The 576716-nt window shown below is 35.0% G+C and overlaps 2 protein-coding genes across 3 annotated transcripts; both read left to right on the plus strand.

Moving 5' to 3' along the window:
• The first annotated feature begins 39157 nt into the window (after positions 1-39157).
• On the plus strand, positions 39158-451194 carry Ncam2 (neural cell adhesion molecule 2). Of its 2 annotated transcripts, XM_051150158.1 has the most exons (18): positions 39158-39428; positions 269849-269923; positions 272822-273028; positions 273904-274047; positions 280740-280877; positions 296024-296141; positions 299106-299266; positions 300711-300856; positions 332109-332259; positions 359019-359206; positions 362275-362371; positions 369176-369349; positions 399565-399684; positions 402375-402496; positions 413206-413386; positions 439712-439916; positions 446881-447000; positions 449714-451194. In XM_051150158.1, exons 1-18 carry the CDS (start codon positions 39374-39376, stop codon positions 449823-449825), a joined length of 2514 nt encoding a protein of 837 aa, XP_051006115.1. In that variant the 5' UTR covers positions 39158-39373; the 3' UTR covers positions 449826-451194. The 2 variants fall into 2 exon arrangements, with proteins under 2 accessions (XP_051006115.1, XP_051006116.1); XM_051150159.1 differs by lacking the exons at positions 439712-439916; positions 446881-447000; positions 449714-451194 and adding an exon at positions 419235-419494.
• Positions 304077-304475, plus strand: LOC127193210 (60S ribosomal protein L23a-like). The gene has a single exon (XM_051150517.1). It carries the CDS (start codon positions 304077-304079, stop codon positions 304473-304475), a length of 399 nt encoding a protein of 132 aa, XP_051006474.1.
• Positions 451195-576716: the final 125522 nt, after the last annotated feature.

The raw sequence follows: 576716 nt of genomic DNA on the forward strand, positions 1-576716 counted from the left end.
ATCGACACTGGGCAAGGCAACTCAATAGGATAAAGAGTTCCCAGAGCAGGCAAGAAAGTCAGAGATATACCGTGTCTGGTTGATAGGAATCTTACAAAACCCAACAGCCATAACACATGTAGAGAACCCGATGCAGAGCCTTGTAAGCACTGTGCTTGCAGCTTCAGTCTCTGTGAGCCCATATGACGACTCAGTGAGCCGTGTTCTCCTGGTTTCCTTCATCTCCTATTACTCCTACAGTGGTCTTTCCCCTTCTTCTGAGGAGTCTGTTCAACTTCTAGAAAAGTGAACTGATGGAGACTTCCAACTTAGAATAACTGAATAATGTCTGGCTGAGGGTCTCTGCACCTGGTCCAATCTGCTGCCAGAGGAAGCCTCTGACGATGATTGGGCAAGGTGTAGATCTATTTGTTTGATTGTTTGTTTGTTTGTTTTTTCAAGAAAGGCCTAGATCAATAAGTATAGCAGAATATAACTAGGAATCGAATCATGTAATTTTGGTGCAGTTGTGTTTCATATCCATCCAGGCAGTAGAGGGGCTTGTGCTCTTCGCTGTGGCAAAGGCCTTAAGATAAAGAGATGTTGGTTGGCCACTCTCACAATTCCTCTAGCACGTCTTGCAGACTGGACAGTTTGCAGGTCAAGGGTTTTGTAACTGGTTTGGTGTCAAGGTTTGACTTTCCTGTAGAGTAATTTCCCATGCTAAAGAGACTATTTTTAAACTGTTGACCTAGTGAAAGCTAACTGTGAATATAATATGACTTGAGAGCCAGGAATTTAACTGCCTTTTGAGATCCAAAGTAATAGAGAAAAGCTCCCATAATTTAGCATATTCTTTTCTTCATCCCAAGGTTATCAACTACAAAAAAATTACACCTATTGGATATCCCATTTTATAACACAAATGACATTCAGACGCCCCACTTAAAATCAACAATCCACAGAGGATTATCTTAAAACTGTCTGAATTAAATTTGTATGATTACTAAATCTTTCAGTCTCTCTCTTTCCCCTCTTCTCCTGTGTGTGTGTGTCTCTCTCTCTCTCTGTGCTTTGGGTTTTTGTATCTTTCTGTCTGTCTACCTATCTCTGTCTCACTATATGTGTGTGTGTTTCACTTTCCTCTTAACATTATTTTCTTTGTTTCTCTTTTCTTCTCTGTTGCCACTCATTCCTTGGCTGTTACATCTCATTATTCGTTCCTGGTTTGGTGTATAATAAAATTCATTATTCAATGTATTTAGATTCAAACATGACCAAGGAACAATGACCATCTTATAGCTTTACCTGTACCTTTTTTACTTAAATTGATTTCACTTACATATCTTCCTCTAAACTATATTTGTGCCATTGCATGGAAAGTATAATGAGAAATGATAACATATTATTTATAAAGGCTATTGATATTTTTTGAACAATTATTTTGTGGTAACTATTTATAGTCAAAAGATATAATTTTTTATTCCAGTCATGGTTGCTCTGGTAAAGGACCATATCCAAAAAGCTTCTAGGTTTATGTGATCTGGCTGGAATGCACAGAATCTCTGGACTACAGTGTCATCTGGCTGGAATACAGACAAGCTCATAGTATACGTCTTTAATTCCAAAAATATAAAGGTACAGTTAGTTTGTAGAAAGAAGCAGTCATTTTTTAAAAATGACATCTAGTTGAGGGGCAGAAAGAGTGAAAAAAAAATGAAAGATTTCACAGAATGAGTCAGCGATAGGGCATGCCCACAACTCATGAGGAATGGTAGAAAAGAGAGGTTACTTAAGAACAGCTGCCAACCTGCACTTACTGTCTACTCAGGTAACTAAATTTACTTCTTCTTAAGTCTCTGATGGGGTTGAAGACCAGATAGTTTAGTTTTACGATTAAGCTTAGTTGTTTATGGGTTAAGATGTTTTTAGGTCTAGATAGATGTTTTAAGTTGATAGAGATGAGATATGATAGATATTGATTTACATTCAGAATTTTAGACTCACTAAAAGAAGACAGATGTTTTCTTCAAGGTTGCCAAATACAAATAGTCAAAACACTATAATCTCTTCTCAGCCTTTTGGCTAAGATCAAACACTATGAATGTAACATTTATATAATTTCTGATTGTTTCATGGTTCTTCTTGCTGTAGGCAATTTATTATATATATATGTGTGTGTGTGTGTAATAATATAAATGTATATGTTAAAAATTCATAAAAAAATAAAATCATCATTGACCCCTTTTAAAAAAAGAACAGCACATGGAGAGAGAAGGCAAGCTTTCTACAGAGTGGATTATCAGGACAGTTTTAGAGAGACAAGTTGCAGAGAGAACAAGCTAGACACATTTGAAAACAGAATGAGCCAGAGAATGAGAGGTAACCAAAAGATGAAAACATATGGCCAGAATTAGTTTGAGGCCAGACAGAGAAGTTCAGTTCGAAGTCAGAAGAGGCCAGTTTAAATCAGTCAGCTTGGAGAGAAGTCTAGGCCAGAACAGCTGAGATGAATCAGCCTGCAAGAGTTCAGAACGAGCTAGAAAGACTTTGGAACAGGTCCTATTTCTCCCCCTCATTTGAGGAAATAAAAACAACATTTACAAATGGGGTCTTTAGGATTATTCAAAGATGAACAACATATTTTCATTTCATTTAAAAACATGGGAATTTAAACCTCTTAGTAACAAGCTATTTCTAAGCTTCTATAAAAATGTTTTCAAATCACAGACTGGTTTGTTGTTAGAATTTGATTTGCCCACTTTTTAAAAGATGGAAACAATAATATAAGAAGAAATCAAAGGTTTGTTGTACTTTTATTGTATCCTGACAATGTATAGAGATATACACAGATAGGAAAGACAAATTAAGAGAAGTTAATAGAAATAGTTTTCAAAGTAATTTGTAATGTTAAACTTAAGTATAATACAAATTTTGGAATTGAGTAAAGATGGTCAGATATGAAGCACTAGAAAAAAATAAATTTTTTTCTGAAATAATTTGTCTGTGTTTCACAGTTGATCTAGCTGATGATTAGAGAGTGTAGCTTGTTTTCCCTGGTAATGCGAGTAGATTCTATCAAAGTTAGACCTATAACTCAGATCTCTTAACACATTGTCCTTTTCTTCCTACTTCCATTATTAGACTAACAGTGAAGGCCACAAAACTATTTGGTCATTATTGTTGGTACTAAAAGTTGAGAACTCCAGGCATGGCCATACAGAATAATATGACTATATATCAATGATTTTACCTGAATCATTCCAATTAATATTAGGCTGAATGATAGACTATGTGTGAAACAGTAATACCTTGGCCTTCTAAAAAGTTTTGGAAAAGATGTTATCCCTGACCATCATGCCTCATATCTTTTAAGGAATCAATGCTATCTTTTGCCAATATCAAATGATTGTCCTAAATGTTTCTCTACAGAATGTGTTTGGTACTAATATATTATAATTACACACAATTTTCTCGTGATCTGTGAGGATCAAACAAAAGGTCTGTTTTATTTTCTTCATAATAACTTCTTTCTCATATTTGGGTTTTGAGTCTAGAGCTCTAAGAAACTAAGGCTATAATCCCAAGCTTTAGGCTTTCATTTAATTTCCTGAAATATTTTTATTGCAAAATAAGCATGTGATTTATTATAAATAAAACATGCTGCCTTGGAATCATTTACCAACTCAACCTTAAAACACGTGTGGTGATTTGTGCATTATATTTAGAGGCAGCAATTTAAACTAAGCCTATGGAGAATTATAAATGTGTCAGATTACATGTTGACTCATAAAATCAATTTTTGCTGCTTTTAAAACATATTTTCTGTTTCAGTCATTAATATACTGGGTTTATTTTTCACATAATATGAATATACAAGTTTAGTTTTTAAATATTCTCAGATACCTGAAATAACTAAAAACATTAAATCATAGTCCCTCATTTTGACTGGCATTGGGGAAATGCCAGTCGAAAATACTGTGGATTTCCACTAATGTCAATTAGAATCATTAGGATCAAATGATGATGATAAAAGTGCCAGTGAAAAACTGATGAAAACATAACTTTCACATAATTCTTGTTGTATAACAAGTAATAAACCTTCTAGAGAATATTGTATGGAGGTTGCACTGTACAAATAAAACAACTACCATATTCTAGAAAAATCTCTCCCAGTAGTAAAAGCAAAGGAAGTTGACCTAATACAAGAGATACCAGCACGTATTTGCTTATCATTTTCATGGTCATGAAATAAGCCCAGGCCTTTGTCATTATAAGACAAAGCTGTTTACAATGGACCATTAGTCAATCATAAAAATAAAATATAATTATATATTTGAAACTCATCATATTGAGCTAAATAAGCCATTAACACCAAACCAAATACTGTTTACTCTCTCTTTGATGTGGTTAGGAAAATAAAAGAGAATGATCTGGACTTAAGGAAGGCTAAACAAGGAATGAAAATAGACTAGGACAAAGAGGGAGACAGTTAATTTTAATTCAATCAAAGTACTCAATGCATGCATGAAAATAACAAAGAGAAAACTATCTATACAATTAATATGGATTAATGATGTTCTCACACTTTGAATTTCAGCCAAAACATAATACACTGAAGATGGCAGAGCAATTTCAATAGTGTTGTTTTCTTCCATGGTAATGAAACAACATACTGACTAACATATTTTGAAATGTTCTGAATGCCAAAATAGTCAAACACTCATTCTCTCTGTCTGTCTCTGTCTCTGTCTCTGTCTCTGTCTGTGTGTGTGTGTGTGTGTGTGTGTGTGTGTGTGTGTGTGTGTATCTGTTTGTTTGTTTTAGATTTCAAATGTTGTTTATGGTTGGCTGTGGATTAATGCCACTAGGTAGAAATATTGTGATTATTCAATTTCACGTTGGGGCACAATCCTTCACTCTGTGCATATGTAACACTCATTTTGGTATGTCTTATAGATGATAAGTTAAACCTTTTCTTTTTTCATTGTCAATACTTTGGTTCTTCTCCCATTCCAGTGAAGAGTCTAAATGAATTCTCACAGCAGTTACAGTAGTTTATTGAAATCAGTGTTCAATAATTGTTTTACCATGTCTTTGAAAAACGGTGACCTTCGTCTTTGAGACTCAATGTTTTTAGATGGTTTCAGTTGTTTATCTTGTTGAGTATTCTGCTTTTCACATCACTGATGTCCAGCTTTCTACAATTGGATCTGATGTGGGTCATTGATGCGTCAAACTTGTCGGCTCTGCCCATACTGGAGTTCTTTACTTGTTATCATTTGTCTTCGTTCTTCTGGACAGTTCCTTATCCAAGGAGCTGTCTTTCATGTCCTTCCGCAACGGTTGACCTTGTAGATTTAGCTTTCTGCACAGTCATTTAAGGAACAAGTTGTACGGTAGGAAAATTATGTCCCCAATTTTCTCTGACAACTGTATTATTTTATCAAGCAGAATACTCTCAGGGTTGGCAGCTGTGCTTGTCTTCTTGTGATACAAGTTGATTTTTAAAACAATGCCTTACTCCTGAAATGATCTGTTTTCCAAATTCTGGTCAGCATTTCTTGTTATTTTATTTTATTCTTTTAGTATACTTGAATTCACCCACAGAAAATGAAGCTTTTAACTTGGTTTTTAGTGAAAACTCTAGATTTCTCAAATGTTTCTTAGAGCTATTTCAGTTGTTATGGTATCAACCATGTTATGTTTGAAATGTATTTAATACATGAGAAAGTATTTTTACAAAAATTGCTTTATTTGAATTTATACTTGCCAAGGGGGGAGACAATTAACCAACAATAAGTGTGCATGAAAATGTTATAAATAAACCTGCTACAGTGTATGCTAATTTAAAAATAAATTAAACTATAAATGAATTAATTCGTATTTGTTACATGTGTTCCAACATAACAGTAAAGAGGCTTTCATTTAATTCAAAGATTCTTTTAAAAAGTAATGAATTATTTTTGGAGAAAAGTACATATAATGATTATAAGTAAAGACTTCAATTACTAGTTAAGTAAAGTTTCTAAGTACATTTCCTAATTATTAAAAGTAAAGACAACAGCAGAAGCATAAAAATCAGGTAAACTTAATTTCATACATATGTGAGCTACCCACAGGTGAAAGAGAAAATACAACTTAACTGCTAAGTTTCATTTGCCTGTTACAAGAAGATTTTGCCTTTGAATCAATTACTTATGAGTTGCAGTTGTCTAATGAAAGACTAGAATGAAATACCTCCTAAAAATACCATACCAAACAACCATAAGACCAACTCTACATTTTCTACAGTCAAAAAACAATTTTGATAATAGTTAAGCTCAATTTATCTATTTCATACCCAACAATAAAGCAACTAAAGCAACTGCTCACTCATAACAAATTTCAATAACATTTTATAATTATTTTGATTGTTGTAAATTTCTTTTCATACAATATATTTAGATAATAATCCTGCCCCTTCCAAACTCCTTCAAGATCTCCCCACCTCCCTTCCCAACCAACACTTTTTGTTTTGTTATCTTAAAATGTTGGCTATATGAGCCATTTGTACATATCCAAATTTTTAAACTTCAATTCAAGTATTCAGTGGCCTATTTTTCTCATTAACAGATTTCAAATTAAAAATTGGGTGGATCCACTGCTGGATGGAGTTTTTCAGAGTACCTATATGGTAGGCTCCCTTCCTCCACCTTCTCTTCAACTGCTTCCTGTATCTATTGTAATTGTCCTCCTGAATGAGAATTAAGCATTCTCCCTGGGTCCTCCCTGTTATTTTTTCTTTTTTCTTTAAGCCAGTATATTGTAGTGTGCTTATCCTGTATTATTTGGCTAATATCCACTTATAAGTGAGTATATACCATGTGTGTCTTCCTGGGTCTGGAATACCTCACTCAGGATGATCCTTTCTAATTCCATCTATTTGCCTGCAAATTTCAAGATTTCCTTATTTCATTGTTTAAATATACCACAGTTTCTTTATCCATTCTTCAGTTAAGGGATGTCTAGTTTATTTCCAGATTCTGGCTATTACATATAATAATATTCTTATTATGAACATAGTTGGGCAAGTGTCCCTATTGTATGGTGGAGCATCTTTCTAGTATCTGCCCTGGAGTGGTGTGGATGGGTCTTATAGAACTATTCCCAAATTTCTGAGAAAGTGCCAGATTGATTTCCAAATGGTTGTACAAGTTTGCACTCTCATCAACAGTGGAGGAGTGTTGCTCTTTCTCCACATCCTAGACAGCATGTGCAGTCACTTGAGTATTTGACACACAGCCAAACTCCAGGGTGGATCACAGGGAGTCTTATGGAAGAGTTGGAGAATAGAGGGACTTGGAGGGGTCAGAAGCTCCACAAGTCAAAAAATGGAGCCAGCAAATCCAGGCAGAGAATGAGGGAACGAGGTGCTGCCGAGACTAATGAACCAACCAAGGACCATGCATGGTGAGGACCTAGACCCTCTGCTCAGATGTAGTCGATAGGCCGCACAGTTTCCTTATGGGTCCCATAATATGGGGAGTAGGGACCACTTCTGACATGGACACTGGCCCCCACATTTTGATCACTTCCCCCTCGTGGGGCAGCCTTGCCAAGCCACAGAGGAAGTGGATACAGGCAGTATAGATGAGATTTTATAGGCTTTCTTCAGATGTTAGGGGAGGAGGGCACCCCTTTCTGAATTCTAGGGGAGGGAGGGAGAGGTTATGAGGGAGGGAGGGCTGGGGAGGGAGGCAATGATGGAGGGGGCTACAATCTGGATGTAAAGTGAATAAAGTAAAACTGAAAAAAAAATTAAGTTGCATGGAGATTGGTACTGACTGGGAAGATCAGGGCCATTGGGGAGGCATGGAAAGAGAGAGTGCTGTGAGAGAAGACTGGGATTGGAGGACATTTATGGAACAATGTGGGCAGTGGAAATCACTTGGACTCAATGAGGGTGGCCCTATGCAAGACTCCTAGTTATGATGAATAAGGAGCCTGAATTAGCCATCTTCTGTAACCAGGGAAGGTTTCCCATGGTGGAACTGAGATACCAACCCTGTCACAAAACTGCACTACAACTTGTCCTGCCTGCTAGATGTGCTAGGATAAAGGTGGCACAGAACTTGGTGCAGCCAAACATTGGCTGGCCTAACTTGAATAATCACTAGAGGAAATCGATGCATGACTTTTTTCTGCCTGGATGAACAGCAACCAGAGGTTAGATAGGCCAGAGACCTAGGATAGAACCAAGCACACCTGCCCTTACAGTCTTTATATTTATATTTTCCTTTATTGGGAGCCAGGAAAAATGTGTTTTCAATAAGTAAAGTAGTATCTTATAGTCTTACTTGACTTTTAATGAGCATGTTTCTAACTATATTCTTTTAGGGTATTTCTTCTGTGTTTTTAAGTTAGTGTTTCATGAATTTTTACCTGTCCTTAAAACAGAATGAGTCAGTAGATAATTTTATACCCTTTCTTTACTTACCTAGGATTCTATAGCCTTAAATTAAGTCAGCATCATCACAGTGGTTGGTAAGTCATGGATACATACTTATTCTTTGATGAAATACTTTTATTTTTCTTAATTTTTTGAATACAAATAATGAATGTTTTCTTTGCAAGTTATTTAGTATTTTTCAGTCAAAGTTGACATGTGTAAATGATAAATATCTATATTTTTGTCTTTTCAGTTTTGCTATCAATTTTTTCTTTGAAGGAAATATACTATAACATATTCTGATCTTAAATATTCCAATTTTGTCCAGTGTTTTATCTTTTAAATTCAGTAGCTGTATCCCAAACATTTCTTTATTTTCACCAAAAGTAAGTATTGTAAAATTCTATAAAAACCATCTTCATATTTTTATTGACTACTGAGACTATAAATTTAGTCATGACTATGGAAATTATGATGAATTACAAAAATTATATTAAATATATACCATTTTCAGCCTTAAATATTAGCATATTGCCTTTGCATGAAAATTCATATATATATGAATATTACCTGAGTAAACTCAAGTATAATCTAAAATCTATTCTTTACATATTTACTAGGAATTTTTGCAGTTTTCAGTACAATACATATGCACACACACATACACATATATACAAATGTATATATTATATATATGAATATTTAAATTACAATTATGTTCCTCTATTAGCTATCTTGCTTTTTTTTAAAGTTTTTTTATTTTTTTATTTATTTTTTTAAATTTTTTATTATTAATTTATTCTTGTTACATCTCAATGGTTATCCCATCCCTTGTGTCCTCCCATTCTTCCCTCCCTCCCCTTTTCCCCTTATTCCCCTCCCCTATGACTGTTCCTGAGGGGAATTATCTCCCCCTGTATATGCTCATAGGGTATCAAGTCTCTTCTCGGTAACCTGCTGTCCTTCCTCTGAGTGCCACCAGGTCTCCCCCTCCAGGGGACATGGTCAAATGTGAGGCACCAGAGTACGTGAGAAAGTCATATCCCACTCTCCACTCATGTGGAGACTGTTCTGACCATTGGCTAGATCTGGGTAGGGGTTTAAAGTTTACCACCTGTATTGTCCTTGGCTGGTGCCTTAGTTTGAGCGGGACCCCTGGGCCCAAATCTGCCTACTTGTAATGTTCTACTTGTAGGTTTCTAGGACCCTCTGGATCCTTCTACTTTGCCATTCTCCCATGCTTCTCTCATCTAGAGTCCCAATAGGATGTCCTCCCCTCTGTCCCAGTTTCCTGGTAAGTGAAGGCTTTCGTGGGACATGCCCCTTGGGCTAGTATGCAGATATAAGTGAGTATATACCATTTAAGTATTTCTGCTTCTGGGTTAACTCATTCATTATCCATTTATCGATAAATTTCTCGAATTCCTTGTTTTTAATAGCTGAGTAGTATTCCATAGTGTATATGTACCACAGTTTCTTTATCCACTCTTCTACTGATGGACACTTAGGCTGTTTCCATGTTCTGGCTATTATGAATAAGGATGCTATGAACATGGTTGAACAAATTTTCTTGTTGTATGCTGGAGCATCTTCTAGTATATTTCAAGGAGTGGAATAGCTGGGTCTTGAGGAAGCCCTATTCTCATTTTTCTGAGATAGCACCAGATAGATTTCCAAAGTGGCTGTATTAGTTTGCATTCCCAACAGCCCAGGCCTTAATGTCAACAATTAATAAATGGGACCTCATGAGGCTGAGAAGCTTCTGTAAGGCAGGAGACACTGTCAAGAGAACAAAGCGACAGCCTACAGACTGGGAAAAGATCTTCACCAACCCTACATCTGACAAAGGTCTAATATCCAAAATATATAAAGAACTCAAGAAGCTAAACACCACCAAACCAAATAACCCAATTGAGAAATGGGGCTTGGAACTAAACAGAGAATTCTCAACAGAGGAATATCAAATGGCTGAGAAACACTTAAAGAAATGCTCAACCTCCTTAGTCATCAGGGAAATGCAAATCAAAACAACTCTGAGATTCCATCTTACACCCATCAGAATGGCTAAGATCAAAGACTCAAGTGACACCACATGCTGGCGAGGATGTGGGGAGAGAGGAACACTCCTTCATTGCTGGTGGGAAAGCTATCTTGCTTTTATCCTGTAGTTTCTTATTATTTCCATGTAAATTTGTATCATTTGTATAATTCAAATTTTTAAAAAATATCAATTGTTTATTCCTTCTGCCTCATGGTCTGGTTTGTAGGATGAAACATTCAATGGAACACAAGCTCTTCTGTGTCTTTGTTTATGATTTCAGGATATACAAACCCCTCCCTGTGAAGTGGGTCATATTCAACACCTAGTACTGAAATATCCTAGCTTCCTTTTCACTATTATCTAGCAATTTCAAGTACATCTATGTGGACTGGCTATATCAGATGAATATTTAAGTTGGTTTCCAATTCTACTTTAAAGCTATTTGACAAGTATGTTTAAAAAAAAAAAAAAAAAAGCAGGCTCATCTGCTGTCATGCTTACTCCAGGCTGTTTCTTGTGTTTCTTCCTTATTCTTTTCTCTTCCCATTTTGTTTACATACAAATTATATGTATATGTTTATGTTAAATATAAAACAGTATTACAAAATATGATTGGAAACAAATTTCATTTTGAAGTAAGAAATGTTTTCAGCAACGTTTTATTGTTAGAAAACAGTTTTTCAACAAAATATGCTTATACTCATGTGTAATCAAAGTCTTCAATGTTGTTGATACAACCTTATGGTGTTTAAAACTCTTTAAGAGTTGTTTGCAATAACATGCTTGGATTTGTTCATCTCTTGTGTGCATGAGTGTTTCAGCTGCACACATGTGTACCATGTGCATGCATGATGCCTTCAGAGGTCAGAGGCTGCCAGATCCTTGGCTCTGGACCTATGGGTGATTGTGGAGCACAAAGTGCCTGGTAGGAACTGAACCCAGGTCCTTGGTAAGAGCAATAAATGCTCCTAGATGCTGAACTATGCCTGCAGCCCCTAAAAAACATTTTTCAAAAACATGCATAGCTAAGGTAAACTGTATACTAATTCCACAGATTCAAATGTGAAGCTAAATGTACTTTATATTATTAACAGCCTGGCTTGTGCATATTCCATTTTATGTTCCATCTTATAAGCAAGAATTTATGGAGTATCAAAATTTGTATAATTATTTATCATTCTAAAAGTTAAAATATGATAGAACAACTTAAGCGGGAGATAAATTCACTATTTCTTGACAATCTGCATTATTTAGATACCTTGGAAAGCATGCTGAAACTCACTAGAAATCAGAAAGAGAGGGAGAAGACCGTATTTTATTTCATGTGAAGACTTTAGGCTGTGAACAACTTTAGATGGTACTTTTTGCACATATTTTCCCATTTGTGTTGGAAAAGTTGGCTAGATAGTACCAAGGTTCTGGGGAGATGGATTACAAAAGCCGGTTCTCTCAAGTCGTCCAGTATAAACAGTTCTGGGATTTCAATAAACCCAAGCTGTTGTGGACTGCAAAGTCTTCTACAATCACCAGACACTGGCAGAGCCTGCTTCCCCTTCATGCCCTGCTTCCCACAGCAACCACCTGTTCTGTGTGGATCATAGAGAGGATAGATGCAGTAAAAGAACCTTCCCAACACAGCATGTGCTTGCGGAATTGCAAACGGAACTCCTTCAGTATATCTGAACGCCACATCACTAAATCAGTACCCAGCAAGTGTGCCATCTGACTGCCATGAATCCAGAGAAAGGCCTGTACCGGGAGATTGCAGTACATTATAAAAACGTTTTAGAGAGCAGAAATATGATCAAACTCATACTCAAATTAGGGAGTCACTTTTTTTTTTTTCTACTCAGGGTTTTTGAAAGTGTCTCATTAAATAGGCACACTGATTAATGTAGAAAGAGCTTATTATGTTTTTAAAGATTTTTTAATGATTTGTTTTTTTAAATTTGTCACTTTACATCCCAATTGTAGCTCCCTCCCTCTTCAGCTCCAAGTCCCACCCTCCCTCCCTCTTCCCCCTCCTCTCCTTCCCCTAGTCCTCAGAAAGGGAGAGCCCTCCTTCCCTAACATCTGACCTCACCCTATTGAATCTCATCTGGACTGTCTGTATCCTTTTCCTCTCTGGCCTGGCAAAACTGCCCCACCAGGATGAAATGATCCATGGGTGGGCACCAGAGTTCATGTGAGAAATAGTCCATACTCCCCATATTATGGGACCCACAAGGAGACTGTGCTGCCTGTCTATTAGAGCAGAGGGTCTAGATCCTCACCATGCATGGTCCTTGGTTGGTGCATTAGTCACTGCATCACCTCCGGATCCACCTGGATTTGTTGTCTCCATTAGCCTTCTTGTGGAACTCCTATCCACTTCAGGTCCTTCTAACTTCCAATTCTTCCATAAGACTCCTGCGCTCCACCCCTACATTTGGGTGAGAGTTTCAGTATATGCTTCAAACCCATGCCAGGTTGAGTCTTTCAGAGGACCTCTATGGTAAGCTCCTGTCCTGTTCTTTCTCTTCAACTGCTTCCAGTGTCTGTTCTATTTGCCCTTCTGAATGAGAATGAAGCACTCTCCACAGGGTCTTCTTTGTTATTTAGTGTCTTCAGGCCTGTGTGCTGTAGTGTGGTTATCCTATATTATGTGGCTAAATTCATTTATAAGTGAGTATATACAATGTGTGTCTTTCTGGGTCTGGGTTACCTCACTCAGGATAATCATTTATAGCAGTATTCATTTTCCTGCACATTTAAAGATTTCACTGTTTTTAATAGCTGAGTAGTATGCCATTGTGCAAATGTATCATGGTTTCTTTATCCATCCTTTGATTGAGGGATCTAGGTTATTTCCACATTCTGGCTATTACAAATAAAGCAGCTATGAAGATAGTTGAGCAAATGTCCTTGTTGTATGATGGAACATCTTTCAGATATATGCCCAAGAGTGGTATGGCTGGGTCTTGAGGTAGAATTATTCCCAATTTTCAGAGAAGGTGCCAGATTGATTTCCAAGTTATAGATAACTACCAAGAATGAGTAAAGTATAAAAGGAAATCTTTCTGATACTCTTCTGTTTGCTTAAATCCATGTGAGAATGAAGAGCTAGCCTCAATGTCCACACAGGAATTCTCATGTGGGCAGCAGGAGGACACCAGGAATACAACAGGGGAGGCAGGAGTGAGCAAGAATGAGTGAACAGAGAGCTGCAGATAGGTCCTCATCACTCACTTGTAAGGACTCTAATTAACATAAATGTATTTTGTCAGAGTACAAACAAATTTACTGTTTCAGTATTTCATGATTATCAAAGCTAAAACAAAGTGGGAGGAATGGAGAAGGCAAAGCATATTTGTGATTGATGTATCTGTAATGGAACTCTGATTTCAATATATTATCTGTCTACCTATATATTACCTATCATATAACTATATGTGATATTTATATGTCATGTATCCACTGGCTATCCATAGTTTATTTTTAGCAGGAGGCCAGTGCAGTATTTGAAGAGAATAATGATCATGCAGGTGAAAATGTATTGCCAATACAATTACATTTATCTAAGGAAAGTTTTCAGGTATCTCACATTTATCTAAGGGCTGTTGTGTAATACAGTGTGCCAGCCAATTCATGGATATTATCCATTGTATTCTGACAGCAGCTTCAGGAGATGCATGACACCTTTAGAATTTTTCAAACAAAGACAGTGGAAATAAAAATATATCAAAAATTAAGTGAAAATGACACATTTTACAAGTAGTACCAGTTTATATCACAAGATCTCTAACTTTTTATAAAACCATATATATGAGTGTGGGTTTGTGAAAATGTGTGCAGTGCCTGCAGAGTCCAGAAAAGAAGCATGGATCCCCTGGTGATGGATTTACTAGTGGTTGTGAGCGAACAAATGTGGATGCTGGAAAGTGAACTCTGCTCCTCTACTAGAGTGGTGTACTCTCTTAGCTGCTAAGCCACATCCCTACCCACTCCAGTATTTGTATTCAAAGCATTGCTCCACTTTAGCCTAATGAAGTGGACACATGCATACATTTATATTTTCTTAGAAAAATATGATTGTATTTTATGATTCATGCAGTATATTTTCCCAAAATCTCCAACAACCCCAATTCCTCACATATCCTGTCCCATCCCTACCAACCCAACTTCAAATAACAAAAAAGAAAAGCAAAACCAAAGCTAAACCAACCAAACATACAAACATACTAAAAAAGCATGCAGTTCTCATTGTGTTAGCCCACCACCTCTCAGCGTGAGATCTGTCCTAGAGTGTGTTTTATATACTCATTGTTACTACATTAGAAACATCAGCTTATGTTTTCTATTCCGTCATACCTTTCCTGTCATTGCTCAGCGATCTCTGGGGAGGAGGAGAGAAAGGATTGTAAAAGCTAAGAGTCAGAGAAGGTTGAGACTCTAAGGAAATAAAATAATCTATACACAATAGGGAAGATGAGCATATGTACTCCCAGGGACTGTGGCAGCAAGTTCAAGCTAGTCAAAACTGCTGCAGAGTGGAGTTTTGAGTACACAGCATCTCACACTACCTCAAAGAAAATATGATAAAAATTTAAAGCTTGTATTTAGATATCTGATAAAGATTAATTCTGAGAACAGTAAAATTTTGTTTAGTGTTCTTTAATCAAGATATATATATGTTTTGTATGCAAAAAAACAATGCAGATAACCCTGTAAGTATGACCACTTTTTTTCTGCATATATAGTCAAAAAGTAACATCTAAAACCTAAAACATCTCTTTGTATGTGACAATGTTCTAAGCAGCTTTAAGCAGTAGATAAGATATTAGCAAAATGAAAAGTTATTTAAGGTACTATGGTTTCATTATGATAACTACTATGTATAAATGAAATGAGTGTACAGCTATAAAATACACACGTGCACACATTGCAAAGGCTGTTTTAGGTGAAGACAGAGAACATCAGTGAATAAAAAGGAGATGTCTGAAATCCATCACATTGCTGGAGGACAGTAGTGTCAGTAAACGGATTCTCAGAAATGAAGACAACTTTTATCAATAGACAAAATTAACAGAAGGAACATTGGTTAAGAAGAATTCAGACAGAGGTATACATTATACACAGTACCAAATAGAGATATAACTATTACTTGAAAATTATTTAAATGTACTGTTTTTAAAAATCACCTGTGATTTGTTTTTAGATGAAGTTTTAGCAATAATAATTAACATTTACATAATACTTTTATAATGATATTTCAAAAAGAGTTATGACAATCTCATGGCTAGATTAGGGATTGATAAAGTGCTGAAAAACTTCCTCTACTTTCATAAAATAGAGATTTTGTTTGCTATTATAGAATACACCAGATTAAATATTAATGACAAATAGATTATAATTTTATGTTATATCAGAAATATTGTAAAATATGTAATTAATAAGCAATATATGATGCTACAAATGAAATGTTTCTTTTATTCTTCAAAGGCACAAGCCTAGCATGATTAATATGTCCCTAGCAAATATCAGACCAAATGCAAGATTTCCCTCCTGAGAAGTCTGAAGACTTCTTTAGTCACATGACGGCATCAGTAAATTATGGGGATGTTGATGGTAAATCTATTGTTCTCATTTCCCAAAGACAACATTCTAAACTTCATTGGCTTAGATCTAGGTCATATTTTTACATCCACTTTTTAAAAAAGAGTGAAAACAACATGGAGTGATGAAGAAACAAATGGCGTGAATTAGAAAAGAGTTTCCTAATTTATAACATGCCAGTACTAAGCAACTGTGGAGACGATAACGGGTATGTCCCTATAAAGAAGAGAAAGAGAGACTGTGAGCTCCAAGGACAAAGAAAACAATTGGAATGAACTCTGCACTCTCTCACATTCACATTTCTCTCAAGGTGCTGTTGTAGGAATTCACCCTACTTTCATGCTGTTAATGGAACACTCATTGTAATTGATGCAATCCATGGTAAATAGTGAGACTGATACGGCAGCTTATTTTTAAATATCGCTTCAATAAATTGAATAAGTAACTGTGCTTTCTGACTCAGGATGCTTGATGATGGCACTCAGCTCCTGTGAACAAGGTTGGAAGCTCGGGCTCCCTCTGCTGTCTGTCTACTTTCATTTACAGCAACTGAACTACACAGCAGAAGGAAAGAAAGGAAAGAAGAAAGACACAATGGGAAGAACAAAGGAAGAAAGGAAGGAAGGAAGGAAAAAGAAAAAGGAAAGAAAGAATCAAGTCTAAAAATCTCAGCTGCTACATTAAGCAGTACTAGAAACCAAGAATAACTTATTTCCTTTGTACCTTCTGTAAAAGCCAGAATGAATTTGAAAAGAGCAAATGATGCATTTTCCAATAGATGTTTAATAGAACTGAGGACATAAGCAACTGTACTGAATGAATGGTTTCTACTAATTTTGCCATAAAAATCTTTAAACTATTTAGGAAATTGATTGCATTGCTAAAATGTCACTGCTTACATGTGTACTCAGTAAAGTAGAAAATTAGAATCATTACTATATCTAGTAAATTTTTAAAGCACATATCCCATTCTGCATTGAACATACCAATATTTGTACCTTATAGCAAATGAAAATTTCATTTATATATAGAAAATAATTTAGTAAGGGAAAGATAACATTTACCAGTTGTTAAAACCACACGACCTCATGAACGAAGATCATATGATTTAAGGAAACTATCACAGAGATGAAGACTGTAATTTATTTTGTGTTTATTTCCTCCTACATTTTACTTTTTTTTCTTGATTAAGGTTATTGGTAAATATGCTCAATTAAACCTACCTGACTTTCTTTTATTGTAGGGTTAGTTCTCTGTTTTAGTAATAATTAATTTATGTCACAGACATGGATATATATTTTATTCAATATACATATTTATGTTTTATAAAGATTTATTAGTTCAATTGTCCTAATAGTACCTATGCATTTACTATTAAGAAAATGCTTAACTATCTACTTTTGCTTGCTAGGTGTACAGTGTTTAAGTCTTCTCTCTTCTCTGTGCATATGTGTGTAGCTATAAAAACATTTTACTTAGATATAATTAAAAATTTTTGTTAGTATAAATAATCTAGCCTTCCATAAAGTATGTGATCTTATATAGATTATATAATCACAAATATTTTTTCTATCTTAAGGGCAAATAGAATAGACACCAGAAGTGGTTGAAGAGAAAGAATAGTAAAGGATCCTACCATAGAGGTCCTCTGAAAGACTGCATCCAGTGAGATGCTGAGACTCACAGCCAAACTTCAGGGTAGAGTGCATGGAGACTTATGGAAGAATTAGGGGACAGAAGGACCTAGAAGAAACAGGAGCTCCACAGGGAGACCAATGGAGCCAACAAACCCAGGTGGAGGAGGAGGGTGCTGCAGAGACTGGTGCACCAACCAAGGACCATGCATGCTGAGGACCTAGACCCTCTGCTCAGGTGTAGTAGACAGGCAGCACAGACTCCTTGTGGGTCCCATAATACACTTCTGAATACTTCTGACGTGAACTCTGGTGCTCACTCATGGATCACTTCCCCATGGCAGTGTGGCCTTACAAGGCCAAAGCAGAAGAGGATACACGCAGTCCAGGGGAAACTTGATAGGCTGAGGTCAGAAAATAGGGGAGGAGGTCTCCCCTTTCTGAGGACTAGTGCAAAGTGGGGTAGGGAAAAAAGTGAGGGAGGGTGGGAACATGAGGCAACAGTGGAGGGTACTACAATAGGGATGGAAAGTCAATAAAATAAAAGTTAAAAAAAAAGTATTTTCAGTAACTTTTTGAGATTTTCTATAACACCATCTATAAGTCTCTCTAGTCACCCAACAGAATACTCTTCAAATTTTTCCCCCACTGAGTTATTCTTATTGCCCTGAGTTATATCGTATTGCCCAACCTTTTCTGGGAGTATTGCCTTCAGGTGTAGTTAATCTGTACGTGATACCATTAAATAAAACTTCCTTTCCTTCCCCAACAAGCTACCAAGTGGCAATAGCAGTTCAGCTACCAGTAGTCATGGGAGTTTGTTCCTATCTTCCGTTTGCCATGCTAAGAGCTTATCTGGCATGAGCTTCCACAGGTCTTGTGTATACTGGTAAAATGAGTCATCTGTGAAACTGCTCTGTTCTGTCCAGGAAAACAAACAAACAAACAAAAACCAAAACACATTTTCCTTATGTTACCCATCACCTGTTGCTTACAATGCTGTCATCTGCACTCTCTCACAAATACTTGAGATTCATTGTGGGGAGGACGTGATATATACATCCCACTTAGGGACAAGCACTCCACAGTCTCTTAGTCACTGCACATTGACTATATGAGTGGCTCTTCCCTAATTACCACCAACTGCAAGGAAAAGCATCTGTCAAATGAGAGGAGAGCACTGCAGAGATCTATGGTTAAAGCAGTAACTCATTAGATGTAATTTAATATTGTGTTCCTTTAGCAAAGTGATATTGGGTTCTTACCTAGACCTAGGACCTAATTAGTCACAGGTTCTTGGCCCTATTAGTACTGCTCGGATTGTGATTCATCTCATGGAGTGGGCCCCAGATACAATAAGAAGTAGTGCTTTTCCAGAATGGAATGATATTCAACTGTTAAGAAAAGTGAACTAAACTCACATCCTCTGCAAAACTAATATGCAACTCTCAATAGCATAGATATCACTGTAACAAGTGTTGTTCGTGTTGCTGTTGTTTTAATTATGAGCTTGTGTGTGGTATGTGTACCTGTGTGTGTCAGTTACTGCCAAAACCAAAATAAAGGCTGTCAGATCCTCCTGAAAAATAAAAGAAAAGTGAAATGTGCAGATAAATGCACCAAGAAAAAAAATCATTTTGAGTGGGAATCCCCAGAAATAGAAAACCAAATGCCCCATGTTTCTCTATCATTTATGGATTATGGTTTTTAACTTTCTGGTACTTTTTTTCATTTAGAATACCCATAGATATAAAAAATCCAGTTGAAGCCATGGGCAAGCAGCCCTCAAGGAGGAAGAGATAGGACACAGCAATATTAAAGGTTAAAGGGGAACAATCGACATGAAAGATTAAATGGTGTTGGGAATGAGAGGCCAGGGTAGAGGAAGAAATATGAAAAATGATAATTATCACTAAAATTCTTTTGAAGAAACCAGAGACCTATTATTATAACATCTTCCACATGTATATAATATTTATATATCTTACTGATTGGGTGTGTGTGTGTGTGTGTTTGTGAAAAGGAGAAAGAAGGAGAGTGTTTTAATAGAATTATGCTACATCAGGGGGAGAACACCACAAATACACATTTATACTAGTGAATAGAAACCTAAGAAGAATAGGGAAGGGACATAAGGGGAAAATGGGAGGGAGGGAAGAATGGGAGGATACAAGGGATGGGATAAACATTGAGATGTAACAAGAATAAATTAATAAAACAAACAAACAAACAAACAAAAAAAGAAACCTAAGAAGAAGGATACATTATTTCTTGAGTTATTGATCAATGGGTCCCAGCATTACAAATTGTTACAGTAGTCTTAGCTACCATCCAGTTCTTAAATAAAATCGTCATAGTACTGAAGATAAACAGTTGAGTAACAGTATGAGAAAATCTATCTGGCAATCACATGGAAGATACATTTCTACTTGCTAGTTTTCATAATGCTAGAATTATTTATGAAGGCACAAAAGAATAAAATAAACATAATCATTAGTCTTCCCCAGCAATGCACCCCACAACAAACAATAATTACTGTATTTCAAGTGTCATGAATTTATGGGAGAAATAGATATTTATATTTTTAATTACTATGTTTTATGCAGAAGTGAAACAAATCAGTTATTAACATTCTCTTACATGTGATTGTTACCATATATTAAGTGTAAACTTAAAACTAAACAATTAAAAAATCAGATCATATATCCATGAAACAAGTGGAATTTGTCAGCGTATTTGTGTGTGTGTGTGTGTGTGTGTGTGTGTGTGTGTGTGTGTGTGTGTGTGAATCACATTAACTCTCAACTACTCTAATTCTGAAGAGGAAGTAAATTTTAAATAAAAATAGAACGCAGAGTGATGATAATGGTAATAAAGGATAAGATGACGATTACAAAATGTGGTAAAAGTGGAGACAAGTCAAACTAACCTAAGTGAAGTAAAATCATACTTCACTCCTTCATTTTTCATTCACTTTTCTTTTACTTTTTAAAACTTGCTTATTTTAATTTATTCACTTTACATCCTGATTATAGCCTCCTCCCTCTTTCTCCCTCCCCCCTCCCCTACTCCTCATAAAAGGAGCAGCCCTCCCTCCTTTCCTCTGACTCCAGCCTATTAAGTCTCACCTGGACTGCCTGCATCCTTTTCCTCTGTTGCTGGCATGGCCACCCCACCAGGGAGAAATGATCAATGAGTGGGCAACCTTGTCTATGTCAGAAGCAACCCCTACTCCCCATATTATGGGACCCGCATGGAGACTGTGCTGCCTATCTGCTACATCTGAGCAGGCGGTCTAGGTCCTCAATATGCATGGTGTTCGGTTGGTGCCTTAGTCTCTGTAAGAAGCCCCGGGGCCAGAATTTTTTGCATCTGTTGTTCTTCTTGTGAAGCTCCTGTCCACACCAAGTCCTTCTATCTCCCAGTGCTTCACTAAGTCTCCCTGGGCTTTGCTCCAATGTTTAGCTGTGAGTTTCAGCATCTGCTTCAATGCCCTGAAGGATGGAGTCTTTCTGAAGACCTCCATGATAGGCTCCCATCCTGTTTCCTTTTTTCAAGCATTTCTAGTGTGTATTCTATTTACCCTTTGGATTATTCATTCACTTTTCAGTTTCAAAATATTTATTATGGTCATTCTTTTACAATAAGAAATTAGTAATATCTATGACATTTTACATTTTATTTCAAAATCTTACATGGAGATATTATTTCTGAAGAATAAAAATAAAATAGAATTCAAAATTATATGAAAACTATTAAATATATTTGAAGTATGTAATTGATTTTATCCTTTCTGGTTGAGTAAGAGCCACAAAGGTAAATCAGATGAGAATTTTCACTTGACTAAAGCAAATTTGGAAACAAACTTAAGATAATCAAAGGCATGAAAATGCATACAGAGACTTTATAAGGCGAGTGTATGAAGTTGGGAGAGAAGAGGAATTTCGAGACTGGTAGTGGTGGAGCAGTGAGATCAGTATACACTTCATGAATGTATCGGACTGTAAAAGAAAAATATGGAATTAACACATGCAATTTTTTAGGCTACCATATAGGCTGTGACCATATAATGGGGGAGGAAGTCCCCCTCAGTCACAGACATAGGCGATAGGAATAGGGTGAAAGCTGGAGGGAAAGAGGAACGGGAAGATACAAGGGATGGGATAACATTTGAGATGTAATCTGAATAAATTAATTAAAAAGAAAAAAGAAAAAGAAAAGAAATGCAAGTTTTCTAGGTGACAGTAGTTACAGATAGTCATGCAGACTGAATGAGATATCAAGCTAACCTTCCTACATCCAGCTGGGGAAAGGTGATCAATGATCAGCTCCTTTCCAGCCAGGTTAGGTAGCGTAAACCTGTGATTGCAGGCTTTAGGAGCCATCATGGGAAAACCTTTCAAAACAAGAACAACAAAGAAACAAACAAATAAACAAAAACCCACAAAGAAACTCAGACTTCTTAGTTAATTTTCACTAAAACACCTAAGATCTATATATGAGGATTCAAATGGTGGTCAAGAACTATGTTTTGAATTTATGAATGTTAACTTCTGGTATCCTGGTAATAAAGTTAAAATTTGGGGTCAAATAACAGGAAGAAGAAGAAAAAGAAGAAGAAGAAGAAGAAGAAGAAGAAGAAGAAGAAGAAGAAGAAGAAGAAGAAGAAGAAGAAGAAGAAGAAGAAGAAGAAGAAGAAGAAGAAGAAAAGAGTAGGAAGAAAAAGAAGAAACAGTATCACAGGACTTTTAGATTAAAGAAGAGATTCTTTATTCAGTTAGTGATATTGGAACCACGGGAAGTACAAGCTGACTTGGGGCTTAATTATATATATATGTTTTTTTTGGCAGCTAATATAGCTTGATATTTTCTTGTGTTCTGAAACACAACAACTCAGGTATTTTCAGAACTGTAAGGGCTTTAATGAGAGAAACTAAAAGTTCTAGGAAAGACCTCAACGTAATATAATATGTCTAATATTCCCACCACAATATTCATGTCTACCACAGTTTTCACACTTCAGAAACTTTAGAAAAAAATTTCCCCTAGATCTTTGGACTTCATGTGAACAGTACTGAACAATTTCTTTTGTTTTGTCTTAGATATCCAGATGCACCACAAAGACCCGAGCACTGGGAAAGCAATCTTCTATAGGAATTCTCCTTCTGGTGCCTAATGTCAAGCAAATAGAGTTCCAAATGAGAGCTTTATGATGCCATGGTGGGAGTATTTAATCATTTTTTATCCACCTACAAATGTATATTTCCTAATTTTCCTAAAATACTTTTCAAAAGGCTCTGTACATTACAAGTTTTAGAGCCACTATTTATTATTTGCTTTAGTAAAATTCCCACCGTAAATTATATGAGGTTTTCTGTAATAGCAATTAATGACTGCAAATTATTTTTCCTCCCTGTCCCCTTCGCTTTGAGGTCTTAGATTTCAAATGTCTAAATCTAAGACTTCAACATCAACTTTATGTGTGTGTGTTCATAATTTTCACATTGGTATTGATAGTTTTTAAAATTACATTATTTATATTACTTCCTAGATTTCATTTTATGATATTTTTATATATCTTTGAGGTTTAATGACAATATGCCTTTTGAAAAAGAAAATAATGTGGAAATAAATATACCACGTTCAGAATTATGAGATTGACCACTGAGTAAACAAATATTAGAAAAAACTGAACCTGCTGAATTAAATATGCAGAATTTAAGAACCTTCTTCTAGATTTTGAAAAAAATATATGACACTTTTTAGTGAAAGTACACTATATTTTAGCAGATGTAGTTTAGAAGAACTAAGAGAAAACAATTTTCAGAATCTTTTAGTCTATTTTGTCCTCCCATTTTTTTATTTTTGAAGAAAAATATTTTTCTGACTTTCCCTTTGCAAATGTGCAAAAATGTTTTCCTGGAATTCCTGGTAGATAAAAACTGAATCATTTGCTACAAAATTACAGTTAACTTTATTCCAGCTAGATTTCTGTTAAATATAAACACATACATAAATAGATGAGATATGTAATATATTCATATGTCTATATGTATTTACAAATGTCAACCTATATTTTATTACAATACATAATTCTATCAGATGATGCTGGAACTGTTATTTTCTTGTTTTATTAAGACTGTAGAAAATATACTTGAAGGAAGAAGTCACACAGGAAAAACCATGTTTAAATAATAGAAATTTCTAGTCAAGGATTAAAACTGACATAAAACAAAGGAGATATGAAATCAGCTCTAAAATTGTACTAATTATTACGTAGACTTCATTAAGACTGAAATCTAAAGCTCATTAATCAATGCTGTTTTATAGTGAAACCTTGCTTTTCACAAAACTTATTGGCAAAAACAAAAGGACGATCTCTTTTTTATTTCAGTGTATTATCTCTAAAAAAAACAATTAGAGGTTTTCTATAGTAAGCTTTGTTTCTTATATAAAGTACTGAGAAAACAAACACAGATTTCCTTTTCAAAGAGTAGAGTGGAGTTTCTAGTATGGCTTTCTCTTTTCTTATGGCACTCTTCTTTCTTTAGGGAGCACAGTGCTGAGCTCTGTAAGGAAGGGTGCAGTACTTGACTTGACAATAAGATCCTGTGAAATTTGCAAACGTTAAGTACAAGTGCTGTAGGTAACAATTGACTCCAACTGATGAAACAATCTTTTAAAGGGCTTATTCTATACTCTTTGTTCTTTGGTGCTTCAATGAACTGTTCTGTTAGGCCTGAAAACTCAAATTCCAATATTGTTCGGCTGGCCAGAAAGCTACCTGACACCGCAGTTAACATGTCCATTCAAGTATCTCTGCTCAAATTGTGTGTTTCTGATAAGAACTTCCATAGAAAATTGTGTTAAGAAAGTTACTGTAGAGACTCGCAGATACTATGTAGTCATTTTTTTTTGTGCCCTCACTCTGGGTGAACATGTTCAATTCACCACAGGTCACAAGTGCAATGTAAAGACCTGGAGTAAGAGATCAATTTTGAATTACCACACCCTTCTCTTGGTGTGAGAGACAGAAACAGCTATAGTAGACTTCCCAAACATTTATTATAACAATGCCACTGAGGCAGAGATCAATGAGCCTGTCATGCCGTGCGCTATCTCAGTATTGGCACAAGCATGAAAATTGTCTTCCTTTCCTGAAACATTCATCAGGAGTGTTTCTGTCTGTTCTATCAGGATAATACTTTCATGCATTTCTAGCATTAACTGTAGTGTCTCGGAACTGTAAATGCCCAAAACAGGTAATCTGTATACATCAGAGATAAAATTCTTTCTGTTCAAAATGTGCAATATGTTCAGCATCTGGTGAGTGGCCTGGGTTCTGTGTCCAGGTACCACTCTCCTCTGGATGAGAACAGATAGATCTTAAGGTCAAATGCCCAGTTTCTCTCAGGACCAGCTAGAGCACTTTAGGACAAGGTTCATGCACTAGGGGAGGCTCTTGATCTCACCTGGGGTGGGGGTGGTGGGAATGATTTTCCACCAAGTGTTACATTTTATTTCTTTTAGAATGGAGTTGCTGGTATTAGGCAGCAGTGGAGACTCTGGAACTCCCTAAGCTTGTGATGATAACAAAAGTATTATAACCCTTTGTCAAGCTTCCGTGCTAAGCACAGCAGTGAAAGCAGGTGGATGTCTGGTGAGACACATGAGGATAGTGATTCACCTGTGGTAAGCACAGAGCATCAGTCAGTGGGTGCCAAGCATCTTTGCCATCGCTGCCTTGATTGTCGTAGGCAGCAATCAAGGTCCAAGAGTCCAGCTGTGATTCTTCCCAAGAATAAATAGAGTCTCAGATGCTCATGGTAGAGGAATGGCACAAGCATGGGAGAGCAAGCCAGCCCACCTTTATTTATAAACCTTGGGCATTGGGGAGAGTTTTGAGGGTAAATGTGCCTGATTTGCTAGGGCTAGAGATGCCAGGTTACTTAATCTGCAGTGGTACAGTACCTCATTTACATGCTTGGGGTCCTACCACAAGAAGAAAAACATAGTACTTAATTATCCGGTGGATGAAGAAAGAACTTTTAGGTATGATTAAAGGTCTTTTGCTTAAGGCTGGGATCTTATTAGCATAGGGTCAGACATTCCAGGAATCCCCAGGTGCTTGCTGAAAGCTTCTATCAGGAAATGGTAGGCTTGTGATCTTACCTGCGGGATATGTGCTGTTCTTTCCAAGATCTGGGCTTCTTCAGATTAGGTGAAGAGAGAACTCTGCTAAGAAAGGGAGTCTACCTTTATAAATCAAGCTCAGAGGCTATCCTGAACCATCAGATTTCAATCTTACTAGCAGAATCCCACAATATAGAGCACATTGAAGTGTGTTAAGTTAAAAAAAATTCCTCTGGTTGTTTCATGGTTCTTCTTGCTATATGCAGTTTACTTTTATATGTATGTAATAGTATAAATGAATATGTAAAGAGTTTGCAGTTCACAACAAATGGAATGGAAGAAATGTCACTAGGAATTTTTTGTGTGTTATATAGTGTTGTGTATGATGGTGGTTGTAGTGGCAGTGGTGGTGGCTTGTGTGTGTGTGTATAAGAGAGAGAGCTTTCTATGTACTTCTTAGCATGAGGCTTTGGGTAGCAGTCACAGGTTGGTGTTTACTGTCCATCTTTGTCCTTTGAGACACACTCCCCCCACTGAATCTGAAACACACAGTTTTGACTGGTCAATGAGCTTCAGGGATCTTCATATATCAAGCACCAAATTGTAGCACTATGGATACAGACCAACACTTACTCTTCCTTTTTATTTGGGAGTTGGAGATCAATATCAAGTCTCCGTACTTCCTCAGCATGGACTCTACCACCTGAGCTCATTCGGGGGAAAGATCCTTATATGTAGCTTAACAGTTTTCTCTGGGCTGAACATACCACTAGACCCTCAGTCTACGGGGTATATTAAAATTCCCTAATGGAAGGGAGATACACGCTGGGCTATGAAGCCCTGTTTTCTTTGAAGTTATGTTGTGTTAAACTTTGCCTTGGTGGACAGTCTTTAACAAGCCACAGTGTCGGCCATTGAAGCTTTTCACTGGTATAGCTTTCATAGTTATCCATGCTGCAAGTGACTTTTTAGTGATTTAGTCTTTGCATGACCTATGCTACTGTAAGTAACATCAATAAACTCATTGCTTAAGTACAATGGGGCATAATTCTTCCTGTGGCCTGTTGTTACCTTGTCTATACAGTGTGAAAAGATATACACATTAATCTTACATCCACAGGAAAAGTTATGTGACAAACTTTCTTATATTACATTATAGATTCAAGTATTGTACACTGAATCCATCATCCTAGGAACCTGGTGAAATTCTTTTGTTAATATATATGCTGATTCTACTGTCATTTTGATATTTTATGTGTTAAAAGTAAGTTCTTGGAGAAACAGGACAATTAAAAACTCTAGATAGAGAGACCAAAACTCCTTTGGCAAAAATATACCATAGAAATTTCTGCAAACAAGTGCCTAAAATAGAAAAGCAAGAAAGATACAAGAATAAAAACCATACAAAAATACCAAATTATGTGTGAAAATAAGCTAGTTATACAGTCATTAGCAACACCATTTTATTGATTTATATATTAGATACTGATATAATTAAATATCCTTATGGATAAATAATAAAGATTTCTTTTTAAGATTAGTATATTAAGTATGGTTTTAGAGACTAGGAAGACAGCTCAGTGGGTAACAGCACTTTCCATACATGTCTGAAAACCTGACCTTTCGTCCTTAGAACACACACTAAACTAGGCTTATACCAGGACTGCCTCTAATCTCATTTCTTCCCAAAGAATATGGGAACCAGATACAGTAATATGTCTAGACTCTTCTGCTTCAACTAGCCTGAAGTATGCTTTGGTAGGAGTGAGAAAAGAGGAAGAGAGGGAGGGAGAGTAGGAAGGAAGAAGGGAGGTAGGGAGGGAAAGAGATAGAGACAGAGAAAGAAGGAAGTTGGGATGTAGGGAAGGAGGGGAGGAAGAAGAGAGAGAGAGAGAGAGAGAGAGAGAGAGAGAGAGAGAGAGAGAGAGAGAGAGAGAGAGAGAAAATTCTATCTAAATGTCTCAAACAAAGTAGAAGGTGAGAACACACATAAGAGCTTGCTCTCTGACCTTCCCACATGCACAATGGCATAAGTGTGCCTACATGCACATACAAAAAGAAATTTACATACAAACATACATATGTAGTCACATTCTACACACACAGCATGGTTTTAAGCACAATGTTTTCTTTTTATACTTGTAAAAGGAAACCATATTTTATTACTTTAGATTTGGGAGAGCACCACGCACTCTAAAATGAGCTTCTTGATCTATATATGACTCATGCAAGTCACGAGACATCTCTAGGTTACAATTTGAAGCTTAGAGTTGATGGGTTCTACTGAATAGTCTAACAGTCACATAGCCACCTGATCCCAGCGTTTGCCCCTCATGTACTTACATCGGCTGTGTAGTTTTGAGAGGGGAATGCATGACACATGAACTGCCAGGAGGGCTGCATCTGCTTTGCAAAAACCCACGCCAACCTTTCAAAAAACAAACTGAAACAAATCTGCACAGAGACCATGCCCTTTCCTCATCCGATTTGCGCTTTACTCACTTTGGAGTCCATTGTTTTATTCCCTCTATTATGTATATCTCTCCACACAGACAGGAGATAACAGGTAACGTTCCCTTAGGACAGAGTGACACCAAGTATAGCAGTTCTTTGTTAAGCTGTTATAATTCCCAATAATTCTCACAGCTAATAATTAATTTCACCACACAGTGGCCCTTTGGAATTATTAAATTGATTTCTGCAGATTATTATTCAACACTTAGTGAAAACCCAACTGTGTACCAGGTGCTGTCAGAACACAAAGCTCGTTTCATTGCCACCCACTGGGCCTAATTGCAACCCAAATTAAACAGGTAAATCAAACCAACAGAAACACTGACAGACTTCGCAAGCACAGTGGTCATCTCCGGAGCAAAGGAGCTAAAAGGCCAAGCAGTTTCTATCAGCTTATTATCACACCTACCACATTGACCTTAACTGCAACTGATTTTAGGAATGTTTAAACTAAAAAGTACCAGCACTATGTTTGATTGCTCTCATCAAGATTTCTTTCTCCATTGAAAAAATTCAAAATATAGTATAGCGTTTTCGCATAACTTATGCTAGTGCCTCTCTAATTGTGTTTGCAGGATTCATAGGGAAGCTTTCTGTAGGGATAATTGCTCATGTTGGGGAAGATCTGTAATTTGGCTCATGAGCACTTCAGAAAATTACTGAAAATGTTGTGAGGAGAATTTCCTACAAACACACAGACCTGCAAAGTATAAATAGGTGCTGTTTTCAGAATCGTCCTCAAGACTCTTTAAGAAGTTTGTTTCAAGAATTTTCCTTTCCCAGTCTGTAGGCACTTGTTTTGTTCTGTTGACAATATCCTTTGCTTCAGAAGATTTTCAGTTTCATGAGGTCCCATTTATTAATTGTTGATGTTAGAACCTTAGCTGTTGGTGTTCTGTCTGGGAAGTTGTCTCCTGTGCCAATGAGTTTAAGACTTTTCCCCCCTTTTTCTTCCAACAGATTTAGTGTATGTGGTTTTATGTTAAGGCCTTTAATTGAAAAATGGAAATACCTTTAGAATGATCTCCTTAATTGCTTAAGAAGCAGTTTTTGTAGTTTTCTGCTCTTATCCTGCATTCAAGCCAGAGCTTTATATTTAAAATGCCATGATGTTGGGATAAGTCTTTTAACCCTATTTTTGTGGTTTTTTTTAAAATTGTAAATTTAGGGGTTCATACATTATCTACAAATGCTTTCTAATACTGATTTCTCTAAATTGCTAGGGAACTCAAGTGAATATGAGGCAATTAACATCTTTACTTTCCTACTTACATTTGAGCTCTTTCAAAGGAAAATTCCAGTAAAGGGACTTATTTAAAACTGTAGTCTTACAAATCTGCCAAATGTTGGACGCAGAAAATGGAACTAAGAAATAAATATTGAAATGGACATGGCTTTAGCCTTTCCAAATTGTGTGAGCTTACTTTTGCTTTGTAGTTTCTGCATTTTTTTTCCTTGGGACACTATTTGTTATTTATAGAAGGTATCCTGAGAGGTCAAATGTTCAGAAAGTAGAATTTCTTTCTTGTACAAACCATAAATTTTGTAAGCACTCTTTGTTATTGACATTTACTGATTTCAAGGTGTATTAGGTATAATTATTTGTTTTATAAGGGCAACTGTAAGGGGTGCATTTGAATAGCATGTGTGACTGAATTTGTCATATTCCTGGTTTCTCCCTATAATGTATCCCATCGCTACTCTACAGGTAGAAATTGTACTGATTTCTCATTACTGATACTTAATACAATGGTTCCACTTGAGGGCTATGTAAAAAATAGAATCTCATATATTTAACATGCCAGCATCTTACCTGTAATGTGCTAAACGAGTCTCATATTTGTTATATAGTGTTCCTTCCCCTTTGTTAGGAATGCGGGAGCTAACATGTACATTGATATGTTCACATTCCAGAAAGCCTATATTGGTGACTGTGCTAATGGTATTATGAAAATACCTGTGACAGTTTGGGGTTCACCAATAACAGAACAAGTAAGTGGATACTTGAGAAATATCAGAAACAGGAAGTTCTGAGTAATGCATATGATATAGAATAAAGATGTGAATGAGCAACTATATAATTAAAAAAAATATACAATCCACAAAGTCAATAACAGAGTTGAGAATCCAACACAAGCAATGAATGATAGATAAGACTGAAGAAAGAAGATAGGAGAATGAATAGCCTCAGTGTACGCATGGATTCTGGTGATGGTATTGTATGAAATTTCGTCATCCATAACATCATGGGTTGAAACTCAATAGCCCAATGGAAACATTAATGAGCAGGTAGAACATTTACTGGAAAATGTAGTAAGATCATGGAGCCAGAACCTCAATGTAGGGAATAGTACTGATAAAAGAGGCATCAGAAACTCTCTGGAACTTTCTATCAGGAAAGGACACAGTATGTAATCTAGAAAGCAGATTACATGATTAAAAACCTCCTAGTGTCTAATGGTAGACTTCCAAGTCTACTGAGCAGCAAAGAATAAATTAATGTTATTTGCATGTTCATGATGGATATTTATGGAGACACTTTTAAAGAGAACAACACATCAACAGTTTAATAACTTGATTGTCCACATATTAGCAGATGTGGCATGTTTCATTTAGTATACAGTAAACATTGAATATACTGAAAGTTTATAGCATTTGTTAATATAATACTGCCAACCACCAACCACTTGGTAGAGGAAATGAAATTTATTCTATTGCCATGCAAAATGTGATTTTAATTTTGGTTTGATTCTGAATGCAAACAAGAGGCAACAAATTATATAAGCAGAAATCATCTTTGTTTTCTATCTCTTTTAATCATTAGATGTTCTTTGTTAATTTCACATATTCACCAAATATACATTGGGTTTTAATGTTTCCCCAAATGTTATTGTAGATACTTGAATCCTGGAATCCAGTAGTGAAGTAAATAAAGGATGTCTGCCTCCCTCGCCCTGCCCACATTTCTTTCTATCTATCTATCTATCTATCTATCTATCTATCTATCTATCTATCTCCTTTAGTGAATCCCCTGGACAGCAAGCCAACTTTTTCCCATTTCTTGACGTGTTTCATTATCTGTATAATGTCCTTACAACAATTTACTAATTAAGATAAAATCACCTGACAGAGGTAGTGTAATATTCTGGACATACAACACCTTGGTGATTGGAGACTACAGGCTAGCTAACACGTTATAATCACACATGTCAGGATTTATTTTTCTTTTGCCAATTTCTGAATTTTTTCAGCTTGACTCACATATGCTTTATTTCTTGGATGGGATCCATTTCAAACTCCATTTCAGTGTATGGATGTAAGGAATTAACACATTTTGCTGAAACATTTGTAAGCTAATTAAATTATCTTTGTGTAACTGTTTCCACCTTATGTATCAAAGTCATTATCCTAAACCTTGAAGTGAGTACATGATTAAATTAGGAGCATACATCTTCCTAGAAACATGCAGTATGTAAAAAAATGGACTAATACCATAGCCATGAATTTTGTTCTGAAAAAATAGGACTATAAAATTAAAACAGTCTATGGAGAAATGGGATAAAATTTGGCATGAGACAAGCAAATAGTCATTTTCTTTGCCAAGGCATGCAGTGACTTATGCATAAACTCAACTTAGAAAACATTCTTTTCCCCAGGTTCCTCAAGCTAATATTTTGGACTAGATTATTATTTGCTCTCAAGCAGTTCCTTGCACTTTGCAGGATATTTACTGGCACCCCTGCTTTCTCCCATCTAGATCCCTGTAGCATCATACTCCACCAAAACCGGGGAGGGGGGCGGGGAGAGCATTTTCCAACATTAACAAATGTTTCCTGAGGAATGAAATGGTCTTGAATCATAAAGCAGGACCTCACAAAGTGTCTTCTTGAGCTAGCAACCAGTGTGTTATAAAAGCCTAGCACTGGGGCCTTGGAAGGGATTTCCGTGTGGAAACGGAGAACTTGGAAACACATAGCGAACAGATAGGTATCCGTTATTCAATGGTTGGGCACAACTTTTATTATTGTGACTCTTGCATTATCCCCTTTCAATATGCTTTATCAAGTAAGAAAATTTGCTTGAATTCTGAGAAGCTACAGCCAGTTGCTGTGTTTAGGCTTCACCTGAAGAGGATATAAGACAGGACAGCTTCAGGAGTCTTGCTCTTGCATCCAAATAGAAGTTTTGTATAAAAAGCAGATTGACAGACCACCAGCAACATTAATCTGTATATTATGCCAGTAGTTTTTTTCCACTCTCCAATGATATTAGCAGTAGACTGATGGAGATATGTAAATCTAACTTCTAAGGAAAGATGGTAGAAATAAAAGGGTAAGTTTGATCTTACTCCTACAATCATAAAATATTTTCAGTTTCTGATTCAAATGTAATGTGAGTTTCTGGATCACAAAAGGGACAATAATTAGGGTCGTCCTAATTATTCTTAAAATGCTTTGAAGTGACTCCATGACCCAGGCAACTTATGAAAAATTCATTTAGTTGGGGAATTGCTCACAGTTTCAGAAGATGAGTCTGTGATTATTATGATAGGAAACAAGGGAACAGGCAAGACAGCCATGGCGCTAAAGCAAAAGTCAAGAGCTTACATCTTATCTGCAAGTTTGAGGCATAGAGAGACAAAGGGAGTAATATGAATCAAATATTTATAAGTACTTTTGCCAAGTTATGACGTTTCTAGTTAAAAAATTTTTGATCAGCAATATGCCACAAAACTGTATGAACAAAACATACAAGCTGCAGTGTTATTTATAATAAAATCACAGAGAAATACTTAGTGCCTTAGCATATAAATATGGTGTAGATTATACAGATACAGCCCATGTCATCAAACAAATGTTTCAAACTTACATTTTTGACAATGAAGAAAGTGTTTATAAGACATTAAGGTAAGGTATTACAAAATATTCAATAGATCTTTTCTGATGGATATTTTGAACACACTTGTAAGTAAGTCTCTTTGTATGTACCATGAAAGAACTTAAGGATCATGAACACTGAGTTATAAAAAAAAATGGGTAAATACAAAATTGATTTATAACAAAATGGGTAAATACAGCCAGGCTATAAGTGTTCAGGCATATCTCCCCACAGATTTTGAATTCCCTATTTATGCTAAATTTGCAAAACACAAGAAAATTTCTATATAAATATTTCCTTTTGGACTTAAAGATTGTTCATTGGCTATGAACCCTTCCGCTCTTGTAGAAGACCCAGGTTTGGTTCTCAATAAGCTACGTGGTAATTCACAAATGTCTGTAACTTCAGTTCCAGCAGATATCACATACTCTTCTTTCAACCACAGGCATAGGCACAAACATAATGCAATACATTCAGGCAAAGCACTCACACATATACAATAAAAATAAATAAATCTATAAAGTGGTCTTTGCAACATGAGAACTGACAATATTTAATTCTGTGGAAGGCAAAGGGTGATATTTTCTTCGAAATCAGTATAAATCATAGTATAAAATGATAGAAGATGAGGTTTACTTAAATGACTTATACTAAAATAAAATAACTGTAAGATAATAATGTACCATGATTGACTCAGAAATGAAATATCACTTTGAGAGTTTATGAGAAGGATTGTATCATTTCCACAAGTCTGCTCATCACTAATAATACAGTTGATTATTAAATTAGAAACTTAAATGAAATTAAAAATGAACAAAAATGAAACTTCATTAAAAGACATGAGAAATTCTCCAATTGTTTAAAAAATACAGTTGTCAATTTTATTTTATTTCAAAGATGCATTGATGAACACCTGTGAAACCTGTAGCTGTATGAGAGGAGTTGCCCGAGATAAAGGAGGTGTGTCGGCTAAAGAAGTATGTGATAACTGCCGCTCGCATGATAGGCCTTGTGCAGTCGTCAGCTATTTCAATACGAACTATGGACAGCAAAATGGTTTCTGACTGCTCTGATCAATATTTGGAGCATCAGCATGTCACATCATGGTCCTTGTCACATCAAAAGGTTTCCTCTGTAACCACTGTTTGATTCCATTTCCCTGTCTTTTTTGTCCTGAATATGGTCTTGAAATTGAGTCATTGACTGTTTTGTCAACACACTACAGGTCTGTGGCATTTCTGCTTTGTCCATCATTAGCCTTGTCACACATGACTTGGTAAGGAAAATATATCCCCTTGGAGTTAAGAAAATATTATTCTGGAAAGTAACAAATTATAGGCTATTATTGTACAATTTCAGAGAAGTGATTTGCCCAGGGGGAATATGAAGTAACCACGAAGGATTATGACCCCATGTATCTTAAGAGAAATTAAAAAGAAAAAATGTATAATGATTAGGGAATCTTTGTGCCATCAATCTGCCACTTCTGTTTCTTAATTTCAAAAAGAACAGTTAAGCTAGTACAGCATTTACAAATGGAAGTATTAAGATTGAAGCTACCACTGTAGATCTACTGTCAAATGCACACAAATAGCCTGGTAAACATCTAAAATGCTGTTGTAACAAGGAAGTAGAAATTATTTTTAAAGACATGATCATTAGAAAGAAAGTGGCGTAAATGGAGGCAGGAAGGCAAGAGCATGATTGTCTATTTATAGAGGTCTCAGGCTATCTGTCTATACACACAGTGCACATTTTTCCTCTTTTGTGGTAATAGAAAAACCCAAACAGGCAATTTTCTAGACAAGCAAATGAATAGGTATAATGGTGTGTGACATTTTTAAAAATATAAACGGACACATGGAATGTCCTATTTCCTAATAGTATAATTCTGACGCATATGAATTCTGTCAATAGACAGAGTAAACAAAAATACCACCAGGGATGGTGAAATAATCACAATCTGTTAACACGGTCCACGGCTCTCTTCATCCTTAGCTTCCATGGATAGTTTATACTCCTGCCTTCATTTTTCAGAAACAGATTGCAGATGTACGGGAGAGAACCTCCTTGAGAAGATAATTTCCACATGTAATGCACCTTATCGCTTTCTGCCTCTCTGCTACTCCTTCATGTTCGTTTTATTGATTCTTCTAAATCAAATGTATCTGCTCTCTTTTATCCGTGCACCCAGTCCTGTGCTTGTTTCTTACTACTCACCTTTTCATAGGTTCCTGAGTTCTGTTGAACTTGCTTTCATTTTTATAAACGAAATAACTAAAGCATCATGAAAAGCTTCTGAAATCTTTCTCAGAAGGGCAGAAAATTGAGATCATGTTTTACCTGTAAAGTTGTTTTTTTTTTTTTTTCATTTTTCATATAAAGGCTGGGGATGCATTTCTATGATGTTTGTATCATACACAAGTACATGGGTTGGCCATTGTATTTGTACACATATTAGTACACATTTGTACATGCTGATCCCGGGAAGCACACTGTTTGATTGAGGACAGAGACAGTGTGAAGAGATAATTATTTTAGGTGTTGCTTTTACACTGTCAATCTGTTGGGAGATGAAAAATTGACCCAGCAAATGAAAGCAGATCACCCTGCCAGTGCAGTGGGAAATGGATGTGTTCGGGAGACAGGCTGCTTTACCTTGGGAGGAAAAGCAGTTGAAAGTTTTTGAAACATGTGGCACCCTGCCTGCTGGATGTTTATCAAGATTAATTTGGGTTATGATGCAGAAAGGTCCAAAAGCCTGAGTTAAGTCTCCATGGCCAGGGAGGGGAGCGATGATGACTTATAATTCAACCTCTGACCATGAAGTTGAGCACAGTCACCATTTTCTTTTATATATTTTCTTCTTCTGTGAACTGCGATTGGAACCTGGATCCTTGTGCTTTCTGCATGAATAATCTACCACTGATTAACATCTTCAGTTGTAGCTGTGTTTGAAAATCCCAAAGGGTCCCTTTGAGATTTTTGTTTGTTTGATTTTGGCATAGGTAGTACTAACTCCCTTTCCCAAGTCAAACTCGACTTGGGTTTTACACATTTATAAATCTCTCTGTGTGGATCTCTGTATATGCTCATCTGCCTGTAAGCACACATGCTTCCACATATGGAGGCTAGGGATCAATTCCAGGTATCTGATTCTATGGCTTTGCATCTTCTTTTTGCTTGTTGCTTTGAGACAGGTTCTCTCTCTCTGAACACCACTTCCCAATTTGCTAAATCTCAGGGGCTGGTGCATTCCAGGGACTCTTCTGCTCAGACTCAGGGTGTGATATGTACTGGGATTACAGGCACCTGCCACTGTGTGGAGCTTTTCCATTGATGGCATGGGCCAGTACTCAGTTCCTTTTGCTGACATGGCAGATGCTTTACAGACTGAGCCTGGTCTCCAGCCCTTGTTCTTTACAGCTCTTTCTGTGCACCAGTCCTGCCAGCTGCTTTCAGAATTTTAGGCTTTGCTTCAGCCTTTCCCTGTCTGGCCGATGCTGTCTAATTTCCCTCCTTTCCTCAGTCTCCTGAAGCTTGTTTTTGGTTTTTGGTTTTTTGTTTGTTTGTTTGTTTGTTTGTTTGTTTGGTTTTGTGTGTGTGTGTGTGTGTGTGTGTGTGTGTGTGTGTGTGTTTGTTTGTTTGTTTTTGTTTTATGAGACATGGTTTCTCTGTGTAGCACTGTCTGTCCTGGACTCCATTTATAGACCAGGCTGACCTCAAACTCACAGAGATCAACCTGCCTCTGCCTCCCAGAGTGCTGGGATTACAGGCATGTGCCATCCTGCTCAGCTCTGCAGCCTTTCTTCATAACACTATTGTTGGAGTTTGCTTTTTATTGCTGAGATCAAGCTGCATAAGCAGTGGAAGCAGGGAATCAATGGCTTATTGGCTTATATGCCCCAACTACAGTCTCTGAGGAAAAGGTTGCAGGTAGGAATTCAAAGAATGGACTTTCTTTCTTTCTTTGTCCTCCCCTTACAGAAATCTAATATTACGTGATTTTACAGAATATCAAATAATTCTCTGGAATAGTTCAATTATTTGACTTAAAGTAGATTGGCTCCTACTACTAAGAAAACACACACACACACACACACACACACACACAACACACACACTTGTAGAACAATATTCCTCTCCTTATTAAGTATATGTCCTTGTTCATGTACGTATGATCAGGCATTTTTGTGCATGTGTAGTAGGTACTTTGTCAGTCAGGAGTAAAACTGAAAAGCGGCAAGCTTTGTGGAGAAGAGATTATTTCTCACCTGCAGTAGCATTGTAAGAATCTTCTGTGGTTGTGCATGCATGTGGGCTTTCGTTCAGTCCTCTAGGGAAATCAAGAAATGGTGAAAAAAATATACTAGTTGCTTGCTTTTCACACCTATAAACAAGCTGTTTCCACCTTTTCCTAGAAAATTGCTGACCATGAGATCATTAAATGCGTTGGTGCTACTCGGGAACAGTCAAAGGTGCAGGTGTAGTGTTTTGACAAAGATTTCTACTGCCTACATTGCCTGCTATAAAACCAAAACACAGAAGGGGTTTTGGAGCTGTGAGGCACACATAGGAGTGTAGGCATGGCTCATTTTGAGACTAGAATCTTACTCTCACCTCAAAGGCTATCCTAAGGTCCCAAGAAAAGTAATCTATAGGAATCCTTCAGCTTGGAAGAGCAAATAATAGATAAAATCTCCTGTATTTCTGATAGCACCTTTCTGCTCTTACACCAGCCCTCCCTGAAAGCAACTCTTTGGTTTGGATCTCTGAGTCTGTACATGTTTCTACCCCATCTTTGTCTCTGACTTGCTGATAAGAAAAAACGCCCAGGAGCTCTCTGAGTCAGGGGTGAGTTAGTTGACCACTCTAAGGAGCCAGAACAAAGTGTTGGCTAAAGGACCTCTTGTCCACTACAGTGGTTCGCTCAGACTCTGGGCAGAGACAAGGGCCCTGGGACCAGGCATTCTGAATCCTGTCAGTCTCTTGTAACAGGTGTCACATTAAAGTGACATGTTGTGTTTCCATTCCACCAGCAGAAATCTTGACCAACCCCAGACTTTGGATAGGGCCAGACACCACAGCACTGTTTTCTCTTCTACCTGAAATGCAGGTCACAGGAACAGTCAGTGGAGAGGTATGGGGCATGGTGAGGCTCTGCCCTGGCCTGAGGGTTCCCGTCCCCCAGTTCCACCATTTACATTCCTGGAGCTCTCTTTTCATAGTCTAATGTGGAGGTGTAACCTCATCCCGCTAATCCTGGACAATGCATAGAAAACTCCCAGCCCTCCAACACCTGAGCACTCAGCAGCACCCCACACAGGGCATTCCATTCACCCCCAATGAATTGGGACCTTAAGAATCCCTGCTTGTCTTTCTTCCAGTAATCAGACACCCGAGAGGACAGGTGTTTCCTTCCTCCACGAGGGACAAGTCAGGAGGTAGTTCAAAGCCCTGAGGATGCCAGACCAGATTGGGGTAAAGTCCAGGGCAGGCACAGACCCTACCACCTCTGCTTTTTAAGAACCAATGGATGTTCCACCAAATCTCTCCCTCCCCAAGCTTCTGAACCCAGCGTTTTTGAGGCTCGCCCTCTGCAGCGCTTAATAGCTCAACAATCTCACCGCATTTGCAAAGGCAGGAGGAGCAAGAGGCTGCAAGTGTCCAGCCTTCCCTGTTTCTGGAACGACTTGTGAGCGTGCCCCATCGGCATGCTGAGCACGAGCCACACTGTCTACAGTGGTTTGTTCTCTCCTGAAGTCACCCCACATCGGCCTAGCTAAGCACGAGGCACCTGGGCTCGAACCCATGGCCTGGGCTCCATTGCGCACGAATCCCGGGGCCGCGCGTGCCTGGCTGAGATGGTGTGCGCGCGGAGGGATCCGCCGGGGCCGCGCCTCCCCGCCCCGTCCCGCCCCCGCCTCCTCCCGCCGGCTCCGCTGCCGCCGCGGCGGCCGCTGCTGCCGCCGCCGCCGCCGCCTGGATATAGTGCGGCAAGGCGCGGAGCTTGCAGTCACTTTGCGAGGAGGAGCGCGCGGGCTGCCGGCGGCTGGGGCACCCGGGATCGGCGGCGGGCTAGCAGAGGCGGCCGTGGCAGCGGAAGGTTCTCTCTCCAGGGCTGGACTTAATAACTTTGGAACTGTCCGCCAGTGTCACGTCCTGAACATGAGCCTCCTGCTCTCCTTCTACCTGCTCGGGTTGCTTGTCAGTAGCGGGCAAGGTAGGAGTGTGCGGCTTTTTCTTGCTTACTTTCCCTCCCCCTTCCACCCGGAGAGGCAAAGAGCGAGGTACCCGGGCAAAGAAACGAAGGCACCAAAGTTGCGGTGCTTCTCGAGGAGGTTGTTAGAATTCTAGCCTTTTCTTTTTGGGATGCCCCTAAAATTCTGTCCGTTTGCTCGGAAGACCCTTAAATAAGAGGAGACCGTGCAGAATTGGAGATTGGCATCGGTGTGAAAGAGATCAGGGGGAAACTGCCGCTGCTTCTGGGTTTTTTGGCTTTCTCCCTTATTACCCGAAATTCGATGAGTGTGTTGGTGTGTATTCATAGTTAAACATCTGAGACTGCGGAAGGGAAGGGCACGATGGTGTTTTACAGAAGAGGCAAAAAACTATCAGCGTTAAAGTCGTTTATCAAAAATCTCCGTGGTGTGGAAGAAATGCAATTCTTAGAGATTCTTTTCTCTTTTTCCCAACACCAATTCTTGGCTGTGAAGTGAACGTTTGATGGCTTATTTATGTTGGAAACTAACAGGGGCCATAGATGCTGGAAGACAGCAAATGGCTAAAACTAGGGTTGTGTTGCAGGCTTTCATTGTGACCCCCCCCCCAACACCTCCCTTTGACTATAGCAAAATCCGAACACGTTCTATCATTCGATTTGGATTGCACCTGTAAGGGATTTGGGTGGTTGTGGAGCACTGGGGAGTATTTTTTTTTTTTTTTTTTTTTTTTTTTTTTTAATTTGGGTGGGGAAGGAAAAAGGACGGGGATAAAATAACCCCAGGGGCAGTTGGTGGAAGCAATCCCTGCTAATTCATTTATAGATGCCATGTATTTGTCTCTCTGGCTTACATAGTTCATGTTCACATAAAATATATTCACAATCATTCGAAACGTTTTCAACTGTCCAGACAAGTTTGGACATTTAATTGGGGAGACAAAAATGCCAAAATGTGCTATGGTGAAAGTCTTTAAAGGCAAAGGGAATATTCATGCCTTTTCAGTTGGATAAAATTATAGAAATGCCATGTTATTTGGCCTGCTTTTTCTATGAAATTAATAAATTGCAAGATAAGTTAAAATATCTTCTCTAAATCCAATTCTAAGCATTTTTTTTCATCTCTTCAGTGTTGCTCATTTGGTCCAGCAGGGGGTGGTAGAACACCATTTTAAGCAAGAAATGATTGTTTCTGCTCTTGCACACACTGTCTGTCCTTCTATCTTTCTTCAGCAGGGGTTGGCATTTTGGATGTAAAACCTTCCTTTCTCTGTCCTTCTCCCCAAAGTACTGCATTAGCAAGTGATGAACTGCGATTGGATGCAGATTTTTATGTTCTGAAGTAAGAATGCCCATGCCGGATGCTGCTCTCGTTTATAAAGGAGCAAGCGTCTCTTTCTCCCATCCTATGTTTGGATGGGTGATATGTCGGTCTCAGAAAAACTGCAGATAGATCCGTCTGAAGCTAATATTAGTCTCATTCATTAACTCAGTCACTTCTCTTGCAAAGCTCAGCATACACTTGCTCACCACAAGGTACAGCTGTCATTTTGGGAAGGTGGCTGAACGCATTTAACTGTTCAGTTATAGCACAGACAGGTATTCTTGAATCCGAAGAACCAGTCAGGAAATTTAACTTAGATGAAATTGCAATTAAAGGAGTGTAGGGTGGAGTAATATGGGGAAAGTTTGTGCAGGTTGATGACTACACTGTGAGCTGTCTGGAGAAAATCATGTCAGTTGGGGAGTCTGTGCATTTGTCATTGCTGATGCTAAGTGTGTTGGAATTCAGGGATAGGAGAGATATTGTCAGGTTTTAAGCATCTAGGTGCACACAGTACACAATGACAGATACACTTTGGTTCCCTCGATGGAACATGTATTTGAGATTGTGATTCAGCTGATTTGTAATCAGCACACAGGGTGGTTATAGAGAGGAGCTGTGCAACAGAGGCATGCCTGCAGGGGAACCCATATTCCCTGTCATTAAACAGGGCAGAAGGATGGCATCTTTGTAAAGAAAATCTCTCTGTCTAGTGCAGTGGAATGACATGGACAGAACCATAGTTGAGTATCCGGGGGAACTAGCTTTTGTGTGAACAAGCATGTAGTATTGCTGTGCTGTGTGTCATAATGAAGTCGAAGATGCCTGGAAACAGAAGTCCTTATCCCGGAGTCTGATTTCTCCAGGCTGCTGTTTTCTTCTCTAATTAAGGGTGCAGCAGCAAGGATCAGAACCACCACTGGGAGCTGGTTTTCTTTTTTTAATGAACCGTGTGTAACTCACATTTCTGTTTATTCTTTTTTATTTTTATTTTTGATGGAGCCATGAAAACCTACCAGCCAGTGACCCCAGGCTTGCCTTGGAAATACTAAAGCCTCAGCTGGCTGATTTATGTTTCCAACAATGTACTTGCAGGGGATTTTATGAAGCATGATTGAAGCTATTGCTTGGGAAAGTGGTCTGCAGTTTGACTGGGGAAAAGCAACGATGATGTATTCCCTTTTAAGTAGTCAAAACGTTTTTGAACCACAACAGTTGAATGGAAGAAAATGACCCAAGTGAAAAACCAACTAACTTAAATGGATGCCAATACTGTAATTAGCTAACGAGGCCTAATAGCTCCAGCCCTTATTTTCAACCTTGTGTTATTGTTCATGTTGGTTAGAGCTTTTTATTAAAAATTGAAATAGAAATGTTCCTTTAAAAGCCTTCCATTTCCACTGAAGGATTAATATCTAATGAAGGAAGGTTGTCAACTTTGAACTTAGTTGCCCATGGAAAGAAATTTATAATTCCTTTACTTGTGCAACAATTTGTACCTTATATTTAAGACTTGGGCATAGCCTCTGCTGTCATAAATTACAAGTGAATCTCTCATTAGGAGGACATTTGCTGTTTTTAAGTCAAATTCCCAAACTGAGGGAGGAAAAGGTTGCTTCTGAAACTCGTTGCATGTTTAAAATCATTTTCATCTATTTAAAAAAATGAATCACCTAATATGATTAATGCCAATCTGTCACTATTGTTCACCCATGTAGAACAGAAATGTAGCTCTACTGAAACCAAGCAGTGCTATTCCACTCCCTTTCTGTCTGTGTCAACAACTCATAGCATCTTTACGCCTAAAACACAGGGAAGGGACCTGTGAGGTGCCTGCTTAGTGGACTTACAATTTGTCTTCTGGGCAAATGCTAGTAAGTAATTCTCCATTAGAGATATGTGCTTTCTGAAGACAGAGCGCAGTGGATGCCTACCACCTAAACTCCACAGATGGCCTCTCTTAAAACCCCTGTCTGTTTACCTGCTCTAATTCTTTGCCAGCTCTGTGCGAGGTTTCTATTGAAGCGCCTGCATGCCAGTTTACCTTAGGAAAGATAGGTGCTATACATACATTGCAGATACATCTATGCTGTCAGTGAACAGCCCAGAGGATTCCCTGCGCGGCTTGATGCCTGCTGTTCTCACTTTCATTTCCCAAGCTGGAATCTGAGCCCAGTGAGCAACAGGAGAAGTTGGAGAGTCCCGAGTGTCAAATGAGTTCTTACGTTGACTCAGGTGACTGATGTTCTCTCGGATGTAGTATCTTACAGGAAAAGCAATTAAAGGGAACAAAAGAACCTCATTCAGTAAAGGGAAAAAGGTCGAGCTTCATATAATTTTTGTAAATAAAATGGACTTCTTTCCCAAATGAGCTGGTTTGCTGTGAGCCAGAGAAAGAGGCTACCCAGTCTGACGCTAGTAAGCAGGCTCAACAGTGAAGCTTGTTTTAACATGCTGGAAGAAAGGCTAGGTAGAGCTTCCACATTCGGAAGTCTCTGGACCTGATCCTGATGCTTTCCCTGGCATTTGACATTGGAGAAATCATTTAACTTATCATTGTATAAGGGTCATTGTCTCTCCTACAATGGGTTTCTTATAGTGTAAGGGAAAGTGTTCAGTGAGTAGGAGAGCTGCACTTTTGTTGCTGTTATTGTCTTTTCCTTATTTCATCCATGACGGCATCAATATGTCTCTTGGTATATGCAAAATCATTCAAATTATATTAGTACTCATATAAAGGAAATATACTTGATTTTCTGGTTTTATTAAATTCAGAAAATTCTGATCTTGCACCTTTATATCCTGCCAATTATATTGAGGCTAAAACTGTCTGAAAGATTATAAATTAGTGTTAATTTTCCAAATTACACGATAGAAGAACACATTAAGAAGAAAACAGCATTTTTATTAAAAGTAACATACTGCCATTTAACATTGTTAAGCTGTCGTTAATTGTTCAGCAAACACGTGTACTTCTCTGTGGTACCCTTTTAAATATTTTAATGGATCCTCTCTCTTTTAAATTATAATGGTGCTAATACTAAATAGCTGAGTGCTTTTTTTTTTTTTTTTTTTATGTACATGCATTACCTGTGCCTCTGTCAGTCAACCAACTACCACCAGTTAAGTTAGAAGGCTGTGACGTCATGGGGCGGACATTCCCAGATTTAAATAATTAACAGGGGTGCTAAAGAATTGTAAGAATCTTTGTCAGCACAGACATGGGAAGATATCTCTAAAGAACATTAGGTTGATTATAGAGTATTGGATCTGCATTATTAAAATTATTTTACAAGGAAAGGCCAAGTCATTGGCTCAGAGAGCATGAAGCCCAGGCTACCAAGGGGCTCTTGACCTTGAAGAAGCAATTGAAATTCTCAGAACAGCTACTTGCTCATTTAAAAATTTGACCTGAACATATCTCACTGCTTGAGCCTGATGCTCAGCCAAGAGGAGTAGTTGTGATAGTGATACTTGTAGGCACAGTGTAAAATGTCAAGCATATTATGCAAAGTATTATTCAATAATAAACATACAGATAAATTCAATAATGTATACAAATATCTCACTTATTCAATTATATAAAATCATCAAAATTTCCTTTGTAATTAGAAATATTTTAATGGTTAGAGTCTCTAAGTCATTGAAAATTGGGACTTCATCATCAAATCAGTTATTTGTTTATTTATATCTGCTTTATTCCTGAATAGGCAAAAATACCAATACAGTGCTATATTTTGTATACATTGTGCAATGAACTATTGTAGGAGACTCCACTTCACATACCTTATTTTTCAATTTGCAAGATAATGTCAGTGAAATGTCTTGAAATATGAGTTACATTGTATGGTTAGGGTAGACACATATTAACATAAGGGAATTAAAAGAACATCAAACAGAAAACCAATAGATAACAACTAGAGGTCTACTCTCCACATACTCAACTCAGTTTACACAACACCAAATATTTGTGTAGTCTTCAAAACTTAGGGAGTGTGTGAGCCAGAAAAAAATAACAAAGTAACATCATAAACTCATAGGAACTGTGATTGGGTGCAAAAAAGTTGAATAATTCTGAGAAGTGAGGAGCTGTTCACGAGCCTCATGCCTAAATGAGCAGTATGGGTAGTTGATGGCATCTTGGGAGGGGGTGAGTCAGTTTTATTTAAGCATGTGGCTTTTGTTAGGTCAAATATGCTCTTGTTGGTGCCCCCACACTCAGAGCATATGGAATACAAATTAATGTCAATGGTTTGATTGTTAGTGGACGGGTGCATAAATTTGGGAATGTGGGAATATGAGGGTGGGCATGAAGATGTGGCTCAGTTGGTAATGTGTGTGTGCTTACTATTCATGAGACACTAGTTTTGATCCTCAGTACTTCAAAAAGCAATACCCATCCTACCAACCAACCCCAGCAATAACAACACACACACACACACACACACTCTCTCTCTCTCTCTCTCTCTCTCTCTCTCTCTCTCTCTCTCTCTCCTGACATGCATGCACAAAGAAACATTTTAATTTGGTGCCATTTTATCAGGTAATAAGTTAACAAGCCCTGGATGGTATTTACTGTGAGTAGCACCTGCTAACTATTTTCTGGTACAGTGTTCTTTTAGTCACTTTGTAATTCAAGTTCATCAAGACTCTAGAGATTGTAGACTTTTGTTATTGAAAAGAAACTTAAATACAGTATAAATATCTGATTTCTTATATCAATTATAATTAGTTATTATTTTCAATTAGTAAATAATCTTAATTTCTATTATATTGTCTTATTTTTTAAGAAATGTTTGATGTTTTGTTGAAAAACTTGCATGTGTGTGGATAGAGAATCTTAGTCCATGTTGGTAGTTGAGAAAATAAAATGATATAGCTTGGAAAAAAACAAGGATGCCTGTGTGAATGCAGTAATACATCCAGCAAAATGTTGTGAAATAGCAGAAGATAATCATATGATTGATTACTCAAAGGTTATACAGAATTCTTGGCATTCATTCCTTATCTTGACTGTTCATGGTGAGGTTCAATTGTGAAGGTCTTCTTATTTTTTCTCATGATGACCCAAGACACTGAAAACACAACTGTCTAGTCTGAACACTAGGAAATCAGAACTTGAACTTAAAATGGATGTGCAACCACGCCTATATTCATGAAGCCACATTTCTCCTCAGTGCAGCAGAGACCTTCAACATGGCTAGAGTAAATGAAGACACTGAAATAGGAGAGGGGAAAACAATATGAACCACCTGCAGGAAAGGATGTGGTTGGCCCACTGGCAGAAATAACCAGGTTTAATGTATCAAGCTTGAAGATATATTTAGCTTACTAATCCAGTGGATAAATTGGAACAGTAAGTCATGGCCTCCAGGATAGGACATTGTGGGCTCTGTAAGGCAGAAATCATTTGAGGCCAAGCTATGTTTGATACTTAGGTGGACCTTTGGAACCTGGCTATTGGACAGGAAAGAAGCTTAATGAAGATATTTGTAAAGCTATTGACCATGTCCTAGATGGACCAAAGGAAAAAATGAAGAAGGAATTAGTAAGCATAGACATGATTATCAAAATAGATAAATGGATATTTTATTAAATTTTATTTTCTTTTTGAGCCTGATCTCTCTATTATGTAGATCTGGCTGTCCTAAAGTTTGCTGTCCAGGTAACTCTGGCCCTGAACTCCCAGAGATGACTGGTCTCTGCTGCCCAAATTCTGTTACTGAAGGAAGGAACCATTTGGCCTTGCTGAAAATAGAAATGGTTCTTGCAAGTTGAATTAGAAAGATTGATAAGAAGGTAGTACTTAAAGTACTGACCTTATCTGATAGAACAATAATATTTCAATAAAATAATACAACAAAATAGTATTTGTGGCAATTTTGATGGTTTTATAATTGACTGTAAATGTTATAAGTGTCACTCAAGCACCTAGTTTTGTCAGTTACAATCTGAAAAAAAAAAAAAAAAGATAAATAATGATTTTATTCTCTTTTCCCCTCAAATTACTATTCACCTTCACTTATCTATTTTTATCTCATTCTTTTATCAGCATTTATATTTTAATTATGTTTAGTATATGTATGGTATTTGTGTAAAAACAATTTGTCATTGCTTCATAGCTTTCCTCTATATAATTTTCTTTACTTCTTCATAGCCTTGAAAACTTATTCTTGGGAAAGTAGGATAAAACAAAATTTAAGAAAATAATATGTAAGAGAAGACTAGTTGGGGGAGTGGAAGTGATTAAAGGGCAATATATATGTGTATTATGAAAACGTCACAGTGAAAACTCACTGACTTCTATAATTAATATGTGTGAATAATTATAATTGTAGGAAACGGGTTCTGAAGAAAATGGTGTAGCTGATAAAGTGGGGGTGGGGGGCATGCGGTCATCAGACAAACACCTGCATACAAAGCCTCACACAGCGGTGTGACTGTAACCTCAGTGTAAGGGTTCCAAGAGCAGGTGGATCCTGGTACTGATGACACTAAGCAGGTTTGTCAAAGTCAGAAGTCTATACATAGGTTCACTGGGGTGCTCTCAAAATGTAAATGAACAAGAGGTAGACCATGGTGGAGATAGCCAGCCAACCTACTTTGACCACCTATAACTCTGTAAATACACGGGCGTCTACATTTGTGCACACACACACACACACACACACACACACACACACACACACACACACACACACACACACACCCGTATCTATACATATGTAACACCACACTCATACAAACGCAGATGCATCATATGTATAGCTGTAGAAAACTAAAAACTGAAAGGACACTCAAATATTTTTGATACCACACTTCTGACTTTGAGAATGTTTCCATTAATGTTCAAGAGATGTTAACGGGAATTTTAGCTTTTGAGTGCCAAGTTTATGCTGTGTAACTGTGGTGAGCAACTGACTCATTACCTCATTTATTCCTGATTAAACCATATTTCATAGATGATGTACCTGAGGTTGAGAGTGACTGATTTGTGTAGAGCTTTTAAGTGTGTTCTCTGGCCTGCTATGCCAAATTTATAGTCAATGACAATTAAATACGTTCAAGTTATATTTCAGGTGGTTTTTCTATAGTCTATGTTTCTTAACACACCTATCCTTGTTCACTAAAGGTAAATGGTGAAACGGTGTGCCACAGTGTAAAATTGTGTTGATAAATACAGAATTTTCCAGTTTTGTTTCTAAATGACCAAGTGCAGGCTTTCTCAACAAAAGGGAAAGCTAGGGCAATGCATGAAGACAAATCTGAATGAAAAAAATCCACTCCTGCACCTTCTTTCTTTATGTGCTGGTTTCTGTAGGGGACCTAAGAAATCCTTAGTTACCACTGGTGCTTGCTTCTGCCAAGGTAAAATAGCAGCTGAAGAAGCGGGGAGATGGCTTTGCCCTGTGAAAAATGCTGATTGTTTACTTTATTCTTTTCATCTTTTAAAAATTTTCTCATTGAAGTGAATGTTCCCTCTGCCTTGAGTCTTGATAAAATATATGTTAAAGCTGGCTGCAAATACTAATAGAGATTTTAATCATATATCTTGAAATTAAGTTTGTTATATAAAAAATATTTTCTATCTAATGTCATTAAATTTATTGGGCTATTGTTAGGGCTGGGCCACAGATTCCTGAGGTTTCTTCCTCTTACTGTGTTTCTTATAAGATCTGATATTTTTATTCTATATATATTTACAATACTGGGGTTTACTGAAATTGAGAATGTGATACTATAACAACATGGGCACATCTCGGCATGCCAAATGTGCAGGTGAGATTTCCTTGAGACATATGTTATAGTGTTGTTGTTAGACTTAGCATGAGAGAGACAGAGAGAGAGAGAGAGAGAGAGAGAGAGAGAGAGAGAGAGAGAGAGAGAGAGGAGGGAGGGGGAGAGAGACAGAGAGAGAGAGAGGGGAGAGAGCCAGACACACCACACACACACAGAGAAGAGCGAGGAGAGCGAGGCGGAGAGGAGAGAGAGAGAGAGGAGAGGGTAGAGAGAGACGAGACAAGGACAGCAGACAGACAGACAGGGACAGAAAGGCCAGATAGACAGGGAGAGGACGGGAGGGGGAGGAGAGACAGAGAGAGAGAGAGAGCGGAGGGGAGGGGGAGAGAGACTAGAGAGAGAGAGCGGAGAGGATGGGAGGGGGAGAGAAGGGGGGCGAGAGACAGACACACAGAGAGAGGAGAGAGAGACGAGAGAGAGACGCGAGAGGGGAGGGAGGGGGAGAGAGACAAGAGAGAGAGAGGAGGAGGTCGGGAGGAGACAGAGAGGAGAGAGAGGAGGGAGGGGGAGAGAGGGACAGACACACACACACACACAGCGAGAGCGAGAGAGACCGAGGGTAGAACGAAGAGAGGAGAGAGAGAGAGAGAGAGAGAGAGAGAGAGAGAGAGAGAGAGAGAGAGAGAGAGAATGAAGCGAGGAAGCTGAGTCTTGAATCTTATCCTAGTGCATTCTAAGTAAGTATTCAACCATCAAGGGACTGTAATCTTCATCCCCTTTAAAATAAACTGACAAAGCAACTTGTCCATTATAAGAAGATTTGTAATGTTTTTAATAGAGGGCTTTCTAATTATTTTTCTATTTGTAGTTTTCTTAATCTATACATTTTTATAGAACAAAAATATTGAACATATCACCCAAGCAGAAAAATTTAATTTTTGCCCTTTAACAGCAAACATCACAATATTGTGTTCAGCCTACATCACAATGCACAAGGAACATGGGCAAATAGGGTAGTAAAAATACCTTCTCAAAACACAGAGCAGTGTTGTATATGAAAATCATGTGACGTGTTGGTCATACAAAGGCCATATGTTACATATTTTTCAGAAACACGTACCTGTATTTGCAAGCCATCACCTTTCATGTCTTAAGTTTCTACATACTAAAATTAAGAAATGTTTGTGAGTGTGTGTGTGTGTGTGTGTGTGTGTGTGTGTGTGCATGCACTAATAAGATTATACATACATATTCACATCAGGTACAATATTCTAATTATCAATCATTGAGAGTTAAAAGATAAAACTCAATGTTTTAAAATTTATGCCATGTGCACTATGAGACTTGGTTCACAACAAGAGACTGTCCTAAAAATATTAATTTACCAATTTGAAGGACAACAGTTACCCTGAAAATTATTATTACCAAATTAGAATGAAATGCTTTGTGTCTTAAAGACATGAGGTTACTTATTCTAGATTATCTAATTAAAGTCGATGTGAATCTTTCACTCTATATTGATCACACTTATGCAAAATATATCTTCTTTTACCTCAATGTTTGATTGATCAATGTGGATGAAAAAATGAAAGTTCCAAACAACTTCTCATTTGAGTTTATAAATTTGTGTTCTATGGTCCTTAATATGCCCTTTGGTTGAATTCTATGGGATGCTGGAGATGTTAATTAGAGCTCTACTCTTCATGTCTTCTATTAGGAGCATTTACCTTAGAACTGTTACTCTTCATGCATTTTCACCATCCAATTTGCTCACATCCCTTGTGTGTTGTGATGGAGTCTGAATATACGTGCCCTGAATTCCCAGATTCAATCTGCGCACATGTAGCTTGCCCATTTTACGCCTGTCCCTTTATTCTTTAACCTGGAGAATTTTACATTTCTTTCTGACTTAAGATTTAACCCTATTCCACTGAATATATAATTTGTTATTCTAATTTATTATTTACTGTTTACTTGTTATTGTTCAAGATTGCAATGTTATTTAATTCAGCTCATCAAACTTTTTATATTTCATGGCTGCCTTCTCGATAAACACCACAAAAGCAAGTAACCTTGCCACTCTGGCTTCACTTATATGTGAGGTATTTGATTGGGGATTTCGTTGTAAACATTATGTGTAGGACTGGAAAAACAATGGATGTTTACCAAATAAATACTGAGTGAATATTTATATCTTAACTAGAAAAAACAAACCAGAGTAGCAAGTTTATTTAAAAATATATTTTGTCTTGGGTTTAGGTAAAGGTTTAGTCTATTGGGAATATACTCTTTGTTGGCCTGTGTATTTATTTCGAGTATTTTGGTTATGTCACTACCATGAATGTGATAGGCCATGAATTTACAACACATTAGGAGGAGTAACATGGTTACTCTACTTTATCTCTGATCCTACCTCCTCACAGAAAAGTAATTTGACTATGAAAAAGGCAAAGTTAATTCATATTATAAAATTTAGCATTTAATGCCCTTTATATGTAAAGTATTGAAGATAGTAGTGGAATTTAAACTTCATATATATATATATGTGTGTGTGTGTGTGTGTGTGTGTGTGTATGCATATATGTGTATATATTGTAAAACACACAATTGTATTTTGCAAAAGAAATTCAAATAAATCAGAACAGTATAGTTTATTTATAATAGTACAGTAAATACAAATATGTCACCAAGAAATGTCTAGTATGTCAATGGAGCAAGTCCTTAAAATCAATCCAATATGGGCGGATGATTAAATATTGTTTATTTATTCATGATTTTTGGAAATTAATTCTAAATTATACCTATGGGACAAAATGAGAAAAAAATGTTAATTGCTGTTTTATAGGCTTTTAGTTTTTTAAAATGAAATTTATTTAACATCTAAAATCCTTTTTTTACTCTTTTGATGATTTTCTTCTGTCGTTTTCAAGGACAACATTCCAGAGGCGAAAGCATTTAATTCTATAGAGTACATTTTGCGATACCTCAGAACACTTTTACATAATATTCATTTGTTTGTTCACTATTTCTTCTTTAATGTTACCATTTTTAGACTGTGATTCTTTTAACTTCAAATACATTTTTCAATTAGTAATTAAATGGCACTGCTGATTCATACATTTTACTTTCATTTCTCCATCAAATTTTGTCTAATTCATAATCACTGTAATCGGTAATCTGAATGAGTCATTTCATATCAAAGCTCTCTCAAAGGCCTAATGTTAACGCATTCTACATCTGTAGAGGGTAGATGGTTTCTAATTAAAACACGAAACCAAGACGTTATCAAATGGCCTTATGTCACCACCCTTGGCTTATGAAAACTTTAATAGTTATATCTGAAATGGTTATTAAATGTCCTACTTCAGTATTCTCGTGTCCCTAAAATATTTGCTAGCACACAATTCAGAGTATTATGCAATACTCTAAGGTTCCACTGTAATGTTTGACTCCTTGTTTTAAGTATCGTATAGTGAAATATTTTATTAAACATTCCTCTTACTACACTGAGAAGCTATTAATGAGCGATGACTTCTTTAAGCAGAATTTACCTAAAATTAAAGTATTAATCTATGTCATAAACGTCCCCTGCATGAGGAGACCTCGTGGCACTCAGAGGAAGGATAGCAGGCTACCAAGAAGAGACTTGATACCCTATGAGCATATACAGGGGGAGGAGGTCCCCCTCAGTCACAGTCATAGGGGAGGGGAGTAAGGGGAAAATGGGAGGGAGGGAGGAATGGGAGGATACAAGGGATGGGATAACAATTGAGATGTAATATGAATAAATCAATAAAATATATTAAAAATGGAAATGTGGAACTATGATTTGTCACATTGCCTTAAGTCTTTCTATTCAGCTGCCTTTCACTACCCCACCCCCATTGGAAGTCTCTGTTTTTCAAATGATGCATATGGATGTTATTGTATGGCAGGAGAAGTTTAGTTTTCACAAATACTAATTAAGACTCACCAGAAAATCTCGCCTCCATGCCGAGTGCACAGTTGAAAGAAAAGTTCTTACAGAAAGGATCATTTTATTCATCACCTAAAAGTGAATGAGATGTTGGTCACTGCTCACACAAACTCTGATCTGGCATAGTTACCTGCACTAAAGAGGGTAGGAGATGCACAGCGATGCACAGAAGGGCTAGATGCAACTTTGCTTCCTCTACCAGCACTGTATTTACAGACATTTGTTGAACTAACTAAATGGAGGGGAAATTTTCTAGTCACTCCACGGGGTGTTTTCATATGAGTTACTTCATGTTTGTTATTCAACAATGGCTTAAAAAAAATGACGAACTGCATCACGTAGAGTGGTGTGCAGCATATGGGGAAAGGAAGACCTGTCATCTCACTGACTCAAGCATTATTCTGTGAGGAAGCAGGGTATCGCCAAACAGAGAAAACAAGTGCCAGGGTCAGTATCTGGCCTTTCCCATACTTTCCAAGCATGTTCCTTTTTCAGTTTCAACCCTGGAAAGGTAACATCACCACAACAGCATGGATTTACAGAGAACAAATTTATGTTTTGAAGTATTGTGGTAGTATTAGTTAAGCAAATGAAAATATTCAGACAATTATCCTCCTGTGCTGAGAACCTGTAGGGTGTAATTTCTTAAGAACTTTCAAGTATGCAGTACATTATTATTAGCTATAGCCAAAATGCTTCACAGAAGTTTCTCGAAATCGTTTAACTTAACTTACTGTGGCCATTTATTTTTAATACAACATTTTGCTGCTCTCTCTTTCTTATCTTCTGCCAACCAGTGTTCTCTTCTTTGCTTCCATGAGTTTTAATGTTAAATTACCCAGAAATTTAGGTAATATTTGTCTTTCTATTCTTGTCTAGTTTCACATATTGTGATGTTCTGTTGGTCTGTTTATATTTCTTCAGATGAGAGTGTTTCCTCTTTTATTTGGGCTTAATGGTATCAAATTTTCTGCACAGGTCTCATATCGCTCAACCTTCTAAGGTGTACTGTTGTGGTTAACTCATCAGTATGTCCTAAATATGTTTATTATTAGGCCTGTAATTATTATTCAGGAAGTATTTTCTAAACTGCTAGAAATCAATCAAGACAAAGACACCTGTTATATTTTAAAATAACTTTAGTTTTCCTAGGGCTGGGCAGATATTAATTCCCTAAACTACTTCCTATACTTCTAATCCTGTGCCATTAGCTTCTAATGATTTCTATCAAGCTATCTCCCTTCCATAATCCCAAACACTTGCTAATTATCATCATCTGGGTCAAGTCTCCATCCAAGCCTGCTATGTGCTTTTCCTCCACCTAACCTCTTCTTCTTCCAACCTCTCCTCAGGTCTTTCCTCCTCCTCAGATTCTCTCTCGTCCCAAACCCTGGAATCTTAGCAGCTCCTATCCAATTTGCCCTGCCTAGGTGAGATGGCCTTTTATTAGTCAAACAGGTTAGGGTCTTAGGCAAGACACAGGTGGAGCAAAGAGACCACAAGCAGTAATTAGCATCAAATCCAGCAGACCAATCTCCCACAGTGTACCGTTGGCACTGCGACTAGTGACCCAGTGAACATGTGTGCTGATGTTTCTATGAAACATGTATTTCACTTCGTTCAATTATAGCTAAAAAACAGAATCATCGAACCATGTGAGCCTAAAGCACAAATAATGAAAGTAAGAAGAGATGAACAAAGTTCTGTGAAAAGAAAATGCTTTTGAACATCAAGGTCAATAGCCAACAATTATTATCAACCTAAAAATCAAGGGAAGTATTTGCAAAATATACTTCTGCTAATTGGTAATATGTTAAATATCTATATGTATCATAAACAAAGAGCAACAAAATAAGAAAGAAAGGAAGGAAAGAAAGGAGGGAGGAAGGAAGCACGGAAGACTAACATCAAAGCTAAAGACAGCATGAAATTCTTAAAATGGTAATACAAAGTAATGGGACAAAGACACAGACATTGTACTTTCTAGAAGAAGACGTACAAGTGACCAAGAAGTGGATGAAACCGATCAAAATAACATTAATCATCAGAGAAAACAAATTTAAAATTTACATTATGATAGATAGAATGCATATTTCTAAAACCAATATTAATAGTGTCACTGAGGATGGGTTGAACGGGAATCCATAGTTGGGATTTAGAACTAATACAGACATTACAGAAATATCATGAAGGTTTTCAAAATGAAAACAAGTAGATCTATATTATTATCAAGGAATGTTTTTCTGAATGGGGGACTCAAGTTTAGTGACTGCCCATTGAGTAAACAAGTACATTTTTTTAATGACTTACAAAATGAATTTGCCTGAAGGATCAGTAGCAATTGTTAATGATAGAGTGAAGCGTATGGTGCCTTCATGGTGAGACAGCTTAAGTGTGTTGGTTAGTAATATAATTCATTAAGGACTATGTCATATATAAATATTTAACTGTGTTATTTCTTCCAATGGCTTTCTTATTGTGAAACTGTAGCATTATTAATAATTAAATAGGTCATAATTTTGTGGTTGATTTAGAGAATACTTTCATAATGAAATCATATCAGCTTAAGGATGCTTCTAAGAACAAATAGAAGATGTACTATTCAGTATGTACAAAAAATAAGAGCCTACTATTGCTTTTCCATGACTATGTGGAGGCAGGTTGCATTGCAAGCTTCTGCTTAGGATTTGAACTTCTCTCTTTACCACATGGCAATTTATACACTCATATTTTGAAATAGAAGAGAAATAAATACTTCTTTAACAGGCTATGGTAGACATGGACATGTACATATGTTGTATCCTGGACACACCTCAGTTGCCATTGATCGAATCATTTATCTGAACTGGCACAAACCAATACAAACTGAAAAGAAAGAGATTAACATCATTTCTCTAGATTGAAATTGACATTTCCTGTTGCCAACAGGGAGGGTTGCCTTGCTTGAAGTAGACAATTGACCAGTAAAAGTCGCTGTCCATCTAGTATGGAAGAATGAAGAGGTCAAACAAGAGGGAAATTGGTTGTCAATTGTGTCTGCCAACATGCTGTTCTAAGGAATATTTTGCCAAAAAAATTAAAATAAGTTTCTGAAGCCAGCATTTATAAAATACCAGCCGTGTTTATGAACTTTGCATGTGTGACCTTATACTATTTTCCAAATATAGTTTTGTTGTGTACTCTACTTTATACATGAGTAAACAAAGAGATTATGAGGTCAATTGACTCAACAAATTCCCTAAGGTGCTTGCTGGCCAAGTTGGAATTGGACTTTAGCTGGTTGGCAGAAGGATAGTCTTCTCAGTGCTGAACTGCCATGAGAGGAGATGGTTGATGCTGCAAATAGTTTTACCATGTTAAGTATGAAGCAAGGACTCATATCCTATGTAAGTAGGTGATGGCCTGTGTACTCAGGTAAGCAAGCTATTAGCATGAACTTATTTAAAACCTGTATCTATATGTAGCTTTCTAAAATTGATAACCAAGCTAAGTAAGGGATATAATGAGAATTTTGATGAGAACGCAGGATTGCTTTTCCTTTGCAAACTTTAGGCACCTCCACTACACAACACTTGACTGTAGTCAATGCATAAGAGTATAGAAATAATTTTGGAATAATTAAACCACATAAAACCAAAATAGCATGCCAGAACCTGATGGTGTAATGTTAGCGAAAATACTTGAAAAATGTGTTTATCACCTGTATTTTATATCATACCAAACAAGAGAGGATTCCATAAAAATAAACTGAGTTAAATTATTTATTTAATTTTTAGATGTGAATTAGTTGGGTGAAAGAGTGATTTGGAAGCCTAGGTATTATTCAGATGGAAAGCTGAAAGTGAAAATAAGTATTGATTTTAAAATTGACTGCGATGACAGGGAAAATATTGAGATGTGTGTGAGCATGCAAACATGCTGAACACAGTCCTAATGTAATGTTTAGGTGGAGATGAGAGGAAGATTACTATCTCATATCTGTCACAGGATGATTTTTAAAAGTTGTGTGTGTGTGTATTGTTTTTTTATCCCTTAAACAGGTGCGTAAACTAAAGGGTAATAAAAGTCAATAACTGACGCATTTGTTACACAAAGCACGTGTAATGTGATATCTCTTGTCAGATATCCATTCAGTTTAATTTTGTGATGTGTACTGTCATCAACACTGCATTTTTCCAAATGACCAACTATGATAAGTTTTGTACAAGACATATGAAAGTTTTTATAGAAATACACTTTTGAGTAATGTGGTTATAATTATAATTAGGTATAAATGTGTCATGATATATGTGTGTGTTTGTAAATATAATTATACATATAATATATATATGAATTTGAATATCATTGTCACTCAATACCATGTAAAATGTTTACTGATTTATGTCATTTAAATGTTTTTCCTACTTTCTGATTTTTTTTAATCTGAAAAGAATCTACTTCAATATAAATCACTTGGGTTACTGTTCACACTTTCTGGGGCTGTAAGCTAATTAGTACACAGTTAGCTCTACAGAACAATATGACTTGTCTTTGTTTCCTGAGATGAGCAACTGAACAGTTCTCCCACTGTATTTTTACAACAAACTCTAGGCACACAACTGCTCATAACTAATGATGTTTTCTAGCAAAATAAAATCTGTGAATGGAAATCAAATCAGCATTTGGAGCACGCATGCTTTGGTTCCAGCTTAGTGACTGTGATTGAACTGTGCGCACAAACTAGAACCCTGCACTGTGCTTCCCTAATGTGTCGTTGAGGAGATGAAGGCAGCTACACCTCTGACATCAATCTACCCTCTTTTGCATTCATGCACTCAATGGATAGCAAATCCTGTCCCAACAATGATGGGAAAACTTTCTTATCATTTTGTAGTGTCACTATAAGGGTGAAATCCTGATGCTGTAGCCATGCCTGGTTTTGTACCTCAGGGTGGATTGTTGGGTTTCTTCTGGGGATTTCTAAATAGACAACCTGCTTCTATTGCTGATGAAAGAAATCAAATTTGTTTGTATAAAGAGCTGTTGTGAGACATGGTGGTTAAGTTTATCATATAAACCATTGCTATTTTTTTGTAAGCGTACAGGATAAGTAAGTAGGTTCGCATTAAGGAGTATTTACGGGAAATAGCTCCTGTTAGCTTTATCATTGTGTCGTTATAGTTTGACAGAAGTAAAGAGTGTTTCTATAGGAGTTTTCTTTATTGTCAGCAGCATCGAGCAGCCTTTTTAAAAACCATTTTTTTTTGATTCTCAGTTTACTCTTCACAGTTTCATGAGAGCAGTTATTTCCCTTCCTAAGACGTTCAGAATTCACATCAGGTAGCAGGCTGTTGAAGCATTCAGGCTCAGGGGTTAATACTGAACTGACTCCGACTTGTGCATGGCAGTTCCAGACACCAAGGACAATGTAGTTTAGTGTTGGTCTGAGACATTATCCAGTGCACAAGATCGTGTGTGTGTGTGTGTGTGTGTGTGTGTGTGTGTGTGTAGAGAAAGAGTGTGTGAGGGTGTGTGTATATGTATGTATGAGTGTATGTGTGTGTGAGTCTGTGTGTATGTGTGAGTGTGTGTATGAATGTGTGTATGACTCAGTGTGTGTATCTGTGTTAAATTTTGACTCTGCTATGGATATAGGAGCTTCCTCAAATAATTTTGTGGTTGCTTATTTCCAATCATATTACACGCTCATGAAGCTTAAATTTCTTTTCATGCTTATATAACTAGGTACCTTTTCTTCCTTATTTTATTTAAAATTCCAATATTTTATATTTGTACTTGCACCTTATGGCATGAAAGTGCCCTTTGACTTCAAGATATTTTTCAAAGCCTTTGGCACAGGCTGTATATCAGTTCACAGGAAAAAACTGAAATTTGGCTGCTTCACATTAAAATACTGTCCGTCCAATTTCTCACCCTCTTCCTCTTGGTTTCTCTCTCCCCCTCCTGGAATTCATGAACTGGCTATCTTTTTACTTAAACCCCCAAGGAGCAAGGATTACAAGCATAATCCTCAGCACGTGATTTACTTGGGCTCTCCTCAAAGCTTATCTTCTTTGCTCTTTTCCCTGTATTATTCTCCATCCTTAACTTCTGTGTAGCCATTGGCACTTCCTGTGCCCGTTGGCACACACAGTCCACACTCCAGCATTCCTCATGTTCTGATTTTGCAGTATGATCCAGGCACAGTGATTTCTGTTTTAACTCCCAATGACGCCAGTCATTGTCAGCAGGGTGGCAGTTCCTCCTTCATAACCGGGCTGCTGGTGCCACCCAGTAGACATGGCACTTGTATTTGCGTGCTCTGTTTTTAATGATTCTCCTAACTTTGCTTTTTTTTTTTTTCTCCTCTGGTACTATAATGAAGCCCATTATTTTATATAAAAAATAAATGCTAATGCAATTTAAGTCAAGATTTAAAGGACGGACTTAGCTACTTTGTGGAAAAGATAGGTCTCTCTTCAGTAGACACTGAACAGTCCCATAAGCGTGGGTGAAAAATAGACAAAAGTTGTCTTCCACAGATCTTTCAGTGAAAACTGTAGTATAGAGATCTGGTGACAGGATGGTTAACACGGTGCCAGTGGAGGGCTCCTCATAAGGACATAAGGAAAGGAAAAATCAGTGTCCTGCCAAGAAACACTTCACAAAATCTTAAGAATGTACCTGAGAAGTAAGAAATAAAACGCTATGGAAAATTCAAGTTGTTTCATCAAATTATATTGAAATCTGAGTTTTCAAAGAAAAATAAATTAAGAATGCTTATGATTTTCTGTTTTAAAGTATGGAAATGATACTATGTATTTATAATAAATAGTAAAATAATGTATCATGTGATCCCTCATGTAAGATAATGATAAATAGTTTATTAGAATAAACTTCCCATACTGGTTTTATTTTTAAAATCTCAGAAACTACATATGCTATTTTTCACCTAATTCTGCTAATAAATAGCCTAAATATATAAATTTTATTTGTCTATGATATGATCAAATATACAGATATATGTGTGTGCATATATATGGTAAACCCAAACAGTAATTTTTATTGTTTAGTTTGATACATGTAACATTTTAGTAATAATCAATGTGTTAAAATACGGAACAAGAGATAATTTTGGAAAGTGTATGGTTGCTTCTTTGACGATTTTGATTTGTGTTTCATTTATCCTTTACCTTTTGTCAAGCTATGCTTTGTGAAGGCACAGATTCATTTTCTAGTGGGTTTGCTACCGTGCAACAGTAATAACGTTCTTATTTCTGAAGCAGTTATTCAAAGAATATTTGATATTTCTGTGTAAGTAACAACATGCGATAGCAGCCTATGTGTACTATTGACGTACCCAGAGAATGGAGAGTTTGATTGACAACACAGTGAAAATGAGTCTCTGAGAACTGAAAATGAATTCATGTTCTGCTTCCCGCACCTCAGCTCCTTGAAGATCCCACTGCTGCTCTGTGCAGTGCAGACACATTGCTTTTGATCCTGCCTTTTACCCTGGAGCCAAGGAGACAGCTAGGTTTGTGTTTTCCAGCAACATCCAGGGATAGCCAGGAACAATTGACATACTTTTATAAAACAAGGGCTTCTCATATCAATCAACATTTTTTAACTAGTACAAAATTAATGAAATATATTTTTATTAGAGAGGCATATTTTGGGACGGAATCAAGTTCTTTAAAACACTATTTTAAATGTACTGTTTCCATGATGGACCTTTAGATTAGGATAGGTTTAAAGTATGCTCCAACACCCTGGGCAAGGCAATGCCACTCTGTATGAGAATATATCCAAGATTATGGACTGCTTCTTTTTGTAATATTCTCTGAAGAATTTATGAATCCTCATTTTTATCATTTTATTCCATTTTTAAATATGGTTTTGAGTGTGCTGTGTAGCCACGGTTGGGCTTGAAATGTGAATCTGCCTGCTTCTGATCTCATGGTCTGGAGATTCCGGGCCCTGTACCAACATTCTTGCTCTTTTCCACATTTGTTGAATCCTGGAATAATTGTAAGATGTACGTTTATGGCATGTGGCGGGCATCCTACTTTAACTAGAAATTGAAGCAGTTTATTTTATTTAGGGATTAATCCTATTAAAACATGTTTATGTAAAAAGGAAATTTAGTTTTAAAATGTCCGAAATAGCTGTCAGCTGTCTTCTGGATAAGAAATGCAAAGTTGTTGGTTGGAAGAAAGTAATGAACTGAGTGCGTTGGAGATATGGATGCCAGTGATTTGCAAAGCATACCTACCAGCTTTGTGTTGAGTTTCCTGACTTTGGGGAATACATTAATAGTGCTGTTGAGCAAATGATTTAAAAGCACTTCAAGAGTGCTCATTATATCTTTCTTGAAATATGAATGAATCAGAAACCACGTAGAGAATGACAAAAACTTTCTTCTAGCTGGTCATTTAAAATGATAAAGCTAAGTGGTTGGTGCTCTGAGTTGGTAGAGAGCTGGCACAGTGCTGGGATCCACACAGCCTCTTTCTCATACAATGAAGAGAAGACACTTTACATCAGAGAAGGTGGTGGTCACCTTCCTCAAACACTGTGTGACTCAGCTTGACAGACTGGAGACATGAAAAAGAAAACAGAGGTCACAGAAGTTGTACAAATACTTTATCATTTGAGTTGAAGTACTAGGAATGGATACATTTTCAGAGAACCAAGAATATTAATGATTATTATTATTTTATTTTTATTTTTATTTTATAACTTTATTCAGATTACAAATCAATTGTTATCCCATCACTTGTATCCTCCCATTCCTCCCTCCTTCCCACTTTGACCCTATTCCCCTTCCCTAGGTCTATGACCGAGGGGGACCTCCTCCCCCACTATATGGTCATAGGCTATCAAGTCTCATCTTGGTATCTTGCTTATTCTTTCTTTGAGTGCCACCAGGCCTCCCCACCAAGGGGAGGTGGTCAAATATGGACTCAGTTCCCGCTCTCCACATAACTGTGGAGAATGTCCTGTCCATTGGGAAGATCAGAGTAGGAGTTCGATGATTACTATTGTGTTGTCTTTGGTTAATGCAAAAGTTTGAGTAGAACCCCCTGGGCACCAATCTACCTATCACGATGTACTTCTTGATTATTATTTTTATAAAACAGTTGAAAGTTGATATTCAGTATCTGCTTAATCTTGTCTCCTGTTCATTAGCTTTTTGATTGCCTTACAAATTTAACTTTTCAAAAATATGTACTGAGTTTGTTTTGGTTCTGATCAAGTTCAAGGCTCCCAACCACAATCATTTTCTTATTGAATAAATAATACTAAAATCATAACCAATTCAAATTTTACGTTGTGTGAAACATTTACTTATAAGTCTCCATAATGAGGCCTGACCAGCTCTTTGGAGAGAAAAACCAAATACTGTGATTCCCATTTTATACACAGACCTTCAGTCTAAATGATTTGGGGTCATATTTGAGGTCATTTTCTTGTTCTTATTGTACTTAATCTTCCTAGTATCTCATCGTCATTGCCTGAAAATGTCGGTGTGCAGCCTGCATATAAACAGGGAGAGACAACTGTACTGTAGATTACCTCAACTGAATTAAAATGAGGCAATGCAACGCTGCAAGCAGAGCTCTGTGAGATCCAAAAGTCAGTTGGAACACAAAATGCCTAGATAATCTTCCGATTTTTATGAGATATATTATGGATGTGATTTATCTGCAGTACTTTAATATTGCATCAAAATTTGAATTGTACATGAGTCTCTGTGACTGTGCTTAAAATTCTATTGGAAAAAATAAAACAAGTTGTCTTAAGTGTTCAAGTGTAAAACTGAAAATTATAAACACTACCTTCGTAGATATACAATCCGTATTTTCATAAACAAAGGAATTTAAAATAACTTTTGTAATAAAATTTATTTGGGAATACCCCTAATTTCTGTCAGTATTTGTATGCTGCTGCTGCTGAATATCTGATCCATTGAAAGACATGTTTCCAGTTACAATAGAAATCATAAAATGATACAGCCTTTCCATCAAGTTGAGGTTAATAACTCAGTCAAAAGTCCACAATGTCTGCTTCAAAACAACACAAAACATTATTCACAATGATAGCCTTTTATATAATTGGTTATGGGCTTGCTTCCTCTCTTTCTACACTGGCCTAAACCTTAATTGTTTTGTTGTTCTGATGAAATCTATGACAGTGGTCAAGGTATAGCCTCACTCAAACACAAACCCTTAATGTAACTAGGAGAACAGTAGATCTTTTGTGATGTAAAATTCTTGGTTGTCATGTTGCCAGTGTGTGCTTTGTGCCTGGAATGCAAAGTGGTTGTAATCCATACATCCTTTTTTTCTGAGCTGGGGCACCTGCCAAGTCTATGTCTGTGATTAACATTTGAGGTTGTCAGCTTGAGACAAATATAGAGGCTCGGAATTTAGGACAGGGAACCTGTGTGTAATATATGTTCAACAATTGTATTGGCATTGAGAACTATAAAACAGATAAATACCTTAATAAACTACTCCTTTCCTGGGGGTATTTTCTTGCTTTAAACTGCCCCACACTTTTCTTGTAAATCTTACAAAAATTCAAGTAAAGTTGCTATAATTAAAGTTCCGTATTAAAATTATTTCACATGTGCTTTAAGTGTCTAAAACTAAATGCCCCCAGTGTTTAAATATTCCTCGTGCTAGATAAATGGCTCACTGTTTGTAAACTCATGTTGCTTTTGCAGAGGGCCATGGTTTGAGTTCCAGCACACACATGTGATGTCACAATCGTCAGTAACTCTAGTTCCAGGGGACTTCATGTCACCTCAGACCCGTCTTGGTAGAAAGCATGTGAGTGGTACACCAGCTTACACAATGGGAACACACTCACACATGGAATAAATTGAGCAAATCTAATACAAAATATTCAAATCTATTCAAATTAACTTTTGAATCACAAGTTAATATTCTACCAGAACTGTGGCTGTAGATAAATCGCTTTGTCTTGGAAATACTTTCGTGGGTTCAAATCAAGGACTGACATATTGTATTTGGGTTTCCATATCTTCACTATTTCAATGTGTTTTTGACAAATTCATGAAAGTATACAGATCCAAAAGGCCGAGCAGGAAAGTAATGATATCAAAATTACTAACTGCTGCCATCTGGAAACAGTGTTAGATATCTTAAGTAGACAAATCTTGGAGAAATATTTATGTTCTAGACATTACTCATTAAGACATTTAATCTTAAAAATGTGAATAAATTGTCCAAGTCTGTTCAACTGATACATAAAGAATATGCAATTAGAAAGCAATATTTGCTTAGTTTTTAATATCCGTTTCTTTTGATCCTCACACACCACTGATACACTTATCTTAGGCTACCTTGAATGCACTATTCCCATTATGCTTATTGTGCTGGGAGGGAGGGATTTGTGTTGACGACTTGGAAAAGCATCATTAAAAATGCATCCATGTCTGTTGAGTATTTATTATGCTTGATGGTAAGCTAAGCATTTGACATGTATTATCTTACTTGAGCCTAAGAATATCTTATAATTACTATTGTTGGCAGATTTTATAGATGGTGAAAGGAATGCTCAAAAAGCTAAAATTACTTTTCTTGTTTCAGGACAATATCTCTTGAGTTTAAATGCCATGCTTTTGATCGCTGTTATAGTCTCTTCTTTTTATTATCTAATATTTTCCATCAAACATATTATGATCATTTTCCCTTTCTTCAGTTTCACTCAGATCCACATCACATCATTTACTACCAATTTCATATTCACTTCTTTCTTTCCCTTTCAAATAAACCCTACAAAAACAACAAAAATTAAAATAAGAATGAACAAACAAAGAAACAGTGAGACAAAAATCGGTACTAAAAAAACCAAAAAGACCACAAAAACAAACAATAATCAAATAAAATACCATTTTGTGTTGTTCAGATACCTTGAGCATAGGACCTGACAAGGAGCGTGGTTGATGACACTCTGTTGGAGAAAACTGATTTTCTCTTTCCAAACAGTTATCAATTACACATTCCCTTTTGTTGGGTGTTAGACTATGTCGATTACCTCCTTTCAGTGCTGGAGTTTTGTCTGCTTAGAATCTGGAAAGGGGTTGCCTTTCCAGTATCTGTGAGTTCATGTATGCAGCAAGGTTCCTATTGTGTCTGGAGGATGCTGTGGACTTGACGTCACTAACATCTCTGGATATTATAGTCTTTCCACCTCCTCTTCAAAATAAATGCCTGAACCTTGAAGAGAGAAGTTTGGTGAAGATATCTGCTTTTGGATTGAGTGGTCTGAAGTCTCTCACTTTCTGCACATGGTCCAGTAGCGAGTGTGAGTTTGTGTCATTTCCCATCTACTAAAAGAAGAAGCTTCTCTGACGATGGCCAAACAAAGCACTAAGCAAAACCCATAGGGATATGGCAAGAAGGAGTCAATTTATTGATATGTTTCTTTAGAAAAATAATAGGAGGAGGGTTTCTCTTAGGCCCCTGACTGATTTTAGGTCCTGATCATGTTAGTAGTATCCATCATATGGAGTGGGCTTTAAATCTATTAAACGAGTATTTGGTTATTTCCATAGCATTTATCCAATTATTGCACCAGTGTAACTTGCAGGGAGATGGTGTCTGAAGGTTATATTGCTTTTTTTCTTACTGTTCTACCAGCAGTAGAACTTGGGATACTGGAGCCTAAAAATGAGGCTGACTTAAGACTCATGCAATTGCAAACTTTATTCAGAACATCAGATAATTTATACATGAGAGTTTAGAAGGTCACATGAGTAAAGTCTCAACTCACTAGGGCAGTCTGCATGTACCTTCATAAAGACATAGATTACAATAGCCAGTTGTAATTGATCTGAAGTAAATTTATCTCTATCTTCTACAAATGGGAAAAGCATTTGTGTTTCTGTTTCATTAGTATGGTGTTACCATATAATGGAGAGACAATGGCAATTAAACATTGTAGGCCACCAAGTAAAAGACCTGGTCGCTAACCTCAGTAGTTATTTAGATCAAAGTGTATCAACATCATAAAAGCAAACAAACATATATAAGAGGAACTATTTGTCTTTTGGGGTTTGTGTTACCTCATTCAAGGTGATTGTTTCTAGCTTCATCTGCTTAACTTCAAATTTCTTATTTACATTTTTCTGAAGAGATGAATAATATTGCAATGTATAAATATACCACATTTTCATTGTGTCTTTACCAGTTAATAGATATCTAGATTGTCTTTAATTTCTGGCTACTATGAGTATAGCATCAATAAACATATATGATCAAGTATTTCTGTAGTAAGATGTAGAGTCTTGGGCATGTGCTCAAGAATAGAATACCTGGATCTTGGAGTGTATTGATTTTCCTCATTTGAAGAACCTACACACCAACTTTGATAGTGGCTATGCCATTGGTTACTCCCAGGAGCAATAAATATGTGACCTCTTTCCCCACACTGTTGCCTACATGTGCTATCGTTTATTTCTGTTGAATTTGGTCATTCTGACTCAGTAGTTTGATATCTCACAGTAGATTTTATTTGCATTTCTCTGATGGAAAACTGTGTTGATCATTATTTATAAAGTGGGTTTTCAGACACTTTAGGGTAGCGTCTTATTACTAGTGTTCAAATTAACACAAATGTATTAAGTAAGGAAATAAAAATTCATTTTTGTGATTTCTGGGTGTCAGTTATCTTGATGGTATAAAATCAACATATTATATTGAGTCTTTACTGAGAAACTATTTCCTTTTCCTTTTTCTTTCTGCTTCCATTTCTGTGGCTCATTGACTCATTGTCTACAAAACATCCACTGAAAAACTTTCAGACACTTTCTCTCATCTGCCTTTTCTCTCTTGTCTTGGTATCTTCCCTATCTGTCCATCTTCACTCTCATCATTTATCTCTTTCTTCTCAAAGACTTGTACAAGAAATGTTTCTGCCAGAGAAAACAATTTGTTTAAATCTTTCATATTTTGAAATTTTAGGGGACAGTATAGATTTTAATGACTTCTTTTTATTATCTTTTACATTTCAAATATGGATACTGCTTAAATTATTCTCCCTCCCTCCAATTCTTCACATGCTCCTCCCATTCTTCTCAAATTCCTTACATTTTTTGTAGTTGTTATTATAACTAAATAGATTGAGCAACTATATTGTTATTCACACACATATATGAAATGGATATATTTTAAAAATGTAATTATTTACTTGTTATAATTTATTCACATTATATCCTGGTTGTGTATCTCCTCACTCTTCTCTTCCAGTTCCCAGCCTCCCTCCCTTTTCTACCCTTTCCTCTCCCCTAGATCACTTAGACCTCTGATGGGGGATGGGGAGGTGGTGGTGATGGTGGTGAGGGGAACAACATTCTCCTCCACCATCCTACCACAGTCTATCAGGTCTTACCAGGGTAGCCTGCATCTTCTTCCACTGTCTGCTTGCAAGGCCACTCCATCAAGGAGCAGTGCTCAAATCACAGGTACCAGAGTTCATGTCAGAGGGAGTGCCCTCTCTTCTCCCTCTCTCCACACATGGAGAATGAGCTAGATCTGAACAGGGGTCTAGGTTCTCTGCATGCATTGTTTTTGGTTGGTGCCATCAGTTTGTGCAGGCTCCCCTGGGTCCAGATCCACAGGCCTTGGTGGACTCCCTGTGGAGCTCCTGACATGCCCCACTCCCCACACATACTCTTCCATACAACTCTCAGCTCTCTGCCCAGGGTCCAGATGCAAGTTCCAGTATCTGTCCTGGACCCTTGCTGTGTGGAGTTTCTCAAAAGACCTCTATGTTGGGATAATATCCACTTATAAGTGAGTATATACCATGTGTGTCTTTCTGGGTCTGAGTTACCTCACTCAGAATGATCTTTTCAAATTTCATCCATTTGCCTGCAAATGTCAAGATTTTCTTGTTTTTTGATAGCTGTATTATTATTCCATTGTGTGAATGTACCACAGTTTCTTTATCCATTCTTCAGTTGAGGTACATCTGGGTTGTGTCCAGATTCTGGCTATTACAAATAATGCTGCTATGAACATAGTCAAGCAAGTGTCCTTGTTGTATGGTGGAGTAGCTATTGGGTACATGCCCAGGAGTGGTAAATAGAATAGGCTTCATAGTGTTCTCACAAGAGGTTTAATTTATCTGAATATATGCCACGTTTTAAATTAAGTCTCTTCTTCCAACATACACATACAAATACACTCACTCACACACACACACACACACACACACACACACACACACACAACCATATACAAAAAGTTCCTTTATTTTTTATTTTCAATTTTTAAAAAGTTACTCACTTTTCTTCCCAATCATAGCCCCCTCTCTCATCTCTTTCTCTTCCCACCCTCACTCCCTCCCTCTTTCTCCCCTATTCCACTCTCATAATTCTCATAGAAGGGAAACCCTTCTCCCCTACCAACTGACCCCAGCTTATCAAGTCTCATCAAGAGTGCCTTTGCCTGCATTCTCTTCCTCTGTGGAATGGTAAGGCACCCTGCCATGGGGAGATGATCAAACTTCAGGCAACAAAGTCCATGGCAGAGACAGCTCCTGCTCCCCTTAATACGGGGCCCATATGAAGATTCAGCTGCCAGTTGCCTACATCTGAGTGAAGAGTCTAGGTCCTCTCCATGCATGGTCTTTGTTTGGTGCATCAGTCTCAGACCTCTCTTTATCCCCTCCAGGTCCATATTTGTTGTCTCTGTTGGTCTTGTAGAGCTCCTCTGGGTCCTTCTATCCTCCCATTCTTCTGTAGGACTCTCTGCACTCTGCCTAAGGAGTGACTGTGAGTCTCAGCTTCTGCTTTGATCCCTTGCTGGGTGGAGTCTTTCAGAGGACATCTGTGGTAAGCTCTAGTCCTGTTTCCTCTCTTCAACTGCTTCCAGTGTCTATTCTATTTGCCCTTCTGAATGAGAATTAAGCATCTTCCCAAAGGTCCTCCTTGTTACTTAGCTTGTTTAGGTCTATGGATTACAATATGGTTATCCTGTATCATGTAGTTAATATCTGCTTATAAGTGAGTACATACCATGTGTGCCCTTTTGCTGTCTTATGCTCTATCTGAGGAGGTTGAGTCCATTTTTCTTGGTCTTGTTTTGTATCTTTATTTTTCATGTTCATACACAGATCTTAATGTAAATGTTGCTTCACAAAGACCAATTAAGTGGAGTATTAAGATTTTTAATGTTCACTAGATATTTAAAAAGATAACCAATAACTGTCAGTCACTGTCTTCAATGCAATTTCAAAGCAATGCAAAACATTCTCACATTAGGAAACACAACTAGGATGTGTAGACCTTTTAAAAGTGTATTATAAAATGGTGGTTGCCTTCTGAAGAACTATGGTTAATCTCTCCTCTGAAAGTGCCCTCTACCTGGTAACAGTGCTCTCTGTACATCAGATTATGGAAATGGAATCAAGGCTACAGTACTTAAAATATATCCATTTATTATTTAGTAAGTAGAATAAATTACAAGTTATGCTTCTTTAAGCTTAATACGTAATATGGCTATTTAAAGATTTAAGCTTTGCCATGATCATTCTTTTGTGATGCAGGCTAATCAGTCTCTGTGATTCCTTTTTCCAGAAACCCAAGGCATTAGCCTGTAATTACAGGGTGAACTTGCACTAGCACAGGCAAGTGCTACTGTAATGAATGGCCGGAAGCCCCATCTGCAAAGGAGTTCTAATGTCTTAGCTACTTCAGTTTGAAAAGAAAAACAAGTGTTGACTCAAACAAATCAAAATACATCTCTTAGTATTTCATACTTATAGTTTCCATTTTGTCTTGGTTCTGAAATATGGATTGTCTCTTAATGATTTTTAAAGAAAAGCAGGATAATTACAGCACATTATAAAACCAAGAAAATGTTCAGGTACTAATTTACCCAAATAATAGAATAGATGCAGAAACAATTTTTGCTTTATTTCATAAAGCAAATCAGTGATTGTTCAGAAGCCAGGATGAAGCCCATTGGTACTTTTGGGTCATCTGAAATTCTGTTTTGCATAACATATATTCAGAAATATATCCACATATCTTGCCATAATTTTGTTCTGTTTTGTTTCTAGTATGAAAGCAAATACTATGCATTTTATTGTTTTTAAGAAAATGTTTGGGTATGAAATACATCCTTTTCAGGTACATGAGATAATTAGTTGCTCAGTCACTACACTTAACTCAGGACAGTCTATCAGAACAGAGGTTCTTCATGTTATTATGAAGTGAATGCAGTTTGTTACAAAGCATTATTTCAGATACCGTGTGTCTGTGTGTACGAAAAAGCTACCAAGGCAGTAGTTAAGGATCCCAGGATTGATAAATATATTAAAAATATGTGTTTAAAATTTTAAAACTGGGTGAGCTTGACTGAATAATTCAGAATCAGCTTCTCACACATAATTTGTAATAACAAGAGATCATGGCTATTCACTGGAACTACGACTACTGTGTTCCTCATACCGGTAAAAGACTCCAAATAAGAACCAACTTGACAGTTTGTGTGTTAGAGCATGAACCAAAGCATAACTTCAATCTATTATATGTTATAATAATTCAGAGTCAGCCAGTAAATATTTCCATTTGCTCTGCTGTGAATAAGGAAGAATGATGTTGGTTTGAGAGGACTGATTTGTCATGGTACTTCATTTATAGTCTATAGCATTTAAATTAATATTTGATATTTATTCAGTCAAAATTTGAAAAAGGAACTAAAATAAGCCTGTGCTTCAAATTTTTCAATAGGAAAAATATTTACAAATAAATAAGCATAGATATAATTTTTGTAGTATTTCATTAAATTAACTATGGTGCTTGACTCATGAGATTATGACTGGTGGAAGGCAAACAACTTAGATATACATTCTTCACAATGTGTTCCAGATTTAGTTTAGGACTTCATTTAATTTATTGCTCATAAGTTCTTTTTCATTTGGTTTTTAGTTTGGATTTTTTTTTTTTACTTTTTTACTTACTGTTGTTTATTCTGATTACATGCTAATTATTATACCTTAGCTCATATCTTCCATTTCCATTTTCTCTCCCTCTTCTTCCACATTCCCCTCCCCTAGGCCTATCACAGAGGTCCCTCCTTCCCCACTGGCTGAACACAGCCTATAAGGTCTCATCCTCAGAGCCTGCATGGCCTTCATCTGTGTGCTTTCAGGCCCTCCTTGCCACGGGGAAGTATTCAAATTTTCTTGAGAAATTTTCTATATATTTTGCTAAATTATCAACTGATGTGACCTACACCTACATTTGTTTTAATACCTGAAAGTATTGATTTTTTAAATTGAAAATACAATAAGCAAGAAGCACTCTTAGAAAAACTGAAGTTATTGTCAGTTAATAAACCTCTCCTAAAATAATGATTGACGTACACAAATGTAGTTTTGGCTGAAACTTTTTTTGTATAAAATAAAATTAAAAGATTATTTTGACATCTTAGATATTTCATTTTGTAAACAGAATAAAACTGTAAATGGATCATGCTGACAAAATACAAACACAGTTTTCCTTGTCCCACATGAGATAAATTGATTTATCTAACCCTATGTTGACTATTGGCTGCATGGACTGTTTTTACTCTGGCGTCCTTTAGGCTGCCTCTGCAGAATGCACATTGACAAAGTAGAACTCTTTCAATAGGAAGTCTTATCACCATGCACATCCTCCCAGAATCACATGGAAGAGCTCACAGTCATTTCTCATTGTCCAAGGGGGATTTGAACACAGTGATTCACCTTCCAGCATCATCACTAAAAGATACAGCTTTGTTGGTAGAGAATATAAGATATAAAAGTATATTAACCATCTCCATGAAGGAATTTGTTCCTCTCCCTCACATGTTACTTTGTGACATTTCAAATTAATCTTTAATAAAAAGATAAATTAATTATGGATATCTTTCAGAGGAATCCCCCAACCTCACTTGATTATAATGTGACGCCAAGAAGAAATAAAGAACTATATTCAAATGTACATATATTATAAATTACTATTTGAATAATCAGTTTGCTTTTTGAGGTGTGAAGACATTAAATATTAAAATGAGAACCTTTCCCACCCCATCCCCCCTTGCCGTAGATTTATTCAAATAATTAGAGTAGCCGGAGGGTCACTTATGTGATTTTCTCTCAAGTGCAGCAATAAATGTTAGGATTGCTTGTTGATGCCTAGTCCTCACTTAACATCATAAATCAGCACTTGTCAGATCAGGGAAGCATATTAACTAGAGTTATTATATTTCAGAACAGGAATGTTTTTTATTCTGACAGCTTCCCAGAGTGGGGCCTGTGTGATGAGTATCTGCAGATATTTTATATCACTGAGGACGTTACACTTTCCCAGTTGTGACTGGTAAGGGAAGCCTTTGCTAGCATGTCATATTTCTGCCCTCAGCCTCCATTTTAATTCCTGTCATATCAAAATGTTATTTACTCCTGTTACCAAGCTAACAGCTGCCAGCCACGTACAACTCAATAGAGTTATAAAATTTTAGAGGCAGGAAAATAAAACTTAGAAGGCATTATCTGAATCTTCATTTATCTGTTGAAGGTGTTGGTGCCTGTCTGTCGCTGAGGACTCAACTAAACTCTGTCTAGAAATGTTTTACCCCACTTTCTTAGGTGACAAAATGGTGTGACCGTCTAATGTCTTCTTCCTTCTCTTTCTTCTTCCTTCCCTTTCAAAATGGACAGTTACTTAAATACACATGTTTACCTGCAAATATTAGAAGAACATTAGAAGTAGCTAAGGCAGGATAGGTTGCGGTAAAACTGTGAATTCATGAGGCTGGAGAGATGGCTCAGAGGGTAAAAGCACTGCCTGCCCTTCCAAAGGTCCTGAGTTCAATTCCCAGCAACCACATGGTGGCTCACAACCATCTATGATGAGATCTGGTGCTCTCTGCTGGCATGCAGACATACATGCTGGCAAAACAATGCATACCTAATAAATAAATCTTAACACAAAACGAAAAACCCCTGTGAATTCATTAAGTCATATGAGTGAAATAGAACATAGTGTAGATTTGTAAACTTAACCTTGCTTCCAGAACCTCCTAAGAATCCACTGGTAAAGTATCTCACTCAAATTGTGTGTGATCAGAAGTCTTTCCGATTTTTTTTTTTTTTGTGGAGAGGATTTTGAAATATTTGTCCATACAAAACAGATAGCCTGAAAATGAAACCAAAGCCTCAGTGGTGTGCATTTTATTGTATATGTGTTTTATATGCAGAGCCTGAAGGTGATTTTATGCAATAGGTTCAGTGAATGTGATTTTATTCATACATATCAAAAAGTCAAGGGTGGAATTTCCAACCTGTGTCATCGGGATTCTCAAAGGTTTTCAGATGTTTGAGGATTTTGGATGTTCAGGTTACTGATTATGAAGTTTATGTTATAATATATATATATATATATATATATATATATATATATATATATATATATATGTGTGTGTGTGTGTGTGTGTGTGTGTGTGTGTGTGTGTATGTATGGATTGGAACAGAAAGAAGAAGCAGTGATTAAGAATTTAGAAGACATTTTATTTTTAGTCATAAAACTAGTAATTATAGAAATTTAACAAATGTATATCAGAATTTCAGATCAGTATAAAGGACAAGCTTATATTGCAGGTAAAATACAACAATGCCATTAAAAAATTAGACTTGTAATAGAACAAGTGACTATATCAACTTTGATTATTTTAAAAGCCCAGGAAGTCATCTTAAGCAATAACACACGAACAAAGGCAGGGATAATACTAGTTGACTATATCTATGAATACAAAGTTATAAGGTAGAAATTATTTGATTAAATTTTATATCAGTGTTTTATGGAAAGACATCTTTTCTTGCTTGCTGTTCTTTGTATTTCAATAAATTATTCGTAGGTAGTACCAATTTTACTAAACCCAGATTTAAATATAAATATGCAAGATTCTTCTTCTGCTTCTTAAAATCATAGAGTTTGAATTTTGGCAGGAACAAAGGAGAACTGCTGTCAAGTAGAGGTTGTCAACTGTAAATGAGGTGTGAATTACTATCTTCATACCTTCTTTTTCCCTTAACATCTACTCACATACTGTTAAGCTTAAGCACCCAAAATGGATCCCTGATTCTGAAGTATGTACAACATAAACATAATGAAATCATTATGCAAAATTACTCTTTAACAACTGTCATTGGTTAAAAAGCTTAAGTTATAGCACAAATGACTGTAATAATACCTATGCAATAAAGTTCTTTGACTAATTAAATAGTGTGTGTGTGTGTGTGTGTGTGTGTGTATGTGTGTCTGCCTGTTTGACTGTCTGTGTTTAGGCTTGAAGAATTAGTACAAATCTGGAAATTCATAAGATAATAACATATACAGTCTTACAAAATTGTACTTTTACTAGATTCTGATGGCAAGATGTCAAATTGTTTTAATTTAAATCTCATATAAAATATTTGACTAAATTAAAATAACCTAAAATGTAGATTGTAGACCTTAAAATTTGGATCAATTTCTCATAGCAAATAATTTTGATGACTGGTATTTATGTTATTTTAGCCATAGAAAGAATATTTTTAAAAGCATGTTCTATTTGAAGCTGTTATGTGTGTGTTTATGTGTGTTGGCTGGGTGATATATAGGGAAGAAGAGTCAAGAGAGAGGCAATATGTATTTTCTAACAGGGTATAGGGCATTTTAAAGGAATGGTAGTCCATCGTAACCTGGCAAAATAAGAATATAAGGTGTTTTCTCAAAGTATACGTCTGTATAGCAGTGAATGGTGATTTTAAACAGTCCTGGCTTAGGTTTGCCCTAGGGAGTGAGGCTGAGGAAGATTCTGAAAGGTAACAAAAAGCATAATATATAATAGCCATTTTTGTACCTTGATGCAGTATTTGTTTTTTCAATCATAAATTTAAGATTCATAAACTTAAATGATGACTGCAATGGACAACTTCAAGCCTGGCTCACTGCAGTGCAATATACCATGAACAGTATACTTTTAAAAACTGCATTCTTTGTTTGACAATGGTGGGAGTGAAGTATGAGAAGTTAGAAGATGAAAATGATCAGACACCATCATGTGCATGTGTGGAGCTGTAGAAGAATGAAATTACTTAAAACAAATTTGGGGTGAGTACGATAGCGCACTCTGCAGATAAGGCATTCGCTACAACACTGGGTGCGTGAATTCGATCCTATGGCTCTGCACGGTGGAAAGTGACCACCTACTCCTGTAATCTGTCCTCTGACGTAAACACGTGCATCATGGTACTTGTGTTCCACATCCCTCTCTCTCACACACACATAGGGGCAAATAATCACCATTAAGTAAATATGTGCAATCAAAAATTTTAAAATTATATTCTTAATTATAGAACACTGTGAAAGTATAAAATATTCCAGTATCAGCATGGAGTCAAATAATTAAAAGAATCCATGTTTCTTTTTTTTTCTTCTCTCCAATGGCCCTAATATCAATTGCCTTGTGAATGATTATGTAACATAAATTATTTAGTATTAACAAAGTTCCTATGCAACACCTTCACCTTTGGATGTAGAATTGATAATGACTGTGCATGAGTCCATGTTTCCGTACTTGGTTATCATAGCTCCCGTTGCTGTGAACAGAGACTAAAGGCAGTCACGCATGTAATGCACTGAAAGGCATCTGGAATCTGCTGTTCTCACTTTCCATGGCATGAGTTCCTGTGATATCAGGGCCTATATCCTCTGGAACAGCGAGAAAAATACTTATCCTGTTTCTTCTGTACTTAAGCTTTGTCCTTGCCAAAGGAATGACAGTTTCACTCTTTATTTTGTTTCACTACTTATTTTGAATGAGATTAATGTAATTTAATAAGGATAGGAAATGCCTTAAATTGATGACTCAGAGGACAAGCATCAAACTCTTTAAAAATACTATCCCATTTTTTAAATAGATCCAAACATTTGAAGTAAAAATTCCCATGTGTACAAACACACACACACACACACACACAAACACACACGTGTGTGTGTGGTGTATGTATGTATATTCATGTATACAAATATATATACATACACACATATATAGTATATATAACTATATACATAAAGGTATTTATTTTCTAAATATAATTTTTGTCTTGGAGGATTACTGCTGAATAAGCTCACACTTTATAATTCTTTCTGGCTAGTTTAACTCAGCTGTTCTGGCACAAACTCCTCTCCAAGCCAACTGATTCAAATTGGCTTCTCTTGGCTTCTCCTGAATTGCTCTGCTTCTGAAGTGTACTGGACTGCCTGTCTTGTTCTGTACTGGGCTGAAATCAACTCTATCTACTGTACTGTTTTATCTAGTGTACTATACTGAATTGTTTTCTTCTCCCTGTCTCCCTGTCTCCCTGTCTCCCTGTCTGTCTGTCTGTCTGTCTCTCTCTCTCTCTCTCTCTCTCTCTCTCTCTCTCTCTCTCTCTCTCTCTCTCTCTCTCTCTCTCTATCTCTATCTCTATCTCTCTGTCCTGTACTTTCTCCCTCAAGTAGCTTCTCTTTCATCTCTGTTCTTATAAGATTGGGAATATCCTATCTCTGACTCATTCTGTCAAATCTTTCTGATTCATGACTTTTTCTGTCCCTCGATTAGATGGTGTGTACTAAGGGTGTGTCTTTATTTCAGCCAGATATATTAAGGGTGTGGCATGTCTACATTCCAGCCAGACCACACAGACCTTGAAGATCTTTGCATGTGATCAAACCAGACATGTTGCTGGATTAAGTTTCTCTACATAAACATGACACATATAATATATATGTATTATAAATTGTATATGTAAGGTATAATATAAATAATACATATATAACATATGTATTATTAGATATGTAATATAATATGTGTAAAATTATATATAATTTTCTAAAAGTGCATTACATTCTTTTTGAGAGAGGGTCTCACTATGGAGCTCTGATTGTCCTGGAACTCACTTTGCATATCAGGTTGGCCTTAAAGTCACAGAAATCCCCCTGCCTCTGCCTCTGAAGGCTGCGATGAAATTATAAATCACTACTCTTGGCCTAAAGGAACACTTTGAACAGCCCTTTTCTACCCTTCTCAATGGTACTTGATGTCAATCTCCGGGCTCTAGATCCAGCTTTTGCTTTCTAAAAGAAAACTCGATTCAATATTTCCTTTCCACTTAATAAACAGGCATGTGTGTTGGAGAGATGCATCAGAAAATAAGAGGTAAGACCATTCTTGCAAAGGATTCAAAGCATTTGGTACATCTAAATTTGCATACTAACACACACAGGGTAGAGGGAGAGAGAGAGAGAGAGAGAGAGAGAGAGAGAGAGAGAGAGAGAGAGAGAGAGAGAGAGAGAGAGAGAGAGAGAGAGAGAGAGAAGACAATCATTCAAGGGCATAAGCATTTCAAAAGTTTCTAAATTCTTATGTTGCTTATACAAAGGAGACAGCTGGAAGGAAGACTCAAAATAATTAATCATAACCAAATACTAAGTGTTATTGAGACATTTATCTCTAGATGTCATTTTTTTTGTCTTCTTTCTTTTCATGGTGTGCATGTAGCAAACTGTAAGGACTTTTACTATGTGTTGCTAGAATATATCACAGCTTCCTCAAGCACGTCTGCGTTGTCACTTTGTGGACTTAAAGGAACTGTGGAAGAATGTCTACTCATTTCAGAGTTGGAGGCAATGCAGTTAGTTCTACGTGCAATTATTTTGTCAGATATGGATTAAATAGAAAGACTCTATGTGGATATACATTAAGAAGTTTCTATTTTCACTGGCATAAATATTTAAGACAATACTTACAATTCTTCAATACTACAGGTGTATGGGTAAAAACATGTTTTTAAGCAGCTATTATTTGCAGAACAGGAAAATAGCCTCATAAAAAAACCCTAGTCTCTTTAATGTTGAGCGATTTAGACTTTAAGTGTTCATTAGCAGGAGTGGGGCTGATGAGCAGATATTTAATGAGCAACAAAAGTGAGAATATACAAATGAATAATACAGAAATAAACATATGAAGACAATCTGATTTATTTCTTTGGTTGATTTCTCTTAGATAAAATGCTATCCCAGACTGGCTCAGATCAAGAGACTGGTCATATTATCCTTTCAGGCGACCAACTGGGTTTTGGTGTGCTTGCATTTGAGGTGCTCACACTGGAAGGAAAAAACAAAAACAGAATTTTAAATGTGTTTAAATTAACTTAACATCTTCATTTTTAAAAAAATCCACCTTTGATACCTACAGATCACATATTCTCTAAATTCTATTCATATACAATTGGATCCTTGATTGAGTTATTGGGTACCTTTTCACAGAGAGGTAGTTATACTTATCATGTGGGTTTTTATTTTTTGTTTATTTTTTTTTTAGAATAAGCAAGTCACTGTGATAGTTTTGGGGGCTGGGGGTCTCCAAAGCATACATCCTAGAGTTACTGATCTGAGGCCAGAGGCTTACCTGCAGAGGTTTCATCACGGTGTGCCAGAGGAGAACTACAGGTTGATACAATGCAGCATGGACATTTAATGTCTTTATCTTTTCAATAATTCCTTATGATTTCAGTGGCGAACCCCTCACATTATTTTAAGCTCATGCAATTCACCCCAAAACTGCCCAGTTCAAACAATATCTGACCTTACATGAAACCTCAGAGGAACTGTGCTGCCCATGACTGTGGAGTTTCATTGTCTGTGTTTTCGGTGGGCAGGGGTATGAGTGTTTTCAGCACTCTGTTGACCATTACACTTAAATTTTGCTTGAAACAAGAAAATGCCACTGATCTGTGGTACTCTCACTCTGCTTAGTCTCCAGTCCACACATATTCTGCGTTTTCTCCTACCTTCCAACACATGTGCTCCCCTCTTAATAAGCATTGATTCCTAAACATATCTAAGGAAATTCTGCACACGAAAAATGCATTTTACAGGAGCTCTGTCTAAACCACACAACACTGTGACCAATTAAGAAAGGCTTCATAAATACTTATCAAATTCTGCTTCAAAATAAAACATAAAGATATTAATTTTCAGAGTCTAAACCATTTACAACTCAGTTTTTCTGAGCTCCATTAGGCTTAGGAAAGAGCTGGGACTAGCACATGCTTTGGCTCACCCAATATTGTGCTGTAGCTCTTTTTCCATTAACAACTCAGAGCAAGTCTCAGTGTGTGTTTCAGGAAATCTAGGATCCTTCGCTAGTTCACAATTTCTGAAGATGACTCGTGAAGGTTTAGAGTCTCCGTAAAGCATGGGTGCCATATGTTGTTTGCTGAAAGACAATGACAAGAGCCCTATTTTGCTACTTTCTGTGGCTAAGGTGTCTGTTGTAGTGTAATCAGTAGCTTCCAAGAGCTGTCTGTACCATGATTGTCCCCTTTACCCATGCTCCTGGTCAGTTCTTTCGTGGGGCATCAGACTCATTATGTCTTTTTCTTCAAGGCCCTTATAGTGATTTTTGTTATTTCACATTCTATTTCAGTGGAGCTGGTGCCCTACTTCTGTGCAGCATGCAGTAAGGGTTCCTAAGGGCCTGGACTAGACAGACACCTAAGAGATTGTCCAGAATACGGAATTTTCAAAGTCAACACTTTCTCATGCCCATTCTCCTAGGAATAAATTCTTTCCCTTGAAACGTATCAAGCCTCAGGTTAATAGACCTCTAGTGACCTGCTTCATAACCTTGCCAACAAGACAAGTGCAGACAGATTAGAAACTTTGTAATGAACCCAATTTGTGCTCCATATGGGGTTTCCAATGTAATTAGAAAATAAATCATTGTGTAGTATCCTGTTTACACTTCTCATGGAAACAAAAAAAGTAGATAGAAGTATATGAAATTAGAAAATCATTGCTTACTAAGCTATCTGAAAATCTGTTTATAGACTGTGTTAAAGGCTTATTTCATTTGTATTATTGTGATTTGTGTCTGCATTGGCTTTACCACATTACCATTTCACTAGTTACTCTCTACTTAATAATTACATATGTAATTTCTCGTACTTATTCTTTTCTCTAGCAATTGAAAAAATAAATGTAAAACTTTGTGAATGTGTCCTATTTTAAAGAAATTTATAGAAAAACGTTGCTGCACAACATTGTGTTAATATACCTTCAAATTTTCTTTGGAGTCAGTATTTATGTGGTAACTAGGCATTTAAAATTTAAAGAACATCAGTCTTGCAGTGGTGCCAGAGCATGGATATAGGTGTTTTTGGTCATTTCAATTCTTCATTCCTAGTAATAATTTTTTTCCTAGTAGTAATTTATGTTGAAAATGACTTATACTTTTTTAAAGGTCAAATATATATGATATCTTATTCTGTATTTATTTAAATCATAATAAATTATGTTTTCTTAATTATTATTTCCCTTTTTTATAAGCAACTTCACATAATAGTGACTTTATATTGCCATGTCGCTCAGGTTGGCCAAGAACCACTATTCCGGTATGTCCACCTGGACAGTCCTGGGATTATAAGTGTGCTCGAGGACACCGAACTAGAAATCTACTTTATTCTATGTTCTAATGAACTCCATTCACCTATGAAGAATGCAACCTTTTACACAGCTTACTTTACAGTTTTTCTTCCTGTTTTTAAACTTTTATCTATACCCCCTCTCTCTCACACATCTATTATCTATTTATCATCTATCTATCTATCTATCTATCTATCTATCTATCTATCTATCTATCATGTATTAGTCTGGGGAATGGACCTAGACCTCAAATATAGTAAAAAGATGTTGTCCCGCAGAAATGTAACCTCAGTTAATTTCAAGTTTGCTTGTGTCTAACCTGAAATGGTTTTGACCTCTATAGTGCAACTTTGCATAGTGTTTCATGTTTAAATTACTAAATTGTGTTTTCTAACTCAAGCATTTTAAACTTTTAGTTATATATTATATGATTCTTGATTTTCAAGGTACATGTCTGTGCCATCCTTTAATATTTTCCCAACTGGTTTTATGTTTTGAATAGTCTAATGAATATGATTATATTTATGTTTTTATTCAACTCTCTTCTCTCATTATGTGCCTTCAGACTCCCCATTGTCTCCGCTCTTCCTCCTGTGTATTGGAATAATAGGTGAGCATAACCACTTTTGATTTTGATGAGCTTTTCTAACAGCACTCACACACCCATGTCCACACACACACAACATGCACAAACAAACACTCATTCACGCACATGTTCACACATGCACACACAAGCACACTTAAAACACCAATTATTTCATGCAAAACAGAAAGAAGCACTTTGCAATTTATTCATTAGGTTTAAAATGTAGAAGCTCACATTCTAAAGAAATAAGCAATGTAACCTGTTGGTCATTTTTGCCTTGTGAATAGACTTTACTGTGACTATCACCACCTGCCTTTACAATAATCTGAATTGCAAATATTTTTAATAATATAGTGCATCAAAGACCTAGGCATAAACACTAATCTTTGAGATACTTTTTCCAGTGCTACCTTAGTGTAAATAACAAGTTCTCAACATGGTTTATCTATAAAAATCCACTTTTGACTTTTAATTGAATTGGTAAATTTATTAATGATATACCCCAGTGCATCCCTATAAGAATTAAGGCTGGACTTATTTAATATATGAATATATAAAACATATGTATGAACAACAGCCTATCAGGTTGAAATAAATGAAAAGGCAGAGTTCATAATTATGGATAGCTAATATCTATTGAGAAGTGCTATGTATGCTATCAAATAATTACTTCATACATATATAATCAATGCCTGTCAGTATCTTCTTTCTATTATAATTAATTTAGTTATGTTTACTAATTAGATGTATTCAAATTTTCCTCTCCTAAGCACATATGTAAGTAGGAACAAATGATACAATGAGTTTCCTAATATGAGAGAGGTGTATTTCCAAAGGTAACAACTACTCTGTGGTAATTCAAGATACAAGAATTGGTTCTTAAAGACATAAGATTAAGATTTGTTTTAAACTCTTATAAAGTAAATGGGTTGAAAATTTCACTTAAGGGTTATATTTTTGTTAAGATTAATCAACTGAGCCTATTGAATTTACATTCTGAACATTTGTCTTTAGTGAAATATGGTTGTGGAAAAACACAGGACAAAACAAACAAGCAAACAAACAAGCTTCCACAAGATGCCAAAAGCAAATGAAAGAACAAGCCAATATATAATTTAATATTTTTATTCTTCTTTCTTATCCCCCTAAGAAATAACTTAGTGCTGTTTCTACTTCATAAATCTTAGCAGTCAAACATTTTCTTAGAATGAATCACTTGTAAAGTAGATAAATAAATAACTTACTGCTAAAGACTCTAAACTGAGATGATTTTCTTCTTTTTGACGTGTAGACAATGAAATGTTTCACAACCCCACCATCCAATGGAAAATAAAGTAAAAATCCAGATAAAGGATAGAAATTTAAGACTAGGTCTCTGTCTATGTTTCTCTCTCTTTCTCTCTCTGTCTTTGTCTCTCTTTCTCTGCCTCTATATTCTTTCTTCTTTCTCTTCTCAAAAATTCATTTTTCTCTGATTCCTGTGATTGAACTTAAAACTTCATGTGTGCTAGTTCAGTCTTCTGCAATGTGCTACTATCTCAGCAACATACTATTCCATAATATTTCATAATTTTTCCAAACACATTTGTTGAACTTTTAAATATTCTTACTTCTTCAGTTCTATTTTATTGAGTCTTGGATAAACTGAGGAAGGAGAATGGAGGTCAAAACACAGAAAACATTGCACAGCTAAATTATTTAGAGAATATATTCCTATGTTGAATATATGTCCATAATCAGTAACCATTTAAAGTTTGAGAGAGAGAGAGAGAGAGAGAGAGAGAGAGAGAGAGAGACAGAGACAAGGAGAGAAACAGAGACACACAGAGAGGCACAGAGAGAGATAGAGACACAGAGAGAGACAGAGAGAGGCAAAGAAAGAGACAGAGAACAGGGAGAGACTAGACACATAGAGGCACAAAGAGCACAACACACAGAGAGAGACAGAGACAGAGAGAGCGAGAAAGAAGGGGGAGGAAAGAGAGAAACATTCCATCTGCTGGGCACTCAGAAGAATGAAGGATAAAACTGTTTTATGATTTGTCATGGTCCAGCAATTCTTATCTAGAAAATAATACTCATGGGACAACATTGAAATTCTTCTTGCTAAAATAATGAAATCGCTTGTAAAGATGGAGAAGATTAAGGCTGTGGGAAATTCTGGTTAATAGCTATCTTCTAAGTCTCAAATATTAATTTGTGTGATATGTGATGAGCTCTACAAAGCCAGACAGTTTCTTATTTATAACACAAGAACAAAAGCACTTCTTACCACATAGAACGGAACAAGAGGAAGGAACACTCGAGGTTAACATTAAGAGAGAGCTCAGGGAACCCACATGTGGTTTGTGAATAGATTACCTCATCACTGAGTAGCTGTTTTCTTCACTTCTAAAACTTTAATTTCTTCGTGTGTAAAGTCATTATGACAAGGATCTTAATTCATGGATACAATGTGGGTACTATATGAAACAAATCTATGTAAATACAATGTTCTTAAGACTCATATTCCATAATTAGTGTTCCTTAGGACCACTATCACTGCATTTATATATCCTTAAATGCATATTACACATTCTATGGGAGTAGAAATACATTAGAAGGAATAAAAATAAAATAGTACACCTATTCTGAAAGCACCTCATTTTGGTAATATCTTTATTGCTAATAAACTCTTTTTTCTCTGGGGAGAGAAGTTCCGTCTTAATCATTTTTATTTGCATTGAATTAGCTGCTAGCGTTAGAGTTAGGAACAATGCAATTATATGACAAAAGTGTACATAATATTTATATGTTAAAATGGTTACATACTGTTTTCATGATTCTTTTTAAGATCTAAACATAGAGAAAAGGAGTCATAATTACTCATGAAATCTTAAAAACCATAAGTTGATCAACAGTGAGTACCAACAGTAATTTTAAGGATACAGATAGCAGAGGCATTGTGGAAATCCTATTGAAATTAATGAGTAAATATATTTTGCTTTATATTTCCTTTTTATGTTTGGATAGTATAATTTTACTTTATATTTTAGGATTGTGTTGCTTGATTCATCTGGCTCATTTGTGAAATTGCTAAAATTCATGCAGAGATAGAAATGGACAATAGGCAGTATATAAAAAGTGACAGAGTAGTTTTTTTTTTTGTTCACAAAATATCCATTGTTCCTAAGAAAGAGAAATTTGAAAATGGCCTGGCTTGAGAGAAGTCAGAAAATTATTTAACAAATAGGATGGGTCAAAAGCTGGTTTTTCTTATAATTGAGCAATGTGGTTTTAGCTATTTATTGAAAGTCACAGTAAAGAGTCTATCTTACTATTTAAAAGCTGTAAATGAACAAATAGAGATACAGGAATTGTGATCATAAAGGAAGGGTGGTGTGAATATTAGATGCTGCCTTTTTATGATTAGAACTGGAGTTAGAGCAGTAAAAAAACTTCACTTTAACTCTATTTTCTAATTATTCCTATTTCCTGAGGAAGTTCCAGATTTATTTCCAAATTGGCTGTACTGGTTTGTACTCCCTTTCTGCACATCCTCACTAGCATGGACTGTCACCTGAGTTTTTTTTATCTTAGCCATTCTGATAGGTCTGAGATGGAATCTCAGAGTCATTTTGAGTTGCATTTCCCTGATAACTAGGGGTGTTGAGCATTTTTTAAATGTTTTTTTGGCAGTTTAATATTCCTCTGTTGAGAGTTTAGTTCTGTAACCAATTTTTAAAAATACATTTTATTAATTTATTCATATTACATCTCAATTGTTATCCCATCCCTTGTATCCTCCAATTCCTCCCTCCCTCCCATTTTCCCCTTACTCCCCTCCCCTATGACTGTGACTAAGGAGGACCTCCTCCCCCTGTATATGCTCATAGGGTATCAAGTCTCTTTTTGGTAGCCTGCTATCCTTCCTCTGAGTGCCACCAGGCCTCCCCATCCAGGGGACGTGGCCAAATATGGGGCACCAGAGTTCATGGGAAAGTCAACGCCACTATCCTCTCAACTGTGAAGAATGTCCTGTCCATTGGCTAGATCTGAGTAGGGGTTCGAGGTTTACTGTATGTATTGTCCTTGGCTGGTGCCATAATTTGAGCAGGACCCCTGGTCCCAGATCCACCTGTCATAATGTTCTTCTTGTAGGTTTCTAGGACCCTCTGGATCTTTCTATTTCCTCATTCTCCCATGCTTCTTGGACTGTGCCAATGAGGTCAAGGCTCTTCCCCACTTTTTCTGCTAACAGAGTTAGTGTGTCTAGTTTATGTTGAGATCTTTAATCCATTTGTACTTCAGTTTTGTGCAGAGTGATATGGATCAATTTACATTTTTCTACATGTAGCCATCCAGTTCGACCAGCACCATTTTTTTGAAGATGCTATACTTTCTACATTGTATGGATTTGGCTTCTTTATCAAAAATCGAGTGTCCTTAGGTTTGTGGGTTTACTTATGGTTCTTCAATTCAATTCTATTGATCAACCAGCCTATTTCTACACCAGCACCATAATGTTCTTATTACTGTTGCTCTATAGTACAGCTAAAACCTGGATGGAGATTATTCCAGAAGTTCTTTTATTGTACAGGATTGTTTTAGCTATCCTGTTTTTTGTTTGTTTGTTTGTTTCTCCATATGAAGTGAATCAAGGCCGGTAAAGAATTGTGTGGGTATTTTGATGGGAATTGCATTGAATCTGTAGATTGCTTTTGGTAAGATGGCCATTTTTACTATGTTGATTCTCCCAATCCACAAGCATGGGAGATCTTTCTATCTTCTGAAATCTTCAAATTCTTTCTTCAGAGATTTGAAGTTTTTTTTTCTTATAAATATTTCACTTTCTTGGTTAGAGTTACACCAAGATATTTTATATTATTTGTGGCTATTGTGAAGGTTGTAGTTTACCTAACTTTTTTCTCTGCCTGTTTGTCATTTGTATAATGAGGGCTACTGATTTTTTTTTGTTAATTTTGTATGCAGCCTGTTTGCTGAAGGTGTTTATCAGCTGTAGAAGTTTCTTGATAGAAATTTTGGGGTCCATTATGTATACTCTCTTATCATCCGCGGGTAGTGATAGTTTGACTTCATCCTTTCCAATTTGTATTCCCTTGATCTCCTTTAGTTGCCTTATTGCTCTTGCTAGGACTTCAAGTACTATTTTGAAGAGACATGGAGAGAGTGGACATCCTTGTCTTGTACCTGATTTCAGTGAAATTGATTTAAGTTTCTCCTCGGTTCCTGTTTTCTTCCCTATGCTTTCCAACTCTAAGATTGTCTCAGGTTGTGTTTTCTTTGTTGCTTCTAATTCCCTCTTTAGGTCTTGTAATTCTTTATAGGATTTCTTCAACTCCTTCATCTGTTTGAATGTATTTTCCTGCATTTCTTGGAGTGATTTATTTTCCTCTTTCAAGGCTTCTATCATTTTGATCACTTCAGTTTTGAAGTCTTCTTCTTGTGGTTCATGGGTGTTCATATCTCCAGGACTTGCTGTGGTAGAATCACTGGTTTCCATTAATGCTATATGGCTTTGAGTTTTGTTGCTAGTTTTCTTCCACTGGCCTCTAGGCTGGTTGCCTCTGGTGTGATCAGGCCTAGACGTTTTTCCAATGTGGTCCCCGTCTGTGTCCCTCGTGGGCCAAGCATGTTAGGAGGGAGCAATGAGAGCTCCAAGCTAGGGCTTGCTAGAGATCCACAGAGGCTCCCTCAGGATGGTGGACAGTGGGTATTGGAGCCTGCACCCAGCTCAGCTCAGCTGGGTTCCCTGTCTGTATTCCAGTTGGTTTAGGCAGGAGAGGAGTAGTCTGATAGAATTCCTAGCCCAAATCCACTCAGGTGCCCTACATTCCTTTCCGAGATATCAGGGCTTTGCCTATGTGTTCTGTGTTCCAGATGGGCTAAGCCAGTAAACAGCTGGGAGCCTGTGAGAGATCCTAGCCTGAAGTGCTCAGGTCCCCCCAGACCTTCTTAAGATGGGAACAGATGTGAGTTGTGGCCCATGCCAGACTCTGCTCTGCCTATCTGCTCTCTGTCTCATATGGTAGGCAGCTGGGTAGACTGGGGGAGTCTGAGTCCAAAGATGCTGGGGTTCTCTACAGGCCTTTGCTAGATGGCAGGGCTCTGCTTATATGCTCTGTTTCCCAGATGTGCTAGGCTGGTTAGCACCTGGCAGGCCGAGAGAGATTCAAGCCTAAAGCTGCTCAAGGAATGGCAACAAAAATGGATTGTGGCCTGCTCCAGTTTCTGCTCTGTCTGTCTGCTCTGTGACCTAGATGGTCTGGAATAATAAAGTGCAGGTGGGAAAAGAGAGATCTGAGCTGGAAGCTGCTCACTTGTTAGCAGCTGATGTGGAGTGTGGCCTGCTCAGGTCTCTGATCTGCCTGTCTGCTCTCTGACCTAGATGGACCAGTCCAACAGGCTTCAGGTGGGTGGAGTGAGATCCGAGACTGAAGCTGCTCTCAGGAGAGAATCTAATGTAGAGTATGACTGTGGTTTGGACTCAGCTCTGTGTCACAGATGGACCAGGCTGGTAAGCAGTTATGGCTGAAAGTAATTGGAGCCCAAATCTTCTCTGGTGCTCCACAGGCCTTTTCAAGATGGAAGGGCTCTGCCTATGGGCTGTGTGACCCAGATGGGTTAGGGCAGGAAGCAGCTGGGGGGCAGAGAGAGATCCGAATCCAAAACTGCTCAAACGATGGAGCTAATGTGGAGTGTGGCCGATGCCATGACTCAGTTCTGCCTGTCTACTCTATGTCCCAGAATATCAGGTAAGTAGCCCATGAGGAGAGAGAGCCTAAAGCTGCACAGGTGTCTCACAGTCTTTCTCAAGATGGTGGATAATGTGGGTTGTATCATTGGATTTTCTGTGGGTTAGCTGCATGGCCAGGGATTGGACCCAGCCATGCTCCACACAACATGGATACCTCTCCCCTTAGAATCAGCAGCGCTGGTGTTTTGTAGCTCTCAGTTTGGTCTTTAGGTCGCTGTGTAGTTGTGGTTTTCCTGCCGATCAGAAGTAGTGTGCGATGGGCACCCCCAACTTGGATCCCCCCTGCCTGTCCATATTTCTTAATCCTCTATACTCTCAAATGTCAAAGCCACTGTAATCTTTAAATTAAAACCCAGAGGTATCAGGTTCAAATACCTTGTTTTCAAAGAAGCTAACATATTATCTTTGTAAATACTTTAAACTTTATATTTTTGGCATTGATAGTTGGTAGTAAATGTGGACAATCACGAAAGTTTACTTGGAAGTGAGTTATTTCAAGCAGTATAAAGCAGCTATTGAAATAAATATGTTTACCTACCTGTTAGTAGACAAAGTAACCATAGATTTGCCTTTCATCCCTTGAGAAGATTTCACATTTGAGTGGTCTTACTGTATAATGGCAAGCCCATCCTAACTATCTCATATATGTAACCATAATGGTCACAGTGTTTCCAGATCAATCTTGGTACAGAGTAACATGTCAGAACAGACAAATTTCAGAAGCATAGACGATGTGTGCTCTATATAATTTTTAAGGGATATGTAACTGATTTAAATTTAAGAAAGGAAGAAAACATCTCAGGCTGAAGTTGGCAAGGTCTGTATGATATATATGTATATATGTATATATATATAATTATTTGAGAGTATGCATGTATATACGTAATGATTATGTACATGTATATGTTATATATATGTTTTATTTATTATTTTTTTGAGAATTTCACACATGAATATATTTTGTTCATATGCACATTCCTCCAGTTCTCCTTATATCTCCTGCGACTACCTGTAACCACTTCCTTACTTTGTGGTTTCTTTTTTTCTTAAACTTCTATATGCAATTTCTCTTGGCCCATGTACCCACTATTGTGGGACTATTTATTGTACCATGGTCCACTTACCAGAAGCACAGGCCTAAAGAGAACTGACTCTTCTTTCCTTAGCAGCCATAAACTATCAAGATCTCCTAAGCTAAGGGTGGATTTCCATGAGAAACTCATTCAGTCAGTCAAGAATGTTAATTGGCTTGATCCTCTACAGGTCTTGAGCAGTCAACTAGAGTTGCTGTGAGTTCACTGGTTCAGTGATCCTATCATGTCCAGGAAACACTATTTCCTCATATTCTTCTCCAAGCTCTGGCCTTTACAATAGTTTCTTTTCTCTTCAAAGATGTTCTTTTAACCCTCTGGGGTAGGAGCTGTGATACAGCTGTCCTCTTTATGCCTGATGACACCCAAGGACTCCCCTGATGACTCCTACACCATGTGCATCTTTCTGGGTCTGGCTTACCTCAGTCAGGATGGCCTTTACTAGTTTTATCCATTTGCCTGCAAGTTGCATGATTTCCTTGTTTTAAATATTTGAGTAGTATTCCATTGTATAAATGTACCCTTTTCTGCTTTAATTTTTCCTTTTCTGTTGAGAATTGTATAAAATATTTCCAAATACATTCTCCATTAAGCTGCCTTTTCTATTCTTCACCAATTATTTCAATCTTGTTATATTTAACTGTAATATTTTATGTAGTTTTTTTTCCTTTTTTAAAAAAATGTTTATACACCATTTAAATCTTTTTGCTTCTGGGTGAACTCACTCATTATGATAATTTCTAGTTCAATCCATTTGTCCACAAATTTCGGAAATTTTTTGTTTTTAATAGCTGAGTAGTATTCCATAGTGTATATGTACCACAGTTTCTTTATCCATTCTTCTACTGAGGGACACTTAGGCTGTTTCCATGTTCTGGCTATTATGAATAAGGCAGCTATGAACATGGTTGAGCATATGTCCCTGTTGTGTGGCAGTGCATCTTCTGGGTATATTCCAAGGAGTGGAATAGCTGGGTCTTGAGGAAGCCCTATTCCTATTTTTCTGAGAAAGCACCAGATAGATTTCCAAAGTGGTTGTACTAGTTTGCATTCCCACCAGCAATGAAGGAGTGTTCCTCTTTCTCCACATCCTCGCCAGCATGAGGATGGAAAACTTTACCTACCAGGAAAGTGGGTCAGAGGGGAGGACATCCTATTGAGACTTTAGGTATGAGAAGCCTGGGAGAATGAGGAAATAGAAGGATCCAGAGGGTTCTGGAAAACTACAGGCGGGTCTGGGCCCTGAGGTCCTCCTCAAACTATGACACCAGTCAAGGAAAATATAGGCAGTAAACTTTGAACCCCTACCCAGACTAGTCGATGGACAGGACATTCTCCACCGTTAAGTGGAGAAGGAGATCTGACTTTCACACAAACTCTGGTGCCCCATATTTGACCATGTCCCTTGGATGGAGACTCCTGGTGGCACTCAGAGGAAGGATAATAGGTCATCAAGAAGAGACTCAATACCCTATGAGCATATACAGGGGGAGGAGGTCTCCCTCAGTCACAGACATAGGGGAGGGGAATGGGTGGGAAAGCGGGAGGGAGGGAGGAATGGTAGAATACAAGGGATGGGCTAACAACTGAGATGTAATTTGAATAAATTAATAATAAAAAAAAGGAAAAAAATGTTTATACATCTCATTCTGTAGCTCAGGCTGACCTAGAAGTCAAAATGATTTTTCTCACATTGTTCTAAAACTCATGGCAGTCCTCCTGCATCAACATCACTAATACTGGTATTATATTTATGAATCACCCAAACTGCCTAATATTAAGGAACAGAATACATAAATAGAAATATCTCCTAAAATATATTTTAGAAATTTAGACCTTATGATTTCTTTAATGGAGCCTTATAAAATTCTGAGTTGTTTAAGATATAAAGCTTAGTGCTGATTTTACTATTCTAGTCATTCTTAGGATATGAGTGAATCACTTATGTAATATTACTTTTTGTGGATCCTTGTCTTAAATGCGTTTCCATCTGCCACCCCACCTGGCTGACTAATTTAAACTTTACATTAACCAACGACCCTCTGCTTTTTATGTATATGTCAATGTTTTTGCATTTTTATGTGCTTCTAAGTTGATGTAAGAAAAAAATACCCATACACAGGAGAAACTGAGATCCAAAACTGGAACGGTACTTGAAGTAAGTCACTATATTCAGGAGAGACTCTTTAAACTTGTGTTTGTACCTACATAATGCAGAGATGAGTTGATAAGGATGAGGTATAGTATATTAAAGAAAACCCTAATACCTCTGAGATGGGTGCTGCAGAACTTTAGATTGTGTCTCAGCACAATTTAATGTGGGCTCTTTTTGCTTTCTAGACTTTGATGATGTTTTTAATGCTTTAATTCTCTTATAAATATGAACAATGGCTAAAAGAATCCTTCTATTATGGAACTAGTCATACAGTAAGAGTTGTCTTTGGCAGTATGTGTGCTCAGATATGGAAATGTTTAATTTACTGTTTAGCATTACAATTAATTATGTAAAACACTCTATCACTATGTATGAATAAATTTGATAAGAAACTAAATTCTATCTCTACATATTTAACATAAAATGGGTAATGAATTGCTCTTATAGCTACACTAATAAAAGTTTATCCAACACATTCTACCAAATTGCAATTCTTACATAAATTTCCATTTTTAAAAAGTATGCTGTAGCATATATCAGCATTAAATATTGATGAATATAAGAGAATCTTATACTGTCTCTGAATAGTACTTAATTCTAATTTAAATATTCAAACGTATGTGAATACATTATGTTAGATACTCATAGCTAACATTGTAAATTTGTGTCTCTGTATTTTCTTAGATTAAGTGCATATTCTTACTGATTTTCAATTGCATTTGATACATATACAATTTTTCAGGTTTAGATTTTATTTTTCTGCCTAGTAATTCTAAATTTAGTGGCTGGCAGATGCTTTAGTTGTCAAAATATTTTCAGAAATAAATATTTTGATACATATACTAACAAAAATAGTACTCAATCTGAGGGAAAATGACACTTTTTGCAATTGTCTGTGTCTTTCACTTCCTTGTTAAGGGGGCACAGAAAGTGATATAACTGACTTTACACTAGATTTTGGTTGCAATAGTTTAATGGGAACCTGAATTTGATGATGTGATAAATATAAGTAGTGTTTATAGTTTAATCTTTAAAAATGTTTTATAATGGCAATACAAATCATTGTCATAATTTTTATCTTGTTGAAAATATTTGCTTTCACATGTAGATGTGTTTTTATTGAAGTATTTATATCCCTAAAATTTTTGAACATTTTCTTTTAATTATTCTATCTGAAACTAACTATTTATTATACATTTTAAAATATTCATGGTACCCTTATTTCCAACCACCACAGTATCAAAAACATTGATATGATATAAATATAACTATGTTAACATTACATTACTTCATGCATGCGTGTATGGGCACATGTATGGGCATACTCATGTGTGTGCAGGCACACATTAATGCATCTGTTTCAGTGTTCTTTGGTGTTGGCACATGAGCCGGTGCCTATATAGGTATGTGGAGGTCAAAGCATAACTTTTGTTGTCATTTTTTAGTCTAAATTCACATTTTTAAAAGATATGATCTCTCATTGGCCTGATATTGCCATGTAGCCTAGAGCGATTGGTCAGTAATTTCCAACTCTCTGTTTACATGACTCATCTTGCCTTCCTGGAGATTACAGGTTGTGGATCCATGCTTGGATTTTTTAAAAAATTAATTCATTCATATTACATCTCAATTGTTTTCCCATCCCTTGTACCCTCCCATTTCTCCCTCCCTCCCACTTTCACCCTATTCACCTCCCCTATGACTGTGACTGAGAGGGTCCTTCTCCACATGTATATGATCATAGGGTATCAAGTCTCTTCTTGGTAGCCTGCTATCCTTCCTCTGAGTGCCACCGGGATTCTCCATTATGGGGACTTGGTCAAATATGGGGCACCAGAGTTCATGTGAAAGTCAGTCCCCACTCTCCACTCAAATGTGGAGAATGTCCTGACCATTGGCTAGATCTTGGTAGGGGTTTGAAGTTTACTGTATGTATTGTCCTTGGCTAGTGACATAGTTTGTGCAGAACCCCTGGGCCCAGAACCACTTATCATAATGTTCTTCTTGTAGGTTTCCAGGATCCTCTGGATCCTTCTACTTCCCCATTCTCCCATACTTCTCTCACCTAAAGTCCCATTAGGATGTCCTCACATCTATCCCACTTTCCTGGTAGGTGAAGACTTTCATGGGACATGCCCCTTGGGCTAGTGTCCAGTTATAAGTGAGTATATACCATTTGAGTCTTTATGCTTCTGGGTTAACTTACTCATTATGATCATTTCTAGTTCAATCCATTTGTCCACAAATTTTGAGAATTCCTTGTTTTTAATAGCTGAGTAGTATTCTATATTGTAAGTGTGCCACAGTTTCTTTATCCATTTTTTCACTGAGGGACACTTAGGCTGTTTCCATGTTCTGGCTATTATGAATAAGGCTGCTATGAACATGGTTGAGCAAATTTTCTTGTTGTGTGCTGGAGCATCTTCTGGGTATATTCCAAGGAGTGGAATAGCTGGGTCTTGAGGAAGCCCTATTCCCAGTTTTCTGAGAAAGCACCAGTTAGATTTCCAAAGTGGCTGTACTAGTTTGCATTCCCACTAGCAATGAAGGAGTGTTCCTCTTTCTCCTCACATGTTTGGATGTTTTATGCTTGTCCTGGGGACTCAAACTGGTGTTATAATGGTTACATTTCAAGTGTTTTACCTACAAGGGCATTCCACTGTCCACACCTTACATTTTTTGAATTGGAGGATGGCATAAGTAATATTCAGTAGATGTAGAGATGTAGACATACCAAGCTACAAATGAAGCAAACTGCTGCTCATGTGTTTCTTTCATGCTTTAGGGTCATTTCAAACCTTTGCCTTTCAAATAAGAGGACTTTGCCTTATGTGAGGAAAAATGTCTTGAAGTAAAAAGCACCAATGTACTGATTCAAATCATACATACTTAAACTTATTCAGAAGGCTTGTTACAAGCTTATTTGTTAGTCACAGTTCTATGCCCTTGGAGTACAATGATAAAAGTAAAAACGTGTGTGATACAGATGGATTTTCTGATATGGTGTGAGAATGAAGTGTTTCAAAAAATATATTTTTGTAGTGGCTAGGAGAAGGATAAACCAAAGTTGTAATGAGAGCCAATAATACAGTAATTGGGTTTTAGTATCGAATAAATCACACACACACACACACACACACACACACACACACGTATATATAAGTATAGATAGTTTTAAAATTCACTTAGATATTGTGTATGAATTTCTACTGATGATGTTTATATTTATATGATGTCTTCCAGTAAAGGAAAATCAGATTGTATATCAGGGAATATTATATTCTTATTTATTTATGTTCAATATTTATATGTAGAGGTATGTGACACTCTGGGATATTGAATAGAAATAATATGTATGTTGTGTCTATATAGAAGTAAATAAATTGAAATTAGAGCATTCATGTTGATCATAAATTATATAACTTGGGTCCTTTTTAGAAAGAAAAATTTAGAATCTGGTATCCATCTGAAGCCAGGACAAAGTCCTACACTGGATCTTCCTAAAGTGACCTCCACAAGATCTGCAAGTGACCTCTGGAGCTCAGACTTCTAAGCTCTAAACACATTCCTGTTGTTTAGTCTAGACAGCCTTTGGCATTGCAGGCTTATGAGACTAGTAAAATCATATCCAACTATAGAATTTAAAAAAGTTGTATTGTTTAATTTGATACTGAGAGAGTGGCCTAGAAAGAAAGCCTACATATTTATGATATATAACAATCATTTAATAATTCCCATGAAATTATTCATTAATTTGGTATTCCAAAATTTAGTGTCAAGCAACAAGAAAAGTTATCATGAGTAATAAGCATATAAAATAAATAATTACTTCTTTGGAGTTCTCAGATTATAAAATATTTATATTCTAAATATCTCAGTACCAAATGTCTGACTTATATTTTATCATGCTGCAAGGCACAGGAGGAGCATCTCTAAACAAGAACATGGAAAAGATCAGGAATCAAAAATCTTTAGTTTTTCTCTTAAGAACAAAGTCTGCTTTGCTGTTTTCTTCTACCTACTTCTGGTAAAAATAAGTTTTGTAGTAAATATAAGTAACCTTTGTAAATTGGTATTCAATCTTACACTTGCAGCTAATGACAGAACACTACCTGCCTCTATAGACTTGCTGCCAAGTGAAAGTCACAATATAATAACTTAAGACACATGAGAGCATTTGGGTCAGAAGGAATGAAACATTTCCTAAATAACCTCTTGACATGTGTCTGAAGTTTTAATTGTTTTACAACAGTAATGCCAATGCAATGCATTTTTTTTTTTTTTTTTTTTTTTTTTTTTTTTTGGTGGTTGTTGTTGTTTTCTGGTTTTTCCAGACAGGCTCTTTCTGTTTAGCCTTGACTGTACTGGACTAGCTCTGTAGATCAGGCTGGCCTCAACCTCAAAGCAATACACCTTCTCTGCCTCCCAAATACTGGGATTAAAAGCATCATTACCACTGCCCGGCAGATGCACGTGGTTTTTAGTCTATTGTTGGTGGTTTCAAGCTCTTGAAATCATATACTTTAGTTTATTCAGAATTCTATTAAAATATTTTTTGTTTCTCACATTCCTAAATTCGTATGATAAAATGATAAAACTAAAATTTTAATGTTAGTAAATTTTTATGTGTTTAGGAACATGAAATGTTTTCAAGAATACACACACACACACACACACACACACACACACACACACACACACACACACAGAGGCAGTAGCCAGGATAAAGAAAATCTCACAGTGGGAGCCAGTAAGAGGATAATTGGGTTTGTACATTTGAGAAAGAACGTGTCTGAGACCAGAGAAATAATACCAGGTTCTTGGCCAGGAGTTAATCAGATTCAAATCTCAGAGTGATTTAGAGTGTATGACTATCAACAGGTGTCAGATTTTGATGTATGTTGGAAGAAAAGTTAAGTCTTAGTGGTTAAAGATATTGAGGGGTAGAATTTTTGATGATAGGGAAACTAGCAGGATAAAGATTGAACCAGTGTTTAAGGGCATGTTAAGAACTTTGAAATTGTTTTAAGGTTCTGATCCTCCTAACTCAATAACATAATAAAAATAAGACTCAATCTTTCGGTCTTGATAAACAGTTTTTGTACTTATTCTGAGTATTCTTAAAATGGATATCTAGGACTTTTATCAAATGTACTCTGCAGAAATTTTCCTACCAGCTCGGCCTTCATTTTAAATTGCACTATTTTCTGGCATTGTGGCCTTGATACAAAACCTGTTATAGGGTTTTTGCTATTTATTTCTTTTATCTTCACTAAAATCACCCCAAATACTAGTGTTTTTTATCTATTCCAGTAATTTTGAATGTTGTTGAAGGACTGCTTGCCTGCATGTCCCTTTAGACTCACCACTTTCTAGGAATTACATATTTTCTATTAACCAGCTTCTGTTACTAGAAATTTACGTGTATGTTACTAGTAATAAAATCTTCTACAATGTAATATACAAATGAGAAACATTAATATCAAATGTCATGAAATAATAAGTAAAATGATTTATTTAGTTCATGGCTACTTGACCTCAAGTTAATAAACTTGAATTGTAGGGTGATTAATTATGGTTTCATCACATCTTTACAAAGGTCAAGAGTTTTTAAACTTGCTTGTTATGTATAAATGATGCTTTGGAAAATCTCAAATCATGTGGTCTCATTTGTTTTTGTTTATTCTTTCTCAGATAAACAACAGCCTTTAAGAGAACATGATTGTATGTCATTCTTATCAGTGGATCATTATGTCCTAAAAGAACAACAGAGAGACAATAATCTTTCAGCCATGAGGCACTTCCTGTACATATTTTATTCTCACATTTGCCTAAGGGAATTCACTTTCCAAAGTGTTTCTATTCATCTAAATATGTCTTCTTATTAACAATGGCTACTTCAAAGGTCATTCCTATAATCAATATTCAGTAAGGTTTCTAACATCCCAAGGCATTGAGGATGCCTATTATTAGACAATTCCATATTCATAATTTACAACCTGTTGAGTTCTAATTACTTTTCAAGGTTGTAAAAGTACTTACTTATTTTGATATTGCTGTATATACAATTAATTTATTACTTGTTAGACATATACAAAACGGTTTATACCCAATAGTCTGTGACCATAAATTTGAGCAAATTAGACAAAGGAGTGTTCTATTTCAATTCAAAGATAATTTTAATTCACTAAGTCTTTGCAAGATTAATGGCCCTACTAAAAATTAAACACTCCCCAGTGCATGGTATGTGCACCAAATGACCTCATTAAATAAGTATATGGCGAACAGATGCCTCTGTGACCTGTCTCCAGATTTACTGAGTTGGGAGTGTCCTTGTTTATGGTCTCTTTGATAAGAGAGTGAATTTTAAATTAGGGACACAAGGACAATATTTCCTCATAGATGTTGTCCATGTAATTTGAATATTTATAGCATAGTTAGGCAGAAATAAAAATGTTATTATACATGAATTATCATTTAATTATTAAATATTCTAATGAAAGAGTATATTTTACTGATATTCATAAAAAATCTAATGTATTTTTAAAGTATATAAGTTTTGATTTGATGACTTGATTTTAGTCTTTATATATATATTAATATTACCATATCTTTACTAGAAAAGGAAAATTGGTATTTTTGTTAAATTTTGTAAATATAGACACATTTACAATCATATCTTGTTTGAATTGTGACATGTAGTGCATGCGATTATGAATTCACTGTTTTACGTGAATATGTATATGTGTAATTATCTTTAAGGCATTGAAGGAAGTTAGTACTTTTTGTGTATTATCATAATTGTTCTTTCTTGTACTCTTATTGATATCCTAAGATGTAGTCAGCTGAGAGTGCTGTGGCCACACTAATATTCATACTTTCTACTGCTATTGTTTAATGCTTCTCTTAATGATAAAACCACAGTCCTACTGGCATTTATAAAATTAATGTTTAACACAATGCTGTTTATTGGCTTTCCTATTCTAATATTTCACTCTGAAAGCCCAAAGTACCTTGTGATGATTTTAGAGAGTGAATTCTATTTTGAAAGTAGAAGAAAAAACATGTCTATGTTTAAAGCTATAACACATTCATAAAACTGTGTTCAAATTATGTTAAGTGTTTAGTGAGCTCACAGCTTTATATAGTGTTTTTCTGGAAAGTTTTCTTAATGTATCTGTGGAAACTGGTAATTATGTTGTTATTGATTTGAGTGCTTATTTGATGTTAGCATTTTTGAGCAAACCACAATATTAACAATAGCATACATTAGTGGTACCCACATGTTGAGGATATTTCCTTGAAATTATCCTAATGGAAGCTTGCCATTGAAAAATCTTTAAAAAATACCCATCAATCTAAATAACTTTAGTTATCCATACATCTGGGTATGGATAAATAGAAATGGTGCAAAATCAACAAAATCAGTAAATTTCTTCATATATACATGCATAATCAAAGGAATTATCAGGCCTGTATACATGATTTTTAACTGTCATGATGCATAACACTAGTATTTTGTACTCTCATCAGAAGAGAATCTATTCGGCCAATGAAACCTCAGAGAAATATTTTCTGTTAATTTTTTTCTGAATGCAGCAGAGCACTTGCACATATGAGTTACAACAACTGTGTCCATCTACATAAACTTGTACAAATTCAACCTGACAGCACCCCAGCATGGAGAGAGGAAGTGGGCGTGAAGTCCCACTCCCCACTGAGAAACTGTTAGCAATTTACAGCTGCTGGGGAGAGGGTAAGTTATACATACTCTACTGAAAACCCACATGTTTAGCAATAAATACGTAGCAAAAACTGGACTTGATTTATATCTATCTATCTACTATCTATCTATCATCTATCTATCTATCTAGTCTATACCAATTACAATGTTGAATGGGTAAGAAGGGATGGATGGAAGGACTACACAGAGGGACATGAATCAGATCAAATGCATTTTACAAAATTTGAAAATAACTAATTTTAAATAATCATTTTATAATTGTTTCTATGTTTAAAGAAATAGCTTTAATTTTGAATCCATGTATTGCTTTTCCTTTTTAGGATATTTTATAGTTCTATAAAAACAAGTCTGGAGAGATTTATCCTCTCTGTCATTGTCATAACCATCATCGTTATGGCAAGTTTCTTCAACATAAGTCTCTAGATTCAGCTTGAACAGTAAGAGCAATATGAAGAGACATTTCCACTATCCTAGCACTGTGCTTATTTTAAAGAATATAAAGCAGTATAAAGGAGTATAAAGTCTGAAGTGCTGTATTAGTTACTCTTGTACTGCTGTGATAAAATAATAAGTCCAAGTCAGCTTATTAGAGAAAGTGTTTAATTGGGCTTACAGTCTCAGAGGGTTGGAGCTCACAGTGACAATGACACTTCCAAGCATTCTCTTATTTATATACAACCTCCAACAGGACCACACCTCCTAATGTTCCTTAAATGACTCCTTAAGGGAGTTCACAAACAGCCAAAAAAAAAAAAAAATAGAGACCAAGTATTCAAATCTGTGAATAGGGGTTCATTCTCATTTTTAAAACTCCAAGAATTTTGATGGCAGTCAGCAAAGTCAGGTGTCCTAATTTTGACTTTTAATTTTAATTGATCACTTTGTAAGTGATTTCCTACCATCATTTATTTATTTATTTACTACCCTCTTACCCCCCTCTCTCTCTCTGTGCATGTGTGGTGTGTGTGTGTGTGTGTGTGTGTGTGTGTGTGTGTGTGTGTGTGTGTGTCTGTGTGTGTGTATGTGTGTGTATCCTAGTCTGTGAATCTGCCTATGGAAGCTAGTGGTTGACATCATCCCTTTTCCACCTGTCTTGTTTTTGATTCAGACTATCAGTGAAAGTACAGCTGATGTTTTCAGCTTCCCTGGCTGGTCTGAGAGCCCAAGTGATCCACCTGTCACTTCCACTACATTCACATTCTGGGCATACGCCAACAGATAAAATGTTTCTGTAGGTGTTACATATTGGACCTCAGGCACCCAGGCTCAGTTAGCAAGCACCACTCCTAGTGGACTCACCTTCCTGTATGTTATCCTGTACAGTATCATGTATGATGAAATACCAGAAAAACAGAACTTTTTGCATGAGACATGTTTTAGAAACCTGAAAGAACTGGTAGGACAAAAAAAAGGGGGAAATAATTAAAGTAGGTTTTATAAAATGTCAAAACCCTAAATATCCATCTTTTTACAGAGAGAGAGAGAGAGAGAGAGAGAGAGAGAGAGAGAGAGAGAGAGAGAGAGAGACTGACTGAGAGAGAGACCCAGAGACAGAGACAGAAGGAAAGTGAAAAAACCAGACAGAATCTGTATGCTGTTTATTCTTCTATCAGTTTCTATTCTCAGATTTTCCTTAAGACATGAGTCGTGAAGCAAGGATTATTTTTCCTCACCTTAAATTTTACTGTACTGGTTGAAACTATGGCTGGACTGACTCTGCCTTTTCTCATTTATTTACTTTTTATCAAGGTTTTTATATGTGGGTAGTAAGAATTATGTAGTTTCTTCTTAAACATTCTCTTTGTGGAGAAAGTAAGTTCATACATTTTTGTAACATTTAATATTTCAATAATGCCAGTGTTTTCAACACTCCTTTCTGACACTGTAGAATATAACAAAATGCAAATGTATAATAATATTTGCCTGATCAAATGCCACTGCAAAATGAGAGCTAAATTTCTAACAAATTTATTTCAAAAAGGATGAAATTCTATTGCACTAAATATACTAATTACATGATTTCTCCTTAAAAATTACACTAATGTTATTAAAGTTAATTACATTCAGTATAGAAAATATGCAGGCACTCAACAAAATTTATCAAATTTTGTGTGTCATATACTTAAATAAATATTAGAGCCTAGCTGAGTGTGGTGGCACATGCCTTTAGTCCCAGGAGTCTGAGAGGTAGAGTCAGGTAGATCTTTGTAACTCCAAGGCCAGCCTTATATACAAAGCAAATCCATGGCTTCACATAGTCATGGCTACACATAGAAATCTTGTCATGAAAAACCGAAAACCAGCCTAAAGCCAGTATAAATCCTAAATAACATAATTTTTTGTGATTTATTAAGAATTGATTGATATTGACATAGCCTTATGGTGTGCTGTGGCAGATCATTCTATAGAGGCAGAAAATATAAATTATGTATGAATCAATATTCATTCAACCTTGACAAAGACAAAGGTATTTAGGGTTCAAATACTTTAGTTATCAATGTTATTTTTTCTCAGCTTAAATATTAATTCTGAATAATAATGATAAGCATCCTACAGAAGGAGGGCACTTCTTCCTTAGAGGAATTGTGCATAATGTCACTTTGCACTTCGCTACAATCCAAATCCATCACCTGGTGTTAGTGCTCCAACTTTTAACCTAGCCCTTGACTCTGCCTATCCTTTTTAGAAAGGTATTATGAAGGGTCATTCTCTAAAAGTAATGTAGGGGCAACCTAAATAACTGACAAATACCCAGATATCACTGTCGAAGAAAGAAAATAATACACAAACTAAATTTTAAAGGGAAAGACAAAAAGGGAAAGGATTTTAAAATTTCTTTTTAGATGTTTTTATATCTAAATGGAACATTTTACTTATGTTTAAAATTCAACTACACTGATGGGTTCTTTTAGAGACAGAGTTGAATGCGCATGCACCCATTTCATGTTCATTATATCATGCTGTAGCTTTCTTAGACTTTCAGTTGTTACTGCAGAGAAATTTTAATCCAGTGATCTCTATAAAGAGATCACATCCAAAGATGTCCTTGGTCTATGTGGTCCAGCTGAAAGGCAGACATGCTTTGAATTACAGTATGATCTGGCAAGAATAGAGACATGCCTTTGGTCATCCTTTAATTCCAAACAACGAAGGTAAGACTAGTTTCTAGAAGGAAGTAGGCACGTTTGAACCTGATGTCTAATCAAAGGGCAGACAAAGTGTTGAATCTGAAAGATTTGATGTAATGAGTCAAAAATGGGATATGCCCACCTCACAAAAAAACATGACAAGAAAGAAGGGCTACTTAAGAGCAGCGCAGGGTGATAAAAGAGTAGTTTTATTTTTTTCAGAGAGTGTTTTGTTCAAACTGGGACATTTTTACAGAAACAAGTTACAGAAATAATAAGCTAAAAACAGGTGAAAACAGAGCTAGACAGGGAATGAGAAGGAGGAAGAAGATGAAAATATCTTGCCAAAGTTAATTTGAGGCTTGGCAGAGAAATTCAGTCAGAGTCCAAAAGAGGCCAGTTTGAATCAGTCAGCTTGAAGAGGTGTTAGGGCCAGAGCAACCGAGTTAAACCAGTTAACAAGGGCTCAGAAAGAGCTGGAAAAGCTTGGAAATGGCTCTCTTATCATCCCTCATAGAGGAAATCAAAACAATAGTTACATGTTATTTGCCAATTGTCCCACAGAAGGTGCTGGCAAGAAATATGAAATAGAAGTAGGGAAACACAGAGGGTAGGGGTATAGCGAGACGAGGGAGAGAGGCAAAAGGGTGAAAGTGAGAGAGAAAGAGAGCAAGAGGAGGGAGGGGAAATAAAGAGAGAATGGAGAGGGCAAGAGATAAGAGGAGAAAAGGTAGGGAGAAAGAGGGAGAGATGGAGAGAGAATCCAAACTAATTCACGTGGCACAATAAGGTCATATGGTGATATTAAGTTTCGCAGCCATAGAATAATTTACAAACCTTAAAAATATACAAACACGGGCCTATGAAAGCCTAACATAAAAAAGCAGAAAATTAAAACTATGAAGATTTGATATATGTTGATATATGTGAAATCAAACCTAGTAATAAACGGAAACTATTTCTTGGAAGTATACTGTAGTAACAAATGCTTACCCTGGAGCATTATTTTAATTTTCACAGATTCAGGTTACCTCCTAAATTTTTTTTAGCTTAGGAATATTTTTCCAATTCTAGGGCTTGATTCATCTTTAACAATGTGTATTCTATGGGGCTTAGGGGTTAAGAGCACTGGCCACCCTTCCAGAGGTTCTGAGTTCCATTCCAGCCACTACATGGTGTCTCACAACTATCTCTAATAATACCTGGTGCCCCCCTTTGGCCTGCAAGCATACTTGCAGGCAGAACAATGTATATAGAATAGATAAATAAATCTTTTTAAAAATGTGAAAAGGTATTCTATTTTTGCCAATAACAACAATAAATTTATGTAATGAAATATGAATAATAGTGACAATTTAAATATAATATTTGTATCTCTATGTAATCTAATATATAATAGCACCCTCAATTTAGGGAAAATATTTTGTAAGGACAATTTAAATCAATGATGACTAACCTTTAGATAAATAAGAATGGTATCAGTGCAAAATCATGAGAAGGCAGTCTTCAAGTAGCAAACCACTTTTTATAAAATATATATATATATATATATATATATATATATATATATATAATTAGATTTTAATTTTATTAGGTTTTAATTACTTTATATGTAGAAGTATATTGCCTAAATGAATATATGTGCATCACATGTACCTGGTGCCACTGAGGTCAGAACAGGGTGTTGGATCCCCCGGAAATGGAGTTCCCGATGGTTGTGAAGCAACACAAGGGGCTTGGAGCCATAATGGGTTCCTCTGCAGGGCCAACAAGGACTCTCTACAAGCTCCTCGGTTCCCTAGTAGTAAATTTCTAAGCACATCATTTAACTTGTGGATTCGTGAAGGGAATGCTTACAGATGCATTATAAAATTCCCGGTACCTGACGACAGCAATGGCCAATTGAATTAAAGTTGTCAACACTTTCACAAAACAGATGATGGATGAGTCTGTATCTAAGAAAGAGAATGTGAAATGTGAATAAATTGAGGCATCCAGCTTTGCTTTAGGAATTGCATATTTATGAGGCAAAGAGCAACATGAGGAATGATGTGGGGACATGTATGGACACATGCTGGTTATCGCCAGAGTAGATGATGTGCACTGCTCAACTGTGGTGAATTGCTTGGCATATTAATTAATGACTATGCAATAGGGACTTTTTTGAAAATAAAATTGATTGATAGGGAATTATATGCATAAATTAACACCAGAGTGTCAAGTTGAAAATGACTAGGAAAATTTGAAAAAGAATATGACATTTAGTAGTCATGATTTTCATGTCCTTAAAGTAAAATTTTGTTGGTTATGAAATACCCAAATAAACTTAAAAGCATTCCAGTGAATTTATGTTAATAACTTACTTATATACATTAATAGTTAGGTGAGTATAATCGAATAAGCTTAGTTCATAGGACAAATTACATGTATATAGATAACCGAGTACTTTTACGATGACAAAAATTAGATACAATGAAGTATAATATTCAATACCAACGGTGAAAAGCAGTCTTGTCTTACTTAATCTGGGAATCAGGGAATGTGGGTCATGGTGAACAATTGGTTTTAATGGATATGGAGTAGAATTTATTGAAGGATGAATATGGGAGGTGAAGAAAATGAGAAGCACATATCATCATGGCTCTTATGAGAACCCTGAATGATCATTAAGGGTAGATGAGCCCAAATGACTGCTTCTCAGTCCCTAGCTTCTTTCTTTCTCCATTCCCATCTTTCTCTCCCTTTCTCCCCTTCATCTTGTCTGCTTCTCCTTCCCCTCCTTTCCCCCATCTCTGCCTGTCTGTTTGTCTATCTCTACCCATTTTTCCTCTTCTTTCTCTTTAGGTAGTCTTTGGATGTCTTCATGTTTGAGGGTAAGCTTGTGTCTGTCTGTGTATAGGGACTCAGGTAGATGTCAAATGGCTGAGTAGCTACCTCTATTATTGCTTTACACCTTATAACAAATATTTATTATTTGTTTGTATGTTTATTGTTTGTTATTTGAGAGTTTGATGTGTTCCCATCATACTTGCTCCCCATACCAGCTCCTGTCAGTTCCAGCCACTTTTCCTACCCAACCAAAATTGTGCTATCTTTATTTTTTAAGCCACCAAGTCCAACATATATGTGTTTGTGCATGTATGCGTGCACTCAGTTTAGAAGATAACCTTTGGGAGGCAGATAATGCCTTCCACCATGTTGGCTTGGTGAAAAAAGATTTTATTCACTGAGTTTGCTTCTCACCCACTCACCTTTTCTTTTGAGACAGGATCTCTCAGTTAACATGGAGCTCACTTATACAGCTAGACTGCCTGGCTGTTATTGAGCCAAGTTGTCATGTTTGTGTGGCAAGTATCGTATCCACTAAACCACATCTCCAGCAATTCTCCCTTTTGTTTTTCCTTTCTACTTTGATACTAATAAAATAAGGTTAGAAAGCTTTAAAAAAAAAAAAAAACAAAACAAAACAAAAAAAAAAAAAAAAACAAAAAAAAACAAAGTGAATGCAGAGACCCTGCCTTTGGTGCTTGATTTCTGTGTTAATAGAGTATATAAGAGACTCAGTCCTCTTCAACACTGGCTACCTCAGACATCTTCTCTTACATGACATGTATGAGAGACAGAGTCTCACATACTGGGATGGACTTTGGGATACAATCAAGGGATCAGTTCCACCAATGCTGCTTGAGAAGGAAAAAACTGAAGTATTGTTGGGCACAATATCTTCTAGTATACATTTTGCAGAAGCATGCTAAAATCCAAATAGAAATATCAGTACAGCCATGTCAGCTGGAAGATGATAAAACAACTTCTGATAGAGATACATCTGTGATGACAATAACCAGCTTTGATCTTGAAGCTTTGAGACTAGATTTTGGGGCTTTTTTTTTTAATTGAAAATAGATTCTTCTTTCATACAATATATGCTAACCACTGTTTTCCTGCCCTCCATTCCTTCTCGCTCCGCCTCTAGACCTCTTTTCTCCCTGAGATTTATTTCTTCTGTTCTTTCTTTTCAGACCTCTAAAAGACTGCTAAAAGACCAGCCAACGAGGAAAAAACAAGATACAATAAGACAGGGCAAAAATACCCATACAGAGGCAAGACAAGGCAAAGCAATAGAAGGAAAAGAGTCTCTAGACTAGACAAAAGAGTCAGAGAAATGCCCATTCGTGCTGGTAGGAGCCCCACAAATCCATGAAGCTAATGGTGCAGACCCACGCAGGTCCCGTGCTTGTTGGTACAGGCTCTATCAGTGCACATGAGAGCTTGATTTTGCTGCAGCTAGATATTCGGGCACATGTACATGGCAATATAAAACTTCTAGCATTAGACCATCACCTTTTTCGAAACATATCCTACCTGAGATTGTTACACAGCCTTTACATATAGCAATTTATTTTTTGTTATATATTTCATTTTTAATACCACTTTGAAGTTTGTCATAATGAATCTAAGTTGTCATTAGGAAAATGCTATAGATTAAGTGGCTTAAATAACTTAGATGTATTTTTGTCAGTTGTACAGGTTAGAAGTAAGAGAGAACAAAAGCAAGGATTGCAAGGTTCTGTTGATGGTCTCTTAGTAGCATGAACGTGATCTTGTTCAAACTTGACAAGGTCAGGAAGATAAAGGAAATATTCTCATTAGTTATGATGAGGTATCAATCTCATCTGTGAAAACCCTGTGAGTCTTGGGCTGTAATTAATGTATAGAACCCATATCAAATGCTATGGAAAATACATCACTATAAAAAGTCGTCATTATTTTAAATGAAAGCTCACAAAAGAAAAACTTAAAAACATCTGAAACAACTATAAAGTTTACTGTTTATGATGAAGAACTTTAAGAATATGAACATGACAATATCAGCATTTTAAAAAGTAGTTTGATAAAAGTATAATTAGTATTTCAAGGAAAATGAACTGAAATAGTTTGTTTCTAGTACTTTTATGGATTCGTTAAGCTGACTATGCACTTGGTGCAAAACATAATGTGACAAAGACCCTTATAATTTACTAAAATAATAAACTTACACAAAAAGGATGTTCTTAGTTTCTTTTCTCATCCTTCTGAATGCTTTGGTAAGTAATTATTTCACACTTTAACTTGCAAAATTGTTAGAAAATTGAGCTCTTTTTTTTTTTTTTTTTTTTTTACTGTTTTCCTTTGTGCACATTTTTCTTTGTCTTTCTTTCTCATTTAAAGGTCTCTTTTGCTGTCAGTCAAATTTGCAGCATGCCATTCCCTTTGTGCAGTTTCTTCTGTAAATGCTGAATATTTAAAATCTGGGTCAGCATATTTTCTTTTCATTTTCTTTATGAAGATTATTGACCCTCAAATTTAGAAGCTTCTGGCAGTAAATATCACACACACTTAAAAACCATAGTTTCTGAAATACCTGCAAGTAAATATGTTACAATTTAAAAAACTGTCGGTACTCCTCATTTACAACAGTATACACATCCAGCAGAAATGATTGTTCTGCTTAAATTACTTTTTTTTTTAATGCAGCAAACTGGGCAGAATCACATAAGGCCTGCACACTTAAAACATCTTCATTTTCCTCACTTGCCCTTAGAGAAAGCTGAGACATGGAGGAGAACTATTATTTTCAGAATGAGGACATTGATAATCTATGTAAGGTGACTAGAACTTTGGCTAAATTGTTGAGTGTTACTTTTTTCCATTATTAGAATTTTTTTTATAAAAAAAAAAAAAAGAGAGAGACAGCCAGGTCTAGTGATGCATGCCTTTAATCCCAGAGCTCAGAGAGGCAGAGACATGTGGATCTCTGAGTTTGAAGTGAGCCTGGTGTACAAAAGAAGTCCAGGAAAGCCGAGGCTGCACAAAGAAAACCCATCTCAAAAAAAAAAATTATAATACTCTGTGTGCTATGTCCCAAGTTTGTCTGTGGTACTCAGCTTCTGCTGTGATCCCCTGCTGGGTGGAGACTTTAAGAGGAAGCTCCTGTCCTGTTCCTTCTCTTCAACCTCTTCCAGTTTCCATTCTATTTACACTTCTGAAGGAGAATTAAGCATCCTCCCTAGGGTCCTCCTCATTACTTAGCTTCTTTAGGTCTGAGTTATATAGTGTGGTTATCCTGTATTATATGGCTAGTATCAGCTTATGAGTGAGTATATACCATGCATATCTTTCTAGGTCTAGGTTACCTCCCTCATGATGATTTTGTTTTCCAGCTCCCTTCATTTGCCTGAAAATTTCTTAATGCCTTTGTTTTTAATAGTTGAGTACTATTCCATTAGGTACATGGGTATATGTACCATAGTTTCTTTATCCATTCTTCAGTTGAGAGATATCTGGATTGTTCTTAGTTTTTGACTATTATGAATAAAGCCACTATGAATATAGTTGAGCAAATGTCCTTGTTGTATGGTAGAGCATCTTTCAGGTATAGCTGGGTCTTGAGGTAGAGATATTCCCAATAATCAGAGAAAGGGCCAGATTGATTTCCAAAGTCATTGTACAAGTTTGCACTCCCATTAGTAATGGAGGAGTGTTTCCTTTCTTCACACCCTCACCAGCATGTGCTGTCACTTGAGTTTTTGATCTTAGCCATTCTAATGGGTGTAAGATTGAATTTCAGAGTCATTTTGATTTTCATTTCCCGGATGACTAAATTTATTGAGCATTTAAATGCTTCTCAGCCATTCAACATTTTTTTTGAGAATTCTCTGTCTGGCTTTGTACCTCATATTTTAATTGGATTATTTGGTTTGCTGGTGTTTAATTTCTTGACATATATACTATATTAGCCCTCTGTCGGATGTAGGGTTGGTGAAGATATTTTCCCAGTCTGTAGGCTGTCTTTTTGTTTTATGGACAGTGTCCAGAAAGGAGGGAGTATTGTAGAAGAGTTGGGGGACCCAGAGGGGGACATGAGCTGCACAAGGAGACCAACAGAGCCAACAAATGTTAGATCAGGGAGCCTGTGGAGACTGAATCACCATCCAAGGACCATATATGGACTTGACCTAGGCCCACTTTACATATGTATCTGATGGCAAATTTGGTCATCATGTGGGTCCCCAAGTAAAGTGGAGCTTGGGCTGTCCATGACAAATATTCTCTTGCCTGCTTTCTAATCACTTTCCCCTGATGGGGCTGCTTTGCCGGGCCATCATGGAAGAGGAAGCACCCAGTGCTAATATGAATTGGTATGCTGGGAGGAATAGGTGGAGCCAGCTCCCCTTTTCTGAGGGGTAGGGGAGAGGGTAGAGGGGACAGACAGGGAGGGGGTGGAACAGGAAGGAGAGGAGGGAGAGGGCTATGATTTGGATGTAAATGAATAAATAATTTAAATTAAAAAATAAAATAATCAGTCTGTAGCTATGATATTATAGACATTAGCAAAAGCTGTTCGTATATGATTTTTTCTCAGCTCTCATGTGCAGTTCTTATTTTCTTATTGTTAAAGTTCTTTCATTAACATGAGCCAAGAAACTTAAAGGTCAATATTTTCATTAAAATGTTCTTAGTTAAGTTAAAACCTCCGATGATTATTGTTGCTGTCATTATTATCACTGTTCTCATCATTAACTACTATACATTAGCTAAGATAATTTTATTTGCCGGTAATAGAATGTTAATTAATTTGCTTTTTAAAGTTTTTTATTATGTTTCTATTTTAACATATACATTTATATTATTACACATGAGTAAAATAAACTACATACAGCAGGAAAACCCACAAGACAATCAGGAATTATATACATGTTACATTCATGGTGATTTGATTATTTGTATTTGACAAACTTGAAGTAAGCATCTTTCCTATCTCGTTGGGTCTTACTTTCTAAATGGAGATTAATATCTATTGTATATCATTTCTATCAACTTAAAAATCTATCTTGATCTAAAAACATCTTAACTCCTAACCTACTAAGCTTAATTGAAAGACTAAACTATCTGGTCTTCAAACCCACCAGAGACTTGAGAAGGGATAAAACTTAATTACCTGAGTGAACCCAGAGTGCAAGTTATCAGCTTCCAAAATGAAAAAAGTGACTGATAAAGTTTGCTGCCTGAATAGTCACCCACAACTCTCTATAATGTTGGAGCACCATCTTCAGCCTTCTGGCCCAATATATCTGACAGACATATTTGCAAGACAGGGACTCTTGCGGATTGTTTACCTTGTCTTGGCAGTTTGGTCATCGACTTTACCTGCATCTAAACTTGACCATTTATAGGGAGAATTCTGTCTGTGACAGTTACTAGGATACTTTTCCCAGTGACTTGTTTGCCACATTTGAAGCCAACTCCATAATAAAGTTGTTTGATGCTCATATTCTTCTTTGAGGCAAGCTGGGTGTTGTCAGGAGTTAACTTGTCTTGTTGTCAAAGAATCTTTAGAATAATAAAAACATCTTTAAATTCCATATTCTGTAGGTCTCTGAGGTTTTTAAAGACATTATTCAACTATTTTACCATATATATCTATATAATCATATCTAGCTATTACACCTAAAATATATGTTCTTGTGATAAAATTAGACTAGTTTCTAACATGAGCATGATTTGCATCAATATACAAAATTCAATTCCATTGAATTAAAAAATAACTTTATTTGTGAGTAACAATTAAGGCCTTGAGATGAGGCAGAAAAAGAGTTAATTTTGGTAGAGCAAAAACGGCAAAAGGCGTATGTAGATAGAATTGTTCTGAAACTTTGTTGCATTCTGGTTATTTTGTCTTCAAAACATTCTCCTGCTAGGCTTCTTATGCAAAGGGAAGATAGAATTATGGAATGAGTTTTCCTAGCAAAGTAAAAAATTGAAGACCTACATAGGAAAAATTTCTGTATTAATTACAAAGGGAAGAGTAAGATTGTGTCAACTGTCAGGGCCAGACCCAGTGGAGATTGCAGTGCCTCTTACTAGTTCTGAAATCATGTCCTTATGGGTAACTAATGAAGATTGGAAAAGGGCTTGTAGTAACTATTTGGGAGAAATTAATAACAAATATCCAAAAAGCAATTGTATACTATTTACAAAAACAACTTATTGGATCTTCCAAGTATTGTAAAGAGGACACCAATACCAGGGGCAACCACCTTCTATACAGATGCAAATAAGATGGGTATGGCTGGTAGATTCAATATTCTACCTTTTGATCTATCCTCCCTCTATATGTCTATATCCCCCTTTCTTTCTTTTCAGCTCCTATCTCCTTACCTACAAAAGAAAGATAAAGAGAAAAAGATAGATAACTGAGTCAAACATTGTTGCCTCTATGTAAAAGACCAATAATACTTATAAACAACTCCCAATGAAAACAAGCATCTGTAGACTAAGAGCGTAAACAGAAACCTATCCAACCCACCTTAGAGGAAATGGGACACTGTTCCCTCAAGATTTCTGCAGGCTGATTTAGGGCAAATACTTCCTTTGAAGCCTTCCCCTCCCCCCCCAAAATCGGGAAAAATGGCTAAGTAATCCAAGGATAGCATTTGTGGTCCATTTTTCAAAAGTTGTTGAATTTCAGGCTTAATTGGAGTCCTTTGTGGGACAATCTGAACTGCTGGACTAATTGAGATCGGAAGCTTTCTACAACGCTGTCCTGGAAGCTATCCTGTTCTGATGGGTAACTGCAACTGAGGCACCTGGGTCTGGAACGTGGAGGGTGCAGGATGTCAGCATCCAGCTTGCTGAGAGGAATGAATCCTTCCAGGTCTGATCCAGTGTCAGTTTCAAGTTCTTTTGTTCCAAAAACATAATTTCTCACAAGCATTAAATAATTCTAACATTGTGATGGTATAAGGCATGCAGGATGTACAGAGCAATTAAGGCTGGTTCTCTGCTCATTGTATGAGCAAAAATAAGACATCTGCAAAGCTTCCTTCATTTGATTTTATGCAATGTTTCTTGAAGGAATGAATTTCTTCAAGAACATAGGTGGAAGCAAACACCTTAGTATCTAGCCACTCTCAGGACCAGGTCTTACTTCCACCACGCCTCTTCTGTCACTGAACTCAGTCTGTATGTATGCTTTGGTTTACTTATCACATGGTTTGGTCCTTCAGCTTATGTGTGCTCCTTAATTGACTCTTCCAGCCTAGACGACTTAATAACCAGGTTCACTAATCATGTGCTGAACAACTCTGCTTATCAAGTTTAATCAACATCCTGAGCATCACTCCTGGGTACTTGGTTTTGTATGATGCAGAATGTGAGAAGACCCCTTCTGTTAGGCTATAGATGAGGATACTTTTTAGGAGATATTGTCTTAATCATCTCTAAAATTCATGCAAGTGTTAATATAATTTTTTAGAAAGTTACTAACACTTAAGTTTGAGAACAAATCTATTAAGTTTCAATTTGGTCACAAATCTATTACTCAGACATGCATTTTGTAAAAAGATAATTACAGGAGGAAATTAATTTATGTGTTCATAGAAATTGTGTAAGACCTTTAGATTTAATTGAATGTACTTAGATTTATTGAACTGCAAATCCTAAGAGAAGTTTAATAATTCATTTGCATAATAACCTTTTTATTGGGAACTGAAAAGTTTCTCAGATGACCTAAGTTTAATGTGTGAGGACATATTCTTTAAATTAGAGATGAATGTCAGTTAGTTATCACCTTTACTGTAAACAAGATTGAAAATGAGAGACCATATGTAGAATATAAAGTAGTTTGTCTCATAAATATTGAGAATAGAATGATGTGTCCTAGGGGAAAAATTGTCCATATGCACGAGATTACAGTTCCATGGGGCAATGAGTTTCAGTGTCTTACTGATTCCAGTATATGAATAGATAACAATTATATACTTTGTAGTTCAATAAAAATGAAAACTCAAATGTTTTCTTTATAATAGATCACTCATAAATTTCTAAAACACATGGGAGTATCGTGTAACATTATATAATGTACATAAGCATTTTAACATATAATTTTATTAATTTTTATGATTTTCCTAACAATTAAAAAATTTTAATTAAATTAAAAGTGCTTTGAAGTGAGTAAAAGCAGGGTGGCTGATACAACCCATAATACTGAATCTGAGCTATCAGATTGCCTTACATGACCATGATATATAAATAACAGTCTCAGGAACAAGTAGAAAAGGGTCTTGTGACCCAAAATTAAAGTAATGACAGCTTGGAGAAAGTATATTTCATCCTTTGAATCAGTAGCTCATTTTTCAGACATGGGTTCTGTTTAAAATCCATTCCAATTGTAAGGGTGTATATAATTTCCAGAATACAGCACATGATAGACAGCCCTTAAAAAATATAGTGTATCTTACATGGCGAAGCCAGGTTTCTCCCCATTTCTTATCTTTGTCCATTTGTGTTAACAGAATTTTTTTCATACTATTACTGTTGATTTTAACTGTGAAGAAAAATTAAATTTGCTTCAACATGGTGAAAAATAACATCAGAAACTGCAAACAGTCATTTGAAAATAGGATATTTAAATAGAAATAATAGTAATTATTGTGGTAATATCGAAACGTGACTCATAAAATAAATGAAGCATTAATTTATCTGTAAGATATGAGCAAGGAATGCATATTTGTTTGAAACAATGTTTGCTTCAAGAATTTTCCAGATTAAACTTTGTAAATATGAACATAAGTGATTTCATGCTCCATGCTAATCTTCATTGTTTTATTTAATATGCTTATGTCCTGATAAATTTAATCATATTGTAATGAAATTTAGTGTACTTTTAATTCCAATGATCACTATAATTGCCATTTCATGAATATATCTGACATTATTACATATTTTAATGGACATTAACTATTGGAGTATTGACATTGTTGGCTGATATTTGTAGGTGAGATTTTCGTTAGACTATTTCTGCACAGTTTGTCCATAGAAAGTTTATGAAAACAAAACTAATTTATATGTTGTAGTCATCAACTTTGTACTCTTCTTTGGATTCTGTCTTTATTTCAGGTTACTATTATTTTATCAATTTAGTATTACTCTGTTTGGCATAAAATAACAAAACTGAGGGGCAGCAAGAAGTCTAGGGATTTGTTCATTTTTTTTCTTTTCTCTTCTAATGAACCTGCTCTATATCAAAGTTCAGTTGACATTACTGTCTTCCCTCTTATCTTTTACTGTCACCTCTAGTGGTTGTTTAGACAGAAGAGGGAGCACAGCCCTGATGACTGTCCACTCTCTTCTGCCCTCCTCCCATTAACTTGCACAAACTTTGTAATTAATCTCTTCGTCAATAAGGTATTATCCTAATTTGCCAGCTACTCCTTTTGATGAACATAATTTTCAAGCTAATATAATTGTGATGGAAATATAAATAAGCCAAGGCCAAGGCAACATACTAATATATTTTATAATTATAATATCTTAATTTGAGTCTGCCATCTGTTTCCTTTTGGGAAAATGCAGAGCTAGAACATTCTGGGTCACAAGCAGGACCAAACATACAAAGAGACAAGAAATTTTAGGATTTTTGCATAAGTTACTATGGATATAGCCCATCTGGACCACAGACTTGAAATTCAAAGCAAAATCTTTTGATAGGCTTGACCTTGTTGTTTGGAAGACTGTGATGCTTTGTGGTAATATCTACTTAGAAAATATGTTCTTATATTCTTGTATATAATTAAAATAAAGTATGCTGTTACATAGGGAATTAATCTAACAGCAATATGTAAAGTATAAGTCATGCTATGGAATTTATTTATGATTTTTGAACAGAAGTATTTGAATACATGCAAACACTCTAAACTTACCTTGCAATATGCATCTTCTAAGTTATAGTTATAGCTAACTTCTAATAAATATTTAAAATACAATTGTATGTGGCACTACATGATGTCATACTAAACAGAAGAATAATGATTCTAATTGTGAATGAAAGGAAGGGCTTTCCAACAAATACGTCAGTTTAAGAATCCGTCCATTATTAATTGCCAACTACTTTTGATGAGCATCATTTTCAGGCCAGTATTATGTGATGGAAATATAAATAAGCTAAGGCCATGGACACATACTAATATATTTTAAAATTATAATTTATGATGTTATTGAATGAATGGATTACTAGCAATAAGATTAATATATATAAAGAATTACACTTAAAGTTTATACACACATGGACACATATATTTAAACTTATGGCTTATGGGTCTTCGATAGTGCCAGAATAAATTGATAGCAGTCTCAATGTTTTTATACCGAACTTTTAATTTAATTTAATTTTTTACATATACATTTATATTAAAACATATATTTATAATAAACTACCTACAGCAAGAAGAACCATGAAACAATCAGGAATTATATGAATGTTACATTAATAGTATTTTGACTATTTGTGTTTGGCAGCCTTGAAGAAAACAACTTTCCTATCTTGGTGAGTCTAAAATTCTGAATGTAAATCAATATTTATCATATGATATCATTATCAACCTAAAACATCTCTCTAGGCCTAAAAACATTGTATCCCCTAAACGACAAACCTTAATTGTAAAACTAAACTATCTGGTCTTCAAACAACCAAGATGTGAAGAATTTAAACTGCAGAACAAGCAGGTAACTTACATTGCTAACCCCACTACATGAGAATAGCTCTGAGACTGGCTGAGACATGAATGTCTATGCATAGACAATGCTTCTTCTTGGTTACAGAATCCCTGTGTTCTCTTATATCAAACATTTACAGTAATAGAATCTCTAGCATTCTATAGACAGGGTTGTAAAGAGGAACAGAATTTGTACAAGAAATCTGTAACTATGGAATAATCTATTTAGTCACATGCACAAATGTTTAAAATCCTCCAGTTCCAGAATTGACCATTTTCTCTCCCTTCTTTCTTTCCTTCTTTAATACTTTTCTTGTAATTATTTTTTTTATTAATTTATTCATATTACATCTCAATTGTTAGCCCTTCCCCTGTTTCCTCCCATTCTTCCCTCCCTCCCACTTCCCCCCTTCTCCCCTCCCCTATGTCTGTGATTGAGGGAGACCTCCTCCCCCTATATATGCTCTTAGAATATCGGGTCTCTTCTTGGTAACTTGCTATCCTTCCTCTGAGTGCCACCAGGCCTCCCCATCCAGGGGACGTGGTCAGAAAAGGAGTACCAGAGTTCGTGTGAGAGTCAGATCTCACTCTCCACTCAACGGTTGGTGGAGAATATCCTGTTCGTCGACTAGGTCTTTAGGGCTTCCTCAAGACCCAGCTATCCCACTCCTTGGAATATACCCAGAAAATGCCCTATCACACAACAGGGACATATGCTCAACCATGTTCATAGCTGCTTTATACATAATAACCAGGACATGGAAACAGCCTAAGTGTCCCTCAGTAGAAGAATGGACTAAGAAACTGTGGTACATTTACACGATGGAATACTACTCAGCTATTAAAAACAAGGAATTCCCGAAATTTGTGGACAAATGGAATGATCTAGAAATTATCATAATGAGTGAGTTCACCCAGAAGCCAAAAGAGACAAACGGTATATACTCACTTATATCAAAACACTAGTCCAAGGGATACATACCATGAAAAACTTTACTTACCAAGAAAGTAGGTCAGAGGAGAGGATATCCGATTGAGACTTTAGGCGAGAGTAGCATGGAAGAAAGAGGAAATAGTAGGACCCACAGGGTCCTGGAAACCTACAAGAAGAACTTTATGACAGGCAGACCTGGGTCCTGGGGTCCTCCTCAAACTAAGGCACCAGCCCAGGAGAATATAGGCAGTAAGCCTAGAACCCCTCCTTTAATACTTAACATTTTAAATCTCCCATACTCAATGAAAAATGTTACGTTTGGAGAAAATTTGCAATCCAAGGAAATTGATCCTTATTTGGGGGCATGAATATGAAATGATCCCGGTAGAATTGTTAAAAACTAATTCTGATAGTCTATCCTTAAAAGAATACTTTCTGAAAACTTCTTCCTAGCCTCTTTTCCTGTTATCAAAATTATGATACAGCAAAATACAATTATTTTTTCACCTAAATGTTCAATGACACTTGTTCCAATGTGATTATTACATGACTATTTCATTGGGACATTATATACACAATAAGAAATGAAATAAGTATAAACAGTTTTTGGTTAATACTATATCTCTCTGCTTTTCTCACTCAGCTTTGAATGATTAATACTAAGTATTTCTCTGAAGACCTGTTTCAATGTAAAAATCATATTCACCAATATTTCTCTCTGCACCTGTGATTGGCACCTCAATATACCTGAAATTTACAACATATATTCCTTTTTTGTTTCCTCATTTTTATATTGTTGCTATTCTAACTTTTCCACATTTTCATCTTCTTTATAGATTTATCTCCTTTTTTGTAATATGTATTTTGCCTCTCTGGTCAGGTTTTCTGAGGGTTACCTAAATTTGTTTGGATAACAATATATAATAATCTTACATTTGAGTTTATAAGCTTTGCCTTAAGTACATTGGATGGTTTTGAAATTATTGCTTCTATTTTAAAAGCCAAGAAAAATCAGTGCAGCAATGTACAACAAACATAAAACTCAGATGGTTAGTAATGTGAGGAGTGGGGGAGGGTTTGCACTCCTTATGCCCTCTAGACCTTTTTCCTCAAATGCTGTCTGAGAATCTGCCACATCAGCAGCTACTGGAGGCTTATTGGAAATGCAGAATATCAGGTCTCACCCCGTATTCAATAATTGGCATGTGTATTTAAGTAGACTGCAGATTTTATTCTCTGTGTCTTGACCCACTTGTAAAAAATAGGTGACTCAATACAGCACCTTGAAAATATGAATTTGGTGAATAAGCTAATATCAAAAAATAATAAAAGTTGCCTCTCACCATTGGACCAAAGATGTATGTGCATATTAAATTTGTAGAAGTATGGATTTGTTTTTAATTGGTTTTGTTTGTCTGCTAACTTCTGTGTTTTAGATAAGCTATTTATTTTACATAATATATATATAGTGAAACTTGGGCTATAGCTCAGTACCAGAACCTATGCTCAACATATACGAAATTTAAGTAAAGTCCCCATTAGACAATAACAACCCAAAAACAAATCAAAGAAGTGTGTGGATTTAAAAATCTGCATGCACGTGTGTGTGTGTGTGTGCGTGCGCGCGCGTGTGCGGGTGCATGTGTACTAAGGTCTCCTTGAGTGTGTGCACATAGATGCCTGGGAGTGAATGGAGAGTGCAGAGCATGGTCTTGAGTGTTAGTTCACTGCCACCTTGTCAGAGGCAGAGGGTTTTGCATTGTTTTGTTTACCACTTCCATTTTTTGCTGCTTTACAAGTTCTATGATTGTCCAGTGTCAATCTCACAAGTGGCAATAGAAGTTCATGGATTATAGTCACATACTCCTCCTGGATTCTCGGCATCTCTACTTGTGTCCTTACACTTAGTTGTTTAGCAAGCCTTTTATACAATATGGCAACTCTGCAGTTTAATGAATTTTTAGTGTGAGGATTATTTTTTTAGAAGTTTTTTTATTATGTTTACTTTTACTTATATATTTATATTATTACACATATACAGAATAAACTACATGGAGCAAGAAGAACTACAAAACAATAAGGAATTATATAAATGTTATGTTCATAGTATTTCGGCTATTTGTATTTGGCAACCTTGAAGTAAACATCTTTCCTATCTTGGTGAGTCTAAACTTCTAAATGAAAATCAATATCTATCAAATCTCATCTCTATCAACTTAAAACATCAATATAGATCTAAAAACATCTTAACCCCTAAACAACTATACTTAAGTGTAAGACTAAACAGTCTGGTCTTCAATGCCATCAGAGACTTGAGAAGGAATAAAACTTAATTATCTGAGTAAAACGGAAGTGCAGGTTAGCAGTTTCCAAAATGAAATAATGACAGAGATAGTTTGCTGCCTGAACAGTCTCTCTAAAGTGGTAGAGCATCATCTTTAGTCTTTCCCCAGAAATAAACGCACACACCTATGGGCATTTAATTTTTGATAAAATGTGAACATTCTTAATTTTAAAAGCTTAGAGATATCAGTATCAATTAGATATATTAACACTGTTACAAGTTCTAGGACAAAGCAACGCACAAACTCTTGTCTGAAACAGATGATACTAAAAATTAAACAAAGATGTCAGATTCCATTTAAAAATAATTAGAAATAGTGGCATCTAAATATGAAAATCAGAGTAGTGATGGTAATACATTTGGCATTGCAATTAGTAGATATGCCGAAAGTGCTTGATTTCTGTAAATTTCACCAATACATCTACCTTTAGTACTGCCTGCTCTCACACAAGCACAACCATTGTGATAATTTTATATTTCTTAAGCATTTTTTGTTCTACCAGTTACTACTCTTTAAGTCTGGAATAAAAGTCAATACTTTCAGTGTTTTCTGAATATATATCAACTGAGCACAGTCTGTATTTTATCTCACACACACCTCTCTCTCTCTCTCTCTCTCTCTCTCTCTCTCTCTCTCTCTCTCTCTCTGTGTGTGTGTGTGTGTGTGTCTATCTATCTATCATCTATCTAATCTCTATCCATCTATTATCTATTTGCTCTTTCTCTTTCTTTCACTTTCTTCCTTCCTTTTTTCCTTTCTCCCTCTCTTCCTCTGCTCCTCCTCTCTTTCTTTCTTTCCTCTATTTGGATGACATTCATGGTCCATCACTTTGAAAACCCAACTGTTCCTTCAGCTTATGGAAAATACTACCCCATAGTTCTCAACTACTATCCGTTTACCACACTTGTCTAACGCTGCCTTTCTTGAAGAAAATTGAAAGTCAACAATCTCTCAATAAATTCCAATATTCACATCCTTATTCTTAACCTATAGTATTTGTACTTATTGAATGTTCATATTTTACTTGGCTCCATTCATTTTGCCTTCCAGTCTTATCACAGTGGAAAGGGTCCCAAAACAGAGACCCTTGCATATCCTATCCAGTTTGACCTCCAGTTTTAATGTGATGCTTGTCAGGTCCATAGTAGGTTCTTAATTCTACATTTTGCATTTGTGCATTATGTGTTGCATGACATTGCTCAGTGGTGCAGACGTTCTTGTTTCATTTTGTGGAAATATTATATAGACAAGGCCACCATTTTATACAACTATGTCGTGCACTTGACTTTATAATAGTTTTTTTTTAATTTAACAGACATTCAAGCATGTTATTATATGCCTGCATAAGATTTATGTTTTGTAATATTGGAAAAACATAAGTATACAATACATGCTCCCAATTATGCCTACACCATAATAATTCAGAGTTATAGATAATCTTATCATTAATATAATCTTTTTGAAAAGTAAATATTTAAATTTATCATCAGTTCTATTTAAACTGCATGGTTGAGGTGTTCTGTTCTATTTTGCATGAACAAAAGAAAACTTAAAGTCTAACACAGTATAATTATTTACTACATATATCTTAAGGAAACTTTTTCTTTATTGAATTTAGATGATGACAGAAATTAATTTACTGAGAAAAATATATATGTCAAAGAAAGTCATCTGGATGGTATTGCTTTCTTCAAATTTAATTAGTAAGCCTAATCACTATTTGACACTTAAATAGATCTCTTTAGGAAGAATATGTTAAAATATAAGAAGTCTTTCATCCCTGTAATTAAGTGTAAGGGTTTTTGAATATTTTTAAGAGACTCTACCTTTAACTTACTTAATTTTTTTGTAAAATGTTGTTTATGTGTGAATCACAGATTTTGGAGCATGTGCTGTCTTTTAGCTACAGTTTGTTCCAAGTAATCTCTGACTTTATTAAACAGTGCAACATATTAAATTATAAATACTTGACAATGTAGTAGCAAACAAATTGGTAAACATATATTAGATGTATAAACTCATGTATTGTTGTGTATGTCTTTATACATAGTTTTCAGAAATAGATGAGAGAATTGTGAAGAGGCTGATCTACTGCCTGATGCTCTTAAAATAGAGTGAAAATGAAGCTGGTTATAAGAACTCTTGTCTAAGAGCAATTGAAATACTTTCTTGGAAACATAAATTTAAAAAAAATTTGGAGGGAAAAAGGGAATTACTTTATTGATAAGAGAAATAGATACATTTATTAAAACAATTTTATTTTGTGTGAAATTTTCAACACAATTTTGGTAATTCCTTTGAGAACTTCCCCTATGTCTACAATTAAATCCGATCATATTAACTCCCACACTGGCCCAAATAGCTCAATTATCTACCAGATTCCACAACCTCTCTGTTGCTTTTATTCTTCCTTTTTCTTTGTACATTACCCAGAAAGTCTGTTAGCATTGTCCATCTGTGCAAGAGTATCACCCAGTGGAGCATGCTCAGCCTACTAAGGAGAAACAACTGTAGAAAACTGACTCTTGCTCTCCCAAAGGCAAACTCCTATGACTAACTCCTCAGCTAGATGAAGAGGCTCTAGAGCTCTTCCACCATCCTTGACAGAATGATAACTGACACCTTCTTTTCAGGACTTATATATGCAACCACTGCTGTAAATACATGACCACAAAGGACCTAGTACACCCACATGATTTCACAGTAGTTTTCTTTGAGCTCTGGATCTTATCATCTTTCTTCGTATTCAGCCATGTCCCCTGAGCCTCCAGTAGAATGTTAATACAAATCAACAGAGATAATAAATTGAATGAAGGCTTAAAAGAGACTGAGATTTATGAATGACACGAAGGAAATCTGTGATTCTGCCAGCTCCTTGCTGTAGTGGAAGCATCTTATTTTACTATTTGTCCTCTTATTATTCTTAAGAGGAGAATAGATTGTTTTTTTTTTTTAAAGGGAATTGGGCATGGCCATGTCTCCATTTCTAGCTTGGGTTGACAGTACCAATTATATATGATGCTATGATTGCTGATGTGCCTTAGAAACTCGTTAATCATTTTTAGAGACATTTTATAATACATGGTAGGGTATAGTCTGGGATATGGGCTACCATTTTGTTGTTGTTTGTTTATTTTGTTTGCCTATAAAGTATGCCTTTGTAAATGAGCTAGTAACCATGCCCATGGAGGGATTGAAACAAAAAGGAAACTGAATTTCTCTTGTGAATCTATATCATCTTACTTTATAGAAGGAGTTGCACATTAGCAGCCAGACAGAAGTCAGACAACCCTGCCCTATTAATTCTCAATTTCATTTTTTCCTTTCAATAGTGTGAATACAAAACCTAGCACGTGGAACATTAACTCTCAGCTATAGTTCTTACTAAAACTGCCTGCATGGAAGCAGCAACTTCCTGAAGCCAAGGGTCATTAGGGTGATACCAATATGCATAACCACAGGTATAGGTACTTCAAAGCAAGAAGCAGAAATGCAAGGCAGAATGCAAAGAAACTTACAAAGGGCTATATAGTACCAATCTGTCTCCTAATGTACTAATATTGTATTTCCATATAAATGGGAAGAGTGCACATTATTTTATTTTAAAGAACGTTCCTAACACATTCCAATTACTTCCTTGCATCTGAAATGCTAGTGTCCTACAGATCTCTAGAAAGCTGAACATTGTAGCATTATTTCTGGAAGGTGCCTATGTCCAAGGTAAAAGGACCCCTGTATGACCAAAATTCCCCTCTAGCTGTTCTCAAACCATCTACTTATGTTGAGTCAATATCTTATCAAACTCTTGCCTATTGTAATTCCTTAGTCCATCTAGCAATTGATTCACATACCACACTTTAAGTAGTATATTCTGCCTTGCAATGTAATAAAGCAGAGAAATTTGTAGGAATTCTGCTTCTGTACCATGGTGCACAGATTCCATCCATGTAACATTCTACTTACTAATCAGTCTGAGAGACTGAGCTTTAGTTTCTAATTTTTCAAGAATCACACCAAAGAAAATAGAGGTGATTTGTGTCTTGATAACCTCAGCAATGGAATTATTTTCTAATGGCACCATGCTTTACTTTGCTTTTTTCTTTTTTGTCTGCACATAATAAGGGTTTTTTCTCAGTCTGATGCTCTATCCTTGGGTACAGATCTTATAAATGCCCCATACTCAGTATTCCATATTCTAACACGTATTTCTTGTAATATCATAGGCACTTACTTACCCATTTCCCAAACCAATATCTTGATTCTTATCCCTAGAATTAGCTGCCCAGAGACATGCCTCAAAACCCTGATGCTCTTGTAGAGGACTTAGGACCGACATGTTGGCTCAAATTATCTGTAACTTCACTTGCAGTGCATTTGATGCCCTCTTGTGACATCCGTGAGCAGAAGATGTGCATGGGGTGCACATGTACAAATAGAGCTAAAACAAGCTTAAACCTAATTTTAGAATTACTAAGCATAAAAAGATTGAAGAAAATTCTAATTAACTGACTATAACTTGAAAAAATTCCATAGTGACATTAATAATAATCACTACACAATAAGGGATACTGTTGTATACTACTAGCATAAGTGGTGACATTTTAAAAAGTGTTTTTCTTTTCCTCTGAAATTTTATGTTCACTTTTATTCTTTATAGATACATGTTTAATTAGAAGGTTATTGGTTATATACGAGTTTATTCTGTTGGCTTAAAACATCTTCTCAAGTGTAACATTAATTTATATCAGCCACATATTTTAAGTAATAAAGATCATATAGGTTATAAATTAGTGAAGGAAAGAATGTATACAATCAAGTAATTAATTTGTAATACTTTGGTATGAATTTACCCTTCATATTAATATCACTGAAGCGATACTAAGTTTAGCAAAAGTTATATTCTTATAAACAATATTGTTTATAGTACAACTGAAACAAGAGTATCATAACAGCAAAGAGTGAGAAAGTCCTTAAAACCTTTTAAACTCACATGTTGAGTTTAGTAAAATACTCACTGTTCTAACTATCAATAGGCCTATGCCTGGAAGCTTCTAATCTCCATACAATCTTATGTAAGCCTGGATCTCACAAGGCCTCCAACTACTAATTTAGGTCTTGGAACATTTCAGCCTGAGACTTACTGTTGAATAAACTCACCCTTTCTACCTCTTTCTGAACTCTGGCTGTCTGGTTCAACTCAGCTCTTTCAGTCCAAACTCCTCTCCAAGCCGCCCTGGCTTCTCTGTTGGCTTTTGAGTAAATTGCATTGCTTGGTCGCAAACTAACCCTGTCACTATGTCTTAGTCTTCTGGTTCCTCCTCATTATTTGGCTCATTCTTTCTGCAACCTATCTCTGCAAAACTGTCTGGTAACACAAACACTCTTTATCTGCAATGCTCTTATGTGGGCTCTGTTTCCTGCCTTGTTTTCATGAGTTGAGCATATCTTATCTCCGACTCTTCCTTTCAAATCTCTTTCTGATGTGTCACCATGTCTGATCCTTAAACTTTCAAACCTTGCCGCTTTCTTCTATAAGATAATCTTACTTTCATTGTTTGGGAATAACTATGTGTAGTGAGGGTGTGTCTGCATCCATCCAGATCACATAGTCCAAGAAGGTGCTTAGATTTATGGTCCCTGCCAAAGAAGCCATGTTGCTGGCTTCAAATCACTCTACAGTCTCAACTCTTTTAAAATACTCAAAGAGTAAAGCTACTGAATACATCTAAAAATAACTGTATACATTGTCAGTTGGATATTATTAATGTTATAATATATCAGGAAATATAATTTCCATGTCCTCAACAACAGATCAAAAATAGAGGCCCACAAACTGCACTTTAACTTTGACTATTGTCTCAATTTTCTTGAAGTGATTTTTATATTCTAATTTTTATTGCTAATCAAGCACAAACCTCAAAATCAGATGATCTAAGGAAAAGTACAATACTATATTTCTCTATTAGAACTCAACAGATGTACCATTTAAAATAAATTAGAAGTGAGATACTACAGAAAACAGAGACTAATAAGGCAAGTATATGTCAAAGGGGATAAGATTCGAACATCTGTCTATGCAAATCAGAAGTCTTTAACTATATAACGTAGTACGTAATGGGAAATTTTATTTCTCCTTGTACGGAAAATGTCACTATTATTGTTAATTTTAGCACATCTATGAATGGCACACATTCTCTAATTTACTATATGTCAATAGACTAATGAAATGTTGGTCTTATTTAAATGTTTGAACTGAATTCCTCCCTTTTTTTAATGCCTCAGAGCTTAAAATGATCCCCCACAGATCTACTACAGTGTATATGGATGGTCTTCAGTCACCTCACTATGGAAGCTGGGGAGAATGATGACACATATTGAGACTGTGCCCACAAGCTGTGGAGTTGATGTCATTGTTCTGCCAATTTCAAGATTCTATCAAATTTTAAAACTTTCCTTATTCACACACACACACACACACACACACACACACACACGAAAGATAATCCAGTGAACTTGCATTTGTGTGGTATACCGTAGTATACATTATTTGATATCTTGGGCCTTAATATTTTTCACTGAAATCTTGTTATCTATATTACTTTAAGCAGCACATCAAGTCTCCTTGTAGATGTTATTACTACAATATTGTTCCTCTATGCCATGTGCAATTGTAAATTCTTAAATTTGGGTCAGCTTCCAACATTCTCTTTTCTCTCATGAAATATTCCAGGGGTCCCTGTGAGTAGTGGTTGGATTTGTTTTGGTTTTTATGAATAAGGATGTTCATAACAAGACTTTTTAAAAATATTTTTATTTTTACATATACATTTATATTATTACATAATGAAGGCATCTGGGACTGAAATTCCCTCTTCTCCTATAGCACAGTTTCAAAAATCTCATAATCAAATGATTTTTTGCATTAAAATGGGTAGGACAAATTGAAATGTGACTACTATAGATTAAGGTCTAAGAGTAAATTATATTGGGTTTACTTAATGTACAAAACCATTAATTTTTGTTTCAATCATATGTTGTAATCAAATTATTGAGGCATAATAGTTGTGATAAAATCATTATTAATATTATTTTCTTCTTTTTAATTAGTTTTTAAAAACACAGCTACAAAATACTTTAAATTGTGTCTGTTGCCTTTTAAATTAGTTACTAACTCCTCTTCTGTCACAGTTATTTTGAGAATATAGTACAGTTACCTCACTTTTCCCTCCTGTCTCCCTCCAATCTTTCCTATGTATCTCCCCTTGCTTATTTTCAATTTCATAGTCTCATTTTCTTTAATTGTGTATTCCTAAATACATAAACGTCAACTTCTCAATCCATATAATGCTATTTGAACATATGTTTTCAGAGTTTGCCATTTGGTATTTGGTAATCAACTGATTTGTTCTTTCGTTGGGAAGCCTATTTCTTCTGGTTTCAGCTTTCATTGGTTTCCTATAGTTTGCTGGGCTTGAGAGCTTTTGGGATTATGTTGTTGTTCTTGTGTGATTTAGGAAGTCACTTTGATGAGACTTCATGGGTATCGCGTCTGGTATTTCTAGGAGACTGTAATGGGTCTTGACTCAAATCTCAACTGCTTAATTTAGCGAATTAATGACATTAGAGCTACCATCTTGTCACTGTATCCCTCAGTTTCCCTATCTGCCTAAAGGAAAAGTAGTGGGTTAATGAAGTTGTCAATATATGTTAATTGTGTAGATGATTTCTTGACAGCTAATTGAAAATTTTGATTATTGTAAAATGTCTAAGCAGTTACGTGTCCTAATAATGTTTTTTTTATTATTTTTCTTTTTTCCATATGCACTTACATTATTACAGATATATATGATAAACTACATATAGCAAGAATTAACTTGAAACAACCAGGAATTATATAAATGTTACATTCATAGTGTTTTCGCTATTTGTAGCTGGCAACGTTGAAGAAAACATCTTTCCTATCTTGGTTAGGCTAACATTCAGAATATAAGTCAATATATATCATATCTCATCTCTATCAACTTAAAACATCTATCAAGACTTAAAAACATCTTAACCCCTAAACAACTAAGATTAATTGTAAAACTAAACTATCTGTTCTTCAACCCCATCAGAGACTTGAGTAGGAATAAAATTAATTGACTGAGTAAATAGGAAGTGAATGTTAGAAGCTTCCAAAGTGAAAAAATGACAGAGATAGTTTGATGCCTGAACAGTGACCCAAAACTCTCTATAATGTTGGAGCATCACCTTTAGCCTTCTGGCCCAGTATATCTGAAAGGCATATTTGTGAGGCAGGAATTATTTGTCCATCCCCCTTCTCAAATATCTCTTATCTTTGTTGGTTAAATCTGATTTTATTTGTTCTTTGCAGACATATTATCATATAATTGAGTCAGATTACAGTTTCTTTGCATCAGCCAAATAAAAGCATGTTTCCCAAGAATACACACAGGGCAATAGTTATGTGTTAAAACAGTCTGATTTCATCACCAAGCACTTTATCCTTGATGACAGATCCAATTAATGACTACTTCTTATTTGTTTTACTTTATAAGAGGTTGACTTTACCACTATTTGTGTGTTCACATAGATATTACTGTGTACATTTTCATGATTATTCTGTTCATTTTTCAAAGGAGACAATTTTGACTGTGGCTGAAACAAAGGAACAATGCTTCAGGCAAATATAGGATGAACAATTTTATGACTTACTATCAAAATTAATTTGTAAATTATTTGTAATATGGGTCAATTATATGTAACTATTAAGTAGAGTTTTTTTTATCTGAGTCAAAGCTTAATACAAACATTTGCCCAAACTTTACAATTGCATTGTTAAAACAGTGATGGATAATCTATGAACCACTATATGCTAATAGACATAATATATTTGATGCATAATTTTTAAATATATTGGAATATAATCTTTTAAAAATATACTTGCATTACCCAGACTTCTATTGATAGACTTTAATAATTTCCCTTTCCTCTAGTAATTTTCTATTATTTAAGTATCTTGAGAAAAAACTTACTAAGTATGCATAATATAAATTTCCATTTCTTGAGCCTAATGAGTGGGCCGTGTGTATCACGATGGTTCCTTCCAAAACTGTATAGTGTGTGTCCTTTCTACAACTTGAAAGAAAAACAATTTAGAATCAATTTATCAATGAACATGTTTCAATACATGACTATAATATCTTAGATCTTAATATTTTAAAAATACTATGTCTTATAATAAAAACTATCAGGTTTAATGGTTTGTCTCATCAGTCTTTCACTATACTTAATGAGAACACAAAGTTAGCAAATAACATTTTTTTTCAGGGTTAAATGCTCCAAATAAATATTTATCTTCTCCTAGTGAATCTAGCTTTATCATTTTGTCGCCCATTCCACAGTTCTTTGTCCATGTACATAATAGAGTAATGCTCATCTTGACATTTCCTAGTGTCTTATTGTAGATTATATATTGAATTTCAATGCATTATGAAATTTGGAACTTCAGAACATTGTAGTATGTTTTTTTAATAAAAACTTTTTATCTATTTATTTTTTACATATACATTTATATTATTACATATTTCTACAGTAAGCTACACACAGTAAGAAAACCATGAAACAATCAGGAATTATACAAATGTTACATTCATAGTGTTTTGGTTATTTATTTTTGGAAGCCTTGAAGAAAACATATTTCCTGTCTTGGTGAGTCTAAAATTCTGAATGTAAGTCAATATTTATCATATCTCATCTTTATCAACTTAAAACATCTATCTAGACCTAAAAACATCTTAACCCCAAAACAGCTAAGCTTAATTTTAAAACGAAACTATCTGGTCTTCAATGCCATCAGAGATTTGAGAAGGTATAAAATTAATTATCTGAGTATACAGGGAATGCAGGTTAGCAGCTTCTACAATGAGAAAATGACAAGGACAGTTTGATGCCTGGACAGTGACCCAAAACTCTCTATAATGTTGGAAGCATCATCTTCAGCCTTCTGGCCCAATGTATCTGACAGACATATTTGTGAGGCAGGAACTATTAAGGACTTGCTTACCCTGTCCTAATAGCCACCATAGTGTGATGGCATCAGTGGACTATCTGTGAGAAAGTGAGAGCAGTCATGATACTGTCAATGACTAAGTCTATCTATTGTGAGCAAATGGCAGCACATGAGCCTCTGTAGGGGATGCATCTTGTCTAAACAGTAACATATTTTGTGTGTTGTTTAAATATTTTTGACTAATTTAATTTGAACAAATTATCTTGAAAATTGAGAAGAAACATGAAAATATTATGTGAGAAAGTTAGTTAAAATTGGTATTTTATCAAGTTATTTTTATCGATATTCAAGCATAATCTACACACTGAATTGTAATTAAATTGTATATGCTAAAAGAAACAAAGGAACGTTTTATAAAAATAGCATCAAATAGTTTTCTGTTATCCTTGGCAGTATTGAAATTTTCCTTTTTTAAAAATTTTCCATCATCTTCCAGGGAGTAATGAAATATGCATATTATGAGGTACAGCTTAATAATCTGTCATATTTTTATGTCCAAGATATCTGTGAGTATCCTAGGTTTGCCATGAATGCAATCCTACTGCCTACACAAGTCCTGACAATAAGTTGTGATACTACGTATGTATTTAGTTTGTATTGGAATGCATAATGATAGTCTCCTCTTGAGCAGGACCATAATACATTTATTTCCTATGTCAAGAATCACTTTTTAATTATAATTTATTTATATTACATCCTGAATGTTATCCTTTCACTTGTATCTTCTCATTCCTACCCTCCCTCCCTCTTTTTCCCTATTCCCATCCCTTAGATCTTTGAGAGGGGGCCCTCCTCCACCATCATCTAACCACAACCTCTCAGGTCTCATCTGGATTTCTTGCACCCCCTTCCTCTGTGTGCCAGATTAATTTTAAAGAATGTCTATATGCCGGTATCAGACTGGAGAGTCTATACATATCAAACTCAATGGTTGTATAAGTTCATTGTTAAATTTAGTTTTAAACATTACGGCTCAGTGAAAGGGTTCCATTTATTTTCAGAGCTGAAGTGTTTTTGTGCACATTTAAATCTGAAAGATAGTCTTCACATATTTTTCTCCTCAGCTATATTATGTAAGGTTGTCCTCACCTGTAATGCACAGAGTTGTAAGGATGAACAGTAACAAGACCCAAGCACTTGTACATCTGCCTCAGCATCAAAGCTACTACAAAAGTTCTGAACCTAACACATGTTAAGTAGACATCTGCTGGTTAAGGTGGTATTTCTATCCTGGAGTGGCTAGACAAATTTCAGTAATAATACTTACGAGAGCAAAGATTCAAGTAGGGGAAGCCAATCCACAGGATGTAGACATTTGAGCATTCATTTACTCATGTGTTGCAATTAACTTATTGATGCTGGACTAATGTTTGTACAAAGTGTCAATCACTTCTTCAATGATATAATGAAACTTAAAAGACAATAAAAGGGACAGAGAACTTACCAATTTGATTGCCTCAGAATAAAAGTTTTACAACTGACTGCCATAAATATATAAGTGAGCGAATCAAGCGTGAAAAGGGGAGTTTTCAAGTTAAAGTAGAATTTAAAAAATATCATGTTCAAAACAAAAGTTGGGTTTTTATTATAATGCTTTTATTTTTGAGAGGAAATGACTTGTTTTAGACTTTGATGACAAGCTAGACATTCTGTAGAAATCTTTGCTTCTGTTTATGATAGGCGCTAAGAATGCAGAGTGAAATAGGTATATGAGCTAGATATGTTAGTGGGGGTAATGAGGACATAGGCTAGGGACTTGCACAGCCCAAGCTAAAGCCCACTTTTGAGCACAGATACTCAAAGTTACACTGAAAACCGTGATGCCATTTAATCACTCAAAATGGAAGATTCTGGTATTGTACAAATAGAAGACCTTACACATGTCTTGGTTTAACCATTTTATGCTCTTGTTGTTATTGTTATGAAATAGATATAAATACCTGAACATTTCTCACAATTAAGGGAAGTTCCCTTGAGAATTGACTACAAATTGACATTTGCTTACACTGATTTTTCCCATTTGCTACTGGGGTCTTCTGGCCTGGTCCTTCTCCACTCCCGCGCTCCTCTCTCCTTCAGCTACATGTGGTGTATGGATATGCATGGTATCTGCATCAGGACACTCTGTGTTCTATATGTCTTAGAATAACAACCATGTCACTTCCTGACGATCCTTTGCAATGGCCTAGATTCTAGGTAATTTAACCTCTTAAATATCACGTATAGCAGCATATCTATATTACACACACACACACACACACACACACACACACACACACACACACAGAGACATGCAGGTGCGGGCCCTCACGCGAAAATACCACAAGCCCACTTTTCATGAGTGAACATAAAATGTAGCCTACATATTACCATATTTATTCAAAAATTGTATCTTTTCATTTTTGGATTAGCAAGAATAGAAAATTAAAGGAAATAACATGCATTCAAATCTCTTGCACATTCCGAAAAGTAAACAGAACAATAAAATTAAAATCAAGTGTCATCACAGTTCTCCTGGCATTGTTGTGGCTTTAGTTTATAAACGTCTACTACCATGCGAAGACACAGGCTTTGTTATCATTGATGTTTTCTTTGTATTTCAAGCATTCACTGTTTGAGAGTATGTGCTAAGATTGCATTTACTTTGTTTGAAATTAAACATGACACATAACAAACCTACACAATCAATATCAACAACACTGGGTTCTGTGCATGGCTCAAGCCCTGTTCATTTCTTCAGTATCTATAGATACTAGATGAGGTACTGGGTTCACAATACCCGGCTCTTAGTCACTGTGGAGAGAGCGCCCCCTGCTGGGGCATTTTAGATATGAACAAAAAGGCAAAAGCAAATATTTTTTAAAATTCAAATATGATACTTTGAGAATGCAAGATAACTTAAATTATCCTGTCACAAATTTTGGCATTGAAATATTGTTTATATATTTTTCAGCTGTAATTGATAAACATATAATATGTAGCATACCTAATCTGTCGTCAGAGACAAACCTATAATACTTAAGGTGAAAGATTATTGGGGACTTCACATTTTTAAACTTTTCAAAATACAGTACTTTTTAAAAGAGTTGGTCAGAAGTGATACAGATTCCCATTAGGCTTCAAACTTTAAAAAAAATCAGCATAGAGGTATATTGTGGAGCGAATTGTAAAATTAATTGGAACTTTGGTGTTCAACTGGTTTATAAATTATAGCTAGAAATCAAAATATATCCAGTGCAAATAAGGAAATTGATTATTTAATGAAAAAATACTAATGTAGTTTAGAGGGATGAAAATAAAAGTGCTTGAGATGACATTCATGTAAGACGGCGTTCCAGCCTGGTATACAGCTATAAAAATCCTAATGGGCAATGTTGTTGGTGTATTGCTAAATGGTTGGCAGAGAAGAGTGCTTTCTGTGAATCACACTGTGTTTGGGTTTGGAATGAATGAATTAATCCATTAAAAATAAAGAAAGCCAGTGAGAAAGAAAAAAAAGAAGAAGAAATAAAGAAAACAAGAGGAAAACTCTGTGTTTCATTATTTCCTCACATGGTTGAAATGAGTTGGAACCTTACCTCTCAATATCTTATCTTTACAATTCTGCATACAGTTTGTCATAAAAGGTTTTAAGCTCCATCACTGAACGCATGCATTCCTGTCTAGTCTTTTTATCAAAGGAGTCATTCTTGTGAATGAACAAGGCTTAGACACAGACTGAGGAGTGCTTTCATCGTTTTTAAGAAAGTGACGCAGCTTACTGTCTCCTAGGAAACTCAGAACCTCAGCAGCTGTAGAAAGTCCAAGTTTTACAAAACAGCTATTATTGGGGGTAAATCTTCCAAGGAATTATTCCCTGCAATATTAACTTATCCTTGAAATTTAGTCTAAGGTTACTGTCGCAGTATTCATGGTGTTTATTTGTTACAATCCAAAAATAAATAAATAATACATAAATACATAAGTAAGTAAACTAAAGCGAGACTTGGATGCTTTCCATTTCTTGATCTGTGTGAAACTGGAGACTTAACTGTGTTAAACGCAGGAGACTTAACAAAAGGCTGATTATTTGAAGGAAATGACCATCTGACAAACCCTGACAAGACGCAATTCTCAAAACTACAAACAGAATGATGAATGCGGCAGAACCCCAGCAGTAAATTATAAGAAATTTCCATGTGTTTTGGAGTAAAATATATACTAAAATGTAAAAGTAACACTACGTGCAATCATTGACTTCTATGTGTGAAATTAAACTTCCCACTAAATCAACACGGAAATTATTTCAAAAAGATAAAAATGTATTATCACCATGCTTTTAAAAATACTATGTTAGATATCATATCTTTACAAGTTATCTGTAAATTTGTCTATATCTGTGCAAGAAATAAATATGCTCGCCAATCATGGTTTTTGACATCTGCTATCTCAGGACTGAGAAGTCTGGGGTAGGGCACCAGGTTGGTGGTTAGCCTAGGTTACATACTGAGCCTAAAGGCTATCAGAGCCACAACGAGAGACTGTTTCAAAAGTCAAGATGATGATGATGACACAGCACCCAATGATGACTACAAGGACAATGATGACAGTGACAACAAATATGTGGTAGGAGTGATAAGGCTGTTATTTGCATAATATACAACAATACATAAATTACACAATACGTAGAGCCATATTTAGAACATTTTGCGAAAGTCTGCAGTTAAGAACTGAGCTATCTAAGCATTAGAATTTATTAGCAAATGCAAAATACCATGAACTTCAGGTATTTAAGAAATAAAACAACAGAGCAATAGCCAGAAAGCTGTTAGCGTGGGAGCAAGCAACTTAAAGAAGCAGTAATGATCTCTGTGCGGACTATGTTTGAGTGATGGCCCACTACTTCCGGCTTTAAGTTGCAAGGTTGGTTATTGCTTTTATCTATCTGTTTATTAATCAATCCATCTACTTATTTATTTGTTTGTTTGCTTGAGTCCCGTCTTCACACAGAAACTGTTGAGCAGAATATAGTGTGGAGTCCCACTTGAGAAGTAAAGAGAAACAACAGGAGCCACTTTTTTGAGGTTAGAATTGATTCTCTACACCAGATGGGTCTGCACAGTTTACACCCCAGCAAACAGCTTGTGTGTAACTTCATAGGACCTTGAAGCATGGCTCAACAGAGTTCCTTATGCTTTTCGTTTCTCAGATATAATATGTGATAATAGTTGTTTATTCTTTTAAATGCCTGCAATAATGAGTTAGCAAATGTGATTAGATCTGAGAGGTGGATGTTAAGACTTTTCATTGTATTTTTATTTAATTATTTTTCCATATGTAAACTCTCTTTTTCACAGTTTTTACAGAGAAAAACAGTTCAAACCTATTCATAAAAAAATAAAAACCAGAAAAAATATTGATTTAATCATAAATTTATCAATTGATTTTTATCTGTTAATTTTAATTAAACCTAAAAAATTACAGTAGCCAAGAAACTAAGTAAATTAATATCTTATACATTTACAGATTTCCTATGGTTTCCAAGTCATCAGAGGCGATGCATAGGTATTTTCCAAATTGAAGAAATGGCCCTTTTACTCTGAATCAAACTTCAGAAAATAATTTGCTTGGATGAAAATAATTTTTTATAACTATTTTTTCTTTGAATTTTAAATACCTGAGTCCTAAGATTGTAAAAATAAGACATTCTTTTTTCAATACAGACTAAATATAGTACTTTAAGAAAGATATGTGCATTATAAAAAAAAAAACTTTATTTCACATAACATACTACTATAATGAATGTTACTGCCAGGTTTTTAGAGTTCTGTCCACATGATAGACTCATATATAATACACATGAGAGGGAAGATCAATTTGTAGTCCAAAGTCTTTGGCAGGAGATGTATCTTTGAGCTAGAATTATTTTTATAAATAATAACATCCAGGAGAAAAGACTGCATTCTCTTGTATTTCCGACTGCTGACGTGGAAAGCAAATACATATCTCTCCAATAATGCCCTCATTTCCTCAGTAAAAATCACTTTAACGCACTGAATGTTATATAGAAAAATATCTGAATATAGAATGAGTTGATTACTACAATTAAATAAAAAGAAATTTGACATAAAATAAAATGATATTTCAACCCTACCAGGAAACATGAACTTGCTGAGAACTCTATTAAAATGAAATAAAATTAATTATTCACAGAATATAACAAGACAAAGGATTATTGTCCAAACAGATATTATGTCATTTAAAATTTCTTATTTTTAGTGGCATATGTTATTAATCAGGGAGCTGGCTTTCATAAGCACAAATTTATGTATGTATGTATATATATCTATATCTATGTTTTTTATCACATTAATCTCTCATCTTTTCTTTTCCTCCTCCACTTCTATTTCTTTTTCTTTCTCATGCTTATTTGCATGTTATACACATACACACACACACTCACAGTTGTGTAAATAATAATCTTTAAAATGAGCTTCACTGTTTGACCACCATAATTTCCACTTTCCTCTGTATTCCTGCATATGACATCATCCTATTCTTCATGGCTGAGCAACATTCCATTTTGTGTATCCCATGCTTTCTTTATCTATTCATTTATAAATGGACTCCTAGGCTGGTTTTATAAGATAGCGATTATGAACACTGATTCAATAAGGATAAATGTTAAAGTATTTCTGGTTGTCCCTTACACAGGACTTCTGGCCACTCACATTTTAGGTATTTTTATTTTTTGAATTTCTGATTTTTTTTTCCTTTCTCAAGCCACCTCCATATTGATTTCTGTAGTGGTTGGACTAATACATAGCCACATCAGTAATGTGGAAATGTTATTGCCACCCAAATCCTATACAGCATGTGTTATAACTTGTCCTCTTGCCAACAGTATTTGTTACCTGAGCGGTGGAATTCACACATGTTATTTTATTTATTTTGAAAATTTTATTTTTCATATATACGTATATCATTCTCATTATTATAACCCCACTAATATCCCTCCCAGATTTCTTATTTTTGCTACCTTTATTGATTTTTGGTATTATGTATATACATATATGTATCTATCTTTGCATCAACTACTTATCTATCCATCTATCTCTCTGTCTACCTATCTCTCTATCACCTATCTGTCTATCTATCTATCTATCTATCTATCTATCTATCACCTATTATCTATCTATCTATCTATCTATCTATCTATCTATCTATCTATCATCTAGAGTTCATTAAGCATTATCTTCATCTATGTGACACGGTTTTGGAACTATCCAAAATAGTTTTCAAATTTCTCTTATACATCAGAGAAATAATTTTCACCCAATTTTTAACCTTTATCTGCAACAAATTATTTCTTTTGTTTAAAGAAGCTTTGGGTTTTGTGTAATTACATTTACCAATATCCAACATATTCTGTGCCACTCAAGCATTTGTGCTTCTTGTTTGTGCCTCTATCTTGGAGTGTTATAGCTATCTTTGATTTGAGAATTTCAGAATTTCAAGTCTTTGAACATTTTGTTGCTTACTATTTTTGCAGGATGAGTAATAGTTATGTACTTTTATTGTTCTTTATATAGATTTTGTTTCTTTCAGCATTTGTGCAAATGGCTGCTTTTCCCATTGTTTGTTTGGGAATCTTTGAGAAAAAAAGTTAACCATAGATTTTAGGATTTCTGAAATCTATAATGTATTTTATTTCATTATTCTTCAGGTCTCTTTTATGTCAATGCTATAGTATTGTTTGTTACATTACTATTATACAATAACTTGAGATTCAGTTTTATGATAATACCAATATAGTACTTTATTCTCAGGATTGTTTTGTTTATTCAGGTTATCCTATTATTCAGCAATCATTACAGGATTGTATTTTTCCCAGTAGCATTAGAACTATGATGGAATTACATTGTAAATTGTTTGGTAATATAGCTATTATCAAAACATTAATGCATGTGCATAGGGGGAACTCCTATTTTGTAGCACTTTTTCCAGTCTCCTCAATATTTTTACATCTTTATTTAAAAAGTATTTAACTGTTTTGTTATGTTTACTGAAAGACACATTGTTTTTGATGATATCCTCAATGTTTTTTTTTTTCTGATGCATTTTTAGCAGGTACACCATTGGGATATAGGAAAGCTACAGAAATTTCTAAGATGAATTGTATTGTGATACTTTGCTGGTATCTTACAATTGTAAGATTATTTTTCTGGGATAACTTTTAGCAACAATCGTAATCGTCTACAAATAATCTGCCAATGTGGTTTTTTGACTTTTTTCTTGCTTGCAGCCCTATTTTTTTTTTTATATCTTCTGCTATTTTTCTAGCTAAACTTTCAAGAATTGTGCTTTCTATATTTAGTGTGATTTTGGATACAGTCTTATTATATATGACCTGTAATATATTGAGGCATTATCCTTTCATGTATATTTTATTCATGAATTTTATCATGAAGTGTTTTGAAATTTTTGTCAAGATGACTCTACTGTCTATTGAGATGTGCATTATTTTCTGTCAATGAAGCAACTGATGTGGTAGATTAAATTTATTGATTTGTGGGCTGGAGAAATGGTTCACAGGTTAAGAGAGAACCGCTTGCTCTTCCAAAGGTCCTGAGTTCAATTCCCAGCAACCACATGGTAGGTGGCAACCATCTGTAATAAGATTTGGTACCATACATGCAGAGAAAGTACTGTGTACATAATAAATAAATAAATCTTTAAAAATTATTATTTTGTATATGTTGAAACATCAACACATTTAAATGTAGAGTAAATGATAAATGTCAATAGTATTTTAAAATGTAGTTCTTTGTGCCTTGCAAGTTATAATTGACTCATTCATGTTTGTTCATGAAGATCATAGGCCAATAGCTCTTTCTGTGCTTTTAGTATGGTTATGTTCTGTATCTCAGTGGTTCTTATCAAAACAACAACATATTATTATCACATGTGGGTATATATTGTCTCTGGCATATGTGATTAATAATTTTAGCAGATATTGATGAGTCATTTATTTAATGAATCTCTTACTATCTGTAATGAAGTCAGTTTTGCTAATATTTCAGCAAAGAACTTTTTAAATTTAGTATGTATACTGTATAAATTCATTTAAAATTTCATATCAAACACAAGTTGAATTGTGTTCTTTATTTTTAAGATAAAATACTCTATTTTAGCATCATAAATTTTGTATTTCTTTTAAATGTATATATATATATTGTCATTCACTTGCTTTTATTTTACTATGCAACTCCCTCCATTTATTTTGTACTTTTTTTTTATATTTCCTTCCAATATATTTTCCTTTTTCAGTTACTTTTACTTTGTCATTTTGAAATTTGATTTGCAGAGAACAGAAAAAAAAAAACACTTAGAAAAAAGTGGCTATTTTTCTAAAGACGTGGCCTCATTTTTACACCTACTTACTCGTTTCTAGTACAGCTTTTATCAGCAGTGTCAATTTCTTATTTCAAATAAATTTGAACCATTTCCGGTGGCCTGTCATCTTATAAATCTACCCCAGAATGATCTGAAAGGTCCTTGTTTCTTCCAGTTCTTCAAAGGCTGCAGTCAGTGTTTCTTTGGAGTTATTTTATGACACACTGATTGCCAGATGGTATCTGCCCTGATAACTGCACTTAAGAAATGAAATGAAGGGAAAGCTTTTATCAGTTTGTCAGCAGGAGGCCTTATCACCCACAAGCAAGTGGTCAGGCTAAAAGAGCAGTGCAGACCATACAGCCAGTTCTTACAGGAGATTGATCAGAAAGATAAGACAAGTTGTAAGGGATTCAGCTCCTTTTACTCCTCAATCAATAACAAGTATTGGTAAAGATAGATTATGGAGACACATTGAACTCCTCTTGCTTAGAATTGGCTTCATGGGTTGAGAAATAGTCATGCTTTTGTATCTCGTTCCTTTCTTGCTCATAATCTATACAAGGGGTTGTATTCTGTCTTTCAGCAAGTTCTCTCAAACTGCACACTATCCATACTAACCGTTTTATTAGAATTTGAGATATATGATATACTCCTGGGTTCTCAAGTATACCACAAAAACAAAACAAAACAAAACAAAACAAAACAAACAAAAAACCTCTCCAGATTCATAGAAAAATAACCACCAGTAGAACTGCAAAGTTACATGAAACCTAAAAATGTTCCTAAATGATTTTCATAATATTACTAAGATTGTAATTGGAAGTTTTCAATATCTTAAACTTTGGCTTGGTGTTAAGAAAGTGATTTCATTAGACGTTGCTCTTTAAGAAATACTGTGCTACATTTGTGTCTCAGAACTTAATTATATATATTTTCTTTATTCTGTTGGACAAAATTCAGAGCACATACAAAGCCTGTCAGCTACAAACAAAGATAAAATAATGACCTTGGGGAAGTGGTAAGTGTATGCAGCTACAGCTGAGAGGCACAGTAACATTTTATTCTTTTTATACACGGATCATTATTCTCACTGAGTAAGTGACTGACAGAATATGGTTAGACTTGGTGAACTTCAAAGATTACCTTTCAAAATTCACAAAATGATTTTGCAGCTACAAAATAAATACTGCCAATGTTTGTAATAACTTACAAATTTGTGTATTATTCAATTGATCTCTGTATATGTTGATCCTGTATCTTTATTCTAACCTTCCAATACTCCAGGACATAAATGATCTATTTCCCCTTCATTTTCTAAATGACAATAAAATATCAGTGAAACTTCTTGCGACACGGTGATATTGTTCAGTAGTCCTTGTATGAGTTTTGATAGCATCAACTTCATAGCAAATCCTTTATTTTAGTCAATGCTAAATTTCAAAGATTCCCTATAATTTTATGACTTTACCAGAGAGTTATAATAAATCATATGATTTAATTTTATTGTAGGTTGTTAGTGTTCACATCTCTGCCTCTTCTGATTGGCTCTCTCCAAGGGATCTTTAACAGTCTCCTTTATTGTGTGTGTGTGTGTATGTATATATATATATATATATATATATATATATATATATATATATATATATATATATAACTCATTTTAAATGACAGTGAGTATAACTCTCTACATGCCCATGCCCTGCCCTTGTTTTGGGAGAAACTTCTCAAGAGATTGACCAGTATATGCATGTTTGAAAGTAACATAAATGGTGCAAAAATTTGTCCCATTTTCTTCTTTATAGTTAAATTTTATTCATTTTTCTATGATCTACTCTAATTTTCAAATTGCTACTCCTTTTGATGGTTATATTTATAAAATGATTGGGACAGTATAATTATGTAATTACGTGCTAATGGATCTCTCAGAAATAATCCCAACTTTACAAGGGTCAACACTAACTCTTTGTTATAGGAACAAATTCATAACAAGAGTAGGGTCATCACCTGTGCTGAAAGGTTTATTTAATTTGAATTGTGTGACAGAGGATGCACCTTCTACTGTTTTGATGAAGCCATCAGTGCTAGCGAATGCTTATGAAAAGCTTCCACAATGACACATGGACAGCATTCTCTTAAAGTGAGGTGAGGAATGTTGAGGGGCAGATTCAGAGTGCAGGGTATAGGGCTTCTGCTTGCCACTTTGAGTAGCTCTGCTCCTCACCCCTCCCCATAATTTAATTGTTCTTTTGTCTTTTATTTTTTGTTTGTTTTGTCTTGTTTGCCTTCTTTCCAACGTGAGTAAATCTTCTGGTGTGACAAAGGTACTAGGAAAGTCCCCAAAGTGTGCTTCAGAAGCATCTGCATTGGACCAGGCAACAGTCACGGGTGACATATTTCCCAAATGAAGCAACTTTATTTGACTTTAATGATGCACTTTCCTGTCTTTCTGTTCTTCAGGATTCAGCTAGTATTTAAGATCACTGTTGTTGACCATAAAATAATGTTTCAAGTATAGATTCCACAGCAAGTACCTACTTTATCGTGATACAAATTTCTAAGGTCTTATTAAATGACAACATTAAAATCTTCAAATTTATTTTTATATCTGTAGCCAACAATACTAAATTTCAACCTACAGTTCAGTTTCTTAATGTGCAGTTTAATGTCTTATTTACTTACTGCTGAATTTGAAGGTTGAGATAAAGACCTGCAGAACTCTGTATATACATTGTCACATTATCCCAGGCCCCATTGTCCAAGTTCTTTAATCTCACATACTATACTTCCATCTATAGGTAACTTAATGCTCTAGTGAGTAACTTTCTAATCACAGAGTAATCTCAGAGGAGCTACCACCATAGGACACCTTTTCCTAATGTCTATTTTACGGGCTTCCGTATTTCAATTTTCTTCATGCTGTGGGTGCTCATCATTCCAAACTACTTCTCTTCAAAAATTATACCAAATCTTCCTGAATGAATTCATTATACATTCATGATCATAGAATTGTTTGAGTGTGTATAATGCACAATATCTTATAATTAATGAAGTGAAAATTGGGCTAAACCATTAAAATACATGGCTTGAGAGAGCAGGAGTCTCTTGCTTAGAGCTGGAGTTCAGAGTTTGTCTTGCACTGTTTTGAAATATTTTTGCATTTTCCCCCAAATCCACCTATATTTAATGCGTTGTGATCAATAGATTATTTTTCAGATATTCCATACACATGTTTTGACCCAGAGACACACACCATGAGTGACTGGCTTATCATGATTGTTTGCATAGTACCCACCATTCTTACTAATTTAGTAATATTATAATACTATATTATTCAAACATGCACACACTTAGTTTTTATTTTCTACATTTGGGTTGTGTGTGTGTGTGTGTGTGTGTGTGTGTGTGTGTGTGTGTGTATGTACATCTGAGACATGGTCTGGCTTTAAAGGCCAAAAGACCTCTTGAGTGAGCCATATTTTTACTTCAAGTGTGTGCATTGGTCAAATTGCTGTCCATAACTTCACCTGCTGAGCCATCTTCTTAGGCCCCTTTAACAGTTTTCTATTTAATTCAAACACATCCCTTGCTATTTTTCTCAAATTCCTTAGTCAAAGAGACTGACCCAAGAATTCTAAGGTACTCCGGCTTCCTCTAAATCCACTTAAGGATTGATTAGGGAATCACTTACTTGAAGCAATTCTCCAGTGTTGCAGTGTCCATTCAGTTAAGAAAATGCTACCACATCTGCTGCCAGTCTTTAGCTCCGCCCTTTCCATTTCAATTCAGTATGTGAGGAAAAACTCATGTGTCATAGGTTAATTTATAAGTAATAGAGAGAATAAGCATGTCATTAAAATACCAAATTATGTTTTAATAGTCTCTTAATAAAAGCAAAGTGCTATACTGCTGCATTTTAAATCTCACAGGTTTTGAATATTGTTTATATTAATAAATGATGTTATGATGTGTGTTTAGTGACAACTATCACTCTCATTAGAACACACCTATCTCCAACAAAACAATATTTTATATTCCTATAATTGATCCTCATAAATTCATCATCTCAAAACTAACAGTTTAGATATTTCGAACAATATACATCATCTTGTGCCAGAGTATCCACATGAACTGTTCTTTGCAGCAATTCTGTGTGCCTCTATTCATTTCAACCCACAACTTAGAAACAATCTACATAAATGAATGGTTAAATCCTTGTATATAGATTCAGAAACAAAATCTTGCAATTCTTCTACTCGCTATGAAGTGGGTAGATTTATAAGATCTTATGCTATGGAAATAAACTATTGACGCTATAGAATTATAGGTCTTTTATTATTTCTCATATCTTGTATAGTTTTCTTACTTATTGGACATGTTTTATTTATCAAAAATATAATACAGTTAGTGATTCAATATTTAGATAGTTTTTTAAAATTAATGCTACTCTTATTTATTTGATTCCAAGTCATATGTGGTGAGTGATTATGGTTCATCTGATCTCTAGCTTAGGAAAGCACCTAAAACAGTTACAACACAATTGATTATTGCATTAGTGCGTGGGTAGCTTAGACTAAGGTGACTTCTGTTTCATCAGTATTATTTTGTTTTAAAAGGATACTAGAGAATGAATTTAGCGCTTCTTAGGCTAGTCACTTGTTTGTTTGGACAAATTCCAATATTATGATATTTAATAATCATAACTGCATACAAATATTTGCTTTAGGAAATCTGACCATTATAAAGTAGAGAAAATGTGGCCCCATTTTCTCCTGTTTAAACCCCTGACTCTTTTGTGCCTACTTAGCAGATACTATCCAATAAACACATAAACTGATTTTTGAGGAAATATTTTGAAAGCTTTAGAATGTCCTTCCAAAATAGAGTCATCATATGCCTTTGAGTTGCTTAATGGCCGTGATTGGTCACAAGGAACAGAGGGTAAGCAGAAAATCGGGGAGAAGAATTCATGTCGTTACCAAGGCTTTGCACCCAAGAAACCTTCTATTACTGCAATCAGTTCCCTAGTCATAGGAAAGAAAATTCTGATTATGTTTCAAAATAAGCCAATTGAAATTGTCTCAAGCATTGAAGAGATCACCTTGACTTTCTGAAAGATGAGCTATACATCAACATATATTTAGCCTTTTTGGAAAAGTGACAGTGGATGACACTGTAGGTGAAACAAAGTCAATGAGAAAAGAAACCCAATATTCAACTACTATGTGTATCAGCTGCCACGCATAATAGACTAATGCTTTAAATGCTGTTTCTTGATGTTTTGTTTTTTATTCTCTATTTTTCCTTCTTTCCATTTATCTGATATTCTAACTTCTTTTTTATTTTCTCCATCTGATTCTTACTCTCCCCTGAATTCCTGGCAAATATTAACTTCTATACAAGCAGTTCAGAGATGTTCAATCCAGGGCACTTACTTTTCCCTGCATAGTTTTCATAGATGATAATCCACCCACCCTCAATTTTCTGTTTTACTGGCTGTCAAAAATAATAAGATATTTTAATATCAAGCATCTTAACTGTATATAGATAGCTACATTTTTCACTGATGAATACTAATATAAAGGTACCCATAATAATTGTAATCACCATTCCTTTTTGTTCATGGCTGATGTTTTCATTTATGTCACATTTTATTTTGAGCACATTGTGCATTAAAAAAGCTCAGCTATGTTTTTTTTTATTGCATGATCATGATATTACATTTGAACTTCACAGTCTTGATAATTGGGCATTTTCTTTCAGATCTAATTCTCTTTTATATGTTCTCCTTAGCATAATGATTACTTCACAGTAATATTATATTCCTTTTCTTACTTTAATTAATGTCACATCTCAATTCTAAGTGCTTGTTTTCAGCCCCAGGGTACTAATTTCATATCTTGTTTCTTAAATTAGCCGACTATAAGCTCAGATTTCTGGTGGTTATGATAGTCATACAGCGACTTTGTGTCTCCATCAATAAGAAGAAATTAGTGTTTTAATGAAGGACATTTTTGCTATTCCATTAAGTATTTGACTTTAAAAGAACTGTAGTATTGTTTCATGGGCCTAAGTTGCTTATTAAAGAAATAAATGCTTGGCAGCTAATTTATTTGTGGAATGGCTAGAATTCTTACTAGTTTATAAAATGGCAAATGTGTATAAAACTACTCATATAGGTCTCAAAATAATGACTTTATTATTATCCACTTTAATAGACTAATATAGAAAATATTGTAATTTTATAAACTTTAAAATGTGAACTTATTTTTTCATAGATAATATTCTCAGGGAACCAAACAAAAACAAACTCTCTAGAGACTGCCTGTTACCACTGTATCTGAACTTTAGACATAAATGAATATTTCCAAATATAATTTACACATAAAAAGTAAATAGTTTTACACTGGTTTTTAAAAATGACTGTCAACATATCACTAGATAACTAAATGGCAAATTCAAAATCTATTTTTGCTTTTCAATTCTAACCACTCTTTATTGTAACTATGTTTTGGGTTTTTTTGTTGTTGTTGTTGTTCAAATCCCATTAGGATTTTAAGCTGCCTTTGTCCCTGAGCAGCTCAGTGTTTGATTTATTGCCCATTTATTGTGAGTGCTGTAAGGGAGATCTCTCATTGTTTGATAACTGCTTTAGTTTTTGGCTTTGTTAATACAGCAGGTCAAAATCTTAGTTTTATTTATTTATTGTATGTTGTTGTGGATAAAAGGAACACTCCCTAGGTTTCAGTAGTTTTCAAGATGCATTTCTTAAGTTTACTATGATGTGTTGATCATACCATTTTCATCAATCATTTGAGACAAAAAATATCCTTTGGTAGCTCAAAAATGAGCATAACTACACAAATCATAAAATTGAAGATATAAAGAGAGTTGAATACTCACAGTAATTATGCCGTAACTAAAATATGAGTTATTTCATTACTGAAAAAAATGAAATAATAGGGAGTTGGTGGCAACAGCGTTCTTGTCTGTGTTGTCCTAGGGAGCTGATTTTAAGCATCTGATAGGTGCTTGTTTCTGGTAGAGAGTTTATTAGTTGTAGAAGCTGCTTATGCAGAGACCCTGCAATTAAGATAAATCTTATGTAATTAAAAATAAAGGGTTAAAATTGTGGGTTTTTAAAAGTATTTTTTATTAATTTATTCATATTACATCTCAGAAATAATTTTTAAAATGGCATTCATCAGTTACTGGAAATCTTTACTGACTTTATTTTTGTTGACTGAGTTCTCCAAAGCTCAATACTTCATACAACCATTATTTATTTTAACTTTTAACATTGTGATATTTCAAACTCATAGAATTTTTTCCTGCACAAAGCATGATTGAAACACTCTTACTTGTTAATAATGAGTCCTGATTAATAGAAAAACTACCACTAACTGGATTGTTTTTGCCCTTCATATCTCTCTCTCTCTCTCTCTCTCTCTCTCTCTCTCTCTCTCTCTCTCTCTCTCTGTCTCTCGCTGTCTCCCTCTCTCTGTATAAAACTTTTCTCTATCAATCATTATTGAAATTTTTATTTATTATAGTGCTGTAGTTTGACTGATATCAGGAAAAGGTAAGGTAAAATCAATAGTTCTACTTAATAGTTTGTCATAAATTCTAAATAATGCTGGCATTTTTGTCATAATGTTCCTTTTTTAGTATATATCATAATGATAGCTTGAACCACTTTGAATTCGATATTAATTATAGATGGAAGGTTATCAATGTTGATTTATTTTCCATATGTTCGGGAATTAATATGTGTCAAGACATGACCAAGAATACAAAGTAGTTGGGTTCCTTATTTATGCTCAGGGTTAATTAAGGACTGGAGAAGACCGTTTTTAGCCAGTTTCAGGTGGGAGGCATTGATAGAGGACCGATTCCATCTAGCTCACTGAAATGTTTAGTAAGCTCAGAGAGAAGGTGTATCTAGGCTGCATCTACAGGGATTCCTGCCGTTGTTATGCTGTTTAACTGGCCATGAACCACTCTGAAGCCTGGGTCATGATCACCCTATGCAATGAGACAAAGCTAATGCCACAGTGTCAGACTCCAGAACAGAGTTCCTCTAGAATGTCGAGGCAGGTTGAACTGAAAGGAATCATTCATTGATCTCGGTTCAGAAGAGAGTTCTACATGGTTTCAAGACCAGCTAAAAATATGAGAGGATGAGCTTTTGAGAGGAAATGGAGGGTCTTGAGGAGTGTTTTGCTCACACGGTGTGTGAGGAAATGAAAATCAGTTAATGTTGTTTAATGGTAGAGGTCATAATGCCCAGAAACTATACGAATAATTACTAAATACACAAGGTCAAGAAAGAAACCTAGGCTAAACACTGAGCCAAAAGCCCATTCTTCTGGCATTTTCCATTCATAATTTAATAATTTCATAATTCTACATTATGTTAGTCAGAATTCAACCTCTTAATATGATCCTATAAGGTGATCATGTTCAGTTGCTCATGGTGCCTATGACAAAAGGCTCCTGGAATACCACATATACAGTATATACTGCCTCAGTCATAGTGAGTCTATTTAGAACCATAATTTTAGTAACAGGGCAGAATAAAAATAGCTGTATGCACTTTTTTCCATGATGCATTATTTATCTTTGTATTGGGAATGTATCTCCACAGTAATTCTGGGTAATAAGCTATCCTAATAATTACTGGCATAAGAGAACAGCTACTTATTTTTCATTCTAATTCTGTAGTTTAGTTGTGCGGTTGATGGCCAAGATTGTCTTCTCTCAACACTGCCTGCCCAGATGTCAATAGTCACTTGTCACTTTGACTGAAAGTGGACTGATGATTGCTCTATAGTTCCAGTCCCTTTTAATTATTTTTCTTTCCTAGTTTTTCTTTTTATTAATTTTTAGCTTATGCCTTTGCTACAACATTTTCCCATTTCCTTTTCTTCCTCTATCAGGCATAGCACACATAGTGCTTGCTCAGTTCTTCTTAGCACAGCATCAAGTTAGGCAATGGACACAATGCTATTCTCTCAGAGGGAGCAGTTCAAGAGATTTTTGAGACATTCTCGGCCAAAATTCCTAACATCAAGACTGGCAAACAAATTTCTGTAATATAGAAATTAGAATTAAAAAAATAAGCTACAGCTAGATAGTAGACTGCAATCTGCATTTCCCCCCAACCAACTGCAATCTCTTATATACAACCAAATTTCTTTAATGGTTCAGCAGCCTGATGGGTTGCTCTCATCATTAAAATACACAGTTGTGATTAAGTGTAAAGTTTATGGAGCATATTCTATTTGAAATCTGTATAGTGTGGACTATACACTGAGAAAAGCAAGTGATGTCTGCAAGCATTGCTAACAGCACATTTGTTATCTTTTATCCATTTAAAAACATATAGCCATGGTCTGGTGTGGCAGGAAAGAGGCCTGCCTTGAGCAGGAACAAGGCCGCCCACTTGGCAACATGCATACTCAGAACGGGGCCATCATGTAGAGTTGGCCCTAGACCTACTTGGACATGCCCGGCTCACCCAGAGACTGGGGATGTCACAATGGGAAACAAAGAGGAGGTGCCACAGCTGGAGCTCACAGTTTGGGAGCCAACGGGATGCTGGGAGAACAGTATGAAGGCATATCCTGTTTCAGCAATAAATGTGCCTGCTTCTGCCTTGTGCATGACTCCCAGAGTCTGCTGCTGAAACCCATGCCCAGGACCCTTGGGGCATGGAGTCAACAACACAGACTCTGGGCGTTTAATCCCTGGGTCAGTTGTGCCAATATAGGTAGGCTTCAGTAAGTGAAGACCTGTCAATCGTGCCTTCAAATTTAAGTGTTGCTAAATCATATAGGTGGACCCTTTCCAGAAAGAGCTGACAAACATCTCCTAGCTAAGGAGCTCTAAATTTCAGCAGCTTTCAATTCTCTGGAAAAGTATTCTGCTACTTCTTCCCCTCTTATTGCCAGTAACAGCCTGGCATCTCTCAACTTTCGGCCATTCTTCCTGAACTTTCTTAGAGAGAGTATGGAGAAGCATGACTCCAAGTAAGCACTTTGCAAACAATTTCATAACAAGAGCCAAAACAAAGTAAAAAAAGATCCAAGAGCCTTTGCCATGGTGACTTGGAGAGGGACCATAGCAATTTTTATCACTGCTCTGTGAGGGTAGAGCTCATAGGCAGCTAGGAGCAGTGCCTGTGAAGCACTCTGGCCCTTGCACACACGTGTGCATGTGCATCTTTCAAAGCTTAAAAGGTTTAGGGAAAAACAAAAACAAAAACAAAAAAAAACAAACAAACAAAATACAAAACAAAACACAATTGCTAAAAATCTTTGTTCCGTTCCATGTTTTCAATGGCTAAGGTTTGGGAAATGGATTGTGCTTCCCAGGCAGGCCACGCTTAATTACAGAACCCATATGAACAAGTTTGAGGAAATCGACAAAGCAGAAAGAATGGAAAGTGTGTGTCAGAACTGAGAGTCTTGCACTTAGCAGTTCTTTACTCCACAGCCATAAACCACGCAGTGTCTCCCGTTGAAGATATTTTAGCCAATGTAGAGACACAAAATACTTATTTTCTGGAAATCAATTACCATAAAAATCATTTTGAAAAATAATGATGAAAAATAAATAAATAATGATGTGCTGGAATAAAATCAGCGTCTCCCAACTGAATTTAAGTGAACCTTATTCAGAATTTTTTGGAAAATGATGGAAAAAATTTAAGGAAGTAATTAAGTCACTTTTTTTTAACCACTGTATCAAATTTACGCAAGAAAATTATCTTCATTGGATTCCCTTAGATTTTAGACTATCTAACCACATAATGTTTAGCCTCTATGATGTATCTAACATACTTTACATACTGATTTTATAAATGTATCCTTTTGCCAATTTAAAAAGAATATTTTGAAAAATATTCAGGCATGAAAGCTCATGCTTTTAATCCTAGCATCTGTAAGCATGATGCCAGTCAGTGTAACACAGAAGTGGGAATTACACTGTGGCTACTGAGTATGACACAGTGAAGCAGAATTTAGAAGGGAAAGACACATGGAAACATTGTTAACATAGTGCGTTTCCTACCTTCCTTCCTTTCTTCCTTCTTTCCTTTCTCTCCCTGTCATTCTCTCTTTCTTTTTTCTTACCTTCTTTCCTTATACATATGTGTGTATATCTCACAGGTATAGAGCTCAGGAGAGAAGTTGCAGAGGTTAGTTCATTCTACCCACTGCATAGGTTCCCAGTATTAGACTCAAGCTGTCAAATTCAGCAGCAATTACATTTACCTACTAGGCAATCTCATTGACACTAAGCCTACATTTTAAGTATACATAGTTAATATGCTACACTATACTTCCTGCCTGATAAATATGCAGTGTTATTAAAAACTGGAAGTTTGGCCTGATACCCAGGTCACTATGAGGTTTGGGAGTTTATGAGAGCTAGCACAGAATATGTATCATTTCATGTTTATGTTGCTATCCGTAACATTTCCTTCATCCAAAAGTTATTCCAGGTAGGCAACGCAGGTTACACCTGAGGCCATAGTAAATAAGAAGATGTATACAAACCTGTGCTGTGGAATTTTACTTTCCTTTAGAAAATAAAGTCCAAGAATGTGTGCCAGAAAGATATTACAAGTAAAACTGAAGTCTCCAATATTAAATAGAAAGCAAAGTATACTATGTAATTGACATTTGTTTATTTGGCTTGTTCATGGCTGTTTTATTCACAGGTAGTATATGAAATGAGTCAGGTTTGTGCAGCAAGGTGTTATTTCTTTATTATATCCCAAAAACAATGGCAAAAGTGGAAGATGATTTCTTCCTTTAATCAATATTAAAATAGATACATGTAGGCAGTCACAGTGCTGCACATCTGTAGTCCCAGCACTCAGAGAGGCAGAGGCAGGTGGATCTCTATGATGTCAAGTCCAGCCTAGTCTACAAAGCAAGTTCAGGACATTCAAGGCTACACATAGAACCCCAGTTTTAAAAACAAACCAAAACAACAACAAAAATCAGATGTATGTGTTATTCACAATAATTCCATTTTCATCTTTTAATTAGATGCTTGGTCAGCAAATCGATGGACAGACAGCATAGCTGGTATAATGACCTGTTCATAAGGTATATAATGAGTGAATTATTGTGGTTTCTAAATTATGAATTAAGGCAAATCAAAGAGATAAACAAAATTAAAACTTTATCATTTTTAACAACACAAGTTAAAACTTAGAGATCTTCTAGAACCATAGCAGGAGATCAGATATGAATACACTGATATTTTTCTAAGTCATTGACTTTAATTCTACATGAAGTCTAAGCCATGCATAGATAATATAAATAGTTTAAAGAACAAAATGAAATTTAATTGGCCAAACAAAATTATGAGTATTTATGTTCCATGTAATGAAATATGAATATAATTTGTCATTGTGCAGCGATTACCATTATCAAATCACTTAGCACATCATCTACGGGTTTAAGTAAAATAGGACAAACACAATCTGAAAATGATAAATGGTAGTAATTCCAGAATTTCATGTGCTTAGAAATTCTGCTGGTTATGTGTTTGTTTTATTCATGTGGACATTTAGGAGAAAAATCCTCTGCAATGTGTGCTTTATATAGACCAGATGCATTTGGCCTTCTGGAAAAGGGGACGCCATGATCCAAATGAAAGCCAATTCAGTGTCTGAAAAAGGCTTCCTCTTTGGCTGATGGACGGTATATTCTTGCTTCATTTGGGGAATTCAGTAGCCAATCAGAGTCTCCTACAAGAAAAGGGTATATTTTGGACTTTAATGTTTATATAATATGGAAAATCAAATATCTGTAATTGTGGAAGATGAATTTCAGGAACTTCAGTACTTCTAAATAGGAACATATGTACTTGGTAAGAAGTCATGTGCCGCTCTGGGAATGGACTTGAATTTTTCTAGATCGTAGTTTCAGCTGATGTACACAATTCTATAAATTTTGAACACAGAAAATCCAGAAAGCAAATGATGATGACAAAAACAACAACTTGGATAAGGTCTATATAAATTTAATTAACATAAGTCAGGAAATGCTGCTGAGTAGTTCTCCAAAGTTGTGAAGTTTTTGTAGTACGGTTGGTACAGTTTTACATGGTAAAATAATTATTAGTTCTGTATACCTGAATATTAAGAAAAATATGCTACTCATCTCAGAAGATGTTGCTCATATAATTTTATGTATGAGTTGAACATAATATTTTTCTAGACTTCTCCTTTTAGAAGGTATTTGAATAGTTACTAGTTACTTTTAAATAGAAGAATATGTAGCATTATTATGTACATTAGTTGTAGAATACTTGATTGACATAATAAAAGTTTGGATTATATTAACCATTCTTATTAATGATTGTATGGGAATATTTGATTACTTGTCAATATGCCATAATTTTCATTATGTGAATTAATTTATTTTCCTATAAGAATACTAGGGCTAGAAATAGTTTAGTCAGTGAAGTCAGTCCTAAAGCCTAACAATCAAGAGAAACTGAGTTTGATTTCTGGCACACATATTAAAACTTTCACCTGCCTTTAAGCCTAGAGTGAGAAAAAGAGAGACAGAGCACTCAATAGCATTCATTGGTCAGCCAGCCTAGTTTCCTTGGTGTGCACCGTGTCCAATATTGACTCAAATAAGAGGTTGATGGGTCATGAGAAATGACATTGAGATTGACCTCTGCCCTTACTCAAATGCTTACATTTATGCCCATAACCATATATACACATGAACATATACGAACCCCAGATACATACATTCATACATACATACATATATACATACATGTTCACATATATAGAGTCAAATCAGTATATGCTTCAGTTGGATACTATTGATAATAAGATTTCCCCAGATGCCCGTTCTTTGATGGTATCTCCAATATAATATGATCCTATCTAGGGGTGCTGGACATCCTTTGCTCTATATGACTCTATCTATGATGAATCTCTTGTCTTCCAACCCAGTATGATATTGAAGACTAATACATATCACCAAGATTATCTGCTGGCCGGAGATATAGCCTTGACTTCTGAACGAGAGTTTCTAATAATAATATATATATCATCCTGACTGCAGTTTCCCCTTCCTCCTTTACTCCCAGTCTCTCCCCTGCTGCTTCCTACTCCCCTATTTCTCCCCCCATCCACTTCTCCTCCATTTCTCTTCAGAAAAGGACAGGCTTCCCATGAGTATCAACCACCCTTGACATGTCAAATTGCAGTAAAACTAGGCACTTCATCTCCTATTTAGGTTAGAAGAGGCAACCCGTCAGAAGAAAGGGTCCCAAAGGCAGGCAAAAGAGTCAAAATCAGACCCTGCTTTCACTGTTTGGAGTCACATAGATAGAGTCTGAACTGGTCATCTCCTGTAACCTTATTGTGGATGTACTTGTATTGGCTCACTAATCACCCCACAAAATTGTGACCTACAATTTATCCTGTCTGCATGATGTACTAGAGTAAAGATGGTGCAGAGCTTGTGGGAGTGGTCCTATAACTGGGCTCACTCAAGACCAATGCCATGAGTTGGAGCCCACCCCTTACACTGCATGGAAGGCCAAAAGCCAGAGGCTGGTTTGCCCACAGACCTAGGATAGAAAATTATTCCTAATGATATTCTACAATACTCATATTTTGGTTCATAGCATAATTTGTCATCAAAGAGGCTTCACACAGCAATTAATGAAAACAGATGCAGAGACCCTCACTCATACATTAGGCAGAGCTTGAGGAATCCTGCAGGTGATGGGCAGGAAGATTTGTCAATGCCAGAGGTGTCAAAGACAGCACAAAGAAACCCACAGAATCAGCTAACTTGGGCTTCTGGGGCTCGTAGCAATTGAACCAACAACCCAGGGCCTTGCATGGGTCTAATCTAGACCCTCTACATGTATGTCACAATTATGACCTGGTGTAGTCTTTTCTTAATCACAGAGATTTTCCATCACCAGTAAACCATTATCCATTTTACCCATAAATCAGAGAAGAACCCAATCTCACAGATTCTTAGTTACGAATATTGTGAAACAATCACAATAGGGTCTTTACCTTCAGCTTCAACTTCGCAAACCAGGTGTCCAACTGTCTGCACTTCTTTCATCACTTCTATTTTCCAGGTGCGCAGAATAACTCATTGAGATCTGAGTACTCTATTGCTTTTCCAACCAACGTTTCAGAATGTTTCTACAACCTTCTCCAAAGCAAAAAGACCACAGGCAGCCCTCATTCACAGTACAGATGTCTCTTTTGTTTGCTCACTGTTGATGTGTTAAACATAGACAACAGAAACTCGCAGAGGAAAATTTGTACAGTCTATCACTTAGAGGAGCTAAAGGAGGAACTTAAGAGTAGAAAGCAAAGCAGAAACTCTGTAGCCACACTGCTGCATTTGCCTACCTGCTTGTCTGCTTTATCTTGTGCAAACCTATTTAAAAAAAAATCCACCTGCCTAGGAAGGGAAACACCCATAGTAGCTTGGACACTTCATGTCCACAGGCCAAGCTTTGCTAGGCAATTCTTCAGTTGACATTCACTCTTCTTAGGAACTAACTCTAGGTTGGTGTCAAATTAGAGTCTAGAGTTACTATGAATCTTCTCATTGGAGCTGAAGATGCCTTAGTTTAGTAGAAAATTAAATGTCTACTTATAAAATAAATCAGTTTTAACCAACCCTCTCTACCACAGTTATTCTTCCTTCAGTTTTATTGAATCAAGATTAATTTTTTCTATTTACACATTGAGTGTGAGAAAAAACAATACCTTAATTTTATATTTTAGCATAATTTCCACACATATTAAAATGATTCACTTTTAAATCCAATAAACGTTGGTAAAGATTTTACGTTTCTTTGAATATAAACACAAGTTTTGCTCTCATATTATTAATACAGATAAATTTCAATGTTCTTTTATGAATACAGTTTTATTATGTGATATAAAATAAACTGGGTCAAGTGCATAAGCATAAATTTGGAGCATAACCGATCTTTAAATATTCATGTGGACCATGAAGGTACCACATAAGCAAGAATAGTACCCTTCCAGTATTTTATATTTCTTTAAATGTCCCTACCAAGATAAAAGCTATTATCCACAACCACTGCCCTAACTTTTGGTAATCAATTTCTTAGCAATTTAACCGCTTACATATATTGTCTTAAAAATGTCAGATCTTCACTTATAAGGCGGATCACATCAAACCCCATAGATCATGGTGCTTCTTATTTTACTTGCTCATATTTCAATTAAAAGAGCCACTCATCTTTTGACATGTAACTGTTATTTTGGTGTTTTATTTTTTATTATTGTACTTTTTATTGATTTATAGTTCAGTAATTTTACAGAGTAATGTTAAAAAGGGAAACTTAAAATCACAATGACATTAAAATAACCATTAATACTTCCTTGTGATAGGAAGTAAAAGTCTCCAAATAATAATGACTTGCTTTTTTGTGTCATGAAATATTCATTATATGTTCTCCAAAAGTGGACTGTAACCTGTCAGAAGTAGAGTCACAAATGGAATATTAACATTTGCCTAGCAACAACAGTGAGTAAAGGATTTTATTGTGTTCTGTCTCTTAAAGCCTGTACCCAGACAGGGATGGATGATTTCTGCTCTTAATTCATTAGCTGTAGTAATATATATGCCTTTACCTAATCAAGGATGCAGGAAAACAGAAGGCCAGTGTGTACCTGGAAGGGAAAGATATGACTACAGTATTAATCATCAAATATTCAGTTTCTCATGCCTTCTATGCCCAACATTCAATTACTTGCCTTAGTGGAACAAGTAGAAAGGAAAAGAACACTTCCACAATGCTAGTGGCATGGCTCACGAGGTAAAGGACCCTGCTGCCAAGTCTGATGATCTGAGTATGGTGTCTGAAATCTACATGGTGGAAGAAATGGACATACAAAGGCTGAATTCTGATCTTCACATATGTAATTGTTGCTAAGGCCATTCACACACATATCCATATTATACCATATATACATACATTTATTAAATCTAAAATGTAGAACTTCAATAGCAAAACGTACATTAAGATGGCAGAAGGATATACAAATCCCTAACAATCAATAAATCCTTGAATATCTGCATGTTCTTTAGTCTTAAGAAAAGTTAGGTTTGCTACTATTTTTATTATATACAGAGTTCACTGATCTTACTTATTTGAAAAGAATCTTATATTTTTAGAACTATTTATTTTCTCTTAAAATACACATTCCTATTTTTTAACAGGTAATTTTTTAAGAGCTTAACTATATCAAAATCATTAAGTTGACCGAAGTTCTTTGTATTGTGACAGATATTTGTGAATTACAGATTATTATCTATTTTCCTGTCAGCATAACATCTGCTCATTGACAAGCCGCAAACAATTATTTTTAGAAGTAATGTAGTTCTTGGGATATATGAGATATTACCTGGATCAGATATTTTCATTTATGATTTTAAAGGTTGTTTAACATATATTATTGATTTTTTAAGAAATATTAGAAGTTAAAATATATTTTGTGTTCTCTTGACACTTTTAAAACATATTAGCAATGATTAGCAAAAAAGCCTATTTTCATCCTTATGTTTTTAGAGAGTTCTGTGTATCAGTCAGGTGACCTTTAGTTAGCAAATGTATTCCTGTGAGTACATTGGAAATAAAGTATCTAACATAGTACTGGTATTGTGAATCTTATAATGGAGAACCTTACTGTGAGTATTATAGAAAAATGTGGTTGCTTATGGCATACGCGCATATAAAACTTGTCATACTTCGAAGACCTGGTTTACAAACTCAGGGTAAAATATGTACACATGAAGGCATTTCCTGGCACAGATAACTTTTTAAAACTTGTCTCTTAATTAAAATGACTTCAAAGTATTTTAATTTAGGTGGGAGACTTTTATGGGACACCAGGTTACTTAGAAAATATTGAGACAGAAATGTGAGTTTATTTGACTATTTTTTAAGTGCAGAGTATATATGATCTTTGAGACAGTTATCAGTTCTTTTCTTTAGCACAGAGACACAGGATATACATGATAAATTTCTTATTTATTAATTCTATTAGGTTGAGATATGAGAAGGGAAATGGTAATTTGGCTCAGGGATTTGTGGATTTGTCAAGGATATTTACAAAGTCATTTCATTACACATTACCTGCAGCACCAGCTGTTTACCATCTTCGTGTATAATTCTGTAGACCTCAGGAATTCAGTCATCGGTCCCTTTTTAAAGGTATGATCATGCACAACCTCCAAAAATCCTTCTTTGTCTTATCTTTAAGACTGTGTTAGTCTGTGAATTGCAGTATGGTTATCCTGTACCATATAGATAATATTTGCTTATAAGTGACTATATTCCATGTACATCTTTCTAGCAGGTTTACCTCACTCAGGGTGGTGGTTTCTAGTTTCACTCATTTTGCCTGAAAATTTCATGATTTTCTTCTTTCAAATATCTGAGTAGAATTCCATTGTGTAAATGAACCACAGTTTCTTTATCCATTCTTCCATTGAGAGGCAACTGGGCTGTTTCCAGTTCCTAGCTATTATAAATAAAGTGACTATTAACATAGTTTAGCAAATGTCCTTGTAGAGTGTAGCATCATTTGGGTATATGCCAAGTAATGGTATAGCTAGGTCTTGAGGTAGAACTATTACAAGTTTTCTGAGAAAGCGCCAGATTAATTTCCAAAGTAGTTGTACAGTTTTTCAATTCCCCTAGCAATGTGCTGTCACTTGAGTTTTAATCTTTGCCATGCTGGTAAAATGGAATCTCAGACTCATTTTGATTTGCATTTCTCTAATGATTTATGACATTGAGCATTTATTTAAGTGCTTCTGGGACATTTGAGATTTCTCTATTGAATATTCTATGTTTGGCTCTATACCCAGTTTTTAATTGGATCATTTCGTTTGTTGATGTTTAATTTCTTGATTTATTTATATATTTTGTGTATTAGTCCTTCATTAGATGTAGGGTTGGTGAAGATCTTTTCCTAATCTTTAGGCTGCTTTTTGTTCTGTTGACAGTGTCTTTGCATTACAGAATCTTATCTGTTTCATGAGGTCCCATTTATTAATCATTGATCTTTGAGCCTGAGATGTTGGTGTTCTGTTCAGGAAGTTCTCTCCTGTACCATTGAATTTAATGTTGATCCCCACTTTCTCTTCTAAAATATTTAGTGTTTCTGGTTTTTATGTTGGGTTCTTTGATCCACTTGGACTTGAGTTTTGTGCAGGGTGATAAATATTGATCTATTTCTACTTTGTATGTGTAAGCATCCAGTTAGTCAGTTGATGGTGCTTTCTTTTTTCTGTTGTATGGATTTTGTTTTGTTGTCAAAAACCAACTGTCAATAGGTCTGTGGGTTTATTTCAGGGTCTTTGATTGGATTTCATTGATTCTATGCCAATACTGTGCTGTTTTTATGAATCTTGCTCTGTAGTAGAGCTTTCAGTCAGTTCAGAAGTTCTTTTACTGTATAGGTTTGTTTTGGCTGTTCAGTTATTTTTTTATATATGAATTTGAGAACTGTTCTTTGATGGTTTGTAAAACATTGTGTTGGTATTTTTCTGGGAATTGCATTGAATCTATGGTTGCTTTTGGTAGGATGGCCATTTTTACTATGGGTGTTTTCAGACCATAAATGTACTCTTCATTTCAGCACATTACTGTCTACTTGTATGACAGTACAAATAGGCCTTATTTTTCTTATCTATTTTAATGGTATTCCCTATGCCTATACATCCCTTCCAACACCCTCTGCAACACTAGGTATGAGAGAGAGAAGGTTATAAAGCACAGGGGACATAGATAATCATTACTATTTCTTCTGGTTATGGTCGTTGGGTTCTTTGGAACAATACCAATCTCAGTTGTCAGGATATCTAGTACAACAAACAGCAAAGAGCAAACAAACTAGAAGCCTTTATCCTCTTCTGACTATCTCCTGGAAATATCTCTCAGAGGAGCATCTGTGGAGTGTTCTCTGAAGCTTTCTTGTTCTCTCTCTAGTTTCTGATATTTATGACCTCTCTGAGTCCTTAGCTGGCAAAGACCACACCCCACTCTGAGCCATAGGAAGGTGCTATCAGCTGTGGACAAACTAAAAGCAGCTCCATATCCCACATTTGGGATTAAAACAAAAACCTCATTATTCAACAGAACTGAGTTTTTAAAGAAAGTAAAACTTCCATGACATACTGTTGTTTCTAAATGAGTGAAGTAAATTACCTTTTCATTATGATCACTGCTGTAGTTTTTAATTTTTGGAACTGATTACTTTGTTCATATTAAGATACATTAACATAAAGAATAGTCATACCAAGTATTTAGATAAAAAATTACATCTTCACAATGCATGAACATTTCTTAATTTCTTGAGTTCGTGAGTAACTACGTTTAGAAGATGTTTCGGTGTATATAATTGATCTATGTATATCCTAAAGAAGGGATATTGTTGTATTTTATGTGCGCTAAATATATTATGAAATAAAAGTTATTGAAGTGGCAGGTGAAGTCATATGAGCTCAGCGACAAAAAATTCAGCAAGATGAACTGAAAATCTTAAAATGCTGAAGCTGCCCACAGCTAGGGATGTGGGGAGCACAATCTGCATGAAGGAGTAAGAACCTCTCACCTCTCAGACTCCTAGTATTAGATCTGTGAAGCAATGTATTTCCTTTTCTTTTTAAGCCTTTAAGTCTGTGGTAATGTAGTACAGAATTGTAAGAACATTAATGGAGATGATCTCTTGTCTGTCCTTCACAGATCCGGTTCAAAAAATACGGCATAATTTTCCAAACACTTCTTCTCTGAAAAGAAAATTAAGATCCAGTCTACAAATGAATGTAATATATTGCTGCCGGCCTACAAGCATAGCTATACTCATACATGTGATGTACCAATGCAGAAATATATAGACTATCTGAGGATAATACTAACCTTCCTTGTTTATTTATCTCTACTTGGCAATACAACCATTGTTGTCTATGCATACACGTAAATGGAAATTATTTGCAAAGATGCCAGTTTAACCTTAACTTTGCTGGAAACATGAGGTTAACATTTGCTATAGTAAAAACATTCCTCCTGTACATTGCATGATTTTCTCAATAATGAGGTTATTGAGTTAATTCAGATTTAAGGACTTAAAGCAGTAATGTTAGTTTTAATTATAGATGACATAATATAAGTAAAAACTTAAATGATTTTGAAAAATTGATGTTTTTAGAGATTTAGACATTTTCGACTGATATAAAAACTGATATTACATTTACAAGCCCTGAAACTAAACATTTCTGTTTCATTATTTTCCAAGAAAAAATGGAAAATTTACAATCAGGACTTTTTCATGCAGCGTTAGATGACAGATCTACCAAGTTCTCTGGTTTAAAAGAAGACACTAACAGAACCTTTTTGATTCAGTAAATTATATATTAATAAATCAGATATGTAATAATAAATCCTGAAATACTAATAAAGGATGATCATTAATGAAATTTAAATGAAATTCTTAGAAGTCCAGGAAGCAGTAAAGGAAAAGGTTTTTCCATTTTTTTTCTCATAAGCTCATTTCAGTGCAGTTTTAAATATCCTATTTCTTGTTCATTTTTTTTACTGCATGAACACAAATTGTGTCTACACAAAATAGTATGTGCTTTAATGACATTGGCTATCGTTGAAGACTACTGAGAAGATACTGTAACCTGCCAACATTTGGAAATGGTGATATTTAGAACATGTTTTTGTTTTTCAAATATAACCAAAATCTATGTAAGAAAAAAAACTTTCACCAGATGCAGGGTATGCCAGTGTTTGTAAAAAGCAAACAAACAAACAAAAGACAGGGCAAATATTTTATTTCTCCTCCCCTCTTGCCATATTACAAACTAGTTTGGCTTCCATAGAACTTTCATTAGGTAGTAATTGACAAATTCTTTAAACATAATAATTAAATGCTATATATAATTGTATATAATAGGTTCTAATTTGATTACCAGATCCTCTTTATCAAATCATTACAGCAATTGAGGTTTATTAGAAATGTCTAAAGTATAACTATGGCATTACCTGCCTTTACCACTAATGAATAAATATACCAAAACTACTTTAAGTCTGATTGCCACAGAGATGCTTGAAAATTCAAATCTTGGGTAGTAATATACTTATTAGATAAGTTGTGAAGTGATTCCAGGAACCCATCAGATGAATGGGCAAAGGAAATGTGACATAAATTTATACTGAAGTCTGTTTGGTCATTAAGAAGAAGGAAAGTTTGTTATTCGAAGAAACAGAAGTGGAACATGATACAATTATGCTGAGGGAAATAGGATATTTCAAAAACCACCCAAATATTGCATCTTTCTCTCATATGAAAAAAAATCTAGTCTTAAAAAAAAACCCTTAGAACAGCAGGTAACCAAGAAGAGACTTGATACCCTATGAGAATATATAGGAGGAGGTGATCCCCCTCAGGAACAGTCATAGGGGAGGGGAATAATGGGAAAATGGGGGGCGGGGGAGGAATGGGAGGATACAAGGGATGGGATAAACATTGAGATGTAACAAGAATAAATTAATAAAAAAAAAACCCTTAGAGAGTGGTGTGTTTGGTGTGTGTAGTGAAGGGATTAACCAGCAGCAGTGGAGATGGATTATAAGATAGATGATCATGTGTACCTGAGCAGGCCTTCAGTAAAAGCACTGTATTTAAAATAATATAGTACATATACAGATAATTATATGTATATGTTCTTCTTAAAGATGTCAACTTTTTCTATTTTATTTATATATTACTTATTGCATACTGTTCCCTATTTTGCTAATTTCTTCATATGTTTCCCTATTTGTTTTTAGCTATTTTCCATGATATTTGACATATTAAGATGGCCCAGACTTAATTTTTCAGTATTATGCCTACACTGGTAATTCTTATTTTCTTCAAAGTAAATTGCAAGGAACAAATTATATTTTGCTTTTATAATCTGTGTCCAGCAAACATATATAGTGTTACCAGACAGACCCTCACTTCTAGAAACATTTAAAAAAATAGCGACAGAAATAATAGACAAATTAAGGATCAAGGATAATTATATGGACAGTTATTTAAATGAATGGTATATAGATGGATAATAGATAATAACCAGATATTTGATTTATGATAGATGAATAATAGGAATAGTTACATGTATGCAAAATATATGTATAAGATAAATAAATGATAAATGGTGGGTAGATGATGGATAAATGATATATAGATAGATAAACAGAGCAATACATAATAGATAGATGATAGCTTAAAAACAATTATACATCCAAATATATCAATAAAGTTCATGTTTTTGGGGTTTTCCATAATTTATTTATTCTACATATTTCCCATTTGCCTTGGAAGGATAACTGATAAGAAGGCAGATGAAGTGATGTGTGTTGGTATGATGTCTTATGTGCAGCATTTTAAATCACATTAGTCATGATTCAGTTCAGTTTAGATTGAGCAATTTAGAATGCAGTATTTATAGGTCATTCACTGAGAGGTGCATTTGTAATCACAAGGATAAGAACAGTCTCTGTGTGGTATATTTTTTCCATTATATCATGCAACGCAACTTTCGAAGAATTAAATGTTAATGAAAACATTAGCCACTCATGGCAAATGAATGTGCTGTGCAGTGTCTTTGTTATATACTATAAGGTATAGCCCGTTACTCTACTGCATAATATTATTGTAGTTTAAACATTTATGTGCTACAAACAACAATATGAAACAAAACAGAGGCTGGTAAGGATTACTAGAAGAAATAAATGAAGTTCAATAAAGCAAGTACAGTAGAATATATGAATTAAAGATTTATCAGGAAGAAGTTTAAAAATCTCAGAACTCATTGCATATTTGTTAACCCAGGGACTTAACAGCCTTGTAGGAAAAATGCACAGTGGCTCCAGAGCAAGTCTGTACATTTATCAAAAGCACTGTACTTAAGGAGCACAGTAAAATATTGATAATGGTGAGTTAATTTGCCTGAGGGGAACAGACCAGCTAGTAGGCCTTCTCACAGGAGCTGAAATGTCAACAGTAAAGACAGCAGCATCATTAAACAGCAGTTCTTCCTAGAATTGGCAAAAGAGACCAACACTTTCCTATACACTCCAAAAGTAATCATGGATAAGTTGAGATTATGAATAAATAGTTTTTTCACAACAAGACACTATAAATATTTTAACAGTTTATTATTTAGATCTAAATAATTTAGTAAATATTTAGATCTAAAATATTTAAGATATTATAGCTCAAAAATATACACCTTGGCAGCATAAACTTCCTCTAAAGTTATAACAATTTTAATTTAACTTTAGGTTATGTCCTGATATTTATTGTTTCCTATTGCTTTCATTCGTTAAAAGGGTCATCAAGTAGGGATTATTTATTATTCATATTAACATGAATTTTCATTTTATTATTACTAGAAAATATTTAAACTCAGATAGTGGAACTTAATATGGCATATAAGCAGATAGTTTGAAGTTTATACTAATCAGAATTATTAGAGAAATAAAAGATACATATCATGAAAATATAAATATGTATGAAAGATATTAATGGTTAGAACATGTATATACAAATTCCACTAAAGTGTATGAGATAAACAAATAGAGGTAAAAATCTTTCATAATATTTCTTAGTTCTTGTACATTCTAACAACACATATATATGTATACATATATGTATATATAATAAACATGGACACTTTTTTGTTTAATTTACTAAATAATGTCATGCATGCCCTATTTAAACTTAAGTACTAGATTATACATATCATTTTTTCTAAATCTCCTATACTAATAGGCAATGTGTATATATGATTAGAATCTCTTTTGTTAACTAAATATAGTTAATATAACTTAAGCTAAGAGCAGTATACTTATTAATAACCATTTTTAAAAGTTAAAATAAGTATTTCTTGTGTATATCAAAGTTTATGCATGCATATAATCTCCAATATTGCATCATTTCTTAAAATCTTTTATATGTGTATATATAAACCTCATGATTGTTTTTGTTACTCACTCATATGATTTGGAGACCCAGAACTCTCATAATCTTTTCCATTTAGTGAAGTGGTGCATGATCACTGATTATGGAAAAGGTCTAGAAATCTAACAGAATTATGAACCTGAGGAACAGAACCATAATGTCCAGAAGTGGGCTACAATTGGTGCTCCAGCTTGAGAGTCAAACAATGAGAAGTAATAAGCTACTTTTCTCTCCTTTTTTCCTATTATTGTTGAATTGAATGCAGGTCAGCCGTGCTGGGGGTCATATGTTTTACTAAAAGCTTATCGGGCTCTCTAGAAGAACTTATTTTTCCTGGGATAGAATAAGATAAAGATGAACTGGCAATTTTGAAACACTTGCAAGGAAACATATTTACTTTGCTTAACTAAAGAGCAATCTTTAAAATTACAGAATTTAATGTTTGAATTTCTTTGGTATCTTCAAAAGAAGAAAAGACTCCTGAAATTTGTCTTTGTTGTGATCCGTATAGTAGCTGAAGTGACAATTTTCCTCAAGTAACTAAATTGTCTTAGTTATTGTTCTGAGAATTTCTCCTACATTTCCCATATGTTCAGTTTATGTGATATTCAATTTTTTGCATAAAATTTCCACTGAGTTTATTTCTTAATCTGCAAAATATTCTTCAACAAGAAATGGTGCTATGTTAAAGAACTATTTCTCCGACAGTATGTTTATATCCTTACTGGTAATAGATATGCTTTAAAATATATATATGCAGATCTAAGAAAAATTAATAAAATATGTCTATCTACATATAAGACCCTTAGGACCTTGTTCATATCAAATATAAGAAAAGATATATTTTATTCATCCTGAACATATTCTGAAAGCATTTATGTTGTTACTACTAAATTTGACAGTAGATTTAGGCATATTATAGTTGCTCATTTTTGTTTGTTGCTTTTAAAATATTTTATTTAATATTTATAGATTCTTTTACTATATTTATATCAACTCCATTCTCATTTCCTCCCCCTCAAATTTCTTCTCAATCTACTTGTCCCCTTTTCTTTCTTAAGTCTTTACGTTCTTTCTTCTCTTTAAGTTAAACAGCCAGAACCCACATATTCCTGCCAGTATTTGCATGCGTATATTGCAATCTACTAGAGCTTGTAGCTGTAGTAGCTTCTTCATGCCCTCATCCTTAAGTAAAATGAAAATGCATTCCCCAGAACCCATCAGTTGCCAATATCTCTGTCATCAGCTAGGAGCATGATTTCATGAATCTCCCACCTCTGCCACTAGTGCTGGAATTTTGTCTGGCTTGGTCTTGTGCACTCACTCTCAGTTGTTGTTTCTGCATAATACAGCTCTTCTGTCATGTCTCTCAAAAAATTATTTCACTACAACAATTTATTACCCACACCGCTGACAGTCTTTCCATCTCCCTTTACAGAGATGATCCCAGGGTCTTGGTCTCATATGGAACAATAACACAGGAAAAAAAGAGAAAGAAATTATGGATATGAGAGGAAAAGTATAATATTTATTATTTATAGGTAGTCTATACAATTTTGGAAAATCCTGCTTTATTTCCGTTTTTATACATATTTTGTTATAATTTATTTGCGCTACATCTTGATTGTACCCCCCTGCTCTTATCTTCCTGTTCCCACCCTTCCTCTCTCTTCTGCCCTATTCCCTTACCCTAGTCCTCTTCCTCCTGTCTAACCTCATCTTATCCTCCCTTATCAGCTACTAATCCCACCCTCCCTCCCTCAAACCTGCTCCTTACCTTTCCTAATCCTCAGAATGGGGAGCTCCCCTCCCCTAACATCTAACCTCGTGTTATCAAGTTTCATCTGGACTGACAGTATCCTCTTCCTCTATGGCCTGGCAACCTTTGTCTTTTACAGGATGCTGTTAATATAAAGGTGTTATCTAGGCATCTGTAGTGTTGCTCTAGGCCCTGCTTTCCTGTCATGAAGAAGACACTGGCTCACAGGAGACTTCCCATCCCCTGGATCTTAGGGTCCTTCTTTTTCCCTCTTCCCTGATGCTTGCTGAGCCTGTGCTTTAGGGATTTTCTTTTCCTGCATGTACCAGTTGAAGTTGGACACCCCATGGCTTATTGTTTTCTGCAGTGTGATTACTTTTGAGGAACTGTAACTTTTTCTGGTTCAGAAAAAAATGCTTCTTTGATGATGGTTAAGGTCTATACTTAAGTTTAGGAACAAAGATAAAAGTTTTAGAATGACCTACAAATTATAATGGTTAAGGAAAATGCAATAGTTCCTGCCTCACAAATACGTCTGTCAGATATATTGGGCTAGAAGGCTGAAAATGATGCTCCAACATTATAGAGAGTTTTAGGTGTATGATCATGCAGAAAACTCTGTATTTAACTCATTTTGGAAGTTGCTAAATTGTACTTCCTGTCTAGTCAGTCAATTAATTTTATTCCTTCTCAAGTCTCTGATGGGGTGAAGACCAGATAGTTTAGTTTTACAATTAAGGTTAGTTGTTTATGGCTGAGATGTTTTTAGATCTATAGGAATGTTTTAAGTTGATAAAGATGAGATATGATAGACATTGATTAACATTCAGAATTTGAGACACACCAAGATAGGAAAGGTTGCCAAATACAAGCAGCCAAAACACTATGAATGTATAAAAGTATATGTAAAAATTAAAATGTTTTTTCAAAAATGGAAAAAAAAAAAAAAAAAGAAAGAAAGAAATTCTGTAGTGCTAGACAGCCAGGCGCTTTATTAAATGCTGGAGATAGCCAATGACAGCCTACACTGCCCCTTTAACATGGACTCCACACTCAACAGGAAGATGGACAGCCCTAAGGAAGTCAAACAGGCGGGTTCTGGTAGAGAGCCAATCCAAACTCTCGCTCTCATGCTTGAGGTAAGGAAGATGTGTGCAGTTTACTCTCCCCTGCTGCATACCACCCACACACGGAACAGGGGAACCACCCAAGGCACCCGCCCCCCTATATGCACTGGACATATGAAGCAAGGGGAAGCAAGCTGCAGCAAAGTACCAGACTTACAAGACAACCTTGGACTTTAGCATGATTTTTTCTTGGTTAAAAAGTTGTCTTATACTTCAGAACATACGGTAGTGTACATTCACTAGAATGAAATAGTATGAAATATCATGGAAAATTTGAATAGATATCATTGATATTGAAAAAGAAAATCAACAAAAGTTGTGAATGTTGAAAGTTGTGAAAGAAAACATAATGCTTACTTTATAAGAATGGCTGAATTGGGATTGGCAATTTGGAAATTGAAAATATGTGCATGTTTTGATGCAAAGTAAAGTATCCTTTCAATTTAAAAATCATAGCGTTGTACTCTTCCAAAAGGGAATGTGTCCTGCAAGCACTCACAATGGTCAGTGCTACCTGATAATTCTTTATGCCTCCCGGAATGTAGTCTTCCGAACACCTCTATTGGTTTTCTTTTAATTGGTGGTTCAATAAAAGAACCAAAGAGAAGGAAAATACATTTGGAAGTTTCTTTCTTCTTTATTGTAAATGTCTTACAAGACAAATGTCTGTTATCTGTAATGACCCAGCACAATATTCTGAATGTCACAATGTGTTACTATTCAGATTTTTGAGGCTCGTTTATATGAATGATTATATTAATATTACATGGAAATCTAGTTTTATTAGCTTTGCTGTGTTATGTACATAAACATCCTTAATGAAAAATATTAAATATAGTACAGTTTTCATATACATACAGTTTGGGCTGAGGTCATTGATAGTAGCCATATATTGAAAACGTTCTTAATTTGGCTAAATTAATTCAAGTGCCAATTTCCTTTTATTAAAAATAAACTTGGAAATATCTTTGATTTTTTTCTAAATTTCATTGCACAAGCAACTGGCTCAGATGCTATAAGATCTTTATAGGAAATCTTTATAAAACTGTTCAAAACCTATTTATTAATCAGTGCAATCTTTTGATATGTGGAAGTGTCATCATTGTCCTTTCTGCCTGTGGAGATGATCTTTCTGTCTTCAGTTATGTCCTCACCGGGAGACTTTAGCAGTCACCAATTTCTCCTTCTTTCCCTTGACTCAATATAATACTACACAGAGATCGTCCTGGCATATATTTGAGCTCCATCAATTATCTCATGTAGGAGAACAAGATAAAATTAAACCTGCTGGTGTGGCAGGCCTTTTTCTTTTTTACTTGTGCCTCTGATTATAAAAACACGACACTTTTCGTTGTGCTTAATTGAAACAAACAAAGAAAGAAACAAAAGAATTACAAATAGTGTCTTCTGAGCATATCTAAACACTATCAAATGCACAGTAACACATTCAGTAAAACAACTGCATTTTGACATCAAATATTTTCATAATAAATATTCACCATTACAGGAATAGATATATGGAGTATATGACAATACAAAAGTGAAATGATTAGATAAACAAAAATGTATTTGGCACACCAGTGAAAGTGATGTGTTTGTTTCATTTTCGTCCTTATGATAGTATTTGAATGATAACTCTAGAGGTCAGAGGTAAAAAGATAAGTAGATAAATACAGTTACAGCTTCTGAGACGGATTCTTGTATTAGCTACATGTCTTGCTGATGGCAAAAGTCACTTATATTAGAAAACTTTATTCTGGCTCACATGGCCTGGGTCCAGGCATCCTGTTGAAGAACAGTGGCAGTGTCCAGGCAGCTAGTCATGCTGCTACAGAAGCAGAGAGAAATTAATGTTGTTTTTCTGTTTCAATAATATTTGTTGTACTCAGTCCAGGACACCAACTCAACCATATTTAGACTGGGTCTTTCCTCTTCAGCTAACGTAATCTAGAAAATCCCTTACATACATGCCCTAATATTTGTTGCTGTTGTAATTTTAAATCCTTTCAAATTATTAATAATTTTTAAACATCACAGATACATTTCAAGTATTGGGTGTATTTTCTAATATTTCAATTCTTTGAAATAACAAAATAAATGAGGTGAGCACAGTTATATTTATGAAAAAGGGGAAGAATTTCTCGAAGAAAATACAACTCCAAGTATATGCCTAGTTATGGTCATTGTACAGTGGTAACTTAGTTCTTATCATATTGCAGAACATCTGGCCATTGTATGTTGAATGTTATTGCATATCTTCTAATAAGAGCTTGATATCTGTCTATTGGTCCTCTTTTGGTCATGCTTAATATATATTCATTATTCATTGTGTCAGTGAATTATTCTAACTCTTACAAACTATACATTTTTTAGCTCACTAAAAGTGAAGACATTAGAGTCTTTATGATTCAATTATTTAAGTATTTGAGATCAGTTTTCCTGTGGAGGCTTGGTGGTCCTGGACTTGCTTTGTAGACCAGGCTATCCTTAAACCCACAGAGATCCATCTACTTTGCCTCCACCAATGATGACATTACAGGCATGATCCACTGTGCCCGTATAAGATTAATTTTTATTTTAAATGATGTGTATGTTGAGAATCAGTATGTGTACTCTAAGTGCTCTAAAGTGTGCAGGTGCAAGTGGTGCTGGAGTTGTTGCTCTTTTTTTTCTTTTATTTTCTTTTTTCATTATTAATTTATTCAAATTACATCTCAGTTGTTAGCCCAGCCCTTGTATCCTCCCATTCCTCTCTCCCTCCCGCTTCCCCCCTTATTCCCCTCCCCTATGTCTGTGACTGAGGGGGACCTCCTCCCCCGTATATGCTCATAGGGACATGGTCAAATATGGGGCACCAGAGTTTGTGTGAAAGTCAGATCTCCTTCTCCACTTAACGGTGGAGAATGTCCTGTCCATCGGCTAGTCTGGGTAGGGGTTCGAAGTTTACTGCCTATATTTTCCTTGGCTGGTGCCATAGTTTGAGGAGGACCCCAGGGCCCAGCCCTGCTTGTAGTTTTCCAGGACCCTCTGGATCCTTCTATTTTCTCATTCTCCCAGGCTTCTCACACCTAAAGTCTCAATAGGATGTCCTCCCCTCTGACCCACTTTCCTGGTTGTAAAGTTTTTCATGGGGACGCACCCTTTGGACTAGTGTCTCGATACAAGTGAGTATATACCATTTAACTCTTTTTGCTTCTGGGTGAACTCACTCATTATGATAATTTCTAGTTCAATCCATTTGTCCACAAATTTCAGAAATTCCTTGTTTTTAATAGCTGAGTAGTATTTCATAGTGTAAATGTACCACAGTTTCTTTATCCATTCTTCTACTGAGGGACATGTAGGCTGTTTCCATGTTCTGGCTATTATGAATAAGGTAGCTATGCACATCCCTATTGTGTGGTAGTGCATCTTCTGGGTATATTCCAAGGAGTGGAATAGCTGGGTCTTGAGGAAGCCCTATTCCCATTTTTCTGAGAAAGTGCCAGATAGATTTCCAAAGTGGTTGTACTAGTTTGCATTCCCACCAGCAATGAAGGAGTGTTCCTCTTTCTCGACATCCTCACCAGCATGTGGTGTCAGTTGAGTTATTGATCTTAGCCATTCTGATGGGAGTAAGATGGAATCTCAGTGTTGTTTTGATTTGCATTTTTCTGATGACTAATGAGGTTGAGCATTTCTTTGAGTGTTTCTCAGCCATTTGATATTCCTCTGTTGAGAATTCTCTGTTTAGTTCTGAGCCCCATTTCTCTATTGGGTTATTTGGTTTGGTGGTGTTTAATTTCTTGAGTTCTTTATATATTTTGGATGTTAGACGTTTGTCAGATGTAGGGTTGGTGAAGATCTTTTCCCAGTCTGTAGGCTGTCACTTTATTCTCTTGACAGTGTCACCTGCCTTACAGAAGCTTCTCAGCCTCATGATGTCCCATTTATTAATTGTTGACACTAAGGCCTAGGCTGTTGGTGTTCTGTTCAGAAAGTCGTCTCCTGTGCCTATGTGTTCCAGGCTCTTCCCCACTTTTTCCTCTAACTGGATTAATGTGTCTGACTTTAGGTCTTTAATCCACTTGGACTTGAATTTTGTGCATGGTGAAAATAAGGGTCTAATTACATTTTTCTACATGTAGACATCCAGTTAGACCTGCACCATTTGTTGAAGATGCTGTCGTTTTTCCATTGAATGGATTTGGCTTCTTTGTCAAAAACCAAGTGACCAAATGTGTGTGGATTCATCTCTGGGTCCTCAGCTCGATTCCATTTATCCACTAGCCTATTACTGTGCCAGTACCATGCTGTTTTATTTACTGTTGCTCTATAGTACAGCTTGAGATCAGGTATGGAGATTCCTCCCGAGGATCTTTTATTGTATAGGATTGTTTTTGCTCTTCTGGGCTTTTTGTTTCTCCATATGAAGTTGAGAATTGTTCTTTCAATATCTTCAAAATATTTTGTAGGTATTTTGATAGGGATTGCAATGAATCTGTAAATTGCTTTTGGTAAGATGGCCATTTTTACTATGTTAATTCTCCTGATTCACGAACAAGGTAGGTCCCACCATCTTCTGATATCGTTTTCAATCTCTTTCTTTAGAGATTTTAAGTTTTTTTCAAATAGGTTCTTCACTTGCTTGGTTAGGGTTATTCCTAGATATTTTATACTGCTTGTGGCTATTGTGAATGGAGTAATTTTCCTAATTTCTTCCTCTGCCTGTTTGTCATTTGTATATAGGAAAGCTACTGGCTTTTTTGAGTTTATTTTGTATCCTGCCAATTTGCTGAAGGTGTTTATCAGCTGTAAAAAAGAGAAATTCAGACCAATTTCTCTTATGAACATTGATGCAAAAAATACAACAGCCTATCAAAGACATCATTCACCATGACCAGGTAGGCTTCATTCCAGGCATGCAGGGATGGTTTAACATATGGAAATCCATCAATGTAATCCACCATATAAACAAACTGAAAGAGAAAAACCACATGATCATCTCTTTAGATGCAGAAAAAACATTTGACAAAATCCAACACCCATTTATGTTTAAAGTTCTGGAGAGAGCGGGAATACAAGGCACTTATCTAAACATAATAAAGGCTATATACAGCAAACCAATAGCAAACATTAAATTAAATGGAGAGATACACAATGAAATCCCTCTAAAATCGGGGACCAGATAAGGCTGCCCACTTTCCCCATAACTCTTCAATATAGTTCTTGAAGTTCTAGCCAGAGCAATAAGACATCAAAAGGAGATCAAGGGGATCCAAATGGGAAAGGAAGAGTCAAATTATCGCTATTTGCAGATGATATGATAGTGTATATAAGTGACCCCCAATATTCCACCAGAGAACTCCTACAGCTTATAAACACCTTCAGCAAATTGGGAGGAGTTGTTGCTCTTTTGCTGTCAACATAATTTGGGTGCTGGGTAACCAAGTTAAGTAACTCATGTCCTCTGGAAGAAAAGCAAATGCTAATAATCTCTGAGCCTTCTCTCTAGCCCCAGAGGTCATTTTCTTATAGATTTACTATTTTGCTTCTTTCTAATAGACTGTGAAGTACATGCCACATGTTCCTGCGTTACACAGAATGGATTCCTCATTCAGCTGTGGACTAAGGCTGTATCTTTCACTTACCTGATGTGTTACTCACTGCTGAATTAATATAAAGGAATTATATCCTCTTCTGTATTTTGGCAGGAAGAGTAATTCACTGCCTGAATCTCAGCTAAAATTAGACTCTACACTGGGGAGAGTTATGAGCACCTTGTGATGTCCTACACAGCACTGCTGAACATTTTCCCACACTGCTGTACTTTGGATTCTTGTCTTAGCAATGCTTTTCACATGACCTTAAAGTTTCCAGGAGCTCTGTGAATTGGTGAAAATTCAATAATCCATAAATTACTTTGGACACAAGATAGTGGGTAGTCTTTATAAGCCATATATTATAGACCAATTTCATATTAACATCATAGAAAGTAATCCTTTATCAACACATTTAGACATTGTCCAGTAAATTAAGGGGATGGATCTGATGAATTACGGTTTATAGTGTTTTCTATATTACAAATTCTTCAGCGTGACAACCTCTTTTCATAGAATCATCTGTTTTTAAAAAGAATCTTAATAAAGCCTACAAAGAACAGCTGCCTGTGCCTGCAGCTGCTAGACAGATGTATTTTAGTATAGAGTTTCTATTTGTTACTGGAACAGGTAAAAAGTAGAAATGGAAATTGTAATATCCTTTATTCTACCTTTCTTCCTCCCTCCTAATCTTCTAACCTTATCTCCATCTCTACTTTCCTTGCACACCTCTTCTGGTCCCATCATTTTGTTCTCTCTCTCTCTCTCTCTCTCTCTCTCTCTCTCTCTCTCTCTCTCTCTCTCTCTCTCTCTCTCTCTCTCTCCAGCCCTTCCTCCTCCTTCTTCTTTCCTTCCTTCCTACCTTCCTTCCCTCCATCCCCGCTCTTTCTCTAAGTCAGGAGTTTTTGGTATGAAACAATATGCCTGTTAAGCGTGAGAAAACAACATGCAGGAGCCATTTATCTCCTTGTTTGTGAGGGTCCCAGGGACAACTCAAGAGCATTTACCTGCTGAACCATTTTGATGACTTTAGAAATATCTTTCTATATTAAAAGATTTTATGTATATATTTAATTACATATTTAAAATTCATTGTAACTATAAGAATGAATTTAAGCAAACCAAATTTCCAGTGTGTATTTCCTGTATATGATAGTAAAATATGAAGAGGTTCAATTTTATGAGAAAAGGACATAAAAAAAAGTTCACAACTTTTTATTAAAAATTTTATTCAATCGGTTATAATTAATTTAAAGACTTTATCAATGAAAAATTCAGCCAGGTGGTGGCGGCGCACACCTTTAATCCCAGCACTCTTGAGGTAGAGGCAGGTGCATTGCTGTGAGTTTGAGGCCAGCCTGGTCTACAAAGTTAGTCCAGGACAGTCAAGGCTACACAGAGAAACCTTCTCTCAAAAAATAAATAAATAAATAAATAAATAAATAAATAAATAAATAAATAAATATATGAAATAAAAATCAAAATAAAATGTGCTTAAAGTATTTATTAAAGCCCCTTCAGGAAAATTGAATAAAATCACTTCTGATATTAATCTCACTCATAACTTTGTAAATTCAATTACCTTATTTAGCAGGATTAATAGAAAATAAAACTTAATATGAAATATTTCTAGAATATTTGCAAATTAAAAGAAAATGACCCCAAGTGCTTGTGATATATTTATTTCTTTCACACTGTAAAGTATACAAAAAGAGGCCAATATTATTATTTGTAGCTATTGTCTACACTTAAATTTTGTTTCCTTTACTCATGAAGTACATTTAACAGCTCATTGAATTTCTAAAGAACATTGGAGAAGGTTTAACTTTATTTAAGTAATTAAGTACATGAACACATCATAACATTAGAATGACTTTATAAAAATACTATTTATAAACTGTGGTATGTGGAGATCTGTGGGGTTTTCAGTTACTAGTTAGAACATCTAAATTACCACACATGTAGGAAACTCATGAATGAATTCAGACAACACAATATTAGCTCAGTCAAAATGTAATAGAACTGGAAATACAGATCAATGATCTTAGGATATGACAAAATTTATGAATGCAATGACCAGTAAAGTAGATCCCAAGCCATCTCAACATGGAGATTATTGTTGGATGTAACTGATATGGCATTTGATACTATTTGTTATTCTGTTAGTAAGCTTTCACTTACTTATTCAGTATTTGTGAACTTAACTTTACTATGTGGGATATTTATAGCAATTTGCCATGAGTACAATTTTCTCTATTATTGGATGTCAATTCAGATATGATCCACTGTTGAGTTTAGGATTAGTCTCATAATTAAGAAATGTTGAATCATTGAAGTAACTCAATTTTATGTATGTATATATACATAAATGATGTGAATATTTGTTGTATTTTATTGCATATTTGTATAAACATATAAAATTTTTTTCTAAGAGAACAAAGACTTAGAAATGTTTTGTGTAAACTAGCTAGAAGAAATAAGAGAGCTAGATGTGTATCTGGCTATAATAGATGTACTCAGAACCCTGGTTTATTTCATGTTATATGTAGATGTGGTTAAGAAAACACCAACACTGTACACCATATCCAGATAGTGTTATACCTCCAATTTGTACTATCATGCCAAATACAACTACAGAAATAAAAATAATTTGCAAAACACAATATTCATTGGTTATACATTTCAAAATAATTAGATTTTCAAAAATTAATTATAGGATTTTTTAGAGCTCTTTCATACACTTCATGAAACTCTATATGTAAATTAAGAAAAATATTCACTTCCTATATAGTAGCAGAATAAAATGGGTCACGAGTCTAAAAAACATACATAAAACAGAGGAGAATGTTTACATAGTCATCAGATTGTAAATTTTCATGAGCAGTTGGTCTCAAAACCTTGTGTAAATACCAGTTTAGCAAATTACAATCATAAAATACCAAGATTTACATAGGAGGATGGGCTGTTAAGGGAGTTGAAATATATTTAGATCAACATAAATTCCAGAGGAAAAAATAAAGGTCCTCTCACATTTGTGTATTTTCTCTTTTTCCACTTAGTGAAGAGAGAAACATAATCTGGGGTTGGGTTTATGTTAAGTTCCAGTATTGCATATGTAATTTACACCATGGCTGAAAGTTGTCTTGGCAATCACTGGCATGTATGAAAATACCAAAGCCTACAAAAAAGAAAGGAAACCTGCCAGAATATCATCAAAGACTAGGAAGGAAGTACCCAGCATTTCTAAACATTGTTAACATCAATACTGATCTGAAATATATCCTTTATTGTTTAAAAAGATGGATTGATGTTTAATCTGTCAAAAAGTATCATGAATAGTAGTTGAAGTTTGACTTTTGAAAGGAACTTGGCAGTTCCTATGATGAGATTAAAATGCATTCACGAATAGACAAAAGAGGGAAGTTCCTATGCTTACTCAGTCCCTGTGCTTAAAACAATACCGATTCCAATTTGCATATTCTTTCATCTTCTTTCCTATATAGGATTCTGAAGCAAAAGGAGATGCCCACGTAGTCACTCATCCTTGTCCTTGATGTATGACATTGAATTAATGATGTCAGAGATACAGACTAAGACAGAAACTCATCAATTCCCCTGAAGAGGCTTACACCCCAGTTAAAATAAAGATAAATGCATTGCTTTTGGTGGTGACAAGCAAAATAGAGGTCAGTGATTACCTGTAGGAGAGGGCATGATTGAAGTACTTCAAAGGCAGTTTGCTAAAGAAGAAGAGACACCAGAGGGAAACAGCAAGGCAGAGAGGAGATTAAAAGCTCTGTTACTGTCAAGAGTGAAGCTTGTCGGCCTGCCCTTTCTTCGCCACCTTCACCGGTTTTGATTAATCAGCACTCTTCCCTCTTGAAGACAATTTTGTTTTGAAATGTGGTATTTTAAATAGCTGATTCCTTACTAAAACACAAGTGCAATTCTCAAAATATAAACAATACATAGAAAGGACAAATTATTCATTCTGCCAACCCAACCACACCGTTATTTATTTTCAGCTCATTTACTGTTTGTTAAATGAATATATTGTGCATTGCTACCTTGAAACCATCTAGCCAGTTTGCTCTGTTTTTATTTGGTATAGTTGTGTTGCTGGATGCAACAGGCATATTTTTAAAAGTCATAACTTTTGACATAGCTAGCAACATAACACTGTACTGACAGCCCTGTATTTTATTTTTGTTACTTTTATGGATAATCAGAATCACTTCTACACTTACATAGATTGTATGTTGAGTCACTAAAACTTTCAAGAAATTCACTAGAATTATTAATAATTTATAAATAAAAATACTTAGGCCAGAGAAATTTAGGTAAACATTAGTAATTTATTTCTATTAAGAGGTAGAGGGTCAGCAAAGGCTATTTTGTTCTATAACTCTTCTTTCAGCTGGCCATTGCTGTGATGGGACCAGCTTAGGTTCTGATGGCTCAATTTGCTCCTGGCACTGTCTCTCAGGATTGTTCCTATGGAATAAATGGAAGCTCACAGTGAGCCCTGGATTCACAGGTGGGACACTAGAATTTACTCAACAGCCCATATAAATTTGTCATTTACAGAGCTAAGCCTGAGTGGACATCTGCCACCAGGTGGCACCAAATACAATTTAAAAATAAATGGATGCAGCCAGTGTCCCTGTTGGCTTTAAGCTGGCCACACTCAGCTTCAGTATTTTTGCCATTTTGCAGTTTACAATATTCAACAATTTTAGATTATATTTATCTTGTTCCAGAGGAGTTTGTGCTTTGGGTTTTAAATTGAAAAAAAAAATCATGAGGGAATATTAAGTTGCTGTATGTGATTATACTTTCAGTGTGTTAGTTTCATGGAAGCTGAAAATCACACATTATAAATCCACTGAATTTAGACTCACCAAGATAGGTAAGATGTTTACCTTGCGGTTGCCAAATACAAATAACCAAAACACCATGAATGTAACATTTATATAACTCCCGATTATTTTGTAGTTCTTCTTGCTGTAAGTAGTTTATTGTATATATGTATAATAATATAAATATATATGTAAATAAAAAGGAAAAAAAGCTTCCCCATGCAAAAAATAAAATAAGTCCACTGAATTCTTTTAACACTCTCTCAGAAAAGGCATACATGTGAGGACATGTCCTCTGCTGTGAGTCATGAATTGCTGTGACTTCTCTTCTGGTTTTGTCAGAGGATACTGATGATGGTATAGTTATTATTTTGAACCCCATTTTATTAGATTTAATGTCGATAAAGAAAAATAGGCCTTTGAAACAGATGTTTTCACAGATATCTTTTTTACAAAATACTAGGACTGCGTAATGACACTAGTCAAATTATAGTTATGAAGAAGTAGCAATGAAAAGAAATATGATTCTTGGGGTCATCAAAAAGAGGGACATATGGTTATTGCTCTGGGAAGGTTGAGAGCAATTTCTTTAGATGGAGGTCAACAGTTGAGATAATCCCATTGTTTTCTATTCCACCAATTACAAACTCAAGCTCATCGTTAACTTTAATAATCCTTCTATAAATTTTTGGTTTGTTTTTGCATTTTTTGGAAGAAAGAATCAGTAGTTCATTCACAATATTTAGTTGAATATCATTTATTCACGTTAAACCCATATCCTGTGTAAAATCATTTTAAAAATGCTTTATGTAACCATTAACTTCTTTGTCTGTTACCTTATGTTTAACTGGTAGCCTAAGTATCATCGTCCCATTTCCCTAAATTGTTTTATTCTGTCTTGATTTAAAAAAATGTTTCTTAAGAATTGCTCTCCCTGATTTAGAAGATAAACACCAATCACTAAATGACTGGTGAGGGCCTAAGAAAAGCACATGTTTCCTGCCCTGACTGCACAGCCGTCCCTGAGTTCTGTAATGTACATGAATCTTTTCTCTTCTTTTGTGGTTGAAAGATTCTCTGCTTCATTCCATCAAATTTTAGTTCTAATTAGATATAGACACCAAGACAGTGAAAACGTGTGGTTCATTGGAGATGGGATCCAATTTGATTTTATAATGTCATTTATTTCAAATAATAACCAAAGGAATGTCAAAGTTACAGCATATTTTATTTTCAATTTTAAGATCTTGAATACCAGGAAGTAGTAAAAGAAATGAGACAATCAATTAAGTAGAAGCAAAGAAACAAATAGTGGAGCAGAAGTCAATTAAATTGAAAAAATGAAAATCAATACAGAACAATCAATAAAATGGGTTCTTGAAAAATATCAGTGAAATGGTCTAGCTTCCTTTAGGCTACTAAATGAACAGGAAACAAAACTCAAATAACTGCTCTCAAAAATTAGGAATCTCATGGGCATTAAAGCAATAATGATGCTAAAAAATCTTTATACCTTACAAATTTAACAATGTGCCTAAAATGAACCAAATCCAGAGAGATTTAGACTACAGAAACCCATACAAAAAAGTAATTTGAATAAACCTCTATTAAAATAATTAAATTGATACCTAATACCTTACAAATAGCTTATATCAATTTCACTGCTAACTGATGTGTCATAAAAGGCATTTAGGTGTGATAGTTTAGTATTTTAGTGAACTTTCCTAAATTGTTCAAGGAAATGGAGTAAACACAAGTCATTCCATGAAGGTAAATAACAAAACAAAAACAAAGAATAAATAATGAAACCAAAATAACAATACTAAAACTATTACAAGGAAATAGTAGACTCATATATCTTTGTAATATACATGTAAAACTTTGAAACCTTTTTTGCAAATGGAATCACACATTCCATAAAAGTGACTATGTACCTGGTCTCTACTTCATTCTTTTCATTAGTGAAATTAACAAATAGAATTTAGTATTAAATCATATTAATATATGCTTATAATTGCATTAACCATTGATATAATTAGGTATATAAGCCTATAAAGATATGTATTAAAACTCCATGAAGAAACAAAGCTGATGGAAGGTATTAAATAACTGATAGAGGAAAATGGACAAATGTATTCCCTGCACATTGAGATAAAAGAAATATCAAGATAAAATATTTTCTAACTAATATATACATCATTCCAATACAGACAAAGATCACAAGAGATTATACAATGGAAAATTTTAACCATATTATAGCATCTAACATTTCAAAGGAATTTATATTTATCTGAAGAGGTGAAAATTAGAAAAATAACTGATATATCAAAGAATAATGCAGTCCCTAACTTGAACAGGACCAAGGTCCAGAGTGGTCAATATCCTTTGAACTGATATAAGAAATTAAACATACAGTATACAAACAGATGAAGGAGCCATAGCAGACCCCTGAGCTTCTTACTAAATGGATTAATGCAGGCATGCAATGGGAGAAAGTCTGTCTGATGAAACATTTCAGAAATCTTAGACATCTATGTGCAAAAACAAATGGACTTAAAAAAGATCTTTTTTTTGTTTTGTTTTGTTTTTTTTTTTTTTTTTTTTTTTTTTTTTTTTGGGAAGGCTTACAGCTTTTATTGGCAGCACAATAATATGCTTGCTCCTTCAACCAGCTAAATTTATCTGCACATGACATAGGCTTTCCAATAAGGCAAAGCACAGGGCCTAACTGTCCAGACAAGACATCACCAAAGTTAGAATGTCCAGGAGGACAAGCATGTATGATATTCATGTATGGTGTGCAAATCCAGGGGTTGTGAAATGTCTCCTCTCCATGTATAAGACATGGAGACTTGCTGCAGGTGTAGTTCAGGTGGCAAATTACTTGCTTAGGTTGCATGAAGCCCCACATTTGACCTCAGCAACACATTAAGCAAACAAAGTAGTGCATGCCTGTGACCACAGTACTAGGGAGAGATAGAAGCAAGATTAGAAGTGAAAGAACATAGTAAGCTCAGGGACCTTGAATGTGTCTCCCACACTCATGTATTAGAAGTTTAGTCCTCACATTCATTTGTAAAAAAGATCTTTTAATTTCATATTTAAAAACATAATTAGCAATTCATCATGGGCATGACTTTAAAAATGCAACATAATATGGATTGTAGATACTAATATAGCATAAGACAAAGATGGCTGTCAGTGTGATGATCCTTTTCTAGAGAAAGGAGGAATTTATGGAAGGGTAAGAGAAGGAAAGGGAATATGAAATGATACAATCATACTATAATCCTAAAAATAAAAGAAAGATTGAAAACTAAGTAAAATATGTATTAATTAGATGAAGTTATATAAAATACATTTTGATCATGAACAGGCCATTAAGCCTGCCCTGATCAACTATCTACCCCATTAAAGTATCTTTTTTAAACCTAATCACCTATTGACTACAATTTTTGTTTTTTATATTCTTCTGAAAGTCGGCCCAAACACTGGCAAGTGTTCCACCTATCAGAAACCATACCCTTTAAGGAATCTTACACGTCCTCCCCAAGATGCCACCAACAGTTCATACCACCTAAGGCAGTAGTAGGGTTTCAAGAACTCCCTCCCACTCCATGAAAGCACATGGACTGGCTTCATTTTGTGCAGCCATTTGAGGCAACTACTGTTGTCATGATATCATTAGTGCATTGCTCTATCAATCTCTAGAACACACTGTTTGCTCCAACATTTTAATCTCCTGACTCTTACAGTCTTTCTGCTCCATCTTTCTCACTGGTCTCTGAGCTTTGGGGAAAGCTGTAACACAGAAATCTTATTTATGGTGGAAACGTCCATGTTTCCTTTATCACTTCACTTTGACCATTTGTCAATTTCTGGCAAACACATTCCTGCACAAAGTAATTTCTTTGGTGAACTCTGACCGTTGTACTGATCTCACATTTTGACCCTGAGTTTTAGTACCTGAAAACTTTCTGAAGGATCCTGGTCCAGTCATAAGAGCATGGGTAGCAGGGAAGTTTCTGATGCTACCATGCCCCACTTTAGTGCAAATTCTTTATGCCTTATTGGCTATGCGTGTTTGAGCAGGTCATACACATAGAACCTTTTACAATGTAGTCAATATTACTGTGAACCTCAAACACTCCAACATTCATTCCTCTAATTTTATTTATTCATATTATTTACTTGTTCAATCTCTATGTGAGGCATTATACACATGTTTCTATGTGTACATATGTGTGAAGGTGCACACGTGCATGCATACATGTGGAGGCCGGAGGTTGACACTGTATGTTTCTCTCCTGTATCTATCTCCAGAGAACATGGGAAGCACGCATACAAAAGATTTTTCTGTGAGTGGTGGCATCTGGCTCAGGTCCCAATGCTTATGAGGCAGGCACTTTAGCAACATAGCTTTCACTCCATCCCTTCAAATTTGAGGTCACTGAGAAACATTAGGAAATGAAGGCTAGAGTTCTGGATTTCATTCTGAGACTATTTAGAAACACATTTCGCCTTTAAATTTTGATACTGAAACAGATTACATGGTCAATTACACAGGGGTGTGGTAATACATTTATAATGTGACACTTGGAGCCACTGGCATGATTAATTACTGTGCATTAAACATTGGCTGAGGAACCACACTTCAAAATGATTATGGGATTATTACTATTTAAACATGTGCTAAACTGGAACATGCCAAAGACTGGCATAATGCTTTCTTCAAAAAATTTTCAATGTGAAAAGAGCTATACTCAAATTCTTAGTTAAAGACGAAGGTAAAAGAAATCGAAAGGGAATGAAATAAAAGATATGCAACTATAATTAATCTTAGTTCTGTTAGGCTATATTATGTCTAGATTTTGTGTCATTGAATCATGAAAATTCAGATCTAAGGCACTATTGTACTCTACCACACTTTATTATATAGAGAGCAATACAAGTTACACATTTGGAACAGAATAAAGTAACATCCAACAATCTTGACTTTTGAGTGCCACAAACTAATTTAAGCATTCAACTTCCATTGCGCATTACATTCTATCTCTTAACTGGTTTTTGCTCCATCTAACTGGAAAAATACCAGCACTGAGCTTTGAAGAAAAATTCATGCTATTCATGTTGCTGTTCATGTTTTCTAGTTAAGTAGCCATGTAAGATTATTGGTGGGGATCCTCCTGCCTCTGCCTCCTTCAGCAAATCTTATATATTCACTTATATCTGGACACTAGCCCAAGTGGCATGTCCCATGAAAGTCTTCACTTACCAGGAAAGTGGGACAGATTTCCTATAGGGCTCTAGGTGAGAGAAGCATGGGAGAATGGGGAAATAGAAGGATCCAGAGAGTCCTAGAAACCTACAGGAAGAACATTATGATGGGCAGATCTGGGACCAGGGGTCCTGGTAAATCTATGGCACCAGCCAAGGACAATCTACATCTAGCCAATGGACAGGACATTCTCCACAGCTGAGTGTAGAGCGAGGACTGACTCTCACACGAACCCTGGTGCCCCCTATTTGGCCATGTCCCCTGGACGAGGAGGCCTGGTGGCACTCGGAGGAAGGATAGCAGGTTACCAAGAAGAGACTTGATATCCTATGAACATATACAGGGGAAGGAGGACCCTCATCAGGCACAGTCATAGCAGAGGGGAGTAAAGAGAAAATGGGAGGGAGGGAGGAATGGGAGGATAGAAGGGATGGGATAACAATTGAGGTGTAATATGAATAAATTAATAAAATATATTTAAAAATGAATATTGGTGGTAAGGTGATCTCTCCCTCCACCACCACCCCTCTCTCTCACACACACACAATATTTTATCATGGATTAAAATAAAATTGCAATGTAAGTTATTTTGTTAATGTATGGAAATATTAGTCATTGTGTATATTCCTGAACTCAAAGACTACTGTTCTTTAAATGTTAAAAACACAATCATTGTAAACAAATAAATCAATCATACATTTTAATATACAATAACATTAAATCACCATAGCATACAGCCCAATTGATTTTTCTACATTGTTATGTTATTTCAGCCTTACCACATATAGGTGATTCTTTCCAGTGCAATGCCCTATTTAAACTTTTTGTTTTGCAAGCTTGCATTTGTTTCCAGTACATTCTGACAATGTAGTGACAATGTCATCAGTTTGGTAAGTCAAGAGGAAAGATTTCCTCATGCTGGAGCCTCAAGCTACATTTAGAATAACACCTCTATAAATAATATCACAGTATAATATTTGGTGACATCTTTGAACTAAGCAACACTAATACAATTTTTTTGGTGCATCCGTATCATTTTGATCTAACACTCTTTATTCTTTAGAGGATAAGAAATTGTTGCACTTTACATTCTTCTGTTTTCATTATATCTTGTCAGTATTGACAGATACAACATGGCACATGTACGTACATTGTCTTCAAACTATGGAAACTTTTAATTAACATTACTTTCTGTCACAATTTAATTATACTTTAGAGAATTTAAAAATTTTTTAAAATAATTTTTTTCAGGTAGAATAGTTTTATACACTAAATTTACACTTTTCAGTTTGGTTTAACATTCTACAAAATTGTTGTTATTTAATACTAAAATTGAATTGCTAACCAAAACAAAAATCATGGTTTTAAAATTAAATATTTATTTTAAAATGAGACACATTATCTATGCGTACCAAGCATGCTTCTGAGTTTGCCTTAAAACGCACAGGCTATTAAAACATTTTGACATAAGACACATATAGCTTTTATTAGTTTTGAAACATGTAAATTCCAAATACATAATATGAGAGAGCTAAAAGAAAAATCAAAATAACTGTCTAATTCCATTCTATTTGACTCCTTTAATATTTTTATATAATATTAATTTTGATACCCCGAAGCACTGGTGTTGAAGTTTGTAGTATTAAATGTAATTTTCATTGCTTTTTTGTAGATAAATTTAGCAGACTGTATGATAATTTAAATAATCAATGTAGCAAAATGTCTACAAAGTATTCATCTTTTCAGTGCTCTATAAAGGTTATAGCAAATCAAAAACAACAGGCAAGTGCCTATATCTGTACATAGATTTAAGAGACTGTTTTCCTTAATTACTCAGTGTGTAGTTGCCCCTGGCCTCACTGCTATTACAAATTCTTATAGCTATATCAATTATTGGTTTTACTTACAACCTCAGAAACTTAAAGGAAGAAAATTTTAATCAATAGCCTTTAAGCAAATTGTTGGTAATAATAATCATATCTTCCCCTAAGTATAACATATAATAAATAAATGTATTAATACATGCTGCTTTACTGTTCTTTGACATTGAGTCCTTTTCAGTTTCAAACAAATGACAATGAATTTGTAACTAATTCAGATAACCGATCTGATATATTCCTTATTATATGTTTAAAATCATGAAAGGCATTTAAACCTGAAATAGCATTAATTTCATAATATAATGTCTCTTTTCCTTTCCTAATAAAATTGTTGGACGTAAGATAATATTTCATGGCATCATAATATTAATCCAAAATTTGGGTCAATATTAATGACCTTCTCCCAATATGTTATAAGTGTTAACGGTAATTTATCCTAAACAGCTGTTGTAGATTTTGTATGTGTGACTTTTTTAAGAATTCCATCTTTCTTATGTTATTATTATGTCCCTGGATTTTTTTATTCACTAAAAATTATATTTACTTGATTATATTTATTAATATTAATATATTAATATAATATAATATAATTTTGTTATAAAATACATGGTTTTAGAAAAGAATGTAGTTTTTCATCCAAATTTGTGTTTGCAGTTGTCAGCCATCATAAGCCAAATCCAATACAAACTTCAGTGGCATTAGACACCACGTTTGGAAGACAGGTTCCCATGTAGGGATCACTCATTCACCTGGAGTTGCAGATATCCACCATTGTTTGCTGTAGTAACAGAATTTATAGCTTGCAAGAAAACAGTTTGGTATTCACTACTGTTCTCCTGATTATTTGGAAACTATTCTCTTTCATTGTTACCTATGACTGTGGCCAATCTACATATTCCCAAGAGTCTCATAAAAGTACAAATTGGTGCTATCAACTCAGAAATCTGCTTTTTGATGGAGGATTTTGCATTTTTTCATCATAGTACTTTTCATCACTGTTTGGCATATGCTCGTGCATAATGCCTCCCACAAAAGAAGAATGGTCCAGGAGGTGATGGGAAAAGTTTGGCTACTTTAAAGTTTAGACCTCAAAGACATACAGGACCTATATTTGAAAATAAGTTGGTAAAAGTTTGTTGGATTATATCATTGTCAAATAGACAAATATATGACCACTACATTTGACTATGAGAAAATACAACATATATTCAACCAATAATAATTAATATATTACATTATATATATATACATATATATATATGATTAGTTGAAGAGATATTTTGGAACTGAACAATCACTTATTCATTAATTTATTATTTTTTTAACAAAATATTAAACATTTATTTTACTTTATGCTAAAAGAATAAAAGTATAAATATTATGAGCAAAGCACAAATAGGAATTAGCTATGGCAAGAAAGAGGAAGAAATCAAAATATGCGCAGAGGAATACATGTATTTCATTTGTAAGCCAAATGAAAAAAACATAGTAATTCTGTGGAAAATCAGACACAAATGTTTTTTGGTATAAAATTATCTGTCTGCTATATCTGAGAAGTGCGTGTTGTGTATACACTTGTTTGTCTTAAAAGACTGTTGTGATTATTCTATAATCATGTCTGGTATGTGAAAATATCATTTTCTTTTCTCCTGTCCTCCGTTGATGAGCAATTTACCTTCAGTGCTGCTGAAAACAAGCTATAAGCTCAAACCAATTTATTGATAGAAATGTACATTTCCCTATTAGAAAGCTGATTGCATGAATTACATTTTCAAAGAATCAAACACAATTTTGTATGCCTTCCTCTAGATGTTTCTCCAACCTCCACTTTTCATGAAATAAAGAAATGTGTTTATGGAAAGCTATGATAATACTCTGTATCCCAGTAGCCCATGAATTAACATGTCCAGGCTTCCTCTGACCCTTAGGAATACAGATGTGCCTCTTGAGGTCAAGGTTAGTGTAGTAAGATTTTATTCCAGATGGAAATATAGTTTGATTTTACCTCAAATTTACTATAATCTTAATCGAATACAATTACATTGTGTTTCTGAAAATACATTGGCTTCTTGCGGTATATAACTTTTACATGTGCAAGTGAAAATGCCATCTGCTATCATTTTGAAGGATTTTTAGCAGGGGAAATTGAATAAACCATTTTTAGGCAGTTACACAATTTGCAGTATACCATAGCTTAGTCTTGTTGAGATTAGCAGGACTGAATGCATTTCAATAAATGCAAAAGAAGTAATGAAATATACACTTTTAAATATGCTGATATGTGATGGCCACACCCAACTTGCTAGAAACCTATGAATCATTGTGTGAAACTTGAAAATGGGGCCTTTGCTCTTAGTGAAACTCTATTGCAATGACTTTCCTTCCAGAATTTGTAGACTTGGATACTTTCTTCTCATTAGGACTTTACTAGATGATCTTCTTCCTTGTGTCTGAAAATGTTGATTCCGTTGTTTCATCTGCTTTCTATTTTTCCCTTCATACATAAATCACCATGAACAGATTTTGTGTTGTTGTCAACCTTCTGCATATAGCACCAATCACACTAAGATAGTGTCTCTTTGACTGCAAGGAACACCTTTAGCTTGCTATTAAGAACCTTCTTCCATCAGTACCTATAACACTTCTAATAGACAGGAAACACTTAGAAATAGTTTGTAATGACTGTACTGATAATTACTGAGAAGGTGATAACTAAATATAGTAATAATGATATATTTAATAATATAGTAAAATATATCATTTAGTATACTTCTTCCTAGAGAATCACTTATCAGTTTTATGATAATAGTAAATTACATTAATAAATTAAAATATATCATATGATAGAGAATTGCATATTTTGCTTTTGCACAATGCATAAATATATATCAGATAAATGTCTCCTTTTTCTAATTCATAGAAAAGCCATGTTTATATTATGTTTATTAAGTATAATAATTATACTTAAATATCCAGACTTTAAAATGCTTCATACCTAAAATAATAACATATCAGAAACTTAAACAAATTGTAGCTTTCTATCAATGGTGGATCTTATTTCATTGTGATATTGGTCTAACCAGGCTGTGGATGTCGAATGTTAGTATATGTTGGATAATTTTTTTGACTAAGAAAAATAAATTCTACTATGTCATTGTAACCTTTTTTTTTTTTTTTTTTTTTTTTTTTTTTTTTTTTGTCGTCTTTGGTACTGTTTGATAGTTTGTCAGAGGGACTTTCTTCAAAGTAGGAGTCAGCCTTTTCTAACACTTTGGCTACTTTTTTGTGGAAGTATGTACAATATTCCAAAACATTTGTTTTCACTTCAAAAATATTTTTGTATTTTCACCACAAGTATATCCACCTCCTCCAAAGTTCTTCCATTGCTCATCAATGAAAGGTTATTCCTATATGTTAAATAATATGGGATTGCCACTTCAAATTCTCCTACAATTATCAACACATCTGCAGTTAAATCCTCCATGGAAATCTCCAGTCTTTCAAAGACCACATGTTTAGTTAGGAATGAAGTTCTTCCAAATTCCAATTAATGTTGAGATTTCAATCTTTACCTATGACACATGAATATTCTTAATGACATTTAGAATGGTGAATCTCTCTGACCATTACTTTTTAATTTGTCATGTTCTGGTTTATCCGACACATCACTATATACAGATGCCTTAGAATTACAAATTATGCTTTATAAATAATAAGAGTTGGCAATACATTTCTGACAGTGCCATTGTCTCATGTTGAATGACGTTTTTGCAGACATGGAAACAACAACCTCTTATGTAATCTCTGATAGAGCTCTTGAGTGACTGTGTGCACTGTCAAAGGAAAATAAAATATTTGAAGGGTAATTTTTGTCGTATACAGATCTCAACAAAAGGATGAAATATTCACTTATGTTATAAACAGATATGCTGTCAGATAGTTGTCAATCTATTTATCCAATATGGACTACTCTTCCCATAATGCTCGAGAGACCTAAGATTTGGGAAATGGCAATGTTCATTAGTTTTAACTTAAATAGACCAGTTGTATTGTCTATTTGGGGAGAATAAAGGAGTCCTTTGAAGTTTTGGAGCCAAGCATTGACTTTATTATAGATATAACATTTCTAGTTGACATCTTCTTTCAATATAAAGATGCTTAATCTATTTTTGAAATTCTGTTGTTTACGATAAATCCTTAGAGAAAGAAACCCTTAAAAATTCTTAGCCAGTGTGTAGCCAGTGGAGAAGTCAACATGGATTGGCCTATGCAGCAATAACATAGGCCTGTCTGTGTTAATGTGAGGAATCTCCCTAATCTCTGTCAAAAACTCATTCTTTGCATTTATAACTTGAATCTTCTTTTTTTTTTTTTTAACACGGGTAAGTTTCAAAGATCCATCCCTTATTAACCTTAATAATTTATTGTTTTTGTCTTATGTGACTCTTCACTTGTATAAGATGTCATATACAAATTGCTAACTGGTTTCTAAAACAGCCCAAACAATTGCAGGAATTTGAGGAATCCTAGTAATGAAGGATTATAGGAGCCAGAGAGGTCAAAGACACCACAGGAAATCCCACCAAATAATATGAGCTCATAGAGGCTAAATTACCAACCTTGGAGCCTGCATGGAGTGACTGCATATGGACTCCCTATGTGTATATGTTGCAGTTGTCTAGTGTGCTGCTCTTTAGAGACTCCTAACAGTGGGACCAGGGACTGATGCTGACTCTTTTTGCCATGCTGGGAAACTTTTTTCCTCATACTGGGTTGCCTTTTCCAGCCTTAATAGGAGAGGACGTGCCTAGTCTTACTGCAACTTGATATGCTCTGTTTGGTTGATATCCCACAATGTGTTTGTGAGAGGCCTGTCCTTTTCTGAGTAGAAATGGAGGCCGAGTGAGTGTGGGGGAGAGGCAGATGGAATGTGGTGGGAAAAAAAGTTATTAATTGTAAGGAAAATATAATTATCAGGAATTCCTTGAACAGCATGAAAATGTTTAACGTTAATTAAGATCCAGTTAGTTACTCCATTTTCAATAAACTAGGAAAACACGTTGTTGTAAGAATAGATTGTTGTGGTTTCACTGTGGTCTTGGTCTGTAGAGAAAGCAGCTTCAGTTTTGATACTCATATCTATTACATGTTATTAATGTACTCCATCCTCCTGAAAAATATTTACCTATCCTGTCATATGTCTACTTGACCTATGATATTGCAATTTAAATAGTATAATACACATGATAAATCAGAATTAATTATATATTTTAGATAACTAACTTGGTGCTAAACATGTGAAATGGGAATGTCTGTGGTTCTTTTGAAATTACTATTGTTTGGGGACCATGCTAAAAATTTTACATAAATTTCTTTATCCATCTGTGTTAATCTCTTACTAACTAGGCTTGAATGTATTGTTCCCCCCCCCCCTTTTTTTTTCAGAAGAGGAAACTCACAGACAGCAAAGGTTAAACACTTTGTCTATATGACTTTAAGAATACAGAAACAGAATGCTTGTAGTTTAACTTCAAAGACAGTCTTGTAATCCCAGAGCTGATCTGACTTCCACATGACTGTGAATAATTACAGATCTTCAGAAAGTACACAGGAGAAGGAGATCAAGTTGCAGATCTAGTTTATTGTGCTATGAATTTTATGAAAATTATGTGAAATGGATTCCATGCAAGTGCAATAAATTTAAAAGCTATCTAAGTTTTGGCAAAAATGCATGAATGAATAATATGGGAACTTTCTAACCTACACAGAGCAGATGTAGGCATGAAAACTTAAATTAATAAATTAACCACAACACTGTCTAAGCACTGTCATAAAATATCAAAACATGGAATTGAATAAATTTGGAAAAATCAGAGATCCAATGCATGTATATGAATGAATTCTATAACTTAGGTTAAGTTCCCATTGCAGTTTGTCTAAAAGCAAAACATAATTTTATTGTCTCCTGACTTTTGTGGCAAAGGTTTATATACCTCAATGAGATTACTCTGGAACATAAAAATTAAAAATATAATAATAAGAAGGCCTACTATCTCCATGTGCTTACCTCTTAAAACTAGATAGTAGTACATACATATGCAGAAACACACAGCTGAGTGTTGACTCAAAATTATGATGGAAACGTGGCAGTGATAATAATATTTAACAAAGGAGAAAGTTATTCATGTTTTACTACATATATATCCATAGAAGTGACACAAAGAGATGTGCATAATCCTTGATAGAATTTCACTATAATTGCACAAGTTTTATTTGTGGTATACAAAATAATTTTAAGAGGAGTAAATTGGTTTATATAGGTCACACTTCTAAAGAAGCACACACTGCCAAAGGTAGGAATTCTGTGGATTAAAAAAAAAAAAAAAAAGACACCAGCTCTTCTGAGAACATAAGAAATGCAAATTACTTCAAATGTCAGGAGAATGCTTTAAAGTTGAGATTTGTAAAAGAAGAAACAAGAAGAGTGAGAGGGGGAAAGAGAGAGAGGGAGGGAGAGAGAGGGGGGAGGTGAGGAGGGATTTGTAATAACTTCAAAGAGTGCTTGAATACTCTCTGCTGTAATCCTACAGTGCATATTGGCACTGTAAAAGCTGACCACTGCCTACAGTGGCTCTTAGAATGGGCTACTTCTTGGAATCACCATGGGAATGCTAAAGGGGGAAAAAAAAAACCTTTGCATGGGCTCCCCCTGCTGATTAATCTTTGCTTGGCACAGGCTGCAGAACTGGACATGAATATAGGCTTAAGGCTTCCAAAGGAACACTAATGCAAGACCATGGCTCAAACCCATTCTGGGTCACTATGGCAGATTAAATCTGGGATGTCTATTTCGGGGAACACTTTAAATTCAAATAACAATATTGCTATCCCTCATCCAGATTTCATTCCAGTTTTCTATTCTAAGTAATATCTGCCCTGAAAGCCTCTTGGAAGGCATTTCTCAGGGTTCCAATTAAGTTGCTAATAAGATGAATCAACAGTATAAAGTCTAGATTGTTTCTAGGAATAGAATTTCATTGCCAAATAAAGTCACTTTAGTACTTCTGTGGCATATATTATACATAACATATATGTCCATGTATATAACATATATATTTACAAAAGAAGCTCATGACTAGAAGTGGGTAAGTTTTCTGTAAAAAATAGCACTTATAGTTGTATATTCAAAGGTGGTAGTAAATACTAATATAATTTAGACAAATGACATTTTGTTCTCAGAAGTGTGCCATGTGTCTAAGCAAAAACATCATGGCTTCCAGAAACTTGCTAGTCTTTCAAGGTCAAGTAAAGTCGACAGTTTAAAAATATATGGTAACTTATAAACACTCTGCTACATGCAAATATTCCCTGTGTTTTAAAAACTAATCTGTTGATCAGAGCAATATGTTTATTTAGAATCACACCATTCTACGGACTGTTATGTTTCCTTTATGTTTTGTGTTCACTAAGTGCGTACAGCAACAATACAATTAACAGAGACACATGGGAATGTGACCTACTCATACATAGTGTGAGGACAATCCATGTTGTTTTCAAACACCAGTCAGGCACATTAATGTGCTCAGGACATTCAACTTCCAACATACCTCTAGTATGTCTCTCTCTCTCTCTCTCTCTCTCTCTCTCTCTCTCTCTCTCTCTCTCTCCTCTCTCTCTCGCCCCCTCTCTCTCTCTCTCTCTCTCTCTCTCTCTCTCTCTCTGTGTGTGTGTGTGTGTGTGTGTCTATCTATCTATCTCTTTTTCTCTCCTGCTTCATTTTGAGACAAAATATCACTATACAGCCCTGATTAGCTGAAAACTCACCATGTAGCTTAGACTGTCCTCATATTGGAGGTGTTAATTTTGTATCAGTCTTCCTAGTTCAGGTGGGCAGGTATACACTGTCACACCCAGCTTTTTACTCTACACATTTTTCTTCCTAGAATTATTTTGCATTTTACTTAGAAAACTAAGCTGGAAATGATTATTAAAACTTGTAGCTAATTTGGAGAACTCACTCTTTTATCAGGCCTTTCTTCCCGCTGTAATGTCCCCTAATCTGATACTCTTACACTATTTAAAATAAATAAAAGGAATATCTTCATAGGTAGCTTTATTGTCATCACATCAAATTGAAAACTGTGACTGCCAATCTGTAATAAATGGGTATGTACACTGTTAAGTTTTTACCTACCAATTGTTGTTTAGCAATCTGAAATAACACATACTGCTATATATGTTACAGCATGTCACTTTCAACATATCCTGTTTGATAAAGAGAACAAAGGTCAATAAAACACACAGTACATGATTGCATTATGACACATTAAAATATCACAATACAGCCATATTTTAGAAGACAGTAGGAGGATGATTATGCATCAGGTATAGTGAAATAGCTGCTTATAGTTGTAACCCTTTGAAAGCAAAGTATGTCTAGGGAATAGAGAAAGGGTAAACTTCTTATTTTAAGAATATATCCTAAATTTTGAATATGTTAAAATACAGAAATTAGTACCTTTAACGTATGTGCATATTTTTTCTATTATTATTATACTGTAATGTAATTTGAAAAATAGTCAACCTTTTAGAAAATGAGCTGAAACACAGTAAAAAAAGTCATGGATGCAACTTTCCTACATTTGTGCTGCTTCTTAAAAAGTTTTTATAGAGCACCTATGCATATGGAATTTATAAGTAAGGTAAAGGGCAAATCGTATTTCTAAATGTTTAAATGCCAATTTTTAAAATTTTAATTTATTATAATTTATTCTGATTACATCCTGAATGTTTTCCCCGAACTTCTATCTTCCAGATTCCATCCTTTCTCTCTCTTCCACCTTATTTTCCTCCCCTAGACCTATGAGAGCAGGGGACATCCCCCTCCACCATCATATGACCACAGCATATCAGGTCTCATCCAGATATCCTGCTTCCCCTTTCCATACCTAATGGGCCTCCCCACCAAGAGAAAATTATCAATTGGAGACGCAATAGTTCATGTCAGAGAGAGTCCCTGCTCTCCCTACAGCTGTGGAGAATTAGATGTCCATAGGCTAAATCTGAACAGGCGGTCTAGGTTTACCGCATGCATTGTTCAAGATAGGTCAACAAAAAAGAAGCTAAACCGAGAAATGCCATTATTTTTATAAGTTAAAATTCAACTACTAATTCACCCTTATATATAAAGATTGAAATAACACTAGGCAGTGGGGCTTTAATTATTATGTGTCCTGGTGAGAGATCAGAATTTATTTTAGAACTGTCATTACCCAATTTTTCTATCTAATAGGTTTCTTAAACTTTTGAACTCACATGTCTGTACACATGCTAAATGAGTCTCAGACTAACCCCAGGGGAAATGTATAGTTTGGAAAAATTGAGAAGTGAAAATCAAGGTTGTTGGTAGAAAGAAAATGTCTCTTTGGGGGATTTATTATGAATTACAGAACACAAGATTTCTTTGAGGACATTTGGTCCTTCGTAATTCATATCATAAAATCAAGAGATTTTAAAAATGAGAATTATATTCTGTTTACATATGTCAGTTTATTATGAGCCTTATATTCATGATAAAGGGTATCTAGCAAAGCATAGGTAACCAAAGATTACATTTACAATTGTTCTCAATTTAAATCATATGTTGTGTAGCTTACCTCACAGAATAGTCTTGTACACATACTCAGAACTCTTGTATCTTTGGCTAATCTAAAAGGGAAAAAAATCCCAGTATGTTCATTCCTTGATGTCACTTTTACTTTTGTAAATAAAATGAAAATAAACCGATCAACACAGATGCCATGTCGCATAAAAATGAAAATTAATTTTATCAACATTTCTAAACCATTACAGTGGGAAAATATACATGGAATATTTTTGTTTTTTAAACATTTTTAAAACATTTTTACATATACACTTATAGCATTGCACAAATATACAAAAAAAAAACCCTACCTATGGCATGTCCCTAAAGATAGATAACACAGCAATTAAGGAAAGTTCTGGAGTGGATTACTTCTGTTTATTATGTATTGAACTTAATCTCAGTACATGAAAAACATAATCTAAAGAGAAATACGACCACTTTAAAAAAGAAGTAAGACTCTGTATATGTAAAGTTAAGAACAAATGGAAATTAAAGAGAATGTATGCTATGTATATATGTGAGATTATGTTGAGAAAGTTGCGGTCTTAAAAAAGTGTTTTCTGAAATTTCAAGAATGTTTAGTCATTTCAAATATGCACTATCTTTTTTGATATAACTTATCTATTTTTTTTTTACCTGTAATAACACTGACAAAAATGTGGGTGGTGTTTTTGTACAAAATTCTCATTAAGTGACATTGAAAAAATAAATTCAGACACTAATAAATTTTATTTATTCTTCTTAAACATACCCGTGTGAGTACTTGCTTCATGTACTAGAATGAAAGTCCTAGTTGAGTCTCATCAGCTCGTTAGTTGTCTTTATCTAAGTGTCCACTTGATCATGTCGATCAACTGTGCAAAAGAGATATATGTATTTAACCCTTACTGTAATACAAAGGAATTAACCTAGCTCCTATTCCTAAAACTTGTGTCCATGAAAAATGCACCTCAGGAATATGAGCCACAGAGGCTACACAGATGTTTAATATATTAACAACAGAAATAGATACAGCTTGAATAAATCCAGCTAAATATCATCCTCAAACTTCTTATAATGAAAAGCTAAATATGAGTAGTGAGAGGGATACGGTTTACTTTTAATTACTCTGAAATAGCCCACCTTAAACACATGGGCCTGTGACAAAACTGGGATCAATGACTTTCTAACTTGCTTATGTAAGAGGCAGAATTTGCCTTTATTATTTTTTTTCATTTGTTCTATTATTGGCATGGTTTATTTTTTGCAGCTCATGCTGCTCAGTTGTGAGTATACCTTAGAGCTCGAGGATAAAGAATATGTGGCATGAATTAAGTAGCTACTAGCCTCATTTATCTGAGTCTGTCGCTTCTTCATCTTCTTACTTTCAAGTGCATTGTTTCCTGCTAGATTTTATGACATTGTCAGAAAATTTTATCATTAATCCCTTTATAGGCAAATTGGAATTATGATGTGCTTGGAGAGTGACATTCTGAGAGTCACAGGAGTCAAAACTGTATGCAAGAGAGCCAGAATTTGGTCTATTTTTTTTTTCTTTTTTCTTTTTCTATGATGAATATAAAATCTGCGCATAAAGGTATAATAAACACAATGGCTGATATTAAAAATAAATTTTAGCATATGAAGCACCTAACAGTAGCAAGAAATAACAAAACACATAGGTGTGTGTTTTAATGTATCTTCTGGAATATATGGAAATCAAAATAATTTTATATAATAACTCTTAGTGTTAAATAATGCTGTATCATATAATCACTGCTTGTAAAAGTTCATTTACTGCTCTTATGACAGTTGACATGTCTGATTCAAACTATAATGTATAAATATCTCTCTAACTTGCTATGTTTTGTAGTAGTCACAGTACTGTCATTTCACTCTGTTCGTTCTTAAGGGATCTGTTCCAGATAATCAGAGAAAGTCCTGAATAGAGACGATTTCTTAAGAGTTATCACAACCAGGAATTGAAACAACTTTTGGATAAAGAATTTCACAGGGCCCTTTGGATTTCTAAGTCAGGAAATGAAGTATAAATGTTCACACACATTGCTGTGGTTGAAGTCAATGAGGTCTAGAAATCTCAGTATGGTCCAGAACTGATTACATTTGATAGATCACACCAAAGCTACAAATATATGGCAAGAGATGTGAATGGTTCTCTGCACTCATAAAGCTGACTATTTGCAATATGCCTTGAGCTCTATTATTTTTTTAAGCCTTCAAATTGCATAGCTTTTCTTCAAGTGAAATTTGAAGAACAGCCTTGTTATATTGAGTACAAAGCACAACTCATGAAAGTAGGACAGGTGTATTGGAAATCAGCCCAGAAACTTCTGAGAGCCCTCCAAGGATTTTATACAATCAGCCAAGCACATGTGCAGCTTTGTTTTGTACAATTGCAAGAACCAATCAACCCTGGGAACTGTGTACTCTCCAAATATTATACGTATGCTGCATCATAGCTCACAGATTTGTGGATTTGCCTTTACATTAACTGATGTACTCAGAAGCTGTCTGTTGAAACCTAAAGTTTTTAGGGGTCTTTCTCAAACATCTCATGTTCAATAATTTGTGGATGTGACACATACCTGAAAGAAGCAGCTTTCATGTTAGATAGAATTGTTCAGAATTATTAGTTCAGAGATTTTTACATTGTTGACCAGCACTACTATTTCTAAGCCACATAGTGAGCACAAAACATCATGGAGGAAGAGCCATGAAAAAGAAAGCTTTTCACCTCACAATAGTCAAGTAATCAAAGAGAACCATGGGGAGAAACCACAGTAAAGTATGTTCCCTGCTGAAATGCTCTAGTAACCTGCTTTCTCCAACTGTGGTCCAACAAGACAATTTAGTAGGAAGCAGTCCATCATTGCATGAGCCTGTTGGAAACACTCTACACTTTGGCATTTACATCTTAAAATTGGACTTTAAACATATAAGAATAAAATACGAATATAAATGGGTTATTTTAAAATTGTAGCATTGAACTTAATGACCGCAAATACATTACAAAGCAGACTTCTGTGCTAGGCTTAATTTGTGTATTAGGGCTGTCAATCGTTAGAAATTTGATATTTAAATATTTAAATTTTAATAAGATATAAGAAGATGAATGTATTATAACCTTGGGTTAAGGAAGATCACATTTTAAAACTAGTTCCTCCAAATGTTAATACCTTTGGATTGCTTTTGAATTCTTAGGTCTTAAACATGGGGAATTATTTGCTATGAACATTTGAATGGGGTGATAATGGAAGTGCTTTTCAGAATACTGCTGAGGATTTATTTCATTTTGATGTTCAGGCAGTAAAATTGTTCATGTTCCCAGATATATTAGGCTAGTTTAAAAAACAAACAATAGAGGTTTCAATATGTATCACCTTAATCATAAAGACAAAGTAAATGGTGTGACCATTACTGAGTGATTTGTAAAAAGGGGCTCAGGTACTTTGTTTGCATTCCTGATAAGGGTAAAACATGCTTATTATTTATAGCTTCTGGATTTCATCGAAGAATCACATTTATTTTACACTAGGAGGTGGAACTAGGTTTCAGAATCTATATCTTAGGGGTAAAGCACATCTTCAACACATACAAAGCAGTTGGTTGTATCCCCAGTACCACAGAGGTCACCTTGAATGAGTCACCTTTAAATAACTATAAGTGAAACTCTTGAGACAATTTAACTTGTAAATAGTAAATTAAAAGGTAACTCTTTATCTGGTGAGGATAGTGACTAGCAACACATGTTGGACCAAGTACAATGTGTGAACATACCAGCTGGACCAAAGCTGAAAGCATATACTTACATTGCCATTCAAAGGGAATCCTATCAGTAACCGAACACCTCTTAAGGACACCTACTTGCTAAAGATATACAGAACCTCCCAGAAACAGACCCTAAAGATTAAGCCACTGTACTTGGGAAACATGGGGACTATTCAGTCTCCAATGATAGCAGATTCATTGTGAAAGGGTTCTTTTAGTAGTATTTTTGTTTGTCTGTTTTCAATACATCCTGACTACAGTTTCCCCTCTTTCTAATGCTCCCAGCACAGCCACATCTCTTGTCCCTATAAATCCACTCCTCTCCTGTTTTACCGCAGAAAAGAGTAGGCCTCCAAAATATCCACAGAACTTGGGATAAAAAGTACAATAAGGTATAATCCCTCATATCAACACTGGATGAGGCAACCAAATAGTTGGTAATGTTTCCAAGAGCAGAGTCAGAAACACCCTGATTACCAATGTTAGGAGTCTCATAAAAACATCAAACTAACAACCATAATATAATATGCAGTGGAACTCCCACATACCCATGCAGGCTCTGTGATTAGAGAGTAATTGATCATTCACACATTAGAAAGAGAGCACAGTATTCTAAAATTAAGCGAGCACTAGCTGGGACAAATCACTGCAAGTGAGGACAGATTTGCAAATACCTGCGAAGGGGAACACTGAGGAGCCACATTCGTTTTTCAATCCATCTCATTTCCAGAATGATCAGGGCCAGTTTTGGAAATTACCAATTAAACAACATTTTCAGCATTTTACCTCTCTTGTTTACCTGCCTACCCATCTCCATCCCTAAGGTTTTAATCATCAAAAAGAGAGGAGTAAATAGTAATGGAGCAATGGGAAATGACGAGCAATTTTGTCCTTATTTCTTCAGTGTTATTGTTATCTAATGATATATTTAGAAGTAGATTTAAATCCACATACATAGGACACATTATGGATCATCCTGTATTCTCCTTAAGTGGCAAATTTAGGTTAATTTGTATGTAGGAGCTAAATATAGGAACTTAAGAGTATAGATATAAGGAGAAATCTGCCTGGAGTCAAGTGCTTGCTCTGCGGTGATCTAAGAAATCTTACTTAACTTTCAGGTTCTTTGTCTATTAAAAAAAAGCTTGAGAATCATGTCTATTTGATAGGGCTCTCATGAAGCAGTAATACACGTTTATCAACATTATTCCTTAAAATTTCATATAGTTACTAATATTATTATTATGAACAAGACATCTAGATCAAAGGCCATGCAAAGCTGCATTACTTTATCACATACTGATAAACTCTCTTCTAAAATGTTTTTACAAATTATCCTGAATTTAAAGGGAAATGGCTAACGTATATGGAAGCTATGTATTGAGGAACATCAGATTGTCCAATTAGAGGTGACTAATAGTGTTGAGAAAATCAGCATGCTTGAAAGATATTTGAGAGAAACACACAGAACAGGTGGACAGCATGACCTGCTTGCCCTGTGAAAGCTGATATTTGAAATGACCTGATTGTCAATGAAAGAATTTTCCAAGTGACAATGATGCTCATTTGGCTTGTAATGATGTTCTGATTATAGAGTAAGTCAAAAGATGGATTTCCTTGACGCCTTTTATTAAGGCTCTTAAATCTCATGCTGACCTTTCCAAATTCGGCTGAGGTAGGTGGGTGTAGACTAAACTAAAAGTTTCGTAATCATGTATTTGAATATATTTATTTTTATATAATGCATATTTATGTATTTTAATGAAAATGTTATATATGATTTTCGAAATAAGCCATGCAATGTACACTTTAATTAATGTGGTAAGTCATTATTTTTCATATTTAAGAAATAATGTATGAAAAAGTTTTATAAGTTACTGATTTTCCCACTTTCGGTATGATTTATGAAGCTTTGCAAGTCAAATATACTTTATGTATCACTGTGTAAGCGATTTCAGCACACACTCATTTTTGGTCATTTTAATCATTCCCTCTCATTATGAGTAGGTAAAACATTGGTGTGTACAATAAATAAGTAAATTTAAATCATCAATGCCATCTGATTCTGCTGTATATTCCTTATTCTAAGTTATGATCAGAAAGACATGAAGTTTGTATGAGCCTGTCTTATTTCAAACCTTATACTGATTGGTATAAGATGTTTGATTCTTTGGTGTAAGAGGACTTGGATAAGATATACTCAATTCCAACCTAAGGAAGGAACTACTTGTTCCCGCTTTTGGATTTTAATCTTCTGGTCCCTTAATATTTCCCTACATTTAAAGGATATACATTATCTAGGTAGCAAAGAAGGTAAAGGAAGTCCAGGCTGTAAAGGAACTATTGTTGAATTACTCTATTCAATATTCTTCTGTTATCATTCTCCATTTTCTTGATTTTTTAAAACAACAAATACATAGGAATTCCATGGGCTGGTAGATGCTTCTATATGTTGAGCCTCCAGCTGCTCTTGTACCAGTTGTTAAAATTCCCTCATTTTTCCTTTATTATAGGCCCCACATTTCTGTTCAATATCCATTTTAGGGGCAAAGATGTTGGTATATCAGCAGTGGTCCCTTTTATACATTTGACACCTCAATTCCTGTGATGTCCTGGTTTTGGACAATAAACACAGCTTGTAATTGTTCTCAACCACCTCCAGGAATAAGGCCAGAGAAAACCCAGAGGGAGTAGCTACTATTTTGCCAACCTACTTAAACAATATTGTCAAATCATCAAAACCTGTTGATTCCTCTACGACATTAGAAGCAGTTACCCATTGTGCCTAAGCCACACCCATGATGGGCATACCTCTAGGCTTAGATTTTGCAAAAACCTACTTTATTTAGGGTTTTTAAGTGCTTCTATCTCCCTGCCGATCTGCTAACCAGAGGCAGGAGAGAAAAAGAATTATTAAGGGTGGTGGATGTGGACCTTTTTAGACATTGTTCCTTGGGGCTATTTCACTTTGCCTTGTCAGGATATCAGCAGTCCAGTCAAATAGCAAACACCAAACATCAACAGGAATCAGTCAGTAGTCATGGCAAGATCTAGCAAAAAAGGAAAAATTACCACATTTGTGTGATTCAGTGGCCTTAGTCAGAATACCAGAAGAAGTTCTCTGGAACATTTCTTTCTACAAAGTGAAGTGTAGAAAAAAAGAACACCAGTGAAGTGATACAAACAGTTACAAGGCATAGTGATGCAAAAGCATTGTGTCACTGTCTGTGGGCTTCTGTTTATACAGTATTATCCACTGTTTACAGAGTGATACATATACAAGAGTCCACCCTTGTATGTTTTCAGCTGGCCAAAATCATGCCCTTCTCACTAGACAACTTCCAGCAAAATCACATGACACAACTTAGTTTTGAAAGAAACCAGAAACCTACATTTCATACTTTCCATTATGTTAAGATATTTTAGAAGAACTGGAATTCATGAATCTCAGATTTGGATAAAAAAGACCAGAGAGAATTCTGATGAGCCATTGCAATCAAAGCACTAATGTCAGCATGGCTAAACCTACCTGGACCCTCATTTTCCATCAGGCTGAGTTTTCTTATCCTCTGCCCCAGGCTTGCCTTCCCTGCATTCCTTCCTGGGGGCGTTAAAATTCTCTTGGAACCACAGAAAGTATTCTCTGAGACTTAAAATTACAATTTGAATAAGCTATGCATCTTACTCAAGTGTGTTAGTCCAATATCTAAGATGTATTATTGCTGGTTTGTTTTTCTTCCTTTGTTTTCATAAAAGGGGAAGCTTAGTCAAGTCCTTCAAAATCTATGTTTAAAGAACTTGTAATATACCAATAACTTAGGTCATGGTAAACACACAATAAACCCGACAGAGGATATTGCTAGGGGAATCTTGAGGAGAATGAATGTGAATCCTTTACATTTTATTTTATTTATTTATTTTTCTTTCATATCATACATCCCAACCATAGCCTTCCCTACCTCCTTACCCTCTCCTCCAGATCCACTGCTCCTCCACTTCACCTCAGAAAAGAACAGGCCTGGAAGTGATATCAACCAAATACTACGTAAAACACTATGTCAAGACTAGCCACAAACCTTCATATCAAGTCTTAATGAGGCATCCAAAGAGACGAAAAATGGTCCCACATCAGGCAAAAGAGTAAGAAACACATCTCAATTTCCATTGTTAGTTGTTCAACAGAAACCCCAAGCTGAAGAATTACAGCATGTACACAGATAGCAGGATGTACACCCATGCCTCTTCCATGGTGGCCTCTTCAGTGTCTGTTAGCCCCGGAAGGCCCCGCTTACCTGTTTCTGTTGTGTTCTCCTGGTGTTCCTAACCACTCTGGCTCCTAAGTTTTGTTCAAGAAGGGATATTTGAGTTAGTAATGCCAAATGTGACCCACGCATGTTAGATGAAGTATGACTGTATGAATGACTGCTTGTCTTTTTAGTTCAATATGTTAAGGGATACTATGCACCCTCCTTTTTTGCCACATGTACTGTCAAGTTACACAAACCTCTTCTGTGCTCACTTAGTCACAATAGTCTTAGATATTTAAAAACATTTATTATTGAATTTATGTGCGTTTTCCAGGTGTTTGCCACCTGCCTATGATAAGTTTGCAAAGGGAAAAAGATACTATTGATAAACAATTAAATAATAAAAGAATATTATTTTGATAACCCTTCAGAAATTTGTCCTTCTTTAGCTCTTAATATAGACATCTGTATTCTATAAAACTACAACAAAATATTTGTATATTGTTAGGGTTCAGGTATAATACATTTCCTTTTGAAATTTGCTATGGGTTAGAATAATCACATGGAATACAATGTTAAAGAAATCTTTTCCTACAATTTGGAGAGACTGCATTACACTGACAAGATGATTGTCTTAAGAGGCAGGCGGATTGCTGTGAGTTCAAGCCAGCCTGATCTACAAAGCGGGTCCAGGACAGCTAAGGCTAAAACAGAGAGATCCTGTCTTGAAAACAAAGAAACATAAAATTGCATTGTATTATCACAAGTTTTCCGGTGAATAGAAATCAGACTTGAGATTAAAGTGGATGGGTGTATTACAGTTGTGTGGGAGCTGAAGAGAAACTTGTTATTTCAAAAATCAACGTTTAGTTGTTCAATAGTATAAGTGGAGAAAAGATACTTTTTGTTACACAGACCCGTTTCCATCATATATAGTCTTCTAACTTGTTCAGTGCTGAACCCATTTTACTTATGTTCATTTTTAAATATATTTATTAATTTATTCATATTACATCTCAATTGTTATCCTATTCCTTCTAACCTCTCATTCCTCCCTCCTTCCCATTTTCCCCTTAATCCCCTCCCCTATGACTGTGCCATAGGGTATCAAGTCTCTTCTTGGTAACCTGCTATTCTTCCTCTGAGTGCCACCAGGCCTCCCCATCCAGGGGACGTGGTCAAAAATGGGGCACCAGAGTTCATGTGAAAGTCAGACCCCACTCTCCACTCAACTGTGGAGAATGTCCTGTCCATTGGCTAGATCTGGGTAGGGATTTGGAGTTTACTGCACATACTTTCTTTTTCTGTTGCCATAGTTTGAGTAGGACACCTGGGCCCAGATTTGCCCATCATAATGTTCTACTTGTAGGTTTCTAGGACCCTCTGGATCCTTCTATTTCCCCATTCTCCCATGCTTCTTTCACCTAGAGTCCCAATAGGATATCCTCCCCTCTGTCCCACTTTCCTGGTAAGTGAGGACTTTCATGGGACATGCCCCTTGGGCTAATGTGCAAATATAAGTGAGTATATACCATTTGACTCTTTCTTCTTCTGTATTAACTCACTCATTATGAGCATTTCTAGTTCAATCCATTTGTCCACTAATTTCGGCAATTCCTTGATTTTAATAGCTGAGTAGTATTCCATAGTGTAAATGTACCACAGTTTCTTTATCCATTCTTCTACTGGGGGACACTTAGGCTATTTCCAAGTTCTGGCTATTATGAATAAGGCTGCTATGAACATGGTTGAGCAAATGTTCTTGTTGTGTGCTAGAGAATCTTCTGGGTATATTCTAAGGAGTAGAATAGCTAGGTCTTGAAGAAGCCTTATTCCCAGTTTTCTGAGAAAACGCCAGAGAGATTTCCAAAATGGCTGTACTAGTTTGCATACCCACCAGCAATGAAGGAGTGTTCCTCTTTCTCCACATTTTCGCCAGCATGTGGTGTCGCTTGAATTTTTGATCTTAGCCAATCTGATGGGTGTCAGAGAGGAAAACGAGCAACACAGAGGCGAGCTGTCTAACAGAATCCAAGTGATTGAGGAATGAATCTCAGGTCTAGAAGATACAATCATAGATCTTGAAGCAACCATTAAAGAAAATGCCAAATATGGAAAAATCCTGACATGAAATATTCAAGAAATCAAGGACACCTTGAAAAAAAGAAATCTGAGGATAATAGGTATTGAGGAAAGAGAAGATGCCAGATTCCAAGGCCCAGAAAATATTCTCAACAAAATCTTAGAAGAAAACTTCCCCAGCTGAATCCATTTCAGTATGAGACAGAAATAATTGGTGAACCCCAATGTGCCTACTAAGTTCCCATTTTCTTCTCTATATTTCTCAAATCAGCAGCATGGATATATAATGAACATTTAGTATGTTTGCATATAAATATCAGAGACCCAAACAAAGTATTATATTAAAACAAGTATTTGCAGTTATATTAGTAATATGAATAATATAAATACAGAAATTAAATTTCTACCACGTATCTAAATGGAAAGGTGTTGCTCAATCTGATATAGGCAACGGGTAAGGTGCCTTTACATCATGATAAGTTGGAATGGTGTTATTTATAGACAATATCATAGCAAAGCCATAATTTTCACATCATTCACATTATTTACCTATGTAAATTGTATTTAGTGTTGCCTATCATCCTAATTAAGATTTCTATTGCATTTATAAAACACCATGACCAAAGCAACTTTGCATGATGGAGGGTAGGTTTAGCTTACAATTCTACATCACAGTCCATCACTGAGAAAAGTTAAGGCAGGAACTCAAACATGGAAGGAACCAGCAGGTGGGGCTGGTTCACATACCATGGAGGAATGCTGCTTATTAGCTTGCTCCTCTTGGGTTTTTCAGCCTGCTATCTTATATAATCAGGACAATCCCTGCAGATATGAAACTCTACACACTGGTCTGAACCCTCCAAAATTAATCATTAATCAAAAAAAATAATCCACAGGAAATTTGGTGGGGACATTTTCTCAACTTAAGTTTTCTCTATGCACCTTTCCTATATCAATTATTTGACATTAAAAACTAGCCAGCACACACATTCCTGGAATGGCTTTTTTCAGCCCTAGTTCACCCCAGTGAAACATCTAGCATATAAAGAATTTTCAACAAACTCTAAATGACCTCATGTTCAAGAACACCCAAAACCTGCTTCCAGTTGTTTTCAAGGAGATATTTTCCTTGGACCTCAATTACCTTGATAATCTAGATTGTATTCAGAAGACACAATATTACCATAGGGAATGAGGGTTAATTTCCATCATGACTTCCAAGAGATTAGAAAAGGAATTTGAAACATATCTGTGAACTTGGTTGAGTGTTTCCAATGTGATAGGAAACAGCCTTCATCAAAGTTTATAGGAGCTTTGCCATGACTGTGTTGTAGTTGCCCCCTTAGGTAATTATGAATATCTTGCTTCATTTTGGTGTATGTGAGATATTAATGTATTTCCTCATGAGTTTCATTAGATAAAGTCCTTCAGCCTGGCTTTTTGAATACTTTGAAGTTTTTATTCCGTGGTCTATGCACTCTAATAAATGGCGACTGAAATAATACAATTCACATGTAATTACATTGTACATTTAAACTCAAAAAATCTTTTTGGACATAAAGACTTCTTCAAGTGTCTTTAAAAAAATAACTTTCTCCTTTTCTTTTTTCTAATTGACAACATAACCAAGCTCAAGTTTAAAAAAATGAGTGTGAAAGAATCAGAACTCAAGGTAATTTTGAGACTGGACAAACTCTGCTGACAGATCCAATAACTATTCTCCTGAAAATTTAGTTTGACCTCAAATAACAGTGCAATGAAAGTGCACTTTGAAAAGGGCTCTTTACTTTGAATAACAATGAGATGGGCTTGCATTGATGTCAACACTTTGTACCAGGAAACACTGTGCACTAGTTCTCAGAACTTGCATGACTCACATTGACCAAACCCCAGCAGTAGTTTCTGAGAATTTCAAATTAGAAAACAACATACCAGGAATAAAGTTAAAATTGCTATAATATTTCATTAGTGGTTTAGCTGAATTTTTATTTAAATTTAATGGTTTTATTTTTGTTTTTTAGTTGTGAGAATCAGTAACCATAGAAACAAATGGGGGGGAAGGCAGATAAAAATATCAAACTGGCTTTCTTACCTCTCTTCCTCTTCCTCCCTTTTCTTCTCACTCTTCCTGTCACTGTCTCTCTCTCTTTGGGGCACACCTTTCCTTTTCCTTCTTCCCTAATGCTCATTTAATAAACTCTACAGCACTATCTATCTATCTATCTATCTATCTATCTATCTATCTATCTATCTATACATCAAACTGACAAAATCTGTTGAACTAAAAACTTTATGTCAACTGTAGAACACGAAGATAAATACACAAAAATTACATATTTTTAAACAATATATGTGGTGTTTAAATATGAGATTATTTTTCTTCTAGTGAATAATATGGCTTAGTGGCAAATACATTTTAAAATTGCTTTTTGTTTATACCTTTTCGCTTTTTAATCTGTGTTCTCCTTTGTTTCTTTATTGTTCAGTAGTTTCATGCATTTGCACAATGATTTAGTTATTTTCACCAGCCAGTATCTTCTATCAATCCTATTATTTTCTTGTTGAATTCCACTAAGACTATCTTCAATCAATGTGGCACTCCACATCTTCCAACCTCACCTATCTCAAAAGCATTTTGATTCCACTTTGAGAAATAACATCAGTATTATCGTAGTGTTTGTGGTCACAGAACTCTCCTTATTCTCTATTCCCAAATTTTGAGTTGATAGATGCAGCAATAATTTGTCTATGGATATTTCTTCTATTGATATGCATATGTATGAATCATAAAAACCCATTTATGGGTAATACAAATGTTAACCTATTAAGCAATATGATATTAATTAAAATGGAATGAAAAGAGAGAGCATTTGCTCTTACCACGTGCTTCTGTAGTTCATCAACAGAAATATTTCCACCTTCATCCTTTGTGAAAGGAGTCATAAGATATTCGATTTTACTTTAACCTATATGACCATTGTACTTAACTTTATATTTACATGAAAGGATTGACATATAAAGAAAATAAAATCCTAACTCCATGGGGTGTGTGTGTGTGTGTGTGTGTGTGTGTGTGTGTGTGTGTGTGTGTGTGTGTGTTATTTTCTTCCTACCGTGATTTTGTTGTTTGTTTGCATGAATACCTCTTAATGGTATTGGTGTCATTTTCTATGGTAGCTGAATGCCAAAAGTTTAAAAAAAAAAACAAGTGTGCATTTATATAATAAAAATCACATCTCAGGAATTGTGCATATGTCTTGATGGGAATAAAACTATGACAAATTACAGAAGGGTAGTGATTTTTGTACAATACACTAATGCAAATATAATCAGTATTCACAGAAAGAGAAATACAAAATTCAGAGAAAATAGTGATCTATGGTACTTAGTACACTGTACTAAGTTAACATATTATGTAACATTGTCTTATCTACAACACTGATGAAACTGAGTGTCTCCAGTGCACACAGAAGGAGCCTTAATCAGCACTTCCACACCAGAGTTTCTGTTTTAATTGATCTAAAAAAGCACATCTCAAAGCACAGTCTAAAGAGCAACTTTGACATAACCCTAGGACTTAACTGAAATAGCAGTTTTGAATCATCCTGATCAGAAAATATGCTTTAGAGACTGAGAGCAAGACTCAATGTCAGAGTACTGGCCATGCAGCTGTGAAGACTGGGTTCAATATCCATGACAAATATATATTATTCTAAAGGTATGTTTCAACAGACAAACAGACAGTATAAGACAAAAACTCTTATCTGGAGTATCTATTAAACTAGCAAACATTAAATTTGGCAATAAGAATCTAGTTGATTCCTATCCAGCAGTTTTGTATGTGTTTCTCAAGAGTTTTATAGAAACCAGGGTTGATAGCTGCAAGACTGCAGGATCTGCTCTAAAACAAGAGCTAGGATAGCATTTCAGTGTTAGAGATGTGGAAGGGCCATGGACTTGGCAGTAGAGCACAAAACTTTGTCACTCAGTTTTCTGGTTAATTACTCACTGATATTATTACCTTGTAAATCAGATGGAGCCAATGTGTTTCTCATGATTAAATGGTTCTCTCATAGTGAATAACTTAAGGAAGCGCAGTACATAACTCATGCTGAGTAAATATGTATTATCTTAAATATTTAAGTTACATGCCTTGAAATTAACAAGAGCAACTATATTTCACTAGTATGATGTTTAAATCAGTTTTTGTGTCTGTGGAGTTTTAAAAACAATCAAAAAATTCAACCTTTTCAGTAAAATATTCTAAACAGAGTTCTCAATTTAATCATGCATACAATTATAGGCTCACAACAGTGTAATTTTCTTAAAAGTTTATTAATTTGGAGAAAATTATGTTGTCTTGGAATTTTATTGCTGTGAAGTGACACTATGATGAAGGCAACTCTAAAAATGTGTAGCTATAGAGCCATTTATTTTATGTTTTTAATGTTGGTCAAATTGGTTGATTTATGTTTGTCGAGGTCTATTGAGAAACTAAATTCACTAGTTATGTATTTCATAGGAGTTTTCCCATGAATTATGTCAATATAAAATCAATTAGTTTGTATCCATTTGTTTGTTGGTGTATTTATTAAATGACAAAGGCTATGATAAATGGACTTGATGATTTACATGTATTATTTAAAATAGAATATAATTAAAGCATTCATAAAATAAGCACTAAATGTCAATACTTATTTTATAAATACGCTTTTACTTTGTTATAGTCCAGCTTCACATCATATGTGCACTTACTCAAAACTATCTAAAAAGAGCACCACCTTTCTCTCCCTGAGTATTTATAACTTTATGTACCTTCTGACCAACATCTGATTTTCTTACTTCTCATAATAAATAAAATAAAAGGATACAGAGGGTCGTAGAAATCTACAAGTAGAACAATATGATAGGCAGATTTGGGCCCAAGGGTCTCGCTCAAACTAAGGCACCAGCCAAGGACAATACAGGAGGTAAACTTTAAACCCCTTCCCAGATCTAGCCAATGGTCAGAATATTCTCCACAGTTGAGTGGAGAGTGGGATATGACTTTCTCACGTACTATGGTGCCTCACATTTGACCATGTCCCCTGGAGGGGGAGACCTGGTGGCACTCAGAGGAAGGACAGCAGGTTGCCAAGAAGAGACTTGATACCCTATGAGAATATATAGGGGGAGGTAATCCCCCTCAGGAACAGTCATGGGGGGGGAATAATGGGAAAATGGGGGGGGGGAATGGGAGGATACAAGGGATGGGATAAACATTGAGATGTAACAAGAATAAATTAATAAAAAAAATTGTGGTATTAAACATACTTCTGAATTTATTTAATAATTTTTCAAGATTAATCAGAACTGCTATATTCAATGAGAAATGCATATATTCCCCTTTTATTTTGTATGACATATATAAGTCAATAAGTACAAAAATTTTAAAAAAGAATATATAACATATGTTTATTTTTTACATTATTGTCAAAAATTGCATTTTTAAATGGGCATATTTAATCCTGGAAAGAAGATCACAATAAACGTCATATTTATTATTTACCAAAATCTGAGGAAGAGTTATCTAACCTCTCTTCCAGATTTGAGCAGACACATTAGGTTCTATAATGAATATTTATAGCTGCTGGAGAGAAATAACCTCCTTCATTTGAAGAAAACTCAAGAAGAATATTCTGTACTACATATTCAAAAATTTCAAAGTAATGAGATGTTGCCAGTTTATTCACAACATTGCATATAGCCATCTGGAAAATATTTTCTTTAATTGCTTTTTGAGTGATAATCACAGTAAGAAACTGATTAAGCTCTCCAGATACAATTTCTATAAGAGCATTGAAAGTTTTCCTATTAATATTTTTCACATTTTATCCACATTTTGTAAGCTTTGTTTAATTTATATATTTTTATTTTATAGTAACATCTTCTATTTAATAATATGCATATGACTACTTGAAGGGCAATTTTGGGTAGGTTTGTGGTGTGTCTATTCCTTTGTGTAATTACACATGTAAGAATGTCAGACATTGCTCCTAAGTGCCTTTCTTCATCTCATTTTTAGACATAGAGTCTTTCACTGCGCTTGAGATTCTTTAAGTCTATAAGAAAACTGGAACTACCATATGCCATCTTCTGATCTCTGTTTCCCCAGTGTTGGGATTACATAGGTCCTTAAATGCTTGCGTTTTTAAAAATTAATTTTTTTATTTTTATTTTTTACATATACAAAAATGCTTGTCTTTTAAGTAATGTGAAGTGATTGAAGAATCTTAACTCAGGTCCTCATAATTGTGTGGAAGACAATTTATCCTTTGAACATTCTCCCACCCCTTGATGAAAAATGACACACTCAGCAAATTTATATATGCCTGATTTTTTATGAGTGTGGGAACATATTTATGTGTAATGCACTAATTTATTAACTCCTTTTTGTAAAATTTACCCACTTCCTGTTTAATCTACCACTGCTGATGAGACTTTCATATATTGGCATACTGTCAAAGTGAGTGTATATGTATGTGTGTCACAATTTTCTCACAAAATAGTAATTAGTATTTTTACCTTTAGTGTACAGAAGGATTTCAGAATTCAGAATTTAACTATATGTGGTTTTACATTATGTATTATTTTGTCTCATTGTATGTATAAACTAAACCAAAATTTATTGGATTTCATAATCTGTTGCTTTTTCTGTGATCCTGTTATAAACTGCCTTCTTTGATATCTAGAATTTGTTTTATAAGTTACCTCTGGTTTATATACTTATAGAATTTCACTAACTTCTAATCAGTTATGAAGCCTACTGGTTTTTTCCTTTTAAACAAAGAAATGAGAAAATTCAGACAGAAATATGTATCACTAATATAAACAAACTGAAAAGGAATATCTATTATCTATAATTTTCTAGACAATTTTAGAATTACCCATCTTATTCCAGTTGTCCACTGTTACAAAATGATTGGTTTGATTATAAAGAAAATACTTTTATTTCTGGAAGTTAATAAGTCTAATTATGTCTCAACCCATTTAGTGTCTGCTGAGGACCTGCTGCCTCTCATAGTGGCAATCCTTTCGCTATCTGTCCTAGGTCTCTTTTTAATGCCCTTTTGTAAGGACATCAATAGCTCTCGCTGCTTCTATGACTCAGTTATTTCTCCAGTCTTTTCATCCATTACATACAAATTTAGATTTCAACGTTTGTATTTTGAAGAGCACATACATTAATAGCAGTAAAAACTTTCAATTCCTCCACTTTCATGTAACCTAAAAGATCTGATGTGTTTTCTTGAGTAGTGTCCTTGATTAGCCTTCAAATTCATGGCCTCTTTTTCTTTTTGATTGTTTGTTTGTTTCATTCTTTTTTCTTTCCTTTCCTAAATGTTATTTCAGAAATATATGTATATGCACATACAAATGTATTTCTAACCCGTTATGTCTATATTGTGTACATGCATGTATTTCGGGACTGACCATTTGGCACTAAACAAGCAGTAAGTGTGTGCCTCCCTGAGGGAAACCTCCTCTCCTAGTCCCAACATTCCCCATTTGCCTGCTAGTATGGAGGCTTTGTGGGCTTCTTCTTGCCCAGTTTGGCATTTCTATTTGCGACTTCCTTGTTCCACTCAACCATAGAAAGGCATGTTGGTGAGACCCTATGGGTATAGCTTCTGGTTTTTTTTGAGACACAATCTCACAGAAATCTTCCTGATCTTCTTGCTCTTAGGATCTTTCCACCGGTTATTTGGCAATGCTCTTTGGCAATATTTGGTGCAGGAGGTTTTGGAGGTGTATACATTTGGACTGGGATCCACAGCTGTGCATTTCGATTGGTTGTGGTGTTCTATAGTAGTCTTTATCTGTCACAATGAGAATTTATTGTTGAAGGGTAGAGACTACACATATACGCTGTGTGTGTGATGACAAATATTGATAGTTACTGCACTGGTTTAGTAAAATAGTTTATTGATTCTTTTTACATAACCATGACTTTACTAGAACTGACTCAGTAGCTTGTATTCCAGTGCTAGACTTTCTTGTTTTGAGCCTCAGTCAAATCTAAAGCTCACATATGGTCCATCTCTTTAGTTGGCTTTCTCCAAAGAGCCTTTGTATTTTCCCTCCAAGATGGAGTTATTGGAGAGACAGTACACCCACCGAGAACTTACATGGGTTCTGTTGATGCATGTTCTCTAGTCTTTTTGTTTGTCTCTAAAACATTTCACCATTGAACTATTTCCCCATCTCAAAAAAAAATTACAATATGTATTTTAAACAAGTGATCCACCTACTATCATATCTATAAGAAAAGCTAAGAATTTAAAGAATTTTCTTTAGAAATGGAAAATGGCATTATGTTTATTAATTTATGTTAAAACAAAACATATTTGCTTAGTAAGGTTTCTTATATATTATATATTCCCATATACATTTCCTTAAATGTATCAAATGAAACAGTTGAATCAGAATATTGTTTAGTTAGATCACAAGCTATCTTACTAATTAAGATTAGCATCTATAGATTCAGTTTTTTAAGGTTTACTTATTCTTTAATTTGATGGTCTTTATTGTCCTGGGCCTTTTCCATCTAAGTGAGTACTATAATGTTGAGTTATATCCTCCATTATACTTTGAGAAAGAACAACAATTATGTATGTCTCAAAAGATGTTTATAAATTTATGTATCTGGGTATCTTCCCTATGGCTATAACTAGGACAATGAATGGGAGAAGGGAACACAGTACTTCAGGACAATTAAAGCAATCTGATAAGCCATATTGTCAATTAGGGTCTCAAGTAGTTGCTTGAATCATGTGGCTGAAAATTAAAACCTTTTCTAGTTGATATAAACAAAAGGTGGTGCTGACCCAGAGAATACTGATAAAAATAGAGAACATGAAATTAATAAATATCTCAAAGCATTGGATTGAATGGTATATTTGAACATTAGATTTTTTAGGACTACGTAAGAATCCCTTCTTCATGATTGTTCAGAATTGGAGGAGAGATCAGCACAAGGAGATTGTGAGTATGTAACAGGAGGAAATCCAGCTTTGAAAATGAGAGGACTTTCTCCAAGTTAAAGATCAAATATCTAATGTTCAATACATGGGGTGACTGCTAAATAAGAACAGTTTTAGGCAAGCTGAAGATTTGGAAGAAACATAGATTTATTTAAATACATGAATTGCCAAGAATGTTTAGACAAAAAGTAAAAGGCACTATTTTAATTGTGCTATTTAATAAATATTTTTAACAAAGGTATAATTGCCATTATTCCAATTTTGAGAAATATCTATGACTATTAATCATGAAATAGCACTTCCATAAATTATTAAAAATTTGAGACATTGAACTTGAGTGTTCAAATTAATAGATATGTTTGATCATAAGTCTCTTTGAAGTTAATTACAGTTTGATGCTAGAAAAATGTAAACATGCATTGAAAATATCAAATGCTATAAATATTTCCAACCTATAAATGTGGACTATAACAGTTTACAGAGGTCTATGACCTTGAATCAATTGAAAATGAATAAAATAGGATATATTAAAGGACCATTTTAATTATTACTTCAAAGCACTTAAAGTCTTCAGACTAATAAAATGCAGTCTGTGAAGGCAGCAGGAGGCACAGAATCAATGTCTCTGTTGTAATATTAATACCAATTAAAATGCTTTATTATATTAAGAGCCCAGGCAAGCCTACTTTTACTAAATATTACAATTCTATTCCTGGTACATTTTTTCAAATGTTAGGATGACCTTGAGTAAAACACTTAGCATTTTTTATTTTACCTTTGAAAAACTGCATGATTTTACATTTCAGCTTATACATAATATATGTATTTGCTGATGGATTAGATTCTGATTATAGTATAGTATATATGAATGCTGGACATAGTTCAATCTATATGGAGATTATAAAGAACTCCTTAGGGGATGAAACTAATGGTAGTTTCTATTTATACCATTTGTCTATAGACAAAACCACAACAATAACCCAGATGTTAATAATTGCTCAGCTCTTCATATTACAAACTTTAGAATTCTCCATGTATCGGTTCAGCTAAGGCTCATTTATGTTAGAAGTCCTCAAATTTTACTCCAATTACATCAACATTCCCTATGTTGAATTTTTTAAAATTTATTCACTTTGCATCCCTATGGCAGCAGGCCCTGCCCTCCTCTCCTGCTGGTCTCACTCTTCCCACCCTCTTTTCCTTTTCCCTTTTCCCCACAGAAGGGAGCCTCCTCCCAACCCTCCCTGGCTCATCCATTCAGGACTAACTGGCTCCGCATACCATGATGCCAGACAGGGCAGCACAGGTGGGTGAAAGCTTTCCAAAAACAGACAACAGAGTCCATGTCAGAGATGGCCACTGCTAGGGGAAGCAATGAAAGCTGAGCTAACCATCAGCTACATATGCGTAGGAGACTTAGGTTCAGTCCAAGCATGGTTTTTAGTTGGGGGGTTTATTCTCTAAATCTCTATGGTCCTTGGTTAGTCTTCCTGGTTGGTGTTCTTGTTCCTTCTAAGTCCCTTTTTCTTTCTGCCAACACTTACACAAAATTCCCTTGAGCTCTGCCTAGTATTTGGCGGAGAAACAGTCTCCATACATTTGATCTGCTGCTGGTTGGAGCCTCTCAGAGGACAGTTATACTAGGCTCCTGTTTGCAAGCATAACAGAGTACCATTACGGGTGTTAGGGAATTGCTCTCTCTTATGGAGTAAGTATCAAGTTGGGACAATCATTGTTTGGCCCTTCTCTCAATTTCTGCTCTATCTTTATTCTTGCTCACATTGTAGGAAGGGTAGATTTTTGGTCCAAAGTTGTGTGGATGAGTTGGTGTCTTCCTCCATCCACTGGAGGTCCTGCCTCTCTAAAGGAGGAGGCGACTTCCGTCTCCAAACCCTCCACTGCTGTTTTATAAAAGGCATTTTCTGCTCTTTAATAGTCGCCATTACTTGTTTTGTTTTAATTAGCTAACTTATAAATTTGATTTTTTAACATTTTTATACTAAGGTATTGATTGCATAAATTTCCCCAGTTCTATTTTATTTTTTAATTCATTTTTAAAATTAAACTTCATGTACACTAATTATCACAGAATTGACTGTGTATGATCTTTGTATGTACATATGACCATTGAACATCTTTCTGTTATTTTTCTATTTCATAGTTTCATGCTTGTGAGTCATGAATCTTAGACATTTTACCCCAATTTCCATTTCATATTTTTCCTTTTCCTATAGAAGTTGTTCTTCCCACCAACCTGTCTTCCTACTCTTGTGCCCTTCTTCTGTATGGGATGCACTACATTAGTTAAAGCAGCTTACTAATGAAGATATGAGGCTATTTGCTGGAGAATGGGTAACTTTATCAGTGACTGCATTACTTATTAAATGTCATTCCCTTCCTTGGCATTCACCAACTGACAATAGTGAATCTGTGAGTTGTCAGTAGCTTCTCACGCATCCATGATAAATGTGGATGCTACACTCTGGAACAGGTCTTGTGCAGGTAACTGCAGTGGACGAGAGTTCATGTAATTATGCCATGTCCCAAAAATGCCTTTTTAAAGCACTTTCTCCCATCTTCTAGCCCCATATTCTTTCCCCCTTAATTATTGCAATAGTTTATATAGATATTTTCTTAATGTAAACACTCCACAATAGCTTATTCTTAAAATTTAAAAAAATTGGAGATTCTGCATTAGCATTAGCAAAGTGCAATTAGAAACAATGTGCACAGCCACTCATGTATATTTATTCATTCGTACACACATACATACATGTATAATTATACACTAACACTCAACACACATGTATGCACACTCATGATTACATATTCATGCACACACCCTCAAACTCACACACAGACACACTCATGCACAACTCACACACACAAACATACTCACATAGTCACATGAACTCATGCACACACATATACATAGTCACACACATACAAACACATGCACATAGCCACATGCACTCATGCACATACATACTAATGCATACTTACATATATATAATCACACACACAGATTTTGTGATTCATTGTAGAAAAAAAGGATAGGAAATGAGCACCACTAAGACCTTGACCTACTAACATCAGTCAAATATAAGCTTGAGTTATTGCTTTCCTTGCTACTCTAAATAGATTTCACTCATGGTAATCATGTGTATGAAATTAAAACCATGGGGTTGTGTGAATATGTCGGTGTCTCTTTTTTTGGGGTCACTTATTGTATCTTATTTTTTAGAACTATAATCTTTCTAAGTAAACTGTTTTATGAAAACTGTGTGTGGCTCCGTCTTGCGGACATAAAGTGATGGTATGCGAACTCTGCATTCTTTCATATCGGGTTCTGTACTTCCGAATAGAAACTACCAATTCTATGCCCATGTCATCTCATTTTTGTGAAATGTCTACTGATTTATTCAAATGATAGCCAATATTTTGTTTGGACATGGTCATATACTTCCTTTGGCTACCAGGATGCTTCACAGCATAACTACAACAGTTAAGAATATATTCTGTTCTCAGTACAAATCCACTCACTTCTTCAAATGTAGTTGGATGTGTTTTTCTTCAGGAAAATCAGGATTGCTAAAAGTGAAAAAATTGCAAGGAGGGAGAAACACTGGAATCAACAAATTGCTTGACATTTATTTAGATCATCAAAGCTTCTTGTCTTGAGAAAAGAAATCTTAGTGTAAGAAGAAGTATTTGTGTTATGTAGAAATCATTAATGAAATTCCGAGTAAAAGCAATAAAATAATCCTGTATATATACAGATTTTAATTATTTTAGATATATTAGACAGTATAAAAGATTGAATGAGTAAAATTGGTACCTGTTTTACTGATTACATTCTTTGTTGAATCTTAAAATGATGTTGTCTTAGAAGTCTTTTATAGAATCATCTTATGAGCTTCATGTATTGGGTGATGTTATATTTACAATATTCTTTATACATGTACAATTGTTATGATATGAATGTAAGGCATCAATCATCAAATGTGAGGTAGGATAATTATGCAGTGATAATTGTGCAATAGAACTATAGATGTAGTATTACAAATATTATTAACTAGTATACACAACAGCAATGATATTAAGAATTGTCAGAAAAAAACCTGTAATTTCAGGACAAACAATTTACTATTGTAATTCAAATCCTGCTCAAATAAAAGATAAAAGAAAATGCATGCAGAACACCTTGCCAGCAGTGTGTATATAATTTTAGAATATATACACATATGCATAGACAACTACAAGGATACAAGGACACACACACACACACATATATATGTATTTTATGGTTGTGTTACATTAGTTAAGCATTCTGTTCATTGGAAACAGACAAATTTACATTTTCTTTTTATTGTTCTGTTTCACTTTTATAAGAAAGAATATAAATATCAAGATAAATGCAGATAAAAAAATTCTTTTTCTGTACTTCTCATTTTCTCAGTCATTGAATATTAGTTTTATCATACCAAACATGACCTGTGTTTATAATTTTATTTTAGATAATAAGCAAATACAAGGTTATACTTTTGTTATCTTTCAGAAATTGTGTTATGCATCAAGAACTGTCATATTTACTGTATTATCATCATTGAGACTATAACATTAACAAAAAAATACAAATAAGACCAAAAACGGTAAATTATCATAATCTTGAAAAGAAATGGTGCATGTCATAGAAGAATGGTTTAAAAAAATTAATGCAGATGTAAGAGACTGCTGGGCTTTGAGCGGTCAGGATCAACCATACCTTTCTTTCCCTTTGTATTACCAACCATCTGAGTAGACATGGATTTGATCAAATGGAGAATAGGCCTAGCTTTATTTTTGCTACAACTGATTTGTATGACATAACCCAGATATGGAGTTGTAACTGAATTTCTTTGTGAGTCAGGAACTATTGATGACTTGATTACCCTGTATTGCCGGAGTTTGGCCATTGACTCTGCCTGCATCCAAGCTTGCCCCATTACAGAAAGAATTATGTCCGTGGTAGAAAAAAGAACATTTTCCCCAGTGACATGTTTGCCACATTTGAAGCCATCTCAATAAGGAGACTCTTTGATGCTCATCATTCTGGGTGTTGCCAGGAGTTAGACTGTCTCATTGTCAGTGAATCTTTAAAATAATAAAAACATTTTAAATGTCATATTCTGCATGTTTCTGAAGTTTTTGAAGACCTTATCTAACTATACTACTTTATCTTTATATAGAATCATATCTATCTGCCACACCTAACATATATATTCTTGTAATAAAAGTAGACTAGAAATTGATATGACCATGATTTGATCAACTAATAATTATCCTGTATAACTCATTTATCCTAAACACTTGCAATAGCAACCTAAAACCTACCTGACCCCCCTTAAATGAAATGGGGCATTGTTCTCTTAAGGTTTCTTCTGGGTGATTTGGCATGAATAATACCTTTGTGTGAGGCCCCAAATATTGTCTGATATATTGGGCCAGAAGGCTAAAGAAGATGCTACAACACTATAGAGAGTTTTGCGAGACTATTCAGGTATCAAACTGTCTGTGTCATCTTTTCATTTGGAAAGCTACTAACCTGCACTCCTGTCATACTTAGGTAATAAAGTTTATTCCTTCTCAAGTCTCTAATGGAGTTGAGACCAGGTAGCTTAATTTTACAATGCAGCTTAGTTGCTTAGGGATTAAGGAGTTTTTTAGGTCTAGGTTGATGTTTTAAGTTGATAATGACAAGATATTATGTAGATTGATTTAAATTCAGAATTTTAGATGCACCAGATAGGAAAGATTGTATGCCAAATACAAATAGCCAAAACACTAAGAATATAATATTTATATAATTCCTGATTGTGTCATGGTTCTTCTTGCTATAGGTAGTTTATTGTATATGTGTGTAATAATATAAATGTATATGTAAAAATAAAAATTCTTAATTAATAAAAATTTTTTAAAAGAAACTGAATTTCTCTTGCTTTGCTTTCTCAAATGCCATACGTAGTTCCTTGGTTCTGGCTGTTACACCCATTGAAGTTTTTCTGAGGCCGTGAAATGCTACGATAGAATAAGCTTGTTTTCTGTTCTCCCTGGTTATTCCTCTAAAGACAGTGATGATTTCATCTAATACTGACTATCTCCCCAAGGCCTCACTAGCAATCACCACTAATATCTGAATTGATGGATAGAGTTTCAAGTCCATTTCTTTGGGGATAGCAAGTATGGAAAAACTAACGAGAGTTTTTCTTTCATTAATAGCCCCATTAAAACATGAAATGGAAATTACTTTTCTTTAGACATATAGAGAGGTTTTACTTTATGTTCCCCAAAGTTATATCCGTATAGGAATACACTAGATAAAATAAAACAGAACTATGTGATAAATTATATGTAAAGCATCCTATGTTTCTCAGATATTCTATGATCATGCAATAAGCCAAAACCTTCCAAAGGACAAGGAAAGCTATCTAGAAACACCAGTGTAAGGAATGAGTCACAAAAGCTGTCCACAACTGAAGCTATGGTGTACGGAAACTTATTACTAGGCAGCAAATTCAACTTCTGCTGCAAAAAGATCTCTTTGTATTTATATAAGATATAATGGAAACATTATGATAGTCATAGTGCAGCATTTCAACATGGCATTCACATATGGAAATATGAGCCACATTAGGGAAAATGAATAATCAGGTTAATTTTAGGCTGTTCTAATTCTCTATGGGAACCTTAGATAACAAAATTTAAAAGCAGAAGTGAATAAAGTGTACCACCAGAGAGGGCATTTAAACATTACTATAGAAATGCTCATCCCTGAGAATGTGCTTATGCTAGTTTATCAAGGATTGTTTATTTGTATTGTTTGCTTGTTTTGTTTTATTTTTGTCAGCATTATTTTGTCATGTTTCTTGTTGCATAAATGAACATGTATAAATTCATAATGAAAACTTAAAAATAACCTTAATTACAACCCCACAGTGCCTTGGTAAGGTTAATTCTACAATTGATTCCTGGCAATCCTATCTGTGGTATTATAATCAAACTCTTATTTAGTTACTACTTAGGAGATACACTGAAATATTGCTAAGGTTACTCATCAACTAAATTTCAAACAGAGAGATTATGCTGTGTTGTCGTGGAGTGTCCATCATAGTTACTTCAGCCTAAATAGCCATTAGAGTATGAAGGATTTCTACTTAGAGATGTATCTTCCATGAGTGTCAAAGGCAAGGTGCAACAGAAATAAAGGAAAATTTATTCAAAAGGCTCAATGTGTGTAGTGTCCCAGAAGTGGAGAAGGTCAGCATGAGCTGGGGATTTCAGGTAGAGACGGGCTCTGGAAGGCAACATAAACTGAACGGAACTGCAGGCACAAAGCAAACACCTACCTGCTCACGTACAGTGCCATATAACCTCAAGAAAGAAATATTATAATTTTTATCTTGTGCAGATTTTTATCTATTCCATGTTGTAACTGTATTCATCATAAAAGAAATAAAACACAAAACTATACATGTGTATTTGTGTCTGTGGATCATATCTCTGTATTAAGTGGTACATTTATATGTCTTTACATGAACCTGAAGGCCAGAGGTCAAACTTAAGTGTCACTTCTCACATTCCGCCTTTCATTTTTGTGATACTGTCACTCACTGGGTCATGGAGCTTGTAAGTTAAACTGGACTGTCTGGCCAAAGACCTCTAAGGATCTGCCTGTCTATATCACCCTACTTCTGTGATTAGAACCATGTGCTATTTTAAATGATAAGTAACAGAAATCAAGTACTCAAGCTTAAAGGGAAGGCATTTTATGAATTGGAGAAGCCAAGCCTTGTGACCACGCTTTTGCCTCTATGAGACTTCAAGATAGAAATTTCATGACCATTGGCACTTAAGAAATTTTCAAATATACAATGAAACATTGTCTTTCTAAGAAAAAGAATGATTTTGTGCAACATGTTCTAGATTTTTTTTAACAAATTACAGAGATGTCTTTAAAGAGTCTGTAAGAAAATAATAGTATCAAGCAGAAATGAATGACACAGAACCAGAGACTGATAGACAACTGTTCAAAATAAGCCTTGAGATTGCTTGGTTTTAGATGTGGATGACAATTATATTTCTCAGTACATACGTCTAGTTTAGAGACTGTAAAGAGAAAACGTAACTGAGGCAGGAACAGAGGGAGAGAAGAGAGAGAAGAGCAGTGTGTCTGCACATGACAGATGGGCTAAATAGCCATTTGCCTGTAGTAGTTGTAATAAAACGAGAACTATCTGGTACCATGTGATACACATTTTATTTCTCTGTACAGACTGTAATTTTGTTCCTTTCAAGGATAATTTCATTTTCTCCTACCTCTGGTCAATAGTCAGTGTTTCATTCTGCGACATGGAGGTTTTAATCTAGAAACTGACTGATTCATTTAAAACAACTTTCTATGCCCTAATCTGAGATATGTAAACCAGGCAATATAGTGTAGAAAGGGAAGAAGATCCACATTAAGATTTTCAGTCAAATGATCTTATTATGTTAATTTAGATGAATACAGAATTGCCACAAAACTTAAGAAATCTTTAAAACTGTTCTATTAAATATACAGGATTTGGTTTCATAAGATATTTTATATGCATGCATATAGATGTCCATACATATATTTGTACATAAAATGTAACTCTATCTTTGAAAATTCTTATATAATATATATATATATATATATATATATATATATATATATATATATAAGAGAAAATATGTGTTTCAGAAGTTGAAAACACCACATTAAGCCTTACTTAGGAAATTATCCAATATTCTCTTTCAAAAACACTGAATTTGCTAGAAGAAAAAAATGTTAGGATTTAATTTTAAATTGCTTGGAAGTAAATGTCTTGATAATTACTAGTTAGCCTTTCAGGTTATATTACTACAACTGATCCTTCCCCCTGCATTGCACATGTTTTCGGTGCCTTCTGTATCTAGAATAGATTACATAAGTCAAATGAGTGTGCCTGTTATTATAACTAAGTACAAAGATGACCATGATCTATGACTGCCAACCTACATGAAATATAAGTAGATTCTGTATTTAGAAATATGTGTATATACATATACACATATGTAACAAAAACTAAAAGTAGCCACAAATTTGAAAAAGTAGGAAAACCTGTATATATGGAAGCATTTGGAGAGAGGAAAGGGAATGGGGAATCTTGTGATTCTGTTATAATCTCAAATTTTAAATCACAGATGAATGTAAAATATCTTATTAGTTCTCCTTATGTTTATTAAATGTCACTTTGATGTTTCAGACATATTGAATGTAAATAATGTCTTATTCAGTTTATTCTCATTCATTTCATTATGCAGTTACTAAAAGGTTTTTTTTGATGTCACAAAAGTATAACCAAGAAGCTTGGTATCCCCCATGTAAGTTTTATTTAGAGGACATAACATTATCTCTGTCTGCCTATCTATCTATCTATCTATCTATCTATCTATCTATCTATCCATCTAAATTTTTTTATTTGTGGCTTCACAAACATTTCCAATAGTGCCAATCAAGAAAGGCTTCTGTTATTGTCAATCACAGATTTGTCTGTTTCTCTTTTCTTCTTTTGAAATATTTTCAAAGCATCAAATTGTCAAAGCCTTCTCCCACTACATTTATGAATACTGAAGAAAGCACTGAATCACTTTCCCCTGACATGTACAGGAGGATATTTTCCATTTACTTATTTACATGAAAGTGTATTTAAGTTTAGTCTTTTATATTGTTTGACAATTTTATCTACGTACGTAGTGCATTTTGATCAAGCCAAACAACCTACTTAATATCTCACTTTCACTTTCTTTCCAAATCCCCTATAAATAATCCCTTCAATTTCATATTCTTTTATTTTAGCTTTTACTTTAATCTTCTGTCTTATTTGAGAATGTAATATAATTACATAATTTCCCTTTCTTTTTCTCCCACTCAACTCTCGCATATAACTTCCCTTGTTCTCTTTCAAATTAACAGTTTTTCATTGTTTATGCATCTGACTACATGAGTGTGTATGTGTGTGTTTCTACAAACACAACTTCATTCATTTACATACAAGTAACATTTTACATAATGTTACATAGCTGATTTTATTTGTATATTTCACTTTTAAAGCCACTGATTTAACGCAGCGCAAACAGTATACACATGTATGTAGGACCATTTATTTGCGCACTGGTAGTCTCTCAGGGCCAGCATCCTTCTAGAAAACTTATTCTCCCTTTCCCACCAACCACAAATTCCAGTAGCTGCTGAACCAGAGTGTATTCATGTCCACTTTTGTATTTTATGCTGGAATTTTTTTTTTTTTTTTTTTGCTTCAATTTGTTCAGATCCTGTGCACCCATCCACAGGCTCTGTCAGTTAATCTGTTTTCCTTTCCTGTTGTGTCATAAAAACACTTTGATTATAGTTATTCATCACCTTGGTCTACTATAAACTTTCAATCTGTTTTCAATGATAACCTCTAAGCTGTAGGAGGAAAACTGCAATATAATTGTGGGTCTGTGTGTTGATGTCCGCCTACTGCAAAAAAGCAAACAAACTGGCTGTACTAGTTTGCATTTCCACCATCAATGAAGGAGTGTTCCTCTCTCTCCACATCCTCGCCAGCATGTGGTGTCACTTGAATTTTTGATCTTAGCCATTCTGATGGGTGTAAGATGGAATCTCAGAGTTGTTTTGATTTGCATTTCCCTGATAACTAGGGAGGTTGAGCATTTCTTTAACTGTATCTCAGCCAGAACATGGAAACAGCCTAAGTGTCCATCAGTAGAAGAATGGATAAAGAAACTGTGGTACATATACACTATGGAACACTACTCAGCTATTAAAAACAAGGAATTCCCAAAATTTGTGGACAAATAGATTGAGCTAGAAATGATCATAATAAGTGAGTTAACCCAGAAGCAGAAAGACTCAAATGGTATATACTTACTTATATCTGCATATGAGCCCAAGGGGCATGTCCCACAAAAGCCTTCACTTACCAGGAAACTGGGACAAAGGGGAGGACATCCTATTGGGACTCTAGATGAGAGAAACATGGGAGAATAGCAAAGTAGAAGGATCCAGAGGGTCCTAGAAACCTACAAGAAGAACATTATGATAGGCAGATTTGGGCCCAGGGGTCCCGCTCAAACTAAGGCACCAGTCAAGGACAATACAGGAGGTAAACTTTAAACCCCTACCCAGATCTAGCCAATGGTCAGAATATTCTCCACAGTTGAGTGGAGAGTGGGATACGACTTTCTCACGTACTCTGGTGCCTCACATCTGACCATGTCCCCTGGAGGGGGAGACCTGGTGGCACTCAGAGGAAGGACAGCAAGTAGCCAAGAAGAGACTTGATACCCTATGAGGATATACAGGGGGAGGTAATCCCCCTCAGGAACAGTCATAGGGGAGGGGAATAATGGGAAAATGGGAGAGAGGGAAGAATGGGAGGATACAAGGGATGGGATAAACATTGAGATGTAACAAGAATAAATTAATAAAAAAATTTTTAAAAAAGCAAACAAACAAACAAAAACAAAACCAAACTCATCTTATGAAGGTTTAGGAATGCAATAATGTACTAATATGATGGTGATTCTTTAGACATCCACTTAACCCTGTGATACAGACTAATATTAGAGGATGTTATCTCTAGGGCCTGTGACCTAATTGCATAAGGCTCTATGGCCTAATCAATGCTCCAGGTATGAGTTCTACACTGCGTACCAGGATATAAAGCCATTAATAACAGAAGGGGTTCAATGTTTACTGCTTGTATTGATCTAGCCAATGGACAGGACAGTCTCCACAGTTATGTGGAGAGCAGGGACTGACTCTGACATGAACTGTGGTGTCCCATATTTGACCACTTCCCCTTGGTAAGGAGGCATGGTGGCACTCAGAGAAAGAATAAGCAGGCTACCAAGATGAGACTTGATAGCCTATGACCATATATTGGGGAAGGAGGGCCCCCTCAGTCATAGACCTAGGGGAGAGGAATAGGGTGAAAGTAGGAGGGAGGGAGGAATGGGGGGATACAGTTGATGGGATAACAATTGAGATGTAATCTGAATAAATTAATACAATAGAATTAAAAAATAAAATCCTTAAGAATCTGGTTGGTTAGGTAACTCCTATAATACTGTACCACTGTTGCACCACTGGGCATACTGTGCTAGGCTAGGTATTAATTTAGGTTGCAGGCTTCACATCTGTGTCAAAGCGACGGATATTTTTCTCCATTGTCATTGTCCAAATCACCTCTGAATATTAGGAATGTGCACTACCTAAACCTGTTCTTGTCATTCTCTTCTTTACTGGCTATTTTATTTCTTGTCTGTTCTTATTTCAATTTATATTTATAAGATGGTGGAGTGATATAAACCTGACAAAATGTATTTTATCTGATTAGCAAGGGCAAGTTATGCTATCCTTCAGCCATACAAGGGGAACTAAACTAAGCCAGTCCATTATCAGGTCATGAGAATGTCTAACAAAAAATAAAATAATCTCTGTAATTCTCTTTTCCAATCACTCATCCATTTTCTTTCGGGCATGATGTTGCAGGGAGCCATTTCAATCCTGCTGTTATTTTCTGTATTGTTTTTTTAAATTTTTTCTTTAAAGCTTCTACATAATGAAAATTATAGTGGGTTGGCAGCATTTATAAAAATTGTATAGGTGTACAAATAATTATACATGTACATGTATAATTATATAAATATATGGTACATGTGTGATATATGTGAATTATGTGTGCATGTAACTGTATGAAATTACACTTTTATGAGGGAGAAAACTGCATTGTATATATTTTAGGTGTGGTCTTTCTATGTATCAGATTTATGCATACATCCATACATGTATATTTACACACATATAGAGATAGCAAAAGATAGTAGATGATAAATAGAATTATAGGCACATGGGTGACTGGCAGATAAGATTATAGTGGGTAGATCAGATTGATGGATAAAATATCCAAGAAACAAATTTGCAGTTTGTTGACACTGATCCACATTTAGAGAATAGTTTCTGTAATGTTATTGTAACTTAAATTTATTGGAGCTGAATAGACAACTCATTGGTTAAGAGTGCTTATTTAATAATCATAAACACCAGAGTTTTTTCTTAGATCCCATTTAGCAGGATGCTCTTTCCTACTAATCCCTGTAAATCAGCTCATAAAAGATAGAGATAGGGAGGAAAACAAAGTCTTGTTGGCTTCCAGACTAAAAGAGAAAATGCACACTCCAAATTCAAAGAGCAACTGCCTCATGGGAAGAGTTGCAGTGTAATACTGAGATCGCCCAGTGTAATACTAAGATTACCCAGATCATGAAACCCCCCAAAATGACCACCAGCACTCTATACCAATGCAACATACACAGGGTCCTGTATTGCAGGCTCAAGCTGAGGGTCACAATGCTTCCTGAAGCAGCAGGATAGGTGAGTGACCCCAAGCTTCCAGGGCAATGGGTTTATAAAGGGAAAAACTTTAATTGGAGCTTGGGGTCACAGGGAAGTAAGGGGTTGTGAGTTACAGGAATGTCGACCTTCAGGCAGGTTGGATCCAGGAGGCTGAATCTCCAGGGAAGTTGTTTTATCTCAGAGAATCATTGGGAGTTAATTGTATATAATCTCTCAGGTGGAGTTTCTGGAGACTGCTGGCATGTCTAGTTATGGCAGTGCGTGGCCATTCCCGGAATGCAGGAAGAAGTGAAGTCACCTGGAGGACAACTTCTCACAGAACATTTACAGACCATGGCATTAGTTGCAGAATATACATTACATATAGAATATGGCATTAATTTTGCCCTTACAGCAGAATGATAGATGTGCTTTCATCAGTAAAGTTTATGATTAACTTAATATTATACTTCAGTTTTAGCTTATATTGCATATTTACTTTTGAATTTATGATGTTAAGATTGTTTTTGGTTTCTTTGTTGGTTTGTTGTTGGTTTGTTGTTGGTTTGCCATTGGCATAGGTTTCCTATAGGTAATCCAGATCTAAGATTCCTGATGATAGTATGTAGAGTTCCCACATGCTGGAGTTAGAGTCATGCACCACTACCCCAAGCTGAGACTGGCATTCTAATAGTATACCTTTGGTTTTGGAAATGAATTATATCTACACATACATTCATAAATACTATTTTATAATTTGATTGGTCATAATTCATCTGATTTTATGCTATTGTACATCTTTCACTTTATACTGCTTCTCTAGCTAATGACGCTAGTCTTTGTTCTGTTTTACCCGTTTTGTATTAACTCTAGTAGAAAAAATCTGCCTCTTAAAGACATATTTGTCTTGCCACATAGATGTCAAAGTGACCAATGACTAATCATTGTTAGCCAATATCTAAAACTCAGATATGTCCAGTTTATTTCTGAATTGAACTGGAAGTCAATTTCTTCATATATTAAGAAATAGTATAACATATTTTTCAGCACATATTTAAAGAACACACTGTCCTCTTTTACTATAAATGCACATTGTATATATAGATATTGCAAAAATATTTGCAATAGCATATATCAAATGTCCTATATATGTGTGTGTGTGTCACAAAGTTCATATGTACTTAATGCATAAATATATATGTCACAAAACTGGAAAAGGAAATATCTCCCTCCTCTTGTTTGTCCCATGAAAATTATACATAAATCATCAATAGCCTAGGCTGCACTAGTATTATATTCTGAGCCATGCAGTATGCTCAAGCATTTATAAAACAGGAACTCATTGAACTCAAATGAGTATAAAGTGCAATGTTAAATGATATACAGATAGTTTTGTCAGTATTATGCAAACAGCCTTGCTTTGAAAGTTGCTCTCTGAATAGAGTTCCAGGGAGACATACAGTAGATAAAGAGCACTGTTATATTAATGAGATTCAGAATCCAGTGCTTTTTCTCAAAACACTGTCAAACTAAATACAATGTACATCGAGATAAAGTGTCATGCCTGGAAAGAACAACGTATCATCTAGAAGCAGTAAATGAAGCAGTAAAAGTATTTGCAATCATCACATTTCAAATACAATTTGAGAAGTGTAGTCCATGGAATGGAGAAAGCAATTACTGAACACAGTGCGTGACAATGTGGGAATGAGGGAGGCCTCACTTTCTAGAGCATCCGTCAGCACACCAGAGCTCTATAAGTAGATTTCAAGGAGCCTCTGATATTCAGCTTTCTGTCCAGCAGTACAAAAAATGTAGCTATTTCAGAGAGAGCCCAGAAAGGCAAAGACAAAATTTTTCTCCCATAGGTGTTATCAAATATTGCACAGAGTTTAAGAATGGAAGGGTTGTTTTTGTACATTTCTGTCTCTGTGAGGAAGACGCGAATTTAGATGAAAGAGAAAAACCAAAACAAAACAATCCTGTTTAACATGACAGAGAGAGAATGGCCCTTTATATTTTACTTCTGGAATTACTGAATTTCAAGTCTACTTAGAATGTCTAACCAAATCCAAGATATGTAGGTAATTTAAAGGTAATCTCTGTAGAACATAAACAAATATTGTTCTATTATTTTTCCATATCTGTACATCTTGTATAAAGGAAGTTTTGCAAGTGATTAATGTCTTCTTTGAAATACTTAGAAAAACATAAATACAAACTCAAATAGGGATGTGCTAAATAGCTTTCAAATATAGCCTATGATTTAATCTCTAAGTGCTATAACATGTTTTATTTCATATTTTAATTTTTATTAAAACAGAAAACTATATAATGAGAGAGAATTTATGTAGAAATTTCACAGTTACAAACAGAATAGTATATTTTTTTGTAGGAAAATATTTTAAATTCCTTCTGTCTAGCATGGTGGAAGTTGCCAATATCACACCTAAGGTCTGTACACAAAAATACTGATCATTCCATGTATGTAAAAAATGTTAAATTAAAAAATGTTGTTTATCAATTCTGTCTTCAGCATCCTTGGAATTGATTATATGCATTTGGGTCTTGATTATGTTAATATGATTGTATCTTGTTCAGACTTGTATTTTATTATAGACCACATGAAGAAAACTGGGGGTGGGGGGGAGGAGTCTCTGTGAGATACAGCAATAAGGATCACATCAAATTCAATTTTAAGTAAGTGCTGCTCAGAGCAGAACTTTTAAATTGCTGATGTTATTCTGTGTGAAAATATTAAAAAAAAAAAAACACACAATAAAAGAAATTTCACCCAAGGCATTTTGCTCTGCTAAATGCTGTATTATTATTCATGCATACAACAGCTATATAAGACTTGAGAACAATAAATTGGCAAATGTCTGCATATTGACTTGGGTAACACCACAGGGAATTGTCCTGTTCATGATTACTCAAACAAGATACTCTTCTTAAAGATATAACAAACAAACACACACACAAACAAACATTGATCACTTCCCCTTGGCGGGGGCATCCTTGCTAGGCCACAGAGGAAGAGGATACAGAAAGTCCATATGAGACTTGGTAGCTGAGGTCAGATGGTAGGGAAAGAGGGTTCCCCTTTCTCAGGACTAGGGGAGGGAAGGAGAGGGCATCAGTGAGGGAAGGTGATGTAAACTTAACAAAGTAAAACAGTTTTAAAAAGTAATGAACTAAAAAGCATTTGTAACTCAAAATATGTGTAGTTAACTCATTTAAAAATGGTTCTTAGATGCATAGACCCACAGGCAAACTCTAAACAGAGCTCAGGGAGCCTTATGGAAGAGGTGGTGGAAGGATAAAGGAAGCCAAAGAGATTAAGGACTCTATCAGAAGATCTACAGAGTCAACTAACCTGAGTCCATGGCAGTTCACAGAGACTGAACCGCCAATGAAAGAGTATGCATGGATTGGTCCTAGGCCCCCTGCATATATTTAGCAGATGTACAGCTTGGTCATCATGTGGTTTCCCCCAGCAACTGGAGCGGGGGGGGGGGGGCGGGCTCTCTCATGATTCCCATTGGATCCTGTTCCTCTAATGGGGCTTCCTAGTCTGGCCTCACTGGGAGAGAATGAGCCTAGACCGCTGTGACTTAATGCGCTTGGGTGGTTCATACCCGTGGGCTAGCTGCACCCTTCTCTGAGGAGAAGGAGAGGCAGGAATGTGAGGGAGGGGTGTGTACAGGGAACCGGGAGGCATGGAGAGGGACTGAAATCTAGAGTGAATAAATAAATTAATCAATGGAGAAAATGGTTCTTATAAACTACGTATACAAAACAATTTACCTAGGAGTTCATAGGTGCTTAAACATTAGAAAGCCTAATATTCTAGTTAGCAATTTACTACACAAAAGAATATCCATGAAGACACATGCTCGGTAGTTTCATTGATGTAACACATGGAGTAATTCAAAACTCATTTACAATAAATAATCTTTGAAAATAGCAATAAATGGTAGTATTTCCAATGGTGCAAATTAGTCCTTAATATGCACCAAATATGACAAATACAAAGATTTAGGAGACACCAATTTTAATAAAGGAATAAGAAAGCATTATTGCCAATGAAAGTTCTATGAACACAGAAATAAAGTAATGATTAGATAAGCACTAAATAAATGTAATTAATTAAATGTAATAAATGTCTGTAATTTCTCTGAAAATTCATAAATAGCAAATACAAATTTTAAGGAGAACATAAGCCTTGAGGTCTTTCTGCTATTAAATCTTACAGAAGTCCATGTGAACTGGTTGTGATCTTCTAAGAAAGTAATTTAGTTAATAATTTTAATTATAATTAGGATACAAATACTTAAATTTAAAAATGAGATAATATACTTAGATAATTGAAATATTAAAAGTATAAATAATTCAGATAGTAAGTGATTTTTATTAAAATACATATTGAAATGAAATTTATAAATGATAAACCTAAGGTAAAAATAAATCCCAAATTGAGAAGGGGAACTTTCATTGTACAATTGATAAAATACCAAGATTAGATATATAAAAGTTGACTTTAATAACAGAAAGTATGTACCTAATAAATAATACTAGATAAAGTCAACGCTACCATAGAAAATGAAAAATAAATGGCTCATGATGGTATCACTAGCAATAAGACAATTGTACATCTTAGCTTTGACATTATTTACACTCAAGAGGAAACTGGAAGAAAAAGATGCAATTCTATGAAATTAAATACTAGAGGGTTTTCAGTAAACAGGACCTGTGATACATGACTAATGGGCATATAAGCCCCACAATTTATCAAATGTAGGAAATTGAAGATCCATATCCTTGACATATCTGCAATTTCCTGTGTGATATCTAGTAACCCGAAGCTCTTGAAGATGAAGCTTCCTGTTTATTATTGCAAAGTGAATAATAGAGGAATCTGAATCAGCATAAGTGTTCTTCAGTTAGAGAATGGATACACAGATTTAATCTCATTACATAGTAGACATACTTACGTGTATACCTGAAGTCTATCTTCAGATAGAGTAAGAACGTGAATATCAAATATTGAGTAGTAGTAAATTATTTATGGTCTTATAAATAAATTAAGATTTTGCTCATGAAAAACTTTTCAGTAGCCAAAATAATATCTCACAATTCCACTTTGTACATAATTATTATGTATTTCAATATTTACTGTATATGCGTGTTGGGATGTGTATGTGTTATGTGGACATGAGCATAGGGTTACTCCACTATGAATGAGTACACTTGTAGATGGCACAAGTTAAAGTCCCCAGTGTATGCATTCCTCTATGATGTGTCATAACCACCACCCTCTCTTAAGACAGAGAGTCTCCTTAAACCCAAAGCTCATAGATTCACCTACAATGGTTGGCCAAAAATCATCCTTGCACTGAAAATGGAAATTGAACACAAAGTCCTACCACCAACCAAGAAGATATTTTTTTTCAATTGACACCTGCTAGGAAAGGGAGAACTACTTTTCTTCAGTGGAGTGTCACCGGGTGTATCAACCACACTCCAGGGTACACTCCATACGCAGGAACTATTAAGAATGGATATAGCTTAGAGGTTGCTAATAAACTGATTTATCCTTGTTCAATGAATCAATATACGAAATCTTCAGCAATAGGGACTTCCCACCAAATTCCAGAATGACACCAAGAGTGTTGATAAAAGGCAGTAATATATTAGGGTGTTTGGAACATTACAGGTCAACAACTCCAGAACAGGTGACTCATTCCTGTCACTGGAGTATTTCTCTTTGCCAATGGTACCTCCTAGGAGCAGTGTTACCTCATTGCATGGTAACTCTGTTTTGACTCATTTTATGCATATGTATGAGTTTGGTGTGTGTGCACTTTTGGGAATGTACATAACAAAGCTTCTTTCATAGTATGTTTACATATGTATGACTATTTTGAAAGGTCTTATTTATTATTTCACTCCATGTTTTCTAATCTACTCTCTTTCAATCTTCCACCCACATTTATCCCTTCCAGCTTGATTTTTCTCTTTTAACTTTTTATAGCAGAGATTCTATCTCCCACCCACTGAAAGCCCTCCACCCATGCCATTGGCTTTTACTAATTTGGCTATGTCTATGAAAAAATCAAAATGAAACAAATATATCTGAAAATCTGCACCTTTTGAGATGCGGAATGTCAGGCAACCTCCCATGGTCAAGATGTGGTGCATGAGTAGCTGTTCTTGTGTTTCAAGGATCTGCCTTTGGAAACAGTACTAGTCTCATTAATTTGTAATGAATTCTTTTCATCCGTACCTCCTCTGATGTGCCACATGTTTGAAAGAAAATGTTATATATGCAATCATTGTTTTGGGAGAGAAAGCTAAGAGTTTAAAGTAATAATGATTTTGACGGTGCAAACTTAAGAGAGTCAGCCCATTTGTTTTCACAAAGCAGGACTTTTATGACTATATTACCTACTGAGCAGAACATTAGAAGTCGTATTTACTCAACGAACCACAGGAAATACATTACATGAAACTATTAGAGCATTTGCAAGTCTCTAGACATGTTTACTTGAAATCACACACAGATGAAGTAATTAATATCATAGTTTAACAGTGAGTAATAAGATTTAGAATCAAATTTAGTAGGTTATGCTATATTTTTTCAATTCAAATCTATCATGTATTATATAATGCCATTAAATTGAAAATGAAAAATATTATTAGAATGCATTTTAAAATATATATTTGAAGCCATAATTAATGAATTAACAGCTATTTTTACTTACATAATATTTATTCTATAGATTATTTCTATGTTTGTTTTTTTAATAAACATTACCACCCTATATTTTTTGGTCATAGTAATATGTTAAGATTTTAGGTGTGCTTGACCTAAACCTTAATTATTATATATCCACCTCATATATTTATTTCTCCTCCATTATTTACTTTTATTAGACCACGGAATTCGAGGCTGAAACATGATGACATTAAAATACTCTTTTCAATTTTAATGCACTGTGCCCATAAAAGTTCAAAGACTACACTATGATATTGCCCCTCTTCTATTCATTTTCCCTGGATCATTCTCATCTCACTATGATGAAAGATAATAACTCTATTTCATTCATCTTGGTAAATTGTTTTGTTGTCAGTAGGGCACTTAGTCATAATCTATTTTTTAACAATCTGTCACAATTGAATCATGTTGTTCGCCAAAATGTCTCCACATGATGTTACAAACAGGAAATTGGATAGTATCAATCATCCAAAAAATTTGTTCATTTGGATATGTGTATCCAAAAGCGAGCACCTAAATTGTGAACATCATACACTGAGGTGATGGTCTAGTAAGCTAATGTGTATGAAATTCAGCATTGTATACAGTGTCATTTCTGTCTTACCCTTTTGATGTGAATGGAATGTGTCAAATTGCAAGAGGTGTGAGACACAAACTGTTATGAAATATGCTATGAACTTACTTCAGTGTGTCCCAGAACATTTTCACAAAGTTACTTAGTAATTGATGATGTCAAAATATGTGTCATTGACTATTAAGCATTGCCTAATCCTAGATGTAATATGTTGAATGGTATCAGAAAACTTTTAAAGTTCAATACCAAAAGTAACCAGCTGCCTAACTCTTGAAGCTGTAGAGATGATTTAGTAGGAATGGGGATAATAAACTTACCAGAACTTTCTGCAAAACATAGATGAGCAAAGCACATCTAAACTATTGCCTAATAAGTTGAACCAAGATAGAGTTTATATGGCTGTTCTCCATTTCATAATATAATGGGAAAAGTTCTGACAATAATTAGAGGAAATTATGTATCATTATTTTATAGTTCTTGGGAAAACAGTGTGAGATGTGAACTTTTGTAGAAAGTAACAGAGTATAAAATTAAATGTGTAAAGAACTTGGCTTATTCAAAGAGAAAATTTTATACTAGAACAATAATGAAAAAAAACTGAAGTATTGCTACTTAGTGACTTTGTACTTCACTGTTTCAAAAGCTGCTTGTATGGTTTAATACTAAAAATTACTAAAGAAATAAAATATAATGGAAAGTGTATTTGATACATTATACTGTTGCAAACTTAAAAATGTGTCCATTATTTTAAATAACATATCAAATAATAATTAATTTAAGGAGTAATAATGGAAAGTTACTCTTTCAAAGTTATTAAGCATTATCATTACTTTTGTTTTAAAACTGCCTTTTGTTGTTTTGCTTTTTTTTTTTTTTTTCGGGGCTGGATCTCTATATGTAGATGAAGTTGTCCTTGATTTTGCTAAGTAGACCAATTTGGCCTCAAACCCATAGAAATTCATTTGTGTTATACCCTCCACAGCACTGGAATTGTAGACCCATTTCACCACATCAACTAAAACCATCTTAATGCATCAATTTTCCATCTGTTAAAGGACTCAGATTTCCTAACACCTATTACTTCATTCTATCAATGTTTTTTTCTTTTGTGATTAACATTTTTGCACAAATTCTTTTGTTATTTATCTATTGGTTGATTTATTCACTTTCCATCCTGGTATTTCCCAACCCCTCATCACCATCCAGACCCACCCCTTCTTTCACTCTCCCCCATTCCCCTCCTCTATTCCTCAGAAAGGGAGAACCCCTTTCCCATCCACCCCTGATAATACAGTCACATCTGGACTGAGAATGTCCTCTTCCCCTGTGGCCTGACAAGGCAGTCCTACCAAGGGGAAGTAATAAAAAGTTGGCATGAAAGCCCATGTCAGAGATAGCCCCTGCTCCCCCCAATAGAGGCCCCACATGAAGCCTGAGCTGTCCATTGGCTATAATTTTGGAGAGGCCCTAGGTCCAGTCCATGCCAGGTCCTTGGTTGATGCTTTAGTTTCAGCATACCTCTCTGGGCCCTGGTGAGTTGTCTCTGTTGGTCTTTTTGTGAAGCTCCTGTCACCTTCAGGCCCGTCCCTCCCTACGCTCTTTTTCACAATGTTCCCTTCTCATCATCCAGTGTTTGGCTGTGAGTCTCAGCATCTGTTTCAAGGCGCTGCTGGGTGGAGCACCTCAGAGGACAGCCATGCTAGGTTCCTTTCTGCAAGCATAGCAGAGTATCATTAGTAGTGACAGAGTTCTCTCCCATGGTGTGGGGCTTGATTTGGCCACTCATTGGATCAACATCCCCTAAATCTCTGCTCTATCTCTAAGCAAGGCAAATCTTGTGTTGAAATTTTTGTGGGGGCGTTGGTGTTATCCATTCTTTTCTATATTTCATGACTATCAAATAACAATACAAAGTACTATTAGTAAAATTATTTAAGGATCACTGTCTCGTAGAATCAGTTTTCATAATCTATATATTATTTTAGGTTCATAGTTAGGAACACACCCAATCTACATCTATTCTATTATTTGTCCATGCATAAGTGATGAATATTATTTAACCTTTCTTCTTTACTTGAAATGAGTATTATCTTTAGAATGACACTTGATCATTAGAATTATGAGACGTTTTTAGATGTTTGAAAATTTTGAAACAATTATTGTTGACTTATGAATAACAATGTAGTGACTGCAGTGATTGTAGTAAAAACACCATAGTTTTAAAGGGAATATTTATAAAATCTAAGCTGTCTATTTTTATTGACATGTTTGAGTAATCAGACAGTAGCAACAGTTAGCTTTCTTCAGTGGTTTGAATATTGTTGATGTAGCTCCGTTTTTTAAGATGGTTTGTAGGTGGTTTAGAAACATTATTAATGACTGTTAGAAAAATTAAATAATTGATGATGAATATTTTCATAATAGCATACATTTTTGTATATGTACAAGCATATGCTGGTTTTATGGTCTTTAACATGTTATGATATATGTTAAGAAAAGTATTTGAAAGATTAAACTGTTCAGTTTCTCATGGTAGTATTTCAAAATAATTTTATATTACAACAGACAGTTGTCTTCAGTTTTAGTAAGCTGTATTCTATGCATATGTGTGTGCCACACCTAAAATCATGCTGAAGTCTCCTGGAATATTGGTTTATTAAATGATTTCTGTACTTTGCCTCTTAGAAATTTGAAAACATTCCTTCTCTTGGGATGCTTGTGATTTCAGTAAGTCTCTGTTTTTGTTACATTTTTTCAAGCGAAAAATAAACTCATTCATATTATATTTCAATTGCTATCCCATTTCGTGCATCCTCCTATTCCTCCTTCCCTCCTGTTTTCACCCCATACCACTTCCCTATGACTGTGACTGGTGGGGATCTCCTCCACTTGAATATGATGGGAGGGTATCAAGTTTCTTCTTGGTAGTCTGCTATCCTTCCTCCGAGTACCATCAGGCCTCCCCATCAAGGGGACATGGCCAAATAAGGGGCACCAGAGCTACTTTTTCTATGGCTGTGATGAAACACCATGGCCAAGGCAACTTATGAAAGCTAGTTTACTTGGGGATTACAGTTCTGGAGTGTGAGTACATGATGATTATGGTGATAAGTGTGGCAGTAGACAGGCAGGCTTGTGTGCTCTAGCTGTGATATTACATCTTAAGCCAAAAACATACATATTTTTATTTTCTTTTAAAAAAATATTTACTAAAGTGTTTGTCTGGAAATATTACCCATTTTTCTTATTTGCTGACATATTTTGCCATTTTGTGTAGATACGTTACTGCTCTTTTTCTATAAGTTCATTTTAATTTTTATTTTCTTTATATCATACTTCTTTTTAAAAGTATTCTTCTGTAATTTACTACATGGCATACAGTGGATTTATGCTATGTAACTCCCCCTGTTAATCTGTCCAACTCTTCCAATAATGTTCAATTTCTGCACATGGGTGTACTCTATCATACATTGGAGTTTGTGCAAAATAACATGGACAAAAATCACTCAAGAAAACTGACTCTCCATTGCAGAGTGACAGCAGCTATGAATAGGTTCTTACAGAGGAAGAAGCTTCTGTAGCCTCTTCCCTCTCCATGCTGAAATGCTGATTATCTTACTATCTTTTAGCTCCTGTTCAGGCCAGAGGAGCCATGATGAGTTATGGAGAGCACAGCTTTACCAAGACCTACAGGCTCTAATTTGCAGAAAATTTCCTGACCCTTTGCCTCCCCAAGGTTCATGGGTTATTTCACAGGAAGGGACAGAAAAGGTGTGATATATGCATTTCATTTAAAGCTAAGTATTCCACATTTATTCTTTGCACTCTGCCCTGTGGAGGTGTTCCTCCATATGTTCCCATTCTCTGCATAATGAAGCACCCCTGCTGAGGGGCAAATGTTGAACCAGCCCGTGGTATAAGGATACATATGAAAAATAGAAAGTAGATTAAAACCTATAAGCTATTGATTTATCCTTGACTTCTCCTTAAAAAATTTTCTCCATTATCGTCTATGTAATCCCTAAGATAATACCACATCCATGTGGTCATATATGAAAGCACAGGGAACATTGCACCTCTGCCATATGTTAGAAGTCTGTTTCCCTCTGTATTCCACAAAGCTCCAATTTTACGTTCTTCTCATTCAACTGCACTCAAGCTGCATTTTCCTTCTTAACAGCATTTCCAAAAATTCATGTTCAGTTTTTATCACTTTATTTTTTCTTATTTAAAAAAATAATTTATTTACTTTTATGTGCAGTGGTGTGAAGGTATCAGATCCTTTGGAACTGGAGTTACAGACAGGTGTGAGCTGCCATGTGAGTGCTGGGAATTGAACCTAGGTCCACTGGAAGAGCAGACAGTGCTCCTAACCACTGAGCCATCTCTCCAGCCCAATTTTTTAAAAATCAATGAAGTCTTTGAATAAACGAAAATCTGCATCAGCTTAACATGTTATTTTATCTTTTGGTAGAATTTTCATCAAATGATTGTCTACTCACTGTACCTGGAGAGCCAATGGAAAACAAAATAAGGAAATACATCATATATACCCAAGTTAGTGAGAGTAGTAAGAATGAAAGACAGCTGCATGACCAAAGAACATACCAACAGGAGTTCTCACTCATGACAGCTGGAATCATGAACCTCAGTACACAACAGGAAGGTTGCTGAACTTATTTCTGAGTGCTATTGTTTTTCCTTTTGCTTTTGTTTTTAGGTAGTTCATTTGGTCTGAGTCTAGAGAAGGCATTTTGTTTGTCCTAAAGTGTCTCTCAGCACTCTTTACTATTTACATATAGTTGGGTAAAAAAGGTCTATTGAATCTAGTGTGTTTCAGGAGTTTCCTGAAGCCTTTGAGTTCCCAATTTCTGAACTAAGGGAAGCATAGCTTCCTTACAACATGGAATGTTTTGTCTCTCCTTAGAATGTTAAACGTTTTAAAGAGCTTCCTCCAAAGCATTCATCTTATAAGCCAGATATTTACCTAAAGCTTGCTTCATATGTCAGATGAAACTGAGATGCACAATTGCTGAATTACTATAAAGTATTAATACATTTATATAGTGGAGATTAAAATAAAAATAGTATTTATTTCTTTTTGCAACTGAGAAAGTATATTTAATATTTTGAGTACAAATAAAACTTTGGCATCACTAATTTTAGTTAAAAATAACATACAAAATATAGAAATTATATATATCACCAAACACTGATGGTGGTAAATTTCAAATATATTTCTGCCAAAAGTAAAAGTTGTGTATTTTGTTTTGTGGTATTAAAAGGTCAACAAAAGAAATATATCAAGTGTTCTTATAAGTATGCTTATGAAAATAAAGAGACAATTTAAATCCTTTTACATAAATATAGCAGAAAAATATTTTTATGTTAAAATAAAATATATTTAAGAACATAGATAGTTTTTAAATGCTATATATGTATAACCCTAATTTTTATTTGCCTCCAATAAAAATATGTCAGAGGCAAGAAGTTAAAATATTTATAGACATTTATTAGCATTAACTTAGTGAAATTTATTAACAGTGGTCTGTATTGAATAAGATACACATTCAATATTTTTAAGTTATTTATTGATTTTTCAGAAGCTAGTTTTCACCATAGCAACAAGTATCTCCAAAGATTGTAAATGTAATTATTTCAAGACCAAGGCAAGATACCTATTGAACTGACAGCTTCTCTCTCTCTCTCTCTCTGTCTCTCTCTCTCTCTGTCTCTCTCTCTCTCTCTCTCTCTCTCACACACACACACACACACACCACATACCTGTATTTCTGTATTTGTGTGTATGTGTGTATATATTCATGTATCTACATGTGTGTATGAGTCTATATGTCTCTTTACATGTGTTTATGTGCATTCTTGTGTTGATTTGTGTGTGTAAATGTTTATGTGTTTGTAGAATATGTATGTGTATGTCATTGTTTATGTATATGTATATATGTATGCTTGTGTGGTCATATCTGAATTTGTGTGTGTGTGTCAGTGTGTATATATGTGTATGTCTGTATGTATATATGTGTATGTATGAGCCTGTATGTATGTGTGCATGTGTGGATATGTGCGTGCATGTTTGTATGTGTATATGTGAGTCTTCATGTATAGGTATGTGAGTCTACAGGTATATGTGCTTATATGTATATCTGTGCCCATGTTTGTATGTGCAAGATTGTATGTGTATAAATATGTTTGTGTATATGTGATTCTGTAAGCTTATGTATTGAATCTGTATGTTTGTGATTCTTTATGTTCACATATTGAATCTGTATTTATGTGAGCACGTGTGTGTGTGTGTGTGTGTGTGTGTGTGTGTGCGTGTGTGTGTGTTTGTCAATGCATGGAAGTCAACTTGCAGGAATTAGTTCTTTTCTTTCACCATGTATGTCCTGTGGATCAAACTCAGGGCACCAGGTTTGAAACAAACTGCTATCTTGCTAAGCTTATTTGTTATAATTTATATGTAAATTAATTCACTTAGTATTGAAAATCATAAATTATAAAATGTGTCTATTATAATATTTATATTCATTGTGTTAATTTCACTAATCACCAATGCCAACAAAACTCAATCAAAATTAAAAAAACAACCTGAGCAAATTAGCCAAGAAGAGAGTCAATGTGACTTACACAGATGCTCAGAAGCTTAGACACCATGTTGGCCACAGTCATTTGGATACAGTGCTTTAATTTTGTCTCAAGGATAATCTCGTGTTGGGAAGCATGGTGTGGATCCAAGATGCTTACCTCATGTAGCCTAAAAAGTGGGGAAGAGAGAAGTGGGGGAGCTAGAGTCCCAGGATCATTTTCGAGGTAGCATGACCTCTGACCTAAGGTCTCCACCTACACCTTGCACCTTAACAGTCTATCCTTTTCCCATTTGTGCCATCGGTAGATAGCCAGGGCTTCAACAGACATTTAAACCATGTTTAATAATGTCTATAACATAACATAGTAATGATATTGTTAAACATGAAAATTCTACTATAAAGTCAATGGACATATTTTATTTTTTTTACAGAATGTAACAGAAAAATAAAATATAAGTGATTCATGGTATGAACAGAATTAGTTGGCCCCTTTGACAATCACATGGAGATTATAATGAAGATGTAAATGGCATCTCCAATGCAGCAGGACCTTCAGGCCTGTTGGCCAAGTATGGCTTGCTTATGTATTTGCTATTATCTTGCTCTGTGTCCCTAAATAACAGAAGATTTACACCAATTCCCTTTTTTATGTATAGAGTTTAATTGCTAATGTGTACAAGTAATTATTTTGTTTTATTTTCAGAAACATCACAAGCATTTACTAAACTCATTAAGGCTTGAGTGGAGACAAGACTGTCTCACACAGTGTGCATGGGATCCAAATGCCCTAGATGTTGCTTTGTGTTTGTCAGTGTGTATGTATGTGTATGTGAGTCTGTATGTGCATATGTGTATGTATGTGAGTCCATATGTATGTGTTCATGTGTGTTTTGTTTGTGCCTATTTGTATGTGTATATGTGAGTCTTTATGTCTACGTATGTGAGTGTATGTATATGCCCCTGTGTGCATGTTTGTATGTGCATGTTTGCATGTATCTGTGTATATATATGCATATGAGTGTCTGATGTCATTCTATGTTGAAATGTTACCTTTTTCCCATATGTTTTCAAATCTGGCCTTAAAATACATAAGCAAAGTATATTTAATAACTGTTTTAATAAATGATTTTTTAAAACTATTGTTTATAATAGTCGAACTTTCTATCAATTTTATTAACTTTTCTTGTATTTATAAACATTAGCAGTTTCATAACAGTTCAAAAATAATGTTGTGTTTTTGCTTAATTATCACTAAAAATTCTTGCAGGATTTTTTCTAATTTTGCAAGTGTCATCTTTTATCATCAGTTGTCAACTTGACACAAATCTAGATATGTCTGAGAGGAATTGTCTCTGTCAGAGTGGATTCTTGTCATTTCTGTGGGACACTTCTTTGAGTGGTGATTAATGTAGGATGGACCAGCCCACTGTGCGTGGTGCCATAGCTCGGTGCTTGGATTTTTGATGTACAAAATGGATATGGGGGGCGTTCAATGGAAATTAGTTGTGAGGGACTGGAGGGAAGAGATAGAGAAACTTATGTAATTCTATTTCAATTTAAAACATTTTTTTTTTTATGAAAGGAAAGCAAAGAAAGACAGCTGAGCAAGCCAGAGAGGCAAGGCAATAGGGAATATTTCTTCAATTCTTGACTTGAGCTCCTGCCTTGGCTCCCATTTCTGATGGTTTTTAAAGTAAGAATTAAATAATTCATCCCTTCCACCGCCAAGTAGCATCAGGTCAGACTGTTTATCACATCAAGAGATACCAAACTAGAACACTAAGTATTTGTAAAATAGAATCTACTAAGTGTGGATGCTTTCGGGGTTAAACTTAGAAGATATAATGTACAAATCTGCGTTTGAAATTATTATTAACAGTATATCAAAGTGTATGTAAGTAATCTCATACCATAGTATCAAGTCTACAGGTTTAGCCATTGTCCTTAGATGTCACTAAATGAGTCTGTGCTTTTGTGTTTACATATTTTCCAATGAAACACGGAATTATGTTTTTCTGATTACAGCATTACTAAAAGCAACAGACCCTTACATCCAGGCAATGGATATAGTTGGAAATTAAGTGTAGGCTTAGAACATAGAGTTGGGTAGATGATTCTGTTTAGCATATTTCCTCTATCACTTTCAGTCTTTTATAAAAATCTTTCTCTGCCCTTTGTTTATTTAAATTCTAGCTAAATCTGTTAGCTACAGATTTTTTTTTTATAATTTATGCCTTTATTTTTGCTTTATTTGTTTTCAGCATCCTGACTTGCTGCATGGTGGTTAGTTCCTTTTCTGGGGTTACATTCTTGGCATTATTCAGTGTAATAAAGAGAAAGAGTACAACAATAATGGGCAAGCATGCTTTATTTGACATTTCTTTCATTAGTCAATCTTCTCATCTACTTAGTATTTAACCCTGCTGAGCAGCTGTAGAAGCCAACATGCGTTGTTCTGTGGTCCTGAGATTTTAAAGGTTTCATATCACTCCCTTTGAGGAAACTTTCACTTTACCACTTTCTATAATTATATGCATCAATAAGTATGATGGGATCTAAAACTGTGGTAAATATAAATATTTCATAGGTGATGATGACAAAGTGATGTATCATGTGACAACTCCTTTTTTCCTGCTATTTTAGAATTGTGTAATCTTGAATTAGTTAGAATCTGGACCTCCAAATTTCTTACAATTGTTTTGCTTTTAACCAACAACTTATGTTTAAAGAATAAGATGTATGTTTTTATATCTCCCATCCACAAAAGATTGTACTAAAGGTATATGACTGTTTACTGACCTTCAAATTAGTTACTTTTAAAAGAAATTTAATTTGTTGTTTTATTTTGTTTTGTTTTATTTTGAGAGGCTCTTTCTGTATATAGACTAGGCTGTCTGTGAACTCATAAAGATTCATCTGTCTCTGACTCCCTAATGCTGGAATTAAAGGAGTATGCCACTATGCCTGGCAGATTTGTTCCTAAGACATTTTAATAAATTCAATCTCCATATAGCCATATTGTAAATCACTATTATTAATGTAAGGTGTCACTCTTTGTTTGATACACTATAGTTTCAGTAGGGCTTTCACAGCAGCTGACAAAAGTGTTGCTTAGAAATGCGAAACTACAGTTTGACTTCTGAAAAATTAATTAAGATAAAGTCCATTCATATGCATATATATATATATATATATATATATATATATATACATATAGAAAGAACTTCTTAACCCTTATAATACATGGAATTAAGGCGACAGATCTGAGACATGCCAAATGGCACATTTAGAAATGGAACATATTTGCAAATCTGGTGACCTGAGTTCAAACTCCTTGAAACCATGTGAAGATGGTTTCACCAACCATGTACTGTGAAATGTGTACTTTATACAGATCCTACTCAAATCTGTGAGCACTCCCAGAGACACAGACACACAGAGAGGCAGAATATAAACTATATAAAATAAAATACAAAAATATTTTTATTATTTAATAATTTAATTTGAATATATCTCCCTCCTCCCCAACTTCTCCCATATATAATTCTACCTCTCTATCTACCCATCATCATTTTCTCTGTGTCATATTCTGTCTTTGCTGTAAAGCACTGCAGTATAGGTTGTGTTGCCAACTACTCCTGGGAATGGGGCCTATCCTAAAATGCAGTTTATGTACAGAACTCAGTGCTAAAGATAATTTCCTCTGCTCTACAAGCAACATTTGAATGACTCTAGCTACTCAATCAAGGATGTTGCTGGGATTTTTGTGTGATTTCAGTTTGTGCAGGTCTTGCTCCTGTTGTCACAGCTTTTATGTGTGTAAGTATCTCTCTTCTTGATTGTGACATGAATATATATTGAATATTTATATCAACATATGTGTACACACACACACACACACACACACACACACACACACATTTTGAAGTCACCCACCAATCTTTCTAGAAAATACCTCAACCTTGGGGACACAATGTGATATCAACTTCACATTAAGGGCTGAGCACTATTTTTTGAATGTTGACTAGTTCTGAGTTTTTGAGTTATTTGTCATCTACTGGAGGAAGAAATATTCTTGGCAAATGGTAGGAGAAACACTGAGCAATAGTCCATCAGGAGACATTTTATTCTTATATCTACTGAGAAGAATATAACAGCATCAGGTATTCTCCTGGGTACTATGAATTGCACATCTAGCCACATGATCTTAGCAATGTTGGATATGGTTCTATGTCACAGAATATGTCTTAAGTCCAATTGAAAAGGGTTGCTTTACACCCGCAATGTTTATGCCACTATTGTACCAGGGAATATACTTTGCCATGAAGGTTGCTATTATAGCTCTCAGTGTTCACAGCTGGTTGAGACTGACAGTTAAATTTGGGCTCTGGTATCATGCGAATACCTTACAATACCATGAAAGCTAACCAAGAAGGATGAAACTTCCAGGCCAGGACTCACTTGCGTTCTCTATATTTAGGCTTGACCATGAGCTGTCTTCAACAATCGGGCTTAGCTATAAATTTCTGGAGGCCAACCAAAAATAATGACAATACTCTGTAATGTTTGGGGTCCATATGGCCCATTACATAACAACTGAATATGAAATTACAGGCAATTTTATAACTATTAATACTTCAGCTGTGAGTTTAAATTGTGTTTGTATATAATTAAGTAGCATAATCTGTTTCTTCTCCTTTCTTCATTTTAGCCTGGATGTTTTTAAACCAAGTCATCAAAAAACTATTTCCAAGGGAATAAACTGCAACAATTGCAGAAAAATGTATGTTTTTAGCCATTTAAAATGATACTGTTTTGTAAAGTACTACAATAAGATGGACACTTTCTCCCCACACAATCAATTGAAAGTTCAGAGAGTTGTTTACTTGAATTCCACAGGGTTGCACAATGGTAAGTCTTCAAATATGTATTAAAATAATGATAAAGGCTTCAATCACTGGGCACAATCTCCTTAGAGCAATTCCCCTTAGTGGGTCATTACAGCAGATAATGGAAGTGTTTGTAATCTCTAGATACAATTGGGCTAAATGAAATTAGATTCTCAATTTCCTTCATATGAGAATATTTCATAATGCTGCCAGCATTTATTGAGCAATAAGCTGAGGGGTTGACATTGCACAAAGGAGTCACATACATAGAGTGATCTCATCCCCTTTAACACTGACTCCAGGAGGCTTGTTCCTTAGATTAAATATTTATGCAAACAGTGACTTCAAATATGGGCCAACCAATGTTGAAAGAGGGGAAGAATAACTCCCCACTGAGGAATTTGCAAGGTTCTGGAGAATGCCTGTCCATTCAGCAATCTTCAGGTAGTGGCTCTGCAAGGAGATCTCTGTAGCAGAGAAAAACAACACAATATAGTTGATGGGGGAAGAAACAACAGCAAGCCAGTGTGTTCTTTATAATCTCAACAAAGCATGTGGTTACAGAAATCATGAAAAACTGCAGTACTTTACATGGAAGAATAAATATCTTTTATACTTGCTATAGTGTTACTAAAACAATGTTTTCTCGAGTTTTAAAAATCATCTTTAGTAAGTTTTGTACATCTGTATAATTAATGCTAGTCCTTTTTACTGTTCATTTCCATCTCTGATTTCACTCACTCTCCTGCTGCAACCCTTCTCTTCAGTACCACCACAGTCTGTGTTCTTTTTGTTTCTGATAAGTGAGTTCAGTTAGTTGTATGAACAGTATGGGTCATGGGTTTAACACTGACAGCCTGTAAAGGCAAGAAAAACAAAACATGTCATGAGATAAGTGTGAAGAGAGGCTTTGAGAGCATAGTGAGAGTAAATCATATCAAATATGAGAATGGAGATCAGGTCCTATGTGTGTAAACGTCTAAGCTAGCAGGGATGTGAGAGAATAGGGAAAAGGAGAATGAGTGACTGGTGAGTAAGCAAAGCTATTATTTGAAAAGAGTTAAAATAGAGATATCCCACATGGATAGATAGTGGTCCTCCCAGAATCTATGGAATGCTAAACAAAATACCAATGCCAAATGTTCCTTAGGGAGACATACGGTTTGGGTACAGGTCCTATTCTGTCAGAGGTCCACGGGAGGGGAATAAGGCCGAACTCGGAATGTAGGGAGAATGGGAAGATCCAAGTGAGGGGATAGCAATGGAGATGTAATCTGAATAAATTAAAACAACAATATTGGCTGTTTCCATTGCTATTTGTTATTCAGTAGAATTTAACACTGCAACAGTGTTGCTGCTGCTGAAGACTTGACACATCTAAGCTAGAGGACAATCAGAACTGAAGCTGAAACTGAGCTATAATCTGTTAGCTTTGGTACTGCCAGGTACTGATAGGGAAGAGAGTCATCTGAAATCTTACTCAACTGTAAATCAGTTATATAAATAATTATATAAGTGACCTTAATGACCTGTGAAGCATGATGTGTCATCTGGTGCAATACTGGCTTGGCTGATATGAAGGGGAAAACTGCTTTTAGCTTTAGTTTCAGTTATTTAGTTTTAGTTCATATTTAGCAATTTAGTTTTAGTTTTTAGCTAATACAATTCACAAAATTGTCTATTGTTCAGGAATGATGTAATGTTTGAGGCATTCTATATGATACACCAATAATTTAAATCTATTTCCTCAAATAGAAAAGATTATTTGATAAAAAACTCAAATCATTTTACATACTTCTTCAAGTGCATATAGATCGTGATTATATATATATATATTTTATATATATATATATATATGCTCCTGTCCACTGTCACATCAACACTTCTTATCCTTTCTATCTCTAAAAATACTTTTTGTGCAATATCTTCATTTACTTGCTCAGTCATGGCAATCATAATTATATGTTCTATTTCCATGTGACAAAAGTTTTTATATTTCAATATTTGGCTGATAACATGTAGTATTTAGGTTTTTTCCCCAGTGTTAGGTTGTATTACTTAACATAATGAGCCCCAGTTTCAACAGCAATCAATGAACAATAGGATTTCATTTTAACGTATGATCTATTTGTATTTCCTTGTAGATATGTAAAACATTGTTTATGGATTCATAAACTAATAGAATATGGGTTCCTTTCTGACCTGTGACTATGCTGCATTAATTAGGCAGGTTCAGTTGCCTCTGGGTAGAACAGTGTTTCTCAACCTTCTTAATGTTGCAACTCTTTAACACAGTTCCTCTTCCTGTGGCGAGCCCCAATCATAAAATTATTATGTTGCTATTTAATAACTGTAACTTTGCTACTGTTATAAATTTAGTTTTTCTCTACTGTTTTAAAGTGTGTGGTAAGTATGAGAGTTATGAGCTTTCTCTTTATTGCTCTCCCTCTGTGGTAGAATTGAAATCTTAAAATAATTATATAAAGATATTTTGAATGTTTAAATTATCATAAAACTGAACACAGTTCAAAATAAATCTTTTAACGTTCTGTAAACTGCAAAATCAATTTTATGCAAGAATATGCAAGTTTCATTTTGTTTTCAGTGAATGGTAATTTGTTTCAGTATACTTAAATTAGTACTTCGAGTGAGATTCAGCTACCCTGTAATTCATAAGAAATTATTTTTATCCCTAGTGGAGCTTCTTAGTGAATGAAGTGAGTAACCATATAATCATATTGTTATCATAACCAGTGCTAGTTTTGAACAGACACAACTTGCCATATAATTACAGCATTAAAGTATAGGCAGATATTTATCAATGCACATTTACATCTATTGGATTTCTCAGTCATCTCAGTTATAATGTATAAGGAAGTCTGGGAATCAATAACATTATTTTGGAGGACATATCTTTGTGATATTATTTGTCACCACAAGGAGATCATCATATGTCAGCAACTCCTTAATTTCATTTTTTGCTCTCTTTCTTTTTCTTGTTTTTCCCCTTATACCTTCCTTCAACCCAGTTTTTCCTCTTAGGTAATACCAGATAATCAACTTTTCACTATTATCATTACTAGCTTTTCATATAAAGATGAAAAATAAATAAACCCAGAAGGCATCCTCCATTCCCTCAACCACCACCACCTGCTCTCATTCCTTTAGTATTTTAAAATCAGACTTTAAACTGACCCTAAATTTCTGTATTTAGACGAAATACACACAAAGACAAAAAATGTTGAAGAAAAGGGACTTGTGTGTCTCTGTGAGTAACTAAGTGGGGTAGAAAGGTAGGAGTGTGTGTGTGTGTGTGTATGTGTGTGTGTGTGCATGTGTGTGTGTGTGTGTGTGTGTGTGTACATATTTTATCTGTGCGCATATGTCCATTTATATAAACTAACACTCTATTGACATGCACAGTTCATCCCTAATGCAATAAAACAGTATTGTTTCCCTTTGAAAATTACAAATTATCCTGCAGAGTTTTATTGACCTGCTCACCATGTGCTTAGCTCTTCACTGAGCTTATTTTCTTAGACTATAAAATTACAAAAGCAGCCTGCATTGCCAATTTGAAGTTGTGTTATTTATATCTATAGAATGTCTTAAGTTGCTAGTATTCTTTCATCATGTAAAAATTCATTACTGAAGTGTTGAGTTTCTGTTCCTCCCTTCCCTGAATAATCTCTAAGTGTTCTGCTAAATGCTCCTTGGCACACAGAGCAGACTATTATGCTTAAAAGGCCCTGCTCAGTTATGAATAGAGCTGGTGAGATTTATAGCTTTCTTTACTTAGCGTCATTCTTTGCTCTTAAAGGAGAAATATCCACTGGTTATAAACTTACACTTTATTTTAGAGGATTACATTTAACTTATAGAGAAATACTTAAAAGATGCTGGAATAAGTGTCCAGATATTTGATGACAGAAAATCATCCTGAAGGTCAGATAATGACAAGTTATAGGACAAAACAAAACAAACAAAAAAAAAAACCTTTGTTTTTTCTTTCCACAATATTTCAGATTTCTTTTGCGTTTATTTTGTAATGATTAATGATGGATATTATAAGAAGCCAGACTTATAATCTAGGATTAAGAGGAATGTATATGAACACTTTTATATTCTACCTCTAGAAACAATCAGTTTGTCAGTAGGCATGTTGGGCTATAGTTTAAAAACAACTATTTAAAGTTAATTTAGGAATGTTATTTCCCGTTTTTGAGCATAGGACATAGAAGATTCCATTCTTAGGGCACCTGAGAAAATATAATGTGTTGTACATGTTGAACACTGGATCTTTGTTTTTTCTTTTTTTTTCTTTTTCTTTTTTTTACTACAAATGTATTTCAGTGGATCTGCACCACCCCAATATTCCAAAACAGGTCCAACATGCACCACCCTCCCCTCTTCCCCAAACAGGGAAACATTCAAAGCTACTCAGTAGCTTTCCCATATCCAGTTATATGCCAAAATTTCCTCCTCAGTTTGAGAGATGTATGTGTCAACAAAAGATAATGTTTAAATTCTGCATATTACATTTGGCTTCCTCATAAGTTTTATGAAATACTGATCTGCCCTGCAATAAATACTTATCAGTATCAAGAATAATGGGTTCTTTCTTAAGAACATAAATGCTAATAACAGGCTTAGATTTGAATTTGTCCTTTTTATTTTATTACAATAAAGTGTCATGTTAAAGTAAAAGAAGAAAGTACTCTTACAGATAAAGTGCTCCAATTATTATGAATTTCAAGTGAAAGACGTGGTTACAGTATAATTTTCTATTAATTTTAACTTGTTATTTATTCCAATATATCAGAGTGCCTTATAAAATGTGATCAGATTTAGCATAACTGAGTATTTTAAATAACTATTGTTATATCATTGGGTTTAATATCGCATAGTAGTCTACCTCAAGAGCAGTGCCATTCTGTGGCCTGGCATTTGACTCATTTCATGAGCCCTTGCTGCAAGTGCCCTTGTTTGCTGTCTGATAAGGTGCAGTAATAGGGCCAGATAAAGTAATTTGTGCCTAAGTGATAGCTAATGTACCTTCCTCTCACATAGTATTTAACCTGATTAAAATGGACAGGTCAACATAAGGTGTTTCAGGTGGGAATTTCAAGCACCATTGAGAGCTAATTGGGCAAGACAAAGCTTATACAGAAAAAAAAAAGCACATGGGGAAATCACAAAAATTGTAACTACCTGTTATGAAAATTGTATTTGTGCCACATTTTATACATCCTGGAGAATCCTGCTCACCTCTGTCCATCCAGGTTTTTTTTTTTTTCACCATTGCCTGTGACTTTATTCCATTACAATGGAGCAAATCACAAAATAAAATTTGTTCAATGTCTCGTATAATTGATTTCTGTAGAGCATATACTTCAGAGGTGTGTGGCTGCTGGGGGAAAAAAAGCATTTGCAAGGTGAGAGCAAGGCCAGCCCCTTCTACTTCATCATTTATTATAAAAATATACAAACAAATCGCAATTATATGTAACGTCAAGGTCAACAATTGCATTGGTTAAAACTCTGAAAAGTAATGGCTTGTATCAGCGGTGAAACAACCTTAAACCGGAGTGACTGATCAGAAAACACTTGCATTCATTTAAAAGCAATGTGTGCATGAAAAATACATATTTATTGTAAATATTATATCCACCTAGTGCCATTTCACAACCTCTGATGAATTAATTCAACTCAAAAACATATATATATGAATATATAAACTGTATATGAAGACACCTGCTGACGTTACAAGGAAACTTTTAAATGTGTATGAATAATAACTTCATAAAGCTCTCTTTCTTTTACTTTTTCTGTCTCTCTTCCCCTCTATTTCTTTGGATTCTGCATTGTTTATGAAAGACAGATTTTATTGTAGATTTGCCTATCTAAACACATTTTGTATACTCATATGGTTCTATTGGTTATAAAATAACATACCTCCTCCAGCAGTGAAGAAACAAATCAAACTTAACTCTATGGTTCATTTTAACACCTGGCTCATCTATTCACTCTGTAGGCTAAAGGATTAAATGTGCTATGATTTACTTTTCTTCTTGATTATATTTCATTAGAGACAGTTAAGTACGTTCCTGCACAATACTCGTATGCTAGAATTATTCTTAATAAGATAACTTTGCCTATCAATGAACAAGATTATCTTATATTTATAATGCATGACAATGTGTCTTATAAAAATAATATATTGTACCCACGCCCTTGTAACTGAAAGATTTGTGTATCTTTCAACTTTGGTCAGACAGCCTTCTTATTGAAGAACTAATGCTTAGCATAGAGACCCAAGGACAAGAAGATCTCGCTGTGTTTTCAAGGAATGCCTGGCCTTGGAAACACAGTGAGTTCCAAGACAGCCAGGCAACACAGTGAGAGCCTGTCTCAAACAAGCAACAAACAAAACAAAGAAACTCATAACTGTTCAAGGTGCTGGCATTAAGTTCTGTGAGTTCTCAGCAAAAGACTATAGATAGAACATGTACATCACATATAACAGTGCTCACTCCAAAGGTCAGTAAAATTTGCAGAAAGTAGGGAAGAAAAAGGGCAAGAGCACAGAAAGAGGCTTTGGATGGTGCTGTAAAATGCTGGCCCTGCATATGGTGTATCTACTCCCTGTATGAACTCAAGGCTTCTGTGTATACTCAAATATAACCTGCACAATATCTTTCCTAGCCTATTTCTGTTCTTTAATACTTCAAGAACTGAATGTGTTGTGTCTACCCTCCTGATCTGACTATTAGACATCCCTCTTAGACACTGATCCATTTAAGACTTGACCATGTTTTACAAAGCAATGTTACTATGGTTATGTTATCAGATTTTGGTGTCAAGCAGCTACCTCTTGGAATATAGAAAATTCAAAATGAAAAAAGGATTTAAAAAGTCTTGTCCTTGGTAGACTGTCCAGGACAAAAATCAGTGGAGGATGTCAAGGTTTATTCAATGAGAAACACAGAACAGAAGCAAAAACAAGAATGAGAGTACTGCTCTACCAGTCTGGGGAAAAAAGGGAGGTGCAAATAATCATCTTATTCTTTTTATTTTTATCTTTTCTATATATTTGTACTTTCCTTAGGTAGGTTCAGGTGCTGTATTAACCTTGTTATAATATACAGTACTACACAAGAAATTATCAAAGTTGAAATTATCAATTAATTAATTTGCATCAAAATATACGTGGTCTCACGTCCTGCATAGAATTATTTCTAAGCTACCATAATTTCTGTTGTCTTAAGAGAATTCCTTCTCTTAGAAGGACATATTGGTCACATTTGTCATTCTTCTGTTGGGATCATTATAGACCTTGATAACTTTTGATTGGCCCTTGATAAGATGGAATTTAGGCTTACCGTTGGTACAGAGTTATCTGTATACAGAACATGACAGTATTTCCTGAAGCTTCTCTTATGATTCACTCTGAAGCACACCATTTATTTGAGATTTTTATGCAGTTTGTGTTACAATCAATTAAAATCTTTCCTTCCTACATACTTATTCTGTGTTGATACTTGTGCTTTCATCCTATGAGCACTCGAAGCTGCTTCTTCTTACTTCTGTATGTCTGTCACCTTGTCCCGGGATAAGCCACCTGCAGCTTACCTGGTTGAGTAGCTGATAATATGATGGGGTACATTCATGATGGCTTTACTGCTAACAAAATTTCAAAACGTTTGGAAAAATATTCTTTTCTGGGCCCTTTTTGGCCATAGTACTGACTACCTTCTAAACTATAACAATTTGTTTCTCATAACTTCCTGACTTCTATTGCTTGTTTGCTTTACCCTAGGGTAAGCTAACTTTGTAGAGTATTATGCAGTGTGCTATAGATTTCTCATACATACTGAAGAAGTGCAATTCATATTTATAGGCATGGACTGATGTGTTTTACTTCCTTTAGACTATTGGATATCCTTAGTGGTTTCCTCTTTCCATAGAATATAGGTTCTTTTAAATTTTTCTCTCAAACAGCCTTCAGTTATGACTAACAAAATAGAAAGGATGTACCTTAAATTGCCGAGGTATAGATGACTACCTCTGACTATTGCTCTCCTTAAAACCACTTGTCCATATTGTGATGGAGAGCTGGCCAGGAGTGATGACCATGGAGATCAAAATTGTGAATTGCTAATACAAAAGGGGTCTGTCTTTTCTTTACTTTTTACCAGTGCTTAATTGTCTTATTTGACAGTGAATTCTTATGGTAAGCAGCTCAGACACTTGCATTTTTGCTGTTTTTTTGTGTTTGCTGGTATCTTGCTATGTAGCTTTAGTTGGCTTGGAAGTAGGAATCCCAGGCTAACTGTGAAGTGTAAGCGCCTTGCCTGACTTAGCCTCCTTTGTATTTTGATTAATGTTGTGCACCTAACTACCCCAGGCAATCCTTGCAAGTATAGTGAACTACAGGACATCCTTGGCTTTAGATGCCAGTACATTTTCGATGGAGTCAGCTTCAGGCTGGAGTCCTGGGTTCTGTCGTGGCAGCCGGGGATGGGGCGCTGCACAAGCTGCTGCAGAAACCAGGAACAATGCCTGCAGAGTACCTAGATACCCTGCTCAGAAGTAGCCAATGGACAGCTGATTCTCCAAGAAAGGAGAGGGGAGGGGCACCGCCACTGAAGCTCTGACGTTCACTCTGGTGCCCACGATTTGATCACTGCCCTTGGCAGGATGGCTTTGCTGGCTCACAGAGGAAAAAGATGCCGGTTATCCTGAAGAGACCTGATAGGCTGTGGCCAGACAGTGGGATAGAGGGCCTCCCATGTCAGAGGTCTGGGATCGTGGAACAGGGTAGAAGAAAGATGGAGCTTGGGAATGGGAAGATAAGAGTGAAGGGATACCAATGGGAATGCAATGTGTGAATAAATTATAATAAAAAAGGGCTGAAAGCAAAAACAAAGAACAAAACAAGAAACAAAAACAAAGAAAGAAAGAAAGAAAGCAGGCTGAGTAATACATGGGTTTTGTATGTCAGACACGTATTTTATCAGGACAAACTGATCTTTTATCAGCTATATGATTATATAAATAGACAGAAGATAGAGGATAGATAGATAGATGATAGATAGATTGCTCTGTAAATGTAAGAACTTTAGACACTTTATATCTAGAATATAAATAAACATACATACAAACACACACACACACACACACACACAGAGAGAGGGGGGGGAGAGAGAGAGAGAGAGAGGGAGAGAGAGAGAGAGAGAGAGAGAGAGAGAGAGAGAGAGAGAGAGAGAGAGAGAGAGAGAGAGAGAGAGAGCCAGAGATGGAAAGAAACCAACATAAAACTTGAAGATAAAACCAAAGGTAGGGAAATGGAGGAGAATATTTCCATAGTTCTGAGTTTTCAGACATGTTAACAGCAACTCTAGAAGAGACAACTTGCAGAAGGGATGATTTTCATACGAGGCAAAACTAATAGTATGAGAAAATAATTCAATATTTAATATTGGTGTCAGTGAACCACTTCACTGTAATTTTTCCCAATACGAGTGAAGACACTTGTCAACCCTAATTGTACTTACTTAACACACTGTATTTGGTCTATTTAAAACTTCCTTCAAATAATTCTCAAGAATTACTCTTGGCTGTTCAAAAGAAAAACACTTCTGGATTCGCATTTCGTTTTCTCCTCTACAGTAAGTTAAAAGAATACCATACAACTTAACTCAACCACATATGTTATCGATGCAGTTTTAACCTGTTGTGCAAGTACACATCAGTCTGTATTGTTTGCATGTTGCATGTTCATATGAGTCATTTATATCCACTTAAGTGTGGGTTAGATAATGACTCTTAAATTTATATGTGTTTGTTTGTTTGTTTTTTGTTTTTTGTTTGTTTTGGCTTGTATTCAATCCATTACATATTCCATGAAATCCTTCCAATCATGCATCTAACTCAGACCAAGATGCGTTTTGTTTTTGAAATAAAATTTATATGATTTGCCAACCCCAGTTCTGCACTCTGCAAATTCAGATACCTTTTTATATTTTTCAAATGAAATATATTTTTCAATTTGCCTCTGAGTACAACCCTACAGCATATTGATAGTAGGATTTAATATTGCATCATATTTCTATGAGGTATTTACTGTTTTTTATTTTTTTATTATTAATTTATTCTTGTTACATCTCAATGTTTATCCCCTCCTTTATATCCTCCCATTCCTCCCTCCCCCCCCATTTTCCCATTATTCCCCTCCCCTATGACTGTTCCTGAGGGGGATTACCTCCCCCTGTATATGCTCATAGGGTATCAAGTCTCTTCTTGGCTACTTGCTGTCCATCCTCTGAGTGCCACCAGGTCTCCCCCTCCAGGGGACATGGTCAAATGTGAGGCACCAGAGTATGTGAGAAAGTCATATCACACTCTCCACTCAACTGTGGAGAATATTCTGACCATTGGCTAGATCTGGGAAGGGGTTTTAAAGTTTGCCTCCTGTATTGTCCTTGGCTGTTGCCTTAGTTTGAGCGTGACCCCTGGGCCCAACCAAAAATATAAGAGGTATTTATTGTTAATTCAACACAGAATTAAATGTTTTATAGTGTAATGCATACACTTACCATATATAATGATTATAGTGTTGTTTTAATGGTTTCTTTTGATTTGTGTATATGTGTGTGCACATGTATGCTATGTGCAGCAGGGTACCCACTATACCCAGAAAATAATGTTGTATACATTGCCCTGGAGTTACAAGCAGCGGGGAGGTACTAGCATGGCTGCTAAGAAGGGAATTCAGTCCTCTGGAAGAGCAACGAGCACTCTTGACTGCTAGCTCATTTCTCCAGCTCTGATATTATTATTATTACTTTTATTATTATTGCTGTTGTTGACATTGTTATATAAAAATTATGTTGAAAAAAATACTTCAAAAAAGAAAAAATACTACAGAGTATTCTTATGATTTCTTTCCAGTTTTTATTCTGTAATTCTGTATCTTACAGATAGTCTTTCCCCCAAATACCATGTATATGTCATAGAGAGGAAATATCTATTCCTGTAAGCCACAGCTAATAGGAAAGTTTGAGAAGCCAAATAACTATAGTGCAGGACTGGGATTGCTTGTCCATTTTGTTTTACTGGGCTTCTGAGTCCCTTGAACCAATGTTTTTTATGAATTGTACAGAGCAAGCACATCAAGGTCAGTCACTTCCCACTCACTCAGGAAAGCCGCAGAGCTAGCATAATAGCTGAAGCATTTCATGCTCCACAGAGCACATTTGTATCCGAGAATATTGTTATACACAGAGGTCAAGGACAACATAATGATACCCTTTGGTTTGCTTTTGGATGTATCTTGTCTCAGTTAAACTTTTCTTTGATGTGTCACATTGATGTAAGACTATGACCCCTGGACCCTTGTCCTCCTGTTTACCTCACGTACACACACACACAAAGTCACATACATATAACACAACACATAGACACATGGACAAACACACAAACACAGAAACAGATTTCATACAGCCACATGAAATTATCATGTCCCATTTCTCTTTTCAATGTTTCTCTCAACCTTTAAAAACACCTCACCACTTTTTTTTTTTTAATCACAAACTTGAAAACCAGAACCCATAAGAAGTCCTGGGTTTCAAAATGATTATCACTCATCTAAGCCATAAGAAAGGATACTTGCAGTGTCTTCTAAGTTGGTATAAACTTCCTTCCAAGGTTTCTGTGTTTCTAAAATTTTCCCTTTTTATTAAGAATAGATATGTTTCTCATACAATATAATCTGATACAATTTTCCCTCACTATCTCTCAGCTCCTCCCCACCTCCTCTCTCATCTGGAACCAATTCGTTTCTGTCTCTCATTAGAGAACAACAGGTTTCTAAGCAATAGCAACAAAACACAACAAAATAAAATATCTTAAGACAAAACGAAAACCATCACATCAAACTTCGACAAGACAAAGCAACAGAAAAATAAAAGACCAAGAGTCAGAGACTCATTTACTAATGCAGGAATCCAATAAGAGTTCTAAACTGAATGTTGTAGTACACATGCAGAGCAGACCCACGCGCAGGCCTGTATAGGCACTGGGATGCTGTTTCCTTTCTCTGAGTTCATGCAAGCTTTGTCCAGCTGTTTTAGAGGGCTGGCTTCTCTTAGTGTCCTCTGTGCTCTCCATTTCTTCTACTTCTTCTTCAGCAGGATTTCCTGACCTCTGAGGAGAGAGATTTGATGGAAACCTTTTGTTCAGAGCTTTGTGATCCAAGGTTTCTTTCTGTGTGTAATGTCTGGCTGTAGTTCTCAGTATGTGTTTTCTTCTGGTGCAAGAAGGAGCCTTTCTGATGATGACTGAGTAAGGCACTGATGTCTGAGTATAGCAGAATATTGTGAGTGGCCTTTTATTGCTACTTTTTCTTTTTAGACCTGTAATATTTGGTTATACCATATGTCTCTGGGCAATCTAGTTTCTGGTTCTTGGTTGCCCAATGACTATTATGTATGTGATTTCTCTCATGAAGTAAGTGTTAAATCAAATCAGACATTGGTTGCTTACTATGAAACGTTTTATACCACCAGGGTCCTAGCATATTTTATATGCAGATTGTAAATCCAAGAATTTGCTGTTGGGTAGTGTTTACATTTCTCCTTTGGTAGCCTGCAGAGGATCTTTCCATGTCACAGACACTAGAACATGAGGATGAAGATTCCATGTAAGCAATACCTTGGTTGCTTTATGTTCAATTAGTCCTGTGGGTGTTGTGTTCTGCAATGGGAGAGCTTGCTGTCAGTTTGTGGAGAGCAACCTATTGTCTTGGCAACAGCCTGGGTTATTGGGGCTTTCCATGGGACCCTTTTGGCCAATGACTCATTTGGATAAAACCCAGATTTCTTTGTTGAAAAGAGTGGTTCTGTTTGCCTCATTATTAAGAAAGCATTAAAATTCCCTTCATGTTTTGTAGGAAGTTTTCAGTTCGCTATGTTTCCATAGTGCCCCTCAAATGCGCTTCGAATCTAACTGCCTCTCTCCTCATTCCCTCCTTCAATCCCATCTGCTCTACCTGTTCCAATCTGATCACTCTTTTCTCACCAACCCCCCACCCCCCTCACCAACAAACACACAAACTCTAATATTCCCATACATGCTGTTATATTTCCCCATCCTGATAGAGCCATGTTCCTAGTTCCTTCCTCTATGCCTGACCTCTATGTGTCTGTGCATGTACCCTATATCATACACAGACATAAAAACTGTTCTGGACTCAATCCCCACCAGTAATCTGATAGGTAACTTGTAGATCCTGTGGCTATTTTGAGGACAGAGTGTGATAAAGCTTTGTGACAAGTACAATGCTTTTAGAGGAAAATAACAAGTCCATCAAGTTTATTGTATTATTTAGCCATCCAAATCGATGGCCACTTTTACATATCCCTGGCTTTTTATCAATAATGCTATCAAAATACATAATAAATCTTTTGAAAGAGGTTTTATTTTCTTTTATCTACTTAATCTTCAGATTAAGCCGAAGTGTCTCTGGCTATAGTGCAAAGTTTTACAGACAATGGATTTAAATACTTGAAAACAGGACTGCTGTTTACTTCATAAAACATAACAGTTGTTCAAATTAATATACATTGTAGAATGCTCAACCCAGTGGAATATTTTTCTAGTAAGAATATAACAGCAAAATGTAATAAAACTTAAATATTATGTCTTTGTAGAACTTCCATGACATTATTACGTGAGCTAATTACGTCATAAGTAAATGGCTATACAGCTTTCACTTGAAGTATCAATTTTGCTCCAATATGAACTGTCACCATGCACTAGTGAAAAGCGTAATAATACAATTACCCTCGGGTCGTATCATCTTTCCTTGGTTGTTCACTCTCAAGTATCACATTCCTATAGAGAGGTATTTGGATGCTGGACACAATGGCTGTTACAGAGGTAGAAGACACTGGAGTTCTCGTACATAAATGTGACATTTTTCATTGGTTATGCTATAATTCGGCGATTCAGAGTATGTCTTTTTTTTTGAAGCTGGGGATGATGAATACATCTTCCTTCTTGCATGTGCTGTAGTATCATTTGCTGAACCCTGACAGGTTTCATATATTATACCACTATGTATAAAAGAGTGCTGGCAAATTACGTGTGGGACAGAACTTCACAATATCACAGGAAAGGAAACAAAGTGGGAACTGTTATATGACAAGTATTATTTCTATTTGCTCAGCTTCACCAGTAAGGCTTATGCTGTACTTGTTATGATGAGAAATCTTATGCATGTGTTCTAGACAGAGACCTTCATATTCACCAAGAGAATTACCAAGCTGGCCTGTTCAAACACTGTCTTATAATTTAATTTATCTCTGCATAGTAAGAGCACTGATAAAATTTTTTACAAGATGTCTTCTGCTGGCTTCATCTAGACAGTTAATAACTTACATGTCTAAGTGGTGCTAGTTGAAATAAATTTGGATTGAGTGTGGAACTTGGGCTAGCTGCCTCTTCAAGATATTTTAGTTTTAATTAAATGTCACACTCAAAATAAGTGATGAGTGACCTGCTTCTGGTCTCCTAAAGAACTTAGAACATAAAACTATGGAAGTGAAGATTGTCCATAAAACAGTCCACATACTAACTGATGCTGTTCTGTAGATCCTTTTACTTTAAATTAATATGATTTGTTTAGAAATGAGTTTCTAAAACATATATCATGGACATGTGTTATGTATGTCTCATATGAAGGGATTTGTGACTTATCAACACACCTTGGGTAGCCTGAGTATAAATAAGGACTCATGAACTTGTATTAACACAGTCTAACACACTGATAATCACAGTTCAGTGTGCACATGAATGAATGGAGAATCCTGTTAAGATGCAAATTATGATTTTGTTATTTGGAAATGGAATATAAAAATCTACAAAACCGAAATGTTTCTGGTTCAGGTCTGCATTATTCGTATAGGAAACAATCTTTTTTGAGCAAGGTTGGCTAAATGTTCCTGCTATTGATAAACAGGGAATCCTAATCCTTGCAGTAGCTAAATTAAATTTTCTGAAATGCAAACAAAATAAATAAACAAAATATGCACATAAGATAAACCAATAAAAAAATCAAACATGGGCTCAGAAACAATACCACCCAAAATCTATAGGTGCTTCTGATTAAGCTGTGTTTGAGTATTATATTCTATATGATGGGAAATCAAGTAAGGGCTACATAAATATAATACTGCTCTTTGGGATGCATGGAAAGAAGGAGTATGTTGGGTTTGATATATTAGGTAAGATGTTGGCCATTTGTCTTATTTGAAATGTGTTAGCAGAGGAGTTTCAGGAGATATTAAGAACATCTCTTACTTTTGATAGCAGAGAATGAGATGCAGACTAACGGACAACATTCTTCTCAATTTTTGGCTGTGATATTCCAAAATAAAAAAAAAAGTGGAACTTAAATGTAGGCTTTTAAGGGTGCAGCAATGGTCTGCATGACCTAGCAGTAATCGGAAAAACTATACTTGCACACAAAAACTCATTCAACCAAAGGGAATTAGTGCCTGGCGTTAAAAACCTAAATAACTACTTGAGGCCAGTGAAGTCATGGATCAAATAACAGATCCTACAACCACTTCTTGACTAAGGAAAATAATCCCTAACTACATTAGAAATATTTTCCTTATGCCCAGAGATAAGTGTGGTCCCCACGCCCTCATCAAGGAAACTTCTCTTACAACTGAGACTATCATATAAATTCACAATGAATCAAGTTATGGAGCCCAATAACAATTGATATATACAGAAAACAACCCCTATCTCTAAGTATCAGGGAACATTGGGGCAGAGGACACAGAATGATTGTAAAGTTAGAGGATCAGGAAGTTACATGAGACTGTGTTTCCTAGGGATGTTAGAAGCCACACCCATAATGCCTCAGTAACATGACTGCCTAAACATGAATTGAAAAAGGAAGATGACAACAGACAGGCTTACGTGGATAGTGGAAATCACCCAAAGCCTCACCACTCCACAAAAATCTATAAGGTACTAAGGAATGCTAAGAGCGGTTGAAATAGTCGTCTTCAAGGAAAAACATACCAGCCGATCATGCATTAAAAAGTGGTTAGCCCTCAAGGATAAATACAACTAACATTACACAGACTAAACTGGCTGTACTTGGCGTTATATACACATGCATTTAACTTTATGATACTGTATATCCATATATTAACAATTGATGAATAGGGGGCCATGACTTTTAAAGAGGACAAAGGATGCATATATGGTAGGGTGTTAAAGGAGGAAAGGAAAGAGAATTGATGTAATTATCTTGTAATAAATAATGAATAAATTAAATGGGCCGCATGACATATGAATAAAGGCCAACACCTGGCACCACAGACAAGATCCAGGTCTTTGTCCCAGAAAAGAGCCTAGAGTCCAAGCAGTTCAGAACAATCAAAGAAGAGTGAGAATAGGTGCAAAGTGGGGCTTACGTTCCTCGCCCAGCTAGGAGATGAGGTAGAGCAGCACAGGGTTGTTTGAAAGCTCAGGGTGGAGGAAACAGGGAAGCGCTGTGGAGAGCAGAGCCACATCCATTTTTAAGGTGGTCTCTTCATTCAGCAACTTAATAGGAGTCTACTGAGATGCTCTTGTTATGACGCAGTGTGTTGCTCTAGTGTCTGGTCATCATTTACTCAAGCACACTCTGGGAAACAACATGCCATCAGGTAACACACTATGATGCAAAGTCATAGAGTTCATGCATAAGAACCGAGGCTACATTGGCTCATCTACTGTAGCTTATGCTTGGAGCCTATGATGAACAAAATAGCAATAGATTGAATCCAGCTCTGGAGAAGTAAAGCTTCAGCTGAGCGGTAATTACAAGCTGTAGGGTGCTGCTGCTGGGCTCAGGCACCATATGGTCTGTGACGGTTGTTTTTAAATGTACGCTTGGCAACTGAGGAATTGTCTGGATCAAGTTGACCTATTGGTGGGAGCATCTGCTGGAGATTATTTTGGGTTCCTGAACTGATTTGGGGGCGCCTAGCCCAAATGTAAGCAATACTTTCTGTTAGGAGACCAGGATGTTTTTAAAAGAACACGGAAGAAGGAAACTTATTCGATCCCTACTCTCCACCCCGACCCTGCTTGTCCTTCTTTCTGCTTGTCCATCTCTGGCTCAGGGAACACAACAGACAAGGGGGCAGAAATACTGTCAGATCAAGAATACCAGGGCATGTTCTGGGAGACAGTTTCTTCTAGAAATGACTTCATAAACCAGAACAATGGCAATGGCAGTGGACATATTAAGGTGGAGGGTGAAATTTTTAATGGGGTACAAAGAACTACGGACAACCAATGATTCTAAGGGAGGGAGAATTATCCTCCAAATGAAACTTATGGGCTACATTTAATTGCATTGTTGTTGAAAGGGTTTCCTGTGGCTATTGGCTTCTCTCCAAAATCTGAAGGTAAGGTCATATTTGCACATCTCACAGAAACAGAGAAGTTGAGCTGTTGCCTAACTTGAGCCTCCACCTGTAATGACTACTGTTCATTGTAATATAAAATACTGTGCATGATAGGAAAAAGAGAAGGGTGACCACCAGTACACCTACAAAACCTGTGATCTACAATGGTGGTCTGCCTGGATGAAACACTCTTGAGTGGCACAACTGTTGTGGGACTAGCCAACTACTATCTGACTGGAATTATGACCCACTCTGTGAAAGGAAATTAGTGCCTGGCACTTTTCAGGTGACCGAGAACCTGAGGCTAGTTAGGCCATGGGCTTATGGGATAACCAAATACTGTTCTGTTAAAGGAGCATAACAATAATATGACTTTTAATGACATTCGGTTATACACATAGATCAGTGTATCTCAGCCATAATCAGAGAAGACTCCTTTTGCAATCGACAGTAACTAATACAGAAATGTCTAACCAGATAACGTCTTGAGAGGGACAGACTTTGAAATAGGCCTTCTTTTTTAAAATTTTTTTATTAATTTATTCTTGTTACATCTCAATGTTTATCCCATCCCTTGTATCCTCTCATTCTTCCCTCCCCCCCCCCATTTTCCCATTATTCCCCTCCCCTATGACTGTTCCTGAGTGGGGATTACCTCCCCCCATATATGCTCATAGGGTATCAAGTCTCTTCTTGGTAACCTGCTGTCCTTCCTCTGAGTGCAACCAGGTCTCCCCTTCCAGGGGACATGGTCAAATGTGAGGCACCAGAGTACGTGAGAAAGTCATATCCCACTCTCCACTCAACTGTGGAGAATGTTCTGACCGTTGGCTAGATCTGGCCCGTGTCCCACGAAAGCCTTCACTTACCAGGAAACTGGGACAGAGGGGAGGACATCCTATTGGGACTCTAGATGAGAGAAGCATGGGAGAATAGCAAAGTAGAAGGATCCAGAGGGTCCTACAAACCTACAAGTAGAACATTATGATAGGCAGATTTGGGCCCAGGGGTCCCGCTCAAACTAAGGCACCAGCCAAGGACAATATAGGCGGTAAACTTTAAGCCCCTACCGAGATCTAGCCAACGGTCAGAAACAGGCCTTCTTAAATGGAAAAATCTTTTAAAGGACTGGAGATTCAGGGAATGCTACAGAAGAGGAGGAAGAAAGATCATAAGTCTCGCGGGGAATGGATGACACTGGCAAAGCTGTCATCCAAACTCAATAGGACTGATGCACATATGAACAAACAGACTGGCAAGAATGCACATGCCTGCACAGATTCAAATACGGGAGGGCAGTCTCAACACTGAGAGGGAGAAGTGGAAAAGATCTTGTACCCCAAAGTAAGAAACTCTCCAATTTTACAACTGCTTGCAAAGAAAATTTAGTTTTTTTTCACTGGAGTCACCCTGGGTATAAAAACACTTAAGGATAGGTCCCATAACAGCCCTAGATAACCACCACAAAAGGCACTCAGTGGGCATTTTTACATTTTTTTCTCATATTGCTTAGTTTGAGCATTTTTTCGCTTCTAGTGTTTTTCTTATCCATCTTGTTCCTTTTTAATTTTTGTTTTATTTTTTAGTTTTGAGACAGGTATTCCCTGTGTAGAGTTGGCTGTCCTGAAACTTACTTTGTAGACAAGGCTGACCTTGAACTCAGATATCTTCCTGCTTCTGCCTCCTAAGTGTTTGGATTAAAGGCGTGCACCATCACCATCCTGTTTGCTTGTTTTTCAGGTTTCTGATTTTGTGTTTTTATGAGGAGTGTGTGTGTGTGTGTGTGTTTGTGTGTGTGTGTGTGTGAGAGAGAGAGAGAGAGAGAGAGAGAGAGAGAGAGAGAGAGAGAGAGAGAGAGAGAGAGAGAGAGAGATTCCTGTGCTTTTTGTTTTATTTTATTCCCTGGTTTGTTTTCTCAAGAGAGAAAGAATGCCTTAGATAGGTGGAAAGGTGGGAGAATAAGGAAATATGGGGAAATGAATTAAAATATATTATATGAGTTTTCAAAAAAATAAATAAAATAGCTTTTTGCTTTAATTTTTAATTTGGACAGGTTTAAAACTTGAAAACCCTGTTCTCAAAGGGCACACACAGCTATATATTTTTAATTTCAATATATTTATAAGTTAAAATATGTCTTAAATTGATTTGTATTACTTTTATGTATTTTAAAAAATATATAGCTATTTTAATACATAGAATTTAGGCTCATGTGGGTTCTGAATACTACCACTTGTTGGAATTATATCTTTTATGTTTCTTTTGTGAAAAGGAAATTTAACCAAATGATTTTGAAAAATATACATATCCTTCCTCTTAAAGGTCTCACTCCAAAGGAAAATCTTAAATATATCAAATTTATTTTAACTGTAGCTGGCTTTTAAGAGGCCAACATAAAAAAGTATTTTAATGTAAATTTTTTAGAAATCTTTTGCTTTAAAAATTAATTTATAACTTAGCATCTGTCTGTTATAGTTGACTATTAAGCCATGTTTTTAATATTGAATACCTATCAAAATCTATGTATAAACTTTAAATTTCATACCTTACTTAATCTTGTGTTTTATAACTTGAATGAATAGTGTTTCTATAAATAAGTAGCATCTAAAGATTCAATGCAATATTCATAAACCTCCAAAATGCCATCTTAATTAATTCAACGAAGTGAAGAATACTTGTTTATAAAAATTATGCATTTATTTTAATATAACTCAAACACATACACACACATGCAAACATGCACACACGCAAGCACACTTATACCTTACACATTAAATTGTGGAAGGGGAAGATGGGAAAAGGAAGAAAATTGCAAGGGGATTACAATCCAGATGTAAAGTGATTAAATTATAATTTAAAAATGAAGAAAAGTTGAGCATAAATCTAAAAACAGCTTGCTTATTAAAAATGAGAAATGTACTGCTGTGCACAGAAATACAAAAGTGAAATTAATGAAATAACCAGAGGGTTTTTTTTTACTCCATTATTTTGTGGATCCCTAAAGATTGAATTTTGTCACATGTTCACTTAGACACGGACTGTCTTGCTATTACATGTAAACAATTAAGAGCACATATGACACACTTGGTTTAACCAAGAACAATGTTTTTTTCCTCTGCCTGTCTTAGGAGACAGCATGAGTAACTCTTGAAGGATTTGTAAGTGTGTCTTGCTTTTCTGTCTTCCAATCTCTTCCACTAGGCATCTTCAGTTCTGCGATGTGGTTATGAGAGAAGTTGTCCACTCCAGTTGAGGTCATGAAGACACTATATTTTTAATGCCAACTCTCTGGGTTTTTACTTATCACACATGGCCATAGAGGGTGTTTGATGCATTGCTATATTTGAAGCAGATCTAGGATATCCCCTTCAGTCTTTGAGACTAATCGACTGTGGTTGCATGGTGGAAAGACTTTTCCAATGGTGTTTAAAACTGTATTCACAATTTTTGGTTCCCTGTCTCACTCTGCTGCATTTGTAATATGTCAGATCTTAGTTTTTGACAACCATATTGACAATGGCCAATATCCGGATCCCTGAGTTCTCAGGTCTCATCTGTCACTTATATATTTTCCACAGAAGAAAACTTTGACCCAGAAACCTTTTTCTTTTGATGGTGAAGAGTCTACATTGTTCCCTGAAAACCCCACTTGGTCTGTGGTGAATTAGGAGAGAATTTTTCTCTTTTTCTTGAGTGACTTCTTTAAACTTGTCATAGTAATGTAAATTTGTTTTATCATAGTAACATTTTATATCATATCCCCATATTACTGGGGTCCTGTTCTAGTATTATAGCCTCATACAGTGGAATGTTGATATAAGAGGCCCAAAATTGGGCAGATGGTCATTCAGACTTTATGCCAATAGTTTGTCAGCATGTTTCAAACCTTTCCCTCATTCTTTACTGTTTTTCCCCCTTGAACGGCATAGCAAATAGGAGTAATATGGGCCCTGCATTTTAATACCATAACACAAAGTTAAAGTCTGATGGTCACTGGTAATTCAGGATCTTTTATCAAAAAAGTTTTTTTGATGTTCTATTCATTGCTATGATTCAATGGAAGATGTGGACGCTATTTATCCTGAAGGATCCTGGTACGTGTCTTGGCCATAATGCTGTAAGACATGGATGGAAGACATGAAGCTCTGTTCCTTGTAAGACCCTTGAGTCTGTGTTCTCTTATTTCTGATAATCTGGATAGATGTGAGAACATGGAGATGTGGCAGATTTTGTTGAGAAGAAAATATTTTAGCTGAGTTCCATTTCTATTGTTTTCTGTTCAAAAGTGTCTCTGTGTTTTCTTTTGTAGTAATCATTTTTTGTAATCATTTATTTTTGTAAAGGGCCCAATTTAGAAGGCATTTCATATATTTTTTTATTTTTTGTAAGATAAATCAGTGATGCAGGATGACTTATTTAGCAAATCATCCCACAGAGCTAGTTTTAAGGAAATAATATATATATGAAGAATTAAACTAATTCCCGTATTTGACCATGTCATAGCTGAGAGACCAAAATTTAAAAATTAAGTTTATTTTTATGGGGCAGGAGAGTACAAAGTCTACTGAAGTGGACTTTCTTATCCAATCTGTCCTCCAGGAGATCTGACCGGTTGCAGATCTCTTTCTATCATTCTTACCTGTAGGAATCCTTAGACTATGCTGAGTGTAGCTGAATAAGAAGCAGTTGATTGAGAATCTTTAGGGCTGTTCTTCCCCTGACCAGATTATTGAACCTTTCACTTTCAGCATTTTCTTTCAAGAGTTTTGTAACATTTACTCAACATCTGTTGGCCTTCCACAATAGCTTGGGCAATATTTCAAAGTGTTTTGTGGATGTGAAAGGGAGAAGGAAAGAGAAGAAGAAATAGTGCTGTGCTGTGAGGGTGGTTGCTCTTTTTTTGGGCGAGAGAAAAGTCTGAAAGCATTTCATCTTCCATTGTGTTAAAGTTCAGAGACTATAGACATAAACCAATTGTACCTCTGACTGGCAGATCACCAATTGTTACCTGCGTGAATCACAGAGCACCTGCTGATATTTCCAGGTTCTTGGTTTTTTGGAACAAAGAATTAGAGCAGTAACACATGGATACTGATAGAAATAGAGACAGTTTATTAAGAGAAAGAGTTAATCCCAGGAATGAAAGTGGGCTAGACAGCTGGAAAAGGTCTAAGCTCAAAAGTGCTGAACGCTGGGGCTGCTGGCTTTTCATAAGTTATTTGCATAACACCACTTTCTCTCACATTAACATATCATACATTTTTCTTAGTCAAGCGACACAGCCAGAAAATTTGTGGACATCACAGGGACATGGAAACGAGAGTAGTGGTAGAGAAAACACAATCTTTTGGTTTCACTTCAAGAATGAATAATATTTACTTTCCCTTTGCTGTTGATTCATCGTTTAGATAACTGCCAGAAACAGCACTGCAGGCAGAGCTTGATCAGGAGTACCTTTGACCCCTTATCTGAGTTCCTCTTTTGCCATCCCTCAATTTGGTGGCCTTGTTTTTGCTCAGATACATCCCTCCTAGTCTCTATCTCCCGCCTGCAATTATCCATGCTCAAGGGTCCACATCTGGCACAGAGGTTGCACCCCAGAAAGAACTGCCGACCATCTGGACCCTAATAGATGTGATCTTTCATTGCAGGCAGCCCTGCTGGGGGAATATTTCAAGTCCATATTTTTCATGTCAATGACATGCTTTTTCATGTCAGTCTCGACTCCCTGTCTTTCTGTCTCTCCTCATCGGATGATGCTAAACAAAACAGAACAAGACTCCAAGCTCATTGCCTTGTGACCATCTCATTCCAAAAGTTCCAGTTTCTAAAGGAACCACACTCTTTCAAATCACCAGGCTTAAGAAGGATTAAATGTTAACACATGAGCCTATATACATAATTACTCATTTATTCCAGTGTGTTTTGTATCCCATGTGATGTATAAATACATCTACAAATTATTCATTGCTGAACTTATATTAAACACTTTATCAAGGGCTTTTGGTTACTCTGATCTCCTACTTTCCAACACAGGTTTGTACACAGACTTCAGCATTTCCTCTATTTATTGCTTGTACCCAAGTTACCTTATTGAATACTTATCTATTTCTGAGAAAAGGAGATTAAAAGGACAGAATTTGGTGAATGGTTTTACCATATAGCCTTTCTGATCATTAGGCATATGTCTGCCAATTTCTATGACAGCAACATTTTACTTATCTTCTAAAATTTTGAGAGATCCCATTATTTTAATTTCAAACTTGAAAACAAGTATTTAAGCTAGAAAATACTTCATCAATGTCTCCACTAACATCCCAGTACCTTCACTAGACTTACTTTTCTTATGAGTGTTTCTCTTCATTCACTTTGCCTGGATCATGTGGCATTTGCTGTGTTTACCTTGTTTTGTAAAGATGAAATTAGCCAAAACACAGCTTATTTACTTATTTTGTTATAATGATGATATGATACAATTTTGCCAAAAGTCTGACAGTTTTATGAAAATTTCCTTACACACTACACACTATGATTAGACAAATAAGGCCCATTTTATTTTAAAAGGATAGTTTAGTATCACCTAAGATTTTGATCCATTATATGCCTAACAGAATTCTTTAATTTATTATGATTTATAATATACCCTGTGTGTCTTTCTGTGTCTGGGCTAACTTACCCAGGATGATCTTGTCTAGGTCCAACCATTTTCATGCAAATTTCAAGATTTCCATTTTTTTAAAAATAGCTAAATACTATTCCATTGTGCATATGTACCATAGTTTCTTTATCATTCTTTGGCTGAGGAACAATTAGGTTGTTTCCAGATTCTGGCTATTACAAATAAAGCTGCTATGAGCACAGTTGAGCAAATGTCATTATTGTATGATGGAGCATCTTTGGGGTATATTCGCAAGAGTGGTATAACTGGGTCTTGAAGCAGCACTGTTCCCAATTTCCCGAGAATGTGCCAGATTGATTTCCAAGGTGGTTATACAAGTTTTCAGTCCAACCAGCAATGGAGAAGTGTTCCCCTTCCTTCACATTCTCGCCAGTATGTGCTGTCATTTGAGTTTTTGATCTAGCCATTCTGGTAGGTGTAAGATGGAATCTCAGAGTCATTTTGATTTGCATTTCCTTGATTATTAAGGACATTGAGCATTTCTCTTTATTATTTTTTTTATTATATCTTATTCAGATTACATCCCACTTCTTATCCCCTTACTTGTAGCTCCCCTTTCCTCCCTCCCTCTTTTGAACTATTCTCCTACCCTAAACCTCTAGCAGAAGGGGACCTCCTCCCCACTATATAACCACAGCCCATCAGGTTTCATATGGATTCTTTAGGTGTTTTTAGGCCATTTGATATTCCTCTGTTGGGAATTCTCTAGCTTTTTACCCCACTTTTTAATTGGATAATTTTGCTTTGTGGTGTTTAGTTTCTTAAGTTCTTCATATATTTTGGATATTAGCCCTTTTTCAGATGTTGGGCTGGTGAAGAACTTTTCCCAGTCTGTAGGCAGTTGCTTTGTTTTGTTGACATTGTCCTTTGTTTACAGAAGTTTTTCAGTTTTATAAGGTCCCATCTATTAATTGTTTATCTAATGGTGTTCTGTTCAGAAAGTTGTCTCCTGTGCCAATGAGTTCAAGACTCTTACCCAGTTTTTCTTCTAATGGGTTTATTGTGTCTGATTTTATGTTGAATTCTTTAATGCCCTTGGACTTTAGTTTTGTGCAGTGTGATAAGTATGGATTTATATGCAGTTTTAAACTTGTAGACAAGCACTATTTGTTGAAGATGCTATTTTTTTCATTTTATGGATTTGGATCTCTGCTAAAAATCAATTATCCATAGGTGTGTGCATTTTTTTTTCTGGGTCAGTATAAGTAAATGTTATGTATAGACTGGTAAAAAAAATTACACTATTGTAACATTTATCATTGCTAGATTATATTTATAAACTTACATTTTTTCAGTTAGTAATGGAAAATTATTTGTTTGTTATGTATGACTTATAAATCAATTATTAGAATTCACATTCTAAACTCCAAGTAACTGTTACTCAAATATTCTTTTGCAGCTCTTCTTCAAGTGACAATTTCACTTAGCAAAGTAGAGCTTAGTGTGGGTGAATCTAAATTCTTCACATGTACAGGTATGTATGTATTCAAATAATGTGTCCTGTGTTTGTAATGTTTGTGAAATGCATTGGATAAGTTCAGTAATCAAAGCTAATGCTATTAAAAATTAGAATAATTACATCTTAACATTATGAAATTTATTTTTATTTTTAATCATCAAAGTAGCTTATTTGTTTATAAAATTGCATTACAAAATATATTCTGTGCCTAAAACGTCTACTGGTTTTTAATATTACTGTATTTACAACGGGGAGAACAAGACAACCCCCAACTTTTCCAGTTAAAATTTCAGTTTGGAATATACTTACTGTTCAGGAATATCCCTCTTCCGAGTCACACCCTGTGCAGCAGACTCAGGCGTGCGTCTATTTGCAGGCAGGGCACAGACAGCCAGACGCTTTACTAATTGCTGGCACACAGCTAGTGCCAGCCTAAACCGCCCCTTTAAGACACACTACACACTCAACTGGAAGATGTGCAGTGGGCATGTTCTGGTGGCGGGCCAATCCACGCTCATGTTCTCCTTCTAGAGGTGCAGGATGAGTGTGCAGTTTGCTCCTCCCTGCTTCTTACTCCCCACACAGAGCGGGGAATCAGCTGTGGCACCCCCCACTATACGCTCTGGACATATGAAGCAAGGCAAAGCAAGCCACCGGTAAGTACCAGGCACTTAAAACCATCCCCAACTTTGGCACAGATTTTTTAGGGTTAAAAACTCATCTTATATGTAGGAAATTTGGGTGTTCCCATTAAACAACCATACTAGAACTGAATTACTTTGTACCAAAGTAGAAGATGAATATCCTAGTACATATGTAATGATTAAATTATATATGACACTGCCTAATTCTAATACCTGAAGGGAAGGTAAATGACAAAATAATATATAAGGTCTTTTTGAAGCATAAATCACAATAAATGTAACTTTTATTTAAGAAAGATTTTAGAAAAATATTTGATGATTAATTAATGTATTTCATGACAAATCTGCAGAAAGTTATATGACCCTCCATCTATTTATTTATGGTTCTAAATATTTTCAGGCCACTCTTATGTACTTTTCCAGAGATCTGATATTCATTATATTACAGAAATCTCCATTGAGCACATTATCCATCTACTTACATTAATCATAGCTACACTTATGCTCATAAACTTTTATATGTATAAATTCAGTGGTATTTACTTAATGCTAAAATAGATTGTGTGGCTATTTTTAAATTGTGATTGCTTCTGGTTATAGTAACATAATGTAAATCCAGATTGCTGCACTGTTCTATGGTATAAATAATGCAAATTTGCTCCCTGCAGTTGGACTCTACATTATTGGTAAAGTGCTTGCCTAATGCATGTAAAACCCTGATTTAAGTGTCCATGATCACACAAAAATTAAAAAGTTGTCTTGAGAATGATATTTCTTATTTAAATTATGACAAATTTTAAAACTGAAAGCATTTAGGTAATAATAATCAGAAATCATTTTCAGAGAATAGGGGCATTAAATATTGAATATTTTGATTAGAATATTATAAAAAGTTTTCTCTTTTACTGTCTGTTTCCCTGTATATCTTAAGTGTCATATGGTAACACATTTTGTATACTGACAGTGTATGAATGGTGATTAATTATTGGTTTAATATTGCCACATATGACAGAATATTTTGGCCTAAGAATATAGGTTACTATTCCTAAATTTCACACATTTTCTCTAAACATAAGCAAATATGTAACAAAAGAATTTTTATTGTTACATGTAAATCCTGTGATTTCTGTGTGGTAAGAAATTTCCACATTGTAATATTAAACATTAATGTCTGGAATATTTCCTACAATATCACATTAAATTTAAAAAGAATGATTTTTCATTTATTCTAAATTAAACTAACGTTCACTTATGTTATTTTTGTTATTTATTCCTTGGATCTCTCTATATTATTTTGGAAAGATATTTATCGGCAATTTCAGAACAATAAAATAAGAAAAATAGTTTTCTTCACAGAAGATCTGTTGTTGTTAAAGTTATGCACTTCCCACCACATTTAATTTTATGGAAAGCATGTGATGTTCACAAATATTCTCTTTAGTAATTATATGAATATTTTTCTTTTTATTTGAAAGCAAATATAGGAAGCTTTAGTTTTTATAAAGTGGTTAACGACCTACATTCTGAATTAGAAACTTTAAATGAATGTCTACACTGTAATTATTTGGTTATAATTGCTGTGCAATATAAGTGCTATTTAAATGTATTCTAATTACCATATGCTTAAATAGTAATTCTAGATAAAGATGATAAAATGGCCCTTTTCAGTTAGGAAAATACATTAGTTTTTTTTTTTTTTTTTTTTTATGGCAGTTGGACTTTTCTACACAACTTGAACAATTTGGAAAGTTGGCTCCAAATTTAGATATATAAGAGGCTAAAATTTGTTTTTATGAGGTATTTACACTTGTGTAAGCAACTCTCTCTGTGTGTTAGTAGTGCCACTGTCTCTTAACCTTTGGAATGAGAACAGAACATATGGAATTATGCTAGCATTTGTTTCTCTTTAGCAAAATCTATCATTTGGGCTTGTGTCTGCCAAAGGCAGTTTTAATGTTTTCAGCAATAATAACCCACATATTATGACTGTGAAGCTCCAGTTCTCACAGCTTAATTTCTAGTAATATATTTCAGATGAAATATTTGAAGTTCCCTTACATGGACCAGACGGAGTCCTTAATGTTGACTAAACAAAGATGAACAGTTGTCTTAACATTTGTGTTTACTTTCAGTTTTATACAATTTTCAGATTTCCAGTCCTCTATTAACATTCCTTTCTAAATTGCTAAGATTGTTACATAATAGTAAATGTCACTGTGAAAACAAACATCAGAGAATGATTTTCAAACATTTGTTTTCCTCTCTGCAGCAATTGGTGAGCCTGAAAGTATAGACTGGTACAATCCTCAAGGAGAGAAGATCATTTCCACACAGAGGGTTATGCTACAGAAGGAAGGTGTCAGGTCACGCCTAACCATCTACAATGCAAACATAGAGGATGCAGGGATCTACCGCTGTCAGGCAACAGATGCCAAAGGGCAGACACAAGAAGCTACAGTAGTTCTGGAAATCTACCGTAAGTCATGCTTTTGTGTTTTATTTCATTGGAATAGCAGTTCCCTTACAAAGGATTCAAATCCAGTAAAATGACTTAATAGTTAAAACTGACAGCAATAAATTTGAAGTGTTTTGAATTCCATATGTTTAACTCAGAAAAGCTCACTGTTTATAATTTTGATTTTCATTGCTATGAAAATATAATAAATTTTTTAAAACCCAGACTTTTATCATGGAATTTCTTTATATTTAGCCTTTTCTACCCATGTCACATTAAAATTTTCTAGAGTGGTATTTTCTTTAGTTAATTCTATTCTGTGGTGGTTGATCCCAAAATTATAAAGAAGAAATAAGTTGATCATTTATAGGCATAACATTTGAACACACTTTTCATGTCTTTTTGATTGATGCATGAAATCCTTGGAGATTTATTTATTAAATTAAAGTTGAATTCATTTCGCTGCCAAAGCAAGTCATGGTTTTTATGAAAAACTGTTCATTGAGCATACACATCTGTGCTTATTCATTAAGCCAAGACACTTATAGATGTCTAATCAATGTTGTTCTAAGTCTTACATTTAAAATAATCTAAATATATAGCTGTCATATACACATGGAATGTAATTTCAGTGAGAATAATTTAAAGATGGTTACAGAATTCTACACATTGAAGTGGAAAGTTACTTTTAAGGACAAGTGTCACCGTCAAGAATGCTTAAGAGAATACAGCAAAACTGTTCTTGGAACACATTAGCAATGTGCTGCGACCATGAGATCAGTGTTTATAAAGTTGTAAGTTATCTGTGTCCTCACTGCACTAAGAATCCTAGGTGGGAATATTTCGAGTTAAGGAAGCAGTAAATTTTTACAAGTGGTTTTATTTTCTTGATGCAGAAAAACTCACCTTCAGAGATGTGGTGTCCCCACAAGAATTCAAGCAAGGGGAGGATGCAGAAGTGATTTGCAGAGTCACCAGTTCTCCTGCCCCTGCTGTCAGCTGGTTGTATCACAACGAGGAAGTTGCCACCATACCCGACAGTTAGTATTTTGGTAACTCCATAAGTTATATGTTCTAAAATACTTCAAGTTTTACAAATACAGAAGTTCTCGATTGTAGTAAAAGAAAAGGAGTTGGATCTAGTATTGCACGCCAGTCTTCCCAGAGCTCAGCAAGAAGGCACAGAGGTTTGTGATGTCAAAGCCAGCCTGAGCCACCCAGCGTGAGTCTGATTCTACCAAACAAATATGCATAAGACAACCAGAAAGATGGTATAAAATTTACATCAATTTCAAACAGTTCCAAAACCTAGGAACTGGGTGCAGAACTGATGCACTCTGGATGTAGGAACAAATACTGTACGTTCGCTGCATTATTTATTTATTTATTTTGGGTTTTTTTGGGGGGGGGGCAGAGTGTCTTTATGTTATCCTTGACTGTTGTGGGCTTGCTTTGTAGAACAGGCTTACCTTGAACTCAAGGTGATCTGCCTGCCTCTGCCTCCTGAGTGCTGGCAATAAAGGCAAACCTCACCAATGCTGGTTTTAATAGGATAGCAGATGAGGCTGGCCATGAGGCCAGCCATGGTGACATATTTGTAATCACAGTGGGGGATGCGGTGGGATGCAGAATAATCTGGAGTTGAAGGTCACTTCAGTTTCATGACATTTTGAAAGTGAACTTTGAATACATGCCTACATGTTAAAGAACAAAACAAAACAGAAAGTAAAGGACAAGCAAGAAAACCCAGTCATGCTCTATAGTTATGTGTATTGCAGACTTGGCAGGAGAGATGACAATTGATTAGTACAGAAAGGTGAAAAAGATAATATTCATAATAAAAGGAGATGTGTGTCTACCCATAAATTCTGCTTGCTGTAATTGCAGTATGATATCGTAAGGACATTATATTCACAATTAGAATAAAACATTATATAATGTGCTTGGTATACTATGGTTATGGTAAGACAAGTATGGATAATAGTCCAAGGAGGATATTTGTCCAAATTGTCATCATGATTTTGATTCAGGTAAAGTACTAGAATATAACATTTGAAATTGAAGGCATAATTTGCTTACATTATGCTACTTTACTATGATGCATAGGGACATTTTCAATTTGGTATATTTTTCAATGCACCTGCATCACATACAGGCACAAAATAATTGAATCTTTTACAGTATTTTCCATGTTAGATGATCCCATTATGTGTTTGAAGAGAAGAAATTTCCACAACATAAAGTGTATAGAAAGTAGAAAGTCTATTTTAAGGATATAGAGAGAATGTGTCATAATTATGTTTAATAGTCATTTTTTATTTTAAGAGAATTTACCAAGTATAAAATAAATACTTGTCAGCTACTGATAAACTCTTATTTTCATAGTCTTTTTGAATAAAATATAACATTTAATTACCTTTGTTTTATTATGTAAATTCTGCAAGTTTTACAAAAATAATATGCGTAAGTTTTGCAAAGTGTTTTCAGCACTGTTCCTCTGAAAGGACAAGAAGTTTCTTTAAAATAACTAAATGACAGTTTAAATGTGTCAGATTATCCAGTATTGGAGCACACATTTATATACAGATTTTGGTAAACCTTAATCCCAGGAACAATTAAAATGAGAAATAATTTTAAATATTGACTTTGAATTAAGTAAAGCCTGCTCAAGAAGTGCAGTTATGATGACACTGCTGTGGTATAGCTGACACAGTTTCCCAGCATCCCACACTTGAATTACAAATTTGGAATTCCCATTTATTTTACAACCACTCTTGGTCTTGAAACACTAATAAAAAGCTTTTTCAACTCCTCTGCTCTTGAATGAAATATCCCATCAGTAAACAATGGATCAACGCATCCATCTCAAGCAGTTTCGGTAGTCTGTGATTTGCATACCAGGTATTCTTAAATGTTTGCTATATAAATGAATGAATTACATTGCAAGATGTGTAGTTGTCAAATACGATATATATTTGGTTTACTTCTTATTCTGTTTTTTAAATAAGAGAACAAATTTTACCACAATTATGGGTACTCAGCTTATGGCTAGAAATATAATATCTACAAAACTAGAGTTGTAACTGAAAGATAATACTGGGTTGTATAGTGTGTAATGAATATAAAATAATTAATGGAATTATTTGCCTCAAACTTTTCTAACATAGGAACATTATAACATTATCAGTTAATATTCAAATAAATTGCAAAATTATATCTATTGGTAGACATATTTTGTATTGCATCTACTTCATTCTCTCTTTTACAACTAGTGTAAAAAATTGCACTTATAACTGACAAACTGTGTACAGATTTAAAGTCATGAAAGACTTGCATGTTATATACTTACTTATAATTGGGCACTAACCAAAAAAGGCATGTCCCACAAAATTCTTCACTTACCAGGAGATTGGGATAGATGTGAGGACATCGTACTGAGACTCTAGGTAAGAGAAATATAGGAGATGGGGAAATAGAAGGACCCAGAGGGTCCTAGAAACCTACAAGAAGAACATCATGATGGGTGGATCAGGGCTCAGGGGGTCTGCTCAAACTATTGCACTAACCAAAGACAATACAATAGTAAACAGCGAACCCCTACTCTGATATACCCAATGGACAGGACATTCTCCACAGTTATGTGGAAAGCGGGGACTGACTTTGACATGAACTCTAGGGCTCCATATTTGACCACCTCCCCTTGGTGTGGAGGCCTGGTGGCACTCAAAAAAGAATAAGCAGTATACCAAGATGAGGCCTGCTAGCCTATGAGCATATAGGAGGGAGGAGGTCCACCTCAGTCATAGAACTAGGGGAGGGGAATAGGGTGAAAGTGGGAGTGAGGGAGGAATGGGAGCATAAAAGTGATGGGATAACAATTGAGTTGTAATCTGAATAAATTAATGAAATAAAAAAATAAAATCATATAGATGTTCTCCAAGTTTTCTTTGCTAATGCGTCAGGAGTCAAAGCCAATCAAGGTCAGATAATGAAAACCTCCAAGTATTTGTCTCACTTGCTTCTGATAGGAGCTGTGAGTCAGATATCCATCGTGACATCACACGAGAATAATTTAAGTTGGCTTTCCCCTTGTTTCTCTAAAGAAAGCCTGTCTGTTAAAGAGCAACTCCTAGGAATTAGAATTTCTTCAGTTTTGGTGGTTAGTTTTTGGCTGTTACCTAATTTAATGCAAAACATTTGATAAATAAAATTGAAGTTATTTGAAACAGATAAAAAGAATATTTTAAACATTTTCAGACTCATAGTTGCATGTGACTTCTTTTTCTTATCATGTGACTTCTTGAAGTAACCTTTTGTAGGATATTCAAGTCAATGATGAACTTTGTGTTTTTGTAGCTTGACAAAATTTATGTGCTTTATATAAACACATGGAATTTTAAGTGACACCTTAGCAAAGATTGGATGTGCCAAGGGCTGTGTTGAGGACATAAGTATATAGAATATTATGCATTTATAAAATTATGAAATAATGTAATTGAAAGATTTAACATATATAAGATGTTACATGTTTCTAAAGTTAAAACAAAACAAAACAAAACAATCACCACCATGTAATTGGGAACAGCTTCCTGTCCTTGAATGTACTTAAATATAATTATTTCTTTTAAAAATGATTTGATTAAAATATCATCTTTCTCTTCCCTCCAACCATTAATATATCCCCTTTAACTTGCTTAGAAATTCATTGTAACTATTACATCTCTCTCTCTCTCTCTCTCTCTCTCTCTCTCTCTCTCTCTCTCTCTCTTTTTCTTTTTTTGTCTTTTTTTGAAACAGAGTTTCTCTGTGTAGCTTTGGCTGTCCTGTCTTTACTTTGTAGACCAGGCTGGCCTCAGACTCACAGTGATCCACCTGTATCTGCCTCCTGAGTGCTGGGATTAAAGGCATGCACCACTATGCCTGGCATAACTATTACATATCTTATAAATATGTGTACATAAATATACAAATGCAATCTGTTATGCCCACTTAGTGTTGCTTTTATGTATATATTTTCAGGGATGACACCTTCTTATTGGGTAACTAATCCCTCAGAAGAAGGCGAGTACTCTCTTTTAGTAGTTGTGAAATGTCTGCAACTTGGAGTCCAGGAGTAGGTCCCTGTGAGATTTCCAGAATCCATATTGGCACAAACTAGCATTATCATTGTTCATGTCTTAGACATAATTTTATATTGTTCTAATGTCCAGCAAAAATTTTTTTTGATATAATATATTTAATTGACTTCGGATCCTCATGGATCTTGTGGAGTTCTGACTCATTTCAGAAGTCCAGTTACTGGTATTTTTACATAGTCTACAGAATTCCATCTTTTTTCAGCCTAATTTCATGTTTCACACTTGGCTTAACTGTAAAAGTCTTGGTAGGAATGGTTTGTCTTTTAGGTTAAAACAAGAGAAGAAGTAGCATAATGGAAAATTTACATATTCTGGAGTGAAGATATTTTGTCTTTGTCTCTGTAATTTGTGCTGTCTTTCTGGTGTAGCCTCTTAATTTGCTCGTTTTCATCTCACACAACACCTGTTACAAGGAAACTGACTTCTTGCTTGTCTGTTTTAATAACTTACATCCCAAAAAATAATATTACAGTTATTCAGATACTCTAAGTATGTCTCCATCTAATTAAAAATGATGGCAAGCTACACATTCATTTGATTAAGTGTGGATAATAGTAGTTTTTCTTTCTTTTTTTTTTTTCTACTATAACAACATCTAGTTTTTAGCATGAATTTACTTCAGGACTCCATGTGACAAGTTTCTCCTCCTCCTTCTCCTCCTCCTCATCTTCCTTTTCTTCCTCCTCCTCCTCTTTTTCTTTTGTTTTTATTTTTTACAAATGTTTGCTGTAGTACCTTGCTTCACTGTTAGACAAAAAGATGAAGGAATAAAAAACAATAAATTTTGGACCAGACAAAAAAAAGTTAGCATCTAGACAATTAATGTTGTAGGAACTTAATAGTCTATAATAGTAGAAATTGTATTTTATGCATACATTCAAAGTTAATAAAGACTACATCTACTTTATAACCAAAATATCTTAAATGACATACTTAATCAGAAACTGATATTCAGTATTATATATCAATTAATTAATTAATGAAACATAGAATATTTACTGTACAAGATACATTTCTAAAGCAAAAGTATATTTTAAAATATTTAACACAGTAGAACTAGACATGAGCACATCCATTACACAATAAGAAAAGCTATGATATTACAAAAATTCTTTGATAATGTTGTTAAGTATAGATGATGCTTAAGCATCTCTGATAATTTAAAAAAAAATTAAATTTTCTATTAATTTATTCTTGTTACATCTCAATGGTTATCCCATCCCTTGTATCCTCCCATTCCTCCCTCCCTCCCATTTTCCCCTTATTCCCCTCCCCTATAACTGTTCCTGAGATGGATTTCCTCCCCCTGTATATGCTCATAGGGTATCAAGTCTCTTCTTGGTAACCTGCTATCCTTCCTCTGAGTGCCACTAGGTCTCCCCCTCCAGGGGACATGGTCAAATATGAGGCACATTAGCCCAAGGGGCATGTCCCACGAAAGCCTGCACTTACCAGGAAACTAGGAAAGAGGGGAGGACATCCTATTGGGACTCTAGATGAGAGAAGCATGGAAGAATAGCAAAGTAGAAGGACCCAGAGGGTCCTAAAAACTCACAAGTAGAACATTATGATAGGCAGATTTGGGCCCAGGGGTCCCGCCCAAACTAAGGCACCATCCAAGGACAATACTGGCGGTAAACTTTAAACCCCTACCCAGATCTAGCTAATGGACAGAACATTCTCCACAGTTGAGTGGAGAGTGGGGTATGACTTTCATCTCTGATAATTATACACATCATTTAATAACACTTTTAGTTCAGCTCAATGATTAATTGTGCTTGCTGGTCTTGAAGAAGACTCAGGTTCAAATCCCAGCCCCCGACATGGTAAACCCATCTGTAAACTGACTTTCAGGGATCCAGCAAGTATGTGCATGGTATACATACATGTCAGCAGGTAAAACATATGAATAAAGTAAAATAACTTAAAAATACATCACTTTTAGCAGACAATTAGAATGAAATAATACCTTCTTTTCAGACTACCTTTGCACACATGTGAACAGACAAAATAGAAGCTTAGGATAAAAATTAATGCTTATATCTAATTATTTCTAGAGAAGATTAATTTGTAATTTTCAGAAAGAATTACTTAAATAAATTGAAGTCATAACCATTTTTATATCCTTTATGTGGTTTGAACATTAGTGTGTCATTTGGCTGCCTACTCGGTATGAAAAAATTTGCAGTTTAATTATTCTTTGGGAGAGATGTTCAATAAATTTTCTAAAAGTTTTCCATGGCCAAATGACTGTTTGCATTTAAAAATTGTCAGGTCAGCAATATCTAAACTTCTTGCATTGTTCTCTTCTGTATCATTCCTGCATTCAAAGAACCTAGGAAAAGATACAAGCCTAACCATTTTATGTGGATATAAAGTCTTGAGTGTATTTTAAGGGGGAATATAACAAGGCAGAGGTAGAGCTGAAAACTTGAAGTCGTGAAATTACATTTTACTTTCAAATTTGAAATTTTGGTTGATAGAAAGTTGGATAATGTCAGAAACGTGCTGTATTTTAATTCTTAGGAATTCAGAGCTCTCTGGACTCAGCTCAAATTACTGATGCTATTTCTTCTCTTTTGCTTGTTTTTCAGATCGGTTTGCTGTGCTTGCAAACAATAATTTGCAGATTCTCAACATCAATAAAAGTGATGAAGGTATATACAGATGTGAAGGAAGAGTGGAGGCTCGAGGAGAGATTGACTTCCGAGATATTATTGTTATTGTTAACGGTAAGCCATAAATTATTTATGTACATTCTGTTGTTTATTTTAACACTGTTTGTGTTTGTTAAAACAGAAAGAAACCTGTAAAATCAGCAATGGTTACATTCCTGGTAAATGTCATCTCTGCTTATGAGAATCCATCAACATTTCCTTTCTTATTTAATTAATTTATTCAGATTACATCTCAATTGTTATCTCGTTCCTTTTATTCATCCTTTCCTCTCCTCCTCCAGCTTTCACCTTATTCCCCTCCCCTATGTCAGTGACCTAGGGGGACCTCCTCCCCCACTATATGATCATAGGCTATTAAGTCTAATCTTGGTGGTAGCCTGTCTATCCTTTCTCTGAATGCCACCAGGCCTCCCCACCAAGGAGAAGTGGTCAAATATGGGGCCCCAGAGTTTGTGTCAGTCAGTAATGGCATTTGCTACATTGCATGACAATCTACAGGTCCAGTCTTAGATGCTTTCACTTTTCAGTATAATTACCTTTTGTCAGGTGTGAAGATGAAAGAACTCAAAATGGAATTTTGGAAAAATATTTTTTTAATTGAAAGTGGCTATTTATTTAAAATAAATTCCTTAGATGTGTATGAGAATACATTTATATAAGATATGATACCTATGAATATATGAGTGTTTGGTGATTTATTTTGTTAGATATCAATCCACTTGTTCTCTATGCTTCTTCCTTGGAGAATTTAAGAGAACTTGAACAATTGTATTCCATCAAGTCTTTGCAGTTGGTTTCCACCGTTGTGAGGGTGGAATTTACAACATAAGTAAATACATAAAGAGTTCTTTACAAGTACCAGTGTACAGTTAGCAGTATATGGTATTTTATATAGAATGTTATTATGTTATTGAATACCCATGTTATATGTGTGTAGATAGATCTATGTAGTATTAACTAAAACATTAAGTTAAGTACATTATTAAAATATATGTAACATAGAGGGGATAATGTGCTAATCTTTTATTGTTCATTCACATATAATTTTACTTACTATATTTTACACTGTTATCCTGTTACTATAATCTGTTCTGATACTGTAATGTATTCTAACTGATGGAAAAATATTGATTTATGAGTAATCATCTTAATAATGTTGATTTAAAATTTAAATATTCTCACTTGATTTTCTTATTAAAAGTAGAATCTTAAATTCTGTCTTCTTATTCTTGTTTATTCAAGAGTCCACAGTAAAGTAAATGCAGGGAAGTCTTATTTCCAGCCATGAACACAGTCGTATAGATCACACTGTTTTGTCTGTGCCTGATGGATCACCCAAGAGCCCTTCCCTTCCCTTCTCTTACCTGATCCTCTGTGAGTGAGCAATGCTAAGAAACCTGTTTTCCATTTACAGTCGCAAAGTCTCAAGCTTTAAAGAAATGGTCCACTTATCCTTCCTGCAAAATAAGTGTTTAAAAATTCCAGCATCGATTTCTTTTTCTACTGGGTGGTGCAGTCAGGTCCTGTAAAGGTGATGCATTGACTGACTGTCACCAGATAGTTGAGATTTTCTCTTGGCTGGTCTTTCACTCAGCCAGAAAAAGCTTTCTATTCCAATCCTATGGACTCTTCTGCTTATTGGTGTTTTCTAAATCTTGAGTTTCTCAGAAAGATTTCCCTAGGAAAGTTTCTGTTATGGTTCCCCTGAGGTGACAGGATCTCTATAATAAGACCAACAAAGCCAACTAACCAAGGCCTAGCTGGGGTTGTGGAATCTGAATCACCAACTAAAGACATTGAATGCCCTGGACCTAGGTCCCCTACATAGATGTAGCCAATAGGCAGCTCAGGCTTCCTCTGAATCCTCTACTAAAAGAAGCAGGGGCTGCCTCTAACATGGACTCTGTTTGCCAGCTTTTTTATCACTTGCCCCCCCCTGGTTCCCCAGCTGGACTGCCTTGCTAGGATACAGAAGGGTACACACTCAGTCCTGACGTGACTTGATGACCTGGAGTAGATGAGAAGGGGGTCTCCCCTTTTCTGAGACCTCCCACTCCCACCCTATGTCTCTCTTCCCCACTTCCCTCCCCTATTACTCAGAAAATCGGACTGTCACCTGCCGTTTGCCCCAGCTCATTAAGTCTCCTCAGGACTGAGCATGTCCAGGACTGAGTGAGGCAGTCCCACTAGAAGGAAGTAATTTAAAAGCTTGGTGATAGATTCTATGTCAGAGAGAGCCCCTGCACCTCTTTCCAGATGGACCATATGAAGCCTGAGCTGCCCATCAGGGAATATTATTATCTAAGTATCTTAGGTTGAATTCAGCATAAATGTGCATGTACATTCATTGAAAGGGAGACATTGTGTTTGCATTCCTTTTAGGATCAAGCAATGCTTAACTCTTGAATTGCCTAAAAATTATTCAGAAGTATGTCAATACGAGTGTATTTAATGAGTTAACAAGTTTTTCTATAAAGTCTTTAAAAATTGAAACTCGATAATTATGGTATGCAAAGACACAAATCATAGTAGTACAATAAAAATGGCGATAATGTTATTTCTCCTGCCTTAATTAAAATAATGCTCTCTTGTCAGATTTCCAGCTCCCCATCACTGCTCAGAAAATATTCTTAAATGTAAAAGTCAGTACTAGGTTATTCCTATAAAAATGATGTTTCTTATCCCACTCTCCACTCAAGTGTGGAGACTGTTCTGACCATTGGCTAGATTTGGGTAGGGGTTTAAAGTTGACTGCCTGTATTGTCCTTGGCTGGTGTCTTAGTGCCTCACATTTGACCATGTACCCTGGAGGGGGAGATCTGGTGGCACTCAGAGGAAGGACAGCAGGTTACCAAGAAGATACTTGATACCCTATGAGCATATACAGGGGGAGGTAATCCCCCTCAGGAACAGTCATAGGGGAGGGGAATAAGGGGAAAAGGGGAGGGAGGGAAGAATGGGAGGACACAAGGGATGGGATAACCATTGAGATGTAACAAGAATAAATTAATAATAAACAATTTTAAAAAATGATGTTTCTTAATTTCTAAATCTTTTATGAATTTGCAAAAATGATCCACTAACCACAGAATAAAATTTGGCGTGATGGAGATAGGAACAATTGAGATCGGATGAAAATTATCTATAAACAGAAATTTAAGGTGATTTCTTGTTACTCTTCTTTAAATGCCTCAATCAGCAGTAGATAACAATGGCTGGGAATATTGTTAAAAGTGAGTGTCCAGCTGTAGTTGCACTTCTCATCAATGACTCTAGGGCTGTGATTTTGTCTTTATATCTATATCAACTTATTTCTGTAGGGCAAGAAAATGGGGAAGAGTACTGTCTGTCACAATGAATGAAACTTCACAATGTTCTTTATAGCCTGTATAAAACTCTAAGTATAAATAATGGAAATGACAGTATTTAGCACTATATATTTGTAATTTTATGATTTATGAGACAACTTTCAATATTAGTATGTATATCCAAAAATAATTTATTACAAGAGCAAGAAGTAGACATTTGTTAAGACCAATCTATTTTTTAATTTGTTATTTTCCCCCATAAATTCTGTTAATTTCAACAAATTGGAAGTCTGGCATTATAAAAAGAATTATAACTCTTGTCTAGCTATTGTTTTTATGGATTTTTCTTATGATAAAAGTTGGTTAGATGTGTGAACAGATGGGTGTGTAGATATTAAAAAACCAAAGGGCTAAGAATTTCTGTCTAAGGCCTAAATTATGTTCACAAGGCTATTTTAAATTAATTGTTATAGATATATGTATATTGATGAAAAAGATCCCTTGGATCCTCCTTGTTATTTATCTTCTTTGGGTCTGAGTAATAAGTTTATCTGGTATTATATAGCTAAAATCCACTTATAAGTGAGTATATACGTGTATTTCTTTTTGGGTGTGGGTTCTCACCCAGGATGATGTTTTCTAGTTCCTTTTGCCTGCAAATTTCAAGATTTCTTCATTTTTAATAGTGGAGTCATACTTCAGTGTATGAATATACCACTTTATTATTATTCATTCTTCATTTGATGGCCATCTAGATTGTTTTCAGATTCTATCTTTAAAAAATAAAGAAATATAACGATAATTGAGAAAGTGTCCATGTTGTATTGTGGAGTGTCCTTCAGTATATACCCAGGAGTGGTATAGATGGGTCTTGGGGTAGCACTATTCCCAGCTTTCTAAGAAAGCGCCAGATTGATTTCCAAAGTGGTTGTACAAGTTTGCACTCCACTAGCAATGGAGGAGTGATCCTCTTTCTCTATATCCTTGCCAGTGTGTGCTGTCATTTCAGTTTTTTATCCTAGCCATTCTGAAGGGTGTAAGATGGAATCTCAGAGTCCTTTTGATTTGCATTTCTCTGGTGACTAAGGATGTTGAACATTTCTTTAAGTGTTTCTCAGCCATTCGAGATTCCTCTGTGCAGCATTCTCAGTTTAGCTCTGAGCCCCATTTTTAAATTGGGTTATTGTGTTTGTTGTTGCTTTATGTTTTGAGTACATTATATATTATAGATGGAATTATCCCTTTATCAAATGTTGGGTTGTAAATTTTCAATATTTGTAGAATGTTGTTTCATTTTATTGGCTGTATCCTTGGCCTTTCAGAAGGTTTTCAGCTTCCGGAAATCCCATTTGTTGATTGTTGATATTGGAGCCTGAGCTGTTGGTCTTCTGTTCAGGATGTTGTCTCCTGTGCCAGTGAGTTTAAGGCTCTTCCCCACTATTTTCCAATAGTTTTAGTGTATCTGATGTTATTTGGAGGCAGGATACAAGTTTAATTAAAAAATAAGAAGTCTTCATGCATACAAATGGCAAATGGGATGAGAAAGAAATTAAGGAAAGTACACTCTTCACATTCGCCACAAATAATATAAAATATATTGGTGTAACTCTATCCAAGAAGTCAAAGACCTGTAAGACAATGAATTCAAAGTCTCTAAAGACAGAAGTTAAAGAAGATATCAGAAGATGGAAACATATCCCAAGCTCATGGATCGGAACAAAAATGGTCATCTTATCAAAAGCAATATACATATTCAGTGCATTTTCCATCAAAATACCACCAAAATTTTATACAGGCTTTGAAAGAAAAATTCTAAATTTCATATGGAAAAAATGGAATAACAATATACAATACAATAAAAGAACTTCTGGAGGTAACTCCATCCCTGACATCAAGCTACACTGCAGAGCAATAGTAATAAAAACTGCATGGTATTGACAATGAAATAGACTGGCTGATCAATGGAATCGAACTGAAGACCCAGAAATAAACCCACATGCCTATGGATGTTTGACTTTTCACAAAGGCGCTAAAACCATACATTGGATCAAAGAGAGCATCTTCAACAAATGGTGCAGGTCTAACTGGATGTCTACATGTTGAAAAATGCAAACAGGTCCATTTTTATCATGTACTAAATTCAAGTCCAAGTAAGATGCTTTCTTAATTAGTGAGTGATTGGTGTAAGATAGACCAGGCCAGAATATTGTGGGTGGAGCCATCCTTGTGCTGATTGTTCTGGGTTCTAACTGAAGGTAAGCTGGGCAAGGCATGGGGAACATGCTAGTAAGCAGCACCCCTCCATGGACTCAAATGCTCCTGTCTCCAGATTCTTACCCTGCTTGGTCTCCTTTGTTGACTTTATTGAATGATAGACTACAAAGTGGAAGCATCTACAAAATAAACCCTTTCCTCCCAAACCTTAGGGTGTTTAATCATAACAATAGCCGCCCTAACTAATGTTAGTACGAGAATAGTGTGGTGTTGCTGGGACAGTCCTGAGCGTGTTCTTTCAAGGACGATGATGGAAGGACTCTGGACTTTTGTGAGAAAAAAATGAAAATTCAATGCTTGATGAGGTGTTCATCAGGCCATTGAAGATGGAGGCCTGGCTTGCGAAGTTTCAGAAGGCTGAATAAAACTTCTAACAGGGCGGTTTGTTATTTTAATTTAAAACTCTTTGGTTCTGATTAGTTGAGGATGAAGATTTGGCTGTGCTTAACAAGACATCAAAACTATTAAAGTGAAATGTTTGCTTTTCTGGGATACTCAATGCTGATCTGCTGGAGCTTAAGAGACTATCATCATTGAAGAGAAATCTGGGAGGTTTTTCCTGAGACTACACAGAAGCCATGTTCCAGAGTGGCTAACGGTGGTACCTTGTGCTGGCAGTTAAACTTGGTAGTGTAAGAGTCACCCAGATGGCACTGGCTTTGAAGGGAGGATGGGATCCTGGAGGACAGCTGAAGCTTGACATTATGAAAGGCCATTAGGAAAAAAGCAGCCTCAGTGACAGTTGAAGGCACTGGATTGAATGGTTCATACATAGACTTTCAGGCTTGGCAGCATGAATAGTACTTAGGAAATGTTATGAGTGAGAGTGATGCTCAGTTTCAGAAGACTCCATGGTTGTAGAGATACAAATACTGTATGATGACAATGAAGAACATGGCAAGCTGTGGAGTGGAGCCAGCTGGAGCCTAGAACTAAGCTGTGTGAGCTGCACAAGGCAGTGATGGAGAAGTGTCTCAAGCCTTTGGATGATCCAAGATAGTGTTAGTGAATCTCATATAATTGGACATTGAGTTATTTAAACGTTTGGAGTTTGGTCTTACTTTGTTCATCTTGTTACTCTGCTCTGGTTCTTCCCTCTTATAGTAATAGAGTATGTAATTTATTATTTGATTTTTTTCCAATCCCACAATTGAGAAACTGAATTTTAAAAGAATTTGGATTTTAGAGAGACTAAATTTTTTAAATATATGGGGCTTTTAAATTTTGGAATAATGTTTTTATTTTTTATTATAATTTATTCACATTGTATCTGGATTGTTATCCCCTCACTCTTTATTATTATTATTATTATTATTATTATTATCATCATCATCATCATCATCATCATCATCATCATTATTATTATTATTTATTCACTCGTTCATATTACATCTCAATTGCTCTCCCATCCCTTGTATCCTCCCACTCCTCTTTTCCTCCCTTTCCCCTTACTCCCCTCCCCTATGACTGTGACTGAGGGGGACCTCTTCCCCCTGTATGTGCTCATAGGGTATCAAATCTCTTCTTGGTAGCCTGCTATCCTTCCCTCTGAGTGCCACTGTGCCTCCCAATCAAGGGGACATGGTCAAATATGGGGCACCAGAGTTCATGTGAAAGTCAGTCCCCACTCTCCACTCAACTATGGAAAATGGCCTGTCCATTGGCTAGATCTGGGTAGGGGATCGATGTTTACTGCATGTATTGTCCGTGGTTGGTGCCATAATTTGAGCAGAACCCCTGGATCCAGATCTGCCCATCATAATGTTCTTCTTGTAGGTTTCTAAGACCCTCTGGATCCTTCTATTTCCCCATTCTCCCATACTTTTTTCACCTAGAGTGCCAATGCGATGTCCTCACATCTTTCCCACTTTCCTGGTAGGTGAAGACTTGCATGAAACATGCCCGTTGGGTTAGTGTCCAGTTATAAGTGAGTATATACCATTTGAATCTTTCTGCTTCTGGGTCAACTCCCTCATTATGATCATTTCTAGATCAATCCATTTGTCCACAAATTTTGGGAACCAGGCCTTAAGGCCAACAATTAATAAATGGGACCTCATGAGGCTGAGAAGCTTCTGTAAGGCAAGAGACACTGTCAACAGAACAAAGCAACAGCCTACAGACTGGGAAAAGATCTTCACCAACCCTACATCTGGGTCCAGATGCACTGGCCTTTGTAGTCTCCATGTGGAGCTTCTGACCCCCCTGGTCTTTCCATCTACCCCCATGTTTTTTATATTATATTGTGATGTTCATATTAATGTGAAATCTTGGGTATGAGTAAAGAAAGGAAGGGTTGTGGCCTAATAGAGATTGGTATGTATGCCAAATTGACTAGGAATCCACTGTGCTGGCAAGTTTTATGTCAACTAGACATTTGTCCTCTAGTATTGAGTTTGTGGTTTCACTTCTAAAAAGCTGTTCTTATATTACCTTATTAATTATATAATTTCCTCTTCAGAAGATCTCATTCTACTAGCCTTTTTTTTTTTCTGAAGACTAACTGCTTGAAGTGGCTGCCCATTCTCCACAGGGTATACCCATTTTAGTTTTATTTGAAAGAGAAGGATAAAGTGTAACAAGTAGAAACAGTGCAAGATTCTCAGGGGCCCAATTTGCACAGAAAATGCCTTGTCTTCAGTGTCAACCAACATCTGAATGAATCAACTTAGTGAAATTCTTACTGAACTTCATGCGATGCTATGGGATTGTTGACGACAGGTGAAAACTCCCAGGGAAGGTAATGATTTTAGGGCTTGCTATGGGAATTTTCTTGTACATCAAATATTCCTGGGCCCTTGTTACAGATAACATTCAAATGACAGCCTTCCCAGAATCACTGTCAAATCTTAAAATCTCAACGTATGAAAATTAAACTTATTTTGCATTGATATACAAAACTCTATACCAGTGAATTAAAAATAACCTTGTGAGTAACAATTGAGGTATTAAGTTGAGGGATAGAATCAATAATATTTTTGTCCTGCTATCCTTATATATTTCAATATTTCCATTATTTCCTTTCAATCCCTACCACCAAACCTAAGAAAGAAAAATAAAGGTAAAAAGAGAGACATCCCTGAGTCCATCCTCATTTTCTCTCTGAATAAGACCAAGAAAAACTTGTAACAAACTCCCAATGAAAATAAGCCTCTGTTGCCTAAGAAGGCAACCAAAAACCTAGCCAAGCCCCTTTAAGGGATACAGGGTGTAGTTCTTTTAAGGTTTCTTCCAACTGATTTGTGATGAATAATAACTTTGTAGGGGTCCAAATAAATTTGGGGAAATTGGTTGAAAAAGCTAGGAATAGCATTTGTTATCCAGTTTCTAAATGTTGAGAAATCCCAGGCTTAATTAAAGTCTTGTGTGGGACAGTCTGAAATGCTGAACCAAATGCTATCAGAAGCTTTCTTCCAAGCTGTCCTGCTCTGAGGAGAAAAAGCAACTGAAGCACTTGGTTCTGGAACATAAAGGATGCTGGGTGTCAGTGTCGAGCATACTGGGAGGAATGAATCCTGTCAGGTTTGATCCAGCATCAGTGTTCGATTGTTTTGTTCTGAAGACATAAATTCTCACAAGCATTATGCAGTCCTAATATTATAAATATATGAGGTGTGTGTCATGCAGAGAACAACTAAGGCTGGTTCTCTGCTCTTTGTATGAGCAGAAGAAAGACATCTGCAAATCTTCATTCATGCCATATGAAGAATGACATCTAAGAATAAGTCTCAGGGATTCTGTGACCAACAAGAAGCGTTCTTCACATACATTACATATATTTCTACTTTAATATGAGGTATTGTACCCATACAACTCAATTATGACACAAGGTTTACTTCCAATACTTTGAAAGTTCTATTGTAGACTGCTTAGGATAGTTACGTAATAGAAGTTAATTGTCAGTTGATCAAATCATGGTCATGTTAATTACTAGTCTATTTTTATCATGAGAATATACATCCTAGGTTCAACAGATAGATTATTCTATGGATAGATAAGGTAAAATAGTTATGTAATGTTTTCAAAAACCTAAGAGACCTACAGAATACAGCATTTAAAGACATTTATACTATATTAAAGGTTCATTGATTCATAAAACAGGTTAACCCGTGGCAACACCCAGCCTATGTCAAAAAAGATGATGAGCATTATGGAGATTGCTTCAAATGTAGCAAATCAGCGACTGGGTAAAATGTCCTCGTTTCTGCCACAGACAGAATTCTGCCTAAAAATGAGCAAGCTTCGATTAAGACAGAGTTGACAGCCAAACTCTGCCAAGACAGGGAAAGCAAGTCCTCAATCATTCCTACATCACAAATATGTGTGTCAGGTATACTGGACCAAAAGACAGAAGATGCTGTTCCATTGTTATAGAGATTTTTGGGTGACTGTTCAGGTAGCAAACTGTCTCTGTCAGGTCCTTACTTTGGAAGCTGCTAACCTGCACTTCCTGTCTACTCAGATAATTAATTTTATTTCTTCTCAAGTTTCTGATGTTTGAAGACCTGATAGCGTAGTTTTACAACTAAGCTTAGTTTTTTAGTGGTTAAGATATTTTTCGGTCTAGATAGATGTTTTAAGTTGATAGAGATGAGATATGATATTGATTTACATTGGGAATTTGAGAAGCACCAAGATAGGAAAGATGTTTTCTTCAAGGCTGCCAAATCCAAATAGCCAAATCACTATGAATGTGTAATGATGTAAATGTATATGTAAAAAAGAAAAAGAAAGAAAACATAAAAAACAGATTACATTTCTTTTGTTATCCCCTCACTCATGTCTTCTAGTTCCTTCCCTCTCTCCCTCTCTCTTTAGTCCTATTCCCCTCCTCTAGACCTCTGACTGAAGAGGATCTCCTACCTCACCATCTGACCACAGCCTATAGGTCTAACCCGGATAGCCTGCTTCCCCTTCCTCTGTGTACCTACCTGCTTCCCCACCAAGTAGAAGTAATCAAATTGGGAACACCAGAGTTCATGTCAGACTCAGTTCCCACTCTCGCACAATTGTGGAGAATGAGCTGTTCCTCTGTATATCTGAACAGAAGTCTAGGTTCACTGCATGCATTGTCCTTGGTTGGTGAAACAGTTTGTGCAGATCCTGCCTTGGGTCAAGATTTGCTGGCCATGATTGTCTTATTATGGGTCTCCTGAACCCTCTTGGTCCTTTCATGCTCCCATTCTTCCATACCAATCTCAGAACTCCACCTGGAGTCCTGCAGCAAGTCCCAGAATCTGTCCTAATGCCGCCCCCCACCCAGATGGATTCTCTCAGAGGACATATATGTTGGACTAGCATCCATTTATAACTGATTATATACCTCGTGTGTCTCTGCGGGTCTGAGTTACGTGAAATTATTAATTTATATACTCAATATTCCCACAGATTTGACTGTGATCTGATATTAGAGATTATGCTCCATTTTAAGCATATATTCCAATAGCAAAATAGAACCATTGCATCTTCACAATGCAACATCTTATTTTCTGATGATGTTAGATCTTAATGGTTTTCCTTAGTAAACTTTGCTTTGAAATTCCTTGCTAACTATGTGAGCCTGGCTCTATCACTGCCTCATGATATTGCTAGGATAAAGGTTAATATGTAGTTTGTAGCCCATGTTTGTTACCATTTTCCAAACTTGAGGATATAGGAATAGGCTTTAAACAAAACAGAAATAAAATACTGATTTTGCAGACACTGATGATTGTTCAAACCTCAGAAATATTTATCAGAAATAACTCACTATGTATATTTAAATCAATTTAAACAATGAACTTGACTTCAAATGAAATTTTAACATTGTTTTGTGTATGCCTGCCATTTGATAAATTGACTGTTTAAATTCTGTATGTCTTTTGAGGTATAAAAAAGTTCCTATAAAATAGCAGTTTATCTTGATCATTTCTGATAATGATATTTTATGACAAGCAACCATAACTAATATTAATTAAAATTGAGATAAAATTTAAGTTTATATTACAGCATTCAAATTCATAGGAAAGAGAACAGAAAAATTAAATGAGTTAAAAATGAATGTAGATATGACTTCAAAGAGACCTGATATGACTATTGGAATGTAATCACTTTATTTAAATTACTGTGAAAGTTTATATTAATAAATTAACTTAATTTACAGGTTACTCTGTGCTGACATCACATCTTACATGTTATTATATGTGATTAATTATAAAAAATTCAAAATATGTAAATCATGATACCAGGTGCTTGCTTACTTATCAAAAGAGGATTTCTTGTAATCATGAGCTTAAAAAGGAATTTCAATATCCTCTTTGAGTAATATGAATATGTGGTTTCTGAGTAATCTCACATTATCTGTTTTCAATATTATATATAATGGGAGTATCATTGCGCTATTAAATTCATGAGAAGACTTGATGATAAGACATAATTTTGTCATAGAACAATGTTGTAACACATATGTGTTCACTATCAACCTGGCCCATACAATCTTGTAATAACAGATTAGGAAACATTATGAAACCTTCTAAAATTGTCACACGATGTAAAATGTAAAAACAAGAAAATAATGGGACTGGAGTGAAAGTTTATTGGTCCAGAACTCCAGCTGCTCTTTCACCGGACTTATGTACAATCCCTAGCACCCATATAGTTGCCTATATTTAACTTTAAGTCATACCAATGATGTTCAAAAGAGTTTTATGACCTTGGAGGGCAATGGAATTGGTAAAAATTTATACCTTAAAGAAACAGGAAATAAGCTCTTATAGATGTTTTGCATTTGTTTTATTGAAAAACGTACTCAGAATTTATATTTTAGCTCCAAATGAAATATTTTAAATAAATGTTTAAATACATTTTTTAAAAAATAATGTTTTATGTTGACAATATTCATAAAGAAAAAATAGAAATGGATTCAAGTGTCAAAATCAATAAGGATAGACAAGAGACACAGCTCAGTGGATAAATGTTCTTCCCACCAATCCTGGTGGCATAAGATTGCTCTTTCAGACAGAAATAGGTGAAGAAGCCAACTGACTCCCTTGTGTTTCCTATGGACCTCCACACTGACTCCATGAATGCATTAGCAAGCCTACACAAATAAGTAAATGTTACTTTTAAAAAGGCCCACAACTGTATTGATGGAGCTGAGAGATGTGAATGTATAGTATAGTACCAAAGAGGAAGCGGAGTGGGAAGTAAATCAATTAAAAGAACAAAGAACAGAACTGATGTGGTTACGCCTTAGTACGGTATCCCATTGGTCTGAGCAGCCTAGTCACTGGTTTTCTCAACATGGTATTACATTGTCAGTAAAACTGTATTTTTGGTGGTTTACCCTGTAACACAAAAAAGAATCTTTTCTCAATCTTAAGTAAAAACAAAGGCATTAATATTTCTCTATCCAGGAAATTTTATTGAAAATAAAATTATGACAAATATTAAACACCTTCAATATGTTAATAGCATGAGAAAGAGAGCTAGAATATTCTCTTTTAGCTCCCAAGTGTTTCTATATAAAAAAATATCATAGAGGGCTTTCTGTTAAGTTTGTTTTCTGTAACAATACTGAGTGTAATTTAATCATTCCTTCAGATGAATTTATGAAGAGCAAATGATAAAACAATCATGCCTACAAAATGCTGCCATCCTCAGCCCTCATCAGTCTAGTTTCTTTATGCAGAGGATGGTGGTAAATATAGGACCAAAAGGGACTGAACTCCATAAAATAGGTGTCAGTTGAATAGTCTATCCTAAATGAGACATCTCCATTTTAAACTTTTACCCACAAGGCATAGCAATACCATGGGAGGAGGGTGGAAATTTGTTAAGAGTCACATATTAGGAAAAGTCACTACAAAATAATACTTTCTGGGCATGGCAGGACTGCTGCATTCATGAACTCACATAAACGAGTTACCAGCTGGTTAAAAAAAAAAAAAGCAAGAGCTCTGCATGGTAGTGTGTGCCTGAAATCCCAGCATGGGAGGCTGAGGCACGCAGATTTCTGTGAGCTCGAGGCCAGCCTGGTCTACAAAGTGAGTCCAGGACAGCCAAGATAACATAGAGAAACCCTGTCTTGAAAAACCAAGAGAAAAAAAAAAAAAGAAAGAAAGGAAAAAGAAAAACTAAGAAACAAAAATACAGTAATTCTAAATGCAATTCTAAGACAAAAGCACAATACCCTGGACAGAGAATTGAAAAGCAAGAAGAAAGGCAAACTAGTTTTTTTTTTCCAGTGCAAACAGCCCTGAACACATGCATACAAGTAACATATGAACTGACCAGGTTATACTTAGGAAAATGTATGTATGTATGTATGTATGTATGTATGTATGTATGTATGTATATGCATACAATAAAAATTAATGAAAAAAGTGGCCATGGACTTGAAGGAGAGTGGGGAGAGCAATATGGGGGGGAAATAGAAAACAAAAGGAAGAGAATATTGTAATTATGTTGCAATATAAAAAATTAAAATGCACAGGAAAATTGTAGCATTCCTCATTTAATGCTAATTCACCAGACACGAAGTTCAAATAGTGGGTTATATGGTAAAAACACTATTGTGACTATAATACAACAGAAAGGAAATGAGATAAAAAATTAATATGTTCATAAAGTTAAGAGACAATATCTATAAATGTGAATCTTTGAAGATACTAGTAATTATTAGGATACTACTTAATATCAAGCATGCTCCTATACCCGTGCTCCTGAAGATGAAAATGTGTATGTGTGTGCTTACTTACCAATAGGTATATCAGCTATTTCCCTCATTATAAATGGGACAAAGACTCATCGACGCAGATCTGAACATTACTCAAAGATATGCAACTGTACTCAAACTTCTAATTGTCTGTCTATTTTGTTCAACATATAAAAATGAGTTAATCTGTTACCTATTTATTTTAGACGTGTTATCATATCACTCGGTGGCACAGGGTGGGCACTGAGTGCCAGCTTGGGCTTTACTTTGACATTGAGGCATTGCTGTGGAAGCCAGTGCCTTGTTTAGTGCAAACGTTGCATTTTAGCCACAGTTTCAACACGACCAAAATGTGCAGCGTGTCCAATTTTGCAATGTAATTAGTTGGAAATTGAGGAAGCTTAATTTTAAAATTGAATTGTTCATGAAAATCTATTTTCATACTGTATAGCTGAAGCAGTTTCTCTTCATAAAATGTTTTATAGTTGTTTGAAGAAATTAAGTGTAGTTAATCAGGAAAAACATTATGGTTTGACACCTAATTTGAAAGTCCTGTCTTGAAGCAGTGATTGATGGCCAATGGAATTACATAGACCAATAGGAACCCAAATAGGAAATCCATTTATGCTCAACGTAGATTTCAGTATGGATTAAGTCGGTGCTCCTGCGTCTTTGTGTGAGACATATTTCATGCTTTATATAGGTCCACTAAAATACACATTTTATTGCTTAACAGATTAAGAAACACTAAACTAATAACATGGTGAATTATCCCATTATGTATAAGAAAGCATATCACTAACCTTAATTCTCTGTGAAAACAGAATGGAACTATGAAGATTCAAAGGACTAAAAGGCAGTGACAAATATTGTTGACTCATATTCTATTTGCATCTCTTTATTCTGTGTCCTTTCTCCTTCAGTGCCACCTGCAATTATGATGCCCCAGAAGTCCTTCAACGCTACTGCAGAGAGAGGAGAGGAGATGACTGTAACCTGCAGGGCCTCGGGCTCTCCAGATCCTAGCATCTCTTGGTTCAGGTAAGTGCAGGCCCCGTGTATTCATAAGGCTCACAGTGTAATGTTTGCACTTATAATTACTTACAAAGAAACAATCATTTCCTTGTCTCACTTAAAACAAAGATTATCTAACACCACTTGATCATCTCTGAAAATATACATGCAAGTAGCATTATACACATGGAATACGTGTGTATATATACACATATGCACTTAACAGAAATTGATGAAAAATGAGATCATGAATTTGAAAGAGCGTTGTTTATTCTCTCTCCTTTTTTCTTCTGCTTGTTTTGCCCTATTGTAGCTTGCTTGTTTCTTTGTTTTATTTTACTATTATTAATTTAGATGCCTGGGTTTTTTTCCTAAGAAGAGAGAAATGAATTTTGATGAAAGGAAATGTGGGGAAGATCTGGGAAAAGTTTAGGGAGGAGACGCTAACAGAACACATTGAATGGAAAAAATCTATTTTCAATAATATAACAATTAAAAAGGAGGGTAATATGGGAAATTTTAGTCGGAAAAGAGTAGGAAGATGATATAATTTTATTATATCTCATATATAATAGAAATAATAAAAAGTATTCTTAAAGTAATTAACTGTGTGTGTGTGTGTGTGTGTGTGAGAGAGAGAGAGAGAGAGAGAGAGAGAGAGAGAGAGACAGAGAGAGAGACAGAGAGAGAGAAAACAGGTATGTTGTTGTTGGAATAAACTCAAGAAGGCACAAATGCAGAGTAAACATTTCTCCCTACATATTTTATAACACATTTTATGTCAATCAAATATAGCAAATATTTTCTTTTGAGATAGGGAAGTAACATGACGTGACGTGAATGAAGAGGCCACAAAGTTCAGGAAAGAGCTGAGGTAGGGAAAGAACAGGATCAAAATGTAGTGCATGAAAAAGGCCAAATTAAAGTAAAAATAAATATGATATGGATTATGGTTTTTAGCCTATTAATGTGGTTGATTCTATTGATTTTTGAAGAAGACACACAACTCATTCTTTTACAATTCACCTATTCAGATTTCGATGCCTTTTTTTTTTTTTTTTTTTTTTTTTTTTTTTATGCGCTGCAGGAATTAGGATGCTAACTTATTAGCTCCTGCATTCTCAGTCATCAGCTCTTGTTTTTGACTGTTAAATGTCAGGAGACCACTGGCTCACAGAATGAGTCAATATGTTACTTATGTTACTCTGCTTGGTGACAGAACACCTGACAAAGGTAAATTAAGAGAAAGGGCTGTCATCTGGGTCACAGTTTGAGGTTACCTTTCGCTAAGGGAAGGCATAGAAACACAAAACCACTGGTTCTGTTGCATCAGCTGTAGGTAGCAGGAATTCTGGGTCTTCCTGCCCAGCCACCTTTGTCCTGCTTATTCAGTTTAGAGTTCCAGCCCTAGAATGGTGGTATAAGAACTAATCAAGCTACCACCTTAACATTCCTAATCTAGAAACACCTTCACAGAACTAAAGGTTTTTTTTCTTGGTGATTTAAGTTTTGAATCAAGATTAACCCTTTCAACAAGGAAGTGTCTCTCCATGTACTAATTTTGTGGTACAATTAAAAGTAACCCTGGTTGTTTCTGTTTTAGATTAGCTAAATCAAAATTTTCACCTTTTATCATGACTGAAGGTTGCACCATAGATGTACTTCTTTTGTTGAGATGAAGAGCTATTCACGTCAATTTTTTCTTTTCCAGCCTTAATGACATGTTTTTACAGAAATGTAAAAATCATTGTCTTGTTATGTACTTAATTTCTGTATTGCTGTAGTTCTTAGTAAACAGGTGATCTTACTGGTCATCTTTCAGAATCCTACCAACTGCTTGTGTCATCACCTGGCACTACTAGGTGCCACATGTGTTCCAGGTGTGTCCTGTGCATAGAAGGGTCCCCTCATCTCTCTCTGCCCTTGTGTATGTGTCTCTCTCTGCCTTCTAGGTGTATCTCTCTTGGTCCTGCAACCACCCTCTCTGTCCTCCTTCCCTCCTGTTTTCTCCCTCTGACTAGCTGCCTTCAAGTGTGGCCGCTGAGTGATCTTCCTTTTCTGTCTTGATAACTTCACAACTGTTTTCTTGTTCTTTTCCTTCTTTATCTTGTCTTTTTAGACAGAGGTATATACAAATAGTAAGCATAATGAACTGTTTAGGTGCATTAATCTGTCTTTTATATTTAGATTTCACTCAATATTGTTTTTAGTCTTGTTATTTTCTTTCTGTTTACTTTGCATTTAGTCTCCTTTTTCTCTAAATAACAATTCTGTCATTATAGCTTTTTACCTTTCTCTTATAATCTTGTTTGATCTGTACCCAGTATCTTAATTGTTGATTCTAGAAAATTATATTGAGCTTTTCCTTTACTTCAGACTTCTATTAATTTTTATATAAATTTTCATTAAGTATTAATTTTGGTAACGGTTATTTGTAACTGCATTGTTTTTTTTTACATGTTTGTGGGTATGCTTAAGTGTAATTTCTGATATTATTTACTAATTACATTAAATAACTGCAAATTAGAGGAGGTTTTAATAACATTTTTTCAATTCACCATTTCAGCACATTTTAGTAAATATTCCTATTCCATGCATTTGAAACATTAGTATAGGAATATGTATCATATTTCTATTTTGCAGTAGTGATTTCTATACATATTTAGACATCTGATTTTCTGTTTACAAATAAGTTTTTGAAATCTTCTGTATTAAACTGCTAGTTGAATTCATATGTTTAAATTCCTTCAGTATATTACAATTTCAACCTCAGATAAAAGCCATTCACATCTCCACAGTCAAAGTAAATTTCAATCATTGTTCTTATGTGTTTGTCTTAAGGTTGCTTGACTAATAAAATGTAATTTCGATTGAACTATAGCAATCACTTACCATAGCCATAAACATTGTATGTTTGTATCTAATTCAGGTGACTGTAGGGTCCCATTTATAAAATTGGATAGTAAAAATCAACGTATTTTACTTTTTTAGGAATGGCAAACTCATTGAAGAAAATGAGAAGTATGTTTTAAAGGGCAGTAATACAGAGCTCACTGTCAGGAACATAATCAATAAAGATGGGGGCTCTTATGTCTGCAAAGCCACAAATAAGGCAGGAGAGGATGAAAAGCAGGCCTTCCTTCAAGTCTTTGGTAAGTATCACAGTACTGCGGTTATAATGCTGTACCGTTGCAGAGGGAAGGAGACAAAGCCAACCCCTATGCTGCTATTGGATGCAAGGTACAAACTTTCCATAGATACAAGCTGTTTCTTCATTTCAACAACATGAAGTAAATAATACAATTTATTACAAAAGTCTTAAGAATTACATGTATGTATTGAGCATAAAAAGTGCCATTCAGCAAATGCTTTGAGAATAACAATAAATGGAAGAATGCAGCATCGCTTTAAAAGGAGACTATTGAAATAATGGACCTCAAAAAAAATGAAATGTTTTTCCAAGGAATCTCATGCTTGGAGAAGGAAAATATACCATCTAGAGGGGAAACTTGTGTCCTGGATGAGAATTCACACATTTCTAGCCACCTTCTAGGACTTGATTGTGAAGCCCGTGGTGGTGGGACCACATCTGGCCGGGAGTGCTTAAATCTATTTATCCTTGGCATCTATTTAAACATTGATCTCACTTCAGGACCAGTAAACTGAATTTGGCGTGGTCTCTGGATCTCTTTACCTTTCTTTCCAATGTAGCCACACTCAATAACTCTCCCTTTTATGCCGTAATATAAAGTAAAACAAATCAACAACAAACAAAAACTACAAAACCCAGAACACACAGATAACACAAAGTCCAAATTTTAAAGTATTATGTCAGTATGCAAATTGTGGTGGCAGGTATATTTTACTATAAAAAGATTAATACCAGTATACTTAATGTTATATTCTATAGGTGTTATAATTATAGAGAAATAGAGTCTAGATCTATGTTAAAGAAAATTAAGGTCCTAATTAACCTCTTATAATTATATGCTGAAAAATTTAAATATCTCTTCATGTAATGAAAATTTTCACAATTTTCTAAGATATAACTCTGCATATTAAGTACTTAAGAAACAAACCCTAATCATTTGAGCACTTTGTTAAACTTATTCATAGATAAAATGCAGTAGTTGACTAAATAAACGCTTTATAAATGTGTTCATATATCTGCATATGTTTACATATTTGTTGTTTTAGAGATGAATTTTTTTTCTTTCTTTTTTTGTTAGTGTAATTTAGTTTCTCTTTTTTACATATACATATTTATTATTCCACATTTCAATTTGTGGCTCTAAGAAAGAAATAAAAGAATTGTACTCAATTGACAAAATTTTATAAGAAATTATACTCTTATATTGATTTGTATGGATTTGAAAGAATTATTATAGTGAAAGTAGATAAACCTTGTTATTTAAAATTGTTCTTCCCTATTATTTGCAATTTCTTGGTATTTTAAGAGAGTATGTTACAACTGCAATGGAGTTAGTAATTTCATAGTGTTCAAATGTGGGATTAAACATGTAATATGGAATTTCCATGATGAATAGCCACCATTCTGGTCCAATATCAATTGAATAATATGTACATTTTTTACAGTACAGCCTCATATATTACAACTTAAAAATGAGACAACATCTGAAAATGGTCATGTCACACTCATCTGTGAAGCAGAGGGTGAGCCGGTTCCAGACATCACATGGAAAAGAGCTGTGGATGGTGTCACATTTTCCGAAGGTGATAAGGTAATACTGTTGTTTCTGGCATAAAACACTCATGAGTATACAATTTATTCATTAACTTATATAAAGCAAATAAAAACTCTATAAAAACTACCACTAAGTCACTTTAAAATGATTGCAGAGGAGCACATATAAGTCCATTACTGCCACCTGTAATGTATTTTAGTAGATTACAAAGTCTTAGGTTATTGGTATTATTCTTAGTGCAGTTTCCATGGATGTTTGCTATATACTGATTCTCTAAAAATATATTTCTAGTTCATCCTCAATTGTCTCTGTCTAAATGAAGTCATTGAATACTCAGGTGCTCATTTATAGTCTTTACATTTTAGAAATCTTTTTGTGCACAGTCTTCTGAAGTCAGGTAATGAAAACTCTTAACAAAAACTTATCAGGCAACCAGATAAGAATTTTGATCTGATTTCACTATAATGAGTAGAAATTACACACAATTAAAAATTACCATGTATTGCACTTCATGCGTTTTTGTTGTTGCTAATTTTTATAATCACTCATGTTAAACTTTAATTCTACACAGGAAGCTGAGAAATAAGGTAGAATCAGAAAAATGGGGAACATGGCAAGACATTAAAGAAATAGGCAGCTAACTTATTAATACATTTAGATAACATATATATTCAGTTGATTTTAATGAACTCACCACAAAAGGTGGTGAATATATAATACAATGGCTCAAGCACTTTCAACTACTATTATGATAGTAGAAAAAATCATGAATTATTTTTGCCTTTAATCCACTTTCTGCCTTTTCATCTGACCATGTTGCACTCAACATCATGATAGGCTCAGAATTTGATAAGTTGTCAGGTTTTTTCCATTTCTTATTTAAAAGACTGTGTCACCATATGTCACTTTTTTTCTAGTATTCTCTTTATGTCATTTTTATAACAGTGTATATTCTTTAGAAAATAATTATGTACATTAACCAGGCTTACTTTATATGTTCACTTAACATATGATATATAAAATGTGGGTGACCACCATCAGTTTTTGGAAGCATTACGGAGTTTGCCTTAATTTTATTATCTCAAAAACAGGAATTGGTATGGCAACGGTAACAAGTCATAAGAATTAATGTCCATATGAATAGTGAAACATAATCAGATATCTAGAATGGTAAGAGATTTTTATTTTAGTAAATTCCTGTGAATGATGCAAATAATTACTTTCATTCCACAAACCCCCACCCCCCGCCCGGGTGATTCTCTATATGCCAGATGCTCTGGTTTCTTATTTATTTTCCTTGCTAACAATTCTTTCCTCTCCATGTTATCTCACAACTCTTTGGTCAACTTACATTCCTATATGTACATGAGGAGCATAAAGAGTATAAAATCTGCCACATCATCAGTAAAGTAGCATCAAGAAAATGGAGACGTCTGACATTTGTTCTAAAACCTATGTTTCAAGCCATTTCAAACAAATTCATGCAGTAGACAAATAAATTAAATTATTTGATTTTTTGAAGACAATTTTCCAAGAGATTTTAAGTTTTCTGACTGACTTTCTAGATATTAATACATCTCTTTTTTTCTGAAAGTGTTCCTATTTTCTTCAACAGACGATCCACAAATTGAGTAATTGAATTGAGCTCTGAGGGAAGGAAGAGCATTCTTTTTTTTACTATTCTTTTATTCCACCTTTGCTGCATATATATGCTATGTCAATAGCATTTGGATTGTATAGTAAGAAGGTTTTTATTCATCATGATACATATTAGCATTCCATTTTATAACAAAATGAAAAGTATTCTGTGAGTCTGTCAATAATTTTTGTTCTACAATTTATCTCATTACTTTTATACCAAGTGAATTCTGATTACTTACTAACAGTCCTTATAAAGTGTGACCCTATGGTCTGATTGAATCTTACATTTTGCAAGGTGGATTGAGATTGTGTCATTTTGTTATAGATGGTGACATGACATTGAATTTTCTATGAGATATTGTAATAATTCAGATTCCATATTCTCAACCTTGAAGTAAATTCAATATTTCCTGTTCACAGCTAAAGAATATTTAATATATTCATTTAGAGCAATATCAGTATGAATTCAAGACACTTCTTGGAAATAGACTTTAACTTCTTGGCTCTTTATCAAGATGAACTTCAATAATTCTTTCAGTGGGACATATTATTAACAATGCTGTGTAAGTCTTGATTGGGACTTGAAAAATACAGAACAATATGATCACAAGGAAAATGATCAAAGCTTTGATGAAATTCCATATCTATAGGTCATAATGAATAAAGTTACTTCATCTATTATGTGTTTTAGGATGCTACTAATATTTTCTCCAACAGCATGTAAAGGTATTCATTGTTGGAAATAGAGGGGGGTGATGGGAAGAAACAAGTGAGGGGATAACAATTGGGATGTAATCTGAATAAAATTATTTAAAAATAAATAAAATGTAAAAAATAGTATCACGGAACAGTATTTCATTTGTCTTTTCACAATTGAGATATAAGACATTTATTACCAGAAATAGATTAGTCCATGGATTGTTGTTACATGCCGCTGAATGCGTATTTAGTGAACTCCAAATTATAAAAACATAACCAAAAGTCTTCTTGCTGACAGAATTTTTTCAGCTGTCTGTTATGCGAAAAAAAACCCACACAGTTTCTTGCTGTCGATGAGTACATAAAGACATGGTGAGGACAGTTCCTCAGTTGAGAGGTGTTACTTAAGCAAGATAGAGAATGGAAAATGCAGTAATGCAACAGTAAACGAAGCTCTTGAGTTAAAAACATGAAAACCTAACCATGTAAAAAGTGAAAGTGTGATTGTTCATGTCAGTGTCACCACTGTGTTTATTATCATAATGATAGACAGGCATAAGCAAGGTTATAATTGTGGTGTACTAGCCAGCTAGACTCACCTGCTAGATTAGTTCCAGACTAGTAAAAGACACTGCCTGAAAAACAAACAAACAGGACCAAGGTTGTCTCCAGACATGCACACCACAGAGAGAGAGAGAGAGAGAGAGTGACACAGAGAGAGAGAGAAAGAGAGAGAGAGAGAGAGAGATAGAGGAGAGGAGGGGAGAGAGAGAGAGAGAGAGAGAGAGAGAGAGAGAGAGAGAGATGGGGGAGAGAGAACATAATATAAAATTGTGTGGCGAGTAGAGATAAGGGTATGGGAGAGAATTTGGATCAAAATACTTTACATGAAAAACATTATCAGCTTTTCGCCAAGATGGCGCTGAAAGTGAAGAAGGAAGCTCCTGCCCCTCCCAAAGCCGAAGGCAAAGCGAAGGCCTTGAAAGCTAAGAAGGCGGTGCTGAAAGGCGTCCACAGCCACAAGAAGAAGATCAGCACGTCACCCACCTTCCGGCGCCCCAAGACCCGGCGGCTACGGAGGCAGCCCAAATACCCTCGAAATAGCGCCCCCAGGAGGAACAAGCTTGACCATTATGCCATCATCAAATTTCCCCTGACCACCGAGTCAGCCATGAAGAAAATAGAAGACAATAACAAACTCGTGTTCATTGTGGACGTCAAGGCTAACAAGCACCAGATCAAACAGGACGTGAAGAAACTCTACAACACTGATGTGGCCAAAGCCAACACCCTGATAAGGCCTGAGGGTAAATAGGGGATAAAAAATAAATGACTCCAAACTTGCATGACAAAGGCATTGTTTTTAGCTTGTGGTTCTCTAGATCACAAATTAGTATATATTTAGTTTAAAATGCATAGTTTATTTAGTTGTAATTAGTATGATAGTTTAAATTTTCATTAAAATATTTGATGTCTGTCAGACATCTTGGGCCAGAAGGCTGAAGATGATGCGCCAACATTATAGAAAGTTTTGGTTGACTGTTTAGGCAGCGTAAACTGTCTCTCTCATCTCGTTTTGGAAGCTGCTAACCTGCACTTCCTGTCTGCACAATTAATTTTATTCTTTGTCAGGTCTATGATGAGGTTGAAGACCAGATAGTTCCTTTTACAATTTAGCTTAGTTGTTGGGGTTAAGATTTTTTAGGTCTAGATGGATGTTTTAAGTTGCTAGAGATAAGATATGATAGATACTGATTTACATGAATAATTTTAGATGCACCAGGATAGGAAATGTGATTTTTACAAGGTTGCCAAATACAAATAGCCAAAACACTATGAATGTAACATTTATATAATTCCTGGCTGTTTCCTGGTTCTTCTTGCTGTAGGTAGTTTATTGTATATATGTATAATAATATAAATGTATATGTAAAAAAAGAAAAACAATAAAAAAGGAAAAGAAAAATTTTGATGTGTGTTATATAAATTCTCATTATATTTATACTCTAATATAAAAATTTTCTTTAAAAATTTTATGTGTACATTTTTAATAAAAATTAGAAACCTGGCATATATATATGTGTGTGTGTGTGTGTACATATATGTGTATATATATATATACATCATATATACATATATATTCTTTTAACATATTAGTATTGCTATTTAAATATATATATATGAAGGTAAAACAGAAAATAGTGCTTTAGTACATAAAATATCAATTGTTACCTACCCACTACACTCTAATTTCTTAGATTGTAAAATATTTCTTATTAAGATGAGTAGTGATTTTTTCAAAAGATTAATGTGATCAGTGTTTGATTATGTCTAAGAGAGAGCAAGGTTGATAATACTTACTAATTTTCCACTAAATATGCCTAATTAATATTTGAATTACACATCCTTCCTGTTGTTCAAGGCAGGTTACTTAAGAAATCACAGATATTCATCAATAATTATTGGAAGTCATAGAAAGTTTCAGAGAAAGCATACTTTAATTTCAATTCTGCCACGTTGGTGCTTACTTGATGTATGGTTTTGTGTTTGTTTTAAGTCTTTTAAATTTATAAGTAGATGGTGTAAAAAGACCTTCATGGTAAGGACTATGAAGAAGAAATGAGATTAAACACTTCACATCCCAACTGAGAAAAATGTAGCTGTTTTCTAGTGCATTTGAAATTATGCAGCCATTTAATTTTACACATATTTTTGTGATGAAATGATTTTAGACCATTAAAAATAATCAGGTTAATATCATGTAAGTGACTGCTGCCAAAAATGATATGTAATCTTCCTTTCAATTAATGCTGTCTAGAAGTAAAATGTCTTCATTGGTGTACATGAAGTACCAAAGTGTACTTCTGAAGATATTTGCAATACACTCTAGCTATATTAAACCCTTAATTAAAAAGCTGCTTTACCAAAATATTCTATATTCAGAATATGTATCACGTTTCTTCTAAAAGGCAGGTTTGTAAGGGGCACTGGAAGACAGGAGTGCAGAGTGCAGGGAGAAAGAACATAACTCCAGGCCACTCTGAAGTTCACCAGGATCTCTCTGCTCTTGCAAGAAAGGAAATCAGAATCAAAAGTATCCTGGACCTTTGAAAACATCATCTTATCTTTTCCCTCAAAAACCTTTTCAGTCCTTCAGAGTCTATCTTTAGAAATCAATGCATGTGTCCCCCTTAGGGCCATACCATATCCCTCATCACTTAGCAGTCAGTGCCTAAACTGACTATTGAGGCGGGGGGGGCGGGGGGGGGGGGACTACATGCTGTGTGACACACAGCAAGGGTTCTTAAGAAGATTTTATACTTCAAAAATGTGGCAGAGTAAGATTTTCCACCCACAAGAGGAGCAAGCTGTTCTTAGATATTTTCCTAGAAGTGGGATTTTAGCCAGCTCTATGTTACAGCAGAAATAAATTTCTAAAAAGTGAAATTTTCTTTTGTTTTTTTCTTTTTTACCTCTAGAACGTGTGTTATATGTAAACACAGCAGTAAGCCACCCTGTGTGCGTGAATGGAGTGTTGTGTACACTAATCATATCACTTTTAGAGTCAAGTTCATAAATGTTAAAATTAAATAAATGACAGTCACAATGATTCATGAATGAATTGTGCACATATGTACCCATTAGGGTACCAAAGAACAGTTCATCAGAGAAGAGGTGGGAGCATGGGCCTTGCACTAACTGAAGCGCCATCTGTATGTTCCACTTAGCTGTTTGCATTGCCCTAAAGCAAGATAAGTTCTAAAATAGTGTTATTTTTATGAAGTATACTATTGTGTCAGCTGCTTTTCCTGCTGCTATAACAAAATATCTGACATTGCAACTCAAAGGAAGCAGTTTTTGTTTTTCTTTTTTTCTAAAAAACAGTTTGGGTTGATACAGTCTCTCATAGCATAGGAGTTTTTCTAGCTGGAGCAAGAGGCTGCTTCCATGGCATCCGTAGTGAGCACCCTTATAACAATGACTTGCTTGATTTTTTTTTTTTTGCTTTCTTCTCCTTGTGTTGGTGAAAATGAATTTCAAAAGCATTAGGTCAACTAAGCAACACTCTACTAATTAGGGTCTGAGATTATATGACCACAAAATTGTATGGCTGAAATCATTAATTTTTTTCTGTTGTATTTATGTCTTTAAAGGGTTTGCTTTTCAGTGTTGAAGGGAAAAGGTGATTCAGCCTTAATTTAATACTGATTAACCATTTTTCTTCACCTTCATAAACAGAAACAAACTGAAACCTAATAATAAAATCAGCCTATACTGAGTTTTTAAGGTACAGATCTTGGAAAATATATTTTAAATGCATATTATTCTATTATAAACTATAATGAACTATATTATTCTATTATAAAATTTTCTTTCTAATGTACTCTATTAATTTTTTAATTTTCATGTATATAAAACAGTTTTCATATTCAGTGCACATATTTCATATTTTAAAGTATAATCAGATATATGAAATATCTATTTTCATTAAAAAAGAAAAATAGAAGGACAAAAATGAGGGAGGAAGGTAGGATTAGGGAGGCGATGAGGGAAGGCACTACAATTGGAATGTAAAGTGAACAAATTAAAATTAAAACAATTAAAGAAGTATTTACATTTCTATGTAAGCCTTGAAGATTGCATTGTGCTTTTCTGTTATTTCTTTTCTTTGTTGATCTTAAGCAAATAAAAATACACCATTGAAACAATTCTTTAAAGATGACTTTTATGAAATTTAAGCAGTATAATTCTGTGAAAGTGACAGCAGTTAGTGTGCAAATATTTCTCTTCTGACACGCAGATGTTTGGATTCACTATGCAATCTGTATTAGTCATTGTTCTCCAGAGAAAACGCACACACTCTATGGTTTGTTAAAGTGACCTACAGACTGTGGTGTAACTAGGTCAACAATGACTGGGCTGTTCACTAACAGAAAGCCTGAGAATCGGGTTGTCGCTCAGTCCCTGGGGTCAGATATCTCTGCTGGTTTTCAATCTTAGAGTCTTTGCTGGAATGCTAGAGAAGTATGTTCCAATACCAGCAAAGGAATGCCTCACTAGCAGAATAAGTAAATACATTTCCCAAAGAAAGTAAGCGAAAGAAAGCTTACTTTTTCCACATAATCTGCAACTAGTGTGTGTGTGTATGTTTTGTATTGTTTTTATCTCAAATGATACAATCAGAAAACATCTTCAATGCTGTTCCAAATTTCTTTGGTTTTCATTGATTCCAGATGTGGTCTAGTCCAGATGTAGCTATCACACAATCAGAATCAAGAATACTACAGTGGGGAAAGAGAAGATCAGTAAAATGTATTTCTGGCATCATGGTTTATAGTTTTAGAATAGTGACAGAATTTAAGCAGACTCAAAATTATTAAGCAATCTGCTCAATATGCATTTCTGAGATATGCTATATTCATCTTCAAATATGTCAATTTGAGTATAGGTGTATAACTACAGTGTCCACAGACACAGCTAGGCTTCTGTGACCCGTGGTCACACTCAGCTCCAGGGCAGACTTCAGTACTTCTGCAGTAACTGTACTTGGCAAATTTTGCCCAGTTTTGCCAAAATATCTCATTTTATCTTGTCTATACTAATAAAATTTATTGTACTCTTTTCTGCTTTTTAAGGGGAAAAAGACCAACAAAGTATAAAGATATAATCAATTTCCATCATCTTTATATTAAAACAGAAGATTTAAGACTTCCAATTTCCTTTTCCTGCTTGAGTAGTAATTACCAAGATTAGATCAGAGTCTCCGTATTGTAATTAGTTATAGCCATTTGAGAAGTTACTGATTATCTACATTTTTCTAAAAATTTTCTATTGATATGGAAAACTACAGTATATAAAATAAAAAGGCACATTCATATCAGTGTACTTAAAGATAAATAACTGCATTTAAATATTTTCTATGTTTTTCTAATTCTGGACAAGTTGCTTTTAAAGTTGTATCTTATTTCTTTTATTTCTGTTTTTATTTATTTATTTTTTTTGCCAAAGGTTATATATAGTTTATTGAATATAGAAAATAGTTCATCCATTAATTCAACATTCCATTTTTTTCTCAAGATATATAATTAGTTTCTACTTTTGTCCCATGTTCATACTTGTAATTGTTTCCTAAAGCATTAGTAAGTAGAATAATGTCTTTTGATGTGCTTTTTTTTTTTTTTTTTTTTTTTTTTTTTTTTTTTTTTTCTGTTTTTAAATCTATGTCTTTTTCCAGACCAAGTGACTACATTCTGAGGGGAGAAAGAAATATTCCTAAATATATAGTTTAAAATTAATAAAAATAAACAAAATAAAAATAAATATGAAAACTAAGGTCAGGGTTAATCCTAATACAGAAGCCATATTTTTTTTCTTTTTTTTTATTAATTTATTCTTGTTACATCTCAATGTTTATCCCATCCCTTGTATCCTCCCATTCCTCCCCCCCCCCCATTTTCCCATTATTCCTCTCCCCTATGACTGTTCCTGAGGGGGATTGCCTCCCCCTGTATATTCTCATAGGGTATCAAGTCTCTTCTTGGCTACCTGCTGTCCTTCCTCTGAGTGCCACCAGGTCTCCTCCTCCAGGGGACATGGTCAAATGTGAGGCACCATAGTACGTGAGAAAGTCATATCCCACTCTCCACTCAACTGTGGAGAATATTCTGACTATTGGCTAGATCTGGGAAGGGGTTTAAAGTTTACTTCCTGTATATTTATGACAATTTTTACACTCAAACACTCAACTAAGTAATTTGATAAAACACTATTGTTCATAATAGTAAATGTTCAAGTATTTTTGTAATATTACATGTATACTTGAAATAAATAATAACTTACTTTATATGGTTGTTAATATGAAATTAAAAATTCACATTGAAATATTTCAAAGATGTTTTTAACAATCATAAGCAGGCATTATATAGTGATATGATTAGATTGAGATAAATTAATCTCATTGATTTTATTTAGCATAAAGCAAAATTGTCAGTGTCTACAGTAATAATAATTGCATTTGAAGAAATGTTGCACTAAGAGATCTTGAATCTTTGTTTCTTTTGATATACTGCTTTGTTAAGCATTTAAATATATGTTAATATTAAGAAGTTTCTTTTTAAATTTTCTTTTCATTACATCCTGACCACAGTTTCCCTCCCATAGCCCAGCATCCTTTCCCTTACCTTTTATCTCCCCAAGATCCAGCTCTCCTTACTTCCCCACAGAGAAGAGCTGGCCTCCCAGGGACATCAACCAAATACTGCATAAAAAGTTAAAATAAGACAAGGAGTATTACATCACATCAAGGCTGGACAAGGCAACCACATAGTAGGAAGACTGTCCCACAGGTAGACAAAAGAGTCCGGCACAGCTCCCACTCCCATTGTTAGTCTTTCCACAAGAACACCAAGCTACTCAACCATAACCACAATCAAGCTACATAGCCATATGTGTAGAGGACCGGCCAGCTCTCTCTGCAAGCCCTCATGAGTCCCAGTCAATTGATTCTGTGGGCTGTCTTCTCCTGGTGTGTCCCTGATCCGTCTGGTTGCTCAGATCCCTCCTTGGCCCCTCCGCAGAATTCCCTGTGCTCCACAAAATGTTTGACTGTGGGACTCTGCATTTGTTCCCATTATGACTGAATGAAGTGTCTCTGGTCTCTTTGATGATGATTCTGCTTAAAGGATTCTCTCTACTAGACTCAGTTTCATAGTTATGGATGCATAGACTTCCTTGAGCCTTGCTTGTTGGGATCTAACTAAACATTGTTCCCCTGTGTTTATTAAATATTGAGTAGGATTAGGAAACTATAGGTGGAACTACAGTGCAAAATAGTCAGTTATATATTGTTATTATCTAGTAAATTTAAGAGTTCCAAACATGAAACATTGATAAGTACTTGGAAATGCTACCTCTACTTGTTAGTTCTTACTATGTACATTTAGAGAATCTCACACCAGATCATGTTAAGTGTGATTACCACTACATTTAGGAAGAATAGTAGAAAAACTAAGGAAGTAAAGAGCTACTTTTCATGTTAAAGACGGTTCTTTTGTTTACATTATATAAATGGCCCCTTTATTTGAGACCACTGTACCTCTTCCAACACACACTTACCCTACACACACACACACACACACACACACACACACACACACACACAGAGAGAGAGAGAGAGAGACAGAGAGAGAGAGAGAGACAGAGAGAGAGAGAGAGACAGAGAGAGAGAGAGATGCCCAAATATACTGTAACGTAAGTATTTAACAAAAATTTTGGAATTTGATATAAAATACAGTTCTACATAGAATGAGTCATGGAGTGTATTCAGTTATATAACTCATATGTTCCTAATCTTGTTATTGCTAGCACTCCAGGTTGACATGATAAAGCATTCTGAACTTGTCCTATAGAATTTACTATGTTGATTTATTACTCTGTAATTTTTAGTTAAGCTTTACTTTCAGGCCCACCCTCTATACATTTTCTCTATTCTGTAATATTACCTTGTCTAATAATGCTGTAGTTCATCTTCATAAGGGATAATTTTTGATTCATGTAATCCACCCTTATTAAGGCTGCATAAACACTATATTTACATTAAGTGATTTTTAATGACCCTACCTAATGTGAAACTGTGTTTTTTTAGTTCCCTTATGCCTTTTAGCTTCCACTACAGCTCCACTAGCAGAACTTAACAACATTTTGGTACATTTTTATTAGGAAGAAAAAAAGAGTCAAATTCTGATTGTTGAGAAATATACTAAAGAGCACCCGACCTACTCCTGGCATCTGTAGATTTTACACCTGTATTTTTCTTTTCAGAGGTAATGTGCTTCTCTGAAGAAATTTTTTATTATAGTGACGTTTTTAAGATCCACCTAATGCATTTTTTCATGCTAGTGCTCTGAGAGCAATAATATAGGTCCCTGCTGGGCAATAGGCAGAACTGATACTTCTATTCCCCATCTAATGTAGGTGGTAGCATATAATTAGCTGTGCTGGAAATCTTCCTTGATGCCCCTGAGCTGGCTGAGAGGTGAGTTTTCAATCATTTACAACTCTCTGAACTCTTCCAGCCCATAGCTTGAATAAAGATTATAACAAGTCCTAGTCATATGTAAAATGAAACTTTTTAAAACTATTTTTGAAAGGATACTAGGACATGATTTTAAAGATGCAAATGAAATTTAGATTTGCAAATTTTGAGAATGTTTTTAGTTGATGAAATGTCATTTTTGTATGACAATAGACTACTAATTCCACTTTTGCAAGAATTATTTTGAATTCATTATTACATATGTGAAGTAATTGCATTAAACTATATTTCACAAAAATATATTTTACTTATATATAATTTACTTATAGTTAATTTAGCTGAAAATTTTCTGTTTTTAGGGAGTAGTCTGCTTTACTCAAAAAATGAGTTTTTAAATTAATTTAGCCATAATTATCTAAGCAGAATCACTGAATAATAATAAATAACAAAAGTAGACATGATCCTAAGAAAAATGTAACTTTGAAATAATCATGTGTTCATTGAGAAAATACTTTTAAATAAATTCAACCCAAATAGTGTGAATTTTAATAGGTATAGAGCAAAGTATGCACTTGTTTACAAATTGTTGACTGTGGAAGAAAAATTGAAGTATTTGATCTATAGACACAGTATATACTAGTGATTCTGAGGAAATATATCAATAAGCATTGTCTGCCAACATTTGTGCCACAAAAAGAAATTTGTGGAATAATATTGAATCTGAAAAATTGATGAATGAAATTGACTACATTCTCATTTTCATTACTCTTATTCTTTAATTTTATCCTTCAATTGTTTTTGGCTTGTAGAGTATCATAACATTTCATAGTATTTAAAAATCATGACTTTCAGGAACAGCAGCATCCATGGACAGCATCATCCATGTGTTAAATGACTTGTGTTGAGTTACGAAAATATATAATGTGCACATCAGGCTTTTTCTTGGGTTTGCTATATCACTGCTGTCCATCTCTTTGGGAGACATCACTGCTTTCTTTTGATAATCTATAATATTATTTGTTTTATTTTGAAGTCTTTCTCTCTTGAATTGTAACTGGTTTTACAGACATATTTTATTGTTCATGTATATGAAATGTAATTTCATATAATATTATTGTGAAAGCACATTCTATTTCTAAATTTTCAGGTCTTTTCTATGATTAATTTTATCTACTTTGTCTCTTTCTTTACATTTTAAAATACGTTTTCCATTAGATCATCATTTTTGATATATACTACTCAGTCATTGTATTCTTTATGAAACATAATGCATCGTGGTTAAATTTAGCACTACAGCTATTCTCAATGGATGATGGCACAGCTAAACTTAGCCAGAGGGAAGCTCACAATTGTGTGGAATGGTCTGTTTTTAAATCATGACTCATCACACATAGTGAGTTATTTGTGTTCTCAATATTCATCTCACATATTTCCTGGATTATTCTTCTTCTTTTTAAAGTATAATTTGTACATATTTTTAGTGAACCTCTTTATGGATTTTAATATCATATTTCAAAGCATCCATAAAGCACACAGTGAAAAATTAGTGTTAAAGAGCTTTTGTAGTGGATACATTTTTATTTGGAGCCTACAAGATCCTAGTACACAATTTGATAAGTAACTTACGGTCATCCTCTACCTTGAAAATGCTAAGACCATTAATACAGTTCCGCATGTTATGGTGACCCCCTACCATGCAATTATTGTCATTGCTACTTCAAAACTGTAATTTTGCTGGTATACGAATCCTATTGTAAGTACCTGTGTTTTCTGCTGGTGTTAGGCCACCTCTGTGAAAAGGTCATTCAACCCTCCAGCTGTAAAGGCCCACATGGTGAGACCCATTGACACTACATTGATCTCCTTCTGGCGCAAAACACCAGAAGTTATTTCCTCCTGTCTAACTGATTTTTAGTACCTTTCTTCTAAACTACCTTTATTCCTTGACACCTTTCCTTCTCCAAGAATCAGTATTCAAAACAAATCCCTACTTTCACTGCTTCTTTAGGATAAAAAACAGGAGGCATATGTTGTTCTCTGCCAGGCTTTTTCTACTTTGCATAAAGCCCTGCATTTGTATTTATTCTGCTGCAAAATACAGGGCTTGATTTTTTTTCTTTTTTTTTTAACATTTTAATTTTATTAATTTATTCAGACTACAACTCAATTGTTATCCCAGCACTTGTATCCTCCCATTTCTCCCTCCCTCCCGCTTTCACCCTATTCCCCTCCTCTAGGTCTAAGACCGAGGGGGCCCTCCTCCCCCACTATATGGTCATAGGCTATCAAGTCTCATCTTGGTAGCCTGCTTATCCTTTCTTTGAGTGTTATCAAGCCTCCCCAACAAGGGTAGGTGGTCAAATATGGGGCACCAGAGTTCATGTCAGAGTCATTCCCCACACTCCACATAACTGCATAATGTCTTATCGATTGATTTTTTTCTTTATGGCCAAATATTTCACTGTTCAATAAAGCACATTTTCTTACTATTTCCTCTATCAGTCAACTCTTGAACAGTTTCAATATATTCAGTAATATGAATACTGCCAGAATAAGCGTTAGAGTGATATGTTACCTTGGCTTGATTATTTCATTTCCTTTAGCTATCCACCTACACATGATGGCCTATCCCTATAGATAGATACTATAGAAAAGTCTACACTTCCCCTAAAATGATTGTCTTCATTAACATTCCTGTCAACAGTGTATTTTCTTTCAAACCATCACCAGGGTTTGTTACATTTTGATAACAATTATTCTATATAGTATAGGATATAACTAAAAATATACAAAAAACAAATAAAGGTAGAAAAGTAGGAGGATATTAATTTAAGTCCCTATTAGTGATAAGATCCAATTTTCAACAGACCACAAATATCAGTAATTCATCTCTCACCAACACATAATTTTTTTCATCTATTCATTTACTATTTTACACATATATTTTTATTTGGAATTAAGAGAACTAGAAACGGGCCACCAGCAGTAGATGAATTAAGGTAGGATATATCAATGAAATTCTGATAAATGAAAGTAGAGATGATCAATAAGGGAAATAGAAAGGTTCAACCAGGCCTGGGTAGGATATGGAGACCTGAGAGGATGGTTGGACTTAACAAAATAAAGAGCACACGAAAAGCACCTTTGAACAGAGAATATAGAAATCATCAGGTTTTAAACTCAAGAACACTTAATTAGAGAAAATAATAGGACACTTGTAACATGAAAGGAAAAGGGAAGCATTATTATTTTTAGATTAAATATCCCCTTGATACACAATCAATATTAAAAATGCTTATTTCTATCAATCTACAAATCCATATTCTTTACGAATGTTGATTCATGGTGTTCAATGGATAGAATATTAGATAGATTAGTGACAGCTAGACAAAAGAATGTATTTGTCAATACTAAAATACAAATTAAGGATAACCACTCTGCATCTCTTTTCTCTAGTAAACCTATTTTGAAGTTATTCTCTGTACGTTTTCCCCTCTGGTTTTCTTTAACAATACCCTAATCAGGCTTTGATCATGCTGTTTGTACTTAAACTCTAATATGTTTACGAACTTACTTTTTAAACCTAATGATAAGCCATCTGTTCTTATCCTCCAATCTTTTGTAAAGTAATAATGATCCAGTTAAATCTCCTTTGATTGAAGTGTGTTATTTTTTCTGTGTGGATTTTCTTATGTTTATTTTTAATGTAATATTTTTCTCCAAATCTCCTATAGTCACACTTTATCTCTGTTTAACACTTGTTTAGGGCCACATACATGGGCATATCTAAGTATGATCACTCACTAAGTCTCAAGTCTTTTAACTGAAAGCAGGATTCAGAAAATTGTCCATTCTAGTCCTAGACCTCACCATTGAACAGCTCCATTTCTATATTTAAAAAATATGAGCTGTGCATTTCAATCTTACAGATTTCTTTTGTGTTCATTCACTCCTTAGTTGACTTAGTCTAGGTAAATCACAATATATTCCTTTCATTTTAAATGTTCTAAAGTTTTTGAATAAATTCAATACCTCTCTATTATTTTAACCATATTCATTACTGTAGCAAATTCCTAATGTAATCCTTCCTCAATATCTCCTTATCATTGCCTGGCTTTAAGATATCATCATGACCCGAAAAGTTTATTTTAATACATTTCAGAATATTTCAATATACCCAGCTTTTCCTGTTTTTCTCATTAAAATAGCCAACTTAACCCATTTCAGAACTGCCTAGAAAATTAACTTGTCTTCTAGAAATTGTCCACATTATCCCAGAATTTAAAACCCATTGCTATTTCCTGCATTTTTCTACAGACAGACCACTCTAATAATATTCTTCGTTTTGTTTTCCTTCATCTCCTATAACTGTAATAAATATAGTCAAGTGAAAATTAACAATTCTCCTTTCATAGTATACTGAAAATTTTACTGTCATATCAAATATATATAGCTTGCAAAATTATCCCACATTTTGAATCATAAATATAGTGATAACACTGAATTTCAAAATATGTTTAGATTTCTTAAGAGTCTTCTAAATGTCAAAACAAAATTTTGGTCTACAATATTTAATAAATATATTAATTATGATAATTTTAAGATTGGTAAACTCTTAAGAGAAACTGTACATATGAACATTGTTTATGTTTGTTGTCTATGCCAATAGTGTTAAAAACTTTGATGCATATTAGTCTCACTGACATACCGATTTCCTGTCCTCTGTGAGTTTAAACACTACTGTACATCTTGATCCAAGAACTGTCCTCTTTTCATTTGGAGGTGAACCCTTGTACTCTCTTCTAACATATGAATACAAGGGATGTTTACTACACATTGTTACCAACACATTGTGAAATTTAGTCTTTGATATTGGCCTAATTTTATGAAATTACAATTGTAGCTTTGTTCTTTCAGAGCCAATACGATGTACATTAAGATTTTAGTATAGCTATTTGCTAATCTTACCTATTTATATATTTAATAAACAGTATTTATTTGGATTAATTACCTTTTAAAAGATTTTATTTCATTTTATTTTATTCACATTACATCCCAATTGTAATCCCTTGGCTCTTATTTTCCTGTTCCCACCCTCTCTCTTTGGCCTTATTTTCTTACTTAGACCTCTGACAGGTGGGGTCCTCTTCCCTAATTCTCTGACCACAGCCTATCTGCTTTCACCTGGAGAACCTGCATCCTAATCATCTGTGTTCCCACAGGGCCTTTCCACCAAGGGCCAGAGATCAGATCACAAGCACCAGGGATCATTTCAGTGGCAGTCTCCTGTTCTTCCCCCACTACTTCCACATGTGGACAGTGAGCTATCCATTGGCTACTTTAGAACATAGGGTCTAGGTTCACTGCTTGAAATATACTTGGTTGCTGCATCCGTTTGTGCACCCGCCCTGGGTCCAGATACGTTAACTTTGATAGTCTCATTGTGGAGGGCCTGACATCTACACCCCCTCATCCACTAACACTTCCATATAACTTGCAGCAAATCACCCAGAGTCTTTCTAGGAGTCCCAGTGTCTGTCCTGATCCACCGCTGGATGGAGTCTCTCAAAGGATATCTATGTTGTGCTATTATCCACATATAAGTGATTATACACCATGCATTCTGGGTCTGTATTACTTCACTCAGGATGATCTTTTCTAGTTCCATTCATTTGCCTGCAAATTTCAAGATTTCTTTGTTTTTGAAAGCTCAGTAGTATTCCATTGTTTAAATGTTTCTCCGTCCATTCTTCAGTTGAGGGACATCTAGGTTGTTTCCTGAGGTTGGCTGTTAGAAATAAAACTGCTAAGAACACAGTTGAGCAAATACCCTTGTTATATGGTGGAACATCATTTTGGCATACGCCCCGGAGTGGTATAGCTCGGTCTTGAGCTAACACTATTTCCTATTTTTAAAGAAAGTGCCAGATTGATTTTCAAAGTTGTTGTGCAAGTTTGCACTCCTACCAGCAAAGTAGGAATGTTCCTCTTTCTTCACATCATTACCAGTATGTGCTTTTACTTGAGTTTTTGATCTTAGCAATTCTGATAGGTGTAAGATAGAATCTCAGAGTGGTTTTGAGCTTCATTTCCCTGATGACTAAGGAGGTTGAGAATTTCTTTAAGTGTTTCGTAGCTGTTAGATATTACTCTGCTCAGAAATCTCTGTTTAGCTCTGTACTCCTTTTTTTATTGAGTAAATTGGTTTGGTGGTCGTTAATTTCTTGAGTTTTTATATATTTTGCATATAAACCCTTTGTCAGCTGTAGTGTTGGTGAAGATGGTTTCCCAGTATGTAGGCTGTCCCTTTGTTTTGTTGACAGTGTCCTTTGCCTGACAGAAGCTTTCAGTTTTACAAGGTCCCATTTATTAATTGTTGATCTTAGGTCCTGAGCTGTTACTGTTCTGTTCTGGAAGTTGTCTCCTGTGCTAACTCTTCCCTAATTTTTCTCCAAACAGATTTAATGTCTTTAGTTTCATGGTGAGGTCTTTAATCCACTTGGGCTTTAGTTTTTTACAGCGTGATTAATATGGATCTATTTGTATTTTTCTACATATAGACCTTCCGTTAGACCAGTGCCATTTGTTGAGGATGTTTTTTTTTTTTTTTCCATTATGTGGTTTTAGCTTCTTTGTGCAAAATCAAGTGTCTTTAGTTAAGTGGGATTATTTCTGGGTCTTTAATACTATTCCAATGATCAAGCAGACTATTTCTATGCCAGTATCATGATGTTTTTATTACTGTTGCTCTATAGTACAGCATGAGATCCTGAATGGAGATTCTCCTAGAATATTTTTTATTGTACAGGATTGTTTTAGTTATTCTTGCTTTGTTTTTCTTGTTTGTTTGCTTTTCCATATGAAGTTGAGATTGGATCTTTCAAGGTCTATAAATAATTCTGCATGTATTTTGATGTAAATTCCATTGAATGTGTAGATAGCTGTATGTAAGATGGACATTTTTACCATGGTGATTATCATCTGGTAGCATGGGAGATCTCTCGAACTTCTGATACAGTCTTCAATTTTTTTCTTCAGTGACTTGAAGTTTTTTTTTCATACAACTTTTCACTTGCTTGGATAGAGTTATACCAGGATACTTTATGTTATTTGTGGCTATTTTGAAGGGTATAATTTCCCTAATTTCTTTTTTTGTCTGTTGGTCATTTATTTATAGGAAGCTAATGATTTTTTTAGTTGATTTTGTATCCAGCCATTCTAATGAATGTGTTTATCACTTTTAGGGGTTCCTTGGTAGAATTTTGGGGTCACTTATGTATATATACTATCATATCATCTGTGAATGTGATTATTTGACCACTTCCTTTCCAATTTGTATCCCCTTGAACTCCTTTAGTTGTCTTATTGCTCTATCTAGGACTTCTAGTACTATATTGAAGAGACATAAAGAGAGTGGACAGTCTTATTTTTGTAGAATTGATTAAATTTCTTTCTGTTTAGTTTGATGTTGGCAATAGGCTAGCTGTAAATTGCATTTACTATGTTTAGGTACCTTTCTTTTATCCCTCATCTCTTCAAGACTTCTAACATGAATGGGTGTTGAATTTTGTCAAATGATTTTTTGGAAATCTATGGAGATTATTATGCGGTTTTTCTTCTTTCAGTTTTTTTATATGATGGGTTCCATTGATGAATATCTATACAGTGAACCTACCCCTGCATGCCTGGAATGAAGCCCACTTGGTATTGATGAATGATATTTTTGATGTGTTGTTTGATTTTATTTGCACTCATTTTATTGACTATTTTTGCATCAATGTTTGTGGAATATTTGCTTTCTCTATTTATGATGATTAAAATATTGCTGGGTGTAATAGTCTGGCATCCATGATCTCTTAATGTCTGCATGGCATCCATTTAGGCTCTTCTGGCTTTCATTGTCTCTGTTGAGAAGTCAGGTATAATTGTAGTAAGTTTGCCTTTATATGTAACTTGACCTTTTTCTCTTGAAGCTTTTATTATTCTTTCTTTGTTCTATAATTTTCGTGCTCTAATTATTATGTGGTGGGAGGATTTTATTTTTCTGGTTTAATCTATTTGGAGTTCTTGGGATTCTTGTATATTTGTGGGAATTTATTTCTTTAGGTTGGGAAAGTTTTATTTTATGATTTTGTTTATAATATTTTCTGGTCCTTGCAGCAGGGGGTTTTCTATTTCCTCTATTCCTATTATTCTACAGTTTAGTCTTTTTGTAGTATCCCAGATTTCTTGGATGTTCTGTGACAAGAGATTTTTTTATTTAACATTTTCTTTGACTTATCAATTTCTTCAATCATATCTTCTAATCCTGAGATTCTATCTTTCATCTCTTGTATTCTGTTGTTGATGCTTGTGTCTGCAGTTCTGTCCTCCTCCCTAGGTTTTCCATTTTTCAGGAGTGTCTTAGATTTTCTTTGTTGCTTCTATCTCCATTTTTAGGTCTTGAATCCTTTTATTCATTTCCTTTTCCTGTTTTGTAGTTTCCTGTCTTTCACTAATTTCTTTAAGTGCTTTATTCAATTCCTTCATCTTTTTCTTTGTGTATTCCTGTTCTAGTTTTGATTGATTGCTTTTCCTCCTTCAATGCATCTATCACTTTCATAACCTCAGATTTGAAATCTTCCTGTTGTGTGTCAGGTGTAGAAGTATCTCCAGGGCTTGTTGTGGTCATGTGACTGCTGCTTTCTGATGGTATCAAATAGCTTTTGGAATCATTTTATTGAAAATAGATATTTTTATTCAGTATCTTCTGATTATATTTTCCAGTTTCCCACCCCTCCGGTGTCCTCCCAACCTCACCATATACCAAATCTATACCTTTGTCTTTTTTTTCTCTCTTTCATTAGAAAATAGGCACCTAAGATGCCACAAAAGCATAAAACTAGAAACTGTAATATTTAAGAAAGTGACTTGAAAGGTTAAAAAATAAAATAATATGAATGCATACAAAATATTATGAACCCAAAATTCTCCAAAATACCATCGAGTTAGTATTGTGTTGGTGACCTATTGCAAACCTACCCTTAAATATGGTTTGCATACTCAATAAGAGTCCTTTGGAGAAAACTAATTGTTCCCTTATGAGAAAGTATCAGTTATAGATTGCTTCTAGGTTAGGGAAAAGAGGTTTTTTTTTTTTTTTTCAAATTCTCTTTTCATTATTGAGACCACGTTTGGCTTGCAACTGTGCCTGTGTGTGTTGACACAATCTTTTTGAGTTCACACACACAGCAGACCTGTTGTGTATAGGAGATTTTTTTCCTTCCTGTCTTTCCACTCCTCCTGGCTTTTAAAAAAATCTTTCTACCTCTTCTTTAGAATTTTCTTAGTTTTGAAACACTAATCATAGTCAACAACCCTTTCCTTCACAAACTTATAACAAAACAAATAAGCTAATCCTAACATCAGAAACTTTGTGCATTAAGTTTTAGCACATTGATATTGGAGAATATGAAATATTAAGATTATTAGAAGTTTGGTCCCTTTTTCTCAAAAATTATGAGTGATTTTTGCAAATTACAAGTTAATCCATCTTACTCATTAGTGCAAAATATTCTATGTATTTTTGCATGTTTATAAACATAAGCTCCTTTCCCTAAGCTTTACTTTTTGAAAGTGTCATTTCTGTATAACTAACACAGCACACAGAACCTTTACATTGACCTGAGCAGCTTTTCTTTATGATGTTCTGAGAAAAGACGGCCAGTGATACCAATGCTTTTTCCTCCCCTCTACTTCTGAATACTATCAGAGCCTCCTAACCATTACTATATATCTAATTTTTTTCATATCAACTTTCAGTAAAATCTCAAATAAAAGAGGTCATTCAATATATGGCATTTATACTGCCTTTTCCCAATTGGGCTAATAGTCTTGAGATTTTCCATCCTAAGTTAAGTGTAATCATTTCATTTTATTGATATATATATATATAAAATATATATATATTTAAATAATTTATTCAGATTGTATCTTGATTATTATCTCCCCATTTGTATCTTCCCATTCACCCCTTCTTTCTTTTACCCTATTTCCCTCCCCTAGACCTGTGACAGAAGGGAATTACCTACCATATGATCACAGACTGTCAAGTCTCATACGTATAGCCTGCTTTCCCTTATTCTGAGTGCCTCCAGGCCTCCCCACTAAAGAGAAGTAGTAAAACTGGAAAATATTTTATCTGAAAGATTGTTATCCAGAAAATATAGAAACCTGTTTTTTGTTTATTTTGGCTTTTGTAATCATGCTCTTAAAAGCAAAGATTTTAACACCAGTGTTTGTTTACTTGTTTGAGGCGCCGTCTTTTTCGAACATGCCTGGAGCATTTTACATGCTCATGAGCATTGTATGATCTGTCTAATTGCTGCATGGCCTCACCAGCATTTGGAGTTATGTACTTTTATTTTAGTCTAATCAGTGGGTGGGATATCCTGAGTGATTTGCATTTTTCTTAAGGTAAATGACGTCGGTCATCTTTCATGATGTAATTTCACTTCTATTATCATTGTAGATTATTTATCATAGTTTTGTATATTAAAATACATCTGTTATCCTGCTCCCCACACTTCATACAGGATTCACTGTCTTTACTGGAGTTACTTATATCAGCTCAATGAAGATTTTGTCTTCTTTTTCAAGTATAGGTTTGTATCTTTTACTTCCTTTCAATTTTCCCAGCTCTTTTACTTGGTCCAGGTTAACTTCACGGTTGTACAATTTTAACAAGATCCAGGTGTAGTTTAAAATACCTTTGAAAGCCAGCCTGAAATTTATGACAATTTTAAACATGATCATTAATTTCATTTTATGTGGCTCTTATAAATGTCTGATTTATCATTTTTTTTCTTGTAGTATAGAAAAAACATACCAACATAATGTGTTTCTCCAACTTGTGAACCACTTTAGTTGTTATGCTGAGTATTTTATATAATAGTTTGGACTGTGATTTGTTATCTTTTTCTCTAAGCCTTTGAGCTGAGGAGTCTAATACTTTTGTTCTTCTTGGTCATTTTTATAGCTCCAGAACCTAGCATAGTGTCTATGATAAGTCTTTAGTAGTATATAGTTTACCATGAAGGAAAAAGTGGAGATGGTGATGCATGCAGAAAAAGTATTTGAGAGCTTTATGATCATACCTTAATGACATACAGCTGCTATCCCTTCTTAAATATTTGAATGACATCAAAGAAGTAACGTTTGCTACATGTAACACCTTTAGTAATATTGTATTTAACTCTTATGTTTTTAGTAATCTATTAATTGTAAATATAATGACAAGATTTTAAATACAAGCAACGGAAACATTACTAGACCCTATGAAAAATCATGTTAGATATTTTGATTGCCTACGCTGTTCTTTATTACACATATTTATGTTTCTAAGATGAAAAGTAATTACACAAAAGGTCACCTCATTAAGTGAAAATAGGAAGGAAATTACAAAGCATAGAGGGAACCAAGAGGAAAGAAAATTAATTCTAGTAGTACACAGAGAATTTATACAGAACAAAGAGACTGTTTCTGCTTAAAATTCATAGTGCAACTACTAGAACTTGTTAATGAGATCTTCGCATAATTTTTAAAAATTAGACAATTCATTGGTAATAAGCTGGAGTGTGTTCCTGCTGATGTATTTAGCCATTCTGCTTTGCTTTTATGTCTAAATATTTGAAGCTGAGTTTAATTGACATCAATATAGATGCAATACTATTAGAAATGAGACTAGCAGTAGGCATGCTGAACTGGGCCCAGGCTTCTGCATGTTTCCTCATTTATATAGCAGGCAATTTTCTTACTTACATGAACAGAAGATTTATATTGATGTCCTCACTCTCTTCCATCAACTATATAGTTTGTTGAGTTTTCTTGTATGTCCTTGAGAGATCTGCTTTGAATTTTTTATTCAACACCATCAAGTTATCATCATATTGGGATCTTATTCCACATTTTAGGAGTTCAATATGCCTCAGTCTGATCCTACCACATTCATCCCTAATCAACAAATGAAGTTGTGGTGTTTCCATTATAAAATTATTTTTTATTATACTTAAAAACTAATATATCTCTTTCCTATTAAACTTGAAAGTCACTAATGACAAAGACTATTCCATTCTTGCTCAACACACTTTGTGGACAGTCTGCTTGTCAAAGAATATATGAAGACAACCCACAGAGTTGTTGAGTGGGTGACATCATTTGTAGACCTATCTAATTCAAAAAGAATGTACAACTGTAATAGGACCATGTTGGAAGCTTAAGCAGGAGAAGCCAGAGTTCAAAGACAGACTGAACTTTATGGCAAAACCCTGACAATAAATATAAATAAGCACATGTGCATACATAAAAAACAGGACTAAACACATTTTTGGTTTTCAGTAACATGAGGTACAGTAGGAGAAAAGCATGTTAGTTGTCCACTCAGATACCTTCTCTGCTACACATGTAGTCTAACTTTGCAATGATGTCAAGGTCGGATGACAACATAAATATAAAGGAATATATTTGTAGAAGAGAATATTTTTATAGTTTCAATTGATTTACAGTGACAATTATTGAAAATATTAGGTTTCTAAGAAAAATTAAGATGGCAGTTTTTCTACAGTTGTTTAATAAGGGATGGTTGAAATAACGGTAAGCTCTATGTATAAGAGTTTTATAAAATTATTGAACTGTTACACAACAGGCCTATGTTAAACTGACCTTCTAGAAGGGCAAAGAATGAAGCCTTGAATCAAAGTGCAGGGAAGTTCATTTCTATGAAGGACAGAAATGAAAATGTACAAGCAGACACTTTGCTTTCTAATCATCTTACTTAATTCAGTAGTAGGACCTGGAAGTATTAGATAGGCTGCTAAAATGCCTATTAGGTTGTCACAATCAAATATCAGACGTCTTAAATGAATCTTCAGGCAGTGTTGAATCAAAGCCAAGATATAAATGAATTTTCTTTTAGGTTTGTGTAATGCCTTTTTGTAGCATAAAGAGAGAGATGTCCTTTTGAATGTCAGATAAAGGAAGGATTGACTTTGGTCTTCTAGTCAAAACCCACAGTGAATTTTACAAAGCTTAAGTTAATTCTGAAAATAAATTAATCTTCAATGAATCACATATTTTTAAGTTTTTTTCGCAAATAATATCTTGATAATAATGTTAAAAAATCAACATTTTAATTATTAGATATTTGTTACCGTGCATACAGTATGAATTTATAAATCAAATTTTATATGATCAAATATGTGTTATAAAAAGTGAATGTGTTTAGCTTTTGGAGCAATTCAAATCTAAATTTTTACTATTCAATAATGTCATATACTAAAGTAATAATATCTGTAATAATGTATTGGTGTTTGGCCTGCGTTTGTGCGCGCAGTGCTGGTGGAGGTCAAAAGAGGTCAATAGGTCCCCTGGACTGCAGTTGCAGATAGTGGTGAGTATCAGTATGGGCTCTGGAACTTGAACCTGTGTCGTCTGGAAGAGCAACCAGTCCTATCTCCTGCTTTATCATCACTCCAGATGCATCCTTTGCATTGCTAACAATATCACATATAGCTGCATTCTAAAGAGTCCAGTGTAAATGCAAATTGTTATTCAATAAAAAACAACAGATATATTCCTCAATATAGCCACTGGTAAATTTTATGGTAACTTAATATGTTCTCGAATATTAGAATATATTTTTCTGTTGTGGGCATTATTCTAGGCATATGGCTGTAAAACAAAACTGAAACTTCATCACATTATTTCAATTATAATTTAGTTGCATGTTATTGGGTCTGTATTTGCAACAATAATTTAGTAAAAGCATTGGTCCTGAATGAAATGTAGAGGTCAAATGTACTGTTCTCATTTTTCAGGCATAAGAGACTATCTTGAATAGTAAATGAAATCTGGTCAATACAGAATCTTGCAGTGTAAATATGGATGCTAGAAGCAATAAAGGTGAAATAGTTTGAGACAAGGATGTCAGAGCACTTAGAGAAAGCACAGGATATTCAGGACAGTAAAAGTAATTTGAAATAATTTGAGTTGATAGTATTCAAATTGTAAAATGTGCTTGGACAGAAAGGTGATAACACATAAAGGTCCTTAACTGTCAGGCTGAAGGTTTGGAGTTTAGTTGGGAAGTGATGATATTTGCAGTTATACGGCTAAGGTGATATGAAATATTCATGAAGTTATTATGAAAAAATGCTGATAAAATATTCCTGAGAACACAAAAATGCTTTCTGCATTTGATATGGTTTTGGCCAAAAAAGCATAAGAAATCTATCTGTATGTTTTATACAGTTTGGAAGTCATTCTGGGTAACATTATGCCTACATACGTAACTGTTCTGCCAAAAATCAGGAGACACATATCAATGTCTTTCAAAGAGGTACAGGTAGAAATAAACAGCTGTAAACAGAGCCGATAGGTTGATTGAAATATATTCATTGGGAAAGATAATTGTTAGCTGAGAAAAGTGTCAGACTCAGATAGGTCTACATTTAGAAAATTCATTAACAAGTTAAGTTCCAAAAGCCTATCTAAGGTCAAGCATATGATAGTGACTAAGACATCCCAAAAGTTCCTATCATGGAGAGAAAAATAGATATGACTGAGATGTCTGGAGGACATAATTGCAGACTTGTATAACTGTTAAGTATGGGGAATATCATTGCAATCCCATCGGTAAGAAAGGAAGAAGAGCCACACAGAAGAATTATCCCATAACAAACTGGAAAATCTAAATATAATCATGTGATTTGGGATACGTATCAAATACCTCCCTGCTTGAAGTGAGCTAATGTCTTCAGAAGATCCATACAAGGATGGGTCTTGGCAGGAAAAATAATAGAGAAAATCATCAGTGTAGATATTAGCAAGGCTGAGCTCTCCTACATGGTGTATGCTCACTGTAAATATTATGACATGCAAAAAGCTTTAATGGGTTGCTTCAATATCAGGGGTCTGCAGGAACAGTTTAAAGAGTAGGCAGAGACAGGAAACCATCTGAAAACTGGGCATTGTTTGCATCATTAAAATGAGGAGAAATAAGTGTTTAATGAAGGAAGGCTGATTCTCTGCATCAGACATGTGAAGTTGCATCTGAAAGGTCAAGGAGTCCCTGCACAATTGTGCAGAAGGAGTTAGTTGCCTGGAAACCTTAGAAACAAGCAGGGACATGTAAGAGAAGTAGACTGGAGGAAATCAATGAATTAAAAACAAAGAGAGCAATTAAAAGAATCAATGAAACCAAGAGCTGGTTCTTTGAAATAAACGAACAAGATAGACAAATCTTTTACTGAAATCAACAGAATCAGAAAGAAAAATGAGACAGAACAACAGACACCAAGGAAATCCAAAAATATCTTTAGGTCTTACTTCAATTGCCTTATGCCACAAAATTTGAAAATTTAAATGATATGGACAAATTTCAGGATAGATTCCACTTTTCCAAGGTTCATCAAGATCAGGTAAACAAATGAAATAATCCTATATCTCCTCCAGAAATATAAGCAGTCATCAAAAGTCTCCTAACAACAACAACAACAACAACAAAAAAACCCCAAAAAATAACAAAAACAAAACAAAACAACAACAACAACAACAACAACAACAAAAACCACAAACAAAAAACAAAAAAAAGCCCAGGGCCAGATGGTTTCATCACAGAATTCTATCAAGCCCTCAAAGAAGAGCTAATATCTATACTCTCCAAATAATTCCACCAAACAGAAATCGAAGGAACATTAAAAAATGCATTCTATGGGGCCACAGTGACCTTGATACCTAAGCTACACAAAGATCCAATGAAGAGAATTTCAGACCAATTTCTTTTATGAACATTGATACAAAAATACGCAATAAAACACTCACAAACTTGTCTAAGAACACACCAACATTTACATTCACCATGACCAAGCAGGCTTCATCCCAGGCGTGCAGGGATAGTTCAATATATGGAAATTCATCAATGTATTCCATAATATAAATAAACTAAAAGAAACAACAAAGAAAAAAAACATGATCATCTACTTAGATGCAGAAAAAGCATTTGACAAAATTTAACACCCATTTATGTTTAAAGTCTTGGAAAGATCAGGGATACAAGGCACATATCTAAACATCATAAAGGCTATATACAGCAGGCCAATAGCCAACATCAAACTAATTTGATAGAAACTCAAAGAGATTCTACTGAACTCAGGGACTAGGCAAGGCTTTGCATTCTCTCCATATATCTTCAGTATATTACTGGAAGTTCTAGCTAGAAGACAAGAAAAGGAGATCAAGAGGATCCACATAGGAAAGGCAGAACTGAAAGTATCACTATTCACAGATGATATGATACTGTACATAAGTGACCCCAAAACTCCACCAGAGAACTCCTACAGCTGTTAAAAACCTTCATCAAAGTGACCAGATGTACAAAATTAATTCAAAAATGTCAGTAGCCCTCTGTGTATAAAGATAAACAGGCTGAGAAAGAAGCTAGGGAAACTACACCCTTCACAATTGCCACAAATAATATAAAGTATCCTGGGGTAACTCTATCCAAGCAAGTGAAAGACTTGTATGAAAAAGTACCTCATGTCTCTGTAGAAAGAAACTGAAGAACATATCCAGAAATGGAAAGGTCTCCCATACTTGTGTATTGGGAGGAACAACATAGTAAAAATGGCCATCTTACCAAAAGCATTCTACAGATTCAGTGCAATACTTATAAAACTACCTACACAATTCTTCACAGACCTTGAAAGTTCAATTCTCAACTTCATATGGAAAAACAAAACTCCCAGAATAGCTAAAACAGTCCTGTGCAATAAGAGATCTTCCAGAGGAATCTCCATCCTATATCTGTACTATAGACCAGCAGTAATTATAATGAATGGTACTCACACGGAAATAATCTGGCTAATCAACGGAGTGAAACACAAACCCAGAAATAAACCTGCAAACCAATGGACACTTGATTTTTGACAAAGAAGCCAAATACATACAATGGAAAAAAAGATAACATCTTCAATAAACAGTGCTGATCTAACTGGAAGTCTACAAGTAAGAAAATGCAAATAGATCCATATTCATCAGCTTGCACAAAACTAAAGTCGAAGTGAGTTAAAGATCTCAACATAAAATTGGACACACTAAATCTGTTAGAAGAAAAAGTGTGGAAGAGTCTTGAAGTCATTGACACAGGAGACAACTTCCTGAACTGGACTCCAATAGTTCAGGCTATAAAATGAACAATTAATAAATGGGATCTCATGAAACTGAGAAGCTTCTGTAAAGCAATGGACACTGTCAACAGAACAAAACACCAGCCTACAGACTGGGAGAAGATCTTCACCAACCCTACATCGGACAAAGGCTAATATCCAAAATACATAAATAACTCAAGACATTAAACACAACCAAAACAGATAAAACAATTTAACAAAATGGGGTCAGAGCTAAACAGTGAATTCTCAACAAAGCAACATTGAAATGCTGAGAAACACCTAAAGAAACGCTCAGCTTCCCTAATCACCAAAGAAATGAAAATCAAAGCAACGTTGTGATTCCATCTTACACCTATGAGAATGGCTAAGATCAAAAACTCAAGTGACAGCACATGCTGGTGAGGATGAGGAGAAAGAGAACACTCTTTCATTGCTGGTTGTGCGCAAACTTGTTCAATCACTTTGGAAACCAATCTGGCACATTCTCAGAAAATTGGTGCTACCAATAGTGCTATCACAGGACCCAGCCATACCGCTTCTGGGCATTTACGTGAAATATGCTCCATCATACAACAGGACATTTGCTCAACTATGTTCACAAAAGGTTTAATCGTAATAGCCAGAATCTGGAAACAACATAGATGTTCCTCAACCAAAGAATGGATGAAGAAACGATGGAATGGTATACCATGGAATACTACTCAGCTATTAAAATCAAGGAAATAAACTTGCAGGCAAACAGATGGAACTAGAAAAGATCATCCCAAGTGAAGTGTTCCAGACCCAGAAAGACCGGCATGGTATATAGTCACTTATAAATGGATATTAGCCCTACATAGAATTCCTCTGAACACTCCACCCAGCAGGGGATCTGGTGCAGGAATAAGCTGCAGGACTCTGTAAAACCCTGAGAGTTGTATGGAAGGATGGAGGGATCGAAGGATCTAGCAGTTTTAGGAGTCCCACGAAGAGACCATTAAGGCTGGCATATCTGGACCCGGAGGGGCCTCCACAAACTGTTGCACCAACCAAGAACAACGCATGCAGTAAATGTAGACCACCTGTTCAGATACAGCCAATGGATAGCTCATTCTCCATGATTGTGGCGAGAGCAGGGACTTCCTGGACATGAACTCTGGTGCTCTGCATTTAATCACTTGCTCTTGGTGGAGTGCCCAACAGGCACAGAGAAGAAGGGGAAGTAGGCTATCTGGATGAGACCTCATAGGCACTACTCACATGGTCAGGGAGGAGGTCAGTGGTCTAAGGGAGGGGAATAGGGGAGAGGGGAGAGAGAAAGTGGAAATATCAAGATGCAAAGGAAGACCTAACAGTCAAAATGTAATCTGAATAGATTTTAATAAATTAAAATTTGAAAATATAAATTTATGATTTTACTCTTTGCTTTTCTCATTTCTAAATTTCATGTATTGGGTTTTTATCTGTTATTTCTTAAATCAGTTTAATTATTCTATGGGGGAGATTGTCCTATTTTCTTAAACGGCAGTTTTTATTCTTTATGAGACAGGAAGGATATTTTTGCGGTTGAACTCATTATCAAAGTTGTATTAAGAATATTCATTTTTTGGTAGTAGCTATATTCTAAGTATCTTGGCAGTATATGATTATATAACAATGCATTGATAAAATTATAAAACAAGAACAAATCTTACTCTGACCCATAATCAATTTTATGTTGCATAAAAGCTATAAAAGTCTTTTGATATTAATTTAATTTTGATGATCATAAAATTCTCATGATGAAATTTCACAAATGTATAGAAATTTATCATTTATTTTAAATTTACTAACATGAAAAGTCACCCACAAAGAGAGCAGAGCAGCAAACAGATCCTGCACCAGTCTGAGTCTGCGCATCATCTCTTCCCATATATATTATAGATTTCAGTTAAGAATTTAAAGGGACTCCTTAGTGTGTGACTAAGTGGGTTTTTCATTTGTGAATGTTGTCTTGGGCTCTTTTCCTTATGTTGATGATTTTTGTTTTAGCTGATATTATATTTTGCTATAATATATTGTTATATTTTAGAAACCTATGTCTCTTCTCTATTCTCCTCCTCTTCTTCTTCTCCTCCTCCTTCTCCTCCTCCTTCTTCTTCTTTGTGTTTTGTCGCTCCATTTTTGTTTTGCAAGGCAGGGTTTCTTTGTGTAGCTAGCTCTTGCTGTCCAGGAACTCATTCTATAGATGAGGCTGCCTTGGAACTCAGGGAGATCCAGCTGTTCTACCTCCAGAATGCTGGAACTAAAGGAGAGCTCCACAGTACACAAGCCTCTCTTTTATAAGAGGAAGCAGAAAGGGAGTGAAATTTGAGAGGGGAGTGGAGACAGGGAGAAACTAGGAGTAGATGGAGGGAAACTGTAATCAGGACATATATGTATGATGAAAAAATATATTTTTAGTAAAAAAAAAAAAGCTACAAAATAGCAAAAATATAATGAAAAAGACTGGACGTTATATATGGAAAAGTGTGCCCTACATGTCAATGCCCTGTGAGCAGGTGACTATGGAAAACGGGAAGCTGAATACCACAATGAAGCAAACACAGAAGATGTACTCTTCATATTTTAAATGTGTTTAAGCATATATTAATTGATACACTGACAAGATAAATATGACAACTTTATGAACTACTTTTCATCAACACAAGAAAACTCATCCTTTTTTTTTTCCCTGAATGATTGTGAACAGAGCACAGATGGCCGCATAGAAGTCAAAGGGCAGCATGGACACTCTTCACTGCACATCAGAGACGTGAAATTATCAGATTCAGGGAGATATGACTGTGAGGCTGCAAGTAGGATTGGCGGGCACCAGAGGAGCATGCATCTTGACATTGAATGTAAGTCAGACTCGGTGTGTGTGGTAATTACAATAACTTTATCTTGTTTGAGAAAGTATGAATTTTATAAGAAAATCAAAACAAACAGTGAGTTCATTTTTTTTCTTATTCAATGAATAGCTTTAGAAGGCCTGTAATTATTTGGTCATTTATTAGAGAAATCTAGTACAAATCATTATACATTTCACAATGACTTATATTTTATGAACTACCAGAAAATAGAGGCTGTTATTATTTGAAATATTTAACTGAAAATACTAGATCGACTGAGCCATGCTTATTTTTGAAAATCAAGTCCTTAGACCGTGTGTGTGTGTGTGTGTGTGTGTGTGTGTGTGTGTGTGTGTGTAAGTGCCAAAGTCATATATATTCAGTCTTTCTTGCTTTTGTTTAACTAATTGCCAACAATATAAGAAATAAAATTAAGTGGCATATGTCAGTCTTTATACTTTATAAAAATGTGTTAATTGTCTGTAAATTGTACTGTTAAAAGAGTAATAGATAAAAGAAATTGTCAATGGTTGTCATTATTGGGAGAGTTCAAGACTATGTGGAATTCTATAACTACATGATTAAAGGCTAATATAAGTAGAATGTCTACCTTAATTCTTCACAAGGGATTTAAATTAATTTTTTATGTCTTATTAAAATGGAAGGTATACAACATCATTCTCAATAAATATAAGTGAGCTAAGAATGCTGGATGCTCTCTGATATCTGCAGGACTTTATTTGTCCCAATGGGACTCTTTGAAGTACCCTTCTTTACAAAATATTTTAATCATGATATTTTCATTATATTAATATTAAAAGAAAATGTTAATAGCTGTTATGAAGATATATCTTACATTGAGAAATTCTTCTTAATAATATCCAAGACAAATGTGAATAAGCTATTTCATTTACATACTTAAAAACATGCTAATAAAAATGCAAGAAAGCTATTTTATTGGACATCATATACATCTTTTTGTTTTGTTTTTTAATACAATTTATTCACAATTCATCCTGATTGATATCTCTTCTCTTTCAGTTACCAACCTCCCTCCCTCTTCTACCTATTTCCCTCCCTTACATCTCTGATAGGAGGCCTCCTCCCCCACCATATGATCACACTCTAATAGGTCTCATCAGGGAAGCCTGCTTCCCCTTCCTCTACACGCCCCAAGACCACCCCACCAACGGGCAGTGATCAAATCTCAAACACTAGAGTTCATTCAGAAGCAGCTTAGGAAACAAGTAGCCCAACGAAATGCTTTTAATGACTATGAATGCCCAAACTCAGTTACATGTCTCCTTTAGAGATGTGCCTGTTCTAGTCATTTATAAATCCGATTGTTTTCTGGCTATAGATTTGAGTCCATATGTTTTCTGGCTCTTAGTTCCTTATGAAGTGATGGTTGGCACATATTTTCTTTTACTATGTTACTTTCCTTTCTGATCATTCAGTGACTATTCATCGTCATTCACACACACACACACACACACACACACACACACACACATCAATATAGTGTCTAATTCTTATTTTTGTCATATGGGTAGATTTGTCTACCTCAAATTGTCAATATGCTTATTGTGTTTGAAGTTAGGTATTAAATAATATATATTATATATGTTCAATAGAGATACAGAATGAGTTAGAGATAGATCACACATACTTAAACTGTATTTTCAGTAGCAACATTTCAATGTATGATATATTTAACCTTGTACTCCTACGTGTTACACTTTCCTTTTGCTTAATCATGCTATCATCCTTCAGATATGTAACACCTCCTTAAGTTTTATAAATTTAATTTTATGTTAAACTATATGTTTCAGTTCACTTTGAGACATATCTTATTTATTTTTATCATGTGTCTCCTTTATTTTCTTATATTTATTGAGATGATTTCTTTTTCTGGGAGATTTACCAAGATTGCTGTTCTTTTTAAAGATGTCAAATTTTATTTCTTTGTTTTACTTTTTAATTTCTACAATATTTTGTATATCTGTTTTTTATTTTGATGACTTTTATATTATGCTCATCATTCCTCTGATTTTATAAGTTATAGATTTACTTTACTCTTTGTATAAGGTTTCTTAATGTGGAACTTTTTGTAAACTATTTATTATATTTTCTATAACAGAAAGAACAACATTTCTTACAATGTTTTAATCACATTCTAAATTGTGATTTGTTGAATTTTTTATATATAGTATCTAATCTTCTTCACTATCTAATATATTAATATTAAGAAATGGAACCCCTAATAAAGGAAGTGGGGACTGTCTCTGACAGACACTGTGTTGCCTGGTTTTCAATCACTCCTCCTGGTTGTTCTGCCTCCCTAGGCCATAGGGGAAGAGGAAGCATTTAGTACTGATGCCACTTGATGAAATGGGGTGGGTGGGGTGGTGGGTCTCCCTTTTCTGAGCAATATAAGAGGAGGAATGAGGAAGAGGGAGTGAGGAAGGGGCCTGGAAGAAAGTAGGGAGGAAGCTATTATTAGGATGTAAAGTGAATAAATAAATAAATAAATATAAAAATACATTACAGTGATATTCATTGACAGCTCTATTGAAACATAAGAATATACAACTGAAGTTGTTACAAATACTGTGAAAAAATGAGGAGAAAAACCATACCATATTTTGAGCTGACTTCATCCTTAAAGTTCTATAATCTAAATCACTCCAATTCAAATTGTTCTCTATTTCTTTTGTGTCTGTGGCTTTTGGGGGCTGGTAGTTTTGTGTATGTTGCTCTGTCTCACTCTGTAGTTCAAACTATTCAGAAACTTAAGGGAATCTTCATGCAGCAGCTTACAGGGTGCTAGAATCGCAGGTGTGGGCATTACCCCTGGGCATCCTTTTTACATTGTGTACAATGTTGACAACCAGAAAGATCAGTCACCCATCTATCTTTATTTGTGAACAATTTGTTTGCTTGTTTTGGTGAGAATTTTCTGTTTTTTTTTTTTTTTCCTCCAAAAACATATTTTCAGTGTCTTCTACCCTATGGTTCTATAGAAGAAAAAAACTCTCTGCATTTCCTTGGAAAAACATATGTCTTTTGGGGGGGGGATATTTTTTAAATAAACTTTATTACAATATGTCCAGATATGCTTTTTGTTGAACTCTCCACTTTATGATATACTGAGATTCTTCAACCTATGCAATCAAAGTTGTCAACATGCTTATGTGGTTTGGGATCGATTCAAGAAATAATTCTACCCAAACTCATTTTCATCAATAACTATACATATGTGTGCACTCACCAAAGAGCATGTGAACACTCTTGTATATGAGGCGATTTAAAATTATCTCACAGGTACAGGAGGCCTTTTGAAACTTTTCTCTTAAATGTCTGGAAATGAATTCATTTAAGCTGCTTTACATGAATTTATCTGACTTAACTCAGCAGTCCATGCTACGATAACAATACGATGCCTTTCTTCTTCACTCTCAGATATTATTTAATTACAGTTTTAAGACTTTAATCTTAATTTGTTTTATATAACCGATATTTTCCTTTAAACTTTTCTTTGTTCATTCATTTTAACCAGTTCTACTTTCCTACTTCCTGTGTTACAAGGAAAGCTTTCCTACATTATCAGTTATAAACAAACAGCAATGTTATAAACAAACATCTGGGTCAATTTCAGGTTCACATCTGTTATCTGTTAATTTTTCCCCTTTGGGATTGGATGTACTCTTCTGGTACACTCTATGTGAAGAGATGTTGAACTGTTTCATGTATACTATAAATATCCATGGGAGTGCACACTCTGAATATTTTCATGAAAATATGATTATTTTTAAATGTAATAATTCCCACAAGGTTTTCTGTTGCCTTCTTTCCACTTAAAACTTTGCTATGTTGGCTTATGTTTGCCCAGTGTAAACAAAACTCTGGACATGATTGACATTTCTGTGGTATTTTACACAGAATCTTGGCATTGCCATCTCTGAAAGCTACACAGGATCGCCATCATTGCTTCCCTCATGTGTTGCCTCATTTCCAAGAATCTCTGCCCTTCTGGACCTTTTATATCTAGCTATCCTTATAGATGAGTTGCTATGGACTGGAAAAGAAAACCATAAAACCGCAAATACACACCATAAAGGACAACTATTTTTAAATTTTTATTTTTTCTTTCATGATCTCTCTGATTTTGTTTTATTTTCTACAGAGTAATCATTGAGCTATTTTTTTTTTTTTTTATATAGCGGTACAAATCACAACCTCTATAGATATTTTTTTTTTTAGAGTAAAAATATTTTATTCAAGAATCTCTCTGGTTTATATTGATTTATTTCTTAGCAGACTGACATAAGTTTGAATCTGTACATTTTATCTCTTACCCATTTGTTTTTTTAACACATTTTTATTGAAAAATAAAATATTAGAAAAGTATGGAAATAGTCCATGACATGATTGATATTGGGTCATTATGATAGATATATAACAACTTTATGTTCTGTTTGAAATACACTATAAAGATTGAAAATAGTCATGAGTGGTGGCTCCTGTGCATAAGTTCAGCACTCCAGAGGCTGTGGCGGGGAACTAACCAAAAGTCCAAATAAACATAGACGACTTAAAACAACCTATATAATAACGATAGGGTTCTTTATCTAACTTCAGAACATCCATGCTTGCTACCTTGTAGTAAACATACATATGCATACTATCATAGCAAAAGACCTTGAAATTTAATTATTATGTAATAACCAGCTTTTGCAATGTAATCACATTAGTTTAAATAACAGGCCATTAAAACTCATTCTGTATATTAAAACAGTACAGAATGAGTCATAAATTATTTAAGTAACAAATATTTATAGTATTAAATTTATTGGAACATGAGGGCCCATAAAAATGGCTATCCTATGTAACTACTCATATAGTACACATGTCAGACATTATTTTATATACAACAACTGTATAACCATTATGAATATTTTAAATATTACAAAGTGACAAGAAGTCACTGTAAAGTCTTTTCATGTAAACTAAACATCTGAAGTATAATGCTTCCAAGAGGCAGTTGAAAAGAATGAATTTGAAACGTGTGTAGTTTACTACAGTAGCACTGAGCTAAGAGTGCTAGAGGATTAAGCTTCGTTCCTGGAGCCCCTTTTATGTTTTAACTTAAGCAGATTTCTTGGCTTTCTGCCTGTTCATTTGCTATGTTTCAAAGGTGTCATCTTACTCTGAAGCCTAAATTGAACTAAGGCTTTAATTTAGAAAACAAAGGAGATAGCTGGCACATGGTATGTGTTTTAATGCAATATAGTCCAATTATATAAAATGTCTGATTCCTATTAGGCTGTCATTAAATACTGAGTATTCACTGTATATTAAATAATATTTAGGCTTAATTATTTTGTCATAAATTTAATTTTGCAATGACTTGGTAACAATAAATGCTAAGAAATACACACACTTCATTATTCCTATCTGAATTCTCTTCATCTGAATTTTAGTTCATTATTGATTTAAGAATAATTGAAAATGCACATTTCCAACACTATAAATGTAGTTAGTAATATCTGATATATTCTAAAGTTATATGGCCATAAATAACCTTACAACTCAGATTAATGCTGATTGAACATTTTTCATGTTTTCGTGAATTGAATAGACATTCACATTCTTGAATAATTATTTCCTCAAAAGTTAACATTCCTTCAATATAAGTGACTATAATGCAGTTCTCAATAGCATGCACAGAGAAAAAATAGATAATATATGAATTTAATATTAACATCTAAAAACTATTTCTATAACTGTAGAAATGAAGAATTCGTTTGTCATAGCACATAGGTTATGTTTGTGATTAAATTGTTTATTTTATGACCCTCATATTTTGTAATTATTCTAACTTATTTAAACCAGAAACTTTAAGAAGTTTCCATTTGCATATGTAAATTTGTTTTCCTGAATACAAAAACTTACATTATATATGTATCATGATGATTTCAAGAAAAAAAAAACTAATAAATTGTAAAGCATATCTCTTTTTCCAAAAGGTCTAAGGATAAGATAATTTTACATAAGAATAATAGAGTCTTTCATTGCTCAGCTAGTCTTTTTTTGTTTTTGTTTTTGTTTTTGTTTATGGGTTTTGTTTTTTCCACAATGTAGATATCCTTCCTGTGAAAATGTGAACAATCACAATCTACGTGGTTTATATTCCGACAGCTATTCTAATTTTATGTTAATTTGCCTTTCTTCTGGCAGGTATTATTTGATTCTCATCAAACTTATTTAAATATGTAACAAAGGATCTGGTGATGAACAGTTTTAAGGATATTTTTTAAATACCCAACTCTTGAAGGGTCAACCTTTTTTATTTTATTTTATTTTTATTTCTATGTCTAATTTCTTTTTTTTTTTTTTTTTTTTTTTTATTAATTTATTCTTGTTACATCTCAATGTTTATCCCATCCCTTGTATCCTCCCATTCCCCCCTCCACTTTCCCATTATTCCCCACCCCTATGACTGTTCCTGAGGGGGATTACCTCCCCCTATATATTCTCATAGGGTATCAAGTCTCTTCTTGGCTACCTGCTGTCCTTCCTCTGAGTGGATTGAGCTAGAAATGATCATAATGAGTGAGTTAACCCAGAAGCAGAAAGACTCAAATAGTATATACTCACTTATATCTGCATACTAGCCCAAGGGGCATGTCCCACGAAAGCCTTCACTTACCAGGAAACTGGGACAGAGGGGAAGGCATCCTATTGGAACTCTAAATGAGAGACGCATGGGAGAATAGCAAAATAAAAGGATACAGAGGGTCCTAGAAATCTACAAGTAGAACAATATGATAGGCAGATTTGGGCCCAGGGGTCCCGCTCAAACTAAGGCACCAGCCAAGGACAATACAGGAGGTAAACTTTAAACCCCTTCCCAGATCTAGCCAATGGTCAGAATATTCTCCACAGTTGAGTGGAGAGTGTGATATGACTTTCTCACGTACTCTGGTGCCTCACATTTGACCATGTCCCCTGGAGGGGGAGACCCAGTGGCACTCAGAGGAGGGTCAACCTTTTAAAACTAACAAATTTCAATCATGTTAATAAAATTAGGCCTTATGAATAACTGGTGACTTGCCATTGCTTCTAATATCTGTTTAATACCTATCAACACTGAACCCTGTATCTACCTTAGAACTTGGTGCATCAGTTCTCTGTAGAACACTGAGTGTCTTTGTCATCCTAGGATTATTCTAATTTCCTTTGTGTTACCATTATAAAATATGATGAACAAAACTAACGTAAAAAAGAAAGATTCGTTTCACTTATGATTTGAGGTCACAGTCTGTCACTGGAGAAATTCAAAGAAGAAATTCAGAACTCATAGAGGAACATGACTTGCTAGCTTAATGAAAAGCTGGTGTTTAGCTTTCTTTGACTTGTTCTTAGGAGCATCTGCCTAAGGATGGTGGTGCCTACTGTTGCAGATACTTCTGCCTCAATTCATAGTCAAGACAAAATCCAAAGGACATGCTACAGGCAACTTGGACTGGACGATTCTTTAATCAGTCTTTTCTTTCAGACAATTCTAGGATTAGTCAAGTTGACAGTTAAGGCTAATTGGCACAGGAATAATATATTAAGATGTTGTAGTTGAGTATTTAAACTATGCACAGCTTAGATTCTTCTAGAGACTAGAGCTGTGAAATCAGAATAATTGCATGGCCAGGTTTATGATAAGCAATCTGCTCCTGATTGTCATGTACTTACAGGGCCTTTCCATGGTACACAGGCAAACACAAAACATATATGACCTTGTTTTTTTACAAAGGAAATTGTCATATCATAAATTTTCCTTTATCATTATTGTAAAGTATTTGGTTCTCAAAAATTCTGCTTACAAATTCATGATGCTTAAGACTAAGTTTCTAACATATGAATATTGGAATGACACGCTTCATCTGTCACTTTGTTGCTTTCATCCTTATTTCCTTATAGGAAAGGCCTTTTCTAGATATGATGACAGCAGATTTCTAGGCCTTCCTTTCAGCTGAGGTGATGTCCCTGAGCCTTCAATGACTTCCTTGGCAGTGAAGTAAATAAAAACAATGATGCACCAAGACTGTGTAAAAAATTACTTGTAATCTAATCCTCGCTCTTATCTTTCTTGTGATGTAGTCCCAGAATAATAACATTTCTGAATTACTAGTAATGCAAATGAACTGAAGTAAGAGTCACATCCCTGTAGAGATGTTACATGTTAGCAAGACATATTGGTTCCTTTGCTATTGCTGTGATTAAACAGCATGGGACTCTTGGAACAGAGGCCAGAAAGACTGCAAGAGCCAGAGGTGTAGATATCTAGAGAGAAAAAGTATTTACCCAACCTGAAAGGACCACGGTGCACATGGACTCAGTGTCTTTCAGGACTACATATACAAGACCTTCATAAAGATAAAGTACCTAAGATCCTACCTTCAAAATGGAATGGGTTCATAAACTGCAATCTTTGCTGAGAATCTATTGGCACTTGATGGCTGCTTGGAAAAGAACTTCAGTTTTCTTCAGGGAAGTAGTCCTTGAAGGGTGGACTATGATCTGGCAGATGGTCTTTGACCCACGAAGGAGCAATACTAAGTGGAATCATGGGTTTAAAAACAGAATACATTATTTTGGAAGTAAAAGTGTTTGGGCAAAAAGGTAGTTATTAGAGGGAAGGGAAGGGGAGGGGAGTTAGTTTGAATCACTAGTCATGTTTGAGAATTTAGACTTTTGCTCTGTGGTATCAAACTTATTTAAATAACCATCATGTATTTATAAAGAGCAGAATAAACATTAGTACGTTGGTTTAAGGTAATTATGGGAGTAAATATTATTCATTAGAACCTCCAGTTTAAATCCCTCAGGTTCAGTTTTTTCCTAAGATGCCTACGTAACCCTAGATGCAAGATTGTTGGTAGTCTTCATATTCTCAATGTGATTTAAAGTGCTATTGCACAATATCTTGGACCACCTTAGGAATAGGATGGAATAACATCTTGTAATGAAAATCACATTTAAATGCAAGAGGCAGAATGTGTCCATGTAGAGAAATGGAGAAATCCTATTAAAATGAAATGCTTAGTCTATTTTAATGAAATAAGAGCCAATGATCCAAGATTCATGTAGGATATGTGAGAACTGCAATGCAAAAATAAATAGTAAAAAAATAAGGAGTAGAATAAACAATAAATAAACCTGGATTTCATGGCAGTGTGATTTTCCTTGGACTGTTTTAAATGATTTTCCAGAATTAAAAGAGTAATTACCAGGGTGATTAGACTGTTAATATAAAAAGCTAGTATATACCTTTAATATTTAAATTTTTTCTTTCCATGATTTATATGCAACGTGAAACAATCAACTTGCTTGGGGAATTGTAATACGGGTATTAAGTGTATTTATTTTCTTACCCAAATGAAAATTTATGTTTTATAACAACTTTTCTTAGTAGTTTAAAAAAGATTAAAGACAGTAAGCATTTGTGATGTAAAAGTTTCACATCATATGTTAATGAATCAAAATAGATATATAAAATCATTTTAATGTTGTTACTAAGAAGGAAAATCCTAGAAATTAAGATATTGTAAATAATCTATGAATTTCAATACTCATTAATCGCAACACTCAGGAAGCAGAGAAAGGCAGGTGACTGTAGGTTCAAGGTGGCAAACCTGGTCTACATAATGATTTTCATGTCTTCCAGGCTCAGAAAATCAGATCTTGTTTCAGAGGAGAGGGGACAATATTTGCTACATATTAAATACAATTTTATGGGTATAATAGTATGTTATTTATTTGTCTGTTGCTTTGATAAAAATAAGTAAAAGTTTATTTTGAGCATAACATTTGTGAAATATAGGAGTCCTTCATGCTGGGCAGTCATAGACATACCAGAAAGGGATAGACAGGATGTTATGATCAGAAGGGTAAGAGATCACATGGTGAACCTGGAACAAGAATTTGCACTAGAGTATGCACTCTGAAATCCCTTCTATATCAGAATACTTAATTCCACAAGGCTGAATCTCCTCCACAGACAGTGTTACCAGCTGGGGACTTGTGTTCAAGTATCTGAGCCTGTGGTGTGGGAAATCTCATTCATGCCACACAGTCCACTAGAACCTCTGTAGGATAATAGTAATATCATAATACAAAATGAATGCCATCAAAATGTTGTGTCACCATAGTAGTTAACATTTTTATCTTTTTATTATTTAATTAATTTATTCAGATTACAACTCAATTGTTATCCATTCGCTTGTATCCTCCCAATCTTCCCTCCCTCCTGCTTTGACCATATTCCCCTCCCCTAGTCTAAGAACGTGGGGGACCTCCTCCCCACTATATCGTCATAGGCTAGCAAATCTCATCTTGGGAACTCACTTATTCTTTCTTTGAGTGCCATCGGGCCTCCCCACCAAGGGGAGGTGGTCAATATGGGGCACCAGGCTCATGTCAGAGTCAGGCCTCGCTCTCCACATAACTGTGGAGAATGTCCTATCCATTGGGTAGAGAAGAGTAGGGGATCTATGTTAACTACTTACATTGTCCTTGGTTAGTGCAATAGTTTGAGCAGACAAGCCTGGGCCCTGATGCACCCATCACAGTGTTCTTCTTGTAGGTTTCTAAGACCCTCTGGGTCCTTCTATTTCCTCATCTCCTATATTTCTCTTGCCTATGGTACCAGTGAGGACATCTATGCCAATCTCCTGGTAAGTGAAGATTTTCATGAGACATGCCTTTTTGGCTAGTGCCTTATTATAAATGATTAAATACAATGTGAGTTTTTCTGCTTGTGGGTTAACTCACTATGATTATTTCTAGTTCCATCAATTTGTCCAAAAATTGCAGGATTTCCTTGTTTTTAGTAGCTGAATAGTATTCCATAGTGTAAATGTACCACAGTTTCTTTATCCATTCTTCAACTCAGGAACACTTGGGCTGTTTTGAGCTTCTGGCTATTATGAATAAGGTTGCTATGAACATGGTTGAGCCTATGCTCTTTTTGTGTGGTGGAAGATTTTCTGGTTATATTCCAAGGAGTGGAATAGCTGGGTCTTAAGGAAGACCTTTTCCCATTTTTCTGAGATAGCACCAGATAGATTTCCAAAGTGGTTGTACTAGTTTGCATTCCCACCAGCAATGAAGGAGTGTTCCTCTCTCTCCACATCCTCACCAGCATGTGGTGTCACTTGAATTTTTGATCTTAGCCATTCTGATGGGTGTAAGATGGAATCTCACAGTCATTTTTATTTGCATTTCTCTGATGACTAAAGATGTTGAGCATTTCTTTAATTGTTTCTCAGCCATTAATTATTCCTCTGTTGGGAATTCACTGATTAGTTCAGAGCCCCATTTCTCAATTGGGTTATTTGCTTTGGTAGTGTTTAATTTCTGGGGTTCTTTATTTATTTTGGATATTAGACCTTTGTCAGATGTAGGGTTGGTGAAGATCTTTTCCCAGTCTGTAGGCTGTCACTTTGTTCTGCTGATAGTGTCTCCTGCCTTACAGAAGTTTCTCAGCCTCATGATGTCCCATTTATTAATTGTTGATATTAAGGCCTTGGCTGTTGGTGTTCTGTTCAGGAAGTTGTATCTTGTGCCAATGTGTTCCAGGCTCTTTCCCACTTTTTCTCCTAACCAATTTAGTGTCTCTCTTCTTATGTTGAAGATTTTAATCCACTTGGACTTGAGTTTTGTACATGGTGACAAATATGGGTTTAATTGCATTTTTCTACATGAAGTACTTAGAATTTCTTAAATATTTTTTATTTTCTACATATACATTTTATATTATTACACACACATACATATATATGTATATATATAACTACATATGGCTTGTAGAACCATAAAATAATCAGAAATTATATAAATGTTACATTCTTAGTATTTGGAATATTTGTATTTGACAGCCTTGAAGAAAACATCTTTTCTATCGTGGTGTGTCTAAAATTCTGCATGTAAATCAGTATCTATCATATCTCATCATTATCAACTTAAGACATCTGTCTAGACCTAACACCCTCTTAACCTCTAAACAACAAAGCTCATTTTTAAAACTAAACTATCTGTTCTTCAACCCCATGAAAGACTTGAGAAGGAATGAAATTCATTACCTGAATATACTGGAGTGCTGGTTAGTAGCTTTCCAAATGAGAAGATGACAGAGACAGTTTGTTACTTAAATAGTGACCAAAAACTCTCTATAACATTGGAGCATCATCTTCAGCCCTCTCCTCCAATATATCAGCCTTCTGGTGCTCACATATTTGTGAGGAAGGAACTATTGAGGACTTGCATACCCTGTCTTTGCAGAGTTTGCCAGTCAACTCTGCCTGCATCTAAACTTGCCCTTTTTTAGGTAGAATTCTATCTGGTAGAAATGAGGACATTTTGGCAGTGGCTTGTTTGTCTCATTTGAAGCTATGTCTGTAAAGAGGTTCTGTGATGCTCATCATTCTCTTTGAGGTAGGCTGGGTGTTGCCAGGAGTTAAACTGTCTCATTTTCAGTGAATATTCAAAATAATAAAAACATTTTCAGTGTCATATTCTGTATGTCTCTGAGGTTTTTGAAGACCTTATCTTACTATACTGCCTTATCTTTCTATAGATTTATATGTACTTGTTGCACAGATATATATTCTTGTCATTAAAATTAGATTAGTAATTGAAATGACCCTGATTTTCTCAACTAATATTAACTTGTATAACTTATTTATTCTTAACAGTCTACAATAGCTCTTTCAAGGTATTGGAAGTAAACCGTGTATTACAATTATAATATTGGTACAATACTTCGTGTTAAAGTAGAAATATATACAATGTGTGTAAAGAATAATTTGATTTTGAATTCTATACCACTGTAGCTAAAATTAAACTTATTTTGCATCTATATACAAAATTCTATAGCAGTGAATTAAAAACAACCTTATGAATGACAATTGTGGCATTAAGAAGAGGAGTAGATTCACTAACCTACTTTTTGTTCTAATTTCCCTACATATTTCTGTAATCTGCCTTTTTCTTTTCATCTCTTATCTCCAGACCTAGGAATGGAAGGTAAAAGAAAAGAAAAAAATTTCTGAGTCCAACTTGTTTTCTCTCTAAATAAGACTAATAATAACTTGTAACCAACTCCCATTTAAAATAACCCTCTATAGCCTAAAGAAGGAACCAAAAACCTACTTGACTCCCCTTATAGAAATGGGGCATCATTCTCTTAGGAGTCTTCCTTCTGATTAGGGATGGATAATGCCTTGGTAGGGGCCCAAACAATATTGGGGAAATGCTTAAATAAGCTAAGAATAGCATTTGTGTTCCAGCTTCTGGATGTTGCGAATTACAGGCTTAATTAGAGTCTTGAATGCAAATGTCTGAAATGCCAGAACAATTGGGATTGGAAGCTTTCTTTGAAGGTGTCCTGGGAGCTGTCTTGTTCTGAAAAAGAACAGCTTCTGAAGCTCTCCGCGCTGGAACATGAAGGATGCAGGATTCAGTGTCCAACATGCTGAGAAGAAAGAATCCTGTCAGGTCTGATTCAATGTCTGTGTTCTTTTCTTTTATTCTGAAAACATATAATTTCTCACAAGCCTCATACAGTTCTAAAATTATAAATGCGTAAGGTGTGCATGAAGCACAGAACAGTTAAGGCTGGTTTTCTGCTTTTTGTATAAGCAGAAAAAAAAAAAAAAGACATCTGTAAATCTTCATTCATGTCATACAAAGAATGACATAGTACTTAACATTTCCCACCCTGTTTAAAAGTCCAAAGTCTCTTATGAGATTTAAGACAAATAGCTTGTGACACCTTGTAACATCAATAAGCGAATTACATTCTTCTGACATATGGTACCACAGAATATTTATTCCAATCAAAGTGGGGAAAGATTGGGCTAAAGTAAAATTGAGACCAAGAGAAGATAGCACAAAATGTTTTAGATCAATGGACAATGTAAAAGGATATGGCTCTTCCCTAAAACTTTGATGCCTGCAACATAGTTATTACACTGTCAAGGCTGTGTAATGTTGAAAAAGAAAACCAGCACAAACATACAAGTCTACCTTGTGCTGTATCCATATCTCCTGGACAGATATCCACAGTTCTGGCATCCCAGCATTTCAGGGTCATCATCCGAGTCAGTGGTCACTTCACAGTCTTACAGGAAATCTGTACCACTAGTGGCTGTTTTTGACAGTTTTCTGAAATCATGTAGGAAGAATCCAGGTGTTCTTCATTCTTTTATTTTTTATAAGACTAAAACCACTAATACTTGAACAATATTTCTAGCTTTGTCAGGCAAATTAAGATGGACCCTACTACCCCTTTGACCATATTAGCACCAGCTTTCTTATGTTGAAACATTCTAGGAGCAGAAAATTCTTCAGGGTCTCATATAATTTGGAACTTTGAGGGTGTGTAGTCTTCCCACTAGGTCATATCTTTTCATTAAAGAATGTTGGAGGCCTTTTTTTTTAACAGTATTAACCCCATTAACACTTGCAGCCTCTCTTTTAGCATAAACCTTACATGTAACCATGCAACATTAAGGTCTTCATGCTTGTGTGTGTGTGTGTGTGTGTGTGTGTGTGTGTGTGTGTGTGTGTGTCCAAACAGCTCATGTGGTATTTCTTTCTGCCGGGTTTGGTCCTTTCCACTGTAGACCCCACAGGAGTAACTTTTCCACAGATTCAATGTTATGCTATCTTGAACATTCCTCAGACAAAGAAATTAGTACTTTACACATTTTTCTTGTGGATGGAAAGATTCCAACAACTTTATTATTTCTCCCACAGCTTAGATATCCCAGCAAGATCTTTTAAGCTGTACAAAAATCACAATGTGTTTACATTCTATTTTATACTTTTTAATTTTTAAAATTATTTTATTTTTGTTTGTATACATTTATTTATTTTTTTTTAGAATTTTTTTTATTAATTTATTCTTGTTACATCTCAATGTTTATCCCATCCCTTGTATCCTCCCATTCCCCCCCCCCATTTTCCCATTATTCCCCTCCCCTATGACTGTTCCTGAGGGGGATTATCTCCCCCTATATATTCTCATAGGGTATCAAGTCTCTTCTTGGCTACCTGCTGTCCTTCCTCTGAGTGCCACCAGGTCTCCCCCTCCAGGGGACATGGTCAAATGTGAGGCACCATAGTACGTGAGAAAGTCATACACACTCTCCATTCAACTGTGGAGAATATTCTGACTATATATACCTCCTGTATTGTCCTGTATTGTCCTGTATTGTCCTGACTATATATACCTCCTGTATTGTCCTGTATTGTCCTTGGCTGGTGCCTTAGTTTGAGCGGGACCCCTGGGCCCAAATCTGCCTATCATATTGTTCTACTTGTAGATTTCTAGGACCCTCTGTATCCTTTTATTTTGCTGTTCTCCCATGCGTCTCTCATTTAGAGTCCCAATAGGATGCCTTCCCTCTGTCCCAGTTTCCTGGTAAATGAAGGCTTTCGTGGGACATGCCCCTTGGGCTAGTATGCAGATATAAGTGAGTATATACCATTTGATTCTTTCTGCTTCTGGGTTAACTCACTCATTATGATCATTTCTAGCTCAATCCATTTATCCACAAATTTCAGGAATTCCTTGTTTTTAAATAGCTGAGTAGTATTCCATAGTGTATATGTACCACAGTTCTTTATCCACTCTTCTACAGAGGGACACTTAGGCTGTTTCCATGTTCTGGCTATTATGAATAAGGCTGCTATGAACATGGTTGAGCAAATTTTCTTGTTGTGTGCTGGAGCATCTTCTGGGTATATTCCAAGGAATGTAATAGCTGGGTCTTGAGTAAGCCCTATTTCCATTTTTCTGAGATAGCACCAGATAGATTTCCAAAGTGGCTGTACTAGTTTGCATTCCCACCAGAAATGAAGGAGTGTTCGTATACATTTATATTATACAGATATATACAATAGATTACCCATGGCAAGAAGAACCATGACACAATCAGTAATTATATAGATGTTACCGACATTGGACCAGTCCTGACAGGATAGATTCCTCGCAGCATACTGGACATTGACATCCTGTTTGGAGAAAGTGATTGAAAAGAAAGAAGTGAGAATATAGAAATGTACAGGGAAGATCGAACAAAAAGTAGATTAGTGAACCTACTCCTCAACTTAATGCCTCAATTGTCACTCACAAGGTATTTTTAATTCAGTGACATAGAATTTTGTATATAGATGCAAAATAAGTCCTTTACACATTTTTTAAAATTTTGTTTATTTTTATTTTATGTCTGTGAATGTGTTGCCTGTATGCGTGTATGTCTCCCACATGCATTTCAGATGTTTGTGGGCATGATAAGAGATATTAAATCCCCTAAAACTAGAGTTACTTGCAGTGTGAGCTAGCATGTGCATGCTGAGAACAAAGCCTGGGTCCTCCGCAAGAGCATACACTACGCAGGCTCTACTAACTGGAGTGCTGTCTCTCCAGCCCCATCAGACAAACACGTAGGATCCAGTCATAAAACAAACAAAATTTCTTTGGTCAAAAGTTCAAAGGAATGGTTTCCCACCCAGATGTGAATATTGTTTCCATTTTAAACCAGTCAGACTGAGTCTCAATAGACTGCAATGCTGTTAGTACTGCTATGTTCAGACTTCCACTGGAACAATTCTTTGAACTTTGGTAACGGCATTCAAGTGTTTTTCTAGTCCAAAATCTAACACATTTCTCCAAAATAGAGCACAGTCATGTTCTTCATTGCAATAGCCCACAATACAATACCAACTTCTGTGTTTGTTACTTTGCTCTTTCTGTGATGGAATGACATGACTTATAGAAAATAAAATTCATTTGGAGCCTTTGATACTGGAGAAAAATGTCCGTCATGCTGTGGTGTCTTAGCAAAAAGCTTCAGATGTGATGGCAGGATCAAGTTGCAAAGAATCCTATCTTTATCCACAAGCACAGAGCAGTTAAATCAAGTAGGAGGTGGGGAAAGGCTATAAGCTCCCAAAGCCGACCATCAATTATAAACATACTCCAGCAATGCCAAACCATCTCCCCAGACAATAAGGGTCAAGTATTCAAATGCCAGAGTCAATGATAATCTGGGTCATTGCCATCACATTTCCATTTTAGCAATCATATCTCTTTGAGACATAATACTTAATTTATTTATTTTAAGCCTTTCATATGTAAAATTGTAGCTAATAAAATGTTTTTTAAATATTATAGATATTTATGGAAACTTTAATTAAATAAGCCTCAGTTATATACTACAGGAAATAGCCTTAGAAACTTATGCTTTTATTACAATTATAACTCTCAAAATGCGAGAAACACAGATAGGAGAAAGATTATATTAAAAGTAGAATGACTCACCTTACTTATTATCAACCCCCTCTGTGACCCGTAACAATTATATCAAAGACAAAAATCAAATTAAAAAGAAATACAGAGTCTGATTTTTTTAAAAAAGCAACATATAGGTGTTCTTTATTGCATCTGATTTTTAGGACTTCACTTGTGTGCCATTAAATATTCTGAAATTTAAGCAAAATGTGGCAATTTAAATTCAGTATGAAAATATGCATCCAGTGTTATGGTTAATTGGCATTAAGCACACATCTAATTTAGTATTCCACTCAGCCAGTAGAATTCCCTTGGTACCTGGACTGAATTCAGTTAATTGCCATAGCTGATTCTTCATATGTCTCAACATATAGTAGAACTGGATCTATGAAATCATTTATTGAATTAGCCTCAAAGTGTGCCAAAGGATATATTAGCTTTTACTCCCTTGATAGTTTTCCAGTGCATAAATCAAGTGAGGAAATTCAAAGGGATTAGAAGAGTCAATGTGCTTCAGGAAATTTTTGAAATGCAGTTAATTCTTCACTAATTAAAGGGCTAACTTCTTCACAAAATAAGTGAGAAGAGTACAAGGAAAAACGTATTACTATGAAAATAAGTCCAGACAGCAGTGAAAGTGTTATAAGTTTGTACTGTGAAAAACATATGGCTTGCCTGCCCTGTAAAATAAAGGAAAAACACCTAAATACTCTTATCCTGAGTTTTTGAGCTTTCATTTATTCATTTTTATTTATATATAAAACATCTCTTATTTGTCAAATATAGACTGTAAAGAAAATGACTTTATCCTCAGTTCAAAATTTTGTGTTTTAATTAGGGGAATAAAATTTGCAACAAGCTTCTGAAAGAAGGGACACTTCTGACACATTTGCTCAGCTGGTTTAGTTACTGAGTAGTCAACAGAGTGCAGGTATTCAGAGTGGTAAGGCACAAGATTACTAGGCATTCCGTCATATTAGATTGTCCTTATAAATATGCCAGCTGTTAACTGGAATGCCTCTAACTCTGAGGTGTTGGCCATCCGGTTATTATTTAGCACAGTATAAATAACTCACAATAAGGTTAGCATGTGAAGGATATTTGGGCATAGAATGTTTATATACAGAGCTTTGCAATTTCACACGAACTTGAGATTTAAGACTTTCAGTTTCAGAGATTACAAGGTTTTAAAGAAGATTGTAACTTCTTGGCAGACGCAGGCTGGTCAGTAAATTACTAAGGGATTTCTAAAATACGTAGGGGAGGCACTATGAGATAGAAAACGGAGCTAAGAATATATCCTGGAAAATGTTAAGGGTGGATATTTTCATGAATTGAGATTAAATAGTGAGGTTTGATTGCAAGACTCAAGAAAAAGAACAAAATGAAAACTTTTTAATTACAGGAAAATAAGAAACTATTTACATTGCTTGTTAGTCTTAAAATTTAACATTTAGATTTCTTAGTTACAGTTTATTTTTGTGAAGAAAAGTTATGACCAAGGCAACTTAGAAGAGAAAGCATTTAATTGGGACTTGCTTGAAGTTTAAAACGGTTAATCCATGGCTACCATCACAAAGAACATAGTAGCGGGTATGTAAATATGGCATGGGAACAGTAATGAAAGATTTTCTGTTTTTCAGGCACTGGGCAGAAAGAGTAAGACTGAGCCTGGTATGGGTATTGAAATCTCAAAGCACATATATAGTGATAAACCTCCCTAACAATGCTACAGCTCCCAAACCTTTCTATATAGCTCTACTAACTAGAGACCAAGCATTCAAATCTAAGGGACTATGAGCGCCATTCTCATTCAATTCCCTACAGTAAACAACATAAAAAATCTTTATCACTAAATAAGGTGTCTAAAAGAGAATTTCTTGCAGTGTGCAAACGCCTTAAGAGTTCATAGAACTGGTGTTACGTTATTCAATAATGACAAGGTATTACTTTTTTAATGTGAATTTGAAAGCATACTTTTTAAATCTTTAAACATTTTCTTAGTTTTTTTTTAATGTGGTGGTCTTGTCTGTGTGTGCCATGTGTGTATATTGCCTCAAGAAACTAGAAAACTGTCAGATTCCTGTAACTGGAGATATACAGGGTTATGAGATAACCAATTTGAGTGCTCAGCAATTTATGAAAGAATAGCAGAAGAACTGCTTAGAGAGCTCTTTTCCTTAAATAATTTTTTGTAATTTCACTCACTAAATGAATATTAGACAGTCAATTGTCTTATGCTAATTTCATGATTAAATGGAAATTAGGTCAAATATTTGTGTCTTTCAGCTCCTACTTCCTATGGCATTCTTTTTATCAGCATTATGTGGAGGCAGAATCAAGATGTGGTCAGCCTTCAGGGGGAAAAATCATATTCAGACAATTTCAGAGAAAGGCAGTAATGCAAAGAGAAAGTGCAAACTTTGCCTCCAGCAAGTAACTGAGACAGAAAATAGAATGAACTGATGAGCAGCACCTGTGAGATGAGCCCCATCGTTCTCAATAGGGCAGGGGAAAGTAAGGGAGAGGTTGCTCTTAGTGCGAAGTTCTTAGTGTCAAGCCTGAGAGCAGAACTTTTTTGCTGATTTTTAGTAAGATCATGGTTGGAGGAGAGTGGGGCATGTCTTGTGAGTCCCCTTTTAGAAAGGGGAAACACACAGACAGATTAGTTCCTGATCCAATGCACAATTTTGGGGGGATACTGGTAAGAGTCCATGAGAAATTCAGTGAGTCATTCACATAAGACTTGCTTGAGTGTTTTAGCTCAATTTTCCATCTATACGCATGCAGTTATTTTAAATAGATTGTATGTACGGTTTTAATAATGTCTAGGTAGAGTTCATTTTATCTTAACAATAGTTAGGAAAAAATCAGTGATTATCTTTTTCAAATCAGACTTCAATCTTGGTTGCTTTGGCACATGCCTCTTATGCTGGTAATTGGAGGGCTTAGAAAGAGAATCTTCAACAGTTGGCGGCCAGCCTGTTCTATGTAGAGAGTGTCAGGGTGATCCATGCTAACAACCACCTTCAGAAAATAAAGAAAAAGAGAGAGAGGAAAGTGGTATTCATGACTTACTGTTTCTGATATTAAATATCACAATTAGTATATCATATTCAGTAGAACTTATATTCACTTACTATAAAAATTTATTTTTTTTAGCATTTTGAGAATATAACATTATAATTCTCCCCTCCATGTCCTCCACCTCTCCTTTTATATCCTACTGTTTACTTTCAAGTTCATTTTTCTTAGTCGTTGTTGCATATCTACAGGCATATACATATATAGTGCTAAAAACATAAATATACAATGCACAGCCTGTATATTGTTACTCTTATGCATGATTTCAGGTTTGACCGTTGGAGACTGGATAACCAATTGGTATACTCTTTTATAGTTTAAGAGTCTTAGGTAATCAATATTATTCCATAAAGGACCACTATGTTATTTTTCTTTTCTAATTCTTTTTGGAAAGGAATTTCATAAATATGAGATAATTAACAGTAACCCAAGTTAGTTAGCTTGCCAAACACGCTCATTGTCGTCTATATTTTCCAGTGCTTTGTCATCTATAGCAAAACCCATATCCATATATATTATCCATATATATATAGATTTAAAGTTGTCCTAACTTCGTATATCCTTTCCTATAGAATGCATGGATTTTTTGAAATTTTGAAATGGTGTACCTAGATCACTGTAATACAGTCTCTCTCTCTCTCTCTCTCTCTCTCTCTCTCTCTCTCTCTCTCTCTCTCTCTCTCTCTCTCATTCTCTCTCTCTCTCTCATATATCATTTTTTTTGTTTGTTTGTTTTTGATACAGGATTTCTCTTTGTATGCCTGGTTTTCCAGGAACTCATTCTGTGATTAAAGACATGTGCCACCATTGCCTGGAAAAACATATATTTTAATTAATAAAGAGATATTACAGATTCTTTTCAGTTGTGTATATTTGTAAGTAAATATGTGATATTTTTGTAGACAAGGTGGAAAAAAGAAAATCAGGTTATTAATATATATGTATTCTTTAATTATTTTTGCTGAAAAAAAATGAATTATTTTTTCAGAAATTTAGAATTATACAATAAGTTATTCTGAAATACTGTTGTAGAGTTTTTAATGCTGTAACAAAACAGCCAAAACAACTTGCACAGGAGAATGTTTGTCCTTATATTTACAGTACATATTGAAGGGAACATAAAGCTAAAATCAACACAGAAACCTGTAGACAAAACTGAACAAGAGGTCATGGAGGAAAGCTGCTCACTGGATTTCCCATCAACATTTGTTCAGCCTACTTTTTTTTTTTAATTTTTTTTTATTTTGGTTTTTCGAGACAGGGTTTCGCTGTGTAGCCTTGGCCATCCTGGATTCACTTTGTAGACCAGGCTGGCCTCGAACTCACAGCGATCCGCCTGCCTCTGCCTCCCAAGTACTTCAGCCTACTTTTATACCATCTACAGCAGAGTGCCCAGTGGCAACACCACTGTCAGCCCCACATGATCTGTCTACAAAGCAACTCCTGCATATAAATATCAGTGGACATTACTTATATGGTGGGAGAAACCTTTAAGAGCCCTAGTACCAGGAAATCTGCTGTGAGTTGTATCTCAGAAATGACACAGAAGTGTCATCCATAAATCCTCAACAATAAAGTGCCAAAATAAGGCTTGATGAAGTACAACATGAATAAACACACACTAACAAGAAAAGTGGGAGGCAGTAATTTCATGGGACACTATCTCTAGACAAACAAATATAGGCAACTAAAGAATTGTGAATGCTAGGGAACTATTGTCTCCTAGGGATGAGCCCCATATTTGGTTATCCAGTATCAGGTACCTAGCTCTCAAATCATATATAGACAAATAGTAGTAAACATATTCAGCATGATTTAGTCACGCATTTGTGCATTAATTATTCTTGTAACACTAACGAAAAAACATTCAATGTCAGAGGACACAATTCAAGTTTATTTGAAAATTATTGGAATAGAGAAGAGGGGAGAATGATAGAATATATTTTAATGCAAAAGTAAAAGAATCTCTAAACATGACAAGGTTAATGTTTAACTCAAAATACAATTTTCTATCACAACATTATGAATATATTGTTACCCATTTTTAAGTTATGAAGCATTAAATTCTGAAACCATGTCTACATGGGAAAGGTTTGGACTGATTTTTTAATACTCATAATCTATACCAATGGGAAGCAATAATTTTTAAATCACTCTGTAGAATTGACACTGTGTAATTTTTAATAGTAATTATTGTTCATATTTGGTGATTTCATGCCAAAACCAATCTAATTCTATGAGGCAAGGCAGAATAAAATTAATAACTAGGATAATACACAGTTTAAATTGGGATTCCCCAGGAGCCCATTCTTCCATATCTTACATGTTTTCTGACCCCTTTTATTCTGTTATGTACAGCGCTGCTTAAGATTATCATGTCTCCTGGGTATTTATCACAAATATTACAGAAGAACTTATAAACAATTTGTTATTACAATAAAATAAGCTTAACTAAAAGTCAGCAAATGCCTTAACTGGAAAGAAAGATAATACACATACACAGCCAATGATATTCTTTTTTTTTTTTTTATTAATTTATTCTTGTTACATCTCAATGTTTATCCCATCCCTTGTATCCTCCCATTCCTCCCCCCTCCCATTTTCCCATTATTCCCCTCCCCTATGACTGTTCCTGAGGGGGATTACGTCCCCCTATATATTCTCATAGGGTATCAAGTCTCTTCTTGGCTACTTGCTGTCCTTCCTCTGAGTGCCACGGCCAATGATATTCTTAAAGGTTTCACTACCTCTTACTATTTTTGAAATGTATATAAAAATTACTAGTAGGTGAACTTCAAATTATCTCCTTTTATAAAGAAGAAAATGGGTAGGCTCTAAAAAGAATAATAATAAAGGAGTTTTCAAGTACACATTTGAAGTAATGGATTTTATAGGACAGTTATCATGGGAAAATACATACCGAATTATGTCCAAAATTAAAAGTAGAACTACTGTGTGGTGTAGCTTTCCCACTTCTAGGTATGTTATCAAAGGAAAAGAAAATGCAAATGTTAAGTTATATGCATACTAGTCAAAATATAGAATCAACCTGAGTGTCTTTAAAATGATGTCTGTGTATAAAAAATGTGGCATATTTAAACACCGAAAAACTGGTTTGTCTTTTTATAGAAAAGGGTGCAATCTGCCAGTCAGAGCAGTTGTGAGTTTCTATAATGACATCCATCTGTTGCAAAGAATACTGAGAGCTACTTTTACCTGTGGGGATAAGGATAAAGTTTTAGAATACAGTTGTGAATTACACTAGTTTAGTAAAGTGGTGATAACCACCTTAGGGTGGTCGGCTAGTTTTCCAATACCAGACATGATTATTTCTTTTCTGTTATCTGGCCTTATGTGCAATTAGACAACTGTTGTTTACCACAGAATTGTGAGTGCCTCTGATGTTCCTAGGATTACCTTGTCATGTCGATCATTGATGTGGTTCATTGGGATTGCAAATGCGTAGGACTACTTACTAGTTGTTTAGTGATAATAAAATAATATGGTTTATTATGTATTTTCAGATGCCCTTAATGCTATTTTTCTCCTCTCTCCCCTTTCTTTTTTCCTGTATTGACTTCTCTTCCCCTCCAAAATTAATTCTCCAGACTCTTCTTGCATCACACTGTTTATATGCCACATGCCATGCTATTCCTGCCTCTAGTGTTCCCCTCTATCATGTTATTTTTCTTTTTCAGGTTTCTGTGGTTTCTCCAAATTATATACCCCCATTTACAGTTGTGGCATTACTGAAGTACATTTGTTCTATATTTCTATTATCTTCTTATCAATTGAAGGGCATTTGAGTTGCTTTTATTTTCTAGCTCTTGTGAATATATTAGCGAGGGCCATAACTAGCAATTTATGGTGTAGGTTGTTGACTCCTTTGTGAATGAATATGCCAAAGAGTAACACATCTGCATTATATGGTAGATTTATATATAGCCTTCTGATAGTTTCCCACACTATTATCCAGAGTGGCTGAACTAGTTTGCAATTATACTAAAAATTTTTGTGAGTTCCTGCTTCTCCTTTCTTCTCTAGTACTTGTCAACTGTTTACTTAATTTTAGCAATTTTACCAGAGCAAAATATGTTTCAGTACTTTATTAAAAGAGTCTGATTTTGACATAAAACATATATATGAATGTTTATGCATATATGTGGATATGCACGTGAGTTTATTAGACTATAGAGCTTACAATCAAATAAGACATCAGCAAATAGATTTTAATAGATTGGAAATATTCATTTATTGGAGAAATGATAATGTTTGCAATAACTTGTGCTGGAAAATTCAGCATACACATACAGAGCAATCATTCAAAAGTTGCTATGTCTCTTTTGCAAAATCAATTCTAGATTTGAAACATCTCCTGCAATCATGGACATAGTAATACTGCCTACCTGTTGTTTGTTTGCATGATGCCAACCCTGTCAACAATTAACCACGAATAGAAGGGGAGTTCAAGGAACCCCACCTCTTATGGCTAGAGACTTTGCTGCCGATCAGTTCTGAGTGAGGGAATCATTTTCTTCCGTATTATATTCACTGCTGTGCACATCAAGTTCCAATAGATCAAGTCTCCCCTTATTTGCTCCATGAATGAGCCTCATTAAAATAAATGGGACTCAAAGTAAAACAAATAGTCATGAATGTGAGAAGCATATCTATAAGGAAGAAGAGTAAGTCAGGAGATGGAAGAGGGTGGTGAATACAGTAGTCAGGGTGTATTATATAAGTGTGTGAAGCTGTCAAAGAACACATTTAATAATTAGTTCTAAATGACTAAAGAGTTAAATGTAAAAGTAGAAGCTGCTACGGGAAATAGAGAATGCTTTGTCCCTGATTTACTTAGATGAGATCCTAAATGAAACGTGAAAAAGTAAGACAGTAAGCAAATGAGATCACAAGGAATTAAAAGCCTTTCACACAATGAAAGAAACAGCAGAGTGAAGAAGGGCAACCATCAATTTGGAGAAAATCTGTGAAAATTACACATCAATGGAAAATATATAAAATGCGTAAGGAACAAACAGATCTATTTAAAAGAAAATACTAAAGTAATCTCATTTGAAATATGAGACTTCCACACCATCTCTTTAAAAGCTACATGCTCACCATCACTTAGGAAAGTATAAATCAAAACCTGAAAAAGTCATCATGTCAACTCTGTATGAGTAAATATCAGATTTTCAGTTTGAAATTAGAGACATAAGGAATAGGGGATATCATGGGAAACAGCAATGTTACACACACACACACACACACACACACACACTCACTACACACGCACCTGCGCGCACACACCTTCGTACTGGAGGATCAATGTGATATAACGACTTCACTACTGTATGTGTACTAATAGACAGGGAAAATAGTAGGGAGAAATGACTTCTCCCAGTTTTCTCCCAGTACATGGCAAGAAAATCTCAAGGACCAGGAGATGGAGGCAACCGATCTGGCAATGAACTTAGTGAAGTCTGGTAAACACACAATGGATAGATTTCTTTCATGCCAGAAAATACTTATACAACCTATATTGTGTTTAATATATCAGGCACAATCTTGTATGTGAATGTGGAAGTACTTTAAGAACAGTAGCTTATTGTTTATAGGAACTAATAATAGACTAATATCATCACAATTCGTGTAGGAATGGCTGGAGGAAGCTTGAACAATGTGGATCTTGTCCTGTTAACTGAGATGTCTCACATGCTGCACAATATTTGTAGAAAACTGTGATTTGTGAAAAAATTAATTAAAGATGACAGAATCACTGACTTTCGTTAAATAGTATTCTAAACTCTCATTCTAAATTCCACATCAGAGTCTTCTAGAAATATTGGCTGAACTGTATGTTTAATTCTAACCAATTAAATCTTATCAAGATTACATTTAATTCTAAATATTGTTTTTTTACTTTTATAATTCACCTCTTTATTTAAACTACTAAGTTTTTGAAAATTTCCAGATTTCATATATGTTCATGAGCATTAATATCATATAAAAGTTATGTTAGATTTATTATGAATTATTTTAAAATATATTATTACTTTTTCTGAATGCATGTCTTGCACAACATGTGACCACTGCCTGTAAAGTGTATGATATTTCGTGGAATTGAAATGGTAAAAGGTTGTGAGATATTTTGAGGTGCTGGGAATTACGCAATGTTCTCAGGGGAAAAAAAGTCATTGCCCTTATCCACTGAGCCATCCATCTGTCTCGTATTATGAAAGCTTTATGTAATCAAGGACAAATATTAATATTTGCACTAATTAAACAGTGATATTATAATGCCTTTTTATATATTATTGTTTTGCAGATGCCCCTAAGTTTGTTTCAAATCACACAATGTATTATTCTTGGGAAGGAAATCCAATCAATATAAGTTGCGATGTGAAAGCAAATCCACCTGCAACAATCCACTGGAGAAGAGAGAAACTTGTCTTACCAGCTAAAAATACCACTCACTTAAAAACTTACAGTGTAGGGAGAAAGATGATACTAGAGGTAAGCCTTTATGTATGCATCAAAAAGCATATTGTAGGAGTTATTGCTTATTAGATATTAGAAGTAATTAATTTATATAACACATTGAAGTATATAACTTATCTAGTTAAACAAATTAAATTTATGTTTTCATATTATTCTATTATGAATGATGTGTTCATATATCTAGCAATATTTTTCTTGAATTTACTTTCTGTAAGTGAAGTAATTATATTGTCAAAAATGGGAAGTCGAAAACTACTTTAGTTTTTAATAGTCAAATACATAACTTCAAACCTGATGACTCCACTTATAATATGTTTATAACTACTATTCTTTGACCTGCACATAAAAGTTCCTAGTTGGTTAATAATATACAATTTTAGAATAGGTTCCTATTCTAGCACTTTGATAGGATATCTATTATTATGAATATATACTACAAATACTTAAATTTTCACTTGATATTTGGTAATCTAACTTGAATTATTTCCCTTTATATTTTGTAAAGTTTTTTTAATCTTCCATTTGCTTATTACTTTTCTTTTATAATTTTTTATTATTAATTTATTCTTGTTATATCTCAATAGTTATCCCATCCCTTGTATCCTCCCATTCCTCCCTCCCTTCCATTTTCCCCTTACTCCCCTCCCCTATGACTGTGATTGAGAGGGACTTCCTCCCCCTGTATATGCTCATAAGGTATCAAGTTTCTTCTTGGTAGCTTGCTATCCTTCCTCTGAGTGCCACCAGTTCTCCCCATCCAGGGGACATGGTCAAATATGATGCACCAGAGTACGTGTGAAAGTCATACCCCATTCTAACTCTACAATTAAATTAAAAAAAGAAAATCTCAACAACGTAACATAAGAAAGACTTATTTTGGTTCAGCTTCCCGGACGGTTAAGTAAGTTGTGGTTTGGGCGGGATGATGGAGTGAAGAATCCTTTTATGCTATATGAGAAGTAGAATGCAAGAGAACGTTGGCACTAGATGGCTTTATCCTTGTTTTCAATTGTATTCCATGGTCATCACCCAAGAGGATGGTGCTGTCCACATTAGGGGTGGGTCTTTCCAATCCTTTCAGGAGCATACCCAGAAGTACACTCAAGGGTTATTCTAAACCCAGAGATGTTGTCAGTCAAACAAACATCACACTCAATTTACTGTTGTATAATAGGCCCACATTGTTTTCCAATTACACAGCCTTAGAGTTGTCTGAGTTAACTCCTCTTCACTTGTTTCCTTATTTTTTATTGCTTTATCTTACTTTGATTTATTTTTTTTCCAGTTCTTTCAATCTGTGGTATGTTTAAATATTTCTGGTTTTTTTTTTTTTTTTTTTTTTTTTTTTGATTTCTGTATTTTTTAAGCGTAGCACAAGGTATGACTTACTTATGATACACTTCTTGAATGTTTTCTTCCTGGAGTGGGAGGGTCTATGAACTCAGCCTTTTAGTTACTGTTCTCAGTTCAGGATCCATCCAGTTTTCTCATTCATTGACCGAGCCTTTTGAAAATTGTTCCAAAGAATACGTCTTTTTAAAAAGTAGTAATCTTAAAAACAAACACACAAAAAACAGTGCTGTAGTCTCACTATTTAATGTGGCTCCTACCATGCTTCCATGCTGTACTGATTCTATAAATACTATCTTCCTAATTGAAGGCACTAATATTTTCCTCATATGACTGTGGGATAAGAAGTCATTTTACTTGTTTTTTTTTTTTATAGTCGAAACAAACTAGCCTGGTTTATTAAAAAGCCATATGCTAAGATAATGAGTTTCTGAATTATTTCAGAGCACACACAAAAAAGTTAAGTTTGAGAGTTTAAGCTGTTAAGCTTATGAACTTTACTTAGACAGACAGCTGACTAAAGAATTGACTGACACAGCTTCATACTCTACTTGTTCAGAATAATTATCTTCAATAGACCTCAAAATTGTTCTTAGTTAATAGTCTCCCATTACCACAAAATCATGTCTTCTCTCTTTGAGAATAGAGTTGAAGTACTGGGAAATTCTTGTTGTTAACATATTTTCTCTTTAAGTAGTTACTGGAATTGAAAATTATGTTTACCATCATCAAGTATCTCTGAAGCACAGACACTTAAAAATTCCGGCACATTGGAACTACAAAGTTGGCCTCACCTTTCACCAGTTGAATCCTTGAAGATTAACTTAGTGTTTTTAATATGTGAAACTGAGGTCAGGTCTTTTTCACTTAAACAGAAAGAAAATGGAATCAAATAGTTATTACAGTTTTTAAACTCTTTTTTTATAGCATTTTCACAAGGCACTGTTTTCTTGAAAAATATCTTTCATGAAAATAAAACCATCCAGTTCTGGAGGTAAATATTGAAAAGCATAACTAGTCATAGTGGCTTATTTGTATTCTCAATACTTCAGAGTCAGAATCAGGAGGATCACCAAGAGCTCAAGACCTGCCTGAGATACTAGTAACTTCCATGTCAGCATAGAAGACAGAGTGAGACCATGCCAAAAAACACGTAGAACCTATTTTTAGTAGAAATGTTCTGTATAGTTTACAATAGCCCTGAGTTTGCATCGATTACAAGATGTATTTCTTCAAACCTTCTCCTATGCTTTATTTATCAGAAGATGAAGCATTTTCTATGTATCAAAATGACTATACTGATCCGATTAATAAATTGATATATAAAGTATGAATCACTTCAACTTTGAATGTGTAGTTTTGGGAATTTTTTCTTTAAAGTGCTAATATCACACTACTGAGCAGGTGGCATTTAGGCTGTATGTACGTATATGCTTGTAAAAATAATTACTGAAAAAAGAGCCCATAATTTGAAAAAAAGCAAGGGTGCCTTCAGGGTAGGTTTAGAGAAGGAAAAGGCAGTGGAAATTGATGTAATGATATTAAATATCAAAAAATAAAAGAAGGACCACATTTTACATTATTTACTAAGGCTTGTTGGATAAAGAGTAGAATTCTATGAGGAATATTATGTAAAGTAACTGAAGAAATATACAAGTAGTAGCCATGCTTCAACCTTTTAAAATGTTCTTGATGCTTTAGCATTTTAATTTTTATTATTATGATTATTTTAGATTGCCCCTACATCGGACAACGACTTTGGACGATATAACTGCACTGCTACTAACCGTATAGGTACAAGATTTCAGGAGTACATTCTTGAATTAGCAGGTGAGTATAGGGTGGTAATATTTGACATTAATAAAAAAAATTTTTTACTCAAATAGACTTTTAATTTAACAAAACTTATCAATTGAATTTTTTGTGAATGAAATTAAAAATAATATCTATAGTTCCATTAATTAAAATACAAAGCATTACTTGAAGGGTTGAAGCATAGAATAAAACCATTTAACTTAGTGAATAATGAACACTTATATTGGATTCAATATATGAATCTCATTTTAAAATTTAATTTCTTCTAATGTATATGTGAGATTTTTAAAGGAAATTACATCTATTTAAAATAAAATTACATTTAAAATAATGTAAAAACCCCTTAAAATATATATACATCAAAACATGCATAAATAAGCCAGTGTTATTTAAAACCTACTAAACTTTACCCAAAAGTTATGAGTGGTTTCTACAGAAGGTATATGAAAATTCTGTCAAAAATAATATAATAGATATAATATTAAATTAGTTTTAAATTGTCACCATAAGAAATACTTCAGAATTGACAAACCTATCAGAGACCTCATTAACTAATGTCAACACCACTAGTAATGAGAAAATTACACTGGAGTTGTATGAGAGGCAAACAACAGAGCACAGAGAAGCCTCTGAAATATCTCTCCTACTTGAGGAGAATCTAATGTGAGGAAGGAACATGTCTCCAAGGTAGTAAGTTGATGCCAAAGTTCTTATAAACTAAGACAAATTAATGAATATAGATAATATTTAGATGAGATAAAATAATTATCTTATATAATATAATTGACAAAAATCAACATAAATGATATTTTCCATATTGTATAATCACTCAATGATAGTGTTTTCTAAATTGAAGGCATATATTTTATTCAGAAACATGAGTATTTATTTAAAAACACCTAAATTATCAAATTATCAAAACGTTGTCCTATTCAATATGATGATAAAACAGTAGCATTATGATTCCGTATTATTATGGAGATAAAACACATAAGTACCAATTATTTATAAATTGGACAGGATATGTTTTATATACTATTTTTCTATTTCTTCTTCTGTAGAAGAGCTGCTTGGTACAGTATATTATAAGAGGTATTTTCAGCTTAATTGAATAATGTGTAATTATGATTACAATTTTCATATAACTCAGTGAAATTCATAGCTTTTTTTTTTCATTGCTTCGCCAGATGGAATAGATATTCAGGGACTATAAAACTATATACCTTTAGACACATTTGCATGCACATAAATAGATTTTATATTTCTGTCTACATATGGTTTAACAATAAGCATGAGAACGTGTAAATTTGTTTAATTGGCTTCCCAGAGTAGGTATCACAAGCAAACATTATTTCTATTTGAATTACCATTTTCTACCTGTGAACATAATGGGTCAAGTCTGTTTAAAACAAAATGTATTTATCTTTTACATTTCTGCTTGTAATGGAAAAACAATATTTTATGTCATAATATGTTGGTTTTATCGTATATATGCAATGCCATGATAATAAAAATTATACTTCTTTAAATATTGACAGTCTTTCCTTTCGGGTCTTGGAGAATTGAGAAAGCTGTATTTAAAAACCATCATCAAGGGCTGGAGAGATGGCTCAGAGGTTAAGAGCACCGCCTGCTCTTCCAAAGGTCCTGAGTTCAATTCCCAGCAACCACATGGTGGCTCATAACCATCTGTAATGTGATATGGCGCCCTCTTCTGGCTTGCAGGAGCACTGTATATGTAATAATAAATAAATCTTAAAAAAAAAAAAAAACATCATCAAGTAACATTATGCAGTAGCTAAACAATGGATACTTTAAAATGAGGCTGAAGTTTTCTTTGCCACATGCCACAAAAGCCTGGTCTACCTGAGTGGAGTGATGTCAGACAATGCAAGTATGTGCTTTCAAAGAACCAAGCACAAAACAAGTGTTCAATGGTAGAAGATACCTGTTATTAATTGCTACCAAAACCCAAACATATCTTTTTTTTTTCCTTTGGGTGCTAGTGTAGCAATGCATTTTTATCTATATACAAATGTGTAAGCAGGAATAAATGTATGACAAATAGAAAAGGACCTTAAATATTTTAGACAAATTTTCTTTCTTTTTTAAAATATTTTATTAATTCGTTCATATTACATCTCAATGGCTATCCCATCCCATGTATCAAAGGAATGGGAGGACAATTTTCATAGATAAAATTTTTTTAACTTTTTTCCCTTTTTAGTATCTTATTTGACATCTTTTCCATCTTGCTATTAACTGAAACCTCTGATACTGGCACTACACAATTGATTTTTTAACCGTAGTTCATGGCCTGTACTTACCACTTTTAAAGTTCAAGTTGTCATGTTTGACTCATCGCTTTAACCTACAGAGACCTTGTCAAATTCAATGTTTCAGTTCTCTTTCCAAGATTGATTTAATTCACAAATATCATAAAGCTGCCACCTATATTTTAATCTATGTCATAGATAAAGCTCTAGAAGTCACTTTGGAGAACAGAGACCTGATTAGAGGTTAAGCTGTGTCTATTGAGCAGAGTGTTGTAGATAGGGAAAAATAGTCAGTTCAGTGGTCTACTTGATCAATGTCACTGTACCATAAAGCAGGGTAAAGTTAGAGAAATTCCATTTGTCCACTGATGATAAACCTTTTTCTCTCCATGGAATAGCTTGCCAGTTGTGCACCTTACTATTTATTTAGAGAATTCATGAAGCAAACATATCATTAACTAGTAATAAAGACTTTTGAAGTGCTTATGATAATACTGTAAGAAAAACACAACTTATGCTGAACGTGATATTCTTAGAAATCAGTTTGACCAATTTCTAAACTCTAGTTAACCACTCACTCAACAAACATATGGAGAGATTCCCCTAGGTACAATATAATATACTTTTGGTTCTCAGGGATGAAAAAAAAATTGAATAAGAAAGGCACCCAGTCATTACCTTAGTTAGACATAAGAGTTACAAAAGAACATTAAATAAAAGACTTGGCAATATAAAATTGATTTCTGATTGGAGTTCCTGGGAAAAGCTTCAAATAGATGTCAGCTTTTGAACTAGGGTTGAATAAGAAAGAAGAAATAGGGCCAGTAAAAGGGAACAACTAAGCGGGTCAAGGTGACATTGACAACAAAAGCCCTGAGCTATGAAAGAGGGGAACTACTTTGAAATAAGGCCTTTAGGGAAAGACTGCAGAAATATGTTCTATGACCTGCTCAGTGCTTGGCAATCTGATTAAGGAAGTAACGAAGGATCACGTCGCAGATTTACTTCAAATATGTTTATAGTCTGTCCATGGTACTTAGAAGAAGATTGAAGATTGGAGATACTAATTTGTAATGGTGAATAACCCATTTATTTTGCAACAACTACAAGAGACGGAATTAAGCTCAACACATGGTGTGGCCAACTGCTCTCCTGAAGTTTCTCTAGGCATCTTTATTAAATGCAACACGTGGACACCGAGAGAGATGATAGATGATAGATAGATGGAGCATAGGTGGATAGATAGATTATAGATAGACGATAGACATATAGATGATAAGTAGATAGATAATAGATACAGGCAGATAACTACCTGCAGTTCCTCCCCAATGTATGAAAGATTTGTTGTATGATACTTAATTGACTCATGAGTCACACTTGGAGATGCCAATTAAAAAGAATATATGTGTATATATGACTTATGAGACTATCAAGATTTGCCTATCTACAAAAGAAATAATTCCCACTGATATCTTCATAGGGAATGAGCAGTTTAATGAAAAATATTAGAGATCAGGAATAGACACAATGATCTATTTATTTTTAGTTATTGGACTTAAAATATATGAACAAATAAAATTACAAATGACTATGTACTTTGTATAAAATTCTAAGACATCATGAAGATAAATAATCAAATTCTATTAATATATTGACATAATAATCATTTTGAATTTTGAAATTGCTGGAAACCAGGATAATATTGAAATTGAAGGCAGTTTACATGGACTTACATTGAAGTTCACAACTTTTTATTAATCTCATTTTAATTTTTATATAATTGTATTTTATGTGCATGGCTTGGCCTATATTTATTTCTGTGTGAAGGTATCAGATCCCTGGACCTGTAGTTAAAGACAGTTGTGACCTGCCAAGTCGATACTGGAAATGGAAACCATGTCTGCTGGTAATGCAGCCAGTGCTCTTATCTGCAGAGCCATCTCCCCAGCTCTATTTTAAAAAATAGTTTTCATACATGATCTGTGGGCATGCTTTATCATTTCTTTCCAGATCTTCCCTACTTCCCTACTTACCAAAGTTTATATTCTTTTCTCACTTTTTTAAAAAAGAAAAACCAAGAAACACATATGCCTATACATAAAAAACAAACAAACACATAATGGAAACCAAAAACATACTAGCAATAGACCAATAAGACTAAAAAAATAAAAAAAATTAAAAAAAAAACCAAATGGAAAAATAGACATAATGACTACAAAATTCTCATTGAGTTTATTTTGCGTTAAACAACTACCCCTGATCATGGGGTCAACACTAATGTATGAATAATATACCTTGTAAAACTCTTTTGGAGAAACTGATTTTTTTTTTTTGCCTTTGCCAGTGTATATCAATTTATTTAGTTAGGGATGAGATTACATATCTACTTCTACCTCTCCGTGTCAGCAACTCATCTTTCTTTTATCTTTGATTCATGATTCAACTGTCTCTGTGGGTTCATGTGTACAGCAATACTGTTGTGTCTGGAAGACACTTTTTCTGTAGTATTATTCATCACTTCTTGCTCTTACAATATTTCCACCTTTATAAATCCTTGAGCCATGAGGGTAAGGGTTTGATATATATTCTTCTCTTTTAAAACATACCTAAGAATTGAAACTATCTTGTGAGGGAACCTGCATCGCAAACATGTCCCTTAATAGTTCTTCACATGGAATAAAGTGCAAATCTGGTCCTTGAAGCTCCTTTATAACATTCCTAATCACAGGCATCAAAGCACTCCCCTTCTTTCAAAAGAAACTATCTGTTAATATTTTCTGTCTGACAGTTCAGTAACAGCATTAAATATTGAGAAGCACCCTTGTTCAAATCAGATCATTAGTCAATGAAAAAAATACATAAATCTGTGTATGTCTTACCAGAAATACAGGAGACTAAAAAACAACAAGAAGAAATCCATCAGCACAGTTTTTATATTGATGTAGCTGTTACCGCTTACTGTTACTGTATGTCTTCATGTTCCAATTATTTTGTCACAGCTTACTTACCACTTAGGACTGTAATCGGACAAGTACATTTCAATTGTTATTGACTGTAAATACGGTACACTGATTTCCAACCTTTACCAAAAAATTAGAGAAAATACAGCAGCCATAATCTAGCTTCCAGACACTAAAGCAGCTCCGCTGAGATCCGGAGTTTAAGTCTGCAACTAGGAACTGGAGATGAGGAAATGTTGCTACCCAACGCCACTCTACTGATTTTGCAGCCATGCCTCAGTCTGAGGGTAGACCCTGGATGGAGAATCTCAGTGATTCTGTCATGGCTGCAGATAATTTATTCCATGTGAGCCTCATAAAATACATGAGAATGGCACTCAATACTTCTGGCAACTAAAGTTGTGCGCACCCACTTTTCATCTGCAGTGCTAAAATAACTTGGAATTTTCATTCCACATGGTAAATAAAATAGGAAACTATGCTAAATCCTGAATTATAGGATCTAAGGTTATATTAAAGAAAGAGTTTAAAAACATCAGTTTCCTCTGATGTCACAATGCTACTCTACAGATTGTTAGAATCTAAAGATGGAAAAACTGGCTCATAGCCTTCGCCTTCAACTCCCAAAGTTTTTAGATATACAGCCCTCAGAACTTAATGCAGTAGCAGAGTTTAGGAATAACATATTCAAGATAATATGCTACCTCAGAATCATGTGAAGCCATGTTGCTGTAGCCATTATAGTTTTGCATTACAAATTGATGTCAGATAATACAAACTGTCCAGCTCTCTGGTGTACCCCAGCTTAAGAAAGGTCACATAGACCATCTATGAAAAAGCACAAGGCCACATCCAATTGAATGGTAGGAGACAGTGGACAGCTTTTTTCTATAGTAGAATTATACAGGAATGACTATTTTTATTTAACCAATTTTTTCTAACATAGTATTAGAAGTTCTAACTGAAAGAATCAATCCTGTGATAGAATGATAACTCACTTCCAAATTGTCTCTGTTTGCATAATTATATGTAAAACCCTAAATATCATCACACAAGCTTATAGAACAGAAGATTAAAATTGTTGGGGCCAATAAAATATTTTACAAATTATATTTGTGATAATACATGAATTTATGATTTTTGAAAGTTAATGCACTCTTTTGCATATATTTCTTGTCTCTTTCTATAAAATACATGTACATGCATACAGACATGCAATGCTCGGAGAGAGAGAGAAAGAGAAAGACAGAGAGTGAGAGAGAGAAAAAGAGAGAGAGAGAAGTTTCTTTGCAGTCACTTCAATAAAATATGAAAAATGCAGAAGCAAAGTATTTCCTCAATAAACAAATGTTTGATGATATGTCTGCTGTCATAATAGCAATTGATTCCTCTACTTTTTCTTTGAGATTGAATACCCATTTATGTCATTGTGCAAGCTTCCTAATTTAAGTGTGTTAAGTAATATTTTGTTGTTTATTAACTAACTCAAACATATTAATGATAATTTCACTTCATTTCTAATGCAGAAGCAAAATAATTGTTAGTAATAGCCATCCTCATTGCCCAGGCTGTTTCCTTTGTAGATGTGCCTTCTAGTCCCCATGGAGTGAAGATTATAGAGCTCTCACAGACCACAGCCAAGATCTCTTTCAATAAACCCGACTCCCATGGAGGTGTGCCTCTTCATCACTATCAAGTAGATGTCAAAGAAGTGGCATCGGAAACCTGGAAAATAGTACGCTCCCATGGAGTTCAAAGTGAGTAATTCATTTAAAGATATACTGAGTAGAAGCTTTGATATTTAACATACCTGTATGAGGAACTCCTTAGTTTTCTTCCTTGTTTCTCTTTTTCTTTTTCTTTGCAGTGGGGTTGGAAATCACAGGCATTTTTGTATTTTAATTTAGAATACCTTAAATATAGTGTTGAAACTTTTCTGGATTTTTTTTTCTGAAGTGGCCTTTTCATTTTAAAGTTTTGGGTATCAAACCCTCAATTGTCTATATGCCAGGCCAGCTACCTTTCATGATATTATGTTCACAGTTATTTAAGCCATCAACTTTCATAAGAATAGAATAGCTAAATTTATTATCTAAAATAATTTTCTACGAGAAAATTTACTCTATTCTCTTCATGAACACACAGTTGCTGACATGCTGTATATGAAAGGGAAATACTCTGAAATAAGCCTTTTTTCTATTTATTCACATTTTCATAAATAAGTCTGAATGAGATATTATAAAACAGCTAAATAACTTGATATGTATAAAACCATCTACACAAATTTGTAAACCTATCAAGTTTGTTTCTACCTTGTGGTTTAAAAGTGTGCATTAAAAATGTAAATTTCTATTTCAAGTTGTGCCATTAAAGTTATTTCTCATTGCTGCACAAGGCATAGTCAGAAATAATATGTGATTACATGTGAATCTGCAGGTTGAAATATGAACATGAAATAAAAGTAGGAAAGATTGGGAATGTCAATGCTGTCTAGTTTTCTCTCTCAACTCTCTGACTCTACATTGAGATTTTTGAAGTGTAATGACTGAAATACTCTGAGAAGACGAGAGAGACAAGATCACAGTGCAGAAAGAAGATGAAATGGTCCTTATGCCCTCTGTCAGAATATCTTCAATGTCTGTAATAATAACAAACAACGTATTTTACTGTAAAAATACAAAAAAGTTCAATGAACCAGCTATTGATTATTTACATCACGCTTTATATACTGTTACAAATAGAGAAGTTAATATTGATTCTTTATTTTTTGCAATTCAAATTATTTATTTTTTAAAATAGTTTTTAATGTTTACATATACATTTATATTATTAAACATATTTATAATAAGCTATATATAGCAAGAACAAACATGAAACAATCAGAAATTATTTTAATGTTACAGTTATAGTGTTTTGGCTATTTGAATTTGGAAACCTTGAAGAAAACATATTTCCTATCTTGGTGAGCCTAAAATTCTGAATGTAAATCATTATCATCATATCTCTTCTCTATCAACTTAAAACACCTGTCTAGACCTAAGAACATCTTAACCCCTAAACTAATAAGCTTAATTGTAAAACTAACTGATCTAGTCTTCAACCACACCAGATACTTAAGCAGAAATAAAATTAATTTTCTGAAAAACAGGAAATGCAGTTTAGCTGCTTGCAAAGTGAAAAAAAAAATGATAGAGACAGTTTTCTGCTTGAACAGTTACCCAAAACTATCTATAACATTGGAGCAAAACTGGGCCAGAGGGCTGATGATAGTATAGATTCTTTGATTTTTTGTTCAATATTAGCTTAATCAGGAAAATCAGGAACCTCAAAGTATTTTTCCCATTGGTGCCTGCTACAAATTCTATATTTGTGTTTCTATCTCTAATTGGAGGGAAAGTCAAGGTTTGATTGAAGCACAGATCACACCCATTTCAGCGTTGATTTCTTTTTACTGTCTTCATTTAAAGCTGATTAATAACACTTTTTAATCACTTGGAAAATGAGAACACTTATTTCATAAATGACAAAAATCTTCACCAAAATATTTTGTTTATTTATATATTTATTTTAGTATCTATTATCCAGGTGTCTTTACATAGATGGAGCTAGAGCATCTGGGTATCCTCTGAAAGCAGGCCATTAACTGATTATGAAAAATGCCCCGAGGATAGTTTAAAAATAGGTTGCCTATCCTTCCTCTGAGTGCCACCAGGTCTCCCAGAGGAAGGATAGTAGGCTACCAAGAAGAGACTTGATACCCTATGAGCATATACAGGGGGAGGAAGTTCCCCTTAGTCACAGTCATAGGGGAGGGGAGTAGGGGGAAAATGGGAGGGAGGGAAGAATGGGAGGATACAAGGGATGGGATAACTATTGAGATGTAACAAGAATTAATTGATAAAAAAAATTATTTTGAAAAAAATAGGTTGGCTTTGGCCAAATGTGTAGTGAGATTTCTTATAGAGTTTCTAAAAGGATAACCTGCACAGGGCTTTACCTTGTTAGTCCCCTCTCACTCAAATCCACCTTGCTATGAGAAGACCATGACTAGTTGTGCATCTTTGTGAGCCTGTGGCAACCTATAGACAGTAATGTTTTCTCCTCAACTAGGCAACCTAAGGCCTCTGTGCTGAAGTCTCCCTCCATGTCGACCGTTGTATCATCTTTGGTGTATGTTTACTCTAACTAAATTGCTTTAAATATGAACTAATTTTGTTCATTTTAAAATAGTGCTGGAATTTAAGTGTTTCTTAATGAGTGACTGGATCTATGATAAGCAAATTATCCTAGCATTTAGCTTCATTGTTACTCATCGAATCCATCTTCCTCTTATAATTATAGAAAAACTAAATGAGATTACCAGGTTTAGGCATAAATATAACAATATATATGTATGGACACAGACTTCATCATCTGCTCTTAATTTTAATTTTCCTTGAGCTTTCAAACTTTATTGTAAAGTATTGTGGTCTATGAAACAGTTTAATAAAAATACAAATGCATTGCAGTTTTCCTTGAAAGTTCCAGGTATTTCCATTTATCCTCAGTGTCAGTTTACTCAATTATTTATGAGTATTTAGCTTGTACACTGTTTCTTTTTCTTTTTTGTAAATCAAATATGATGCATATTAATCATATCTATGTCTAATTAATGACTTCAGTGTTAATAAATAAAACAGCCCTTGCTAGATATTACTGTTTTGTTGGTGTGAAACATAATTATATTTCCCTGCTATAAGCTTCCTGTCTTAAATAAGTCACGAATTACCAGCTGAATCAGCATACGATCATAGTTTTAGCCTACAGTAGATTTATAACCATGGCCTTCTTCCCAGTACCTATCTGGAAAAAGATCATACCAGCATTGAAGTAAGCATCAGTTGATTTTCAAAATATATTCAATTTCAAACAAATTGTGTATAAATATTGTAGCATTTTAAAACAAAGTATTTTGTGTTGCAAATGTTTCTAGATGTTTGGGTTGTGGTTTCCACAAGAAGCTTGGCTTGTTCCTTGGTGTCCACCTTGTCTGGCTCATGATTGGGTGGTCATGTTTATTGCTTCTCTATTCACAATAAATTGTAGATGAAACAACCCACATGCATGACAACCAATGAACATAAAATGGAAACATGACTCATGCACACTATAAAACACTGTTGACTGCAATGAAAATTGGAGTCATGAAAGTTGTAGGTAAGTGGGTGGAATTAGACAAGGAATGTTTTAAATAAACAAGTAAAATTTCAAAATAACGGTCTTCTGGAAACTTCTAGTTTCACTTCACATTTTTTAAAATAACTTCTGCTGTGGTGGAACTCCAGCTTTAGCAGTTTCTTGAGCAGATATGCATAGGAAGCAAGTTAGCTATGTGTAATATTAATGTGTAAAAAGTTGAATTATTTTCTTCACACTTATTTGATATGATAAGTGCAGATAACATCCCAGTATAAAGTCATTTTCCAGGTTCATGGTATTTTTCCAAATTATGTTATCCCTTTCTTAGTCACTGCATATTTATGCAATATTTGTTCTATAAGAAAAAGAAGCCAGTTTTAGATTCTGTATCTCCTGTGTTTGATATGTTGTAATAGACAAAAACTTGTCATGAATTAGAAGATAAATTGGGTCAGGCATAGTGGCAGGTACAGACATTAATGCATTAGGAACAGCTAATTTTATTTTGGATGGTTAATAATTGTCCAATTTAACAAGCAATATGGTCATGATCCTTAAATATAGGAAACATTTGCTGCACCTAAAGAAATATGTCAGCCTAATTCCCCCCTTTACTCCAAAGTATGTGGCAGAATTTATTTCTTTCAATTGGACTCTTGGAAGTAAAAAAAAAAAAACTTTCTAATTATACTTACCAAATATCATTAACCAGAAATATCTTATGTATACTTGGCTAGCAAGGACCTCAATAATTGCATTTGATGTTGCTGCATGTACTTCTAGGAATATTCTTATATACAGAAAGCAATGGGGTGATTGTCAGGGGAGGGGAAAAGAGATGGAATGGAAAGACTGGCCAGAGAATACCATTTCAGTTCAGCAAAACATGTGTGTTTTAAGATTCACTGATAGCATGTGTCAGTGATTAACAACCACATATTACCAATTAAATAATTATAGAATTAGTAGATGTAATATTATGTATTTGGTCAGCAGGAAGAAGGAAACTGTGGTAATGACGTATAATTTGTGATAAGTGTGGTGTTGATTTCATGGGTGCTGACTCCTCTTAAATCATATCAGCCACACAAAGAGTGATAGAAAATTTAGCATCTGATTTATTTGTGTTTCCTTTTATGTTGCCAATCATACCTTACAAATTTGAGTCACATTGTAATGATTTTTAGATGTAGTGATTGTGTAGGAACCCAATATTTATTTTCGCATTTAAATATTATTTTTCTAAATAATGATATGTTAAATTAAAAATTAATTAATGACTCTTGATATTTTATTTATATCTCTCTTATGCAATGTTTATTTCCTCAGAAAGACATTAGCAACAGTCAGAGACAGCCCCTACTCCCACTGTTAGGGGACCCAACACTGACCAAGGTTCACATCTGCTACATACATATAGGGAGCGTAGGTCCAGTCCATGCATGTTCTTTGGTGGGTGGTTCAGTCTCTGTGAGCCCCCATGGGATGACGTTATTTTACTCTGTAGGTGCTCTTGTAGTGTCCGTGACCCCTCCAGCCTCCTCAATCTTTCCAACCACTCTTACACAAATCTCTCTGAGCTCACCCTATTGTCTGGCTGTGGGTCTTTTTGGATCTGTTTTTAATCAACTATTGGATGAAGCCTCTCAGAAGTCAACTATTCTAGGCTCCTGTCTGCAAGTATAGAAGGTTATCATTAATACTGCTAAAGGATGGCTCTGGGTAGGACTCAAGTCGGGTCTTTTGTTCTCATTATTTATGGGTTGCTGGCATGCACCCCTAATTGCTAATACATTGCAAAGTATGATATACTGGTTCTTTGGTACAGATTGTGAACACTTAATTTGTTTGTTTTAAGTAACTGAGAAGCCCTTTTCTCTGTGGTATATGTGGCTATTCCATTGGAAGATCTATTGATGGCTGTCATCTCCCAGTAGCTGAAAGTTATAGTGGCATGTTTACCCAGCAGTGTTCCTTTTAATCCACTTGTTTAAAGTTTCTCAGATAGACCTGAATATCTTTTCTCAAAGGATACGATTTCACTTTTACATAAACAATTTAAAATAATCAGTGTTGAGAGTAATCTCTAAACCTATACAAATTTACTACTCATGATGGGCCTTAGTGCTTTAAAAATTCGTTATAAGAATATTTTCTGTGATTACACTATTTCTAACACAAATGTGCCTGCTGGAAAAAAGCAAGCCTTTCTAAGCATCTATATTTCATATGGTAAAGGAGAAATTGACTATAAAATTCTGCTGTCTGTGTTGAATGTAAGTATAATAAACTCATATGAATTGTAAGGGAAGAAGTGATAAGGAATTCACACTAATTCTCTACTTTCAGAGAAAGATATTTTATCTACATTGCATGGTGCAGAGGAATTTCTTCATTAATTCAAAACAAAAAATTTGGTACTGTTCTTATTGTACTTATGATTTTTGAAAAAGGATTAATTTCGTGTGAGATGGAGGAAGGTGTGTGTGTGTGTGTGTGTGTGTGTGTGTGTCTGTGTGTGTGTCTGTGTGTCTGTGTGCATGTGTTTGAGTTTGTGGACTGTATGTGTATTTTAAAATAATGAATTTAAAATACATTGGTAAACATATTCAGATACTACAAAGGTGAAAAAAAGTGAGATAATTTCATAAATAACTGTTAAAAATTATCTCATAAGGTTTTAGGTGAAGGCACAAACCTGTACTAATTCTGTATATAGCTTGGTCTCTTATATAGGATGAGATTGCCTATTGAATAACTTTCTGTATTTCAGTAAAATTCATGGTTTTCCAGAACTTATGTAATTTTTTAAATTAGAAGAATGCTTTGAAGAAATAATGCTCATCAGTGTAGAAATGGCATTTTTGATTAGTGAGAAAATTAGTGAGAATGTGGCGTGAATGCTGGGTAAAAATTTAGTCCATAAGAAATTGAGCAAGTTCCTAGCTCCCTGGACTGGAAAGGAAGAGCTCATCTCAACACTCCATTGTAGACTCTATGGACTCTTAAAAATTCTTTGGAAATATAGTTTAATGTACCATGGCAAAATTTAACGCCTGTGACTAATATCTGTGATTTGATCATCTCAGGTACCTTGCTAGTGCATCCTTGTTAGCATACACAAAGCTTGTTCATATTTCATATCATATATGTTAATACATACATAATAAAAATATTTCAGCTCTTAATTATGAATATTATTTATGACACTTCTAATAGTGACAATGCATACAGTGAACGTTCAAGGAGTGTAAAGTACTTCCACCATTATTTATGGATTATAGCAAAATTCCAAGGTCATATGCACTGTCGACACTCAGCGCTAGCCTTCTTTTCAGAGATTATGGCCTTCATACTTTTGCTTGACTCCCCCCTACACCGCACTTTACAAAACAAAGAATGCATAGCTTATGGAAGATCTATGAGAAATAATTAGAAATATTCTCTAAAATGTCAGGGTGAATCCATTCGAGGATTATCATTAGGTAGAGAGGAACCGAGTTTAGAAAAATGTGGTGTGTGAAGATACATCACACAGTGAGTGGCGTGTGAACAGAGGACTTTCACCCCTTTTCCTTCCTGTCTGGAGGCGCCTATTACATGTTTGGCCTCACTCTTACCATTGAGGGGTCCTTTATATTCATTTTTGAAAGCATGAGCTTATTTACTATCAATGTGGGTTCAAATAACACAAACCTTAAAGAATCATTCATACTAAGTAACTCAGTTTTCCACTGAATGCATATACAGCATGTATGAAAATCTTTATATGTATAGAGATATACTATGGAAATGAGTGATTTGTTTGCCTTAAAATATTAACTTCTATCTCATAATATTAACTATGTGACTCTTTGTACTATCCAACCCCGTCGTCTTATACCTCTGACTGAATTTACATTGTTCTTTCTCACATGTTTATTTTAAACCCACTTTTCAAATATACCTCTGTGTGAGCTATATTTCATTTAGGTTCTTTGAACCTTCCTATTTAATTCTACAGTAAAGTTTTTACACCCATATTTTCACAAATGTTCCTACTTTGGTCCGTGACTTCATAACCCCACTTCCTTTTTTTCTGAGAGTGTGAAATGTGGATTATAAAATTCTACATTATCTCAGATGAACAAATTGTTTACTTATGCACAGTTTATTTTCAAATAAAATTTTATTAGAAATTTACTATTTTAGGCACCTATTGAGTTATCACCATCTTTAAGACAAATAAAACTATGTTTTCTAAGTAATTTGATTGTTTTCTTCTTTGTTTGAGGTTTCCCTAAAGACAACACGTGAATGCTCTCAAGGTATTTTATGTAGTGTAGACATGAATAAATATTTTAAAATAGGTTAATGTTTCACTCCTCCTTAAAATTAGCCTTTAGTGTTCTTACCACTTTCTCCTACTTTTCAGACCAAGAGAGAATCTGTGTTCATTCCATGACAATCTGCTGCCACTGGTTTGTCTGGTTAAGAGAAAAAGGAAATCTTTTGAGTTAGCAAAGAAAATCTCCATGGTTTTTGATACATGGGTGTATCAATGGAATATTAAAATAGTATACAACAGTGATTGTATTTGCTCTTGTTAATTAAATTGGTATGTTCGCAAAGTTTTTCTACCCCCAAATTAATTATTATTCAAGACAGAAACAGAAATCATAGGATTTTGATGTGGACTAGGGCATGTGATCTCATCTTTGTCTGCTTCTTGTAAACCTTCTCTCCAGAGACATTCATTCTATATTTCATATTTTCATGTTCCTAAGTAAATATATGATTTCTCTTCTAATTCTAGAAACACTTTCTCTATTTCTCTCAATTTTGAGGACACTACTGAATGGTTACCTGTGTTAACCTTAAGATAAAGTTTAGTACTTCATAGCATGCAATTTTCCAATACTTATATGGTTCCTCTGTTTACAAATATGAACTGAACACCTCTTCACCAAGGACACACACCAACACTTAGATCTACACAGATATGCAATGGCCCGTCTATACAGGGCTTCATCCTTATATAAACTACTGAGAGTCTGTGAGCTTATTTTTTAAATAAAATTATAATATATTCACGTTACACTCTGATTGCTACCCCCTTGCTCTTATCTTCCTGTTCCCACCCTCCTTCCCCACCATATAGCCACAGCCTGTCACGTCACATCCTGATAGCCTGTATCCCCTTCCTATGAACTTATTTTGATTATGATTTGAGTTTAGAACAATGGGAATTACCTAAGTTTACATGAGCTATGACAGCTGCACTGATCTATGGAGTCTAGATGAAATTAGAGGTCAGATTGATTCTGGGTCCATTTAACAAAATAATAGTACACTTACCTACGGGGACTATGAACGGCCAACTATGAGTTCATGGCCTGATTTGCAGTACCAAAGAGTCTTCCTTCTATGCAGCAAGGCTTAAATTAAAAAGCAGTTGTTTTAACCTCATGTTATTCATATTCTCCAGTGATAATAATTAATATCACTTGAGTATTCATTTACAATATTAAAATGTATTATGAGATTAGAACATCACTGATGGTACCTATGTGTCCTACCAATACATTATATTAATTTATTTTATGGATTTTGTTATAAATATACATACAAACAGTATGTTTTTGTTTTGGTTAATCACTACGTTATTGAGTAAAGATAATATTTTATTGTACTAATGATCAGATCCGTGGGTATCTGCAATGTAAATTCAGTAAGAGTACACACAACACACAATTATTTACTCATATTAAATTACTTAAATATAATGTGTGTATTTTTGTGAACATTGGTATTTTATTTGTTTATCCTAACTCAGTATATCCAAACACAAGGTAAATTCCAAATCCAGACTTTGTTTTAATCTCTTTAAGATGTGATTTGCTTATCTGAGAACTAACTAACCCTTATGTGTAGATGCAGCTAATGTATGTGAATTCCTTCATTAAGTTCATTTATAATTGTGATTGAAGCAACATGCGTTTTAATGCTGGGCTGAAATCCATGATATCGAGAATGTTAGGCAAGCTCTATTTCTGTTTCCAAGAATAATAATTTTCAGCTCGTATTCAGAAAATGGTATTGTCCTTGAAAATATTGTGGATTATGATTTTTGTGACTCAGATATTTGAATTTGCAGTTAGATTTGCTCAGTCTAAGGATCTGCCCTTATGTTCTTTTAGATGCACACAGCATTAAAACAGCAAGGTTTTCTATAGAAAACACCTGCTCTTGGCTGTTCAGCAAGCATCAAGTATTCAAATTTCTTAATAAATAGAATATGAATAATGTAACAAACCAGGTTGTACTTGCCCTTGTAATTAAGCAGGTGGTTAGTTCCATTATTTGCATTTTCATAGGCTCGATACACATTTGCCTTTTCCAGATATAGGGGGAAATTATCACACATTTGCCTTTGGATACCAATTAGTATTAGTAATTTATTCTCCTTTTCATTTTATTAAGCCCAACTAAACACAAGTGATTTTCATGAGGGAAAATCTGGTGCTTTTTATATCTGCATCAGAAATTGGTACAACAAATTAGACTGCATGATTTCTTCCCGAAACTCCTCATAATCTTCCACTCAATCATTGTCTTTTTAAAACGAACTTGTTTGCCATTAGAGAGAAGAAAAACTATCTGACTACAGGAACACGACATCATCAAAATGTCCCATCTTAAAACTTTTGGAAACAGAATTATTTCATCACTTTTAATTTTCTATACCCATTGGAGTGTGATTTGTAGACCTTGATTCTCTGAACATGAAATACCAGGCTTTAGTTGTTCTATAAACTTCAGTAGCGTTGCAGGAGTTTTAGTAAGCCAAGTAATTTTAGTTTGCATAAGATGCTCATATGGAAATAACTGATGCATGTAGATGTTTAGCCATAAAATTTCTTTCCTCATGATTTATTATTTATTTTTTTTTAAAGATTTTATTTACTTATTATTATGTATATGGTGCTCTGCCTGCATGTACACCTGCAGGCCAGAAGAGGGCACCAGATCACATTACAGATGGGTGTGAGGCACCATGTGGTTGCTGGGAATTGAACTCATGACCTCTGGAAGAGCAGCTGGTGCCCTTAACCACTGAGCCATCGCTCCAGCCCCATGATTTATTATTTAAATGTAGTATTTACTGCTGTACATTAGCCATACATAATTAGGGTTTTATAAGGACATTTTCATAGAAGAATATTATGTACCTTGACATTATTCATTCTCTTGCCTTCCTTTTCTGTACTCTCCTCTCTTTTGCTATACTCATTCATTCCTCCCTGCATAATGATACCATTTTCACCATCACAGTGTGTGTGTGTGTGTGTGTGTGTGTGTGTGTGTCTGTGTCTGTGTATGTCTATGTGCTTATCTACGTATGTGTGTTTGCTCTCTGTGTGGGTCTATGTGTATTTGTGTTTCTCTGAGTATGTTTGTGTTTGTGTCTGTGTTTCTAGGCCTGTGTGTGAGTGTCTGTGTGCAAACAAACACAGATGTGATTGTGTAAGATGTACATAATATATACATATATGTCACAGAATATTGGGTGGCTTGATCTTCTGACGGTAACCCAGCTGTTCTGAGTGAAGGAATTCAATAGTGACAGTGTAAACACTGGTCCAGAAACATAAATTTAAGTGCCCCAAATTCTATGTTCTAATGTGGAAGCAATTTCACTGTTTTTTTTAATATATTTATACAGAATTAATAAATCATAAATCCGGGAGGGCATAAACTCAACATAAACACATTGTTGTGTTCACCAGAGATGAAGGTGCAATGAAATGGGGGAAACATTTTTTTAGATCTAACATGGTAGCTGATAACATCCTTAGATCTTAGGTTGATGGAAGCCAGTGGTCTGCAGAATTAATTGTTTATAAGTCATTTTTATTTATTATCATAAGACAGTACTTCAGATATTGAATGTAGTAAGAAATGTCTGTCCTGGAAGGCTAAAACTAGCCTACTTCCTTCCTCTCCACAATACAAAGATTCCAATCAGTCCATAATTCTCCAAAGATACAGACTCCTTCCAGGAGTTTCTAATTCACACTCAGACAGAGATCCGCTTAGAGGATCATCACAAACAGTACTCTTGGTATGTCTAGAAGACCGTTCCCCACTGTGGGAGGAGTTTAGATAGTTGGATTCACATACTACTGAGCACTCAATTACTTATCTCAGTACATTACCATGAAATTATGCATGGTCATTTCAATGAATTTTCTACTGTAGTCTTTAGCTTATTAAAGTTCTATAGTATATGCATTTCAGAATAATCTGACCTTGTCATTTCATTTTTCTTTCAATTTTACTTCTTTCCATTGTTGTGCTGTACTTGTTAAGTATTCAAATTTTGCACTTGTAGTGGTGGAGAAAGTGAACATCCTTGCATAGTCATAATTTATGTGGAAATGTTTTTTATTTCCTTCACAATTTCTATTATGTTGTCACTATACTTCTTCTATATGGCCTCTATTGTGTTAAGATATGTTTCCTCTTATTTCTAATTTCTTTTTCTGTTTTTGTGAAAAACGAATACTAGACATAGTAAAAGACCTTTTCTGTAAACTATTGATAAGATAATGTGATTTAGGCCATTGTGTATATATGCTGATTTAAGCTGTTGAATCATGTTTGCATCTCTACAATGGACCTTTCAGGGTCTTTTTTTTTTTTTTTTATGTTTTTATATCATGATTTTTTTATTAATTTATTCTTGTTACATCCCAATGTTTATCCCATCCCTTGTATTCTCCCATTCCTCCGTGCCCCCCCCCATCTCCCATTATTCCCCTCCCCTATGACTGTTCCTGAGGGAGATTACCTCCCCCTATATATTCTCATAGGGTATCAAGTCTCTTCTTGGCAACCTGCTGTCCTTCCTCTGAGTGCCACCAGGTCTCCCCTTCCAGGGAACATGGTCAAATGTGAGGCACCAGAGTATGTGAGAAAGTCATATCACACTCTCCACTCAACTGTGGAGAATATTCTGACCATTGGCTAGATCTAGGAAGGGGTTTAAAGTTTACCTCCTGTATTGTCCTTGGCTGGTGCCTTAGTTTGAGCGGGACCCCTGGGCCCAAATCTGCCTATCATATTGTTCTACTTGTAGGTTTCTAGGACCCTCTGTATCTTTTTATTTTGCAATTCTCCCGTACGTCTCTCATTTAAAGTCCCAATAGGATGCCCTCCCTCTGTCCCAGTTTCCTGGTAAGTGAAGGCTTTCGTGGGACATGCCCCTTGGGCTAGTATGCAGATATAAGTGAGCATATACCATTTGATTCTTTCTGCTTCTGGGTTAACTCACTCATTATGATCATTTCTAGCTCAATCCATTTATCCACAAATTTCGGGAATTTCTTGTTTTTAATAGCTGAGTAGTATTCCATAGTGTATATGTACCACAGTTTCTTTATCCACTCTTCTACTGAGGGACACTTAGGCTGTTTCCATGTTCTGGCTATTATGAATAAGGCTGCTATGAACATGGTTGAGCAAATTTTCTTGTTGTGTGCTGGAGCATCTTCTGGGTATATTCCAAGGAGTGGAATAGCTGGGTCTTGAGGAAGCCCTATTCCCATTTTTCTGAGATAGCACCAGATAGATTTCCAAAGTGGCTGTACTAGTTTGCATTCCCACCAGCAATGAAGGAGTGTTCCTCTCTCCCCACATCCTCGCCAGCATGTGGTGTCACTTGAATTTTTTGACCTTTCTTGATCTTTAGGCAGGGCCTTTTTGCTTTGTTAAGTTCAATTTACAAGTGTTCATTAACAATTTTGGGCTTTCTTTTTCTTTGCGACATTTTTGTGGTCTTGAAAGAAGGTTAATACTGGATATATAATATGAAACAGATTGGCGGTTTTCCTTTACTTTCTTTCACAGGCAAGTAATAGGAGCTTTACAGTTGCTGCTTCTTTAAAACTCTAGTGATTTTTAATTGTGACTATATCTAAGATTAGATATTAGACAATTGGTCGAAAATGTATGGCTCTGTTTATCTCATTGGTTGTTATAGATCTATTTAGTAGTTTCTAACTTGTTGGATTACATATGTAGTAGAATTTCTTGAAATTTTTCATGTTTTACAATGTATTCAAATATAATTTTTCCATGTATCATAATGATTTTCTGAATCTAATTGGTATCTGTTTTAATGTCTTTCTTTCATCTCTAATTTTACTGTTTGTTATTCTTTCTTTACATTATATTAAATAAAGATGTTTTGAATCAGATCTTACTATAGAAAGAAACATCTCTTTATCTCCACTGATTCCATGTTCCTTAACTGTTGTCCTTTTTTTTTTTTTTTCCTACTAATTGTGGCTTGGATTGTTACTGTTTTTTGATGCTGAATTTTTAAAACCTGAGTTATTCACTTTATTCTCCTTTTAATGTAGTCATTTATAACTATAAACATATATTGTAGGGCTGCTTTTATTTTATACCTGAGTATTGCTCTGTATAGTTTTAGTTAAATGTTGTTTTTAGAAATATAAAATTTGTTTTCATATTTTAATAACCCATTTGTGATTTACTAGCATATCTTTCTTACTAGTGTATGAACATAGGGATAAAAGTTCAGGGAGGTTTGATACTAAGTTAACTCAGCAAAATAACACTCATTGGTTCTCATTTGGTACCTAATAGTTCCTGCATCACACACTGTTGAAAAGATTTATAGTACAGGATATAGATTTATCTCTTTAGAGTGGATTATAAATCCAGTCATAAAGCAGTTAGTCACCTTCACTCTTGATAACTCTTCTCCCTTGAAACTTGCATAGTACTTTCTGGTGCTGTGGAAACTAGCTGGTAGGAAGGAATCAAACTGCTTTCTCTTTGAGTTCTTTGTGTTTTGTAACAAAAGTATGCAGGATCTGTAGCATTTGCGGTCTTACAATCTATTTTCACTGGGCAAGCAAAACGGCGCTCATGGATTATACTTTTACGAGGCTTTTTGAATCTCACTTTATCCCACGCCTGGCAGTGGGATTATGTTTAAGTAACTCTTGGCGTCTTACTGGTTCATTTTCTATCCATGTAGGTGTCTGCTTTCAAACATTTTTATTTTGTTTTTAAGCTTATAAAATATTAGGTTTCCATATACTCTAATTACCTTTAGTTTTGAATACCTTCTCTTCAGCTTTCCTGATACACCTTTCAGCCTTTCCTGATACACCCCTTCCTGATTAGAGTTTTCCTGTCTGCTATAGTACTATGTATAATGCATTCTAAATAGTTGAATCAATAATTATACTTTCTATAATAATTGATAGAGTAAATTATTAAGGCAGTAGTTGTCTTTAACCAGCTAGTCCCCCAATGACAGACACAGACAGACTATGATTTATTTTTAAGCTGCAAACATATGCTGGGCAAAAATCAGAGCTACTCTAATTCCAGTACTGTTAAACCCACATAAAAACCAAAAACTTGCCAATCTGATGACTCCTAGGTTGCTTCTACTCCATTAGTCTCATTCTCCAACCACGAGCTCTGCCATCCCACTTGGGTTCCCAACACCTCCCCAGGAAGTCCCGCCTTCAACTTCCTCTCCTTCTTACCAGCTGATTGACCCACAGGTCATTATTGACAACTGTTACATTTACCCAAGGCATTCCTCCACACTACCTTTTACCTTTCTTAAGGCTTCCCATCTGATCTCCCTTGAGTGACCTGTTTGTAGTTTTTAACTTAATTCACATTCAAAACTAAACCTCTTACTCTAAACTTTTGTAGTAAAGTTCAAGTGAGGGGGAATATGTAATATTTGAGTTTCTGAGCATAGAGTAAATAATTAGCTATACAATTCAAGTCTACCCATTTCCCACAACTTTCATAATCTCACTTTTAAAGCTTACTAAAATTCCATGGTGTACATATATCAAATATTATTATCCATTAATTCACTCACCGACATCTAAGCTGGTTCCATACCATGATTATTATGCAGATAACTGAAAAGAATACATAGCTATATCTCTGTTGTAGACTATATTCCTTTGTGTATATGAGAAGTAGTAATATAGCTGGGTTGCTTGGTAATTATGTCTTTAGCTTTTTGAAGAATCTCTAGAAGGATTTCTAAAATGGCTGAACAAGATTGCGTTGTCCAACCACATTGTCTAACGATGTGTTTAAAATAAAACTATTAAAAAGTGAAATATACGTAAGATGAATAATCATTCAAAAAAAATCATTTTCTTGCTACACATGGTAGAATACACTTTTAATCCTAGTACTTAGACACCAGAGACAAGTGGAGCATGAAGCCATCCTGGCCTGCATAGCCACTTTCTCCAGATTGCAAGGTCTACATAGTGAGACCAAGTCAACAATCAAACAAACAAGCATTTTTTGCTTATTTCTTTAGAAGATATCACTTTCTTCCCAGATCCATCCCTTAAACTAGACTTCACAGGTGAGACTAGTGCCAGTTGGGTTTCTTGTTTCCTAGTCTAAACCTGTTTGGCCAGTTTGGTTAGTACATAGGCTCATCTTAGAGCAGTTCTGGCGCATTGTAAAAATAAGTAAATAAGTAAGTAAATGAATAAATAAATAATAATCTATCATAAATAAATAATAAATAATCTATCATCAACATGGATCATATCTCTTTATAAGTTTTTTCAGGCCTTGGCATGAAGACTACTTATAAATACTTGCTTGTAGCCAAATACTATTTTCTGAATACACTCAATGAATACAGAATTCATTGTCTGAATGGCTGATAAAGTCTTACCCATACTAATGTTCACTTTGACAGTTAACGTTTGCCTTACCAGGGATGGATGTTGTATTTGAATCTTAGCTTTAGTGTCTATTTGCCATCCTCTAGTGAGTTTCACATCCTGTCAGATCTCATGAGTTATAATGGGGTTCAGCTGGTGTCTGAGCTTTGTGCTCATACTTGGTGAGGTATTAACTGTAAAGTTTTGTACTTGGTCGTACCTTACTTTCAGCCCTCTTTGACACAACAAATTGATGGAAAGGTGCCTTTTAAACCCTTTCCCTTCCTTGTCTTACAAGCATACTATACTTGAATGATGAAATTAACTTTTCATCCCATGATGATTTGGTAACTTTAGCCTGTTGATCAAGGTTTTGCCTTTTAAAAGCTACTGTTCTCAAGTACTATTCTGCTTGAAATTTAGAAACCATATTGATGTACTCCACATAATCTTGGACATTTTACCTTTAGTACTAACATGAATACTAAGCTATATTCCTTTCTATTTTACCAGGTCCATATGTTTTTTCAAAAATCTCACCATACCTGTCATGGAGTAGATCTGAGATACCAACGTCACAGTGACTATTCCTTGTTTCTATTATCAGTATTCTGCCATTTATTGGTTTTCTTCTCATTTTAAACACAAGTTTCTCCTACGTGGAAAGGAGAAGGATATAGCAAGCATAGAGGAAGATAAAAGAAGTTCAATTGAGAATTAAAAGAATCACTATGTACATTTATTAAATTGTAAAAAACGAAATTTAATCAATGACACATAAAAGAAAATCACTGGCTTCAATCCATTAAAAATGCATAAGAATTAATGAAGACTGCCAGCATAGATTATGTTGTTTAGTCTAATGAGTGCTCAGAAACTCACTTAAAGAAAATATTAAAAGAAAGGTATTTTATTATCTAATAACTTGAATGAAATATATTCTCTATGCACTGCTCTTCCAAAAATCAATTAAACTTTTAAAGTTAGGTAGTAAAATATTAAATATATTAGATGAAAAATTACTGTAGGTTGAATGTTTATTGCTCATAAACATTCTTCTGGAAATTAAATACTATCTGGATGCGGGTGTGTAGAAGTGAATCATTTGGACAATATGGGTATGACCTCCAGGAATAGCAATCAGACCTAGTATAAGAGGGTCACAAAGAGCTTTGCATTGTCCACTGTACCTTTGGAGGACCGTGGCATTCACTGTTTTGAGATTATACTCTCCGGGACAGGAGCAATATGCTTTTGTTATTTATAACTCAACATATTCACAGTGATACTATATTACAGTGCTGTGTTTGTTTGAGAAAGACCCATTCCTAAATATAAATCTAGATCTTACAGGTAAGTACTTGAAATATAAAAAAGCTACTGAATTAGTAAATCTAGAGAATCTGGAAAATGTTTTGAGTTGCAACCTAGAAAAATCTGTATTACATCCATGGAATATCCATTACAAAAATTCTGATGAATGCCTTGAAAATCTGAAAAGTGAGAAATATTCAAAAAGCCAAAATCTTAAAGAAGATATAAACAAATCTGAATATAATGTTGATATAAATGTGGAAAATAGAAGGCATTCTGGTGTTATCTTAGGCAGAAATGAAGGACACATAGTTGACAATGGAAAAAGACCACATGTTTTAATGATATGAAAGGAACTATATTTGACTCTGGAAGATTCAATGAACAGTATCAAGTTGGAGACTGATTTATGCTGCCTTTTTTACTTAAATGATTTTAAATGTAATCTGTAGGCAAAGAATAAATAGAGCTTGTGGACTTGAAAAGCCATCACCTTATTCATTTTATACATTTAATTGTGCATAAGATATGTGTACATGTGCATGTAGTATAGGCATTCATGGGTGTGCCCCTACCCCTGCACACAGAGCACAAAAAATACACAAAGAATAATTCATTGTTACGTCTCTTCTTATTTTTTGAGACAAGGTCTTTTAATGAATTTTAAGGTCACTACTTTAACTACTCTGTCTCAAAAATTAATAAGTGCATCTTTAAAAAAAGAGAAAAATAGAAGAAAGAAAGAAAGACAAAAGAAGAAAAACATATATTTGAATATCCAGAAGTAGAAAGTCATAGAGTGACTATTTTGGTCCCACCTAATTCTTATGCTGAAAAACAACCAGTAATATGATTGTATTTGATAGTGAGACCTTTGTAAGGTTGCAAGACTATATCGAGAGTTTGTGGAGAAACTTGAAAGCTTATTAGAAAGGACAAAGTCAGAAGATATCTATGAACCAGAAGGTAAGCCCTCCCATGAAAGTGGATATTCTTTTTTTATGCATAATTTTATTTAATTTGTATGTGTGCCTGTGTGTGTGTGTTTTCATACATGTGGAGGCCAGAGATGGACTTCCTCAACTGTCCTCATCCCTATTTTTTGAGACAAGTTTTCTCACTGACTTGAGAGATCACAGGTCAGCAATCACCAAGGATCCTCATGTCTCTCTCCCCAGTCCTATGATTACAGGTAGCTGTTACTACACACATCTATTTTACAAGAGTATTTTATATATGAATTCAAATCATCATGTTTATGAGCATGTTTATTGAGAGAGATAGTCTGTCTAGCGAAATTTCTGATATTCGGTGTACTTGGTTAATATGGAATGGCACATTGGGAAAAATTGTAGGGTTTTTAACTTCATTGGCAAGGGAATGGGCAATTGGTTTTTCTTTTTCTTAATCTCTGATCCAGAAATCATGAGTCCAAAAGCAAAATAGACTAATGAGATTGCAGCATATTAGAAAGCCACTGCTAAGCAAAGGGTGTTAAAAAAAAAAAAAAAAAAAAAAAAAAAAAAAAAAAAAAAACCCTATCTAATGGGAGGTGACTAGTAGTCAACTAATAGATGACTAATAGTGGTTGTCAACTTGACACATCTGGGAAGATGGAACCTCAATTGTAGAACTGCCTCCATTAGATTAGCCTGTAGGCATGTGTATGAGCTATTTTCTTGATGCTTATTGATATGGTGTCCTAGCCCATTTTGGAAAGTACCACCGTAAGACAGATGGGCCTATGATGAGCAAGAAAGGCAGCTACATGGGAGTTTGAGAGCAAGTGAGTAAGTGTTATTCCTCCAGTCTTTACATAAGTTCTGACCTTCAAGTGCCAGCAGAGAATTCCTTCATCATTTTCTGTCTGTGATGGAATGTTTTCTGAAAACAAAAACAAACAACCCCCCAAAAAACCAATAGCAAAAGGCTTTCTTCCTCCAAGTTGAATTTCCTAGGAGTGGTTAATCCTAGCAAAACAAGCAAACAAGAGCAGAGGTTGGTACCAGAAGAAACAGAGTATTGTGATGGCTCTGACTGTACTATTTTGATAAGAATTATGGAAGAATTTGGAGCGTAGGACTGAAAAATTACTAGGTGGTCAGAGTTTAATGGGAGGTCAGTGGGAGTATGGAGATTAAAAATGTTGAAGTCATTGCAAACAGTGGAGATTTGGCTTACCACTTTTCATAAGGAAACAAGGAATCTAGCAGGCCCAGTTGTGTCGTAACAACCTGTGGTCCTGGAATATCTGTTACAGTTAGCGGAGTGATAGCACTACTGAAGTAATATGTTCTGTATTCCTGGAAGAAGGGTGCTAAATCAACTGTGATTCATTAGCAGCCAGCATGGAATTCTGGGAGATACTTCCTCAGGATTCACACACAGGAGTTTTAGTCCATGGGTCTGATCTGAAATGGGTAAGAATACTCAGGGACATGTAAAGATTGCTCACCTGGTATGTGATTTGAAGGCATGAAAGAAATGCAAGCTTGAGAAGTTCATGGAGATTGGACAAAATCACATTATGTACCTATGTCAAAGTCTTCATAAAGAGGTCAAGAAAGCTCTTTGATTGAATTGTACTCTTGATTGTGGAGAAATCAACACCATGAAAGCAGTCAGGACCATGATATATCAAGAACCATATAAAGTGTGGACTAAGCTGACCTGAGCCTCTGAAACAATTTGCTTCTGTTTCAGATGGCAGAACCCAGGAAATGGAACTGTTCAAGCCACTGGAAGCCCTAAATATCATTACTGGGTTCTGGATATCAATATTTAGTGTCTTATACCATCAGACTTGCGTTGCTTTACATGGATCATGACTGTGTCCTCATTCTTCCCTCTTGGTTTAAGAAAATATGTAACTTTTTAAATAGGCACCCACTAAAATACTTTATTTTTTAAATGAAAACTTTCACATTAGTAATAGAAAAATGTTGAAAATGTAAATACTGGGATTTTTAAAGTTGGGCTGTATTTTACACAATGATATTGATACGATTTGGAGGACAATTGGAAAGAAAAGGCTATGGATTAACAGGGAAATGTGTGTGTTTCTTTTGATAAGGGGGGCATTTGAGGTGAATACACTTGGATGTCAATGTAATGCACCTGGGAAGAGGAAGCCTCTGGTGAGGATTGTCTCCATCAAAGTGAACTGCACGAGTATGAAACATGGTTTTTGATTGCTAGCTGATGTAGGAGAGCACAGCCCACTGTGAGAATAAACCTTTCGCTGTGGGCCTGTGCCATATTTAAAAGTACTTGAATGTAATACTGAGAGAAAGAGAGTTGAAATTGTTCTGTCATGGTTTTTTTCTTTACTTCTATTTCCAACACTCCTGCTTTCACTTTTCCCCATGATAGATTATATACTGTGAGTCAAGTAAACCCTGCTTTCCCCTGAGTTTTATTTTCTCAGAATGTTTTATCACAATAACATAAAGCAAACTACAGCACAGTAATAAAGCATAAGATAAATAATGAACTCATATTACAAACAAAAAGGTAAAGTAATTAATATTGACAAGAAATACACTGAATATATGAAAAGGTATTCAAACTCACTAATGATCATAAAATGCAGGCTAAAACTACACAAAAATGATATCTAATATAGATAGATAATTATTTTTAAAAAGACATGTCAGATAGGTGACAATGAGGAAAAAGGAGATCACCAGATCACTTGAAGCTGTTAAATAAAAAACAGCATTTTATTCTTTGAAATTTAAAATACATAATATGTCATATATATCCAGAATTAATATCCATCCTGCTGCAGCCTTCCTAGATGATTTTCTCTTCTCACTGGACCTCAATTCCCTGTACATTCAGCATCTTGGTGTGAACTCAATATTGCTCTAGCTATTTCCCACTCCACTTCTCGCCCTTCCATCCTAGCCTATCCCCAGGCCAGATGCCCATTACGTGATGAGCAGGTAATGAAAAGATGCTATATGTGCACATTGGAAATATTATAATTGGTTTAGAAAAAAATGAAACATAAAATTTAGATGTCAGTGGGCGAAGCTAGAAAATGTCACCCAGAGATAGGTGATCTAGACCATCAAAGAAAAATGTAAAATATCACCTAGAGATAGGTGATCTAGACATTCAAAGAAAAATGTTATATATTTTCTCTTCTTTATGGAGGTTAACAGCTAAGCTTTTAGAGCTGTGCTACATTCTAATAACCACAGAGTTTGGGTAACTAGTAAGAGACCAGGAAGTAAAGAATATTCACAGGAAGGGATAATAGCTTATATTGTTATGTACAGACAAACTGTAAACTATAATAGGGGTATTAAATTGGGTGAGTGATGGAAGAGAAAGGTAAAGAAGTAAATGTGAGGGGTGTCAACCAACACTGAAAGACGTATGGAAAACTACATAGAAACCTACTCGCATAGAAGCTTCTTTTTTATATATATATAGTTTATTAATTTATTCATATTACATCTCAATTGTTATTCCATCATTTGTGTCCTCCCATTCCTCCCTCCCTCCCATTTTCCCTTTACACCCCTCCCCTATGACTATTCCTGAGGGGGACCTGATCCCCTTGTATATGCTCATAGGGTATCAAGTCTCTTCATGGTATCCTGCTATCCTTCCTCTGAGTGCCACTAGGCCTCCCCATCCAAGCTTCTTAAAACACATACATATATAAAATAATCTAAGTGAAGTAACAAAATTGTTGAGATAATTCCTCCACTAAACATTGAATACAATCAGCAAAATCTCCACTGTCACATGTGGGTTACATTTTGATAAGTTATTAATGAAAGACACCTCTCAGAAACCATCAATTATCACTGGATATTGTCAAGACTACTGGTGCCTCTCCACAATGTGAGTGTGCTGGGGTATGGTCCTCTTGCTGAGGACAATGTTTATATCATTAGAGATGGAGTTGAGTTTGTTACTATCTAGAAGCTTCCCTTCAACTAACTAGTGACCATGGTACCTGAAAGGCACTCTGCATTCTTCTAGGGGATAAAGGATGCCATCAATATTATCCAGCTATAAACCCTGCAACCTACAGTAGAGATCTGCCTACAAGATATGCTAGTGTAATAGTCGTGCAAATATTTTGAGAGTAACCAAACATTTTCTGATTGGATATAAGGCCTACTGCACGAGAAGGAAATCATCCACATCATTGTTCAGTTGCCAGAGAAACTGATACTAGACAGGTCTTTTGCCCAGTTGACACCTACCACTACGATTCTGCTTTAGCTAAAGGAATAAAATAACATGTAATGACACACTGTCATACCTGTTGATGAGCTCTGCTTCAATCCAAGTTTTAAAAGTATCTTCATGCCATGAATAGAAGTTAACTCAGATAACCTTAGGAAAAAAAAAAAAAAAAAAAAAAAAAAAAAAAAAAAAAAAAAAGGAAACAGAGTGAGAGACTTTGGAGCCCTCAGTTTTAAATGGAATGTTTTCAAGAAACACCTCCCCTCAAGTCTCAGTATCTCAGTATCTATGCAGAAGAGGAGGCAGGAAGATTGTAAAAGCCAGAGGTAATTGATGACTCCAAGGGAGCAATGCCCTCATTCATGAAACAAGAGGAATGTCTGGAGTAGTGAAAATAAAAACAGATAAAAATATATTGTAAGGAAATATTTTTCAGTACAAAAGAGAAATAAAGATTATTGAGTATTTGACAAACCTTATTGGAATTGATTGTAAGTATGAACGCACTCATGTCTTACTTACTTTTCAGTTACTATAATAGTGCAGCATAGCCAGTGTAACTTAAAAAGAAAGCATTTAATTTTGTTTTCACATTGTTAGAGGGTTGTGCCCATGAGTCTCATGGAATGAAGACTGGCATCAGGCAGACAGCCAAGGGGCTGGCAGAGTAGTCGAGAACTACTTGTCTTTATTGACAAGCATAAGAGAGACCTGTGTGGGAATGCTGTTGGTGTTTGAAACCTCGAAGCCCTTCTCCAGTGATGTACATCCTCCTACAATGCCATACCTCCTAATTATTTCCAAATAGTCCAAACAACTGAGGACCAAGTATTATAATATATGACTACGTATTCATATTATTCATGTTACCACTTTCGACTTCCTAGCTGACATTCGTTCATGACCATGCCATAACGCATTTAGTCCCACTTCTAAAATCTCGACTGTGCTTTACAGTCTCAAAGTAATTCAGAAGACCAAAGCTCAGTTCCTTTGAGACTCAACACACTTTTTCAATTGTCACCCACTATAAAACAAAAAACCAAATTGAAAGTGCATCCTTCCAACCTACAATGACACATCCTTTAGCTGTATGTTTGGTGTTAAAGGAATTAGAAGACTCTTTCATTGCAGCTTTGCTGACTGCAGCACACTTTTTTCTCTTTGTTTGCTTCTCCTCCCTGACTTCCGCTCTCCTTACCAACTGTATCATGACTCTGGCATGTTCAACATCATGGTGTCCCCAGTACAATCCAGACATTAGTCTCATAACTTTGTACAATGTCCTTTCTGGCTTTCCATTCAGGGACTCGTTTGCCATATGTCTGACATCAGAGGCTTTCCTTAACTTCAGAGGAAGATGCCACAACCATTTTCCTTCTGTATCCTTCATGACTTTAAAGCTAGAAACACAAGGGCGACACCTCCAAGTTCAGCTGCCTCATTGGGAAAGAGCCCTCTCCCTCCTTTAAATAGTCTTCTTTTTTATTTTTTTTTGAGACTATAATGTCATCACTTAACCCCCCTGGCTTTTGTCTACATCTTTTAAACTCCTCTCTTCCTGCTGTCCTTCAAATACATGAACTATATTTCTTTCTTTATTATTAAAGCATATTGATTTTTACACACATAAACACACATTTATACATATATACAAATAGAAATATAACTTTCTCTGACATCATAATGTTCTTGTATATATATATGTTTTCAGGCCTGACTATTTAGAATAATTATATAATCATTTGATGTCTTTTACCTGAAGAAGGAAAACATCTCCTAGAAATGTATACTTCCTAAAGTACTTTTTAGAGAGTCGAAATTGAGTTTAGAAAACCAATGGGGACTTTAAAAACTAAAATTTATACAAAAATGCAAATTTAAATTTCAAAAGTAAGTGAAAATTAATGACCTGAAATAAATATGTACATATATGTATTTTCTTATATATTTTGGATTAGCCATGAGATTATTACAGAATCATCATATTGTGCTTTTAGCATTAATGATTAACAATAGTAAAGAAAGTATATTTTCATTTCAAGATAAGTCTGTTTCAAATTTGTGCAAAGGTAGAATCATATTTTAAGCAAAATAAAATGGATTTGAAGTGTCTGGTTTTGCTTCTTTTGTTTACCCAGTAAAACCTGCATATTAGCTGGAAAACTTCATAGTTTCATGAATTTCAAAACCTTTTTGAGTAGACTAACAGCCAGTGTAACATCCAGTGAGCAATTAAACATCACCATGTTTTGAAATTTCTCATTGTTGTCATAATTGGTTCATAGTTCTTGGCAACCTCATTTTCCCATTTAAGGGTAGTTGATTCTGTAGTTTTAGCCTAAGGGACATCTCATCTGCTTACAATGAATGTCAGGCGAACCCTTGCAGTAATCCAGGATTTAAGAAATGGAAGAGAACACAGCTAAATTGAATCATAGTGTGGCTGTCTGCATATTTTAATTAGTTTCCTCAATTATTTTCTTTTTCTCCAAAGGCTGTAAATATTCAGGAGCCTCTGTGCCTGTTGACAGTTAAAAGAATGAGATTTATTTGTATATAAACAAGCAAAGACTTATTTAACTCCCAGGGATAAAATTTGATATCTTGTGAAAGGAAAATGTAATTTCTTTTTTTCTTATTCAAGTATTTTCCATAGTTGTAAAAACAAGATAAAACAAAGTTTGTGTTTTTCTTTCATGTACAAGAGTATATATCATTTCAATGCACACTTTGCATTTATAGCCAGAATTTTGCAGTTATATCCAACTGTTATTTAAGAAAATCAATCATAATTCATTCTAACTAAAATATTAAACTGGAAAAGGAAACCTGCTTCTTTATAAAATCTATACGTGACTGAGTGATGCAGAACTTCCAAGTCATGCTGACTTAATGTGGTTGGAATATGCATTAATTTATACCATTCTTCTTAGAGAACAGGTAGTAGTTTTTAATCTAGTAACACTCTGGTGTAATTGGTGCTTTTGAATTTCTAATAAATTATAGGAAAAGAAGCCGTCCCACACATCAATCTATAGTTCTATTGTCCAATTGTATGGCCACATCAAAGGAAAGAAATTTATTAACTAACTTCATAATTTGTGATGCAATTCTATGGCAGAGTGGGTAGCCTTGCATTTTCAAGTGGTGGTTTCCTTTCAGGTTCCACTTTAGGTGTTCAGAAACTCAGTGTTTAGTAATATACTACAAAATTATACATGATTTAAGGGATGTATCCTCTCTTTTAAGTAAGGCAAATGAAATTATAGTCCTGAGCTTTACCACCCTGGAATCTATTCCTCTTTTTTTTTCACTTTATTTTAAACATATATGCAACTCTTTCAATGTGACAGAATAGCTTTAAATTCACAAAAGTTGATAAAACTCATAACCTGGATTATTTTAGCAAACTCTCATAAGCAGGATTTAAAAACAGCCTGGCTTCTTGTCCATGAACTTGGACATCTTGTGTCAATAGGTTGGCTTCCTGTAAGTTTAAAAATGTCTGTAGGTGCTGTGACTCTTCACTTTATCCATGAGTCTTTCAGCTCAGAACTGTAACAATATTTGGGCCAATAGTATCACTCACTGTGCCTCTCTGCCCTGAAATTTGTTTTGATATGAAACTCAGTACACTGAGCAAACATGACAAGGAGCAGAGCAAATTAATGTTATGGAAGATGTAAAACCTACTGACTTGTGCATCATGTAACTAAAGAAGAAGGTTCCCACATTTAGTTAGTAGATGTGCACAGTTTTCATAGTGCCTATGTAATCTTTGAGAAAGGCAACATCTAGAAGATATATTTTACTTCAATGAATTAATAGTTCAAGTAAAATGTAAATAAATGGTTTTATAGATTCCTAGAGAGTTCCTTGGATTATGTATATTCTTAGCTACTACCATTTTTAAAAAAAAAAGATTTTAAATTTTGCCTTTAAATTGAGGATATCAACAGTACATTTCTGATTCATAGGGAACAATACTCACCATTAAAATAGTAAGCATTACAAGGCAGACTTCAAACAGGAACTAATTCAGCTCATACAATAAATGGCATGGAAGATACAAAGATAAAAAAGTTGTGAACTCAAATCGACTCACTCTTGGTTAAATTTCATAATAATATTTTATTTTATATCCTATTAAAATTAATGCAAAAGCAATTGATTTTGATGAAATAAATTTAATGGAATAAACTTAAGACTTAAGACTGTAAAAACAAAAAACAAAAAAACAAAAACAGTAAGCATTAAATTCTGTGGCCTCTCATTCTTGATGGCCTATCAAACAACGGAATAAGAGCTTTACCGTTGGCCATGATCAAAGTGGACACGGCATAGTTGGCTACATGTTCTTATAATGATGATTTCAGGTTCATCTTTTTACCTAGTCAAAGTGCTTGCTGTGGTGGAAGCATATATATTTTGTAATCTCTCGCATATTATTGCATTCGTACACTAATGTAAATCATCTATGTAAATGTTCATTAATATATTCAAGTAAATATTAAAATAGTCCTATTTCCCAGTAACACATACTATTTCACTTTTAAAAAGACAGTCAAAGTTAATAGTCTTTATATTTTCTTTTATTCTGCTTCATTCCACAGCCTGCAAATAATATTTCTATTCAAACATAATTGATATTTGGTCAACAATTTCATATACCACTGTTATTTTAGACTTATTTCTTTCATTGTACTTTTATACTCTATGCCTATGATACTTGACTTAAGGGTTTTTATTTTAAGAACTGAGAGAGAAGTCTGTCAATAAGAACGAGTGGATTCCAATGGGTGATGAGGACAGCCAATAACTTTGAAATCTCCAGTACATACCAATCAACTGTGACTCTTTCAAAGATTTCTGACTAGTTACAGAGCAGAGCCCTCGTAAATTCCTCATGGTCCATCAGGAGAAGCAGTATGCAGTTGTGGTTTGATACTGCATGGTTCATTTTGCTTGTATAAAGGTCTAATTTTTAGAATCTTCAAGAAGTAATACATGTTATGTATTTTGATTTTTTTAGAATTTATCCATTTTCTGTTTATTTTAATTTATATGAATTAGTAAAATATAGTGAGTTTATTTTGGTTTTTTGAGACAGAGCTTTTGGTGTAGCCTTGATTGTCATGGACTGGCTTTGCAGACCAGGTTGGCCTGGAACTCACAGTGGTCCGTCTGCCTCTGCCTCCCAAGCATTAAGATTAAAAGCATGCACCACCCTTGCCTGGCTAAGATAGTGAATATTTAACATGTATACATTTTTTTTTACTTTGAAGTAATGATATAAATGCATCATTTTATTTTATTCTTCCTCTTCTTCCTCCAAACTCTTCCATATAGCTGAATTTATTCTTCACATTCATAGTCCCTTCTTCTTTACTACTTGTTATTTCCATAAATATTTGTTAATAAGCAAATACAACTTTCTCAGCCTGCGTAATGTTACTTAGGAGTAAATTTTCAAATATAACCCTTGGTATTGGGAAACCAACTTATGTGCTCTTCTACTGGGAAGATTACTTCCGCTCTCAGCATTCCTTAGCTGCTTGTAGTTGTTTGTACAGAGTTGAAGCCCATTTACTGTTGTCCTTGCTCAGCTTATGTTTCTGCAATCATGTTAGTGATAATTTATGAAATTGTTAATATTATATTAAGGAGAAGCTTCATCTTAGCCACAATGACGTTATGACCTTTAACAAATAATATGCTTAGCTTGGATGTGTTCCGACCCCATTTGAAAGACTTTATAATTATACATTTGCCTATTTAAATAAAATATTTTTCTGAAGTTCACATTATATATCTAGTGAGTCTCATGTTGTTTTGTGAGTTTTACCATGTTCTGACATCACTTAATTAAGCTCAGATGTTTCTTTCTATCCATGTATCATACAGACAAGTGTTTGACTATGTCAATCAATATTTTCTCAATTGTCTTTATTGAAACTGACATCATGCTTTATAATCCAAGGCTTAGACTGGAAGTATGTTGTTCAAAGAAAATTTGATTTCTTTTCCAATAATGAATTGAGAAGTAGATATAGAAACAGTTCTATATGGACATTTATCCTTTCTGCTGATTTTAGAGCATTTGTATGAGTTTAAATAAAGCACAGTTAAAATAAGACAAAAAGATTTTGAAGATTTGATCACAAAATAATTAGATATCTATGAATTATATTATGTTACTTTTAATACTGCTACTCCATATTTTATAAAAAAAAATCACTTAGTACTCTGTTATAATGCACACTTGTTACATGTCAACCAGATTAAAAAGTCTTACAATAATCCCTAGTTGACACCTGTGTTATGTAATTTTTGTTGTTAGGCAATTTATATAACATTGTTGGTATTTTAGATTTAAAAATAAATAATATACTATACCTTGAAATTTATTTCCCCTGGAGAAATTAATAATAATATTAATACTAATAATAGTTCTATGAAGATAAAGTATATAAAGTTCAAGTTTTAATTATAGTTGAAACCAATAACTTTGTAAATTTCATTTTCATTGTGTAGAATTTAATCATTTCTTATGACTAATCACACATCCTATTATAATTTACCTTTTTAACTTAGAGTGTGATTGACTTTGTATAAAGGAACCATGACTAGATTGTAGTAAAGGTACCAGTCCCAATAAGGGTTTACTTCAAAATAATTTCTTTCAGTTTTTCAGATTATAGTATAAAATAATGACTTTGCTGTGAGATTGTGTCTCCATTTGTTACTTTTTTGCTGTAAAATATAGGTAGGGTAATATAGGCACAATAGTAATAGCTACTTTAGGCACAAAACAACAACAACACAAAAACAAACAAACTACCAATAGGCAGTGCTTTAAAACCTGAAGCAAAGTCACATTATGTGTGGAACTAAAGAGGCCAGCATATGCCACCACAACTTATAATAAAGATGTGTTTCTGTACCTTTCAGGTTATGACGTTTTTAATTATATGATTGGAAACGCAGGTTTCTACAGTATACAGTGAAAATGAATTTAAAATCAAATGTAGGAAATGACAGAATTGAAGCAGGCTAGAATTTCAAGTCATTATTTCATTCTGAGATCACAAAATGAATGGCTCCAGAGTTGCTACAGATCCACTTTCATGACCTTTCATTGTTATGAGTAAAAGTTTTCACAATGAAGGCCCAGACACAGTTGACATGGGTTAAATGAAGCAGACATAGAAAAAAGATGGCATATTTATATAATTTTTTATTAGAAATCAAAACAAAATCAATGACTCTTAGGATTTCTGTTCGTGCTCCAAAAGGAGCTACAACAGATCTGACCAAAAAAAAAAAAAAAAAAAAAAAAAGGTTCAGTAGTTATGCTCATATGATATTTACTTTTTCTCAGGTATTTTCCGTGATGTTATCCTCCCAGATTATAATAAACCCAACGCCTTTCCTTACTGTAATGATGTAAAATAAATGTGTGTTTCTTTTCTTTCCATCTTTTTTTTTCTGTTCGTTTTGCTTTGTTTGTTTGGTTTTTTTTTTAGCGATGGTTATTTTGAGCAGTCTGGAACCAAATACGACTTATGAAATCAGGGTAGCAGCAGTAAATGGAAAAGGGCAAGGAGATTACAGTAAAATAGAAGTGTTCCAGACACTGCCAGTCCGTAAGTAATCATCACCACTCTGCTCTCTGCTACCAGATCCCTCTCTTGCAAATTTAATGGGATTTTTAAATGCAAAAAATGTATTTTAATACTTTAGGGAAGTGAATTATCTCTCTGTTGAAGATTTTTCTGAGTTAGTGGCATCTCGAGGGTTATAAAAATAACATTTCTCTTAAGTTGGGCATGAAAATAAAATGCGTAGTGGAACATAAATAGTAAATATGCTCTTAGGAAAACTTGCATTTATAGTGTGATTAATTACTGTAGATAATATAGTGTAATTAATTATGTCTGTAGATTATATTGTGTTCATAGAGAAATGTTATGTGTCATATCACTTTTAATGAGACACATCTTAATATCCTCCAAATTATGTGAGCCTTAGGAAAAAAAGAACACAAGACTAAATTTGTTATAAAAGTGACTAAGGATGGCCAGAGTAATATGTGCTCTTTTTCCCAAAATTGTCATGGTTTGAGTAATTTTTAGTAAATTTGATTTGTCTACAGTTATTTTACTGTTTAAAAGACACTACTTTCTTATCAAGTTAATCATTTTTAAAATGTGAGACAATTTACTAAAAAGGACCGAACACAGCTCTGCACGATCTAGGGAAGCAGCTACCGGCTACATGCACATCTTGGGTTGACCAAATGGACCACAATAAACTTCTACTCTCTAACATTAGGCAATGATTTTTCTATTGCTTCCCAGAATCCATTGTATTATACTCCTTTTCTCCCTCTCTAACGATGCTATCTTTTTAATCTCTCATTACTTCTCACTAGGATTACGTCTAGATAGATATATTTCAACTCAAAGTCAGAGCTTAGATGCAGTCTTCTCTAAATACATCTGCCCCTTCCTGCTTACAAATCTCAAGGACGCCTTCACTTCCTACCTTCCATCTATATACACATCTGAGCAGTGCATTTTCTTTACTCCTGAGGACACCCAGAGGTTTTGCAAATTGGTTCAAAGTAGAGACTTGATCAATTTACTAATGCCCTGAGTAACATTTATAATTCTATTTCCTCCTATATTTAAAGACTTCAAACCACTTTTCTTCGCCCTTGAAATACGGGTGCACATTTCTAAGAAGTTAGTCTCTACTCTTGTGACTCAGGACATAGAGTTCAGTCATCAAAGTGTTTGCTGAGTCATGTAAGCATGAGAACCTGATGTGTCATCAACAGCCCCTTCAGAAAAGTTGTGTGCAGTGTGGTGGTTTGATGATGTTGGAACCGATTTGGAGGTAGAATTAGGTGAATCCTTGGTTCTCACTGGGTACCAACGTGCTGAATTGGTGACTTATCTGTATCAAAATGTGCAGAGCAATAGAGAAAAGTAACATATTTTTTTCTGGGTGTCAATAGATGCAAATCTGAACACATATATGCACACTCACATACAAACACACACCCACACCCACACACAATTATACACACACACACACCACCACCACCATGACTATCTCCTCTTTCTCCTACTTTCTAAGTCATTAAACTTCTCATACACACACACACACACACACACACACACACACACACACACACACATATGCTTGGCAACCTTTCTCAAATACTGTGAGACCGTTGAAATTAGGTGCAATTCTTTTATTGGTTGGTTGAATGAATTTTATCAAAATGAAGATCTTTTTTTTTTTTTTTTATCAATTTCACTGAAACAGAATCTATATTTCTTTATATTTTAGTTTTCAGATGAGTTGTACATTGTAATTAAGTAACATTCAGCATCTATGTTATCTGCACTAAATCTATATGAGATCAGGCACTATCATATCCTCAGAAGTAATTGGGGAGATTTTCTGAAGCCCTACATCTCCCTGAGGGCCACTGGCTGTTAATGGTTGTTAGAGGAAGTAGTGCCCTGTTCTTCAGTGCTGTAGCCACTGATAAGTTGTCCTTGCTCCAGTAAACAACTTCCTATCACACTCTAATTAAACTCTCTGTATTTCACAATGAGAAGGATGTAAATGACAGAAGATGGTTTTCAATAGGGAGAGATGGGAATAAAGGAAAAATGAGTTAACGAAAACAATATAAATTTAGGAAACATAAACAAACAAGTCTTAAACCTAAAATGTTTCAGTTAAATTTTAAACCTATGAATAAATACTTCCAATGTATATATATGTATTATAGATGGAAATTTAGCTTCTGTTTTTTAACTATATCAAAATGCTATCATTAAAAAAAATTATTATTATAATGTCATTATTAAAAGAACCTATTCTATACACCATGTATTCTCACTTTAAACATCGAAATCATACTAAAATATCTGAGCATTAGTTATTATTTTAATTATTTTGTGGATGAGCATCAAGCCATGTGGGCCCTGGCCTGCAAGCAGAGGAGACGCTCCCTCCTGGTAAGGGTCTGTCCTTCGGTCCCTGCAAGGAACTAGCCTTTTACACATTTGGCCTGGTGGTTGTTTTGCCAGCAGAGGTATGGTTCATCTATGTCTGAGCATGAAGCTTACCAGGAGGGAGCATCTCCTCTGTCTGCAGACAAGGGCCGACAAAGTCATGCACACAAAATGACAACATATCTAAAATAAATAAGGTAAAATCCCATAGCACATAAGGTGTTGGTTTAATGAAAAGAGAGAGTGTTCTTCAGCATGGCGTGTGAGTGTTCCTAAACAAGTATTGCATTACTTTCTAGGTGAGCCAAGTCCCCCATCCATACATGGACAGCCAAGCAGTGGGAAGAGTTTTAAAATCAGCATCACCAAACAAGATGATGGAGGGGCTCCTATTTTAGAATACATTGTGAAATATAGAAGTGTAAGTATCTTTTGACTGTTACATCGTATCATGATTCCTATTATATAAGGAGTAACAATTATCTCAAAGATAGATAAGGAGTTAATCTACAGTTATTAATGTAAAACTTAATGTTAATATTTATTTGTGACCTTTTATTAAAGTTTAAGCACAGATCTTCAATAAATTTTGATGGTTTCAACCATATTCTAGTTCTGAAATATGATTTGAAAACAAAATAAATAAAATTTCTCTTCTTTATGTTTTGTCTCCTTTCCACTTGACCTTGGTACATTACTTTAAATCTGTGGTTCATTAGTAACTAATGTAGGAACTGTATCAGCAACTTTTCATGTTGCAACAACATGTCTGATAAAAGTCATTCAAGTAAGGGATGGCTTCATTTGAGTCTGGGTTTATGAAGTGGAGGAAAGTAATGCAGAGAAGAATGCTAGTATTCACCTGCTTTTGGCCTTAATGCCATACTAGCCTCTAGATTTTGAGACAGTATCTAACTTTTAATCACAACAAGACCTCCTACTCCCTTAAACCTCTTGGAAGGTCCCTTATAGCAATGCCCAAAGTTCTGGTTCTAAATGATTCTTTTCTAAATGTTTTATTTTTATTTTTGTATAGGTATTTTGCCTAGTTCTGCACTATATATGTGTGTGTTTCCTATAAAAGAGTGTAAGACTTTCTGGTACTGGAGTTGCAGACAATTGTGAGCTGTCACTGTGTGGGAGCTGGTAAATGAGCTGGTTTCCTCTGGTACAAGAGCCAGTGTTCTTAAACATTTCATCCTTTCTGTAGCCCTGTAACTGGTTCTGAACACTTTCTAGTTGACAATGAAGGGCAATGGCTCAAGATAGGAACATTAGCATAACACATCTAAGAACAAGTTACTATCAACACTTAAATAAAGACTGGTCAATTAAGGGATCACACCGGGTAAATTTGAATTGGTGAGTGAAGGACTGCTGACGTTAAATGCTGTATGGGTGTCTTTAAAGGTGTCTGTGAAGGAGGATGCTGCTCGGTATGGGATCGTGAGCAACGTTTTCCCCTGCACATTGACAGTGTTTCATATTATAGATAATACCAGTAGTCAGTGAGAGTGACTACTTATAGAAAATCTCTCAAAGTATTCCCACAAAAACTAATCTTTTTAGCATGTTCTATAGATATGCTTACAACTTAGTTTCTTTTTTTTTCTTTTTTTTTTTTTATTAATTTATTCTTGTTACATCCCAATGTTTATCCCATCCCTTGTATTCTCCCATTCCTCCCCCCCCATTTTCCCATTATTCCCCTCCCCTATGACTGTTCCTGAGGGGGATTACCTCCCCCTATATATTCTCATAGGGTATCAAGTCTCTTCTTGGCTACCTGCTGTCCTTCCTCTGAGTGCCACCAGGTCTCCCCCTCAAGGGGACATGGTCAAATGTGAGGCACCATAGTACGTGAGAAAGTCATATTACACTCTCCACTCAACTGTGGAGAATATTCTGACCATTGGCTAGATCTGGGAAGGGGTTTAAAGTTTACCTCTTGTATTGTCCTTGGCTGGTGCCTTAGTTTGAGCGAGACCCTTGGGCCCAAATCTGCCTATCATATTGTTCTACTTGTAGATTTCTAGGACCCAACTTAGTTTCTTAATAGTATTTAAATATAGTTTCAATAGCTTTTTTGATATTATTTTAACTGTGACTACGTCTCAACTCGAACATTACATTTTAATACATTAAGGATATAAAATTGATTTGATTGGAACAAATCAGTAATCAATTTTATATACCATTTTGGTTTTCCCATTCAGTTCTAATGTTCCTTTTACATGGCAACTCTCTTTTAAACTTAATATATAGTAATATTATTTCTTCTCTTCCTCCTGACTCCAAAAATTTCATGTTCTTCCACATCCCTTTTCAAACTTATGGGCTCTTATTTTTAAAATTATTATTGTTTTATAGACACACACACAAATATATGAATACAACCAGCTGAGCAAGTCCCTTTAGTGTTCTTTACTTGTATCTGTTTTTAGGAATGACCTCTCTCTGCTCTAGGCTTCAAGCTGCTGATATAGAGCAGCAACGTGCTTTGTTTATGCTCTGTCATAAGTGAGCTCTGAAGGTCTCCTTGGACTCTGGGTCGATCTAATCTGACAGTACAATGCAATTTGGGCAGGCTTCTTGGAAATCCTCATTTTCTCATTTGGAAATTATGCAAACAAGAGAATCTCTTTGTCTAAAGAATATAGACTAGAGTTGCATCATTAATTATACTAGACTAGATCCTGCATGTCCTTTTTCTACCTATAATTTTACTCAGAATTTTTTTTTTGCTATAAAACACTAATAGATATTAGTGGCCTCTGAGGAAGGAAATCAATAAATTACCATACTGAACACAAAAATGCAATGAAAGAATAATATGGTTATCACACTTTTCTGAGAAAAGTTGAAGTTAAAGCTATGTTTGATTTATATAATATATTGAATTGACAGCAGAGTAACACAAGTACTGCATGTGTTTTCAATGGAAAGTACGGACATTTATCATTCCATACTATGTCTTTCTTAACTTTTATTATTATTGGTCTTAATAAATCAAACATACTTTAGGAGTGCAATAATAATTCTAATAATTGTAGGAGTGTTGTTATGTTTAGCTATCTAGGGCTAGAAAGTCAGTATGTTAATGCAGATGATATTCTTCTGCATTAAACAACAAATACAAGAAGAAATAACACAATGAACACGGATTTGAGAGACGGTGTTAAAACACAGTACAGAGCATGCCTAGCATCCACTGGGCTCTTTGTTGCATCTACCTCACATAAATAGTATCTTAGAAGAGACATTATAGCATATTCCTGCAGGAAGCACATCGGGCCTGACTTTGTTCTATGGCCTGCTCTCTTAAATTCAGTGCCCACTGCTTGTTTGTTAAAATGTACATTCAGCAAAGGAAATATGATTAAAAGGCATTAAAATAAGAAGATTTCCCCCGTGGAATTAGATGTTCATTTGTTAGGTAATCCAGGATTAGGGCAGCAGTTAAGAAATACTATCAGGAAAGAAATTGCTTTCTTTCATATTCTTCCATTCTTAAAACCCAGCTTTTATTCTCATTCAGCTTATGTTGTTCTCTTTAGAAGGTGGCTTTAAATTCACATTCTAGACTTGGAAAGTCAGGAAATAAAAGGTGGCTGTTTACTTTTCAGCTGAATCAGTCCACATTTTATCAAATAGTGTTTTAAAAATAAAAGCCTTCCAAAAATTAAAATTTCACTTATACAAATAGAATTTCATCCTTCTGACCCTATAAGGTGGCTTAGAGAATAAAAGTGCCTGCAAAACCGGATGACCACAGCTCAAAGAATAAAGGCTAATGATGCCAAGCCTGCTGACCAGAGGAAAATCCCCAGGACACACATGATGTAAAAAGGAAGCCATTCCTGCAAATTGTACCTCTGACCTTTCTATGAGCAAATTGACACACCGGTGTCCACCCATAAACACAAGACAAATATATCTTAAAATGTAAACAAGATTTCTCTATATATTTCCAAATATATAATGACTTATACTGTAGTCTGATTTAGTGAAAGCAACAAATGCTTGAAATGTTAACAACATTCCTTTTATTAGTTTAATATTATCATATGTATTTCAAAAATATAATAATATTTTGATTTGCATAACATTAGAATTTTCAAGAATTTTGTTTCCAAATATAACATACTTCACATTATTTGTACCTCTTACAAGAGTTCTAGTATTATGTCAGACAGAGTTGAAGGCAAAAATGTCCTGTTGACATTTGGAACCAATTATAGTCACACAATTTTTATATGCACAATTTGGATTTTCAATGATATATATGTTAGTGTGTTTATTTAAAACAAAGTTATCTCTAATTTACAGCCATTTACAAAAGAAAATTTAGTTTTGACCATTGGATTTTCACTGGTAATATTAACCACACTCAAGGGTAGGCCTACTCCTAGTAGTAAATGCCTAATAAAATTAGAAAATGTTATTTTTGTAACTTTCCTGTCATATTGCTTCCTGTGGTAATTTTTGTATTAATTGGGTTTTTGCTTATGTATTAATTTTTGATTTTGCAGTTTTGTGTGCTTTGATTTTGTGTGTTTGTGTATGTGTCTTTGTACTTTTCCTTTTTATTTCATTTTTATTCTCATTTTAAAAAAATTTTTATATTAATTTATTCTTGTTACATCTCAATGGTTATCCTATCCCTTGTATCCTCCCATTCTTCCCTCCCTCCTATTTTCCCCTTACTCCCCTCCCCTATGACTGTGCCTGAGGAGGACTTCCTCCCCCTTTATGTGCTCATAGGGTATCAAGTCTCTTCCAGCACACAACAAGAAACTTTGCTCAACCATGTTCATAGCAGCCTTATTCATAATAGCCAGATCATGGAAACAGCCTAAGTGTCCCTCAGTAGAAGAATGGATATTCTCATTTGTTTAAAGTTTTTGTTTCACTATTTGTTTTCCAAGGAGAAAGAAAAAATGGAATTGGATGGGTCACAAGGCAGGTATTGTCTGAAAGGTATTGGAGTAAGGAGAAATCTTGATCAGAGTATATTGTGTGAAAAATATTTTCAATAAAAAATGAAAATGGAAATTATCTGATTATTACATATTAATTTATGTAAGCTCACTTAATTTTCTAAGTATATACTCAAAATCAGTATTTTTGAAGAAGTTATTTATACATAAAATATATATTGGAGCACTTAATTGACTATCTAGTTTAGATAATGATCATCAATATACTGCAATGGCAAATACTTGGTCATCCGTATACATCAATTTGCAAAGATATAATTGATCAGTTTCTGTCTTTAGTTATATATTTCATCAAAAGTGAAAATAAAAAGACATAAAGTTTGTAGGAATAAGGATGGAGTTGGAGAATGGAAAAGGTGTTTGGGATAATCATTTATCATTGTATACATGTTAAAAATTCCCAAGAATAAAGGAAAATTTTATAATTAGAAACTGAAATCATGAACATTTATCATAAATTTTGCCTATTTTCACTTATTATGTATCTGAGTTCATCCTGTCAATCTAATGTAATAGTTTTTTTCTTGTTGTCTTTTATCCTAATGACTATGTTAAGCTCCCCAATAAAAGAATCTCTTTGAATTGGCCATAATAACATATAACACTAATCAATGTATTTTGGAGGATATGTTGGGAAGTTCTCACATCAAAGGATGACCTGAACAACATAAGGATGTATATTTCCCCCAATAAGCAAAACAACAACAAAATTCGTTTAATTTATCCAGTACATCACATTCTTGTGTTGTTGTCATAATTCAGTTCCAGTCTCCATCTCACCAAATCCAAACTATCAGAAGATTTGCTTTAAACTCCATAGTAAAAATGACTGTTAATTGAAATGTAACTACACGTGACCACTAATTCATTATTATATTACTTGTGTCAGTCTCCAGGTCATGGAGCACTATTTTAACCGTTTAATTCAAGACTCTTATTGCAAGTTTGGCAAAATAATTGCATGGAGCTCCTGTGCATATTTAGAAGAGTATTGCTTAACCTTCAATAATTTTCAATATATAATTAACCAAACATAAAGTATATTTACTAAATTATCTAGGAAATATGAATGGAAAGTAGAGAATTTGGATTACTTGATGGAGTGAAGAACCATATAACAGAAAACAAGAGCATAAAATCTTCAATATACAAAATATAAAATATTAACGTAGATATAAAAATATCAAATATGAAACTATTAATGGACAAGTAAAATATGCCTGAGGTGAGTGAGCCAACTCCTGAGAGTTTATGCTGCTACTTCAGTAACAGCTTGGGTAATCTTAGTTTGTATCCCTGTAAGGTTTTCTGAGGATATCCTCTGTGCTTTTTTGAAAACACAATTCCATCTGTTTGTTTCTCTGGCTTCCTGAATCCCATAGTGAAGCTATGTTTAGTGCAGTCTCACACTGCATTAGCTCATAGTGGCCATGTAATTAATTAGTGCTTTTGTGGCATGTTCAGAAATGCATGTATTATACTTGATCCGTCACATCCTCACTCCCCTGCGTTCTTTTTCTTTCCTCTGCCCAGATAGTCCTATTTCTATTTTGATATATTGTTAAGAGTTTTTAATTGTATCACAACTATGGGAAAAGTATCTAAGAGAATCTAGAAAACTGTTAAGAAATAAAGAGAGTGTTAGGACAAATATCTGGACTATACAGCATTTCCGAGAAAATAACAGTCAGTCACATACCTTAATGTGTAAATAAAAGACACCACTGGTGCTAAAAACCATAAATAAGAGATGTAGACAAAGTGGCCACATTATGAATAGTATACAAATAAATATAGTGATCTTTGTAAAAATTAGGATTCCTCATATAAAGATGCAAGATAGTGTTATAATTTGTTACTTTCTGTCTTAGCCATAGAGGACCTGTATACTTCTTATAGGACAATTTAATGGACACTTGCCCTTATTATAAGATCTCTGTTCTCCAAAAATTTGTTCTTCATACAATATTAATTGTCTGAAAGTACCGACCTCCAATTTTTCTTTGAGCCTTCAGTCTTGTAAACCTATGTGATTAGTGAATATGTTTGCAGCTCGTTATCCCTAAAATGTTCACGAGATATCTATGTTTAGCAAAAATTTCAACTGTGCTATATATGGGAATAATATAATTGAGAACATATATTCCTTATTTACCAGCTGCTGTCTAGTGGGTAAGTGCATATATGCATTTAATTTTATTTTCACTGAGTAAAGACAAGATCGTAGATATTTTTAAGGAAATTACTTATTTATTCAATTTACATCCAAATCATAGCCTCCTCCTTCTTCTCTTCCCTGTCCTACCCCTCCCTCTTTCCCCTCCCTCTCCCCTATTCTTCAGAAAATAGGAGCACCCACCTTCCCCATCCATGCCCCTCCCTCTCGTATCCCATTGCCCTGTCCATCCCCCTTCTGCTCATCAAGTCCCATCAGGACTGAGCATGTCCTCTAACCCTGTGACCTAGCAAGGCAGGCCTAAGAGAGGGGAGTAAAAAAAAAAAAAAAAAAAAAGACAGGGAACAGAGTAGAATTTAGCCATATAGTACAGAATAAACATACTACAATTCACACACCCAAAGAAGGTAAGTAACAAGAAAGACCCACAGGAGGATGCTTTAATCTCACTGAGAAGAGGAAATAGAATGGACAGCAGAAGTGGTTGAAAAGAGAGGGAACATGGTAGGAGAGGGAGCACAGAAAGAAATGAAGGTGGACACCAGACCTGGAGAGATTAGAGGCTGGAAGACAGAACACCTTCACAAAGAAGAGAAACAGTGAACATGGGCGCTCTGTGGCATGCTGGAGACCTAAGACAGTGTACGTTTCTGGGAGGATATGAGGGTGACTCCACCTGAGACTCCTAGTAGCAGAGGTCATGGAGACTGAATAGGACACCTTCTAACTAGACAGGACTCCTAGTGGAGGGAGGCAAACACCAACCCACTCCCAAAACCTTTTATTCTAGATATTTTAAAGAGAATAATTACTTGTAGCTCATGAACCTGGAAGCACGCACTATTCTAGGTTATTCGGTTGTAAGGTACATTGCTCTGTTCACTCACCCATTAAGAACACAGAATGAAATATTTTAGAAAAGACTAATATTAAAAAGAATATTCAGATTCTAAATGGACACTTCATGGAAGTAAAATTTTTAGTAATAATACCGTGAAATCAAGTTAAGTTATTATGGGAACAAACATAAGTCTATTACTCTAAGAAAGTAAATGATAAAATGAAAGATGCTATTTTATGTATGGGCTTTTATATGTATTTTTAATGTTAATGTGAGCACATACAATTTAATAGGTTTTTTTCATGCATCTGTGGGTTTTTCTCAAAATTCTCTCTGAATTTATAGTTACAAAGGGATCATAACAATTTCTTAGTGTTGGCATTTTAATCTTTTCTAACTTAAGAAGAACTAAATAAAATTGGTTGTTTAAAATCAGTCATAAGGAAGGTACTTTTGGGACCAGCAACAGTGATTAGGGCACACATTTTTAAGTCTTAACTGACCTTCTTATATTATTTGGAATCTAGATGTGTATAATAATATCTAAATGGAATAGAAAGCATGCTTTATTATAGAGTCCTATGTTGATAAATACAGAAAATTGAATATTTCCTATTAATAGGATCTATTAAAATATATTACGCTCAAAATATATTAGCATGTATATTAAAATACATTTAAAGGCATCAGTTTAAGAATATATTGAAATATTTCAAATGGTAAATAGCTATGAATACTAAAGAGTAAGAAATATTTGGGCAATTTATTTTCTTATCCTTTTTGCTATCAAAGAAGAAGATAGGTTTTATTCATTTTAATAATGATATATAATAGCTCTTTTGCCTAAATAAACTAATGTAACTATGAGCCAAACTGTTAACTCAACTTATTCATTTACAAATAATCCTGCAAGAGGAAAATATCGGAACAGATGGCAAGTTTTTATAAATTCTAAGTAGAAGTCATGAATTCTGATTACCTCTCTCAGGTCATAAAAGAGTGAATAAATGGATCATGTGATCAAGAAAGCCTAGAGAACGAGAATTGCTTCCTGGTAATATACATCCACCCTAAGAATTAGATAAACCAAAATATGTTTGGATATCATAACCTTACATTTTCTTTTGACTACCATTTCACAATTGCTCTTTATGCAATATTTTGCTGACTATAGTTTCTACAAAGTTTAAAAAAGGTAATGAGTCAAATTTTGTCAAGAATAAGAGCATCAAGAATATCCTTCATGAGCTCAAAACATATCCTTCATGTAGACCATAGGCAGCAATCTTTGAAATGCTGACATTCATATGGCCATCACTATCTCCACTCTCACATGGTCTTCTGATTTCTTACAAAAATATTTGATAAAAGCTTTACTCAATCATCATGCCTAATTTTAAAATAACCTTTCTTCACCATTTAATTGGCACATTAATAATGGTCCTACTCAGCAAATCATCTCATTAAGCTACCTAGGGGGACACTTTGCCACTAGTTATCTTAAATCATTCCCTGGGCACATTTGTTCTATAAATTAGGCCATCTATAAATGCATGATTGAGATTCTCATGCCTAGGGGGAGTATTTGGTAACACCTACTTTAATTTTTTTCTATTCCCTAGGTGTGGCACTTAAGAGCTTAAATTACTCCTTGTCTTAAGTTGAATGGAAAATGAAATTGATTTATGTTGGAGAAATATCAGTTCTCTCGGTGCTTTACACTGTCACAGTAAAATGACATAAGGATTTAATTTACTACATTAAGAGTTAAGGCAACTAAGAGTGAAATTAATGCTAATTCAAAAGAGACTAGTATACCAAATTTCATTTTCAGAAATAGAATGTTGAAAGTTTAGAAACTTTACACAAAAGTCTCAAAATTCCTTAGTTTATATTTTTGGACAGTTTTGGAGGCATACATAAAAGAAGGAGCTGTTTGAAGAATAACTTTTCCCTACAATAATCTAGATAACAGTTGATATAACCTTAGCTTTTCATATATGATTTCACTCAGAGATAAAATAAAATCAAGAGTAGCCTCAGATCAGAGTTTCATAAACTATTCTTATTAGGCTTATGCCACAGATACAAGTGTTTGAAAATATTGTCAGCTTTATGTATCCCCTGTTTTGATACAACACAAACATAAATAAAAATAAGTTAAGAACCTGATAGTGGCTAGAAAATACTTGGTGGTTTTAATATTAACTATATTTGCAAAGGACCTGGGTTTAGTGACCAACCCATCCTGAGGCTCACAACCTCCTGTAACTGCCATTATAATAGGGTCTAATGCCCTCTTCTAGATTTATTTTGCATAAGCATGAACATACATGTGCACAGGTATGTACACAGTCATTCTTACAGAATGAATAAAATAATATATAGATAACAAATTGTAAATAAAAGGCAGACATGGTGAACTTATGCTGGACATTGTAAGACAAATATGTGAAATTAGAAAGCTCAGGCAACTAAGGCAGTATCACTGTAAGGCTCAGGCTGTATGTACATATAGACTGAGTGGGAGGAAAGGAGAAGAGAGAAAGACAGCAGATGGAAAAGAACAGAGAGTAGATAAAGAACAGAAAGCATTTTTCTGGTATTTCAGTGTTTGTGGAATAAGATAGCATCAGATAACATCATTGAATATTGTTTTCTATATATACCGTGTGTGTTATTTTATTATGTCATGAAAAACACTATGGATAGTATACATCTATAAGTACTTTCCATTATTTACTTTATAGATAGTTTTTGTACATCAACAAATGTTTATAATTCTCTTTGGTAATTATTCAATAATCCATCTTTTCTATTAACATTCCAAAAATGACTGTAAAACAAATTTGTTTTTGAGAAACAAGAAGTGGAAAAATAAATAGGTTGAATTATACTACCCCATTTAATTTGCAAAATCATCAGTCCTTGGCTGTTACATTAGTGTTCATGTAGACAAATATTAGGCATGACACTGAATTCATTGCATTTGTAATTTCACATATCTAAAATTTAGAAAATTGAGATGATAAAACTATTCACACCATCCAAGAAATTAAAATACAATCCTTTATAGCAATATTTACATAAAGCCCCTTCCTCTACTTCCACAGAAAGACAAGGAAGACCAGTGGCTGGAGAAGAAGGTGCAGGGAAACAAAGACCACATTATTTTGGAGCATCTGCAATGGACAATGGGCTACGAAGTACAAATTACAGCTGCCAACAGATTGGGGTATTCTGAGCCCACGGTGTATGAGTTCAGCATGCCACCAAAGCCCAACATTATTAAAGGTAACCGCTGTATCATCTTTTGAACCCTTACGGTGTATTTTACCAATAATGAAAATTAAAGTAAATGAACTGAAATGTCATTTTTAGGGTCTAATCATGATTGTTATTGCTTATCAGAGTGAAGTTTCACAAATCTTATCATGGGATTTTTTTTTAAATGCTTTGATATATATAACATTAGCATTGAATTGGGGATGAGGGACAGAGGGAAAGGACTGAAGTTGAGAAGGGCAAATGAAAATACACCTTAAAAAACTTTGATGGGATTAAAAGAAACATTTTCAGAGACAACTTCTTTGCCAATGACCTGGAAGCTTGTTTTGTCCACAGCTGAAGATAAACTCACCCATGCTTGACCAAGGAAGTTGATTTTGAAGGAAAACCAATGAGGTAGAAACAATCTAAAAACGCAATTTCATTAAGAACTAGAGCTGGAGTTACAAGGGAGTTAAAATATAACAGAGAACTTTAAAAAAATTAATACATACCAATCAATGCTCTCTGTGGCAGGTATAATCCTTTTTTCATTGCACAATATTATGCTAATAAAATTGTCTTGTTATTAAAATTCTCAGATATATTCTATGAAGACAATAAAGCCAGGGCATATGCCAGTTCAAAATGATAATCAATTCTGTTAGTTGTAGATTACATTTCTTCCTCAAGTATTAGTGTTATTTTTTGGTTATGAATACATGTTAATATGTTATATTTTCAATATATTTTATGACCCATATAATGACAACAAAATATTCATTAAAATATGGCTTATATCATTATTAGGAATAATATTTTTCAACTAAGAAAAATATAAAAATTCACTCTGGTTTATTGTTAATGCCTGGCTGGTGCTCTGGAGAGGGTCTAGGGTAGTTTATCTTAGTTTCAAAGTGGCATCAATGTGACATGGTTTTTAATATGCAGTCTTTTAAAGATGAAGTTTTATATAATTAATCTTTGATTTAATTACATTATACATATTATAAAGTTTAAAAGTAACTTAACTTTGCTAATATTTATTAGCAAAATGTTCAGACCATATAAGAAATTTGGGTCCTGCATAAATATTATGAATATCTTCTATTATTTTAGGAAATTTGAAAAGTGCTCAGTGATATCTCATGTTCTTAGGATTTGGGTAAGGAAGTACTCATTTTACAGACGTGACCTTAGAAAGTGAAAATTGATTCATCTCAAGTGAACTTGATGTGTATATGTTTAAACCTTGCCCTTGGGAAATGATTGATTTTCCTACATAGACGAGGTTGGATATAGTATCATTTATCAATTTACTTGTCCTTGTGAATTTGATACAAGAATAACCTTTTCTACAATTGTATTACTGTGGTAATTACATTCATTGCATGTCTCCTAAACATGAACTATATAGAATCTCTAACTGAATCAATGAAACTGAAAAAGGACTCCAAATCATGCCCAACCTCCAGAATTCTCATATTTGTTATTATAAGCAAATAAAATTATGATTGATTTTAGTCAGCCATTCTGTATAGCTTCGCAAATTTTATCAATGCTTTATAAACAAAAATGAAGATTTATATGAAATAATAAATATGAATTTTAATATGGACAAAGACATAATTAGGTAAATTTCTGTTGTCTTACAACTTCAATGTATAGAGATGACAATTCACGCAATTTAGCTTTTTAGAAAAACTATATGAAAGGAGTTTGAATTTTCTCAAGAACAAAGAACAAACAGTGTTAAATATTTAAGAAGGAAATGACAGTCTTAACATACTCTAATATGTAATGCACCAAGTTTTCATACTATGCCACATAGCTACTTGTGTTACCTGCCAAAACAGGTTTTGAAACTAACTGGACAGCTCATAGACAAAACAGAGATGGAAATGGAGAGAAAATTTTTATTTTATTTCAGTCTCTGTAGTATTAGAATACATTCTTTTCTCCATTATAAAATTGGTATTGAAGTTGTATTTTTGACAAGTCCTTACATGACTACCACTATTTTCACCTGTGCAAATAATGGACCCATTATGTGATCACAAACACTTAACTGAATACTGCAGGCATCAGACTCTGACCAGCCCAGCAGTGAGTAAATGCAAGGATGAGGATGCTGCTGGAGCTACTGAAACATGCTGCCATCAACCTACTTAGCAACAAATCTCACATTATGAATATGAAATAGGATAATGAAATATTTCCCATAGGAGGAACTTTCAAATGATACTTCAAGTAATTAACTTCTAAGTATGTGAGATATATGGGAGAAGATTTTGATGCAAGTGCATGTTTCTTTAACCATCAGAAGAAAAAAAAGAGAGTAATAATAATATTTTTTAAAAAGAAAGAATATAGGCTATGCCTTAATGGCTAATAAAGACGTGTAATTATCATAGGTCTTAAAAATAATTAGAAAAAATATGAGTATATAACATGTATACATTATATGCTTTCTGGTCAAATGACTAAGTACAAGTGACAATATAAGATGAACTTGTGAGTAAAGGTGACACAATGAAGGAAGAGAAAGCATCAACTTCAGTCACATTGTAGGAGGAAACTCACAAGACCTTTCTGCAAGATTGGCCTCCATAGACCCGATGACTATTAGGGTTTTTGGAAGCCTCTTTTTCTTTTTTCTTTTTATTTTTCGTGGCTCTTGTTTTTAATTTTTAAATTTTTATTTAACTAATTTATTCAGATTGAATCTCAATTGTTATCCCCTCATTGTCTGCTCCTGTTCCACCCTCCCTCCCTCTTTCACCCTATTCCCCTCCCCTTGGTCTGTGACAGAAGGGGACCTCATCCCCCACCATATGGTCACAGCCATCTTTTCAAAATGGATGAATTTGTTGTATAATTTTGCTTATAAAATGATAGCCATTTAGTTTAATATTTATGAAGCATGTAATGTTAAATTATTAATTAGGTATGTATGTTGCAAATGAGATAAACATTGGTTTGGAAATTTATATTTATGAGTCTGTGAGAATTAGCAAGTGAATAGACTTTGTGGTTTAGTAGGGATGAACCCATTCAAAAATAATATCTAAATTCCATGAAGAGTTTTGTTTGTAATATTTCTTGAGATTTTCTCAGCTTTAGAAGTACAACAGGCACAGAAAAGATGTTTAAGGAGTCCATCTTGATTATTGAAGAAAGAATCCAAGATCTAAGAACAAGTACCAAGAAGAAAACATGTATTTTCACCCATCAACTCCCCTAAAATTAAGGCCTCACAGAATTACTGGAGAAACATAAGAGAAATGTCTTGAATGCTATAATAAGACATTATGACCTAAGTACACTAACAATGTGTGCGATGCTGCAAGAAAACAACCAAAAACACAAAGTGTCATTGCTGCTTCAGAGAGTAAGTAATTAGGAGTTAGTTAAAACAGGTCATACAAAACTGCAAGGCTTATTTCCCCTCTTTGTTAATGGTTATAAGAGACTTGCCTGTCAATGTGGGAAGAGGAAGTGAAAATTATGAGAAAGACATTCAAGGTAGAAAGTTCTGGACTGTTTTGTATCTGATGTAGAAAGAACCTTTGCGTAGGGTAGATACAAAACAGGAATGCTTGCCCAACTGTTTTAGAACATAGAAGATGACTTCATTCTCACTCTACTGGGAAATGGATACAAAGTCAATGTATCTAAGTGATATAATACAAACGTTTGAAAAAGCATATTTTTTAAATTTACTAATTGAATCCAGTGAATGGCAAAGCCTGTAGAGCCACATAAGAGGCATTTTTTTGTAGGCTAAGAATTTTTTAGTTAGTATCTTGAGGTAATTTTGAAAGTTGTTATGATAATAAATTTGGAAGCATTGTGATATATAATATTCAAAAGACTTAAATCATACTTTCAATAGTATTTAAAAATGATGTTCATAGATATTAATAACAACTCATGATTTTTTTCTCCAGTTTCAATTAAAGGATAAATTCACGTTTATATTTGAAGTGTTATGTAAGAAACTGTTAAACCTAAGTCACTTTAAGACAGTGAAGATATAAACTTTAAAGTTTATTTTGAGAAAATTTTGAATACTATATAATATAGAATATTTAAGTAGATCCATAGGTATTTTAGTCATAAAAATCATTACTCATATGCATTTATAATACTTCCAAACAATAGACTGTATCCCAATGCAAATATTAATTATGTGACTAAGATATTACTATATAATAATCTGTTTATATTATGTTCATATATAATATATTCTTTTCAAGATTTATTCTATCTATATAGAACATAGAGATTGGTAGAGATTGTATTTCTTCTGGGTTTATGATTCTGATATTAAATAGAGTCACCAAATTATATTTTATTTTGATAAAACATTAGCTTATATTGAAAGACACACCACTTTGTTTATGAAGATATGGAACATATAAAATGAATTATAGGCCTTTGAGATTTCAGAGTACCAATTTCATTTTACAATAATATCAAATTAATTGATATTTCTTCCAAATTTATTCTTACCAAAGTACTGAAATGCTACAGGTAGAATTAGATGCTGATAAAATGATTATGACTTATATATTAGTGTTATAATTTGAACCAATAATGTATCACTGTATTTCTTAATTGCACAGAATAGGTTATAAAGAATTATAAGATATCAATATGATTTCTAAAATAGTGCACAATTTGTTTTACCTTCTAACATGTTTACTGCATCAGGCATTTAAGCAAAACATTTTTATTAACTCCTCCTTTATTTCTTGATGCTTCTTTGAATTGAAGGCATACTTGATTTTTCTTGTACTATGTTATTGGAGCAATTTCTGTTAAATATTATTAAAATATTACAGGGGCTCTACCAAAAGAAGACATTCAATATACATACATATGCTTTTGTTTGGATAATTTGAAGAAAACTCAGTCACTTATAAGAAAGATATAGCTTGTATATTTAGTAAATTTCTATATTTATGGATTTTAATATTTATATTTCTCATGAATTATCAAGTAACATTATTTATTTGATTTCCACTTGAATTCAAATAAAAAATCATAGGTGAACAAATGACAACAGAAAATAGAATTTACTTTAATTCCTTTTAATGATTCATTTTACTTTTTATAACATAAATAAATTATGAAAAATCATGAATACATGATCAAATTAACTGTGTAGAACTTGATTTTAGCTCTCTGAAAATCTTAGGGTGATGCTACACATCCACCACTATTAATTTTAGCACACACTGAAAAATAATATTATAAATTATTATTATATCCTTAATTTCAAATCTTTTGTGAAGAGATACAGAACTATGTAGAAAGTATAGGAGCAGAAATTAGATTTATTCTTTTTCTGTCCCCATAAAACATTCACTTACATTTTATAGTGCTTTATATTTTCAAATTGTAATGATTTCTATTAAATATGAATTGTAATAAATTATTGAAGAAAATGCTGTGAAATATAACAGGCTTATGTGTAAGGTGGTACTATGAGTGTTCTAATTTGCAGTGGGATTACCAGTGACATCAGTTTTTATGTTCAAGATATAAATGCAATTTTATAAATTTAGAAATTGATAAAAATAATGTCTGAGTAACCTGATATAAAACATATTGCTATTGATCTTCATATAAAATCTTCTCCAAAGCAGTTATTTTCAAATGTATTTGATATAATGTTTTAATTGCTGTTTTGTGTCAGAGTAACTTTTTCTAGGGAAATGTTAAAGGCTATGTGTAAATATTTCATTAATTTTTTTCTCCCTTTTTCTTTCCTACTGTTGTTTTCTCTCTTTTATTTATTTTCATCCTTACAATTTTATTATTTTATTTACGTTATTGTGCTCTATGTTCAAAAATTTTTATCATACAGATAATTGCTGTGAAACGAATAAAGGTGAAAATGGAAGCCAGTCATGGCAGCTGAATGCTGTTGGGTTTTCTCTCATTATAAGCATGAGTTTGTCCTGCTTGTTTTGTGTTAATATGTTTTACACTATTCCTTGAACAGAGATGAAAGACTAGCAACAGGCTAACCAAAATTTATCAAAGCTTTTGCAGTCCAATTTATGTTTGCACAATTAGCCTTCCCAGCTCTTCACCACATTATCTAGTTTTATCTTGGTAATTTGAAACAAACACAGGAGGAAATCAATGAGGATTTTTTTCTTCCAATTACTTTATCAGTAACAATTTGTTCTACTCCAAAGACTTTATTCTGCAAAGTAGACTTTGTTATATATATGGTACCTTGTACTTTGTATTTAAGCATTTCGTACAGCTGGCCCTGTCTTCATATTATTAATTTAAATGTATAGTTCAACATCCATCCTTAGGCATAAAGCATGTAAATTGTTTTATGAAATTGTGAATCACTTCTACAAGTCTTTAAATTGTTAAATGAAAATTTCTGGTTTTATGAATGTTTCAAAGATTGTAGTTTCTATAGGACAAAAATTTGATACCCTATTATATCATACACACACACACACACACACACACACACACACACACACACACACACACACACACACACACATATATATATATATATATATATATATATATATATATATATATATATATATATATATATACCACTTGTTCTGTCTTCAGTAATTTCAGATAAAGAATGTCTGAAGAAAAATAAATGAATCAAGCTTCTTCCTTAAAATTTAAAAATACAATTAATGTTTTCTTAAGTGAAAAGTCCTCTCTACCATTGATTGGTCAGAATAAATAAATTTAATCTCAGTTCACATGTTATTCTGATTAGAAACCAAGTGTTATAGATCTAACATCCTATGCATTTATTTATTGCACTTTTCTGATACTACTGTCTTTGCAAGAATCAGAATGAGAAATTAATATTTTAGGCCTTTCCTTAAAAGAGATAAAAAGGAGATGAGGACAAGAAGGTGTTGCATTCAGATTTTCAAGAGAAGCTCAAATGGAAGAAATGCATGGAAATGGTATCTTTTTTCCCAGTTTCAGTTATTCAGAAATGAGAATAATATACTTTTAGCATTCAACTACATCCTAAAAAGTAATACTCACCATTTAGGCAAATTAGGAAACACACACAAACACATACAACTTATATAGATAAACATACAGTCTCTACTTGATAAATCTAAAAACTAAATTCCAGATTTTGAAATTCAACAACTAAATTCAAGCATTTAGCTTCTCCAAGGTAGTCTGTTCTCACTTCGAGGATACTCCAAACATATTATTTATTATGTGAGGTCCAAAGAGTTACATATGCATTAGTAATCAGTTCTTTAATTTATAATTTATAACATCTTTCATTTAAACTATTGTTTTCGCTTAGTAGTTTGAAAATTAAACTGCAAAATGACTGACTCAAAGATTGTTTTCCTTTTTGCTAAAACACAACAAAAATTCTAATTAATGCATTATGGAAATCTAACTACTATCCGGAGAGATGCATTTTTAAGTTTTTTGTAATATACCATGAACCATGCTTCCTTAACGAGATATCTATTTGTGCGTTTGCATTGGATTTCTTGGTATATCACTTAGGAGAGGATATGTTCATTGCTGATGAATAGAAAATGTTGAGATTGAAGAAAATTCAAGTAACTCACTTTAATATGACTAGAAATCACAAAATATAAAAAATGTGCTTAGTCAATTATATGTGTTTAATTTTGAGGTTCATATCCCATAACAACATTTAAGTGTCAAACAAAAGTGCCCAACCTCAGAAATGCAAATGAATCCATTAAAATTTATAGAAAACACAAAATATTCTGTGCACAAAATACTAAACAATAAAGTTTTTGCATTGTACCAAAGGACCGTATAAATTGTACACTCAACGATATATTAAGGAATAGACAAGGTTCTTGTTGCTGAGTTACTTCTTTTATTGTCAAGCTTGTTGCTATATAAAAAATATAAACCTTGCTAGTTTACCTTTTTTTCTACTTAGCATCAGTCAGAGATTATTGCAATGTGATTAATGATAAAGAAGTTTTTAAATCATATGCTTTTTATTTTCTACCAGCTGTTCAATTATTGAAGGTGTGGTAATGTGCTTATTTAGATAAGTGTACTATTAGCTATTAATGGAAATTAGAGAACTTTGCTCTGACAAGATGTGTATCATAACTCTTGGTAAAACATTTCGGTAGTTCTTAAACATGGTAAGTATCACAGTAATGGAGCTATGTGGCTTTGCCTATGTATGCGTTCTCACGTTTTGTGGGGGGGGGGTTGAGTGTGAGCGCGCGCAATATTAGGGTATCTTTTTATTCACTTCAGAATGTGTTCATATTCTCTTCCCAATTCTAGCATAATAAGCTTGGCACCTACTTTAAATACACTATCCTTCCCAAAAGTTTTATAATTATTTTGGGCCCTGTACAGTCTGAAATATAGGCCTGAGAGTTGGCAGGAACTTCTTCCTTAAAATATGACATCTCAGAACAATTGCCATTGCAAATTCTCCACTTTATAACACCATGGATTCATATAACAGCATAATTTTATGAAATTTATCCTTAGCCTCCTTCAAAACCTATGAGGGTGCATCTATGTATATTACTAACCAACAAGAACAAGTTTTTAATTGTAATTTCTTTATCCTATTTTTTTTTCCATTTTCATAATTATCTAAACATTTAAGAGTGAGATTAGGTATATTTTAGTAAAATTTAAACTTTATATTAATATTTCCAATATGTTTTTACATCGGTATAAGTAGTTGTAGTTCTACTTATATATAACAACTGTGCTCACAAATTTTAATTTCTAATAGGTTTTTAAAACATTCACCTTTATATTTTAGGTTAATTATTTAGAAGGATGTATATGACTATACAAGTTGCATAAGAGAAGTTAACATGATAACTGCCATTCATTAATTAAAATACTGTTTTGCACTGCTCATAAATTATTAGGTTTATACTTATACTTAAATTTATACTTAAATTGACATATGGGAACATTGAGTGAATCCTCTATATATTAATCTGATTATTCTTTTAATTCAACAAGGCATATTGTACATGAAAGTTTAGTCATGTAAAACTAAATCAGGATGGACACTTTTAGATATATAAACATTTAAATACTATGTGATAATTGCTAACTAATTACCAAGGACTTTGACAATTCAATATGGATAACATCATACCAACACAAAAAGCAATGTCTTAATCATATTTTCAACAGAAATGTTCAGCACCATATCTGAGAGCATCTCTTTTCAATGAAAACATGAGACATATTCCTGATAAAATAAATCCTTTAAGAAAATTTGAAGGTTATTTTAAAAATACAAGTAGTTAAAATTGTTTATGTTGTTGTAATATTAGGAATATAGAATTCTAGATAAGTGATTGATACCAGAAACTATTATGCACATTTTTATATAATGTCACCTGAAAAAATACTTGGGCATACATAGAAGTAAATGGCATAAATAACTTGCCAGTTTAAGCATTTTATGATGATTGATTCCTTTGATGCATGATGCTGTGAGTTTTAACAATTTCATTAAGGTCCAAATTAAGTAACCTCTTTCCCGCCTCTCTTTATCAAAATAAAAAAAAAATAAAATAAAGAAAAGAAACTATTCTTTATAACTATATCACCTTCTTTTAAAACTCTTTATCCTTTCTTTCATTTATTATCTTTTCTCTGAAGGAATAAGTATATATTCTGTATTTTGTTTTCTGTTATTCAGACATAAAAATTAATTTGTTCCCCTTGTAGTTACAGAAAAATATATCACAAATTATTGAATCAATACATTTAAAACTTGCTCACATTTTCCTGTCATGCAATTGTACCGGATTGTTAAACCAATTTAAATGACAATACAATGCCTATATAAATTAAGTCATAACTAAAATACAATTAATTATACTTATAAAAGATTTTACTAATATAAAGTTCACTACTTAACTAATTAAAAATAATATTTCTAATTTTTCATTATATGTTTCTCCTATTCAGGACTAAGACAGATTTTTCTTCTAGTCAATATTTTAAAATTTTATTTTGTGTTTTCACAGATGAAAAAATATACAATTAATTTTAAATTAATGTATATGTACCACAATTAGACAATAGTGGATTTCATGGTATGCCTTATTTTACATAACAAATTTGTTACCTTATCTAAGACTATATACTGGACTAAATTAACAATCATATATTGAATCTTCCCCATCTAACAGTTACTAACTTCTTACCCTAAAATCTTTGTTAGAAAATGGTATGTATGTAAAGTGGATTATTTTATCAAGTCAACCTATCAGAATTTTTTGAAATAGGAAACAACAACATTGATGGGGTATAAAAATGCACGTGTTTAACTAAAGTGTGTTGTACGTGTTCACTCGATCTTGAATGACATCTTCTGTAGGTTGATATTTATTTAGTCTGTTGTAAAGTACAGTCAAGTATTTATCCTCAAATACCTAGATTTCATTTGAAACATGAACTAACACTGGTTGTATTATACAAGTATCCAACAGTTTCTCAATTGGTGAATACTGAGTATGAATTGAGCTTTATCAATTTGCTGTAGGAAAGACAGCATAACATTACATTTTGAAAGTTGCAAAATTTTAAAATATAGCATCATTTAAACATTATACTTGATTCTATTTAATTTTATGTATGTAGTAAATGGGCAATGTGACTTCCTGGTTCTTTTAAGAGAAATCAGCTAAAAAACTACTGCTTTTAAAAACATTTACAATTCAGACTCATTAATGAATATTTCATACTTTTACATTGACATTTTGTGTAATTTTTATGTTTAAAATTGACTAGTTTGATCATTTGAATGGTATTTGTTTTCATCGCAGATTATTTTATTGAAAATATGTACGTGTTATAAATGTATTGTCTTTGATATCATCTCTTATTTAACACCCACCATAGATTATCTAGTACAATGTGTAATCTTGCGCATGTGTTCCATAGTGTATTAAATGTCATTTTATTTTATGTATCTCTGTGTCTTCTCCATTGTTGTAATAAAGAAAACTGAGGAAAATCTTTGTTATATGTGTTTTCTTTATTACTGTTACAGTCTTTTTGTCCTTCTCTGTGTTTTCATTTTTAACTTGGTCAAATTCAACTTCTCAACAATTTTTTTTAAGTCAAGAACTAGTGACAAAAGGTTTTTAGTGAATGGTTTTAATGTTGAAATAAATAATGTACAATCATTAAACAAGTTATAAAATCATTTAGAAAATCAGCTTTGTTCGTATTAAATAGAGTTCTCATGTTACATTTGTTTTTATTATAAGGTATTAATGAAATTTATTCACTCCTCAGGGTCTGAGTAATTAGAGACCAAATTGCATTTAATCCAATCTTAGTAAATACTACTGTCAGTAAAAGTTCATTAAAGCACATACAAAAAAAGCACATATGTATATTATTTCCCCTTTTTTCAATATAATTTATGCCACTAAAGAAATACCATTAGAATATAAATTTAAAGCATCCTTTGCTCATCTGTAAAGTATAAAGTAAAAATAAAGATCTTTCTTTTATGAATAAGTACAATAGTAACAATAAAGTTCAGAAAATTTTCTTTTTTTGCTAATACAAACTCTCAGAAACCATGGAGAATGGATCAAGTAACACAGTCAACTTAATCTTCATATTAGTCATGTGTGATACAGGGCATATCTCTTATATTATAGAGGAGAATATCCAGCGTCCAAAAAGAAGAGTAATTATCATGTTATATATTTATAAATTCATCTATTTAAGGCTATAAATTTAACCATGTCTGGTTAAATTGCTACTTCTTACCATGAAATTTTAGTTTGGTTTTGTATTGATAAATGCATTTTTATATACAGATGACTATAAATTGTTTCATTTTTATATACAGAATATGCAAGATAGAATTAATGAGAACATGTTCTTTTTCAATATTCATGTTAATATATGTCATATTATCATATTTGACCCATGGACATCACACTCTGAAAGTTTTAACATAACACATCTACCATTTCCTTACATATATTTCACGTGCTTTACGTTTGAATATCATTGAAAATTTGCATTTTCTATTTCCACTGATTGAATAAAAGTTAAAGAAGTTTAACACACATTTTTACATTTTCTACTTCCCTGAATGATAAAAAATAAAAGTATAACACATTTATATGTAAATATAAACACTTATTGATTTTTTATTTATATACTCATTATTTCTGAAGCTCATTTAAATCAAAAGTATGATATGCAATGGAAATTAATTATCTGACAACCACTCTGAATTGCTGTTCACTGTTGCAGTGACTTTGTATTATGCCATCATGATTTCATAAGTGTTCTTTTACACTATTTGAACAATCTAGAAACATTTGAGAAAATACAGAATTTTCTAATCAAATACACATCAAAGTCTATCATTTTATGACGTCAACAAAAAGAACAGTTTTAAAGTCCAATTAATTAATTTCATACTTTAAAGTAACTGTAGGTGTCCATTTTTTCCACTTTGCTTTGATTTCTACAGTTTTCATAATGGGGCTCTGGTCTATCACTAATATGGTCATATTCCTGTGACTTAAGTTCTTAGATTTGTTTCTTGATTGGCCAGGCAAAAACATACAGCCGTAAATGCATGCACTTGCCATGCACACTTGCTTTCAATTGTTTTTCTTCTATTATTTGTTAACATTTCATTCAACATTACTTATAGAGCTGCTTTCCAAACATAATTTGTGTCAAAAGCTGTATTTAGTAAGATTCTTGTTCTTTTGCAAATATTCTGAAAATTCCATAAAATAATTTAGTTACATGGTACATAAATAGGTGACTTTCTTTTTATATGAAAATATGTTTTAATATCTACTCAAATGAATATAGATAGTTCCAATTTAATATTTGTTCTTTCACTTTAAGACAAGAAAATTACTAGCTCCTAAGGACATGATTTTTTATATTTCCTTTCATCTCTAGCCATTTCTTTAATACTACTGTGATATCTATAATGTTCATAAAACTATTCTAATAGAAGGCTATTAAGTGTGGATAAATTAATTTCTATAAAATTGCCATTTCTATATTAAAGAAACCATAAGGTGTAAATTAAGATTAATTTTTCTATTACATTCACCAAAAGTGAATTGTACATGTACAAAATATTAAATGGAAAACTACCACGATTCTGGAATTTTCATTTTCTAGCCTGTACATATTGTTATTATTTAAGAAAATTTACTTGATGAAGGAAAAATACTGTATATAGAAGAATGTGGTATGATTCAATGAAAATGTCTATCCTTTAAAAGCAGGAAGCCCAAAATAACCAACTCATTCACATTTGTCTCTCTTCACTCACTATGATGTGCCAGTGGATTTTCTGTTCCTACCATTCCACAGCTGAGGTGTAGTCCCTTTCCCATGCATGCATTAAACTGCAGCTGCAGTTTTCTCCTTTGAGGACAATGCTTTAGAAGTCTTTTCTAGCCTTGCATTAAAATGGAAAGGAAAGTGCACATGTTCTCACTGTCCTTTCCTCACGCCGAACAAATCCTTCTCCCAGAGTACGTGACCAAACTGCCTGCCACCTCTGTGACACTGACGCGCACTGCCACCACACAGTCCATAGCTTACATTAAAGCTCATTCCTGCTATTCAAAAATGTGTGTTTATGGAAAGATGTGTGGTTTCCACCTTATGTTATATTACGAGAGAAAAGGGTCACTGCCGGGAACCCATGTTTTGCCTTCTTTTCATCTCTACTCCTTCAGAAAAAAACCACTCTGTCTGCACAGATTTGTCATGCTAAAATGCAATCTACATTGAGTCATAGAAAGTGCGGCATTCTTGGATAAATTTAATTACAGATGGAGAATTTTAAAACGCTTTTCATTTGTTTCATGAAAAAATTCATATGAAATAATAGCATTTCATTTTCTGATATGCCTCAGTTCATTTATCCAATCAATTTTTGAACTGTATCTTGGTTTCTTCTTATCAAAATATACATAGAAAACAGTTGTATAGTTCTTAAATTTTTAAGTAAATGGAAAATGTATACTTCTATAGCTTATTAAGAATATTGTAAGATGCATTACAATTTAACTTTAAAGGTGCCCTGAGACATTTAAAATATGTAGTTTTTAAAATTTTTTTATTAATTTGTTCTTGTTGCATCTCAATGGTTACCCTATCCCTTGTATCCTCCCATTCTTCCCTCCCTCCCATTTTCCCCTTATTCCCCTCCTCTATGACTGTTCCTGAGGGGGATTACCTCCCCCTGTATATGCTCATAGGGTATCAAGTCTCTTCTTGGTAGCCTGCTATCCTTTCTCTGAGTGCCACCAGTCTCCCCCTCCAGGGGACGTGGTCAAATGTGAGGCACCAGAGTACGTGTGAGAAGCATGGGAGAATAGCAAGTAGAAGGATCCAGAGGGTCCTAGAAACCTACAAGTAGAACATTATGAGAGGCAGATTTGGGCCCAGGGGTCCTGCTCAAACTAAGGCACCAGCCAAGGACAATACAGGTGATAAACTTTAAACCCCTACCCAGATCTACCCAATGGTCAGAACATTCTCCACAGTTGAGTGGAGAGTGGGATATGACTTAAAATATGTAGTTTTAACGCATTGTGACAGTTGAAGCAATTTGTACTTTCTACAAAAAAAATCCAGTTATCTTTTTTGTCATCCCTTTTTAGTGTGTGTGTGTTATGTTTGCATGTGTGTATGTGTGTTGGATTGTAATCATGGGCAAGAAAATTTGCACGTGTGTGCATGTGTGTGTGAAAAATCTTTAGGATGCTGTCGGGTGTCTTCTTCAATTGATCTCCAATTTAAATTTTGAATCAGGATCTCTAGCTGATCCCTGAACTAAATGATTTAACTACTTTAGCTAGCCAGACACAAGATACAACCTGTCAGTGTCTTCTGAATATTGGGATTTAAACTGCTATTATACATACACAGCTTTCATGTGGATTCTGTGTATCTGCACTCATTTAAGGCAGTGCTCCATCTACTGAGACATCTCCCCAATTTCCCCAGCCATCTGGCATGTTCCCTTGACCATTGGATATAAACATACATGGCTCTCCCACTTATTATTTCAGACATGGAAATTAATCAAACACAGTAATTAGTCAGAAGACATTGGAAGAGTTATTCATATTACTTTTTTGCCCTACTCTTAGTCTATTCTCAAAACTCTCTCCCAGAATTGTTTGATACCATAATGATGAATTAAGAATACTTTATGTCTAAGAGAACTGGTTTTACTATATAAAATAACTATGTTATTTAAATTCTACTTGTCCTTTATATGTGAATATATACATATATATACATATATATATGAAAATAAAGTGCTAGTCATATAGAGAAAAGTAAAGAGCACCTTAGTAAATTTTGTTTAAATAAAATGCCTTTTACAGATACCACCAAGTTCTCATTCCAAATAGCTTCTATTAGCTACATTTTCTCTCAAATTCAGAAATTACTTTGGATAAAATTCATCATAGCTGCCTGTAAAAAATTCTTTAACATCTAAAGTTCTCTTTTAGTACAAAGTGATTTGAAAGGCATGTTTGCATGTTCATATACTTACTGTCTGTGTGGCAGATACTTGTGATAACCATTTATTCATGAATTTCACATATGATTTCTTAAAGAAAAACTTAATACTTAATAATATGTGGCTGTTCAAACTTTATTGGACGACAGTAAGGAAACTTTATAAAAAGGAAAGTATATATTTGTTCATCAATTAAATTATGTATATTTATTTATGTATAATTATATAAAACACCATCAGAAATGGTACATGAAAATTTTAAAAAGAGAGAAAAATATAAAGCATGATTCCAAGGATGGTTATGAAGCTTGAGTAAGCTTCTACAATACCATATATTATGCAGTTACTTGTGATCAAAATTAATGAATTAATTTATTCCCTTAATTTGTTTTTTCAAATACCATTTCTCTGTGGAGCTCTGGCTGTCCTGGAACTCACTCTGTTGACCAGGATGGTTTCTAACTCATTAATCCACCTGCTTCTGCCTCCTGAGTGCTGCGATTAAAGATGTGAGAACCATGCAAAGCTATTTATTTGAGCATTTATTTATTTGTTTATCTTAATTTTAAGAATAGGTTTAAATTTAATTCCGGGTCCTCTTTCAGAATGTGTTCCAATGAGAAAGGCTCCTTGTTAACTTTTTTTCCCTAGTAACCATAAATTTTTCACAGATGTAACAGGTATTGTTACGATTATGTATGGTACCTCATGTTGTACACATATAATTTCATCCGATTAGCATTAAGAATAGCTTTATCAGATGAATTTTAATTGAAGTATACTTATACTTCCTAATGAATATTTTGTTGTGAAGCTAAAATATATTTTTCAAAAGAATATCACGAACAGAACAGTTGTACATGAAACAATATAGAAAATTTTAAAATATTAAACAAGGGCTGGAAAATTGTCAGTGTTTAAGAGCTCCAGCTGTTATTCCCAAGCACCTTAGTTCAATTCTCTGTACCCACACAATGGATCATAACCATCTATAAAGCTACAGTTCCAGGAAATTTGACACCATCTTCTGGCTTCACTGCATAGGAGACATGCATGTCATATACAGAAATATATTTTGGTACAGAACCTATGCACATAAAATAAAATAAAACATAAGAAAGAATTTAAAAATAGTTAAGTACATTTTAAAACAAGTACAGTCCTTTGGGGGCACTGAAGTTGTTTTATCATTTTTGGTAATACTAGATAATTTCTATATTGTTTATTATTCATTATTTGAATTTATCTAAGATATCAAACAAAATAATAAAAGAAACATAAATGTATCAGTTTTTGGCATATACATTTATATTATACATTTAAGTAGAAAAATTATATAAGCAAGAAGAACCAAGGAACAATCAGAGATTATATTAATGTTACATTCATGGTGTTTTGGATAGTTGCATTTGACAACCTTGTAGAAAAGATCTTTCTTATCTTAGTGAGTCTAACATTTCAAATGAGAACCAATATCTGTCATATCTAATGTCTGTCAACTCAAAACCTCTATCTAGGCCTAAAAAAACTAAACCCCTAAGAACAAAGGTTAATTGTAAGACTAAACTATCTGGTCATGAACCCTATCAGAGACTAGAGAAGGAATGAAAATTAATTACTTGAGTGAACAGAAAGTGCAGATAAGCAGCTTCCAAATCAGAATAAAAAATAGGAAAAAAAGAAAAATGACAAAGACAGTTTGTTTCCTGAACAGTCAACTAAAACTCTATAGTGTTGGAACATCATCTTCAGCCTTCTGGCCCAATATATCTGACAGACATATTTGTGAGACAGGAACTGTTGAGGACTTACTCACTCTATCTTGGCAGAGTCCAGCCATTGACTCTGCCTATATTGAGGGTGGACTCAGGCATGTCTCTCTTCTTCTATCTTTCTTTCATAGATATGGAGATAGGGACTGAAAAAAAAGAGGAGATATCGAAGTATATAGGGATCATAAAATAAAAAGTAGATTGTTAAATCTACTCCTCAACCTAAGGCTTTGTTACTAATGAAAAAGTTTTTTTTTAAAGTCATTGGTATAGAATTTTGTAAATTGATACAAAATAAGATTAACTTTGATACATTGATATATCATTCAAATTTAAGACTCTTTTCTACACATTATATATACATATTCATATATATATATACATATATATATTCTAATATGAGGAATTGAACCCATACAACTCAATTATAATACAAAGCTTACTTCTAATACCTGGAAAGTGCTGTTACAGGCTGATTAGGGTAATTAAGTAATACAAGGCAATTATGGTTGATCAAATCATGGTCATGTCAACTACTAGCCTATTTTTAATCACAAGAGTATGCATCCTAGGTTTAACAGATAGATATGCTCCTATAGATAGATAAGGTAAAATAGTTAGATAACATCTTCAAAGCCTCAGAAACCTACAGAATATGACATTTAAGAAGATTTTAATATCTTAAAGATTCATTGACAATGAGACAGCTTAACTCCTGGCAATACCCAGTCTACCTCAAGAAGATGATGAGCATCAAAGATCCTCTTTATGTAGATGGCCTCAAATGTGGTAAACCAGCCACTGGGAAAAACATCCTCATATCTGACACAGACAGAATTGTCCATAAAAAGTATCAGTTTTAATAAAACTAAGCATGAAAATATGTAATTAAGATATGTAGTATACTGAAGTCACTTTTTAAAAACATAAGGTGTTCAGGAAGTAATTGAAAAGTGGTCTAGAGGAAGATATATACCTATCTAGGCACCCTGCTCTTGACATTCCTGTTTAATTTACATTTAAAATGAATAACAAAAAATCTTTCAATATGTCCTTATGGTGACATTGCAGAGATTTCCAGTTTTCTATCCCCTGCAGTTATGAAGCAGCAATTGGACAGCAAAACTGCAGATGTTCAGATGTCTGTTTCAGATGTATATGAACCAATAAAGGATAGACCTGTCCACTCAGGGCAGGGCATAGCTAGCTGAGTGCTGAAGGCTCCCTGTGTGGTGAAAAAAAGTAACATTTAGAGTAATGTAAGGACTCAATTTGCTCTAAGATGGATAGTATTGGTGATTTTTAAAATTCATTGAAATCAAAACTTCCCCTACTTTCTCTTTCTGTAAAAACACTGTATTTGGGACAGGAATAGTAGTCAATATATAGATAAATTATTTTGGAATGGGATATTAAACACCTCTAGATATGCTAATATGTTTGTGTTCAGTCACTTAATTTACTTCACAAAGTTCCTTAACAATAAATAAAATCTTGTCTAAATTAAGACACTGACAATTATTTTTCTATTACTATATTCTTTGAAAAGAATAGAAACTAATAAAAATATATAAGACTTCTTTTCACAGATATATTTTCAAATAGTTATACACTATTTTTTAACTTAAAATTGCATTCTCTTAAGAGAACAAATCTTTCTAACAGTGTGTTGCTACTCCACTATAGTAAACAGATTTTCACATCTTACTTGTGCATAGTTTCATTCTTGTACACATTTTTTGTTATTTGATCCTTGAATTGAGTTCTAGGAAAAAGATATAAATTTAGAATATCACTTTATTATTATTATAATTTGCATGTCTACACCATACAAGCAAACTTGAAAAAATTATGATCATGGCAAATTGTTTATCTAATGATGAAATCAAAAGATGGAGAAACTGTTGGTATTGGTAGGTAGCCTGTTTTTAAAATAATACAACATAATTATACTTACATATGCCCTTAGAAAGGTATTTTTCTGGTTGGTATTTAGGGATTACAATAAAATAACATATTTTCTCCCACTCTTTCTTTATTTGAAGTCACCTATAAACCCCTCCTTACTCTTGCAAATTCATGGCCTCTCTCCTCATTGATTTTTGCTATATGCATATATTTACATTCATAGATATATTCCTACGTATAATTTGTTCAGTTTGCTTTTCCATGTGAAGTTTAGAATTAAACTTTCAAGGTCTTTAAATAATTGTTTTGGCATTTTGAGAGGGATTGCTTTGAATCTGTATTTTGCTTTTGGTAAGGTGGTCATTTTTACTACATTGATTCTCCTGATTCACTAGCATGGGAAATCTTTCCATCTTTTGATATCTTATTCAATTTACTTTTTCAAAAACTTAACGTGTTTTTCATACAAGTCTTTCACTTGCTTCGTTAGTGTTAGACCTAGATACTTTAGGTATTTATGGCAAATGTGATGGATGTGGTTTTCTCTAATTTCTTTCTCACTTGTATACAGGAGGGCTACTTATTATTTTGAGTTTATTTTGTATCCAGTTACTTTGCTGAAGGAGTTTATCAGTTGTAAGTGTTCCTTGATAGAATTTTTGGGGTCACTTATATATACCATCATATCATCTGCAAATAGTGATACTTTGACTTCCTCCTTTCCAATTTTTTTATTCCCTTGATCTCCTTTAGTTGTCTTACTGCTCTAGCCAGGAGTTTTAGTACTGCATTGAAGAGGTAAGGAGAGAGTGACCACCTTGTCTTGTCCCTGATTGCAGTGGAAATGATTATACCCATGCACTCCCTAGGCTGTGGCTCTCTTGTGGTACTAAATGTATTCAGTTCAACGACAAAAGCAATGATAACCAGTAGCATCTCCACATTTTTCAAATTTAAAGTCAAGAGTGTCTTCTGAGACACAAGAAAGTCTTTAACTTTTAGACACTCTAACATCATAACAAGAGTTGCATGGGTTTGATATAAGATGGAGCAGAATGAATATACCCTTAACAAAAGTATAAACTAGAGAAATACAGAAATAACAAGGGCTGTTTAGACAAGAGTACGACCAAAATGCATCAAGTAAAATAACAACCAAATCCTGTATCTCATTTTCTACCATCTAGGTTTTCTAATCAAGCTATCTGACTGGCAAAGTACTAAAATGGACCTACCGTTCCAGATGCACTCCCTGCATCACAGCCATTTTCACTGTGGTCCGATCAACACCCTGCCGTTAAAATCATGGGTCTCTGCTGTGACTTTGTTCCACCTTCACACTTTCATGCTACAACCTGTCCACACTCCTGGTTCACACTCTGTACCATATGCTGCTTTAAAACAGTGGCTCTCTGTTATTTTCTAACACATATGGCTGGAAACCAGTACTATGTGGAACATTTTACCGATTATTACTGCATCTGAGTGGTCCCTAAATCCCTTGGATTTATTCACTTTATATCCCTATTACAGCCTCCCCTCCTCTTCTCACAGTTCCAGCCTCTCTCCCACTTCCCCTATCCCATTTCCCATGTTCCTCAGAGAAGAGCAGTCCCCGTCCGCATATTCCAGCTTTCAAGTCACATCAGGACTAGTCATGTCCTCTTCCCTGAGGCCTGGCGAGGCAGCCCTGAGAAAGAGTAACCAAAAAGCAGCCAATGGCATCCATGTCAGAGACAGTGCCAGCTCCATTTACTAGGGAACACACATGAAGACTGAGCTGCCCATCTGTGTGGGATGCCTAGGCCCAGGCCATATCTGGCCTGGTTGGTGCTTCAGTCTCGGCAATTCCTCTGGGTGCTGGGGAGTTGGCTCAACTCGTCTTCTTGTAGAGCTCTTGTCACCTCCAGGTCCTTTGTCCATCCGCAGACTTTTACACAAGACTTTCTACACTTCATGCAGTGTTTGCCTGTTGGTGTCCGTCTGTGTCTATCTGCTGGTGCATGTAGCTTCTCAGAGGGCAGCTATGCTAGGTAGGTCCCTATCTCTGAGCATAGCAAGGTATCATTAATAGTGTCAGGGGTTGGCTCTCATGGAATGTGTTGGTACAGACATTGGTTGGACATTTTCTCAATCTCTGCTCCATCTTTATCACTGTATGTCTTGTTGTTAGGGAAATTTTTGAGTATAAGCTTTTGTGTGTGGGTTAGTCTTCCCTCCCTCTACTAAGAGTCCTACCTAATTAGAGGGTGTTCTTTTCAGTCTCCAAGACCCCTGCTACTATGAGTCTCAGCTAGCGTCACTCCCATACCCTCCAAGAAGTCTATCCTGTTCCACCCAGGTTCTGATAGTTAAAACTTTCTTACTGAAAGTACAGTACAGACTTCCCGAGCCTATCTTTTCTGTTGTTTGCTGGCTTTGTTGTTTTCATTCCCTCTTACTGGAAGCAGAGAGCTCTCCAAATAGTACAGACTCTGGACCTTTCCTTCTTCTTAGTAAAGTTTTGTATTCTGTTTTAAATCTACAGATAGTTACCCAGGTGTTTCTCATCCAGTCTCATGTCTATTATACAATCTCCCACTGCTAATTCCCAGTAGGTTTTAGCACCATGACTGTTTTTAGTGTAGCAGGCAATCTTCATTTTCTACTATTTTAAATCATTTTCTTTATTGCTGCCTTGAGGTTAGAATTCTTCATATCTACCACTCTGCCTGGCTACAAGCATGGGGTGGGGTCCAGCGCGATGAAATAGTCTTCAGGAGGAGCCTGATATGGGATTTTTGTCAGACTCTGTTTTTTTACTACATCATATCACTGAGATTTTAAAATGAGATATTCTCAAACTGTTTATATTTGACCTAAATGAACCTTTCAATTATACAAACAATTCTTTTTTTTTCTGAGACAGGGTTTCTCTGTGCAGTCTTAGCTGTCCTGGACTCAGGCTGAAGACCAGACTGGCCTAGAACACACAGTGATCTGCCTGCCTCTGCCTCGCAAGTACTAGAATTAAAGGTGTGCACCACCATGCCAGCGTACAAACAATTCTTTAAAAAGATAAATTTATATATCTTTATGATATATAGTTTCTAAACTGTTTCCAATCATTAAAACCCTTTGTGTTTCCTTTATTACACTTTATCTATGTTTCAATTTTCTTTTGTTACATGGTGTACTCTCAAACATTTGATGGTTTTGGTTATATTTTTAACAGAATGTTATAAAGTCTTCAATTAATTTAAATTCTTCCTTCAGAATTGCTACTAAATTTATTTGTGTTAGACATGATAAAGAAAGCTGAGATATCCTCTATTCCTTAATGAACAATGTTCATTGAAATACAGGACATATGCACATCATGTTAATATTTGCGCTAATATATATTAATACAGAGATTTTCGTTTGATATTTAATAGTGTGTTGTTCTAGCTTGATTAGTCAGAAGCATATCCCCAGGAGCTTAAGGACCTATCTCTAATGTGAGAACTAAGAGTATTGGGTATAAAATAGCACAATAAATACCAACAAGGTTTTGTATATCTTCTCTATTTTCTGTACTTTTAACCTACTTACAAAACGGAACGAATTCTTTGAAGAAAATATTAATGAGTGTCTAAATTAAAACTTAGAATTTGTTCTTCATGTCATTTACAAAGCTTGCCAAGTTCTAAAAGAATTTTTAATGAGCCTACAACAAAATGAATGTACACTGAGAAAATGTAGTTTAACAAAGTACTAAAATAATGAGTCAAAAAGTAAGGTTACTTTGAATCTATTAGAGCAATGTTCCATTTTTAACTTGTATGCATACTGTCAAGTATAATAAACTTCATGTCAAGATTATATACTGTTTCAGTGTATGGATGTCATGTATAATATAAATATATGACATGTATAAAACAAAATGAACTGAATTCCTTTTTTCTTTGTTCTGACCTTCAGTTTGATTGAAGCACGAACAATTATGGAATGACTTAGGGAGGATATTAGTTTGGTTGTCTAATTTCTAGCTTTCTTAGAGCTGGCTTGATATAGTTGACAAATAGAACACAGAAACCTTCCATTGATTTCATGCTTAATTTGCACACTAAACTATAGGACAAGAAAGCAATTTAAAGTCTTATGCTTAAACTTTTGCATCCTAATCATTTCTAACAATATTTCATTTTTGTAGAATTAATGTTAAAATCAGTAAAAAAAAATAACAAAGCCTATGACAGAACCATGCTATGTAATGCATATTCTACCTGTGGGCCTAACTAGCTATTAAATTTTTGTTTTTCAACTAATGTTATAGAATAATGTATAATGAATATTTTTAAGAATATTATGTAAACTACCATGTATGGTCTAGTTAATTCCTAACTTTCTGTGGTGAAATCCAATATAATGTTGGCTGTTGGAATTTTTGGATAAATTCATGAGTTAAAGGGTCTTTATTCCACAATTCTAATTTTTTTTTGTAGTTAGGATTAGTGATTTTTTTTTTTTGGAGCTCATTTTTTTCCTTGGGGTAATGCATATCTAAAGAATATGTTTCCATGTGATGAATGTTTTATGAAATTATAAGTTATCACTATAAATTTTATTTAAAATGAAAATACTTGACTTTACTTGATTATTTGTGTTCCATTCCAGTTTGGTAAACAATTCAAACACCATTAACTTATAAAGGAAATTGCCTTGAATTCATGTTAGTATTTTTCACATCCCTATATAGTCACAGAAATGAGTATGTGTATTTGTGTCTACACTGAAAATACAAATTATAAATAAATAAAACTGTTGTGTCAAAGAAATTGGTAGCAGAGAAACAAATGAAGATTTAGTCTTTACAGTTATTATTGCTCAATCTTATATAAAAATATAAGCATTTAAATGCATTCCTTAGCCATTATTTAAATTATAAAATATCAAAACCAAATATTTATAATATAAACTTATTCCATATTAATCTTACTACCCTGAAAGCAAAATCTATTTTACATTTATGTAAAAATAATTTCAATACCACATAAATAGTGTGATATTTAAAGTGCTATATTTGTTTCTATAGGTAATGAAGCTATTTGACACCAGTTATCATTATTTTTAAATGTCTTAAAAATATCAATTGTCCTAAAGATAGAAATGGAGTTCAATATACTTACATAAATCCAAAAACATCCACAACATTTATTATTGAAAAAGTCAATCAGGCTTCTTCAGTCAGTTTGTAAAATTTGCCTTCAAAAGAATAATCATTATTTAATAAGATATTTCATTTTGCCTTTAGTTTGTCATGAAAAGAGATAATTTGTACATTGCCTTCAGGTTTAACCACTAATGATGCATTTTTATTATTAATTTAAAGCATAATATGACTACAATGACAATAAAAGCTAATTGTTGCTGAATCTTCACTAGAGAATTCTAAGGTATATTCTCATATTCACGAAACTCTCCCAAATGACTTACTGCTGGTTTCTGGTAGTTGTTTGCATAGTGTCTTCATTTAGATAAGCATGCATCATAGGCTTGGAAAAATGAGATAGAAGCTAATAAATATGTAATACAATAGTGTTTGGAACAAGGATTTTTTTCTTTTTGTCTACTGATGCCACATATAGCAATACAAAGCAGTAATTGAGAATTAGCACAGGCACATGTGAGTTTTTGTCATTCAGCAAACACAGTAATATTGATCTGTAGAATTTATTGCCGTGTTTTGTTTAGCTGTGAGCCGAGTTTAAATGAGGTATGAAGTCTTATGCATTTGTACTTTTTATACTCATCATTTTGGTAATTTGGTTTTTGGATCATGTATCGCAATCCAACGAGATTACAAAGGATTTTAAAGATAAAGTTTCAGTTTCATGAATAATCTATGATACACTACAGAAAAATCTATAGTTTTCTTTTTTCATAATAAGAAAGAACATTCAACTTTTATCTTTGTAATAAATATGTTTTATCTTTAAAGAGGTGTACAATTTTATTTCTTTTTAAAAAATTTTTTATTATTAATTTATTCTTGTTACATCTCAATGGTTATTCCATCCCTTGTGTCCTCCCATTCTTCCCTCCCTCCCCTTTTTCCCTTATTCCCCTCCCCTATGACTGTTCCTGAGGGGGATTATCTCCCCCTGTATATTATAAAATTCCCCAACTATATTATTATGCATAATTAGAAGTGTGTGTGATGTAGGTACAACCTCCTTATCCTCCAGATAATAAAATTGAATAACTTTCTACGGTTTTCATTTTCTTTCTGAAACACTGCTATTATTGGATAGTCTTGGCATGTTCAACTACAAATATAGGGTACTTCACCTGTTTGCTTTATGAGATGCCTCTCACTATTTCTACCCTTCTGTTTCCATATTCTCTCCTCCTCCAATCACCTCTTCACAGAGTACGCATGGCATGTGGCACTACCCACAATCCTGTGAGGAGAAAACAAAAACAAAAACAAAAACAAAACAACTGGTCCATCCCAGAACTTTACCTTATTAATACAGCAACTAATAAAGAATCTTAAAATTCACACCTGTGTAATGCCTTTAATTTGTTAAAATATAACTCGCAAAAACACAAGCAACCAACTTTTCTGAAGCGATGATTTCAAAAAGTTTTGTAGAAGGTATTTAAAATTCTGCCTCTATGAAAGCAACGTGCTTGGAGCCATCTGATCAATGTTTTAAGCTGAGTGCCAAGTAGTATTACACTGAAAACTTGCATTACCCCTCTAGTGAAAATAATTTAGTGTCTTTTTAACAGTGTGATTAACAATAACTGAGTTTCTGGTAAAGTTGCTAATGATATGATACTATTTATTTTCTTTCCTACAGCAAATTGAGAAATATATTGAAAATAAGTTACTTATCCTCTTTCTAAAAATAATTAAAATATTTTTAACATGTTATTTCTTAAAATACTGTTTAGTAGCTAGACAATAGATCCCAATATTCAAGGAACGAAAGGTTGCCTCTCATTACTGCATGTTTTCCTAATCTATATTTGAGTGTGTGTTTTATAAAAAATTACTTTGAAATAGTTTTTAATATTGTGTAATGTGGAGATTTTATGGAGTCCTCTTTTGCTGTTGTTCTTTTGTTTAAGACACACTTTTTAATGGCCTTGGGCTAGGAGCCATCATTGGCCTTGGAGTCGCTGCACTTTTGCTAATCCTTGTGGTAACAGATGTCAGCTGCTTCTTCATTCGACAATGTGGGTTATTAATGTGCATCACCAGAAGAATGTGTGGGAAGAAAAGTGGCTCCAGTGGAAAAAGCAAAGAGCTAGAAGAAGGGAAAGCAGCATACCTGTAAGTATTAGACACCAGCACCACTTACATTTAGTGCAACCCAAGTTCAACTTGCATGTATTGCTTGGGGCTTTCTTCTAAGCCACATCTGATGTTTAAGTAAAACACACTGCAAATATTATTGTTTGTGTTTGACATTAATTTTGTGCGATATACCTACATGCATGCATATACACATGAGCATATATATACACACATATATGTGTGTGTATGTGAGAGAGAGACAGAGACAGAGAGAGACACACACACAGAGGAAGAGAGAGAGAGAGAGAGAGAGAGAGAGAGAGAGAGAGAGAGAGAGAGAGAGAGAGAGAGAGAGAGAGAGAATATTGATCTGACGTTTCATCATCAAATATGAGTGTCTCTTTGACAAATTCTTTTCAAGGAACAAGTCTATTATATTACGTACACAAAGTTAATTTATGCTCCTATCGAGTCAATGCTACACTAATGTCCCATACTAAGGCTACTGCTACCAAGTTTATTGCAAACCCGGCATATATAGTTTTTCCTGATTTAAAGGCTTAAGTGGGGCATTGCTTCTGAGTGTAGTGTTTTGTATCTGGCATCTTTCACTCATACTGTTTCAGAGCTGTTTGCTTGAATAATGGTTTCTCAGGGTTGTGGTCCTTTCTAGGTATTTTAAATAGATTTCATTAAGCTAGTTCTCTGCTCGTTTTATACTTGTGCATCCTTACTCTCCTCACTCCTCTTCTTGGGCACGATGAGGGCAATTGTTCATTCTTTTTGTCATGGAATAGCGTCTATTCTTTTTCTCATGCACATGTGTAGCCACGCAAGGGTCATATACATAATACAATAACAATTTGTTTGCCTAGAAGTATTATTTTTAGTCTCATAAACTTTATTATTTACAATTTAGTATTTGTTGATTGTCATTTTAAAAAGTCAAATATTATTTAAATTTTACTGCCTGTTAAATTGTATATTAGCATGATATATATATATATATTCTGCTAGTTAGGCTTCAGTCAACTTCATACAAGTTGGAGTCACCTGAAAACAAACAAGAAACCTTCTGTAGACATTTGTATACAACATTTTCCTAGTTGGTAATAGTTTGGAAGGGACTATCACTATGGATTGTGAAAAGCCAGGGATAGCCTGGGTTATAAAAAAAAAAAAAAATGAGCAATGAACAAGTAGTTTCTGGCCCCAGGTTCTTGCCCTGCATGAATTACTGCTTCCTCTTCTATCATTGTTCGGGTGTGATCAAGATATTTAAGTAAAGATATTTCCTCACCAATATACTTTTGATAAGTATTTTATCACAGAAATAGAAAAAAAACACATAGGTACATACAAACACATACACAAACATACATATAATATTGTAAAATATGATTTTAGTTACTTATTTATTTATTTATTTATAACAGATGTCTGAATGCTTTTAATATTATGGGAGTAAAGAGTTCACAAATACATAACTACAGCACGTATTACACAGCTTAGTGAATGCTTACAGGATATGCACTTTTGCTCAAGTTTCACATCAAGTTAATTGTTTTATTATTTTTTCCTTTATTTTACTTATTTAACCTTGAAGTGTAAGTTCTACTTTAATTTTTTAATAATACATACTGATTTTTCCTGTTTTGTGTATTATACAAATGTATGTATCCACTTTGACACTTTTTAATTTATTAATTCATCTAATATTTATGTAATTTGTCCATATTTTGTATATATATATATATATGTATGAATATACATGTATACTCTTAAATCTCTATTCAATAACAAATGGAAATTATTGGTAATTGCTTTTGTCTTTAAGATTTTAGCTTATACTTTGTTAGTATTTGATTTACTTTTGTGAAACCACAATTCAAAGTTTCTGTTCTGTACTTATGTGTACAATTGAAGAGGTATGACCTTGAAAAAACGTTTCTCTTATGGTATCTGTTCAAAAATACCCCATACAAGAGCATTTTTTATGTTTATATTCTAAGATATGTCTATCATATATTATTTTCTATTCATTCTGATAATTATCTAGAATGTTTTAAATGAAAAATGTTGCCATTCAGAAACACACACATTTAAATTTAATGTACAACAATGTTATAATTTCCTTATTTTTATTCTTTTATGTAAATCTTGATTTATAAAAAGTCATTAATTTTAGCTCTCGTTTTTTTTTTTTTTTTTTAGTTTGTTACTTTTGCCATTCACTTTATATCCCATTCATAGCCCTCTCTCTTCTCTCCTATTTCTCTCTGTCTTTCATTTATCCCCCCTCTCTGCTCCTCAGATAAGTGGAGCACCCCTTCTTATTACCCCACCTCAGCTCAAGTCACCTTTGGACTGAGCTCATCCTCTTTCATGGTGGCCTGCCAGGAAGGGCCATCCTGGGGAAGTGATCAAACAGCCTACGGTAGTGTTGAAGTCAGAGACAAGCCCCTACCTTGATCTTCTTAGTAGGGGACCCAACTGCTCGACTGTGGCATATATGCGGAGGGTCTCAGTCTCTCCCATCCGTGTTCTCTAACAGTAAGTTCAGTCTCTGTGAGTCCCTATGGCCCTAGGTTAGTTGACTTTGTAGGTTTTCTTGTGGTGTTCTTGACCCTTTTAGTTCTCTCAATCCTGCTTCCTCATTTTCCACAGCAATTCACAAACTCCAGTTAAAGTTTGGCTGTGTGTCTCAGCATCAGTTTCCATCAGTGGCTGGATGAGGCTTCAGCGATGATATTTATGCTAGGCTCTTGCCTGAAAGTATATCATTAATAGCATCAGGGTTGGACTACCTCTCAATGGCATGGATCTCAAGCTGGGTTAGTCAGTAGTTAGCCCTTTCTTCAAATTCTACTCTATCTTTATCCCTGCACGTCTTGAAGATAAGACAAAGTGTGTGCTGGTGTCCTAATGCCTCCATTGGAAGTCTCTCCTGGTTAGAAGATATGATCAGTTCAACCAGGTTTTTTATCCCTCATTGTTAGGAAACTTAGCTACGGTTACCCTCATATATTCTTGGGAGTTTCCCTTGTCGTAAATTTTTATTTCATCCCAGAGATGCCCCCTGTAACCCCATGATCCAGTTGTCTGTACCACTACAATCTTCCTCCATCTGCTCCCACCTCATCTCTTCTGTTTCTATCCCCTTCTTATTTTCAACCCAGCCCCCTTCTTCCATCTACCTTTGATGTCAGAAAGACAAACATGGTATGTACTCACTTAAAATGAATATTAGTAATAAAGTACAGCAACCACAGACTCAAAGAAGCTAAGTAACTAGGAAGGCCAAAAGGGACATGCTTGAATCTTACTAAGAAGGGTCAATAAGTAGTGTCATATTTAAAGTAGGTTTACACAGGAGCATTGGTGATTGAAACTGACACATTTTGCTTACCAATAGTAATGTCTTTTGATCATTTCTCAGATGGCAATATAGGAATGGATCTTGTGTTTTCTATTGTGTTACTTTTTCATGTTATTTTTTATCCAGTACAACATTGCATTTATTAGTCACCAAAGCATACACAAGCTTTTGTCCCTGGAAAAAGCCTTACTTTATTTTGGTAGTCTTCAACTTAATTTGCTTTGTTTAGTTGGTCCGGTGTGTCTCTTACATTTCATTTTAACCCAATTTATAATTCCTTCACAGACACACACACATATACACACATGCATGCACACAAATACCCATACAGACACACACCATGCATAACACAGCATGCACATTTAAATTAATTATTTAATAAAAGTCTCAATTTCAATTTTTTATAATAAATTATCCTGTCTGATTTTGAAAACAAAATGTAAATGACAGAGCATTTTTTCAATTGACACTTTATGTAGCGTATCAATGACAGTGGGATTAATTTACTATACCATTTCTCTTGCTTTCATCAGAGTTTACATCTTACTAATTTCCTCTGGTACATAGCCTGGTAAATTGAATCAGCAAAAATATTGTTAGTGTATTATGTGTTTTTGCACAAAGAGAGACCAGTGCTAAACATCATCATTGAAATATGGTCGCTACTTTGTGAGGCATAGCTACAATCTTACAGTGCCAGCCCTTGTAGAGGCTGAATGAGAAGTATTCCCATAGGTTCATGATCGTATCTCAAAGCAAAAATGAATATTTTATATGCAGTTGAAGCAGTGTCAACTGTTTCAGGTTAATTCATTTTACTTTAGGGTAAATGAATGATTTATCTGAGATTCTCCTCGAGTACCTAAAGGAATTGTAGAAGCAGTTCACAAATGTAGCAGATATAACCAAGTCATGACATTATTTTTATTTTGTGTTTTTCTGTGTTTATTTTACCATAAGCTTACTGTTTATAAATCATGCTGAATATAATTAATCATAAAGAGTTGAAATAATATGATTTACTTGTGCTTGCTATCACTTGTAAAACACAAGATAAAAATATCTCTTTATTGTGCCAGAAATCTCAATAAGCCTTTTTTCTCCTATTAAAAAATTTATAAAACCTCCATGAGAATTAAACTGTAGCTAATTGGAATGGTTAAAATTCATTAATTTCTAGGTAATATCTTAGATTTTCAAGTACTAGTTTACTAAGTTGTTATCATTAAGTGAGGGTCAGCCTATAGTCCTAGAACTTTGTTTACAAAGTGTAATATATTCCTATTTATGGTATTAATCATTTACATTTATGTAACCAAACATTTGTTTTTCTCTAAAATTTACTAAAATTCTATATAAGATGGGATTATTCTCAGTCTCAACACTACTGCTCAAAAATTAATATGGTTTTAACATCTGTATTTAGAAAGTTTCTTTATTGAAGAAAGTTTTCAATTTAAATATTTTGATTAATACTGCATGTAAAATAATGGTCAGATTTATCTTGCCAAGCTATGGAAAAACTAAGGTATGACTACTGGGCCTGTTAACTATGTAGTGTATGTTGTGGTCAGGGTTTTGGCATTCATCAATAAGTATAAAGAATAGAGTGTTAGACTAACACAATAGACTGTGTGCAAGGCAATACTTTAAATGGAAGCATGACTATGAACTTAAAAATGTGATATATGGATAACAATCATAGAAAAAAACAAATGTAACATAGAGCTTCCAGATCAGTCCCCCAAAAGTTTCAAAGTTCCCATTTCCCTCCTTACAAGTAATGACCTCAACAAACAGAAAAATCAGCCACTATTCTTAGATAAGTAAGGAAATCAATGATCCAATGAGATTGAGAAATCTCACTTTCACTGTCCAAAAACAGATAATTAAGAGAGAAAATCATAATTTACAGAGGCAATACCTACAAGCAGATAGCTATTTTAAAGCACTTAGAAAGGGAGAATATTCAGAAATCTTTTTGGGTTCCCATATTACACAAGTCTGAGAGACAAAAATCTAAGAAGACCCTTAATAAGGGATTTTGGCAGGACACTGGCCAGTGGATCTGGAGAAGGAGAGAAGAGGTTGGAGCTGGGAAGAGCGGATTGAGGGAAAATTGTGGTCATGACGTATTTTATGAGAAAATAATCTTCTTTTTTCATGTCTGGCTATTAAGATAGAGTGTGAGGCATATGAATATGCAAATGCACATAATAATTTGAGTAAGCATGTTATGGCAGATTCCATAATTTGTTTCATAGTAAAGACATAGAATACTTTCTAACTCATATACAGCACTTGTTAGCAAAATACAAAGACTATTCCAAGACACCAAGAACACCACGACATCTGAACATATCTGGAACAAACCAAAATTAAAACCCAACATCCCTTTAGTTGTCCTCACTCTCAGGTAGATCATCCATCCCAGCGCCATGGCTAAGCATGATTCCCACTGACAAGTAGATTTTAAAAGTAGAATCCTTGTTACTAGTACCTACACTTTATTTATATTTATAATTAATGACTTTTATATATTGATGCATTTTAATGGATAGTTAGAGATAAGAGAAGCAATATCAAACTGTAAGTATATCATTACCCTTACAAAACTGTAAATCCTTTTGTTATGAAGAAGTACAACTAGCTGTAAGTTTAATACTATAATGTATGAATTTGAAAAATCTCTCACTCATTCATCAATTAGCTAGTAGCAAATTTGAAGTCTGTGACCAAAGCATATCTTCATTGCTAAGTCCTTGAAGGCCATATTATAACACTGCCAAAAGCTTCTCTTTTATTCTTCATATTTTATCCATTAATTGAGATACAGTTTTTAATAGGCTTTTAAAGCACACACTAATTATGAAAAAAATCATATACATCAGACATGATAATGGTGATATTTGGATATGAACTTAAAAATGAAAATTCCTGCATATATTTTACAATGCTTAATTTTATTTGAGCTACTGTTAAGTAAAATAGAAGAAAAATTACCATTAATGTTAAAATCAAAGCCTTTCTTATTACTTGACAACTGAATATTTCATTAGTAGATTACATTTCATTTATAAAAGTTATTTTCAACATTGTGAAATTGAAACAATATCTCTAGTGATTGTTTCCAATGTTGATGTATACTTCTTAATGTTTATGCTTAATATTTTAGGCTTAATTTTCTTTTAGTTATAATCATTGCTTAATAAGACATTCTAAATTTTAACACATAGATTTTAAAAATACAAACTGATTTTTCTAAATAATTTTTCTTTTCTGCCTCTTTTTCAAAATATATCCTTTGTCGGTAGTCTAAGCCAGCCTCAAATTTACAATCTTCCTAACTGGCTCCTGGTTACTAGACTTAGAGATGTTTGCCACCTTGCCTAACACCAAAAACAATAACAAAATATTACAACGATTATGATAAAAAACCAGACTACATCACTTCTTTCTAGTTACTTAGTGTAAATCATGGAAGTCTCACTTTAAAAGAAAAAAATGTTTGATTAATTGGAAAATGTCTATCTTGTGTGTGTGTATGTGTGGTATTCACATATGAGCGTTTTTGACTCATTTAAAAATTAAAATATTTTATTACTCCTTTACTCCTTTTAGGAAAGATGGATCAAAAGAACCTATAGTGGAAATGAGAACAGAGGATGAGAGAATCACTAATCATGAAGATGGGAGTCCAGTAAATGAGCCAAATGAAACCACACCGCTGACAGAACCTGAGTATGTAAAGAAAAATTTTTACATTTCAGGATGAATAACAATAAAGTGGTGAAACATTGTACTTGTTTGTAATATGAAGTCAAAATACCACCATTATTAAGGACAATAATTTGTTTTTAATAAAACTTCATTTGACTATTAGTTAAACTTTAAACTTTCATGAAAAGTGTTGAAAATAAGAAATGTGTTACTGGGTATTCTAACTACTCTATTCTCTGTTTTTACTAATTTTATTTCCAATCTTATCAATCCTCCTCTCTATAAGTCCTTTTTTCACATCTATGCCTCTGTTTTATTTTCTGACAGAATTTTTAACATGTAATATGTAACGCTCTTGTAACCATGGTTTTTTCTATCCATTAGAGTTTGGTAAGCTCACCAATGAGTATACAAGAGAATAGAAGGACTACATTTGCCCCATAATCCATCTGTGGTCCAGCGGGAGACTATATGGCATTGTAAGGCACACCTCTAACCAATGCAGACTATTGATAGACTCAGACTTGTTAAGGCTCAGGTCAGACAGCTATACCTTCTAGCATATCATGTTACCAACGACCCTAATTGGCTCACACACACACACACACACACACACACCAAAAACAAAACAAAATTCAGCCCTCTGTAATTACATTCTATGAGTCTTTGATAATTGGTATTAATGTCCTCTTCCAACAGTAGTTATCAACTATCACTCATCTGAGCAGCTCAGATGATGTATTAACTACCACTTATGAAAGTGTGATTAAGACTGAAAGAAGCATTTGTCTAAGGGTAGAAAAATGAACATCTAGTATGGAACCTTTTCCCTTAACTCAAAAACAACAATAAGTTCAATTCTGGGATGTTAATACATTCTCAACCATCATTTTTAACAAGTTCATTATATCAGGAACAGATACTCTTTTTGTGAATAAGGTTTCAAATCGAACAAGGCATCATTTGCACTATAGCAGTCCTGACACCTTAACTAACAGGTTAGTCCTGTCCCTCTTAGGATTCAGTGTCAGGCAAGGCATTTGATACCTTAGTCTCTCTTCTTTTCCTCTTCTCTGGTAGTGACTACTTTTCCTTCTCACAATTTATACCACACCTGCTTTTTATTGGTTATTTTTAATATAATTGCTTGGATTTTCAAGACAAAGTGCTTATTCTCCTCATTCATAAATATAAAATAAACTGCACAGAAACCCAAAGTAACTAAAATAACAATATTAGTTCCTTTATATAATGATAAAATTAATGACAGAGGTTGGCTGAATTATATTTGTGAACATTTAAATAATCATTTTGTCAAGGAAGGAAGTATTAGTTCCCAAGATCGCATACAAAATGGAAAAAGTAACTAGTAAATATTACCATAGAAGAAAAAAAAGTGGGAAGATTTCATTCAATTTTGTAAAAGTAAAATTGATGAAGCTATCTCAATTTCAGAGAATAAACAAAACAACACAAAACAAAAAAACTAACAAATCAAAGAACCTGTTGAGGTTGATAAGTGTTTCAGAGCAACTGTTCCTCTAACAGAGGGCGATCAGTTCCCAGTCAGTACCTCCATGATGCCTCACAACCCTCTGCAAGTCCAGATGGAGGAAACCTTACACATTATTCTGGCCTCTGTTAGCACCAGAAACACATACACTATAGATATATGCATGCAGCCAAACACCCATACACATAGACTATACATCTCTTTTAAAACTAGTGGTGACACACACCTTTAATCTCAGCACTCAGGGAAGCAGAACCAGGCAGATCACTCTGAGTTCAAGGCCAGCCAGCTCTACAAAGTGAGTCCAGGAAAGTCAAGGTTACACAGAGAAACCTTGTCTCAAAGAAACCAAATCAAACCAAACAAACAAAAAACAAAACAAAACAACAAAAAATAACAGGACTGTTTTATCATCATAATCAAAAACAGCTTTCACAACATACATTTTATAGTCATAAAAATATGAAGAAAAATAATCTGAAAAATGCCAAGGAAACATACATGTAAATGTAAAATATAAGAAATAAATTCCTAAGTAGTACAAATCTCCATTGATTTCAAAAGAATTAATAACATATAATTTTTAATTGTATGTATGAGCATACCATCTACCAATTTTTAGTCTTTTTAGAATTATTAGAGATGGTAAACTAAATAGTGGACATATATCAGAATTTAGGCTCCTAATAATTAAAATCAAATTAATTTTTATTTAAACTTGTTATTAAGTTACTCCACAATGAACAATTAGGGCTATCTATATTCATAAATACGTTGTTTTCATATCCTCAATATTACATTACATTCTTAAAAGTGCAAATGGTAGATACTTCATTACATTTGTTAATTTGCAACAAAGTCTTTAAATACTTAAAAGTTATGCATGAAAGCATGCATAAAAGGAATATTATAAACACTGAATTGTTTGGCCTTTTTAATATATTTGCTGACACATATACCTGTAACAATAACTAATGAGAAATGAGGCAACCAATTTAAAAGTGAGCAAAGAAATATATAAGGGCTAGGGATAAGGAATGGGAAGAGAAGTAGAGTCATTTTAAAATCTCAAAGAATAAAATTAGTATTAAAATACGTTTGTGTCTCTTCTTCTGTAATAAGTATAGCAGGTTTCATCAACATGTGCTTATCGAAAATGTCAGAAGCCAGTTTTAAATTGTCCCTAGAGATTGAGTTTGTTATCTCTCTATTTATTTCCAGAAAATTGCCTTTAAAAGAAGAAAATGGAAAAGAAGTTTTAAATGCAGAAACGATAGAAATTAAAGTGTCTAATGATATCATCCAGTCTAAAGAAGATGACAGCAAAGCCTAACAGCAAGTTCCAGCAGCTTGGTCAGCACCACAGAGCGCATCTGGATTGCAGTGACACTATGACCAAAACTATTCCATTGACCTTAATTTCTTGGGAAAAGTCTAGCTTGGAATAGCTTGTACACATATACATATGACCAACTCCTCATGTCACAGTCCATTTCTTTCTGTTGTTGTGGTGATTGTTTCTTTCGTTAAGAAATTCAGTATAAAGTCTGGATTGGCACCACATTTGGGATTTCAGTTTGATCGTATAATTGAAGTACTGCAATTTGTTATATGGCTAAGGTGTTTTTATTTTTTAAATTTTGTCTCATGTAATACCAAAAAATATACTTCAGCTCTCTAAAATATTGGGTTGTAATGGAAGACAGATGAAAAGCATTATGAGCTAAAAAGTGTAAGAAAGTCCTGCATGTTTTTGAAACACACACTATTATAATGGCTTTCAGATTATGGTGAAGGAACATAATTAAGGTTATGCCTTTTATCAGGGGAATTTCATGGAACCCAGGTTGAAGGAGCCAGTCAGTTATCTATTGCAGATGCTAAAATCTGAAAATTTGTTGGAGAACTCTTTTCAATTTATGACCACATTAAATTTTCAACGTTGATCTTGGGTACACTGATACCAGAACAAAACTGCTACACCATTGAAGGAAGATTAGTTGTGTGTAAAATTAGATTAGAAGGACTTCCTAAATCTCTTTTTATGTATACCATAATCACTTGCAGTGGATTACACAAAAAGTAAATGTATTACAAGTAAAACTGGTATTGATTTCTGCCCTCAGCTTCAAATAAAGTAAATTGAAATGGCAAAATATTAATATGTTGTATTTACATATTTATAAATACATGGTTTTTAATTTATAAAATAATTTATCAAATATAAAGTTCATTTCAAGTACTTCAAATGATAATAGATATATTTTGGTGTATAGTTTTAGATGATCATTGATATGTGTCCCTGATTTAATTAAATTGGCTAATGACAAAAGTATATGTTAAGCTGAATTACTTTAACATACAAATGTGCCAGAAGAGAAAAGAACAATTGAAATGGTACTATTCTTTTATGTAAAACATTGTATTTTAAAATCCATTTAAACCCATTTTAAGAGTTTTGATAAACAACTGTAGTGAAGCAATTGTTTAACTATTCGATATAAACTTTCTAATATCACTTGTTAAGGACTATACAAGAATATGGTAGTTACTAACACAACCTATGCAAACTCCCTGAAGTCTAAGTCTGAATTATGATTTAACTTATGTGAAAGGAAAACACATATGTGACTATGAGTATGCATATGTTGGGTGCAGTGTTAAACAATTTAAGTCAGAGTTTGAAATTTTCTATAGTAACTCTTCTCAAAACCTTCAGTGTTCAAGTACTGAGTGAATAGCTTCAATACCGATGCACTGGATAATGCGTTATTATAGTCAACTGAAGGAATGATTTTTACAGTGCACAATGACCTGCTCTTACACCTTCTCTCTTTAGAGGTAATTTCATGAAAATTAAATACAATACTAAAGTCACTCTGGAATACTTTATTTATCAAGGCTTGCTTATCATCCAAGGAGACACAAATGATATATTGTGTCTTGTTCTTATCTGCTGGCTCTCAGCTAGACTGAATATGCCCAACTGCATGTAACAGTGCTGTCATCTCCACAGTACTTTGTTGGAAAGTCAGAGTTAATGCAAAGATCTCAATCCTTGCTGCCTGCCTGTCTTGGCATATTCTAAAGAGATGGAGTGTGGGAAAGGCACACACACACACACACACACACACACACACACACACACACACACACACACCAGAAATCTGTGCCTATTTAAGAATATGAACCATGTCTAAAATAAGCAAAGAAGCCAGTTTAACTCCTTTGACCAAGTTGATTCTGAAATATGTTCTTGACAGATTTACCTGGGGTGTTCAGCTTATGTTGGTCTAGTCATCTGGGCTCCTTTTAAAGTTGAATTTCATTTTTGTTTCGTTTTGTTTTGTACCAACTATGCTAAAAACTAGTTGAAATACTTGAATTTGTTTGTTTGTGTAATGTGGACAGGCTTAGTGGTGTCTATGAAGCAATAGCCATGAACACTGATTTGTTTTCCTGGATAAAACAACATGCTTTTAAACTAATGATAATTTGTATGACTTATAAAGCAATTTCGCATGTTTAGAATTGTCATATATGTGCTATACCACAAAACAGAGCAATCAAAAGAAGAAAATATTTTTTGTGTGTTTTCTCAATTTGAAACTTTGGTTTTATCATGTATTCAGATTTTCTATGGAAAGAAACTTAATTAAATTTATAAACATAGTGGTAAATTCCCTGTCCATCTTATGGAGCCGTTAGGTAACTCTGGGTAGATGTTGTGCATGGTTTCTGTTACGTAGGAGATGGTGAACCAGTATTGTCCTTGAAATTGATGCCCAGAAGAAATAAAATATTAATGTGGTAAACATTTTAAAATGTCAAAGGCATTCTACTAATTACACAATTTGTAAATTTTTAAATGGGAAAAAATGTATTATGAATTCTCAACTCATGAAAAGCCTGAAATTATCTATTTCTTATTATTAATCTCATTTTAGTCTAAATGAATTCATGTAACTTTAGCTATCTGAGAGCCCACTTACATGTTATGATAAAATTTTCACGAGAAAAAAATCTAAGCATTGTTAAATAGACTAAACTTTAGACCAATTAAAACAAAGAGGCAAAAATATGGAAGGTCATGAGCAGTTAAAAATGACAATCTCTATTTGACATCTATAAAAGGAAACTTTAATATTCAAACTTTAATACACATTTTATTTTTAAAACACAAATGAGTGTGTCAAAGTACTTTACAATAATTGTCAAATGAGATAAGATTTGTGATTTAAACAGGTTAATTTATTATTTTGTGGATAAGATATATTACTGTTCTATTTATACTAATCTCTAAGATTGAGTTGTTCTTGTTTTATGTTCTTTTTTCTTTTGTTATTGTTGTTGTTGTTTTTTGTTGTTGTTTTGGTTTGGTTTTGTGACGTGGTTTCTCTGTGAGTATCCCTAGCTGTCATGGACTCATTTGTAGACCCGGCTGACCTTGAACTCACAGGGATCCACCTGCCTCTGCCTTCCAAGTTCTGGGATTGAGGCAGCAATGTGCTACCACGCCCAGCTAAGACTGAGTTTTTAAATTTTTATTTTTAATATTAATACATACAACATCAATTCAAATAGTTTTTGATCCAAAAAACTTTATATGAATCTTATTCTTTGAGTTAAGCATCTATATAAATAAAAAAGTTATTATTAATAAAATGAATTACAGTTTCCAGCAATTAACTGTATATTGAAATCATCTATCTATTCTTTATTTTGAATAATTAACAGGTATCTGTGCCTTTACATGAGCATGACATTATGTTAAAGAAAATAAAAATTGCAACTGCTTTCACTATTTAGGTGTTTTGTTCATACATGTGACACAAAAGGTCCATTGTTTACATTTAATAAATAAACTTAGTTCCAACCTCTTCTTTAGCCAAAAATCCAAAAACAAAAAATATATATACAAATTTATTTTCACTTATGACAAAAATGAACTTTAGTCCATCTATAAGATACTTTAATTTGTTTTGTATTGTTTTTCTAGATGATAAATGCATATTAAGAAACTGTAACATTAGCTCTAAGAAATAAAACAGATGCTACTAGAGTCAGGGCAAGTACTGTAGTGTCACTTGGGTCTTCACTGTTGCTGTTGAGATCATAAGGCATCCACATGATGACAAGATAAATAAACAAAGATCTAAATATCTACAATTGAAATGGTAAGAGAAGTTTACATTTTTAATTTATGAAATGTTGGTGTAGCTTACATAGTTATTTAAAATTACATTTTTATGGAGAATGATATAAATGCTTAGTTTGAGTTCCTCATGGAGTTTTCTTTCAGAGGGATTTTTTAAAAAACAAACTTCAAAAGATGAAAATCAATTCAAAATGAGAGTTTTCTTATTCATCTCCAATTTCTACTTCTTAATTAACACTTTGGAACATTCTGTCTAAAATTGAAAGAGCATATAGATATATTTACATATGCTAAAATTAAATTGTGGTTACTTAAACATTCAAATTAAGCCACAGAAGTTAAATTATTTAAGATAAAATTATACATATGGTAGTAATAATTTTCTAATATGAAACAACTATTTGTATAAATGAAAATATTATAAAAGTCCTAGCAATAGTAAATGCTGAGTATGCATAATTTTCTTCCATGTTCCATCCTTCTGTTTTAATTTATATTTAATTTTATTTTAATTGTGTTCACCTATGTAGAATCAGATATTTAACAAAAGTACACATAATTACTAAAATAATAACTATCTCCCTTTACATAATAGTCTCTGACATTTATACTATATATATTGATGAATATTTATTTGATAACACATTTAGTATTCTTTTAAAAAGTCCATTATTACTATATAATTAGTTATTACAGCCTCTTTAATATTCTTGATTAAAATTTTTTTCTGATTACTGACCAGGCTTTATTTACTATTATTTTCATAGAAATTTCCATGATAAATTTATATACCACAATTTATCCTACTCTGATTGACAAACTCATACCTTTTAGTGTATATTTTTAGTCTTACAAGGAAGAGAGTAAGTAAAGCAATGATGTTTGGAACATTTCTGTTACCTCCAAATAGAAGAGCTAAAGAAAAAAAGCAATGAAATTATCAGGGAGATGAACTTCGTCATTTGGAAGAAATGCAGAAATTTATGATCAACAAATAGAAGTATTTTGGGTAACTATTTGTCCAAATAATAGCAGAACAAAGGAAAAAATCTAATGTTATCTGGAAGACCATGTAAACAGTGATATCTCTATAATTCAATTTGCAAATAAGATGCATAAACTAACAACATGCTATTATAAAATAATGATATCATTAGAAACAAATACAGCTATTCTGCATCTTCAAAAATGTTGTTGGTTTAGGATTTGCCTCTAACCCCTGGGAGAACCAAATCAATAAAGAAATAAAATAATAAAAAAATCCTCATATTTGAGGGTATGTTAATTCTGTTATATTAAGTAATAATAAAATATGTAGTCATTTATTTCCTTTAAATTATACATTCCATTCTAATTCTGTGTTCTTAACTATCATGTCTTCTTATTTTATTTTGGTATGTCCCTATGAAATGCTGTATATATATATATGTCTAAACTGTAAAAAAATATAATGCAAATGTTGAAGTTTTGTATTTATGAAAGACATTGAAAGTATGGCTTATGGTATTTCAAAATTGTCATTCTTCACCATTTGTATATTAATAGTAAAGATACTTTTACTTTAATAAAGTGTCAAATTTTATGTTTTTCTAATAATATCTCAGTAGTGAGAGAACTTGTAACTAACAAAAACTTAGTCTCCAGAACTTATAATCATATTACTAGTTGGCTAGGGGAATAAGGGTTCCTGCCATCTTATATTGTTTTGAATTTCAGGATTATAGCCTAAAAACGGTGCCCAGACCAGAGAAAATAAAACAATTGATTTAAGAGACATGGCATACCAGCTTCAGTAGTATTACCAAGGAAACTATGAGAAAAAAGCTCGTATAGACAGAATCAGGGACCAGTATATTCCTGGACTCTTCACAGAGAACACATGTTATATTAAATAAGACCTTCTTACTATGGCTCATAGCAAAGTTCAAGTTTACCTGGATTTTAGATACATTTTTCTTTTTTTTTTTTCATTTCTACATAGTCATTTTTCAATATATGAATTTAAGGTGCCTTCCTAAATTTAGCTAATTATACTTGAGCATAGGGAAGAACTTCGGTCAGAAAGCTTGGGAGGAATAATTTACTCAGCAGTCAATAATTTTGGAAACAGTACTACACAAGAAACACAAAAGAAAATTTTAAAAAGAAAGAACAAAAAAGAATATATTCTAGAAAATTTTAAGTCAAAAAACTAGCGCACATCTACTTCATTTTGAAATTCTTTTTCATATTATTAGATTTAAAAGAAGGGTATTGCTACAGAATTGTCCATATACATTTTTATATCACATGTTTATTTTTAATTTCTCTGATATAAAAATAGCACTTTCTTTAGTGTCTAATTTTGCCTTTTATAGGAAAGACATTTCTGTTCTTGGAGAAATCTCACCAATACAACTGTGTAAACATAAACTTAACAAGAAAACAAACAAACAAACTGACAACAGTATACATGCCAAAGTGGAAAGCCTATGAGGCTTGAATCCTACTCAAAGAACTATAAGCAACTATAGAATGGTGAGATAGACATGGGTTTCCCTGGAGAAGAGAATGCCAGTATGATTATCCTCTACCAAATAGTAAGCCCTAAAAACATACATACAAGTAACATTATGCAGTCCGAAAAGGTTATATTTAGGAATACACATGCAGATGCGTTCAATAACAATGAATAGAAGAGGTCAAGAATTTAAAAGGGACCAAGAAGGGAGAAATATATGAGGGTATAGAGGGAGGAAAGAGAAGAGAGAAATGTATTTATATTATGTTACCAATTTTTAAAAAATAAAACAAAACAAAGAATTTGTGTGTTTTATCTGGGTTTCCTCTTCTATAGTGAGACTTGTTTTGTAAATGATCATTTCTAAAGAGGCTTTAAATTTTATTGTTGTTTGTTTGTTTGTTTGTTTGTGCTACTGATACTCTTAAGTCACAATAAAAATAATGCTTTGAAACAAAACCAAAAGCTAAACAAACGAATCTTCCTGATAACACTAAGTGTCAAATTTTTATATGAGGACTTTTGTAATACTGCTCTTCCATCCTGCCTTGTAGTTCAAATCCCATAAGCAACTTAAATCATCCAGAGGCTACATTTTTGGTTATTAATGTTTTGAAAGATGTGTTGGATTATTGCTAAATGCATTAGTATTTCAAGCCCTCTATTCTTTTGTATAATAATCATAAAGGCAAATCTTGAGCTTTGTCCAATTTGAAGAAAATTGACAAACTTGTGATTCAGCTCAACCCAGTACCTCACCAGTTATCAATAACAACACTGCCCACGAGCTTTCGCCCTTTCCCTATTATTCACTAGTTTGAAATGGCCTGGCAAGATTAATACGTAGAAGAAAAGAGAGAGATTGACAGAATAAAGCCAAGCCACATTTTGCACAATCATACATAAAAGTTGTAGTAATCCAATTACAATTTTTCCTAGGATAATTATTTAAAGCATAATTGTTCCTTTGTTCTGAAAATTGTATTCTTTTTACTTGGGAGCATTGACTACAGAAAACAGAACACACATCTAATTTTCGAACTGAACCCAAAGGTAGGAGAAATGACACAGATATGAAGGATTACTCAACTGGGATTATAAAGTTTTGTTACTAGGTTTGACTGTGTAATCATCCTATAGGAATTTTAAGAGTAAACATGTTGAGAGAAATGTGGATAAAGTTTTTACTAAATCAGAAGCAAAGAAAGTCAAATGTTTAGTAGCCATTTTTAAAGATAAACGAATTGTCCCCTGTTTTTATTTTATCTTTTCTTGGCTTGCAAAGTAATTGTGAAATAATTTTTACAATATAATCACATATGTGTGTATATACCTTTATGATTTACTATATTAAAATGGAGTACTTTAAATATTGATGCATTTGACAATAGTTAAGAAATATTTATGTACAAAAAAAGAGAGTGAATTAATATGTTTTATGGGCTGTGTGCTCTGGCTATGTAATGAGTGTCTTCTGACGGGAAGGCCAAGAAAGTGGGAGCTGTTAACCACACCAGGAAGCAGGAAATTGCTCTTCAGTTTACCTAAGAATCCTGAAGAAATAGGGTGCCATGCCAGCTGAGGGATTCTCAGCAGGACAGATAAAGTAGCCAGTAACAATGAGAGGAAGCAGTCAAAAACAATAACTTTTTGCTTCCACTCCTCTTTTTTTGACTCTGGCACCCAGGCTTACAGTGGTTCTTCAGACATCAAATGATCTACATTTGGAAACAGTTTTCTTACCTTACATAAACCAATCCCAATCAAGAAAAAAAGTACCTACTAGGTGTGCCCAGCAGCTTGCATGTTACAGCATTCCAGATGCATTCAAGTTGTCAAGCAGATGAACCATCACAAGTATGCAAACAGAGGATTAAGAGAACTTTGAAATCTTATTAAAATTCAAGTGAGAACTCAGATATGGAATTAGAACAATTCAATACTCAACACCCTGATGCTCTGCATATCGCTAGTTCTGGACTTTATATTATATACCTAAGGTAAAAAATACTGGCTCTAAAGTGAATTTAATTAGTCTTGAAGAGCTCGTTCTTGTATTTACTGATCAATGTTTATTCATTTCATCATTTGGTATTTAGAGCACAGTAAAGAAAAATTAGGATTGTGAGTTTCCTGTCTGCTGTCTTTAAACTCTAATTCTGATATGAAACTGTGCTAGGCAGGTAGCTAATGCAGCTGTGTGAAATACCAATCTGAAATGAAATGACTTTTAAAATACTAGCTTTCATGATTCTGTGTCAATTTGACCAAATTGCCATTCACTTTCACTACATTTTGGCTACTTGCTTCCAACTAGGAGCTTAAAAAATGGAAGTACAAAGAATGCATTCATCAAGTCCTTGATTGCATCGGGCTAGCAATATACATTTGGATCACAAAAGACATGTATGTGTGTAGATAGATAGATAGATAGATAGATAGATAGATAGATAGATAGAAAAATAGATAGATAGATAGAGATAGATAGATAGATAGAAAAATAGATAGATAGATAGAGATAGATAGATAGATAGATAGATAGATAGATAGATGTAAGATGTAATACAAAAATGCTTCTCAGTTGTATAAAGAATATTTATCTTCCTTGTGGCCCTCTCCTCAGAACACATTATATTGGAAACAACGAAAACAAAGATGATGACTGGAAATCTTAGTCACACTCAAAAAGTAATAAAAGTTGCTTTTGCCTGTTTATGACAGGCAAATGTTTCCTTAAATATTCTTCAAATAAGATGTTCTTTGTCTTCAGGCACTAAAGCAGTTTCCAGGATTCAACAATTGTCTTTTGACATTCAATTTGGCCTCTTCACCTCCAGAAGCATGAGGAGGATGGCAGAAATTCTAGTATTTTATTATAGCAAGAGATCTCTTGAGGTTTTCAGTTTCAGTTCCATTTATTGATGCCACTGCATTAAATTCTTACTGTTATGCCTAGAAATCACGATGCCTTGAATGACTTAAAACCCAGCCATTATACCTCTCAGATCTCTGCATAATCTTCCTCCGATGAGGTTTTCATGATCACTTCCTTTTTAGCAAAGTGTAGAGATCATTTAATGCCCACTTTGATGGTGCTAGTCTTAGATGAATACATCTAAACCTTCAGCTGTAAACTTTGTCATGTACAACAATGTAATGTTGTCAAAGGGAAGTGGACTATACACATCAGGTGTAACTGGCCTTAAGTATATCCATCCGTAGGCCACATGAAGTATCTGCATTGCTTTTGCTGAGCCACTGACTTCTCTGTCAGCCTACGTGGAGAACCTCTAAGGTAATTATCTGTGATTAGGTGACAAAGGGACAGATGACAGACATGCTTTCCATATGTTTCCCATGGTTGATTGCACTCCCAGAGTATTCAGATGCATAAATGCTTCCCATCCCTGTAACATTTTTTAATATCAGTAGCGCAGTATATGCTAATCAGTTCAACTCCCTAATCGTTCACTTGGAAGTAGATATATTCAAAGGTGCAATCATGTGCTGATTAATGGACATAACAGTAGGTAAATGACAAGTTTCTTGGAAAAATGAATATTGATGATGAAACACTTGGGAGACAGACAAGAGGCATTTGAATACACGTGTTTGAATGAGCAAAAATTGGAAAATGCTTGTTTTTGATGGAAATGTTCAACAAAAAATAATCTCAGCAGAGGAGGATCTTAATTACTAAGTGATAAAGATGACTCCATCTGTGGATGCAATTCAGTGACTCATTCCAAATTCACTTGTCATCGACCAACAAGCTCCTGTGGAAAGTCTTTATGGTGACAGGTAAGGTGATAGTTAGGGGCTCAGAAATACAGACTTCACTGAATACTATAAAAGAAAAATTATAACATGTACCAATGTTTCTTTCCTAGTGTAAATAATTATATTATCACTTCCAAATATATTAATCATAGAATGACACCTGTGAAAACTCAGGACCAATTTAGAAATCTGAGCCTTAAAAGAATCTTCTATACTCATATTGTTCTTGGATCCAAAGTCCATATAAATCATGCTGTAAGATTTCTGCAAAAGAACAGGACCCTAACCAGACAGACAAACAGAAAATCAGACATCGATATATATCCTCATTTACATTTGTAATATATACAAATATATTCCTCTTATGTGGAGTATATAACTGAATATATATATTTACACACTCAATATAAAATCTTTATTCTTTTCTTTTTTAAATATATTTTATTAATTTATTCATATTACATCTCAATTGTTATCCCTTCCCTCTATCCTCCCATTCCTCCCTCCCTCTCATTTTCCCTTTACTCCCCTCCCCTATGACTGTGACTGAGGAGGACCTCCTCCCTCTGTATATGCACATAGGGTATCAAGTTTCTTCTTGGTAGCCTTCTGTCATTCCTCTGAGTGCCACCAGGCCTCCCCATCCAGGAGACGTGGTCAAACATAAAACCAGAGACGCTAAACTGGTTAGAAGAAAAAGTGGGAAAAGCCTGGAACACATTGGCACAGGAGACAACTTCCTGAACAGAACACTAATAACCCAGGACTTAAGGTCGACAATAATATATATATATATACATATTTTGTTTGTTTGTTTGTTTAAATTTTTGTTTAGACATTTTTCTGTGTGTGTGTGTGTGTGTGTGTGTGTGTATATATATATATACACACACACAAATGAAGCAACACTATTAAAATAAGTTTTATGTTCTTTAAATCTGCATTATTATAGCATATATAATTGTGAAAACACATTAGTGTAAGCTAAAGAGAACAGAACTTCACAGAAGAGGATATAGAACATGACAGTTTAATATCTAGGGAATATTCATCAGCTTGAAAAAGCACTGATTTGCATAATCATTTCCCTTGTTTTCACTAGAGTGTTAAGAAACTTTAAAAGATTAATTCTTCAGTCACTGATTACTTTTAAATAGAAAAATATGTGATTTCTAAAGAGAGGAAATGGTAACTGTGTTACACCGCCTATTAGCAAGAACATAGACAGAAAACACTAATTCAGATATATATGTATATATATATATATATTTGTAATAATCTGTGTTTTTCAGATATTTAATTACTCAAATTCTGAGTTCTGTCTTATAATGTCCTATATGTTTTAAATGGGAGATTCTTTTGATTTTTCAGTTATACATTTCTGCATGAAAGACTGGTAAATTTTACCTAATGAACATAGCCTGCAGAATTTATTTAAACAGTATAATTCATCGGGCCCTATTTAAGACCCCAAACAACATTTATATTGGCAACTATTTTGACTAAATTTGAAACTAATGCTTTATGTTCTTAATGTATTGACTGTTGTGTGTGTTAGTTCAATCAGTGTGGTAAATAATGCTGTTTAGAAGTATTCTATGGCCTTTGTGGATTTTTCGGCCTGTAGGTGTGTCAGATTTCAGAGTAGCATTAGAACCTGGCCTAAGTTAGTACACCTCTTTATCTCATTCCACTTTTGTTAATTTTTATTTGGATACTTACTCTTATACATATTAAGATTCTTAAATCTTCTGCATGTATTACTCCTTCATTACTATATATGTGACCATTCATTTTTTAAAAATTTTTTATTAATTTATTCTTGTTACATCTTAATGGTTAGCCCATCCCTTGTATCCTCCCACTCTTCCCTCCCTCCCATTTTCCCCTTATTCCCCTCCCCTATGACTGTTCCTGAGGGGGATTTCCTCCACCTGTATATGCTCATAGGGTATCAAGTCTCTTCTTGGTAGCCTGCTATCCTTCCTCTGAGTGCCATCAGGTCTCCCCCTCCAAGGGACATGGTCAAATATGAGGCTCCAGACATTATGATAGGCAGATTTGGGCCCAGGGGTCCTACTCAAACTGAGGCACCAGCCAAGGACAATACAGGCGGTAAACTTTAAACCCCTACCCAGATCTAGCCAATGGTCAGAACATTCTCCACAGTTGAGTGGGGAGTGGGGTATGACTTTCACACTAACTCTGGTGCCTCCTATGTGACCATTCTTATCCCTGTTAATATGCTTGCCTGTTTGAGATTCTCCAGTCCTCCTAATGCTAACTACCATTAAAAGAATACTGACATGATCAACACAGATGACTCTCAGAATTATCAGCTGAATAACATCTTTTGTGAAGTAGGATTCTCTAAACATGATGGGACCACTGAAAACAAGTATGCACAGTAGCTGCGACTACATGCCTAATCCCTGCAAAGGATCAAGCCAGCCAAAACTCAAGTGTATGTGTAGCAAGAGTTCACAAATTCTACCCTTAGTTGAGGGGTTAATTTACCATTGATGGCTATTAGAAGTCCATAATATGCTGTCCATGTTCCATAAAAAGGTCTTATAATCTTTCACATACTGGAGGCATTAAGTATTTATTTTAAAACATAGTATCAGCATGTTTTAAAATGTAAGTGTTCAAATTTGGGGAAAAAAGACGTTGAAAAATAATACATTATTTACATGAATGAAATTCTCAAAGGATAATAAATACATAAATAATGAAATACCTATTTATAAGTGGATATTATCTATATAATAGAGAATAACCATAGAACAATCCATAGGCCTAAAGAAGCCAAATATCAAGGAGGAGCCAAGGGAGAATGCTTAATTTTTATTCTGAAGGGCAGATAGTGTAGTCACTAGAAGCGGTAAAAGGGAGGAAACAGGATGGAGATTACCATAGATGTCTTCTAAAAGATCCCACCCAGTAGAAGATCAAATCAGATGCTGAGATTCACAGCCAAACTTTGGGCAGAGTGCAAAGACTGTAATGGAAGAGTTGGGGGATAGAAGGAACCAGAGAGGCAAGGAGCTCCCCAAAGAGAACAACAGAGCCAACAAATATGGTCCCTGGGGAAACTGCAGAGACTGATGCATCAACCAAGGACCATGCATAGGGAAGACCTAGACCCACTGCTCAGATGTAGTTTATAAGCTGCTCAGTCTCTATGTGGGTGACCTTGTATGGGAAGCAGCAACTGTCTCTGACATGGACCTTGTTGCTCACTAGGTGATCAGCTCGGCCTTGCCAGGCCGCAGAAAAGAAGGATGCAGGGAGTCCTGACTACACTTGATAGACTTGGGTCAGATGGTAGGGGAGGAGGGCTTGCCATTTATTAGCACTAGGGCAGGGTTTCTGGGTGGGGAGAGAAATAGAGAGAGAGAGAGAGAGAGAGAGAGAGAGAGAGAGAGAGAGAGAGAGAGAGAGAGAGAGAGAGAGAAAGAGAGAGAGAGAGAGGACACCAGGAGGAAACAAGGGTGGGGGATACAATCAGGATATAAAGTGAATAAATTAAAAAAATAAATTAAAAAAAAAAAAAAAAGAACAAGTAGGAAGAACAAGCCCAAGTCCAGGAAAGGGAGGGAGTAAATGTAAAAAGAAGGAAGTTACTGTTGTTAGTGATTACTCTACACTAATAGTGGTAGTAGATTTTTTTTCTACAATCCATGACTCCATTATTTCCGAGAAATCTGGCTAGGTTTCCAGTACCAGGCATGGTCTCCCCGCTGATCACTGTCATAGATCAAAGGTGTTGCAGCAGGATCAGACAGTGTAATTGCTTCCATTGGCACCTTGCTAGTATTTTCTGGAAGCAAGCCTGTACTCTATAGGGAAGAGTCTTTCAAGTAAGATCCAATCAGGCTAAAAGTGCCACTTTATATAGGCAAAAGACGCCTTACAAAGACCTAAGAGTAAATTGGTGAAAAGCATTCATTGTGAAGTCATTATTTTGCAAATGTTTTTTCATGGCTACAGTGAGCATAAAAATTAAAGTCAGAGAAAATACATATTATGGGTTTTATGGTAGGAAAGAAAAGTAAGGATAAATATTAACAAAACTCTAGTACATCATAAATATTAAACTGCAAACAGTCAAGGGGTGGGGAATAAGGAGAAAATGGGAGGGAGGGAAGAATGGGAGGATACAAGGGATGGAATAACCATTGAGATGTAACAAGAATAATTAATACAAATGTAACACAATAAAGATCCTCCGGAGGAATCTCCAAAAACAAACAAACAAACAAACAAACAAAAACAAACAACAAAACAAAACAAAAATAAAAATAAATTGCAAGTAGTAAAAAACTACTTACTAAAATAAGCTGTATATGATCTTTTTCTTCTTTTCAATTTGAAAATAGAAAGAATAACAGATTCCTTGTACCTGATTGATATGAGTAAATTTTCTTTTATATGATTTCATTCTAGGTATTCTTAAGTTATGCAGTAATGATAACATGCTTGCAACATTTAACTCATGTTACATACAGACACCTTTTCCACTGCACTTACTTTTATGAGTATTATTATCAGTACCTCTACACATTTGTTTTTACTGATATCAGTATGTACTTACTTATCAATTGAGTAGCTAACTAAATCCATGATTTTGATGTCAATTAATAGAAAATTCTTCTCTTTGATGCTACATGATGTGCATGTTAAAAGGATGTCAGTGAACCAACAAAGAGTGATTTATACTTTAGTGTCCACATATGATAACTGAACATAATCGACTCATTATGGTTTAACTTGATACCCTATGAGCATATACAGGGGGAGGAAATCCCCCTCAGGAACAGTCATAGGGGAGGGGAATAAGGGGAAAATGGGAGGGAGGGAGGAATGGGAGGATACAAGGGAGGGGATAACCATTGAGATGTAATATGAATAAATTAATAAAATAAAATAAAATAAATAATAATAATTGATGAGTCAAAGTGATAGTACAGTGGTTGAGAGCATTGGTAATTAATCCAGAGGCCCTGAGTTTGACTAGAAGCTACTACAGGAAAGTTCGCAGCAGTCTATTTCTTTAGTTCCAGAGAATTTCAATGCTCTTTTCTGCATCCCACAAAAAAGAAATGATCAGCTGTAGGAGTTATCTTGTGGAGTTTTAAGGGTAACTTATGTACACTTTCATACCATCTGTGAATAGGGATGATTTGACTTCCTCCTTTTCCATCTGAATCCCCTTGATCTCCTTTTGTTGTCTTATTGCTCTGGCTAGAACTTCAAGAACTATATTGAAGAGATATGGAGAAAGTGGGCAGCCTTGTTTGGTCTCTGATTTTAGAGGAATATCTTTGAGATTCTCTCCATTTAATTTGATGTTGCTATTGGTTTGCTGTATATAGTCTTTATTATGTTTAGGTATGTGCCTTGTATGCCTGATCTCTCCAAAACTTTAAACATGAAAGGGTGTTGAGGTCCCCTTCTGTCACAGACTAGGGGAAAGGAATAGGATGAAAGAGGGAGAGAAGGAAGAATGGGAAGTTAAAAGTGAGGGGATAACAATTGAGATAAAATCTAAATAAATTATTTAAATTAAAAAAACTCTGAAAAAGAAATGATGCAGAGATATACATACAGGCAAAAATCTACTACCTGTATATAAGTAAAATAATCTTAAAATTAAAAAAAATAAGAAAAACTTTGTATGTACATTTAGAACATTTTTTTCTCTCATCTGCTAGAATTCTTCCACATCCTACACACCCAACTTCATGTCCTTTACCTTTCTTTCTCTCTCTAAAAAGGTATAAAACAAAAGCTGTAAAACACAAACAAGTAGCTGGGCGGTGGTGGCGCATACCTTTAAACCCAGCACTTGGGAGGCAGAGGTAGATACATTGCTATGAGTTAAAGGCCAGCCTGGTCTACAAAGCAAGTCCAGGACAGTCAAGGCTAACACAGAGAGGCCTTGTCTTGAAAAACCAAAACCAGACTTTTTTGAGTTAATTTTGTATCCAGCTAATTTGCTGAACGTATTTATCAGCTGTGGGAGTTCTCTGGTGGAATTTTGAGGGTAACTTATGTACACTACCATGTCATCTGCAAATAGGGATAATTTGACTTCCTCCTTTCCCATTTGGATACCCTTGATCTCCTTTTGTTGTCTTATTGCTCTGGCTTGAACTTCAAGTACTATATTGAAGCGATATGGAAAGAGTGGGCAGCCTTGCCTTGTTCCCGATTTTAGAGGAATTTCCTTGAGTATCTCATCATTTACTTTGATTTTGGCTATTGGCTTGCTGTATATAGCCTTTATTATGTTGAGGAAAGTGCCTTGTATCCCCGATCTCTCTAAAACTTTATACATGAATGGGTGTTGGATTTTATCAAATGCTTTCTCTGCATCTAAAGAGATGATCGTGTGGTTTTTTATTTCCAAAAAAGTCTGTAGCCTTCCTATACACAAAGGACAAGCTTGCAGAGGAGGAAATTAGGAAAACCACACCCTTCACATTAGCCACAAGCAATATAAAACATCTAGGAGTTACTCTAGCTAAGCAAGTGAAGGACTTGTTTGAAAAAATTTTTAAAACTCTGAAGAAAGAGATTGAAGATGACCTGAGAAGATGGAATGATCTTCCTTGCTCATGGATCAAGAGAATTAACATAGTAAAAATGGCCATCCTACCAAAAGCAATCTACAGATTCACTGCAATCCCTATCAAAATACCTACACAATTTTTTAAAGACACTGAAAGGTCAATTCTGAACTTCATATGAAAAAAAAAAAAAAAACCAGAATAGCTAAAACAATCTTGTACAATAAAAGGTGCTCCGGAGGGATCTCCATACCTGATCTCAAACTGTACTATAAAGCAATAGTAATTAAAACAGCATGGTACTGGCACAGCAACAGGCTGGTTGATCAGTGGAATCGAATCGAAGACCCAGATATGAATCCACACACATATGGTCACTTGATTTTTGACAAAGAAGCCAAATCCATTCAATGGAAAAAGGATAGCATCTTCAACAAATGGTGCTGGTCTAACTGGACGTCTATGTGTAAAAAAATGCAACTGGACCCATATTTGTCACCATGCACAAAACTCAAATCCAAATGGATTAAAGACCTCAACATAAAACCAGAGACACTAGGTCACTTAGAAGTAAAAGTGGGGAAGAGCCTGGAACATATTGGCACAGGAGACAACTTCCTGAACAGAACACCAACGGCCCAAGCCTTAATGTCAACAATTAATAAATGAGACGTCATGAGGCTGAGAAGCTTCTGTAAGGCAGGAGACACTGTCAAGAGAACAAAGCGACAGCCTACAGACTGGGAAAAGATCTTCACCAACCCTACATCTGACAAAGGTCTAATATCCAAAATATATAAAGAACTCAAGAAATTAAACACCACCAAACCAAATAACCCAATTGAGAAATGGGGCTTGGAACTAAACAGAGAATTCTCAACAGAGGAATATCAAATGGCTGAGAAACACTTAAAGAAATGCTCAACCTTCTTAGTCATCAGGGAAATGCAAATCAAAACAACTCTGAGTTTCCATCTTACACCCATCAGAATGGCTAAGATAAAAAATTCAAGCGACACCACATTCTGGCGAGGATGTGGGGAGAGAGGAACACTCCTTCATTGCTGGTGGGAATGCAAACTAGTACAGCCACTTTGGAAATCTATCTAGTGCTATCTCAGAAAAATGAGAATAGGGCTTCCTCAAGACCCAGCTATTCCACTCCTTGGAATATACCCAGAAGATGCTCCAGCACACAACAAAAAAAAAATTTGCTCAACCATGTTCATAGCAGCCTTATTCATAATAGCCATAACATGGAAACAGCCTAAGTGTCCATCAGTAGAAGAATGGATAAAGAAACTGTGGTATGTATACACTATGGAATACTACTCAGCTATTAAAAACAAGGAATTCCCAAATTTGTGGATAAATGGATTGAGCTAGAAATGATCATAATGAGTGAGTTAACTCAGAAGCAGAAAGACTCAAATGGTATATACTCACTTATATCTGCATACTAGCCCAAGGGGCATGTCCCACGAAAGCCTTCACTTACCAAGACTGGGACAGAGGGGAGGACATCATACTGGGACTCTAGGTGAGAGAAGCATGGGAGAATAGCAAAGTAGAAGGATCCAGAGGGTCCTAGAAACCTACAAGTAGAACATTATGATAGGCAGATTTGGGGCCAGCGGTCCTGCTCAAACTAAGGCACCAGCCAAGGACAATACAGGCCGTAAACTTTAAACCCCTACCCACATCTAGCCAATGGGCAGAACATTCTCCACAGTTGAGTGGAGAGTGGGATATGACTTTCGCATGTACTCTGGTGCCTCACATTTGACCATGACCCCTGGAGGAGTAGACCTGGTGGTTCTCAGAGGAAGGACAGCAGGTTGCCAAGAAGAGACTTGATACCCTATAAGCATATACAGGGGGAGGTAATCCCCCTCAGGAACAGTCATAGGGGAAGGGAATAAGGGGAAAATGGAAGGGAGGGAAAAATGGGAGGATACAAGGGATGGGATAACCATTTAGATGGAACAAGAATAAATTAATAAAAAAAAATTAAAAAAAAAATAAAAGAAAAAGGAAAACCAACCAAACAAACAAGTGAAGCAAAAAAACTGTAAGACAAAAAATACCAGAAGTCATAAAAGAAAGGGTACACACACGAGGGGACACACAGACACCAAAAAGAAAAATTAAGAAGAAATTGATTTTGTGTTGGTCCTCTACTACTGGTCATGATGCCTGCCACAGAGTGATAATGATATATATAGTGACAACCAATTAGAGAAACCTATTTCCTGTTTTCAGCATCTATTAATTGCAAATAACATTTTTGTTTAGAGTTAGGAATATTTATGTCCATTTTACCTTCTCCATTCTGGGATGTTATCATTTTTTGAATGTCTACAGGTCTTATGGATGCTGTCATTTTCTGTGAGTTCATGTTGCTTCATCTCTGTTGGTTGTGTTGAGAAGATGTTTTCCTAGAGTCATGTGGTAATCTCTACCTCTTTGAATCTTTCTGCCTCCTCTTCTGCATGTCTCCCTAAGCTTGACAGGAGAGGTTTAATGAAGACATCCCATTTAGACTTGAGTATTCCATAGTCTTCCACTCTCTGCTCATTGTCCACTTGTAGGTTTCTGTTAATTCCCATCTAGGCCAAGTTGAACCTTCTCTGAATTGAATGATGCAATGAGATGAAGGTATAGCAGTATGGCATTAGGAGTCATTTTATCAGTGTTTTGGTGTTTGTTTTTTTTATCATAATCATAATAGTAAGTTTACCTTTTGATCCCATGATGTATCTAGTCTCATAACATTAGACATTTTTCACTGTTAAGTATCGGTTATATGTCAAGGAGCAGGCGTTAATTCAAATGTGAATTATCAGTCCCATAATATTTGTGCCACTAGTACCATATTAGAATATCTTGCGGGGTCACAGTTGTAGGTCAGAGCATTTGTAGCTGGGTGATATTGATGATTTTTATTTCTTTTTACTTTGATAGTGGGCAAATACTTTGCAGAACCAGGGACACTTGTCAGTAGAGGTGAATATTCTAGTCAATGACTATTTTGATTACTCCATCTTTGATGACTTAAATAAGCATACCCTTACCCCTGGGATATACAGAACAATCAATAACAGTTGCAAAAGCCTGCCATGTTTGGAATCCCTAGGGGAACCCTCTGGCCAATGAATCAAGGATATATAACATTTCTTTATAACATTATATCCTATTTATTCTTCCTTAGAATATCTCCTTTTCCAACCATGGCTCTTAATAGCTATCTAGCCTCTGTTGTTATTCTAATATAAAAATACATATATTAATCCTAAAACTAACATCCATGTGTGCAGTATTTGTCTTTTTTTAGTCTAAGTTACTTCAATCGGGATGACTATTTCTACCTCCATCTGTTTGCTGGAAAACTGTATAATTTCATTTACTTCACAGTTTGTAATGGAAGTTTGGTTTCCTTGTAAACTCAATTGTGTTATGTAAATATTTTTTTGTTTTAATTCCAAGTATGGGGTTTTAATTTTGGTTTTAATTTGTCCACACCTGTTGATTGTCTTCTATAGGGCATGACTTTTGCCAACTGGTAAGGCCTTCCTCCTGCAGCACCAAGGGGACATGGTGTAGGGTTCTGAGGATAGAAATGGGAGCCCAGAGAGAACATGGTCTAGCATGTGGCATTGCATATATCATGTAGCAATTTGAAGAGTCCAGAGATGGACATTGTGGTGGTTTGGAGCAGACAGATGAAGAGAAATGCTTTGGGGCTCAGTGGCTTGGAGGAGACTGCTTGCTGTTTCTGCTGTTAATGGAGAACAGTATAACCCAAAATAATTCAATTTACACTAAACATCTAGGCGAAGTAAAAAGACTCTCTCTCCCCAGTACCTTGCTCCTATGTAGGACTGGGAGATTGTAAGTGTGGCTGAAGCCTAAACACCCCAAATTAAATAGAGTTTAAAAGAAAGAATGACACAAGAGCTTAATAATAAGTTATGTAAGTATAATACACTTTCTTTTTTTCTGTTTTTTAAAATACATTTTCATTACGTGTTTTTCAGTTGATGAACATCTAGGTTGTTTCCAATTTTAGCCTATTTTGAATACAACATCAAGCAATAGGCATGTGTTAGTATCTATGTTGTAGGATACAAGAGTCCTTTGGGTAAATACTGAAAAATGGATTTGTGTTAGATCTATTCTTGTTGTGTTGAGGAGCCTCACACTGATTTCTATAGTGGCCAATATAGAATCCCACCACCAGTGATTACATATTTCCCTTTCCCTGCATCCTCTCAGGTATATCTGTTTTTATGGACTTGGCCATGTTACATAGGGTAAGCTGAAACTCAAATAGATTAAGTAAAAATTAACACAAAAATAACCTCTGAGAAGCTTGTAAAGACTATAGTTATATGTGCCATGAAATGTCTCTCTACGTGATACAAATATAAAAAATATTATCCATCTTATTAATCATTTTATGAATAATCATATAATTAAATTCTTAGCATTTCCAGATTTAAAAATCTAAACTAACCACATTAAGTTATATAAATTATCATGTATTGTATTCTTAGCCTGGTTGCATAATTTTGAATTATTGTGATTTGTCGATAATGAGAGAGGTCAAAAATATAAATTAGGGTTTGATCTTGTCTCAGTGTATGTGCCTTCATAACAACAGCAATGCAATCACAGACTTTTAGTTTACAGAGTGTCCAAATGAGCGCACTTAAATTTTGAAAGGTGCTTATTGTATAGATGCACTCAGTGGCAAAGCAAGCATATTATCTATCTTGGCAGCAGAAAACTGAATGGGAAGAGATCCAGCTCCATGCAAGGGACAATGACTTTCTTTCATTGCCGGTCCATTCCATTCTCATCTTGTAGTGTTCTATCTGACAGGCTGATGCAAAGAATGCTACAGTGACCCTGCTTCCTTCCTCCTTCAGCAGAGACCATGTACATTCCTTCCATAAGAAAATCCATATGAACATTATTGTCACCGTGTTCCTCACTCTGCGCACACCTATTTATACATTGAGAACTTTAAGTCTTTGATGAAAGGATGGACAATATGTCACAAAGAAAAATCTGAAAGCCTAGCATTAAACTAATGAACAAATAGTCAAAATATTTTGGCCAAGTAAGGGTTATGTTTTTCATAATTTTCATTGTGCTGAAGGTAAAGCATGAAAGCACTCTATCCGTGGATAGTGTTTGAAAATAAATTTCACATTTTGAACTTCATCTCAATTTAAGCTACTGAATATACCATGCCATTGTTTGAGATGTCTTCACTATGGATATGATAACATATCATTTGAAATTATATATAATATATATGGTGAGTTATCTTCATTATGGAAAACCAATCAATATAAGTATATCCTCAATAAATATTCCACATCATTTGCTTGTTATAAGATCAATTATTAATGACTTCAATGACCATAATCAATTGTTTACCTGTATGTTTTAAATTTTTATTCTTTTTAAAGCTTTATTTGTCACTAATTTTTACATCATGTTAAGTGTTTTGTTGTTTTTGTTATTTTTTTCCATTTTCTTTAATTTTAAGCAATACTCTTGACCATTTCATTACTGTACTTTACCATGTTGTACTTGGCATCTTGGTTAACATTATTGTTCAATTGACACAGTCATATGAAAGAATAGTCTACTTGAAGGAATCAATGGATCAAATAGGACTGTGTGACTATTTTTAAGGGATTTTTCTTGATTGTAATATAACTTTAGAGGGTCTCCACCATGGAGGGCAGCACCATCACTAGGCTGGTGGTCCATGTAAGAAAAAAAGAATGTATTTCAGAGAAAATGAACCATCATGGGAAGCAGAGAGCAAATCAGTAAGTTCTGTTCCTCCATGAATTATGTTTCAAGTTCCTGACCTGACTTCTCCCAGTGCTGGACTGCAACCTGGAAGATGAAATATGACCTTTTATCCTTTATGTTGTTTTTGGTCCAAGGGTTTTATCACAGCAAGGAAAAGAAAAGAAGAATGCATGTGAATACACTCAGCAATAAATACACAGTCCACACAAGTTTGCTTGTAGATCAAATCACATCCAGTTAATGCAGACTATTCCGGCATTGGTTTGTTTCAAGATTATTAAATAATGTATAAACCATCACTGAAAACATGACATGGTGCTGATGAAATGTTAAAATGTTTTACAGATTTATAGCTAGTACTTATGAACAATTGAGAATTAAATCCTCAGTAGAACCATGTGAAACATTCAGTGCTTTCTTCATTTTACAGATGCTGAAGTAGAAATTCCAGTACATTCATTGTGATAACATTACATAGCAGTGGGCTGTAATAGAGCATAGCTTAAGTCTACTTATTTCTAACACGTTTATCTCTTAGTAATTACTCAAACATTATTTTCTACACCTAGTATGTTACATGGTAAGCAAGTTACTCACCTCAGTGTTTTAAAAAATGACCCAGAATTATGTTTACATTAAAAGCCATTAGCTGATCAGTAGGTGACACATAAATATTGCACCAAATTCCTAAAACCAACTTAGGACTCTTTTAAACAGTATTTGTTTCACAGCAGCCTTGTGGCAACTATTTCTGTCTCTTGAAGTCTGTAAATGTTTCAGGATTAAGTTGTGAATTGGACCTCAAAGTTAACCATGAAGCAGGGACACTATGGACGTGAAATCTGTATTTTTTTTTAACTTTTTATTAATTTATTCTTGTTACATCTTAATGGCTATCCCATCCCTTGTATCCTCCCATTCTTCTCTCCCTCCCACTTACCCCTTATTCCCCTCCCCTATGACTGTTCCTGAGGGGGATTTCCTCCCCCTGTATATGCTCATAGGGTGTTAGGTCTCTTCTTGGTAACCTGCTATCCTTCCTCTGAGTGCTGCCAGGTATCCCCCTCCAGGGGACATGGTCAAATATGAGGAAATCTGTATGTTTTAAAGATACGTGTTCTTTCTTTCTTTCTTTCTTTCTTTCTTTCTTTCTTTCTTTCTTTCTTTCCTTTTCTTTTCAGTTTTGCAAGACAGGGTTTCTCTGGATAGCCTTGGGTGTTCTATATTTGCTTTGTAGACCAGGCTGGCCTCGAACACACAGAGATCCACCTGCATCTTCCTCTTAAGTGCTGGGATGAAAGATGTGCTTCAGCACGCCCGGCTAAAGATGTTATTAACAGAACTGCAAATTCCTTGTGAGATAAGAGGAGAGGATGAAGAATGTTTGAAAAGAAGTGATTCCTATCTTCAACTGACAATTACCTGCGAATGAATATTTACTTTCTTCCAAGGAAGTTTCACTGCAGAAACAAGTGTTCTTAAGGGTAGGATGCACACTGCTATAGAGAACAAACAGGAAAAAAAATGCATTTATATCTTTGGAGCTTCATTGTCTTATAATGACATGTTAGGCCTTTTCCTTATTTTTTATCTTATTTTTAATTTTCTTTAGTTTATTTTTCATATTTTTCTTCAGCATTTTATCTATTTTTTATTATTTTATGACTACTTACATCGCAACTGTAGGCCCCTCCTTTTTTCTCTCCAGGTCACACTCTTTCTCCCACTTCCCCCTAACCCATCCTCTATTCATCTGATACACACAGGCCAGAGCATATCAAATCACCTCAACCCAGCCTTTTTTATTGTTATGCCTTAGATATCTGTTTTTATTCTAATGAGAGACAGAAATATGAAAGATTTAGACAGGATGGGAGGTGGTGAGGAAATGGGAGGAGTATGGGAAGAGGAAACCATAATCAAGATGTATTATGTAAGAGATAATATTTATATTAAATAAAAGGAAAAATAAAAATAAAAGGTAGTTACTTAGTATAACCCATGATTTCTTAACACATTTTGAAGAGAGATTTAAGCTTGGTTTATAAAGTAAAATAGGATTTCTGAAACATTTTTATTTCATAATTTTAATGATGCAAGAAAAAAACCTTTTAGTATCATTTAACCCTTCATCTTCCTGGCTGTTAGTGGCCTCTCCCTGATTTAACCTTTCTTTTCCCAGTAGTCACATTTAATCATTTATACAAGTGTGTCCTATTTTCCCTCCCTTGAAAGTGTCTTCTCTCTGTGGAGCCTTAGTAAATTTAAGACATTTATGGGTGTTTCAAATAAATCTCACATATCTAAAACTCAGAGATAATATTAACAAATGAAAAAAGGTGTGACATAATTTCTGGGTTAGGTTACTTCAAACCTCATCGATTTATCTTTGAATTTCGTTTTTTATTAAATGAATGAATAATATTTCATGTTGAAATTTACCATATTTTTTTGGTTCCCTTCTTCAGTTGCGGAACATCTCCCCTCTTCCCATTCCTTGGCTATTGTGAACAGAGCAACAATGACATAAGTCCCTGTTATATTAATCTCATTCGGAGGTCATGTGTCCACTTACTTTTGTATCATTTAAAATAAACACTAATTTGGAACAATGCATCTGAACTGATAATAAAAATTCTGATTTATTCAGTAGTAAAACTGAATAAAAATGATGCTAATACTAATGGTTTAATAATGTTTTATATAAAAATTTAAAACTCCAAGATATTGCACTGTGTTTATTGCTTCAGGACCCATTCATTCATTTTATCCTGTCTTATCAATGTGTTATTGTAAATCTTGCCACTTGTCTCATTGAGCATGAGATAATCATTTATAAAGATTATATCACTTGGGAATTTACCGAGTGCTGGCCTTTAATCCCAGCGCTCAGGAGGCAGAGGCAGGCAAATCGCTGTGAGTTCGAGGTCAGCATGGTCTACAAAGTTAGTCTAGGACAGCCAAAGCTATCACAGAGAAACCTTGTCTCGAAAAACCAAAAAATAAAAAATTATTTTTATATTTTTATATTTCTTTTAAAATTATACTTATGATGGTATTTCTACCTCAACATCACTATTAAATGGGAATGTTGGCAAAACCCAGAATCCTTGTTATTTCTTACAAGGCAGTATGATTTTTCAGATATAGCATCTTCTCTAATTCTAAATTTAATTTGAAAACTAGGGGAAATGAACAAGGGAGCTATTGTATGAGGAGACATTATAAAAATGATAGCCTGTCCTCAATAAAACACTTTAGCAAAGTGTATCTCTTCAAGATATTTTGTTCTGACATAAGTTTCTCAGCAAAAATTATTCATTAACATTTAATCATGACAGTCCCAGGCCATGCACATGCCTCCAGCAGCTGTCAAAATACTGCATTAAGTGACTAGCAAAGTGACAATGGAAACATAGACTCTTCAGAATTAGAAGTGTAAAATTTATAATGGGGTGTAAACCATTAGTCCTAGTCTGTGTGCATGTTAAGGTAATATTTCTCTGTCAAATTCTTGCATTATCTTAACACCCATTTAGTGCTGATGAAAATGTAAATTGTACATAAACTATGATTGTTTAAATCCATGTAATCTCATTGAAGTGTCATGTTAATGGTTCTTATTATAATGTATCTACTTTGAACTTCCAGTGTCTTATAATTATAAAAGCATTTGCTTATTTGTTGCAGATCTGATTAATATCATAAGATACGCTAAATACAGATGAGAAAAATATACTAAGAATAAATACAGAATGTTGGAGACCATGTTGTTTGGAAATATCAATATCCTTGTACATAATATATATGGAAATTATTAATGGAATAAATTTGACAAATACAAAAGGATCTAAGATACTGGGCTTTCAGTTTTACTTCCATATTTGTGACCTGAAAGGGTAACGAAAAAGTTAAAGTCATCTTCCTTTCTTCTTTAATCTGCTGCTGAACACCAATAGACATACTGATATTGACAGGGGAAAAGCTCATGAGGACTCAGAACTAGACAAAGAACTGCAGACAACTAAGGATTTCTGGGAGTGGAAGAAATGGTCTTAACAGAAGAAACACACACTAATTGGCTACTCAACACCAAATGGTCATCCCTGAAAACATATACTTTACAGGTAATATTATACAGACCAAGTGTGTTTTATTTACGTATTTTATGTATGTGTTTAAGATATATGCATGAAATTGAAGGAAAGCAAGGGGATATAGAAGGGCTGGGGAGGAGAAACAAAAAGGTATAATTATATTGGAATCTCAAAAAATGAAAAAATAAAATTAAATGAGTATGATAATATGATTATCATAATAGTTTGATACATAAATAAAATTTACTGAAAATTATGAGAAATTATAGATTGTAGGCTTGTTTTCTTTCCACCAATAAGTAAAATGTTTGTTAACTTTCATTGTTTTTTTTTCATTTTGCAAAAGGCATCATGCCTTTTTAATCTCTGTATTTAGGTATAATATACCTTCGTAATAACACTACTCACATGACACATACAATTGCACTTCTCAATTTTTCTTAGAATTCCATGAGCAATTTTTCCATCTGGAGATCTTTATTATTGGACTGTCCATCTATATCTTACTATTTTTATGCTGTTAGTGAACATCAATATTTGTCAAATTAATTATCAAGTAACCCTTTTGATAGATATCATATAATTAGCATAATATACACTGTTACATGTTAGAAGAAACGTTACTACCCTCCACATATTTCTAGGCAATTAAATGAACAAATTTAAAAACACTCACATAATCCAGATAAATAATTGCCTACAATTTGAAAGTGGTTTGTTTAATGGAGATTATTACATTGTACACTTTTGTTGTTTTGTACGTTTCTTCACTTCCACCAAACCTGTTGCTTTTCGCAGGTGCCTCCAGGTGTCTGTCTGCAGGAAGTCATTTAAAACGGGGGCAGGCTGGGAGAGTTTCCATGGAAACAGAAATTAACCCCCAGGAACCTCCTCTGCTTGAAGAATTCCCTGGAGCACATCTGGCACAGCCTCCATCAGAGACAATTGAAGCAAATCCCCAATACACAGCATAAGGAGAAGGAAGAGAGTTCACCTGCACGATCATACCCTTGACTGTAGTAAAGCTTCCTTTGGTGCAATTTTGCATGAACATCCAAAGAAAATAGGCACAATTTATTTTTGTCTTTAAACCATCTTATTCCATCTTGATTTAAAAAACAATAAACTTGTTATAGTTGTTAAAGACTGATGAAACGTATCAAACGATGGAGTGCCACTTTTGTCTTTTTGCATGCTTTTCTTTTTCAAAACTTGTGTGCTCTCAGAACAAGTTTTAGTAACTCAAGCAATAAAGGGACACAGACATCCTGGGGACAATAGCAGCTTAGGAACACTCAGGGTGGGAACATTGCTCAAATGTTAATGTTGGATTACCCATTTTTATAAGAAACTGCCAAAGTTTACAATTGCCAGCATACCTGGCACTCTAAATTCACAATCACTTGCTCATTTATTCTCAAACACATGTTGTCTTGGGAAGATTTGTCATCGGCCCACTTGATGAAACTAGCCATGGTTACTCAACATACTCAATTTCACATCAACTAGTCTGGGACCAGACTCAAATGTTTTAACTACTACACAGGTTAATGTTTGCCTTTCATGAAAATATCTGTGAATTCAAAATATTAATAGTTGTCTAAATGGAAGTTTTCCAAATGATTCTTCAGAGTGTACATTTTCCATTGGAATGTACAACTTCAAATTCTCCTATTCCTGCTATTTATTTCTGCTACGTTCATGGAAATGGTTTTTACATTATAAAGAAGTGATTGGCTTAATAAACAGATCAGTAACGCACAAGGTATCCTACTTTTCTATTTTAAAACTGACTTAGAGAAGAATTGTAATGGGAGAATCGAGAGTTTAGGCATACAATGCCTTATGCTGCACTTTGTAAACCTCAAAGTGATACTGCAAACTGAAATTGAATTTAGCATTTTTCCAGAAATATCTCCTGGATTTCTCAGAAGTAACTTAAACCACAATATTTAAAATTACGCTGTTTCTGTTCTCAAGACTGTTTTCCACTAAACATCACACATCACCTTTTCTTCTTTTTCTTTTGTCTTTAAATTTTTAGACCTAATCCTAAATAGATCAGTTTGGACTGGAGCTCCATATAGAGGATTATATCGAACTTCTGGTAGTATCTACTTCGCAAGTGCTGGGATTATGATAGCATACTTTGTTTCATACACTCTTGGGGATGGAGAGCTTTGTTCATTCTGGGCAAGTTCTCTATAAACAATGTGATACTAAAATTCTTAGAAACAGAACTATTTGGTCTTCCATAACTTCAGTACTTGATATATTGTCTATAGTTCATCTATATTTCTACATTCTCCCCTCTCGGTACTGGCCACTGTGGCAAACCCGGGCTAATACGCCCTAAATATGTGATCATGTGTATTAGGATTAATGTAATTTCTCTGTAGATGACAGACATAAGAGCCCATCTAAATCAGCTTGTCCCAACATAGATACATAAGGAGGGCTAGTGACTACCTGTTCTCTTATATCAAGAACTAAAAACACCCCTATCGTTTGAAAGGAATAACCAGTGAAGGATAGCCTCAAAGCACCAAGAAACTCACACATCCTAATACTGTAGGCAGATCCATTCCCTTTGCTATGTCTGCAGCATGTGATCAGCTTCATTTGATAATTACCACATTATTGGTTTAGCTGATAGTACATTTTCTCCTCTGCCAACCTTACATCCAACAGGGACCAGGACCATTTTTTACTGTTCATTGCAACCTTTGAAGTAGGTTAAATGCATGACACATAATAGATACGAAGTGAATGGTATTCACTGGTGATTTTATTCCAAATTTTTAGGCTACATAAAGCCTAGTGGCACAAATTCTGGTTCCTCTTGTTTCCTTTTCTCATTCAGATAATGTAATGATAACTTGCTTTATGTTCTTTCATCACTGCAAAGCTTGAAATGTCCAGAGAGATTCAGTGACATTTGCTATTCAAACATTTTTGTTGAAGTTAATAGCAGTGCTTCTCAAGGGGTAATTCAGCATGAATGGTGAGCCTCACAGACATTCCTCTAAGAAAACTTTAGGTGAATACAAAAACATGCCATAGTTTTAATATAAAGCAATCTTCAAAAGTCTCAAGAGCAGTGAAAAACCAAGAAGTGTATTGTGAAATGGAGCAAGTCACACAGAATATGGTTGTTGCACTTCATCTGGAATAATCTAACAGCAAAATCAATGAATTGACCTATTTCTCTTATTAACAACCTAGCATGATTATATTACTATAATCTAAACAATAAAACATACATCCTTTACATTTCTGACCAGTTAATTATAAAGTAATTGTGAATTCAATGCCTTTTAAACTAAACTCTTTACAACCCTGCATGAATCAATATATTATAACCAATTCCCATACCATCAAAACATAATTATAAATTATTTCAACAATATAAAGTATTTAAAGTTTATGCAACTATAATTTTAATTTTTATTTATTTCTATGCACTGTGGGAGAGGATGCAGGTCCTCCATGGCACATGGCACATGTATGGAAGCTACAAAAGATCTCCTACCAATGTCGTTGCCAGCATCAATGTTAGGTTATCAAGTTTGTGTGGAAAAATATCTTACCCAATAAGCCAAGACAATGACTCAAGATGACATTGTGAATAAAATGTTAAAACAGTTAAATTGAAAAGAAGAAAAGCTCCAAAAAGGTAGCATCAGGCAGAAGTGTTCATTTCATGTAATGTTTGTTTCAACAAAATTTTAAAAATAGTTTTAAATGTTAAATTTCAGAAAGCAGTGATAAAAAAATGACTGGAGCCAAATTGTCATTTACAAATAACTGTCCATTTCCAAACAATAAAAACTGATGTTAACTGATTAAATTATATTCTCTATGGTATCCCTTCCTTTCTTCATTCATCTACCATTGACTGGTACCAGACTATATACTTGACTATCAGCGTTGCCACAGGAAATCAAAATGAGTCAAAAGACTGAAGGAGACTTCTCAACCTTATTGATATTATTATTTTTATTAGTAATAATTCTAACAATTGCTTTTTTTGAGACAAGGTTTCTCTTGTAGTCCTGGCTGTCCTGTACTCACTTTGTATACCAGGCTGTCCTCGAACTCACAGAGATTCTCCTGCCTCTGCCTCTGAAGTGCTGGGATTAAAGCGTACACCACCATGCCCAGCTTCAACCTTATTTTTAATCATAGTAATTTTGTGGACAGTAAAGGAGGACTTATCTGTAAGTTTCCAAAATAATAAAGTAGATTACCTCAGGAGAATGCAACTTAGAATATGCAGCCTAAAGTGACTTTGCGCTTCTCAGCAGCTGGAGGAGGTGTCACTCACAGCTAGTTATAGGAGATAAAACAAAATTAGTTTTCAGATTTTATAGCATATTATCACACAATTATATATTTCATTATGATTTTTGGAGAATCTCCACCCATAGTAATTATGATTCCCTGATGGTAAACAAGGCATAGTATGTCTGTCTTCAGAAGTCTCCAGCCTCAATAAGAGGTACAAAAATGTTTATTGCTTACAAATTATAAAATTTGCAAATGTGATAAATGCTATGAGTTCCCGGACCCAAATCATATATAAAGAAATTAAGAGGTTATGGATGGATTTACTCAGCATAAAATAACAGGTACATCAAGAAAATTGAAGTGCAAAATCTGTAAGATGAGTGAGGGTCTGAGTTCTCAGTTCCCTGCTTGAAGGTAGTGAGTGGGTCCAAGATAACTAAGAAGTCAACGTAGAGAAAGTAAGAGAAACTAGATTATATAGGACCTTAAGGTCATGATAAATAGAACTGTTTTGCTCTAACAGAAGTGAGAATCATTCAGATATCTTTTAAGCAGAGAAAAACACATTTAATCAGTTTTGAAGATGACTTTGCGGGCTGGCGAGATGGCTCAGTGGTTAAGAGCAATGACTGCTCTTCTAGAACTCCTGAGGTTAATTCCCAGCAACCACATGGTGGATCATAACCATCTATAATGGGATGTGATGCCCTCCTCTGTCATGCAGGCATACATGCAAATAGAACATCCATATACATAAATAAATAAACTTTTAATACTACTAATAACAATATCGATTATTGTAGATGTTGTACGAACATAAGAGTTGTGCACTGTGACAGTCTTTAACAATCTTAAAGAAAGGTCTTTGATGTGAATTCATACCTCTTTGGAAATGAAACAAATTGAAAAGGTTATTACAGGAGCAGGGCAGAGGAAGCATATAATAAGATACTATAAAAGCAAAATAGACTATATACAGGTCTTAAATTTTTACATAGAGTTCAGAAAGCACGTACATGACAGCATCACTTAAAATCTGTCCTTTATCTTTTGTCTCATATGTACAGATGTATAGGCTAGAAACCAATGTGGGATTCCTTTGTTTAATGTTCTTTGCTTGTTTATTGTTTATGTTTAATATAGGAGGTCCCACTGAATCCAGAGCTCACTGGTTCACCAAAAAGTAGCTGTGTCACAAGCTCCAACAATTGCCTGGTCTCTATTAGGGTTACAGGTACACACCACCATGGCCAGCATATTACATGGGTGGTGCCAATCTGAGCACCAATCCTAATTACACGAACAAGGGAAATGATTATACAATATCTAAGGGATCAACTAACTGAGCCATCTCCTATGCTCCAACTGTGGATTTTATATTAAATAAAACCACACATATTGAAATCTGAATACTTGCCAATTTCCAAAATGGAAATAACAGGTACAGTGAGGCTTTTCATCAAACAGTTATGGCAAGTCCACATCAAAGGTCTTATGATAAGTTAACAGAGACAGTCAAAATGTCTAACTATTGTGATTTACAAAGCAGAATGGTGGTTTCTAGACTGCTGCAAAGATACTGCAAATTTTGTACTTAACCAAAGCAGTAAAGATGAGTTTTTCTTCAAATGACCAGGTGATAACTATATAATGATTATGAGAGTTTTCAATACCTTGGAACTTTATACATAAAGAAAATAGTATGCTCATTTAACTTAAATGTATTTGAGCAGGATGAAAATAGAAAAACTATTTATCTCAGCAACAAACCATGAAAGATTATTTTACCTAGTTAAATTCCTGAAAATCCTTGTGGATATTTGGAAATATATTCTAGATAAATTTCATGTATAATGTGAATATATGTGAACCTAAATATAATGTAAGAAACTGAATGGTTGATGCAGTTGCATTTTGAATTTCGTTCAGAACAGCTTGGAGAAATTTTGCATGCTCCATGTGTCGGGTTTCAGGCATTTTCACATCCTTGTTAAGATCCAGCATCCACTTTTCCTCATTTTAAATAACTTTCACTTGACTTTCATTTCCATACCAATAAGTTCATTCTAGCAATAAAATTTTATTGTCAGTCTTTCAAAGTTTTTATTTTCACCTTTTTATGAATACTATTGGGAGAAGAGAAAGAACCTTACCCTAATATACCCATGTGCCATTCAAATTTATATCCTGGAGCTAATCAAAAGGTTAGAGGATTTATTTTCTCTTATAATTATCCAAATGTGAAAAATTTATAACATAAGGTCTTCTAAGAATCCTATACCACCAGGACTTTCTTAAATCTATCATAATTGTTAGGCTGAAGAGCTCCCAAGCTTTGGGGGATATTAAAAAGGTACCCACATCCTATTCTTGTTTAGTGATTAGCAATATATGCTGTACAAAAATTGACTGATAAGAGTGTTGTGTAATCTTTCTGTCATAAACTTGTATTCATTTTCTTAAGAGTTAACATTTAGATTTATTCATACAGAAGAGAAATAACTCAGATATCTTCCCGTCTTCTGTGAGATATGGACAGAAAGCTTGTTCCCTAGTCAGAAGCAGCTAGTCAATGTGATATGGATGTAAGAAACTACTTCTATATTGAAGGCAGCATCTGATGACAGGAGTCATAGTAGTTGGCTGAAGTTCAAGATCTGGTATCCATATGTTCATGTGGTGCAGTGTCATAGCGCAGTCAAAGTCCTTGTATTGAAACTGAAGGCTAGACATGGCTAGCTAAGCACTATTTTCCATGGAAGAAGGTCACCTCCCTCTGAGCCTTCTCTTTACATACTTTCCTAACAGTACCTTAAGTCTGTGTTTACCCTCTTGATAATTCTGTGAATTGTATAATACATTTTAAATTAATTGTTTCTAGGTCAACTAGTAAGAATAGATTGTATGAATAACAATGACAAAGATGATCCTGGAAGGGAGAGATTTGATAAAGATACTCCATTTAGGCTGAGAACTCCATAACCTCTCATTATCTACACATTGTCCAGTTGAGCATCTCTATGTTAATTGGCATCAACTGCAAAGATAAGCTTCTTTCTTGAGAACTGATCAGTTCTGGAAACTACAAGAAGCATTATGTCATTAAAAGTGATTTTAACTTTACCATGTTCCTGTAGTAGGATTTTAAAAGTAGACTTTGCTATAGGCCCATGGTGGAAAAAGAATTTGAAACATGGTAATAGTGAAACATAGCAGATAATACCAAGGTCATATCTTTCAGACAGAATGGGATAGACACACATGAGCTCACAGAGACTATGGCAGCACTCACAAGGTCTTAGCAAGGTCAAACCAACCAAATACCAGAACTATGAAAGGTAACTAGACAAAAAGTTCCACCTCTAATAAAGAAGCCACTTGAAATTTATTCCGAATGAATGGGGAAAATTTATTTTCTTCAATGGAATGTAACTGAGAATACAAACCGTACCCCAGTGCAGCCAGTCCAAGTACAGGAGTAGTAGATCAACAGAAAACTAGCACCGTGTTTTTACTTTACATGTTTTTTGTTTTTGTTTTGCTTGTGTGCTTTTTATATTGATTTTAGTTTTTTCAATGTATTTTAATTTATGTTTTTGCAATAATTTTGTTTTTGCAATATTTTTGTTTCTCCTATCTGACACAGGTTGAGAGAGAGAGAGAGAGAGAGAGAAAGAGAGAGAGAGAGAGTTTGGTAAGTAGAAAGGTGGGAAGGATGTGGGAAGAGTTTGGAGACATAAAAATTGTGATTCAAATACATTTTTGAAAAATAATTTTCAGTAAAATTAAAGAAGTGACAATCTGATTGATAATGCTGAGAAAAGCCTACAATCAGAACATGATTTTGCTCTTTATCTGTAGCATTTGTGAATGAATATTATCATTCAATAAGCAAATATGTCATCCAGACACATGGGACATGGGATTCAAGGTATCCCAGGAACTGAGTTAAGAGTTAGAACAAAATGGCAGGCTACAGACTGAGAAAAGATCTTCACCAACCATACATCTAACAGAGGAGTGACATCCAAACTATATGAAAAATTCAAATACCATCAAATGAAATAATACAATTAAAAAATGGGGTACAGAACTAAATTGAGAAGTCTCCACAGAGGAATATTGAATGGCTGGGAAACACATAAAGAAATGCTCAACATGCCTAGTTATCAAGGAAATGTAACTCAAAAAGACTCTGAGATTCCATCTTACATCTATCTGAATGGCTAAGACAAAAAACTCAGGTGACAGCACATACTGATGAGGATGTGGAGAAAGGGGAACACTCCTACATTGCTTGTGGGAGTCTAAACTTGTACAACCACTTTGGAAGTCAATCTGGCGTTTTCTCAGAAAATAAGGAATAGGTCTACCTCAAGACCCAACTATACCACTCCTGAACATAACACCATACAACAAGGACATATGCTCAACTATGTTCATTGCAACTTTACTCATAATAGCCAGCATCTGGAAACAGCCTAGATGTTATTCAACTAAAGAATGGATAAAGAAACTGTGGTACAATTATACAAAGGAATACTACACAGCTATTAAAAACAATGAAATCTTGAAATTTGCAGCCAAATGGATGGAAGTAGAAAAGATCATCGTAAGTGAGATAACCCAGACACAGAAAGACACGGTATATACTCAATTATAAGTAGATATTAGCCACATAATACAGTATAAAAACACTACAGTACACAGAACTAAAGAAACTAAATAACAAGGAAGACCCTAAGGAGGATGCTTATTTCTCATTCCAAAGGACAAATAGAATAGACACCAGAAGAAGTTGAAAAAAAGGAATAGGAAGGGACCTTACCATAGCGGTCCTCTGAAAGACTCCATCCAGCAGGGGATCCAAGCAGAAGCTGTGACGCACAGCAAAATTGTGGGATGGAGCTCAGGGAGTGTTGTAGAAGAGTTTGGGAATAGAAGGGCCTGGAGGGATCAGGAGCTCCACAAGTACACCAATCCTAATTACAGGAAGCCAACAAGTCAAAAGAGAGGAAGGGGTTGCTACAGAGACTGATGCAACAACCAAATACCTAAACCCTCTGCTCAGATGCAGTAGATAGGCAGCCTAGTCTCCTTATGGGTCCCAAATTTGTGGAGTAGGGACTATTACTGACATGGACTCTGGCCCCCACATGTTAATCACTTTCCCCTGGTGTGTGGCCTTGCCAGGTAGCAAAGGAAGAGGATACGGGCAGTCCGGATGAGACATCATAGGCTGAATCAGATGGTAGGGGAGGAAGGCTCCATTTTTTGAGGGCTAGAGAAGGGTGGAGGGGTATGAGGGAGGAAGAGGTGAGACAGGGAGGTGATGAGGGAGGGGCTATAATCAGGATGTAAAGTAAACTAATTAAAATTGTTTTAAATCTACATAAGGAACAACATATGTGTTAAAAACAGAATTGGATAAAGAAAGAGTACTTAACATGTATGTTTTTTCAAAATTACCTAAATTATTCTCATTCAGGATTCTTAAACAAGTAGTTACAGGAATTCTGTGGTATGCCTAATAGTAAAAAGAGCTGTCATGTCTAGAGAGACACAAGGACTTTTCAAGTCTCAAGTTATCACAGATTGTATCTCCAAAATAACTGTTTCCTCAAATATAATTCTTGAATTTTATGCTCTAGATTCATCTGCTGATTCTTTAGAATATCAAATTTATTTTTACTACCATACAGGTAAGTGCAAAAACTTTTGAAAATTGACCAGAAATTGCCAAATGCAACCAAAAAAAAAAAAATGTGGAATGGCAATTTGGAAATTGAAATGAACATATTTTGCAAGGTGCCATTCCTAAATCTTTATATGAGAGAGTATTTGACTGTTTCCTAATCCAGGACCAAACATTTCAAAAACAGTGGTAGTGGGAGGATCTAAGATGGCGGCGAGCAGTGTGGACCATGTTTGGAGGCTCCAGTGAACAATTCAGGGAATTGCACAGATTTCTGAGCCAGGAACACCGAGGTCCCCACACCACGGCAGCAGGAGTACTCCACGGTTCAGAGGGACCAGGGTTCGGAGGACCTGCATGTCCCTGCACACGGGAGGAGCACAGACTTTTTCGGATTGGAGCAGCAGCAGCAGAGGCAGCAGCAGCAGTGGCACCAGTGGCACCAGCGGCACCAGCATCAGCCGCGGCGGTGACTGAGGTTTGCAGCTCAGAGCCTTCCTGTGGAGGTGATTGGTGTGGTGGCTGGTGGGAGTTGCTGCGGGAGAGGGGACTCTGAGCAGGATTTGGGTCTCGTGGTGCCTTGGGACCCAGACTGGACTCGGCGGACAGTTCGGCCCCAGAGTCCCGGGTTCTGGCTCAGCTCAGTAAGCAATTCTGCCCGAGGCACTAACTCAGCACAGCCACAGTTCCCCTACTGTGGCACAGGCTGGGTGGAACGCTCTGTTCCACCCTAGGCACCACCTCAGCTCAGTGGTAGCTCCCCTTGGTGACGCAGTCTGGGCGGAGTCCTCGGTTCCACCAGCTCTAAGACTCTGGTTGGACACAGTGTGAAGTTTGAATCCAGAATTCCTGGCTGAGCTTGGCAGACAGTTCGGGCCCTGAGTCAATAACTGACCACAGCACGCACTTTGGGCCAAAAGACCCTGGCTGAGCTTGGTGCGCAGTCCCAGCCCAAAAATTCTGGCTGGACTCTGTGTGCATTTTGGGCCCAGAAACCCTAGCTGAGCTCAGCAGATGAATCAGGCCCTGAGAATCTAGCTGAGTTCGACCCGTGGTTCGGGCCCAGAGTTTCTGGCTGGACTTGGCAGGAGACACAGAAGGCTGTGGATACCTTGGCCTGACCCAACGCTCATTCAGAGACCCAGAACAATTGCAGGACCCACAGCCCAGGGGAGCTGAGGATCACTGGCTGTGAGAGTCCAAAACAACAGGGCTAACCTCCTACCATCCACACCAGTGAAGCATTAGAGCTGGAGTTCATGTTACATTCACTCAAGAAACATGGCCCTTTGAAATGAATATAAGATTATATTCATTTATTTTTTTCTGAAAATTGGATATGATCCAGTTTAGGAAAAATTCAAAATGAGAGAAAGCCATCATTGGCCAAATGTCCCAAAATATTTTCAAGTATATAGGGAATGTTTTAGCAGATGTTCTCCAAGGGTTAATTTTCATTTTATTTAAGCTTGATGTTGACATATAATTTTCAGTTAAATTTTAAATATTTATGTCTAGGAATATAAAACTTATATCCACCTCTATCTCTTTTTTAAATTGTTTATTTAATTAATTTGTTCAGATTATATTTCAATTGTTATCCCATCCCTTGTATCTTCCAGTTCCTCCCTCTCTCCTGCTTTCATCCTATTCCCTTCCCCTATGTCTGTGACTGAGGGGGACCTCCTCCCCTATTATCAGTCACAACCTATCAAGTCTCACCTTGGTAGCCTGCTTATCCTATCTCTGAGTGGCACCAGGCTTCCTCACAAAAGGGAACTGGTAAGATATGGACCACCAGAGTTCATGTCAGAGTCACTTCCCACTCTTGACTCCACTGTGGAGAATGTCCTGTCCATTGGCTAGGTCTGAGTAAGAGTTCCATGTTTACTGCATGCATTGTCCTTGGTTGCTGCAGTAGTTTGAGCAGAACCCCTGGGCCCAGACCAGTCTGTCATGATGTCTTCTTGCAGGTTTCTAGGACTCTCTGCTTCCTTCAATCTCTCCATTCTCCCCAACTAGAGTCCCAATAGAATGTCCTCACATCTATCCCAATCACCTGATAAGTGATGACTTTCATGGGCCAGACCTCTTGAGCTAGTATCCAATTATAAGTGAGTATATACCGTGTGAGTCTTTCTGCTTCTGGGTTAACTCATTCATGATCATTTCTAGTTCGATCCATTTATCCACAAATTTTGGGATTTCCTTGATTTTGTAGCTGAGAATTATTCCACAGTGTAAATGTATCACAGTGTCTTTAGCCATTCTTCGACTGAGGGACACTTCGGCTGTTTCCATGTTCCGGCTATTATGAATAAGACCGCTATGAACATGGTAGAGCATATGTCCTTGTTGTGTGCTGGTGCATATTCTGGGTATATTCCAAGGAGTGGAATAGCTGTGTCTTGAGGAAGCCCTATTCCCAGTTATTTTTGAGAAAGTGCCAGATGGATTTCCAAAGTGGTTGTACATGTTTGCACTCCCACCAGCAATGAAGAAGTGTTCCCCTTTCTCCACATCCTTGCCAGCATGTGCTGTCACTTGAGTTTTTGATCTTAGCCATTCTGATGAGTGTAAGATGGAATCTCAGAAATGTTTTGATTTGCATTTCTCTAATGACTAAAAACAGTGGGCATTTCTTCAAGTGTTTCTCAGCCATTCAGTATTCCTCTGTTGGGACTCAACTCTTCAATAAAAAGACAAAAATTAACAGAATGAAAGTGTAAACAGGACCCAATATTCTTCTGCATACAAGAAACACAGCTCAGCAACAAAGATAGACATTACCTCAAAGTAAATGGCTAGAAAAAGGTTTTCCAATCAAAGAACCCAAGAAGCAAGCTGGAATAACTAGCTTAATACCTAATCAAATAGACTTTCAACCAAAATTAATCAAAAGAGATGGTGAAGAACCATTCATATTAATCAAAGGAAAAGTCCAGCAAAAGGATATCTCAATCCGGAACATCTATGCCTCAAAGGCACGGCACCCATGTTTGTAAAAGAAACATTATTAAAGCTTAAATCGCAACACAATCTTTACACATTAATAATGAGTGATTTCACCACCCGACTCTCACTAATGGACAGATCATAGAGACATACTCTAAACATAGGAATAATGAAACTAACAGATGTTCCAAATCAATGGACCCCATTGATCTCATGGATCCCATGAGATTTCCTACCTTCACAGTACCATGCAAACTGGCACTGGCATTGTTCAAGCCAAATTGCTGATATTTCATGGGTCCATTTTCTGTATCATACACAGAAGACCCAGATGCTCAGCAGAGGTCCTGGTACTCTAGTCCTTACAAGTGTCCCTCCCTCTCTTCCAGAATGGTCCCTGAACCTTAAGCAAAGTGGTTGTGTTAAAAATATTTCACTGGGACCTGGTCTTAAGTCCAATTAGATGGCTTCTGGGTCCTCCAAATATGCCACTGTCCCATCTTCCGGGCTTTGGGGATACCTACCTTGTTCATTGTTATTGTTCATGGGTTTCAAAGCCATATAATATTTAGTGCATTTTCTCCTTTTCAGCCTACATAGCACATTTAGCACCATGATGCCTAGTCTCCAGGAAATAAGCTTCCAGCAATATCCCAATAAACTGTTTGTACCAGTGCCTTCCTATCCGAGTACATGGCATTCTCAGCAACAGGAACTTACTATGAATTTCTTGGAGGCAAAAAAAGGCAAAACCCATAGCCTATATTGTTTGGGTGATCTCTTGAACAATAACTTTAAAGGTCTCTCCTGCCTGTTGGTGTTTCTTAAATAGACTAGGTACCTGGGGAAAAGTTATATATATATATATATATATATATATATATATATATATATATATATATATATATATATGTATATATGTATATGAACATATGTGTATATATGTATATGTGTTTATGTACATATGATCTATCTATATAAACATATTTAATATGAGCTATCTATATAAATATATTTAAATATTTTATATATATCACATCTGGCATTTATTAAAGATATTTTCTGTTAAATTCTAATTTTAAAAACTTTAGTATCAAAAGCCTTACAAATAAAGGAAAAGGGTCACACAACATAATTAACCAAAAGCCTATTCTAACTGTAGAGAATTTCATTGAATTATATAGACTTAGAGTCTGGTTAATATTAATTTTTCTTAGTACCTTACATTATTTGCAATAGAAAATAAAAATAAGAATTCCTAACTTCTACCAATACAGTTCTCTCAGTAAGTGATCACAACAGACATCAGACACTTTTAAAATTAAATATTAAAAAAGTTAAAAAATCAATTCAATAAATTGAAGTGAAAATGTTGTTTTGAAAACCCAGAAGTTCTTTTATCCCTTTAAACCATTTCAACATTTTTCCAAATAACTGTTACCTGCTGACTCAGACTAATCCTAATTGAAAGTGCATATTACTTTGCCCTTCAAAATAGAAAGATTGAATTTCACAGTTTTACCAAAATTTGTAACTATTGAAATGCACACATTTAACTAATTAACAAATGTTTTAAACAGAATAAATGTTCAAATAAAATTAAAGCAGAGATTTCATTTTCATTTGCTCAATGGATATGTTCTGAATCTAAAACTTCCAAATATAATACAAAGATCATAGTATATATGTATTTTTTCACTTGTAAAGTGCATTTTCAGTGTGCAAAGTTGAGATTCACATACCTACAATTCTAATTGTGAAGGTATTTAGATGGTTCAAATCACTGTAATTTTAAATATGTGCATTAGTTTTAATGAAATATGGTAGTTTATTCTTCATGCCATTCATGACCCAATTTTCAATTCTTATACTCCCATTTCACATGGCCCTAGAAATCATAATGCTATCTTCTCTGTTCAGAGATTAATTGACAACTGTGAAGTAACAAACTCGCAGAACCATTTTATTTTTAAAATCAATGTACCTGCCAAGCTAATTTTCTAACCCAATTTCTACCTTCTTCCACCTCCTCCATGAAACCAAATGGTTTAGTGGCCTAATTAAAAAATCTCTCTTCTTTGCACTTTAGTGACAGGTTGAGAATAGCAAAGTCAAGTTTCCCAGCTGTTTCCAGGAGTAGGAAGGGGTCCTGCATCTGAGTTGCCGCATGCTGTCTCCCCGAAGTCCAGCTCCGGAAACCATGGAAGAAGATGGAAGAGAAAGTCTTGATGGATCCATGGTAGGGAGAACTGAGCAGGTGTTGAACAGCTTGTTAAGTGCAACCCACCATTGCTGAACAACTAGCCATAGGAACCAGTTGTTGAGGAGAAGTTGAGGAATGGAGGAAAAAACAAATACTGAGACCCAGGCTTATGTGGTATGAACTGAAAGGTCTTGTAGCACAAAAGAACTTCATTTTTCTTCTGCTTTCCTTATCTGTTGCTTGCTTACTTCTCTGTGTCTGCTGCAACTTTATTTAAAGTGAAGTTCAATTTTTTTTCATTATAGATTACATCATAATTTTCTCATCTTTTACAATCAATAGGTCATTTAAAAATCAACAGAGCAAGAGAACACTATATCAAAGAAATACAAACAGTTCTGTATAACCTACAATAGAAGATACTAAAAAAATAAATCAATTTTCAAGCAATGGTCAGCATAACCTGCTTATTATTTCTTAAAAAAATACTTGGGAAAGTTTAATCATAAATCAATATCATGTTTACATAATTGCAATAGCAACATAGCTTGAACTAAATATTCTCTAATAAAGAAAACTTGACTTTACTTACAGTCCCGAGCCTGTGCTATCCAAGCCTAAGCTAACTGCCAAATGTCCTCTATTATAAAATATCTGTAAAGTATGACCGTTCAAGCACACCTTTTGTTGTTCTGATAGCAGATTCTAAAGAAACTTTTCTACAGCTAGCAGTGTCTAGCCTGGTCCTAACTTTCTTTCAAGCAGTTTCTGTCTGACTGCTCACAGTCAGACCTAAGACTCTATAATTGTCTTAAGCCTTTGACGTGATATCTTCTTTTAACATTTTCTATGAGAAAAAGTTTTCCAATGTAAATTACATTAGGGCTGAGATGTCAAGAGAGGAAGCCAGTTTTGGGAGAAAAGTAGATTTCAAAGTAATTTTTAGACACAATTACACCTGGGCCATTCATAATATTTAAGGGCAGTGGTGATCAGCTGGAGACTTTTGGAATTTTGGCCAAAAAAAAAAAAAAAGCCTCAACAGCTGCTCTGAAAGTATAGAGATTGTGCTAGACACTTGGAGGACTCTGGAACTTTGTCAGGCAAAGACTCTATGACTTGTCCTTATGTCTCCGACACTGTTTGTGCTGCTATTGCTCACTGCAAGACTACAGAGGGAAGTTGAAAGCAGCTAAGACTGCTTAGTGCCCACTGAGCTTGGGCCTATGTCAAAGATGTTGCCACTGCTTACTTAAGCCTATTTTTGTTTGTTTGTTTGTTACACATAAAAAGCTAACATATGCAGGAGAAAATGAAGTAGGTAGTAGAAGCAGAGAGATACTGGGAACTAACCCACATCAGGTTTAAAGAGAAGAAGAATCAGCTCACAAAACCTTTGACCCACAATTTGCCCCATCTACAAGATGTACAGGCATAAGGATAAAACAGAAACTTAGGGAATGGCCAACAAAGGACTAGCTCAATTTGAGACCTCTGCTGTGAGAGCAAGCCCACCCCACACTATTAATGATATTTTGCTATAATTGAAGACAGGAGCCTAGAATTACTGTCCTCTGAAAGGCTGCTCCCAGCAGCTGATGGAAGGAGATGCAGAGACACACCAAACATTAGGCTGAGCTGGGGAAACTTGTGGAAGAGAAGGGAGGTGGGTTGAAGGATCCAGAAAGGCCAAAGATACCACAAAATATCTACCGAATCAACTAACCTGCTGACATTTAACCACCAACCAAAGAGCATACTTTTGACTGTACTGGTCACCCTACCCATATGTAACAGACTGTGCAGTTTGGTCCCCTATAAGCAGTAGCAGGGGCTGTCTCTGACTCTGTTGCCTGCTGTTGGATCCCTTTCCCTTAATTTGGCTTCCTTGTCTAACCTCAACAAAAGAATATGTTTCCAAACCCACTGCAACTTAATAGGTCATGGAAAGCTGATATCCATGGAAGCCTCCCCATCTCAGAGGAGCAAGGGAGGGGGTACAGTGGAAGGGCATAGAAGAAAAAAGGACTGGGAGGGAAGGAGGGGGAAGATGCTGTGAACAGGATGTAACATAAATAAACAAAATGATGAAAAAAAAGAAAATCAGAATAGAAAAAAACGAATCAGGTGGTAATTGATTATTAGTTTAGGCACTTATCAAGATGAATTTAGAGAGTAACCAATCTAGGTCTACAAGCTTATATATTATAATAAAAGCTTTTGTCAAAAATTATATAGATATTTAACCAAGTATATCATATATTTTACAGCCTTAACAGCAGATTTCAGAACAATGGACTATTACTTGGAGCGAGACTAATGAATATTCACATTTAGTGCAATAAATAAAAATATTATATTTATATCAGGTTAGCGCATGCATCCTAAATGAGTTACAACAGGTATTTCAGTTTTTATGGATTTTAGTACAACAGGTGAACCACCTGGCATCTCAGAAAATGCAGATGTTACAAGAATATGGTATAGTAGAGGATTCACTGAAGTAAGTAGAAAGGCTAAGACTGTGCTGTACTATCAGAGGTGAAAATATATATATATATAACAAATGGATGTGTTCTGCAAAACTGGTCCAAAGAAATTATTAAGGAAGATAAATCCTCCCTCTGTAGGTAATTGTCCAGGAATTACCCTGGGCCATAATTTATATTGATTGTGCTGCTGTTATTTTAAAATACTTAGATGGAAGAGATAACATTATGATTTTTAAGCACATTATAACAGGGATATGCAGAACCCAAGCAGGAGTGTGCAGAAGGGAGGACAGGCATCATGAAGAACCAGCTTGAATAATTACACTGCAATAGTCCCTGAATGGCTTTCCAGTATATGTTGCAAAGTATTCTCTAGTAGATGCAAGACACAACAGTGTTATTATTTCTAGCAAGGTAACAAGAACAGGCAAAAGCCACAGACTCAAAATAGAAATTTTGTACCAGTTCAATTCAAATACTTCTGGTAATTTAACACCATAATAAAGCTGAAACTACATCTTTATTTATGATCTGTCTATTCATGAAATCCATAGCTTAAAATCAGTGACTCAACTCTTGTTTCATGGTCTCAAAAATCACAATTTAATACTATATATTCATTTCCTATTTTATTATGAATATACTATTTTTAATTCTATTAGCTTATTAAAATTAAATGTCTACTCAATTAATTTATAGCAGTATTATTAGATACCATATTAATTGTACAACATATTTCTTATCTTAGGAATGATAATAAAAAGGGGTTGGGGAGATAGATTAAAGGTTGGAATGCTTTATCCTTCATGTTCTTCCAAGGACCAGATTCCAGTGTTGCCATCACGTCACTCAACTCCAGATCCAAGGGAAATTTGATTCCTATGCCCCTCCCCCAAGAGTGACTGCACTCACTTGAACATAATCCAACACACACAGATACACACACACTTTAAAAATATTAATAGATCATTTTTTAAAATGAATAATAAAGTCACAAATAATAGCCAGTTTTTAAATACATAAGGATAGAAATTATGAGTCTCATATGATGATGTTAACTTATTAGTGTGATAGTTCCATATTTTTGACCCTGTGAGTGAGGAAATAACATGTTATGTAATCAAATGCCAATATTTGGTTCTACCTTCATAAAAGTGTTGTATATATTATAAAAACAAGTCGCATGTATTCAGATGCCAAAGATATGTTATTCTTACCTTTCTGAATTTTTCATTATAGTTTTGTTAACAGTTTAACAAAAGTAGGTATATTTAAAATTTTTGCATAGATATACTCCCACATTATTATGCATTAATATGCCAAAGTAATATTTAAAATTATTATAATTATTGCTTGGCCTGCATTCCTGTTTTCCAACTTTTAGCTTTAAATGCAAAGTGTTATAAATATTTCCCTATTCAAAGTTGATTAAGAAAAATTGTAAATCTTAAAATCAAGTAATATATCATGGTAAAGCACTTAAAATACATTATACATTAAAACATGAGCACAACAGTTAATCTTTTATAAGTGTGGCGAGTCTAACACAGTACCTCCATTCTATGAATCCATAAATTAATGAAAGAAAACACTCTCTTTTTTGTGGTAAATGCCTCTGGTATCATTGAGTTTTCTTCAAAATTTGAAGCACATTAATCAATTTTCCATCCTGATCCTGTATTATGAATACTATTATTTGAAGAAGAGAATTATGTTTTAGGAGACTAAAAAAGGAATCTAGTTCATGAGAATTCTATACATGAGCATGCAAATTTTAAACCACCCTCTTAATATGATGAGAAGCTTGATGTTCATAGAAAAGTATATAGAATATCAACCATTTAAAACAATAGAAATAGAATACAGATGACTCTATTTTTAAAATGCAAGCAATACATAAGGATTGAAGATAGTAAAGTGGTACATATTATAAAGAAAAGATTAATTAAGCTTATATAATTCTGTACTTTAGTTTGTCATAGCATAATGTTTATCGATATAATTATTTTTATTTTGAATATGCAGCTTATCTAATCTTTAACCTCAGATTGGTGTTTGCATTATAGAATTAAAGGGAAAAGTTTAAAAGAATAATTTGATAAGAAGATATTTATTTTAATTTTTGTGTAATTATATCTGAATCAGGCATCTGAAAGAATGAAGACTACTTAAGTTCTAGTAAATGAATGAAATCACTAGGACTTTATGTATTATAAATACAAAATTCATTGTGGCTAGAGAACAGTGTACACAACAGAATAGGCATAACTACCCTCTCTCCCTTCTGAAATGTGTGTTGATCTAATGATGTCCCTAGTATTGCCATCAATACTCTTATCTTTCTCTTCAAATAGTAGCCTAAAACTATGACATTTATTGAATGCCACATTGTAAAACACAACTATGTGATCAACAGCCTGTGAAAGAAAGGAAATGTAAAACAAAACAAAATAAAATCATCTTCTCTATGACTGGTATGGAATGATTGGTACTCACAATTATATTCATCAGTTAGCTCTCATCTGTAGGAGTTTAAAATAGTTTAGTTGCTAATATCAATTATCTTTAAACTATTCCACAGAATAGAAACAGAAGGAACACATAAGGCTACGATCACCTTTATACCTAAACCACAGAAAGACTCCACAAACAAAGAGAATTTCAGACTATTTTCTCTTATGAACATTGACACAAAAAAACTTAATAAAGTACTTGAAAACAGAATTCAAAAGAATATAAAAATCTCATCCAACATGACCAAGTAGGCTTCCTTACAAGCATACAAGGGTGGTTCAATATTTGGAAAACTATCATTGTAATCCACCATATAAAAACCACATGATCATCTCCTTAGATGCCAAAAAAATTAGACAAAATCCAACACACATTCATTTTTAAAGTCTTGGAGACAGCCGGGATACAATGCATACAACTCAACAAAATAAATGTGATATACATCAAGCCTATAGCCAATATCAAACTAAATGCATAGAAACTTAAATCAATTCCACTTAAATTGTGGACAAGTCAAGGCTGTCCACTCTCTCCATAGCTCTTCAATATAGTGCTTGAAGCCCTAGTAGAGCAATAAGATAATTAAAGGAGGTCAAGGGGCTACAAATAGGAAATGGTGAAGTCAAACTATCACTATTTGCAGATGAAATGATAGTATATATAAGTGACCCTAAAAAAAAATCTTCCATGGAACTTTCTGCAGCTGACAAATATCTTCAGCAAAGTGGCTGGATACAAAATCAACTACAAAAATCAGTAGCCCTCCTGTATACAAATGACAAATGGTCTAAGAAAGAAATTAGGGAAACTACATCCTTCAAAATAGCCACCAATAATATAAAATATCATGATGTAACTCTAACAAAGCAAGTGAAAGACTTATATGAAAAAAAAAACAATCAAGTTTATAAAGAAAGAAATTGAAGAAGATATCAGAAGATGGAGAGATTTCTTATGTTCAATCAATATAGTAAAAATGGCCATCTTACCAAAAGCAATTAACAGATTCAATGTAATTCCTATCAAAATTCCAACACAGTTCTTTATAAACCTTGAAAGATAATTCTCAACTTCATATGGAAAAACAAAAACCCAGAATAGCTAAAACAATCTGTAAAATAAAGGATTGTTGGGAGGAATTTCCATCCTGGATCTCAAGTTGTATTATAGAACAGATACTAAAAACAGCATGTTACTGGCAGAGAAATGGGCTGTCGTATCAATGGAATAGAAGACCCATAAATAAACTCAAACACCTATGGGCATTTGATTCTTGACAAGGAAGCCAAATCCATAGAATGGAAAAGAGACAGCATCTTCAACAAATAGTGCTGTTGGATGGATACGTGTAGAAAAATGCAAGGTGGCCCAAACTTATCACCATGCCCAAAGTCGAAGTGGATTAAAGACCTTAACTTAAAACTGGACACTCTAAATTTGTTAGAAGAAAGAGTGGGGATTAGCCTTAAACTCTTTGGTACAGGAGACAATTTCCTAAACAGAACATCAATACCAAAGGCTATAAGATCAAATACTAACAAATGGGACCTCATGAAACTGAAAAGCTTCTGCAAGGCAAAGGAAACAACCAACAGAACAAAATGACAACCTGCAGAGTGGGAGAAAAATCTACACCAACCCTACATCTGATGAAGGGCTAATATCCAAAATACACAAAGAATTCAAGAAAATAAATATTACCACACCAAATATCCTAATTTAAAAAGGAGTACAGAGGAAATAGACAATTCTCAACAGAGGAATATCAAAACGCTGAGAAACACTTAAAAATGCTCAATATCCTAATCATCAGGGAAATGCAAATCAAAATGACTCTAAGCTTTCATTTTACACATATTGAAATGGTTAAGATAAAAAATTCAAGTGATAGCACATGCTGGAGAGGATGCAGAGAAGGGGAAACACCCTTCCATTGCAGGTAGAAGTGCTAACTTGTACAAATCTTTGGAAATTAATCTCATGCTATCTCAGGAAATTGAAAATAAGTCTACCAAAAGACCCAGCCATACCACTCCTGGAATATATCCTAAAGATGCTCCACCATACAGCAAGAACATCTGCTCAACTATGTTTATAGCAACCTTATTCTTAATAACCAGAGTCTGGAAACAGACTAGACGTCCCTCAACAGAAGAATGGATAAAGAAACTGTGGTACATTTACACAAAAGAATATTACTCAGCTTTTTAAAAAAGATATTATTTAACTTGCAGGCAAATGGATACAACTAGAGACAACCACCCTAAGTGAGGTAACCCAGGCCCACAAAGACATGCATGTTGTATACTTACTCATAAGCAGATATTAGGCACTTAATTCACAATAACCATATTACAATACAGAGACAGATGCACCAACCAAAGGCCATGTATGATGTGGATCTAGGCCCTTGACTCAGATGAAGTAGATAGGCAGCATGGTCTCCTTGTGGGTTCCACATTAAGGGGAGTGGAGACTGCTTCTTATATAGACCTTGGCCTTCAAATGTTGATCATTCTCCCCAGCAGGATGACCCTGCCAAGCCACAGAAGAAGAGGACACAGGTAGTACAGGTGAGACTTGATAGGCAGGGGTCAAGGGTTAGGAGAGGAGGGATCCCCTATCTGAGGACTAGGGTAGGGAGGAATAGGGCATGGGGGAGGGAGGGTGGGAGAAGGATGTGATGAAGGAGGGGCATTACAATCAGGATTAAAGAATTCAAACTGCAAAACAAGCAGGTAACTTATAGTGCTAAGCCTACTACATGATAATACCTCTGAGACTGGCTGAGAAATGAATGTACATGCATAGACAAGGCTCCTTTTTGGTCACAGAATCCCTGATACTTATTATTAGATGCCATTCTTTGTATGGCATGAATGAAGACTAGTAGATGTCTTCTACTAATAGTTAAGAGCAGAGAACAAACCTTAATTGTTCTGTGCATCACGTACACTTCATATATTTATAATTTTATGAATGTATAATGCTTGTGAGAAATGATATGTTTTCAGAACAAAAAAAAAATGCACACTGAAGCTGTATCAAACCTAACAGGATTCATTCCTCTCAGCGTGCTGGACACTGACATCCTGTATCCTTCATGATCCAGCCCCAAGCACTTCAGTTGCTTTTAATCATCAGAACAGGACAGTTCCCAGGACAACTTTGAAGAAAGCTTCTGATAAAAATTGCCTCAGCATTTCAGACCATGCTACATAGGACTCCTATTAAGCCTGAAATTTGCCAAAATTAAGAAACTGGACCATAAATGCTATTCCTAGCTTGATTAACCATGTTCCCCAATTTTATTCTGGCCCCTACAAAGGTACTATTTGTCCCAAATCAGCCAGAAGAAACCTTAAAAGAATGACTCCCCATTTCCCTTAAGAGGGGTTGGGTGTAATTATGGTTGCTACTGAGAACAATGTATTTTGTTCATGTAATTGGATATATATTTTGTTTACTGAAACCCAAACCAAGGAATCCTAAAGCAGATATGAATATTAGTGAGATAATTTCCCACTGGGGCTATAAAAGTGAAATGTAGGAGACTGAGACTAATGGCTACCTCCTCTCACTCTACCGGATTCCATGTAGGAAGAATGAGCCCACAGATTTGAGTAATGCTTATGGGGCATTTGCAACAAACCCACAACTGGCCCAGAAGATCAAAGCCAACATTGCCTTGTGTCCTGCTGTGACTGTCAAGTATCTGTCAGGTGCCTTTCAAACACTTGCATACATTGACCTAACAGTGATCAAGAAAGTATTTGGTAAAAAGGATATAGTAAGCAGAGCAGATGATACTCATATGGTTCAGGTCTTATGCCATTGGGTGAGAATTGCAACAGTTTATAATAATTTACTATTTGTATATAACCCAATAATTTAAATGTGAGTCCTTTTGATGTATATATTGGACAGATTCCTGAAGGAACTTCAATTCAAAGTATATTTCATTTCTCATTTGTAAAGCTAACCTTCACTCCTGGAATACTCAGGTAATCAAGTTTATTCCTTCTCAAGTCTCTAAAGGAGTTGAATACTAGGTAGCTTAGTTTTACAGTGAAGCTTAACTGTTTAGGGGTTAAGATGTTTTAGGTCTAGATAGATGTTTTAAGTTAATAATGACAAAATGTGATGGAGCTGGTTTACATCCAGAATTTTAGATGCACCGAGATAGGAAATATGTTTTCTTCAAGGCTGTCAAATACAAATAGCCAAAACACTAAGAATGTAACATTTGTAGAATTCCTGATTGTGCCATGGTTCTTCTTGCTATAGGTAGTTTATTGTGTATATTTGTAATAATATAAATGTATATGTAAAAAATAATGTTTAAAAATAAAAATAAATAATTAGTTAATTAATTTAAAAATGTATACTTTATATTTCTCAGGGTATCAGAACAGGTTTATTCAAAGCATATGACTGGTGAAGGGAGTCTCTAAATATGTTGCACTACAGTCAGTCCATTCCTCCATTATACTAGATGGGAAATATGAAGGTTCAAACTGCCATGTGGTGTAATGGACAACATACTCTGTGAAATCCAGAAGATATTGACAACTTGGAAGCCAAAACCACCAATCTAGTTTATCACAGGAAGATTCCTGAATATAATCATATGGATTTTCTAATTGGTAAAAATGCTCCTGAAAAAGTTTACAATGATATTATTACATTCATCAACAAAGATCAATCAGGGTGAAGATTCTATAGTTTCTTGCATATCTTTCCTCCTTATTTTGGAGTGTTCTACACTTTTGCTTGCTGAAAGGCATTTTTAATCCCTCCTTTAAAAAAAAATGATCTTTGATGTAGGCCTGGCTGTCCTAGAACTCACTCTGTAAACCAGACTGGCCTCAAACTCAGAGATCCTATTTCCTCAGCATCCCAAGTGCTGGTACAAAAGGTATGCACCACCACTGCCAGGCATTATCTTTAATATATTGGGGCCTTGTATAGTTTACATATGTACAGTATGTTCAGAAACTACCATTCCTAACAAATATATTTAATTTATCTTGCAAAAATATTTTAAAAACATAGACAAAAAAAATAAGAAAAATATACATTGTCAGATAATGGGTATTATACAATTTAATCGGGTGTATTTAAGACATAGTTTGATGTGGGTGAATAGTAATCCTGTATTATTATTTTTCATTTCTGTCTTGGAACTTTGTTGTATATGAACCTACTGTTTACTTAATCTTGAAATTCATTACTTCTCTCCATATCTTCTATTAACTATACCAAAATTTATTTTTAGTTTAATTATTTAAATGTTTTAATATTTGAGAAATTCATACTTATATACATAATGTATTTTGAATATGACAAACCAACAATATTTTTGAGTCATTGAGAAGAATATATACAGTATATTTTGGGGAGGGCAATTAGCTACAGTAGGGCTAGCTTAGTTCTTTTAACCTGCACTTTTCCATACCACACACATCCATTGCTACCCATTATTACTGAATCTTTTAGAAGCTCACATAAATCAAACTACACTTGGATTCACTACCACTAAATATCAAGTATTTTCCTTGGGATCAAAAACCACACTGTCAGAAGAATGCCTGTTCTTTAATAATTTTTTTCTGAATAAAAGAAGGTCCAATGGAAACCTCTATGTCTTTCTGACTGTTGTGTCATGGGCCAACCCCGGTCATTGGCAATGTCTCTGAGAAGAGATAAGGAGTCGGAGAGGGAGGGGGGCATCAGGCAAGGTGGTCATGGTAATTTTGCAATTCTGACTGACTAGCAAATCAGTTTGCTTCTTTTTACATGTTTAACAGAACAAAGATAGACTACAGATTATATCATTTTGTCTCTGCATATGTGTTGGATTTCTTTTCTTCATATATGCCCTGGGCTACAAGTTGAGCCACAACTAGACAGTACAAATATAACAGATTTTATTTGTATTATCATCCCTATCACTCTTTTTCAAAGAATCCAAGGAATGCCTCTGCCAAAGAAAACACATATATTATATGACCGCTTATTTTTAGGCTGGAAATATTTGCAGTTTTAAAGTGCTCCAGAAAAATAGAAAATATCTAAACTGGTCTTTTCATGAATAGCAAATACTAATACCTAACTCCTTTTACTATATTATTTCATCATCGCCAGTAGTAAGTAGGAAAGATACTTTAATCAATGTCTTATTTACTGAGTGCTATTCCTCCAGTGGGGAATCTGGATTCTTTCCTTTACATATTTTGACTTGTACAAATTGCAAGAGGACGTCTCTTCATCCCCCACTTTGTCTGCCTAGTATGAAGCTAATGAAGCAAACAGCATCTGCATGCTTGTTTTCATTGTAAGTGCTTCCCCACACAAACTTTGTTTTCTAGGAGGACAAGAAATGAGTCCCAGTTACAGACATTTTATCCGTCTTAAAGAAACCCTGTTTCAAAAAACAAAAACAACAAATAAAAAAAATAAACAAAAAGTATTTTAACATGTAAAAATATGTACTCAATAAATTTCCCAGGGTTTTTATTCTATCAGTAGCGATTTTCAACACATTTATTAAAAAAAAAAAAAAAAAAAAAAAAAAAAAAAAAAAAAAAAAAAAAAACCCTTTACTTGCTGCTGCAAATAGAAGGGCCAAACATTCCAATCATCTCTTCATCTGCCTTGAGTTGGCCAGAAAAGGTATAGAATCAGGAAGAGGAATATTAACATAGTAGGAAAGAAAAAGATAAAAGCATGTGAAAGATGAAGAGGAGGAATGCACAGAGGAGTGGTGGGAGAAGGAGGGTGCACAGAGGGAAAAAATGAAAAGAAGTATAGAAGAGATCGGTTTGCCTTGAAACAAAATCTAAATATTCATATAAGTAAAGCCCATGGCATTTCTATGGATAATAATGCAGATTAGGTATGTGCTTTGTACTTAACACTATAACTTCAGGCAGATCTAAAGAGGGAACGAATAAAGAAAAATTATGATACCCGAGGCACTTGGGCTGAGGGTTTGTTCTAAGAATTATTAAAGTCCACAATTTTACATAACTGTACTCCTGACAGGTTTGCAGTTTCAAATTCCAATTAAATAAATTCTATGATTTTTCTTTTTTTTTGGTTGAGTCTTAAGATGTATGAAGGTGGCTTCAAATTATTTTTAAATCCTTTAAAACCATTTTGTTCAATCCTAGGCCCTAAAAATGGATGAAATTGGAAGCTACATCACTAGGAAATAAAACCAAGTCATAAAACAGTTGAGCTGCATACACCCAGTCATAACTGCATGCTGAAATATCTGGTGGCTTCTGCAATCTCAATCTTTAGGAATTTTTCTGGAAAATACACTAGTAAAAAGCAATTTGGTTAACAAAAAATTAATGAAAACAATGAATCTGTCGACTATTTCAAATGCTTTTAGTACAAGGGTTTTCATGGAACGATAACTTTTAGACAACAGAAAATATTTCAGTGTTTTTAAGTATGTTTTCTGAGCTATCATTAAAATGTTTTAAATGTTTTATAGACAACTATACCTATGAAAAGAATATTTTATGACATTTTAATTACTCTATTGATTCATAGGTGATTTTCCATACATGTCTATAGAAATAAATGTTGTAAGCAATAAAACTTCTTTGAATGAATACTGAAAAATCTAGAGCTTACAATACTTAAAATTATCATTAGCATCCATTATTATCACTATTATATTGTGTGTTTATTTTGCGCCATATATTTTAATGTCAATATGACACAAATTAGGATCATGTGAGTCATGCTTCACCTTTGACCCTTTCAGTGTGTTTACACCTTTTCTACAATGATGCCTGAGCTTTGGCTGGGAAGGCCATGAATTGTATGCATGTATTCTCTGTCCTTGACAAATTGTGTGGTTCTCTGGTAGACACTATCTACTAAGAAAGCAAGTGTCCATTATGACATTAGAGAGATTCTTATTAGTGGTCTTTAGGTTTGGGTAAGAGTGAATATTAAAAGCAGCTCTAATTTTGTACTAGTAAAATCATAGTTATTGTAGGAAAATATAAAAGAGTTAGTCTACAAAAACAGTGTTATCTTTAAGTTCAATTTATAAATATTTATCTTGTATGCACAGATAAATATAGTCTTTACTCCTTATCAAGGGAATTATATTTTGTAACAGATGGAAAACATTACCACACATAACAACCAATTAAAATGAAGAGTTGTGGATCCCAATCCAAATGGATGCATCTGCAACATAATTCCCACACCTAAGGCTCAGGGATAAATATGTAAGAGGGGAAGAAAAATTGTAAAAAACAGAGGATCAGGGAGTTTTCCACTGAATTGTTTACCATAGTAGTGTTCAAAGAAGATACACTGATAACATCTTACCAACATGACTTCCCCACATGAACTGTGAGGGCAACACCCATAAACACTACAAATGGGCCTGGAAAAACCTAAAAGACCACAGTAGCACAGAAAAAACTCCTGGACACCAAGGAAAGCAGACAGCTTGTCTTCCCCAGGGAAAGAGATCATCAGTTGGTTTTCTAGTGCCAAAGAATCATTCCTCAAAACACCCACACACCCACTCCCATGTACATATATATATATATATATATATATCATATACCCTGAGCATGTTATATTTATGAATATATACATGTACTTATATATAATTATGCATATATGAATGCAATAACCCTTACTGAACAATAATATAAAAAAGAAAGCAAATATTCGTAATGAAAGAGTTTGAAGGGAAAATTTTACAATTAAATGATAATATCAAAATAAAATTTTAAAAAACGAAAAGAATAATATATACTAGCAAACAACCAAAAGAATATCATTGTAATATGATGTATTGATGAAGTTTTGAATTCATGGTTAAATAAGAAAAACAAATTAATAAATTTATGTAGAAATCTAGAGCTCTGGAATATGATCAAGAGACAAATATAAAGACAGATGCAGTAGAAAATAGATAAATATTAAAGAAAAAGACACTATATAATTATAATTAAAAGTTTCAAAATCTATATAAATAAAAAGATTTTGAACCACGGGAGACATTTTTAACCTCAAGTAAGCATAGCAGAGAAAGGTATGTGATCAGTATACCAATAATGAAAACAAAAACAAAAACCAAGAACCAAAGTCAAAACCTACCAAACAACCAAACAAAAGCTCTAAAAATATTTAATGTAAAATTATCCACTTACCTCCAAAAACAGAAACATTCAAAGAGCAACAACTCTTTGTCAAACCCAGTAAAGGGCAGAATAAGACATTGCAAGTGCTGAAAGTAAATTGCTGAAAACTAAGACAGTTATATCCACCACAACTACATTTAAAAGTTTACATAAAAATAAGTGTTTTTGTTCAAGACAAGAAGTGTAGAAAACACCTAAAGGAATGTGACACACAATATAACTAAAGGAATCCTTGACAGAAATAACTGTGCTGAGACTCAACATACCCAATCTGGAATTAGAGCAAAGAGACATAATACCAAGAGTGCATTGGCAGAAAAACATGCACCTAGACCAAGGAAATAGAATAAATGACAGATAAGCAAAGCTATGCAGTAACAGAGACAAAATTTTTGTCAAAGCTGTCAAGAACATGCATTTGGAGAAGGGATAGCCTCTCAGTAAAAGTTATTAGGGAAACAGATTTACTTGGGTTGAGTCTGCAGGACCAGCCCCTTCATGTTTTCCAGCAGTTCACAGATGGAGTAGATGTTAGAGTGGGCCAGCATAAAGCTCTGGATCCGGGTCTAGGTGGAGCCCCTGTTCTTGAACCCTTCAGATCATCTGCATTCTGTCCACCAGCCAGCTCTCCTGCTGTACCCAGGCAAGAGGTGGGGCCAGCTCTCCTGCTTGTGGCAACAGGCAAGAGGCAGGGTTGGCACTCCTGCTCGTGCTATCTGGCCGGCTCTCTTGATCTGACACCTTCAGGCCTAACTTTCCAATGCTGCTCAGATGAGGGGTGGGGCCATCTCCCTAGGGGGTAATCTCTCCTATGCTTTCCAGTCAAGGAGGTAGGGCCTGCTCCTCCGCCTACCACAGGATATGAACAGTAGAGACATTTCTTCTTTACCCACACCACTGCACACCAGATGATGATGGCCAGGGACAGCTGGACAGCTCTCCAGCTCTCCAGCTCTCCAGCTCTCCAGCTCTCCAGCTCTCCAGCTCTCCGGCTCTCCAGCTCTCCATCTCTCACACCCTCTCATTCCCTTGGGATCATCTTGCCAATGCTACCCAGGCTAGGGGCTGGGATAACTCCCCGAATGCTGCAATGGATGAGGGGAAAAGCCAATTCTATGCAACCCTTAGTCATCAAGATAGTTCTAGCAGGCAGCCCAGCCCAGAGACTTCCACATGGCCTTTGATGTTAACATGGGCAACAGACATTGACCCAGACCCCAGCTGGTGCATGGCCATGAAGCCAGACATAACCTTCAACTTCAGGCAACCGCTTTTGGTATCTCAGTCTGCTCACCTCAGGCTGTTATATACCACCCTCTCATCTCTAGTTCTGCTTCTCTTTATAGTGCACCAAGCATTCTGCTTTTCTTTCCCTACCACCTCTCCAACAGACACTTGCTTATTGTAGTGGCACCTCTGGGTATCTTCTTCTCCTTGTTCCATGTGGCAGCTGGCATGCTTCTTGGTGTCTTCAGCACCTGCCCGCATAGTCTATGCTTGATGATGACAAATTTATAATATGAACATCTTTCCTAGGTCTAATAATGTGACATTAGGTATAAAGATTCTATCACATAAACTCTGTGAAAATATTTAAACCAGACCAAAATATGTTCATGTTTTATATTTGTGAACAATACTACTAGGATGCTGGTGTTCAGGTACCTGTGATATTAGAAAAAAATAATACCCTCTCTAATTGGTGATTATTTTGAAAAATAGCTTTTCTTCTATTAAGCATTTGACTGATATCTTTAACATTTTCATAAGTTTTCAGAACTCTTATAAGTTTAATCCAAGATTTGATGGGCAGTTTTGAGCATTGGACAAGGAGGGCCTACAGCTTCTCTTCTGTTCTTCTGCTTTTTGGCAACGAAAGCCTAGAGCCTTCCTGGCTATTGCTCTTGGTTAGATACTTCCAAGCAGTGTTGAGCAAATATTGAGCCCCAAAACGAAATTTTGAAATACAAAAATATTGACTTTGAATTTTAAAAATATATTAAATTTAATGATATTTGTGGTGCATAGAATTAAATTTACCAGATTGTTCATACTCTAGATAATTTCACACATTTTATTTTTTAGCATCTGTATCAGGTGACTAAGGAAGTTACTCTTACCACTCTGCAATATAAAATGAATTCAGATTTAGAGACAAAAAGCAATTTACATAACTCTAAAGCGAAGAAATCAAATTTGAGCATGTATATTGCCTGATTTCGATTTGTCAGCACATTTTCCAGCTATCTTCCCTATTTGAATGTGTCTCTTTAAATTTACAAACACAAATACTTAGTCAAACTTTCCTTCTGACAGTTCTCAAAGAGTAGGCATAGGGTGCATTCAATGGCCATAGTCATTCTTATATGGCCCTCTCTGACTTCTTAGACTCTTCCTAGACACTTATGGAACACTAGTTGAGTGTAGTTTAAATTAAGTTCTACTCCATGCATCTACTCAAGGTCAAGTGCTGTAAATTCCTCCAGGTCCTTGCTCAAACACATAAAAGTCATCTTTCAGGTTTGGACCAAGTCCAGGTACAGAAGTGAATAGAATAGTGGTCAACATTGGCCTTACAAAAAAGGTGGAACAAGTTGTGATTGGACCAAAGCTAACAAATGAAAGATTCAATGAAACAGTATTGATGAATCACCAAAAAATGGTTCACATTTCAATGTAGATAGGAGTAAATCATTGTAATTACAAAATTAGCATTTTTCAATATTGTATGTCTGAGATAAATCACGTGAGGAAGCAGCCATTAATATTTACCTTTCTGGTATACGTATTTTATTTGAACTCATATAGCTTAAAAATAAACCTTTGAATTTCACTTTTTGCTTTTTAGATATGCATCAAGAGGACAGTCTCTCATAAACCCCTTTGCTTGTAAGCCTGGCTGGAGAGTGAGACTCCAAAATCAACTTTTGTTTGCCTTGCCCGTTCTGGGATTACAGATGCATGTTTCTCTGTGTCAACTTTACATGGATGCTGAGGATCTTAATTCAATTACCTCATGCTTGTCCATCAAGTATTTTACTGACACAGTCAATTCTTCCCATACTTTCTATCTTGAGATCAGAAATGTGTCTTTCATATATTCCTTCACATTTACTAGTTAATTTATATAATATACTATAAAATTATTTTAATGCTTTTATTTTTGAAAATTTTACACATGCATATAATATGTTTTGATGAAATCTACCCCCAATTCAGCCACTCCAATTCATCCCCTAGTAAATATTTTTCTGAAATGCTTTTCAACTACATCTCTTTACTATTTTACTTTTGATATCTTTAGGAAACAAAATAAGTGTGGTCACTGCAACATTTCTCTGTAAGCCAAGTTTACCTCTATCTCATTTTGCTTAGATTATTACCAATGTTTTCAATCAGTTATTCAACTATACTCCCAAATTACTTTCTACACTCCATATCCTAAATTGAAGTATTGTTGATTAAACCAGTGTATCAGAGAATGGAATCACTGATTAAAAAAACATAATAATATACTTACATTATGCAAAACATATTTTCAGAAGTATTTGATTTTACTTACTTCTCTTCAAAGAAACTGAATCACAAGGTATTAATGAGAGTGTGAAAGTTTTGATTTCCAAGTTCATACTTGAATAGCTACAGAGTAGTTGGGTTTCAGAGGTTTTAATAAGCATTTGCAATATTGTGGATCTTAAAGCCCATTCATTTAAAAGTGTTTTAAGCTAAGTAGGTATAAATAATTTAAAAGACACAACAGCCATCCATAGGTACTCTGCTTGAATCTTTGGAACCATTCTTAAGTGATTCTTTCTGAAGTCCCATAATGATGTTTCAAATTGGCAACGGAAAGCGGACAAATGGAAACAATAAGACTTTACAAGAGTGAGGCATTTATGAAACCATATAACTGCCAAAGAACATTTTAAAGCACCTTAAATGGGCTGATTAATGAATAATTTAAAACCTCGCTATAGTTTGCTACTCCATGTTAAATGACCTTTGCCCCTTGGGCATCAGATGCAGACAAGTTCATCATTAAACAATGTAAGTGGTACTTAGAATTCATATGCTCATCCTAATACATCCATTTTACAGTCTGATTGATGGTTGTATTTATTTTCTGTCTCTATAGATTCTTTATATCCTTTCATAGAGAATGAGTCACAACATGAATATGAAAAATTATAAAAGAAATAAACGATGAATGATCCTTACTAACACACACATTCTGCTACATGCTTCAGCAGAAGTGGTGGCAGGGTTGTTGATTGGTGGTTTCTCTCTGCATGCCACACACAATTGTTAGCTTTTTCTTTTGCTCATACATCCTCTAGCTATCCTAGTTTTGATTTTTTTCTTTTGCTGAAAGGATATTTTTTATGGCATATACTTTAGTTATACTTTCATTTTCCTGTCCTCCTCCCAGTGTCTCTTGACCCCTCCTGCCAGGCATCTGCAGAAGGGAAAACAGAACAGAATTCTCAGGTGCACTGGTGCCAGGTTGGGAAGAAAATAAGAGGGACGGGGGGGGGGGGGGGGGGGGGAATGACTGCTGGAACTGGGGAGTATCTGGGGATTGATGTGGAATCTTCCTGAAATCTATGAGGGTAACTCTACTATGGGCTCCTAGTAATGGACAATGTGGAGCCTGAACTGGCCATCTTCTATAATGAGACAAGGCTTTCCATTATGAGGTTGGGACACCAACCCAGCCACAAAATCTTTGAACTCACAACTTCTCCTGCCCTGCAAGGTGTTCTGGGGTAATGGTGGCTCAGAACTTGTGGGAGTGGCTAAGCAGTAACTGGTCTAACTTAAGGTCCATGACACAAAAGGAAGCACATGCAGGCAAGTCCCTGAACAGCTAAATTCCTGAGAGGGGAAATGTCAGAGACTTAGGGTAGAACTACACAGGTCTGGTGAAAAAAAAAAGTCAATAAAAGGATTCCTACTGATATTCTGCATATACCCATAGATCATTGTCTAGCCAAATTGTAATCAAAGAGAATTTCTTCTGCAGAGGAGAAGAGGAGATGCAGAGACTCCTAGGCAAACATTTAGGTGGAAGCCAGTGAGCCCTGGGGGAGAGGGAGAAGAAGAAGCCAGAGGGGATGAGGATACCAGGGCAGTGAGGCCTACAGCATCAACTAAGCCAGCTCAGGGAAGTTCACAGTGTCTGAAACAGCAATCACAGACCCTGTAATGATCTGTCCGAGGTCCTCTGCATATCTGTTGTGGGTGTTTTGATTGGGGTTCTTGTTAGCCTCATAATAATGGAGTGGGGCTGTGGTTGACTCTTTTTGCCTTTTTTGGGGGATCTCTTTCCTCCTACCATGTTTCCTCATCCAGACTTGATATGAAGGTTGGTACATGGTTTTATTCCGTGTTGATATGCTATGTTTCACTGAAGTACCTGGGAACCCTGCTTTTTTTTGAGGGGAAACTGAGGAGCAGTGGATGTGGGGGAGAAAGAAAGGGACGAGGAGGAACTGTTTGGAGTGCAGGGAGGGGATGTATTACATAAGAGAAGAATAAAAGTAAAAAATAAAAATTAAATACTATGAGATATAATCAAAACAGATTGGAATAGGACAAACCAAATGAACAGAAGGCAGAGACCAACAAAAAGGACAAAAACGCGCAAAGCCAGGAAGCATAACAAACAAATAAAAGGGCTGTGGATTAAAAGAATGACCTGATGAAAATTATGAGACAAAGGACATCCAAAGATGACTTTCCTGGTCAACTGTCATATTGACTTTCATACTGGCTACACAACTTTGCACTCCCCTTAGCAATTGGTGAGTGTTCTCACTGCTCTGCATCCTTTATTGACTGTGGCCATTGTGGTGAGTGTCAGATGTAATCTCAAAGAAGTTTTGATTTGCATTTCCTGATGACAAAGGATGTTGAACAATTTTAAGTGTTTCTCAGCTATTTGAGTTTCCTTAAGGATAATTCACTGGTTAGTTCTGTATACCATAATACTATGAAATTTCTGTTATGTTTGTTGTTGATATTCAGTTTTAATCCAAGGAGGTCAAATTAAAATACAGGGTGTTATGTCAATTTTCTTGTATCTATTAAGACGTGTTTTGTGTCTAAGTATGTGGCCAATTTTGAAGGGTATTTCATGAAGTGCTGAGAGAAGTTTTTATCTTTTGGGGGGGCAGAATACTTTTGAAATGTCTGTTGGGTCTATTTAGCTTATGATGTAATGTAGCTCCAAAATTTCTTTGTTCACTTTTGTCTGGGTAACCAGTCTATTGGTGGGAGTCGGATATTGACATAACCCACTATCAGTGAGTGAGTTTCAATGTGTGCATTAAGTTCTAGTAGTGTTACTTATATGAATTTGGGTGCCCTACCCTTGTGTTTTGTGAATAGATGTTATGAATTACAATATCCTTTGGTAGATGTTTCCTTTGATGAATATATAGTGTACTTCCCTATTTCTTCAGATTAGTTTTGATTTGAAGTCCATTGGATCAAATATTAAAATGGTTTCACCAGCTTGTTTCTTAGGTTCAGTTGCTTGGAATACTTTTTCCATTCTTTAACCCCAGGGTGATGTGTATCCTTGATGTTAAGGTGTGTTTCTTAGATGGTGCAGAAGAATGGATGCTATTTTAGGATTCAGTTTATTTGTGTCTTTGTATTAGTGATTTTCAAACAATAATGTTGAGTGTAGAGCCTATGCTGCAAATACCCCAAAGTATTAAGAGAGGGACTACGAGTTGAAAAATCACTCCAGACAGTGGGTCATCCTTTTTAAGAGAATACCATTTAATGAGGAGGGGCCAAGGGCCTTTTATACAGTACAGAGGCAGGTGGAAAAATACAAAATGATGTAGATGGAAAGTCCCCAGGACAAGAGGAACCATGTAACCAAGGTAACCAGGGTGCAAAACAGGAACTTTTGGTCATCTCAGCAAAGCACAGTGTTCACAACAGGAAGCAGCCAGGACAGAATAACAATTGCATACCAGCCAGGGCATGGCCCTAGGGGGCCAAGCCTAACAGTTCCCAACAGTTGAGGGTTATCAATGAGCAGTGTTTCTTGATTCTTGTCATTTTATTGTAGTGGTGTGAGTTCTTCCACTATTTTTCTCTGCTGGTCTTGTATTATTTATTCCTTGTGTTTTCTAGTGTGCTGTTAGTTAACCTCTTTCAGATTAAAGCATTCCTTCTAATGCCTTTTGTAACTGTGTTACATTGGAGACGTATTGTCCAGGCTATTATTAATAGTCTTTTTACACCGGCATTTGGGAACCTGGTTTTGGAGTGATTGTGATTCTAGGTGGTGATATGTGGTTTTGTCTTTGCTGGGTTGATGTTTTGTTTCTTTTTTTTGTTGTTGTTGCTGTCTCTGTTTCTTAGGAGAGGGTAGAGCTGTAAATTCTGGCATGTGCTGTCTGATAGATTACATTTAGGAATGGGGATGGGATAAAACAGGGTATGGAAGTTGACAAGCAAAAAGAAAGTAGGCTGGGCCATCAGGATTTTCTTAGTCTCCGGGTATTGGGGACAGAGAGGAAGGAAAGGCCCCAGGAAGTGGTCTACTACAAAGCGGGGAATGAGACAGGAGGAGTCTGGAAATGAAGGGGCAGAGTTAAGATAAAATGATTACTTAAATGCTTTCCTGGCGAGCCTCCTTCTCTGACTGGCTTGGTTAATGGTTAAGAATGAATGTTTGCAGGCTTTGACAGGTGGGTATGAAGAGAAGGGATGAAGGCTATAGAAAGTTAGTTACAGGATCTGTTAAGGATGGGGGCAGACCACCATAGCAGGTGCTCTGCTATGGAGTTTAGGGTGACACTTGGAGATTGAAGTAGGAGAAGAGAAGGTAGAGTCTATGTAGAGGAATTTTAATACAGAAACATGACTGCTCTAGCAGGGGAACACATCCAGAGAAATAGGTCTGTGTGATCCAGGTAGAATACAGATACACCCTTAGAACACACCTATAATCCTTCTGGCTGAAATTTATTACACACATTTAATCCCAAACAGTGATGTTGATTGAAGGCCAGAGAATCAGAGAAAGATTTGACAGAATATGCCAAAGATAGCATATGGCCAACTCTCCCAAGAAGATAAAACAAAGAGAATGTTCTTAAGAGAAGCACAGAGAGTAGAGAGTTCATAGAGACTATACAGTAGAGTTGGGATTGCAGCACAGTTCTGTGAAGGTCAGTGCTGTTCAGCTGGGTGCAGTTGAGTTCTGAGGCATTTTTACAAGCAGAGTACTTCAGTGAGAATCAGAGAGAAACCAGTTGGAATCAGTAAGCTTAGAGAGGAATTTTCAGCAAGAACTAGCTGAGATGAACCAACCAGAGTTCAGAAAGAACTAACAAGGTTAAGTTTATTCTTACAGGCTGAAAACATTCTAGGCCAAGTTAGCAGAAGGGGGCTGGAAGCCAAAACCTTCAAGGTCCAGGCTTGCAGAAGATTAGATTGTATGGAGACTAGATGCTTCCAGGCCTGGGGATAGATAGAAAAGTTCTGGGCTCAGACCAAGCCATACATTAGTAAAGCTTGGGTATGGATCTAATCTTATCCCTATCATTCCAGGAAATAAAAACAATACTTACAAATTAGGATCTGAAGATTGCTGTCTTAGTTAGGTTTTCTATTGCTGCAATTCAACACTGTGACCAAAAAGCAAGTTGGGGAGAAAAGGGTTTCAACTTATACTTCTTTATTGCTGGGCACCTCCAGAAGAAATTTAAGATTGAAATTTAAGCAGGTTAGGAACCTGGAGGCAGGAGCTGATGTGGAGACCATGGAGGCTTGCTACTTACTGGGTTGATTCACATGGCTTGCTTAGCCTGCTTTCTTATAGAACCCGGGAATGGCACCACCCACAATAGGCTGGGCCCTCCCTCATTGATCACTAATTGAGAAAATGCCCTACAGCTGGATCTCTGGAGGGAATTTCCTCAATTGAGGCTCCTTCTTCTCTGATAACTAGCTTGTGTCAAGTTGACACACAAAACCACACTGTACATTCGCCTCCCTAAATTTCTGGCCTACCAGCTTTCCAGGACATCCCATGTTTCCTCTTTCACATTAAAATTATTCTACTGTTTCATATAAAACTCAGAGGTCACCGACATTGTGAAACTTGTTTATAATATTCATAATTAGTAATTAAATTCTAATACAACGTGCTCAATGCCACTATATATACCATATGAATGAGCATTGAAACTTGGTAATCTGTGTGATAAAAACCACATACATTTATTTTTGTACCAAGTATCACTCAGTAAACTGTTATCTTCTTTACATCAGGGATTTCAAACTCCAGAAGTTTAGTGTCACATTAAAAATAACAGAATACCTTGAACATAGATAGCAAAAAATAACAGAATACCTTGAACATAGATAGCACAACACATTCTTACATAAATGTGTTAATTTTTGTGAATCCAGTGTTCTACAATACTAATTAATCATTCAGAATACTTGTCCTGGGACCGATTTCAGCTTAGTTAGATACATACTACAATAGGGGAAGTTAAGAGGGGTGTTAGGGAATAAGAGGAGAAGTACAATAATCAGATTGCATGTTATTATTGCATGGAATGTCTAAAGAACACTACAAATGTTTCAATGATTATATTATTATATCCAAATTAGCAATTGTTATCATATACTTTGTAAAATTATATATTTGAATCGAATCTCTTCATTATTATAACTAATATGTTAATTATCATACAAAGAAATATATAAAACTACACAGAAACAAATACTTTATTACAATCTTTTCAGATATTAACTGTCAATCTTCCTGTGGTGGTCCTTTCTCCATGATAATATTTTTTAAAATATATAATCCACTTTAATTTATTTAAATCTTGAAGGACATAACTACTTCTAATACATCAGACAGTCCTTATGGAAGAAGCAGTTGCCATCCTACTCATTTCAGTGGACTCATTTAAAATTTCTGGTAATGCTAGTTTTTGTCCACACTACTTTCAACAAGAAATCCCCTCTCTTGCCTACAATTCTTGTCTATAGGACTACAGATTGGATACAGAAGTATTTGTTATACTTAAGGAACTATGGATTTTAAAGAGGCAATTTACCAAAGCTGGGTGATAAATGGCCTCGTTCTCCTTTGAGTTTGTCATCAAGTGTTGCAGTGGCACTATGAAAGATATAACATGTTTCTTGCCTCTATGTGAACTTCAAGGGTAAAAAGAAGTGTTCCTGAATAGCTGATTTTATATGTTTACTAAATACTATCTCCTTTAGAAGTCATGAAAGGAAGTAAAGACTGTTTTGGTTGGTCTCAAAAACCTAAAATTTAGAAACTAACACATATATATTTTCTTCCTGTGACTACGCGTGTCAGGCCAAATAAACCTACAATAAACATAGTTGTTCAAGACCCAAGGCTTAAACATGTCTGGGCATATTTTTTTTTCTTCAGGCACATCATGAAATTTTTATCAGTTTTTAAATGAGGAGTCCTATAATTGTACTCCCTTTGAGTTCATGGAGAAGAATCCAAGAAGTTTAGGCTTTTAAAAATGGTAGATTATTATGATAAGTATATGTAATTTAGATTCTTTGAATGGACATAAAGGGGTTTGATACAGAAGGCTATGCTGCAGTCCTACCATAGCAACAGAATGCAGCATCCTATGGCCTCCCATCAAAATGCTTTATGGAGAAACAGCCTCTGTAACTATTAACAATAACACTGTCCATAGTTAATATTTTCTGGTATGAGTTGTGAGGGATAATGCTCACTTTCATCTTGCTGAGAGATCTTGATGTTAAGTACAAAATATTGAAGCAACATTGAGAGAAGTATCAAGAGGACAGAGGCTGCCTTGAAAACCAAATGGACATTGGTTTTGGACTGTCCATTTGGACATTCCAGAAGTGTTGGAATCTTTAATGACAAGTGCAAGTTCATTAAGATTCACTTGAAAAATCTGTCTTTTAAGGGACTAAGAAACATTTGGTTATATCTGGCATGAGAGCACATACCTTTAATTGTAGCAGAGTTCTGAGGAAGAATTACAAATTTTTGACAAGCCTGGATTAAAAACAACAACAAGAAGAACAAAGTTAAAAGAAAAATGAATGTGGAATTGCACAGATTTCTGAGCCAGGAACACCGAGGTCCCCACACCATGGTAGCGGAAGTGCTCCACGGTTCAGAGGGACCAGGGTGCAGAGGACCTGCGTACCCCTGCACACGGGAGGAGCGTAGATTTTTTTAGATCGGAGCAGAAATGGCAGAGGCAGCAGCAGCAGCAGCGGCACCAGCAGCACCAGCGTCAGTAGCGGCCGTGGCTGAGGTTTGTAGCTCAGAGCCTTCCGGTGGCGGCAATTGGTGTGGTAGCTGGTAGGAGTTGCTTTGGGAGAGAAGACTCTGGGCAGGATTTGGGTCATGTGGTGCCTTGGAACCCAGACCCAACTCGGCGGACAGTTTGGCCCCAGAGTCCCGGTTTCAGTTCAGTGGGCAGTGCCCTGGAGATGCTGGCTCAGGTCAGCAAGCAATTCTGCCCGAGGCACTAGATCATCAGAGCCACAGCTCCCCTGCTGTGATGCAGGCTGGGCCCAGTGCTTAGTTCCACCCTAGGCACCAGCTCAGCTCAGCGGTAGCTCCCCTGCTGTGACGCAGGCTGGCAGACCACTTGGTTCCACCAGCAGCGCTAGCTCAGCACAGCTGCAGTTCTTCTGCTGTGGCGCAGGCTGGGCAGAGCGCTCGGTTCCCCCAGAGGCGCTGGCTCAGCTCAGCAAGCAGTTCTGATCGAGACACTAGCTCATCTCGGCGGGCAGTTCTGGGGTGCAGACACAGGCTGAGGTCAGCATGTAGATTCAGCCCAGAGGCCCTAGCTGGACTTGTCGGGCAGATTGGGCTCAGAGACTCTAGCTGAGCTTTGCACACAGGCTCGGCGGCCCAAAGACTCTAGCTGGACTATCCATGCAGTTTAGGCCTGGAGTCCCGGGATGAACTCAGTGTGCAGTGTGAGTCCAGTGTCCCTGGCAGAGCTTGGTGCACAATTCCGCCCTGGAGACTTGGGTGGAGCTCCGCGTGCAGTTTGGGGCCAGAGTCCCTAACTGTGCTTGGCAGAAAGATTGGGCCCAGTGACTCTAGCTGAGCTTTAGGCACAGTCCTAGCTCTAAGACTCTGGTTGGACACAGTGTGCAGTTTGAATCCAGAATTCCTGGCTGAGCTTGACAGACATTTCAGGCCCTGAGTCAATAATTGACCACAGCACACACTTTGGGACAAAAGACCCTAGCTGAGCTTGGTGCGCAATCCCAGCCCCAAAATTCTGGATGGGCCCTATGTGCATTTTGGGCCCAGAATCCCTAGCTGAGCTCAGGAGACGGTACAGGCCCTGAGAATCTAGCTGAGTTTGGCCCATGTTTCAGGCCCAGTGTTCCTGGCTGGACTTGGCAGAGGACACAGAAGGCTGTGGATACCTTGGCCTGACCCAACGCTCATTCAGAGACCCAGAACGATTGCAGGACGCACATCACAGGGGAGCTGAGGATCACTGGCTATGAGAGTCCAAAACAACAGGGCTAACCTCCTAACATCCACACCAGTGAAGCATTAGAGCATCCAGCCTAAGGAAATCATGAGAAAACAAGTGAATCTCTCATCAGACTCCCTCCATCCAACTCTGGAAGCTACCCAACAAAAAGAAAGATGGCAAGATGTCTAAGGGACAGTGAAAAAGCATATGCAAAAAACCCCAAAACAACATGGCGTCTCCAGTATCCAGCTATCCCAAAGAAAACAACCCAGAGAACTCAAATACAACTGAAATACAAGAAAATTACCTCAAATCCTTAGTAATGAGGATGATAATGGAGGAAAAAAATAAAATTCATAACCAAATGCAGGAAGACGCAGACAAACAGGTGAGAGACATAAAACAAGCACATAGAGTGGAACTGGAAAAATTGCAGGAAAATGCAAACAACCAGATGAAAGAAATAAATAAAACGGTTCAAGCTCTGAAGACCTATAAAGAGTCAATGGAAGAAACTCAGGAATATACGAACAATCAGATTAAAGAGATAAAAAAAAAATCAGTTCAGGATCTGAAAATGAAAATGGATTCAATAATAAACACACAGACAGAAGAAAAATGAGGATATGAGACCTCAGAGAAGAAGGCAAGCAACACAGAGGTGAGCTTTTCTACCAGAATCCAAGAGATGGGAGAACGAATCTCAGGTCTAGAAGATACAATCACAGATCTTGAAGCAAACATTAAAGAAAATGCCAAATCTGGAAAACTCCTGACATAAAACATCCAAGAAATTAAGAACACCATGAAAAGAAGAAATTTGAGTATAATAGGCATTGAAGAAAGAGAAGATATCAGACTCCAGGGCCCAGAAACTATTCTCAACAAAATCATAGAAGAAAATATTCCCAATCTAAAGGAAGAGATGCCTCTAAACATATAGGAGGCCTACAGAACACCAAATAGAATTGACCAGAAAAGAAAAACTGCCTGTCACATAATAATCAAAACACAAAACATACAAAACAAAGAAAAAGTATTAAAAGCTGCAAGGGAAAAGGGTCAAATAACATTTAAGGGCAAAACTATAAGAATTACACCCGACTTCCCAGGAGAGACCATAAAAGCCAGAAGGGCCTTGACAGAGATCCTGAAAACACTAAGAGACCACAGATGTCAGGCCAGACTACTTTACCCAGCAAACCTATCAATAACCACTGATGGAGAAAACAAAATATTCCATGACAAAAACAAATCCAAACAGTAGCTAGCCACAAATCGGGCTTTACAAAAGGTACTAGAAGGAAAACTCGGTCAAGCTACAACCAAAACTACTCAGGAAACAGATAACTATCCCATGGCAAAAACACAACTACACAAACGCTCAACTGGAAACAACATCAAAATTAAGACTCTTAACAGTCACTGGTCATTAATATCTCTCAATATCAATGGTCTTAGTTCTCCAATAAAAAGACCCAGACTAACTGAATGGGTGCATAAACAAGATCCAACATTCTTCTGCATTCAAGAAACACATCTCACCCATAATGAAAGGCATTACCTCAGGGTAAAAGGTTGGACAAAAATATTCTAAGCAAATGGTCACAAAAAGCAAGCAGGCATAGCCATTTTAATATCAAACAAAATAGACTTTCAACCAAAATTAATCAAAAGGGATGAGGAAGGACACTTCATACTCATCAAAGGTAAAGTCAACCAAGATGACATCACAATTCGGAACATCTATGCTCCCAATACAAGGGCTCCCACATTTGTAAAAGATCTGCTAAAAAATCTTAAACCACACATTGATCCCCACACAATAATAGTGGGAGACTTCAACACCTCACTCTCACTGAAGGATAAGTCATTGAAACAGAACCTAAGCCGAGAAACAACATCATTAACCAATGCCATGGGACAAATGAATCTAACAGATATCTATAGAACCTTTCACCCAAACAAGAAAAAATATACCTTCTTCTCTGCACCCCATGGAACCTTCTCCAAAATCGATCACATCGTAAGTCACAAAGCAAGTCTCAATAGATACAAGAGGATTGAAATAATACCTTGTATCCTATCAGATCACTATGCTCTTAGGCTGCAATTCAACAACAACAGAAATAACAAAAAGCCTACACGTACGTGGAAACTAAACAACTCTCTGCTAAATGACACCTGGGTCAGGGAAGAAAGAAAGAAAGAAATCAAGGAGTTTCTAAAATTCAATGAAAATGAAGGAACAACATACCCAAATTTGTGGGATACATTGAAAGCAATGCTGAGGAAAATTTATAGCACTAGTGCCTTTAAAAAGAAATTGGAAACATTGCACATAAGCATCTTAACAACAAAACTGGAAGCCCTAGAAAAAAAAGAAGCAATAACACCCAAAAGGAGTAGACATCTGGAAATAATCAAACTCAGGGCTGAAATTAACAAATTAGAAACTAAGAAAACAGTCCAAAGAATCAACAAAATCAAGAGCTGGTTCTTTGAGAAAATCAACAAGATAAACAGACCATTAGCCAAACTAACTAAAAGGCAGAGAGACAGTATTGAAATCTACAAAATCAGAAATGAAAAGGGAGACATAACAACAGACACTGAAGAAATACAAAGAATCATAAGATCCTACTTTGAAGGCATATATGCCACAAAATTTGAAAATCTAAGGGAAATGGACAATTTTCTTGATCAATTTCACTTGCCAAAGTTGAGTGAAGAACAGATAAACAAGCTAAATAGTTCCATTTCCCCTACAAAAATAAAAGCAATCATTAATAGTCTCCCAACCAAAAAAAAGCCCAGGGCCAGATGGTTTCAGTGCAGAATTCTACCAGACCTTCAAGGGCGAGCTAATACCTATACTATTCAAGCTACTCCAAAAGATAGAAATGGATGGAAAATTACCAAATTCATTCTATGAGGCTATAGTCTCATTGATACCTAAACCTCGCAAAGACTCAACAAAGAAAGAGAATTTCAGACCACTTTCTCTTATGAACATCGATGCAAAAATACTAAATAAAATACTTGAAAAATGAATACAAAAACACATAAAAGATATCATTCATCAGGAACAAGTAGGCGTCATTCCAGGCATGCAGAGATGGTTTAATATACGGAAATCCATTAATGTAATCCACCATATAAACAAACTGAAAATAAAAAACCCACATGATCATCTCTTTAGATGAAGAGAAAATATTTGATAAAATTCAACACCCATTCATGTTTAAAGTTTTAGAGAGATCGGGGATACAAGGCACTTTCCTCAACATAATAAAGGCTATATACAGCAAGCCAATAGCCAAAATCAACTTAAATGGTGAGATACTGTAAGGCTCTCTCTAATAGCCTAAGCCTGGGAACATTACCCAGACAAGCTTGGGAAAGTGACCCAGAAAGAATTGAAGGCCAGTTTCAGTTTCTGAGATCAAAGTGGCCAACCAAGATAAACAATTTCCATAAGGTAAACAATTTTCAGAGAAGTACCATCTGGAAATTCTGAGGAAACTCCCCAAAACCCCTCCCTGCCAAGAATAGCCCCCAAGACCAACCACCCATGCAATATCCAATAACATTTAGACAAGCACTCTTAGCGACCACCAGAGCCAATCCTAACATAGGGCATGCAGCCCCTCCTAACCTTTGTGGTTTTAGTCTTTAAGAGCAATCTGTAACAGTGACTTGGAGGCACACCAAGTGAGTCCTGAGGCCCCCTGACGCGCATCAGCAATAAACCTTGTGATTTTGCATCAACACTGTGGTCCTTGAGTGGTCCCTCATGACAACCCCCTACCGTGTGGACTCTGGGGTCCAACAATACTCAAGGAAATTCCTCTAAAATTGGGAACAAGGCAAGGCTGCCCACTCTCTCCATATCTCTTCAATATAGTACTCGAAGTTCTAACCAGAGCAATAAGACAACAAAAGGAGATCAAGGGTATCCAAATGGGAAAGGAGGAAGTCAAATTATCCCTATTTGCAGATGATAGGAGAGTGTACATAAGTGACCCTCAAAATTCCACCAGAGAACTCCTACAGCTGATAAACACCTTCAGCAAATTAGCTGGATACAAAATTAACTCAAAAATGTTTGTAGTCGTCCTATACACAAATAACAAGCTTGCAGAGGAAGAAATTAGGAAAATCACACCCTTTACATTAGCCACAAGCAATATAAAATACTTAAGAGTTACTCTAACTGAGCAAGTGAAGGACTTGTTTGAAAAAAATTTCAAAACTCTGAAGAAAGATATTGAAAATGACCTGAGAAGATGGAATGATCTTCCTTGCTCATGGATCAGGAGAATTAACATAGTAAAAATGGCCATCCTACCAAAAGCAATCTACAGATTCAATGCAATCCTTATCAAAATACCTACACAATTTTTTGAAGACATTGAAAGGTCAATTCAGAACTTCATATGGAAAAAAAAAAAACCCAGAATAGCTAAAACAATCTTGTACAATAAAAGGTGCTCCGGAGGAATCTCCATACCTGATCTCAAACTGTACTATACAGCAATAGTAGTTAAAACAGCATGGTACTGGCACAGCAACAGGCTGGTTGATCAGTGGAATCGAATCGAAGACCCAGATATGAATCCACACACATATGGTCACTTGATTTTTGACAAAGAAGCCAAATCCATTCAATGGAAAAAGGATAGCATCTTCAACAAATGGTGCTGGTCTAACTGGAGGTCTATGTGTAAAAAAATGCAACTGAACCCATATTTGTCATCTTGGACAAAACTCATATCCAAGTGGATTAAAGACCTCAACATAAAACCAGAGACACTAAGTCACTTAGAAGAAACAGTGGGGAAGAGCCTGGAACATATTGGCACAGGAGACAACTTCCTGAACAGAACACCAACGGCCAGGCCTTAATGTCAACCATTAATAAATGGGACCTCATGAGGCTGAGAAGCTTCTGTAAGGCAGGAGACACTGTCAAGAGAACAAAGCGACAGCCTACAGACTGGGAAAAGATCTTCACCAACCCTACATCTGACAAAGGTCTAATATCCAAAATATATAAAGAACTCAAGAAATTAAACACCACCAAACCGAATAACCCAATTGAGAAATGGGGCTTGGAACTAAACAGAGAATTCTCAAAAGAGGAGTATCAAATGGCTGAGAAACACTTAAAGAAATGCTCAACCTCCTTAGTCATCAGGGAAATGCAAATCAAAACAACTCTGAGTTTCCATCTTACACCCATCAGAATGGCTAAGATCAAAAATTGAAGCGACACCACATGCTGGCGAGGATGTGGAGAGAGAGGAACACTCCTTCATTGCTGGTGGGAATGCAAACTAGTACAACCACTTTGGAAATCTATCTGGTGCTATCTCAGAAAAATGGGAATAGGGCTTCCTCAAGACCCAGCTATTCCACTCCTTGGAATATACCCAGAAGATGCTCCAGCACACAAGAAAATTTGCTCAACCATGTTCATAGCAGCCTTATTCATAATAGCCAGAACATGGAAACAGCCTAAGTGTCCATCAGTAGAAGAATGGATAAAGAAACTGTGTTACATATACACCATGGAATACTACTCAGCTATTAAAAACAAGGAATTCTCAATATTTGTGGAAAAATGGATTGAGCTAGAAATGATCCTAATGAGTGAGTTAACTCAGAAGCAGAAAGAATCAAATGCTATATACTCACTTATATCTGCATACTAGATCAAGGGGCATGTCCCACGAAAGCCTTCACTTATAAGGAAACTGGGACAGAGGGGAGGACATCCTATTGGGACTCTAGATGAGAGAATCATGGGAGAATATCAAAGTAGAAGGATCCAGAGGGTCCTAGAAACCTACAAGTAGACCATTATGATAGGCAGATTTGGGGCCAGCGGTCCTGCTCAAACTAAGGCACAAGCCAAGGATAATACAAGTGGTAAACTTTAAACCCCAACCCAGAACTAACCAATGGTCAGAACAGTCTCCACACTTGAGTGGAGAGTGGGATATGACTTTCTCTCGTACTCTCGTGCCTCACATTTGACCATGTCCCCTGGAGGGGGGGGGGACCTGGTGGCACTCAGAGGAAGGACAGCAGGTTACCAAGAAGAGACTTGATACCCTATGAGCATATACAGGGGGAGGTAATCCCCCTCAGGAACAGTCATAAGGGAGGGGAATAATGGGAAAATGGGAGGGAGGGAAGAATGGGAGGATACAAGGGTTGGGATAACTATTGAGATGTAACAAGAATAAATTAATAATAAAATAATAAATAAAAATTAAAATTAAAAAAGAAAAATGAATGTATGAAAGAAAAAAAGGAGGAAGGAAAAATGGAAGGAAGGCAAACCAAGGAATGTGTATTTCAAGTGAGATTGAAACTATTTTCCTTGAATTCTTATTGTAACATAAACTTCAAAAACCACATCAGGCTTATATTTGATTATGTGATAGACCACTGAGCATCACTTAACTTTTATGTCACAACTAAAAACAGGAAAGTAGAATCAAACAGATATTTTTATGTGATGAATGTGGCGCCTGCGCCACCGCAGTACCGAGTCGAGGGCGAGGGACTGTGGATTTAACTCATACACACATACTCACACACACACACAATAACACAGAGGGTCCTTCGTGGTAAGAGAGCGGCAGCCGCAGCAGCAGCCAGGACAGCAGGTTATTCTTCTTTCTCTCCCAGAGTTCCAAAGAGCCTTTTTTTTTTTTAAATAACACTTAATTGATTTTTAAATTTTTATACATGGATACAATGCGTTTTGAGCACATTCTCTCCCATTCCTCCCCTATGCTCCTCCCAGACGTAATCCCATCCCTCACTCCCGTCATTCCCAACTTCCAGTTCTCTTTTTTATTATAAATCCCGGAGTCCAGTTTGTGTTGCCCAAACACTTACTCTTCTGTAAGGCAAAGACACTATCAATAGAATGACAGTGGAAAAAGATCTTCACCAACCCTACATCTGACAAAGGGCTAATATCCTAAATTTATAAATTACTCAAAGAGCCTTCTTATAGGCAGCAAAACAGGAATCCTCCTCCCAGGTGAAATCCCTCAAGAGGTGATCGCACACAGGAGGAAAAGTCTCGAGGAAGAGAGGGACGCATTCTCAGAGCAGTAAACACGACTAGCTAACCAAAATAAACACAGACGTTGAAGCTGCTAGAAACAGGACATGAAACAGCAAGCCAGGCAGACAGGCCAGTCGGGCCTGGTTCCTACAATGAAAACTCCTGAAGCATTGTTATAATAGTTTTCCAATTATAGATGAATATGACATCTCTGAGATATTTCAGTCATTATTATGATTGCATGCTTAATTATATAAAATTGTTTAATTGAAACTTGGTGTAAAATAAAACCCTGTTTCACTTTAATAGAATTAGGAAAGGCTCAGATACAAAGCCGTTAACAGTAGGTCAACCCATTATTCCATCAGAAACAGACATAGGATGTTGGTTAACATTGCTTAGCATCCAAAATTGAGTTAAGGGCTCACTATTTCACTATGTAAGACCAAAGCATAATTTTTATGTGCTGGGATTGTGTCAATTTGGGATTGTGTTAACCTGAAAGGAATATAGTGAATGAACCAGTCTGATCCCAGGGCAGATCTCATTATTGCTTCAACTCAGGAGGCTGGCAGTATAGTTGCAAAAGACAATGGAGAAATAAATGAATGGTATCAGTAATCAATATGGTACATCCACACTTAAAAAGAATACAACATGTTCTCCCAATGGACTTATTAACTTAACTATAGTCTTCATATTTCATGCCTGGCAAGATGGTTCAGGGAGTAAAGACAGTTACAGCCTGGATTGATGACCTAAGTTCATCCCTAGGATGAACACAGCAGAAAGAAAAATATCTCTAAATTTGTAATCTGACCTCTATACATACACAATGCCATACACCCATGTAAACACACACACACACATACACACACATACACACATGCCCCATGCTGTATACATATGCACATATATACAAGTCAATAAATATAAAACAAATTTAAGAAGGCTTATTTCAACATCAACTATGCTCAATAATTTTGGATTGAATAGAGTGTTGACATTTCCAATTTTATGTAGAAAAATGTGTTCAAAAGTAATTTGTGTATTCAAGGTCACATTTTGCAGAAAATTTACTAACAGAAGATATGACATTTTGATGATCCTTCACATCTGTTTCCTGGGAGACTCATTGCCCTTTCAAAGTTGTGGTGTATTTAACATTGTGCCCTGAGGCCTTGTTTACACTTGGGGTTATGGTCTGTGGTTTTTCAGTGATAGAAATACACTGATTACATCAGCATCCACAAGACTCAACTCAACCAACTTTACATGCCTTGATATTTTTGACTGTGTGGGTAACTCTTGACCTAGTAGATGCAGTCTTTCAGCAATAATAAAAGGTATTATAGGCAGAAACATTTATAACAATAATATTTGATAGCACATAATTGTAGTTCTTTTTTTGTTGTTTTTTAGGGGTTTGGGTTTTTGTTTGTTTTGTTTTTGTTTGTTTGTTTGTTTGTTTTGCTCTGAAACACTTCATCGATTATTTTTTGCTAAGCTACAAATTAAATTTGCTACTTAATTTTCCTATTTTTTTTTTTTTTAAAGAAATGTTTGGAGCGAAAAGTTGTGCATTTAATTTAATTTGTTTACACACTAAATGCCAAAAAGTAAACATGAATGAGATATAAGGAAGCCATTTACTAGCATTAATTAATAAATTTGATGCAAGAGATAAGGACACAAGTAAAACGAGTGAGCCATTAAAAATGTGTGTGTGTGCGTGTGTGTGTGTGTGTGTGTGTGTGTGTGTGTGTGTGTGTGTTATCCTATTCTTTATTGAAACCATCTTGAAAACAGTCACTCTTTTCTCTTTATGTCTGGATCACACAACTGCTTTTCAAACAATGAGTATAGGTTCTTGCTGTCTTCAAAAAAAGGCATAGGCACCTGCATAAGAAAGACTGAGCGTAAGGCTATTGCTGGTAATCATGAGACTTAGCTCCTTGTCAGCTGGTTCATGATCAGTGCTGTGGTGGTAGTGTTGCCCACACGTTTCTGGGTTGTTTATATTGTGTCACTTATAAGGTTATATCATCTGAAGTGAAAAATTCAGACCAAAGTTTCGGGCAGTGAAGTGTAGACTAGACGTGCCCTCAGCATGCTATTAAGAAGAAAAGAACGATCTTGTGGATGAGAGACTGACTATTTACCTTCTTGTGGACTGTAGAACTTGATTATTATTCAAAGCATGCTTGACATTTGGAAAGTAGCAAACATATTTTAGTAAATAAATCTCAGGTTTCACACTGAGTCTATTTTGTGTGACTTACTACGCAGGATGGGAGCAGAAGGGTTTTTCATTAAAATAAGGTCCTTCTTCAAATTTAAGAGGAACAAGGTTTTCATTTTGTCTCTTGACTTCTGTGTGTGTGTGTGTGTGTGTGTGTGTGTGTAGGCAAGGAAAGGAAAGAAGGAAAGAAAGATAAGATTTGTTGGCATCCTGCTTTTTCTCAATTGAAAAGATATATTTAATGATGCAATTGCACAGTAAATACATCAAATTTTGACATGTGAAATTATTTCCTCTATAAGTCATTTTGTGAAGTTTCTTTTTAAATTATGATCACATTTAGTTATTTTATATCATTGTACTTTTATGTGTCCATAAAGTGTGTGTAGGTAAACATGAGCTAAAGAGCATTTTATAGAGTCATGTCTCTTCTTCCACATTGAGATGAGTTCTGAGAAGCTCAAACTTAGAAGGTCACTACAGCACGTGCTTTTTCCTACTGAGCTATCCTGCTGGCCCAAATTAACAGCGTTAGTTCCTGTAATTTATAGATCCGTATAAAATATGACTGTATCTTTTAGGTATTTACAAATACATTAATTATGAAATTACAGAGGTTTGTAGGATTTTAGACTATTTCTGTTACATGGCATGCGATGCACATACATAAACAAAAGCAAATCACTCAATAAAGAATAGGATAACACACACAAATTAAAATGCATACTAAATCTGAAATACATACATATATACATATATATTTTCAGTTGTGAGATTCAAGACTAGGTAGTACACATTTTTTTAAAATTAATTTAGATTTTATTTATTCATGTGTGCATGTATGAATGTGTGTGTGTGCATGTTCCTCAGCATGAGTGCAGATATCATAGGACATCTTGTGCTTCTCAGGTCATGCATTCATGGCTCAACTGGAAATTTACCTTACGGTGTCAGGGTCTGGAGTGGCTAGATGCATCAAACACAGAGAATTTGTAATACAATGAAACTGGTCTGTTTTGTACTACAGTGTTGTGGACATGGAAGACATATAGTTCATATTTCCCAAAGTCTTGGAATGTAGAACCAAAACTATTCTACTATAAAATATAACATCAGCTATAAGCTTTGAGTGAACTGATATTATTTATAACAGCGTGTACACCACTTCGGTGTGAAGTGCTTCAGTGGAAAAGGTTGTTATCTGCAGGCACAAGCATATCAAAGCTTCCTCTGCTTTTGCTCAACTTTGTTGTAAACCTAAAAGTGGGCTAAAGTAAATTTCATTAATTCTAAAACAAAATTACTCTCCTTAAATCTCAGTTATTCTCAAATGTAAAATTCAGATCATAATCATGGCAAAGTTGTAGAGTGGTTTTCAGGCCAAATTAAATAACAGACATTATTGATGTGGAGCACAGATTTCTCAGACCAAAGGTACAGGCATGTCAGCAGTTATTAATATCATTAAAAGATCAAGACTTACAACCATTTAAGCCTGTCTCATTTATATGGACTCAATAGTCAGTAAAAACACATAGTTACTTTGTGAGGTAGAATTAGGTAAAAATATTTAGCTGCTCTTTATATGAAGAAGTAAAGGAACAATAATCAAATTAATTCTGTAGGATCTCAGAGTGAGGACTGGAAATAGCCTTTTTTCCCCCCAGAAAAATCCTTCACTTATCTGTACATAATTCAGATATATACAAAGGAAAAGGGTGCCTCTATTGATGCATGTGAGACTTTCACCTGTGTAGCTTGTATTTCTGTATGCTTGCTGGTTTCGGTATTTAAATTAGAATAAGCAGGTGGTATGATCACGTCAAGAACCTCTGGTAAATTAAAATCGTGCATGTTGCTGTAAGACTAAGAATAAGAAAAGGCATATAACATTTTAGTTTATTGCAAAAACTGTGCAGTTTTCCTTTTAGGTAGTTTATAGTGGTATCGAAGCACCAGAATTTCACAGTTCTTACCTGGAGTGTAGATTCCACATACACATTCCATAGGATGTTCGCCTATACCCATTATTCTCATCTAGAGTTTAATTCTTCTTCTTCTCGGTGCTTTTGCACAGCCCTTTCAGGTGTGGCTTTCACTTTGATCACTGATTTAACAACAGGCACCATTTTAGTCCCTATAGCTTGCTGGCCCTCCTTATTTCCCATGTAGGCACACATTGCTCTAGAGTTAGATGGGAAAGAACAGGCCATACTATGCAAATATGTTCTGCTGTTAATTAGTCCCATCTCTGGTCATGGCAGCAGAGGCAAGAATGCAGAGAAAAAGGCCAGCGTCAACTGGTAGTAGAGCTCAAAACACCCTCAGCTATAAGATAGCTTCAGGAAATGCTGAGGTGACCCAGGACAATTTGAAAGATAAAGTGGTGGCTGCTCGACCAGGAACAAGTGAGTAGAGGCCACAGAGCAAGGTGCAGAGAAGATGAGGTAGGGGAAGATGTAAGCCAGCTGAGAGCCATCCAGATCCTCCATGAGTACTGAACGATGTAGGTAGAGACTTAATGCAGAATAGAGAAGGAATTTTTGTTTGTTTTCAGAACACTATGAATGCTGATGAAGTGCCCTTTCATTTCACATTTAAGCTATAAAATGTCACCATATTCCCAGTTTATTTGATGGTACGTTTCTTTAAAACTTTTAACTTTACAAATATCATGCCTTCTTGTAACAGAAGGTCACAATTTTCTTCTTTTTATGTGCAACTTCACCAAACAAATCTAATTTTGGTCTTTAGAAGAGTAGAGGTTGGGCTAATGAGATGGATGTCTATATGCATAGCTTCCCTTTATAATACAGGTTTGTGTTAAATGGCATGAGAATTCCAAAACTTTTCAATATCAAGCCTTAATCTTTGGATAATATATCCTATCTTAGAATGAGATATGTTATGCCCACTAATAAGTAAATAACCTTTCCTTGAATTGCATGTTATCAATCACTGTATTCTGGAACATTATTAAGTACAGATTATCAGGCCAGGTGACAGGAGTAAAAGTTATTTATGACGTGGAGCTTCCTACAAAGACATAGGCTCTAAATGAGAAACACTATAAACATGCAATGAAAAAAATTGTAATTGCAGTTTAGTTATGTAGATGTTAAACATCATTATACCAGAAGAAGATATTGTAGTGTAGAGAACAAATCTAAGGGGCAAACTTTTCAATTCTCAGCTCAGTTTTCCACTAACATTAACCCCATTATCAGCTCTGTCTTAAAAGAAAAAAGTCAACTCAGAGATCTAGCCGTGTGTACATGACCATGCTTTTGTTAATGTGTGTGCTTTTCCTTCTATCACAATTTCTGTTTGTTTGTTTTTTCAGGAAAATTTCTTTGACATTTATTAAAACAAGGTTGAAGGTCTAATTTCTGTGTGATCAGGCTAGTGATATTAAACCTTGGACACATTTGTGGAAGTCAATTTTTACTAATTTGAAGAGTATTTTGAGAATAAAGTCAAGAATAAAGGAAATGGTTCTGAGACAGAAAGAAAAGAATTCTTACATACAGGTCTGCATGGATCCCTTCTAGCCTGACCTATCAGGTTTCTGATTTTATCATCCCACTTCTATTCTCATAGAACTTTGAAATGAGTTCATGTCGTAAGATACTAAAGATCACACAGAAATTTCAGAGTAATCATGCCCCAATCTTCATTCCAAGATTCATGAGGGCAGAACCCTGAGTTCTCACTAACACCACTAACAGAAAATTGCTAGATGAATAAATTTAGCAAATGTTTATTTGAAGGAAGAAAATTTCTCCAAATGGACAGCCCTCAAATACACAATAAGTTCAATGAAATCAGCTCTACAAGTGCCCAGGTAGCATTAGTGCCCACCGTGTGGAAGGGAGATGCAAAGACAGCTGGGGATGGTAATTGTCTAATCCACTGGCCACCTCTGATTGGCTGAGCAATTTGTCATAAAGATATACAATGAAGTTAAGCTTGCAGTACATTTCTATAAAAACGCATTATAGTCAATTATATAGGGACTCAAACTACAAGATAAATAAATTCTAAAATAGTCATACTAGAGGAGAGGGGTCAAAAGATATTCCAGACAAAACAAACACAAAGAGTATAACCAGGAATTTTAAATCCTATTTGGCAACACACAGGTTTCATCTGTCGATGTAGATCTTCACATTTTTCAAAATGGACCTAATTTTGCAGAGCTGACAATTTATAGCCAGTTATGGGAGCCCTGGAGTAGGAGAATGGGAGACAGAACTAAAGTGAATAAGGAAAATGACCATTAATGGATGACGATATTATCAACCCTGTATCCGTTTGTCACTAAAACTATTGGACCTGTAAGAATTATAAGTAAGTTTCCACTTTTCACTTCTCAATTAATATTTGCTTTCTTTCACATGCACTCTAACACACTTAAGTTCATTTACTTTTCAAAAATTTAAAGTATATTTTTCTATTTTCTCACAATATTATACATGTTTTAGGGTACGTTATGGTAGTCTGATACATCATGACACTGAATATCAGCTCCATTTATTAACATATTATTTCATTTCTGTTGAGAAGCCTTTACTTTTCTTTACACAAATGTGGCTTTTGTACATATTATACATGCATAATTACTGTTAAAAGACAATAGCCATATAACGTGCTGTAGAACAATGTGAATGACTCCTGATATAGAGAATTTTCCAGCTATCCAAGTTCTACACAAAACATCTCCAAGTTCCTGCTTGTGATCACTTATTCAATAAACTTTACTATAAAAGCCTTTCAAAATAAATAAAAAGATAATACTGTAAAATTAACCAAGTACAAAAGCTCAATGAAGCTATCTGTAGTAAGAATAGGCACTGGGAATGAAAGTTGTGGAGCTCCACTTTATTTTTCTTATTTTTTAACATTAATACTCTTAGTTTCTGCATTTAAGTGACAAAATGCAATATCACTTTTTAGTGTCTGGCTTATTTCAGTTACTGTGATGTGATCCATGTCTGTCTAAGATGCTCCAATGACAGGTTTGCTTACAATGTATAAACAATTTTTTCCAGCTGTGTATAATATATGCCAGTGTCCTCTGTCCACTGATGCTACAGCCTGGCTTTTGTGCATAGTATTTCAAGAAAGAGAGTCATGTAGATGTGTCTCACACAAGATGATTTAATTTCCTTCAAAATTTCATATTGCAACAAGTAAAATGAGTAACATAAGATTTATGTCTTTAGTTTTTGGCAGAACCTCATATGTCAAATTTACATTTCCTCCAATAACATCCAATAATCAAACTAATTTTCATACTTAAAATCATTTGTCATTATTCATCATAATTTTTATTTTAGCTGCTCTAATGTCAATGAAATCACTCACCATTGTGGGCTTGATTTAAATTTTATGAAAGTTAGAGTTCATTTCAGAGAATTCTCAACAGAGGAATATCAAATGGCTGAGAAACACTTAAAGAAATGCTTAACCTACTTAGTCATCAGGGAAATACAAATCAAAACAACTCTGAGATTCCATCTTACACCCATCAGAATGGCTAAGATCAAAATTTCAAGTGACACCACATGCTGGCGAGGATGTGGAGAGAGAGGAACACTTCTTCATTGCTGGTGGGAATGCAAACTAGTACAACCACTTTGGAAATCTATCTGGTGCTATCTCAGAAAAATGGGAATAGGGCTTCCTCAAGACCCAGCTATTCCACTCCTTGGAATATACCCAGAAGATGCTCCAGCACACAACAAGAAACTTTGCTCAACCATGTTCATAGCAGCCTTATTCATAATAGCCAGAACATGGAAACAGCCTAAGTGTCCATCAGTAGAAGAATGGATAAAGAAACTGTGTTACATATACACCATGGAATACTACTCAGCTATTAAAAACAAGGAATTCTCAATATTTGTGGAAAAATGGATTGAGCTAGAAATGATCGTAATGAGTGAGTTAAGCTAGAAGCAGAAAGACTGAAACGGTATATACTCACTTATATCTGCGTACTAGCCCAAGGGGCATGTCCCACGAAAGCCTTCACTTACAAGGAAACTGGGACAGAGGGGAGGACATCCTATTGGGACTCTAGATGAGAGAAGCATGGGAGAATAGCAAAGTAGAAGGATCCAGAGGGTCCTAGAAACCTACAAGTAGACCATTATGATAGGCAGATTTGGGGCTGAGGGTGACTTCCTCCCCCTTTATATGCTCATAGGGTATCAAGTCTCTTCTTGGTAGCCTGCTATCATTCCTCTGAGCTCCTAAATAGTCCTAAACTATTTCTAGATAGTCATCAAATAAACTGAAAGAGGGAAAAAATTAGTGCATTTAAAAGAAGCTGGTTCAAAATATTTTAAATCTCCACTTAGAATTTATTATGTGAGCTCTTTATCAAGTCTGGATATTCGGTTGAGACATAACCACTTTTGTGCATAGAATGGTTTCTTATTTTAATTTCCTCCAGCATTTAAAACTTGATGAATTGATTTCATTAACACATTAAATCTACATAGCACTTACATTGCCCATTTCTCTTAACACAAACTAAAGTTTAAAAAAATTCCTCTGTTGTTGTTTGAGATTCCGTTTGGGAAGATTGGGCTCTGACTGATTGCCTGCTCTTCATTAGCTCATCACAAGTTGCCTTGATTAAGATTAAAGCAGCTATACTTACGTCTTTCCAATGTCTTATTTAAAGCTGATTCAAACTTTTATTCATTTCAGAAATTGTGCATTATACATCCATGGAAATAGGTTCCAAACTTTTTTTCATGCTGTAATATATTCATAAGCTTTTGAGTTTTCACCTTGTTCAGACTAACATCTTTCATTTAGTGAGGCTTGTAACCATCAGCTGTGATCTTTACCATTAATGATAGTTGCTTGGAGATTAAAGTACGTTTCCAGGTCCATCTCCTGAAAAGGAGAGCATTGCTGACCAGGGACCTGCACTGAATATTTAAAGAGTTCAAGTCTGCATTTCAGTGGATTCTCATCAAAGGACAGAACTACGGATTGAGTCACCACCATTCCAGGACGTCTTCTGACAACTATAATCAAAGTTATTGTGACTTGATGGGGGTTGCTTCATGCTTTAGACACACTTCTGGTCTTAATTATGCCGAGTATATGGAACTAAAACTGTTACTATCATCATTGAGGAAAAACGTTGAGTGGTACTCATATTATATCAATCTACACATAATTAAACACTTACAAAAATAAAACAGTCACATTTCAAATTTATATCAGTTCTAATTATTAAACGTTTATTATTCAAATATATTATAATAAGTTAATATTAAGTACAGTTTAACTTTCATTTGTTATATATTATGTATTAAGAACAATATTTTTATGTTAGTATCATTCATTATGACTTTTCTTCATGAATAATTTATTTTTATTTGACTTACCTTTATACTGAATATTGAAGACATTAATGAACTCAAGATTGACACTTGTTGAATTATATGTTCCTGAGACAAATTTAAAATATATCTAAAGATAAATGTAGTTTATTCTCCTTCAACTCCCTAGGATTCAAACACCTAATAAATGGGAAGGAAAGGTGAAATGGCAGGTGTAGTAAAACTGAGGAAGCTCATCATTCTTTTTGTCTCATTTCTTTGAAGTGTTCAGCTACACTCAGCTTCTAAATTGTTTCTTAAGAGAATGATGTGAGAACACTGGAACTTAGTTCTTCATGAGTTTGTGTTTTCATGATATTGCAAATTTTTAGGTTTAGATTAGCCCTGATGATAGACTGAGTTAAATTATACTTTTTTTTTTTTTTTTGAAAAAAGATAGGAATAGAACATAAATGATTGAAAACCACTTCTTCCTGGAACGGAGTCTCAACACAGGTGTTTCTTTTAGACGGCTTTCTTGAGAGTCAGTTTTTATCAAATTTTCCATCTGGCTAGTTTCTGTGTTAGAACAGGAACTGGCATCTCATATTTTAAAGAAACTATGGTATTATATCATTGGGATGCAGTTGCTGATCCTGTAGAATGACCTAGGCTACATGATCAGACCTCCTCTTATATGGGAGAAGCTCTAGTTACAAGGAGGGACTTAGTTTAAAGGATTTCCATCATTGACTTTAAGTTTGATAGTGGAACATGAGATATGATACTGTCCTGAAAAATGTTTAAAATTAAGTTATATGTGAGATGAGGGCTAGTTCAGCTGTTAAGTACAATTTCTACACTAGCAGAGGACTCAAAGTTTGGTTCTTAGGACCCACATAGAGGCACACTTTGAGCTATAAATCCACTTCTAAAGAATCCAATGGTTTTTTCAAGCTTCCATAGGCACCAGGTGTGAATGTGGTGCACAGAAGGATAGCAGGCTACCAAGAAGAGACTTGATACCTTACGAGCATATACAGGGGGAGCAGGTCCCCCTCAGTCACAGTCATAGGGGAGGGGAGTAGGGGGAAAGCAGGAGGGAGGGAGGAATGGGAGGATACAAGGGAAGGGATAACCATTGAGATGTAATATGAATAAATTAATAAAATATAAGAAAAATTTAAAAAGAAGTAGTTTTCCATGGCCTCTGGCTCCTGATTCAATTACTGCTTCCAGGTCCCTACACTGAGTTTCTGTCTTGACTTACCTTAGTGATGGCCTTGAACTGCAAATGAAAGGAACTCTCTCTTCCCCAGGTTGCTTTTGGTTACTATTTGTTGTTGTTTGTTTTGATTTTGGCTTTTTGGAGTTTCAAGATACTTTTCTTCTGTGTAGCTTTGGCAATCCTGGATTCACTCTATAGACCAGGCTGGCCTCGAACTCACAGAGATTGTCCTTCCTTTGTCTCCATCAGTGCTGGGATTACAACCATGCACCACTGTGCCCAGCTTTGGTTAGTGTTTTTATCCCACCAATGTAAACTGAACTGTGACATTGACAATTATTCTGTGTCTCGTGACTCATCTACAAATTTCCAAAAAATGTATTGTAGTTAGGTTTTAGAACTCCCTTAAAAAGTTGGGTTCAAATCAGCTTGTAAAATTGATAAATCTACTATTGATATAGCAAATAAGCTCTATCATGTTTAACTTTAGACAAATGATCATTCACACAACTATAATTTACTTCTAATTAATTTATATTTAATAGAAGAATATATGAAATTAAAAGTAAGGTAAGGTGAGATCCTATCTATGTACACTTTAGAATGAATATAGCTCAAAATGCTCGCTTCTACCACATTCATATGCTCATTGTTTAGCATAAGGTCATTATATATTACCTCCATTTACTTATTTTATTATTCAGTGTTTTGTTACATATGCATCGATATGTCAAGATATCACTGAAATGGAAAAATAAAGAACTGTTTTACTCATAACACTACAATTTTCATAGTAAAAATTATATCCACTATTGTTGTTTTTGTACAGCGTGTGTGTATTTTATGATATTTTAATATCCTCTGAACTTTAAGATTCATGTCTATATGAGATGTATAATGCTGTGGAGATGTTAAAAATTACGTAGATTATTCGTGTTCATCAACAATCCCACATTATTTTGAGAATATATCTGAACCAAGGATGTATTTCTATAAGGTGGAAGTTGAACCATTCTCCCTTCCTTACAAGACACTTTCTCATGTTCATGTTAAACTTAGTGACTCACTGAATTTTCCCAGTACATTGTGCTCTTTGGTTTGAAGTTGCCTAGTGGGACCCACTGGACTTATCAGGGGCTAATCAATTAAAGATAATGACCAGCCCCCTTCCAGAATCTGTCAGTCATTGTAAGGAGTCATGCCCCAAAAGTTTATGCTGTGTTCATAACTAATTGCTGACAGAGCTAGTCCTGTGTTGGCTCAGTGCATGTAACTGTATTTCTTGTAATTAGTGACTGCAATGGTTAAGCCAACGTCTAGTGGATGGGACCCTACAATGTTCCTCCCTCTTCTGCAGTATGCTTGGATGCAGGGAAGGAGTGGGATAAATGTCTTGCTTCAGGCTGAATTCTCAACTGTCATTATTCCTCAATATCTTGGGCAGCCATAAGACTTTCAATTCAAAATCTTTCAATGTGAAGAGAAGTTTCTATAGTTAAGGTTGACAGTTGATTTTGCATATGAGTATAAATATAAATATTTAGAAGGTGGCTTTATGCTATATTTAGCTAAATGGTAATAGTAAGTTCTCTTCTGGAATTTATGACATCTGCCTTAGTTTTATGTTTTTATGTTATGATAAAATATTTTGACAAAACAAAGTAGAGGAGGAAAGACATTTTGGCTCACAATTTCATGTTATCATTGTGAAGTCAAGGCAAAATAGTGAGGTTATGTTCACAATTAAAAGCAGAGAGTAAAATTAGTGCATGCTTGTGTTTGATATTTTTTATCCACTCATAAAATTAAGGACCTGCTGCCCAGGGAATGCTAGTCACAGTGTATGTCTCCTCAATTCAATGAACACAATCAACAAAATTACCTACAAAAGTACCCTCAATACAATATGGTAGGTGTAGGAACCAGGCCCAACTGGGCTGCCTGCTTGTCTTGCTGTTTCATGTCCTGTTTCTAGCGGCTTCCATGTCTGTGTTTATCTTGGTTAGCTAGTCATGTTTACTGCTCTGAAAACGCACCCCTCCCTTCCTCGAGACTTTTCCTCCTCTGTGCAATCACCTCATGAGGGATTTCACCTGGGAAGAGGATTCCTGTTTTGCTGCCTATAAGAAGGTTCTTTGGCTGCTGCTCTTAGCACGAAGGACCCGCTGTGTTATTGTGTGGTGTGTGTGTGTGTGTGTGTGTGTGTGTGTGTGTGTGTGTGTGTGTGTGAGTTAAATCCGCAGTCCCTTGCCCTCTACTCACTCTACTCAGTACCGCAGTGGCGCGGGCGCCACAGGTAGGGATTCCTGCAAACATTACAGCTGTTGGAGCAATGGTCTCCAAAAAGCAAGAAGGAAATCCGGTTCAGTCCAAATTAGTAGCTGGTGCTTGTTGAAACTTCTTAAGTCTGACACTGAATAGTGTCTTTTAGACATTTTTAAGTACAGTACAATTTGGGGAAAAGTTTCTTGGTACAATTATTTTAATATTATGTGCACAATAAAGTTTAATGTATAACTACATTGTAATTATTTGTAAAGTACATGTGACCTCTATCATGAAGATGAGTTCTATAGCTGAAGCTTTTAGATCTGGTGTGGTCTTGGTCTTTCAGATACCTTAGAGACTACCAAACTCTAAAGTATCAGTAACATCTTCCCTAAAGTTCAGTACTATTGACTGAGAAAAAAAGAAAAACAAAGGGAAATCTTAGGATAAATATAATAGGCTAGAAGATTCATGTATAGCCTTGCCCTAAAGACAGTAAATTTCACCAATTTATTAACTACATTCACTCCCAGCCTTGTGAGTGGAGAACAGTAATACACACCCCTTCTGCTGAAGAACCAAGCCTAGCTGCTTAAGATTTCTAGTTTCCCTGGTACTTATCTGTGTTCATAAAAACATTATGTTGTTCTACACAATATGATCTTGATAATTCTCCATTGAGGTAAGCATGTGTCATATCCTCCATAATTCAAATTACAATTTTCTTTATCATTCAGAAAAATTACATTGTGTGTTATTTTTATGATTGTTGGTCTTGTTTTCTGTTATTGCTCTCATTGAAAAATTATCTATGCTTGTGTGCTGAAATATTCTCTGTACCTTTCCTTTACCAACTCAGAGAATCAGATTTTATATTGATATATTGATTAACACATTAAAGAATCCTGAGAGCGGCAATAAGAGGAATAATACCTATTTCCTTTTGTATTATTTTGACCAAAGCTTCCTTAATTTTGAATTTTTTTTACTTTCTTTCATGTGTTCTCCAAATTCAAGATCACATCCAAAATTTCATTAATCATGATCAAATGGTTTTCATTCCAATGTGAATTTTGTTTCAACAAACAGAAATCAATAAATTCAATACAACATACAGTCAAAAAAGCAGAAATCACATTGTTATCTCAACAGCATCAAAAAAGGTGTTTGACAAAATTCAACATGCCATTATGATAAAAATCATAGATTAATGGATAGTCTAGAGGAGAAAACCTACAAAACATAATAAAAATCATATAATAAAGATATATGGTCACTATAATAGTAGCTGATTAAAAACCTCAAATTATTCACAGTAAGATCAAGAACATGACAAGATTTTCCACTCTCTAGATTTCTACATAATAAACCTCAATCTTGATTAAATAATAAGCCTCATAGCACATTTTAAAGCTGAGAGAGAGAAAGCTAACATTTCTGAGCACGCTTTGAGGGATTAGGCTCTTTTGATTGTTTTCCTGGTCAGCCTGTAGAATAATATGTGTAAAACACCAATTACATTTTCATAGAAAAAGAATGGGTTAAAGGAAAGAACAATCATTGCAAAAAGAAGAAAAACCATTGTTGTTATCAAGAATCTAGAGAAATATCTATTATAGAAGAGTTATATAAAATCACAAAGCCACAGACCACAATAAACTATGGTAAACTCTGATTTTGTAAGCAATTTCCCAGGCTTTTTAGTGAGGTATGAATTAGAATGTTCCAGAGGAAAACAAGAAAGTGAAGATAGCCTTAGAAATGCATATGCCATTAATATATACCTAGAGATAAAAGTTCCATCACTGCATTTATGCAAATAAAGTTTATGGAAAATACACATGTATTAACTTTTATATCTCATTCATTGCATCATTACTATTCTGAAGAATATTTAACTATAAATTTAAAGGTCCCGCCCATCATTTCTTATCTTATTCATTTTTCAATGTATTTATGTATCTATTTATTTTACATTCTGATAGTAATATCCCCTCCTTCCTTCCTGCTTAGTCCCTCCCTCACACTTCCCTTCCACTACCAACCCTTCCCTTTCTCCTCAGAGAAGAGAAGGCCTCCCATGGATATCACCCAGCCTAGTCATACCAAGTTGCTCATCTTATTCTATTTATTCTAGACAAGCAGATCAATTATGGGAAAGGGATCCAAAGGAAGGCAACAGAGTCAGAGACAGCCTCTGCTTCAATTAACTGTCCCACATGAAAAACAAGCCAGGTATCTTCCATGCATGCTCTTTGATTGGCATTTCAGTCTCATTGAGGCTCTATTGGCCCAGGATACTTTATTTTGTAAGTTTTCTTGTGGTGTCCTTGATCTTTGTTGGCCCTTTCAATCCTTTCTCCTCCTTTCCACAAGATTTGCTGAGATAACTCCCAAATGTTTGCCTATGGATATCTTCATCTGTTTCCACCAACTTTTGAGTGAAGCCTCTCAGAAGGCATCTATGCTAGGCTCCTGTCTGTGAGTAGATTAGAGTATTCTTAATAGTGTCATGGGTTAGCTCTCTCCCATGGAGTGGGTCTCAGGTTGGGCCAGGCATTGATTGGAATCCCTTCAATCACTGCTCTTTCTTCATCCCTACATATCTTATAGACAGGGTAAATTTTCAGTGAAAGCTTTTGTGGGTGGGTTGGTGTTCCCCTGCCTCCATTAGGAGTCCTGTATAGTCTCCATGACTCCTGCTACATAATTTTTATTTACTGTTCACTACTCCTTATATTATATTTCAATCTTCAGAGCTTATACATTCATATAATGCAATAATTCTTGCATTACATGATTTGTTTTCATAATGTCTGACATTTGTTAATGTTCCCTTATGAGAATTTTGTCTTGTAGCTTGAATGGCTGGTGGTATATGAGTAGAAGTATTTGACAAAATATATGGCACATTTATATGAAGTTATTCTGAATAAAATTTGGGCTGTTGAGTATCCAAAAAAAAATGTGTTGCATGCACCCACAGGCAATATGGTCTTAAAATCTAAGGTACTGCTTTGCTTGTGCTAATTCTAATGACTTTGATCTTCATGACGCACATGACTATTACTATTTTGAGAAAGCCTCTCCACACTAATTATGAGATGACATAGTTCAAATGCAATAGTGTTCTTATCTTAACATTAAGACATGTTCAGAATGTTGATTCAAACGCCAGAAAGTTTTTTTTTAATTTTGGCTTGGGTGTATTAAGCATGTGACTCAAGCAAGTTCCCCTATAACATTATACTTTTCATTCACACCTATAAAATTGGGAATGTAATAGTATTTACATTCCGTGGATGGTTGTAAGGTTTCTGTGGCATAATATATGGAAAGAATTAAAAATAATTTGAAATAGCACTTGTCAGATGGATCCTATTACTAAGTTTTCTCTAAGTATTATGATAATTGGATTATAACATGTGATATTTTATGTCTAGCTCTGTCCCTAGAAAAACGCTTTTGAGAATTATCCACGTTGCTGATTTGGATAGAATGCAGTTTATTTGTTTTGTTGGGCAGTATTCCAGTGTATGGCTATAGCACTATTTACTGTTGATGAATGTTATGGGATACTTAGGAATAAATTTGTGCAACATATTTCTAATCAACTAAATTCTGTTCTATCACAGTGTGATCCTATACTTTCTGAATTAGTGTCAAGAAGCAAGAGTGATTATGATTAAAGAAGTGTCCAAATTTTAAATTTTAAAATTAGATGCTTTGTGTGAATTAGACAATGTTTTTATATTGATTCATATACTTTCAAACAATTTTGATGATGGATTATCAATAAAATCACAATACCTTACAGACCAGAAAATTTAAAAAAAAAGAGAGAATTTTGTCAAAAAGTATTTCATTTAGTATATTAATTATTAACCATATGATAATGCTGCTTTTAGGTCATTTTGTACTTCTTAGATGGAGAATAATCTTCATTGTATCTATTCACAGACAAGAAATTCTTGAAATTTGTGGACAAATGGATTGAACAAGAAATGATCATACTAAGTGAGTTAACCCAGAAGCAGATGGACTCAAATGGTATATACTCACTTACATCAGGACAATAGCCCAAGGGGCATGTCCCATGAAAGTCTTCACTTACCAGGAAAGTGGGACAGAGGGGAGGATATCCTATTGGGTCTCTAGGTGAGAGAAGCGTGGGAGAATTCAGAAATAGAAGGATCCAAAGAATCCCAGAAACCTACAAGAATAACATTATGATGGACAAATCTGGGCTCAGGGGTCCTGTTCAAACTATGATACCAACCAAGGACAATATGTGCAGTAAACTTTGAACCCCTACCCAGATCTAGCCAATGGATAGGACATTCTCCACAGTTGAATGGAGAGTGCAGACTGACTTTCACACGAAATCTGGTGCCCCATATGTGACCTCGTTTCCTGGTGGCACTCAGAGGAAGGATGTCAGGGTACTAAGAAAAGACTTGATACCCTATGAGCATATACAGGGGGAGAAGGACCCCCTCAGTCACATTCATAGGGGAATGGAGTAGGGGGAAAATGGGAGGGAGGGAGGAATGGGAGGATACAAGGGATGGGATAACAATCGAGATGTAATATGAATAAATTAATAAAATATATTAAAAATACTATTATTTTCCAAATATTTTCAATTTGCATTTGTTGCCTTGGTGAACATTTGACTCCTCCATCTACTTCATATGGGAGTTGCTATCTAGAGATATAAATTAAATAAATACATAAATAAATGAATAAGATGTGCCTTATACTGATGGTCTCCACTTCAGAGTCCACTATCTCAATAATAGCATACTGGGGATTTTCTAAGTCCTAACAATGCAGTGGAGAAAATGATTAAAGTGGCTAATGTGTATCTAACATGTTAAGAAAAAGCAGTCTCTTCTTTTTTTTATAGATGAATATGGCTGATGTGGTTTGAATAAAAATGGATCCCATAGGTCCATAGGGAGTAGCACTATTACAATGCATGGCCTTGTTGCAGTAGGTGTGGATTTCTTTTTTTTATTATTAATATATTCATATTACATCTCCATTGTTAGTCCTTTCCTTGTATCCTCCTATTCCTCCTTCCCTCCCGCTTCCCCCCTTCTCCCCTCTCCTATGTCTGTGATTGAGGGAGACCTCCTCCCCCTACATATGCTCTTAGATTATCGAGTCTCTTCTTGGTAATTTGCTATCCTTCCTCTGAGTGCTGCCAGGCCTTCCCATCCAGGGGACGTGGTCAGAAAAGGGGGCAGCAGAGTTCGTGTGAGAGTCTTGGAGGAAGTGCATCACAAGTTGGTGGCCTTTGAGATCTCAGAAACTCAAGAAGCTCTCTTCCTGCTGCCTGTTAATGCAGGCATAGAACTGTCAGCCTCTTCTCCAACACCATGTCTGCTGTCATGTTTCCTGCCATATTGATAATGAACTAAACTTCAGAACTCTAAACCAGCCAAATCAAATGCTTTTCTTTATACGATTTGTCATGGACATGGTGTCTCTTCACAACAATAAAACCCTAAGGCAGCTAGCATACATGAAAAACTTCTCAAGCATAAACAAAAACATTTAAATATGCTTAAAGATTGTGGAAGAAAAAAATGTAACTGCCTTTTATTCTGCAATCCAAATGAGGGAGAGAGATGTCAGTTTTATTATTTGCTGTTTATAATTTATTTCATGATGGTGTTTTCTTAAAAATTGTATTTATATTCATGAAATTTAAAAATATATGAGGTATGCAAAAGCTATTAAAATGATTTTTACCTGGTTTGAGTAAGAAGCACGTTTTTGTTTGTTTTAACAAACTCCTCTTAAACTGACACACTCTGTGTGTGTGTGTGTGTGTGTGTGTATGTGTATGTGTGCTTATTGGCAAAATTAATGTTATTATAAGATAAGAAAGTAAATAAGTGTAGAAGGGCATGGATTCTCTATGAAAATAAGCCAATTCAATACAGAGTGTGCTGAACTTGCTCAAAGAAGTCTTTATTCTCTCAATAAAGTCTAATTTGGCTTTCTTGAGCTTCCTAGATAGAAAGGTTGTCTCTGTTTCAATGAGGATTAATATCTTTCCTCCTGCTAAAGAAGGGAACCTCATTGTTACCATTCTTCAGTCTCTCTGGGATGGCTCAGTTATTTTATGCAGTAATCAAAGTAGCCTCCAGCTGTTTGGGCTGTGTGTTACAACCAGGGATGCTGTTTCTGTGGCTCACCCAGCACTTTATTTTCTCATTTAATTATGGTGGAATGTGTCCCTTATCTATTTCTTCCTTATTCTCTTCCCTAGGCAAGAGCTTGATTGCATAGATTTTTATGAAAGCTAACATTAGCCTCTATTTTTCTGTAGTGGAACTAGTTACAGTCAAGGCTCGATAATATGCTGCTTCTTGCACGAAAGCTCAAATATTGCAGTTGAAATTATATCCAAGTACACAGGACATACCAAGACATTGATCACTGATGTTGATTTTAGTTACTTTTAGTAAGTTATTTCCTTTATAAATTGGAACATGTTTATTTTGTTATCATTAAGAATTTCATATTGGAAATAGTATGTGCATACTGCAAAAATACAGAGTAAACATACAATAATCCATTTGAAGTAAACATAAAACATAGCTAAGTTATAAGAATCACAAAAATTTTAAAAACAAAAATATGGTCTCAGTGAATCTTTTCTCCATACATATAGATGTTTAGAAGAACATCTAATAACTTTTTCAGCTTCTGGAAAATGTCATAGCTTATTACTAGTCTCAGGTTTTCACAGTCCTATTTTAGCTCGTGGAAGCTAGCTACATTTTTGTGTCATACAAATTTCATTCATGTCCTCTCACAGTTTCCGATAATATGATATCTTATTCTAAAGCTATCATAAGTTCTTCTCATTCTATTCAGGTTAAATTAACTGTTGTGGGACCTAACAATCGTGAAATTCTTTGTCGTTTCCAGTTTCCATATTCTATAGACAGAAAAAAGAGAGTTTTCACAATATTCAGTGACTAAATATTTTCAACCATGGCACAGATATGACATCTTGTATTTATCCACAAGATGGGTCATATGAGATGATGTAATAATTTCTCTCAACATACTAGTGCTGGATTTCAGATAATGAGGTAGAGCAAAAAATGTACTGAGAATCCCTAATACCTATCCCATTCATGCACATTTTATTGGCCAAATTAAATATGCTAATGTTATTCAAACATGTCCCCATAAAATTATAAATTTTAATCCCCATCTAAGATACTGAACTTGGGACTGGGCAGAAAGCTCAATATGCTAAGCAATTAAGAACATTTAATGAAAATTTCAAGATTTCATTGCTTTTACTAGCTGAGTAGTATTCCATTATGTAAATGCACCACAATTTCTTTATCTATTCTTCAGTTGAAGGACATCTAGGTTGTTTCCAGATTCTGGCAATTACAAATAAGGCTGCTATGAACATAGTTGAGCCAATGTCCTTGTTTTATGGTGGAGCATCTTTTGGGTATACGCCCAGGAGTGGTATAGCTGGGTCTTGCAGTAGCACTATTCCTACACACATTGTTTGCATCAATCAAGAACAATGTATGCAGTGAACCTAGACCCACTGTTCACATCTATCCAAAGGACTCCTCATTCTCCATGGCTTTGGGGGAAGCAAGGAATGCTTGTGACATGAACTTTGGTACCCTGATTTGATCACTTCTCCATGGTGGGGAAGATATGTGGCCACATAGAAGGTGATGCAGACTATCCTGATGACACCTGATAGGCTGTGGTCATATCATGGAGGAGGAGGTCTGTTTCCGTCCAAGGTCTAGGGAAGGGGACTAGGGCAGAAGAGGGATCAAGGGTGGGAATGGGAAGATAGAAGTGAGGGAATAACTATTGGTATGTAATATGGATAAATTATAATCAATTAAGAGAAAGAATCCAATCTCGTCATTAAAAGTAAAGAGTATTTACTAGCCTTGCAAAGGAACCAAGTTCATTTTCCAGCACTCATTTCAGTTGCTTCACAACCGTATTTTACTCTGGCTGAAGGAGCCTAAGTTATCTTATCTCCATGAACATTGTACTCAAGTTCAACACACACATGCATAACACATACATACACCTTAAAAAGTAAATGAAATATTGAACTTAAGGAGCTTTCAAATGTAGGAACCAGAAAAATTAAATAATACTAACTACATACGACCTTCTGTAAAGAAGAAAACTGAGCCTTTATTTAGACATAAAATACTTGAATTGAATTCCTCATATTTAACTGTCATTAAAAAAATAAATTGAACAGTATTTCTGGAAGTAAAAAAAAAAAAAAAAAAAAAGAGCACATTGAATCAATCTAAATTGGGGCTAAATGGAGATTTGGTTAAAATAATACAGCATATTCATATCCATTCTAAATTAATCTTTCCTTGAGCTAAAAATCATTTGAGGCTAAATATCACATTTATTTATACATGAGGAAGAATGTGAAGTAATGACAAAAATAGTTTTAGTCTTGTTCTCTTCCAAATATTAAGCATGAAATATACAAACAGAACATTAATTTGAAAGGTTAATATTTTATGTGAATAGTAACAACTTTAAAATGCGTATTCTGTCCAAGGATATTTTTGTCTAAATTACAAAGCTAACATATTGTTAGTCTCAAACTAGAAATATGTCAAAGCAAGGACAGGATAAAGTATTTTCAGAGTAAATTTAAGTTTGATTATTGAATCTAGATTAATGCTGCCATATGCCATTTTGAATGGTCTGTGTAGGAGCATACGTATGTATGTGATCACAAGTATACAGGATTACAGGCATATTTGCATGTGTATGATATAAGTTGAGACTGGATAGTTACAATAGTTTTTCCTCATTGTACCATTTCATTATTTTAGGTACAATTTCTCAATTACATCTCACGGAATTGTCTAAAGTAGCTGAGCAAAAAGCCAAAGGAATCCATCTGCCTCTACTTCCCCAGTGCTAGGATCATGGGCTAAGACTCTTGGAATTTACATTGATGTAGAGGTGGGAGTTGGGTCCCTACTTTTTAGCACTAAACATATTATATTCTGAGCCACTGTGAAAGCTCATTTTTTTAAAAACAGAAACCTTTAGCAGAAAATGTATATGATTTGGTCATTTAGGAGTCACTTCTTGTATGGAGGGATAGAAATAATGCTCTTATGACACAATTTTCTATTATTGAAAATTAAAATTTAAAAACCAGTATTTGTATAAATAATCTAATTGTACAAACTACACTTATTTAGTTACTAGTAAATGACAAAGAGAAATACATCTACGTTATATTGACTAACATTGTATCTAGTGTGTACCAATCTGAATATTATCTTTCTTTTGAACAAATAACTACTCACAAGTTTATTTTATGTGTTGTAAACAAGAACTGATTCTCATAAAAAGTTATGTGTATGAAATATGTCTAGCATGCTTTTATTAAAAGGAATGAAATATGGTAAGAGTTCTAACCCATAGTTGCTAATAGGTGTATACAAATAACCAGAAAAGACTTAAACTAGAAAAATATAAAAGGTAAAAATTTAAGATATGTTCCAATCACATACATAATGCATAAAGAAATGATATAGTAAGTAACCAGTGTGAAAATATATGAATAATCTCAGAACTGTACAGAAAGTTTGGAAAGAAACTAAGAATGTATTTAATGTGAGTGTCAAGATTCAAAGTTCAGAGCATCATTTATGCTCCACGAGTTCTGTATTCACAAAGAACACCGAACATAGTTCAGTTCATGACAGACTGTGTTGTTTTCCAGGAATTGTGATGAACAGTATAAATCCATGAACACATGGCTGAAACAGAACAAGCTGGTCACCTAAGAAGTGGTTCTCGTCACTTAACCAAATTGTTATGATTTTTTTCAATAAAAAAAGAAACTCATGCCTAAGCTCTTACCAACAGATTTTCTTCAATTGAGCTGATATCAACCTTGTTATAACATTTTTAATTTAAGTAATAGTTTACTATTATTATGATTGCTACTAAAATAGATCATGGCAAATTTAGTGATATAAAAAAGTACAAATGAACAATTTCACAATCTGTGTTAGAATCGATTCAGTGAGGCTTACTCTGATTTGTCCTACAAGATATTAATGTGTATGTTTCTGAAATATTTAGAAAAAAAGTCCATGCCCTTGTTGATGCATGTTGCTGTCAAAGTCAGTTTATCAAACATGTACTGATGAAGCCTTAAACGCTTGTCTGATTTTATGCTGAAGGGAGTTTCTAGATCCTAGCCTTCACCCACATCCCTGGACTGGACACCACTTACACATATTCTAAGCTCATGCTGCTACTAAACCTTTCTCACATATCCCATCTGTGATTTCTCTTTGTCTTCATTTCCTCTACCTTTCCCTCCTCATCAAACTTCATCTTGAGTTTGCTTAATGATCACATGACACTATTGCACACAACTTCATAATCTACCTTATCTTTATATGAGTCAAACAATAAATTAATATTTACCAACAAAGCCATGATACAAAAGTACTTACAATCCTGATTGAATATCTAGAGATGAACAACTTTTAAGGTCATCTGTACAATTCTTCCTACAAAACTTTATTTTAGATTCTTTACGTAATTCTAACAAATCTAACAAAGTAGCCATGATTTGAATGTCATTTAAAAAGGTGCTAACAGAAAATCACAACAGTCAAAAGAAAGATAAATATCAAAGGAGTTTGCCATGACATATGTATATATATATATGTATATATATATATATATATATATATATATATATATATATATATATATATATCATACTGCACAAGGAAATCTCAGATAATTTTAAAAGAGGGGTGTAACTATTGAAAGTATTAAAGAGTACCAGAGTTATTGTCTTCTATATATGACAGAACTACTACCCTCATGAACTCAAGCATCTCTGGTTGCCTGCAGAAGATATATAAGATCAAGTCATGCATGAACGAAGTAGTGAGAATTTCAGAATCACTCACCCTTAAATAAGGAACTATGCACCCTGGAATGATTCTATTGGAGTGACAGTCAGTTTTGTTTGCAGATTTTGCTACTGGTAGGTCAACATTTATTTATGGGGTGGCTCCACATTTAGTAATATATAGATAATGCAAATTTAACTTTAGAAAGCTATTTAAGATGGTACATATTTGGGAGGGTGTAGGGTGAAAAGGGAAAATTTATGGAAGAATGGGATGAATAAAAATATACATATATTGTATGAGATTATCAGTGTATTAATTGATATGTTTTAAAATGGATTTCATTAATCTTGCTATCTGATCATAGCTATATAAAACCAGCTATATCCCTTATAGAAAAGAATACATTGAAGTACAACATAGGAACAGGTGTATAAAAGCACTTCATGGAAATCTAACCTACTATCTTCTAACACAATTATTAAGACACACACACACACACACACACACAGAGAGAGAGAGAGAGAGAGAGAGAGAGACAGACAGACAGACAGACAGAGAGAGACAGAGACAGAGACAGAGACAGAAGAGAGAGTTAGATAGGAGATGTCCCACATTGTTAAATAATTCTGTGCCTATATAATCTATGGGTTGCGAAAAGAACTTCCAAAGGTAGGCTATCTATATTCAAGCTGCTGATCAGAGAAGCCCTCAACGAATTCTTACCATCACTTTTTTCTCTCTCTTGGAACTAGATGATGAAAATCTATGGCTTAGTCTATAATCCAACTTTGTAATAAAATATAAAAGTCAGGCTGGAAATAAATTGAAAACATATTCTCTACTGGCTCTCACAGGGCTAGAAGTATTAAGGAGGGTTCTAGGAGTAACAATGTATCAATGGCCTTACCCAATTTTAACTCTTATAAGCTATCATAGAAACTGCACTCACTTGTGTGACATGATGGAAGGTATGGGGATAACTAAGAAATCTCTGATTGGATTTGAGCCTTGTTCTGCAGCACTGAATGAATCTTTGATGGTAGTGTCTTCATGGTCGAACCCCAGAACTGCACCATTAATCAGTCCTGGGACAATAGACACTACTGTTGTTCCCATCTAAAGGTCTATGTTTAAACCCATATACAGATGATACTCCAAATCTTAATCAGAGAAGTCTGTCTTTTACCACAGACAGCTGTGGTAAAAACAGAGAGGTGTGGCTGCTCAAGGGAGTGCTCCAGTGCACTATGCCATAGCAAGAGAAAATTATTTAGCACTAGGATTTTCTACATGGTGTAACACAAAGTTCTTCAACCTCTATAGTTCAATACTTCATTTCATTTCCTTAAATACATTTCTTCAAAACACCTCTGATTTCATGGAAAAGAATGATTTATCTTTACCTTTCCTTTAGACCATTCTTTGTGTTTCAATAATAAATTTTCAACTGCTTTCAGGAATCTTTCCACTTGATCATGTTCCTGTCACTGAAAACTCTTTAACTGACATCATTTTATCTAAATTCACCTATGCTCAAAATGTGAACTTCAGAATCTCATTATTATACTGAAATTTGATAGTCATTTCAAGTATCTTATGTATTCATACCTTGTCTCTCTATTAACATTGTAAACGTCCTGAAGATATGCATGCTGCATGAAACTATTCAATATTGTCCTCCTTCTATTTAAAGAAAGGTGCAGCATGAAGTGCTTAGTAAAAGGAGAATAAGGGAGGGGACTCCAAGTGGGAGGAATTCACCTATAAATCATTTTAATTACAACATTAAGTTGGGTTTGGCATGACATTTAAAATTAAACTCAACCTGATTTGATGATCATGATCTGGTATCACAGAAGGTACCTAAGGAAAAAGAAAAGTACACGTAGAGGATAATTATTATGCCTTGATCCCTAGACAAGCGCCGCATCATAGGTTTTGGGTATAATAAAATTAGATCTGAATATAGTATTAGATATAGGAATTTAAGTAAGACAGATTGGTAAGTGGCTCATATATGTTACTTATTCCCTACCGAACTATTCAGTTGTAAAGTGATGGTTAAGTTTCCAAGAGATTGAGAGAAAGCACATTCTATTTCAAAAACATTTTTATGGTTTCCCATTAACATTTCATTGTATTTTTGTGTATTTTCCATGTTGACGTGTGTGTGTGTGTGTGTGTGTGTGTGTGTGTGTGTGTATGTGTGTGTGTGTGTGTGTGTATGATAACCCATGTGTATGGGTGTGCTTATATGTAGAGGTCAGAGGCTGATGCTAGACATCTTTTCCTTTATTGGTTTTTAATCTTATTTATTATAGCAGGATCTTAAACAAATCAGAGCTTGCTGATACAGCATAGCCTAGAAATTCCCCACTCCTGCCTCCTAAGGCTGAAGATAATAGGCTGGTGGTGTGTCCCAGCCAGTGGGACAAATCTAACCAGGGTTCACCTGAAAGAGGGAGTCGGGATTGAAAGTAGGGTACAGAGACGCGAGAAATAACGAGTCAAGTCTAGAAATTTCTGATCAAGACTCACTTTAATGCCTGACTAGTAAGAATACATATAGAGCAAGGTCAGTAGGATCTATTCTAATCCCACTCGCCCTAGCCCCCAGGCAAGAATACAATAGCCTGAATCACTCCCTGTAGAATTTCCTAGTTCTATGTGGGAATTCCCTGTAAAAACTTCCTATTTCTCTGAGTAGTTCCCTGTAAGAACTTCCTTGATCTTCTGGGTGGTTCCAAATTTGGACTTCCCTACTTATTTCAAAGGTAAATAGTCCAAGGATAGCCTAGAACACAAGACCTAATGAGGCAAAGGTCAGCAACTTGAAGGTCGCAGCATGCAGCCTAAGCATAGCATGACATGGCAGAATTTAGCACGGCTCCCCACAGGCTGGTCAATCTATACTCATATCACTTACATGGGTTCTGGCCCATTCTCTTGCTTTCATCAAATACTTAAACTTCTGAGCATTTCCCCAAAATATATTATATTTGTATGTGACACAAAATTATAGTCATGTTAGGGTAAATGTCATATTTCAACAGGCATATATGGGTAACATATATGTACATATATACATATACACATATATATGTGTGTGTGTGTATACACAAATCATGACCCTTCTTTCTTAATGTATATTACTAAAAAATACAAGAAACAAAAGATATTATGGATGGTTTGAAGAAAAGAGAATATGTATTCTAGTATAATAACATTAGGAATAAAAGTCAATGAAAAATAAACATTGTGTGTATGGAAGATTTAGTTTCTATATATAAAAGGTAATTTGAGTGACATGAGGATATGGAGAAATTGAAACCAGAAAATTATTGGAAGTGATTCTGGTATAATTAATTTTCTAATTCTGAGCCTCCCTCCCTCCTCAAATCATTTAAGCTGACATCAACAAAGCAACAAAGCAAACAAAGCAAAGAATAGCTTATCATTTAAACTTTCAAATATCTCTCTAAGAATAAACAACAACAAATAAAAAAATATCATGCCCCTCAAAAGACAACAACTTTCTGCCAACAGCATGATTTCTCAGCTATGTTCCAAATATACCACAATAACTTATGAAATCAAATATAAAATTTAAAAATATATCTTCCTAACATAAAGTCATGTGTAAAATGGGAGGTCTGCTCTGGCAGAAACAAGTAACAGTGGTGCACCATGCTTTTTTTTCATGTTAATTAAACAAATGCATGATATTGTTGATACACAAAAAAGTTAATACGTAAAGATCTTGCTTAATTGGATGTATTTATTTGTACTATGGGTCCATGGTATGAAATGGGAATTATGTTCTCTTTCTTCTTTACCTTATCCATAAATTTAGATAATTTTCTATCTTCTCTACTCTTCTCAAATGTTCCAAACTCCTTTGCCATCTTCATTCAGGTAAGTAATTTTTTCTGTATTACTGAGATAAGAAATATGAGAGAATATCCATATTTGTGAGATACAAAGAAAGGCACTTGCTTTCAGCATGGTGCCCCAAATTAAGCACACTTTCTCCCTGAATATAGTAATTCAATTAAGATAGGCTCTTATGCATAAACTCCAGGAAATATGTATAAAAACCCCTTTGATGTTTGCTTAGACGCATAGCATGTATTTTAGTTTGTGCTTACTCTAAAGTTTTCAAAGTCTGGTTTCCCAAAAAAATGCTTCTCTCAGGTTTTTACACTCTACATATGGCAATTTTATCCTAGCTCTTTGGGTTGGGTACTCTTACATTTGGAGAAGACATACTTCTTTTTTTAATAATTTATTAATTTATTCATATTACATCTTGTTAGCCAATCCCTTGTATCCTCCCATTCTTCCCTCCCTCCTGCTTTCTCCCTACTCCCCTCCCATATGTCTGTGACTGAGGGAGACCTCCTTCCCCTGTACATGCTCATAGGGTATCAAGTATTTTCTTGGTAACTTGCTATCCTTCCTCTGAGTGCCACCAGGCCTCCCCATCAAGGGGATTTCGCATGAAAGTCAGACCCCACTCTCTACTCAACAGTGGAGAATGTCCTGTCCATCGGCTAGATCTGAGTAGGGGTTTGAAATTTGCTGCCTATATTGTCCTTGGCTGGTGCCATAGTTTGAGCAGGACCCCTGGACACAGATCTGCATGTCATAATGTTCTTCTTGTAGGTTTCTAGGACCCTCTGGATCCTTCTGTTTCCTCATTCTCACATGCTTCTCTCACCTAAAGTCCCAATAGGATGTCCTCCCCTCTGACCCACTTTTCCTTGTAAGTATATACCATTTGACTCTTTTTGCTTCTGGGTGAACTCACTCATTTTGATAATTTCTAGTTCCATCCATTTGTCCACAAATTTCAGGAATTTCTTGCTTTTAATAGCTGAGTAGTATTCCATAGTGTAAATGTACCACAGTTTCTTTATCCATTCTTCAACTGAGGGACACTTAGGCTGTCTCCATGTTCTGGCTATTGTGTAAAAGGCAGCTATGAACATGGTTGAGCATATGTCTCTGCTATGTGGTGGATCATTTTCTGGGTATATTCTAAGGAGTGGAATAGCTGGGTCTTGAGGAAGCCCTATTCCCATTTTCTGAGAAAGTGCCAGATAGATTTTCATAGTGGTTGTATACAATGTAGAAGCACTCATGTTGTAATATTCTGTCATTTTGAATCATGTATTAAAGACTTTTCATATATTAGGCAGAGTTCCATGTCTAAACAGATATCATTTAGAGCAAGTCTCTGTCTTTATGTTCCAAAATTGTGTATATATCTATATCTTCCTTTTGATAATCATATGCTATGTATCTTGTCCAACAGCATATACAATCTCTTCCACTCAGAGTAATAGTAGTAGCAGACTTTCCCACTAGTATAGTCCTGCTCTGTTATACCATCAGCCCACATCCCATGTGGATCATTACGGCACACTCCAATAGGTCTTCTAAGGCAATTTCTGTGTCCCTCTGTAAGATGATAATAAACTTAAAAAGTCAAAGGATACTCTGCCTGAGGAAGACGTCAGGACCACCTGAGCAGCTCTCTGTTCAGATACCTAACTTCCTGCTCCCCACCTGCCAGACACAGCTAGGTCAGAAACAATGAGCAACAAACAGAGACAGTGAACCCAGAGGATGTTGCCTGAGTGTTGGACCAACATCCCATTGTCATCTGCCCCAGGGAAGCTCGCCTGGTGCAAATCTCTGTTCATATATACTTCTGCCTGTTCCCCAACTGCCAGGCCAATCGAAGTCAGAATCAGAAAGTAAACAGAGTGAACCTAAGTCCAAAGTCCTACTGCTCTCCATCTGGATGAAGCTGGCCTGGCCACTGTAGTAGTTCTCTGCTCAGATATCTGTTCCCTAGTACCTGGCTCACCTTTTCAGAAAAAGCAAGTAAGCGGAGAGTGAAACCAGAGTAAGTGAGTTAGGCATGGGACTAAAGCCCCATTGTTTATACCCTCTGCAAAACTCCTTCTGCAAAACTCTCAGACCATCAGAGACCACAAGACTTTCTGACATTACAGACATCACAAAGGGAAGGGACCAGCTTAAAACACAAGCAACAATTCCTGGGGTCATTAGTCACCACCAGAAACTAGCAGTCCTACAACAGAGCACCCAGGATACACTATCACATCCAATGCTCAAGAGAAAGATTTCAAATCTAAGGTTATGAAAATGATAGAGGCCTTAAAGGAGGAATATAGATCCCTCAAACCAGAATAGGAATATTCAAATAAAGAAGTGAAAGAACTGAACGAATTGGTTAAAGAAATTAGTGAAAGACAGGAGAGGGAAATGAAAACAAGATTCAAGATCTTAAAATGGAGATAGAGGCAACGAAGAAAAAATAAACTCAGACAATCTGAGACAAGGACATATGCACAACTATGTTCATAGCAGCTTTATTCATAGTAGGCAGAACCTGGAAACAACCTTGACGTACCACAACTGAAAAATAGATTTTAAAAAACTATGGTACATTCACACAATGGAATACTATTTATTCAGCTATCAAAAACAAGGAAGTCTTGAAATTTGCTGGCAAATGGATGGATTAGAGATAACCATCTGGAGTGAGGTAATCCAGAGCCAGAAAGATATGCATGGTATATACTCACCTATAAATGGATATTAGTCCAACATAGATATCTTCTGAGAGACTCCATCAAATGGGGGATTTGAACAGATACCGAGACTCAAAGCCCACACTTTTGGTTAAGAGCTCCAAGTTGTATGGAAGAGATGAAGGGTGGAATGACAGGAGTGGGTGGGGTGGGGTCGGGAGACTATTAAGGCTGGCATTTCTAGACCCAGGGATGCCTACAAAACTAATGTACCAATCAAGGACATTGCAAACAATGAACTTAGACCCCTTGTTTAGTTGTAGCTGATGGACAGCTCATTCACCACCTGGGGAAGGGGAGGAGAGAACAGGGGACTGACTCTGACATGAACTCTGATGTCCAAGATTTGATCATTGCTCCTTGGCAGAGGCCTGTATGGGATCATAGAGGAAGGGGATGCAGACTGTCCTGACCAGACAGGATAGACTTTGGTCATTCTGAGAGAGAGGAGGATCCGATCAGTACGAGGTCTCGGGAGAGAAGTAGGGCAGAAGAGAGAGGGAGGGTGGGGAATGGAAGGTAGGAGCAAGGGGATTACAATCAAAATGTAAATAAATTATATATAAAAACAAAAATTAGTGAAAGAGAGGAAACTACAATCAAAAAGAAGAAAGACATGAATTAAAGGATTGAAGACCTAAAAAATGGTGATAGAAGCAATGAAGAAAAAACAATCTGAGATAATCCTGAAATAGGAAACAAGGGGAGTAGGACAGGAAGTACAGACACAAACATCATCAGCAGGATACAAGAGATAGAAGAAAGAACCTCAGGTATAGAAGATATGATTGAAGAAATTTGTACAGCAGTCAAAGAAAATGTTAAATCTAAAGAGCTCCTGACAGAACATCCATGAAATATGGTACACTATGAAAAGAACAAGCATAAGAATAATAGGAATAGGAGAAAAAGTAGAGTCCCAGCTCCAAGTCCCAGAAAATATTTTAACAAATCATGGACGAAAACATCCCTAACATAAAGAAACAAATGCACAAAGAAAAGAAAATCTTCTTGCCACATAATAATAAAATTATTAAATGTACAGAACAAGAAAAATATTAAAAGCTATAAGAGAAAAAGGCTAAGTCATATACGAAGGCAAATCTATCAGATTTACATCTTATTTCTCAATACAGACTATGAAAGCCACAAGGTCTTGGACAGATGTCATGCTGACACTAAGAGATTGCAGATGTCACCTCAGACTACTATACCAGCAAAACTTTCAATCACCATAGATGGAGAAAACAAGATATTTCACAACAAAATCAAGTTTAAACAGTACCTAGCCACAAATCCAGCCTTACAGAAGATACTAGAATGGAAACTCCAATCCAAGGAAGGTAATTTTTTCCAGGAAAACAAATGAAATAAATAACCCCACACCTGCAAAATCAAAAGAAAGGAAACACACACAGGAAACACACACACACACAAATGCACACACACATTACCACTACAAATATTAAATAAAAACAGAACCACCAACCACTGGATATTAATATTGCTCATCATCAATGGCCTCAACTCCTCAATAAAAATACACAGGATAACAGAATGGATTAAAAAAAAAAAAAAAGGACCCATCATTCTGCTACATACAAGAAACACACTCAGCAATCAAGATAGATATTACCTGAGATTAAAGGGTTGGACAAAGATATTCCAAGCAGACAGATCCAAAATGCAAGTTAAAGTAGCCATTTAATATCTAATAAAATAGACTTTCAACCAAAGCTAGTCAAAAGAGATGGCTCCATTCTGAACATCTGTGCCCCAAACACTGGAGCATTCATATTCTTTAGAGAAACATTAATAAAGCTTAAATCATACAGAGAACTCCACACATTAATAGTGGGAGACTTCACCACCATACTATCACTAATAGACAGATCATCAAGACAGAAACTAAATAGAGAAACACTGAAATCAGTATCGTTATGAATCAAATGGACTTAATTGATATCAACAGAACATTTCTCCCAAACACAAAAGCATATACCTTCTTCTCCACCTCATGGAACCTTCTCCAAAATTGATCGTATACTTGGTCACAAAGCAAACCCCACAGATACAAAAAGATTGAAATAATCCCTTGCATCTTATCAGAACACCGTGAATTAAAGCTAGAAATCAACAACAATATAAACAACAGAAAGCCAACAAACTAATGGAAACTAATCAACACTCTACTCAATGACGTCTGCGTCAGGATGATATAAAAAAGAAATTAAAGACTTCCTCAATCAAAGAAAATGAATGCACAATATACCCAAACTTATAGGACATAATGAAAACAGTGCTAAGAGGAAATTTTGTAGCACTAAGAACCTTCATAAAGAAATTGTAGAGATCCCATAGAAGCAACTTAACAGCACATCTGAAAGTTCTAGAACAAAAAGAAGCAGACACATCCAAAAGGAGTAGATGGCTGGGAATCTTCAAACTCAGGCAGGGATAAAATCAATAAAGTAGAGACAAAAAAAAAAAATCAAAGAATCAATGAAGGCAAGAGCTGTTTCTTTGAGAAAGTCAACAGGTTAGAAAAACTCTTAGCCAAACTAATTAAAAGGCAGAGGGAGAGTACTCAAACCAACAAAATCAGAAATGAAAGGGAGACATAAAAACAGAAACAGAGGAAATCCAAAGAAACATTAGGTCTTACTTAAAAGTCTGTATGTCATAAGATTTGAAAATTTAAATGAAATGGACAATTACCTTGATAGCTACCAATTAACAAAATTGAATTCAAATCAGGTAAACAAATTAAATAGTCCTTTATCTCCTAGGGATATAGAAGCAGTCATCAAAAGTCTTCTAACCAAAAAAGCTCAGGGCCAAATGGATTTAGTGCAGAATTCTACCAGACCATCAAAGAAGAGCTAATACCAATTCTCTTCAAATTATTCCACAAAAGAGAAAAGGAAGGAACATTACCAAACTCATTCTATGATACCACAGTCACCTTGATACCTAAACCACACAAAGACTCAACAAAGAAAGAGAATTTCCAACCAATTTCTCTTATCAACAATACTCATATAATACTCAATAATAATCAATTAAATACTTGTAAAACAAATCCAAGAACACATCAAATGTATCATTCACCATGACCATGTAGGCTTCATCCCAGGCATGAAAGGATTGTTTAATGGCAATCTATCAATGTAACTCATCATATAAACAAAGTGAAAGAAAAAACACATGGTCATCTTCTTAGATGCTGCAAAAGCATTTGACAAAATCCAATGTTCATTCATGCTAAAATTCATGGAGAGTTCAGGGATGCAAGGCAATAATAAAAGCTTATAGCCAACTTCAAACTAAAAGGAGCAAAACTTAAATTCTACTGAAATCAGGGACAAGACAAGGCCATCCACTCTATCCGAGCCTCTTCATTGTAGTACCTGAAGTCCGAGCTAGAGCAATAAGAAAGCTAAAGGAGAACAAGGGAATGCAAATTGGAAAGAAAGCCACAGTATCACTATTTGCAGATGACGTGATAATATACATACATTACTGTTCCTAAAAATTCTACCAAAGAATTCATACAGCTGACAAACACCTTCATCAGAGTGGTTAGATTAAAAAAAAAAAAATCAGTAGCCTTCCTATATACAAATGGCAAATGAGCAGAAAAAGAAAATAGGGAAACTACACCCTTCACAATAGCCACAAATAATATAAAGTATCTTGGTGTAACACTAACCCAGCAACTGAAAGACTTGTATGAAAAAAAAAAAACTTCAAGTCTCTGAGGAAAGAAATTAAATAAGATATCAGAAGATGGAAAGATCTCCCATGCTTCTGGATCAAGAGGATCAACATAGTAAAAATGGCCATCTTACCAAAAACAATCTGCAGATTCAATGCAATCCCAACCACAATACATACACAATTCTTTACAGAACTTGAAAGACCAATTCTCAACTTCATACAGAAAAACTAGAAACCCATAATAACTAAAACAGTCCTATACAATAAACTATCTTCTGGAGGAATCTCCAGTCCTGATCTCAAGATATACTATAGAGTAACATCAATAAAAATGGCATGGTCCTGGCATAGAAATATGCTTGTTGACAAATGGAATTGAATCAAAGACTCAGAAATAAACCCATACACATATGAACAATTGATTTTTTAAAAGAAAGCCAATACCATACAATGGAAAAAAGATAGCATCTTCAACAATGGTGCTGGGCTAACTGGTTGGATGTCTACATGTAGACACAAAACTCAAGTCCAAACAGATTAAAGACCTCAACATAAAAACAAGCCCAATAAATCCATTAGAAGAAAAAATGGGGAAGAGCCTTGACCTTATCATCACAGGAGGCAACTTTCAAACAGAACACCAATAGCTCAGGCTCTAAGGTCAATAATTAATAAATGGGACCTCATGAAATTGAAAAGGCAAAGGACATCAACAGAACAAAACTGCAGCCTACATACTAGGAAAGGATCTTCATCAACTCTATACATGACAAAGGGCTAATATCCAAAATATATAAAGAACTCAAGAAATTAAATACTACCAAAGCAAAATCCCAATTAACAAATAGGGTTCATAGAATACAGAATTTTCAACAGAGGACTATAGAATGGCAGAAAATTCTTTAAGAAATGCTAAGGTACTTCGTCATCAGGGAAATGCAAATCAACTCTGAGATTCCATGTTATACATACAAGAATGGCTAAACTAAAAAATTCAAGTGATACTACATGTTGGCAGAGATTTGTGAAAAGGAGTACACTCATCCATTGCTGGTGGGAGTACAATCTTATACAACCACTTTGGGAATAAACCTGGTGCTTTAGCAGAAAACTGGGAATAGTGCTACCACAGGTCCCAACTATACTACTCCTGGGCATATAGCCAAAAGACACTCCAGCATACCACAAGCACATATGTTCAGAGCAGCTTTACCCATAATAGCCAGAATCTAGAAACAACCTAGATGTCCATTAATCAAAGAATGGATAAAGAAACTGTGGTGCACAATGGAATATTGTTCAGCTATCAAAAACAAAGAAATCTTGAAATTTGCAGGCAAATGAATGGAACTAGAAAAGATCATTTTGAATGAGGTAACCCAGACCCAGAAAGACATTTATGGTATATACTCACTTATAAGTGGATATTAGCTCAACATAGATGTCCTCTGAGTAACTGCACCTAGCTGTGTTTTGGGACAAATACAGAATCTTGCAGCTGGACCCTGGGAGAAGAACTTAGAGTTGAATGGAAGAGTGGGGGGCATGGAAAAATGAAGTAAATGGAGAGGTGAGGAGATTCACAGGGAGACAGAGAGACCACATAGGCCAGTATATCTGGACACAGAGGGCCCTGCAAAACTTAATGCACCAAACAAGGGCAATGCATGCAGAGAACCTAGATTCCCCTGTTCACAAGAGGTTTGTGGACACCTCATTTTCCATGTTGTGAAGAGAGTGGGGTCCACCTCTGACATGAATTCTGGTGCCTTAAATTTGATAATATCCTCTTGACAGGGCAGCTTTGTGGGGACACACAGGAAAGGGATGCAGGCCACCCTGAAGAGACCTGATAGTCTGTGATTAAATGGTGGGGCTGGAGACCCCTCTCTCTGTCAGAAGTCTACGGTAGGGGAATAGAGCAGAAGATGGGTGAAGGGTGAGACACGGCTGAGAAGTGCTTGGAAATAACCATCAATGTAATGTGACTAAATTATAATAAATAAATAAAATTTAAAAAATTAGTCAAAGGATTATATATTCAAATTTGACATCAATGTTTAAAAAAAAGAAATTTTACAATGTAAGTAATTAGACTGTGTTTATTTAATGACAGCTGTATTGTCTTATATATCACACATCTTTCAGGCACCAGACTCTGAAACCCTAATTGTATTGCTACTCTTGGTTCAGAGATATTAGATGCAAGCCTTAATCACTTGCCTGGCCTTATTCATGCTGTCCTGCTTAACTGGCCTCACTATTCATTCTCAAACATAACAAATGTGTTTACACTGGATCTGTGCCCTTGCTTTATCCTCTGATTTAAATAAACTTGCAACTATACTGCATTGTAGTTATCTGCCTAAATGTCATCTTGTTAAATAGACACTCACTGTATGCAACAGTAAAAAATCGAGTGCCTCAAATCACTGAGTTCCCTTTCCTTTTATGTAGTGTTTCCATTTTTTGTTTGTTCTCAACATAACTGTCACCTGGCAACTTTCCCTAGATTTCTCCAGTGCCAACCATTTATATTTTGAGCCCAACTGAAAATGGGCTCCAGGTAAGCAGAGACTTGCTTTAAGTGGTATCTGTTTAGTACCTGGAGCTGTGCCCACTATGTAAAGAGGCCTTAATACACGCATGAAAAATGACTGAAGTTTTCCAAAGTGAGTGCTTCTACATTCAATACCTGAGAAGTATGCCTTCTCCATTATGTACATGTGCCTTGCTCTTAAGACAGCATCTAACGGATCTGTATTAAGTTAAAGATAAATGACAAACTTGAGGATAGGGATAGTAAAAAAAAAAAAAAAAAAAAAAAAAGTGAGCATTTATTGTAGGGTCTTATTAGGAATTTTTTTTTTTTTTTTTTAGTTCTTAGAGTCTATGGCAGATGAATTTTAGTCTCAGAACCCTGTGCATTTTACAATCACAAAATCTATTCACAATACTACAAGTTCAGATTCACCTCAGAACATCATTACCTTAAACTTTTATATGAATTATATTAAAATGTCTTTGTTGTCTTGTGTTCCCACAGATTTTACACTCTCATGTGGTACAGCTCTTCTTTTTATTCATGAATACGAACAAGAACATGGCGTATCGGCTCCCAGACCGTGTCCTGATTGTGCCCAGGACAATGTAGCCATATCTTTCTGTTCTCATATGGCGTATCGGCTCCCAGACCGTGTCCTGATTGTGCCCAGGACAATGTAGCCTCATCTTTCTGTTCTCATATTCCTAATATAGATATATGTACTTCAAAATTTTTTTAAAATAAAAATTTACTGTATATTTGTCTTCGTTACTGTTTTATGGCTGTGAAGAAATACCCTAATCAAGGTAAAATATAAAGGAAAGCACAAATTGAGGGCATTGTTACAATTTTCGTTGGCTAGTAAACAATCATTCATTGTGGTGGGAGGCATGGTGAGAAGTAGGCAAAAATGGTGTTAATGTTGTAACTGAAAGTTCACATCTGATCTGCTAGCAAACACATACACACACACACACACACACACACACACACACACACACACACACACACACGGGGATGGGGCTTGCCTAACCTTGTGTAGCCTTTGAGGTTTCAACTGCCCAACCCTCAACGACATATATCCTCCAGTACGGCCACTCCTAAACTTTTCTAAACAGTCTACCAACTGGGAATTAATGAGCATCTCACATAAACCATCACAATACTATAGGAATTTATCTGGAAATTATTTATTGTGTCTGAAATTATTTATTGTCATTCAGTACACATTGATAGATTCAGCTAAATGCCAAAACATCTTAGTTCCAAGATATTAGTATTAACTTACATTTTGGACTCATGCGTTTATTTGTTTGCTTTTGTTAACTTCTTATTTAGTCTCATTAATTTAGTTTCCTAGCAAATTTAAAATAGAAAATTGCTTCTCTTATGTTGTGTTTGAAACCTGAGCTTTCAAGGTCCAAAATGAAGAAACGTGTCTATTTTGAAATAGTTTTGCCATGTGAACCTTTGCAAATTCAATTAATGTATAGCATTTATGACATCGACAATGAACAGTATTAATTTTGGAATGTAACAATATTAAGACTTATTTAAATTTTATCAATTTAAGTGCTATGTTTAATCTTCAGTGGAATGAATAGTAAAAATGTTAACCAAGGCTTGGTGATGTGAGGATACTGACATTTTCCTATACAAATGAATAGATGTTTACTTACTAATCATAGAAGTCCTTCAAATGGCAGAAAACACACCTATTCAGTAAACATAATTTCTTCTTTCACTCTACTATTTAATAAATATTAGATCAAGACTAAATTAATTCTGGTGATAACCTGGAAACATTTAGATTGCTTATATTTTCTAACTATCTGTTTCAACAACAACAACAACAACAACAAAACCATTGTGTATGTAAATTATGGCTTCAGGGAGAGTCTTGACCATGTGTCATGTGTATCAAACTTGTTTATGTCTTCTGGTTTGATTTTCTATTTAAAATATTTTCATAACTGAGTAGTATTGACTGGAGAGTGTGATATGACTTTCTCACGTACTCTGGTGCCTCACATTTGACCACGTCCCCTAGAGGGGGAGACCTGGTGGCGCTCAGAGGAAGGACAGCAGGTTACCAAGAAGAGACTTGATACCCTATGAGCATATACAGGGGGAGGTAATCCCCCTCAGTCACAGTCACAGGGGAATAAGGGGAAAATGAGAGGGAGGGAAGAATGGGAGGATACAAAGGATGGGATAAACATTGAGATATAACAAGAATAAATTAATAAAAAAATAAAAATAAAAATAATAAAAAATAAAAATAACTAAAAAAATATTTTCAGTTTAGAATAGAAAATTCAGTATCAAAATATTGTCGTCGTGATTATACTTTGCTTCATCAGACATATGTGATACCATTTAAATATTTACTTTATAAGCCCTGGGGGAAAAGCCCTGGGGAAATAAAAACAAAACAAAAAGTCCACAACATGTACAAACAAACAAAAAACACAACAACAAAACATGGCGCTAATTTTATGTTGTTCGTGTTATTTTGGTCATGAGGCTGGCCATAGGATGTGGTTAATATACCCAGTGACACAACATTGGAGAAAATTTATTTTCTCTTTGCTAAGGTATCAATTGTAATAGCCTCTTAATTACAGTTGGAATCCTGCATCTACTTCCTCCTTTTATAGTTGGGCCCTGTCTATCTCCACCCTGTACAGGTCCTGTGTGTGGGTAACTCATAGCTCATAAATCATATGTGTTTCAGTCCAGTTGTATGTGGATGAAACTATTTTTGGAATCATTTTAAAAGTAATATAGAAAAATATGTTCTCTTTTTGGCATACATTTAGTGTAAGTAACACTTTTCTTTATTTCTACTTATTTTCTTAGAAATACTACAATAATTATATATTGCAAAATAGTAATGAGTATGAAATATTAGAATTAAGTTAATTTTAATATAACAATATTTTTAATACCTGGAATCTGTAGGAGCTTCCTAGTGTTAATTAGGCATAATTATATTTGTACAAGTACACATAGTTTTAAGTATTAAATTTAGTACAAATTTAATGAAACAAACATAGAAATATATGTAAATAATATTTGTTAAAAATACATGATAAATAAACTTGTTAACTCTGGACCATTGATAATAAAGGCAAATGATTTAAATAAGAATAGTAACTGATATTCTAGGTAATTAATGTTTTGATGGTTAAAAGTCACCTATAGGATCTATATTCAGATATGACTTGTATAAAATTTATATGGTATAAATTCCAATCACAATTATTTATAGTTGTTTGCAGAGAAATATGTGTTTAAACAATTACTCCAAGTTACCTAGATTCTCCTATAATTGTGTGCTTTGATATCACATTTATAGCCTCACTAACCCTCAAGCTTTCCTGCATCAACCAAGAATCAACCATTCTTGTCTTCTTTCTGTCTCTCTTTAATTAGCTAACAGGTCACTTGATGTCTTACTAGATGCATCTCAGCAAAATAGTAAGTAGCTTGTGTCATCCAAAATCTTGAAAGTGCTGCTGTGTCCTATTTGGTGACTTTACTTGTTGATGTGTTTAACACTGACAAAATGTATTGTTCTGTGCTTCGTTAGACACTCAGCATCCATGTGCATTTTCATACTGAAATAAGCAGTTAGAGCTATCAAAATTTTTGAACTGCTTCTGTAGAGAGGAAGGCTGAAGTGTTCAACCTTTGTAGAGACTTATGAACTGTCAGACAAATTTAGCTTCTATGCTGCCTCTCTTTGGTACTTATGCATATAACAGAGTGATTTTGACTCTCAGGGTGATTGTACATTATCATAGTGAAATAGCTATGGCTTGAGGGGGGAAAAAAGATCATTAGGAGCCCATTGCAGAAAAAGCAAACAAGAGATAACAATGTCCAGGCCCAGCAGGTTCTAAAGGAAGTGATGGTCACTGGTTGTGTGTGTGTGTGTGTGTGTGTGTGTGTGTGTGTGTGTATGTGTGTGAGAGAGACAGAGAGAGAGAGAGACAGAGAGAGAGAGACAGAGAGAGAGAGAGACAGAGAGAGAGACAGAGAGAGAGAGAGACAGAGAGAGAGAGACAGAGAGAGAGAGACAGAGAGAGAGAGACAGAGAGAGAGAGACTTTGGTAGACATCATAGAATGTCCTGGTGGATTAGAAAACAAACCAGAGAAAAAGACAAATAAGAATCAAGAAAATACCTAAGGTTTGTTCTGAGTAGCTGGAATGGTGGTGTTACCCTTATCATAGTTTTCAGAATTTAGAGGGACAGGATTGGAAGGTCTATGTTTAAATATGCAGATTCACCACTGATCTACTTGTCTGTGTTATGAGAAAAGAGGAAGGAAAAAATTACCTGATTAATATGGAGATTAACACCTATTTAAGAAAGACAATTATCTTTAATGATCATAAGATTCATTCCATTCCTGTCACTAGTGTGCTGAGGATAAGTTGGCCATTAGCCATATTTCTTTATTTGGTCAATGCAATCAAATGCCAAGTAATAAAAGTCTTCAAATTGTCTTGTTGCCTTCTGAGACTTGTCTGCCTCATTCTCTGGGAGCTCTTTATTTAGTGTGGGCAAGTCTGGGGAAATACCAAAGAGCCTGAGACAGCATCCTCAAAGGACTTATATATGCCCATGAATGATTTTCCAGCACAAGCATCCTGAACCATAAACCTACTTTGAACAATAAAGTCAAACTTCAAAGAAAAAACAAACTCATATTGTTTTTTGTGTGATGAGAGTATCTTATGTAGGAAATGTTACCTTATGTAAATTCTAAACAGGGTATTTAGTTAACCACATTGAAAAGATAATAAGATGGATTGAGAGTTTCTTTTTAACTGGAAAGGAACACACACACATGCGCACATGCATGCATGTAAGCACACACAACAACAACAACAAAAACAACAACAACAATAAAACAAAACAAAACAAAAGACTGCCTTTGAATTAAGATTCCAACACTTTTCTTCGTTGGTCTTAATTTTTACATGTTTTTGCTACACTTGAATTTGAAGAATTTAAATTCTAAATGCTCAAAAACTATTTTTATTCATTACATGTCATTATATAGACATATTATAATTTACTTATTGTTCTTATATTTATTAAGATGATCATTTTAATAATTCTTTGCCAAAGATTTATTTAAAGATTGTAAATGCCCTCAACCGTCATTAATTCAGCCAATGAGCACTTTGAAAAATGTTTTATAAAATTCAAGTTGACAATGCAATCCTTTGGAAAAAGAATTTCCTTCCCAACCTTCATCTATGTTTATCCATAATTGATCCTTCTTACTTGTCAGCATTGTACAGACATTGAATGGCATTTGAAGGCATTCATGGCAGTGTCTCTAAGACATTTATGGCACTTAATCTGTCAGAGATTTGTCCTTAAAATTACGGAGTAGGATCTCTTTAGACCTCAGGTCTCGTAATAAGTTACATTCAAAATATCTTGTAAAATTAGTTTCAATGTCAGCATACAAATGCCTATCTCAGCTTTCCTGAAAGAGTGGCAGTGATATACAACCCTCTGTCTTTGACTAAAGACTATTAAATAGATGGAGTGGTCAGACTTAGTCCTAAGTAACCTTTTATTCAATGACAGTAATTACTTGTTTGAACCTTTAATTCATTTAAATTTGCTTGAACTTTCAAGTGACTCCCCACATATTTTCCATTTTGACAGATAAAATAAAATGATCAACAGGTGAAGCAATATATGTAGTGCTTTGGAATGATTGGCAGTTTGTGAAAAATATAAAGTGCCTTTTACTTTGCCTGAATTGAAAAACCAATTCTTGTAAATATAGTGTTTATTATATTGTGATATTTATAGAGATAAACTATAAAGTAGAAATTGAGCATCCATGATTGGTTTTTAAGGGATTATGAACATTGTAGAAAGTTCTTTTGTATTTCATTACTTTTTAAAGTGTATTAATAATTTTAGCATGGGTAATGACATTACTGTTAATTAAATTTAAACTATTAATGAATCAATACCAAGTACCTAGATCAAAAATTTTTCAAACACTTTGCTCAACAAAGGGGTCCTAAGGAAATGTTCAAATATAAATTTCTATAACTCAGTGGTATTTTAAAAAATATCGTGGCAGCCACAGTATGGAAAGAATGTGAAATGCGGTCTTCTGAACATTATCTCTCTATGACAATCATGAAATTATGGCAGCTATGGTCACCTACACAAGACCTTTATAAGATCAATGTCTTACCTTAGATGGATAGATGATTTCTGGGCTCCACCAATTGCCGAGGAGCCGTTGGCCTTGGACAATTGCTGGGAAAGAAGAATAATTCTATATTGATAATAGAATTTCAAGTAGGTTCTTTATTTTCAGTAGATGACTGCACAACATTCACATATGGGTAGACTAGCTGGATTTAGAGGGCTACCAAGCAACAACACGAAGTTAGAAGAGGGCATGCTGTCATGGATATAGGATAGTTGCATGGGTAAAATGTAAGGTATATATGTACTTTTTCATCATGTATGAGAGACTCATGAATAAATGAAAATATAAAACAAAGGATTGTATTTAATTGTTGGCAGAAAAGACTTTCAAATAATTTGCTCTAAATGAGGTAGTGAACCAAAATCATTGTTTTCCATTATGTCTTTGTGCTTATGATAAATTCTCACCTATGTGTGAATTTTGGATCATCAATGAACAACCTCTTTATCTTAGAATGTGATTTTTGGAATTCTTTTTATAGCTACATTTATTCTAGCACTGATAATGAGAGTACAGGAGATCTCTCTGACTTGTGAGTCTTCTGTTAGAATTTTTCAAAATTTTTTATTAATTTATTCTTGTTACATCTCAGTTGTTATCCCATCCCTTGTATCCTCCCATTCTTCCCTCCCTCCCATTTTTCCCTTATTCCCCTCCCCTATGACATTCCTGAGGGGAACTTCCTCTCCCTGTATATGCTTATAGGGTATCAAGTTTCTTCTTGGTAACCTGCTATCCTTCCTCTAAATGCCACCAGGTCTCCCTCTCCAGGGGACATGGTCAAATATGAGGCACCAGAGTACGTGTGAAAGTAATACCCCACTCTCCACTCAATTGTGGAGAATGTTCTGCCCATTGGCTAGATCTGGGTAGGGGTTTAAAGTTTACCGCCTGTATTGTCCTTGGCTGGTGCCTTAGTTTGAGCAGGACCCCTGGGCCCAAATATGCCTATCATAATGTTCTACTTGTAGGTTTCTAGGACCCTCTGGATCCTTCTAGAGGTTAAGGACACTGTCTGCTCTTCCAAAGGTCCAGAGTTCAATTCCGAGCAACCACACGGTGGCTCACAACCATCTGTAATGAGATATGGTATTCCTTCTGTATTAATAATAAATACATCTTTTAAAAAATAATAAAATAAAAAAGTCTTTCTTCTGTTAGATTTTAATGTCAGTGATCACTAAGGGTGAAATGTCATAAAACAAATGGCTTATTTGAACAGACACTCTGCCATCTTCCTTGTCATCAGTTTGCTGCCATTTCCTAAAATATATTTATATTTAGTCAGAAATCTTAGTCCTTAAACCACCACTGACGTTGTTCTTAATATAATCAGTCCAAATTTATGTAAACTTGGATCTTTAAGCATTTGCATAAAAACAAAGATTAAATCAGATATGATGACAACTTCAAATAACCTGTTTCTTCTATGGTGCTTGTTTTACTGCCATTTACCCCCAATTCTCATTCTAGGAATTAACCAGATGCTGTCAGTTGATATTTCCATACTTAGAGATGAAAAGTATTGGGGTACATTCCAAATTTCTAGTTCAATAGATCCTAGATGATGATTTGAGATCTGAATGCTTAATATACTCCCCTGATAGTTTCTGGTATTTTTGGAGACTAGAAAACTGCTGATAATGCAGGCTTTATTCCTCAGATGAAATATTGTCACTTTTCCATAATTTTCTTGTGAATTTCAATCAGCAGATATATTTCACACATTTTGTGCAATCATGGATAAAAGTGAAAGCATGATTTTAAATCTGTTGTCTCTTGGTTTTGTACATAAACATTAGTAAATGTCCATTATGCTGCCATTTTTTATGATTATCACTCCTGCTCTTAATGCTGTTTCATTGTGAATATTGAGATTTATTTTTACATAAATGAGAGGGTTTGCAACTGGAAGAGACATTTGCAAGGGTGCTCACAAATGGGGAACCTGAGTCTAAAAAAGAATGGCTTACTCTAAAAGTGGTGACACATTAGGTCACTTCAGCAAAACACATTTAATTATACTGCTAGGCTTTTGGGATAACTATATACCAACACATTTTTAAAATAAATTCTTCTCTTATACATTACACACTGTTCCTTCCTTCTACTCCTCCCAGCTCCTTCCTAACCCTCTGCACCTCTCCTTTCTCTCAAATTGGCTCCTGTTCCGTATCCTTTGAGGAAAGAATGGGCACCCAAACAACCACAATACAAAATGCAACAAACAAAGCAGAAGTCCCTCAAAAACACTTCAGTGTTATTTCAGTAAGGCCCTTTGAGGATGAGGGTGATATATCAGTACGGTGGCCATTGGTCATACTTGTTTATAAGCAGGTTATAAAAAATACAGAGATATGTACTTATAAAAAATAAAAATCGTCCAACTATACCAGAATGATGAAAAATATAAAGCAGTCATTTTCCATGCCTACTGTTGAATTGTGAATGACAATTTTAAAAGGTATAATGGAAGACTATTGTATATACACACACACACACACACACACACACACACAGTGAAATAAACATTTCTCATTTCAAAATAAAATAAGTTCTGTTTTATTTTAGAATCAAATATGGGTGACTATGCGCCAGGAAAACATATTCAGGTTTTCCCATATACCAATTTCCAATGAAGAAGTGATTTATAAACATTTTTATAGTAATGGAATGAAGCAAAATCACAGTAACTTTCATTTTATTTTTTATTAATATAATACATCAAAACTGCAGTTTCTCCTCCCTTCACTCTTCCCAGTTTCTCCAATTTCCCCTCTCTCCCAGATCGCGTCTTCCCTCATGTGTTCAGAAATTAGCAGGCCTCTCAGGAACATCAACCGAACACAGCATAATAACATACAAGACTGGGCATAAACCATCATACAAGAATGGATGAGGCAGCCTACTAAGAGGAAAAGGCTATTAAGAACAGACAAAAGAGTGAGAGAATTTCCCATTCCCACTGTTAGGAGAAACACAAAAAGAACAAACAAACAAAACCCCAAAACTAACAATACTAGCATATATGCAGAGGACCTAGCATAGACCCATGCAAACTCTGTGATTTTTGTTTGCTTCTGTGTGAACCCCTAGGAGCTCTGCTTAATTGATTGACAGCACTTTAGCCCTGCTTGATAGAGCTACTGCTGTTATCACATTCTCAATGTTTTAAGTAAGAGTCACAATGAATGGCTATTAAGAGTGATAAAGATGTTCAAAGATAGTATCACTCTGAATTTGAAGCAGTCTCATCTCTCTACATCACTGAAATTCTAATTAGTTAACCAGGCTTTTCAGTCACAGCTTCATTATGGAAATTTTGGTTCACAATATGTATATATATATATATATATAGATATATAGATAGATATGTATATATATAATATTAAAATGATGAAAACATTTGTGTTTATATGTATATATATATATATCCTATATTGTATACATAATTATACTAGTAATTGTGCTTTGTAAATGGAAAAGCTCTGAATAACATCAATATTACCAAGTACTTATAATTGTACTTGACAAATAGTAATTTTAATAAAGTACATATGAAATAAATAGATGATAGATAGATAGATAGATAGATAGATGGATAAAAAGTATTAGATTTAAGCCGTACTCTGTGCTACATATTTCCTGTACAACTCTGCCTGCATTGCTCAAGTCTTGCTGGCACCTGCAACACCAGGTGAGAACACCTGCCACATTCCAAGCCCTTGCCTTCCCACTCCCCTGAAAGCAGAGCCAACAGTGGTGAACTGCTCTCCATACTCTGCTCCATTTTTAGCCCTATAACATTGATTGCTTTCCCAAAGGCCACAAGGCACAAGGAATTCCAGGCCACACTGGGAATAAGGAACCCAGAGGCAACTTTTGCAAAGAAAACAACAGAGCGTTGTAGACCACAAAAAAATCCCAGTGGAGTAACCCTACTGGGCTTAAAGGCTCAATGGTACAACACCAGGCCACCAAGGTCAGAAGACTGAGAAGAAACAGATACCTCGGGGGGAAAATAAAAAAATAAACCATCTAACAAAGATAAACTGAAAAATCAGCATCTAAACCTTAATAACAAAGAACTTGAGATGGTAAGAATTCAGGGTAAAAATACCCCATATTTGACCATATCCCCTGATAGGGAGACCTGGTGGCACTCAGAGGAAGGACAGCAGGCTACCAAGAAAAGACTTGACACCCTATGAGCATATAAAGGGGAAAGAGGTCCCCCTCAGTCACAGTCATAGGGGAATGGAATAAGGGGAAAATGGGAGGAAGGGAGGAATGGAAGAATACAAGGGATGGGATAACAACTGAGATGTAATATGAATAAATCAATAAAATATATTTAAAAAATAAAAGCCTACAGGCACACCTAAAGACGAAAAAAAAAAAAAAAAAAAAAAAAAAACAATCAACAGCAGTCATGGCAATTGTCATGGCAATAGCCCATTTATCCTACTACAGCAAGCCCTGAACATCCTAACACTGCTGAAGCACAAGAAAATGACCTTAAATCCAACATTGTAATAATGATAGAGGCATTTAAAGAGGGAACGAATAAATTCCTTAAACAAATACAGGAAAATACAACCAAAATGAATAAAATTGTTGAAGACCGGAAAATGGAAATAGAAGCATTTAAAAAAGAAACACAAACTGAAAGAATCTTAGAGATGGAGAAAACCAACAAGATAGAAAAACCCTAAGCCAAACTAACCAAGAGACAGACATAGAATCTCTAAATTAAGAATATTGAAATGAAAGGAAGGACTTAAAAACAGACACCAAGGAAATCCAAAGAATTATTAGGCCTTATTTCAAAAACCTATTGGCCACTAACTGAAATTTTTAAATGAAATGTATGGTTTTCCTGATAGATGCCACTTACCAACATTAACTCAAGATCAGGTAAACAATTTAAATAACCTATAACCCCTAAAGAAATAGAAGCAGTCATTTAAATTTTCCCAGAAGAAAAAATATCATTGGGGCAAATAACATTAGTACACAATACCAATACTCCTCAAATTTTTCTATAAAATATAAAGAGAAGGAACATTGCCAATTTTATTTTAAGTGGCCACAATCAGTCTGATTATAAACCTCACAAAGACTCAACAAAGTAAATTTCAGACCTGTTTTCCTGATAAATAAATATTGATGCAACTATACTCAGATATACTCGCAAATGGAATCTGAAAACAGATCATAAAACATCATCTAACATGATCAACTAGGCTTTATCCCAGGGAAGCAGGGATAGTTCAGCATATGAAAATCCATCAATGTAATGAATCATATAAACAAACTGAAAGAAAAAACATGTGATCATCGCATTAGATCTGAAAAAAACTTTGACAAAATTCAACACCCCTTCATGACAAAACGGTTTCTTCATGGTTGTTAAGTATAAATATCCAAAACACTATGAATAAAACATTTATATAATTACTGATTGTTTCGTGGTTCTTCTTGTTGTAGACAGTTTACTGTGTATATGTGTGATAATATAAAAGTATGTGAAAAAAGAAAAATAATAAAGAAATTTAAAAAATAAACATCTTGGTGAGATCAGGGATACAAGGCACATACCTAAACACAATACAGGCAATATATAGCAAGCTGATAACCACATCACATTAAGTGGGGGAAAAAAATTAAAGCAGTTCTGCACAAATCAGGAATATTCCAAGTTGCTCCCTGTCTCCACATCTATTCAATATAGTACTGGAAGTTCTGGCTAGAGCAATAAGACAACTAGTGGAGATCAACGAATACACAAATTGAAATAAAAATATTGCTATTCACAGATAATATGATGGCATGCTTAAGTGACTCCAAATCCTAAAGCTGATAACACCCTCAGCAAAGTGGCTGAATAAAACATTAACTCAAAAAATCAGTAGCTGTCATTTATACAAATGATAAATTGGCTGAGAAAGAAATTAAGAACACAAGACCCTTATCAATAGCCACAAAAATCCATAAAGTATCTTTGCATAACTCTAGCCAAGAAAGTCAAAGACCTCTATGACAAGAACTTCAGGTTTTTGAAGAACAAAATAGAACAAGAAATCAGAAGTTGGAAAGATCTCGCATGCTCATTGACAGGTAGAATCAAATCTTATCTCAGTCACCAGAGTTCACACATCAACAAACTGAATACCCCAAATAAAAATTGGATACAGAACTAAACAGAATTCTCTATAGAATAACCACTAATGGCTGAAAAACATTTGAAAAAAATGTTCAACATTTTTAGGCACCAAGGAAATGCAAATCAAAATGACTCCGAGATATGACCATCCATCCCTCAGAACTGCTGGGGGGAATGCAAACTTTTACAACCACTTTTCAAATCAATTTGGTGATTGCTCAGCAAACTGCCTATCAATTTCCCTCAAGACTGACTTGTACCAATCCTCTTCATATAACCAAGTGATGCTTTACCATACCACAAGGCCACTTGCTCAGTTTGTTCATAGCAACTTTGTTTATAATGGATAGAAACTAGAAACAGCCTAGATGCCCCTCAATCTAAGAATGAATAATGAAATTGTGGTATATTTACCATTTATTCACCCAGTTAAAACAATGACAATATAAAACTGGTGGGCAGAGTGGATAGAACTAGAAAAGACCATCTTGAGTGAAATATCTCAGACCCACAAAGACAAAGATGGTATGAACTCATTCATTAGTGCAATTTAGCCATAAAGTACAGGATAACCATGCTATAGTCCACAGACCAAAAAAAAAAAAAAAAAAGCAGCTAAGTAACAAGAAGAACACAAGGGCTGCCACTTAACTCACTGAGAAGGAGGAAATGAAATAGACATCAGGTGTGGATGGATGAAGGAACTGGGTGGAAGAGACATTAGGGAGGGGAACAGGAGTGATCAACTATGGGGAGACCAAGGGAGAGAGAACTGGGAGAGCCAACTGGAAAATGTGGGGGAAGCATCTCTGGAATACATTAGAATCTAGGACAATGGAAACTCTCAGAAACCTATGATGGTGACCCAAGGTAAGACTCCAATAATGCAGCATATGGAACCTGAGTCATCTCCTTTAACCAGGCAAGGATGAGACACATATCCAGCCTTAAAAACTTTGACCCACCATTTTTCCTGCCTACAAGATGTGCAGAGATGATAATGGAGCAGAAATTGAGGAAATGGCCAAACTTTGACCTGATATTAATGATATACCGGCAGACAGGAGCTTAGCATAACTGTAATCTGAGAGGTTTATCCCAGCAACTGAGGGAAACAGATGTAGAAACTCATAGCCAAACATTGGGAGGAGCTTGGGGAGGGATGACTGAAGGAGCCAGAAGGGTCAAGGACACAACAACAACAACAAAAAACCTTCATAATCAACTTACCTGGGCTCATAAAGGCTCATAGAGACTACACTGCCAATCAGAGGGCATGCATGTGACAGACCTAGGCTCCCTGCATGTAAAAAAATAGTTGTTCATCTTGGTCTTCATAAAGCAGAAGCAAGGGCTGTCTCTGACTCTGTTGCCTTCCTTTGGATCCTTTTGCACTAATTGGAGTGCCTTGTCTAGCCTCAATAGAAGATGATGTGCCTAGTCATACTGCAACTTGATAAGCTAAGGCAGATTATTAGCCAAGGGAGCATTCCCCTTTTATGAGGAGAAAAGAAAGGAGTGGAGGAGGAGAGCACATGAGAGGGAGGGACTCAGGGGAGAGGAGGGAGGGGAAAGTGCAATTGGGATGTAAAGTAAGTGAATCAATTACTGAAAGAGAAGAAGACGTTTTATACTTTGGTTCTTTAGCCTTATGTTATCTCATTCATTTGTGACTACAAGGTATTCAATTTGCATAAATATGTTAAAACATGATAAATCTCTGACAAGGGATAATTAGAACAAATGTTTAGTGCATAAGCTAAGAAAAAATTTCCATTCCCTCTTTTGTCCTTACTAGGAAAAATAATTGTAAATATGAGACCATTTCATGAATTACGAATGTGCTCAATTTTTCAGTCTCACAAATTTTAAAATAATCCCCAGTTTTACTTTCTTTCCGGATGTATGAACATATACAAGTTTGGTGACAGCAAAGCAACATAGTAAAGAATTCAAGATATGATAGTAAAGCATAGAAT

This window comes from Acomys russatus, chromosome 8 (genome assembly GCF_903995435.1).
Source record: "Acomys russatus chromosome 8, mAcoRus1.1, whole genome shotgun sequence".
NCBI classification, from domain to species: domain Eukaryota; kingdom Metazoa; phylum Chordata; class Mammalia; order Rodentia; family Muridae; genus Acomys; species Acomys russatus.

What these genes read in the sequence shown, in the direction of transcription:
- Ncam2 (XM_051150158.1), top strand. Translation starts at nt 39,374, where the DNA reads ATGAGCCTCCTGCTCTCCTTCTACCTGCTCGGGTTGCTTGTCAGTAGC. An exon ending in AGTTGCCACCATACCCGACA is followed by an intron (nt 274,048 to 280,739) that starts GTTAGTATTTTG and finishes CTTGTTTTTCAG; the next exon opens with ATCGGTTTGCTGTGCTTGCA. An exon ending in ACGCTCCCATGGAGTTCAAA is followed by an intron (nt 369,350 to 399,564) that starts GTGAGTAATTCA and finishes TTTTTTTTTTAG; the next exon opens with CGATGGTTATTTTGAGCAGT.
- LOC127193210 (XM_051150517.1), top strand. Translation starts at nt 304,077, where the DNA reads ATGGCGCTGAAAGTGAAGAAGGAAGCTCCTGCCCCTCCCAAAGCCGAA.